Source organism: Rhinoderma darwinii, chromosome 1, assembly GCF_050947455.1.
Source record: "Rhinoderma darwinii isolate aRhiDar2 chromosome 1, aRhiDar2.hap1, whole genome shotgun sequence".
In the NCBI taxonomy this organism is placed as follows: Eukaryota; Metazoa; Chordata; class Amphibia; order Anura; family Rhinodermatidae; genus Rhinoderma; species Rhinoderma darwinii.
Genome location: NC_134687.1, coordinates 166123176 through 166699891, shown reverse-complemented (window position 1 = coordinate 166699891; position 576716 = coordinate 166123176). Strand labels below are relative to the sequence as shown.

At 42.3% G+C, this 576716-nt stretch overlaps 2 protein-coding genes and 2 long non-coding RNA genes across 51 annotated transcripts in view; 2 read left to right on the top strand and 2 right to left on the bottom strand.

Annotated features, from left to right (window-relative positions):
* The first annotated feature begins 143523 nt into the window (after positions 1 to 143523).
* Positions 143524 to 409313, top strand: CAMK2D (calcium/calmodulin dependent protein kinase II delta). 12 transcript variants are annotated; one of them, XM_075860572.1, is made up of 20 exons: positions 143524 to 144128; positions 163232 to 163326; positions 248813 to 248872; positions 293373 to 293427; positions 322854 to 322919; positions 336999 to 337071; positions 341965 to 342067; positions 344781 to 344864; positions 346997 to 347091; positions 347164 to 347286; positions 347787 to 347870; positions 352108 to 352150; positions 362998 to 363032; positions 370852 to 370905; positions 371744 to 371788; positions 392592 to 392640; positions 405198 to 405273; positions 406015 to 406109; positions 407033 to 407258; positions 407765 to 409313. In XM_075860572.1, exons 1-20 carry the CDS (start codon positions 144064 to 144066, stop codon positions 407766 to 407768), a joined length of 1530 nt encoding a protein of 509 aa, XP_075716687.1. In that variant the 5' UTR covers positions 143524 to 144063; the 3' UTR covers positions 407769 to 409313. The 12 variants fall into 12 exon arrangements, with proteins under 12 accessions (XP_075716687.1, XP_075716685.1, XP_075716686.1 ...); XM_075860570.1 differs by having other exon boundaries at positions 362995 to 363032; XM_075860571.1 differs by lacking the exon at positions 336999 to 337071 and adding an exon at positions 336338 to 336410.
* Positions 300096 to 300810, bottom strand: LOC142738138 (uncharacterized). Its single transcript, XR_012880589.1, has 2 exons — positions 300780 to 300810; positions 300096 to 300698 (listed from the first exon to the last, which is right to left on the bottom strand). It is a non-coding gene; the product is annotated as an uncharacterized LOC142738138 (long non-coding RNA).
* A 65024-nt stretch (positions 409314 to 474337) lies between the features above and the next one.
* On the top strand, positions 474338 to 479673 carry LOC142738127 (uncharacterized). The gene is made up of 3 exons (XR_012880588.1): positions 474338 to 474409; positions 475775 to 475875; positions 479364 to 479673. It is a non-coding gene; the product is annotated as an uncharacterized LOC142738127 (long non-coding RNA).
* Positions 479674 to 567398: 87725 nt separating this feature from the next.
* The window catches only part of ANK2 (ankyrin 2), a 626865-nt gene continuing 617547 nt past the window's right edge, over positions 567399 to 576716 (bottom strand). For 35 of the 37 annotated variants that reach the window (XM_075860538.1, XM_075860544.1, XM_075860543.1 and 32 more), the window contains 2 exons: positions 574912 to 575088; positions 567399 to 567515 (listed from right to left, as the gene is read on the bottom strand). In XM_075860538.1, coding sequence (XP_075716653.1) covers positions 567501 to 567515; positions 574912 to 575088 — 192 coding nt within the window. In that variant the 3' untranslated portion in view covers positions 567399 to 567500. The remainder of the gene's footprint in view (positions 567516 to 574911; positions 575089 to 576716) is intronic. The other 2 variants (XM_075860545.1, XM_075860548.1) reach the window with 2 other exon arrangements.

Sequence of the window (576716 nt, the reverse complement as noted above, 5' to 3'; positions counted from 1 at the left end):
AGACGAACTAACCGTGTAGTGTAGTGTATTGTAGTGTATTGTAGATAAACTACACTACACTACATTCACCCCGTTTTGGCAAACAACTTCTCCCTCCAACCCTGTCACTACATGTAATGTTTGTACCCGCCGCATCAGCACCCGGCGAACAACTAAAAATATATAAAAAAAATAAACTCACCTAAGACGTTCTAACGGCGCTCTGAACGGTCCCGTCACTTGCCATCTTCCTTCTTCTTGGCACCGCTCGCATTGATAGTAACAATGCGTTGTGGCGCTGATGACGTAATCATATCAGGCCCATGTGATTACGTCATCTGCGCCCACCGCTATGTTATTGTGAATGGGAGAAGAAAAGTGACAGGACCGTTCAGCTCTTCGTGGGAACGTCTTAGGTGAGTTTATTATTGTATGTATGTTGTCATGTATGTGTATGTGTATATGTGCATGTATGTATGTATGTTTTCTTGTATGTATGTTGTCATGTTTGTATGTGCATGTATGTGTATATGTGCATGTATGTTTGCATGTATGTATGTTTGCATGTATGTTTGTATGTATGTTTGCTTGTATGTATGTTGTCATGTTTGTATGTGTATATGTGCATGTTTGCATGTATGTATGTTTGCATGTATGTATGTTTGTTTGCTTGTATGTATGTTTTCATGTATGTATGTTGTCATGTTTGTATGTGTATATGTGCATGTATGTGTATATGTGCATGTATGTTTGCATGTATGTATGTTTGCATGTATGTATGTTTGCATGTATGTATGTTTTCATGTATGTATGTTTTCATGTATGTATGTTTTCATGTATGTATGTTGTCATGTTTGTATGTGTATATGTGCATGTATGTTTGCATGTATGTATGTTTGCTTGTATGTATGTTTGTATGTATGTTTTCTTGTATGTATGTTGTCATGTTTGTATGTGTATATGTGCATGTGTGTATATGTGCATGTATGTTTGCATGTATGTATGTTTGCTTGTATGTATGTATGTTTGCTTGTATATATGCATGTATGTATGTATGCATGTTTGCTTGTATGTATGTTTGCATGCTTGTATGTTTTCTTGTATGTATGTATGTTGTCATGTTTGTATGTGTATATGTGCATGAATGTTTGTATGTATGCATGTATGTTTGCTTGCATGTATGTTTGCTTGCATGTATGTTTGCTTGCATGTTTGCTTGCTTGCATGTTTGCTTGCTTGCATGTATGTTTGCTTGCATGTATGTTGTCATGTTTGTATGTGTATATGTGCATGTATGTTTGCATGTATGTATGTATGTATGTTTGTTTGTATAAATGTCTGTATGGAGATGTATGATACTGTCTGCTGGCGCCCTGTATCTAAGCCAACTTTGCCGCAGGCTTCTATACATGGTATAACAGTCAGTATCACACATGAAAGTGAAACTAAGCCTACGACATGTTTTATTTCATTTTTTTTTTTATATTTTTGATTTTTTACAGGTTTGGTGTTTGGACTACGTCGGTTTCGAGGACTACTTAGATGACGCTTTTTTTTCATCAATAAAATGGTTAATGAGGGTTGTGTTGGGGTTGCTTTATTTCAATAAAATATTTTATCTATATCTTTGTGTTTTATTTTCAAGTTTTATTACTATCACTTTAGTAATGGCCGCTGTCTGAGTGACAAGGTCCATTACTAAGGGGAGGCTTAGTGTTAGCCGGTACAGAGGCTAACACTAAACACCATTATTACCCCGGTACCCACCACCACCACCAGGGGTGCCGGGAAGAGCTGGGTACGATACTGTACCCGACCATCTGTTGTGATGGTCGGGCTCTGGGGCGGCCACAGGCTGGTATTATGAGGCTGGGAAGGGCCAAAAACAGTGGACCTTCCCACCCTTGTAATGCTAGGCTGCTGCTGCTGTGTTGTATCTGGCTGGTTATAAAAATGGGAGGGACCCCACGTCATTTTTTTAAATTATTTATTTATTATTTTTATTAAAAAGACATGGGGTTCCACCCAATTTATCATAACCAGCCACAAACAACACAGTGTTATTAGCCTGGGAATGTACTAAACCAGTGGCCCCTCCCACCCGTGTAATGCCAGACTGCTGCGGCCTTGTATATGGCTGGTTATTAAAAATGTGGGGGACCCAACGTCTATTGTTAAATTTAAAAAAAAAAACGACGTGGGGGTCCCCCACATTTTTATAACCAGCCCGATACAACAAAGCAGCAGCAGCCTAGCATTACAAGGGTGGGAAGGTCCACTGTTTTTGGCCCTTCCCAGCCTCATAATACCAGCCTACGGCCGCCCCAGTACCCGACCATCACAACAGATGGTCGGGTACTGGATCATACCAAGCTCTTCCCGGCACCCCTGGTGGTGGTGGGTACCGGGGTAATAATGGGTGGTTAGTGCTAGCCTCTGCACCGGCTAACACTAAGTACCGCCTTTATAATGGACGCTGTCAATCATCCAACTACCATTATCTAGGCACTAATAAAGTTTGAAAAAAAAACAAAGACAATTTTTTTTATTGAAATAAGAAATCCCCAACAAAACCCTCGTTAACCATTTTATTAAAATTTTCAAAAAACGTAGATCTACGCAGTAGTCCAACGAATCGAAGACGTAGTCCAATTGGTACATCAAAATCTGCAACAACATAAAAAAAAAAAGTTATCAATGTGAACAATACCGATACTTATACTCACCTACACACACACCCATATATTACACAAACACACAAACATATACAAACACACATACACAAAACACCCATATATACACAAACACACACATATACAAAAACACACAAACATATACACACAAACATATGCACATGCACAAACACACCCATATATACACAAACACACATGCATAAACTCCAAAATACACATATACACACACACACAAGTACACAAATATCCATATACAAAAATACACAAACATATACACATATGCACAAACACACCCATATATACACACACACATATACACAAACACGCCCATATATACACAAACACGCCCATATATACACAAACACACACACAAACACACCCATATATACACAAACACACACATACACACAAACCTATACACATATGCACAACACATATACACACAAACATATGTACACAAACACAAACCCACACATACAAAAACACACACATACACACAAACATACACACACACACATATATATACACAAACACACAACACACAAACCCATCTATACACACACGCCCATATATACACAAACACATATACACAAAACGTATACACATATGCACAAACACACCCATATATACACAAACACACACATATACACACAAACATATGTACACAAACACACCCATATATACACAAACAAACCCACACAAACATATACACAAACACACCCATATATACACAAAAATATACACAAACACACAAATACACCCATATATACACAGACACACACACACACACACACACTTACCTTTAGCGGAGCGCAGACTTCTCCTTGCGACGGGTGCCTTCCACTGCATCTTCTACGTATGTGCCGAGATGCGCCGAGATGCGCGTTCATGAGCAAATGACATCCTCTGCTCAGGGCGCAGAGGATGTCATTACGCATGCGTGGCCACCGCTAAAGGTAAATAGCGGTGGCCGGGAACCTAGGCAACGAGCAGGATACAAAGAGGGACCGACCGCAACTTCAATCAACGATATCATGAAAACGACATCGCTGGACGACGGACAGGTAATTAGAATTCTTCTTATTTTTACATGGGGGAGCTTTATAGCTCGATTTATCAACTTGGGACAACCCCTTTAACGATATCACTGCTGCAAAGCCAGGACCGGAGCTAGCCTCCGATCTGGCGGATTAACCCCTTACATGCAGCGCTCAAAAGCAATGAACCTGCGTCATCAGCCGAGGGTGACAGCTGTATGTTACAGCTGACACCCCGCTGTAGCGGCAGGGAATGGAGCTAGCTCCGCACCCTGCTATTAACCATTTAGATGCCGTGGCAACTTCGTGATTCTAGACAATCGGCATCGCCACGATGCAATCGCGGAGCTGCCAATGGTTGCTATGGTAATCGGAGGCCTAACAATGGCCTCCTGGTCTGCTACCTACAGAAATCCATTAGGCCTTGCCAGAGGCAGAGCCTAATGGGCTTTCTGTCAGTGAATGACTGACAGCTCTAATGCATTGCACTACGTGTGTAGTGCAATGCATTAGAATAAGATCAGAGGTGCAGGCCTTCAAGTCCCCTAGCTGGACAAAAAAAAGTTACTAAAAATGTTTCACAAAAGTATAAAATCAAAGTTATAAGGTGAAAAAACAAACACTGCCTTTTTCCCTATAATAAGCCTTTTATTATAGGAAAGAAATGAAAATGTTAAAAAAAAGTACACATATTTGGTATCACCATGCCCGTAACCACCCAAACTATAAAATTATTTTCCCCGCATGGTGAACAAGGCCGGCGTCAGCACCTTGTGAACCCGGGCAAGTGTTAATAGCGCTTTTCCCGGGACTCTGACTCTGGGGTTGCCTCAGACATCACTGTGCATATATGGACAGTGATGCCAGGAGGAGAGAAGGAGTCCCAGACAGAGCGCTAAAAGCGGCACTGCCCGGGACTCCATCTCTGGGAAAGCCCTTGACATCACTGTCCATATATGGACAGTGATGTCAGGAGCAGAGCAGGAGTCTCAGGCAGAGTGCTAGTAGCGCTCTGCCGAGACTATGACTCCTCCTGAAGCGGAATCCCTGGCCAGAGAGTCGGTAATGCTCTGGTTGGGGATTCCACTGCTAGAGGGAGCCCCAAAGGCACTACCTACAGGGGGGGCTGTGTGACACTACCAGGGAGGTGGGCTGTGTGGCACTTACAGGGAGGGAGGTTGTGTGGCACTACCCGGGAGGGTGGCTGTGTGGCACTACCGGGGAGGGTGGCTGTGTGGCAGTACTTGGGAGGGGAGCTATGTGGTACTGCCTGGGAGGGAGGTTGTGTGGCACTACCAGGGAGGGGTGCTGTGTGGCACTACCAGGGAGGGGGGCTGTGTGGCGCTACCAAGGGAGGGTGGCTGTGTGGCGCTACCAAGGGAGGGTGGCTGTGTGGCACTACCAGGGAGGGTGGCTGTGTGGCAGTACTTGGGAGAGGGGGCTGTGTGGCACTACCAGGGATGGCGCTGTGTGGCACTACATTGGAGGGGGCTGTGTGGAACTACCAGGGAGGGGGGCTGTGTGGCACTACCAGGGAGGGGGGCTGTGTGGCACTACCAGGGAGGGGGGTTGTGTGGCACTACTTGGGAGGAAGGACTGTGTGGCACTACCTGGGAGGAGGGGCTGTGTGGCACTCCCTGGGAGGAGGGGCTGTGTGACCCTACCTGGGAGGGGGCTGTGTGACAAACTGGGAGCTTAACTTCTTTATGGGGGCATAAACAGGGCCTAACTTCTATATGGGGCACAAAGTGAAATTTTCTACCATTTCACTGCTGCCGTAATTTCCCCCGCAAAGGGATCCAGTAAGTCTGTGTCACCCAAGGGCCCACATAAACCTGGAGCCAAGCCTGAGGCTGGTCTTGTTAGGCTTCCGTAAGTGGCAGTCCCAGAAGCCATTGTCTGGCCTCCGGTTGCCATGCCAACCATCGGCAGCCCCCACGATCATCACGGGGGTTGCCAATCTGCTACAAACCCCTTAAATGAAATTGATCGCCGCATTTAACCCCTTAAAGACGCAGCCTAGTTTGGGCCTTAAGGCTCAGAGCCCATTTTTCAAATCTGACATATTTCACTTTATGTGGTAATAACGTCGGAATGCTTAAACCTATCCAAGCGATTCTGAGATTGTTTTCTCGTGACACATTGGGCTTTATGTAAGTTGTGAAATTTGGACGATATATTCAGTGTTTATTGGTGAAAAATTGCAAAATTTATAAAAAATTGCATTTTTCAGAATTTAAATGCATCTGCTTGTAAAACAGATAGTTATACCACCCAAAATAGTTACTAGTTCACATTTCCCATATGTCTACTTTAGATTGGCATCATTTTTTGAACATTATATTATTTTTCTTGGACGTTACAAGGCTTAGAACATAAACAGCAATTTCTCATATTTTGAATAATATTTCAAAAGCCTTTTTTTTTAAAGGTACCTGTTCGGTTAAAGCAAAGTGGAGGTCAAATTTGCAAATTTCATTTTTCTTGCTGAATTTCAATTGTATTATTTTTTTTTCTGTAACACAGAAAGTTTTACCAGAGAAACACTACTAAATATGTATTGTCCAGATTCTGCCGTTTTTAGAAATGTCCCACATGTGTCTCTAGTGAGCTCGTGGACTAAAACACAAGCCCCAGAATCAAAGAAGGACCTAGTGCATTTTGAGGCCTCTTTTTTTATTAGAATATATTTTAGGCAGCATGCCAAGTTTGAAGAGGTGTTGGGGTGCCAAAACAGTAGGAATCCCCCAAAAGTGACCCCATTTCAGAAACTACACCCCTCAAGGAATTAATTTATGGTTGTTGTTACCATTTTGATTCCACAGTTTTTACACGGCACGTATTTGAATTGGCCTGTGAAATTTAAAAAATGAAATTTTTCCAATAAAATGTCATTTTTCATCAAAATTTCTTATTTTCACAGGGAACAAAATACCCCATTTTGTTGCCCAATTTCTCCTGAGTGCACCAATACCCCATTTGTGGTGATAAACTGCCGTTTGGGCCCATGGGAGGCCTCAGAAGGGAAGGAGCGCTGTGTGTTCTTTGGAGTGCAGATTTTGCTGGATTGGTTTTTGGGTGCCATGTCGCATTTGCATATCCCCAGAGGTGTCAAATCAATGGAAACCCACCCATTTTGGAAACTAGACCCCTCAAGGAATTCATTTATTGGTAATGTGACCGTTTAGACCCCATAGTTTCTTCACAGAACTTATTTGAATTGGGCCAGGGAATTAAAAAAATAATAATTTTTTCCAATAATATGTAGTTTTAGCTCAAAATTTCTTATTTTCACAGGGAACAAAATACCCCATTTTGTTGCCCAATTTGTCCTGAGTGCAGCAATACCCCATTTGTGGTGATAAACTGCCGTTTGGGCCCAGAAAAAAAGGAGCGCTATTTGTTCTTTGGAGTCCAGATTTTGCTGGATTGGTTTTCGGGTGCCATGTCGCATTTGCAGAGCCCCAGAGGTATCAAAGCAATGGAAACCCACTAGAAGCGACCCAATTCTGGAAACTACACCCCTCAAGGAATTGATATATCATTGTTGTTACAATTTTGACTGCACAGTTTTTTCACAGCACGTATTTGAATTGGGCTGTAAAATAAAAAATAAATGGAATTTTTTCCAATAAGATGTCATTTCTGATCAAAACGTCTTATTTTAACAGGGAAGAAAATACCCCATTTTGTTGCCCAATTTGTCCTGAGTGCAGCAATACCCCATTTATGGTGATAAACTGTCGTTTGGGCCCATGGGAGGGCTCAGAAGGAAAGGACCACCATTTGGCCTACTGGGGATTTTCTGGTGCGGTCATGTATGCAGAAGCCCCTGAGGTACCAGTACAGTTGAAACTCCCGAAAAATGACTCCGTTTTAAAACTGCACCCCTAAAGGCATTCATCTAGAGGTGTAGTGAGCATTTTGACAGGAGACATACAGCCCATAAACTGTAATGTGGGTTCTCACGGGTATGGCAATACCCTACATGTGGCTGTTATCAGCTGCCTGGGCACACAGCAGGGCTCAGAAGGGAAAGATGAGGGGGATAAGCTGTGCGGAGTGCATCAGGGTAAGTAAAACTGGGGTAGATTAACCCCTTAAGGACGCAGCCTAGTTTGGGCCTTAAGGCTCAGAGCCCATTTTTCAAATCTGACATATTTCACTTTATGTGGTAATAACGTCGGAATGCTTAAACCTATCCAAGCGATTCTGAGATTGTTTTCTCGTGACACTTTGGGCTTCATGTTCGTGGTAAAATTTGGTCGATATATTCAGTCTTTATTTGTGAAAAATTGCAAAATTTAGAGAAAATTTACAAAAAATAGCATTTTTTAGAATTTAAATGCATCTGCTTGAAAAACAGACGGTTATACCACCCAAAATAGTTCTAGTTCACATTTCCCATATGTCTACTTTAGATTGGCATCGTTTTTTGAACATTATTTTATTTTTCTTGGACGTTACAAGGTTTAGAACATAAACAGCAATTTCTCATATTCTTAAGAAAATTTCAAAAGCCTTTTTTTGAAGGTGCCAGTTCAGTTCTGAAGTGGATTTGAGGGGCCTATGTATTAGAAACCCCCATAAAACACCCCATTTTAAAAACTAGACCCCTCAAAGTATTCAAAACAGCATATAGAAAGTTTTTTAACCCTTCAGGCATTTCACAGAAATTAAAGCAAAGTGGAAATGAAATTTGCAAATTTCATTTTTTCTGCTGATTTTCAATTTTATTCAATTTTTTTTTAGTAACAGAGAAGGTTTTACCAGAGAAACACTACTAAATATGTATTGTCCAGATTCTGCAGTTTTTAGAAATGTCCCACATGTGGCCCTACTGCGCTCGTGGACTAAAACACAAGCCCTAGAAGCAAAGAAGCACCTAGTGCATTTTGAGGCCTCTTTTTTATTAGAATATATTTTAGGCAGCATGCCAGGTTTGAAGAGGCGTTGAGGTATCAAAACAATGGAAACCCACCAGAAGTGACCCCATTTTGGAAATTACACCCCTCAAGGAATTCATTTATGGTTTTTGTTATCATTTTGACCGCACAGGTTTTTCACAGCACCTATTTGAATTGGGCTGTGAAATGAAAAAAATGATATTTTTTCCAATAAAATGTCATTTTTGATCAAATTTTCTTATTTTCACAGGGAACAACATACCCCATTTTGTTGCCCAATTTGTCCTTAGTGCGGCAATACCCCATTTGTGGTGATAAACTGCCGTTTGGGCCCATGGGAGGGCTCAGAAGTAAAGGAGCGCTATATGTTTGTTGGAGTCCAGATTTTGCTGGATTGGTTTTCGGGTGCCATGTCGCATTTGCAGAGCCCCAGAGGTATCAAAGCAATGGAAACCCACCCGAAGTGACCCCATTTTGGAAACTACACCCCTCAAGGAATTCATTTATGGTTTTTGTTATCATTTTGACTGCACAGGTTTTTCACAGCACCTATTTGAATTGGGCTGTGAAATGAAAAAAATTATATTTTTTCCAATAAGATGTCATTTTTGATCAAAATTTCTTATTTTCACAGGGAACAACATACCCCATTTTGTTGCCCAATTTGTCCTTAGTGCGGCAATACCCCATTTGTGGTGATAAACTGCCCTTTGGGCCCATGGGAGGGCTCAGAAGGAAAGGACCACCATTTGGCCTACTGGAGCTTTTCTGGTGCTAAGTCATGTGTGCAGAAGCCCCTGAGGTACCAGTACAGTTGAAACCCCCGAGAAGTGACCCCATTTTAAAAACTACACCCCTTAAGACATTCATCTAGAGGTGTAGTGAGCATTTTGACCCCACAGGTACTGTGTAAAAGATAATGCGCAGCAGATGGTGCAGTGTGAGATTTGCAATTTTATATATGTATATGCCATTTCAGTGTCCAATATAGTGTGCCCAGCATGCGCCACCGGAGATATACACCCCTTAAATTGTAATGTGGGTTCTCCTGGGTACGACAATACCCTACATGTGGCTGTTATCAGCTGCCTGGGCATACGGCAGGGCTCAGAAGGGAAAGATGAGGGGGGTAAGCTGTGCGGAGTGCATCAGGGTAAATTAAAAATCAAGGGATGTATGATACATTTTAAAACAATCTTTTATACAGAGCCCTGGTTTTTCGGGACACGTGTCACATTGGTATATTGTGTTCTTCCTTATCCCCCTCTTATAGCAGACTCTGCACCTCTTTTGACTCTTTCCCTTTCCACCGGTTTGGGGACCTTCTCCTGGAAAGTGTTGCCCTGGTACGATGCGTGTGGCCTCGCTTCCAGAAGTACTGGGTGCCCCCCCTTCCTGGTCCCTAAAGATTAGATCTTGAAATTCCAGGAAAGTTCCCCTCTGGCCTGCACATCGACGTAGCACATACGCATTGTACAAAGCCATCTGTATGATGTGCCCGGCCAGCTTCTTATACCACACCGCATGGCGCTGTAGGGCTTCAGGACTTGATTTGACAAGTCCATCCCTCCCATGTACCTATTGTAGTCCAGGATGCAGTCTGGTTTGGGGGTGGCCTTTCCTTCATATATCCTAAACCTGTAGGTATACCCTGATGCACTCTCGCACAGCTTATACATCTTCATGCCATACCTTGCCCTCTTACCTGGCAGGTACTGGCGGAATTGAACCCTCCCTTTAAAATGTACCAGGGACTCATCAATAGAAAAACACTTCTCGGGGGTGTATGCTTGGGAAAACCGGGCACTGGAACGGTCTAATAGGGGTCTCCGTTTATACAAACGGTCAAAACTGGGGTCATCTCGGAGTGGGCACGGCTCATTATCAGTATAATGTAAGAAGCGAAGTATTGCCTCATTTATTTATTTTTTTAGGTTCCAGTTCATTTCTGAAGTTGCTTTGAGGGGCCCATATATTAGAAACCCCTATCAAACACCCCATTTTAGAAACTAGACCCCTCAAAGTATTCACAACAGCATTTAGAAAGTTTATGAACCCTTTAGGTGTTTCACAGAAATTTAGAGCAAAGTAGAGGTGAAATTTACTCTTTTTATACCATTTTTTTTATAACACAAAAGGATTTATCAGAGAAACGCAACTCAATACTTATTGCCCAGATTCTGCAGTTTAGAGAAATAGCCCACATGTGGCCCTCGGGCGGTAATGGACTGAAGCACCGGCCTCCGAAGCAAAGGAGCACCTAGTGGATTTTGAGCCCTCTTTTTTATTAGGCACCATGTCCGGTTTGAAGAGGTCTTGTGGTGCCAAAACATTGGAAACCCCCCAAAAGTGACCCCAATTTGGAAACTAGACCCCTTGAGGAATCCATTGTAGTTTTCTTGGGGTGCATGCGGCTTTTTGATCAGTTTTTATTCCATTTTTAGGTGGCGTGGTGACTAATAATCAGCAATTCTACTATTGTTTTTGTATACTTTTTTTTTTACAGCGTTCACCGTGCGCTATAAATGACATATTCACTTTATTCTGCGGGGCGATACGATCACGGCGATACCAGATGTTTATAGTTTTTTTTTATGTCTTATGGCGTTTGCACAATAAAATACGTTTGGTAAACAATCATTCACTTTTTGTGTTACCTTATTCTAAGAGCCAGAACGTTTTTATTTTTCAATCAATAAAGGCGTGCGAGGACTTATTTTTTGCGTAACGAACTGTATTTTCCATCAGTACCATTTTTAGGTACATGCGACTTTTTGATCTCTTTTTATTCCATTTTTTGGGAGGTGAAGTGACCAAACAATTGTGATTGTGGTACGGTTTATTAATATTTTTTTTTACGGCGTTCACCGTGCGGGATAAATAACAAAATAATTTTGTAGCTCAGGCCGTTACGGACGCGGCGATACCAATTATGTATAGTTTATTTGTTTGTTTATATATTTTTATTAATAATAAAGGACTGATAAGGGAAAAAGTGGGACTTTTACTTTTATTACTTTTAAAACTTTTATTTTCTTATTTTTACACATCTTTTTTACTTTATTACTTTGTCCCACTAGGGGACATGAGGGCAGGAGGCTCTGATCGCTATTCTAATACACTGCACTACATGCGTAGTGCAGTGTATTAGAACTGTCAGCTACTCACTGACAGCAAGCATAGTGGGTCCTGACGTTGTCAGGACCCACTAGGCTTCCGTCTATGGCATAGCCGGACGCCATTGTTTGGTGTCCGGTTGCCATAGTCACCATCGCCGGCCGCTATCGCGTAGCAGGCCGGCGATGGCAGCTTAACCCCTAAAAAGCCGCGATCTCTATAGAACGCGGCTTTTAAGGGGTTAATCAGCGGGGACACAGCGATCGGTCCCCGCTGTAGGAGCTGTGACAGCTGCTGAACAAGACAGCAGTGTCACAGCTCCTGTATGTGTCGGGAGGACGGCCGAAACGGCCGTTACTCCCGAGACGTACTATTACGGCATGGAGCGCGAACGATACAGCTGCCATGACGTAATAGTACGTCAAGGAGCGGGAAGGGGTTAAAAATAAAGGGATGTATGATACATTTTAAAAAACAATCTTTCATACAGAGCCTTAGTCTTTCAGGAAACGTTTCACATTGATATATTGTGTCCTCCCTTACCCCCCCCCCCCCCTCCTCTTATAGCAGACTTTGCACCTCTTTTGACTTTTTCCCTTCTTGCCAGCATGGGAACTTCTCCTGGAAAGTGTTGCCCTGGTACGATGCGTGGCCTTGCTTCCAGAAGAACTGGGAGCCCCCCCCCCTTCCTGGTCCCTAAAAATTAGTTTCTTGATAACCACCTCTTGAAATTCCAGGAAAATTCCCCTCTGGCCTGTACATTGACGTAGCACGTACGCATTGTATAATGCCATCTGTATGATGTGCATGGCTAGCTTCTTATACCACACCGCTTGGGCTTCAGGGCTTGATCTGACGAGTCCACCCCTCCCATGTACCTATTGTAGTCCAGGATGCAGTCTGGCTTGGGGGTATCTGTACTGGTACATGGGTACTGGTGTGGCCATGTATTGTTGTCAATACAAGGACATCTCTCTTGTCTTGTACTTGATACACAATATGTTGCTGCTAGAATGTGCCCTGCTCTCACCCCTTCTTGTTTGCCCAAGCAGTGTCTTAGGGAGGCCTCTCAGATGTCTTCTAGCAGTTCCGCATGCCGCAGTACTTCTGGAAGCGAGGCACTTGAAGAGTGGGAAGCTGGTATAAAAATTATCCAGGTAGAGGTGGTAACCCTGGTCCAGCAGTGGGTGCAACAAATCCCAAACAATTTTTGCATTAACTCCCAGTAATGGGAGGGGGTCATTCTGGGGGCTGAATAATGGTATCCTTTCCTTCATATATCCTAAATCTGTAGGTATACCCTGATGCACTTTCACACAGCTTATACATCTTCACACCATACCTTGCCATCTTACCCGACAGGTAATGGCGGAATTGAAGCCTCCCTTTAAAATGTACCAAGTACACATCAATAGAAATACAATTCTCGGGGGTGTATGTTTGGCAAAACCAGGCACTGAAACGGTGTAATAGGGGTCTCCATTTATACAAACAGTCAAAACTGGGGTCATCTCGGAGTGGGCGCTGCTCATTATCAGTATAATGTAAAAAGCAAAGTATTGCCTCACTTTTATTTTTTTTAGGTTCCAGTTCAGAAGTTGCTTTGAGGGGCCTACATATTAGAAACCCCTATCAAACACCCCATTTTAGAAACTAGACCCTTCAAAGTATTCACAACAGCATTTAGAAATTTTATGAACCCTTTAACCCCTTAGTGACCAACAGTACGCCTTTTTACGTTCCTCACTAATGGGCTTTAGGCTAATGCGACGCCTTTTAACGTGATCGCATTAGCCTAAAGTAGCGCCGAAATTAAAGATCGGGGCTCCGTTCTCTCAGCTACCGGAGGTAGCTGAGAGTTCGGGGCAACGACCAGAGACCATAACGAGTGGTCTCTGGTCACGTGATCGCCGTGAATCGCTATTTCACGGCGTTCACGCTAAACCGGCGGATAATCGCCATTTCTCTCTCCTCTCATGGAATAACTCCTTAGAGAGGAGAGAGAACGGGTAAATAGTGCGCCCCCCCCCCGTCCGATTCCCCTTCATGTCCGATCCCCCCCCCCGGTCCGATTCCCCCCCCCCCCCGGTCCGATCCCCCCCCCACGGTCCGATTCCCCCCCCCCAAAATGGCGCCCGAGTGCGCTTTGCATAACTTACCTGTGTCGTCATCTGGCACAGCAACAATCAGGGACCGTTGTGACTGGTCCCTGATCAGGTGATCTCTGTGATAAAACCTATCACAGAGATCACTGACAGTTATTTTCAAAACACAGCCAGGACATGGGCTGTGTTTCTCTCTCCTCCCATTGTAGTTGTTCTGAGAGGAGAGAGAAATCAGTCTAAGTCCTGTGCTGTGAAGAAAGAAAAAAAGTGATAAAAAATCATCGTTCTTATACATACATATATATATATATAATATATCAAATCTATATTAGCGTCAGCGCTAGTTTAGCGTCAGCGCTAGTTTAGCGTCAGCGCTAGTTTAGCGTCAGCGCTAGTTTAGCGTCAGCGCTAGTTTAGCGTCAGCGCTAGTTTAGCGTTAGTGCTAGTTTACCGTTAGTTTAGCGTTACTTTAGGGTTAGGGCTAGTTTAGCGTTCGTGTTTAGGGCCGTTTAGAATTAATTTTACGTCTGTTATATAAAAAAAAAAAAAATAATTTGTGTCGTTTTTAGGATTTTAGGTTTACTTTAGGGTTAGGACTTATAGGGCATATATATATATATATATATACATACACATCTCTAAATATGTCTCAGCGTATGTACAGCGCGGAGCAAGCCTACGCCTTGCTATGTTCCGACACTTCTGAAAGCGAAACAGACACCGCTTCAGAATTTGTTCCAGACAGTGACAGTGACGATTCTAATTCCACCGCTGAACCCCATAGTCCTATGGTGGTGGATACGTCAGTCGCTGTAGAGGTGTCAAGTGCAGGGCCGAGTGTTGCAGTCCCTCCCGTGATGTGGGATCCTGCACTATCATTTTCCCCCCAAGTACCCCAATTTGAAGCGACCCCAGGAATTAGTGTCGACGTCCAAAATTTTACCCCCTATAATTTTTTTAATTTATTTATATGTGATACGGTCCTAGACTTGATAGTCCAGCAGACTAATCTGTATGCTAGGCAGTTTGTTCTACAAAAGCCTGCATCTATGTACTCCAGAATGTGGAGCCCCACAAGTGTCCCAGAAATAAAAAAATTTTTAGGCATTACCCTCAATATGGGTTTGGTTAAAAAACCCTCTGTCCGGTCCTACTGGACTTGTAGTGCTGTCCATGCTACCCCTGTATTTGCAGCAGTGATGTCCAGAAACCGCTATGAGGCCCTAATGCGATTCATGCATTTTACTGATAATTCCCAAGTCCCCCCAAGAAGTGACCCAGCTTATGATCGGCTTAATAAATTAAGGCCATTAATCACCCTTCTAAATGATTTATTTTTAAAGTTGTACACCCCTGACAAAAATTTGTCAGTAGATGAATCGCTCATGAGCTTCAAAGGGCGTCTTTCCTTTCGTCAATTCATCCCTTCCAAACGAGCCAGATATGGGGTGAAATTGTACAAAGTGTGCGAGAGCACAACGGGTTACACCTGCGGTTTCAAAATCTATGAAGGCAGGGACTGCCAAATTTATACCCCAGGCTGCCCAGAAACTATTGGCACCTCTGGCAAAATTGTGTGGAACCTAATGGAGCCATTTCTGCACAAGGGGTACCACGTCTATACAGACAATTTTTATACCAGCGTTGCCCTTTATAAAGCCCTCCATGCTGCAAATACAGGGGCCTGTGGGACAGTACGGAAGAACAGAGTGGGACTCCCACAACAGTTGGTGTCCAGGCGTTTGGGAAAGGGAACATCCATGGCCCTTGCAAGTCAGGAATTGCTTGCAGTGAAGTGGGCCGACAAGAAGGATGTCTACATGCTGTCCACCGTACACACGGACACCACTGTGGCAATTACGGAGAGGGGGGCTACCACTGCAAAGCAGAAACCTGTCTGTGTAACAGACTACAACAAATTTATGGGGGGTGTAGACCTTTCCGACCAGGTGCTTCAGCCTTACCTGGTGAAGCGCAAAAATAAGGCCTGGTACAAAAAGGTAGCAATCTACCTCATCCAGGTTGCTACCTATAACAGTTTTGTTATTTCCAAAAAAGCCCAAGGAACGCTCACTTTCCTTCAATTTCAGGAGAAGGTCATTGAGCATCTCCTTTTTGAGTCCACTATACCGGCACAATCCTGCGAATCTGAGGATGTGCGCAGGCTTTCAGAGCGCCACTTTTTACACCCTATTCCCTCCACTGAGACCCAAAAATATCCCCAAAAAAGGTGTCGGGTATGTAGCAGGCATGGCAGGAGGAGGGATACCCGCTTTTATTGCCCCATGTGTCCATCAAAACCAGCCCTTTGTAACTATCCCTGTTTCGAAACCTTTCACACGGTTGCAAATTACTAGAATTTAACACAAAAAAAAATAATGGGTTGGGGGCCTTTTTAGGGAGTCAATTTCTTTATATTTTCTTTTTAGTTCGTGGGCTTTCCAAGTAGGGATTATTTCTTGTGGGAGAGGTTGTAGAGCACATTTTTTTCAGACCGTGAAACTAATTTTACCCCTTATGATTTTTTTTATTTATTTGTGGGTGATCAAGTGCTGGAATTAATTGTCCAGTACAAAATCCCACATCCACAATTTTTTTATTTTGACTGTTCTTATGACTATGTCCTGCCACATACAGCTGTTACATTCCTAATTCTGTACCGTGATACGGGCATGATCTTTTTTTTTTATTTGGAGGATCTCTAATAATTGAGCTGTTCCTTATCAATACACCATGGGCTTTGTTACGGTTCTTCTGGAAATACTGACATCATTTTGGGGATTAGTGATCCTTTACTGTTCCTATAGATGGTTTTGGACACTGTCCTTTTATATATTCTGTAGGTGATTGGTTGTTTTGTGCACATAGCGGTTCCTACCTTGCCGGGCAGGGGTCTGTTATGGTGTACCGCGTCACTTGGCACATTCGTCCCTCATAAGGATTGATGGAGCTAAAGAGACGTTGTACAACCAGTCACTGAAAAAAAAAATCCTTGTCATGACAGCCCTGCAGGTGTTCTTCTATCTAGTGAACAGACTCGAGTTTGCAACATAGTTGGATACATTTTCCTCCATTTGTTTGAAGATATTGCCCGTCACTCCAGTACAGTTTATTTTTTCCTCTCTGACTGATTTTATATTAGGACAGAATTCTGTCCACAATGACATCATAATGGCACCAACTGCTTCTTCAGCAAGACATAGTCATAAGTACAGGCAAATACGTCTATAGCGACATGTATCCATTATGAATACACGGCTTCACTTCTATTCTGTGCCGCACAAATTTATTAATGTGGCGTATTTCTAACAAAATAACCTTCTACCACGTCTCCTCTATTTCATGTGGAAACGTAATAAAAGCTTGAAGAAAACATTATATACCCATAGTGTCTGAAATGATACCCATTATTTCCTCATTTAAAACATTTTTGGTCCGCATGCCCACTACACCACTACATGAATACCTTTAGGGGTTTAGTTTTTAAAATGGGGTCATTTCTGCGTGGTTTTTTTTTCGTTCAGGCAGCTCAATGCCTCTAAATGCATGATATGGGGCCTAGAATTTATTCAATTGTGCCCTGAAAGCCAAAGGGTGCTCCCTCTCTTTTTGGCCCAGCCACAGGTCTAATAAGCAGATTATGGCAACAATGAGAGTATTTTTGAAAACAGGGTGATAGATTTTGGGGTGTGTTTCTTCATTTTCATGTTCGCTTTACAAAGAAATCGGTCTTCAAAGTGATACTTTTATGAAAAAAGTGAATTTTTATTTTTTTTCACCTGCTATGCATTAAATTTAGCAAAAAACTGTGGGGTCAAAATACTCACTACACCCCTAGATAAATACCCTAAGGGGTCTAGTTTTCTAAATGGGGTCGTTTATGGGGAGTTTCTATCGTTCTGGTAGTTCAAAACCTCTCCAAATATACAGTGGGGCCTAAAACATTTTCAAGCAAAATATGAGTCCTGAAAGCCTCTGGGTGCTCCCTTCCTTTCAAGCCCTGCTGTGTGTCCAGGCAATGCATTAGAGTCACAATGGGGGCATTTTTGAAAACAGGAGAAACAGGGTGATAGATTTTGGCGTGTGTTTCTTCATTCTTATAGTCGCTTTACACAGAAATCGGTCTTCAAAGTGATACTTTTATTAAAAAAGTGAATTTTTATTTTTTTTCACCTGCTATGCATTAAATTTAGCAAAACACTGTGGGGTCAAAATACTCACTACACCCCTAGATAAATACCTTAAGGGGTCTAGTTTTCTAAATGGGGTCGTTTATGGGGAGTTTCTATCGTTCTGGTAGTTCAAAACCTCTCCAAATATACAGTGGGGCCTAAAACATTTTCAAGCAAAATATGAGTTCTGAAAGCCTCTGGGTGCTCCCTTCCTTTCAAGCCCTGCTGTGTGTCCAGGCAATGCATTAGAGTCACAATGGGGGCATTTTTGAAAACAGGAGAAACAGGGTGATAGATTTTTGGGTGTGTTTCTTCATTCTCATGGTCGCTTTACAAAGAAATCGGTCTTCAAAGTGATACTTTTATGAAAAAAGTTAAATTATATTTTTTTATGCCTGCTTTGCATGAATTCTTACAAAAAAACTGTGGGGTCAAAATACTTACAACACCCCTTAATAAATACCTTAAGGGGTCTAGTTTTCAAAATGGGGTCACTTGTGGGGGTTTCCACCATTCTGACACCTATGAGCCTATGAAAACCTGGCTTGGTGCAGGAAAACAAAATGTACTACAAAATTTATAAAATTATTACTTAACTTGTAAGTCCTCTAAATTGCTCAAAAATTATTTTTTTTTTTCAAAAGTGCTGCCAAAATAGAGTAAAGAGATGGAAATATATATTTAATAAAAAAAATTGTACAGTATGTGTGTACATATGTGACATATTGCAGTTAAAAATAGGGAAAAATGATAATTTTTACAAAATTTCTTCAATTTTTCTATTTTTTAAGTTATTTCCGCAAATCGTATCAGTCTACTTTTACCACTAAAATAAAGTACAACATGTGACGAAAAAACAATGTCAGAATTACTTGGATATTCAAAACTTTCACAGAGTTATTCTCTGATAAAGTCACACATACCAGATTTGACAAATTTGGCTTGGTCATTAAGGTCCAAACAAGCTTGGTCACTAAGGGGTTAAGTGTTTCACGGGAATTTAGAGCAATGTAGAGGTGAAATTTACATTTAAATTTTTTTTTTCTCAGAAAATCCTTTTTATACCATTTTTTTTTTATAACACGAAAGGTTTTACCAGAGAAACGCAACTCAATACTTATTGCCCAGATTCTGCAGTTTTGAGAAATATCCCACATGTGACCCTAGTGCAGTAATGGACTGAAGCACCGGCCTCAGAAGCACAGGAGCACTTAGTGGATTTTGAGGCCTCCTTTTTATTAGGCACCATGTCCGGTTTGAAGAGGTCTTGTGGTGCCAAAACAGTGGAAACCCCCCAAAAGTGACCCCATTTTGGAAACTAGACCCCTTGAGGAATTCATTGTAGTTTTCATGGGGTGCATGCAACTTTTTGATCGGTTTTTATTCTATTTTTAAGTGGCGTGGTGACTAAAAAACAGCAATTCTACTATTGTTTTTTATTCTATTTTTTTTACAGCGTTCACCGTGCGCTATAAATGACATATTCACTTTATTCTGCATGGCGATACGATTACGGCGATACCATATGTTTATAGTTTTTTTATGTCTTATGGCGTTTGTACAATAAAATACTTTCTGTAAAAAAATCATTCACTTTTTGTGTTACCTTATTCTAATAGCCATCATTTTTTAATCTTTCCATCAATAAAGCCGTGCGAGGACTTATTTTTTGCGTAACGAACTGTAGTTTCGATCAGGACCATTTTTAGGTACATGCGACTTTTTGATCTCTTTTTATTCCATTTTTTGGGAGGTGAAGTGACCAAACAATTGTGATTCTGGTACGGCTTATTATTATTTTCTTTTACGGCGTTCACCGTGCGGGATAAATAACACAATTTTGTAGTTCAGGCCATTACGGACGCGGCGATACCAATTATGTATAGTTTATTTGTTTGTTTATATATTTTTATTAATAATAGAGGACTGATAAGGGAAAAAGTGGGATTTTTACTTTTAAAACTTTTATTTTCTTATTTTTACTTTATTACTTTGTCCCACTAGGGGACTTGACAGGAGGCCCTGATTGCTATTCTAATACACTGCACTACATGCGTAGTGCAGTGTATTAGAGCTGTCAGCTACTCACGGACAGCAAGCATAGTGGGTCCTGAATTTGTCAGGACCCACTAGGCTTCCGTCAATGGCATAGCCGGACGCCATTGTTTGGTGTCCGGTTGCCATAGTCACCATCGCCGGCCACTATCATGTAGCAGGCCGGCGATGGTAGCTTAACCCCTAAAAAGCCGCGTTCGGTATTGAACGCGGTTTTTAAGGGGTTAATCAGCGGGGACACAGCGATCGGTCCCCGCTATAGGAGCTGCGGCAACTGCTGTACGAGACAGCAGCTGTCACAGCTCCTGCATGTGTCGGGAAGATGGCCGAAATGGCCGTTACTCCCGCGACGTAGTATTCCGTCGCGGAGCGTGAACGGGAAGGTCAGCGCGACGGAATATTACGTCGCTGAGCGTTAAGGGGTTAAGTGGTTAATTGCCGAAATCAGTGGCGATGATCCACTAGTCAGCAACAGTGGAGTGTCTCAGACATTGTGCATCTGGTACGACTCAGTAACTGTATGTCCTCATATGGTAGAAGCTTCCCACGAGGACGTACAGTTGCGTCGTTGTGAAAGTAGTGGTTAAAAGTTTTTCATGACATGATAGAATAGGCCTAATAGAAGCATCTGTCACCCATAGAATATAATGTTATCAGTTTAACGGATACACCATGAACTCTTATGACCCCAGTTCATGACGTATCTGTTTAACGGAAACCATTACAGATGCAACTGTCAGAACATAGTCTACATCGTATTTTAAGGGAATGGGGCTCAGCTGTAAACCAGACATAGCCCATGAACCAGAGTGGCACGGTTTCTGGAAGGAGGCAGTCATGTTTTTCCAATCTCATAGAGCCTCTTTAACTCTACTAAGTTGTCATCTTGCACAAAAGAATCAGTTGCTTTATTTGTAATTATTTAAATTCAATGATTCCTCATACTCTCAATGCAATCTTCTGGAGAGGTTAAAACTTGCCATCAGCAGTGCCCGCACGATCGCCGCAGGGGCCCGACTATGACTGACAGCCGGGCTCCCGCTGCAACTGCCGAGATTGAAGAACCTTCAATCTCAGCCGTTTATCCCATTAAATGCCGCAGTCAATAGCGACCGCGGCATTTCAATCTATTGACAGAGGCAGCTCCCTCTGTCACCCATCGGCGGCCCGCGAATGCGTGCTCAGGCCCACAACGGGTTGCCATGGCAGCCGGGTGTCTAACAAAGACCCCCAGGCCTGCCCTGGCTGTATCAATACCTATAAAGTCCAGGCCAAACAGAAAACCTGTTTCAGCAATAACATCCATATACGTCAATACTGGATATAGAATACCTAAGACGACATATATAGACAACAATACTAGAAGTGTAAATAACTATAGTACAAGTAAAGCACTAACCAATATCAAAAAAATATCTTTATTTGGAAAATATTTAAAAACATACATAGACCATCACATACAATATAAAACACCACATAATAAAAATGTGGTAGTGGTATCTAGGAGCAACAAATGTATCATATTATATACATCCATGGAATCAAACAGTATATTGTCAAGGTATTGACAAAACTGTACAAGAATACCTCAACAGTTAACGATATACTAAATATGTACACACTGGAAAAAAATACAAATGACCGTGTCAGAGAGACTGATCCAAGATATAAAAAATATATAAAGTCAGGATCAGATCCATGTCAAATACCAACCCATTTCCTGCATGTCTGCCCCAAAATGAGTCGACCACACCAAGACACCCCAACATACGTTTCGCCATCAGCTTTTTCAAGGGGTAATGGTAAGTGAGGAGTCATGAGTATATATAGGAGGGAACACTATCACATACTCCAATCAAAGGACGACATTCCTGCACATACAGGTAAAGTGAATGAACACTCAAGCACATGAGCCCCAGAGTACCTTATTAATTCATCATGTGTGCACAGCAGAGAGGCACTGCATCATCAAGCAGCGCCGAGGGGAGGGGACCATAGCGGCGCTCACATGACACTGAAGCAATCATTGCCATGTTGGAAAAGGGCAAGATTGCCCAGACTATAATGTTAATGCCGTACTAGCATAATCGCATACCTAGAGAATCCTATTGGTGCATCTCATGTGCACGCGTATGGCCGCCATGTTCACATCAACCTGGAACAGCAGAGAGGCACTGCGTCATCAAGCGGTGCCAGGGGGAGGAGATCAGAGCGACACACGCGCAACACATGAACTACGTGGCCATATTAAGAAAAGGCAAACTTGCCAGGAGTATCATACTCACCAAGAATGTAAATAACACGCTGCCTGATCCTGTCGTCCCAAAGTGCCAGGGTGACGGACATAAACAGTACCTGAATGCCCGTATCACCATAATGCCATGGAAGGAGGAGATCAGAACAGCTGCATATTAATACGTAAGGTATATTTTATCTGAAACATATTTTATAGCTAATCACATGAATGCAATTTCAACCTTAAAGAGGCTCTGTCACCAGATTTTGCAACCCCTATCTGCTATTGCAGCAGATAGGCACTGCAATGTAGATTACAGTAACGTTTTTATTTTTTAAAAACGAGCATTTTTGGCCAAGTTATGACCATTTTTGTATTTATGCAAATGAGGCTTGCAAAAGTACAACTGGGCGTGTTGAAAAGTAAAAGTACAACTGGGCGTGTATTATGTGCGTACATCGGGGCGTTTTTACTACTTTTACTAGCTGGGCGTTCTGACGTGAAGTATCATCCACTTCTCTTCAGAACGCCCAGCTTCTGGCAGATCATGCTGTGACGTCACTTCCCCAGGTCCTGCATCGTGTCAGACGAGCGAGGACACATCGGCACCAGAGGCTACATTTGATTCTGCAGCAGCATCGGCGTTTGCAGGTAAGTCGATGTAGCTACATACCTGCAAAGGCTGATGCTGCTGCAGAATCAACTGTAGCCTCTGGTGCCGATGTGTCCTCGCTCGTCCGACACGATGCAGGACCTGGGGCAGGAAGTGAGTGACGTCGCAGTGTGATCTCTCGAGAACACGCTGTGTGTCTGTGCACTGCCAGAAGCTGGGTGGTAATGAAGAGAAGTGGATGATGCTGATTCGTCAGCATCATACACTTCTATTCACAACGCCCAGCTAGTAAAAGAAGTAAAAACGCCCAGATGTACATACACAATACACGCCCAGTTGTACTTTTACTTTTAAACACGCCCAGTTGTACTTTAGAAAGCCTCATTTGCATAAATAGAAAAATGGTCATAACTTGGCCAAAAATGCTCGTTTTTAAAAAAAACAAAACGTTACTCTTATCTACATTGCAGCGCCGATCTGCTGCAATAGGAGATAGGGGTTGCAAAATCTGGTGACAGAGCCTCTTTAACCCCTTCAGGACTGAGCCTGTTTTGGCCTTCAGGACGAAGCCGATTTTTCAAATCTGACATGTGTCACTTTATGTGGTAATAACTCCGGAATGCTTTTACCTATCCAAGCGATTCTGAGATTGTTTTCTCGTGACATATTGTACTTTATGTTAGTGAAAAAATTTGGTTGATAAATTCAATATTTATTTGTAAAAAACACCAAGATTTGGATAAAATTTGCAAAAATTAGCATTTTTCTCAATTTAAATGTATCTGCTTGTAAAACAGATAGTAATACCACACAAAATAGTTACTAGTTAACATCACCCATATGTCTACTTTATGTTGGCATCGTTTTTTGAACATTCTTTTATTTTTCTAGGACGTTACAAGACTTTAAACTTTAGTAGCAATTTCTCATATTTTCAAGAAAATTTCAAAAGGCGATTTTTACAAGGACCAATTCAGTTCTGAAGTGGCTTTGAGGGCCTTATATATTAGAAAGTCCCCATAAATCACCCCATTTTGAAAACTGCACCCCTCAAAGTATTCAAAACAGCATTCAGAAAGTGTATTAACCCTTTAGGCGTTTCACAGGAATTAAAGCAAAGTAGAGGTGAAAGTTACAAATTTCTTTTTTTTTTTACAAAATTCATTTGTAATACATTTTTTTCTATACCACAGGAGGTTTTACCCGAGAAATGTAACTTATTATTTATTGCCCAGATTCTGCAGTTTTTAGAAATACCCCACATGTGGCCCTAGTGCGGTCATGGACTGAAACACAGGCCTCAGAAGCAAAGGAGCACCTAGTGGATTTTGTATATTTTAGGTACCATGTCAGGTTTGAAGAGGTCTTGTGGGGCCAAAACAATAAAGACCCCCAAAAGTGACCTCATTTACGAAACTACACCCCTCAGGGAATTTATCTATGGGTATAATTAGCATTTTGAACCCACAGTTTTTTGCTAAATTTATTTGAATTAGTTTGTGGAGATGAAAATCTACTTTTTTTCTGAAAAAACGTAGAAATGTTTAATTTTTTCAAGGAATAAGTGAGAAAAAACACCCCAACATATGTAAAGCAATTTCTCCTGATTATAGCAATACGCCATATGTGGTAATAAACTGCTGTTTGGACCCACAGCAGGACTCAGAAGGGAAGGAGCACCATTTGGATTTTGAAATTCTGATTTTGCTGGTATAGTTTTCAGTGCCATTTCGCGTTTGAATTGCACTGGAGGGAACAAAGTAGTGGAAACCCCCGGAAAGTGACCCCATTTTGGAAACTACACTCATCAAGGAATTTTTCTAGGGGTAAGGTTAGCATTTTGACCCCACGGTTGTTTTGCTGAATTCATTGGAATTATTCTGTAAAGGTAAAAATCGACTTTTTTTCTGAAAAAAGGTAGCCATTTTTAATTTTTACAAAAAGCACCCCAACATTTGTAAAACAATTTCTCCCGATTACGGAAATATGCCATATGTGGTAATAAACTGCTGTTTGGACCAACAGCTAGGCTTAGAAGGGAAGGAGCGCTATTTGGCTTTTGGAGCTCAAATTTAGCTGAAATGGTTTTTGGGTGCCATGTCGCATTTGCAAAGCCCCTGAGAGGCCAAAACAGTGGAAACCCCCCAAAAGTGGAAATTACACCACAAAAAGAATCTATCTAGGGATATAGTGGGCATTTAGACCCCACAAGTCTTTTGCAGGATTTATTAGAATTAGGCCATGAAAATTAATATCAACATTTCTTCCACTAAAATGTTGCATTTTTTTCAATTTTACAAAGGATAAAGGGGTAAAAGCTGCCCAACATTTGTAAAGCAATTTCTCCCGAGTACGGCTATACCCCACGTGTGGTCATAAATGGTTTTTCATTAGAAAGTAATTAACCCTTTCTGGACTGATCCATTTTTTTTCTTTTCCTTTTTAGTTTTTTCCTCCCCGCGTTCCAAGAGCCACAACTTTTTTATTTTTCAGTCAATAGAGCGGTATGATGGCTTATTTATTGAGGGACGAGCGTTCGTTTTTATTGGTACCATTTTTTGGTACATACAACTTTTTGAGCACTTTTTATTACATTTTTAGGTAGAGCGAAGGTGACCAAAAAAACAGCGATTTTGCCGTTTTAAATTCTTTATTTTTCACGTGAGACGCTCCATACATCACCCCCCACACTACGACATGCTATGTTGTGGTGCGCAAAGGGGTTAATGCGCAGCGCATGGTGCGGAGTGAAAATTTAAATTTTCCACTCATATGCCATTTTAGTGCACTATATGTTATGCCCAGTTTGTGCCACTGAAGACAAATACCTCATAAAATATTAACCGGGTTCTCCCGGGTATGGCGATGCCATATCTGTGGACGTAAACTGGTGTTTGGGCACGCTGCAGGGCTCAGAAGGGAGGGACACCATTTGGCTTTTGGGGCGCAGATGTAGCTTGGTAGTTGTTCTGTTTGGGGTTTTACTGGTGTTTCAGTTTGTAATGTGTGGGCATATGTAATCTGTGCGGGGTACATCAGGGTACATGTAATCTGTGCGGGGTACATCCGGGTATAATAAGAGCGTATAATAATGCAGTAAATAAATAATAATCCGCAGATATGTGGCCGGTGTCGCACTGATAAATGGTGTCGGATCTTATCTGCTTTTGGAAGACTGCACATTTTGCATCGCGATATTCTGAAAGCCAGAACGGTTTTATTTTTTCACCACCGGAGCTGTGTGAGGGTTTATTCTTTGCGGGACAATCTGTAGGTTTTCATTGGTACCATTTTGGGGTACCAGAAATTTTTTTGATCACGTTTTATTCCATTTTTTGGCAAGCAAGGTGACCAAAAACCATCAATTCTGACAATGTTTTTTATTCGGTTTTTTTTATGGCCTTCACCCTGGGCTATAAATGACCATTTTACTTTATTCTGCGGGTCGGTACGATTACGGCGATACCAGATGTATATAATTTTTTTATGTTTTGCAGCGTTTGTGCAATAAAATCACTTATTTATAAAAGAAATACATTTTTGTGTCACCATATTCTGAGAGCCATAACGTTTTTATTTTTCAGTCAAAAAAGCGCTGTACGGGCTTGTTTTTTGCGGTACGGGATGTAGTTTGTATTGGTACCATTTTGGCGTACATGCGACTTTTTGATCACTTTTTATTGTGTATTTTGGGAGGGTTGGTAACTAAAAAATTGTGATTCGGGCACTGTTTTTCGTTTATTTTTTTCGCGGTGTTCACCGTGCGGGAAAAATAATATTACAGTTTTATAGTTGGGGTAGTTACGAACGCGGCGATACCAAATATGTGTACTTTTTTTAACATGTTAATTTTTTTCCTATAATAAAAGACTTATTATAGGAAAAAAAGCATTCTTTGTTTATGTCACTTCTAACTTTTATTTTTACACTTTTTAAAAACATTTTTATTATCTTTTTTTTACTTTTTTTACTTGTCCCACTAGCGGACACTTAGACTTGCAGCTTTGATCGCTGCTAGAACACATTATACTACACACGTAGTGTAATGTGTTCTAACTGTCATTGTGACGTGACAGTCACACTGACAGGAAGCATCGGAGGACCGGCCGGAGGCTGATCCTCCGAGGCTTCCGTACATGGCAACCCGGAGGTCATTGTCTGGCCTCTGGTTGCCATGATAAGGATCGTCAGCCCCCGCAAATACATGTGGGGGGCTGCCGATCCGCTGTAAACCTCTTCGATGTGGCGATCGCAATCGACCACCGCATCGAAGGGGTTAATTGCCGACTTTAGCGGCGACAGGCCGCTGATCGGCAACGGGGAGAGCAGGGCTGACACCCTGCACAGTTAACCGCCGCTGCGGTGTAGCGCCGCGCAGCGGTTAACTGTTAAAGCGCGGACGTAACTGCACGCCCAGGTGCGCGAAGTTACTGCTCACCTGGACGTACAGTTACGCCAAGGTGCGGGAAGGGGTTAAGATCACATTAATCACAAAAAATGTGAATATTGTAAACAGACATAGACTATATGAAATAAATAATATATTATTTACCCCTATGAGTATGTGTAGATAACAATATGTTGTAAGGGACAAAAATATATGTCCACATATAAAATAGTGTACATATATCTATGAGAGTATTCATACACATAATAATATGGATTATACCCCCAATATAAAAGGCCAATATAAGCCCAAAAAGCCTAATACGAGTGTCCACCCCACAGAAAAAGGGGAGGATAAAAATTATTAAATATATGCCCCCTAAAAAAGCTGACGACAAAAAGTTTACACGCAATTGGATATTCACATGAGGATATTCCATGCTACCATATAATAGGTTAAAAAAACAGAAAGTACAATAAATCACACCAACAGATTAGCAAATGTCCACTGGACTCATAGAATATATAGAGATCCATTTCAAATCCCAGACTTGTCGCCAACGAGATCCATCAAAGGAAACAAAATTATTAATATCCACATTAAGCCAACCTATAGCCAAAGATGAAAAATAGTCGTCTAAATGGAATACTGACATATAAGTCACCCAAGAGAATAGATAGCTACAAAAGTACCACACCTATGTCACAGACGTATTCCTCACTAACATAATAGTGACTATATACCAGGATACATATATACCAAAACAATTATATGTATATATTTTTATATTCATAGTGATACTGCAAAACCCCATCATTACAAGAATTATGCAAAGGACATTTTCTCAATTAACCCAGACAGAGAGCTGGTCTTTAATTTAGTAATCCACTTACATTCAATGCGTTCCAATTTCCGAAAGATGTCACCACCACGAGATCCAATGATGATTCTATCTATACCACAGACACGTAGATCTTGCCATCTGCTGTTGTATTGTTCCCAAAAGTGCCTAGGGATAGATTTTAATTTATCAATCTTTTCCCAATCACTACATTCAATTGTCCCTGCTTTCTTGATGTCTCTCACGTGTTCTTGAATACGTACTCGCATCTATCTTGTGGTCATCCCGACATATGAGAGGCCACAAGGGCAGGTTGCCATATACACCACCCCCGTGGTACTTCAATTGATGAAATGTACAATTTTAAAGGATTTTTGATTATCAGAATCAGAAAAAGTATTTGTTTTTGTAATCACTTGGCAAATGGAACAATGGTCACAAGGAAATGACCCCCAGACAGGACCTTTGAAGCCAAACAGATAGGTGTCTGATTTTGGAGCACTGTGATGACTATGAACCAAAAGATCTCTCAATGTCTTACTCCTTTTAGCTGTCAGTTGTGGTTTAGGAGGTAGACATTTTTTTAAATCAGGATCTGATAACATAATTGGCCAAAAACTAGCCACAATCACCCTCATTTCTTTCCACTGCGTGTTATATGTGGTGATCAATCTTACCACAGGATCTGGTTGTTTTAGTTTGTGTTGGATCAAAAGGTTATTCCGGTTCGTTGTACATGCTCTTTGATATCCTTTTTCAATATCTCGTCTGCGATAACCCTGGATGTTTGGCCTGGACTTTATAGGTATTGATATATATTTTGCTTGTGTTTCTATACAGGCCTTGTAACTAGTATGGATTTCCATACACGGGAATCAAATTGGCTATCACTTGTGACCCAGGTTTTTAATAGTGACACTGCAGGATCCACTAGCACCAATCAGATAGGGACTATTGAAATCCAAAAGAATCTAAAAGAATTGCTACAACGGTGAACGAAGTTATGGTGGAATAAGGTATCCCTGGAACAATATCTACTAAGGGACCTTATCCCAAGAGGCTTACACGTTCAGGTGTTTCCTTCTTTTCCATTTGAAGATATGAATTTACTGCCAAGATGGGAAGAGGCATGTAAATTATGTTCCCGCACTTTTATTGAAGTACTGATTACATGGGATAAAAAACAGTTGGAGGAGATTGAGAAATTGATTCTGCCATTACAGGAAAAACTTAAGTCGATTCTTACTCCAGAAACATTGGTTAAGTTTGAACAGGAACTTAATCAGGAGTATATGAAATGGGAAAAAGAAACACAAGAAATGAAAGCGAAGAAATTCTAACGTGATGTAATGGATTTTCAGGAGAAGAAAGTATATAGATGGCATGCTACCTCTTATATGGTAGCATGGAATATCCTCATGTGAATATCCAATTGCGTGTAAACTTCTTGTCGTCAGCTTTTTTAAGGGGCATATATTTAATAATTTTTCTGTGGGGTGGACTTTTTGGGCTTATATTGGCCTTTTATATTGGAGGTATAATCCATATTATTATGTGTATGAATACTCACATGGATATATGTACACTATTTTATGTGTGGACATATATTTTTGTCCCTTAGAACATATTGTTATCTACACATACTCATAGGGGTAAATAATATATTATTTATTTCACATAGTCGATGTCTGTTTACAATATTCACATTTTTTGTGATTAATGTGATCTTAATTATAATTCTTTTTCACAGAGGTGGAGGTTTGTATATTATGCTTATGCCCGTGTGGTCACGTTTTGGTGTTTTTTATTTTTCACTTTTTATTTTATTTTTATTTTATTTATTTATACACATATATATACTTTTTATTATAATTTTTATGACTATATTGGGGATTTTCTGATTGAAGAGCCGCGTTATATTCATATCAAGCTGCGATGTATATATTTATTTGATTATTATATTGCCTAAGATTTGGATTTCTATATTTTTGTATTGTGATGCTTTATTATTTATTGTTTATGAGAATATTCTATGTAACATGCATTTATCATTGTAATTGATATTCTTGTTTAAGGTTGAAATTGCATTCATGTGATTAGCTATAAAATATGTTTCAGATACAATATATACTACGTATTAATATGCAGCTGTTCTGATCTCCTCCTTCCATGGCATTATGGTGATACGGGCATTCACTTACTGTTTATGTCCGTCTCCCTGGCACTTTGGGACGACAGGATCAGGCAGCGTGTTATTTACATTCTTGGTGAGTATGATACTCCTGGCAAGTTTGCCCTTTCTTAATATGGCCACGTAGTTCATGTGTTGCATGTGTGTCGCTCTGATCTCCTCCCCCTGGCACCGCTTGATGACGCAGTGCCTCTCTGCTGTTCCAGGTTGATGTGAACATGGCGGCCATATCCATGCACATGAGATGCATCAATAGGATTCTCTAGGTATGCGATTATGCTAGTACGGCATTAACATTATAGTCTGGGCAATAGTGTGCCCTAACAGCAGGCATACTGAACAGACAGCTCTGGGGTCCTTTCTAGGTTTGTAAGCGACTTGACTTTAGGTGGCGGAACAATAGATACGACACAGCTTCTGGTTTAACCGTTTACTGCAACAAATCGAATGGGACCTTTTCCTTCTGCGGAGCAGACAGTTCTACTGAGGTTGGGGACATCGAACTGCTCGAGTACCCCCGGAGGTTGCGCCTAACCCGTATGTTACCAAGCTTTGGTATCGGCACGCCTCTGACAGTCACGGTGGAAGCTATCCACTATTGTCAGCATAACCTCAGGTAAGAATTACACTCTCGGCCACAGGTTGCGTCATGGGGTCAGAAGATCTATCGGCCTTCGGGCACCGCCACAGGTCCTTGCGGAGCTTTCCGCTACCTTTCATGGCAAACCCCTCTCGCCTTCAGTTGGCGGCCAAGCTACGCAGCACGTCTAGGACACAACCAAACAGCCACAGGTGACAGATACAGATTTTTCAAAGTCCTGGTGCTAGTCCGATACTGACTTCTATAATCCTGCTTGTTCTACTGTCCGCTCCTAACTCCAAACACTGGATATAGTTAACAGTCCAAAACAATCTTCTGAAAACGTCTCTCTTCAGATAACATACGTCTCATAAATAAGCGCAGGGACACTGGCATGTTTTCTGGGTATGGGTGAAGGCGCTGTCAATTCCGGCCTGCAATGTGGGATCCGTAATCCCCCGCCCCCCCTGTTCTTGCGGTGGCACAAGGTGACAATGGGGGAAAGTCAGTACCTGTACCCCTCTGGTCTGTCTCCTCGGCTGGTGCTGTCTGCTGGGCCTGGTGCTGCTTCCAGGTGCGGCTTATTGCGGTCTCAGGTCCCTCGGCTCTAGACCTCAACTCCCTCTGCTCTGCTGCCATCTCTTCCCTGGCCTGGCTTGCTTCCTCTAGCAGCCACACACTGCTCTCAGCTCCTTCATCCGCCTCACATTCCCGCCAGCGTTCTTTCGCTCGGGAGCCGAACTCCTGAGCTATGGGTGACTGCCCGTGTGCCTGCACTGTATTTTTACAGCGATTCACAACAGGGGTATTGACCACCCTTATAGGTTCCCAGGGCTGACTGCAGAGGGATTCCATGGTCTTCGATCATCACCGGGTTTAAAGTGGTGTGATCGAAGAAGGGAGTCCCCTTTTATCATGCTGCGATTGAAGGGTTAAAAAGCTAGGGTTTTGATTTTTTTTCCCATCCCAGCTGTGTTCAGCAGGCTGCTCTAAGATCTGGAGTTCTAAGATTTAAGTTACAGCTTGTGCTTCGAGGATGAGCTCACAGGAGCGCTCATCAGCCTTATCTACAGCGATGCCAAAAGACGTAGTTGTAGACGAAGGGCCTGCCACCGCCTGGCATCAAAAGACAGTGGGTGGTCGTTAAAGAGTTTATGCGGACACAGACAGTTTTATTGTGGACTGTACCTGCTGTGCCATAGACAGAATACAGGCAGGAGTAAACGGTTTCCTCAATTATGCTGGCAGACCTGCTAGGCGAAGGGCCTGATTACTTCACAATGCCCTGCTCAGTTATCAACGTCAACAAAATAGATTAAGAAACAAAATAAAAATTCAATATGCTTCCTCATATATGAATTCATCCACACCCCTTTTCAAGGAAACGCACAATTTTCCAAATTGAAGCAGATCCTGATGCTTTACAAAACATTAGTCTATCGCACTGTTGTCACAAATACAACTGTTATAAGGCCAGGATAGCACACGCAGTTTAGATGCATTGGCAGTTTTTTTTAAAGCCAAAGCCAGAAGTGGATCCAAAAGTAAGGAAAGGTATAAAGAAAAGACTGATGCATCTCTTTCTTTTGTGCCCACTCCTGTTTGGCTCAAATAGCTGAACCGAAAGCTGCCACAAAAAGTGTGTGCGCGTGCGTGTGTTCCTGCCCTAAAGAGAACTATATGGGTTTCTAGGACAATATCAAGGACTTGCATTGATAAAGGCCCCAGTATAGTAATTATTTACACAAGCATATCATATCTCATATAGTTTTTTTCCAAGCAAATCTAGTTTCTTTTACACCAGGCAAGTACAATAAAATTTGTGTATTTCAGCAGAATTTGTGAAGGAAAGCAGAGCAGGTTATTTTGCATGAGGCCCTATTGCTGGAACGAAGAGTACAGACAGAAATCTGATACACTTACTTTATCACCAATTTTGTTGTTTGCTTCTGAAAGTCCTTCTGTACTCAACACTATAGATTCCCGGTGTACCAGTTATGTATTTCAATATCTGAAGTTATCCTACCTGTGCATATTCTAGCCCTGTTTTACATTATTTAATTGTTTGTGGTGCCTACACAGAATTATCTATGGTCTGCAAATAAACGTGAATATATATCTTACTAGATATTATAAATATATCAAATAAACAGATGAATATACAGAACAGCCATTCATGAAAATTCCTGCACTTAAAGAGGCCCTGTCAGCTCTCCTAAAATGTCTGTTTTAGTAAATACTTGCATTTCCCATAATATAACAACTCTGGAGCTTCGTCTCTTGTACATCTTTGTTATTCCTCCCACAAGTTTATGAATAAATTGACAAGTGGGCATTACTAGTTTGGGTGGTATGCCTATACAGACTGAGACTGACCAATCAGTGCTGACACAGTGAGACTGTGTAGGGACACATCACTTTCACAAAAGAAATGGTATCACCCAGTTGTCAATGTATTCATAAATTTCTAGGAGGAATAACAGAGGAACGGTACAATGTAGAGTTATTGGAAAAGGTGCTTCAGACTCGTGATTAGTGAATACAATTATTCACTAAAAACAGACATGTCAGGAGAGGTGACAGCTCTACTTTAAGATCTACATTTCTGTAGATTCTCTATGAAATAAACAAATTGCTTATTTCTAAAAATGTAATCTTATCAGAATTCCAGACCGTCTGGAATTTTGAGGCAGATTTTTATCTGCCTGCACGCCATTTGCCGCGTTTTTTTGTGGCATTTTTCGCTGCGCTTTTCACCTGTGGCCATTGAGTGCTGTGGGCAAAAAAGCGGGGAAAAACACTTTCTCTGCCTCCCATTAATGTCAATGGGAGGTCAGATGTACATGCCCAAACATAGGGCATGTTGCTTCTTCTTCCCGCGAGCCGGTTTTACTGCTCGCGGGGAAAAAAAAAGCCTCCACCTCCCATTGAAGTCAATGGGAGGCGTTTTCGGCAGTTTTTTTACGCGGTTTCAGATGCGTCAAAAATAACGTGTCAAATAAACTCTGTGTGAACAGGGTCTTAAAGTGATTATCAGAATTATTTCACTGAGACATCATGCAAACGGTAAATAAATAAGTAAAATAATAAATAAAGTAGATGAAAAATACTATTACAAATCTCAAAGCCTATCCTCATTGGTCGATAAGTGGTATGGGTATTATGTATCATGCATCATGTAGAATGTATGATGCACTGACACAAACACAGTTTGCACACGATACTGTAGTTATCAAAGTAAAGGCCAAAACATGTTGAGATTGGTACCTTGTTCTTGAACATTATAAATGCACTAGGTCTCATGCACAAGACAGAGCCATGTTACATATATAGTTACATAGTTCGTATGGTTGAAAAAAACACATGTCCATCAAGTTCAACCAAGGGATGGGAAAAGGGAAACAGGGCCGGCCCTAGGATAGATGGCGTCCTGTGCGAAATTATCTTTCGGCGCCCCACCCCATCATTAAAAAAAAATGCCCCATAAAAAAATTATAATGCCCCTTTAGTGCCCCCATACAGTATAATAATAATATTTAATAATATAATATATTACAACCCTTTCAAGGACACTGTATTTTGTCCTCTAATTGTGCCCACAGTATTATGCACCCTGTAGTACCCCTACACAATATAATGTCCGCCTAGTGGCCCCCACACAGTATAATGCCCCCCTGTAGATTTCGCCATATAGCCTCCCTGTAGACAGTGCCATAATCCCCCACCTCCTTTTTGTAGATCGTGCCATACAGCCCCCCACACCTCCCCCTTGTAGACAGTGCCATACAGTCCCCCACCTCCCCCTTGTAGATCGTGCCATACAGTCCCCGCACCTCCCCCTTGTAGACAGTGCCATACAGTCCCCCACCTCCCCCTTGTAGACAGTGCCATACAGTCTCCCACCTCCCCCTTGTAGACAGTGCCCCCAAACAAAAACAAAAATTGTACTCACCTAGGCCCCGTTCCCATGACGAACTGAGCTGTTCCATGATGGGACCCTGTAGCCTAGTACAGAGTTTCCCAACCTTTTCGGACTCGAGGCAGCACTGGAAAAACAAAATTTCCTCAGGGCCCCCCTACCAAAAATTGTTTTAAGAAAGACAGAAAACGGCTAAGAACAAGCACTCCACTCGTAGGGCATGTTCACACACGTTTTTTGTAAGGCAAAAAAAATCTGCCTCAAAATTCCTTCAGCAACTGACAGCGTTGTGTGACCTTTTTTTTTGTGTTTTTTCTTAAGCTGTTAAAGCAAATGCAAAAGACGCAGGAAAAAAAAGCTCCAAACGAGCGCCGCACTTATCTTCTGCCTCCTATTAATTTCAATTGGAGGTCAGAGGTGGAAACCACTTGAAGACCATCAGCCCCCCACTCACAGAAAAATGACCATCAACCCCCCACTCACAGTAAAATGACCATCAGCCCCTCACACACAGTAAAATGACCATCAGCCCCACCACTCAGAGCAAAATGACCATCAACCCACCACTCAGTAAAATGACCATCAGCCCCTCACTCACAGTAAAATGACCATCAACCCCCCACTCACAGCAAAATGACCATCAGCCCACCACTCAGTAAAATGACCATCAGACCCCCACTCACAGATTCCCCCTGTAGGTAGCGCCACACAGCCCCTTGTAGGTAGCGCCACACAGCCCCTTGTAGGTAGCACCACACAGCCCCTTGTGGGTAGCGCCAGACAGCCCCCTTGTAGGTAGCGTCACACAGCCCCCTTGTGGGTAGCACCACATAGCCCCTTGTAGGTAGCACCACACAGCCCCCTTGTGGGTAGCACCACACAGCCCCCTTGTGCGTAGCGCCAGACAGCCCCCCTGTAGGTAACGCCACACAGCCCCCTTGTGGGTAGCACCACATAGCCCCTTGTAGGTAGCACCACACAGCCCCCTTGTGGGTAGCACCACACAGCCCCCTTGTGGGTAGCGCCAGACAGCCCCCCCTGTAGGTAGCGCCACACAGCCCCCTTGTAGGTAGCGCCACACAGCCCCCTTGTAGATAGCGCCACACAGCCCCCTTGTAGATAGCGCTACACAGCCCCCTTATAGATAGCGCCACACAGCCCCCTTGTAGATAGCGCCACACAGCCCCCTTGTAGATAGCGCCACACAGCCCCCTTGTAGATAGCGCAAAACAGCCCCCTTGTAGATAGCGTCGCACAGCCCCCTGTAGGGAGGGCCGCACAGCCCCCTGTAGGGAGGGCCGCACAGCCTCCTGTAGGGAGGGCCGCACAGCCCCCTGTAGGGAGTGCCGCACAGCCCCCTGTAGGGAGTGCCGCACAGCCCCCTGTAGGGAGTGCCGCACAGCCCCCTGGTAGGAAGTGTCGCAAAGACCCCTGGTAGGAGGTGTCGCAAAGACCCCTGGTAGGGTGTGCCGCACAGCCCACAGCCCCCTGGTAGGGAGTGCCACGCAACCCCCTGGTTGGTAGTGCCCACAGCCCCCTGGTTGGTAGTGCCCACAGCCCCCTGGTTGGTAGTGCCCCAAAGCCCCCTGGTAGGTATTGCCACACAGCCCCCTAGTAGGTAGTGCCACACAGCCCACTGGTTGGTAGTTCCACACAGCCCAAAGCCCCCTGGTAGGTAGTGCCACACTGCCCACAGCCCCCTTGTAGGTAGTGCAAGGACTACGAAATGACCGATAGCTGGCGGGCAATAGACATTCAAAAAAGGACAACTATGCAGAAGCACACAAAATACCCAGCTTTCCAAGCTATTAAATAAATGTGTGGAAATAAACTAAGTTACAACTTTTATTTACTCTGAGTAAAGGATTAATCCTTTTAGCTAGATTAAATAAAAGTTATATCTTAGTTTATTTCCACACTTTTTTTTTTATACCCGGGAAAGCTGGGTATTTTGTGTGTTCCTGCACAGTTGTCCTTTGTAGGTAGTGTCACACAGCCCACAGCCCCACTGTAGATAGCAACCCCCCCTCCTTCCAGTAAAGATAGTGCCACCGTAGCTCCCTGAAGGAGCGGAATCCCCGTGTGGCTGGGGATTCCGGTCCTGGAGCGCTGCTTGATGCCTCTGTCCATATATGGACAGAGGCATCAGGGAAAACTCCTGAGGCGGAATCCCCGTCCACAGCGTTGCAGATGCTATGACCGTCGATTCCACTCCAGGAGAAGCTCCTGTCATCTATGTCCATGATGTCATTGGCTTCTCCTGGAGTGGAATCCCTTGTCATAGAGTCTGCAATGCTGTGACCGGGGATTCCACTTCAGGAGTTTTCCCTGATGTCACTGTCCATATATGGACAGAGGCATCAAGCAGCGCTCCAGGACCGGAATCCCGGCCACACGGGGATTCCGCTCCTTCAGGGAGCTACGGTGGCGCTATCCTGGAAGGGGGGGGGTTTGATATCTACAGGGGGGCACTATAGCAGAGCAGGGAGGTATCTCCCTGCTCTGCTGTCTACTAGCGCCGCTGTAGCTGAAGGGAGCTACAGTGGCGCTAGTCGACAGCAGAGCAGGGAGATATCTCCCTGCTCTGCTATAGTGCAGTCGCTACCGCTATAGCAGCCACAGCAGCTGCTAGCGGCGCTACCGCCCTCATGCCCGGTGTCACCGCTAGCAGCCGCTATGGCTGCTACAGCGGTAGCCACTAAGTGAAGAAGCACCCGGGTGCGACTGCAGTTAGTGTGTGTATCCCCGCTGGTAGTTGCAACGGCGCGGGGATACACACACCCGCTGGCGCCCCTCTTGCCGTGTGGTGGCTGGCGCCCTGTGTGACCGCACTGGTCGAACATAGCTAAGGCCGGCCATGAAGGGAAAACTTCTGTACTACGGGAGCCATGGGCACTCCATGTGCCACCATATGGTGCCTCAATATGGCAGAGGCGTAGCTAGGTTCTCCTGCACCCATGGCAAATTTTTTCCTGACATCTCCTTCCCCCTCGCCATGTTTGCTTTCTCTACCAATCAACGAGGTGTAATACATTTTGCAAGCGATTATAGTTATATAAGGGAGTTAACATAAAAATAAATTAAAAGAAAATAAGTTAGAGGCCACACACAGCCCCCTGTTGATAGCTGCACACACAGCCCCCTGTAGATAGCGCCACACACAGCCCCCCTCTTGTATATAATACCACACAGCCCCCTGTAGATAGCTCCACACACAGCCCCCCTTGTAGTTAACACAACACAGCCCCCCTGTTGTAGATAGCGCCACACAGCCACCCCTTGTAGATATCGCCACACAGCCCCACTTGTCAATAGCGCTACACACAGCCCCTCTCCTGTAGATAGCGCTACATCCCCCCTTGTAGATAGTGCCACACACAGCCCCTCTCTTGTAGATAGCTCCACACACATCCCCCTGTTGTAGATAGAGCCACACACAGCTCCATGTTGTAGATAGCGCCACACACAGCCCCCCCCCCCCTTGTAGATAGTGTGACACTCGCCCCTTGTAGATAGGGCCGCATACAGCCCATTGCCCCCCTGTAAGTGGCGCCACACTCCCCCCCTTGTAAATAGCGCCACACTCCTCCCCCTTGTAAATAGCGGCTCCCTCCCTCCTTTGTAGATAATGCCATACACAGCCCGCTGCCCCGCTTGTAAATAGCGCCACACTCCCTCCCTTGTAAATAGCACCACACCCCCCTTGTAAATAGCACCACACTCCCCCCTCTTGTAAATAGCGCCACACCCCCCCCCCCTTGTGCTTAGCACCACACGGTAAACAGAGTGGAGAGCAGTAGCCTACCGCTACCACTCTCCACTCTGCCTGCCGAGGAGGTCATGCGGCGCAGGCAGCGCCGGAGTTCCTTCTGAATAGGGTCGGTGACAGCCCGGGAATGGACCAGTGCAGTCACCTGACCTGAAGCCTCTGACCCCATGTCACTGACGTGAGGTCACATGACAGGTCAGGTGACTGGACTGGTCCACTCCCGGGCCATCACAGACCTCAGCCGGAATGCCGCCGCATGAACTACTGACTCTTTCTAATGCTGATCACTGCTACAGGTGTCTGAAATACAGGGCGCCTAACAGCAGCGATCAGCTGCTCTGCGGCGGCCCCCTTTCCGTACCACCTAGTTGCGCCCGGGGCACATTCCCCGCCTGCCCCCTAGCTATGGCCCCGCATATGGCATTGAATTATGAAGGTGTGGAGGTATTCTTTCTTTGAAGCAATGGTTGTAGGAGAAAATCCCACCGCAATACAAGATACAATAGAGCATACCACAATCTTCCTTTTCTTTTCCATATGAATTTGGCAGAGGATTCCACTCCTAGGGGAAACCCCTGAGGTCACTGTCCATATGTGGACAGTGACATCAGTGGCTACTCCTTGAGCGGAATAACAGTTACCGACTCTGGCCGGGGATTCCGCTTCAGGAGGAACCACTGACGTCAATGTCCATATATGGACAGTGACCTCAGGGGTTTCCTCTAGGAGCGGAATCCCTGGCCAGATCATCGGCAACGGGAATTCCACGCAAGGAGTAGCCACTAATTCTGAAGCAGGGGACCATCCACTCCCTGCTTCAGAATTAGTTCAGAGCGGAGGAGCAGATGGAGCTCCTCTGCTATGAACTGATTCTGAAGCAGGGAGCTGATGCTTCTTTGCTTCAGAATCAGTTTGACAGCGTGACACCGCCCAGAATACGGAACTGTCCCGCTAAATCCGGAATGGCTAGGAGGTATGAGTTCTTTGTGGCATTATCTACAAGGTAGGGGGGGATTGCTGCGTGGCACTATATACAAGGAAGGGGGCTGTGTAGCACTATATACAAGGGGGGGGCGCTGTGTAGCACTATATACAAGGGGGGCGCTGTGTAGAACTATATACAAGGGAGAGCGCTGTGTAGCACTATATGCAAAGGGGGCTTTATAGCACTATATACAAGGAGTGCTGTGTAGCACTATATACAAGGGGGGCACAGTGTAGCACTATATACAAGGGGGGAGCACTATGTAGCACTATATACAAGGGGGGGCGCAGTGTAGCACTATATATAAGGGGGAGGGATGTGTAGCACTGTATACAAGGGGGCACTGTGTAGCACTATATACAAGGGAAGAGTGCTGTGTAGCACTATATACAAGGGGGGTGCTGTGTAGCACTATATACAAGGGAGCGCTGTCTGGCACTATATACAAAGGACTGGACTGTGTAGCACTACATACAATGGGGGTTCTGTGTGGCACTATCTACAAGGGAAGGGGCTGTGTGGCAATACACAGGGGGGATTGCTGTGTGGCACTATATATAAGGGGGCTGTGTGGCACTATATACAAGGGGGGCTGTGTGCCACTTAATACAAGGGGGGCTGTGTGGCACTATATATAAAAGGGAGTGGCACAATATAGAAGGGGGGCTGTGTAGCACTATATAAAAGGGGGGGCACTGTGTAGCACTCTATACAAGGGGGGCGCTGTGTAGCACTATATGCAAGGGGGCCGCTGTGTAGCACTATATACAAGGGGGCTGTGTAGCACTATATACTAAGGTGGAACGCTGTATAGCAGTATATATACACAGGTGGCTGTGTGGCACTATATACAAGGGGGGGCTGTGTGGCACTATATCTGTGGTTCCCAACCCTTCCTGTAGATAGCGCCACTGTAGCTCCCTGAAGGAGCAGAATCCCCCTGTGGCCGGGGATTCTGCAACTGGACGGAGCTCTTGATGTATCTGTCCATATATGGACAGTGACATCAGGGGCAACTCCTGAAGCCACAGCGTTGCCGGCGCGGTAGCCAGTGATTTGGCTCCGGGAATAGCCCCTGACGTCACTGTCCATATATGCAGAGCCGACCTTAGGATAGATGGTGCCCCGTGCAAAATTATCTTTCTGCGCCACACCCCACACAGATGATAATAATATTTAATAATATATTATAACCCCTTCAAGGACACAGTATTTTGTCCTATAATTGTGTCCACACAGTATTATGTCCCCAAAGTGTCACACACAGTATATTGCCCTCTATAGTGCCTCTACAAAGTATAATGTCCGCTTAGTGGCCTCCACACAGTATAATGCCCCCCTCCCCTGGCTTCTACACACAGCCCCCCCTTGTAGATAGTGCCCCCCTGTAGATTGTGCCATAGACCTCCCTGTAGACAGTGCCATAATCCCACACCTCCTCCTTGTAGACAGTGCCATAATCCCCAACCTCCTCCTTGTAGACAGTCACATACGTCCCCCCACCTCCCCCTTGTATATCGTGTCATATAGCCCCCCACCTCCCCCATGTAGACAGTACCATATAGCCCTCCCCCTTGTAGACTGTTCCTCAAAAAAAATAAAAAAATATTGTACTCACCTAGGCCTCGTTCCCACGACAAACTTAGCTGCTTCACGACGGGATCATTGTGTAGGCCGGCGTGATCCTGTAGCCTAGTACAGAGTTTCCCAACCTATTCGGTCTTGAGGCACGCCTGGAAAAAAAAAAAATCCTCAGGGCACCCCTACCAAAAATTGTTTCGAGAAAGACAGAAAACTACTAAAAACAAGCACTACACTCTTAGGGTATGTTCACACACTGTTTTTTGTAAGGCAGAAGAAATCTGCCCCAAAATTCCTTTAAGAATTTTGAGGCAGATTTTGAATTGACAGCGTTATTTAATGTTTTGTTTTTTAGTTTTTCTTAAGCCGTTGAAGCTAATGCAAAAGACGCAGGCAAAAAGCGCGAGCGCTGCAGGTATTTTCTGACTCCTATTAATTTCAATTGGAGGTCAGAGGTGAAAACCACTTGAATACCATCAGCCCTCCACTCACAGTAAAATGACCATCAGCCCGCCCACTCACAGTACAATGACCATCAGCCCACCACTCATAGTAAAATGACCATCACCCCCCATTCACATTAAAATGACCATCAGCCCAGTACTCACTCTAAAATAACCATAATGCCACACAGCCCCCTGTAGATAGTGCCACACAGACCCCTGTAGATAGTGCCACACAGCCGCTTGTAGGTAGTTCCACACAGCCCCCTTGTAGGTAGTGCCACACAGCCCCCTTGTAGGTAGTGCCACACATCCCCCTTGTAGGTAGTTCCACACAGCCCCTGTTATGGCAGGAAGGAGGTGAAGGGAACAAGTGAGCCCTAATCTACCCACCGCCCTGTCCCTGCCTACTTGCAACGACCCGCCCTAGGCGACGGGGTACAACTTGGCGGCGGTCCCTACGCTGACTAAGTGCAAGGGGATACAAACAGGGAACAAGCAAGGGAAAGGGCAGTAGCCCACGGAACACCGAAGGAACGGAGTGGTGAACGAGCCAGTCAGGATCAGGATGTAGTGGAGTATACAAACGCAGAGCACGGAGCAGGAAGCAAGCCAGGGGCAAAGCGAAGCAGGATAAGCGGGAACTGATGCAAGGCAGAAGCACGGCAGAAGCAGGCTGGAGCAAGGCAGCAGTGGGGCCAGGAATCCAAGAAGAATAACAAGCAATGAGGAAGAGAAAACGGCAGGTATAAATGGACAGGGGGCAGAGTTAACTCCGACTGACCAGGCCGCGATAGGCTCTCCCACTCCTGAGCCTGCCACCCTGATTGGTGGGAGCCGGTGTCAGTCTAAGAGGTCTGGCCTCAGGTGTCGACTGATTAATCCTGGGAGTATCCACAGACGTAGTGCCTGGCAGATCCTTTACAGTACTCCCCCTTTTATGAGGGGCCACCGGACCCTTACTAAGAGGACCCGGTTTAGTGGGGAAGAGAAGGTGGAACCTCCTGACCAATACCCCAGCGTGAACATCTCGAGCAGGTACCCAAGTCCTCTCCTCCGGCCCGTATCCTCTCCAATGGACCAGGTACTGGAAGGAGCCCTGGATCATCCTACTGTCCACAATCTTGGCCACCTCGAATTCCACCCCCTCAGGGGTGAGAACGGGAACAGGAGGTTTCCTCGAGGGGGACCAGGACGGGGAGCAGCGTTTAAGGAGGGAGGCATGAAAGACGTCGTGTATGCGAAAGGATGGGGCCAGCTCCAGACGGAAGGATACAGGGTTGAGGACTTCAATGACCTTATAAGGCCCAATAAATCGGGGAGCAAACTTCCTGGACGGGACCCTAAGGCGCAAGTTCCTAGACGACAACCACACCAGAGCCCCGACGACAAACCGGGGATTAGCAGAGCGTCTTCTATCAGCCTGAATCTTTTGTACGCTCTGGGACGCCTCTAGGTTCTTCTGAACCTAGGCCCAGACTGTGCACAGTTCCCGATGAACGTCCTCTACCTCGGGATTATTGGAACAACCAGGAGAAACGGAGGAGAACCTTGGATTAAACCCGAAATTACAGAAAAACGGGGAGACCCCCGACGAGTTACTGACCCGGTTATTCAGGGAAAATTCGGCGAGGGGAAGGAATGAGACCCAATCAAATTGACAGTCAGAGATGAAACACCTTAAATATTGTTCCAGGGATTGATTAGTCCTTTCCGTTTGGCCATTAGTTTCGGGATGGAAGGCGAAGGAGAAGGACAGATCAATCTCCAACTTTTTACAAAAAGCTCTCCAAAACAAGGAAACAAATTGTACCCCTCTGTCAGAAACGATATTGACTGGGGCCCCAGGGAGACGCAAAATGTGTTTAACAAACAAAGAAGCCAACGTCTTGGCGTTAGGTAGTTTCTTAAGGGGCACAAAGTGGCACATCTTGCTGAAGCGGTCTACTACCACCCACACCACCGACTTGCCCTGAGATGGAGGCAAATCGGGGATAAAATCCATGGAGATATGGGTCCAAGGTCTCTGGGGAATGGGCAAAGAACATAGTAAGCCCGCAGGTCGGGACCTAGGGCTCTTGGACCTAGCACAAACCTCACAAGTGGCGACGTAAGCCCTAACGTCTTTAGGCAACCCAGGCCACCAATAGTTTCTGGTAATGAGGTGTTTGGTACCCAAGATGCCAGGATGACCAGATAGTGCGGAGTCATGGTTTTCCCTGAGTACCCTTAGCCGGTATTGCAGGGGGACAAACAGCTTGTCCCCAGGGAGGTTCCCGGGAGCTGAACCTTGATCAGCCGCAATGTCAGAGGCTAAATCAGAATCAGTGGCAGAAACGATTATACCAGGGGGTAAAATACAAGCAGGATCCTCCTCAGAAGGAGGATTGGCCATGAAACTACGTGACAGTGCATCAGCCTTAATATTTTTGGACCCAGCCCTATACGTAACCAGGAAGTTAAATCTGGTAAAGAATAGCGCCCATCGAGCTTGTCTAGGATTAAGCCTCCGGGCAGATTCTAGGAAAACCAGATTCTTGTGGTCAGTAAGGACCGTTACCTGGTGTCTGGCCCCCTCCAGGAAGTGACGCCACTCTTCAAAAGCCCATTTAATGGCTAAAAGTTTGCGGTTGCCAATATCATAGTTACTCTCCGTGGGCGAAAACTTCCTAGAGAAGTAAGCACAGGGGCGGAGATGGGTGAGGGAGCTGGTACCCTGGGACAAGACGGCCCCCACTCCCACCTCGGATGCGTCAACCTCCACAATAAATGGCTCCCTTTGGTTGGGCTGAACCAGCACGGGGGCCGAGATAAAGCACTTCTTGAGGGTCTCAAAAGCCTGGACGGCCTCAGGAGGCCAGTGGAGGACATCAGCACCCTTGCGAGTGAGGTCCGTAAGAGGCTTAGCGACGACCGAGAAGTTGGCAATAAATCTCCTGTAATAGTTAGCAAACCCCAAAAAACACTGTAGCGCCTTCAGGGAGGCAGGTTGGACCCATTCCGCCACAGCCTGAACCTTGGCAGGGTCCATGCGGAATTCATGAGGAGTGAGGATTTGACCCAAAAATGGTATCTCCTGTACCCCAAACACACATTTTTCGGTTTTCGCAAACAGATTATTTTCCCGGAGGACCTGGAGGACCTTCCTGACATGCTCCACGTGGGAGGACCAGTCCTTGGAAAACACCAGTATGTCATCAAGGTACACTACAAGAAAATTTCCCAGGTAATCTCTCAGAATTTCATTAATAAAATTCTGGAAGACGGCAGGGGCATTACACAACCCAAAGGGCATGACCAGGTATTCGAAATGACCTTCGGGCGTGTTGAACGCAGTCTTCCACTCATCCCCCTCTTTGATGCACTAAATAAAAAAATAAAAAGAGACACGGCGCCACATAGTGCAATAAACGAGGGAGATTATGAGCAATGGTAATTTTACGAAAATTGCTCACCTGAGAGTATGGATACCAAGGTATCACACAAGCAAAGCTGCAGCCAGGTCCGTGCACAAGCAAAAAAAATTTGCTGTCAATGGTATAAGGATAGTGGGATGGAAAAACGGGACCACCGGCGCTGCTATGAATGAAGTACAAGCCAGAGATTATGAATTGATAATTGTTTATTACCAAGGAATGGGCTACGCGTTTCGACGCTGGACTAGCGTCTTCATCAGGCCAGTACACATTGTGCGATGCACGCACGTTTAAATACACAAATGAAGTGAAAGATAATTGGCATTCAACACGGAAGGGAGGGAAAGAAGAACCGCCAATACGGGCGGGTCAGGGGTCAGACGATACAGTTTACATAAGCGTCTTTTGCGTAACAAGAATCAACAGAAGTATATAAAACATTTTTAAAAATATATATAGAGAAATATACCTAAAAAACATAGATTTAACATGATACATGAAACAGTAAGTAGAATAAAAGAACAAACGATGGCATGTATAAGAAAATAAATCCTATAGAAAAAAGATACAATTACTAGTATTAATAGACACACATTACGTACACTACAAAATGGATGTTAGAAGAAAGGGAAGTAACTAATTGTATATCCAAATTGAGGAATTGAATGAGCACAAAGAAAATAACATAGCGTCACTAGGTAACCAGGCAACGCAAAAAAATTACGGCGGCCGAGTGGGGACAACGGACCAATGGACCGCACGGTGGACCGCAACGCCAAGCCGACAAGATCACACGGGCAAACAAGCCGCAGGCGACAACCAAAACAACAAGGACTTCACCGAAGGATACCCACAACAGTCAGATAAGGTCACTGCTACAATGTGAGTAGAAAAAAACTTAGTAACCAATGTAAGTACTTGCAAAATATGTAATCACAATAAGAATTCAATCTTTATATCAAAAGAAAGGACCGCATATCGAAAAAAGTCCCAGATAGCACATATATGGGTATTAAATAAACACCTGATTAGTAATAGATAAATGGTTCATAGTAAATAGTAATAAACAAGTAATTAGAATAAAATCTAAAAAATAGCAGCTAAAAAATAGCAATTAATACGTAAAAAAATTTTTATTTTTTTTTTTACTACAAATTTATTATTCAAGTGACGTTTCAGTAATGTCATTTAGACCACCAGGGTATAAAGTCTCAAGTTTAAAAATCCAAAAGTTTTCTCTTTGTTTCAGCCTATTAAACCTATTGGGCACATCACATGGAATTTGTTCAATTGGTGTAACAACTATATTTTCAAAATTACACTTATGTTTGAGTGCACAATGGCGGGACACACTGTGCTTAAGAAAACCCTGTCTGACGTTAAAACGATGTTTATTAACCCGATTTCTCAGTGTTTGGGTGGTCCGACCCACATATTGTAAATTACACGCACAGTGTAACACATAAACCACATAAGAACTTCCACAGTCAAGGTGGTTTTTAATAGGAAATTTGACACTGGTTTTAAATGAGGAGAATTCCATAACTTTATTAGAGATATTGTCACAACAAAGGCATCTTTTATGCCCACAGGAGAAGGATCCCCTTTTCTCTATTAGAGGATCTAAAATTTTCTTTTTAATATTAGACAATTTACTAGGTGCCAATAAGTTCCTCAATGTTTTAGATCTTCGAAACGTTATTAACGGTTTCAATGGAAGTAATGGTTTAAGAAAAGGATCACTAGTTAAAATATGCCAATGTTTCATAAAAATAGTCCTAATATGTTTACTACCTTTATTAAAAGACGTAATAAAATTTACTTTATGCTCACTGGATTTTGCTTTTTTATCGTTAATGTCACTAAGTGCTGATGCTTGAATGCATTCTAGTTGTGTCAAACCCCTAGCCTTAAGTTCTGCCCCCTTAATCAGGCTCCTAGGGAAACCTTTCTCTACAAACCTTTTATTAAGGATATCACACTCTCTATTAAAATTAAGATCATCTGAACAATTCTTCCTTATTCTGCGGTACTGGCCAAAAGGGACATTCTTTAGCCAAGGAGTGTAGTGCGCACTTTTAAAATCCAAATAACTATTTACGTCAACACTTTTAAAATTAGTTTTGGTAGAAAAATGACTCCCCTTATTCTCTATCGTTAAATCTAAAAAATCGATGCTATTCACCGAAAATGTGTGCGTAAAAATAAGACCAAACTTGTTGTGGTTTAAAAAATCTATAAAAGCATTGGCAGCAGATACGTCTCCTTTCCAAATAAAAAACAAATCGTCAATGTAACGTTTATAAAAGACGATATTGTTGGTAAAATTATGTACATTCATAATATGAGATTTTTATCTAATCTTAACCGAAAGCGAGATTCTAAGGAATATTTCTCACCCAGGCGGCCCAAACCAAGTTTTGATCACTCAGCTATAAATAATTGTGCTCTTCCTATAATACCCAGTCCTATATTGGCTGGTGTTTGCACAAATCCTGCTCCTATGTCTAACCCTAGTACATCGTTAGTTCATGCCAAACACATACCGTACTCATTACCTTTGGGCACTATTCCACAGCATGCATTTAGGTCTCATGATTTAGATGCTCATCTGAAATTACTTAATCTTATCCCAGATACACCACCGGGTTTCTCATCTGACACATCTATTCTTAATGATTCCATAGACATTACTATTTGCTCCAATTATTCAACTTGCTCAATTGAACCCACTCCTTACTCTGGTCCATCTGCCTTACATGGTCTTTCCCACACTCTATCCAATCCTGATGATCTTATCTTTTTCCCTGATGCTTCTAACCCCACGAGTTCTTTTTTAGGTCTGTCTGCTCACCTCACAATGCCCCCCATTACTCCCAGTCTCCAACTTCAGGACGCCAACCTGTTATTATCCAAATACCCAAAAACTCAGAACATCAGCACATATTTCCAAAAAATTCAGAAATCGTCATCCAAAAGAAAATTAGAAGTAGATTTAGAGGTTGCAGAGGGGGTAGAGGTCATCACAAGGACCCTACCTTTATCACCAAAAAGAAAGCACAGGCTGATGCAGTAAAAATCTTCAATTTATCTAAACATATTTTTAATGATAATGAATTAAGTTTGCTCTCTAAAGGATTGTCTTTTTGCCCCACTTCATCTCCTGATGAATTTGATTTGTTTATGGATCTCAATAAATTTGTGCGTAAACTTACCTTACTGCGCCATTTCTCATTAACTCCCTCTGTGCCTCTCCAGGCTGCTCCTCTATTGGATGTTACTATGCCGGTGAGAACCAATGTACAACCTAAATCTTGTTTTTATCCTCTCCACCATCGTGGTCCGGCAATTGAAATATTTTCTAATTTAATTAGCAACGAATTTAAGACTGTAGAACATTGTTCAAATACTCATGATAATTTGTCTAAGTCCCAGCGTATTGCACTAAAGAATATACAAAAAATGCCAGATATAGTCCTACGCTCTGCAGATAAAGGGGGTGGCATCGTGGTACAAGATAGAGGAGATTACGTTAATGAAGCTTTGAGACTACTTTCGGACACATTATTTTATGAAAAATTAACTTTTAATCCTATTCCTAAATATGTTCTTGAATATAAAACCCTTATTGAGTCGGCTTTTAATGATGATCTATTAAGCAAAAAAGAGAGGAGTTTTCTTACTGTTCCCTTCCCTGCCACTCCCTTCATGTACCATCTCCCAAAGATACACAAATCCCTGTCTAATCCTCCAGGTAGACCTATCATTTCTGGAATAGGATCCCTCACTAATAATTTGTCCCATTTTGTTGATATCCATCTCCAACCGTTTGTTTTGAAATTGCCTTCCTTTCTCAAGGATTCTACCCAACTGATCAGGGATCTCTTTTATCTACAATCCAATTTTGATATATCTGGTTTTAGTTTTTTAACTGCTGATGTGTCTTCCTTATATACTAACATCCCACACACACAGGGTATGGAAGCTATTTCTTCATTTCTCATATCAGACCCCCGTTTTTCTAATAAACAGCTAAATTTTATCATTGAATGCATTGACTTCATTTTAACACACAATGCTTTTACATTTGACAATCAATTTTACAGACAGATAAAGGGGTGTGCAATGGGGTCGAGGTTTGCACCTTCCTATGCAAACCTTTACATGGGTTGTTTTGAGGAATCTCATATTATGAATGTACATAATTTTACCAACAATATCGTCTTTTATAAACGTTACATTGACGATTTGTTTTTTATTTGGAAAGGAGACGTATCTGCTGCCAATGCTTTTATAGATTTTTTAAACCACAACAAGTTTGGTCTTATTTTTACGCACACATTTTCGGTGAATAGCATCGATTTTTTAGATTTAACGATAGAGAATAAGGGGAGTCATTTTTCTACCAAAACTCATTTTAAAAGTGTTGACGTAAATAGTTATTTGGATTTTAAAAGTGCGCACTACACTCCTTGGCTAAAGAATGTCCCTTTTGGCCAGTACCGCAGAATAAGGAAGAATTGTTTAGATGATCTTAATTTTAATAGAGAGTGTGATATCCTTAATAAAAGGTTTGTAGAGAAAGGTTTCCCTAGGAGCCTGATTAAGGGGGCAGAACTTAAGGCTAGGGGTTTGACACAACTAGAATGCATTCAAGCATCAGCACTTAGTGACATTAACGATAAAAAAGCAAAATCCAGTGAGCATAAAGTAAATTTTATTACGTCTTTTAATAAAGGTAGTAAACATATTAGGACTATTTTTATGAAACATTGGCATATTTTAACTAGTGATCCTTTTCTTAAACCATTACTTCCATTGAAACCGTTAATAACGTTTCGAAGATCTAAAACATTGAGGAACTTATTGGCACCTAGTAAATTGTCTAATATTAAAAAGAAAATTTTAGATCCTCTAATAGAGAAAAGGGGATCCTTCTCCTGTGGGCATAAAAGATGCCTTTGTTGTGACAATATCTCTAATAAAGTTATGGAATTCTCCTCATTTAAAACCAGTGTCAAATTTCCTATTAAAAACCACCTTGACTGTGGAAGTTCTTATGTGGTTTATGTGTTACACTGTGCGTGTAATTTACAATATGTGGGTCGGACCACCCAAACACTGAGAAATCGGGTTAATAAACATCGTTTTAACGTCAGACAGGGTTTTCTTAAGCACAGTGTGTCCCGCCATTGTGCACTCAAACATAAGTGTAATTTTGAAAATATAGTTGTTACACCAATTGAACAAATTCCATGTGATGTGCCCAATAGGTTTAATAGGCTGAAACAAAGAGAAAACTTTTTGATTTTTAAACTTGAGACTTTATACCCTGGTGGTCTAAATGACATTACTGAAACGTCACTTGAATAATAAATTTGTAGTAAAAAAAAAAAAAAAAAATTTTTTTACGTATTAATTGCTATTTTTTAGCTGCTATTTTTTAGATTTTATTCTAATTACTTGTTTATTACTATTTACTATGAACCATTTATCTATTACTAATCAGGTGTTTATTTAATACCCATATATGTGCTATCTGGGACTTTTTTCGATATGCGGTCCTTTCTTTTGATATAAAGATTGAATTCTTATTGTGATTACATATTTTGCAAGTACTTACATTGGTTACTAAGTTTTTTTCTACTCACATTGTAGCAGTGACCTTATCTGACTGTTGTGGGTATCCTTCGGTGAAGTCCTTGTTGTTTTGGTTGTCGCCTGCGGCTTGTTTGCCCGTGTGATCTTGTCGGCTTGGCGTTGCGGTCCACCGTGCGGTCCATTGGTCCGTTGTCCCCACTCGGCCGCCGTAATTTTTTTGCGTTGCCTGGTTACCTAGTGACGCTATGTTATTTTCTTTGTGCTCATTCAATTCCTCAATTTGGATATACAATTAGTTACTTCCCTTTCTTCTAACATCCATTTTGTAGTGTACGTAATGTGTGTCTATTAATACTAGTAATTGTATCTTTTTTCTATAGGATTTATTTTCTTATACATGCCATCGTTTGTTCTTTTATTCTACTTACTGTTTCATGTATCATGTTAAATCTATGTTTTTTAGGTATATTTCTCTATATATATATATATTTTTAAAAATGTTTTATATACTTCTGTTGATTCTTGTTACGCAAAAGACGCTTATGTAAACTGTATCGTCTGACCCCTGACCCGCCCGTATTGGCGGTTCTTTTTTCCCTCCCTTCCGTGTTGAATGCCAATTATCTTTCACTTCATTTGTGTATTTAAACGTGCGTGCATCGCACAATGTGTACTGGCCTGATGAAGACGCTAGTCCAGCGTCGAAACGCGTAGCCCATTCCTTGGTAATAAACAATTATCAATTCATAATCTCTGGCTTGTACTTCATTCATAGCAGCGCCGGTGGTCCCGTTTTTCCATCCCACTATCCCTCTTTGATGCGGATAAGGTTATATGCCCCCCGTAGATCGAACTTAGAGAACCATTGGGCCCCCTGAACCTGATTAAAAAGATCCGGAATCAAAGGAAGGGGATGCTGGTTCCTTACTGTGACCTTATTCAAGTTCCGATAGTCAATGCACGGCCTAAGACCACCATCCTTCTTCCCCACGAAGAAGAAGCCAGTACCTACAGGAGAAGTCGAGGGGCGAATGAAACCCTTGGCCAGGCATTCTTGGATATACTCCCTCATAGCTTCACGTTCAGGACATGAAAGATTAAATATCCTACCCTTAGGAAGCTTAGCACCAGGTACCAAATCGATGGCGCAATCGTAATCTCTATGAGGGGGCAACACCTCGGAGGCCTCCTTGGAAAATACATCAGCGAAGTCCTGAACAAACTCAGGTAGCGTGTTTATCTCCTCACGGGGAGAAATAGAGTTAACCGAAAGACATGACGTCAGGCATTCGCTACCCCATTTGGTGAGATCCCCAGTATTCCAATCAAACGTGGGATTATGCAGCTGCAACCAGGGAAGACCTAATACCAGATCGGACGATAATCCCTGCATCACCAGTACAGAGCACTGCTCCAAATGCATGGAGCCAACAAGGAGTTCAAAAACAGGAGTATGCTGAGTAAAATAACCATTAGCAAGAGGAGTGGAGTCGATACCCACTACCGGGACAGGATAAGGCAAATCAATAAAAGGCATTTTTAGAGACATAGCAAATTCCACAGACATGATATTAGCAGATGAGCCAGAATCCACGAAGGCACTGCCAGTGGCAGACCGGCCAGCAAACGAGACCTGAAAGGGAAGCAAAATTTTATTGCGTTTCATATTAACGGGAAATACCTGTGTGCCCAAGTGACCTCCCCGATGATTACTTAGGCGCGGACGTTTTCCGGCTGTTTATTCTTGCGCCTGGGACAGGTGTTCAGTAGATGCTTGTCGTCCCCACAATAGAAGCAGAGACCATTCTTCCTGCGAAACTCTCTACGTTGTCGAGGGGACATGGAGGCCCCGATTTGCATAGGTACCTCTGAGTCCTCCGTGGAAGAGCGAGGAGACGGGACCTCGGGAGGAATCGCAGGGAAGTCAGAGGGGAAAACATTGACACGTTCCAGCTGACGTTCCCTGAGACGTCGGTCAAGTCGTACTGCTAGGGCCATAACCTGGTCTAGGGAGTCAGAAGAGGGGTAGCTAACAAGCAGATCCTTCAGGGCGTCAGATAATCCTAACCTAAACTGGCACCTTAGGGCCGGGTCGTTCCACCGAGAAGCTACGCACCACTTTCTAAAATCAGAACAGTATTCCTCAACAGGTCTCCTACCCTGACGTAAGGTCACCAGCTGACTCTCGGCTAAGGCAGTCCTGTCAGTCTCGTCGTAAATGAGTCCGAGGGCAGAGAAAAAACGATCGACGGAGGAAAGTTCAGGGGCGTCAGGAGCCAAGGAGAAGGCCCACTCTTGGGGCCCTTCCTGGAGTCGGGATATAATGATACCCACCCGCTGGTTCTCGGAACCTGAGGAGTGAGGTTTTAGACGGAAGTAAAGTCTGCAACTCTCCAGGAAGGAGAGAAAAGTCTTATGGTCCCCTGAGAACCGGTCAGGTAACTTGAGGTCGGGTTCTAGAGGTGAGGTGAGGGGTACTACTATGGCAGCGTCAGACTGGTTGACCCTCTGAGCCAGGGCCTGGACCTGTAGGGAGAGGCCCTGCATCTGCTGGGTCAGGGTCTCAAGGGGGTCCATGATAGCGTCAGCGTAGGAGAAATGGTAGACTAGGTATGGGCTTGTTATTATGTTATGGCAGGAAGGAGGTGAAGGGAACAAGTGAGCCCTAATCTACCCACCGCCCTGTCCCTGCCTACTTGCAACGACCCGCCCTAGGCGACGGGGTACAACTTGGCGGCGGTCCCTACGCTGACTAAGTGCAAGGGGATACAAACAGGGAACAAGCAAGGGAAAGGGCAGTAGCCCACGGAACACCGAAGGAACGGAGTGGTGAACGAGCCAGTCAGGATCAGGATGTAGTGGAGTATACAAACGCAGAGCACGGAGCAGGAAGCAAGCCAGGGGCAAAGCGAAGCAGGATAAGCGGGAACTGAAGCAAGGCAGAAGCACGGCAGAAGCAGGCTGGAGCAAGGCAGCAGTGGGGCCAGGAATCCAAGAAGAATAACAAGCAATGAGGAAGAGAAAACGGCAGGTATAAATGGACAGGGGGCGGAGCTAACTCCGACTGACCAGGCCGCGATAGGCTCTCCCACTCCTGAGCCTGCCACCCTGATTGGTGGGAGCCGGTGTCAGTCTAAGAGATCTGGCCTCAGGTGTCGACTGATTAATCCTGGGAGTATCCACAGACGTAGTGCCTGGCAGATCCATTACAGCCCCCTTGTAGGTAGTGCCACACAGCCCCCTTGCAGGTAGTGCCACACAGCCCCCTTGTAGGTAGTGCCACACAACCCCCTTGTAGGTAGTTCCACACAGCCCCGTTGTAGCTAGTGCCACACAGCCCTCTTGTAGGTAGTGCCAAACAGTCCCCTGTAGGCGGGGCGTAACTAGGAAACACTGGGCACCATAGCAAAATTTTGACTGGGCCCCCCTCCCCTGGGTGCCATACACAGCCCGCCCTTGTAGATAATGCCCCCCTGTAAATAGTGCCATACTGCCCCCTCCTGTAGGCAGTGCTTTACAGCCCCCCCCCCCCTCCTGTAGACAGGGCAATCCAGCCTCCACATACAGTGCTATACAGCCCTCCCTGTAGACAGAGCTATACCTTCAAGTATCATAAAGAGAGACAATCGATGCTGCGTGCAGCGGCAATGTTTTTTCTTTTAAGCCCCCCATAGCTGCCACCATACAGTATAATGCCCCCATACAGTATACCTACCTAAAGATGCCCCCATACAGTATAATGTCCACACAGATGCCCCATACAGTATAATGCCCACACAGATTCTCCATGCAGTATAATGCCCACACAGATGCTCCATACAGTATAATGCCCACACAGATGCCCCCATGCATTAAAATGCCCAAGCAAATTCCCCCATACAGCATAATGCCCCATAGATGCCCCATGCAGCATAATACCCCCATAGCTGCCCCCACAGTATAATGCTCCCCATAGCTTCCCCACACAGTATATTGCCTCCCATAGCTGCCCCGACATAGCATAATGCTCTCCATAGCTGCCCCCACACAGTATAATGCCTCCCATAGCAGCCCCGACTGTATAATGCCCCATGCAGTATAATGCCCCCATAGCTGCCCCACATAGTATAATGCCCCCATAGCTGCCCCCACACAGTATAATGCCTCACACAGTATAATGCCCCCTCATAGCTGCCCCCACAGTATAATGTCACCCATAGCTGTCCCCACAGTATAATACCGCCCTTAGCTGGCCCACAGAATAATGCCCCTCATAGTTGCCCCCACAGAATAATGCCCCCATAGCTGCCCCCACATTATAATGTCCCCCATACAGTATAATGCCCCCTCATAGCTGCCTCACAATATAATGCCCCCCCCATAGCTGCCCCCACAGTATAATGCCCCCCATAGCTGCCCCCACAGTATAATGCCCCCACAGTATAATGCCCCCCATAGCAGCCCCCACAGTATAATGCCACCCATAGAGTATAATACCCCCCATACAGTATAATGCCCCCCCATAGCTTCCGCCACAGTATAATGCAATCCACAGCTGTCCCCACAGTATAATGCCCCCACAGTATAATGCCCCATATAGTAAAATGCTCCTATAGCAGCCATTATATGAGCCCCCTCCCATACCCAGTATAATGCCCCATAGTGCCTAATAGAATAATAATAACATAATTACTTACCTATCCCCATTCCCACAATGGGTGGAGGATCCTTCTGCTCCGGTCTGTTCTGTGAGGGACTCGGCGCAGACAGGAGTGATGATGTCACTACATCGCGCCTGCCTGCGCCGAGCCGCTCACGGCAGAGTGAATGCTGGAGTTCCTTGCTCCAGCATTCAGAAAGTGGGACCAACGTGGTTAGCGCTGTGTGGCTACGAGGGCCCTATGGGCCCTCCAGGCTTAGGGGCCCAGTCGCATTTGCGACCATTGTGACCCCTAGTGCTACGCCACTGTTAAAGTAGCCTATGGCAGAGCAGGGAGATACCTCCCTGCTCTGTCATAGTGTTCAATAGCATCTGCGTCTGAAGGATGCAGACACAATTGAATGTGGCGTCGCTACTGCCGGGGGCCCCGTAGCAGTCGCTATTGCTGTTATACCGGTAGTTACGCCACTGCCTGTAAGCAGTATCAAACAGCCCCATTGTAGGTAGTGCCACACAGTCCCCTTGTAGGTAGTGCCACACAGCCCCCTTGTAGGTAATGCCACACAGCGCCCTTGTAGGTAGTGACACACAGCCCCCTTGTGGGTAGTGACACACAGCCGCTTTATGGGTAGTGCCACACAGCACGCTTGTGGGTTGTGCCACACAGCCCCCTTGTAGGTAGTGCCACACAGCCCCCTTGTAGGTAGTGCCACACAGCCCCCTTGTAGGTAGTGCCACACAGCCCCCTTGTAGGTAGTGCCACACAGCCCCCTTGTAGGTAGTGCCACACAGTCCCCTTGTAGGTAGCGCCACACAGCCCCCTTGTAGGTAGCGCCACACAGCCGCCTTGTAGGTAGTACCACACACCCCCCTGTAGGTAGTGCCACATAGCCCCCTTGTAAATAGTGCCAGACACCCCCTTGTAGGTAGTGCCACACAGCCCCCTTGTAGATAGCAACCCCTCCTTCCTGTAGATAGTGCCACTGTAGCTGCCTGAAGGAGGGGAATCCCCCTGCGGCTGTGGATTTCGCTCCTGGACGGAGCTCTTAATGTCTCTGTCCATATATGGACAGTGACATCAGGGGCAACTCCTGAAGCGGAATCCCCATCCACAGCGTTGCCGACACAGTAGCCGGTTATTCGGCTCAGTGAGAAGCCCCTGACGTCACTGTTCATAAATGGAAAGAGACGTCAGGGGCTTCTCCTGGAGTGGAATCCCCAGTCACAACGTCGGCAATGCTGTGGACGGGAATTCCGCTTCAGGAGTTGCCCCAGATGTCACTGTCCATATGGACAGAGACATCAAGCGTTACGTACAGGAGCGGAATCCCCAGTAATGGGGATTCCGTTCCTTCAGGGAGCTACAGTGGCGCTATCTACAGGAAGGGGAGGGGGTGGTATCTACAAGGTGGCTGTGTGGCACTACCTACAAGGGGAAATCAAAGAAAGGAGCTGGAGCACTCGAGATAATCCATTTTTGGGTTGACGTCACTACATCGCGCCTGCCTATGCAGAGCCGCTGACGGCAGAGTGAATGCTGGAGTTCATTTTCCATGGAAATCAGAGCATTCTGTTCTGGATCCTCACTGCAGATGTTCAATGTAGAAGAGGTGAAATCTGCAGCAAGTTTTTGCTGTAAAAATGCTGTGGATACGCTGTGGAAAATCCAGAACAAATCCGTTATGTGTGGGGGTACCCCAATGATCCAGGAACATTGTCAGGTAAGATGCCACACATTTAAATACACTTCAACAAGTAACATATGTATTATTTATGGTTAATCATTATGCGTTCTGCAATAAAAGGGATTTACTGACTTTCATGACATGTAAATCCAACATGATATTAACCAATATCTACAATGGGAGGTGGCAATGTTTGCACGTTTCAATTCTCCTTTAAATGGCCGCAAACTTTTCTACAAACTGTAATGACGGGGTAGGGAGACAGACAGGTGAGCCCTAATCTACCCGCCACTCAGTCCCTGCCTACTTGCACGGCGTACAACTGGGCGACGTTCCCTACGCTCAATATGTGCACGACAGACAAACAGACAAGGGTACACAGAAGCTAAGGGAAATGGGGCAGTTGCCCACGGCAAGACCGTGAGCAACAAGAGTAGTGAACGAGCCGAGTCAAACCAGGAGTGTACGAGGTACCAAACGCAGAGCAGGAGCATAGTAAGTAAAGCCAGGGTCAAAATAAAGCACGGTCAATAATGATAGCAGGAGCAGCAGAGCCAGGAAACAGGAAAGAATCACAGGAAGAGACAAGCAGGAAATGAAGGTATAAATAGACCGAGGGCCGGAGCTAGAACCGTCTGGCCAGGCTGTGATAGGTTCTCCCACTCCTGAGCCTACCAGCCTGAGTGGTAGCAGATCGAGTCACTCTATCAGACTTAGGAGCAGGTGCAGACTGATTAACCACGGGCGTCGACACAGAAGCTGTGTCTGGCAGATCCTTTACAGTACCCCCCCTTTTATGAGGGGCCACTGGACCCTTTCTAGGTGGACCTGGCTTATTGGGGAACCGAAGATGGAACATCCTGAGCAATTCCCCAGCGTGAACATCTCGGGCGGGTACCCAAGTCCTCTCCTCAGGCCCGTATCCTCTCCAATGGACCAGGTACTGGAGGGAAACCTTGGACCATCCTGCTGTCCACAATCTTGGCCACCTCGAATTCTACCCCTTCAGGGGTGAGAACAGGGACCGGAGGTTTCCTCGAGGTAGCCAAGGATGGGGAGCAGCATTTCAAGAGGGAGGCATGAAACACGTCGTGTATTCGAAAAGACGGGGGTAACTCCAGTCGGAAGGAGACAGGGTTAAGGACCTCAATGACCTTGTACGGCCCTATATATCGGGGAGCAAATTTTTTGGACGGGACTTTAAGGCGCAAATTTTTTGAAGACAGCCACACCAGATCCCCGACCACAAACATGGGGTTAGCAGAACGTCTTCTATCTGCCTGAGTCTTTTGTATGCTCTGGGACGCCTCTAGGTTCTTCTGAACCTGGGCCCAGACTGTGCACAGTTCCCGATGAACGACATCTACCTCGGGATTGTTGGAACCACCAGGTGAAACGGAGGAGAATCGTGGATTAAACCCAAAATTACAGAAAAAGGGGGAGACCCCTGACAAGTTACTGACACGGTTATTAAGGGAAGATTCGGCGGGGGAAATGAAGGAGACCCAATCATATTGACAGTCAGAGATAAAACACCTTAAATATTGTTCTAGAGACTGATTAGTCCTCTCGGTTTGGCCATTAGTTTCAGGATGGAAGGCCGAGGAGAAGGACAGATCAATCTCCAACTTTTTACAGAAAGCTCTCCAAAACAATGAAACAAATTGTACCCCTCTGTCAGAAACTATATTGACAGGAACCCCATGGAGACGCAGGATGTGTTTGACAAACAAGGTAGCTAACGTCTTAGCATTGGGTAGTTTCTTGAGGGGCACAAAGTGGCACATCTTACTGAAGCGGTCTACTACAACCCACACCACCGACTTGCCTTGAGATGGAGGCAGATCGGTGATAAAATCCATGGAGATATGGGTCCAAGGTCTCTGGGGAATGGGCAAAGAACATAGTAAGCCCGCTGGTCGGGACCTGGGAGTCTTGGACCTAGCACAAATTTCACAAGCAGCAACGTAGGCCTTAACGTCTTTAGGCAACCCAGGCCACCAATAGTTTCTGGTAATGAGGTGCTTGGTACCCAGGATGCCTGGATGGCCAGATAGTTCAGAGTCATGATTTTCCCTGAGTACCCTTAGCCGGAATTGCAGGGGAACAAACAGCTTGTTCTTAGGAAGGTTCCCGGGAGCTGAACCTTGATCAGCCGCTATTTCGGAGACTAAGTCAGAATCAACAGAGGAAATGATTATACCTGGGGGAAAAACACAAGCAGGATCTTCCTCGGAAGGAGGGCTGGCCATGAAGCTATGCGACAGTGCATCAGCTTTAATATTTTTAGACCCAGCCCTATAGGTGACCAAAAAGTTGAATCTAGTAAAAAACAACGCCCATCGAGCTTGTCTCGGGTTTAGCCTCCGGGCAGATTCTAGGAAAACCAGATTCTTGTGGTCGGTAAGGACCGTTACCTGGTGCCTAGCCCCCTCCAGGAAGTGGTGCCACTCTTCAAATGCCCATTTAATGGCTAAGAGTTTGCGGTTGCCAATGTCATAGTTACTCTGAGTGGGCGAGAACTTCCTGGAGAAGTAGGCACAGGGACGGAGATGGGTGAGGGACCTGGTACCCTGGGACAAGACAGCACCCACTCCCACCTCGGAGGCGTCAACCTCCACGATGAATGGCTCCATTTGGTTAGGCTGAATCAGCACTGGGGCCGAGATAAAGCACTTCTTAAGGACCTCAAAAGCCTGGAGGTCAGTGGAGGAGATCAGCACCTTTGCGAGTAAGATCCGTAAGAGGCTTAGCGATGACCGAGAAGTTAGCAATAAATCTCCTGTAATAATTAGCAAACCACAGGAAGCACTGTAATGCCTTCAGGGAGGCAGGTTGGACCCATTCAGCCACAGCCTGAACCTTGGCAGGGTCCATGCGGAATTCATGAGGAGTGAGGATTTGACCCAAAAATTGTATCTCCTGCACCCCAAACACACATTTTTCGGTTTTAGCAAATAGTTTGTTTTCCCGAAGGGCCTGGAGCACCTTCCTGACATGCTCAATGTTGGAGGACCAGTCCTTGGAAAACACAAGTATGTTATCAAGGTACACTACAAGAAATACCCCCAGGTAATCTCTTAAAATCTCATTTATGAAATTGTGGAAGACCGCGGGAGCATTACACAATCCAAAGGGCATGACGAGGTATTCGAAATGACCTTCGGGCGTGTTAAACGCAGTCTTCCACTCATCCCCCTCTCTGATGCGGATAAGGTTATAAGCCCCCCGAAGATCAAACTTAGAGAACCATTGGGCCCCCTGAACCTGATTGAAGAGATCAGGAATCAAAGGAAGGGGATATTAGACCGAGGGCGGGAGCTAGAACCATCTGGCCAGGCTGTGATAGGTTCTCCCACTCCTGAGCCCACCAGCCTGAGTGGTAGCAGATCGAGTCACTCTATCAGACTTAGGAGCAGGTGCAGACTGATTAACCACGGGCGTCGACACAGAAGCTGTGTCTGGCAGATCCTTTACACAAACTCTGCATAAATTAATAGTAAAAGTGGATAGAAGAAACTTGGTAATATATCTTATTAGAGAAAAATGCCTCTTTTTTCACTTATCAGACCCCCCTAACTCACTCACTCTGAATTTACTGCTAAATCTGTCTCGTCAAGATGAGACGGACTATCGGCTTACTGAGGAATTAGGTCACATAGAAGTCTATGAAGCGGGGAGGGGGGAAGTTAGCAGGAGCAGAGTGAGAGAGAGGCAGAGAGACACATGTTGCTGCAGCTTCTAGTTAGTGTTATATCCAGGGCCGACCTTAGTGTAGATGGTGCCCAGCGTGAAATTATCTTTCGGCACCCCACGCCATCATAAAAAAATGTCCCATAAAAAAGTATAATGCCCCCCCACAGTACAGGGTGGGCCATTTATATGGATACACCTAAATAAAATGGGAATGGTTGGTGATATTAACTTCCTGTTTGTGGCACATTAGTATATGGGAGGGGGGAAACTTTTCAAGCTGGGTGTTGACCATGGCGGCCATTTTGAAGTTGGCCATTTAGTATCCAACTTTAGTTTTTTCAATGGGAAGAGGGTCATGTGACACATCAAACTTATCGAGAATTTCACAAGAAAAACAATGGTCTGCTTGGTTTTAACATTACTTTATTCTTTCATGAGTTATTTACAAGTTTCTGACCACTTATAAAATGTGTTCAAAGTGCTGCCCATTGTGTTGGATTGTCAATGCAACCCTCTTCTCCCACTCTTCACACACTGATAGCAACACCGCAGAAGAAATGCTAGCACAGGCTTCCAGTATCCGTAGTTTCAGTTGCTGCACATCTCGTATCTTCACAGCATAGACAATTGCCTTCAGATGTATTGTAAGATTTCCCTATTAAATTCAATGGGAGATAAAACCCACAACAAAGTCATGTGTTGCGACAGAAATGCTGCGATTCCGCCGCAAAAATCTCAAATGAGAAAAAAAAAGTAATACCCCCGGCCGTTGTCATAGCAATGCGTATTCTGTTCTGAGCGTAGCCCGGCCACCTGGGATGACGATTCATCCCATGTGACTGCTGCAGCCAAACAAAGGCGTCATCACAGGAGGCCGGGCTACGTTCAGAAGAAAGAGACGCGTCACCAGGACTACGGCTGGGAGTATTAGTTTTTTTTTTTTTCTGCAGTCTTTCCGCAGAGGACATGCCACCCGAAAAACTGCACCAAAATTTTAGGTGGAATTCTCTGCGGTTTCCAGGACGTATACTCTGTGCAGTTTTACGTATCCACCCTATGTGTTCCTACCCTTATAATCAAGTTTCTCTCCCCTATAAAAAATATCTCTAAAGAATCCTTTCTCCCCATACATAACATTTGCAGCCAAGTTCCCCTCCCCCATATGATTCATAATAAGCTCCTACACCACAAAATAAACTATACAAAAGTCCCACTCCCACGAAATAGATTTATAAATAATCCCCCCATCTCCTATAGAATTTAGAGCAATGTCCCCTCCCCCACAAAATCGATCTATACAAAAACCCCGATTCTGTTACACATCATTGATAGATCAAGATTAACCTAAAGCTGCTGCTCTTGCCAGAGTCCGGAGGTCCGTGGAGGAGTCTTCACTGTGGCAGCAGCGGAGCAGGGAGGAGCTGCAGAAGGCGCTGGGTCTGTGTGGCTGTGCAGTACAGGCTCTGCTGATTGGTGGAGCAGACAGAGGCCCCTGCTGCTCCACCAATCAGCGCTCACTTCACACGGCAGAGGAGAGGAAGGAACATTTCTCCTCTCTGATGTGCGGCCCGTACGTGAACCCCCTTCTCCGGCCCTCTTCTACTTGTTAGTCCAGTGGGGAGCAAGGGAGGGGGTTGTAAAAAAAAATAATTTTATATATAAAAATTGTATTACTCATTGCTGAGGAATTTTAGTACTCATTGCTGAGTAGCCGGGCCCGGGAGGCACAAGCAGGGGAAGGGAGCCAGTGCAGCACCCCCTTCCATCTGCTGGAGTGATGCGCCCTGCGCAATGGCACAGGTTGCACACCCCTAAGGCCGGCCCTGGTTATTTTGGTCATTATAATCTCCTCCATGTTGCTTCTATGTGTGTGCTACAAAGTCATTGGAAAGCAAAATGTTCTCTTCTCTATGTTTGCAATGTACGACAGACATGATAGCAGTAAGGCTTCCCACACTAGCTATGGGAAAACTGAGAAATTGATATAGCGACTGCAGAGGGGAAAACTGCTAAAAATTTCATACACCAAGTCATATAATAACCAGAAATAGTGTTATTCCCCATGTACACACATATGACAGCTTATTCTGAAAAGCCACATGAAAAGACAGGTACGCTATCACTGACATTTACGGAAATCTCCAAGTGTTTGTTTCTGTGAGAGTTAGTGGGAATCCAGTTGGTGGCATCTTACTAATTTGGGATGCGCCCAACTGATATAAGGCCTATAAGTCAGAGATCAAAATACCCTTTTAAAGATAGCTACATCCAGATTTTTACACGGATACTCTTTTTGTATGACTTCCGTTAGATTGTTTTCTAACATTTTATGTTATTGTATTTCTTATGAAGCACGTTTTTATTTCCTTAAACTATATATTGTGCAGAAGCCAAGGAACAAAGACAACATTTGAAAAGAAAAAGTTTTATTTCTCTGCCAACAAATATGACGTACAGCATACATAGTTTGTTATTGAACAAGCACATTGATTCCAAAAAAGTCAACAAAGAAAAGACAACAAGAAACGCCTCCGTGTAGAGTTGCAAGACGTTATTGTGTGCCCGATGCAAAAAAAAAACACCAACATTCTAATCTTAAAGAGGTATTCCAGCCCCACCATTTTTCACCTATCCACTGGATAGATGAAAAATTTTAATTCGATGCAGGCTCAACTGCTGGGACCCACATCGATCACCAGAATGGGGGATCCCGGTCAGTTAATTATATGCGACCCTTGGTAAATGCAGAATGTTATTGGGACAAAAAATATTGGGACAAAAAATATTGTGCTGTTTGGTTAATAGGGGTGATCAAATAATACAATGGGCTTACAGTTATGAGTCCGCAGTATTCCCGAGGAGTCCAGTGTAATCTTTGATCGCTCCTATTAGCCAAACGGCCCAATATTTTTTTGGGCCGTTTTGGCTGATAGAATAGACCTGTGCCTAAAACCCCAGAAACCTCAACATATGCAACTGTCGTGCATGACCTTATTGAGAAAGTAGGTGCCCCCCTTCACAGGGGGACTCCGTCGCCCACCCATCCCAGAGTTTTACTATTTTAATATAATTGGGAAGTATAGAATGAAGTACGGGATCAAGGGGTTTGGGAATCAAGGTCTCATTTGCCTCAGTATGAATCTAAGGAAGATATTGAAAAGAAGAGGATTAGAGATTTATGGCTTATTCAGATGACAGGAAAATGGGCCGAGTGAACGGCCTGAGAAAAAATAGTACATGTCCTAATTTTGCTCGTTTTCCCGGATCCGTTAATAGACTTAAGTCTATGAGGGATCCGTTAAAACGGGTACCTCACAGGTGTAAATAGTTTTTTTAAGGGCAATTTGACACCAGGTCCTGTGAATATAGCCTAAGGAAGCGCTATTTTTTCTAATAGAATATGTTCAGTGGCTCGAAAATAGAATGTCATTCGAGAAATGTTCTTATTGCTAAAGGAAAACTATTGTTAACAATAGCCAAAATATACAAAAAAATAGATCCTAGTAATCTTGACTCATCATATCTACCAAAACCAATGGTTATTAAAGAGTTAATCAAAATTTGACCTGAATCATAAGCCTTATCGTCTGCATTTTGTTGCATGTCACTTTTTGTTTATGTCACTTGTCAAATCACAGGCAAAATCATATTTGTATGTGTCACTAGCAGAGTGAAGAAAGAAGTTTGCACTGTACATACCATGGAATGACCTCTGAGAAATCTTTGAAGGTATGTCATTACTTTAGGTTTATGTATAAAAATATAATTTAAATGCCGGGTTTTCTTTGATTTATTATTAGACCTATTTTAATTTCTAAATACAATGCAGTTAATTCCATGTTTGTATAACTGCCAACCAACAGTTTAAAAAGGATCTGTCACTAGTTTATTAATTCCCTATCTCCTAACTAATCTAATAGGTGCTATGATGCTGATAACTACTGTAATTTATTTTAAAAATAAGTTTATTATTTGCAAAGTTATGAGCATTTTTCTAAATATGCTAATTTGGCTATACTTGCCAAATAGGAGGTTACTCTTTCTTTTCACTCTGGGCGGTGTAATGTTTTCTGTATCACGCTGTCCAATCAGCATCATACAGTTCTCCTCTTCCCAGCCCAGCAACACAGCCTGATCATATAGTATACAGCTTCCATACCCAATTGTGTTTTCAACTGGTAATACCTCTGGTTGTTTCACAGCTAGAACTGCCATTAGAATCTTATCTTTCATATGCCACCAGAACCGCTGTTCTAGGTGGTCCACAGCCGGAGATATGGCTATTTGAAATGATCCTCCTTCCTTCCAGCCTCAGTCTCTCACACTGTGTGAAGCAGCTTCATGCTGATAGGACAGCGTCAGATGCTGTGACGTAGCTCCACCTGAGGAGAATTGCTAGTGTTGACACCCAGGCTCATTTACATATTTAGAAAACAGCTCCCAACTTTTAAAACAATAAACGGTTTGGGACACAATTTTCACTAGCAATATCAGTGTGACAGCGCCTATTCAATTAGCTAGGAGATTGGGCATTACTAAACTAGTGACAAATCCTATTTAAATGAAATCTGTGATAAAAACTTGGCATCGCGCTGCTAGCATACATGTATTTATGGTTGGAATGTGTGCAGATAAGGTTGAATACTAGAAGTATTACATGGGTGTGTAAAATTTGAGAATAAACATTTATCTAAACAAAAATGGGAGTAGTTAAACCAGATCTTCATGGTCTTAAAATGATATGTCAGCATCTGTAGGCAATGCTTATCTGCTATATATTTTCTTCAGTGTTGACGGCCTTGATCAGCCAGTCCAGCTTAACTCCTTAATGACCAAGCTTGTTTGGACCTTAACCTCTTCCCGCGCTGACACTCCACTCTTGCTGGCCAGCGGTCCATCGCCACTGATTTTGTCAATTAACCCCTTAAATGCGGCGATCGATTGTGATTGCCGCATTTAGGTGGTTTGTAGCAGATCAGCAGCCCCCACTAAAGACCGATGGTTGCCATGGCAACCGGAGGCCAGACAATGGCCTCTGGGCTGCCATATATGGAAGCCTCCGTATAATGGCCAAACAATGGCCTCCGGCTGGTCCTCATAGGCTTCCTGACAGAGTGACTGTCAGCGTCACAATGACAGTTGGAATACATAGGTAGTGTAATGTATTCTAGCAGCGATCAGAGCTGCAAGTCTTCAAGTACCCTAGTGGGACAAAAAAAAAAAAAGAAGAAAAAAGTTAATAAAAGTGTAAAAATAAAAGTTATAAGTTAAAAAAACAAGAACTGCTTTTTTCCTATAATAAGTCTTTTATTATAGGGAAAAAATTAAAACTAAAAATGTACACATATTTAGTATCACCGCGTTCGTGATGTTGTTTTTCCCATAGGTGAACACCGCAAAAAAAATCTATAAAAAACAATGCCAGAATAACTATTTTTTTGGTCACCACCCCTCACAAAATATGGAATAAAAAGTGATCAATAAGTTGCATGTACCCCAAAATAGTACCAATACAACTACAACCCGTCCCGCAAAAAACAAGCCCTTACACAGCTTTTTTTTTACGAAAAATTAAAAAAGCACATATGGAACCCAATTTCAGGGGGGTGCTTGCAGCAGATAACCCCGGCCTAGTGGAAATAGTATATCCAAATAAGAAGGAAGGAACTGCAGCACTCCAGTAGAAAATTGTTGTCTTTATTCACCAAATCATCACCTGCTATGTTTCAACCCCCACAGGGTCTTTGTCAAGCATAAAAAAACACATCAGGTGCACACCTTTTATAATCTGTGTTCAGTGACATCACATCCTGTGTTCAATTAGTTTACAAAATAGTAATACAAAATAGTAAAAAATCAATGCATATTCATGATATATGTACATGACAACTATATAAAAAAAACACACCACAATGACTGTGAATCCCCAAAGGTATTCATAAAAAGCGCTACAAAAAATATCTAAAAATATCTAAAGATTTATCCCGGCGTCGGACCGTACCCACCACACATGCACACAGTGTGCAGGCAACTGGATCTAGCGTCCTTAGTTACCCAACACATCATATCATAATTTTAAATCCCTATCAGTGCTGTGACTCGACTCTATAAGCCAGGCCATATGTATGTTCAATCAAATCGTCGGAAACGTTGTATATATCAAATTAATAACAATGTCCCGGAATATAGGAGGGTTAAGTTGCGAATAATAGTAATAACTGCACATGTGTAATAGTACTTAAGGTCCGTCCACCGGAATAGCAGTGCCAACTGAGTTTTAACAAAGCAACCACACACTTCTAAGGCTGAATTCACACGAGCATGTTCGGTCCGTAATGGATTGAAAGTATTTCGGCCGCAAGTCCCGGACCGAACACACTGCAGGGAGCCGGGCTCCTAGCATCATAGTTATGTACGATGCTAGGAGTCCCTGCCTCGCTGCGGGACAACTGTCCTGTACTGTAATCATGTTTTCAGTACGGGACAGAAGTTCCACGGAGAGGCAGGGACTCCTAGCATCATACAAAACTATGATGCTAGGAGCCCGGCTCCCTGCAGTGTGTTCGGTCCGGGACTTGCGGCCGAAATACGTTCTGTCCATTACGGACCGAACATGCTCGCGTGAATCCAACCTTAGGAATCTCAAGGTCTTAGTTTCGTTATATTTTAAATCTTCCCTGATTGTTTCTCAACTCATGACACCAGATAAAGAGACATCTTAAAGAAGATGTCTATAAAACTTGCCATGAAGAAGGGATTAGCTATTTATTAATTAGATCAAGAGGTGAAATGTGTAAAGTCACATGATCAATAACTCACATTACCCACATCTACAAGGCAACTCAATACATTCTACAGCACTAAGGGGAAAAAAAATCATATTGTAAAGGATCTGCCAGGTACTACGTCTGTGTATACTCCCGGGATTAATCAGTCGACACCTGAGGCCAGACCTCTTAGACTGACACCGGCTCCCACCAACCAGGGTGGCAGGCTCAGGAGTGGGAGAGCCTATCGCGGCCTGGTCAGTCGGAGTTAGCTCCGCCCCCTGTCCATTTATACCTGCCGTGTTCTCTTCCTCAGTGCTTGTTATTCTTCTTGGATTCCTGGCCCCACTGCTGCCTTGCTCCAGCCTGCTTCTGCCGTGCTTCTGCCTTGCTTCAGTTCCGCTTATCCTGCTTCGCTTTGCCCCTGGCTTGCTTCCTTCTCCGTGCTCTCGTTGGTATACTCCACTTCATCCTGATCCTGACTACTCATTCACCGCTCCGTTTCCTCGCGGCGTTCCGTGGGCTACTGCCCCTTCCCTTGCGTGTTCCCTGTTTGTACTCCCTTGCACTTAGACAGCGTAGGGACCGCCGCCAAGTTGTACCCCGTCGCCTAGGGCGGGTCGTTGCAAGTAGGCAGGGACAGGGCGGTGGGTAGATTAGGGCTCACTTGTTCCCTTCACCTCCTTCCTGCCATTACATAATAACAAGCCCATACCTAGTCTACCATTTCTCCTACGCTGACGCTATCATGGACCCCCTTGAGACCCTGACCCAGCAGATGCAGGGCCTCTCCCTACAGGTCCAGGCCCTGGCTCAGAGGGTCAACCAGGGTGACGCTGCCTTAGTAGTACCCCTCACCTCACCTCTAGAACCCGACCTCAAGTTACCTGACCGGTTCTCAGGGGACCGTAAGACTTTTCTCTCCTTCCGGGAGAGTTACAGACTTTATTTCCGCCTAAAACCTCACTCCTCAGGTTCCGAGAACCAGCGGGTGGGTATCGTTATATCCCGACTCCAGGAAGGGCCCCAAGAGTGGGCCTTCTCCTTGGCTCCTGACGCCCCTGAACTTTCCTCCGTTGATCGTTTTTTCTCTGCCCTCGGACTCATTTACGACGAGACTGACAGGACTGCCTTAGCCGAGAGTCAGCTGGTGACCTTACGTCAGGGTAGGAGACCTGTTGAGGAATACTGTACTGATTTTAGAAAGTGGTGCGTAGCTTCTCGGTGGAACGACCCGGCCCTAAGGTGCCAGTTTAGGTTAGGATTATCTGACGCCCTGAAGGATCTGCTGGTTAGCTACCCCTCTTCTGACTCCCTAGACCAGGTTATGGCCCTAGCAGTACGACTTGACCGACGTCTCAGGGAACGTCAGCTTGAACGTTTCAATGTGTTCCCCTCTGACTTCCCTGCGATTCCCCCCGAGGTCCCGTCTCCTCGCTCTTCCACGGAGGACTCAGAGGTACCTATGCAAATCGGGGCCTCCATGTCCCCTCGACAACGTAGAGAGTTTCGCAGGAAGAATGGTCTCTGCTTCTATTGTGGGGACGACAAGCATCTACTGAACACCTGTCCCAGGCGCAAGAATAAACAGCCGGAAAACGTCCGCGCCTAAGTAATCATCGGGGAGGTCACTTGGGCACACAGGTATTTCCCGTTAATATGAAACGCAATAAAATTTTGCTTCCCTTTCAGGTCTCGTTTGCTGGCCGGTCTGCCACGGGCAGTGCCTTTGTGGATTCTGGCTCATCTGCTAATTTCATGTCTGTGGAATTTGCTATGTCTCTAAAAATGCCTTTTATTGATTTGCCTTATCCTATCCCGGTAGTGGGTATCGACTCCACTCCTCTTGCTAATGGTTATTTTACTCAGCATACTCCTGTTTTTGAACTCCTTGTTGGCTCCATGCATTTGGAGCAGTGCTCTGTACTGGTGATGCAGGGATTATCGTCCGATCTGGTATTAGGTCTTCCCTGGTTGCAGCTGCATAATCCCACGTTTGATTGGAATACTGGGGATCTCACCAAATGGGGTAGTGAATGCCTGATGTCATGTCTTTCGGTTAACTCTATTTCTCCCCGGGAGGAGGTAAACACGCTTCCTGAGTTTGTTCAGGACTTCGCTGATGTGTTTTCTAAGGAGGCCTCCGAGGTGTTGCCCCCTCATAGAGATTACGATTGCGCCATCGATTTGGTGCCTGGTGCCAAGCTTCCTAAGGGTAGAATATTTAATCTTTCATGTCCTGAACGTGAAGCTATGAGGGAGTATATCCAAGAATGCCTGGCCAAGGGTTTCATTCGCCCCTCGACTTCTCCTGTAGGTACTGGCTTCTTCTTCGTGGGGAAGAAGGATGGTGGTCTTAGGCCGTGCATTGATTATCGGAACCTGAATAAGGTCACCGTAAGGAACCAGTATCCCCTTCCTTTTATTCCGGATCTTTTTAATCAGGTTCAGGGGGCCCAATGGTTTTCTAAGTTCGATCTACGGGGGGCATATAACCTTATCCGCATCAAAGAGGGGGATGAGTGGAAAACTGCGTTCAACACACCCGAAGGTCATTTCGAATACCTGGTCATGCCCTTTGGGTTGTGTAATGCCCCTGCCGTCTTCCAGAATTTTATTAATGAAATCCTGAGAGATTACCTGGGTAATTTTCTTGTAGTGTACCTTGATGACATACTGGTGTTTTCCAAGGACTGGTCCTCCCACGTGGAGCATGTCAGGAAGGTCCTCCAGGTCCTCCGGGAAAATAATCTGTTTGCGAAGATCGAAAAATGTGTGTTTGGGGTACAGGAGATACCATTTTTAGGTCAAATCCTCACTCCTCATGAATTCCGCATGGACCCTGCCAAGGTTCAGGCTGTGGCGGAATGGGTCCAACCTGCCTCCCTGAAGGCGCTACAGTGTTTTTTGGGGTTCGCTAACTATTACAGGAGATTTATTGCCAACTTCTCGGTCGTCGCTAAGCCTCTTACGGACCTTACTCGCAAGGGTGCTGATGTCCTCCATTGGCCCCCTGAGGCCGTCCAGGCTTTTGAGACCCTCAAGAAGTGCTTTATCTCAGCCCCCGTGCTGGTTCAGCCCAACCAAAGGGAGCCATTTATTGTGGAGGTTGACGCATCCGAGGTGGGAGTGGGGGCCGTCTTGTCCCAGGGTACCAGCTCCCTCACCCATCTCCGCCCCTGTGCTTACTTCTCTAGGAAGTTTTCGCCCACGGAGAGTAACTATGATATTGGCAACCGCAAACTTTTAGCCATTAAATGGGCTTTTGAAGAGTGGCGTCACTTCCTGGAGGGGGCCAGACACCAGGTAACGGTCCTTACTGACCACAAGAATCTGGTTTTCCTAGAATCTGCCCGGAGGCTTAATCCTAGACAAGCTCGTTGGGCACTATTCTTTACCAGATTTAATTTCTTGGTTACCTATAGGGCTGGGTCCAAAAATATTAAGGCTGATGCACTGTCACGTAGTTTCATGGCCAATCCTCCTTCCGAGAAGGATCCTGCTTGTATTTTACCCCCTGGTATAATCGTTTCTGCCACTGATTCTGATTTAGCTTCTGACATCGCGGCAGATCAAGGTTCAGCTCCCGGGAACCTCCCTGGGGACAAACTGTTTGTCCCCCTGCAATACCGGCTAAGGGTACTCAGGGAAAACCATGACTCCGCACTATCTGGTCATCCTGGCATCTTGGGTACCAAACACCTCATTACCAGAAACTATTGGTGGCCTGGGTTGCCTAAAGACGTTAGGGCTTACGTCGCCGCTTGTGAGGTTTGTGCTAGGTCCAAGACCCCTAGGTCCCGACCTGCGGGCTTACTACGTTCCTTGCCCATTCCCCAGAGACCTTGGACCCATATCTCCATGGATTTTATCACCGATTTGCCTCCATCTCAGGGCAAGTCGGTGGTGTGGGTGGTAGTAGACCGCTTCAGCAAGATGTGCCACTTTGTGCCCCTTAAGAAACTACCTAACGCCAAGACGTTAGCTTCTTTGTTTGTTAAACACATCCTGCGTCTCCATGGGGCCCCAGTCAATATCGTTTCTGACAGAGGGGTACAATTTGTTTCCTTATTTTGGAGAGCTTTTTGTAAAAAGTTGGAGATTGATCTGTCCTTCTCCTCCGCCTTCCATCCCGAAACTAATGGCCAAACGGAAAGGACTAACCAATCCCTGGAGCAATATTTAAGGTGTTTCATCTCTGACTGTCAATTTGATTGGGTCTCATTCCTTCCCCTTGCCGAATTTTCCCTGAATAACCGGGTCAGTAACTCGTCAGGGGTCTCCCCATTTTTCTGTAATTTCGGGTTTAACCCAAGGTTCTCCTCCGTTTCTCCTGGTTGTTCCAATAATCCCGAGGTAGAGGAAGTTCATCGGGAACTGTGCACAGTCTGGGCCCAGGTTCAGAAGAACCTAGAGGCGTCCCAGAGCGTATAAAAGATTCAGGCTGATAGTAGACGTTCTGCTAACCCCCGGTTTGTCGTCGGGGATCTGGTCTGGTTGTCGTCCAGGAACTTGCGCCTTAAGGTCCCGTCCAGGAAGTTTGCTCCCCGATTTATTGGACCTTATAAGATCATTGAAGTCCTCAACCCTGTATCCTTCCGTCTGGAGCTGCCCCCATCCTTTTGCATACATGACGTCTTCCATGCCTCCCTCCTTAAATGCTGCTCCCCGTCCTGGTCCCCCTCGAGGAAACCTCCTGTTCCCGTTCTCACCCCTGAGGGGGTGGAATTCGAGGTGGCCAAGATTATGGACAGTAGGATGATCCAGGGCTCCCTCTAGTACCTGGTCCATTGGAGAGGATACGGGCCGGAGGAGAGGACTTGGGTACCTGCTCGTGATGTTCACGCTGGGGTATTGATCAGGAGGTTCCACCTTCTCTTCCCCACTAAACCGGGTCCTCTTAGTAAGGGTCCGGTGGCCCCTCATAAAAGGGGGAGTACTGTAAAGGATCTGCCAGGTACTACGTCTGTGTATACTCCCGGGATTAATCAGTCGACACCTGAGGCCAGACCTCTTAGACTGACACCGGCTCCCACCAACCAGGGTGGCAGGCTCAGGAGTGGGAGAGCCTATCGCGGCCTGGTCAGTCGGAGTTAGCTCCGCCCCCTGTCCATTTATACCTGCCGTGTTCTCTTCCTCAGTGCTTGTTATTCTTCTTGGATTCCTGGCCCCACTGCTGCCTTGCTCCAGCCTGCTTCTGCCGTGCTTCTGCCTTGCTTCAGTTCCGCTTATCCTGCTTCGCTTTGCCCCTGGCTTGCTTCCTGCTCCGTGCTCTCGTTGGTATACTCCGCTTCATCCTGATCCTGACTACTCATTCACCGCTCCGTTTCCTCGCGGCGTTCTGTGGGCTACTGCCCCTTCCCTTGCGTGTTCCCTGTTTGTACTCCCTTGCACTTAGACAGCGTAGGGACCGCCGCCAAGTTGTACCCCGTCGCCTAGGGCGGGTCATTGCAAGTAGGCAGGGACAGGGCGGTGGGTAGATTAGGGCTCACTTGTTCCCTTCACCTCCTTCCTGCCATTACACATATAACACTAGAAAAACAGTATCTTTTTCATAAGGGTATTTTATACATCATATATATTAAAATTTGGGATAATATTCAATGACATAATACCAGATCTTCTGGGGATATAGTTACATTTTATTCAAACATATATAAAGTCTATGCCCTTATTGGGAAATATAGTATCGCCATGTGCACACGGTCCAACATATCGCCATAAGACTAAAAGCCGAAATCCTGTATAATCTTGTATAATCATAACCCCCAAAAAGGTACCAATACCCAAATAAATAGTTAACCATATCTTAGTTAGTAACATATAATCCCATTCTTGGCGCCAAAAGCCCAAACTTCATATAAACAGTAAATGCTGCAAAGATGATAGCAATTGCCTATGTAGATGTTGGAAAGGCGAGATTTCAGTCAGCACTTCTAGTGATGGAGGTTCATTCATGTAGCAGATTCAAGGAATATCCATAGCGCCTTTTCAGTTCATAATTCTCTATAAGAGTAAAAAAGATATATTAGTTAAAAAACACAACCTGAGGTTGGGCACCTAATCTTAAGAACTATACTCGAATGATAACATCACCAGGACCATGTCCAGGGGCACATCATCAAGAAATGCCAGTCATCCTAAAGTCCCTATTCAGGCCTTTTGTCTCCAAGGTATCCAATTCAAAGATCCATTTAAGCGCTCATTCGAGTATAGTTCTTAAGAACCTAGTGTTATATGATTTTCTTTCTTCCTTAGTGATGTAGGATGTATTGAGTTGCCTTGTAGATGTGGGTTATGTGAGTTATTGATAATGTGACTTTACACATTTCACCTCTTGATCTAATTAATAAATAGCTAATCCCTTCTTCATGGCACCTTTTTATAGACATCTTCTTTAAGATGTCTCTTTATCTGGTGTCATGAGTTGAGAAACGATCAGGGGGGATTTAAAATATAACTAAACTAAGATCTTGAGATTGGCCCGGCTTATAGAGTCGAGCCACAGCGCTGATGGGGATTTAAAATTACGATATGATGTGTTGGGTAACTAAGAACGCTAGATCCAGTTGCCAGCACACTGTGTGCATGTGTGCTGGGTACGGTCCGACGCCGGGATAAATCTTTAGATATTTTTTGTAGCGCTTCTTATGAATACCTTTGGGGATTCACAGTCATTGTGGTGTTTGTTTGTTTTTTATATAGTTGTCATATACATAAATCCGGAATATGCATTGATTTTTTACTATTTTGTGTTACTATTTTGTAAATTAATTGAACACAGGATGTGATGTCACTGTACACAGTTTATAAAAGGTGTGCACCTGATGTATGTTTTTTATGCTTGACAAAGACCCTGTGAGGGTTGAAACGTTGCAGGTGATGTTTTGGTGAATAAAGACAACAATTTTCTACTGGATTTCTACAGTTCCTTCCTCCTTATTTCTCAGAATATGGTGACACAAAAAAATTATTATTTTATGAAAAAGTGATTTTATTGCACAAACGCTGCAAAACATAAAAAAAATAATAGTAATGTATATATATATATATATATATATATATATAGTATCCAAAAAAGAGGCAGCACTCCGCAGAAAATATGATAAAGGGTATATTTATTGCCCCCTGTGCGTGCAACGTTTCAGCTCTATCCTCTAGAGCCTTTCTCAAGCTTGAGAAAGGCTCTAGAGGATAGAGCTGAAACGTTGCACGCACAGGGGGCAATAAATATACCCTTTATCATATTTTCTGCGGAGTGCTGCCTCTTTTTTGTATACTATTGGAATTTGAACGTGGTCTGTTCCTGAGGAGTTGCACCCACCGTATACTGGTGCTGCTGGATATATTTGTTTAACTATATATATATATATATATATATATATATATATATATAATATCACCGTAATCGTATCGACCCGCAGAATAAAGTGAAATTACATTTATAGCGCACGGTGAACACTGTAAGAAAAACGCAAAAAAAACCTGTCAGATTTGATGGTTTTTGGTCACCTGGCTTGCCAAAAAATGGAATAAAAAGTGATAAAAAAATCGTATGTACCCCAAGATGGTACCAAGGAAAACTACAGATTGCCCCGCAACGAATAAGCCCTCACACAGTTCCGTTGGAGAAAAAATAAAATTCTGGCTCTCGGAATATGGCAACACAAAACGTGCAGAGCGTTCCAAAAGCGGATAAGATTGGGCTCCATTTATCAGAGCGACACCGGCCACACATCTGCGGATTATTTATTTACCGCATTATTATACCATCTTATTATGCCCTGATGTACTCCACACAGATTACATATTCACCGATGCAGCGCCGACTTTTCCTGGTCTGGTCGCTAGTCTCACGGGATCTGCGAAGGCAATGACGTCATCGCACCGCCTTTACAGAACCCGCGAGGCTAGCGAACAGACCAGGAGAAGTCAGCGCTGCATCGGTCAATCAGTGAGTATGTGTCGACGCACTGCCGATAGCCAGCAAGTGAACTAGTAGTTCCCTTTCAAATCCCCATGTCACAGATACATTTTTAACGGTTGTTACAGGTATTGACAGCCGTTAAAAACAGATCCATTAACTTCTATGATGGCCATCAGGCCGTTAAAACGGCCAAAAATAGGACATGTCCTATTTTTTGACGGCCATTATTCACAGGCCGTAAAAAAAAAATGGCCGTGTGAATACACCCATAGAACATCATTGTTCTGAAAATGGTCGTGTGAATAAGGCCTAAGCCCTGTGTCCAAACAGCAGTTTATTACCACATATGGGGTATTGCCGTAATCAGGAGAAATAGCTTTGCAAATTTTGGGGTTCTTTTTCTTCTTTATTCCTTGTAAAAATTATAAATTCCTAAGTTTTTTCAGAAAAAAAAGTAGATTTTCATTTTCACAGTCTAATTCCATTAAATTCTGCAAAAAAAACTTTGGGGTCAAAATGCTAACTATAACCCTAGAAAAATTCCTTGAGGGGTGCAGTTTCCAAAATGGGGTCACTTTTGGGAGGTTTCCACTGTTTTGGTCCTTCTAGGGCGTTGCAAACGCGACATGGCACCGAAAACCATTCAAGGAAAATCTGTGCTCCAAAATCCAAATGGCGCTCCTTCCCTTCTGAGGCCTGCTGTGGGTCCAAATAGCAGTTTATTACCATATATCAGGTATTGCCGTAATTGCTTTACAAATGTTGGAGTGCATTTTCTCCTTTATTCCTTGTAAAAATTTTAAATATTTACGTTTTTACAGACTAATTCCAATAAATTTAGCAAAAAACTCGTGTGTTCAAAATGCTAACTATACCCCTAGATAAATTCCTTGAGGGGTGTAGTTTCCAAAATGGGGTCACTTTTTGGGGGTTTCCACTGTTTTGGCACCACAAGACCTCTCCAAACCTGACATGGTGCATAAAATAAACTCTAGAAAACTAGAATTAGAAAAAGAAAAGGAGGCCCCAAAATCCTCTAGGTGCTCCTTTGCTTCTGAGGTCTGTGTTTCAGTCCATTAGCACACTAGGACCACATGTGGGATATTTCTAAAAACTGCAGAATCTGGGCAATAAATATTGAGTTTAATTTCTCGTGTAAAACCTTCTGTATTACAAAATAAAATTCAGTACAAATGAATTTTGGCAAAAAAAAATGAAATTTGTAAATGTCACCTTTTAATTTTTTGTTTAATTCCTGTGAAACTTCTAAAGGGTTAAGAAACTTTCTGAATGCTGTTTTGAATACTTTGAGTGGTGCATTTTTTTTAAATCGGGTGATTAATCTAATTGCCTGGGCCAAAGGTTCTATCATTAAATTAAAAACTAAGGGAGAAAAGGGGCACCCCTGACGGGTACCATTAGATATATTAAAGGGGTCAGACAGGGTTCCTGCACTACATACCCTTGCATTAGGTCCATTGTACAGGGACAACACAGCCTAAAGAAACGAGTCAGTTAGACCAAATTTAAGCAAGGTTGCCTTGAGGAAACCCCAGACAAGAAGTCCCGAGGCACCCGTTAGCTGGACCAAATCAATCACCCATCTTGTGGCATCTTGAGTTTGATTTCCAGGCATGAAACCTACTTGAGCTGAATCTATCAGACTATCCACTACTGTAGACAGTCTTTTTGCCAAAAGCGACGCAAAATTTTTAAGATCCCATTCAACAATGATATTGGGCGGTAATTTTCGGGAAAAAGAGGATCCTTTCCTTCTTTCTTAATTTTAACAATTCTAGCTTCCAGCATTTCTTTTGGAAGGGTAGCTCCCCGGCAGAAATAATTAAAGAAATTAGTGACATACGGTGACAGAGTTGAGGCAAATTCTTTATAATATTCACTTATATAGCCATCCGGCCCAGGAGATTTAATATTCTTAAGTGATTTGATTGTCCTTTCCACATCCTGTACCATTATCTCTTGATTTAAATCCTCTTGCTGTCTCTCATCCAAGACTCGAAGGTTTAGACTCTCTAAAAACTTGTCAATAAGAACGCCAGTTCCTCTGACCAAGCATGCTTGAGCAGAGCCTACATCACCAAAAAGTGCCAATTGGCAATGAAGGTAACCAATGGTTCCCTTTCCTCGCCAGCGCTGTCAATTGTATCCGTGTCCAATTGTATCCCCTTGTGACAGAGCAGTTTTGAATGGCCGTCACATGGATTGATTTATCAAAGACGGTCATTAAAAACTGATCCATAGACTTCTATGGGGCCATCGGGCCGTGAAAATGGACAAAAATAGAACATGTTCTATTTTTTGCCGGCCAGTATTCATGGGCCATTAAAAAAACTGTGTAAATACACCCTTAGAACTTACTTCAATGTATTGAAAATGGATGATTTTAACTTTTGTGCAACTATAGCCTAAGGGCCTGTTCACATCACCGTTTCCCTTCCATTGAGGGGTTCTGTTGAAGGTTCCGTCGGGTTAACCCCTCAACGGAAAGGAAAACAGAAATCTCAGCTTCCGTTTCCCTCACCATTGAACCCAATGGTGACGGAAACCTAGCTAATGCTTTCCGTCTGTCACCGTTGTGACATGGTTCTGTCATTTTAACGGAATCAATAGCGCAGTCGACTGCGCTATTGATTACATCCGAAACAACGGAACCCTGTCACAACGGTGACGGACGAAAAACATTAGCTAGGTTTCCGTCACCATTGAGTTCAATGGTGAGGGAAACGGAAGCTGAGGTTTCCGTTTGCCTTTCCGCTGAGGGGTTAACCCGACGGAAACCTCTGACGGAACCGCTCAGTGGAAACTAACGCTGATGTGAACACACCCTTAGAAACCTCAATAGAGTAATCTCTGTATGCGATCAGGATTACAAGATACTGCCAGTTTTATTTCCAGCATTCCCTCGAGGCATTGTGGCATACATTAAGTTTAACTCATTTATTGCATAGATTTTCAGAATGTTAGGCACTGGGGACATCATAGATTTTGGATTATCAACACTATTCTGTAAATAATAAGACTTAATGTGTGAAAATAATCACAGTACAAGTCAAGTTAAAGTTTCTTGCGACATTGTATTTAATGCGTTAAGAGTCAAGATAAAGAGTGCTGCATCTGTATCTATAAATATCAATACAGTCTGTTATAGCAGAATGGATACAGAGTATAAATATATATACCAGTAAATAATTGCAGAGGGAAATATTATATAATATAATCTATTGGTCATTCACATCAAGAGCCTCAGTAAAGTATTAATTGTATTCCCCTTACATACTGTATATGTCACGCTTAAAGGAACACTAAACCTAGAAATAAATGATAAAAGTAAGCAGGAGATAAACTTGCCCGCAATTTTTGTCAGTATCCAGGATTTTATGCATGTTCCTAAAACCGTCTTCGGAAATCCTGCAGAGAACACAGGGGTTAGTTTCTGCTGATCTCCTGCTTGTTCGGCTGATAAACGGCTCCGGGGGCAGGACATAGCCAAAGAGGAGGGCTTAACTATGTTTGTATCTTATTGCACACAGAGCAGTGGGTGAGGGTTCCTTCTGCAGCCAGTTGCCAACCTCCTCTTCAGTAATTTCTAGACAACTAAGCTAAAGATCACAGACAGACCAACATTTTTACAGACACATTTCAAAATCATTGCCTATACACTGTGCAGTGTTCTAGGATTGACTCACCAATCACAGCCTCGTGTGTAGCTTTCCCATGCTAATTTAGAGTGGGAAAGCCGCAAGCAGGGCTGTGATTGGTGAGTCCGACTGACTCACCACTCACTCCACCTCCACCACCACCGCCGCTACAGCCAGAAACTGTTTTAGACAAAATGTGGCCCTGGGCAAAGTTAAAAGTGGGTGCGCCAAATGCTGAATTATTGTATCAATAATGCAGTCAATTCAGAAGATGGTGTGCAGAGAACTGAATCGCTGATTTCTAGCGTGTCCAGGAGTGTTGCAAGCTCCAAAGCATATGTCCCCCCTCTCACACGAAAAAATTATCTATATAGATATGCAGTTATTAAATCATACTACTATATCAGATGAAAAATTACCTGAATACTGTTACTGAACACAACTCACTATTATAAGACCAATATTACCAATGATAACACAATGTAAGGTTGAAATAATACCTCCACACCATAACCAAATAGTGACTAAATAATAACCTCATACTGTTACTGATGCCCCCATACTGATACTGTATAATACTGCCACACCATAACCACAGTGACTGATTAATACCCTCATACTGTTACTGAATAAAAACCACTATACAAATACAAATATTACCACCATATAGTGACCATATAGTGGTAGATGCCAGTTATACACAAGAGCGCTGCAGACAATATAAGTGATTACAGCACGTTTATATCCAGTGACTCACAGGTGATGTTTTCTCTCATTAGAGTAGTTCACTTTCCTTTTTTTCCTCCAACCGGCCTAGACCACTGTGACTTATTCCACTGTGACTTATTCCAACCACGACTTGTCTCTGCAGAATTTGACACGCAGACATGTTGGTTTCTCACCTTTCCAGCACCCTCCCCACTTATACCCCATCCTCTAAACAAACTCTTAATCCACAGTGCCCCAGATGGTAATAATGATCCCTTAGTGCGCAACACAATAAAAGTGCCACATAAGTAACTGTGCCCCCTTTGTGCCACTGTAGATAGTGCCACACACACAGTTCCCTGTAGATAGTGCCACACACAGCCCTCTTGTAGTTAGTGCCACACAGCCCCCCCTTGTAGATAGCGCTACACACAGCTCCCTTCCAATGTAGATAGGGCTACACAGCCCTCACTTGTACATAGCGCCACACAAGCCCGCTTGTAGATAGCGCTACACACATCCCCCCTTGTATATAGTGCCACACAGCCCCCTTGTAGATAGTGGCACACAGCAGTGTTCCCTAGAAGGTGCGCGGCTGCACGCTCACTAAAGTTTAATGCCCGCACACTGTCACGGGCGGCGGGCGGATGCAGTGGCATCGCTAGCACCAGAGGGGGCTCCGATGCTAGCGACAGACACATTTACTTGTATGTGCGTCCTCACGCACATACAAATTATTACTATAGGCTGCAGGCCACGTTAAGCCTGCAGCCTATAAGGCGCTGGGAGTCGCGCAGGCCAGCATGATGACGTCGCATCACGCCGGTCTGGGCATGCTTCCCGCCGGAGAGGCAGTGTAGCTCTCTGTCTGTCGCGGGAATGGGGCAAGGTAAGTAAAAAAAAAAAAATTTTATGGAGATGTGGGGTTGTGTAGCACTATATACAAGGGGAGGAGTGGGGGTGTGTAGCGCTATATACAGTGGGGAAATTGCTGTGTAACATTATATACACAAGGGGAGGAGGGGGCTGTGTAGCACTATATGCAGGGGGAATTGCTGTGTAGCACTATATACAAGGGGAGGGGGCTGTGTAGCGCTATATACACAAGTGGAGGAGGGGGCTGTGTAGCACTATATACACAAGGAGAGGAGGGGGCTGTGTAACACTATATACAAGGGGAGAGGGGGACTGTGTATCACTATATACAAGTGGAGAGAAGGACTGTGTAGCACTATATACAAGGGGAGAGGAGGGCTGTGTAGCACTATATACAAGGGGAGAGTGGGGCTGTGTAGCACTATATACAGGGGGATTGCTGTGTGGCACTATATACAAGGGGGATGTGTGGAACTATCTACAGGGGGATGGGTGGAACTATCTACAGGGGGGTTTGTGTGGTGCTATCTACAGGGGGGTCTGTGTGGCGCAACCTACAGGGGGGTCTGTGTGGCACAATCTACAGGGGAGTCTGTGTGCCGCTATCAACTAGGGGGTCTGTGTGGTGCTATCTACAGGGGGGTATGTGTGGCAATATCTACAGGGGGTCTGTGAGGCGCTATCTACGGGAGGTCTGTGTGGCGCTATCTACAAGGGGTCTGTGTGGCGCTATCTACAAGGGGGGTCTATGTGGCACTATCTACAAGGGGATGTGTGATGCTATCTACAGGGGGTCTGTGTGGCACTATCTAAGGGGACAGTGGTGTAATGAGGGATTCTTTCATTGATGCCTATAATTGGTGTTTATAACTGTCTGTTTTACAGGTGTACTTGTAATATTATAGTATTTAATAAAGTAATTAAAACTAATTTAATATAAGTTTTCTTATTCTCTTAGTTAGTCGCTATATTGGCGTTTACTGGGGGTATACTTTTGTTCATCAGATCGCCCACCGTTGATGGAGACTTGCCCTGCTCCCTAACTGCCCCGCTCAGGAGCTGCCAAGACTTAGAGGGAACATTGCCACACAGCCCCCCTTGTAGATAGTGCCACACAAACCCCCCTTGTACATGGTGCCACACAGCTCCCTCCCCTTGTAGATAGTGACACACAGACCCCCTTGTACATAGCGCCACATAGCCCCCCTTGTAGATAGTGCCACACAGCCCACCTTGTAGATAGTGCCACTCAGGTACCCCCTCCTCTTAGATAGCGCTACACACAGCCCCCTTGTACATAGTGCCACACAGCCCTCAGAGCAGAGAGCGGTAATGGTAGCATACTGCTACGGCTCTCCACTCTGCCTGACTCACTTACATTTAGGAGCAGACAAGCGGATGGAGCCAAGTAAAAGACGTGGTCACGCGGAGGCATTCTGAGTGAGGTTGTTGCTGGCCCAGGAGTGGACCAGTCCAGTCGCCTTACCTAAGTCACCCGATCTAACGTCATCTCATGAGGTCAGGTGACTGGTCCACTCCCACCACCAACCTCACTCAGACTGTCATTCACATGGCTGCGGCCTTCTCTTCCCTTGTTTGCACTGCGCATGTACATTTTGGCGCATGCGCAGCGCCACTGTTTTTCGGGAGAATGAGAAGAAATCCCGGACAGAGTTTTTTTCTGCACCAGTTTTTTGCGGACTATCCGTAAATCTACGGACGGTTGGCAACCCTACCGACAGAGGATTGTGAGGAGTAGAAGGGCATTTTACCTTTTTTTAATGCAATATGAGACATATAGAATCAAAAGAATGGAGGAGATTAATCCCTCAAGCCAATTTTTGTTTTTTCGCTTTCGGTTTTTCCCACTCCGCCTTCCTAGAACCATAACTTTTTTATTTTTTGAGGTAGCTGAATGAGGGCTTGTTTTTTGCAGGGTTGGGTTGTATTTTCTAATTTCACCATTTAATGTACCATATAATGTACTGAGAAACTTTAAAAAAAAAAAATTGTGGGGTGGAATGGAAAAAACACCGCAATATCTACATGTTTTCTTGGATTTCGTTTTTACGGCATTGATAATGCGTTCAAATTTTTGGGGATAAATAACGCTACATTTTGACAGTTTGGACTTTTACAGATATAAAGACACCACTTTTGTTTACATTATATTACTTCCAAAACGGAAAGGCTTTTTTTAAAGTTTTTACCTTAAAAAAGTTATGTTGTTTAAAACTTTATTGATAATATTTTAAAAATTTTTGTGTGTTTTCTATGTTTAGTGAACTTTATTTGTCTAAGATTATAAGCAAACACAAAATACCGCTTAAACATCATTTAATTTATTGAAGAAAAAAGTTACCCAACACAAACTGGCCATAAATAATTTCCCCCTAAACATAATACCTTTTTGTGCCACCTTTAGCAGCAACAACTGCAACCAAATGCTTCTGATTTAGCAAACCAGAACCCTACTCTGTGCTAATAGGGAGCAACAACCCTAAGGCCTGATTCAGATGAACGTGTCCGTTTTGCGTCCGACTGTATTTCATGCATTTCAGTTCCGTGTGGTATCGGTGTGCTTTCTGTATGGCATCAGTGTTCTTGTTTTTGTTTTTTTCTCATCATTTCTTTAAAGAGGCTCTGTCACCAGATTTTGCAACCCCTATCTGCTATTGCAGCAGATCGGCGCTGCAATGTAGATTACAGTAACGTTTTTCTTTTTAAAAAACGAGCATTTTTGGCCAAGTTATGACCATTTTTGTATTTATGCAAATGAGGCTTGCAAAAGTACAACTGGGCGTGTTTACAGTAAAAGTACAACTGGGCGTGTATTATGTGCGTACATCGGGGCGTGTTTACTTCTTTTACTAGCTGGGCGTTGTGATGAGAAGTATCATCCACTTCTCTTCAGAACGCCCAGCTTCTGGCAGTGCAGACACAGCCGTGTTCTCGAGAGATCACGCTGTGACGTCACTCACAGGTCCTGCATCGTGTCAGACGAGCGAGGACACATCGGCACCAGAGGCTACAGTTGATTCTGCAGCAGCATCAGCGTTTGCAGGTAAGTCGATGTAGCTACTTACCTGCAAACGCTGATGTGCTGTCAGTTACTTCAACAGACAGCACATGGACGTAATTTACATTCGTCTGAATAAGGCCTAAAACAGTGCTATCTGCAGATGTGTGTCTCTGTTTTGGCTATTAAGCTGAGTCATGTTCAAAGCTCTATAAGGCAGTGCAGATTTGATGCAAATTTTGCATGTGTTTTTTTAAGGCAAAACCAGGAACTAAACTTAAACAGAAGAAATATATAAAGGAAGGCCACCGTGTGCTGCCTTCAATGGGTGCGTGATGCGCAAAACACGCTCAAGTATAGGACATGTCGTGAGTTTTACGCAGTGGACAAACACTGCGTGAAAATCACGGACTGTCTGAACGGCCCCATTGAGTTACATAGGTCCGTGCGACGCACGTGATTTTCACGCGCGTATCACGGACGTGAAACACGTTAGTGTAAATAAGGCCTAAGTCTAATTCTATTTTCTCACTTACCCGCCATGACAGCACTACAGGAGAGTTAACAAATTAAAGCTTTTAGGGGGGACTATGGCATGAAGAACTTTCCTGCCAAAGGAATGATACCCCAACAGAAGCCAAATTGAGTCTGTAATGAATTAATAAATGTATTGGCAGAAGACCAAGTAGATGCTTTGCAGATCTGCTCTAAGGTAGCATCTCCTCTTTCAGCCCAAGACACGGACATTGCTCTAGTGGAGTCAGCTTTTACATTTTCTGGGGGATTAAGGTGTTGGATTTGGTAAATTTCGATGACAGCTTTTTAATGCAATTTGCTATAGTAGTTTTGGAAGCTTTTTTGCCTCTATGTAATCCCCAGAACTGGACAAAGAGATTCTGATCTGTCCTCCAGGATTTTTGCAGAAAGACGAGATTACAATGTCCTGAGACATGTGGAATTCTTATACCACTTTTGGTAAGAATTGGGGTCTGGACAAAAAATAATTCTGTTTTCCAGAATCTTTAGGTATGGTTCTCTTGTGGAGAGAGTTTGGATTTCTCACACTCTGCGTGCCATAGTAACTGCTACTAGAAGGGGTGCTTTTCAGGCAGTCTTCTAATCTCTGCTGGAGGTTCAAATGGAGGCATAGTTAACCCTTTTAACATAAAATCCTCTTGTTTAGAGATTGCCTGTAGGCTCCTACAAAAATCTTTTAATACATCTGATTAGCAAAGTCTTGATCGAAGTATGAGCTTAAAGCTGATATTTGTACTTTTAGTGGTCTTGATTTTAAAGAGGCTCTGTCACCAGATTCTGCAACCCCTATCTGCTATTCCAGCAGATAGGCGCTGCAATGTAGATTACAGTAACGTGTTTATTTTTAAAAAACGAGCATTTTTGGCCAAGTTATGACCATTTTTGTAGTTATGCAAATGAGGTTTGCAAAAGTCCAAGTGGGTCCAAGCAGGTAAGTCGCTACATCGACTTACCTGCTAACGCCGATGCTGCTGCAGAATCAACTGAAGCCTCTGGTGCCGGGGTCCTCCCTCGTCTGACACGATGCAGGACCTGTGAGTGACGACACAGCGTGATCTCTCGAGAACACGGCTGTGTCTGCACTGCCAGAAGCTGGGCGTTCTGAAGAGAAGTGGATGATACTTCTCATCAGAGCGCCCAGCTAGTAAAAGTATTAAAAACGCCCCGATGTACGCACCTAATACACGCCCACTTGGACTTTTACTTTTAAACACACCCACTTGGACTTTTGCAAGCCTCATTTGCATAACTACAAAAATGGTCATAAGGCTGGGTTCACACGTGGCGGAATTTCACTTAAATTCCGCTGCGGACACTCCGCAGCGTTAATCCGCAGCGGAGCCGTTTGTCCATTGACTTACACTTTAATTTAGCAGTGTTCGTTTAGACGAGGCGTAAAATTCCGCTGCGGAGCATAGGCTGCGGAGCGGAATTTGGTGTCCGCAGCATGCTCTGTCTGTTGCGGAGCAGTGGCGGACTCATGGCGGAATTTCTCCATTGACTTCAATGGAGATTTTAAGTTCCGCAATGAAGTCCGCAGCTGTCATGCACATGTTATGTGTGCTGCGGATCCGTCTTGCTTTTTTAACTTGACATTTCTTCATTCTGGCTGGACCTATGTATTTCTAGGTCTACAGCCAGACTGAGGAAGTCAATGGGGCTCCCGTAATGACGGGAGCGTTGCTAGGAGACGTCTGTAAATAGTCACTGTCCAGGGTGCTGAAAGAGTTAAGCGATCGGCAGTAACTGTTTCTGCACCCGGGACAGTGACTACCGATCCCAATATACATGTATCTGTAAAAAAAAAATGAAGTTCATACTTACCGAGAACTCCCTGCTTCTGTCTCCAGTCCGGCCTCCCAGGATGACGTTTCAGTCTAAGTGACGGCTGCAGCCAATCACAGGCTAATAACAGGCTGCAGCGGTCACATGGACTGCCGCGTCATCCAGGGAGATCGGGCTGGATGCCGAAGGAGGGACGCGTCACCAAGACAACGGGCGGTAAGTATGAATTTCTTTGACTTTCACAAGGGAAAGTGCTGTCCCTTCTCTCTATCCTGCACTGATAGGGAGAAGGGAAGTACTTTTACCGCAGTCCGCAGCAGCTAGTCCGCATCAATTTACTGCACATTTTGTGCAGATCCGCAGCAGAATCTGCAACGCAGATTCTGTGCGGCATTGATGCGGACAGTTGCGGAGGAAATCCGCCACGTGTGGTCATGCCCTAACTTGGCCAAAAATGCTCGTTTTTTTAAAAATAAAAACGTTACTGTAATCTACATTGCAGCGCCTATCTGCTGCAATAGCAGATAGGGGCTGCAAAATCTGGTGACAGAGCCTCTTTAATCCTTTTTCAAGTCCTGATTGTAGGAAGTCCAAAATTGTTGCTATGTTGGGATAAAGAGTATTTGGTTTTTCATCTCCACACTAGGGTTTTATACACAATAACCTCTACCAGTTACATACTATACCAATACGGGAAAGATTGAATAATTTCACTTATTGTTCCTGCAACAGGGAGAGAAAGAAAAACTAATATTTTATTTAAACTCCAGTCCTACCCCAGTAATTCATTTGTTCATTTAAGTGGAGTATATTGCAATATACCTTTGGTGAAAGGTGTCCAAGTTCAACATTTATATTCATCCCACACTAGGAAAGGAAAGCATTGGTCACTTCTTTTCTACTTTTTTGTAGTGTGTGGATTACTGATCCAGATAGTCCTTTTGATTTTAGGATGGAGGCTTCAGAAGCCAGGCTGCTAGTTGGAGCCTTTGGGGGTCTGTATATTGATATAGGAGATCCTGAGCTACTGGTAGAATGCATGGTTCTGTTAGCTTTAGACTGTTTAAGAGTCCGAACCAGGCCCTTTTTGACCAAAGGGGCAATTATGATCACCTTTGTTTTTCCTAAACGGATTTTTTTGTAAGGTTTTTGGTCTCCGTGGAATTGGAGGAAAAGCATAGGCGAGTTGGAAGTTCCAAGTGTGAGCCAATGCGTCCACTCCTAGACTCTTTTCTCTTGGGTTTAGAGAAAAGAATACATTAGCTTTTGAGATTCCTGATTCACAAATAAGTCCTCTTCTGGTAGTCCCCACTTTTGTGTTATCTGAAGATAAACCTCCTTTTTTAGGCAACATTTGGTTGGATCTAAATCTGTAAAGGATCTGCCAGGCACAGCTTCGGGGTTAACGCCCATAGATAATCAGTCTGCACCTGCTTCTATGTCTGTGAGACTGACTCCATCTTCCACCACTCAGGGTGGCAGGCTTAGGAGTGGGAGAACCTATCACAGCCTGGCCAGACGGAGCTAGCTCCCACCCTCTGTCTATTTATACCTGCCTTTCCTGTTCCTCCTTTGCTTGTGATTCTTCTCATTTGGTTTCCTGGCCCTGCTGCAGCTTCTTGTACCATTGTCCTTGCTTCATATTGACCCCGGCTTGCTGACTACTCTCCTGCTCTGCGTTTGGTACCTCGTACACTCCTGGTTTGACTCGGCTTGTTTACTACTCTTCTGCTCTGCGTTTGGCACCTCGTACTCTCCTGGTTTGACTCGGCTTGTTCACTTCTCTTGTTGCTCACGGTTTTGCCGTGGGCAACTGCCCCTTTCTCCCCCTAGCTCTGTGTGCCCTTGTCTGTTTGTCTGTCGTGCACTTATTGAGCGTAGGGACCGTCGCCAAGTTGTACCCCGTCGCCTAGGGCGGGTCGTTGCAAGTAGGCAGGGACTGAGTGGTGGGTAGATTAGGGCTCATTTGTCTGTCTCCCCACCCCCGTCATTACAAAATCCTTCCAACTTAAGAAATCTGCCTGGATGTTGGAAGAACCCTTGAGAGGGACGGCTGAGAGGTATAATAGTCGAGGCTCTGCCCAAGTGAACATCTGGCCCGCTAGGATCTGTAGTTTTTTTTGTCTAGTAACTCCCTGATGTCTCAGGTATCCAATTGTAGTTATATTGTCTGAATAAATTGTCACCTGAGAGTTTAGGATAAGATGTTCTGTTACTTTTAGGGACTCCAGGACTGCTCTTAACTCTGAAATTTATCCTTATCCTTATTGGCAAAATCCCCTTAAAGGATCCTTGATCCAATGTTGTCCCCCAGCCTCTTTTGCTTGCATCCGTAGTTATGGATTTTACTGGATACGGGTGCCAATGGATTCCCTTTTTAGACAGTTTGTTTGTAGCCCCCACAGGTGAGAGGTTTTTACTGATTTCGTCTGTAAGATATTTTTGTCTAGGGAGAGGTGGGATCTGTTCCACTGCGATAATATCGGTCTCTGGAGTGAGCCTGAGACTAGGCCATTGCCTGGATACAAGAAGTCATGGACCCTAGGACTGACATTGCCGTCCTAATAGATACCTGCCTCTGTATCAGAAATTGTATTTTTTGTTTTAAAACAGAAGAGTTTTAAAGAAGGTCTTGCATCTTGAAGGAGATAGATCTGACTTTTTTATGTTTACAATCCAACCAAGACTTTGTAGAGTCTTTTGTGTCTGAATGATCTGCATTGTCAGACAAGAAGGATCTGGAGCTACTAAGAGAAGGTCGTCTAAATAAGGAATGATGTGAATCCACCTTGAAGTCTAAGAAAAGCCACTATCTTTACCATCACTTTTGAGAATATTTTTGGAGCTGTTTCCAAATCGGAGGGTATTGAATTGATAATGCACTACTTCTTGATCTTACAATATAGCAAATCTTAGGAATTTCCAATATCTGATGGATAGGAATGTGGTAGTATGCATCCTGGATGTCTATTGTAGCCATCATGAAATCCTGTCCTATCAGTGAAATTGTAGATTTTATTGATTCAATTTAGAATTGTGGTAGGATACAAATCTGTTTAGGGGTTTTAGGTTTATGATAATCCTGTATGATGAGTTGAGTTTTTTGAATAGAAATAGCTGGGAGTAGTGACCCAATCCTCTTTCCATCGGTGGAACTTGGGAAATAACTTCCTGTATCAATAATTTCTGAAGACCGTCACTTAGCGCCAGTTTTTGTGAAGGATTTTGAAGGGATGTAATAACCACATTTTTGGGGCAATAGGAGGTGAACTCTATTTTGAATCCTTCTTCTATGGAGGAAAGGGTCCATGGGTTTTTTGTTATTACCTTCCACTGCTCTAAATGTTTTGAGATTCTTCCCCCCACGATTTTGGCGCCATTGTTTGTCTTGATATGGTTTATTTTGGTTGAAAAATATATTTCTTCCTTTGCCGCCTTTTGGATAGCTCCATCTACCTGTTTATCCTTTCACTCTATAGTTTTGGGACTGGCCAAGAAAAGGACAAAGGGGTGGTTTCTTCCTGGGAATTTTAGGTTCAGAAAGAATATTTTTCTTATCTGTCGCCATATCCAAAATTTTATCTAGGTCTGTCCCAAACACATATTCCCCTTGGAAGGGAATAGCACATAGCTTGGTCTTAGATAGTGGATCACCAGTCCATATTTTCAGTCAGTGGGCTCTTCTGTTAGTATTAGATAGAACTCCTGCTCTTGAAGCAATCTTGATGGATTCTGCAGAGGCATTAGCTAGAAACCCTGTTGCTTTGGCTAATAAGGGAATGGAGGCCATTACAGTTAGATCCAGAATTATTTGGACAGTGACAAAATCTGCATGATTTGGGCTCTGCATGCCACCACATTGGATTTGATATGAAACAACTGAGATGCAATTGAAGTGTAGACTTTCAGGTTTAAATCAAGGGGTTGAACAAAAATATCCTGTGAAACGTTTAGGAATTGCAACCATTTTTCTACACAGCCTCCTCATTTTAGGGGCTCAAAAGTAATTGGACAAATTAACATTACCATAAATAAAATGTGTTTTTTTTAAAATACTTGGTAGAGAATCCTGTGTAGGCAATGACTGCCTGATGTCTTGAACCCATGGACATCACCAAACGCTGGGTTTCCTTCTTTGTGATGCTTTGCCAGGCCTTTACTGCAGCTGTCTTCAGTTGTTGCTTGTTTGTGGGTCTTTCTGCCTTAAGTTTTGTCTTGAAATGCATGCTCGATCGGGTTGAGATCTGGTGATTGACTTGGCCATTGAAGAATATTCCACTTCTTTGCCTTAAAAAACTCCTGGGATGCTTTCGCAGTATGATTTGGGCCATTGTCCATCTGTACTAAGAAGCGACGTCCAATCAACCTTGCTGCATTTGGTTGAATCTGAGCAGAAAATATATCCCTGAACACTTCAGAATTCATCCAGCTGCTTCTGTCTTCAGTCACATCATCAATAAACACTAGCGACCCATTGTCTTTGGCAGCCATGCATGCCCATGCCATCACACTGCCTTACAGAGGATGTGGTGTGCTTTGGATTATGAGCCGTTCCAAGCCGTCTCCATACTTTGTTCCTCCCATCATTCTGGAACAGGTAGAACTTCGTTTCATCCAAAGAATACCATTCCAGATCTGGGCTGGCTTTTTTAGATGTTGTTTGGCAAAGTCTAATCTGGCCTTTCTATTTTTGAGGCTGATTAATGGTTTTCACCTTGTGGTGAACCCTCTGTATATGCTCTCATGAAGGCTTCTCTTTATGGTAGACTTAGATACTGATGCACCTACTTCCAGGAGAGTGTTCTTAATTTCTGTAGATGTTGTGAAGGGGTTTTTCTTCACCATGGAAAGGATTCTGCGATCATCAACCCACTGTTGTCTTCCGTGGACGTCCAGGCCTTTTGAAGTTCACGAGATCACAAGTGCGCTCTTTTTTTTCAAGAATGTACCAAACTGTTGATTTGGCCACTCCTAACATTTGTGTTCTCTCTCTGATGAATTTCTTCATTTTCTTCAACCTAACGATGGTCTGTTTCACTTGCATTTACAGTTCCTTTGACCTCATGTTGTGGGTTCACAGCAACAGCTTTCAAATGCAAATGTCAGACCTGGAATCAACTCCAGACCTATTACTTGCTTAATTGATGATGGATTAACGAGGGAATAGCCCATGCAGCCCATTAAATAGCTTTTGAGATAATTGTCCAATTACCTTTGGTCCCTTGAAAAAGAGGCAACTACATATTAAAGAGCTTTAATTCCTAAACCCTTCCTCAAATTAGGATGTGAATACCCTCAAATTAAAGCTGAGAGTCTGCACTTTAAGCCCATATTTATTATATAACTGTATATTCAATATGTTTTGGTAAACAACTAAAATGAGAAAAAAAAGGGGTCACTGTCCAAATACTTCTGGACCTAACTGTATATCGTCTCTGGGAGTCCCTTCTCTTAGGTTAACTTCCAGTTGGTCTAACCAACTATAGATGGATCTTGCAACACAGGAAGCCCCTATGTTTACCTGAAGAAGGGCCGAAGAAGCTTACCATGATTTTGTTAATAGGCTATCAGCCTTCCTATCTAGTGGGTCTTTTAACTGAAAATAATTCTCAAAAGGTAGTATTGTCTTCTTACCCACTTTGGCAACTTAGATATACATTTTTGGGACTTCTATCCATTTTAGTGTGTCTTCATCTAGCGAAAATCTATCTCTTATCTCTGCTGGCCAAGATAGTTGTTTTTCGGGAAATTTCCTCTCATCTTCAATAAGACCCTGAAGCATAGCTTTTTTTTAACCCGCATTTCTTGATACCAGCACTCCACACATTTTGGCCCAGGTGATTTTCATTTAGGAATGTATTCATAAGTGTTTCTGCTCTTGTGCTCTCAGTTGGCAACTGGGGGCACATGAAAAGGTGAGCTCATTCCATCTGTTTGCGTGTTGTGGTGCTGTGTGCTGGTGTCTGTTTCTGTGGTGCTGCACTTGTTGGAGGACGTGGCCCAAAGACAAGGTGGCTTGGCAGCATGGGGGCTTCTGGGCCTCTGGGTTGTTCCCTCTGCGGATGCGGTGTTGCGGTAGCAGATGCCACCATGCAGAGCTGCAAACAATAGAGTAGGGACCCACTTTAAAGAAGTCGCCTTGAAGTGGCAACTGGGCTTATACAATTTGATAAAAATGTTAACAAAGAACCTCCTGTTCATGTTTATAGAAATATGTTTTGGCTTAGTAGCTGCAGATCAGTGTGTATGTTGTAGATGTGCGGTCCAGGTTTCCTTCTTCGTTTTTCAACATACTTATAGCTTCTTTTTTGTCTGTAATCTAGCAAACATCTCATCCAGGATCGTAGGTTTTTCTTGTATATCTTCAACTCCCATAGTGCTTCTTACTGCACTAAGAAGTTCCTGCATATTTTCACTTGAAAAAGAATATTTATCTTCCGAAAATTTATCTGCAGAATATAGAGGTGGCTCCCCTTCTTCAAGCATATCCTCTGATATGGAGGGAATGTAGCTACCCACTAGCCCCCCCCCCCCCACCCAGGGACGTTCATGTTATTCCTGTACGTACAATTATCACTGTAGATACCATCTATGCGGGGCGCGCAGGCACTGAGGGATAACATGAATGAAAATAAAATAGTAATCTAAGAAAGAACGGGCCAGGTATTGAAGAGGCTTAGGATGCCTTGAACACAGGCACAATTTACAGACCTTTAATGTGAATTGCTTTCATTGCGTATGCGCAAAATATTGTAAACACATCACTATATAAACAATACAGCGTAAAGCTGATTTAAATAAATAAAATTGTTTAAACTATAGTCCGGGGACAAAATTACAAGGCAGCAGCATTGCAAAGATTTAAAAAAAAAAAGTAGTGGAAAACCCCTTCCCGACATTTGACGTATCCATACGCCAAAGTCGGGTAGGGGAAGTATGGAGCGGGCTCACGGAGTGAACACGCTCCATATGATGCGCGTGTCGGCTGTTTGTTACAGCCGATACTTCAGAGTAACGAGCAGCATCGCGCTCGAGCGCGATCACACTCGTTTAACTCGTTAAATGCTGCGGTCAATAGCGACCGCATTTAAATCGTTAGAAAGAGGGGGCGACCCCCTCTAACAGCTCATCGCGCCCCCGCAACGCAATTGGGGGCGATGGTTGCTACCTTTGTGCACCTATTAAGCCCAAGGCTTAATAGATGCCTGTCAGAATCACGATATACTGCAGTACATTAGTATTGCAGTATATCGTGCAAGCGATCTAACGATCGCTGGTTGAAGTCCCCTAGGGAGACTAATAAAAAAAAGTAAAAATGAGTTAAATAAATATGTGTAAAAAAAAAAATATTAAAAGTAAAAAAAAAAACCTTTTCCCATTTTCCCATTTTTGCCCTAGAGCATAGTAAAAAAATAAATAAACATAATTGGTATTGCCACGTCCGTAAAAGTATGAACTATTACAATATATCATTATTTAACCCGCACGGTGAATGCCGTAAAAAAAATAATCTAAACGACAATATCTAGATTTTTTGGTCACCTAATCTCCCACAAAAAATGAAATAAAAGTGATCAAACCGTCGCATGTACACCAAAATGTTATTATTAAAAACTACAGTTTATCCTGCAAAAAAAAAGCCCTTATACCACTTAATCGAGGGAAAAATAAAAAAGGTATGACTCTCGGAATTTGGCAACACAAAAAAAATTTTTACACTTAGGTTTTTACTTGTAAAAGTAGTAAAATATAGAAAAAACTATATATATTTGGTATTGCCGTAATCGTATTGACCCACAGAATAAAGTTAACATGTTGTTTTAATTGCACAGTGAATTCCATAAAAATGTCGCGCAAAAAACCATGGAGGAATCGCTGTTTTTTTCATTTTCTACCCCACAAATATTTTTTTTCCCGTTTCCTAGTACATTATATGGCAAAATAAATAGTGCTACGAAAAACTACAACTCGTCCCACAAAAATCAAGCCCTCATAGTACTATATCGACGGAAAAATAAAGACGTTATGGCTTTTGGAAGGTGGGGAGGAAAAAACGAAAATGATAATCTGAAAAAGGGCTACGGCGGGAAGGGGTTAATCTCTTCAATAAATGACGGTTGTTCATCCCTGATAATCTTTTGTCTGCAGGAATGGCAATAGAAGATCACAATAGAAGATCATTTCTTATTACATATAGCACAATAAAAGATGGGGGTTCTCTTTTAGGCTTTCTAGATGTCTCAAACTGAAACAACAATGGTGGAAGGGGAGGGGGAGTAATTCATCAACCATACAACAATTCACATAACGAGAAACTACTTACTGGGTTGGGAAACACGCTAGGCTCCACCACGCCGGGTTTGGAGGCAGACTTCTTAGAATCAGACATGAAACAGTCAAAGATAAGGTAAACTTTAACCCTGATCACCAGGCAGGGGCGTAACTAGGAAAGACTGGGCCCCATAGCAAACTCTTAACCGGGGACCCCCCAGGTGCCACACGTAGCCCCCCACTTATAAATAGTGCCCCCTGTAGAATGTGCCATACAGCCCCCCTGTAGACAGTGCTATATAGCCCTGCCTATAGACAGTGTCACACCCCATTTGTAGATAACGCCCCCACCTCCCCCTTGTAGATAGTGTCATACAGTCCCCCTGTAGATATCGCCATAAAGCCCCCAATGTATATAGCGCTATACAGCTCCCACTGTATATAGTGCCACACAGCCCCCCTCCCTTGTATATAGTGCCACACAGCCCCCCTTAGCAGATAGTGCAGCACATACAGTTCCCCATGTGTATAGTGCCACACAGCTCCCCCTTGTGTATAGTGCCACACAGCTCCCCCTTGTGTATAGTTCCACACAGCTCCCCCTTGTGTATAGTTCCACACAGCCCCCCTTGTGTATAGTGCCACACAGGCCCCCTTTGTGTATAGTGCCACACAGCTCCCCCTTGTGTATTTTGCCACACAGCCCTCTAATGAATAATTAGCATATAGTGTGTGCCGTTTTAAAAGTGGATTTTAAAGATTTTGATGCATCTGAAAAAAACATACAATGGAATGTTTGGAAATATTGTCAGGTCATGTATTACCGAATGGTGGCGGTTCAAGGGGTTAAAACTACCTGACAGATTCCCATTAAATATACAATGAATTGAGAACAACTCCTTCTGTCCTGCAAGTTTGTTATTATAAATATATCCTATATAATTACAGATCCAGAACCAAGCTCAATACATATATATACAGCACCAGAACCAAGCTCAGTACATATATATACAGCACCAGAACCAACCTCAGTACATAAATACAGCCCCAGAACCAAGCCCATACATATATACAGCACCAGAACAAAGCTCATTACATATATACAGCACCAGAACCCAGCTCAGTACATAAATACAGCACAAGAACCAACCTCAGTACACAAATGCAGCACTAAAACCAAGCTCAGTACATATATACATCCCCAGAACCAAGCTCAGTACATATATACAGCACCAGAACAAAGCTCAGTACTTACATACAGCATCAGAGCCAAGATCAGTACATATATAAAACACCAGAATAAATACAGCTCAATTTAGTGCTAACCCTGCCGTATAGGTTTGTACGGCGTAAAACTACAGCTCCCAGCATGGCCCAAACAATAGTAAGGATATGCTGGGAGATGCTGTCTCCCAAAAAAAAATCATACCACCTATCATCTCTCTGCAGATCATACAGTGACTACAATGCTGATTAGAGGCAGAATAAACATTTACATTAAGTGACTCACCAGTGATGTCTCAGATTCTAGTTCTTTTCTTCTCCCTCCGGTCCAGACATCTATGATGGATTTCTGCCAGCCATGACCCATTTCTGCAGTTTTGCGCTCAGATGTCTTCAGCTTCTCACTTTTAAAACATTTCTGCACCTATAAACAAAGTTAAAATTCTCAACACCTGTAAATATAATAAAGTGCCATCCACTGTATCCCTGATTATAATAGTACCATACACTGACACACACACACACACACACACACACACCGTGCCCCCTGTAGATAGTGCGCCCATAGCCCCCTGTAGATAGTGACCCCCATAGAGCCTCTGTAGATAGTGCCCTGCATAGAAGCCCCTGTAGATAGTGTCCCACATACAGCCCTCTGTAGATAGTGCCCACATATGGACTCCAGAGCTGCAAGGCAATAGTGCTAACCACTGAGCCACAGTGCTGCCCTACATATAGCTTCCCCTATAGATAGTGCTCCATGTATAGCCCACCTCTGTAGATAGTCTCACATATAGCTCCTCCTGTATATAGTGTCCCATATAGCCCACCCCTATAGACAGTGCCTTACATATAGCCACTCAGTAGATAGTGTCCCACAGGTAACCCACCCCTGTATATAGTGTCCCACATATAGCCCACCCCTATAGAAAGTGCCCTAAAAAATAGCTCCCCTATAGATAGTACTCTACATATAGCCCACCCCTGTATAGTGTCTCACATATAGCTCCCCCTGTATATAGTGCCCCACATATAGACCCCCCTGTAGACAGCGCCCTACATATAGCCACCCTGTAGCTAGTGCCCCACAGGAAACTCACCCCTGTATATAGTGTCCCACATATAGCCCACCCCTATAGAAAGTGCCCTAACATATAGATCCCCTATAGATAGTCCTCTACATATAGCCCACCCCTGTATAGTGTCTCACATATAGCTCCCCCTGTATATAGTGCCCCACATATAGACCCCCCTGTAGATAGTGCCCCACAACCCCACATATAAACCCCCCTGTAGATAGTGGCCCACATATAGACCCCGCTGTATATAGTGGCCCACATATAGACCCCCCCTGTAGATAGTGGCCCACATCCCCACATATAGACCCCCCTGTATATAGTGGCCCACATATAGACCACCCCTGTATATAGTGGCTCACATATAGACACCCTATATATAGTGGCCCACATATAGACCCCCCTGAATATAGTGGCCCACATCCCCACATATAGACCCCCCTGTAGATAGTGCACCACATATAGATACCCCCTGTATATAGTGGCCCACATATAGACGACCCCCCCCCCCTGTAGATAGAAACCCCACTATAGATAATGGCAGTCACAGTTTGTTTAGAAAAAAAAATTACATACTCACATGATCCCGTTCCCGCGCAGTCCGATGGCAATGCAGATCTACTCTCTTTTGAGCAGGTCTGCTAGAGCTGAATGATGCGTCGTTCAATGACGCTGATTGGCGGGGCAGAATGACTTGCCCCGTCAATCAGCCCCTTTCAAGCATGGAAACGGCGCGATGATGTCATCGCGCCGCTAGCATCGTTGAAAGGCGCTGATTGGCAGGGCAAGTCATTTTGCCCCGCCAATCAGCGTCATTGTAAGGCGCTGAATGGTTGGGCATGTTAAAATGTTAGGTTGAGTTAGGCTCATTTTGCACTGGCCAATATGGGCTGTAAAAACGAGCGCCGATCAACGAGACAGCACGTTCACCGGCGCTCGTTTGCTCCTTTTCACAAGGAGCTCAGAGCAGTAATGTATGGGGATGAGCGATAGATACTCCAATCCCTCTTTTCCATGCATTTACATAATGTCAGCAGAACATCTACCTGTTTACACATAGAGATGTGCTGCCGACAACGATAATATTTAGTGCTGCATAAACGATATGATCAGCCAATGAACGAGCGTTTTCTCATTCATCGGCTGATCGTTGCCCTGGGCAATGATCGAGAAAGAGCGTTTATATGAACGCTCGTTTGCCTGATTATTGGCCTATCTAAACAGTTCACCGTCTGATTGCATCTTTTATGCGGCCAGAAAAATGTTGTTCGTCGGCAGCACATCTCCTCGTGTAAACAGAGGAAGTGCTGTCGACAAGATGCAAATGTATGGGGAAGAATAATCGTATTAACCATCTCTATACATTACGATCATTACTCTGGAAGGAGCAAATGTGCACTGATCGATATGCTGTTGATTGGCGCTCATTTACCGGACAGAAAAACTGCCTGGGTAACTGTAATGGGTGGCCTTTGATTAACCTTCTATACTACACTAACATCCTCAGTGACAATATATGTGTTTGCGAGATGAGATAACTACACACTAAGACCCTATGCACACGATCGTAAAAAAAACTACGTAATTGCGGACCGCAATATGGTGTGCAATTACGGACCTGCCCGGTTCTATTGGCTGCTGACACCTTTCCGTACCGCTACGGATAGGTGTCCATGCCGTAGAACCGTGCCGGGATTATGGAGCATGTCCTACTTTTCAATTTTTACGGGCCCTACTTTGTATGGGAGCACGGCCCGAAAATGTGGCCCGCGGCAGTCGGCGGCTGGCCATGCTCGCAATCGCGTGTGCGTGAGGCCTTATACATGGCACACTTCAATAAAAATTAACTGGACATTTTTTATATTTTTGACTCTTTAATTAAAGGCCTCAGGATTTATAATGTGCATTGAAAAAAAACATTTGTTAAATCTCATCCACTATGCTGCTACTGTATTCTGCTCCGTTTTTTCCGGCCGAAATTCCGGGCGAAAAAATGTGGCATTTCCTTTACGTGTGGACGAGGCTTGTCCACACGTAACTGATTTGCTGTGTAAAATTTTCGCATCTTTTGTGCCTCAACTAGAAGAAAATCCGCTGCGGAAAATGCACACCATTTCATGCAGTTTTTACTGCGGAAAATAGTGCGGATTTTTGCTGCAGTGTTTTGGTGCGTTTTTTCAAGCGCTGGGTGATGGTGATATTTCTTTTTCCTGTGATGTAATTTATACCTCCTGTAAGAAATTCTGCAGCATTTCAACAGCAAGTTATGCAGTACATTGTAGTTTGCTGCGGAATTGTTGTTTCCCGTTGATTTCTATGGGGGAAAAGGGCAGGAAATCAGTCCACTTTCCACAGCAATAATTGACATGCTGCCGAAATACAATTAACAACCGCAGGTGAATTTTTGCACAGAATTTTTCCGTAGCGTGTGGATGACATTTCTTAAATCACACCCACTTTGCTGCTACTGTATTGTAATGCATATTTTCCGTCCGCAATTCCGGGTGGAAAATACGCAGCAATTCCGTTACGTGTGGACAAGCCCTTACTATTACTCTAATCATATGGATTTGCATCCTTCGGATCGAAAAGAGTCTATTTGGCTCTAAATGCATATTGTACATCATTGCTTTCTTAGATGGACCTAAAATGACTTCCAATAAGTGCAGACAGAGAAATGAAAGGGCCATCAATTTTGTCATGTCTATTAAAGATTTTCACATTCACAAGCCATTACTTATATATAAAATATGATTTTGACCTTTTTTTGATTTATGGTTTCTAGTACATTTTTCCCTAGCGGATGACAGTATTTCAGGCATACGTAGATTTCTATGACAATTTCTCGACTATGATAACATTTGTCACCTTTATTTGTATCAGGTAGTACTGTCTGTTGCCATCTGTCTATCTGACTAATGCCATAAAGCTGCTTAAACTACTGCTTAATTTGTTCCTCATTCTTTTGCAAGGAATAGCCTGACTCATGGTGCAGCTGGATTGGAATTTGTTTAAGAAGAGATTATTATAGTGATTCAATACCCTATTCTAGTATTGTTCTAGTAAGATTTCTACCCAATATTTGTGACCTTGTAGCCAAGGTAAATTTCTTGTTTCAGAGTCATCTTTAAAGTAGTCTTAAATACCCTGGCACTAGATGATGTGAAATTACAAGTCTTACTACAGCCAAGACAGACAGGTTCTTTTTTTTAGTCCACTACATAAATGATTTATAGATGTATTTTGAATAGATATAAAAACAGTTAAAGGGGTTGTTCACTACCAGAGAACTGATGACCGATCCACCGGAAAGGTCATCAGTATATAATCGCTGCTCCGGCTGCCTCTGGGTACCGGACGAACATGCCGGAAGCGGATGGCTCCGGTCACAGAATAGCGGCCGAGCTACAGTACTGCTTCAGGCTCCGTACATTGCATACTGTGCAATTACATCCGGTGCCCTCATGCAGCTGGAGCAGCTGATCGGTGCGGGGTCCGGGTGTCGGACCCGCACCAATAATATACTGATGACCTATCCGGTGGATAGGTCATCAGTTGTCCAGTAGTGGACAACCCCTTTAACTGGTTGCAGACGCAGGACGAGAATGCTAGTCCTGAGCAGCGGGTCGTTGCCACATTAGGACGAGCATTCTCATCCTGCAGTTAAACTCTCACTACTTGTAAACACACAGTGACATCAGCTGTCATAGACAGCTGATTGTCACAGTCATCGGCGGCAGGACTAATCACAACCCCGCCCGGCAATCGCTGTGATTGGCCAGTCACTGCAGACTTACTAATCACAGCAGAAAACTGAATGTACTGCCTTCCGCAGTGACGACCTCCTCATTTCTGTCACAGTTGTGATAAGTTCTGAGGAGATCGGACCTGTGTGAATTTAGTGTGTCCCCTCACAAGTATAAAACAGCACATAAAGCCGTTTTTTAACCCCATAAATCTCTGTAACACCCCCCCCCCCTGTGCTTTTGGTGACCTGTCAAAAGTTATTTATGATATATGATCGGTGCGTGTCTGACGTCTGACACCCGGACCCCGCACCGATCAGCTGCTCCGGCTGCCTCCGGATACCGAACGTCCATGCCGGAAGCAGATGGCTCCGGTCACAGAATAGCGGCCGAGCTACAGTACTGCTTCAGGCTCCGTACATTGCATACTTTGCAATTACATCCGGTGCCTGCATGCAGCCGGAGCAGCTGATCGGTGCAGGGACCCGGTGTCGGACCCGCACCGATGATATACTGATGACCTATCCGGTGGATAGGTCATCAGTTGTCTAATAGTGGACAACCCCTTTAACTGGTTGCAGACACAGGACGAGAATGCTCGTCCTGAGTCGCAGGTCATTGCCGCATTAGGACGAGCATTCTCGTCCTGCAGTTAAACTGTCACCACGTGTAAACACATGGTGACATCAGCTGTCACAGACAGCTGATTGTCACAGCCATCGTTGGCAGGAGTATTCATAATGCTCCCTGATCGGCGATCACTGTGATTGGTTAGTCAGTCCAGACTCACCAATCACAGCAGAAAACCGAATGTACTGCCTTCCTCAGTGACGATCTCCTAATTTCTGTCACAGTTGTGACGAATTCTGTTCTAAAGACCATCTCTGACTATTGTTTGACCAGTTGCTACTCCGATACAGCGGAGTGACCTAGTGGGTCCACATACCCCATAGCCATGACACGGAATTCTTCATTATTGTAACGTCTGTGGTCGCTGACCACGAACTCCTTTCATCCAGTCGACGCCCTTCTCTCCAGAGATGTCTGCACATAAGGCCGTCCTGTTCCACAGTGACCACCAGGGTGCGCTCGTGGGCTCAGTCCAAACTTAAGAAGCCAAAGCGCACGCAGGTGGGAGATTGAGCTGATTGCTCCCAGAGCACCCTGGGCTATAAGAAGGGCTGTGCCCCTCCCTGCAATGCCTGATCGTTGTTTGTTGTATCCGAAGTTTGTCTATGCAAATGATCTCCTAGTGTTTTCCTGTTCCCAGTGTTCCCCGTACCTGTATCCTGTATCCTGTGCTATACTGGTCAAGTGACGTGCTGAGCTGTAGTCGTGCTGTGCTGTATGCTGTATTCCATGCCTGTCCTGCTACTCCACTCCTGACGTCTACCTGCTGCCTAGTCCCAGCTGAGCCTGCCTTGCTACTGTCCGAGCTGCCACAGGTACACTATATGAACTATAGACTGTGACCTGCGCCCTGTTGGCCAGCTGCCATACCGTCAAGGCGGTACGGCCCAGTGGGTCCATGAATTCAATGTGACACTTATCATGTCATCCTCTAGCAAAGTGAAGAACTCCCAGAACGGCGGAGTAGGCAGAGTGATCAACCAAGTGACTCCAATTGGGTCTCCCCAAGTAGTTTTTCATCCCAACTTTCTGAATTCAGTTCTGCCTCAGGAATAAAAAATTATACCACTGGGTACACTGAATTAATGTTTTTTTTTAATTTTCTTTACAGAGGAGTTGGTGAACCTAATAGTCACACAAACAAATCTATTGTTATCGTATTACACTAGAGGCCAGATGTGGCATCCAACAAGTGCTGAAAACATTCTCGGGACTCCTTCTTAATATGGGGCTTAGTAAGAAACCAACAATACAGTCCTACTGGTCGACCAATGTTTTATACACTACCCCCAATGTACAACACTGTATTGGTGAGAACTCGCTTTGGGGACCCCAACCAGGACAAGTTATTTAAAATTAGGCCGCTTATTACACTTTTGAATGAAACATTTTCAGATGCATACACCCAGGGCCGGCTCCAGGTTTATGTGGGCCTTTGGGTGACACAGACTTAGTGGCCCTTTGCAGGGTAACTCACGGCGGCAGTAAAATGGCAGAAAACGTCACTTTGTGCCACCATATAGTAGTTAGTCCCTGATTATGCCCCATAAAGAAGATAGGCCCCCAGTTTCTACCCCATAAATTTAGTGCCCACTGTAGATAGTGCCAAACAGCCCACCTCCCAGGTAGTTTCACACAGCCCCCTCCAAGGTAGTGCCACACAGCCCCCCTCCCAGGTAGTGCCACACAGCCCCCCTCCCAGGTAGTGCCACACTGCCCCCTCCCAGGTAGTGCCACACAGCCCCCTCCGAGGTAGTGTCACGCAGCCCCCCTTCCTGGTAGTGCCATACAGCACCCCTTTCAGGTAGTGCCACACAGCCACCTTCCCATGTAGTGCCACACAGCCCCCCTCCCTGGTAGTGCCACATAGCCCCCCTCCCTGTAGGTAGCGCCTTTGGGGCTCCCTCTAGGAGTGGAATCCCAAACCAGAGCATTGCCGACGATCTGGCCAGGGATTCTGCTTCAGCAGGAGCCCCTGACATCACTGTGTATATATGGACAGTGATGTCAGGGGCAACCCCAGAGCTGGAGTCCCGGGCAGAGCGCTATTCGCCTAGTAGATGGCAGAGTAGGGAGCTACCTCCCTGCTCTGCTATAGCGTTCAATAGTATCTGCATCCTGCAGATGCTATTGAATGTGACGTCGCTCCCGCTGTAGTAGCCATAGTGGATGCTAGCGGGGCCACTGGGCATGGGGGGGGCCATGACGGTGGGTGGTATAGGCCACCTCATGCCGCGGGCCCCGTAGCAGCCACTATGGCTTCTGCAGCGGTAGTTACACCGCCTCCTACACAGGGGCTCCCTCTAGAAGCGGAATCCCGTCGGCAACACTCTGGCCGGGTATTCCACACCTGGAGGAGCCATGATGGCAGCGACAGCACTGGCGGCCGAGTGGGCCCCCCGAAGTGTAGTGGGCATCGGCACTTGCCCGGGTTCGCCGGGTGCTAACGCTGGCCCTGCATACACAACAAATAAAAACATTGCCATAGATGTGTTGCCATAGATTGTGCTCTTCAAAGGAAGGCTACGATTTAGGCAATATTTGCCAAGTAAAAGGGCAAAATACGGAATTAAAATTTTTAAGCTCTGTGAGAGTGAAAGTGGGTACAATCACAGATTTAGAATTTATGAGGGAAAAGACTCAAAAAAAATCTGCCCAACAGAGTGCCCCCCTGTCCTCAATACAAGCAGCAAAATTGTGTTGGACCTTTTATATCCCCTGCTAGATAAAGTTTATCACCTTTATATAGACAATTACTGTAATAGCATTCCACTTTTCCACAGTCTATTTTAAAAAAAATACAGTCACCTGTGGCACATTTCGGAGGAATCAAAAAAGGGCTCCCCAAAAATCGAAAAATTGAGACCTTGTGATAGCAGGTCATTTTGTAACGAAACTGTTATGGTGACCAAATTTAGGGATAAAAATTTTTTATTATCACGTCCATTCATGGGGACAGTAGCACCCGTGTTCCAGTAAGAGGGTGTATGGCCCCAGCCCTCAAGCCTGTGTGTATACAGGAATATATCCAACACATGGGTGGCGCAGACCTGGCTGATCAAATGCTACAGAGGCGTTATTCTGTGCCACATTTCTTGACGTGCCTCCCTCTCTCCAAAATGTCTTTGGGTACGTTTTCTTATTTACACTTCTGGTAATTAATTTACATTTGATATTCAGCCCTCGCCGGCATTGCTGTATTTAAGTCTTGCTATATGTATTTATAACCAGTTGGGATTTACCCTGGGATTTACCTATAAGCCTTACATCTGTTTACCTGGTTACTGCTTTTTAGCAGCACATTTTTTTGTATTTAGTGGTGAGGCAGGGAATGGCACGTCTTCTCTGAGATGGGTTGTTCTGTTATCCTTTGGGTATAATTACATCCATACCCTATTGATGCTGCTCTCCGTATATGACCTGCTTTATTGAGTTTATTTATATGTATATCTGTGATACCATTTATTGTTGTTATTTATTATTAACCAGTTCAGGACCGGGCTATTTTGCGCCTTCAGGACCAGACACTGTTTAGCTCTTTTTAGCACGTGTTAGTTAAATGGCTATAACTTTTTTATTTGTTGGGCTAACTACATGATTTTTGCGAAGTTTTTTTCATAGACAATGCAGGTTTCTTTTTTTATCATTTTTATACACACCATTTTTGCTATTTTAGAATTTTTATCCATAAAGTTTGAAAATAATAGTAAAAAAATAAGCTTTTTTACGGTTCAGCTATTTTTTTTTTGTAATAACATAGTTAACTTTTTTATTTGTTGTGCTAACTACGTGATTTTTGCGACGTTTTTTCCATAGACAATGCAGGTTTCTTTTTTTATCGTTTTTATACACACCATTTTTGCTATTTTAGAATTTTTATTCATAAAGTTTGAAAATAATAGTAAAAAAATAAGCTTTTTTACGGTTCAGCTATTTTTTTTGGGTAATAACATAGTTTTACCCTAAAATAGACCTTTTATTTGTGATCGTCATTGTCTACCGTAAATTTTAATATATTACATGTCTATATTAGGTTAATTGGGTCAGTGCTAGCGTTACAAAAATGATTGGCGAGGGGCAATTTTTTTTTTTTGGGGGTGGGTATTTTATGTGTATTTATTATTGATTTTTTCAAAAAAGACCTTTGGGGGACTTTATATATATTTTTTCTTTCTTTTACACCACGTTTTTCCACTGTAACTGTTGACAGCAGCCCCAGTTACAGGGGAAATCAGCCCTCTCATAGTGACGATTGTCACTAATAGGACTGTGCTGGGTCTAGTAAGACCCAGCAGCAGCCTGCCACTAACGGCACCCGACGATCATGTGACCTGTCACATGAACATCAGGAGGAATAGAGACAGCGGCGCGGCCGCTGCCTCTATTCATATACACAGCGTTCATTGAGCGCTGTGTACAAGTCATCAGAGAAGACAGAAGCAGCGAAAGCTGCTTCTATCCTCTCCTCAGGGTCCCCGGCAGTCACTGACAGCCGGAGACCCGACATTCAACTGCCCGATCGCGTGGGCTGCAAGTTAAAACCCGAGCCGTAAAAAGTCTATGGCTCGGGTTTTAAGGACCCTGACCGCTGGCCGTAAAAACACAGCCAGCGGTCGGGAACCAGTTAATAAAGATCTCTATTTTTTACGATACGTGGTAGTTTTATATTCATACATTCTATTTGGGTGCTATGTTCCCTGTGCTTCGATGCTTATAGGTTGTTTGATCAAATGCTACAGCCATACAGCACAATGAGGAAGTCACGCGTATGGTAGAAGAAGGCTGCAGTGCACCTCATACAAACAGCGCTGTACAATTCCTTTATCATCTATCGGAAGTCAGGGTATCTTGAATACCAGGAGAAAGTAATTAACCAACTACTTTTTAAAGACCGAGCAAAAGAGTCTGCAAGCACATCCCATAACAGTGAGGCCAGCAGAATTGTATCAAGGTAGCACTTCCCAAGTGAAGTGCCCCCCCCCCCCACTGAGAAAAATAAACGACCCTACAAAAAATGCTGTGTCTGTTATAAAAACGGAATGCGAAAACACACAGGCTATAAGTGTGATACTTGTCCTGAAAAGCCAGGGTTGTGTATCAAGGACTGTCTTCGCTCTTACCATTTTTTCCTAAATTATTAATTTTATGACTTATTCTATAAGTTGTTTTTTTTACCCCTTTTTGGGCTTTCCAATAAGACATACAGACAATTTCACCCCTATTTCCATTACAGTATAGGCCATTTATGAATGGGCCTAATACCTAAAAAACAACTAAATAATTAATTGTACCCCTAGATCAGGGGTCTCAAACACTTGGCTCCGCCCTCTCATTCCTTGCCTGAGCATTGTTGTTGTCTAGCCATGTACATATTGCAAATGGTCCCTCAGTTGTATCCTGCTCCCAGTGTTCCCATACACTGTATCCTGTTGCTGTATTCTCTCCTGTTCCTAAGCCTTTAGTTGGAGTCGTGTGTATCATCTGCCAGGTCTGCTGTCATCTGTCATGTCTGGTGTCATCTGACATGTCTGCTGTCATCTGCCACGTCAAGTCCTACCCGTGCCAAGCCTCTGCTACTTTCTGGACTCTTACAGGTACTCTCGTGCTAAGTACTTTTGCATAGACTGTATAGACTGTTGTTTGGCCAGCTGCCACTCTGCTACGGCGGAGCGGCCTAGTGGGTGCACATAGCCCTAGATCGTGACACATTGGGGGTAGGTCAGCAATGGCCACACAGCCCCCTGTAGATAGTGCAACCCCCCCTGTAGATATTGCCCCACACCATACCCCCTGTAGATAGCACTACATTCCCCCCGGGCCATATCTCCTACCCGTCCCAGATACATACCCCCGACCGCCCGGGACAGTGGGACACAGCCCAGATTCTGGGACTGTCCCGCTGTCAACTGTAACTGCGTCCTCATGACGCAGATACAGTTGAACCAGTGGCATAGCTAGCGGGGGGGCAGAGGGGGGCGGTGGCTACGGGCCAATGAGATGGTGTGGCCCACTCACGGCGATGGTGGGGCCCTCCGCTCTGCTCCCGCCGCCCTGCTCTTCTCCCATCGCTCTCACCATGACTGTGCGTGGCCACACAGTCATTCAAGCTAGCAGACATGCGCGCACGCGAGGCACATCTGCTTGTCAACGCTTCTAATGCTGCCCGTCAGGAACAGAAGAAGCCTGCCTGCATGTGAGGAGAGGGTGAGCAAGCAGCCCTCCCCAATGTCTCCCGTTCTGAAATTATACAGGGATAATGGCTGCTTTAAACAGGGATGATGGGGGTTAATACAGGGATGATGGCTGGACTACCTATCATCCCTGTATATAACCCCCATCATTCCTGTAGATATCACCCATCATCCCTGTATATAACTGTATATAACCCCCATCATCACTGTATATAACCCACATCATACCTGTATATACCGGCCTGGCTGGTATATACAAGGATGATGGAGGTTATATACAGGAATGATGGCGTTATATACAGGGATGATGGTTGATATATACAGGGATGATGGGGGTTATATATGGGGATGATACCTGGAGCATCCATCATCCATGTATATAACCCTCATCACCTCTGCACACAACCCCCTAACATCCCTGTATATATCAGCCATCATCCCTGTATATAACCCCCATCATTACTGTATGTAACCCCCATCATCCCTGTATATACCAGTAATGGCTGGTATATACAGGGATGATGGAGGTTATATACAGGAATGATTGCTGGTATATACAAGGATGATGGTTGATATATACAGGAATGATGGGGGTTAAATACAGTTATATACAGGAATGATGGCTGGTATATCCAGAATCTGGGAAATAAATATTGAGTTTGTCTGGTAAAACGTTTTTAAATTTAACCTCTACTTTGCTTTAATTCCTGTGAAATGCGCTGTTTTGAATACTTTGAGGGAGTGCAGTTTTTAAAATGGGGTGATTTATGGGGACTTTCTGATAAGGCTCTCAAAGCCACTTCAGAACTGAACTGGTCCCTGATAAAATAGCATTTTGGAATTTTCTTGAAAATGTGAGAAATTGCTGCTAAAGTTCTAAGCTTTGTAATGTCCTAGAAAAATAAAAGGACTTTCAAGAAACAATACAAACATAAAGTAGACATACAGGAAATGTTAACTAGTAACTATTTTGTGTGGTATTACTATCTGTTTTACAAGCTAATACATTTAAATTTCTAAAAATGCACATTTTTACAAATTTTCTAAAATTTTGGTATTTTTCACAAATAAATATTGAATTTATCGACAACATTTTTTCACTAACACAAAGTACAATATGTCACGAGAAAACCCTCTCCGAATCGGTTAGGGTATGTTCACACAGAGTTTTTTTATGAGTTTTTTGACGCGGAAACCGAGCTGCAGAACTCGACAAAAACGGCCCGAAAATGCCTCTCATTGATTTCAATGGGAGGTGGAGGCGTCTTTTTCCCGGCAAGCGGTAAAACTGTCTCGTGGGAGAAAGAAGGGACATGCCCTATCTTCGGGCGTTTACGCCTCTGACCTCCCATTGACATCAATGGGAGGCAGAGAAAGCGTATTTCGCTTCGTTTTATGCCCCCGGCGCTCAATAGCCACAGGCCAAAAACGCAGCGAAAATTGGCGTGCAGGAAAAGGAAAATCTGCCTCAAACTTCCAAACGGAATTTTGAGGCAGAATTTCCGCCTGAAAAAAGCTCTGTGTGAACCCAGCCTTAGATAGGTAAAAGCATTCCAAAGTTATTACCACATAAAGTAACACATGTCAGATTTGAAAAAATCGGCTGTGTCCTGAAGGCCAAAACAGGCAGTGTCCTAAAGGGGTTAATTTCATCAGTAGATTTGTTTATTGTTATTTATATAGGTATCAGGTTTTTTTGTTTTGTTACAAATAAGTATCTTATATTCTCTAGATGTTGTTCTTGCATTGAGAATAAATAACACGCACCAAAAATATAAATGAAGCCTCATAAACAGTGACATTTAATCAGCTTTACAAAACTGTATGATTAAAGCATTGAGTAGGGTATGTTCACACGGCTTATTTTGAGGGTATGTTCATGCATACAAAAAAAGTGGCTGAAAATTACAGAGCTGTTTTCAAGGGAAAACAGCCTATGATTTCAAGGCGTTTTTGAAGCAGAAAATGAAGCTTCTTTTAAGGTATGTTCACATGGGCTATTTTTGGAAGTTTTTTGGGCCGTAAACGGCTCGAAAAATGGCTGAAAAATCTGAAGCAGAACTGACGGGGCACTTTTTTACGCCTCGTTTTCCTTTTTTATGCCTCGTTCTGCTTTCGATTTTACATCCATTTTTCGGGATGTTTATGGTCCGAAAAACGGCTGAAAATAGCCCGTGTGAACATACCCTTAGGCCTTATTCACACGAACGTGTTATACGTCCGTGCTACGCGCACGGACCTATGTTAGTCTATGGGGCCGTTCAGACTGTCAGTGATTGTGCGTATGTGCGCTGCGTAAAACTCACGACATGTCCTATACTTGCCCGTGTTTCGCGCATTACGCACCCATTGAAGTCAATAGGTGCGTGAAAATCCCGCACGGCACACGGAAGCACTTCCGGGTGCCGCGCGTGATTCGCGCAACAGTAGTAAAATTAATGAATGAATGAAAACAGAAAAGCACCTCCTGCTTTTCTGTTTGTAAACATACAAACAGAGTGTCATAGTGATGCCGGCTGCTCGAAAATCACGCAGCCACGCACCATATGCTGATGCCACACTGACTTTTTACAAACGGCGCGTAAAAAAACGCCCCATGAGAACTTAACGCAGTTTTTGCCATTGAAATAAATGTGCAGATGTTTGGAGGCGTTCAGCCCCCGTATTTCCAGCCATTTTTGAGGGCCGTTTACGGCCCGAAAAACGGCTGAAAATAGGCCGTGTGAACATGCCCTCATACTGTCAATGGAAAATCAGCTCCAAAAACGCTTCAAGAAGTGACATGCTACTTATTTTTAGGGAGCTTTTTGTTTACAAGGCGATTTTTTAATTCAGCAGCGTAAAAATACACCTCATGTGAACAGTACAGTGTATTTCTCATTGAATTCAATGGGAAACTGTAGGCGTTTTTCCAGTGTTTTTCCAGCATATTTCAAGGCGTTTACGCTCAGAAATACTCCTGAGGGGACCCCCTCTATGACGTCCACATGTCTTGTAAAGCCACATTAATTTTTCTGAGAACCTCTTTAGCTTTCATGAGTAAATCTTAGGAATCTTACCACCACAGTTCTAACCACATTTGGATATTCTGTGCCAGAAAATTCCCTTGGCAGGCATATCATAGATAATTCCCTACTGAAACTACTGAATTATTTAAAGATATTTGTTTTATCTTTTTACATTTTTAGAAAAAATATCACATATATCCCAGTTTGAGGTGAGGAATGGCATATATTGAACGCTGCAAAGCTTTTTTGCCATCTCTAATGTCAGCGTGGTGTCCGCCGTTCTGACAGGGCCTCCAGAGCAGATGTGAACAGAACCTGCCTAACCTAACAGAATTAGAGCAATATTGAAATAATCTATAGTGTGTAGTAAAGCTAATGTACAACTCTTTAAGCCATTTGTTATACATATTTTAATAATATTTCATCCCTCATGTTCCAAAATTTAGTAATAATGAAGGTGTTAAGATTTATGCTTGCCATACAGATTGAGAAAAAGTCAGATTGGCCTGTGCTCACCAATCTTGCCAATTAATGCAAGAGTGGTGGGCAGGGGGGCAGGTGAGTGTGTTGTAAGGGCATGTTCACACGTGGCGGAATTGCTGTGGAATTCCGCTGTGGACAGTCCGCACTGGAAATCCGCATCAGACAGTCTGTCCATTGGTTTCCACACCTTTTTAGTTATCTTCATGCAGACGTTGCGGACAACTCTGCTGCGGACCATAGGCTGCGGTGCGGAATTTGGTGTCCGCAGCATACACTGGCTGTTGCGTACTTGATGCGGACTTGTGGCATAATTTCTCCATTCACTTCAATGGAGTTGAAAAATTACGCAATTAAATCCGCAGATGTTTTGTGTGTTGCGTTGCGGATTGCTTTCGCGAACAGGATATTTCATCATTCTGTCTGGACCTATGTGTTTCGAGGTCTATAGCCAGACTGAGATGGAATGTTTTAAAAGAGAGCAGGATGTACTCTTCACCTGAATCCGCAACGACTAATCCGCAGCATTTTACTTCACATTTTAGGCAAAGACGAAACTGAATCTGCAACGCAGATTATGTGCGGCATTGATGCGGACAGTGTCTGCAGAATTCATGCCACGTCTGGCCATGCCCTAATAGCGCTGGGTTCACTACTTGTAAATAGATTGTTAAGGATGTTAATATAAGCGAATTTGCTGTTGGCGTCAGGTCCTTGTAGCGGCGCTGGAAGGATGAAGGGGTCGGATAGGGGAGAAGGGGAGTGCTGAGGTGAGTATGTGTGTGTTTTTATTTTTGGCTGAAGAAGGAGAATTTTTGGTGCATGGCTACGGTCATTGCGCCACAATTGTGGCACACGGTCTGGTCGAAAGGTGCAACGCATTTATTAAGAGGCTTATGCCTCTTAATAAATGTGTCAGAATTTACTTCAACTTTCAGTCTATTAAGACTGGCATATGAAACGCCAGTCTTAATTAATTCCCCCCCATTGAGTAAACTTCAGGGACATAGCCACTACTGCAATACATATCCCTGCAATGGTACATGCGTCAATTTTTTGCCCTTGCAGAGTTTGCCTTAACCCCTTAGGGTATGTTCACACGCACTGTTTTCAGACGTAATTCGGGCGTTTTACTCCTCGAATTACGCCTGAAAAAACGGCTCCATTACGCCTACAAACATTTGCCCATTGCTTTCAATGGGTTTTACGATGTTCTGTTCCCACGAGGTGTAATTTTACGCGTCGCCGTCAAAATACGGCGCGTAAAAATACGCCCGCGCCAAAGAAGTGCATGTCACATCTTGTGATGTTTTTGGAGCCGTTTTTCATTGACTCCATTTCAGACGTATTTTGCTACTGCGTGTGAACATATCCTAAATGACCGGGCCATTTTGCGCGTTAATGACCAAGGATTATTTTATGTTTTTTCACGGTCGCATTCCAAGAGTCGTAACTTTTTTTTTATTCCGTCGACATAGCCGTATAAGGGCTTGTTTTTTGCGGGACGAGTTGTATTTTGTAATTGCACCATTTTTAGATGCTTACAATATATCGATTAACTTTTATTAACTTTATTTTAGGAGAATTGAAAATAAGCAGCTATTCCAGCATTGATTTTCATGTTATAAATTTACGCCGTTTACTATGCAGCGTAAATAACGTGTTACCTTTATTCTATGGGTCGGCACGATTCAGGGGATACCAAATAATAAAGTAAAGGTTTTATATGTTTTCCTACGTTTGCACAATAAAAACCCTAAGATAAAAACAACTTGTTTTTGCATTGCCGCATTCCAAGAGCCGTAACTTTTTATTTTTCCGTCAATGTGGCCGTATGTGGGCTTGAATTTTGTGGGCCAATGTGTAGTTTTCATTAGTACTATTTGGGGGTACATAGGACTTATAGATTTACTTTTATTGAATTTTTTATGGGGGGAATGGGAGAAAAGAGAGAATTTTGCTGTAGTTTTTTGCGGTTTTTTTGGATGCCGTTCATCCGGCGGTTCAATTAATGGGTTGATTTTATTGTTCAAGTCGTTACGATCGCGGGGATACCATATATGTGTATGTGTTTTGAAACTTTTACTAAATAAAACCACTTTTTGGGCAAAAAAAGTAGTTTTATTTGATTTTGACTGTAATTTTTTCACAAAATTTATTTAACTGCTTTACATTATTTTTTTTAGTCCTACTTAGTATACCAAAGAATTATTGCCTGTCAGTGTAAAACTGACAGGCTATCTATTAGGCCATGGCCTAACAGGCATTTGCTGAAGGCAGACCTGGGGGTCTTTGTTAGGCCCCCGGCTGCCATGGAAACCCAACGGCGCCCCTCAATTTCTTTGCGGGGGTGCTGATGGGGTGACAGAGGGAGCTCCCTCCCTCTGTCGAACATATTAGATGTCGCTGTCGCTATTGACAGCGGCATTTAATGGGTTAAACTGCCGGAATCGGAGCGCGCTTCAATTCCGGCAGTTGCGGCAGGAGCCAGGTTGTGTATAACATCCGTGCTCCTGCCGCTGATCTCGTGAGTACACGCCAACAGCTACTACCCCTGACTCATCTATAACCACTTGGTTTGTCAAAAATGTGACAGTCTTGTCCATGGGATATGTCTGAAATTGCAGCTCAGTACCAGTCACTAAAATCGAGGTGCGTTTTTTTTTTGTTTTTTTTAAACTTTTGTGGTTTTGAAACTGTTATCAAATGAATAGATGTTTATTATTTTATATTTGAACGTAGTTGTACAAAAGCACATAGAAGGGTAGAAAATGCAATGCGGTCAACTTGCATTGGTACTGCAGTGTTCCTTCTCTTACTTTCATCTGATATGCCGCAAGTTGGAATTTCTGACGCGGAACCGCTTTGAAAAACTGTGAGTCAGCCGACTAGCAAAGTACATTAGAAAAGTCTTAGGGCATGGCCAGTAGTGGCAGAATTCTGCAGACACTGTCCGCATCAATGCCGCACATAATCTGCGTTGCAGATTCCGTTGCGCTTTTGCCTAAAATGTGCAGTAAATTGCTGCGGATTAGTCGTTGCGGATTCAGGTGAAGAGTATTTCCTGCTCTCTTTTAAAACATTCCATCTCAGTCTGGCTATAGACCTCGAAAACATAGGTCCAGCCAGAATAATGAAATATCCTGTTCGCAAAAGCAATCCGCAACGCAACACACATAACATCTGCGGATTTCATTGCGTAATTTTTCAACTCCACTGAAGTCAATGGAGAAATTACGCCACAAGTATGCATCAAGTACGCAACAGCCAGTGTATGCTGCGGACATCAAAGTCCGCACCGCAGCCTATGGTCCGCAGCGGAGTTGTCCGTAACGTCTGCACGAAGATAACTAAAAAGGTGTGGAAACCAATGGACAGACTGTCTGCTGCGGATTTCCAGTGCGGACTGTCCACAGCAGAATTCCACAGCAATTCCGCCACGTGTGAACATGCCCTTAAAAGTTCATGTAACCACATTGAAAACTACATGACATCCGCAAAACAACTGCACTAAATTACCACAATATAAAAAATGCATTGCAAAACCGCATGTATTTTCAACAAAATAAGATGCGGTTTGCCAATGCATTTTTGAGATCGTCTGAAACCCGTTTTCAGACCGCACCGTGTGAATATATTTTAAGGGTATGTTCACACGCCCTATTTACGGACGTAATTCAGGCATTTTTCGCCTGAAATTACGGCCGAAAAAATGGCTCCAAACATCTGCCCATTGAATTCAATGGGTCTTACGGTGTTCTGTGCAGACGGGCTTTTTTTTACGCGCCGCTGTCAAAAGACGGCGCGTAAAAGACGGCCGCCTCAAGTAAGTGCATGTCACTTCTTGGGATGTAATTGGAGCCGTTTTTCATTGACTCCATTGAAAAAAAGCTCCAATTATGTCCGTAATGGATGCCGCGAAAAACGCGTGCACTTGCAAAAACGGCTGAAATTCAGGAGCTGTTTTCGCCTAAAAACAGCTCCGTAATTTCAGACGTATTTTACGTTTGCGTGTGAACATACCCTAACAGGGGAGGATATAAGAGGCCAGTCTCACCTGTTGATGCTTATATAACTTGCTGCTCATAGAGTTGAACTGGTAAAAATGTTATGGACAGGAACATATAGTTAAGACTAGTACTTTAATATACCTCCACTTATGATCTACCGCTTGACTTGACATTGGGCGTGGAGAGAAGCTCCTGCCCGCAATGCAGTACAGTCACCGTGGCAACCATATGATGCCTGGAGAGTATTATGCACGGGTCAAATTCTAATTGCAAAAGCGTCTCTCCATACTCAATGTCAGGTTACCCGGTAGACTACACGTGGAGGTACACCTAATGGGGAAGATTAAAAGGCCACTAGTATCTATTGCGGCCCTTTTGAATTTAAGATCATCACCTCATTCACATGCCTCTTAGTGGTCCTATTTGGGAAGCTGTTACGGGTAAGTCCACACGTTCCGGAATTGCAATAGATTTTACCAATGGATTTGCATGCCGGGCAAGTGGATGAGATTTTACAAGTCTCATCCACATGTTATAGACTTTTTACGAGCGGAAATTGAAATGCAATGCTGATTTTTAGAATCTGCAGCCTGTCAATTTCCGTTGCAGAATTTCGCTGTGAATTTCACTTTTAAAGTAGCAGAGTAAAAAATCCACCGTGTGACGATACCCTAAGGCCCAGTTCACACAGAGTTTTTTTACACTGATTTTGATGTGGAAATCGCATCGGAATCAGCGACAAAAACGTCCGAAACTGCCTCCCATTGTTTTTAATGGGAGGCGGAGGCGTTTTTCTTCCACGGCTGTTTTTAGCCGCTCGCAGTAAAAAAAAGCTACATGCTCTTTCTTGGCGCTGTTCCGCCTCTGACCTCTCATGAAATCAATAGGAGGCAGAAAAAGCGTTTTTTGCCTATGGCGCTCAATTCCTGAAGGAATATTGAGGCAGATTTTTCTGCCTGCACAAAAACTCTGTTAGAACAGGGCCTAAGAATTTTTTCCTAATTCTATCTGTTTTTGAGAGAGCTAGGTGACAACTAATATAGCCTGGTACGCAGTGACACATTTCTCCACTCCCATACTATTGCATAATTTGCAGATTTGCTATTAAAGAATCTGGATAAAACGGCTGATAACCTTTCAGAGCATAGTCACACGCGGCAGATTTATTACAGAAGATTTAAAAGGTGGCCATATCGACTGTCAACCAACTGTCATAAAGACAGATAATAAGAAGTATTTTGTGAGAGTTTTAACCCCTTCCCGACATTTGACGTATCCCTACGTCATAGCCGGGTAGGGGAAGTATGGAACGGGCTCACAGAGTGAACGCGCTCCATACAATGCGGGTGTCGGCTGTATGTTACAGCCGACACTTCACATGACCTGCCTAAGTAGAGTCGTGTGTTAACCTTAGACCATACTATCCCACCACCCCCACTTTAGTAAAGACACATGACACCGAGGTTGGATGTGAAATGGCCACAGCAGCCGTTTATTAATTTCACAGTTTTATAAAAACAATTTAAATCCGAAACATTCGGATAACTAGTTAGGAATCCACCAGAGAATTCCTCCTAATAATTCACATGACCCAACATGGGTCAGAATCGTAAATAACAATTTAACGTTAACATTAACCCGAGCAGAGGAAGTCCTTGAAGCCCCTTCAGATATTCCTTTTTTAAGAACACACCGAATTAGCCATCTGCAAACCACCAATTACCTCCAGCCGTAAACCACCTCGGAAGCACCGTTCACCTCTGCAGATGGCTCCAACCACTAGAAGTCCACTTCAAGGGGATAACACCCGATGAAGCCCTCAAGTGATATACCGACCACTAGAAGTCCACTTCAAAGGGATAACACCCGATGAAGCCTTCAAGTGATATACCTTCTACCAGAAGACCACTTCAAAGGGATAACACCCGATGAAGTCTTCAACCATGTACCTTTTTTGGGGGACGCATACCCCCGATGCGACCCCCCCACCATTTTGTACTGACTGGCCTCAAGGACTCCCCCCGCCAGCTGCCATGACAACAGAACCTACTCCGGAAAAAAGAAAAACATGTTAAATAAGCACACAAATAAAAACACAACGCTCCTAGACGGACGTACATAAGACCTAAGGAGTAACAAACCAAGGGCGGGAGGGTGGGAGCTTACTTTTTTCGTGTTACTCCTCCCGCTGCTTCCGACTCAATGCCGAAAAACAGCGGGAAGCTCAGTAACGGCCCCCCGTCCCCCTTAACTCCTCCCCGTCCCCCCTCCAACTCCCTCCAACTCTCCCTCACCTAATTAACCCTTTCCCTACCAGGACGGTCATGTCGGCTTCCCTTAATCCCTGCAGGCTGCGTCCAGCCTCTTCTTGACCTGCCTAAGTAGAGTCGTGTGTTAACCTTAGACCATACTATCCCACCACCCCCACTTTAGTAAAGACACATGACACCGAGGTTGGATGTGAAATGGCCACAGCAGCCGTTTATTAATTTCACAGTTTTATAAAAACAATTTAAATCCGAAACATTCGGATAACTAGTTAGGAATCCACCAGAGAATTCCTCCTAATAATTCACATGACCCAACATGGGTCAGAATTGTAAATAACAATTTAACGTTAACATTAACCCGAGCAGAGGAAGTCCTTGAAGCCCCTTCAGATATTCCTTTTTTAAGAACACACCGAATTAGCCATCTGCAAACCACCAATTACCTCCAGCCGTAAACCAGCTCGGAAGCACCGTTCACCTCTGCAGATGGCTCCAACCACTAGAAGTCCACTTCAAGGGGATAACACCCGATGAAGCCCTCAAGTGATATACCGACCACTAGAAGTCCACTTCAAAGGGATAACACCCGATGAAGCCTTCAAGTGATATACCTTCTACCAGAAGACCACTTCAAAGGGATAACACCCGATGAAGTCTTCAACCATGTACCTTTTTTGGGGGACGCATACCCCCGATGCGACCCCCCCACCATTTTGTACTGACTGGCCTCAAGGACTCCCCCCGCCACAGCGAAACAGGCCTTGACCACCTTAAGCCTGTGAGTTCCTCCACACCACCACCGCCCTTTCTATGCCTTCTGCTATCGCCAAGCTCCAAAGATCAATGCCAACCTCGGTCAGATGAACCCCGTCACTCCTCCAGAAATTCCCCACTCCTGACTCCAAATCCCTATGCCTCACGCAAATGCCCCCGTTTTTTGCCACAAAACGGGACACCGCCCGATTAACTTTAATGCGAGCCTTATTGACTCTCTCCACAGATCTAGCTAACCGCCAATGCTTTCTTGGGACTATGTCCGACCACACTATCACCAACTTGGGATAAGATACCCACAAACACAACATATCATGTTTGATATCCCGCATCAACTCACGAAAGGGGCGGACTCCTAAGTCATTCCCACCCACGTGCAACACTAAGACCTCCGGAACCCTATCAAGCCGCGCATATGTCTGGAATTCCGCCAACACCCTGCTCCACGACATACCTCTAAAACCCAGCCAATGCACAACCGCATCCTGTCGCGGAATGCGCAACTGGCGACCATCCGGGCGGACGTCCGCCCTCAAAGCCCCCCAGTGCACGTAAGAATGACCCATCAACCACACCAAACACGGAGGCGAATCTGAAACGGAAAAAACAGTTAGGCACCACCATATAACATTTGTAAAGCGTAAACAACAAAAATCATAACATATGGGGGCGGACATAGGACTTAAACCTTTTAGACTCCCAACGACCAATACGCCTCACCCCCTCATCATCCAACCCCCAGCGCCCCGCTTCTGTTGCTGCGCCAATCCTGAAGGAATGAGATGAATATGAGCCTGCCGCAACACCAACCGCCGTCAAACATTTTTTAAATACAGCTCCAAACTGAAACCTGGACAAAAACGACCCGTCCACATGACGTAACAAAGGCAAATCTGGAGACGCCCTGTTTTGCGTAAAACCCCGCATGCACTCTACTGGGCACATAACCGACCCCGGGAGGGCGAACAAAACTATCAGTTTACCCTTCCATACTTGGTCAGTTTTAGACCGACGCAACCATACCTCCAGCCGGTCTGCGAATAGGCTCACCTCCCCAGATCTCAGCCCCCCTGCCTGTTTGGTACTTGGCGACACCAACTCACCTATTCTAAATGCTCCAAAGAACGCTAACGAAAAAGCCAACCGAAACAAATCCATTTCGTCCGAAGAACGACAGACCGATGCTAATGAACCGCCCAACGAGCTAAGCAAAGCAAACGACACCGGCCTTCTACTATCCGCCTCCACCCTACCTCGGTGCAACCCCTTCAAAGCCTGCGATACCAGAAATTCCTTCGATACATCCTGAAAGCCCCGCAACTTAAACCCAAACGCCACCGCAGATATGAACCGGTTCACCTTCGCCACTGAAAACCCCGCCTCCCAGGCATCCCCTAACCAGTACAAAAGTGCCACCAACCTGTCTCTATCCGTATTGACGTCACCCAACTCTCTTACCCACTCCTCCCACTGCCTCCAACAAGCAGCATAAGCACTCCACGTCGTGCGCGCCAAAGACCTTTGTAACAGCTGTTCTACGGGACCGATACCAGATCCCAAAGATGCTCCGGACAAGCCAAACCGAGACGTTCCGCTCCCGGTGCCAATTGCCGAAACCGGTCCCACTGCGAGCGAGAAAGACCATCAGCGATACAATTCCGTACACCTGGGACATGCACCGCCACCACCCACGCGTTCAACGACAAACACACCAACACTAAATGTCGCAACAATTGAACTACCGGAGGAGAGGACGCCGTGATGTTATTAATGGCAAGCACCACCCCCATGTTGTCGCAGTAAAAACGGACCTTCTTATCCCTGAGCCTGTCCCCCCAAATGGTAGCCGCCACCACGATGGGAAACAGCTCGAGCAGGGCCAGATTCCGCGTGAGTCCACTGGACACCCAGCTAGCCGGCCATTGACCTGCGCACCACGGACCTCCCCCGTAAGCTCCAAAACCGCCCGCCCCAGCCGCATCCGTAAAAATATTCAAATCACTCGTATCCTGCGCTGGGGCCATCCATAGCGAGCGACCATTGTACTGGCCCAAGAAGTCATCCCAAACCTGAAGATCAGCTCGGTGCTCCTCCTTGAGCCGCACAAAATGATGCGGCGCACGCACTCCCGCCGTTGCCGCCGCCAACCTCCTACCAAACACCCTCCCCATCGGCATAATCCGGCAGGCGAAATTCAACTTCCCCAGCAGCGACTGAAGCTCCCTCAGCGTCATTTTCTTCATTCTACAAGCCCGCCGAACCTCCAGCCTCAAAGCACCCAACTTATCCGCCGGGAGACGACACTCCATTGCCACCGAGTCTATTTCGATTCCCAAAAAACAAATCGTCGCTACCGGGCCCTCCGTTTTTCCCGGCGCCAAAGGAATCCCAAAATCCCTCGCCACCTTCTGTAGTGCATGAAGCAAATTACCGCAAACCGGCGAACCCCCCGGGCCAACGCACAAAAAATCATCTAAGTAATGGATCAACGAGTCGACCCCGGATACTCCCCTCGTTACCCACTCCACGAAGCTACTAAACGCCTCGAAGTATGCACAAGAAAGGGAACACCCCATCGGAAGGCACCGATCCACGTAAAAAGCCCCATTCCAAAAACAACCCAACAGCCGTTGGCTTTCTGGATGAACCGGCAACAACCTGAACGCCGCCTCGATGTCGGTTTTTGCTAGCAGCGCCCCTGGACCCGCAGCCCGCACTAACCCCACCGCCTTATCGAATGAGGTATAAACTACGGAGCACAACTCGTGATCAATCCCGTCATTTACCGACGAACCCTTGGGATACGATAAATGTTGAATCAATCGAAATTTTCCGGGCTCGCGTTTAGGGACAATACCCAACGGGGACACAACTAAATCTTTTACCGGCGACTCAACAAACGGCCCCGACATGCGGCCCAACGAAACTTCTTTTAACAACTTTTCCGACACGACTTTTGCATGCAAGTAAGCCGATTTTAAATTCCTCCGCGTAACCGGAACCTCATAAGGAGGCGGAGGAATAACAAAACCAACACGAAACCCTTCGTAAAGCAACTTAGCCGCCGCCCTATCCGGATACTCATTTAGATAAGGGGCCATCTTTTCCACCCTCACCGGCGACACCCCCTTGACCAGCCGCGGCGGGCTGGTTCCCTGACCTCTTTTTCCGCAGACATTTTGCCGCCCCGTGTGATGCACCATTACACTCGGAACACACGTGCTTGAACTTGCACGTGGCCCCGAACTTGCACTGACCTTCATTAAATTGCCAGCAAAACCCCGCCTTTCCCCCGCCGCTTTGTCCAACCTGACTAGACTGGCCTCCCTGGCCGGCGCTCCCGGGAAAGGACTGCCTAACCGGAGCCGTAACCCGTAACCAGAGAGCAATATCCTTCTGGTCCCACCGAATCGCCGGCCGAACCGCCTTCCGCTGACGGAATTGCTCATCGTATCGCAGCCACGCCTGACCCCCATACGCCCTATGAGCCTCCCCAATGGCATCAAAATAACAAAACAACGCCGAACAATTTTCCGGCGCCTTTTCCCCTATCACACTAGCCAATATGGCGAACGCCTGCGACCAATTAATGAACGTCTGCGGGATAAGCCTATACCGCCGCCGTTCCTCCTCGTCCTTTTTACTCTCGTCCCGCTTGCTCTTATCCAAATTAAATTTAGCGAGCGGCAAGAGAGAAAAAATCTCAACATATTCGTCCTTCCAGATCCGCTCGCGCACCTCCTGCTTTAAATGCGCCCCCAACGGACCTTCAAAACAAACGTACACCTCCCCCCGAGCACGATCATCAATACGCACTCGATCGCCATCCTTTTGTGCCTCGGTCTGTACCGACACCGCGACCGCCTCTCTAACCGCCATCACGGGCCGCGCCTGTAACGATCCCACGTCCCTGGGGCCTTCCCAAACTACCGCAGGGGACACTTCCGTGACTACCGGCGCCGCGGCCCTATCTAGGCGCCCCACCAGCTCCCGTAAGCAACCCACTAAGTCCGCCAAACCCGCTCCTTCGCGTCCGCCCGCGCCACTACCGGCCCCCGATGCAATGCTAGCAGCCCCCCCGCCGACACCCGACATAAAAATCGCTGGATAAGACAATGATGGAGTTATACACTCACCGGGCTGCACAGGCGCTGTGTTCCCGTCAGCCGGACCATCCTGACCTCGACGATACACGTCCAGTTCACCTTCCTCCAGCTCTTCTCTTGCCGACGACTGTCCATCCCAACGACATCTTCGGAACGGGGATGAAGACGCGCTGACCGATGGGCCGGCAACCTGCCGCCCGACCGCCGGGACCCAGACTTCCGACCGGACCTGTTGCCTCGACGTCGCTGCAGATCTAGGCGTCCGTCTAGACGATCCTGACGAAGCCTGCCCCCTGGCCGGAACATCACCAGGCGGGGCGGCCGTACCTTGTCCTCCAAATCTTCCATCTGGTGGGGGAGGGGTGACAGGGAGCCCAGCCTGCGACTCCCTGCTTACCGCCGGACCCCGTCGCGGCCTGGGATTCCTGCCAGGACGCAGGGCCTGGGAAGGGGCGGTCCTCCCAGCTGCCTGGCCTGCAGCGTCCGGGATCGGGCTCCCTCTGCGACGCCGTGTCCGCGGGACTGCCTCCGGACTGAGGCGCTCTGGAGGTCGGGACCGCCGAGAGGGACGGGTCGACCCGGCCTGAGTCGCCGTCACCCCCGGCAACGCTCTCTGCCTGCTCTGCGCAGGAGCGGTTGTTGCCGACTCCCCCCCCGCCGCCATAGCCATGCTTGTAAGGGGGCCGGGGGAGGGGAGCCTGTCCCCTGCTACAGACCCCGAACGCCGGGCCTGACGTGGCGAAACGGCGTCCGGGATCCTCGTTATTTCAGCCACGGTCTCCTCTAGCCATCCGGGACCGTGGTGCACAGCAGCGGCACGCAGCCGCTCTAACATTAATGTCTCTGCCATGCTGAGAAGCGCGGGCAACGGGGAGCTTACTTTTTTCGTGTTACTCCTCCCGCTGCTTCCGGCTCAATGCCGAAAAACAGCGGGAAGCTCAGTAACGGCCCCCCGTCCCCCTTAACTCCTCCCCGTCCCCCCTCCAACTCCCTCCAACTCTCCCTCACCTAATTAACCCTTTCCCTACCAGGACGGTCATGTCGGCTTCCCTTAATCCCTGCAGGCTGCGTCCAGCCTCTTCTGTAACGAGCGGGATCGCGCTCGAGCGCGATCCCTCTCGTTTAACCCCGTTAAATGCTGCAGTCAATAGTGACCGCGGCATTTAAATCGTTAGAAACAGGGGGCGACCCCCTCTAGCAGCTCATCGTGGCGATGGTTGCTATGGCTGCCTGTGATCCTACTAAGCCCTGCCTCTGGGCGATATACATTAGTATTGCAAAATATCGTGCAAGTGAACCAACGATCGCTGGTTGAAGTCCACTTGAGGGACTAATAAAAAAGTTAAAATGTGTAAAATAAAGGGTTTTTTATGTAAAAAAAAAAAAAAATGTATTAAAAAGTAAAAAAAAACCCTTTTCCCATTTTCCTCCTAGAGCATAGTAAAAAAATAAAACAAAATAAACATAATTGGTATCGCCGCATCCGTAAAAGTCTGAACTATTACAATATATCATTATTTAACCCGCACGGTGTAAGTCGTAAAAAAAAAAAAAATGTAAACGCCAGAATCTCTCTTTTTTGGTCACCTCATCTCCCACAAAAAAATGGAATAAAAAGTGATCAAAATGTCGCATGTAACCTAAAATGGTGTCATTAAAAACTACAGCTTATCCCGCAAAAAATAAGCCCTCATGCCACTTAATCGACGGAAAAATAATAAAGTTATGGCTCACAAAATAAATTACGTTTTTTACACTTCGTTTTTTACTTGTAAAGTAGTAAAATATAGAAAAAACTATATATATTTGGTATTGCCATAATCGTATTGAGCCACAGAATAAAGTTAACATGTTGTTTTTTTTTTGTTGCACAGTGAATTCCGTAAAAACTAAGCGCAAAAAACAATGGAGGAATCGTTGTTTTTTTCATTTTCTACCCCACAAATATTTTTTCCCTCGCCTCCTAGTACATTATATGGCACAATAAATGGTGCTATGAAAAACTACAACTCGTCCCGCAAAAGTCAAACCCTCATAGGACTATATCGACGGAAAAATAAAAAAGTTATGGCTTTTGGAAGATGGGGAGCAAAAATAGAAAATTAAAATCTGAAAGTTGTTTACGACGGGAAAGGGTTAAAAGCTTGACAGGAGACAAGTCAAGGACGCATTTGATACAACATACTCCCACAGACTAGAAAATTGTGACACATAAAATAATGTGCGTTATGGTGGAATTAAGCACCCGCTACTCCTTTGTTTTACAAGGTTGTCTCTGGAGTTACAGGCCATATCTGATTAATTTTCTAATAACAAGCACTCAGTAAAGATACCGTATTTTTCAGACCATAAGACGCACCCAGGTTTTAGACAACAGAGAAAAGGAAAAAAATTATTTGTTAAAAAATAATTTATTCTGTTTCACCACATCCTGAGAGCCAAATCTTTTTTTATATTTTTTTCATCGATTGAGCGGTGTGAGGGCTTATTTTTTGCGGGACGAGCTGTAGGTTTTATTGCCACCTTTTTTTGGTACATACGATTTTTTTGATCATTTTTTAAGTGCTATGGTGACCAAAAAACTATTTTGAGGTTTTCAATTTTTAATCTCACCGTGCGAGTTAAATAATGGTATATTGTAATAGATGGGACTTTTACGGACGCAGCGATACCAAATTATTTTATTTTTTACATTGTGCTTGGAGAAAAATGGGAAAATGTTGTTTTTTTTTAATTTTTAATATATTATTTTTTTACACCCCTGAAAATTTATCAAACTGCTTTATATTATATTAGTTCCCCTAGGGGACTTTAACCAGCGGCCACTTGGTTACATGTGGAGTTACTGAAACTGCGTAACTCGCAGAGCTACGCTGTTTCCCTAACTCCCATAGTAGTGAATGGCAGTTACGGAAGCAGCGTAGCATGCGAGCTACGCCATTTCCGTAATTACTGTTCAGTTCTATGGGAGTTACGGAAACATACACTGTTTCCCTAACTCCCATAGATCTGAACAGTAGTTACGGAAACGGCGTAGCTCGCATGTTACGCTGTTTCAGTAACTCCACATGTAACCAAGTGGCCGGGAGAGCACAGAAAGCTAGAACAGGGTTTAGGGGGCCCCGTTCTAGAGATAGGTGCGGGTCCCAGAGGTGGGACCTGCATCTATCTGACATTCATGACATATCTTGTGGATATGTCATAAATGTCCGTAAAGAGACTCTGTCACCACATTATAAGTGCCCTATCTCCTATATAAGGAGATCGGCGCTATAATGTAGGTAACAGCAGTGTTTTTTTTATTTAGAAAAACAATCTATTTTTACCACGGTAGGAGCGATTTTGGCTTTATGCTAATTAGTTTCTTAATGCCCAACTGGGCATGTTTTTACTTTAGACCAAGTGGGCGTTGTGGGGAGAAGTGTATGATGCTGACCAATCAGTGACCAATCAGCATCATGCACTTCTCCCCATTTATTTAGTCAGCGCATAGTGACACTGCGTTGTTCACTATGTGATGTCTTATACTGACATATTAACGTTACTGAAGTGTTTAGACAGTGAATAGACATTCCTTCCAGCCAGGACGGGATGTCTGTTCACAATCCCGGCAGTTCGTTAACGTTTCTGTGGTACTTACAGCAGAGCGAAGCGTAATCTTCCTGTAACCTGTCATTTACAGCGTGATCTCGCGAGATTACACTTGCTCTGCTGTAAGTACCATAGAAACGTTCCCGAAGTATCGGGATTGTGAATAGACATCCTGTCCTGGCTGGAAGGAATGTCTATTCACTGTCTAAACACTTCAGTAACGTTAATATGTCAGTATAAGGGCGGATTTATACGCGCGTGTATGTTTTGCGCGTGCAAAAAAACGCTGCGTTTTGCGCGCGCAAAAGGCACTTAACAGCTCCGTGTTTCATCAACATATGATGCATGGCAGCCGCCATCATTATGACACTCTGTTTGTATGTTTGTAAACAGAAAAGCACGTGGTGCTTTTCTGTTTTCAATCATACTTTTTACTGCTGTTGCGCGAATCACGCGCGTCCCACGGAAGTGCTTCCGTGTGGTGCGCGTGATTTTCACGCACCCATTGACTTCAATGGGTGCGTGATGCGCGAGAAACGCAGAAATATAGGACATGTCGTGAGTTTTACGCAGCGGACACGCTGCATGAAACTCACGGACAGTCTGCACGGCCCCATAGACTAATATAGGTCCGTGCGAGGCGCGTGAAAATCACGCGCGTTGCACGGAGGTATATCACATTCGTGTAAATCCGCCCTATTTTCAGACGTAATGGAGGCGTTTTACGCCTCGAATTACGTCTGAAAAAACGGCTCCAATACGTCGGCAAACATCTGCCCATTACTTTCAATGGGCTTTACGATGTGCTGTGCCGACGACCAGTCATTTTACGCGTCGCTGTCAAAAGACGGCGCATAAAAATACAGCCTCATCAAAAGAAGTGCAGGACACTTCTTGGGACATAATTGGAGCTGTTTTTCATTGACTCCAATGAAGAACAGCTCCAAATTACGTCCGTAAAAGACGCCCCGCAAAACGCGAGTACATGCAATTAGGTCTGAAATTCAGGAGCTGTTTTCTCCTGAAAACAGCTCCGTAATTTTAGACGTAATTGCATTTATCGTGTGCACATACCCTAAGACAGCACATAGTGAATAACGCACTATGTCACTATGCGTCATGTGTCACTATGCGCTGACTAAATGAATGGGGAGAAGTGCATGACGCTGATTGGTCAGCATTATACACTCCTCTGTACAACGCCCACTTGGTCTAAAGTAAAAACACGCCCAGTTGGGCATTAAGAAACTAATTAGCGTAAAGCTAAAGTCACTCCTAACGTGGTAAAAATAGATTGTTTTTCTAAATAAAAAGCACTGCTGTCACCGACATTATAGCGCCCATCTCATTATGTAGGAGATAGGGCACTTATAATGCGGTGAAAGAGTCTCTTTAATAGAAAAAACCCTATAAATGCCGCTGTCGCTATTCACAGCGGCATTTAACTAGTTAAAGGAGTTTGCCATAAAACACATGTATCCCCAATCCACAGGATAGGGGCTACATGTGAGATCATTGGGGCTCCGACCACCAGGACCCCCAGCGATAAGGAGAACAGGGGACCGAAAGTCACCCAGACCGCTACATGAGAAGCCTGGACTTCCGGGATCTGTGTCCGGCTTATCTGTTCCGCAGCTCCATAGAGATCAATGGAGAGCCGCTCGCGCATGCGCAGAAGAATCCCATTGATCTCTATGAAGCTGCCGGACACAGAACGCGGAAGTCACAGCTTCTCATGCAGCGCTCTTGGTAACTTTCAGTCCCCGTTCTCCTTATCGATCACACATGTATCCCCTATCCTGTGGATAGGGGATACATGTGTTTTATTGCACAACTCCTTTAAACTGCCAGGAACAGCGAAATTGCTGTTCCTGGCCGTTAGAGCAGCGTGTCACACCTGCAATCTATGGAGCGGGCTCAGAGCGTTACCCCCTCTCCATACATCATCTCCCCCCCCCCCCCCCGCACCATCATGTGCCGGCACGTCATGGGTCGGGAAGGGGTTAAGTAATGAAGAGGTCAGGGGGCCTGGCGATACCGGGTCCCTTGACTGCGGACTATAAGGCTCCTTAATGACCAGGCCATTTTGCACGTCAATGACCAAGGATTATTTTTTTGTTTTTTCACGGTCGCATTCTAACAGTTGTAACTTTTTTTTAATTCCGTCGACATAGCCATATAAGGCCTTTTTTTTGCGGGACGAGTTGTACTTTGCAATTGCACAATTTTTGGATGCATATAATGTATCAATTAACTTTTATTAACTTTATTTTAGGAGAGAATTGAAAATAAGCAGCTATTCCAGCATTGATTTTCACGTTATAAATTTACGCCGTTTACTATGCAGCGTAAATAACATGTTATCTTTATTCTATGGGTCGGCACGATCCCGGGGATACCAAATGTGTAAAGGTTTGATATGTTTTAGAAAAAATTTACTTGTTTTTGCATCGCCGCATTCCAAGAGCTGTAACGTTTTTATTTTTACGTTAATGTGGCCATATGTGGGCTTAATTTTTGCGGGGCAAGGTGTAGTTTTCATTAGTACTATTTTGGGGTACATGAGACTTATTGATTTACTTTTTATTTTTTATGTGGGGAAAGGGAGAAAAAAAAAAGTGGTTCTATTTTATTTTTACTGTAACCTTTTTTTTTTTTTTTTCATCAACTTTATATAGCTATTTTACTTCTTTTTTTTTTTTGTCCCACTAAGGACAGCGGCATCTAATGGGTTAAACTGCCGGAATCGGAGCGCGCTTCGATTCCGGCAGTTGGGGCAAGAGCCAGGCTGTGTATAACAGAAGTGCTCCTGCCGCTGATCGCGTGGGTACACTGGCAGTACCAACGCGATCAGAGGACGGATATATCCGTCCTTATGCGGGAACCAGCTCCTGCTTTGAACACTCGTTTGCCAGATAATTGGCCAGAGTTAAAGGGCCTTAACAGTCTTTGTCTAAAATAAACATATTTTATAAATATATTATCACTATATCCAAAAAATAATACAAAAGCAGCACTGTATAACGGAGATGGGTGCAAGCCCTTGAATACCTATCCAGTATCTAAAATGAGATATAGAATAAAACAAAAAGGCAGCACTCCGTTCAATTTTAGTTTCAGTCCAGCTCACTATAGCATTTTTGTTTGACTATTACCATTTTATTATAGTAAAAAAAAACACGTGGTATGCATTCTTTTACAATGTAAGTCTTTGGGCAATGTATGATTTTTCCCAACATACATGCTCAATATATAGTATACACGGCAAGACAGAGGCAGTAACAAACAACTGAGGGCCCCTGCCCAAAAAAGATGACCGTTGCCCAATAACGCCCATACTGGCTTAAAGAGGCTCTGTCACCAGATTTTGCAACCCCTATCTGTTATTGCAGCAGATCGGCGCTGCAATGTAGATTACAGTAACATTTTTATTTTTAAAAAACGAGCATTTTTGGCCAAGTTATGACCATTTTCGTATTTATGCAAATGAGGCTTGCAAAAGTACAACTGGGCGTGTTGAAAAGTAAAAGTACAACTGGGCGTGTATTATGTGCGTACATCGGGGCGTTGTTAGTACTTTTACTAGCTGGGCGTTCTGATGAGAAGTAACATCCACTTCTCTTCACAACGCCCAGCTTCTGCCAGTGCAGACACAGCCGTGTTCTCGAGAGATCACGCTGTGTCGTCACTCACAGGTCCTGCATCGTGTCGGCACCAGAGGCTACAGTTGATTCTGCAGCAGCATCAGCATTTGCAGGTAAGTAGCTACATCGACTTACCTGCAAACGCCGATGCTGCTGCAGAATAATCTGTAGCCTCTGGTGCCGATGTGTCCTCGCTCGTCTGACACGATGCAGGACCTGTGAGTGACGACACAGCGTGATCTCTGGAGAACACGGCTGTGTCTGCACTGCCAGAAGCTGGGCGTTCTGAAGAGAAGTGGATGATACTTCTATACACAACGCCCAGCTAGTAAAAGTAGTAAACACGCCCCGATGTACGCACATAATACACGCCCAGTTGTACTTTTACTTTTCAACACGCCCAGTTGTACTTTTGCAAGCCTCATTTGCATAAATACGAAAATGGTCATAACTTGGCCAAAAATGCTCGTTTTTTTAAAATAAAAACTTTACTGTAGTCTACATTGCAGCACCTAATAGCAGATAGGGGTTGCAAAATCTGGTGACAGAGCCTCTTTAAGTTCCCGATATCCTCTTTTGACTGCATGAAGGCTTTTGGCGCATAATCAGTGAAGCTGGGTAAACTTACCCTAGCTTCATCTGCGCACTGCACACGCGTCGAAAGTCACCAAGCCGTCAGAAGAGAACGTCAGGGACGTCAATCAAGCCAGGATGGACAGTATAAGGGAAGGCCACCGTGAGGGTATGTGCACACACACTAATTACGTCCGTAATTTACGGACGTATTTCGGCCGCAAGTCCCGGACCGAACACAGTGCAGGGAGCCGGGCTCCTAGCATCATAGTTATGTACGATGCTAGGAGTCCCTGCCTCGCTGCAGGACAACTGTCCCGTACTGAAAACATGATTACAGTAAGGGACAGTTGTCCGGCAGCGAGGCAGGGATTCCTAGCATCGTACATAAGTATGATGCTAGGAGCCCGGCTCCCTGCACTGTGCTCGGTCCGGGACTTGCAGCCGAAATACGTCCGTCCTTTACGGACGTAATTAGTGTGTGTGCACATACCCTGACTGTTCACCCAAGCGACTCCATCTCCATGACTCAAAGGACTTTATTTGCATACAGGGCATGTTTAGTTTCAAAGTACATATATAGCAATCCTAAACTTGACACTGATAGCATGCTGCAGCATGATAACTTATTACTTAACACAATATAAGTCATTGAAAAGCTATTGAAAAAGGCAAGTTAAACTTTTTTGCCACGGTGTATTTAATGCGTTAATTGCCGAGGTAAAGATTGCTATATCCGTACATCCTTTCAAGAATATATATATATATATATATATATATATATATATATATACAAAAGTAGAGATCTTGCAGCACTCCAAATGTGAAAAAATATTAGTTTTATTCAGCCAACAAACAGCGACGTTTATGTCCAACAATAGAACCTTTATCATGCTTGATAAAGGTTCTATTGTTGGACAGAAACGTAGCTGTTTGTTGGCTGAATAAAACCACTATTTTTTCACATTTGGAGTGCTGCAAGATCTCTACTTTTGTATATTGCTCTGTCCTTGGATCGGGACGACTTGCTTGGCACCTATACGTTTACATATAGTGAGTGCTGCTGTTTTATATATATATATATATATATATATATATATATATCACACTCACTTTGCTTCTACTGTATCCTGCTGTGTATTTTCCGTCCACAATTCCGGACGGAAAATACGCAGCAAATACGTTACGTGTGGACAATATCTTAATCCACCCTGTGTGCACATACTCTAAGGCTATGTTCACACAGGCGGATACGCAGCGTTAGGCCCTATTCACACGTTTATTTAACGGCTGCAGTAAAAACAATAGACCTCAAATGGGGCTATTCACACGGCAGATTTTTTTGACAACCCCGTAAACCGGGCCGTCAAAACATGGACGTCCTATAGAACTCTATGGGGCCGTGTAAAACACGGTCTTCACTTTAATGTGTTCTGAGTGACGACCTTGCATTCTCCTGCTCGCTCTCTCCTCCTCCTCCTCACAGTGCAGAGTGCATGTGAGGAGGCAGATTTTTTTGCTATTCTGACTTTGGACTTGTGAAGTTTGGTAGGGGGCTGTGTAGCGCTACAGGGGGGCTGTGTGGCTCTGTATAAATGGGGGCTGTGTAGCGCTGTATATAGGGGGGCTGTGTGGCGCTATATAAATTTGGGGCTGTGTAGCGCTGTATACAGCGGGGCTGTGTGGCACTATATAAATGGGGGCTGTGTAGTGCTGTATACAGGGGACTGTGTAGTGCTGTATACAGGGGGCTGTGTAGTGCTATATACTGGGGTGCTGTTTGACGCTATATACATGGGGGGCTGTGTGTTGCACTGTACAGGGGGCTGTGTGGCAGGAACAATGGGCTGTCGGCCATTATCTACAGGGGTGTGGTGTGCCACTATCTACAGGGTTGAGGTGTGGCAGGGGCTGCATGGCACTGTGGAGGCGGCTGTGTGGCACTGTTTACAGGGGTGTGGTGTGGGACTATCTACATGAGTGTGGTCTGCCACTAACTACAAAGTTCTGTGTGGCACTATCTATAGTGGGCTGTGTGGCATTATCTACAAAGGGCACTGTGGCACTATCTACAGGGGACAGTGTGTGGCATTATTTACAGAGGGCGGTGTGGCACTATCTGCAGGGGCATGGTGGGGCACTAACTACAAGGGGCACGGTGTCATTATCTACAGGGGGCACTGTTGCATTATCTACAGAGGGCACGGTGGCATTATCTATAGAGGGCACTGTGGCATTATCTACAGGAGGCAGGATGTGGCATTATCTACAGAGAGCTGTGTGGCGCTATCTACAGTGGCATGGTGTGGTACTAACTACAGGGGCACTGTGTCATTATCTACAGGGGCACTGTGTCATTATCTACAGGGGGCACTGTGGCATTACCTACAGAGGGCACTGTGGCATTACCTACAGAGGGCACTGTGGCATTATCTACAGAGTGCTGTGTGGTGCTGTCTAGAGTGGCATGGTGTGACACTAACTACAAGGGGCACTGTGTCATTATCTACAGGGGGCACTGTTGCATTAACTACAAAGTAAAACTACCAAGACAGTACATGTACATCCAAAATTGTATCAAAATAGTAATAAAAATTTTATTGACACCAAAAAGGAGAAAACAAACAAGTTAAAAACATTATCTACAAAAATTCAAACTGTGATCCATTATAAAATACACCGTATAGTGTGCACAAGCCCCAAACTAGATCAGACCTGCCAGACATATAAATTGCCCTAATAAGGATCCCACTAAAATACATGTGGTAATTCCTAAAATAGGATAAGACCACGAATAAATGTGACATACAAAGACACATACCTAAAACATCATAAGAATAAGACAATAGCTACAAGCCAGGCAGAGGGGCGCACACTTAAAAAACAAAGACCAGCCCCAGGCATATCGCCAGGAGAAACCTAGCTTCCTCAGGGGCATTATCTCCAAAGGGCACTAGCTACAGGGGGCAGTGTGTAGCATTATCTACAGAGGGTTGTGTGGTGCTATCTACAGAGGCATGGTGTGACACTAACTACAGGGGGCAGTATGCATTATCTACAGAGGGCACTATGACATTATCTACAGAGGACACTGTGGCATTGTCTACAGAGGGCTGTGTGTTGCTATCTACAGGGGAGTGGTGCTGAACTCACTACAGGGGGCATTATCTACAGGGGGCATTATCTACAGGGGGCATTGTGGCATTATCTACATGGGGCACTGTGATATTATCTACCGAGGGCTGTGTGGGGCTATCTACAGGGGCGTGGTGGGGCACACACTATAGGGGACACTGTGGCATTATCTACATAGGGCACTGTGGCATTATCTACAGAGGGCACTGTGGCATTATCTACAGAGGGCAGTGTGTGGCATTATCTACAGAGGGCAGTGTGTGGCATTATCTACTAGGGTACTATGGCATTATGTACATGGGGCACTGTGTAATTATCTACAGATGGTGTGGCATTTTCTACAGAGAGCATTGTGGCATTATCTACTACACATATCGACTAGCCCTAGTGATAAAGTGAGACAATACCTGCCTGTTGTATGGATAAAAGCAGTGTTTTGGTCACGGCGCCAGGCTGATAAGTATCATGAGCACGTAAAATATTGTAACGTTTTTTTATTGGTACAGACTACGAGTTTCGGGACAGAACTGGTCGCTTCATCAGGTCAATATCATATATAGTTATAGATAGGATTTTGATCGGAAAAGCGTAGTGTGTGCCAATAAAAAACTAAACAATATTTTACGTCCTCATGATACTTACCAACCTGGCGCCGTGACCAGAACACTGCAAGTTTTTTTGCAGTGTTTATCCCTGACCTGGGAACCATCTTTCAAGGGATCACAGTGGGTGGCAGCCGGTTACCAATTACCATATAGACTTACGGATGCAATGCAGTAGTGTTGTGCCTGTATCAGCACAACTGCACTGGGTGAGTCCATTTTCAAAGAAATTTAAGTTGTGCATATGCCATGAACGTAACGTTATTACCTTAGAGGAGCGCCACTTCCTCTTCCTTTTTTTTCCTCATTTATCAATACCTGCCTGTGTCCCCCCATCTGACTTACAAAGCCCCATTTTCTACAGAAATGCCCCCGCTACATCCATGTTGAGCGTCTCATTGCGCTGGTGCACGATCATGTTGCCATATGGGATGGCCGGAGTGATCTCTACTATGATCGGTACCATAAGGAAGCGGCGTGGGAGGAGATTGCCCGGCCCATGTACCCGGAGGAGTGCTCAAGAGGAATTAAGGCAAGGGATGCAGTCGGTAAGTACAGCTAGCTCTGTTAGTTGCCCATTTTCCCCCTATTGCGCCTACACATATTCGGAATGTGGCACATGTTGTCACCACTACTTTATTTAGCCTTTGACGCCTTGCGGCACTCAATTTTTGTTTACACAACTTACTATGTAAAAAAAATTTAGTTGTTCCTAAATTCGTTTTTATCCTTTTTTTATAGTGAAAGATTTGTAGGAACGATGGTCAAACACTCGTCACCATTTCAAGAAAGACTTGCGCAAGCAAGGAAAGAGTGGGGATGTTCCTTCCAGCATCCAGTGTCCCCACCTTTTTTCATGACAGCTCGAATTTATGCACTCGGTCATCGATCTACATCCGTGAGTATTTCTATTATTATATTTTTATGAATCTTGTTAATTTGCAAAGGCCACTTTGGTCATTAGCATAGTGTACGTAGTGGTTTAGGTTGCGTTATGGTAACTCCAAAGGCCATTTTTTTCGTTAGCGTAGTGCAGGTAGTGGCTTAGATTGCGTTATGGTAACACCAAATCACAATTTGGTTGTTAGCATAGTGTAACATTCACGGCCGCGGACCGTCGTGGTTACTCACCCCTCGACGGCCTTCAGCCATGGAAGTGTGAGTGCTGGCTCGTATCTCCTCCCCAGGAGACGCCAGCACTCACTTCCGCTCCGCTCTGCAGTGTCCGCGCTTGCCCTTTAAAGCCGGGCACGAGCGTGCGCACGCACACATGAAATTATGGTTCTAAATTAGCCCTAATCACCCTGGACTATAAAAGGGCCCCCGCCCTTTCACTCCTTGCCTGAGCATTGTTTGTATTCCTCTGTTAGTCTTGCAAATGTTCCCTTAGTCGTATCCTGTTCCCAGTATTCCCGTGCCCTGCTACCCGTATCCTGTATCCCGTGCTGTATTTGGTTCTGTGCCCTCTATAGTGTTGGAGTCGTGTTCTGCCGTCTACCACGTCTGCTGTGTTACACAACGTTTGGTGTCATCTCCACGTTTTGCATCACCTGCCATCAAGATCCCATCTGTGCCTAAGCCGCTGCTACTGTCTGGACTATTACAGGTACCCTTGTACTTGGACTTTATATTGACTTGGTACACTGTTGTTTGGCCAGCTGCTACCCTGCCTAGTGGGTCCACATACCCACAGATCGTGACACATAGTATAGATAGTGGTTGAGATTGTGTTATGCTAACACCAAATGCCAATTTGGTTGTTAGCATAGTGCAGGTAGTGGTTTAGACTGCATTATGGTAACACCAAATGACATCTAGTCGACTACGGTATTGAGTGCATCAAAATGACGGAACCCTTGCACAACGGAGACAAACGAAAACCATTTGCACTGGATCAGTCACAATTGAAATCAATGGTGATGCAAATGGAAACCTATGGTTTCCGTTTGTTTCAGTCAGGGTTCCGTTCCGTTCGTCAGAACGCCAGAATGGAGCCCTGACGCAAATGTGAACGAAGCCTTACTTGTTTGTTCTTTTCACAATATATTTATAAGATATCTACTGACATACAGATGTGTCCACCCTTAAATTGCCTTGAATTGCGTTAATTTATACAATTTGTCATGATACCAATTTAATAAAATCTCGCGCTATCCAGTAAAAAAACTTAGATGTTGAACGTATACTTTTTTTTACATTGGAATCTATGGGTCCTTTTACAGTGGGCCGTAAAAGACAAGGGCCGTAAAAACAAGCGCCGATTAACGAGAGAGCTCATTGATCGGCGCTCGTTTGCTCCCTTCACAAGGAGCAATGATTGGATATGTATGAGGACAAGCAATTGTTACTACGATCGTTCGTCCCCATATAATTCCATCATGTTTACAAAGGGAGATGTGCTCCCGACATCGATGATATTTAGTGCTGCATAAAAGATGTGATCACCTGATGAATGAGCGTTTGCTTGTTTATCGGCTGATCGTTGCCCTGTTACACAGGGCAATTATCGGGAACGAGCTCTCATTTGAACACTCATTTGCCTGATCATTGTCTTGTGTAAAAGGGCCTTATGGGCGACGGATGATCAATGAATGGTATCCTTCATAGGCATCCATAACAGCCATCCAGTAAAAGAATGTATATGTTAAATGTATACTTTTTTTTAACATGAGAGTTAATGGACAATGGATGTATGACGGATGGAATACGTCGGAGATATGATTTTCATACTTTTAAGGCTCTGTTTAGGCTCTGTTCATTTTTCATCATGGGAGTAGAACAGCGAAAAAAAAGAGCCTCCAACGTAGATGTGAACAGAACCTAACATCTCATGCCATACATCTCGGGATATGTCGGGTATAGAGATGAGTTAAGAAAGGACATATCTGTACAACAGCACAGCCCTCCCTTACTTTGTACTGCTCTCGTAGGCGCCTGCACTCAGTATGAGAGGCTCTGTCATAAAACTCCTGTTTGTTAAGGATCTGCCAGGCACAGCTTCTGTATCTACGCCCATAGGTAATCAGTCTGCACCTGTTTCTATGTCTGTGAGACTTACTCCATCTTCCACCACTCAGGATGGCAGGCTTAGGAGTGGGAGGGCCTATCACAGCCTGGCCAGACGGAGCTAGCTCCCGCCCTCTGTCTATTTATACCTGCCTTTCCTGTTCCTCCTTGCTTGTGATTCTTCTCTTTTGGTTTCCTGGCCCTGCTGCAGCTTCTTGACATATTTGACCCTGCTTCATATTGACCCTGGCTTACTGACTACTCTCCTGCTCTGAGTTTTGTACCTCGTACACTCCTGGTTTGACTCGGCTCGTTCACCACTCTTGTTGCTCACGGTGTTGCCGTGGGCAACTGCCCCTTTTCCCTTGCTTCTGTGTACCCTTGTTTGTTTGTCTGTCGTGCACTTATTGAGCGTAGGGACCGTCGCCCAGTTGTACCCCGTCGCCTAGGGCGGGTCGTTGCAAGTAGGCAGGGACTTAGTGGCGGGTAGATTAGGGTTCACTTGTCTGTTTCCTTACCCCCATCATTACATAATCACAAGCCCTATACCTAGTCTACCCTGGTCCCTCACACTACTATGGACCCCCTTGAGACCCTGGCTCAGCAAATGCAGTATCTCTCCGTCCAGGCCCTGGCTCAGAGGGTCAACCAGCCTGATGCTACCATGGTAGTGCCCCTCACCTCACTTCTTGAACGCCACCTCAAGTTGCCTGACCGGTTCTCAGGGGACCGGAAGACTTTTCTCTCCTTTCGGGAGAGTTGTAGGCTCTATTTCCGTCTAAGGCCCCACTCCTCAGGTTCTGAGAGCCAGCGAGTGGGTATAATTATGTCCCGGCTCCAGGACGGGCCCCAAGAATGGGCCTTCTCCTTGGCTCCTGACGCCCCTGAACTTTCCTCCGTTGATCTTTTCTTTTCTGCTGTCTGACTCATTTATGACGAGACTGACAGGACTGCCTTTGCCGAGAGTCAGCTGGTGACCTTACGTCAAGGTAAGAGACCTGTTGAGGAGTATTGCTCTGACTTTAGGAAGTGGTGCGTAGCTTCTCAGTGGAATGACCCTGCCTTAAGGTGCCAGTTTAGGTTGGGTCTGTCGAACGCCCTGAAAGACCTGCTAGTTAGCTATCCCTCTTCTGACTCCCTAGACCAGGTTATGGCTTTAGCGGTACGACTTGACCGACGTCTCAGGGAATGACAACGTGAAAGTTTTTGTGTTTTCTCCTCTGACTCCCCCATGATGCCTCCCGAGGTTCCGTTGCTTCGTTCTTCCACGGAAGACTCGGAGGTACCTATGCAACTCGGGGCCTCCGTGTCCCCCCAACAACGTAGAGAGTTCCGCAGGAAGAATGGTCTCTGCTTCTATTGTGGGGATGACAAGCATCAAGTGAACACCTGTCCTAGGCGTAAGAATAAGCAGCCGGAAAACTTCCGCGCCTAAGTGATCATCGCGGAGGTCACTTGGGCGCACAGGTATTTCCCGTAAATATGAAACGTAATAAAATCTTGCTTCCCTTTCAGGTCTCTTTTGGTGGTAGGTCTGCTACCGGCAGTGCCTTCGTGGATTCAGGGTCGTCTGCTAATATCATGTCTGTGGAATTTGCTATGTCTCTAGCTATGCCTTTGATTGATTTGCCTAAACCTGTCCCGGTAGTGGGTATCGACTCCACTCCTCTTGCTAATGGTTATTTTACACAGCATACCCATTTTTTAACTCCTTGTTGGCTCCATGCATTTGGAGCAGTGCTCTGTACTGTTGATGCAGGGATTATCGTCCGATTTGGTTTTAGGCCTTCCCTGGTTGCAGTTGCATAATCCCACGTTTGACTGGAATACTGGGGATCTTACCAAATGGGGTAATGAATGCTTGACGTCATTTTTTTCTGTTAATTCTATTTCTCCCCCTGAGGAGGTGAACACGCTACCTGAGTTTGTTCAGGACTTCGCTGATGTTTTCTCTAAGGAGGCCTCCGAAATGTTACCTCCTCATAGAGAATACGATTGCGCTATCGATTTGGTACCAGGAGCTAAGCTCCCTAAAGGGTAGGATATATAATCTCTCTTGTCCCGAACGTGAAGCCATGAGAGAGTATATCCAGGAATGCCTGGCCAAGGGTTACATTCGCCCCTCTACTTCTCCGGTAGGTGCTGGCTTCTTCTTCTTAGGGAAGAAGGATGGTGGTCTTAGGCCATGCATTGACTACCGTAACTTGAATAAGGTCACTGTAAGGAACCAGTATCCCCTTCCTTTGATTCCTGATCTCTTTAATCAGGTTCAGGGGGCCCAATGGTTCTCTAAGTTTGATCTACGGGGGGCGTATAACCTCATCCGCATAAAAGAGGGGGATGAGTGGAAGACTGCGTTTAACACGCCCGAAGGTCATTTCGAATACCTCGTCATGCCCTTTGGGTTGTGTAATGCTCCCGCGGTCTTCCAGAATTTCATAAATGAGATTTTAAGAGATTACCTGGGGGTATTTCTTGTAGTGTACCTTGATGACATACTTGTGTTTTCCAAGGACTGGTCCTCCCACATTGAGCATGTCAGGAAGGTGCTCCAGGTCCTTCGGGAACACAAACTGTTTGCGAAGACCGAAAAATGTGTGTTTGGGGTGCAGGAGATACCATTTTTGGGTCAAATCCTCACTCCTCATGAATTCCGCATGGACCCCGCCAAGGTCCAGGCTGTGGCGGAATGGGTCCAACCTGCCTCCCTGAAGGCGTTACAGTGCTTCTTGGGGTTCGCTAATTATTACAGGAGATTTATCGCTAACTTCTCGGTCATTGCTAAGCCCCTTACGGATCTCACTCGCAAGGGTGCTGATCTCCTCCGCTGGCCTCCTGAGGCTGTCCAGGCTTTTGAGGTACTTAAGAAGTGCTTTATCTCGGCCCCGGTGTTGGTTCAGCCCAACCAAATGGAGCCATATATCGTGGAGGTTGACGCGACCGAGGTGGGAGTGGGGGCTGTCTTGTCCCAGGGTACCAGGTCCCTCACCCATCTCCGTCCCTGTGCCTACTTCTCCAGGAAGTTTTCGCCCACTGAGAGTAACTATGATATTGGCAACCGCGAACTCTTAGCCATTAAATGGGCATTTGAAGAGTGGTGCCACTTCCTGGAGGGGGCTAGGCACCAGGTAACGGTCCTTACCGACCACAAGAATCTGGTTTTCCTAGAATCTGCCCGGAGTCTAAACCCGAAACAGGCTCGATGGGCGTTATTTTTTACCAGATTCAACTTTTTGGTTACCTATAGGGCTGGGTCTAAAAATATTAAGGCTGATGCACTGTCGCGTAGCTTCATGGCCAGCCCTCCTTCGGAGGAAGATCCTGCTTGTATTTTGCCTCCAGGTATAATCATTTCCTCTATTGATTCTGATTTAGTTTCTGAAATTACTGCTGATCAAGGTTCAGCTCCCGGGAACCTTCCTGAGAACAAGCTGTTTGTTCCCCTGCAATTCCGGCCAAGGGTACTTAGGGAAAATCATGACTCCGCACTATCTGGTCATCCAGGCATCCTGGGTACCAAGCACCTCATTGCCAGAAACTATTGGTGGCCTGGGTTGCCTAAAGACGTTAAGGCCTACGTCGCCGCTTGTGAGGTTTGTGCTAGGTCCAAGACTCCCAGGTCCCGACCAGCGGGCTTACTACGTTTTTTGCCCATTCCCCAGAGACCTTGGTCCCATATCTCCATGGATTTTATCACCGATTTGCCTCCATCTCAAGGCAAGTCGGTGGTGTGGGTTGTAGTAGACCGCTTCAGTAAGATGTGCCACTTTGTGCCCCTCAAAAAACTACCCAATGCTAAGACGTTAGCTACCTTGTTTGTCAAACACATCCTGCGTCTCCATGGGGTCCCTGTCAATATTGTTTCTGACAGAGGGGTACAATTTGTTTCTTTGTTTTGGAGAGCCTTCTGTAAAAAGTTGGAGATTGATCTGTCCTTTTCCTCTGCCTTCCATCCTGAAACTAATGGCCAAACTGAGAGGACTAATCAGTCTCTAGAACAATATTTAAGGTGTTTTATCTCTGACTGTCAATATGATTGGGTCTCATTCCTTCCCCTCGCCGAATTTTCCCTTAATAACCGGGTCAGTAACTCGTCAGGGGTCTTCCCCCTTTTTCTGTAATTTTGGGTTTAATCCACGGTTCTCCTCCGTTTCACCTGGTAGTTCCAACAATCCCGAGGTAGAGGTCGTTCATCGGGAACTGTGCACAGTCTGGGCCCAGGTTCAGAAGAACCTAGAGGCGTCCCAGAGCATACAAAAAACTCAGGCAGATAGAAGACATTCTGCTAACCCCTTGTTTATGGTCGGGGATCTGGTGTGGCTATCGTCAAAGAACTTGAGCCTTAAGGTCTCGTCCAAGAAGTTTGCTCCCCGGTTTATAGGGTCGTACAAGGTCATTGAAGTCCTCAATCCAGTCTCCTTCCGACTGTAGTTGCCCCCATCTTTTCGAGTACACGACGTGTTTCATGCCTCCCTCCTTAAACGCTGCTCCCCGTCCTTGGCTCCCTCGAGGAAACCTCCTGTCCCCGTTCTCACCCCTGAGGGGGTAGAATTCGAGGTGGCCAAGATTGTGGACAGCAAGATGGTCCAAGGCTCCCTCCAGTACCTGGTCCATTGGAGAGGATACGGGCCTGAGGAGAGGACTTGGGGATGTTCACGCTGGGGTATTGGTCAGGAGGTTCCACCTTCGTTTCCCCAATAAACCAGGTCCATCTAGAAAGGGTCCGGTGGCCCCTCATAAAAGGGGGGTTACTGTTAAGGATCTGCCAGGCACAGCTTCTGTATCTACGCCCATAGGTAATCAGTCTGCACCTGCTTCTATGTCTGTGAGACTGACTCCATCTTCCACCACTCAGGATGGCAGGCTTAGGAGTGGGAGAGCCCATCACCGCCTGGCCAGATGGAGCTAGCTCCCACCCTCTGTCTATTTATACCTGCCTTTCCTGTTCCTCCTTGCTTGTGATTCTTCTCTTTTGGTTTCCTGGCCCTACTGCAGCTTCTTGACATATTTGACCCTGCTTCATATTGACCCTGGCTTACTGACTACTCTCCTGCTCTGCGTTTGGTACCTCGTACACTCCTGGTTTGACTCGGCTTGTTCACTACTCTCCTGCTCTGCGTTTTGTACCTCGTACACTCCTGGTTTGACTCGTTCACCACTCTTGTTGCTCACGGTGTTGCCGTGGGCAACTGCCCCTTTTCCCTTGCTTTTGTGTACCCTTGTCTGTTGTGCACTTATTGAGCGTAGGGACCGTCGCCCAGTTGTACCCCGTCGCCTAGGGCGGGTCGTTGCAAGTAGGCAGGGACTGAGTGGCGGGTAGATTAGAGCTCACTTGTCTGTTTCCTTACCCCCATCATTACACTCTTACAATTAAAGTGTACCTCCACTTGTTAATTCCCGCTCGACCTGACATATGGTGTGGAGAGACGCTCCTGCACGCTGGGTAGTACAATTGCCGTGTCAACCGTATGATGCTCGGAGAGTATCGTGCAAGGGTCCAATTCTAATTAATAGGACTTGTGCACAATACCCTCCGGGCATTGTACGCAGGAGCGCCTCTCTATACACTATGTCAGGGTAGGCGGTGGATCACAAGTGGAGCTACACTTTAATATAAGGGGTAGAGCAAGGCTTCTGTAGTGAATATACAAAACAACGTGCAGGTTCTCACAGCTCCATTTTTTTTTTTTTACTGTAAAACAGAAGGTTTTACCAGAGAAATGCAACTTAATATTTATTGCCCAGATTTTGCACTTTTTAGAAATGTCCCACACATAGAAATTTTCAACTTTTACAAGGCATAAAGTAGAAAATGAGCGCCAACAAGTGGTAATAAACTCCTGTTTGGACCCACGGCCGGGCTTAGAAGGGAAGGAGAGCAATTTAGCTTTTGGAGCTCAAATTTTGCTGGAATGGTTTTCGGGTGCCATGTCACATTTGCAAAGCCCCTGCGGGACCAAATCAGTGGAAACCCCCAAAATGTGACCCCATTTGGGAAACTACCCTCCTGAAGGAATTTATCGAGGGGTATAGTAAGCATTTTGACCCCACAGGTTTTTTGCTGAATTTAGTGGAATTATCCAGTGAAATAGAAAATTAAATTTTTTCTGATAAAACATAGAAGGAATAAAGGAGAAAAAGCACCCCAACATTTGAAAAGCAAATTTAGCTGGAATGGCTTTCATGACGCATTTGCAAAGCCCCTGTGGGGCCAAAACAGTGGAAACACCCAAGTGACCCCATTTGAGAAACTACAACCCTTAAGGAATCTATCTAGGGGTATAGTGAGCATTTAGGCCCATAAGGCCTTTTGCAGAATTTATTTAAATTAGGCCGTGAAAATGAATATCACATTTTTTTTCACTAAATTGTTGCATTTTTTTATTTTCACAAGAGGTAAAGGAAAAAGAGCTGCATAACATTTGTAAAGCAATCTCTCCCGAGTACGGAAATACCCCACATGTGGTCGTAAACTGCTGTTTGGACACACTGCAGGGCTCAGAAATGCAGGAGCGCTATTTAGCATGCAGATTTTGCTGGATTGGTTTTTGGGCACCATGTCGCATTTGCAAAACCCCTAAGGTACCAGAGTACAGTGGAAGCCCCAAAAAAGTGACCCCATTTTGGAAACTACACCCCTCAAGGCATTTATCATTTGCCTGGACATATGACAGAGCTCAGAAGTGAAGAGCAACATGCGTATTTGATGCCTATTTTAGTGATTTTCACAGCATTACCCCACAATTGCAGGGCTCCGAGGTCAAATAGTAAAACAAACCCCCAAGTAGTGACCCCTATTTTGGAAACTACACCCCTTAAGGCATTTTGACTCCACGTGTTTTTTTCATTAGAAATGAATGCAAAGTGAAAATTGCAATTTTCCGCTGATATGCCATTTTAGTGCACAATATGTTGTGCCCAGTTCGTGCGACTGAAGACAAATACCTCATAAACTGTTAAGCGGGTTCTCCGGGGGTATGGCGATGCCATATATGTGGACATAAACTGCTGTTTGTCCATAATCCCTGTCAGTAACACTCAGATGAGTATGTGCATGACTATAGGATAAATACTCAGCACCGTGCGATCTGAAGAGTAGTGAAAGTAGTGAGAAGCTGTGTCGCCTCCTGTGATCAGTCACATACACGACACGGGTGTCACTGTGCAGAGGGATAAACAGGAGGGTGATTGGTATTCTCTATCCCCACTGTGCCGGCACGTGTTGCGCCGCTAGAGGGCGCTGCCGCCTACACACGGAGAGGGGTTGGGAGGCTGATAACACTCGCTGAGCACATCTAACCTACATAACATAACATAACCCTGAGCCGCTCTTCCTGGGCTCTCGTTAGTAGCAGCGAGGCGGGAGGAACAGGTAGTTGCCGTGGGATTATCCCGTCTCCTATGAGTCAGAAAGGTGGCTTGCTCTGGTAGAAGGTGGTCGCCCTGGCTTCTTGCCCCGGCAGCTGTGTGTGGTGACTGGAGGTCCCGCCGTTATTTATGTGTCTCCCACACACAAGTGACAGAGGAGAGACGACACTAGCTCCGGCTGCGTTGTACTAGTGGTGAGGAGCAGAGGTCGGTGACCGTGCTGCGTACCCTGAGGTGGAGAGGTGGAGGAGGTGAGGGGGAGAAGGAGGACGACCACCCCCGGATCAGCGGCAGGCTCAGGTTAGGAGCTCTCCTGCGCCCTCGTACCTTCCGCCGCTGTCGCTTCTCCTGTGTATTTGTGCGCTGCTGCGCGTCCCCCAGCACCCCGACCCTGCACCACCCGAGGAAGAAACCAGGGGGAGGCGGCGGCGGCATGGCTTCTACTACCACCTGCACCAGGTTTACGGACGAGTACCAGCTCTTCGAGGAGCTCGGGAAGTAAGTGCTGTACATACTGTAACTCTCGTCTCTCATGTGTTTATACCTGCTCATATACTGTATCTCATCTGTACATACCGGTGTGTCTATACATACAATTACTGTATCATCTGTACATACCTGTGTGTGTGTGTGTGTGTATACACTGTTGTATCTATATTGTCTATACATAACTGGGCATGTACTGTATCTCATCTGTACATACCTGTGTATAGACTGTTGTACCTATATTGTGTCTATATGCATACCTGTGCATGTACTGTATCTCATCTGTACATACCTGTGTATATAGACTGTTGTATCTATATTGTGTCTATATACATACCTGTACATGTACTGTATCTCATCCATGCATACCTGTATCTCTATACAAACTTGTACATATACTGTCTCATCTGTACATATGCTGTATCTTTACATATACGTGTACTGTATCTCTTCTGTACGTACACTGCCTCATGCATTTATACATGCCTTTATATGTACTATACATATCTGTACATATTCTCTATACATACCTGTACATATACTGTGTCTAATTTATACATACCTGTGCATATACTGTATCTTATCTATAGAAGCATTGTATATCTCCTACACATACATGCATACTGTACATTATATCTGTATATATAGAGTGTGCCGCCTCTGCATACATACAATCTCTCACACACATGTACTGTATACGTGCATTTCTCTCCCCTACACATGCCTGTGTATATAAAATATGGTATCTCATTTACATACATGCATGTGTCATGTATCCGGAGTGTTGTATGTATGAGGACACATTTGTCTCCTGAATCTGCCATGTATTTATGAAACTATTGTTCTCCACCTGATGATAAAAGTGGAGAATAGCCTAAAAATGGTGAAACGTATGTGCGATGTTGTAACTGCTTAGCCACGCCCCTTATTTGGGGCTGTGAGTATTTGGATCGGTGGTAAAAACAACCAGGCGTCCATAGCTGCATGACGTGTCTCCGTGTGCAGCCGCCATGTAGGCTCAATCATGCAGAGTTTTCACTCAATATACATTTAAGAAATCTTCACTAGTCGTCCTGCTCAGTCACAACCTGTATTATATCCAGGAGCTGCAGTCACCGTTATACTGGCCTCCGGCTCTATATAGTAATTCAAAGCTTCAGTTCTTACAGGATTCATGATGGATATGACCGGTCTATTATTATCCATTTGACGGATCTGGGATGATCTTGTAATTGGTCCTTCAGGCCTCCATTTTTTTTGTTAGATAGAAATAAGCAGCATGTTCTGCTATTCTGTCCGTCAAAAAGTAACCTCATGGAAAAAACCTAATGTAAGTGTAAACAGAGCCTTAGTCCTCATGCACACAGCAAAACTCTGTGCACGGAGCTTGTACGGCGGTCCGTCATTACTGTTCTGTATAGACTCTTGGTCGCCTCATATACTGACATGTTTTGCGCCTCTATGGCAGTGTATTCTCCTCTAGCAGCAATGCTGTTCGGAAAAGTACCTACGTAATAGAGCATGCAATGAAACATGCCCCATGTATGAAATCGGAGGTACGGTGTCGGCCTATAGATTTCTATGGGTGCTGTGTAACACTTGAACAGTTGTGTGCATGAGCCCTTACTGCCCCCTGGAATTACAAAAATATTTAGAATTGTGTGCTACTCTGGGCAATAATTTTTGTGTACCCCAAAATGATACCTAAAAAAATCTACAACTTGTCCTACAAAAACAAGGCCCATAGTGGATGTAAAGATAAAAAGGTTATATCTGACAATGTGTGCAGAAACAAAAATATTCTCCTGGACCTTAATAGGTTAATGCGTTTACACGTGGCATTTTGCTACGACTTGTGATGCATTTTTAAAAACATTCTTGAAAAAAATGACATAAAAAAAAACCACAACAGCGCCATGTTTGAATCCTGACTTATGCCGGCTACAATATATTCATTTTTTTTCCAATATAGGTAGATCCTTAGGTGCCCCCCAATAGTACATCTATTTCAGTCCTTAGCTCGTTCTCTGCCGACGTTTCCTTATCTGGGTGATCAGTCTGTAAGGGCTCATGTACACGACCGCTGCCGTTTTGTTGACCGCAAAACATGGAACTTAGTGGCTTCCATGTGCTGTCTTATGTATTTTTTGCGGACACATCCTCTAGAATGGCTGAGATGGACCGCAAATAAGGACAAAAATAGGACATGTTCTATCATTTTCAGAATGGACATACTGAGACGCAAAAAAACTGATGTGTACGTGGCCCTACTGACATGACTGGTTCAGTATTCTATGTGCAAAAAAAAATAATGGACAGGACAACAATCGTGTGCATGAGCCCTTATACAGAAGACTATGCATCTAGCGTGTCTTTATGACCAATTCTCTGCATATATGACTTAGACTCTCTTTTATAAGAGATTATCTAGCTTTTTCTTTGCATATACATGGCCAGTAACAGTGTATAGACAAAGTGGCAACCTCTGTCTGTTATCTGGCTTATATGAGAGCAGGACAGGGCTCCGGCTATGTGTAGTGTTATCAGTACTGACAGTGTGTGTGTGATATGACTAGCAGATGGAAGCACACAGCAATGTCTCCTGCACAGGGAATCCCTCGCCCCAAGATCTCTGCTATACAGGCAGTCAGGAGCACCAGGAGATGTCCTTGGCACAGAGCGGGTTCTTCCGCAGTCTATTCTGCCAGTAGATCATGTGAATAAGTAGCAGCGATGCAGCCTCTGCTTCACTCAGCCTTCACTACATCTCTGGAAGTAAAACAAATCCTGTGCTGATTCATTCACATGGAATGTAGGTCAGTGTGGAAAGATTTCTCACCAGCGGTGGATAATATTCCATCTACCTTGTGTGTAATTTAATGTGCAGTCATTTTAAGGAAGTTTCCCGCTATGATGGCCTGTGGGAGTGTATTATATTCATGCTTGATTTGTGTTCTCGGGAGAATCGTTACAACCTAATACTATTAAGGGCTCGTCCACGTGCTCTGAAATTGCTGCGTTTTTTTCCGGCCCGAATTTCGGTCGTAAAAAACACAGCTGAATACGGTAGCAGCATAGTGGATGAGATTTAACAAATCTCATCCACATGCTGCGTAAAATTTCCAAGCCAAAATTGACCTGCGGTGCGTGCTTTTTTTTTTTGGACCGCAGAATGTCAACTGCTGCTACGGAAAGTGCAGAATTGCTGCATTTTTCATAGATGTCTCCATCTCCTAATGTTGGGCAAAAACGCAGCAAGATACGCACTATTTTCTGCCACAAAAACCGCAGGGAATGGTGCATATTTGCCGCAGCGGAAAGCCTTTGACTTGCAACGGAATTGCTTCAGAAGATTTCTGCAGCAATTCCGTTGTGTGTGGACAAGCAACTTGTATTTATCTCTCGACCTGCAATGTGCCCAGAACCATCAATGCTGCTCTTAGTAGTTAGGACTCTGCGCTACTCTGAAATGCCTTGTTGGGCATGCTCAGTAACCTGCCATTGAAATGATTGATGCTTCAGATATACTATATGGCCAAAAGTATGTGGACAGCTGACCATTGTTGAACAGCCTATTCCAAAACCATGAGCATATGGAGTTGAGCCCCCTTATGCGACTAGCAATCTGCATTCCAATTCACCCGTAAGGTGTTCGAAGGGGTCGAGGTCAAGGCTCTGTGCAGACCACCTCCTCCACAAGAAACTATTAAACAACAGGAGAGATGTATTAAGGCGGGATTCACACGACAGGGTCCCGCCCGAGCCCGAGTGTCGGCCGGTAATATCGGCCATTTTGCCCGGCCGGTTTGCATAAAGTTTTGCATCCGTTCCGGGCCGGGCAGATCTGGACAGTGATATCAGCGGCAACTCCTGAAGGGGAATCCCCATGTGTTTGGGGATTCCGCTTCAGGAGTTTCCCCTGATGTCACTGCCCAGATATAGACAGAGACATAAAGCGCTCTGTCCAGGAGCGGAATCCCCGAAAACACGGGGATTCCGCTCCTTCGAGGAGCTAAAGTGGGGCTAGCACATAGCAGAGCAGGGAGATACCTCCCCGCTCTGCTATAGTGGCGTAGCTACAGTAGTAGCAGCAGCTGCTAGCGGCGCCATGGAAGGTGTCGCCGGGCCAGGGCGCTTTTAAAACCAGCAGGGGAAGGGAGCCAGCGCAGTGCTCCCTTCCACCTGCTGTACACCCCGGCCCTGCCACACAGTGTTCAGCGTACAGCCATTCGTCCGAATGGCATCAACTCCTTCCTCCTCACATGCACTCTGCGCTGTGAGGAGGAGGAGATAGAGCGCAAGCGACGGAAAACCCAGCCATCACTCGGGACACATTCCGGTGATGGCCGTGTATTACCCGGCCCCATAGACTTCTACGGGAGCCGGGCGGCCGGGTACCCGGCCGAAAATAGAGCATGTCCTATTTTTTGACGGCCGGTTTTCCCGGCCGTCAAAAGATCGGTCGTGTGAATAGCCCCATTAGGGGTCTATTATTCCTAATGAAGCCGGGTGCCGGCCAATTTATGAACGGCCGGCACCCGGCCGGGAAACCCTGTCGTGTGAATGAGGCCTAAGACTGCGCCAATGTTAATAAAAGACTAGCTAAAATAAGATGCAACATATTCTTTTAAGAAGCACGCCTCTTAATAAATTTGTTAAATTTTCAACTGTTTGTGCAAAACTGAATGAAATATGTCAGCCAGGAGCTGGCTTAGATTTCCGCTATAATTTACACCAGTTTCTGGTGTAAATCATAGTAAATGCGTTGGCCTAGGGGTGACGACTGCCACTTTAGCTAAGCTCCGCCCACTTAAAAAAAAAGTGGCGAGTGTGGGGGAAACTACCCAAAAGCCATCGTTTTGCAGACCTCTGGCACCGATGTTTTTAGATAATAGGCTACGTGCCTTTTAATAAAGGCTATTTTCATTATTCGGAATTATGTGAATAGAACAATTCAATACATTTTGTTAGTATTGTGGAAAATAGGGTTAGTTGCCTAATAGGCAAATTGGGTTTTGTCATAGAATTTATCTGCCACCTATGAGGGCAAATACTTTTAGTTTATCATGTGGTATAAATAACGTTAACTTTATTATATAGGTTGTTATGATTTTTACGGGAAAACATGGTCTTATTTATTCCCAACACTTTTTTTTTTTTTTTTTGCATTAAGCTTTATTTAATTGGGTTACAGAGTGAGAACCTTTGATGCCGTGGTCGCTATTGGGGCCGAAAGTTTTCTGTATATTACAGCCGGCACCCGTTGATAGCATGAGCACAACTCCTGTGCTCATGCTATCAACTGGACATAGTATAACGTATTTTATTGTGGCAAATACTCCAATTAAGACGTGATAATAGTACATGCTTTACACCACTTCAGTTGACACTTAGCATTGAGCATTGGGATTTTAGGCTTGTCTGCAGCTGCTTGACCATGGAAACCCATTTCATGGACATCCTGATTCACAGTTCTTGTGCTAATGTCGCCCATTGGTTTGAGGAAACTACAAACTTTAGGAAATGAAAATAAATCTAAATGTATAACTCTCACATGCTTCTAGTAATCCTGTCCTTCTTGGTGGCAGCTGGGTCTTTGGGGTCTCTAGTAATACGGGAGAGTTTGATCTACCCCAGGGCTTGGCAAAATCATGTCCTCGTGATGACTAGAAAATTGGCAGTGGCAGCCAGATATTGTTCTAGAAGCCTGTATGGTGGAATGTGAAGCTTTTATAGAAATTACTTTATGATGGGATACAAGTTACAGATTTCTGCTACATTCATGCGTACATAAAATTTTGAAGTTGACGCTTTTTATAGTTTCTATTTTTAAAGGGGATGTCCATTCTTAAGGCCCTTTTACAGAGGCTAATGATTGGGCAAAAGAGCATTTGTAAAAATGGCAATTCCCTATCATTGCCCTGTGTAAACAATGCAGCGATCAGCCCAATGAACGAGCAAACGCTCGTTCATCGGCTGAGCGCATCTTTTATGTGGCCAGAAAAATGGTCACTTGTTGAAAGCACATCTTCCCGTGTAAACGTGCTGTACTGTCAATCGGCGCTCGTTCAACTGGCGTTTTGGATCGTTGGGGTCTGGGTGCTGAGAACCTTACGTCGCTGAAACGAGGGTGCAGAACTGCTCAGCTGAGCACCCTGCATCTTTGGCTGTGATTGGTACTCCCTGATTGTCTGAAGATGGCTCACATAGAACATCTATGTAATCTGTCTTCAGGCTGACGAGCGCGGATCACAGCCAAGGATGCACGGCGCTCAGCTGAGCACTTCCGCACCCTCGTTTCAGCAACTTTGGGGGACTCTGCACCCAGACCCCCCAAAATTCAAACTTCTGATATGTATCTATGACACCTCAAAAGTTTGATTAAAGGGGTTGTCCAGTCCCTAAAAATTGATGGACTATGCTCCAGAATAGGCCATCAATAGCTGATGGGTCGGGGTCCGACTCCCGGGACCCCCGTTGATCAGCTCTTTTGAAAGGGCAGCAGCGCACGTACGAGCAGAGATTCACAGGTATTGCAGCCGTCTTGAAGTGAATGGGAGAACAGGCTGCACACTGAGTCGCCGCTACATCTGTCTCGACGATTCAGTGAGCAAGAAGAAATGAAGGGGATGCAGCGTTCGTATGAGCACTGCACCCCCTTCAAAACAACTGATTGGTGGGTGTCCTGGGATTCGGATCCTGGCCTATCCTGGGGATAGGCCACAGGTGTTAAGGTACTGGACAACCCCTTTAAGTTGTATGTTTTATTTTTTCTTAATACATGGCCGGCTGTTTAGCTTTTTGGAGTGTGCACTATATATTCTCACATTTGTGAATGAATGACAAATATTGCATGGCCTCTGTTTTTTAGCGTTAAGAGCACAAGCTCTTGTTGATGTAGATGTTTGTGGTATATACAGACTGCACACCTTGATCAATTATTTTATATTTTTGTGCCTTGGATTTAAATTTTAGGTGCAAATGTAAGATTTAATGTCTTGTTTATTGTTTTTCTGTTTGTCACAAAGTGATCCAACGATCATTCTTGCGAAGAAATTATAACTGCAAAAAAAATAAATGTAAAAAAGAGGCAATCGTCTATTGGCACAATTTATCTGCCAGTGTAAAAGGACCCTTACACTACGGTTTTTACAAAACCATACTGTCAAGGAAAAGCTTAAAGGGCTGTAGCCCCATCATTCTAAGCATAATGTAGGTGTCAGCAATCACCACCACCGATCAGACACTAATGGCACGTCCTATAAATATATGGCATGCATGTCTTGAGTGGGGAATACACTTGCGTACCCCTGCATACAGGTCGGATTTGCTGTGGAAAACTCTGCACGGAATTCCGTCCGAAAGTCCGCGCCAATTAATGTTTTTAATTTAGAAACCTAGTACATCACATAAAGTACTTGAACAATCCCTAGAAGCAAGGCAGCACAACATTGTGCTTAACCCCTTCCCGACATTTGACGTATCCATTCGCCAAAGTCGTGGAGGGGAAGTATGAAACGTGCTCACGGAGTGAACCCGCTCTATACGATGCCTGTGTCTGCTGTATGTTACAGCCGACACTTCAGAGTAACGAGCAGGATCGCGCTCGAGCACGATCCCGCTAGTTTAACTAATTAAATGCCGTGGTCAATACCAACTGCGGCATTTAAATCGTTAGAAAGATGCAATGGTGGGTGGGGGTGGGCGATGGCTGCTATGTCTGCCTGGGGTTCCTAATGAAGGCCACCAGGTCTGCCATCTTTGTGCTCCTATTAAGTGCTTAATAGAAGCCTGTCAGAATCACGATCTACTGCAATACATTAGTAGTTGTTTTTTTTTTTTTTTTTTTAACCCCCTTAATGACCAGCCCATTTTTTACGTTTTTCCATAGTCTCATTCAAAGAGCTATAACCTTTTTATTTTTGCGTTGACATAGCTGTATAAGGTCTTGTTTTTTGCGGGACAAGTTGTAATTTTGGGATACATAGAATTTATTGATTAACTTTTATTAACTTTTTTGGGGGGGGGGAAATAGAAAAAAAACAGCAATTTCGTCACACTTTTTGCGTCCTAAATTTACGCCATTTACCGTGTGGTATAAATAACACTAACTTTATTCAGTGGGTTGTTGCGATTGCAACGATACCAAATTTGTATAGTTTTTGTATGTTTTACACAGTGAAAACACTTTTGAAAAAAAAAAAAAATTATTTGTTTTTGTGTCTCCATATTTGAAGAGCCGTAAAGTTTTTATTTTTTCGCCGATGCAATTGTAGGAGGGCTTTTTTTTTTGCGGCATGACTTGTAGTTTTTATCGGTACCATTTTTGAGTAGATGCGACTTTCTGATCCGTTTTTACCACATTTTTTTTTAAGGCTGGATTCAAAGAAAACCGCAATTTTTACATGTTTTTTTATTTTATTTTATTTTTTACGACGTTCACCATAAGTTTATAGTTGGGGTTGTTATGGACGCGGCGATACCAAATATGTGTAACTTTTTTTTAACTTTATTTTGTTTGTTAATAATAAAGCCGTTTGTAAGGGGGAAAAGTGGGTTTTTCAGTTTTATTTACTAGTCCCACTAGGGGACTTCACTATGCGATTATCCGATCGCATTTATAGTACACTGCAATACTTCTGTATTGCAGTGTATTACTGCCTGTCCGTGTAAAACGGACAGGCATCTGCTAGATCATGCCAGAGGCATGATCTAGCAGGCATTTACTACAGGCAGACCTGTGGGCCTTTATTAGGCCCCCGGCTGCCATCAGACACACACAGACACAGATTTTATCGCCGGGTGTCAGTGGGATGAGAGGGAGCTCCCTCCCTCTCTCCAAAACCACTCAGATGCGCTGCACGCTATTGAGCACCGCATCTGAGGGGTTAAACGTGTGAGATCGATACTAATATCGATCTCGCCCATTAGAGCAGGGACGCTCCCAGCCCTCAGCTGCCTCTGGCAGCTGAGAACAGGGAGATTTAACGGCTCCCTGCTGTTTTCTTATTCCGATGCAGCGACGTAAAAAGGCATATGCATCGGAATAAAGCCCGTTAGTGACCGACGTAAAAACACTATGGGGCGGTCACTAATGGGTTAAATGTGAAAAAATATATTTAATATTTTATAGTTCATAAACCCCCCCCCCTAGAGCATAGTAAAAAAAATAAACCTAATCGGTATCGCGGCATCCAGAATAGTCTGAACTATTACAATATATAATTATTTAACCCGCACGGTGAATGCTGTAAAAAAATTAAAATAAATTATAAACGGCAGAATCTTTTTTTTTTTTTTTTTTTTTTTTTTTTGGTCACCTCATCTCCCACAAAAAATGAAGTAAAAAGTGATGAAAGTGTCGCATGTACCCCAAAATGGTATACTTAAAAACTGCAGCTTATCCCGCAAAAAAGAAGCCCCCATACCACTTAATCGACGGAAAAATAAAAAAGTTATGGCTCTCAGAATTTGGCCCCACAAAATTAATTTTATTTTTTACACTTAGGTTTTTAAAGGGAATGTGTTGCCAGAAAAACATGTTTTTTTTTAAAAAATTAAACATTTAGTGTGTGGGTGATTAAACATTGTTCAAATTTTTTTTATTTTTTTCACGAGTCAGGAAATATTATAAATTAATTCTAAATTTATAATACTACCCATTTTTGGTCACTAGATGGAGCTATTCCCAAAATTGCAGCAGTGCAACATAGGGTTAAAAGCCCTCGCTCTAGTGAGCTCTCAGCATCCCCCCCTCCTTTATCCTGGCTAGTGCCGGGATAAACGAGGGGTTTGAACGGTGTAACCTCCTACACTGTGTGTCGCCATTTTTTGAGCTAACACACAGTGTAGTAGGTTTACATACAGTAGTAAACACACACAAACACGAACATACATTGAAATCTCTTACCTGCTCCTGCCGCCGCGGCTCCCTCCGGCCCGTCCGCTCCGTTTGCTGCCGCTGGTCCAAGTGCACAAATCCGGAAGCCGCGACCGGAAGTAGTAATATTACTGTCCGGCCGCGACTTCCGGTCCACAGGAAAATGGCGCCGGACGGCGCCAATTTCGAATTGGACTGTGTGGGAGCGGCGCATGCGCAGTTCCCACACAGACGCCGTACACGGAAGTCAATGGGACGGGAGCCGTTCGCAGTCCCTATGGGACTGTGGCTGCCGTATTCCATGTCTGTATGTGTCGTTAATCGACACAGACAGAAATGGAAAAAAAATGGCAGCCCCCATAGGGAAGAAAAAGTGTAAAAATCAGAAAAAGTAAAACACAAACACACAAATGAATATAAACGTTTTTAATAAAGCACTAACATCTTTAACATATAAAAAAATAATTTGTGATGACACTGTTCCTTTAAGGAAACACGTGCAGTCATCATTGCTTTGCATCAAAAGGGCTCTACAGGCAAGGACATTGCTGCTTGTAAGTGCCCCTAAATCAAACCTTTATCGGATCATCAAGAACTTCAAGCAGGGAGGTTCAATTGCTGTGAAGAAGGCATCAGGGTGCCAAAAAAGATCAGCAAGTGCCAGGACCCTCTCCTAAAAAGTATTCAGCTATGCGATCGGACCAGTGCAGAGCTTGCTCAGGAATGGCAGCAGGCAGGTGTCTGTGCATCTGCACACACAATGAGGCGAAGGCTTTTGGAGGCTGGCCTGGTGTCAAGAAGGGCAGCAAAGAAGCCACTTCTCTCCAAGAAAAACATCAAGTACAGATTGATATTCTGTAGGAAGTACAGGGATAGGACTGCAGAGGACTGGGGTAAAGTTTATTTCCATATCGTCCCCCATGACTGCACACTAGTAGGATGACCTCTGTAGGGACAGGAAACAGAGGTTAAAAGGGCCCCACCCTCGGCCTACCACCAGTGTATTTCCTGTCCCTACAGGAGTCCAGACGAAGAGAGGATCCTCTTCTCCTTTTGAGGGTTTTTTTTTTTTTAAACAAAATCTACCTTGACCTGGGGGTCTGGATCGGGGGGTCTTCTCCTTCCGACCGAGATTCCACTGGGGGGGGGGGAGCGTACCCGGCGGTTTTCCCTAACCCCTTGTCGAAGATCCACCCGTCTGCCTGCGGTCCCGTGAGACTAACGCCGGACGGAGTGAAGCACTACTGCCGCTATCCCTACCCACGTGGGATTCAGCCTGCTGGCCAACATCTGGCGGAAGTGGCGTCAGATGACCGTGCGGTCGGAAGTACGTTATAAACGGGGACTGCATCGGGAATGAGGAGCAGGTAAAAGACGGACGTGTTCAGTTACAATTTGCCACTTGCATCCTGCTCTGAGGTCTGTTTCCCAGCATGTCCATTCCTGGCACCGATCTGGTTCCCGGTTTACTAATTCTGAGGTCTCCTGCCCGTCTACTATGAGTGTTTTTCCCCCCAGGGGGAGATAATAATTCATGTTAAATGTAAGATGTACTAGCTGGGGCTCCCTCTCTCTCTCTTTCTTATTTATTAGGTGGAGAAAAAAGGATTCCACAAACCTAAGCATAGAGAGCTTAGAAGATCCAAAAAAGGCGCTACATGCTCTAAGAAGCTGGCAGACCTATACAAAAAACAGCTATGTTCATCATGTATTAAGCAGCTAATCAAGGATGAACAACCTTCCATCATCGAGGACTTGCGTTCCATGATCAGAGAAGTACCATCCTCCCTATCTATACAGCCTCAATACGCAACCAACCCCTCCCCCGTGTAAGAAGGCAAAATTAGTGAGCTATCCCCTTTCTTATTCAGACACTGAAGGGGCCTCTTGTTCCTTTAAGGATCCTGAGGACATAGACAAATTAGGGTCACTAGATCCTGAAGGAGATAAGGAAGATGAGAATAAATATTATTTTTCCTATATGGATGATTTATTGAAAGCAGTCAGGGGTATAATGAACATCGAAGAGGTTGCAAAACAAAGGACCATCCAGGACAAGATATTTTTGTGGTCGAAGATCAAAAAAGGGGCGTGTTTGAGTTAATAAACGAGGAATGGAAAGACCCAGAAAGAAGGCTGGGAGTCTCCTGGGAATTTAAGAATCTCCTTTTTGATAGAGGATACAGACATCTGGGACGAGATCCCTAAAGTGGATATTCAGATGACAAAGGTGGTAAACAAACATCCTTGTCATTTGAAGTTTCGGCTCAACTAACAGACCCCATGGATCGGAAGTCTGACTGCCTCCTAAAGAAGGCCTGGGAGACATCAATGTTTAGTATGAAAACTAACATAGCAGCTACGTCCATAGCTAGGACCCTATTTGTTTTCGTAAATTCCTTTCCTAAAAGCAGCTACGGGTTTTCTAGCAGATAACTTGGCAGAATGCATCGGGTTTTCAGCTAAAGAGGGTGCCCTCACTAACGCAGCGAGAAGATCTCTGTGGTTGAGATACTGGCAGAAAAATAGGCTTTGTAACATCCCGTTTTTAAGGGGGGGGGGAATATGTTTTTGGTCCAGAGCTAGACAAAATACTAGAAATGGCGGCAGATTGGAAAAAGAGGTTTCCAGAGGATTAGCCATATAAAAGGAAGTTACGTTCCTAGAGGCCCCAGGGGGAAAACTATAGAGGAAAAGGGAAGACCGGTCTTGGAGTTACCCAAAAGGAGGGAGTAGAGGTTTCTTGCTCAACCCAAATAGACAGGAGAACAGATCATGACATCAGTCGGAGGAAGGTTGTTAAATTTCTACAATTTATGGAGCAACCTCACCCAGAACAAATGGATCCTAGACATAATAAAGAACGGCTACCGTGTAGAATTTTCAACCCTTCCTCCGAAGAGATTTGTTCTCACAACACAACTCTCACAATCAGATGTTAGACAAAATCTGGGAGCTACACCAGACAGGAGTAATATCCCAAGTACCCCAGGATCAGTGGGGAGAAGGTCACTGCTCCTCCCGGTTTCTTCTAAAAAAGCCAGACCGTTCATACAGGCTAATAATAAACCTGAAACCCCTCAACAAAAACATAGTTTGCAGGAAGTTCAAGATGGAATCCGTAGCATCCACCACTCTCCTCATAGATACAGGGGCTTATATGTGCACCCTGGATTTAAAGGACGCTTACTACCACATCCCCATTCATCCCTCCTCGCAAAGATTCCTAAGATTTGCAGTAAGGAACTCGACGGGCCAGCTGGTTCATTACCAATTTACATCTCTCCCCTTCAGTGTTTCATCCGCCCCAAGGGTGTTTACAAAGATTATGATAGGGGTGATGGCCTCTTTTCGCAGACAGTGAATTATTATAATTCCCTACCTGGACGACTGCCTGATTACAGCAGAGACCCAGGAGATTCTTTCCACCCAGGTAAAGCTAGTGACAAACCAACTAGCAGAATTAATAAACTACCAAAAATCAAACTTGATTCCGGCCACTCGGATGAAGTTTCTAGGCGTCCTACTGGACTCTACCCTACAGATGTCCCTATTACCGAGAGAGAAAAAAAGGGCCATAATCTCCAATGTCAGGGATTTTCAGAGAGCCTCCTCTTACAAGATAAGAGCATCAATGAGTATACTATGTCAGATGACAGCCTGGATTCGATCAGTGGCCTGTAGCCAAAACCATTCCAGACCACTCCAGAGGTGGATACTTTCTTCATGGCACAAGAAACAATTATCCCTAGATCGAAAGATAAAAATACCTCAAGGGATAAGATCTTCCCTACATTGGTGGACAGAGCACTCCAACCTCAGGAAGGGTGTAATGTGGCATCAGTCTCCAGCTATCCTTTGGGGAGCCAAACTTCCAGACAATTATATTCAGGGGACTTGGCCACTGACCATAGCAGCTCGTTCCTCAAATTACCGAGAATTGAGAGCAGTCTGGGAAACCCTGAAGTCAAGTTCATTCAACTTTCAGAACAACCATGTCAAAATACTGTCAGACAACATGATGACTGTATCCTTTCTGAAACCTCAAGGGGCTACCAGATCTCCCACCCTGCTCTCCCTGTTTCAGAGAATATTCTTGTGGGCAGAACAAAACCTGCTTTCTCTATCGGCCATTCACCTAAAAGGCTTTAAGAACACAGAGGCAGATTTCCTCAACAGGAAAAAGCCTAGATCCGGGCGAATGATCTTTAAAGAGGCTCTGTCACCACATTATAAGTGCTCGATCTCCTACATAATCTGATCAGCGCTGGAATGTAGATAACAGCAGTGGTTTTTATTTTGAAAAACGATCATTTTTGAGCAAGTTATGAGCAATTTTAGATTTAGTTTCTTAATGCCCAACTGGGCGTGTTTTTACTTTGGTCAGCCTCATACACTTCTTTACAACACCCACTTGGTCAAAAGTAAAAACACGCCCAGTTGGGCATTAAGAAACTAAATCTAAAATTGCTCATAACTTGCTCAAAAATGATCGTTTTTCAAAATAAAAACCATTGCTGTTATCTACATTCCAGCGCCAATCAGATTATGTAGGAGATCGAGCACTTATAATGTGGTGACAGAGCCTCTTTAAATCAAGAGGTCTTCCTCCAGATCACACGGCTATGGGGGTTTCCTCAAGTGGACCTGTTTGCGAACAGATCAAACGCCAAGACAGAGCTCTTCTTCTCTAAAAATCCCCAGCACCGTCCCCTAGGCATAGATGCTCTATCGCAACCTTGGGACTTGGATTTAGCATATGCCTTTCCACCACTCCCATTGATTATCGGGGGTGCTTCAAAAGCTTTACAAGGAAGATCTGAAGATCATTTTGATCCATTCTGGCCAAAAAAGGCCTGGTTTCCAATCCTGAGGGAATTGGCACTGGAAGACCCGATAGTACTTCCTTTATAGATCAGATCTACTAGTACAGGGGCCGCTACGACATCAGAGTCTCCAGAACCTTCACCTATCAGCCTGGATCCTGAAGGGGCACTGCTCAGCGAAAGGGGTTTATCTCCGAAAGTAATAACCCTAAAAGCGAGTTGTAAACCAGTAACCTCTATCTAAAGATTTGGAAGTAATTTACCTCCTGGTGTGGAAACCAACCCCTGGATCAGAATCATCCGGTCAGCCAGCAGATTTTGTATTTCCTACAGCAGGGGCTGTATCTAGGCCTTAGACCAAGCACTGAGTACAGTTCTCGGCACTTAGTTGGGTATCAAAAAACTTGCTATCAGAACACAGGTGGATGAAAAGATTCATGTGTGCAACCGCAAGACTAAGACCGACTATTAGACAGTCCTCCCCGCAATTGGAACTCGGTGTGGTTCTCAGGGCCCTAACTCGACCCCCCCTTTGAATCGAAAAAATAGACATCAAACACTTGTCCCTTAAGGTGGCTTTTCTAATAGCGATAACCGCAGCAAAGAGACCTGAGGGAAATACAGGCACTATCCACAGAAGAACCGTACATTAGGATAACGGATGATAGAATAGCTGTCACGATGCGGGGTGTGGACCCACTGGGCCGTACCGCGTAGTGGGATGGCAGCTGGCTACACAGGTATGGTACAGAGTCAATAGTCTAGAAAGGTTACCTGAGGCAATGTAGACAGTAGCAAAGCAGGCTCGGCTGGGACCAGGCGGCAGGTAGACGTCGGGCATGGAGTAGCAGAGCAGGCGTGGAAATGCAGCACAGCACGACAACCACTCATCACTGCAGTAGATCAGGATAGTACTGGATAGCACAGGATACCGGTACGGGGAACACTGGGAAGCTGGAAGACACTTAGGAGACCATTCACATGACAGACTTTGGGAAACAACAACCACACTCAGGCGAGGATCAGAAGAGCGGGGGCCTTCTTATAGTCCAGGAAATCATATGAGTTGATGATGATTTCATGCGCGCGCTAGCCCTTTAAGAGCGGGCACGAGCACCCTCCGGGAGACCGTCTTGATATCCGGAAGTGAATGCCGGCGCCTCACAGGGGGACGATGCAGTACAGCAGCAGGATGTCAATGGCTGCGGTCGTCGTGGGGTAAGTTAGAACGACGGACCGCGGCCATAGACGTTACAATAGTACTAAAGCTGGATCCTAATTTCCTTCCAAAGATCGGATCAGATTTTCATAGAAATCAGGAGATTGTCCTTCCTTCATTTTTGTCAGGACCCCAGGAATCAAAAAGAAGAGTAATTTCATTCTCTTGATGTGAGAAGAGCAGTCTTACAGTACTTACACGTTACAGCAGACTGGGGGAAAGATTCCAACCTCCTAGTCCAATTTTGAGTTAAAAATTAAGGCTATAAAACCTCAAAAGCTACAATTGCTAAATGGATAAGGACAACAGTTAAAATGTATTTATTCCCTGGAGGGAAAGTCGGTTCCTGTGAACATCAAGGCCCATTCCACCAGATCCGCAGCTGCATCATGGGCAGAAAGGGGAGGAGCTTCGCTAGACCAGATTTGTACTGCAGCTACTTGGGCCAGCTCCCTTACCTTTGCAAGATCCTATAGGCTAGACCTTTTCATCCAGTAGAGACTTCGCCTACGGCCGTAAAGTACTACATGCGGTAGTCCCACCCTAGATCATCTCATTTGGTATTCTCCTAGTGTGCGGTCATGGGGGACGATATGGAAAGTAAGAATTAGTCTTACCTGTGAACAAAGCATTGAAATTTTGGGTCCATGCCAAGGAAACTCCCCAGATCTCAATCCCATACAGAACCTGTGGTCAATCCTCAAAAATCGGGTGGACAGACAAAAACACAGAAATGCTGATAAACTCCAAGGACTGATTAGGAAAGAATAGGTTGCCATCAGTCAGGATTTAGCCCAGAAGCTGATATCCAGCATGCCAGGGTGAATTGCAGAAGTTTTGAAAAGGAAGGGTCAGCACTGTAAATATTGAGTCTTTACATGAACTTGATGTATTTGTCAAAAGTTTTTGAAAACCTCTTTAAGGCTATGTTCACACTGAGTTTTTTTTGCAGGCGGAATTTCTGGCTCAAAATTCCGCTTGGAAGTTTGAGGCAGATTTTCCTCTCCCTGCACGCCGATTTTCGCTGCATTTTTCGCCCGCGGACATTGAGCGCCACGGGCATAGAACGCAGCGAAATATTCTTTCTCTGCCTCCCATTGAAGTCAATGGGAGGTCAGAGGCGTAAACGGCCGAGGATAGGGCATGTCGCTACTTTTTCCCACAAGGCAGTTTTTCCGCCCGTGGGAAAAAGACGCCTCCGCCTCCCATTAATATCGATGGGAGGCATTTTCGAGCCGTTTTTGCCGAGTCTTTTGGCGCGGTCAAAAAACTCAGTGTGATCATAGCTTAAAAGAGTTTCCGTCTGTAATTTTGAGGCAGATTTTGATCTGCCTTCGGCCAGAGAGCGCCGCAGGCAAAAACGCCACGAAATACGCTTTCTCTGCCTCCCATTTATGTCAATGGGAGGTCAGAGACGTAAATGCCCGAAGATAGGGCATATCGCTCCTTTTTCCGACAAGATGGTTTTTCCGCTCGCGGTGATAAAAACGCCTCTGCCTCCCATTGAAATCAATGGAAGGCATTATTGACCGTTTTTTGGTGTGTTTTACGACGCAGTTTCCGCATTAAAAAAAATAAAATAAAAAAAATTGTCAAAAAAACTCTGTGAACAGGGCCTAATTGTACTTCAGTATACCATAGAAACATCTGACTTCAGCCTTATTTACACGAGCGTGTTAAACGTCCGTTGAAACAGCGGCCGTCCCACGGACCTATGTAATTCAATGTGGCCGTTCACACAGCTGTTTCAACGGACCGTGTGAAGGGTCCGTGGGAAAATAAGTCGTCCTATCTTTTCACGCATCACGCCTCCCTCCATAGACTCTTATCTATGGGGGATGCGAGACATCGCGTCCCCCAGCGCCGAGCACGGATGCACCTCGGCCGTGAAAAACTCTCGTTTTTCACGTCCGAGGTGCGCAACGGCTCGTGTAAATAAGGCCTAAAAGACATAAAAACACTGAAGCAGCAAATTGTGTGAAAACTAAAATTTGTGTCCATCTCAACATTTGGCCAGGACTGTATATATAGATATGCAGATCACATCTTCTCTGCATCCCTCCAAGTCCCCTTGCACAGGGAATCCATGTGACCTCGTTACTGACGTCAAGGGGTTCCCTAGCAACCGTCCGAATGCAGAAGCCACGGCTTGTACATTCGGGAGCACATCGCTCAATAGGAGCGCTGTTTAGGGATTTTGTGATGGGGAACTGATTATTTTAGTTCCCTGTCACAATACAGGATCAGGCTGTCCGTGTAACCGCACGATCCTGTCAATAGCACAGCGGGCAGGACCGCGAAGTGCCATCAAAGACCACGTGTAAATTAATGAGCTTCTGTCACAGAGACCAATCCATTAGCCCCTTAATTTACATTGTGTGGGCAGGAAGGGGTAAAACAAGGAATTATATTTTTATTCCACTAACACTTAAGGCTTTTTTTTTTTTTTTTTTTTTTTTTTTTTTTTTTAAGTCCATTGGCTGAATAGAAGGTTATTTAATGAGCGGAATCGTTTTTGGGGGGGGAACACGAATGAATTTTAATGTAGATTTGGAAATGTTGGATTATTACGGCCTAAATAGTTGTCTAAGGAGATCTTGTAATGTAAGTCAGACAATAAATATACAGTTTATCGGCCATTAAACAACGTATACGCATTATTGTCAGTCTATCCAATTTCAATGAAACCTGAGGCTGTGATGGTAACAAGTCTATATGACGGATTACCGTTACCTTTTAAGTGGCTGCATAATTGCTTAAATGTCTTCTACGAGTGTGAAAGACACTTAATTCTACAGTCCAGTCATCGGGTAATTGATCAGAGGACATTTAGTAGGTGAAAGTAGAATGGATGTAGAGTAACTGGAGATTGGTTTTCATTTCAGCGTATCTCAAGGCAAGAAAGACACCAAATGATTCTTAACCAAAGCGAATAAGTTTTACCCTACTGTGATCTGAATTATTTAACCGGGTAGAGCTACGTGTGAGTGTGTGTATAACATTATTCATTGCCTGGATAGCTGCACTACCTATGATGATCTGCTAGGAGAGGTCCGCTTACATCTGCTCATCCACCGCCTATTAGCGTCTCATTGGAAACTCTGTCGTAGCGTTCACTGTGGCGGAATGCTCTTCTTTTTTATCTGCCCAGAGATGTCATGTACTGAAGTATTGTGTTCATATTTTACAGGGGAGCTTTCTCTGTGGTGAAAAGATGCATGAAGATTACCACAGGACAAGAGTATGCAGCCAAAATTATCAACACCAAAAAGCTTTCTGCACGAGGTATTCATCATAATATGCAGAAGTCTTGATTTTTATGTACGGTTTATATGTGCTTGATAAACAGTGGCATTACACCAATTTATAGGGTGCGATGCATTACTCTGTACAGTAGAAAAAGCGTAGTCCATGGAAAACACTGACGTTTTTCTTCTTTTGGTGTCAGTACAGTTTTATATCACATGTTCTAGAGATGAAAAATGGCACACACAAATGACAGAACCTTTTAGTCACATTGCACACAATTGTTTTATGACGGCCAATGTATTCTGAATGTGCAGTGAAACGTTTTGAGGAATACTGTGAACAAACATGAAATGTAGCACCTTTGTTGAAAAGGGATGAGAGTTAGTTGAAATAAATACAGTATAATGCAATAATGAAGTTTTACGGTTATGCTAATGCAAATTGCATAGGTTTTCAAAGGCTAAATTCATCTAGATTATAGGGATTACATATTAAGCACATATTTTGCTGTCTATATACACATCATGGTCAGGTTTATGTACAAGACCGATTAACTACAATGCAGCTGCTCGGTTCAGGCTCAAATGAACCCTGTGAGTAGGGCATTATATATATATATATATATATATATATATATATATATATATATATATATATATATATATATATATATATGTGTGTATATATATATATAATCTCGAAATATTAAAAAGCATTGTAGTTTTGTTTTTCCCCAGTCAAGACATAAAGGGAAACTTGGGTGGAGCAGAACTACAAGAAGCCCAACCAAGACTTTTGACAATGCTATCCTGCCCAGAGAGCAGTGCACCACATGGCACAGTCCTCTATTAGCTCAGCACGTATTGCTTTCGCCTGACAGAATGGGGCTCCAAAGCATCTGCGTAATGCCCTGTATAGAAAGCAAATGAAAAAAAAGGGTCTCCTTTTAAGGGTGGCCATAATGTCTTCTGCCACTGGCTAGCCTTGTTCATCATGTCTCATTGCCTAAACTAAAATATCCCTGTCGACTGCATGTGCATTCATATAAAGATTATTTCATGGTAACTATTACTACAATTAATCCATTTGCAAAGGTGCTGTGACAGAAGAATTGTGTGGCTTAGGGCTTGTTAGTGGACGGGAGTCGGCATGAAAGGCATTCTGCAACATGGGAGTAAGATGATGTTTCTGCGGTATGTTGTGAAAAAATAGGTCAGCGCTTAATTCAATCACATTCCTCTTCATTATTTACAAATGAACTTGCTCCATTAAGGCATGCTGTATTTAACAGTGGAGCCTCGCAGAATTCTTCTGCGTTTGGAGATCTGCAACTGACTCGCTTTAAAGCAAAATAATTATGGAAGCTTGAAATTATTTATATGCGTTGTTCAGCCATACCATTGGAGTGGTTATCTGGGTTTAGATTTTTATTTTTTATTTTTTTCTCCTAATGGTTAAAAATTACATGAATTAACAAAAGAAGCAGGAGTTGCCTATCCTTTACCCAGGCAATCTGACGCTTCGGCGGCATTTCCGGTGATTGGTGGCATATGACCGCTGCAGCTAATCGGAGAGCTCAGCGGTCGTGTGTTGTAGTTCTGGCACTATGCGCTTGATGGCCAGGGGAAAGGATAGGTGAGTGCGCTTCTTTTGTTCATGTCCTTTTCAGCCATTAGGTAAACCTTTTCGGACCCCGGATAATCCCGTTTTAAACCTCGGAATGCTAAAGTGATTATCTCGTTACAATGGCACCTCACCTGTCAAGGGGTGGTATATATTAGGAATCAAGTGAACAGTCTTGAAGTTAATGTGCTGGAAGCAGGAAAAATGGGAAAGCATTAAGGATTTGAGCGACTTTGACAAGTGTTAAATTGTAATGGCTAGACTACTGGATTAGCGCGTCTCCAAAATGGCTGGTCGTTTGAAGTGTTCTCGATATGCTGGTATTCATACCTAACAAAAGGTGACCTGGGCGCCCAAGGCTCATTGATGTGCATAGGGAGTGAAGGCTAGATCGTCTGATCCCATAGAAGAGCTACTGTAGTGCAAATTAATGCTGAATATGATAGAATGGTGTCCGAATGCCCAATGCATTGCAGCTTGTTGTGACCGGTTTGAATGCCCATGCTGATACCTGTCCACCAGCAAAAGCACAAGAATTGCTTTTTGTGGATGTTACTTTGACACATACCACCTACCTATACATTGCTGGAGACCAAGTACACCCTTCATGGCAACCGTATTCCTTGATGGCAGTTTTTTTTTCAGCAGGATAATGCAATCTGCCATACTCCAAACATTTTTCAGGAATAGTTTGTGGAACATGACTAAAAGTACAAGATGTTGACCTCCAAATTTCCCAGATCTCAATCCAATCGAGCATCTGTGGGATATGTTGGAAAACAAGTCTGATCCAAAAAGGCCCCATTTCGGACCTTACATGACTTAAAGGGATTTTCTCATGAGGGACATTTATGACATATCCACAGGATGTCATAAATATCATACCCACACCTATCTCTAGAACGGGTGCCCTAAACCCCGTTCTAGCTTTTTGTGCTCATGCTGCCTCCCGGCCACTTACAGATTACGTAGTCGGGAGTTATGGAAACAGCGTAACTCGCTGAGCTACACGGTTTACGAAACTCCCATAGAACTGAATAGTAGTTACGGAAACGGCGTAGCTTGCATGGTACGTTGCTTCCATAACTGCCATTCACTACTAAGGGAGTTACGGAAACCGCATAGCTCAGCGAGTTACGCTGTTTTCTTATCTTCTGACCATGTGATCAGGAAGTGGCGTGGAGTCTGTGTGAGCAAAAAAAAGCTAGAACGTGGTTTAGGGTACCCCATTCTAGAGATAGGTGGGACCCGCATCTATCTGACATTAATGAGATATCCTGTGGATATGAAGCCAAAGTAGAAAATTTGAAGCAGCTCAAGTCTAGAGTCTGGTGCGGTGCACTCTGTCAAGCCAGGCAAACCCACTCCGGCATAATGCGAATTCCAAGAAAAGTAGTAGGACAACAGCACACGTCTCCAGGTCTTCGAAACGGTTTTATTGTCAAAACATCTTACGGCAAACGGGCAACGTTTCGACCCATAGTGAGTGAAGGGTCTTTTTTTCAAAGATGTTTTGGCAATAAAACCGTTTCGAAGACCTGAAGACTTGTGCTGTTGTCCTACTACTTTTCTCGGAATATCCTGTGGATATGTCATAAATGTCTCTGATGGGAAGCCCCCTTCCAAATTCGTACGTACTAATTACGGTGTTCTTACTGCATTAGGACGTAATAGTATTTCCAGTGTATGGTACGGGCACATAAGCTATGCTTGCGCCATCAGTAGTGGATGTCGGCTGTAATATACAGCTGACATCCCGCTGCAATGGCCAGGATGAGCTACAAAGGGAGGGGACTGCTTTTTTTCACCCCATAGGTGCGCTGCGTCACAATCGCGTGTAGCTGCTGGTTTTCCATGGCAGACTGGTGCCTTTGTTGGGCCTGCAATGGCTTCTTTGCCTATTGGCCTGTACCAAAGGCATGGCCTAATTGATTCCCTGTCTATTACTGACAAGCAATATTGTTTTTCTATACGGAGTATACCAAAGCATTATAATAAAGATCAAAAGATCGCTTTGTAAAGTCCCTTGGTGGGAATGAATCAAAGCTAAATAAAGTGTATTTTTTTTTTTTTTAAAAAGAGAAAAATAAATATGAAACTATTTTTTTTCATAGAACATGTTTGTTTTTTTTTGTTTTTTTTTTGGTCATATACATATATGGTATCGCTGCAAACGTAACGGCCTGTATAATAAAGTTAACACTTAATTTATACAACACGGTGGGCAAAATGTGCTTTTGTTTGTTTCCTTTCCCTCCACAAAACGGTAAATAAAGTTTATAAGGCCTATGCATTCCAAAATGTTGCCAATAGAAAATACGATGCAAAAACACGCCCCATATGGCTACATCGATGATCAAAATAAAAAATGATGGCTTTGGAATAAATCAACATAAAAAAATGTTTTCCCATAAAATGCATTTTGTGCAAAAGTAGTAAAACCTGAAAAAAGATAGAAATGTGGCATGACGTAATTGTAGCGACTGACTTCTGCCACGGATTCTAATGTATATCTGCATTTTTTTTTTTTAACAATACAGATCAGCTGTGGATTTTGGAGGTTGCGTTGAAAGTAAGGGTATGTTCACACACACTAATTACGGACATAAAGTGGGTGTATTAACCCCCGAATTACATCCGAAATTACGGCTTGAATGCGTTGACAAACATCTGCAAATTGAAAGCAATGGGCTGACGTTTGTCTGTTCACACGAGGCGTATATTTACACGCCGCTGTCAAAAGACGGCGCGTAAATAGACGCCCGCGTCAAAGAAGTGACCTGTCACTTCTTGGGGCGTAATTGGAGCCGTTATTCATTGACTCCAATGAAAAGCAGCGCCAATTACGTCCGTAATGGACGCGGCGTTCAAGCGCCTGCACATGCCATTACGGCTGAAATGACGGGGCTGTTTTCTCCTAAAAACAGCTCCGTAATTTCGGCCGTTACGGACGCTGCCGTGTGAACATACCCTTATAGACAAAATCTGCAGCCTACCTGCACGGAATTCTCATGAAGAATGAGCATGCCGCAGATTTGAAAAATCTGCAGGGATTTTGTTCCGGAGCATGTGAATCCGGTTTCAAAATCCTCGTTTACTTGCATTGGTAGTGGATTTAGGAAGGTATCCACATATAAATCCATTTGACATCCTCAACTTGTGAACATGGTATAAAAAAATTAAATAAAATCCCTGCAGATTTTTGTGCCTACTCCAGTAATCTAGAGAAGAGCGGATTTGGAGAAAGAAGGTGCACCATACATAAGCTTTTTTTTTTTTTTTTCTTCCTGTGTCGGAAATAGAACTGTGTGGGCATTCACAGCACCGTGGTATAATGAGAGCTGCTATTTTTACTAGCAGTCATTTTTAGCAATCCAACAAAAAAATCTGCAATCTTCTGCTTCATCAGAAACGCTCCTGAGAAGTCCCTCAGCAGTCTTTAGCTGATCCTTTTTCTCCACTAGATCTCGTTTGATATTGTCACTGATAGATCGATCCTTGTACACTTTGGCAGTATAAATATTGGTGGAATTTAAGTTTATTTTCATGCATATAAAAGGGTGTTTTTTTTGTTTGTTCTTGTTTAACCCTTTAGTTACCATCCGACTTTGGGCACTAATGATCAAGCATTATTTGTTTGTTTCGTTTTTTTTTTTTCAGTCTTCTTTCAAAAGCCATAACTTCATGTCGACAAAGCCATGTGAGGACTTTTTTTTTTTTTTTTTTTTTGCAGGATGAGTTGTATTTTTTATAATGCCACCATTTTTGTCATGTTACAAAATCAGTACAGTGAATCATTTCAGAACTTTTTCCACCATTAAAGTGACCCATAATCTGTACAATTCTATTGAAAAACAAACTCAAATCATTTATAGGGGAAAAATAAAAATAATGTGGTTGCATAACACCCTCTTATAATTGTGGTTGTGTTCAGAATTAGCCAATCACATTTAAACTGATAAATAGTGGTCAGTACACAGCTGCCATTATTTAAAGTGATTGTGAGTAACCCCATATAAAGTTCAGCTGTTCTATTAGGATTTTCCTGACATTTTCTTTGTTGCATGTGACCGCAAAAGCCATGATCCGTAAAGAGCGTACAACACATCAAAAGGATCTGATTGTTGAAAGCCATCAGTCAGGAGAAGGGTACCAAGGAATTTCCAAGGCATTAGATATACCATGGAACACAGTGAAGATGGTCATCAAGAAGTGGATTACATTTGGCACAACAGTGACATTACCAAGAACTGGATCTCAGAACTTGATGAAAAGACAAGATGAAAAGTGGTCCAAGAGGCCTACAGCAACATTAAAGGAGCTGCAGGACTTTCTGGCAGGTACTGGTTGTGCAATGCATGTGACAACAATCTCCTGTTTTCTTCATATGTCTGGGCTGTGGGATAGGGTAGCAAGATGGAAGCCTTTTCTAACCAAGAAAAACATCCAAGCCCGGCTATCTTTTGCAAAGATCTACATCAAGTCTGCCAAAAGCATGTGGGAAAACGTGTTCTGTTCTGATGAGACTAAGGTTGAATTTTTGGCCATAATTCCAAAAGGTATGTTTGACGCAAAGCTATCACTCCACAACACCAATAGAACGGCATACCCACAGTGAAGCATGGTGGAGGCAGCATTATGCTTTGGGGCTGTTTTCTACAGCTAGAACTGGGGCTTTAGTCAAGGTGGAGGGAATTATGAACAGTTACAAACATCAGTCAATATTGGCACAAAACCTGCAGGCCTCTGCTAAAAAGCTGAAGATGATGAGGAATTTCACCTTTTAGCACGACAACGGCCCAATGCATACCTTCAAATCAACAAAAGAATGGTTTCACCAGGAGAATATCAACGTTTTGGAATGGCCCAGCCAAAACCCAGACCTTAACTACATTGAAAATCTGTGTGGTGACCTGAAGAGGGCTGTACACAGTTGATGTCCTTGCAATCTCACCGATTTGGAGTGCTTTTGCAACGAAGAGTGGGCAACAATTGCCCAGTCAACATGTGCCATGCTGATAGACTTCTACCCAAAAAGACTGAATGCTTTTATAAAGTAAAAGGGTATTTCAACAAAGTATTAGTTTTAAGGGTGTGCATATTTATTCAACCACATTATTTTTGTTTTTTATTTTTTCACCCTGGATCGCTGTGAGATAAGAGGGCTATAAGGCTATATTCACATGACGTGAAAAAAAGGGCAGTTAACAACGGATCAACTTTCAGTTTTTCATGGCTGTTTTGAATCAATGTGTCTCAAAATTTGAATCCGTTTCCCGGCCGTGTGACCGTTTTTTCATGGATGTTAAAAAAATGGATGAATATTAATCGTTTACGTTTTTTTTCTTTTTTCTCGCATTCACCAGAAAACACCACAGTGCCCATGTAGATAGTGCTAGTGCCCACTGTAAATAGTGCCACAGTTCCCACTGTAGATAGTGCCACACTCAGTGCCCCTGTAGATAGCGCCACAGTGCCCATGTAATTAGTGCCATACCATGTATATAGCACCCCCTGTAGAGAGCACTATCCCCCACCCTGCAGATTGCACCTCCCCTTGTAGTTGGCACCACTGTAGCTCCCTGTAGGAGCGGAATCCATCTGGCCGGGGATTCCGCTCCTAGAGGGAGTCCCTGATGTTTCTGTCCATATATGGACAGTGACATTAGGGGCTAACTCTAAAAGCGGAATCCCCTGCCTCCGCGTCGGCAGCGTTTTGGCCGGGGATTCCGCTCCAGGAGTAGCCTCTGACGTCACTCTCAGTGTGTGGATAGTGACGCCAAGGCTTCTCCAGTAGCGGATTCTCCGGCATGGAGTGATCTGACATCGGGGATTCCGCTCCTAGAGAGAGCCGCTGACGTCACTGACCATATATGGATAGTGACGTCAGGGGCTTCTCCAGTAGCGGAATCTGCGATCAGATTGTCGGCCGGGAATTCCGCTCGTAGAGCGAGCCCCAGACGGTGGACAGTGACGTCAGGGGCTCTCTCTAGAAGTTTTATCCCCGGCACAGAGCGATCTGACACCGGGGATTCCGCTCCTAGTGGGAGTATAGGTAATGCTATCTAATGGGGGGGGGGTGTTGCTATCTACAGGGGGGCACTATTTACAGCGGGGATGGAGAGACTTCGGGGGCTCCCTATAAGAGGGAAATTCCCGGCCAGAGAGCGGGCCGGGGATTCCGATGCTGGAGGGAGCCTAGGTAGTGCTATCTATATGGGGTTGTGTGTGGTGATATCAACAGTGGGGGGTGTAGTCCGGGGCTCTTAAAGCCACAACAGACATAAGAGTGCAGCGCTGCTCACACTAAAGCAGCACAGCACTCCTTAAAGGGATCCTGTCCTCACCATCTTACCTTATAAAACGTCCTGACCCCTTAGTGGCCGCAGCTGTCCATAGTTAATTTGTTTTCTTCTCTCCTCACGTCGTCCTCTTGCCCGAAATATTGTCATTTAAACTTTTACCGCCTTTTATGGTGATTAATTTTAACTTTGTGACGCAGGATCTTAACTCCGCCCACGTACGCCGCCTGTCCCGCCCTAAATGCCGAAATCTCGTTTCAAATATCGCACATTCGTGCCTCACCACCCTTCCCTGCTTCATTCATACTGAAATATTTAACTGCTCATGCGCCGCGTGGGTACACACCCCCTTTCATCATAGTCGTCGTATGTTATACTGCATTAGTGCGGGATTTCATGTGCAGTGGAGTGAGAGAAGCTGTCAATCAAAAACAAGGAGGCGGAGTCAACTCTGAAACGCTGGCGGAATGAAAATCTGACTCTTCGAGTGAAGTTTGACTCTTTTGTGCTCCTTAGCATACGTCGCGGGACCACTGAAAACCGGAATACTAAAGGTACAGAGCCGACTTTGAACATATTTATAGGTTAGCTAACGATGATTTTTCACCCACTTTCACAAGGTATTGCTGGCTTGATACCTAAAATGCTGGTGACAGGTTCCCTTTAAACCCCGTTCAAGGTTGTCAACGTTTATACACGTGGCAACTGCAGTTGGAACGTATATAGCCGAATGGCAGTCGTGAAGGGGTTAACTTTCTTTTTTGGGAGTAATCTAAAAAAAAAACAATTCCACAGCTCTTTTTTGCGTCTTAATTTTGGGGTACTTAAGGCTTTTTGATTTTTATTGCATTTTTTGAAAGCGGATGAACAGAAAACAGCAATTTTTCACGGCCAATTCGACACAGGTTCGTGCGCATAAGACCTTTTATAGACCAGGCTTTAAGACAGCAGGCTTCTCTTTGTTTGTTTCATCTTTCGTAAAATATTTATGAGTGCCTGTGAGCATAATCCATGTAGATTATGTAGAACATTTCTATTTCCTATACACAATGCATGCGTCCTCCTGAAGGTTTGGTGGTAAACTGATCTCAGCCCGCTCAAAGATGCTTGGCATTGGGGTAAGCAAAGCATTCACCAAATCCTGGACAGAATATAGTACTGGAATTCTTTTGCCTTCTCTACCCTCTGAACTTCTTTTAAGACAGAGGTTCTCCAGGATGGGAAAAACCGTTCTAAAAAGTCCCTCTGTGTAAGAAGTTAAGAATTACTGAACTAGTAATGGCTTTATAATGAGTCCTGGTTGACGCAATGGGGGGAATTCAACAAAAGTTGCAACTGGCTGAAAAGTCGCAAACCTTTAGACTTTTGGCCCGTTTTCGCTTCTCTCGCCATGTTTCCAGAAAGTTCGAAGATTAGCAGAAACCAGAATAAATTTATAGAGGATATCTACTCTATCTCCTGACTGATATAGATTTCACTCAGTGGGGCACGGACTAACGAGGATGTTATCCAAATTTTATTAAATTTGTTGCATCTTACTCCAGCTTGTTTCCTACTCTGAATCGCAAGTCAATGAATCCCCCCCCCCCAATGTGGCTCAGGGACTAAACCTTTTACACCGGCAGGTGCAGCGAGTGCGGAGTAACGAGACATTAACGGGCGTTCGTTTTCTCCTGTCACGCGGAGCTATGGATGGGGACGAGCGGTCGTTACTCCGATCGCTCGTCTCCATACATCGTTATGTCGGCAGCGCGTCTCCCTGTTTACACAGGGAGATGTGCTGCCAACAACTATTATATTTTACTTTTTTAAAACGATACGACGAGCAGATGATCCAGCGTTTTCTCGTTCATCTGCTGATCGCTGCCGTGTTTACACTGGGCAATTATTGGTAACGAGTGTTATATGAACGCCCAGTGTAAAACCCCCTTTACGGACTCCATTCTGCTTGAGATGAGAAGTTTCTGTTAGTGCAGCAAAGAGCAGTGCAGAGCCATGTAGAGGATAAATGTGTCGTATTATAGAAAGCAAAAGAAATGAATGGAGCAGCACTGTAGTAGAAAAACCAGGTGCACAGCTTCAAAAGGAGCGACCTCTCCTTGGATCATAGATTTTCAAAAAGCGAGGAAGCAACACTCGAAAATGCAAGCAGTGGATGTTTGGTGAATAATTTACTGTATTTTTTTTACTGCGGCCTCCTCGCTTTTTGAAATTCTTAGTTGTATTATAGTTAGGCCTTGTTCACATGGCGTTAAAACTAAAATGACGACGTGTAAAAACTAAAATGACGCTTTTTAAAATACAGGCGTTTTTGACAAGTTTTTCGGCACTTAATTCGGACTCCCATTGACTATGGCAATTAGGTGTGTTTTTGGCACGTTTTTTGATTGACCTGACTGTTTTTAAAAGCGCGCGTAAAAAAAATGTCTTATGTGCTACAGTGCCCTTTCCCATTGATGTCAATGGGAAGCTTAAAGAATGCGTTTCGGCGCGTCACATTGAATACACGCCGTGTGAACAAGGTCTAACACTGTCTGATATATTTCAAAGGGCGCTTCTTTAACAAAATACTCAAAATAGTTTTAGGTAAAGTCTAAATATTATTATGTGGGCACTGCTTCTATACCTACTACTGTATGGGCACTGCAGTATAGAATAATCTACTATGTGGTCCGAGTGTGGGAAATCCTACTTTTTAAAGGCTATGTACACCTTTTTGAATTTATTTATTTTTTAAATCGAAAATGTGTATCAGTGTGATTGATGCAACTTTCAAAACACTTTTATTAAGAATAATTTTACTTTTTGAGATGCAGGTCAGTGGCACTGACGTGTTCAGTGAGAGCGGGTCCTGCGTGTCTCGGACATGCAGGATCTACAAGTAATCGATGACATCTAAGTTATGAACTTAGATGTGATAGGTGACCGCTCGATCCTGCATGTCAGAGACACGCAGGACCCGCTCTCACTGAACACGTCAGTACCCCTGACCTGATAGAAACAGGTTTCAGCGCTAGATACAGCTGCTCTGTATACAAAGCAGATGCATCTCAAAAAGTAAAATTATTCTTAATAAAAGTGTTTTGAAAGTTGCACCAATCACATTGAGACCTTTTTTATTTTAAAAAAAAAACACTATTTCAAAGGTGTACATAGCCTTAAAGAGGCTCTGTCACCAGATTATCAAATCCCTATCTGCTATTGCATGTGATCGGCGCTGCAATGTAGAGAACAGTAACGTTTTGTTTGTTTTTTTAACTATCATTTTTGGCCAAGTTTTGAGCAATTTTATAATTATGCAAATGAGCCTTTCTAATGGACAACTGGGAGTGTGTTTTCTCTTCTTTCCAACTGGGCGTGTATTGTGTTTGTAACGGTGTGTTTACTTGTTTTACCAGCTGGGCGTTGTGAATAGAAGTGTATGTCAGCATCATATGTCAGCATCAAACACTTCTATTCACAACGCCCAGCTAGTAAAACAAGTAGACACGCCCAGATGTTACAAACACAATACACGCCCAGTTGTCCATTAGAAATGCTCATTTGCATAAATAGAAAATTGCTCATAACTTGGCCAAAAATGATCGGTTTAAAACAAAACGTTACTGTTATCTACATTGCAGCGCCGATCACATGCAATAGGAGATAATCTGGTGACAGAGCCTCTTTAAAGGCTCTACATTAGGTAGCGCCTTTGGATCTTTAGGTCTGGGTTTTCAGAAAACACTGAAGATTATAATCGCGTCAGGCTAATAAGAGTTAGGCCTCATGCACGCATATGTAGCCATGTGCACGGCCGTGATTTTCGGGTCGGCAGACCGCTGAGCGTCACCCGTGAGCCGCCCGCAAATCGCGGGCTGTGCCCATTTTTTTTCTATGAGCCTGGACCGCAGAACACAGCCGTAATAAGACATGTTCGTTCTTTCTGCGGTCCAGGCTCCTGGGCAATGCACGGACCGTGGAAACCACGGTCGTGTGCATGAGCCCATAGAAATGAATGGGGCCGCAATTGTCCCGTGGATTTTCAGGGGAATTGCGGCCACAAAAGCACGTTCGCGTGCATGGGGCCTTAGGGCTTACGTATGAAATCTTTGCTGTCCCATGAGCTTCTATGCTTATTTGACTAAGGCTTTTGAACATCTGTGGCTCCTAAAAGGTATATGGTTTACCACCCCTGATATAGAGCCTCATGGGTGATGTATGTAGTTCTATTCAACTTTGATTTGCACGCTTTATCAATATCGGCACTGTTTTACCTAATCACAGGTCATACTAACGCATGGGCAGGCAATTTTATGCTTTAAAAACAGTGTCATGCATGACCTCTATTTCTATTAGGGTATGTTCACACGGCAACACCAATTACGTCTGAAAACAGCTCCTGAATTTCAGACGTTTTGACAAGCGCACGTGTTTTTTGCTGTGTCTTTTACGGACGTAATTGGAGCTGGTTTTCATTGGAGTCAATGAAAAACGGCTCCAATTATGTCCCAAGAAGTCACATGCACTTTTGACAGCAGCAGCACGTAAAAAAAAAAGGCGTTTGGAGCAGTTTTTCCGGGCGTAATTCGAGGCGTAAAATGCCTAAATTACGTCTGTAAATAGGGCGTGTGAACATACCCTAAAGGTCATGGTTGAACACCGCAGCACCATTATGCTTTACTGGTGACTGGTAAGCAGTAAATCTGATTAATCAATGTAATTCCCTTCTCTCATGTTAGAGGCTCTGTCCCCAGATTATAAGTGCCCTGTCTCCTGCATAATGTGATTGGCGCTGTAATGTAGATAAGTGGTTTTTATTTTGAAAAACGATCATTTTTGAGTAAGTTATAAACAATTTTAGATTTATATTGATTAGTTTCTTAATAGACAACTGGGCGTGTTTTTACTTTTTACCAACTGGGTGTTGTACAGAGGAGTGTATGACGCTGACCAATCAGTGACCAATCAGCGTCATACACGTCTCATTGTTCCAGCCCAGCTGCTTTCACTGCACAATCACACTGGAACAATGAGAAGTGTATGATACTGATTGGTGAGTGGCAGCAGTAGGCTACCTCTACCGCTCTCCGCTCTGGCGGCATTGTGGGACTAATTATAAGGGGGTTGTGTTCCACTACCTGCTGGGGGGCTGTGTGGCTCTATCTACAGGGGGGGCTGTGTGTGGAGCTATGTACAGGGTGTGCTGTGTCTGGCGCTATGTACAGGGGGCTGTGTGTGGAGCAATCTACAGGGGAGCTGTGTGTGGAGCAATCTACAGGGGCGCTGTATCTGGCGCTATGTACAGGGGGGGCTGTGTGTGGCGCTATGTACAGGGGGGCTGTGTGTGGCGCTATGTACAGGGGGGCTGTGTGTGGCGCTATGTACAAGGGGGCTGTGTGTGGCGCTATGTACAGGGGGGCTGTGTGTGGCGCTATGTACAGGGGGGCTGTGTGTGGCGCTATGTACAGGGGGGATGTGTGTGGCGCTATGTACAGGGGGGCTGTGTGTGGCGCTATGTACAGGGGGGCTGTGTGTGGCGCTATGTACAGGGGGGGCAGTATCTGGCGCTATGTACAGGGGGGGCAGTATATGGCGCTATGTACAGGGGGGGGCAGTATCTGGAGCTATCTACAGGGGGATGTATCTGGAGCGATCTACAGGGGGGTTTTGGTGAATGATTTTCCATTGACTGGTAGCAGAGTTACACAACTGGAAAAAATAAATCCCCATCATGTAACTCTGCTACCTGTCAATTGAAAAGTCATCAACCACAGGGTCTCCCTCTTGACTTTCATTGTTCTCAGTCTTTTGGTTTGTCCTGCCGCTGCTGCCGTGATGAGCGAATGTTATACCCAAGTTAGGAAAAGTAACATAAAGACGACATAACCGGATCCATAATATCTGTGATATCCAGACAGTCTAGAGATCCGCAGTGAGAATGTGCGCGTGTTATTTGCAGAAGGATCTGGCCATGATTTGATGTGTTTATGCGAGATATTGGGCGTGGTTAGGGGGCGTGGCTTAAGTGCTTAAATATCCCTGTTTTTTCCGAATTCAAAAGTTGGGAGGTATGCGTAAGAGTCCATTGATTAACATGTGTGCAGAGAGATCACGTTGCCAATGCTATCCTCTCCCTGTTGCCACCCCTCTCTCACTCAAACATGGCAATAGAATCTTCCTTACACTTATACTTCTACAATACATATGTATTAATGATTCTACTGTATTGTCGTACTTGAGTGGGGGAGGGGTGGCATCAGGGAGAGGGTGGCATTGGCAATGTGATCTATTACCCTCACTTAGCTGTCCTTTTTATTCCGCATTTGCATAAAGGAAATAATAACATGCAAATAAAGAGGTTCTATTTTATGAAGGACTTTATATTATTTTTAGCCAAGATCACTTTGCATATCTTGTTAGGCCGCTAAACTGCCACCATGCCATAATATCGTCTTCATAACCAGGCTCATGTCCTCTACAATTACACTGTAACTGTATAAGCTGCTGGTAATGACTGGAAAAACATGGTACATGTGTGGCTGGATTCACACGAGCATGTTCGGTCTGTAATGGACAGAACGTATTTCGGACGCAAGTCCCGGACCGAACACAGTGCAGGGAGCCGGGCTCCTAGCATCATAGTTATGTACGACGCTAGGAGTCCCTGCCTCGCTGTGGAACTACTGTCCCGTACTGAAAACATGATTACAGTACGGGACAGTTGTCCGGCAGCGAGGCAGGGACTCCTAGCGTCATACATAACTATGATGCTAGGAGCCCGGCTCACTGCAGTGTGTTCGGTCCGGGACTTGCGTCCGAAATACGTTCTGTCCATTACGGACCGAACATGCTCGTGTGAATGCAGCCTTAGAGATGCTGCTCCTGTTTGCACTGGTTGGTAAAGTGCCCTCTCCGCACTATGATGTTACCTGTGGTCAAATAGCTATAGAATTGCATAAATTCTTAATTTACGCATGTTATAAATTTATAGTAAAATTCCCCTGCATAAATAGCATTTTTCACACCACGTATATGCCTTAGTCTTATTAATTTGAATTACTGCAAATTACCTACTACTCCTTGGCTAAAAATACTCCTCAAAAATGCTAAGTATATTTACTCTGCTAGAAAATATGCAGTGCGACCTCGGTATATAATAAATGTGACACCACAGTTCATATAACCTTACTAGATTACCTTTCCATCTTTCTACATAGCTTCTTTATGCAGCTTTTGTCCTAATCTCTGTCAACAGTTTTAGAAATCATAAATGGTAATTTAAAAAACCTTTTGCATCCCGATCTTTAAGTATGAGATTTGCTTTTTGGTGAACTTAAAGGGATGCTAGGTAAATAAATGTACTCATTGTAGTTCATGTACTGGTAATTTGATTGTATCTAATCACAGTGGAGAGATATATCAAAACTGGTGCAAAAGGAAAGTGGAGTAGTTGTCCCTGTCAACCAATCAGATTCCATCTCTTATTTTTCAGAGGCCTTTTGGAAAATTAAAGCAGCAACCGTTTGGTTGCCATGGGCAATTACTCCACCTTTCCTTTGAGTTTTGATATATTTTCTCCAGAGTTGACACCTTACACAAGAATGTTAAAGGGGTTGTCCAGCAACGTCTTTTTTTTTTTTTTTTTTTTTTTTTTACAATGCTATAAAATAAATAATACTTACCAATACCCTGACACTCCAGTGCCAATGCTTCCCAGGTCATCCTGGTCTCTGACCTGCTCCAGTGATGCCATGTTGACACGACGTGTAGCCACTTCAGCCAAGCTCTGGCCGCAGTGGTGATCTCTGTGGTGTCAACACTTCAACGCTAAAGTCAGTGGTTGACTGCAGCGGTCACTTGTCGTGTCCATGCGTCATAGCTGAAGCAGAAAAAACAGAGACCGGCGGGTGGAGGAAGCTTGGGCATGGGAGCAGCAGGGGATTGGTAAAGTATTACTCCTTTTTATTGTTTTTTTATAGCATTGTAAGCGCTTTGTAAAAATTGTTGACTGGAAACCCCCCTAAATAAAACATTTTATTGGAATGGCATGAAGTCTGATCATTGTGGCACTCCAATAGGAACTTTAGCCCAATCTGGATATGATCTTTTTACAACAATATCCTATGTATCGCATAAGAAGGAATGTTTATTTCTCATGGGATTGGCTAAAAACCTGAATTCCTCTTCCTTGGACTCCTTCAAGCATAAATTGCATTATGAGCAGGAAAGAATTTGAGGCTCCCCTATGGAGAAATGTATGAAATGAAGGGGTTATTTAGAGAACCTGTACACCTCATAAAGGGAAATGCAGTCCTCTCTAAGTGTAGGTCCCAATGGCCTTCTAAATATGGCTCTGAACGTGCTCCTTTCTATCTTGGTTTAGGAAATCATTCTGCGCTGAACGTTGAAATGATATGCAGCGTTGTCAAACGTGATACAATCTGAAACGTGTTACTGAGGTGGAAACTAATGAGCCGGCCGCTGGATGTATTGTAATATTTTTGTCTCACTAGAGCCATGCAAGGTGCATATCATCATGGTTGGTATTCACCTCTGCGTGTCGTGAAGGATTATCTCTGATTGATAAGCTCCTTACTCTGACTGCCTATTTCTCCTGCTGCTGCTCTGTGGAGTATTTTTAGAATCTGTGCAGATTGAGCGCGCACCCGCCTGCTGAGCCAGTACCTTTGTTTTCCCCCGTCTATTCAGCTTTTTTCTTTCCTATGGAAAGTGCTGAATAGATGGCCTCATGTATGAAGTGAAGCATACGTTTTCTAATATTTCAGATGTGTATTTTAAATCCAATTGGTTATGCTCAAAATAAAGAAAATGTTAAAGTAAAGTGCATTGCCACATATATGTTGTGTAACTGTACATTGAGGGGCTTAGAATAGTGTGACCTAGTGATTGATGTGTAGCCTTAGGGCCGTTGATAGTGTTATTTACACAGTAATACAGTTCTGAATGTATGTGTGTGTATAATGTGTCTTGCGATGGGTGAGGGTAAGCTCTTATGGTTAAAATGTAGAAATATTATGCAGATGTTGCCTATCTTGGTACCCACATTTCCCCACTAAAAATCATTGTGTGGTGATTTGCTTCCAATGAAAAGTGTGTGTGTGTGTGTATTCGTGTGTATCCGTGTGTATCCGTGTGCTTGCCTAAAATAGGGAAGTTGAGATTGTGAGCTACCTGGGAACCGGGCCTGATACAGATGTTATATTAAAGGGAACCTGTCACCAGCATTTCGACTATTGAACTTTTACTTAACCCTCACTGGCCGCTGCTATAAAAAGTTCATTGCCCATTATCCCCTCTCCTAAACTCTTCCTCCGACTGTAAATAACGGTCTGCAAACATTTTGCGCCTTTTATTGTAATAATCCGGTGTCCCTTTATGCGTACACACCAGAATAGGACATTAATGCACAAGCGTGGGATTTTGGGTGCTGGGAGGAGGCGAGGACCTGTCAATCAAAAGTAAGGAGGCGGGGGAAACTCGGAAAGACTTGAGGAATGAAGATTTGACTCTTTTCAAATGAAGATTTGACTCTTTTCTGCTCATTAGCATACGGTGTTGGGAATACTAAAAAACTGAATACTAAAGCTACAGAGACGACTAAGAAGACAATTATAGGTTATATAGAAATGATTTGTCACCCACTACCACCAGGTATTGCTGGTTTAATAGGTGAAATGCTGGTGACAGGTTCCCTTTAATAACAAAGAAAAAAATTGTGTTGTATGCGGTGTAAGGTTCTATAAGCACGCTGGCGTCACGGTTCTGTTATGTTGGGTCTCTGTTTGTCCTATTGGTCAGAACACTAATAAAGTATATGGTGCTATGCTAGCCCATCCTCCCTCTCTAAAAAAAGAAGAAACCTGCCAGACACATTTTAAGTACCGGTAATTACAAGAACAGATGTGTAAAAATGGAGCAATGATACCAGTGTGAGTTCATATTATGATTAAAAACACATCAAGATATGGTATGTTCTCAAGTTTTCTGCCAAAAAGCATTTATATTGCCCCGTCCCCCCCATCATTGACATCAACTAGGAGAAATGTTGTAAAAACAGGAAACACATACATAATTAGGTTGTAACACTGCCAGGAACATTCTCCAGAACTGCTTCTATACGGAAAGAAAAATGTGATGCCATTTTTATCTTGTCTGTGTTTCATGCTTGGCAAGTTGTGTGTCAGGTGCAACCTAACTTCAGGGTTTAGTCTAGCGTTCAGCTCCGTATATCTTATGGGAATGGCTTCAGTATATCTTTTTTATGGGGATGGCTATGCGTGACCTGTATGTCAAGCTTGGAGACTATCTACCAGTCTATTCACGTAAATTGATAATTTCATATAATGTATGCATTTTAATATAACTATATATAAATAAAGCAAAAAAATAGGCAGCGCACCAGGACATCTTTAACAGGCATTTGCCGAAACGTCGCTGCTCTTTTATGGATTAAAGTCCTTCACTTTTGGTCTTTCACCATGATATCCTGGAGTGCGGCCTATGTTTTTTGCTTTGTGGATAGTAGGACATAGCCTGTGTGCTCAGGCATGCACCCACCCTGTGCTTGATTTTTTTTTTTTGTATGGTGCTGCTCTGGATTTTTTTTTTTTTTTTTTTTTTTACTTTTATGTATAATTAAAGCTATAAAAATAAAAAAACATTTTGTAATAAATTTCTTTCTGCCTCCTTAGTTCTGAACCACTCTTGGTATCCGTACTCGTATGGGATCCGTTGCAGATTTTCCCTAGCACTATTGCATCAAAATCTGCACTTGTTACGTGTGGATTTTGCAGCGGATTTCACGCTTTCTACATTGGAAAGGGTGACATTTTGCTGTAAACGTCCAAAACAGAATGAGCATTCTGTGGATTAGAAAATCCACAGCATCCTCTAGTTTCAATGCGGAAAATGTTCAGCAGCATGTCGTCCGCTGCAGATTTTCAGCTCTCAAATCGAAACGTAAAATCTGCATTCATTTTTGCTTTTTTTTTTTTTTTTTTAAGTGTAAATTTTATTAAAGGGGTTATCCGGTGCTTTTCATGCTCGGCAGCAGGGCAGGAGATGGTATATAAAAAAAAAATAGCAGATATTCACGCCCTGAAGTCTTCACGGCTCCGGTTCCGGAAGCACCTGCTGCGGTCGTGCCATTCATCGATCACGTGCCGCTGCAGCCAATCGCTGATCTCAGTGATCATATGCCGTTCATGGCCGCTGAGGCCAGCGATCACCTGCAGAAACACGTGACCGGTTGATTACTACTTTATACCATCCCCTGCCCTGCTGCCAATTTTGAAAGTCCTTGATAACCTCTTTAAGATCACATGATACAGAGGTACAAAGAATAGACAGAACAATTAGCGTGTACATTAGTTCCTAAACGTGTATCCAAATTAAAAAAGATGTGTTATAGAGCCAGAATAGTATAGTATAAGAATGAAAAACCTCAAAACAGCTTTTCATTATACAGTGCCCGCAAAAAGTTCCGGAACACCCTCATAACTTTTTGAACGGCTCGAGGTAGAGGGCTGAAATTTGGTGGGGTTTAATGGGGTCATAAAATGTACCAGTTAACGCCCAAAAAAACACCCCCACCCTCTTGGGGACGGTGGGGTGGGCGGGGGTAGCAACATCTTAAATGGCACAGGGGGGGGGGTCGAGTGGGGGCTCATTTGAAGTCTCCTTTCAATACGAGTACGCTGAGATATTTAACTTTAAAATTATCATCTTCATTATCAGGTACCGCCGGTGTTAGCATTACCCAAAATGTACCGCGCGGGTAAAATCCTAAATGTGTGTGTTTGGGAATGTCACATCAAGGTGACTTTAAATTACGTATTACTACAATCGGCCTCGGCGATACAATCGTAGACAAGGTCAATTTTGTAACAAAATTCAACGGACTGATGTGGCGCTGATATCCTTATGTTGTGCTCCACTCGAGACAGATGAAAAAGCTTTAGAGGTGCTGCTCACTGTACATGATGATCCTCATACATCATTACTAGCATGTTTTGGTCTTCCGGATCTTGGTGCGTCTTTAATTGAACCGGTTATTTCGACAGTTGACAATGAAATTGGATCACAGATAGGATAAGGGGCATTGAATAAAGCCGCTATTTCTCGATTGGATCTTATTTTTTCTTCGCCATAACCTCATCCTCAATAAAGTGAACCTTTTCCGTTTCGGTCAAATGCATTTTGATATACCGTAACGACCTTAACTATAAAAATATTATGTTATTTATTCCGCACAGTGAACGTCGTAAAAAAAAACCCTAAAAAATACTGACATAGTTGCTATTTTTTGGTCACTTTGTCTTCCAAAAATTGAAATAAAAAGTGATCAAAAGGTCACATGTACCCAAAAATGGTACCTATAAAAACGATAACTCGTCTCGCTAAAAACAAGCCCTTATACAGCTCCATCGACGAAAAAATTAAAACCGTTATGGCTCTCACAACTTGGCAACAGAAAAAATCCATTCTCTTTACAAAAGTTATTTTATTGTGCAAAAAGTTGTAAAACCTAAAAAGTGCTATAAATTAGGTATCACCGGAATTGGACTGACCCCCAGAATAAAGCCAACATGTAATTTATAATGCGTGGCGAACGCTGTATAAAAAACTAAAAAAATATGCCAGAATTGCTGTGTTTTGGCCACCTTGCCTCCCAAAAAAAAAAAGGATAACAAGTGATCAAAAAGTCGCATGTACCCCAAAATGGTACCAATAAAAACGACAGCTTGTCCCACAAAAAAAACAGCCCTCATACCACTACGTCTATGAAAAAATAAAATTAGTCAAGGCACAAATAAGCCACGAAATAAAAATATGCAGTTGTGCCGGCCTGAGGGGAACGTTTCTTCTGTTTCAAGTAGCAAATTATCAAGGCCCCTAAAAACCAGGAAGAGGAGGGCCCAAACATATCTGCTGGAAGTGAGGGCGCCCGTATTATACCAGGACAACACTTTCCCAGCAAAATTCCCCAAACTTCAAAGGTGCCGAGTGTGGACCAAAAGGGGAATAAGTAAAGACCATTTATTAGTGCGACACCGGCCTGTGCAGAAAGGATTCTTCACAGCGTAACACACATCTATGTATTATTTTATTGTTTTTTTTTACCCCACTATACCACCTGACTATGCCCCTTATATACTCCTCCCGCCTTACATGTACCCCCACATTATAAACGGAAACACCAGTAAGACTCAAAACAAAACTACTACAAGCAAATCCACGCTCCAAATGGCGCTACCTCCCTTTTGAACCCTACAGTGTGCCCAAACAGCAGTTTACTTCCACATATATGGCATCGCCATACCCGGGAGAACCCTTTTAACAATTTTTGGGGTGTGTGTCTCCAGTGGCACAAGCTGGGCGCCACATATTGGCATATCTATTGAAAAACCATTTTTACTCTGCAACATCAAGTGCACACCAATTTCTGCCAATCACCTGTGGGGTTAATATGCTCACTACACCTTGAGGGGTGTAGTTTCCAAAATGGGGTCACTTCTGGGGGGTTTCCACTGTTTTGGTCCCACAGGGACTTTGCAAATGCGACATAGCAACCAGAAATCAGTTTTCACCAAGTTCTGACCTATTTTAGATTTATGCTAATAAACTTTCTAAATAGACAACTGGGCGTGTTTTACTATATGACCAAGTGGGCGTTGTAAAGAGAAGTGTATGACGCTGACCAATCAGCGTCATACACTTCTCTCCATTCAATTACTCTGCACATAGTGATCCTGCGTTGTTCACTATGTGCTGTCACATACACACACATTAACGTTACTGAAGTGTCTTGACAGTAAATAGAACGGGATGTCTATTCACAATCCCTGAAGAAAGGAGGATGATCACAGCACTGGAGAGAATATTTGATGTAATATAATGGGTGCAAGCCTTTACAGGAACCGGACATTCACAATCCCGACACTTCGGTAACGTTTGTGTGTGACTTACTCACACAGCACATCGAGATCACGCTGTGCTGTCATTTACAGCGAGATCTCGCAAGATTACGCTTGCTGTGCTGTAAGTCACACACAAACATTACCGAAATGTTGGGATTGTGAATAGACATCCCGTCCTGGTTGGACGCGATGTTTTTTTACGGTCAAGACACTTCAGTAACGTTAATGTGTGTGTATGTGACAGCACATAGTGAACACCACAGGATCACTATTTGCTGAATACATGAATGGGGAGTAGTGTATGATGCGGACTGGTCAGCGTCATACACTTCTCTCCACAACGCCCACTTAGTCAAAAGTAAAAACACGCCCAGTTGTCTATTAAGAAAGTCATTAGCATAAATCTAAAATAAATCCTAACTTGGTGAAAATAGATCATTTTTTTAAAATAAAAAACTCTTATCTACATTACAGTGCCAATCACATTATGTACAAGATAGAGCACTTATAATGTGGTGACAGAGCCTCTATAACCCCTTTAACCCCTTAGTGACCAGCCCATTTTAGGCCTTAATGACCAAGCTATTTTATTCGTTTTTCTATAGTCGCATTCAAAGAGCTATAACGTTTTTATTTTTTCGTCTACATAGCTGTATGAGGACTTGTTTTTTGCGGGATTAGTTGTGCTTTTTAATAGCACCATTTTTGGGTACATATAATTTTTATATTAACTTTTATTAACCTTTTTGGGGGGGATTATAAAAAAAACCTGAAATTCCGCCATTGTTCTATGCGTTTTTAAATTGACGCCGTTCACTATGCGACGTAAATAACATGTTACCTTTATTCTATGGGTCGGTACGATTACGGCGATGCCACATATGTGGAGGTTTTTTTATGTTTTACGACTTTTGCACAATAAAAACACTTTTGAACTAAAATTATTTGTTTTTGCATCGTCGCTTTCCAAGAGCCGTAATTTTTTTATTTTTCCATCAATGTAGTGATTTTTTGGGCTTGTTTTCTGCGGGACAAGACGTAGTTTTGAATGGTACTGTTTTGGGGTACAAGGGACTTATTGATTCATTTTTATTATGACTTTTTGGGGGGCAAAAAATAGCAATTTCGCCATAGTTTTTTCTTTTTTTTTTTTACGGTGTTCACTTTGCGGTTTAAATTACATATCAACTTTATTAATGGAGTCATTACGGTCGCGGCGATACCACATATGTGTACTTTTTTTTTTTTTTTACACTTTTACTAAATAAAACCACTTTTTATGGAAAAAAAATGGATTTATTTTTTTACTGTACTTTTTATTAATAATCTTTATTTCACTTTGATGACTTATTTTATTAGTCCCACTAGGGGACTTTACTGTGCGATGTTCCGATCGCTGCTATAATGCTCTGGTATACTTCGTATACCAGAGCATTATTGCCTGTCAGTGTAAATCTGACAGGCAATCTGTTAGGACGTACCGCCGGCGCGTCCTAACAGGCATATGTCCAGGGCAGACCTGGGGGCTTTTATCAGTCCCCCGGCTGCCATGACACCCCATCGGAGACCCGCGATTGCATTCGCGGGCCGCCGATGGGTGACAGAGGGAGCGCACTCCCTCTGTAAACAAAGTTAAATGCCGCGGTCGCTATTGACGGCGGCATTTAACGGGTTAAACGGCCGCGATCGAAGTAAACTTCGATTGCGGGCGTTGGAGCAGGAGCTCAGCTGTCATCAGACAGCAGAGCCCCGGCTCCTGCCTGCACGGGAGACCCGTGCAGGACTTAGACTAGGCTGACGTGAAAAGGCGTCAGCCTAGCCTAAAGCCCATTAGTGAATCACGTAAAAAGGCGTATTAGTGGTCACTAAGGGGTTAAGACACAGCCTGTTTTGGCCTTCAGGACACCGCCAATTTTTTCAAATCTGACATGTTTCACTTTATGTGGAAATAACTTAGGAATGCTTAAACCTAGCCAAGCGATTCTGAGATTGTTTTCTCGTGACACATTGGACTTTGTTACTGGTAACATTTTCTCGATACATGAAGTATTTAATTGTGAAAAACACCAAAATGTAGTGAAAAATTTCAAAAATTAGCATTTCTCTAAATTTATATGTATCTGCTTGTAAGACAGATAGTAATACCACACAAAATTGTTGCTAATTAACATCACCCATATGTCTACTTTAGGTTGGCATCGTTTTTTGAACATCCTTTTATTTTTCTATGACATCACAAGGCTTAGAACTTTAGCAGCAATTTCTCACATTTTAAAGAAAATTTCAAAAGGCTATTTTTACAGGGGCCAGTTCAGTTGTGAAGTGGATTTTAGGGCGTTATATATTAGAAACCCTCGATAAGTCACCCTATTTTAAAAACGTCACCCCTCAAAGTATTCAAAACAGCATTTAGAAAGTTTAACCCTTTAGATGTTTCACAGGAATTAAGGCAAAGTAGATGTGACATTTTCAAATTTCTTTTTTTTTTTTTTGCAGAAATTCATTTTATCTATTTTTTTTGTAACACAAAGTTTTACCAGAGAAATGCAAGTAAATATCTATTGCCCAGATTCTGCACTTTTTAGAAATAACCCACATGTGGCCCTAGTGCACTTATTGACTGAAGCACCGGCCTCAGAAGCAAAGGAGCACCTAGAGGATTTTGGGGCCTCCCTTTTATTGGAAAATATTTTAGGCTCCATGTCGGGTCTGAAAGGCTCTTGCGGCACCAAAACCGTGGAAATCCCCCAAAAAAGTGACCCCATTTTGGAAACCATACCCCTTGAGGAAATTATCTAGGGGTATAGTGAGCATTTTGACCCCGCAGGTTTTTTGCAGAAATTATTGGAAGTAGGCCGTGAAAATGAAAATCTACATTCTTTCAAAGAAAATGTAGGTTTAGCTAATTTTTTCTAATTTCCACAAGGACTAAAAGGAGAAAATGCACCACTACTTTTGTAAAGCAATTTCTCCAGAGTAAAACAATACCCCGTATGTGGTCATAAACGGCTGTTTGGACACACGGCAGAGCTTAGAAGGGAAAGAGCGCCATTTGGCTTTTGGAGCTCAAATTTGGCAGGAATGGTTTGCGGCGACCACGTCACATTTGCAAAGCCCCTAAGGGACCAAAACTGTGAAAACGCCAAAAAAGTGACTCCATTTAGGAAACTACACACTTTGAAGAATCCATCTAGGGGTGTAGTGAGCATTTTGAACCCACAAGGGTTTCATAGATTTTATTAGAATTGGGCAGTGAAGATAAAAAAAAAAAAAAATAAGACGTAGCTTTAGCTCAAAATGTTTCATTTTCTCAACAAATAAATGAAAAAAAGCACCCCAACACTTGTAAAGCAACTTCTCCTATGTACGGCAATACCACATATGTGGTCATAAACTGCTGTTTGGGCACAGAGTAGGGCTCAGAAGGGAAGGAGCAACATTTGGCTTTTGGAGTACAGATTTTGCTGGATTGGTTTCTGGTTGCTATGTCGCATTTTCACAGTGTAGTCACGCACTTCTGCTGTAGCGGAATCCCCGGCCATAGAGTCGGGGATTCCGCTACAGAAGTGAGTGACTTCGCTGTGTCCATATATGGACAGTGTAGTCACTCACTTCTCCTGTAGCGGAATCCCCAGTTCCCGGCCGGGTATTGGGATTTCCGACTCCTACAGGGAGCAAAAAAAGACCCTCCTCCTCCTCACATTCACTCTGCGCTAGGAGGAGGAGGAGAGAATGCGCGAGCGATGGTACACCCGGCCATCATTCGGGACACATTCCGGTGATGGCCGTGTATTACCCGGCCCCATAGACTTCTATGGGAGCCGGGTGGCCGGGTACCCGGCTGAAAATAGGCCATGTCCCATTTTTTGACGGCCGGTTTTCCCTTCCCGTCAAAAAATCGGTCGTGTGAATAGCCCCATTAGGGGTCTATTGTTCCTAATGCAGCCGGGTGACGGACGATTTATGAACGGCCGGCACCCGGCCGGGAAATCCTGTCGTGTGAATTCCGCCTAATGCTAAAGTACCTGGAAGGTTAGGAGTGGGTGTATGCCAGACAGTCAGGGGGAAGCAAGCCTGTGCAGGATAATGAAGTGTGGCTAGGACTCCGGACTGGAGTAGTGCAGTCATCTTGGACACTGGACTCGGCTGGGACACCGGACTCAGATGGTAAAGTAGTCTCAGACACTCGACTTCGGCACTAGAACTAAACACTGATACGGGAAACGGGATACAGCTGAGGAACCGTTTGCAAGAAGACAAATGTAGGTACGACACCACATTGCTCAGGCGAGGTGGAAGTGGGCAGAGTATTTTTTTAAAGTCCCACTGTGTAGGGATTGAACATGGTTTAAGTTGCAGGTGTGCGCGCTGGCTCTTTAAGACCAGGGCATTACACATTTTTATATAGTGTTGATATTTTCAGACACTTGACATTTATGATATGATCAGGCGTTCTTACTACTTCCTGCTGCATCTGGCGATCTTTGACTGTATGTTTAGCTGAAACCATCATTTACAATCTTGTACAGTCTGACAACTGATTGTCCAGATAGCGAATGGTTGATCTCTGTCTGTGGCCAGCTTTACACTTCAAGTCAAACCTGGAGATCCTTAAATGGAAATGGGAGCGCAAGTGGCTAAAAAAACAACAACGTAGGAGCGTTTCATCGAATCTATGATTATTTAGTTTCTCTCATTAAGATATTGGCTTAAAGGCCCATTCATGTAGCTATTGTGTATTTTCCAAGCATTTTATTTTCTAGTTCCAGTATATTTTGTGTGAATATTGTGCCATCTGTCTGCTGTAAATCCTATGCATTGTATCTCTAGAATCCCCGTTTCTCATGCTATTATTCTGGCTATTTTAATACGATCTGCGTTCACCTCATTAGTTCCCATTGTTCAGTTATAGAACGGTTCTCATCACTTCTGTATGTGCTCTGGCATTCCACCTTTATCTAGAATACATCTGTGAGAATTGCTTGCAGTGTTCTCATGCTTTATGTTCCATTCCTGGGGTAACTACAGTTTCATGTAGCTTCGTTCTTGACCTAGTTTGTGAGGCATCCAATTGGAAATATTTAGTATGTGGAGATTCCCTCAGGAAACAGAAGTGTAAGAGCTACCTCATTTCAGCAAGCAGATTGCAAGCAGCAGTGCCGGATATATTTAGAAATTGTCACATATAGCAGTTTTCTGTTCCAGCTCAAATCCATTATTTGCCACGTCAGAGCTGCGCTCGCTAAAAAGGATGATCAATGTTTGTGTAGATGACAAAACACCTTAAGGAAGAGATATCCAGACAGTAGTTGTGTTCGTAACATCATCTGTCTAGTTCACGGGTAGATGGGCACCTTGATTTATGGAAATGTCAGCTTTTTCTATCTATAGTCGCACACATCCATATAATACGGGATTGTGTAATATGGAGGCACATTACAGTAAGATTCACGGACGAGAAGACCACGGCTTTCTAAGGCAATATAGGATTTGTTATGAGGCATGTGAAATCTCTGCTAATTCATGACACTCTAGTGGGCCACATGTATAGACCTGTAGATTCTCCGATATTCTGTTCTAACAGAAGTGACATTGATGACGTGTTAGATCATTGAAGTGTTGCTTCTCTCAAGAGTTCTTGATTTGTCACAATATATGGAGGTCATTGGTGGTTACTATCCTATAGTGGATTATAGCACATACAGCAAAAGATGAATTGATCTAACACTAGGCTATAATTTGTTCTATGGTCTATTTGTTTTATACTGAAGGCAATTCATTCCTAACCTGAAATGTTCCGTTCTGTTCACCAGTTCCACTTCTAGTACCTTGTATATCTGGTTCAGTCTTGTGACATATGTAAAAGTAGGGTTTAAGGTGGCAACTCTGTCCCCGATCATGCGTGGGTGTTCTCACTTTTTGAATGTAAGGATTTCATCAGATATGGAGTGTTTGGCGATGACTGTGCTTTTGATATAATGTGCATGTAAAGCTGAGTTTGTTTAATCCTCATTATTTATATCCTGCCAACACATTTGGCAGTGCTGTAAAGAGAACAAACGTGTTCACATCATTTCTTGTTTCCAATGGGGTTTTACGATCTAATTTCCCCATCTTGGACACGTAAATGTACTAATTTTTTTCAGAAAACCAGCTAAACTTCATACAGTCAGGTTCAAAGAAGTGCTGAAAGGCAGTCGTGTTAACCACTGAGCCACTGTTCTGAATTTCGCCGAGAAATACTCTTAGGCCAGGATCACTCGCAGTCTTGATCAAATTTTTGGTGCGGTTTTTTCAGCCAAACACAGGATTGGGCCCAAAAAGAAAAAAAAAAACAAAACCTTTTTGGATTGTTTTATAGCTTTGGCTAAAAAAAAATGCCATGTGTGATCCTGGCCATCAGGCCTAAAAGATGGCAGTCATTTTAAACAACGTTTTGGTTTGGCACACTCACCTGGATCCTGCAGTGACGAGGAGTAATTGGGGGCAATTGTTTATGATAAGAACTGTACTCTGATGTTGCTACTTTGAAACTAAAGTATCAGGGGACGAACACTACGCTTTACAGAATTCTAGTCCTGAATAAGGGTAGGTGCAAAACATAAAGGAGTTTTCCAATCACAGACTTTCACGGCATAGACTGGATATGCCATACAAAAATGTCTGACCCCTGGGACCCCCACCGATCATAAGAACAGAGGGGTCCAATCCCTGGCACAAAAGTTGTCGTGTATACGGGGTCACTATCCATTGAAGACAATGGGACATATGGAAACCGCTTAGTGAGCATTAATGCCGTAAAAGCTTGGAAAATGTTTAAATTGACAAACCCAAATCACCAAAGGGGTTTATGAGATTAGAAAAAAAGGATCAGCTACATTCTTGTCCATGGGCTCTGTCTGGTTTTGCCATTTAGCCTCATATTAAAGATCATATTTTTGAAAATCACATTGTTTAGTTTATTGCATTTGTGTATTTTATATTCATAAATTATCTGACATGGCTGTTTAGTTTATTGTGTGAAAGTGGCAGAAAATAAGAATGCTTGTTGTACTCCCCTTCTTTCTTGGTAAAATCAAATAGTCATTAAAATATTAATCTACTGCTCATTTGTTCCCAAGTAATCGGTTCCACTTAGATAAAATACGAAAGGTTTCACAGAAGGGAGTTCTAGTGTTTACGTTGCCTAACCACACTAAAGCAAACATGACCTGTGTGTATTTTGTTGTTTTTTGTGTGTTTTAACCCCTTTCCGCTTTGGCCACTTTTTGACCTTCCTGACAGAGCCTCATTTTTCAAATCTGACATGTTTCACTTTGTGGTAATAACTTCGGAATTCTTTTTCCTATCCAAGCGATTCTGAGATTGGTTTCTCGTGACACATTGGACTTCATGTTACTGGCAAAATTTACTCGATAATTCCATATTTAATTGTGAAAAACACCAACATTTTGCGAAAAATACAGGCAGTTATACCACACACAATTGTTGGTAATTAACATCTCCCACATGTCTACTTTAGATTGGCATTGTTTCTTGAACATCCTTTTATTTGTCTTGGACATTACAAGGCTTAGAACTTTAGCAGCAATTTCTCATATTCCAGAAAATTTCAAAAGGCTATTTTTTCAGGGACCAGTTCAGTTGTGAAGTGGCTTTGAGGGCCTTATATATTAGAAACCCCCAATAACTCACTCCATTTTAAAAACTGCAGCCCTCAAAGTATTCAAAACAGCATTTAGAAAGTTTCTTAACCCTTTTAGGCGTTAACAATTAATGCAAAATAGAGGTGAAATTTAGCAATTACATTTTTTTGTTGTTGCAGAAATTCATATTTAATCCATTTTTATATTTTTTTTGTAACGCAGAAGTTTTTACCAGATAAACGAAACGCTATATGTATTGCCCAGATTTTGCAGTTTTAGGAAATATCCCACATGTGGCCCTATCGTGCTACTGGACTGAAACATGCGCCCCAGAAGCAAAGGAGCACTTAGTGGATTTTGGGCCTCCTTTTTATTAGAATATATTTTAGGCACGATGTCCGGTTTTGAAGGGCTCTTGTGGTGCCAAAACACTGAAAACCCCCAAAAGTGACCCTATTTGGGAAACTACACCCCTCAAGGAATTTATGTAGGGGTATAGTGAGCATTTTGACCCCACAGGTTATTTGCAGAAATTATTGGAAGTAGGCCGTGAAAATGAAAATCCTAGAAAATGTAGGTTTAGCTAATTATTATTTTTTTTTATTTCCACAAGGACTAAAAGAAAAAAAGCCCCACAACATTTGTAAAGCAATTTCTCCCATATAAAACGATACTCGATATGTGGTCCTAAACAGCTATTTGGACAGCGGGCAGGGTTTAGAAGGGAAAGAGCGCCGTTTGGCTTTTGTAGCTCAAATTTAGCAGGAATGGTTTGCGGAGGCCATGTCACATTTGCAAAGCCCCTGAGGAGACAAAACTATGGAAACCCCCACAAGTGACCGCAATGAGGAAATTATCTTGGGGTATAGTGAGCATTTTGACCCTACAGGTGTTTTGCAGAAATTACTGGAAGCATGCCGTGAAAATGAAAATCTTTATTTTTTTTTCAAAGAAAATGTAAGTTTAGCTATTTTTTTTTTTTTTTCATTTCCACAAGGACTAAAGGAGAAAAAGCATCACAACATTTGTAAAGCAATTTCTCCCGAGTAAAACAATACCCCATGTGTGGTCATAAACTGCTGTTTGGACATACGGTAGGGTTCAGAAGGGAAGGAGCGCTATTTGGATTTTGAAATTGTTTCTGGGCGCCATGTCATATTTGCTGAGCCCCTGTAGTACTAGTTTAGTGGAAACACCCCAAAAGTGACTCCATTTGGGAAACTACACCCCTTGAGGAATCATCTAGCGGTATAGTGCGACTTTTGACCCCAATGGTTTTTTGCTGAATTAATTAGAATTAAGCAGTGAAAATGAAAAATATTTTTTTTTTCCCCCAATAAGATGTAGAGCAATATTTTTCGTTTTCACAAAGAATAAATTAGAAAAAGCCCCCCAACATTTGTAAAGTAATTTCTCCCAAGTATGGTACCACCCTGTATGTGGTTATACACTGCTGTTTACATATATGGGAGGGTTCAGTAGAAAAGGAGTGGTATTTGACTTTTGAAGGGTAGATTTTGCTGGAATGGTTTACGGATGCCATGTCTCGTTTGCAAAACCTCTGATGTACCAAAAAAAAGTGACCCCCATTATAGAAATTACACCCGTAAAGGCATTTATCAAGGGGTGTAGTGAGAATTTAGATCCAACGGGTGTTTTTCAGAAATTAATACGCAGTGGATGATGCAAAGTGAAAATTGAAATTTTTGCACTGATCTGCCTATTCACCGCACAAGATGGTGTGCCCAGCTTGTGCCACTGGAGAATCTTACCTATAAATCGTTAAGCGGGCTCTCCCGGGTATGGTAATACCTTACTTGTGAACGTAAACTTCTGTTTTGGCACACGGTAGGGCTAAGAAGGGAAGGAGCGCCATTTGGAGCATGGATTTAGCTTGGTAGTATGTTTGGCGTTTTATTGGTATTTGTAATGCTGGGGGTAGGGAAACAGACAAGTGATCCCTAAACTACCCGCCACTCAGTCCCTGCCTACTTGCAACGACCCGCCCTAGGCGACGGGGTACAACTGGGCGACGGTCCCTACGCTCAATAAGTGCACGACAGACAAACAGACAAGGGTACACAGAAGCAAGGGAAAAGGGGCAGTTGCCCACGGCAACACCGTGAGCAACAAGAGTGGTGAACGAGTCGAGTCAAACCAGGAGTGTACGAGGTACCAAACGCAGAGCAGGAGAGTAGTGAACAAGCCGAGTCAAACCAGGAGTGTACGAGGTACCAAACGCAGAGCAGGAGAGTAGTCAGTAAGCCAGGGTCAATATGAAGCAGGGTCAAATAGTTCAAGATGCTGCAGCAGGGCCAGGAAACCAAACGAGGAGAATCACAAGCAAGGAGGAACAGGAAAGGCAGGTATAAATAGACAGAGGGCGGGAGCTAGCTCCGTCTGGCCAGGCTGTGATAGGCTCTCCCACTCCTAAGCCTGCCATCCTGAGTGGTGGAAGATGGAGTCAGTCTCCCAGACATAGAAGCAGGTGCAGACTGATTACCTATGGGTGTTGACACAGAAGCTGTGCCTGGCAGATCCTTTACAGTATTTCAGTTTATAATGTGGGTTCATATGTAATCTGTGCAGAGTACATCAGGGGCGTAATAAGAGGGTATAATAATGGGTTAAATAATACAATTATACATAGACGTGTGGTACGATGTGAGGTAATCCGTTGTGTTCAGGCCAGTGTTGCACTGATAAACAGTTTTCTTTCTTATCTCCCCTTTTGTAACACTTTTGGGGTCTTTTTCTCCTTTGTAGTTTGGGAAATTTTGCTGGGAAAGTGTTGCTCTGGTATAATACGGGCGCCCTCGCTTCCAGCGGATGTGCTATGTCCCCTCCTAGTTCCTAAATACAATGGCCCTGAAACTGAAGGAATGTTGCCCTCCGGCCTGCACATCAGGATGTTTTTTCATCACCGCATAACTTTTTTTTTTATTTTGTATTTTTCGGTTGATGGGGCACGTTTTTTGCGAGACCAGCTGTAGATTTTATTGGTATCATTTTGGGACACATACGACTTATTTCATTTTTTGGAAATGGAAATGACCAAAAGAAAGCAATTCTGGAATAGTTTCTTATTGGGTTGTATTTTTCGGCATTCACCATGCACCATAAATTACATGTTAACTTTATTCTGCGGGTCTATACGTTTACGGCGATACCAAATTTATATTTTTTTCTTTTTTATGTATTGCAGCTTTTGCACAATAAAATCCTATTTTTTTATATTTTTTTTTTAATAAATTAGTTTTCTGTGTCGTCGTATTCTAAGACCCATAACTTTTTTTATTTTTGTGTGGACAAAGCTGTGCCAAGCATTATTTTTTGCGGGACGGGCTGTCGTTTTTATTGGTACTATTTTGGAGTGAATCTGACTATTTGATCACTTTTTATACAATTTTTTTTTGGGAGGAGACGTGACCTAAAAACAAAGATTCTGGTGTTTTTATATTTTTTTTACAGCGTTCACCGTGCGGGATAAATTACATAATAGTTTTATAGTTTGGGTCGATACCAATTATGTATATATTTTTTTTATTTTTTTTTTAAGTTTTTTCCAATAATCAAAAAAATGTATTATGGGAAAAAGGCAGTTTTTGTTTTTTTTTTACTTACTTGAAACTTGTGTTTTTATTTTTTTACAACATTTTTATTAACCTTTTTTTTTTTTTTTTTACTTGTCACCCTAGGGGACTTGAAGGCCTGAAGCTCCGATTGCTACTCTAATACACTGCACTACATACGTAGTGCAGTATATTAGAGCTGTCCGTTATTTACTGACAGCAAGTCTATGAGGACCCGGTCCTCATCGGCTTCCGTACAATGCAGACACGGTGGCCATTATTTGGCCTCCGGTTGGGATAGCAACCCAGCTGATATGACGCTTACCGTTCACCCTCTGCCCGCAGAAACTTCCGTAATGTTCATATATGGTAATGCTTGCCACCAGTAATGGGATTTCTAACTCTTTCTATGGCATATGCCCGGAAAGTATTTGTTGATCTATCATGGTATGTTCAGAAGTGTCGTGCCGCATTTGATATATTCAATATTTTTGTATTAGAAATGTACCCCAAATGATCAAGTTTTCAGGTCTTAAACTTGATAGTTGTACATCCCACATAGTTCTTGTTACAATCCGCACATTCTATGATGTATATCACGTGGTTGCTGTTACAATTAATGTCTTTTAACCAGATAAGTGTTTTTGTTTTATCAGAGTTCTGAAAAAGTCTGGTGGGTGTTGTATAAGAGCCGGTTCTACAGGGGTGCGTCCCACACCTATAGGACTCCCTGTTGTGCAACCACATTGTGGGTTTTGAATCATAAGTATATAGTGTTGGAGAAAGCCTTTTTTTTCTTCCAAAGATGGGGGACGTCTCAACACCACCCTACAACCTTGATCCAGTTTTTGTGAAATCTACAGCCTTTCCACAGCAGAGAAAAAGCATGCTTTAGCTTTAAAAATCTGCAGCAAATCCTAAAATCTGCCCATATGTCTTCCTCAATGTGTGAATAAGGTTTTGAATACACATTCACATTGCACTGTAGCTTGCTGTGGCTTTTTTTTTTCGTCATGGAATCTGCATGGAAATCCTTAGAAAATCTACAAGTGTGAATATTCCCTATTGCTTCACATCCATTCACTATACAATACTTCACCACGCTGCAGGCTTTGTCAAATGTAGAAAAGTATATTGGTGGTGGTCTGACATTTGCAAATGAGCGAGAGTTTGCGTACAGACAAATGTTCATGTAGTTCTGAGCAAGACTGTCTGATCAACTAAAGATTGGTGGTATTAAGTCATTCCTAAGGATCTAATGGACATTAACATCGGTCCAATCTTTGCAGGCGTTGGGCAACGTTGATGCTTATCATCCAGCTGAGAGCGAGGAAGCTAGGCCTTGTGTAAATATCGTGCCACCGATACCTTTTTGATTTTTACGGCATCACTATCTATGAAGATGAGAAGCGATTTTATTTGATACTCTCCTCCATTCACACTGGCCAAGTATTGTTATGATTGTTTGGGAACGAGTGAATCCTTACAATTATTTCCCAGTGTAAGCGGGCCATAAGGGTGTATTTACATGTGTTTGGTTCTGTAGTGTTTGACAAGATTTTCAAAAAAATGGTGACAAAAATAGTGATTTAGCACAGCTGCAATAAAAATGCTGTTTTCTGATACCGCTGATTTTTTGTTGCTGTGATTTAAAAAAAAAAAATACGCCTTAAGAAAATATAAGGCTCATTTATCTTACGCTCTTCGTACAAAGCGAATAGTAATCAGTCCCTAGCTCAATGTGTGTTGAAGGTGTAGAGGGTTCTTATCTTGCTCAAGGTCAGGAGACGCTGCCCTCCTTTTAGCCAGATCACATCTGTATGTTCTTTTTGGCATTCTTTCTATGGTCTAGCAACAGATTGTATAAAAGGCGTCCTGTATACTGTGATTACTTGTATGTAGAAGGCTTAGGATTGCCAGGGTAGTGTCTGGTCCTGTATCCACTTTGCTAAGCTAGGTTTACTGCAGGTGTGGAAACGGACAGGTTTGCTTTCAATAGATATCTGTATTTGCTGTGAATATTTATTTACTGAAGAGGTATCTATGTGAGGCTGGGGCCACACATCACTATCAAAATGCATTTTTCTTGCCACGAATTGCAGCAAAACCATGCCATTTTTCATGATTATGTTAATTTTGTCCTGCTTGGGGCCTTCTCTTCAGTTACGGTCTTTACATTCCTAACAAATCATGTCCTGGATCAAGGAACTAACTGGAATTTAGAAATCACACAAAAATGCATATAACAAGAAAATATCGCAGAGAGGGACAAGTTTGTTTTTTTTCCCCATGTTAAGCCACACTTCTAACACCGCCCATACACATCGGATTCAGCCCACACAGTATCCTGCTCCCATAGTGCCTCCCCACAGTATAATGCCCCTATAGCTGCCTCCCTACAGTATAATGCCCCTATAGCTGCCTCCCCACAGTATAATGCGCCTATAGCTGCCTCCCCACAGTATAATGCGCCTATAGCTGCCTCCCCACAGTATAATGCGCCTATAGCTGCCTCCCCACAGTATAATGCGCCTATAGCTGCCTCCCCACAGTATAATGCCCCTATAGCTGCCTCCCTACAGTATAATGCCCCTATAGCTGCCTCCCCACAGTATAATGCCCCTATAGCTGCCTCCCTACAGTATAATGCCCCTATAGCTGCCTCCCCACAGTATAATGCCCTATACCTGCCTCCCCACAGTATAATGCCCTATACCTGCCTCCCCACAGTATAATGCCCTATACCTGCCTCCCCACAGTATAATGCCCCTATAGCTGCCTCCCCACAGTATAATGCCCCTATAGCTGCCTCCCTACAGTATAATGCCCCTATAGCTGCCTCCCTACAGTATAATGCCCCTATAGCTGCCTCCCTACAGTATAATGCCCCTATAGCTGCCTCCCTACAGTATAATGCCCCTATAGCTGCCTCCCCACAGTATAATGCCCCTATAGCTGCCTCCCTACAGTATAATGGAGAACCCTCTACTCCTCCGCTCTGTACTATGAGTGGCTCGGCGCAGACACGCACAATGACGTCACTGCATCGCACCTTTTTGTGCCAAGCGGCTCACGGCCGATTCTCACAGTGGATGCTGAAACACAGAGCTGGCGGTTCATTGTTTCCACATTGGATTGCAGATTCCCAAGGATGCAGATACATCAGACATTGAACATACCACCTCCCGGCCGAGACAGCAGGACATCTGCTGGATTCACACACGAAGACACTAACTACGCAGCATGCTCTGTGTGTGGTGTTTTTTTCCATAAGCTTTTCTATAGAACACTACAGAAACACATCTTTAAAATATCTTTTTTTTTTTTTTTTTTTTTTTTTTTTTTTTTTACATGCTTTTTTTTTATGCCGTTTTAAATGCCAGACAAAAACCCCTGTGTGAAGGAGCCTTTAACGACCCAGACATTTTTCGTTTTTACGTTTTTAGTTTTTCCCTCCCCGCCTTCCAAGAGCCATAACGTTTTTATTTTTTTGTCAATAGAGTGGTGTGAGGGCTTACTTTTTTGTGGGAGGAGCTGTAGCTTCTATTGGCACCATTTAAAGTACCATATAATGTACTGGGAAACGGAGGAAAAATAATTTGTGGGGTGGAATTGTAAAAAAACAAAATTCCTCCATTTGTTTTTTGGGTTTTGTTTTTACGGCTTTCACCGTGTGGTAAAAACTACAACTTAACTTTATTCTGCGTCTCAATATGATTACGGTAATACCAAATTTATATCGTTTTTGTTTTTTTTATATTTTACTACTTTTACAAAGAAAAAACTATTTAACTAAAAAACTTGTTCTGTTTCACCACATTCTGAGAGCCATAACTTTTTTTTGTTTTTCAGTCGATTGAGAGGTGTGAGGGCTTATTTTTTGCAGGACGAGCTGTATTTTTTTATTGGTACCTTTTTTTTTTTTTTTATCACTTTTCAGTTAATTTTTTTTTTAGCGCTGAGGTGACCAAAAAACTGATTCGGGTGCTTTAACTTTTAAAAAAAAAAAAATTTACGCCATTCACCGTGCGAGTTAAATAATGGTATACAGACGCAGCAGTACCAATTTTTTTAAAAACGTTTTACTTTGTGCTTGAGGAAAAATGGGCAACGAGTTTTTTTTGTTAACTTTTGATATTGTTGTATTTTTTTTTATTTTTACACATTTTATTACTCCCCCCCCCCCCCCCAGGGGTCTTGAACCAGCAATTGTTAGATCGCAGGTACAATACACTGCAATACAAGTGTATTGCAGTATATTGTCATTTTTACAGGCTTGGCTTAGCAGAGGCACACCTGGGGGCCTTTATTAAACCCCCGGGCTGCCATGACGGCCATAGGCAACCCCCGATCACGCTGTGGGGGGGGGGGGCTGTTGGGCTGTCTGAGGGGGCCGCCCCTCCTCCTAATAATTTAAATGCCACGGCCGATATTGACCGCCGCGTTTAACTAAACAGCCAGGAACAGCAATGACCGTTAGAGCAGCGTATCAGCTGTAATACACAGCTGACAGCTGCGGTGTATGGAGCGGGCTCAGCGCGTGAGCCCGCATCAAACATCAACCCCCTGGTCCATGACGTGTAGTTAACAATACAACTTTGCTCATTCATTGTCTGATCTTAGCCCTGTTTACACAGGGCAATGATCGGGAACGATCATTGGCTCATGTAAAAGGGTCTTTACTGTTATTGCATCTAATATTGCTGCAGTTACAAGCTGAGATGCCACCTATTATGGGCTCTTAGGGTAAGGCCACATGGAACAGTTCGGATCCGGCCGCAACGTGGCCAACAACCGCGCTGCCACCATGTTCGGCGCGGCTGTTAAATAGCCTGTTAATGGCTGCGCATTTTGCGGGTAATATGGCCCTTTACCTGCAAAATCTTGCGCCCATTAATTAATACACCCTTTATGGCCGCACGATTTTGCAGGTAAAGGGCCGTTTTACCAGGAATAATGCGCAACCATAAACAAGGCTATTGACAGTATCGCGGCCAAGTCAGAGCAGCTCCATGTGGCCTTACCCTTATTTTACAGGTGCAAAAGAATGACTGAAGGCCACAATTGAAACTCCTTAGCAGGGTTTCTTCATTGTTTGTCTGGGAGTCTTTATTTAAAAAAGTTGTGCAATTGTACAAATTAAAGGACATGCTAATTGTGCTAAAGACTTGTAGACCGACCTTTAAAGAGGCTCTGTCACCAGATTTTGCAACCCCTATCTGCTATTGCAGCAGATAGGCGCTGCAATGTAGATTACACTAACGTTTTTATTTTTAAAAAACGAGCATTTTTGTCCAAGTTATGACCATTTTTGTAGTTATGTGTTTTGTAGTTTTCTGTGTTTTTACATCACTTCGTTTTTCTGTACACATTTCATGCATTCAGTAATGGTTTACTAGTATGTGATTAAATAAACATCTAACATGTGATTTTATGGTTATTTTTAAATGCAACCACATAGAAAATGCAGTAAAAACACATGCAATATTTCAGATGCATTTTTTATGTCGTTTTTAACTGCATCTCAACAGCTACGTGTGAATATACCTTAACCCCTTCCCGCTTTGGCCACTTTTGACCTTGATGGGGCCTCATTTTTCAAATCTGACATGTTTCACTTTTATGTTGTAATAACTTCGGAATGCTTTTACCTATCCAAGCGATTCTGAGATTGGTTTCTCGTGACACATTGGACTTTGCTACTGGCAAAATTTGCTCTCTACATTCAGTATTGAATTGTGAAATACACAAATATTTTGCCAAAAAATAGCATTTTTCCAAATTTAAATGTATCTGCTTGTAAGACAGGCAGTTATACCACACAAAATTGTTGCTAATTAACATCCCCCATATGTCTACTTTAGATTGGCAGTTTTTTTGAACATCCTGTTATTTTACTGGGACGTTACAAGGCTTAGAACTTTAAAAAACGTATTAAACAAAAAAACACTGAGTCATTGTGATACATCTAACTCGGTGTTTATAACAATATTATGTCTGGAAACAGCATGTATCCAGGGCACATCAGTAGTACAATCCCAAAATTAAAGCACAGGCGTCCGAATAGATCGGGTCTCCTAGTGCTGGGTGTAACACGATATGACTATCCCCAATGCAAACATTCCATAAACAGTACAACGACCCTACGCGTTTCAGGTACTCATCCTCAGGGGTCCGTATAATGGTAACTCTGGCCTTCACACCAGCGATAGAATCCTTTAACAGCAGATATTCTGCTGTGCGTCACGGCAAAGATGCACGTATTGATGTCAACGGCATACTTCATTGCAGGCGCTACGTTACTATAAACGCTAAACTCCACCCCTCGTATTCTAGCGGCAAACATGAACTGACCAATCCCCACACCCTCACGATTAGTGACACCTGCCCATGTGACCCCCCGCCGTCAGCTGACAACCAGGGGTCATCATCGGCCGCATCAAACCGCACGCGCAGGCGCAGTAGAAGTCAGGGACAATTCGCCCAGACTGCCAAAATAGGAGAAGGTAAGCGCTACACGATAATGGATTGTAAGTAAATCTCGCGGGACAGTTAAACACCGCAAGTAGGCTACCTCACAAAGCAACTAAAAATGTAATTAATCACATGTAGGGTGGAAGGAAATACGATCCCTCATGACATGGGGGACCGAGAGACGATCGCCGTTAAAAAACGGCAGACCAATAGGGCCATCTCAAACCTACATGTGTTAGGCAAAAATGAACTCACCCACCCCCTGGGCAACCCAAGGGAGATAGGTCGTCCATACGGAGTGTTAAATAAAACATGTATAATTAGTCTGCTCATTTAAACCTGCTGGATGTATGCATTCCAGTCTGTGGATCCATTGTGCTTCTTTGCGTAAAATCAGGTTATCCCAATCACCTCCTCTTTTGGGGGGTCTAACAAGTTCAATAGCTTGAAACTTTAAACATGCTGCCTGGCCTTGGTGTTTGGCATGCACATGCTTAGATATTGGGGTGTCCCTATCATGGACAATATCTCCAACATGCTCCCTAATACGGCGACGAAATTGTCGTGCTGTTTTTCCCACATAGTTAAGGGGGCATGGACATGTGATTAGGTAGACCACTCCCGCAGTCTTGCAATTGACATAATCCCGAATAGTGTATTGTTTCTGTGTGGTGACGCTAGTGAAGCTATTACCTTTAAAAATGAAATCACAGGCTTTACAACTACCACACCTAAAGGTGCCTGGTATTTGTCTGTCCAGCCACGTGCCCCTAGGTGAAATGGGGTCAAAACAGCTGTGCATGACTCTGTCCCTTATATTTTTCCCTCTCCGATAGGTGACAGACGGCCTCTGTGTGATTTGATCTACCAGATCTGTATCAGAACTGAGAATACGCCAATACCTATTCAGTATCTGCATAATATCATTTTGTTTGGAATCATAGGTACCTATGAGTCTTGTGACCTGTTCTTCTTTCCGTTTTTTAGGGACCAGAAGACATTGCCTATCAGCATCCCTTGCTCCCTCATAGGCCTTCCTGATAACCCTCTCGGGGAAACCTCTGTCCTTCAATCTTGTTTTGAGCTCCTTGGCCTGGAACTCAAAATCACCCATAGAACTACAATTCCTACGTACTCTCATAAATTGGCCTTTTGGTATGCCACTTTTGAGGGAATGGGGATGACAGCTATTCCATTGCAGGAAACTATTTGTTGCTGTTTCTTTCCTATGTACCTTAGTGTGGATTGTGCCATCTGATGTTTTTGTGATTTTCAAATCTAAAAACGACAATTCTTTCTCACTGATCTCACATGTGAATTTAAGTCCTACATCATTCTTGTTGAGGGCTGCTACAAAATTATGGAACTCATCCGCTGTAGAGTTCCAGAGGATCAACACGTCATCAATATATCTAATCCATAATCCAACAGATGAAGTCCAATTGACAAATTTGTCCCCAAAGACAATTGTCTCCTCCCACCAGCCAAGAAATAAATTTGCATAGGTGGGAGCAGCAGGACTCCCCATTGCAGTACCACATTTCTGATGGAAAATTTTGTCTTCAAAAATAAATATATTTCTTTCAAGAACAAACTGTAATAACTGCATGACAAACTGGTTATGAGCTACAAACTGGGTACCTCTAGATCCCAAATAGTACTCGACCGCTTTATAGCCACATTTGTGCGGTATGGATGAATACAACGCCTCGACATCCAGACTCGCCAAAATTGTATCTTTCTCCAGGGAAATGCCATCAATCTGTTTCAGGACATCCATTGTGTCACGCACATATGATGTGAGACTCAAAACAAAGGGACGCAACACTTGGTCAACATACGTGCTCACATTTTGAGTTAAATTATTTATGCCTGAAACAATAGGTCTGCCACGTAAAGGAGGATAACCTTTGTGGATTTTGGGCAGGCTATAGAAACACGCCATAACAGGAAATTGTGGGTATAAAAACCCAAATTCCCCTGCACTAATCAAAGATCTGCTCTTTGCATCACTCAAAATGCTCAGCAACTCTTTCTTGAATAATGCCGTGGGGTTATCCTTTAAAATGGTATAGCAGTCATGGTTAAATAAAATGTCCTCACACATCTTCTTATAGCCATCCCTGCTCATGACCACAATGTTCCCACCTTTATCGGATGATTTGAGAACAATATTCTCTTTTTTCTCTAAAGTGGTCAGAGCTAATCGTTCAGACCAAGACAAATTATTATCCATTCCCCTGCTATCCTGACTGAGACTTTTGATCTCATCTCCCACCATATCCACAAATAAATCCACATTGGTAAAGTCTCCTATAGGTGGCAATTTCCTACTCTTCATTTTAAGGTTGGTGAAGGGACCTATACCTGGAGTGCGTCCAGATTCCTCTAATAACCCCTCAAGGGCCGAAAGACCTTCCATATCAGACTCCTCTAGGCCTAATTCCATGCATTTTTTTCTATTATGGTGTTTAAAAATTTTTATCCATTTAAGTTTGCGAGCAAATAAATTGAGATCTTTTATCCACGAAAATGAGTCAAATTTAACTGTAGGGACAAAGGAAAGTCCCTTTTCTAATAGTGTAATCTCTGATGCACTCAAATTATATTCAGAAAGGTTAATGATTTGAAGCCTATCCATGTTATTCCCCTTCACTAATCCTTTTGACCCCTCAGCATATAGTGGGAAATGGGAGGATTGTTGGCTAAAAAAATTATTATTGCCACTATTAGAAGAGGCTCTCCCACGGCCTCTATTTCTACTTCTTGCTCCTCCCCTAAATTTATGTTTCCCACCACTACCGCCAAAGAATGGGCCCACTCTTTCAGAGTCTGTTGTTTCACTCTCTGATGTGGAAGGGTCAGATTCCCTCGGCCCCCTATTGGTCTGTTGATATTGCTGTTGTTGTGTAGTGACAAAATCATACGCTTTTTTCTCCCTAAATTCCTGTAGGTCTCTCTGGAATTGGAAGTGTTTTCGTTCCTTAAGATGATTAGTGAAGGGGAATAACATGGATAGGCTTCAAATCATTAACCTTTCTGAATATAATTTGAGTGCATCAGAGATTACACTATTAGAAAAGGGACTTTCCTTTGTCCCTACAGTTAAATTTGACTCATTTTCGTGGATAAAAGATCTCAATTTATTTGCTCGCAAACTTAAATGGATAAAATTTTTTAAACACCATAATAGAAAAAAATGCATGGAATTAGGCCTAGAGGAGTCTGATATGGAAGGTCTTTCGGCCCTTGAGGGGTTATTAGAGGAATCTGGACGCACTCCAGGTATAGGTCCCTTCACCAACCTTAAAATGAAGAGTAGGAAATTGCCACCTATAGGAGACTTTACCAATGTGGATTTATTTGTGGATATGGTGGGAGATGAGATCAAAAGTCTCAGTCAGGATAGCAGGGGAATGGATAATAATTTGTCTTGGTCTGAACGATTAGCTCTGACCACTTTAGAGAAAAAAGAGAATATTGTTCTCAAATCATCCGATAAAGGTGGGAACATTGTGGTCATGAGCAGGGATGGCTATAAGAAGATGTGTGAGGACATTTTATTTAACCATGACTGCTATACCATTTTAAAGGATAACCCCACGGCATTATTCAAGAAAGAGTTGCTGAGCATTTTGAGTGATGCAAAGAGCAGATCTTTGATTAGTGCAGGGGAATTTGGGTTTTTATACCCACAATTTCCTGTTATGGCGTGTTTCTATAGCCTGCCCAAAATCCACAAAGGTTATCCTCCTTTACGTGGCAGACCTATTGTTTCAGGCATAAATAATTTAACTCAAAATGTGAGCACGTATGTTGACCAAGTGTTGCGTCCCTTTGTTTTGAGTCTCACATCATATGTGCGTGACACAATGGATGTCCTGAAACAGATTGATGGCATTTCCCTGGAGAAAGATACAATTTTGGCGAGTCTGGATGTCGAGGCGTTGTATTCATCCATACCGCACAAATGTGGCTATAAAGCGGTCGAGTACTATTTGGGATCTAGAGGTACCCAGTTTGTAGCTCATAACCAGTTTGTCATGCAGTTATTACAGTTTGTTCTTGAAAGAAATATATTTATTTTTGAAGACAAAATTTTCCATCAGAAATGTGGTACTGCAATGGGGAGTCCTGCTGCTCCCACCTATGCAAATTTATTTCTTGGCTGGTGGGAGGAGACAATTGTCTTTGGGGACAAATTTGTCAATTGGACTTCATCTGTTGGATTATGGATTAGATATATTGATGACGTGTTGATCCTCTGGAACTCTACAGCGGATGAGTTCCATAATTTTGTAGCAGCCCTCAACAAGAATGATGTAGGACTTAAATTCACATGTGAGATCAGTGAGAAAGAATTGTCGTTTTTAGATTTGAAAATCACAAAAACATCAGATGGCACAATCCACACTAAGGTACATAGGAAAGAAACAGCAACAAATAGTTTCCTGCAATGGAATAGCTGTCATCCCCATTCCCTCAAAAGTGGCATACCAAAAGGCCAATTTATGAGAGTACGTAGGAATTGTAGTTCTATGGGTGATTTTGAGTTCCAGGCCAAGGAGCTCAAAACAAGATTGAAGGACAGAGGTTTCCCCGAGAGGGTTATCAGGAAGGCCTATGAGGGAGCAAGGGATGCTGATAGGCAATGTCTTCTGGTCCCTAAAAAACGGAAAGAAGAACAGGTCACAAGACTCATAGGTACCTATGATTCCAAACAAAATGATATTATGCAGATACTGAATAGGTATTGGCGTATTCTCAGTTCTGATACAGATCTGGTAGATCAAATCACACAGAGGCCGTCTGTCACCTATCGGAGAGGGAAAAATATAAGGGACAGAGTCATGCACAGCTGTTTTGACCCCATTTCACCTAGGGGCACGTGGCTGGACAGACAAATACCAGGCACCTTTAGGTGTGGTAGTTGTAAAGCCTGTGATTTCATTTTTAAAGGTAATAGCTTCACTAGCGTCACCACACAGAAACAATACACTATTCGGGATTATGTCAATTGCAAGACTGCGGGAGTGGTCTACCTAATCACATGTCCATGCCCCCTTAACTATGTGGGAAAAACAGCACGACAATTTCGTCGCCGTATTAGGGAGCATGTTGGAGATATTGTCCATGATAGGGACACCCCAATATCTAAGCATGTGCATGCCAAACACCAAGGCCAGGCAGCATGTTTAAAGTTTCAAGCTATTGAACTTGTTAGACCCCCCAAAAGAGGAGGTGATTGGGATAACCTGATTTTACGCAAAGAAGCACAATGGATCCACAGACTGGAATGCATACATCCAGCAGGTTTAAATGAGCAGACTAATTATACATGTTTTATTTAACACTCCGTATGGACGACCTATCTCCCTTGGGTTGCCCAGGGGGTGGGTGAGTTCATTTTTGCCTAACACATGTAGGTTTGAGATGGCCCTATTGGTCTGCCGTTTTTTAACGGCGATCGTCTCTCGGTCCCCCATGTCATGAGGGATCGTATTTCCTTCCACCCTACATGTGATTAATTACATTTTTAGTTGCTTTGTGAGGTAGCCTACTTGCGGTGTTTAACTGTCCCGCGAGATTTACTTACAATCCATTATCGTGTAGCGCTTACCTTCTCCTATTTTGGCAGTCTGGGCGAATTGTCCCTGACTTCTACTGCGCCTGCGCGTGCGGTTTGATGCGGCCGATGATGACCCCTGGTTGTCAGCTGACGGCGGGGGGTCACATGGGCAGGTGTCACTAATCGTGAGGGTGTGGGGATTGGTCAGTTCATGTTTGCCGCTAGAATACGAGGGGTGGAGTTTAGCGTTTATAGTAACGTAGCGCCTGCAATGAAGTATGCCGTTGACATCAATACGTGCATCTTTGCCGTGACGCACAGCAGAATATCTGCTGTTAAAGGATTCTATCGCTGGTGTGAAGGCCAGAGTTACCATTATACGGACCCCTGAGGATGAGTACCTGAAACGCGTAGGGTCGTTGTACTGTTTATGGAATGTTTGCATTGGGGATAGTCATATCGTGTTACACCCAGCACTAGGAGACCCGATCTATTCGGACGCCTGTGCTTTAATTTTGGGATTGTACTACTGATGTGCCCTGGATACATGCTGTTTCCAGACATAATATTGTTATAAACACCGAGTTAGATGTATCACAATGACTCAGTGTTTTTTTGTTTAATACGTTTTTTAACAATCACGGTGGGGCTTATGTCACAGTGGTGTGTTACCCCTGTTTTTAACTAGTTACTAATTAAAAGGTATTTTTTACTTTATTGTTACTTCAGTGAACTATATAATTTACTCATATTGTGGGAGCACAATTAGATTTCTATCAAACTAGACAGTGAAATTGCTTAGAACTTTAGCATCAATTTCTCAAATTTTCAAGAAAATTTCAAAAGGCTACTTTTACAGGGGCCAGTTCAGTTGTGAAGTGGCTTTTAGGGCCTTATATTTTAGAAACCCGCAATAAGTCACCCCATTTTAAAAAGTATTCAAAACAGCATTAAGAAGGTTTCTTAACTCTTTAGGCGTTTCACAAGAATTAAAGCAATGTAGAGGTGAAATGTACAAATTTCGTTGTTTTTTTATTTATTTTTTTGCAGGAATTCATTTTTAATCCATTTTTTTGTAACAGAGTTTCCTAGTGTGCGTATGGACTGAAGCACCGGCCTCAGAAGCAAAGGAGCACCTAGAGGATTTAAGGGGCCTCCTTTTTATTAGAAAATATTTTAGGCACCATGTCAGGTTTGAAGGGCTCTTGCGGTTCCAAAACAGTGGAAATCCCCCAAAAGTGACCCAATTTGGGAAACAAGACCCCTCAAGGAAATTAGGGGTATAGTGAGCGTTTTGACCCCACAGGTTTATTGCAGAAATTATTGGAAGTAGGCCGTGAAAATTAAAATCTACATTCTTTCAAAGAAAGTGTAGGTTTAGCTAATTTTTTCTCATTTCCACAACGACTAAAGGAGAAAAAGCACTGCAACTTTTGTAAAGCAATTTCTCCCGAGTAAAACAATACCCCACATTTGGTCATACACGGCTGTTTGGAAACACGGCAGGGCTTAGAAGGGAAAGAGCGCCATTTGGCTTTTGGAGATCACATTTAACAGGAATGGTTTGCGGTGGCCATGTTACATTTGCAAAGCCCCTGAGGGACCAAAACCGTGAAAATGCCCAAAAAGTGACTCCATTTAGGAAACTACACCCCTTGAGGAATTCTACGGTTGTAGTGAGAATTTTGACCCCACAGGGGTTTCATAGATTTTATTAGAATTGGGCAGTGAAGATAAAAAAAAATCCTTTTTTTTCCAATAAGACGTAGCTTTAGCTCAAAATTTTTCATTTTCTCAACAAATAAAGGAAAAAAAGAACCCCAACATTTGTAAAGCAACTACTCTGGAGTGCGGAAACACCCCATATGTGGTCATAACCTGCTGTTTGGGCACACAGTAGGGCTATTCAACTAGGGGTGTAGTGAGCATGTTAATCCTGTCGGTGTCTTGCAGAAATTAGTGTGCACTCTGTTGTAGGGTGAAAATTGAATTTTTTCCATAGATATGCCAATATGTGGTGCCCAGCTTGTGCCACCATAACAAGACAGCTCTCTAATTATGCCGTGTTTCCCGGTTTTAGAAACACCCTACATGTGGCCTTAATATTTTTTTTGCCTGGACATTCCACCAGGCTCAGGAGTGAAAGTGTACCTTGCGAAGTTTAGGCCTAATTTGGCAACTCTACACAGTATTGGTTCACAATTGCAGAGGCTCTGATGTGAAATAGTAAAAGAAACCCCTGAGAAGTGACCCCATTTTGAAAACTGTACCCATCAAGGCATTTTATTAAGGGTGTAGTGAGCGTTTTCACCTTTTCCATAAATTATTGCACTGCGGATGGTGCAAAGTAAAAATGTACATTTTTCCCTAGGTATTCCATTTCAGTGGCAAATATGTTGTGCCCAGCTTATGCCACTAGAGAGAGACACAACAAAAATTGTTAAAGGGGTTCTCCCGGGTATGATTATGCCATATATGTGGAAGTAAAATGCTTTATGGGCACACATTAGGATTTGGAATTTTTATTTACATTTTTGGATGACCGTGACCAAAAAAACAGCAATTCTGGCAGCATTTTTTAGTTGTGTTTTTTTACGGCGTTCACTGCGCTGGACAAATAACATAATATTTTTATAGTTCAGGTAGTTATGGACGCAGCGTTACCAGATATGTATTATTATTTTTTTGTATTTTTTTTCAATAAATAACTTTATCGGGGGAAAATGGCGATTTGTGTTTTTATTTTATTTTTTATTATTTTTGACCCGGCCGGGTGTGTGTTCTTCGCCTTACCACTATATTTCAGTTATTTCTGATACTTTATTTATATTCCATGAGTCGTGTGTGCTTGCAACCAGGCTTTTCTGCTTGTTTGTTTTTACGCAGTTTGTACACGTGATATAACATTGTGCCCAAGTTATTTCAGCAGCTCTGAATGGATGACTGTGCTTCCTATACCCAAAATTCTCTAATCATTTGCCTGTTTATTACTGGTCATTACTTTGATATATACTGGATTTTGAAAGTCAAATTCTTTGCGTTTATATGACTTTTTTTTTTATTTGCGTGTCAAACAACCCCCAATACATATGAAAAAAAAATAAAAAATGAAGGCATCTGTCCTAGTCCATTTCAACAAGTATTCTTCAAACTGATGACTATTTTGTTAGATACTCCATGGACAGTGTGTTGGTACTGACTCCAGCTTAAAGTCTGGTGACATGAGAATATGTATTCAGGCACGCTGCCATGTATAAAGGGAACCAGCAGCCAACTACCTTATTAAACCGGTGGATAGATAGTAAACCGATGTCGTTGTTGGTTCTATTATTGTACTGTGTTTCCAGAGTGACTAAGAAACATTTCCTTTGCTATGGCAAGTCAGGGGTAAAGACCTCCACTTACTTTAGCACATCTGCAGGTAAAAAAACAACCATGCATGTACAACCAGTTCAGGGAGATTTGTAGTATTAAAAATCTGTGGTCACACAGGAGGCCTGACATCTGCTCAGCTGTTCATCTGTAGTCCGCATCATTACTTCCTTTCACCTTCTAATTTGGCATGTTCTGTTACTTTTACACTAATCTCAAGTAGGCTGGGTTCGCATTGTGTGTTTCTGTTGCATTCTTAAACGCTGCCACAAAAAATACATATAAAAAAAAAACATGCTTTTTTTAAACTACCCGTGCATATTTACAAAGTGTATCATCTGTAAGCATATAAACATTAAATTCAAAACCAGCGTACAGCTCAAAACAACAAAAAAGCAGAATGGGAACCCAGTCTGAAGTCCTTGTCAACTTTCATAACTCTTGCTTTTATTGCTCCAATGCATCTAAAATGAAGCAACGTTTTCTATAGCTACTATAAAAAGATCTATACATTTCGGCCTTGTGTAGTCTAATCCTACAGTGATGTATTACTCTTTTCTATCTTCATCCTAGTTCTTGCTAGCCTACCAAATGTTTGTTCGCAAATACTAGGGGGCAGACGGTAGTGAGTAGAACTTCAGAATGAGACTACTCAGTTTGTTTATAGTCTATTAGCATAGAGGTGCATGGATCTGCATAGGAGCTGTAAACACAAAATTCGATTTTTTTTTTTTAAATTAATATTTATAAAGTTGCCTCATTAATCATTTTAGATGCATTGGAACGTTACAAAAAAAAAAAAGATGCACATAGCCTGGGTTGTCCGATAATTTTAAGAAATGAAAAAGGCTGCAGGAAATGTTGTTAAATTTAAATGTTGTTTAAATAATAATAATAAAAAAAAAAAAAACATTACTCCCCTTTTAACCCCTTCCCTCTTTAGCCACTTTTGACCTTCCTGACCAAGCCTCATTTTTCAAATCTGACATGTTTCACTTTATGTGGTAATAACGTCGGAATGCTTGTACCTATCCAAGCGATTCTGAGATTGTTTTCTCGTGACACATTGGACTTTATGTTACTGGCAAAATTTGCCCGATACATTCAGTATTTAATTGTGAAAAACACCAAAATATAGTGAAAAATTGCAAAAAATAGCATTTTTATCAATTTAAATGTATCTGCTTGTAAGACAGGCAGTTATAACACACAAAATTGTTGCTAATTAACATCCCCCATGTGTCTACTTTAGTTTGGCATCGTTTTTTGAACATCCTTTTATTTTTCTAGGACGTTACAAGGCTTAGAACTTTAGCAGCAATTTCTCACATTTTCAAGAAAATTTCAAAAGGCTATTTTTACAGGGGCCAGTTCAGTTCTGAAGTGGCTTTGAGGGCCTTATATATTAGAAACCCCCAAAAAGTCACCCCATTTTAAAAACTGCACCCCTCAAAGTATTCAAAACAGCATTCAGAAAGTGTTTTAACCCTTTAGACGTTTCACAGGAATGAAAGCAATATAGAGGGGAAATTTATAAATTTCGTTTTTTTTTGCAGAAATTCATTTTGAATCCATTTTTTGTGTAACACAGAAAGTTTCACCAGAAAAATGCAACTCAATATTTATTGCCCAGATTCTGCAGTTTTTAGAAATATCCCACATGTCGCCCTAGCGTGCTTATGGACTGAAACACAGGCCTCCGAAGCAAAGGAGCACCTTGAGGATTTTGGGGCCTTGTTTTTATTACAATATATTTTAGGCACCATATCCGGTTTGAAGGACTCTTGCGGTGCCAAAACAGTGGAAACCGCCCACAAGTGACCCCATTTTGGAAACTACACCCCTTGAGGAAATTATCTAGGGGTATAGTGAGCATTTTGACCCCACAGGTTTTTTGCAGAAATTATTGGAAGTAGGATGTGAAAATGAAAATCTACATTTTTCACAATAAAACGTAGGTTTAGCTCATTTTTTTTTCATTTCCACAAGGACTAAAAGAGAAAAAGCACCACAACATTTGTAGAGCAGTTTGTCCCGAGTAAAACAGTACCCCACATTTGATCATAGACTGCTGTTTGGACACATGGCAGGGCTTAGAAGGGAAGGAACCCCATTTGGCTTTTGGAGCTCAAATTTAGCAGGAATGGTTTGCGGAGGCCATGTCACATTTGCAAAGCCCCTGAGGGCACAAAACAGTGGAAACCCCCCACAAGTGACCCCATTTTGGAAACTACACCCCTTGAGGAAATTATCTAGGGGTATAGTGAGCATTTTGACCCCACAGATTTTTTGCAGAAATTATTGGAAGTAGGATGTGAAAAATGAAAATCTACATTTTTCCCAATAAAACGTAGGTTTAGCTAATTTTTTTTCATTTTCACAAGGTCTAAAAGAGAAAAAGCACCACAACATTTGTAGAGCAGTTTGTCCCGAGTAAAACAGTACCCCACATTTGATCATAGACTGCTGTTTGGACACACGGCAGGGCTTAGAAGTGAAGGAACCCCATTTGGCTTTTGGAGCTCAAATTTAGCAGGAATGGTTTGCGGATGCCATGTCGCATTTGCAAAGCCCCTGAGGGCACAAAACAGTGGAAACCCCCAACAAGTGACCCCATTTTGGAAACTACACCCCTTGAGGAAATTATCTAGGGGTATAGTGAGCATTTTGACCCCACAAATTTTTTGCAGAAATTATTGGAAGTAGGATGTGAAAATGAAAATCTACATTTTTCCCAATAAAACGTAGGTTTAGCTCATTTTTTTTCATTTCCACAAGGACTAAAAGAGAAAAAGCACCACAACATTTGTAGAGCAGTTTGTCCCGAGTAAAACAGTACCCCACATTTGATCATAGACTGCTGTTTGGACACACGGCAGGGCTTAGAAGGGAAGGAACCCCATTTGGCTTTTGGAGCTCAAATTTAGCAGGAATGGTTTGCGGATGCCATGTCGCATTTGCAAAGCCCCTGAGGGCACAAAACAGTGGAAACCCCCCACAAGTGACCCCATTTTGGAAACTACACCCCTTGAGGAAATTATCTAGGGGTATAGTGAGCATTTTGACCCCACAAATTTTTTGCAGAAATTATTGGAAGTAGGATGTGAAAATGAAAATCTACATTTTTCCCAATAAAACGTAGGTTTAGCTCATTTTTTTTCATTTCCACAAGGACTAAAAGAGAAAAAGCACCACAACATTTGTAGAGCAGTTTGTCCCGAGTAAAACAGTACCCCACATTTGATCATAGACTGCTGTTTGGACACACGGCAGGGCTTAGAAGGGAAGGAACCCCATTTGGCTTTTGGAGCTCAAATTTAGCAGGAATGGTTTGCGGATGCCATGTAGCATTTGCAAAGCCCCTGAGGGCACAAAACAGTGGAAACCCCCCACAAGTGACCCCATTTTGGAAACTACACCCCTTGAGGAAATTATCTAGGGGTATAGTGAGCATTTTGACCCCACAAATTTTTTGCAGAAATTATTGGAAGTAGGATGTGAAAATGAAAATCTACATTTTTCCCAATAAAACGTAGGTTTAGCTCATTTTTTTTCATTTCCACAAGGACTAAAAGAGAAAAAGCACCACAACATTTGTAGAGCAGTTTGTCCCGAGTAAAACAGTACCCCACATTTGATCATAGACTGCTGTTTGGACACACGGCAGGGCTTAGAAGGGAAGGAACCCCATTTGGCTTTTGGAGCTCAAATTTAGCAGGAATGGTTTGCGGAGGCCATGTCGCATTTGCAAAGCCCCTGAGGGCACAAAACAGTGGAAACCCCCCACAAGTGACCCCATTTTGGAAACTACACCCCTTGAGGAAATTATCTAGGGGTATAGTGAGCATTTTGACCCCACAGGCTTTTTGCAGAATTTATTGGAAGTAGGCCGTGAAAATGAAAATGTAAATTTTAACCAATAAAACGTAGGTTTAGCAAAATTTTTTTTCATTCCCACAAGGACTAAAGGAGAAAAAGCACCACAACATTTGTAGAGCAGTTTATCCTGAGTAAAACAGTACCCCACATGTGGTCATAAACGGCTGTTTGGACACACGGCAGGGCTCAGAAGGGAAAGAACACCATTTGGAGTTCAAATGTAACTGGAATGGTTTGCGGTGGCCATGTCGCATTTGCAAAGCCCCTGAGGGGTCAAAACAGTGGAACCCCCCCACAAGTGACCCCATTTTGGAAACTACACCCCTTGAGTAAATTATCTAGGGGTATAGTGAGCATTTTGACCCCACAGGCTTTTTGCAGAATTTATTGGAAGTAGGCCGTGAAAATGAAAATGTAAATTTTAACCAATAAAACGTAGGTTTAGCAAAATTTTTTTTCATTCCCACAAGGACTAAAGGAGAAAAAGCACCACAACATTTGTAGAGCAGTTTATCCTGAGTAAAACAGTACCCCACATGTGGTCATAAACGGCTGTTTGGACACACGGCAGGGCTCAGAAGGGAAAGAACACCATTTGGAGTTCAAATGTAACTGGAATGGTTTGCGGTGGCCATGTCGCATTTGCAAAGCCCCTGAGGGGTCAAAACAGTAGAACCCCCCCACAAGTGACCCCATTTTGGAAACTACACCCCTTGAGTAAATTATCTAGGGGTATAGTGAGCATTTTGACCCCACAGGCTTTTTGCAGAATTTATTGGAAGTAGGCCGTGAAAATGAAAATGTAAATTTTAACCAATAAAACGTAGGTTTAGCAAAATTTTTTTTCATTCCCACAAGGACTAAAGGAGAAAAAGCACCACAACATTTGTAGAGCAGTTTATCCTGAGTAAAACAGTACCCCACATGTGGTCATAAACGGCTGTTTGGACACACGGCAGGGCTCAGAAGGGAAAGAACACCATTTGGAGTTCAAATGTAACTGGAATGGTTTGCGGTTGCCATGTCGCATTTGCAAAGCCCCTGAGGGGTCAAAACAGTAGAACCCCCCCACAAGTGACCCCATTTTGGAAACTACACCCCTTGAGTAAATTATCTAGGGGTATAGTGAGCATTTTGACCCCACAGGCTTTTTGCAGAATTTATTGGAAGTAGGCCGTGAAAATGAAAATGTAAATTTTAACCAATAAAACGTAGGTTTAGCAAAATTTTTTTTCATTCCCACAAGGACTAAAGGAGAAAAAGCACCACAACATTTGTAGAGCAGTTTATCCTGAGTAAAACAGTACCCCACATGTGGTCATAAACGGCTGTTTGGACACACGGCAGGGCTCAGAAGGGAAAGAACACCATTTGGAGTTCAAATGTAACTGGAATGGTTTGCGGTTGCCATGTCGCATTTGCAAAGCCCCTGAGGGGTCAAAACAGTAGAACCCCCCCACAAGTGACCCCATTTTGGAAACTACACCCCTTGAGTAAATTATCTAGGGGTATAGTGAGCATTTTGACCCCACAGGCTTTTTGCAGAATTTATTGGAAGTAGGCCGTGAAAATGAAAATGTAAATTTTAACCAATAAAACGTAGGTTTAGCAAAATTTTTTTTCATTCCCACAAGGACTAAAGGAGAAAAAGCACCACAACATTTGTAGAGCAGTTTATCCTGAGTAAAACAGTACCCCACATGTGGTCATAAACGGCTGTTTGGACACACGGCAGGGCTCAGAAGGGAAAGAACACCATTTGGAGTTCAAATGTAACTGGAATGGTTTGCGGTGGCCATGTCGCATTTGCAAAGCCCCTGAGGGGTCAAAACAGTGGAACCCCCCCACAAGTGACCCCATTTTGGAAACTACACCCCTTGAGTAAATTATCTAGGGGTATAGTGAGCATTTTGACCCCACAGGCTTTTTGCAGAATTTATTGGAAGTAGGCCGTGAAAATGAAAATGTAAATTTTAACCAATAAAACGTAGGTTTAGCAAAATTTTTTTTCATTCCCACAAGGACTAAAGGAGAAAAAGCACCACAACATTTGTAGAGCAGTTTATCCTGAGTAAAACAGTACCCCACATGTGGTCATAAACGGCTGTTTGGACACACGGCAGGGCTCAGAAGGGAAAGAACACCATTTGGAGTTCAAATGTAACTGGAATGGTTTGCGGTGGCCATGTCGCATTTGCAAAGCCCCTGAGGGGTCAAAACAGTAGAACCCCCCCACAAGTGACCCCATTTTGGAAACTACACCCCTTGAGTAAATTATCTAGGGGTATAGTGAGCATTTTGACCCCACAGGCTTTTTGCAGAATTTATTGGAAGTAGGCCGTGAAAATGAAAATGTAAATTTTAACCAATAAAACGTAGGTTTAGCAAAATTTTTTTTCATTCCCACAAGGACTAAAGGAGAAAAAGCACCACAACATTTGTAGAGCAGTTTATCCTGAGTAAAACAGTACCCCACATGTGGTCATAAACGGCTGTTTGGACACACGGCAGGGCTCAGAAGGGAAAGAACACCATTTGGAGTTCAAATGTAACTGGAATGGTTTGCGGTTGCCATGTCGCATTTGCAAAGCCCCTGAGGGGTCAAAACAGTAGAACCCCCCCACAAGTGACCCCATTTTGGAAACTACACCCCTTGAGTAAATTATCTAGGGGTATAGTGAGCATTTTGACCCCACAGGCTTTTTGCAGAATTTATTGGAAGTAGGCCGTGAAAATGAAAATGTAAATTTTAACCAATAAAACGTAGGTTTAGCAAAATTTTTTTTCATTCCCACAAGGACTAAAGGAGAAAAAGCACCACAACATTTGTAGAGCAGTTTATCCTGAGTAAAACAGTACCCCACATGTGGTCATAAACGGCTGTTTGGACACACGGCAGGGCTCAGAAGGGAAAGAACACCATTTGGAGTTCAAATGTAACTGGAATGGTTTGCGGTGGCCATGTCGCATTTGCAAAGCCCCTGAGGGGTCAAAACAGTGGAAACCCCCCACAAGTGACCCCATTTTGGAAACTACACCCCTTGAGTAAATTATCTAGGGGTATAGTGAGCATTTAAAAAAATGTTTCAATTAAAATCCATGGATGTGTGATAAACTTTGAAGCACTCTTTTATGCACAGGCCAGGTTTGTCGGGACAGGTTTCACAATGATAAGTTGTGTCTCGTCTTCTCCCTCTGTTGTAACACACTTTACACCTTTTTTGGCTCCTTCCCTTTTTACCAGTGGGGGGGATTTCGCCAGGAAAGTGTTGCCCTGGTACAATACGTGGACCATCGCTTCTAGAAGTACTGGGGCTCTCCCCTTCCTGGTCCCCAAATACAAGGGCCTTGATAACCGCTTCTTGAAACTGAAGGAATGTCCCTGTCCGGCCTGCACATCGGTATAGCACGTAAGCGTTATACAATGCCATCTGTACCACGTGCACGGCCAGCTTTTTGTACCACGTCTTTGTTTTACGCATGGCACTGTACGGCTTCAGTACTTGATCAGAGAGATCAACACCTCCCATGTACTTATTGTAGCCGAGGATGCAGTCTGGCTTGGGGGTCATTGTGGTGCTACCTCGGACAGGGACAGGGGTGATGCCACTACCGTGTATTGTGGTCAACATAAGGACGTCCCTCTTGTCCTTATACTTGACCAGCAACAAGTTATCGCTGTGTAGTGCCCTGCTTTCTCCTTTTCTTAGGGGTTGCCCAATCAGATTTTTAGAGAGGCCTCTCTGATTTTTGCGCACGGTGCCGCATGCTACAGTACTTCTGGTGGAGAGGCATTTAAATAGTGGGATGCTGGTATAGAAGTTATCCACGTAAAGGTGATAACCCTGGTCCAGCAGTGGGTGCATCAAGTCCCACACTATTTTTCCACTAACTCCCAGGACAGGGGGGCATTCTGGAGGTTCTATCCTGGTGTCCTTCCCTTCATAAACCCGAAACCTGTAGGTGTACCCTGAGCTGCTCTCGCACAGCTTGTACATTTTAATTCCATACCTCGCCCTCTTGCTTGGCAGGTATTGGCGGAATTTTAGTCTCCCCTTAAAATGTACAAGGGACTCGTCTATTGCTATGTTCTTTTCGGGGGTGTACACTTCCTGAAATTTGGTGCAGAAATAATCAATCATTGGCCTGATTTTGAATAGGCGGTCGTATGTGGGGTCATCACGGGGCGGGCACTGTGCATTATCATTATAATGCAAAAATTTCAGAATAATTTCAAATCGTGCCCGGGTCATTGCCATGTGGTATAATGGGGTGCTGTATAAAATGTCCGCACTCCAGTATTGCCTAATCTCTGGTTTTTTTACTAGGCCCATATGTAGGACAAGGCCCCAAAATTTCATCATCTCCGCTGCCTCTATGGGGGTCCACCTAGCAAATGATGACGTGGGGTTTTGGGCTAAAAATTGTTGGGCATATAAATTTGTTTGGGCCGCCATTACATTAACAAAATCCTCAGTGAAAAACAGATTGAAATAGTGAATTTCTGCGAGGCCTACAGTCTCAAATAGAATTCCAGAGCTCCCTGTGAAATCTGGAATGTGAGGCTCATAATTATCAGGGGGTGGGTTCCACAGGGTATCGCTCATTTGGGGGGTTGCCTCAGCTGATGTCCTGGGGCGTCTTTGCGGGGGTTCCTCATCACTGGATGAGGATGATGAGGTCAAGATGAATGGGGCAATTTCCTCTTCTCCCTCGCTGGCCGATTCAGTGTCAGAGGCCAGGATGGCGTATGCCTCCTCAGCGGAGTAGAGCCTTTGAGATGATTGGGCCATTTTTATTAGGGGGGTATGTAGTGCTTCAACACGTGTAATACTCTTTATAGAGGTGGTTTTGTATGTTGTGCTTTTACACGTGTAATATGAAATTTATAGGAAAAAAAAAAGAAAAAGAAGAGAAGAATAAGAAAAATTTAGGAGAAAGAAATTTATTGAACGTTCAATATAGAACTGTAAAAAAACTGAGCTACAACTGTGTCGCTACGCTATCAGAAATTTAGTGAACAAATTTCAAAACCACAAAAAAGGCCATACTCACTAGGTAGGTGGGTGGGTGAAAATCCGTTCCCATCAGGACGCAGACGGGTCAAAGAATATTCATGGATATTTCTTACTACGTATACTACACTTTTTTTCAGGACGCAGCCGGGTCTTATATGCTGGGAGGGCATGATGTGCTGGCGTTTGGTTTGGAATGCAGAGCAGCCCGCTTTAGCTAACACTAGCGGCGTTACAAATAGGCCTTTATTCGGCAAGATACGCCATGCCTGACGACCAGCACATTATCCCTCCACGTATTACACATAGTACTGACACCCCATGTACTATTCACAGCACTGACCCCTATTCATCACATTTATTTTATTTATTTATTTTTATTACATTATTACACAGTTCTGACACTTTCATACATACATATTTATTTTTTACCATCCATTCACACCCTAGCACTACACTGACACACATTTATCACACACCTTTGAGCACTTAGTCTGCCACTCCCCTCAAGACTAGTGGGAGGGGCTATCACTATTTAATGCACACTCCTTCTGCAGCTTTCTTTGACCCGTCTGCGTCCTGATGGGAACGGATTTTCACCCACCCACCTACCTAGTGAGTATGGCCTTTTTTGTGGTTTTGATATTTATGTCCCATTTTTTCTGTTTGTGAACAAATTTCAGTTAAAAAAAACTGAATGTATGTCACTAAATGGACGCTGACTATAAGATGTAAATTTATACTAAAACTGTCGCTACGCTATCAAAAATTTAGTGAACAAACTTCAGTTAAAAAAACTGAATGTCCGTCACTAAACGGACGCTGACTATAACGCTATAAATTTATACTAACTGTCGCTACGCTATCAAAAATTTAGTGAACGAACTTCAGTTAAAAAAAACTGAATGTTCGTCACTAAACGGACACTGACTATAACGCTATAAATTTATACTAACTGTCGCTACGCTATCAAAAATTTAGTGAACGAACTTCAGTTAAAAAAAACTGAATGTCCGTCACTAAACGGACGCTGACTATAACGCTATAAATTTATACTAACTGTCGCTACGCTATCAAAAATTTAGTGAACGAACTAAATGTCCGTCACTAAATGGACGCTAACTATAAGAAGTCAATTTATTCAAACTGTATAAAAAAATATATAGCTAGAACTTCTGCTATATATCTTTTTTTACAAAACGGACGTCAGTAAACGTCCGCTACTCTAATGCTAGTCTTTTTTTTTTACAGTTTTATAAAATGAAGAAAAAAAGGCCAAAAAAAAACCTGCGTAAACAAATTACCACTGAGGCTGATTATTAGACTCAGCACTCAGTAGCCGCAGGGCGCACGCAAAAAAAAGGTGCAGTAATAAAAAAGGCCAAAAAATAAAAAAAATTACCACGGATGCTGATCAGTGATGGCGGTCACTGATCAGCACTCAGTGGCCGCAGGGCGCACACAGGGAGGTGCAAAATACAAAAAAAAAGGAAGTCCTGTGCCAAAAATTGGCGGTCAGTGATGGCGGTCACTGATCCGCACTCGGCGGCCGCAGGACGTAAAAAGGGAAAGATGGGGAGGGTGGGATGGGGGGGGAGGGTACAGGGATAAGAAGTTTAGGAAAAAAAACAAGTGCTGCTGCTAAAAAAAAAAAAAATCAGCAGCAGCACAGTTGATGATGATGACGGTTAACTCTTCTGCAGGAAGCAGTCGGATGAAGACGTCACAGCAGGATCGCAGCACAGAAGGCCTCAGATTCGGTAAGTTGGCTTCACAGACGGTCACACCAGCTCTGCTCACCGTTCCTAACCGGAATGAGGTGGGCAGGGCTGGTGTAGGGTGTTTCAAACACCCGCCATGGCTGCGATTGGTCGGTCGGTGCTGACCGACCAACCATAGCGATCTGGGGGCTGGCATCACCGCCATTTTTTACATGGAACATGGTAGTCATTGGTGCTGTCCTAGACAGCACCAATCACCACCATATCACTGTGCCCTGTGGCACAGTGATTGGCAAAAGCCGCAAACAGCCGCAATTGGCCGGTCTGAATTGAACGGCCAATGGCGGCGATCGCCGATGCGGGGGGGAGGCGACACCCCCCTGGGCATCGTGTACAGATGTCCTGCTGTTATGAACAGCAGCCATCTTTACTTTAAAACTTTTATTTTTGATACGGTAACCCCTTCTGCATTTGACGTACATGTACGGCAAGATGCGGGAAGTCAATGCTTTCCATGACGTACATGTACGGCAAATGTCGGGAAGGGGTTAAAAACCCCTGCCACTCCAGCGCCGATGCTCTGGTGACACCCCCCCCACAGTCTTTTTTTTAATTTATTTATTTACATTCCAGCCTCAGCAGTCACTTAACCCCTTCCCGACATCTTCCGTATATATACACGGCGCTGTCGGGAGTGGGTTTCCGCAAAGCGCAGTACAGTTATGTCGCAGTGATGGTGCTGGCTAAGTAGCTGAGCCCGCAACATCACCGTCTGGTTACAGACTGCTGTAATGGCCAGGACCAGAGCTAGTTTCCAATCTGGCCGATTTACCCCTCAGGTAGAGATTGCAGCATCTGAGGTGTTTTTAGTCACCGGCACCCCAGCGATACAATTGCTGGGGTGCCGATGGTTGGTAAGGCAACCGGAGGCCCAAAAATTGCCTCAGTGTCTGCTTTGTACGAAAGCCTATGAGGAGCCATCTCAGGTGGGTTTTCATAGGCTTGCTGTCAGTGCATGACTGACTGCTCTAATAAACTGCACTATGTACACTACCGTTCAAAAGTTTGGGGTCACACAGACAATTTTGTGTTCTCCATGAAAACTCACACTTTTATTTATCAAATGAGTTGCAAAATGACTAGAAAATATAGTCAAGACATTGACAAGGTTAGAAATAATGATTTTTATTTTAAATAATAATTTTCTCCTTCAAACTTTGCTTTCGTCAAAGAATGCTCCATTTGCAGCAATTACAGCATTGCAGACCTTTGGCATTCTAGCTGTTAATTTGCTGAGGTAATTGGGAGAAATTTCACCCCATGCTTCCACAAGCCCCTCCCACAAGTTGGATTGGCTTGATGGGCACTTCTTGCGTACCATACGGTCAAGCTGCTCCGACAACAGCTCTATGGGGTTGAGATCTGGTGACTGTGCTGGCCACTCCATAACAGATAGAATACCAGCTGCCTGCTTCTTCCCTAAATAGTTCTTGCATAATTTGGAGGTGTGCTTTGGGTCATTGTCCTGTTGTAGGATGAAATTGGCTCCAATCAAGCGGTGTCCGCAGGGTATGGCATGGCGTTGCAAAATGGAGTGATAGCCTTCCTTATTCAAAATCCCTTTTACCTTGTACAAATCTACCACTTTACCAGCACCAAAGCAACCCCAGACCATCACATTACCTCCACCATGCTTGACAGATGGCGTCAGGCACTCTTCCAGCATCTTTTCAGTTGTTCTGCGTCTCACAAATGTTCTTCTGTGTGATCCAAACACCTCAAACTTCGATTCGGCTGTCCATAACACTTTTTTCCAATCTTCCTCTGTCCAATGTCTGTGTGCTTTTGCCCATATTGATCTTTTCCTCTTATTAGCCTGTCTCAGATATGGCTTTTTCTTTGCCACTCTGCCCTGAAGGCCAGCATCCCGGAGTCGCCTCTTCACTGTAGACGTTGACACTGGCGTTTTGCGGGTACTTTTTAATGAAGCTGCCAGTTGAGGACCTGTGAGGCGTCTATTTCTCAAACTGGAGACTCTAATGTACTTGTCTTGTTGCTCAGTTGTGCAGTGGGGCCTCCCACTTCTCTTTCTACTCTGGTTAGAGCCTGTTTGTGCTGTCCTCTGAAGGGAGTAGTACACACCGTTGTAGGAAATCTCCGGTTTCTTGGCAATTTCTCGCATGGAATAGCCTTCATTTCTAAGAACAAGAATAGACTGTCGAGTTTCACATGAAAGCTCTCTTTTTCTAGACATTTTGAGAGTTTAATCGAACCCACAAATGTAATGCTCCAGATTCTCAACTAGCTCAAAGGAAGGTCAGTTTTGTAGCTCCTCTAAACAGCAAAGCTGTTTACAGTGGTGCTAACATAATTGCACAAGGGTTTTCAAGTGTTTTCTAATTATCCATTAGCCTTCTAACACAGTTAGCAAACACAATGTACCATTAGAACACTGGAGTGATGGTTGCTGGAAATGGGCCTCTATACACCTATGTAGATATTGCATTAAAAACCAGACGTTTGCAGCTAGAATAGTCATTTAGCACATTAACAATGTATAGAGTGTATTTCTGATTAATTTAATGTTATCTTCATTGAAAAAAACTGTGACCCTAAACTTTTGAACGGTAGTGTATGTAGTGCAGTGTATTAGAATAGCGATCAGGGCTTCAGGCCTTTAAGTCCTCTAGTGGGACAAACAAAGTTTAAAAAAGTTAATAAAAATGTTGTAAAGAAATCAAAGTTTCAAGTTCTAAAATCCAAAATAACTTTTTTTTTTTTTTTTTTACCCGTAATAAGTTTTTATTATTGGAAAAAAAAATGATATACATAATTGGTATTGCCGCGTTCGTAATGTCCCAAGCGTTAAAACTATTATATAATTTATCCTGCATGGTGAATGGCGTAAAAAAATAAAAATAAATGAAAAGCACCGCCAGAATCGCTGTTTATAGGTCCCATCTCCTCCCAAAAAACGGAATAAAGAGTGATCAAAAGTCACGTTAACAACAAAATAGTACCAATAAAAATGACAGCACGTCCAGCAAAAAAAATAAAAATCCCCGACACAGCTTTGTCCACACAAAAATAAAAAAGTTATGGGTCTTAAAATATGGAGACACCGATAACAATTTTTTTTTTTTAAGTGATTGATTTTATTGTGCGAACGCTGTAATACATGAAAAAATACTAAAAGTGAATGCCTCAAAAAAAACAAAAAAAAAAAAACGATTCTAGAATTGCTTGTTTTTGGTTATTTCCTCTTCCAAAAAATGTAATAAAAAGTGATCAAAAAGTCGTATGTGTCCTAAAATGGTACCAATAAAATCTACAGCCTGTCTTCCAAAAAAACAAGCTCTCACACAGCACCATTAACTGAAAAATAAAAAAGTTATGGCACTAGCAATGCGGTGATGAAAAAACATCCCGATGTGCAGGCTGGAGTGGAACATTGCTTCAGTTTCGGGACCCTAGTATTTAGGAAGGGACACCTGCTGGAAGCGTGGGCGTTTGTATTATACCAGGGCAACACTTTCCCAGGAAAATTTCCCAAAAGGTGCAGAGTGTTACAAAAGGGGGATATGAAACTACACCATTTATCAGTGCGACACTGCCCTGCGCTTAACTGATTGCTTCACAGCGTACCACACATCTATGAATAGTTTTATTTGCCCCATTATTATACCCTCTTATTATGCCCTGATGTACTCCGCACAGATTACATATGCCCTCACATTATAAACTGAAATGCCAGTAAAATTCCAAACAAAACTACTACCAAGCAAAATCCACGCTCCAAATGGCGGTCCTTCTAAGCCCTACAGTGTGGCCAAACAGCAGTTCGTCCACATGTATGGCATTGTCATACCCAGGGGAACCTGCTTAACAATTTATGGGGAAAGATTCTCCAGTGGTAAAAGTTGGCCACAACCTATTGAGTGGTGAAATGGCATATCGGTGGAAAAATTACAATTTTTACTTTGCATCATCCACTGCGTATTAAAGGGGTTATCTGGGGACCAAAAATTGCATTGCAATAATATATTTATGTGAAACTAAGTAACTTGCTAATATACTTTAATAAAAAAATTCTGTGCTAAATGGTGCCTCATGAATTATTCAGGATGTGCTGGAGCTTTTCTAATAGTGATGACGCTCCAACACGGCCCCACGTGACTGAGCTCTTGCAGAGCATAAGCTGATGCTCTGCTCGGGGATTCCAGTGATAGGAAACCCTTGAATTGACCAAATATGGACGTCGGGAGCAGTGCTGGAGTCCCGAGCAAAGCGCTAGTTGATGCTCTGCTCGGGACTCAAGCAACAGGCAATGTGACAGCCCCTTGCGGTCATGTTCACGAACAGCACATGAAGCAAGAGCTCAGTCATGTGGGGCCGTGTCGGAGCGTCATCACTTTTAGAAAAGCTCCAGCACTTCCTGAATAATTCAAGAGGTTTGAACTGCGCCATTTTTAGCACAGAATTTTTAATTAAAGTATATTAGTAAGTTACTTAGTTTCACATAAATATATTATTGCAATTCAATTTTTGGTCCCCCGGATAACCCCTTTATTTCTGAAAAACACCTGTGGGGTCTAAATGCTCACTTCGCCCCTTGATAAATGCCTTTAGGGTTTCTAAAATGGGGTCACTTCTTCGTCTTCTTCTTTTTTTTTTTTTTGGTACATATGGGGTTTTTCAAATGTGACATGGCGTCCACAAACCATTCCAGCAAAATCTACGCTCCAAAAATAAAATACCACTCCCATATGTCCAAACATCCGTATATAACCACATATGGGATATTACCATACTTGGGAGACATTGCTTTACAAATGTTGGGGGGGGGGGGGGCTATTCCTTGTGAATAGACAAACATATTATTGGAAAAAAATAACATTTTTCATTTTCACATCTTCGTTCTAATGAAGTCTCTATTCACACGACAGGGTCCGAGTGTTGGCCGATAAAAACTGCCGTTTTGCATCCGTTCCGATGCTATTCCGGGCCGTGTTGCAATTTTTTACGGCCGATTTTGACCCGTTCTGCATTCGTTTTTTTTCCCTGTCCGTTTTAAAATCGGATGAATTTCATTTGTACATTTTTTGCCACACACTTCCCTCTGTAGATACTGCCGCACAGCCCCCGTAGGCAGTGCCGCACAGCCCCCCGTAGGTAGTTCTACACAGCACCCCACCCATAGATGGCACCCCCCCCCCCTTACCTGTCTGTAGATAACGCCACCGTTCCAGGAGAAGTCCCTGACTTCACAGTCCATATATGGACAGTGAAGTCAGGGACTTCTCCTGGATTTGAGACACCGGCCACAGGGTTGGGGATTCCGCTTCAGAAGTGCCTGACGTCACTGTGTCCATATATGGTTTCCCGGGCCGTCAAAAAATCGGTCGTGTGAATATCCCCATTAGGGGTCTATTGTTCCCACTGCGGCCGTGTGACGGACGTTTTATGAACGGCCGGGAAACCCTGTCGCGTGAATAAGGTCTAATTCAGCAAAAAACCTTTTAGGGTCAAAATTCTCACTATACCCTTAGATGATTCCTCAGGAGTGTAGTTTCCCAAATGGAATCACCTTTGGGGTGTTTTCACTGTACTAGTATTACATGGGCTCAGCAAATGCGGCATGCCGCCCAGAAACCATTCCAAAAGCCAAATGGCCCTCCTACCCTTCTGGGCCCTATTGTCTGTCCAAACAGCAGTTTATGACTGCATAAGGGGCATTGCCATACTCGGGAGAAATTGCTTTACAAATGTTATGGGGCTTTTTCTTTTAGTTCTTGTGGTAATTTTAAAAAAATTTGTTAAGCCTACATTTTATTGGAAAAAAATTTAGATTTTCATTTTCACGGCCTATTTCCAATAATTTCTGCATTAATCTGTGGGGTCAAAATGCTCACTGAGGGGTGTAGTTCCCCAAATGGGGTCACTTGTGAGGGTTTCCAGTGTCTTGGCCCCTCAGGGGTTTTGCAAATGCGACATGGCCTCCACAAACCATTCCAGCAAAATTTGAGCTCCAAAATTCAAATGGTGCTCCTTCCCTTCTGAGCCCTGCTGTATGTCCAAACAACCATTTATGACCACATATGGTGTATTGCTGTACACGAGAGAAATTGTTTTACACATGTAGGGGTGCTTTTTCTCCTTTAGTCCTTGTGGAAATGGGAAAATAAGTTTTTTATTGGCAGAAAAAAAAAATTCCCGTTTTCACAGCCTAATTCTAATAAAATCTATGAAACACCTGTGGGGTCAAAATGCTCACTACACACCTAGATACATTCCTTGTGGGTGTAGTTTCCAAAATGGGGCATTTTTTAGGGTGTTTCCTTTGTTTTGGTACGACAACACCTCAACAAACCTGACATGGTGCCTAAAATATAATCTAATAAAAAGAAGGCCCCAAAATCTACTAGGTGCTCCGTTGTGTCTAAGGCCGGTGCTTCACTCAATTAGCACACTAGGGCCACATTTGAGATATTTCTAAAAAGTACATTATCTGGGTACTTAATTTTTAGCTATATTTCTCTGGTAAAATCTTGTTACTAAAAAAAAATTGGATTTAAAATGAATTTCTTAAAAAAATTTTTTTTTGTAAATCTCAATTTTAGGCTGGATTTACACGAGCGTGTGCGTTTTTCGCGCGCAAAAGGCACTTAACAGCTCCGTGTGTCATCACCATATGATGCGCGGCTGCGTGATTTTCACGCAGCCGCCATCATTGACACTCTGTATGTTTGTAACCAGAAAAGAACGTGGTGCTTTTCTGATTCCATTCATACTTTTTACTGCTGTTGCGCGAATCACGCGCGTCCCACAGAAGTGCTTCCGTGTGGTGCACATGATTTTCACTCACCCATTGACTTCAATGGGTGTGTGATGCGCGAGAAACGCAGAAATATAGGACATGTCGTGAGTTTTATGCAGCGGACACCCGCTGCGTAATAATCAGACTGTCTGGACGGCCCCATAGAGTAATATAGGTCCGTGCGAGGCGCGTGAAAATCAAGCGCATTGCACGGACGTACATCACGTTCGTGTAAATCCGCCCCTACTTTGCTTTAATTCCTGTGAAACACCTAATGGGTTAAGAAACTTTCTAAATGCTGTTTTGAATACTTTGAGGGGGTGCAGTTTTTAAAATGGGGTGATTTATGGGGGTTTCTAATATATAGGGCCCTCAAAGCCACTTAAAGAGACTGTCACCACATTATAAGTTCCCTGTCTCCTATATAAGGAGATGGGCACTGTAATGTAGGTGACAGTAATGCTTTTTATTTAAAAAAACGATCTTTTTTCACAACGTTAGGAGCGATTTTGGTTTATGCTAATGAGCTTTCTTAATGCCCAAGTGGGCGTACTTTTACTTTCGACCAAGTGGGCGTTGTACAGAGGAGTGTATGACTCTGACCAATCGGCATCATGCACTCCTCTCCATTCATTTACACTGCACTAGCGATATAGATATATCGCTATGTGCAGCCTCATACACAAGCCCTAACATTACTACAGTGTCCTGATAATGAATACACATGACCAGCCAGCCTGGACGTCATGTGTACTCAGAATCCTGACACTTCTGACTCTTTTTTTGTGAGATTCCGGCAAGTAAAATCAAATCTCGTTTAGATCCGTGATCTCGCGAGATTTCGTATCCGTTGCTGGAATCTCACAGAAAAGATTCAGAAGTGTCAGGATTCTGAGTACACATGACGTCCAGGCTGGATGGTCATGTGTATTCATTATCAGGACACTGTAGTAATGTTAGGGCTTGTGTATGAGGCTGCACATAGCGATATATCTATATCGCTAGTGCAGTGTAAATGAATGGAGAGGAGTGCATGATGCCGATTGGTCAGCGTCATGCACTCCTCTGTACAACGCCCACTTGGTCGAAAGTAAAAATACGCCCACTTGGGCATTAAGAAAGCTCATTAGCATAAACCAAAATCGCTCCTAACGTTGTGAAAAAAGATCGGTTTTTTAAGTAAAAAGCATTACTGTCGCCTACATTACAGCGCCCATCTCCTTATGTAGGAGATAGGGCACTTATAATGTGGTGACAGTCTCTTTAAGAACTGAACTGGTCCCTGATAAAATACCCTATTGAAAATGTGAGAAATTTATGCTACATTTATAAGCCGTGTAACGTCCTAGAAAAATAAAAGGTTGATCTAAAAACGATGCAAACATAAAGTAGACATATGGGGAATGTTAATTAGTAACTATTTTGTGTGGTATTACTATCTGGCTTACAAGCAGATGCAATTAAATGTATAAAAATGCACATTTTTGAAATTTTTCGCTATATTTTGGTGTTTTTCACAATTAAATACTAAATGTATCGACCAAATTTTACCACTACCATAATGTCCAATGTGTCACAAGAAAACAGTCTCCGAATCGCTTGGATAGGTAAAAATATTCCAAAGTTATTACCACATAAAGTGACATATGTAAAATAAGATTTGAAAGATGAGGCTGTCAGGAAGGTCAAAACTGGCTGCAGCGGGAAGAGGTTAAGGTACTTTTATTTTGGCCGGTGCAGCAAGCGCCGATCAATGAGACAGCTCGTTGATCGGCGCTCGTTTGCTCCTTTCACAGGGGGCTAGCATAGGGACAAGCACTCGTTACTCCGATCGCTCGACCCCATACATTTCTATCATGTCGGCAGCACGTCTCCCTGTTTACGACCACGATAATATTTGGAGCATTTAAAACGATACGATCAGCTGATCAACGAGTGTTTGCTCATTCATCTGCTGATCACTGCCCTGTTTACACAGGGCAATTATCGGGAACGAGCGTTCTGTGAACGCTCGTTTGCCCGATAATTGGCCAGTGTAAAAGGGCCTTTACTTAGTAATGCCATACTGCTGGAATGTAAACATTGACGCTGCAACGCCAATGCTACGGTGGTATCCAGCTGGTCTGATAATTTAACAGGTTGAGGAATCCTGTGGATAGGTAAGAAATTTATTGAATGGGAAAACTTTTTATATGCCATTTCCGACGCAAAATTTAGAATTGGCCATATAATTAGGCCAGTACTTAATTTGTTTTCTTTACTTGCATATATTGACATGTTTCTATTCAGTTGTGGAGGCCATTCATGCAAAAGCAACAACCGGAAGTGCAGTTAGGCAAGGATCACACACTGTTTTGATGCAGTTTTTGGCCCAGTTTTTTGAGCCAAAGCCAGAAGTGGAGACACAAGAAAGGAGATATATATGTCAGTCCTTTCTTTATACCTTTCTTTCCGTTTGGCTCAAACTGCATCAAAACTGTGTGTGTGATCCTGGCTTTATATTGGTTGTCACCTTTGAATTAGCGTCTTGGTAAATTGTCCCTTTTATATTGGTGGAACATGCTGAGAAAATGATTATTAGTGCTCAATAGTTGGGAAGCAAATTCAAAGCTGACTACCAATATGGTGGCGCTTTTTGTTGCCACGCTTTCATAAATGTGTTCTGCAAAATCTCGAAGAATTACATAATTGTCAAACTTTGGCTATTACTCTAAGGGTCCTTCTTACATGTAAGTTAAATTGGTAAATTAGCGTCATTTGACATGTCTTTCCTCCTGTCTCCTCTGCTAATGACTAGCAGATGCCTGTTTACACGAGGGGATATAATGCTGACAAACGACAACTTTTAGGCTATCATAAAAGATTAGATCAATGACAAGCGAGCAATTTCTCGCTGATGGTGTTTACACTGACCAATGATTGCAAACTTTTACTTGATTTTACTATATTTTACATAATAATCGCCCATGTAAAAGGCCTTTACTAGTATATTACCAATTTTCCCACATTCTCTTTAACCCCTTATCAACATGTATATGGTGCTGCCACCAAAGGGCTCGCGCATCCTGTTTTATATATGGTGCTGGCTTATTGGCAGAGTCCGCGCCATTGGCCATGGATGTCTGCTGTATATTACAACTGACACTGTGCTACATCGGCTGAGATTAGAGAGCAATCCGACCCTAGCCATTTCGCCTTTTAAATGCCACAGTCAATAGTGACCACAGGATCTAAATGGTTAGAGGGAGGGGGTGATCACTGCCCTAGGGGACTAGACTGTTGATCCCCCAACTACCGGGCTGCAGATCATTTGGTACCAGGCCGCGGTATCTGGTGGACGCAGGGAATTTCGGGCGAAAAACCGCACCAAACTGTACAGTTCTTCGCCCGTAATGTCCGCTGTGGAAACTGCTGAGCATTTAGCTGGAACAAGATGCAGTCTGCATAAGGAACACGCCTATGGAAGACACCGCCCCTGGAATGCAAGAGGAGTGTACAGATGAACTCACAGCTGAATAGAACCAATGGGGCTTAAGCACGTCCCACCTTCCTACAGAGAAGATTTTTTTTGTAAACTTTGTTCAATAAAAGTTAGTTGTACTTCCTACTTCACTGAGGGAGGATGTCTACCAACATTTCTGCCTGGTATATTTCTTCCACGCATGCCCTCAGTTTCCAATTTACAGAGGGGCTATTCAGGGTGAAATAACAGGGAAAAGGAAGGAACCCTGTCACTATTTGTTGTGGGTTTTACCTCCCCATTGAATTCAATGGGGAAACCTGCAACAAATAAGCAGTGTTTACACAAGTAAAATTGACATGCTGCGGAATAAATCTCTGCCACGCATTCCAATTTCTGAGCAGTTCTTCTACTCACTATTTACGCAGCGTGTGGATGAGATTTGTTCTATCTCATCCATTTTTCCGCTACTGTATTATGCTGCGGATTTTCAGCAACTAATTCCGCTGTGTTATTGATGCAACGTGTAAACTGACCCGAACGGCCTGAACTATATATGTTGGAAGTTTTTTTTTTTTTTTTTTTTTTTTTTTAACCCATACGGTGAACAGCATAGAAAACATACAGTATATATGATATGGCCTAAAAGGAAAATCTCACCAGAATCGCCTCACATTGCTGACATAGGGCTGGCAAAAAGGGCCGTATTAATACCTTCCCGACCGCCCACTGTCAGGCGGTGCAGGTGCTTAGTCTACAGAGACGTCTTTTGGCGTTGCTGCAGATCAGGCTGATGAGCGCTCGTGTGAGCACTCATTCTCTAAGCAGGAGCTGTTACTAACAGCTCCTGATCTTAGAGCAGCCTCCTGAACACAGCTGGGGTCGGCAAACATTCGGACCCCAGCTGTTTAACCCTTTGATTACCGCGGTCCGTGACCGCGGCATGATCAAAGGGAATTCCCCTCTTTGATCGCATCACCGGGATTTCAGTGATGCGATCAAACAATGGGGAATCCCTCTGCAGTCAGCCCTGGGGACCTACAAAGGACCCCAGGGCTGTCTGTTCCATGTGCCTGCTGTTCGGGCACACTACGTGCTGCCCGATCAGCAGCCTGTGTCATAGTGACACAGTGTAATGTATTAGCGTACAGAAGTATGCTAATACATTACAAGTAAAAAATAAAGTTACAAATAAAGTTATCCCTTGATGGGATTAAAAAAAAAAAAGTAACAAAACAAATAAATAAATAAAAAAAGTCCCAAAAAGAGTCTTTATTTTGCATTAAATAAATTTTATTGCCCCTACACTAAATAAAAACAAAACCTACGCATATTAGGTATCTACACGACCGTAATAACCTGAAGAATTAATCTAATGGGTTATTTAGCGTGAAACGTGAACGGGATAAAAAATAAACAAAAAAAACTATTCCGAGAATCGCTTTTTCCTATATTCACGCCGTAAAAAAAAATTTTTTTACCCCCAAACTGTGGGGAAAAAAAAAATACTATTTCTCTCGCATAAAACAAGGCCTCATACAGCCACGTCAATGAAAAAATAAAAAAGTTATGGCTGCTGAAACGCAGAGAGGCAAAAACAGAAAAATTTAGCTGGTCATGAACAGGTTCCAGACCGCTGGCCGTAAATATACGGCCAGCGGTCAGGGTCTCTAAAGTCCGGCGTATAGTATATATACGGCCGCACTTCAGAGACTGTGCACGCGGGATCGCGTGCACACAGCTCTATGCCCTGGCTGTTGCTAACAGCCATGGGCACTGGGCAGAATGTCAGGGGTCAATCTTTTGGCCCCTGAACATGTGATCGCTGTGACAACCAATCACAGCGATCACATGCATTTCTGCATAGAAAACAGTGTGCACGCGATCGCGTGCACACAGCCCTGTGCCCTCGCTGTTACCAACAGCTCTGGGCACTGGGCAGAGTATCAGGGACCAATCTGATGGTCCCTGAACATGTGGTCGCTGTGAAAACCTATCACAGCGACCACATTTGTTTTATTTTGACTTTTCTGGCAGTAAATCTCCTGCCTCTTTTCTTCTCCTCAAACATTGTTTCAGTTTGAGGAGAAGAAGAGACTTGGGAGAATTGCTGCCAGAAGATTACAGTGAAAAAAAATACAGTTACACTAAAACATTCTCTGTATAGATAGATTTCTATCTATCTATACAATCTATCTATCCATCTATCTTTTTTTCTATCTATCTACCTTTCTTTCTTTTATTCTATTAGAATAGGCAGGTAGGGAGTATATAATTATATATATATCCACATATATATAATATATATAGCAATAGCGGTTTATTTTTTTGTTAGCGGTAGTGTAGATATATATAGCAGTTAGTTTGTGTGTTTTATATAAAAAAAAAATAAAAAAAAAAAAATTTGTTTAGTTAGTGTTAGTGTTAGTTACGTTATGGCGAGGAAGTTGTTTAGCGCCGAGGAGGCATACGCCATGCTGTGGTCTGAGTCGGAGACCGCATCAGAGATGGCGTCCGAGATGGAACCTGTTTTAGGTAGTGACGATGACAGCGTCACTTCAGGTTCATCTTCAGGGGACGTTGTCCCTGATGCAGTCGAAACTGCAGAACATGAAAGCGCAGGGCCAAGTAGCGCTGTAGCACGGGACAGCCTGGTCCCTCCAGTCCAGGCTCTTGTATGGGCACCTGCCCCATCTTTTGGGCCTAGAATCCACGGATTTACGGCCACTCCTGGCATAACCGTGGACAATACAAATTTTGTCCAAATGGATTACTTCCATTTATTTATAACGGACGACATCCTAAATCAGATTGTCCACGAAACAAATTTATATGCCACGCAATATATAAGGCAGAAACCTTCATCCACCCATGCCAGAGATTGGACGCCCACCAATTTGCAGGAATTAAAAAAATTTTTTGGGGCTCACCCTAAATATGGGTATTGTCAAAAAGCCCTCCATTAGGTCTTACTGGTCAACAAGACCCGCCCAAGCCACCCCAGTATATTCTGCAGTAATGCCCAGGTCTCGTTATGAGACAATAATGAGGTTCCTCCACTTCAATGACAACGCACAGGCCCCCCCAAGTACCGATGCAAACCGGGATCGGTTGTTCAAAATAAGACCGCTAATAAATTCCCTGAATAATTTATTTCTGCAACTCTACACCCCTGAGCAGAATGTAAGTGTGGACGAATCCCTCCTCAACTTTCATGGCAGACTTAGCTTTCGCCAATATCTACCTTCCAAAAGGGCAAGATATGGCGTTAAGCTCTACAAATTGTGTGAAAGCGGGTCAGGATATACCACCGCCTTCAGGATTTATGAAGGGCGGGACCGCACAATAAATGTTCCTGGATGCCCCCCTGATCTTTCCACCAGCAGTAAGATCGTGTGGGAGATAATGCAGCCTCTGCTTCACAAGGGGTACCACCTGTACTGTGATAATTTTTATTCGAGTGTGCCCCTGTTTAGGCATTTGCATGCTGCAAGGACTGGGGCATGTGGTACCATGCGCAAAAACCGAATTGGTTTTCCACAGCAATTAGTGGGGAAGCGCATGGTAAAGGGGGACTCCTGTGCTTATGCATCTGAAGAATTGCTGGCGGTCAAGTTCAGGGATCGCAAAGACGTGTATGTGCTAAGCACGATTCATACCGCAGGAACAGTGGCATTGAGGGAAAGAGGGGCAACATCGGACAAGCACAAACCAGTGAGCGTGTCCGAATATAACAAGTACATGGGGGGGTGGATTTAAGCGACCAGGTTTTACAGCCCTATTTAGTAAAACGCAAAACTAAAACCTGGTACAAAAAAGTGGCCATTTATTTGTTACAGGTGGCAATCCACAACTCATTTGTGCTGTATAAAAAAAACAGAGGCAGAGACACATACCTGGATTTCCAGGAAAAAATTATTGAAGGCCTTATTTTTGATGTTCAGGACACCCGAGAATGCCCCCAGTCTGAGGATGTCACGCAACTGACTGAAAGACACTTCATCAGTCGGATTCCCCCAACAGCAACCAGAAGCAACCCCCAGAAAAAGTGCCGCGTCTGCAGAAAAGACGGGCACCGCAAAGATTCCCGATATTTCTGTCCCTCATGTCCCTCGCAACCAGGCCTGTGCATTGAGCCATGTTTTAAAAAATACCACACTGTTCTGAATTATTAGATTTTAGTTAATTTGTTGAAAATATATTTGCCCTACATTACGTTTTTATTTTTCCCATGATTTTACTCCAAGGGTGAGGGAGGGAATGGGTGGGGGGTGGATGTCATGTTTGATGTTTTCTAAAGTTCATCTGCTGGAGAGCTCCATTTGCATTAACCTGAAATGTCTTATTTTAGAAAACCCCAAAAAATAAATTCCCATTATACCCCTAGATGAATATTTTGGGATTTCTGCTTCAAGAGCAGATATTTTGGAAGTGTTATAGAAACTCTGTTGAGTTTTGTAAAACCAGCTTTGAAAAAAAGCGATATGTGAAATAATCTTCTTCTATCCTCCGCCCTCCTACATCTCTATGTGATAAATAAGGCCACATATTTGGTATCCCCGTGCACGGGAGAAGTGGCAGAATGTGAAAGGAGATTAATTTTGGCCCTGGTCTATGCCGTGTGTGAAAAATGCTGGTATAAACTGACGCATTTGCTAAAAAATTGCTAATTTTATTTTGATCCATCTTATTCAAGAAACTTTCAGAAGAAAACTGGACTGTCTAAAAATATGATAAACCCCTTGAAGGAAACCTTGTGGGGTCTACTTGTGTGAATGAAGTCATTTATGGGGTGTTTCTAATGTTTCAGCAGCATTAGGCCCCCCAGAAAACAGTATGCGGCTATAAAATCAAATGCAAAATTCCTGGACCGAAAAGGCCAAAAAGCCTCCTTTTATGCCAAGCCCTGGCACATGCCCGCACAGTGAATAAGGCACACATATTTGGTATCCCCATGCACGGGAGAAGTGGAAGAACGTGAAAGGAGATGAATTTTGGCCGTGGTCTATACCGTGTGTGAAAAATACTAGCATAAACTGACGCATTTGCTAAAGTGCTGATTTTATTTTGATCCATCTTATTCAAGAAACTTTCAGAAGAAAACTGGACTGTCTAAAAATATGATAAACCCCTTGAAGGAAACCTTGTGGGGTCTACTTGTGTGAATGAAGTCATTTATGGGGTGTTTCTAATGTTTCAGCAGCATTAGGCCCCCCAGAAAACAGTATGCGGCTATAAAATCAAATGCAAAATTCCTGGACTGAAAAGGCCAAAAAGCCTCCTTTTATGCCAAGCCCTGGCACATGCCCGCACAGTGAATAAGGCACACATATTTGGTATCCCCATGCACGGGAGAAGTGAAAGGAGATGAATTTTGTCCGTGGACTATACCGTGTGTGAAAAATGCTAGCCTAAACTGACGCATTTGCTAAATTCTTGCATTTTTTTCCAATTTTGCCCACTTTAGAGAAAAAAATAAAAATGATATATACTGACAAATGCCACTAAAACAAAGCCCTATCTGTCCTTTAAAAAGTGTAAAATTCAAAGATGAACTTTATTCACCTACAGAGTTATAGTCATCTAAAGAAGCGCATAGCAAAATTGTGAAATTTGCGCTGGTCATTTAGCTGTAAAACAGCCTAGTCCTTAACCGGTTAAGGTCTTTTCAGGCCCGGTCATTAAGGGGTTAAGGCTGGCTTCCCACGCAGCGTTTACATTAGCATTGATTTCAATGGTATGCTTCTGTTGCTAATGGTTTCCGTTTGTCTCCATTCCGTAAGGTTTTCACTTTTTCGGCGGAACCAATCGCTTAGTCAACTGCGCGATTGTTTCTGCTAAAAAAAACTTGAAAGCTAACAGAACAGAGACAAATGGAAAACATTAGCAACAGAAGCATACCATTGAAATCAATGCTAATGTAAACGTAAGTTATGGTTTCCGTTTGCCTTTCCATTGATGGGTTCCCCTGATGGAAAGGTCTAACGGAACCCATCAACGGAATCCGAATGCTAATGTGAACAGGCCCTAAGCCTGATTAGAAGCAAGGCATGAATATATCATTGTGTGTATATATAGCATAGACATTGTATATACCATTGTATAACCGTAAACTGTATAAAAGCAGGTCACCAGGGAACAGTGTATATTCCCAATGTGGATACCAGAGACTTAGCACTGTGTACAAAATTCTCCTCGCCATTAGGGAGTAAGTAGCAACAACAACATGAAATGTGTTATTTATGGGGCATCTTTATTCAGTAGACTGAAGTTTCGGGTTATAAAGTGAAAGAAAACATGTAATGAATACCAATTGTTGTATTGTGCCGTCTTGAGTACTGGGCTTTCAGGAAAATGCATCTTCCTTGTGGTTGTGATCTAACCTCACAAACCTCTACTGACTAGATGGCCGCGGACAAGTCAAAAAGACTCTCAAACGTAGGTTTTTGCTAAAATATTTAGCCATTAATAACACAATTCCCCTTTTGTTTGCTACAAAACCGATCATCTGTGTAGAGCTACGAATCACATGAAATATAATTTATTTAGCTTCATGTCTCAAAAATAAAAAAAGCTCAGTACCACTTAATAATAGTGCAGAGTGTCTGTAGTTCTAGTTTAATTGGAAATCGGGTTGTAGGCCTTCTCTATGCCCTGAAATCTTCCTGCTGCTTGCCACATACTGCCATCAGAAAACACCACTGTCCCCTGAGAAGGGAACAATGCTGCGGAGATCAATACGTCTGAAGTGCCGTCATCTGACTTCATTTTCTGTACCTCTCATGTTCTCTATTCTTAGCACGCCATTCTCACTTTCATTGCATTCACTCTAGGGCAAATGCTCGCTGAATCATTTCAAGAAAGATTTCCTTCTGCAGTGTTTACCGGTATTTCATGGCAGTCATGTGGATTGCATGTGGAAATCCTTCAGCCTGCCATACTATATAACTGAAATAGTGAGCATTATTTGGCTCTGAGTTATTGGATCCTCTTGAGAATTAGTGTCTCAGTTGTTATTGTAAAGTACATAAAAGCCTTACAACAAATGTCTAAAAATGAGCACGGTAACTACCTCTGATTAATAAGGGGGTGCATTGATGGATTAGATGTTTTTCTCCATCTTCTTAAAGAAAAGGAAAAAAAAAGAACATTTCTGCTGGTAGACAGAAATGAACATTAGGTTTATAATCCTCATTTTGATCAAACTGTTTAAGCCTTCTTGTAACATCACGGCGGCTTTTTTGTTTTTTCAATTGGTCCCTACGCTAATACTAGGTGCAGGACTGCAGAACGACCAATGTTACCTCAGCACAGACCCTGCAGGGGGAGCAGTTCTGCAGCACCCCTGCTGCCTTGGCTTTGGGCTAAATTTCCCCACAAGGAAGATCAAGTCATAATTTGGGAAATTTAATAAGACTGACATCTTATACTCCAGTCTTAAACGAAAGCGCGATGGAGTGAGATGTTCCAATTTTATTAGGCCCTGCACAAAGTGGTTATGCAGGGACCAAAAATTATTAGCAGTGTACTCACTGCAGTACATGAGTACACTGCTAATATACATTCTGTTCCCCCGTCGCGCTGATTCTGGGATCTTCATAGATTTTTATAGCGCTGCCGGGAACCAGAAGTCTAGTCTACGACTCTTCGTCACGTGACTGACCCTGCTGTTCTCTATGTAATCGCTATACTACTGCACCTGCCTGTACATAGAGTATAGCGGGGCCAGTCACATGACTGAGTCGTATCGTCATGTGCAACGAGACTTCCAGTCCCCCGGCAAATGAAAATCTTAGAATCAGTGTGACGGGGGACCTGAATGTATATTCGCGAGTGCATCACATACTGCAGTGAGTACACTGCTAATAATTTTTGGTCCCCACATAACCCCTTTAACGCAGTAGGATAGATTTACTAATCAGAATTCTGGCTCAAATTTCGCCAATCAAGAATATGGAGTGTGCCTGTGTTTTAGACCCTATTTGACCCTTCCTAGACTGTTTTGAAAAGTGTCTAGTAAAGGCAGGTGATTAATAATAGTCCTAAAATGCACCAGATTTGTTTACCGCGTCCATTTTTTCTTTGGCGCAAAATATTGATGTTCAGTATGCCAGCCATTAGGTGGCAAAAGGAAGAGAAAAGATGCTCCAAATTTATCATCCAGTGTGTGCCACTGGGGAAAATCTGGCGCAGTTTCTGCCTTCTGGTTTAGTTTTATACGGTCTAACTTTAATAAATTTCCCACAATGTTTAAGATTTACTTACAACTATTAAAAATACAGGTTTTGAGAAGACCTATTGTCTTGACCCCCCCCCCCCCTTGTGTATAACTTGGTATCAACATTTTTACAGAATAATTACACTCCAGTGATTTCTTTTTTTAAATTTTTTTTTATTGTGGCCCCCCGTTTGTAAAGTACACTCAGTGAAACGTCATCCTCTTACCGGGCACTTTTGTTGCCGAAATATCCCGGCCGCAATTCTGTTAAGTGACAGCACTGTAACCAGCACATTCCTACAGAGTCTGCTGTGTGGAACGGAAGTCTGTCACTGTGCATTCCTATGAGACTCACATTAAGGCCCTATGCACATGACCGTATCCTCATCCATCCGCAAATACGATCCGTAGTGCATCTGTATATACGGATCCGCAAAATGAAAACCACAAATGATGTGCAACATTTGCAAACCTGGTGTCGCCTAGCAACGCTTCCATAATTACGGACGGCTACGGGTGCACATCTGTAGCCGTCCGTAATTACGGAAGTGGCCATAGACTTCTATGGGGAGTGCGTGCCAATATTACGGGCATGAATAGTACATGTTCTATGTTTTACGGATCATTTCTACGGAACGGACATCCATCCATAAAGATACTGAAAGGTGTTCGTAGCCCGTAGAAATTAATGGGGCCATAATTATAGTCCGTAATTACGGATGAAAAACACGGTCGTGTGAATAAGTCCTAAGTCTTATTGGAATGCATAGTGAAAGAGACTTCCGGTCCACACAGCAGATGCTGCAGGGATCGGCCCCTCAGTGTGGTAAGAGGATGACCTGTCCTACTTTTTACCGGCTGTACATTACAAACAGGGGCCACTATAAAAAAATAACACTGGCGAAACTTCTCTAATAAATTGAAATTCACTTGGTCTAGGGAAATTATTGAACCTTTCCAATATGTCCATTTCCAGCTTAGCTGTTCAAGTACTTTTAATGATATCATAATTTTAGGTATCCTTAAGTATTACTGGCAAAATCATGCGGCCATTGGCGTGGGGTTTCTGCTGCATGCGGATGTGGGACCGTACGCTTTGTGCGATTCGGAGTAGAGATGCATCTAATGTTTCTGTTAATGAACCCACTTTAATATAAATGCCAATCTAAGATCAGTATCAAGGGTATAGATTAATGCCACGTAGATGCTCTAGTAATTGGAAGGCTAAATACAGCCCATAGCCCTTGAATGGATTTGCTGGATCTAGTTTGCTTACATGCAAGAAATGAATTGACAGATGGGTCTGCATCAAAGTATGGAGGGATTCTAAGGTGACTCATAATGTCCTTTGGTCAGAAGTTTAGTGCAGTTGTGTGGAAGAGTTTGATCTGTGCAGTCTGTCATCGTTTTATTTTTATCACGTCACAAAGCAGATGGCGATTAGAACAATTCATTCATAACATTTCATTCACAAAAGGGATTATTGCCTCTTCAAATGCAAGTCTTTAACCAAATCCTTTCTCTTTTTTTTTTTTTCATATAAAACCAGAGAATTTAGCATACTGACCTTAATAAACCTTTTTTTCCTGCATGTTATTTGCATAGACTAATTTGGTGGAAGATTTGCTTCTATACAGTAATGTATTTCTTAATGTACACAACAAAGGCATACAAAGCATTGTAAGGGCTCTGTGTATTCGTGCGGCAAAAAGCCTGCTTATTTGGGGTGCCCAACGTCCGCACCATTTTGTTGGCATTTGCAGCGCCATGCGGACGCCGCTTTAGGGACCGTACCCTAAAGTGAATCCTCTCCAAATTACCACATCTTTGAGAATACCACTTCCTAATTGAGACCAGATTTATATGTGACTGGTTTTCAACTTCTTTATATTCTATGTATATTGGTCCTTTTCTTGAGGACCACCTCTCCAGAAGACCATTTTTCACTGCAATTTTAGAGGTTTGTCTCAGAGGTTTCACTGTGTGTGTTGTACAATATACACCCTTTTTTCTTCATTTTTCATGTAACACAGTGGGATTGTAAGGATAAGTAGTTCCTGATTTTCCTATATAAGACTTTATAACTTAATAAGAACCTTGGCATAATGCGTAGATGTACTGTATGTCCTATGGCGCCATTATATTACTACTGGACGGTACAGAACAAGTAGTAATTTTAAGATTACAGCTAAGATGCGTGAAGTGCGGTGTGTGTATAACAAGTTAAGGAGAACTAAGAACTACTTCCACAATCATTTTAGTAATGCTTTGTTTCCGTGTGAAAGGGAATATTCTCATTTTATGCTTGTCCTGAGCTGAATAGATTGTCCCTTGTCCCTGCTTAGTAACAATTCCTCTTTTGCACATTTTGCAGCCATTATTTCTAACATAACATCAGCCTTTGCATATCTTAGTAGTTTTTGTTCTACCTCCTAGCAAGTTACACCACTGGTAGATCGTTCATAAAATGGGAAGCTATAGCTAGTATCGTCTCCCACAGATTGGATAACTATGTTCCAGAAATCTATGACATAGAAATTTGGAAAGCTGCTATGTAAATGAATGACGTTCAGTCATTGCGTATTATTCACATTAAAGGCAACACCCGTTTAGGCCCCATGCACACGATCATAATTTTGATCAGTAATTATGGATCCGTAATTGCAGATCAGAATACTGATCCATTAATTTCTATGGCCCATCGACGCCTTCCTGTATATGGGAAAAATAAGACATGTCCTATTCTCTGAATTTACGGACCGTGCTCCCATACTTTGTAATGGGAGCACGGCCCGCAAATGTGGCTGACAGTCCGCGGCCATCCGTGCCCATAATCACAGACCGTGATTATGGCCGTGTGAAGAGGGCCTTACTTCCAGTAAAGTAGCTTGAAAAGGGATTGTGGGTGTTCGTATCGTCTGACAGTTTGCTGCAGTTGACTAAAACTTGACTAATGTTATGTATAAGTAGGTTTATCATCTAAAGCTGTCTATGCTCCATAGACCAGTCTAACTTGGATGGACAGCCTTTCCCTGGACCTAGACCCTTACGTACTAGAGCTTTAAAGGATTTGCCTGGTTAAAGGTCTTATCCACATGTAAAGGAATTGCTGCAGAAAATTTCTGCAGCAATTCCTGTTGAAAGTAGCAGACCTTACGCTGTGGAAAAAACGCACCATTACCTGTGTTTTTTTACTGCGTTCTTCTCAATCCTGGGAGATGGTGTCTACTTTCCGCAGTAGTAATTGACATGCTGCGGTACGAAAAATATGCACCGCAGGTCAATTTCTGGTCTGAATTTTTATGCAGCATTTGGATGAGACTTGTTAAATCTCATCCAATTTGCTGCTATTGTATTCTGTTGCATATTTCCGGTCGGAAAATACGCAGAAATTCCGCTGTGTGGACAAGCCCAAAGAGTACTTGCTTTTGTTATATCCAGTAACACCTGTTCACATTGTGAGCCATTAAACAGGAGCATATGAGATGGAATAGGTAGAGTTTATAGTGGCATCTGTGCCAGTGGCAGTAAATATAAACCTGCTTACATGGGCTTTAGTATAGAACCCCTTTTAACCCCTAGCCACACCACTCAGTAACTATACGTCGTCGCGGGAAGTTACTTCCCACACGTGGATGTACTTCCCACTGAGTCGTTCCCAGTGTACACGGTCGGTGACTGTGTGCATCGGGAACCGGGAGGTCAGCTGTCTCCGACAGCTGACACTCAGCTCTTGCCGGCCAGAGGTCCTTTGCCGCTGATTTCGGTAATTAACCCCTTAAATGCGGCGATCGGTTGGTCCTGACAGGCTTCCTGTCAGAGTGACAGGAAGTCGCTGTCATTCCCAGTTGTGCATCGGAAACTGGGAGGTCAGTTGTCCACGACAGCTGACACTCCAGTGTTGCCGATTAGCGGCTCATCACCACTGATTTAGGCAATTAACCCCTTAAATGCGGCGATCGGTTGGTCCTGACAGGCTTCCTGTCAGAGTGACAGGAAGTCGCTGTCATTCCCAGTTGTGCATCGGAAACTGGGAGGTCAGTTGTCCACGACAGCTGACACTCCAGTGTTGCCGATTAGCGGCTCATCACCACTGATTTAGGCAATTAACCCCTTAAATGCGGCGATTGATTGTGATCACCGCATTTAGGGGGTTGGTAGCACATCGGCAGCCCCCATGCAATCGTGGGGTTTGCCATGGCGACGGGAGGCCAGACAACGGCCTCTGTGGCTGCCATGTATGGAAGCATATGAGGACGCATGACGTCACACTCCCTGACAGTTAGAATACATTACACTACTAGATCGTGTAATGTATTCTAGCAGCGATCAGTGCTGCAGGTCAAAAAAGAAAGTGTAAAAAGTTAATAAAAATGTTTTATAAAAGTGTAAAAATAAAAGGTTGGTTTTTTCCTGTAATAAGGAAATTTATTATTGGGGAAAAAAAATGAAAACCTTTTAAAAAAGAAAAAGTACACATTCAGTATCGCCGCGTTCGTAACGACCCAAACTATAAAATGGTAATGTTATTTTTCCCGCACGGCGAACACCACAAAAAAAATAAATGAAAAACGATGCCAGCATCGCTATTTTTTGGTCATCACCCCTCCCAAGATATAGAATAAAAAGTGATCAAAAAGTCGCATGTACCCCAAAATACCAATAAAAACGAACACCCGTCCCACAAAAAACAAGCCCTTTTTGACTGAAAAATAAAAAAACGTTATGGCTCTCAGACTATATGGCGACACAAAAAATAAATAATTCTATAAAAATATGATTTTATTGTGCAAACGCTAAAAAACAAACAAACATATATACCGTACATATGGTATCGCTGTAATTGTACCGACTTGCAGAATAAAGTAAAACTTAATTTTTTGTGCACGGTGAACGCCGTAAGAAATAGAATTTAAACCGCCAAAATCGCTGTTTTTTGGTCACCTTCGCTCTAAAAAAAAAAAAGTGATCAAGAAGTTGTATGTACCATAAAATGGTACCAATAAAAGCTACAGCTCGTCCCGCCAAAAATAAGCCCCCAGACCGCTCAATCTACCAAAAAATAAGTTATGCCTCAGAATGTGATCATAGGAGAAAAATGTTTTGTTAAACAAATAGTCTTTTCTTTGTAAAAGTAGTAAAATATAAAAAAAAAAACTATATAAATTTGGTATCGCCATAATCGTATTGAGTCGCAGAATAAAATTAAGTTGTCTGTCACTTTTAAAACCACAAAAACAATGGAGGAATCCGTTTTTTCCAAATTCAGCCCACAAATAATTTTTATTCAGTTTCCCAGTACATTATATGGTACTTTAAATGGTGTCAATAGAAACTACAACTCCTCCTGCAATAAATAAGCCCTCACATCACTCTATTGATAGAAAAAGAAAAATGTTATGGCTCTTGAAAAGCGGGGAGTGAAAAACTAAAATGAAAAAGCAAAAAAGGATCAGTCCTGAAAAAGTTAATTAATTTCTAATAAAAAAAAACATTTATGACCACATATGGGGTATTGCCGTGATTGGGAGAAATTGCTTTTCAAATGTTTGTTTTTCTCTTATCCTTTGTGAAAATTAAAAAATTCCACATTTTAGTGGACAAAAAATGTTGATATTAATTTTCACGGCCAAATTCTACAAAAAAACCTTAGGGTCAAAATGCTAACTATACCCCTAGAAAAATTCCTTGAGGGGTGTAGTTTCCAAAGTGGGGGTCACTTTTGGGGGGTTTCCACTGGTTTGGTCCCTCCAGGGCGTTGCAAATGCGACATGGCAACAAAAACCATTCCAGCAAAATCTGCGCTCCAAAATCCAAAAGACGCTGCTTCCCTTCTGAGCCCTGCTGTGGGTCCAAACATCAGTTTATGATCACATATGCTGTATTGCCATAATCGGGAGAATTTGGTTTACAAATGTTGGGGTGCTTTTTTTCCTTTTATTCCTTGTAAAAATGAAAAAAAAAAACCTGTGTGGCCAAAATGCTAACTATACTCCTAGAAAAATGCCTTCAGGGGTGTAGTTTCCAAAATGGGGTCACTTCTGGGGGTTTCGATTGTTGAGGCACCACAAGACCTCTTCAAACCTGACATGGTGCCTAAAATATATTCTAAAAAAGGAGGCCCCAAAATCCACTAGGTGCTCCTTTGATTCCGAGGCTGCAGCTTCAGTCCATTACCGCACTAGGGCCACATGTTGGATATTTCTAAAAACTGCAGATTCTGGGCAATAAATATTGAGGTGTGTTTCTCTGGTAAAACCTTCTGTGTTATAGAAAAAAATGTATTACAAATTAATTTCAGCAAAAAAAATTGAATTTGTAAATTTCACCTCTACATTGCTTTAATTCCTGTGAAACGCCTAAAGGGTGAAAGTACTTTATGAATGCTGTTGTGAATATTTTGAGGGGGTGCAGTTTTCAAAATGGGGTGACTTATTGGGGGTTTCTAATATGTAAGGCCCTCAAAGCCACCTCTCCGAACTGGTCCCTGAAAAAATAGCCTTTTGGAATGTTCTTGAAAATGGGAGAAATTGCTGCTAAAGAGGCTCTGTCACCAGATTACAAGTGATTATTATCTCCTACATAATCTGATCGGCGATGTAATGTAGATAACAGCAGTGGTTTTTATTTTGAAAAACGATCATTTTTGAGCAAGTTATGAGCAATTTTAGATTTATGCTAATTCGTTTCTTAATAGACAACTGGGCGTTTTTTACTTTTTACCAACTGGGTGTTGTACAGAGGAGTGTATGACGCTGACCAATCAGTGACCAATCAGCCTCATACACTTCTCATTGTTCCAGCCCAGCTTCTTTCACTGCACATTCACACTGTGCTGTGGATCATGCTGGGCTGGAACAATGAGAAGTGTATGAGGCTGATCTTCACATCACCCACTTACGTTCCGTCCTTTACGGACCGAACATGCTCATGTGAATCCAGCCTGATTGGTCAGCGTCATACACTTCTCTTCACAACGCCCAGTTGGTAAAAAAGTAAAAACACACCCAGTTGTCTATTAAGAAGCTAATTAGAATAAATCTAAAATTGTTCATAACTTTGTCAAAAATGATCGTTTTTCAAAATAAAAAACACTGTTATCTACATTACAGCGCCGATAAGATTATGTAAGAGATAGGGCACTTATAATCTGGGGACAGAGCCTCAAAGTTCTAAGCCTTGTAACGTCCTAGAAAAATAAAAGGACGTGAAAATAACGATGCAAACATAAAGTAGACATATGGGCAATGTTAACTAGTAACCATTTTGTGTGGTATTACTATCTGTTTTACAAGTAGATACGTTTAAACTTAGAAAAATTCAAATTTTTGCAAATTTTCTCTAAAATGTGAATTTTTTCACAATTAAATATTGAATTTATCGACAATTTTTTTCACTACCTTAAAGTACAATATGTCACAAGAAAACAATCTCTGAATTGCTTGGATAGGTAAAAGCATTCCGGAGTTACTACCACATTAAGCGACAAGTCAGATTTGAAAAAAATCATCTGTGTCCACAAGGCCAAAACAGGCTGCGTACTAAAGGGGTTAAATAACTCACCTGGTAGTACTGCTGTTCTCACAGTTGCTGTATTACTTGGTGTTATTGTTGCTCATTTTAGAAATAAAGTATCTATAAGTGAATAACCGGTCAAGGTGACTTATTTATAACTTTATTGTGTGTGGTCTGCAATTGCATGATTGTTATAGGTGCAACGTTTTTCTGTTTGAGTGAATCTGAAAACCGTTAAAAGGCATCCACTCACATATACATCCACTAAAACAGAAGTCCAAGTTTAATTTACTTTCTCATAAGAATGATCCCAATATGGAGAATTTGGATCTTGTTATATATGGCTAGATCATTGTCTGGAACACTTGGGGTGAGTTCATCTTAGATAATTCATTCTTTTTTTTTTTCCCATTTCAGATCACCAGAAATTGGAACGTGAAGCAAGGATCTGTCGCTTACTGAAGCATCCTAATATTGGTAAGTCGATGGAGTGTTAATTTCCATCTATTTTAGTGCTTGACATCGCAGTTGCATTGAGAATTATATTAGGGAGACAAATCAATGTAATGCAATCTTAGAAGGAATAAATAGTTTTAGGAAATCAATACACAGCTGAACGTGATATTTCTGATGCATTATCAAAAGGGTATCTTGTAAAATCTAGAGATTATAACCACATTCCCGTTCGTTGCCTAGTATTGCTGGCCCATTTTCATCCTGCTGTGTACAATACATTACTCCAGGGCTGGACAAAACCCTGGTCTAGAAAATCTCCTCTGGTCTCCGGTTTTTACTTTCTGCCCTTCAGCTGTTTCCACCCAGTGCCAAACGCATGGAGCTGAATGCTGTCACTGACCACAGACCGCTCCATCTCTCCCAGCAGAGGTGGTCACAGACCAATCCTGAGGGGTAGAGTAACCTGGACCTGAATCCTAGACACTAGTTTGCCTCTTGACTCAATTGAGAAGTCAAGAGGCATTCAAGGCCACAAATGGCTCCAGATGCACACTATGGCCAGCCTGACCTTCTAGTATTACAATGTATATTTCTGCACTTGGTTATATACTAAATGATTTGTGCACTTTAACACATTCTTTATCTAAATAACCCATACATCATAGAATTATTAGTTGGGAAGCCCAATCCATGTATTCTATCATATCCAATAAGCGGCAGTATGAACTCCAAAGTTCCTGTTTGATCAAATGGGAAAAGATGTCCATTAAATGCATGTGGCCTATGTTGAGATTGGATATCGATTTAGAGTTAGAATGTAGGAAAGTTTACCCAGTTCATTATGTGAAAGCATACTTGTTTAGTCTTGGATTAACCCTGTCTTTTCCATTTTTATAGTAAACCGACAAATGTATCTGGCTAGCAGACAAGGAGTGTATTTGGCTAGAGGTGTAACTCAACAACCATAGTGCCAATTTACATTCGCCCGCAGCATCGGGTGTAGCAGCCATCTGCTCCATCTTCGTTACTAGTTTGATTTTTGCAATAGTAAACTGTATTCTTCATGTGTTGAATGAAATCATCATTTTATTGGCAGCAACTTTGGGAAACCTCACAGTAAAAATAGCATCTTGTATTCTTGTATTTCCATTGTTATTGAGCCAGCTTTTTATTATGTTTTAAAGTCATGGAGCCCTGTTGTGTGAAATGGAATACAGAAGATTACAATAAATGCAGTTTGAAGAACGAACAGAAAATAGTTTTAATAAATGCATATTAGAGGCACAAAGTCACAAAACTAGAATTGATAGCAATGTAATCTTAAAGTGTGTATATACTGTAAACCCTGAAACACATCTACTTAGGTTCAGCCATTGCAGACAAACCCACTGCCTACAGGTACTTAAAATCAAGCTATACAATCTTCATGGATACACATTAGCAATATGAGTTGTTCAGTGAATATTACCATAGCAAAGGAGCTCTCCTTTCTGACAAGTCCATTTGTCCAAGATCTGCCCTAGTCTGCTGCAAATTCTTATATTGCGTTGTAAACAAATATCCAAAACGGCTTAGCCATGAAGCGGTTGCACAAGGGTGACCAGTGAGTGTTGATTCTGTCCTTTGCAGCATTCACAAATGAGTTCCTAAGTGTCTTTGGAAGTAGGGTTGCCAACTGTCCGTAAATTTACGAACAGTTCGCAAAAAATTGGTGGTTTTTTTTCTGCTGTCCGTAGCGTCCGGCAGGAAAAAGCACCATCCGAGATTTTTCTTTATTCCCCCGGAACTTTGCATTGCGCATGCGCCAAAATGTACACGCACAGTGCAAAGGCTGCGGCCTGGCATATTTTCAGATTCCGCTTGACAGCGGAACCTGAAAATATGCTGCCAAGTGAGGTCAGTGCCTGGAGTGGACCAATCAGCGACATGAGGTCAGGTGACTCAGGTCACGTGACTGGACTGGTCCACTCCCGGGACGTCACCGACCCCAGCCAGAAGAAGCCCTCCGTCACATGACCACCTCGGCGAGCCACGTTAGGCAGAGCGGATAGTGGTAGCGGTAGGCTACTACTACCTCTCTCCACTCTGTTTGCTGTGTGGAGTTATTTACAAGGGGGAGCTGTGCAGTGCTATTTACAGGGGGGGTCTCTGTGAAGCTATCTACAAGGGGGGGGGCAGTGTGGAGCTGTTTACAAGGGGGAAGTGTGGAGCTATCTACAAGGGTAGCAGTGTGGAGCTGTTTACAAGGGGAGCAGTGTGGAGCCATTTACAAGGGGGGGGGGCAGTGTGGAGCCATTTACAAGGGGGGGGCAGTGTGGAGCCATTTACAAGGGGGGGGGAGCAGTGTGGAGCCATTTACAAGGGGGGCAGTGTGGAGCGATTTACAAGGGGGGGGCAGTGTGGAGCTATTTACAAGGGGGGGCAGTGGAGCTATTTACAAGGGGGGGCAGTGTGGAGCTATTTACAAGGGGGGGCAGTGTGGAGCTATTTACAAGGGGGGGGCAGTGTGGAGCTATTTACAGGGGGGGGCAGTGTGGAGCTATTTACAAGGGGGGGCAGTGTGGAGCCATTTACAAGGGGGGGGGCAGTGTGGAGCTATTTACAAGGGGGGAGTTGTGTGGCGCTATCTACAGAGGGCACAGTTACTGATGGGGCACTTTTATTGGGTCGAGCACTAAGGGATCATTATTAAAGTCTGGGACGCTGTGGATTATGAGTTTGTTTAGAGGATGGGCTATAGATGTGGAGGGTGCTAGAAAAGCGAGAAGCCCTAATATGTCTGTGTGTCAAATTCTGCAGAGAAGAGTCGTGGTTGGAATAAGTGGTCACAGTGGTCTGGGCTGGATGGAGACAATAATGTGAACGAGTAATCAGAGAAAACATCACCTAAGTTAGCGTGGGAAAGCTACAAGCGAGGCTGCGATTGGTGAATCACTCCTAGTACACTGCACAAGCAATGATTTTGTAATGTGTCCGTAAAAATTTTGGTCTGTCCGTGATTTTTAGTTCAGTTGTCCAGAAATGTCTGAAGTGGAGGTTGGCAACCCTGTTTGGACCTACATGTGCAGAAAAACAGCTAATTGGGAATGGTCAGGGGCCTTTTTCTGGAGTTTGGCTAAGGCCATTTTTATACCAATGAAGGAAACTAATTTAATGCTTCATTATACAATGGCATTCTATAGAATTATGTGCTTTGTGCCAGTTTGGATGGTCCTTTCCTGTTTGAGCATGCAGAATGCAAGGTCCATAATAATGGTTCCCGGAGTTAATTTTGGAAGAATTTTACTAGCTCTCGGAGTCCTAACCTCAACCACATTGACCACCGTTGAAATGAATTACAACATCCGCATTAAGCCAGACCATTTTGCCTAACAGTAGTGCCTGATCTTACTGTGCGGGCCTTTGACATACAATGAACTCGTGCTGGTGTAAATGTAGTGTAAGCACCCTCCCTCCTCCCCACTGATTCTGAGCTCCAACCCCCATTATACTCATTGCAGTTTCTCCGTCAACTATACGTACATATCAGTTATATGCTGGGATGCATACATAAAGTGATGGATGAGCTTTCAGCTTTCCATTGTTTTCACAGCACATTTATTTATTTATTTTTGAACTGGCTAAATTATATACCATGGAATTAAAGCAACTGTCCAGTCATGACCTCAAAAATGATATGTCCGTACCTATAGTAAATCTTTTTAGAGATTTGACGGGTTCAGTGCCCGCTCACTCTGTTAAACACCTTAAATGCCACAGTCACTATGGACTGCGGCATGTAAGGGTTTAAACTGCCGATATCTTATCCCGCCAGTTGAAGTAGGACCGTGATTGTTGTTGCGCTGGTTGTCAAGGGATTTAACCAGCGCTGTAGTAATTGTACGACACAGGTATAAAATCTCTGTTCCTGCAGTCAAGCAAGCGGAGTCTTGAGCATGGTAATCATTTTATATAGAATAGTGGCAACGGCAATGACTTTTTTTTTTTCCAACGACCGATATGAGGAACAGTCGGGTTATCCTGCTCTTAGATGCTGCAATACTAGTAGGCACTACTCTAACCATAACAACTTTGCCGTTGAGAGAGAAAATCTACAACAAAGCAGGGACCTATAAAGTAGCTGTAACTTTCTAACTTGACTGATTTTTTTTATTTTTTACTTACAGGACATTAATCGCTGTCTTTCAGTGAGGTGTTTTCTATTACTTTAGTTGATTTATATGAGCTTTTGTAATTGTGCCTTACTTTGATCTAACTATAGAAAACTGTAGGGTTTTTGTTTTTTATCTGCCTGTCAGATCTGCATAGGGTCAAATGAGGGCAGGTTGAGTTGTAAAGCTCTCATAAATTATTAACCTTGAGTGCATGCAGTATTTACGTATGATATCATGAAATGCTTTCAGCAAGACTCGCCAAACAATTCAGACCACATGAGAGATAGACCTAGCCAGTCCTAGGAAACTGTGTGCAATGTACCATCTGGAAGACCGAAAATAACTTAGTAAAATAACTGTTTACTGTTCACACTTGTCTTATTTAACAAGCATGTGCAGGTAACATTATTATATGAAACATAAAAACTGCTCTAATTGTATCGAGGTAAATTCGATAGATAACACTTGTGTATTCATTGAAAAAACAATGTCTGTTTTCCTGCTATAAAACCACACACTATCAAGAAAACATGCTCTACCATTTATTACTGTGGACTGGTGGTAATGGTTCCCCTCTAATATGGGCCACCAATATTTTTTCACTGTTGCTCCCTGCACTGCTACCCACAGGTGCATTTGTGATCCTGCAGAGTGACCTGCTGGCTGCATGGGCCGAGCTTGTTTTGCCACCGTTTAGAACTCTGTGAATAATGTAGCGTAGGACTCCTTAATAAAAAAAAAAAATGGAAATGAGTAAACCGGTTTGTTTTTGTTTTTTAAAATTCCAGAGTGTTCTTTTAAGCCAGTTATTCATGTGCACTTCACTAAATATATTTACTTTAGATAGTAGAGAACACAAAGACCTAATTCACACAAACGTTTCTTTGTATAGTATCCTGGTTGAATCCAGCCAAGATACTGTCTGTACCCTGACCCTATCATAATGGTTCTATGAAAATGAAGGATTTCATGCACAGACACTTGCATACTTGTATGCTGTAAAAATAAATACGCAACATGCATTATCGGATACGGACTTGCGGATGAGAAATCACCATAGAAGTCGATGGTGATCCAAAATAATCACATCCATTATACGGATCATAAAAAACATCCATGTTAGATCTGTATAATGGTTGGGACAATGGATGATTATATTTTTGTTGATTTCTAAGAACATATACAGGCATATCAAAGTCAAATTCAAAGGAAGGGGAGTGAAAGCGATAACAAAAAAAAAAATCATTACAAAAGGGGAGGGAAGGGAAATAAGAAAACAATCACCATACTGTGTGTGTGTGTGTGTGTGTGTGTGTGTGTGTGTGTGTGTGTGTGTGTGTGTGTGTGTGTGTGTGTGTGTGTGTATATATGTGTATATATATATATATATATATATATATATACACACACACTACTGTTCAAAAGTTTAGGGTCACTTAGAAATTTCCTTATTTTTTAAAGAAAAGCACAGTTTTTTTCAATGACGATAACATTAAATTAATCAGAAATACACTCTATACATTGTTAATGTGGTAAATTACTATTCTAGCTGCAAACGTCTGGTTTTTAATGCAATATCTACATAGGTGTATAGAGCCCCATTTCCAGCAACAATCACTCCAGTGTTCTAATGGTACATTGTGTTTAGCCTTCTAACACAGTTAGCGATGGATGATTAGAAAACACTTGAAAACCCTTGTGCAATTATGTTAGCACCGCTGTAAACAGTTTAGCTGTTTAGAGGAGCTATAAAACTGACCTTCCATTGAGCTAGTTGAGAATCTGGAGCATTACATTTGTGGGTTCGATTAAACTCTCCAAATGGCTAGAAAGAGAGCTTTCATGTGAAACTCGACAGTCTATTCTTGTTAGAAATTAAGGCTATTCCATGCGAGAAATTGCCAAGAAACTGAGATTTCCTACAACGGTGTGTACTACTCCCTTCAGAGGTCAGCACAAACCGGCTCTAACCAGAGTAGAAAGAAGTGGGAGGCCCCGCTGCACAACTGAGCAACAAGACAAGTGCATTACAGTCCATATCTGAGACTGGCTAATAAAAGGAAAAGATTAATATGGGCAAAAGTACACAGACATTGGACAGAGGAAGATTGCAAAAAAGTGTTATGGACAGACGAATCGAAGTTTGAGGTGTTTGGATCACACAGAAGAACATTTGTGAGACGCAGAACAACTGAAAAGATGCTGGAAGAGTGCCTGACGCCATCTGTCAAGCATGGTGGAGGTAATGGGATGGTCTGGGGTTGCTTTGGTGCTGGTAAAGTGGGAGATTTGTACAAGGTAAAAGGGATTTTGAACAAGGAAGGCTATCACTCCATTTGCAACGCCATGCCATACCCTGTGGATAGCTCTTGATTGGAGCCAATTTAATCCTACAACAGGACAATGACCCAAAGCACACCTCCAAATTATGCAAGAACTATTTAGGGAAGAAGCAGGCAGCTGGTATTCTATCTGTAATGGAGTGGCCAGCGCAGTCACAAGATCTCAACCCCATAGAGCTGTTGTGGGAGCAGCTTGACCGTATGGTACGCAAGAAGTGCCCATCAAGCCAATCCAACTTGTGGGAGGGCCTTCTGGAAGCATGGGGTGAAATTTCTCCCGATTACCTCAGCAAATTAACAGCTAGAATGCCAAAGGTCTGCAATGCTTTAATTGCTGCAAATGGAGCATTCTTTGACGAAAGCAAAGTTTGAAGGAGAAAATTATTATTTCAAATAAAAATCATTATTTCTAACCTTGTCAATGTCTTGACTATATTTTCTAGTCATTTTGCAACTCATTTTGATAAATATAACTGAGTTTTCATGGAAAATACAAAATTGTCTTGGCGACCCCAAACTTTTGAACGGTAGGATATATATATACAGTGAAGGAAATAAGTATTTGATCCCTTGCTGATTTTGTAAGTTTGCCCACTGTCAAAGACATGAACAGTCTAGAATTTTTAGGCTAGGTTAATTTTACCAGTGAGAGAGAGATTATATATAAAAAAAAAAACCAGAAAATCACATTGTCACAATTCTATATATTTATTTGCATTGTGCACAGAGAAATAAGTATTTGATCCCTTTGGCAAACAAGACTTAATACTTGGTGGCAAAACCCTTGTTGGCAAGCACAGCAGTCAGACGTTTTTTGTAGTCGATGATGAGGTTTGCACACATGTTAGATGGAATTTTGGCCCACTCCTCGTTACAGATCATCTGTAAATCATTAAGATTTCGAGGCTGTCGCTTGGCAACTCGGATCTTCAGCTCCCTCCATAAGTTTTCGATGGGACTAAGGTCTGGAGACTGGCTAGGCCACTCCATGACCTTAATGTGCTTCTTTTTGAGCCACTCCTTTGTTGCCTTGGCTGTATGTTTCGGGTCATTGTCATGCAGCCACGAGCCATTTTTAATGTCCTGGTGGAGGGAAGGAGGTTGTCACTCAGGATTTGACGGTACATGGCTCCATCCATTCTCCCATTGATTCGGTGAAGTAGTCCTGTGCCCTTAGCAGAGAAACACCCCCAAAACATAATGTTTCCACCTCCATGCTTGACAGTGGGGACGGTGTTCTTTGGGTCATAGGCAGCATTTCTCTTCCTCCAAACACGGCGAGTTGAGTTAATGCCAAAGAGCTAAATTTTAGTCTCATCTGACGACAGCACCTTCTCCCAATCACTCTCAGAATCATCCAGATGTTCATTTGCAAACTTCAGACGGGCCTGTACATGTGCCTTCTTGAGCAGGGGGACCTTGCGGGCACTGCAGGATTTTAATCCATTACGGCGTAATGTGTTACCAATGGTTTTCTTGGTGACTGTGGTCCCAGCTGCCTTGAGATCATTAACAAGTTCCCCCCGTGTAGTTTTCGGCTGACCTCTCACCTTCCTCAGGATTAAGGATACCCCACGAGGTGAGATTTTGCATGGAGCCCCAGATCGATGTCGATTGACAGTCATTTTGTATGTCTTCCATTTTCTTACTATTGCACCAACAGTTGTCTCCTTCTCACCCAGCGTCTTACTTATGGTTTTGTAGCCCATTCCAGACTTGTGCAGGTCTATGATCTTGTCCCTGACATCCTTAGAAAGCTCTTTGGTCTTGCCAATGTTGTAGAGGTTAGAGTCAGACTGATTCATTGAGTCTGTGGACAGGAGTCTTTTATACAGGTGACCATTTAAGACAGCTGTCTTTTAATGCAAGCACCAAGTTGATTTGGAGCGTGTAACTGGTCTGGAGGAGGCTGAACTCTTAAAGAGGCTCTGTCACCAGATTCTCAAATCCCTATCTCCTATTACATGTGATCGGCGCTGCAATGTAGATAACAGTAACGTTTTTTGTTTTTTTTTTAAACGTTCATTTTTGGCCAAGTTATGAGCTATTTTATATATATATATATATATATATATATATATATATGCAAATGAGGTTTGAAATGGACAACTGGCCGTTTTTTTTTTCGTTATGTCCAACTGGGCGTGTATTGTGTTTTTAACTGGGCGTGTTTTACGTGTATGATGCTGAACAATCACTGACCAGTCAGCATCATACACTCCTCTATATTTATTTACACAGCAGCGATGTGCAGCCACATAGAAAGAGATTAACGTTAATCAAGTGTTCTGATAATGAATACACATGATCATCCAGCCTGGACGTCATGTGTATTCAGAATCCTGACACTTCTGACTCTTTTCTTTGAGATTTCTAGCAAGGGAAACGAAATCTCGCGAGATTACGGAGGTAAACGAGATTTCGTTTCCCTTGCTGTAATCTCACAGAAAAGATTCAGAAGTGTCAGGATTCTGAATACACATGACGTCCAGGCTGGATGATCATGTGTATTCATTATCAGGACACTTCTGAATCTTTTCTGTGAGATTTCCAGCAAGGGAAACAAAATCTCGTTTACCTCCGTAATCTCGCGAGATTTAGTTTCCTTTGCTAGAAAGCTCTAAAAAAAAACGCCCAGTTGTCCATTTCAAACCTCCTATGCATATATATATATATATATATATATATATATATATATATATATATATATATATATATAAAATAGCTCATAACTTGGCCAAAAATGAACGCTTTTAAAAAAACAAAACGTTACTGTTATCTACATTGCAGCACCGATCACATGCAATAGGAGATAGGGATTTGAGAATCTGGTGACAGAGCCTCTAATGGTTGGTAGGGGATCAAATACTTATTTCTGTGCACAATGCAAATAAATATATATAATTTTGACAATGTGATTTTCAGTTTTTTTTTTTTATAGATAATCTATCTCTCACTGGTAAAATTAACCTAGCCTAAAAATTCTAGACTGTTCATGACTTTTACAGTGGGCAAACTTACAAAATCAGCAAGGGATCAAATACTTATTTCCTCCAGTGTGTGTGTGTGTGTGTGTGTGTGTGTGTATATGTATATATATTTTATTATAAAATACAAATCAATGTAAAAATATATACTGCCCCCTCCAACCAAAACCGTTGCCATAGCTAACCCGATCCCATTATAATAGTAACCAATTCTAATTTTTTAGCGTGTTTGTTAAATGTGCAAATTTACACACGTCTGGTCATTTAACACAAAATTTCTGTGGTTTAGAGGTTGACTATTTACATATTTTAATTTCAGATGCATTAGGATAATAAATAATAATCTATAAACCCTATGGCCTGTGTTTACCCTATCTCCTGATAGAGGTTTCACTCTTTTAACCAGAGGCTCGTGTATTGAAATTTGAAAATGCAAATTCTTTAAAAAAAAAAAATGATGGTGCTAAAAAGAATGATGATGATAAAAAAAGGGTGAGCATTTCCCATAGCAGCCAATTAGATAATCGTTTCAACCTTGTGATCCCATTGGTTTTCATTGACAATGCTGGCACTTTTTGTTAGCACTGTTTTTTGTTTTTTTTTTCTTTATCAAGTTAGCACTGTTTTTTTAATTCACTAGGGCCGTTTTGTCTTACTGATGGTCACTGATTTTTCCATTAGGCTGGGTTCACACGACCTATTTTCAGACGTAAACGAGGCGTATTATGCCTTGTTTTACGTCTGAAATAGGGCTACAATACGTCGGCAAACCATCTGCCCATTCATTTGAATGGGTTTGACGACGTACTGTGCAGACGACCTGTAATTTACGCGTCGTCGTTTTACAGCTGTCAAACGACGGTGCGTAAATTGACTGCCTCGGCAAAGAAGTGCAGGACACTTCTTTGCAACGCAATTTGAGCCGTTCTTCATTCACCTCAATGAAGAGCAGCTCAAGATATACGAGCGTCAGACGCCTCGTATATTACGAGGAGGAGCATTTACGGCTGAAACGACGCAGCTGTTTTCTTCTGAAAACAGGCTGTCTTTTCAGCCGTAAAAGCCAGCTAGCGTGTGAACATACCCTTAGGCCTTCTGCACACATAACGGATTTGTTGCAGGTTTTCGGTCCAGATTTGCGGCCGGTAAAATACGCAGCTGAAGACCATTGCAGGTAAATAGATGAAATTTCAAAAAATCCCACCAACATCCTGCTGAACATTTTCCACAAGGAAATCAGAACATGCTGTGGATTTTTAAATCTGCAGCATGCTCATTCTGTTCTGGATGTTCACTGCGGATTTCACCCTTTTCCATGTGAAATGGATGCAATCTGCAGCAAAATCTGCAACAAATCCGCTACTTGGGTGGCTACTTATCTTTTCCTATTGAGTGGGTTTGTGTTGCAAATTAGCAGTTGGTGCCCTTACACAATGTGAGGGGGGTTAATAAGAGTTGTAGTTCTAACACCGCAATGATTCAATAAATAAGATTTTAGCACTTAAACAGATTGCATTACAAAATTACACGGTTTTGATTGATTTTTCAAAACCATAACAGGGAATGCCATCTGGAATGTTTTAACTTTTTCCAGGGCAAACTCTTGTGTAACTGGAAAAGGAGGAACACATGATAGTCACCATGACATCACTATGTTCAGGTTCCTATCCTACAATATATTGTCAGACCATAAAAATACTGTGCTGGAAAAATTATTGTGGAAGTACCATTTCCATTGAAATATATTACAAGAGTTAATAGAACAGAATTCGTATTAGACCTCAAGTTGAAGTGCATTTCCCTGGGTTGTGTTTTTGCCTCACATTGCAAGATTTAGTTTGATAATTAAAATATACCAAGCGTAATGCTATTTTTTCATAGAAAGTGACAATCTTGAGGTAACAATGCACATTAAATAACTGAATTTCTCCCAACTCCCCCATGAAAATGCATGCTCAACTATTTATTTAAATGTGGTGGGGGGGGGGGGATAAACTGCAGCCAGACTTTTTTGCAGTTGTTGCATTGGAACAAAGAATCGGGCATGTTGAATTCCAACTTTCCGATCCTTTTTTCACCCAACAGCTGTCAGTGGCCTCATACACATTGGAACATTGGCCGATCCCACCAAAATCAGCGGATTCAACCAGCTTTGTCTATTATGTACAGTTAGGTCCAGAATTATTTTCACAGTGACACAAGTTTTAGCTGTTTACCAAAACATATTGAATATACAGTTATATAATCAATATGGGTTTAAAGTGCAGACTCTCCGCTTTAATATGAGGGTATTCACATCCTAATTTGAGGAAGGGTTTAGGAATTACAGCTCTTTAATATGTAGGCCTGCCTCTTTTTCAAGGGACCAAAGGTAATTGGACAATTATCTCAAAAGTAATTTAATGAGCTGCATGGGCTATTCGCTCATTAATCCATCAATTAAGCAGGTAAAAGGTCTGGAGTTGATGCCAGGTGTGGCATTTGCATTTGGAAGCTCTTTCTGTGAACCCACAACATGAGGTCAAAGGAGCCCTCAATGCAAGTGAAACAGACCATCGTTAGGCTGAAGAAAATGAAGAAATTCATCAGAGAGATAACACAAATGTTAGGAGTGGCCAAATCAACAGTTTGGCACATTCTTGAAAAAAAAGAGCGCACTGGTGAGCTCGTGAACTTCAAAAGGCCCAAGAACACTCTCCTGAAAGTACAGGGTGGGCCATTTATATGGATACACCTAAATAAAATGGGAATGGTTGGTGATATTAACTTCCTGTTTGTGGCACATTAGTATATGGGAGGGGGGAAACTTTTCAAGCTGGGTGTTGACCATGGCGGCCATTTTGAAGTCAGCCATTTTGTATCCAACTTTAGTTTTTTCAATGGGAAGAGGGTCATGTGACACATCAAACTTATCGAGAATTTCACAAGAACAATGGTGTGCTTGGTTTTAACGTTACTTTATTCTTTCATGAGTTATTTACAAGTTTCTGACCACTTATAAAATGTGTTCAAAGTGCTGCCCATTGTGTTGGATTGTCAATGCAACCCTCTTCTCCCACTCTTCACACACTGATAGCAACACCGCAGAAGAAATGCTAGCACAGGCTTCCAGTATCCGTAGTTTCAGTTGCTGCACATCTCGTATCTTCACAGCATAGACAATTGCCTTCAGATGACCCCAAAGATAAGTCTAAGGGCAGATTCAGACGTACGTTGCGTTTTTGCGCGCGCAAACAACGCGGCGTTTTGCGCGCACAAAAACCACTTGACAGCTGCGTGTGTCATCCGTGTATGATGCGCGGCTGCGTGATTTTCGCGCAGCCGCCATCATAGAGATGAGGCTAGTCGACGCCCGTCACTGTCCAAGGTGCTGAAAGAGCTAACTGATCGGCAGTAACTCTTTCAGCACCCTCGACAGTGAATGCCGAACACAATATCGAGAAACCTGTTAAAAAAAAAAAGAAAAAGTTCGTACTTACCGAGAACTTCCCTCCCGGCCGTTGGCTTGGTGACGCGCCTCTCTTGACATCGGGCCCCACCTCCCTGGATGACGCGGCAGTCCATGTGACCGCTGCAGCCTGTGCTTGGCCTGTGATTGGCTGGAGCTGTCACTTGGACTGAATTGTCATCCCGGGAGGTCAGACTGGAGGAAGAAGCCGGGAGTTATCGGTAAGTCAGAACTTCGTTTTTCTTTTACAGGTTCATGTATATTGGGATCGGAAGTCACTGTCCATGGTGCTGAAACAGTTTAACTCTTTCAGCACCCTGGACAGTGACTATCTCCTGACGTCGCGTACCGGAAATTTTTTTGCCGGGTTCGGCCAAAACGAGTTCGGCCGAACCCGGTGAAGTTCGATTCGGTTGTCCTTGTTCGCTCATCTCAAAGACACTCCGTTTGGATGTTTGGAAACAGAAAAGCACGTTGTGCTTTTCTGTTTACATTCATCCTTTTGACAGCTGGTGCGCTGTTTCAGTCGGTTCGCACGGAAGTGCTTCCGTGCGACCTGCGTGGTTTTCACGCACCCATTGACTTCAATCGGAGATATTGAGCATATCGCGCTTTTTGCGCAGCTGACAAACGCTGCGCAAAAAGCACGGACTGTCTGTACTGCCCCATAGACTTGTATTGGTTTGTGCGTGGCGCGTGAAAACCACGCGGCCCGCACGGACAGAATACACGTTCGTGTGAATCCCCTCTAAGGGGGTCAGATCGGGAGACCTAGGGGGCCATTTAACTGTTTCGTGAAACTGGTTCAGTGTTGGATTTGCCCAAATGGGGTCATCTGAAGGCACTTGTCTATGCTGTGAAGATACGAGATGTGCAGCAACTGAATAATAGCAATAGGCGCTGAAAATAGGAGTTTGGTTATTCTCAAAAGAAAAACGTAAAAAAGAGATTAGGTACGTGAGATGTGGTTTATCAGTCTAAATCACCAGCAGCTACATGTGCTATAGCAAATGTAGAAGAAACTGGAATGATTTAATGTAAAGTCTTCGTTTGGAAACCTCTTATACTTTCATGTTTTGACACACTGTCTGGGGCTTCTCCAGAGCCGGAGTCCCAGGCAAAGCGCTAGTATCGGCTCTCCTCCGGGACTCTGGGGAAGCCTCTGACATCGCTGTCCATACATCGACAATGATGTCTGGGGCTTCCCCAGAGCGGAGTCCCTGGCAGAGCGCGAGTATATGCTCTGATTCGGGACTCTGTGGAATTCCCTGACATCGCTGCCCATATATGGACAGTGTGTCAGGGTCTTGCCCAGAGCGGAGTCCCGGGCAGAGCGCTAGTATCGGCTCTGCTCCGGTACTCTGTGGAATTGCCTGACATCGCTGTCCATTTATGGACACACGTTGTCTGGGGCTTCCCCAGAGCGGAGTCCCAGGCAGAGCGCTAGTATAGGTTCTGCTCCTGGACTCTGTGGAATTCTCTGACATCGCTGTTCATGTTTTGACACACTATGTCTGGGGCTTCTCCAGAGCCGGAGTCCCGGGCAAAGCGCTGGTATCGGCTCTGCTCCAGGACTCTGTGGAATTCCCTGACATCGCTGCCCATATATGGACAGTGTGTCAGGGTCTTCCCCAGAGCGGAGTCCCGGGCAGAGCGCTAGTATCGGCTCTCCTCCGGGACTCTGGGGAAGCCTCTGACATCGCTGTCCATACATCGACAATTATGTCAGGGGCTTCCCCAGAGCAGGAGTCCCAGTGATGTCAGGAGCACAGCTGGAGTCCCAGGAAGAGCCTACTAGCGCTCTGCCCGGGACTTCAGCTCTGGGGATGCCTCTGACATCTCTGTCCATTATAAGATACTTATCACATGTCCATGCCCACTGAATTATGTGGGTAAAACTGTTCGGCAATTTCGACGCCGGATTAGAGAACATGTTGGAGATGTGACAAATGAAAGAGATACTCCCATATCTAAGCATGTACATGCTAAACATCAGGGTAGAGCAGAATGCCTAAGATTTCAGGCGATTGAACTGGTGCGTCCTCCAAAACGAGGAGGGGACTGGGACAATCTAATTCTGAGATAGGAGGCCCAGTGGATCTACAGACTGGCTTGTACACAGCTAGAGGGTCTAAACGAACAAACAAATTATACCTGCTTTATTTAAACATATGTCCTAATGGAGTTGTCTATTGGTGGCAGATAAGGGGACTTGTGTATTGCTTTATTTATGTTTACACTCATATGTAGTCAATTATTAATTCTCAAATAAATATATATATATATTTGTCTTTGAATATGGTCAGAATGTATTATTGCAGGAAACACTACCATTGCCTACCTATCCATACCTAGTGTGTGCACAGAGGTGTAGCTAGACTTTTGGCTGCCAGATTGCGGTTTTGAGCTGGACCGCAATCTTCATTCTCATGTCAATATTGAAGCTCCGTCCCTTAGATGGGAGGGCTTTGGGCAGTAATGAGATGCACTCCGGGTCTCTCTCTGCGCCTGCGCGTTCGGTATGATGGTGGTGGTGGACTTCCGGGTACGTCAGATGACGCGCCGGGAGCCACATGACTATACGTCACGGATGATATGGACGACTGTGATTGGCCATTTCCGAGGCATTGCCTCAGCCCAAGGGGAGGAGCATTAGTTATATTAACTCTGAGTCCTGAGTGAAGCGTGCCGCTGACATCCATGCGAGCACGCTTCCTTGTGTGTAGCAGAATATCTGTTAGTTTGATATCACTGGCGCCTTTGCCAGAATGACAGACATAGACCCCTGATGAAATAATGTATAGAAACGCGTAGGGTCAGAGGAGATAGGGATTATAGCGTAGGTGACAGTGGTATAGTTGGGTAACCCCAGCACTGGGGTACTTAGGAACGGTAACTGCTGGCTCTGGTGTGTGTTAGGGTCCCATTCACTGATACACCAATATTTAAACACTAATCCCATATTTTTAAGCATACTCAATTAGAGGAGGGTTCACAAATGAACCAACAATTGTAGTATATATTTAATACACTTTTTAGTAAGCACGGTGGGCTCCTTTCACAGTGGTGATTGTATCCCTGTTTTTAGAGTTATCTAATAAAATAAGTTTTACTCATTTATCACTTCAGTGAATTGAGATTTAATCTGCCCAAAGTTATGTGAACTTTGATGACTTCTTCCTGAGAGTTACCAGAGAATTTGTTTGTGAAATTGTAACATAGACTCGAGCCAGCAAACATTATTAATGGGAACCTAAAAGCTTCAAAATGTGTCCATGTACTTGTTTGCTTCACAAAAAGTACAGTGTGTCTGGTTAATCAAACACCGCTTTTCTACTAGCGTTTATTCTAGTTTGATTACTTTTAGCATTAATTCTTCACATCGATATCGGCGTGCAGTCTAATTCCTTACCCTGGGAGCAAAAACGCACACTAAGGACAATTTCATAATGAAATATCCAAAATTATGTTGCTATTGTGTCATTACCTTCTCTTTTATTCATCCAATAGAACTTATTACATTTGTAACTTTTAGGCATGTCACTGTAAAAAACACATTTTGACTACGACGTCAGCTCAGCCTAACTGCATGGTTTCTTAATCAAGCCAGTAAACGTTCTTCCTTTAACTGGCATTTTTTTTTTCTCTCTAGCTGCTGTGACTTTTTGTATAATTTATACTAACTTTTATAACCCTATTGCAAAATAAACCAAACAGCATGAACTTTCATTGATGGACTTTTTGTTAAAGAAGACCCCTAGCACAAGCACAATATTTAATCATAGCACCTCCCACCTGATTGCCTATCCAGCTCTGGACTTCTTTTATGTCTATTGTACTTCCCTACAATCCAGCCTCTTGTCTACTTCAGAGCGGACATCATCTTGTACTAAGATTTCAAACCCCTGATGCCTAAAATATCATATGAGCAGTTGCAGATCGTACCATCTCTGCCTGCTGGGGGGGGGGGGGGGCAGTGTAATTATTCGTCCCTCAGTATTTTACTAAATAAGCGAAGAGATTATCTTTTTCACTATAACCGTAAACAATCCATACAATGTCATCCGTCAGGAAGTTCCAGTGCCTGTATGAGTGACAGGCCTATTTCCATTGTCTTAAGAAAAAGTGTGTCACTGAAGTCATATTCCGACTGTTGCTACGGAACGGCCCCAGTGTAATATTTAGTGATTTAAGTGGCTAGAGAAAAAACACGTAAGAGACTGACACATGGAATTCCTTAAAGGCTCTGTCACCAGATTATAAGTGCCCTATCTCCTACATAATCTGATCGGCGCTGTAATGTAGATAACCGCAGTGGTTTTTATTTTGAAAAACGATCATTTTTGACAAAGTTATGAACAATTGTAGATTTATGCTAATAGACTTTAGATTTTCTTAATAGACAACTGGGTGTGTTTTTACTTTTTACCAACTGGGCAATGTAAAGAGAAGTGTATGAGGCTGACCAATCGGCGACCAATCCGCATCATACACTTCTCATTGTTCCAGCCCAGCTTCTTTCACTGCACAATCACACTGCACAATCTCGCTGTAACAATGGGCTGGAACAATGAGAAGTGTATGACACTAAGGCTGGATTCACACTAGCCTGTTCGGTCTGTAAAGGACTGAACGTATTTCGGCCGCAAGTCCCGGACCGAACACACTGCAGGGAGCCGGGCTCCTAGCATCATAGTTATGTACAACGCTAGGAGTCCCTGCCTCGCTGCGGGACAGCTTTCCTGTACTGTAATCATGTTTTCAGTACGGGACAGTAGTTCCATGGAGAGGCAGGGACTCCTAGCGTTGTACATTACTATGATGCTAGGAGCCCGGCTCCCTGCAGTGTCTTCGGTCCGGGACTTGCGGCCGAAATACGTTCCGTCATTTACAGACCGAAGATGCTCTTGTGAATCCAGCCTGATTGGTCAGCGTCATACTCTTCTCTTTACAACGCCCAGTTGGTAAAAAGTGAAAACACGCCCAGTTGTCTTAAGAAACTAATTAGCATAAATCTAAAATTGTTCATAGCTTTGTCAAAAATTATCGTTTTTCAAAATAATAAACACTGTTGTAATCTACATTACAGCGCCGATCAGATTATGTAGGAGATGGGGCACTTATAATCTGGTGACAGTCTCTTTAAGGGGGTATTCCCAACTGATACATTTATGGTATATATCCTCGGGATATGCCATAAATGTCTGATTGATGTGGGTTCCAGCTCTGGGATGGAGAGGTGGACACGCAGCTCTCTTTATTCACTCCTATGGGAGCTATGGAATAAGCAGAGCCTGAATCCGGGTGACTCCTGTTATGAAGTTAAGTGCGGGTCATAATTTTGGGACCCGCATCTATCAGGCATTTATGGTATATCCCATGGATACAGTTCTTGATGCAGTTTTTTAGCCAAACGCAGGAGTGGATACAAAATAGAGGAGACATATCAGTGTTCCCGTTATACTTTTTTCCTATTCTATTTTAATCCACTTCTGTGTTTGGCTCAACAAACTGCATAAAAACAACGCATTTGTGTTTCCAGCCTTAATCCTATTACACAGCCGATACCGCGCTCTAATGGCCGGGTCGGAGAACTCCGATCCCGGGTGTTTGACCCCTTAGATGCCACATCAATTCTGACCATGGCATCTTACCGGTTTACAGAGGGAGTGGGCTCCCTCTGTCAGCCCATCGGGACCCCCATGATGTGAATACAGGGTGTCAATGGGTTGCACTGCATTTAGGGTTGGCTCACACCCGGCAGATTTTGTTGCAGAAATTTCTAGCACTGGAAATAAGTTCCATTCATCTAACTGGAACTTTCACAAATCCATGTGCTTGCTGCAGAAACAACCCCATTCAAATGAATGGAAATTCTTTTCAGTCACGGACATTTCTGAAACGAAATCTGCTGCGTGTGAATTCACCCTAAGGTCCTGAGAAGCAGGGCCTAATAGGATGCCTACCTGCGTTATGATGACAGGACTATAATACTGTGCAATACAGAAGTATTGTACTATGATATATCAGGCGATCAAACGATCACATAGTCTAGCCCCATTTTGGAACATAAAAAGTTACATAAAATGTTTACTAATATGAAAAAAAGACCACAATTGGTAACGATCCGTACTACAATACAATTACAAGACCCTTGCAAACTGAGAGGACAGCCGTTGTGAATTTTTGCAGCAGCAAAACTAGTTTCAGATTATTGTTACCATGTCTAGCGTGAGACAAGGACATCTTTAGGCTAAACATAAATTAATGAACTTTTGGGTGGGAAGATCTCCAACTATATCATTGGTGGTCAACCGACACATTACGGGAACTTTATATACGATCGTTAAATCCATTGTAAGGCTGCACATTCCGTTCAACTAGGGTCAGTACAAGAGGCACGTATATACACATATGACTGAATTTGTGGTCTGGTCTAGGTTCTCTTAGAATCCTTAAGACATTCTGAATAAATATTAAGTGCTGAATCTGATTTTTCTTAAATTCACAACTAGTGGCGCCACTGTTACATTTCCACCACAGGAAGTTTTAACACAACATTGTAACCAAAGCTACATTGAATTGTCTTATTAGAATATTTGCTGTTTTAAAGGGTTATTTACAACTTAAACATGTATGGCATACCCATGGGATATGTCATAAATGTCTGATAGATGTGGGTCCTAGCTCTGTGACACTCACCTACTTCCAGAACTCATGAGGGTCACTTGACTTGCTTGCTCAACTGTTTCCGTAACTCCCATAGGAATAAATAGACTGAGCCGCACACAGGCACGGCCACCTCTCCATTTATTCCCTGGCGGCCAGAGCTGGGACCCCCATGTATCACACATTTATGGCATATCGTGTGGATATACCATAAATGTTTAAGTTGGAAATACCCATGTAAGCAATTCCCTGTACACCAGCAAAACTTAAAGGGAACCTGCCACCAGCATTTCACCTATTCAACTCTGCTCACCCCTCGCTGGCTGCTGCTGTCAAAAGTTTATTGCCGATATCTCCTCTCCTAAACGCCTCCTCCGACCATAAATAACGATCTGCAAACATTTTGCACCTTTTATGGTAAAACATCCAACAGTCTCGTTCGTTCGTTCGTTCGTTCGTTCGTTCGTTCGTTCGTTCGTTCGTTCGTTCGTTCGTTCGTTCCTCTTCTTCTACCGGCGCAATGCCCAAAACATGCCAGCCCTGAATACTAAAATCTCACCTGAGCGCGCATGCGCCCATCATGTATGATCCCATGCCCTTCCCTGCTTCGTCCAGGCCTCAAATCTAGTTACTGCGCATGCTATGGTGTCCTGTTGTGTGCACGCATCAAAACAGAAAATCGTTGTGCAAGCGCAGGATTTCATGTGTGCTGGGGGGAGGCTGTCAATCAAAAGTAAGGAGGTGGGATTAACTTGGAAAGGCTAGAAAAATGAAGATATGACTTTTTAATGCTAATTAGCATACAGTGCAGGAACACTGAAAAACTGAATACTAAAGCTACAGAGCCGACTTAGAAGATAATTATAGGCTACACAGAAATGATTTTTTTTTTCACCCACTACCACCAGGTATTGCTGGTTTAATAGGTGAAATGCTGGTGACAGGTTCCCTTTTAATTTCAAAGTAGAGCTACACTATAAAGGGTGTATGTACACATTCACATACGACTGGAGCCTCCAACACCGATGTGAATATAGCTTAAGTCGTTGGACTGACAAGCTTAATAAAACATAGATGCAGGCCTATGAAATATTGTTATGTCAGAAAAGTGTACCGCAATAGAAGATATCTGAAGACATGCCAACCCAGTGGAATTGCCCAGCATTATTTTATTGCATTACAGCTACCTGCAGCTCCTGGGATATATTTTTGATTGATTTTAGAAGCTTTTATTATCTATGTTTAGCAGGTGGTTTTTTTTCCGCTCATGCTTCAAGTTCATTATGTGGAGACACTAGATTTTAACCTATCCTCTGTTGTTTGACCTGCAAGAGCCTGTAAAATATTTTACTGAGGAATGTCTAATTTTTAGCATTCCAAGGGAATCTGAGATGTTTCACTGATAACTAGACCTGCTGAGATTTGCTCGCCACTATTTTAGTATTGCATTGTAACAGTTATAAAATATTGACTACTATCCATTACACAAGAAAACGATGTACTATATGCCTCAAGCAGGCTTCAAACCACTAAGATTTACTGACCTCCGCCTACATAAAGGGACATAGGACATGGAAAATTATTAGGATGGCACATCTAAAATGATTGTATATGAAAGTTGGGCTTCCAATATTGTTAAAGCACTATTCCTGAAGGCCACCATAGCGTGAAGTCATGAAGGCTACATAATATATATTGTATTTTTTGTCTTTCAACAATCCCATTAACTGCAGCACAATATTCGACAAAAGAGACTTCAATAAAATATTTCAGTAGAATTCAAAGCTAAAGTGCAGACTGACAAGTAACAGGGAGTAGGATGAATGAAGTTTTCCCGGACACAACATTGATAGACCTTAGAACAGGCAATCGATGTGCAATTGGTATGGGTTTGATTCCCACACCCCCACGATCGGCAGAAAGGAGGAGCTATGGCACTCGGTAGAATGTAATGTAGCTGTATTTGCTACTGCAGCTCGGCTCTAGCAAGCGTTACAATGCCTTTGTTCTGTTGGTTATTATGGATCCCCAGGGGTAGAGCCATGGCCTATCCTAATGAAAAACCATCAATGTTATATCTTTTGAAAATTAAAACATTAAATTTCATTCAGACTCGGTGGGAAACAAGTTCACTGTAACAGGTGACCTTAGTAGTTGTCACTCAGCAGACCAACATAACTCAGAAATAATGCATGAAAATAATGGAGACATTTCATGATAGTTTTTTTTTTTTTTTTCTGAATACATTTTAAGTAAAATCCATAGCTTGCACAGAAATTATCTGTTTCTCTACTAATAGGAAAAGGTCTTGGGGCTGTATATTCAAATGAATTCTCCACTGATACCATTTATTACCATGTAAATATATTATCGATTCATCTGTTTACACTCCTGAATGATCAGTCCTGTGCTTGGGAATGGCCAATCATTGACACTGAAGTGACGTGTTGACCATAATGACGTCACTACAGTGGACTGACTGGCTGGCCTGCTCGTGATGAGTCATCTTTGGTCGTCACATCATCTTGCATAAATGTAAACAGAGATACGGTAAGGTATCTGAAAAGTGGCAAGGAGTGGGCAGTAAGGATTTCAAAAGGTAAGTATATTAAGAAGGTTTATTTTTTATAATTTTGAGCTGAATAAGAAAAAAAATTTTTATCCTCTGCAAAAGGAGTGGCCCTGATTTATATTTCTCTTGGTCCCAGTACTGGTATTTATGCATTTAAATCTTTACTGTCAATATGCTACTAGGTGTATAACCAAGTTTGGTATAAACTCTTGCAGATCCCACATGTGGTTATGCTTTGGCCATTTTTTCAAACAACCAGCATCTATTTTCCAAATTCTAGGCTTTGAAGTCTGGAACATCAAAGAACTGAAGCAGCCATCATTGACAGGCCTCTTCCAAGGCAGTATATAATAGAACCCATACGGGTTAAAAGTTATGAATATCTCCATTGAAATATTTGGATTGTAAACTATTTTAGCATTATACATGCTGTTTATTTTTATCCTATGCACTTTGTGAAAGTAAAGATCAACTATATATCTATGTAGATAGGAAAAAAAAAAAACAACGTTCGGCTAGGAACCATTGGGCCAAGGCACAACGATTCAGGCTTCCTTCAGTCTATAGCAGCTTTCTTATGGACACGTGTACACATCAAGAACAAGTAACAAGAAAGTAAAAAACATTTTTGTATTACATTTGCAGAATACAGCAGCTATCACCATTCTCGAATCCTGAATGTGTTTAAGAATTCTGCTAACAGGCAGGAACATGTTCAAACATAGCCTGTGATGTGTTATTAGAATTTTCCAACCTGCTGATTCTGAAAGTCGTTCTGTAAGTAATACCGGTGGAATTGTTGAACCTAATATTTACATGCATGACAGTGACAGAGTTAATCCCCAATAAGGGTTTTCTTACGGTCCGAAAGCTTTTCCTCATTGAAAAATATTAATGTTTGTAATAAACTTACCTTTACAAATTTATTTCATTCCACTTTGCTAGCCTGCACACATTCCCATGGGTTCAATGGAGGTCTTAATCTGCTGCATACAAATCGAAAGAAATATACCATGGACAGGTCTGCTTTATTTCGTCTTGTTTTTTTTTGTTTTTTTTATATTTTATTTTAAGCCGATGACAAATGGACAGTACATTAAAGTAAAACAGCAATCTATTACATGTATTAGATGAACACGTTTTCTTCAAACTGCAAGCTTTAACCCCTTCCCGCACCTTGACGTAACTGCACGTCAATGTGTGCAGTAAGTTCGCGCACCTTGACGTGCAGTTACGTCTGTGTTTTTAACAGTTAACCGCCGCGCGGCGCTACACCGCAGCGGCGGTTAACTGTGCAGGGTGTCAGCCCTGCATTCCCCGTTGCCGATCAGCGGCCTATCGCCGCTGATCTCGGCAGTTAACCCCTTAATTGCAGCGTTCGATTTGAACGCCACAATTAAGGTGTGTAGCGCCGATCGGCAGCCCCCATGTGAAATCACGGGGGCTGGCGATCGTACCCATGGCAACCGGACGCCAGACAATGGCTTCCGGGTTGCCATGTACAGAAGCCTATGAGGACCACCCCGAGGGTGGTCGTCGTAGGCTTCCTGTCAGTGTGACGGTTACGTCACAATGACAGTTGGAATGCAATACACTACGTGTGTAGTGTAATGTATTCCAGCAGCGATCAAAGCTGCAAGTCTAAGTGTCCCCTAGTGGGACAAGTGAAAAAAGTAAAAAAAAGAATAAAAATTTTTTAAAAAAAAGTGTAAAAATAAAAGTTAGAAGTGACATAAACATGAACTGCTTTTTTTCCTATAATAAGTCTTTTATTATAGGAAAAAAAATGAACACTTAAAAAAAAAGTAAACATATTTGGTATCACCGCATTCGTAACGACCCCAACTATAAAACTATAATATTATTTTTCCCGCACGGTGAACACCGCAAAAAAAATAAATGAAAAACAAAGCGAGAATCACTATTTTTTGGTCACCACCCCTCACAAAATATACAATAAAAAGTGATCAAAAAGTCACATGTACGCCAAAATAGTACCGATACAAACTACAACCCGTCCCGCAAAAAAACAAGCCCTTACACAGCTTTTTTGACTGAAAAATAAAAAAGTTATGTCTCTCAAAATATGGTGACACAAAAAATACATTATTTTCTAAATAAGTTATTTTATTGCGCAAACGCTGCAAAACATAAAAAAACCTATATACATATGGTATCGCCGTAATCGTACCGACCCGCAGAATAAAATATAATGCTCATTTATAGCCCAGGGTGAACGCTGTAAAAAATAAATAAAAATCATTGTCAAAATTGATGGTTTTTGTCACCATTCTTGCTGAAAAATTGAATAAAAAGTGATCCAACAAAATCACATGTACCCCAAAATGGTACCAATGAAAATTACAGATTGTCCCGCAACAAATAAGCCCTCTTGCAGCTCCGGTGGTGAAAAAATATAAAAAGTTCCGGCTCCCAGATTATGGCGATGCAAAATGTGCAGAGCGTTCCAAAAGCGGATAAGATTGGGCGCCATTTATAATATAAGTGCAACACTGGCCACATATCTGCGGATTATTATTTATTTACCCCATTATTATACCCTCTTATTATGCCCCTGATGTACTCTGCCCAGTCTACATTTGCCCCCACATTATAAACTGAAATACCAGCAAAACGCCAGAGCTACTACCGAGCAAAATCTGCGCTCCAAAAGCCAAATGGCGTCCCTCCCTTCTGAGCCCTACAGCGTGCCCAAACAGCCATTTACGTCCACCGATATGGCATCGCCATACCCGTGAGAACCCGGTTAATATTTTATTTGTGGCACAAACTGGGCACAACATATAGTGCACTAAAATGGCACATCAGTGGAAAATTGTAATTTTCACTTTCCACCATCGGCTGCGCATTAAACCCTTCGCGCACCATGACTTAATAACATGTCGTGGTGTGGGGGGGTGATATATGGAGCGTCTCACGCGCTGAGCCCGCGCCATATGCTGCGGGTGTCAGCTGTGTATTACAGCTGATACCCGGGACTAACGGACAGAAACAGAGATCACGCTGTTACAGGTGCCTGTAAAAATGACAATATACTGCAATACATAAGTATTGCAGTGCATTCTACCAGTGATCTAACGATTGCTGGTTCAAGTCTCCTATGGGGACTAATAAAATGTGTAAAAACAAAAGTAAATAGTTATTATTAGTGGAAAAAATTAAATAAATATTTAAAGTCCAAAAATAAACCCTTTTCATATTTTTTCTCTAAAGTAATGTAAAAAATATATACAAAATTGGTATCGCTGCGTCTGTAAAAGTCCAAGCTATTACAATATGCCATTATTGAACTCGCACGGTGAACGCCGTGAAAAATAACGAATTTTAAATGGAAAAAGCGCAGTTTTTTGGTCACCTTCACTCTACCAAAAAATGTAATAAAAAGTGCTCAAAAAGTCTTATGTACCAAAAAATGGAACCAATAAAAACTACAGCTCGTTGACGGAAAAATAAAGAAGTTGTGGCTCTCGGAAAGCGGGGAGGAAAAACGAAAAAGAAAAAGCAAAACATGGATCAGTCCGGAAAGGGTTAATTATTTTCCAATGAAAAAACATTTATGACCACATATGGGGTATTGCTGTACTCGGGAGAAATTGCTTTACAAATATTGGGGTGCATTTTCTCCTTTATCCTTTGTGAAATTGAAAAAATTCAACATTTTAGTGGAAATAATGTTGATATTAATTTTTCACGGCCTAATTCTAATAAATTCTGCAAAAGACGTGTGGGGCCTAAATGCTCACTATACCCCTAGATAGATTCCTTAAGTGGTGTAGTTTCCCAAATGGGGTTAAGTTTTTTTACAAAAAAAGTAGATTTTCATTTTCATATACTAATTCAAATACATTTAGCAAAAAAACTGTGGGTTCAAAATGCTATCTATACCCATAGATAAATTCCTTGAGGGGTATAGTTTCCAAAATGGGGTAACTTTTGGCGGGTCTTTACTGTTTTGGTACCACAAGATCTATTCAAACCTGACATGGTGCCTAAAATATATTCTAAAAAAAGGAGGCCCCAAAATCCACTAGCTGCTCCTTTGCTTCTGAGGCCTGTGTTTCAGTCCATTACCGCACTAGGACCACATGTGGGATATTTCTAAAAACTGCAGAATCTGGGCAATAAATATTGAGTTGCATTTCTTGGGTAAAACTTTCTGTGGTAGAGAAAAAATGTATTACAAATAAATTTTCGAAAAAAATTATGAAATTTGTCAATTTCACCTCTACTTTGCTTTCATTCCTGTGAAATGCCTAAAGGGTTAAAACACTTTCTGAATGCTGTTTTGAATACTTTGAGGGGTGCAGTTTTCAAAATGGGGTGATTTATGGGGACTTTCTAATATATAAGGCCCTCAAAGCCACTTCAGACCTGAACTAGTCACTGAAAAAATAGGCTTTTGAAATTTTCTTGAAAATATGAGAAATTGCTGCTAAAGCTCTAAGCCTTGTAACGTCCTAGAAAAATAAAAGAATGTTCAAAAAACGATGCAAATATAAAGTAGACATATGGGAAATGTAAACTAGTAAGTATTTTGTGTGGTATTACTATCGGTTTTACAAGTAGATGCATTTAAATTTAGAAAAATGCAAATTTTTGCAAATTTTCTCTAAATCTTGGTGTTTTTTACAAATAAATATTGAATTTATCGACCAATTTTTTTGCCTAACATAAAGTACAATATGTCACGAGAAAACAATCTCAAAATCACTTGGATACGCAAAAGCATTCCAGAGTTATTACCACATAAAGTGACACATGTGCGATTTGAAAAATCTGCTTCGTCCTGAAGGCCAAAACCGGCTCAGTCCTGAAGGGGTTAAATAACGTGGGTCCAAAAGAAAAACCCAAAAACGAATTGACGGTTATAAAATGAATTCAGTTTAGCAACATTTCAGATGTGCCTGATCAAATAACAATTTAAACAGTTTAATATTGCCAGGCAGCAGTACTTCTGATTGATACTGCAGTTGAGCACAGTGTGCCTGGACTCTGTAGATGTACTTACTATGCAGTAAGGCCATGTAAACAAGGCTTATTTTCAGGTATATTTCAGAGCGTAAACTGCAGGCGTATTTCAAAGCGTAATACGAGCGAACAGCTTTTGATTGGATTCAATGGGAAATGCACTGTGTTGTTCATGCGAGGATGAATTAAAAATGTTTCGTTAAAATATGCTTCGTAAAAGAAGTGACGTTTTTTTAAAAGTTGATATTTTTTTTTTTACCCATTGACACTTAAAAGAAAATCTTTAGAAATGCTTGCAAAAATAAGAAACGCTTTGAAAATCATCTCCAAGTATGCCTGTATTCAGAGACTGTATTCTCTTGAAATCAGCTTTGTATTTTTGTGCCTGTGTAAACATGGCCTAAGTGTGCAATTGCACATGGTAGATTTTGTTAGATTGCTCAGAATGAAATTGGTTCCGTTCATCTGAATGTGGTTGTTTTTGTAGCAAGCACATGGATTTCTGCAAGTTCCATTCAGATAAAGCGAAATGATTTTCAGTCTCAGAAATTTCTGCAACAAAATCTGCTGCGTGTGACTGCACCCTTATTCTAATTTACAAACCTCAAAAGATTGAATGAGCAGTTTTATTTTTGCAAGTGTGCCTGCCTGTCTGTCTAGCTTATTTATGGCTTAAATTAATCATGAAAGTGAGGAGACTCTTTATTACATTAAGCACTTTTGTGTATGTACTTCTGAAACCCTTTTAAACCATCCAGCTTCTCCTGTAGGCCTCGTTCACACACAGTTTAGCTGGGGTATTTATGGTACAGTTCAGACCCTACTCCCTAACACTTGGCTAAGGTATTTATGGTACATTTCAGAACTGACCCGCTAACACACTTAACCCCTTCGCGCTCACCGACGTACTATTCCGTCGTGCTAAGTGCATTGTTCGCGCTCAGCGCCGGAATAGTACGTCCAGGGGAAAATGCATCGCCATTTTCCCCCGGCGCTTCGAGCTGTGATAGCCTGCTGTCGGAAACAGCAGGTATCACAGCTCAATACTCCGGGACCAATTGCAGTGGTCCCGCCCCAGCGATCGCTGCTATTGGTTAGTCAGTGACTACTAACCAATATGCAGCAATCGCTTACATAATTTCCTGCCCCAGACCTCACATCCTGCTGCACCCGCTCTGAACTTCTCTGTTTGCGTTGGAGAGTTGTTTAGAGCGGTTTTGTCAGAGAATTGTTAGGAAAACGTAAAAAAAACTTGAAAAAGTTACTTTTTTGTACTTCCCACTTGCTCCATCCACTTCCCACACCTGTCCTCCTCCTCCTAGTGTCACCCCCATTTTTGGTCAGTGATCTCCTATCACTGACCACTTCTTAGTCTTCAGGGCCACATTTTCTTGGTCCCTGTGGATTTTCTTTATAAAATACAAAAAACAAAAAAAATATATAAAAATGTATTAAAATTAAAAAAAAGTTACTTTAGAAAGTTATCATCTAGCTAGTTTAGTATTCGGGTTAGTTAGTTAGTGTCAGGGAACCGTCAAAAAGTGTAGTGCGGTTTAGTGTCAGGGAATTAAGCGTTAGGAATCAGTCAACGTATAAGGTTTAGCTTCAGGAATCCGTCACTGTAGTTAGGTTTAGAGTAAAATCAGTTGTTAGCGCCAGGAAAGCTCGGAATAATCTAGATAGTCAGGCACCCGTCACCGTAGTTAGGTTTAGCGTCACGAAAGCTATAAAGAATAATCTAGTTACGTTTAGTGTCAGGGAATAGTCGCTGTAGATAGGTTTAGTGTCAGGGAAGTTCACATAAAATCTAGTTAGGTTTAGTTTCAGGGAAGTTCACTCATTCTATAAAACAAAAAAACTACAAAAAATAAAAATATATATATATATATATACAATAAAGTTGAGATATTTAGTTATCTGCAGCATCTCAGCTGGTATTAGGGTTTGTGAGTGTCAGGGAATCGTTCCATAAAAACAAAATTTTTTTTTTTTTAGGTAGCAGTCTATTGCTTCTACTAGTACTAATAAAAGTACTGTGCAAGAGAACACATTTTGCTGTATACATAATACACGTGTCTAAGCACACAATTTACACGTGTGACACACAAATAATAAAATATGTCCCAAAGGTCATTTTCTCTGGAAGGGCCTATGCGTTTCTTGCCTCTGACACGGACTCGTCACATGGCGAGACTCTTATTTATCAACCTCCTCATCCATTGATGAAGAGGGACACCCTAGGAGATGCCCCAGGACCTCCACAACAGTTGAAACCCCTGGGAGAAGTGACCCCGCAACAGTTGTAACCTCCGAGTGAAGTGACCCCATTTGGACCACCACACCAGACCATTACGAGCCCCAAATCCCTGAGTACACGGGCAGCCCAGAGATAAAATGTAATACGGCATGGCTCAGTGAGATGGACTTTTTCACGGATGAATTTATAGAGCTTATGGTGTCCCAGATAAATTTAGATGTCCAACAGTATATAACAAAGAACCCCACATCATTTTATGCCCAATCCCACAGGTGGACTCCTGTAGACGCAGCAGAGTTGGGCAAGTTCTGGGGACTGCTCTTGAACATGGGGCCTCTGAAAAAGCCATCCATTAGGACCTACTGTAGTACAGACCTGTTATACCACACCCCGATGTACCGCATGGCCATGTCCAGGATGCGTTATGAGGCAATACTTTGCTTCTTACATTATGCTGATAACCCCGAGATGACCACCGTTTGTATAAACTGAGACCCCTATTAGACCATTTCAGTGCCCGGTTTGCCCAAGCACACTCCCCCGAGAAGTGTATTTCTGAGTAAGAGGGCAAGGTATGGTGTGAAAATGTATAAGCTGTGTGAGAGTGCATCAGGGTATACGTACAAATTTAGAATATATGAAGGGAAGGACAGCAGTATTCAGCCCCCAGAGCGCCCCCCCCCCCTTACTGGGAATTAACGGAATTAAAATTGTGTGGGTTTTGGTGCAGACACTGCTGGACCAGGGTTACCATCTCTACCTGGATAATTTTTATACCAGCGTCCCACTCTTCAAGGGCCTCGCTTCCAGAAGTCCTGCGGCACTGCTAGAAGAAATCTGAGAGGCCTCCCTAAGACTCTGCTTGGGCAAACAAGAAGGGGTAAGAGCAGGGCACATTCTAGCAGCAGCATATTGTGTGTCAAGTACAAGGACAAGAGAGATGTCCTTGTATTGACAATACATGGCAATACCAGTACCCATGTACCAGTACGAGGTACCATTACAGAGACCCCCAAACCAGACTGCATCCTGGACTACAATAGGTACATGGGAGGGGTGGACTTGTCAGATCAAGTCCTGAAGCCCTACGGCGCCATGCGGAAATCGAGGTTGTGGTATAAGAAGCTGGCCGTGCACATCATACAGATGGCATTGTACAATGCGTACGTGCTACGTCGATGTACGAGGGCAGGGGAACTTTCCTGTAATTTCAAGAGGTGGTTATCAAGAACCTAATTTTTAGGGACCAGGAAGGGGGGGGGCACCCAGTACTTCTGGAAGCGAGGCCACACGCGTCGTACCAGGGCAACACTTTCCAGGAGAAGTTCCCCAAACTGGCAAGAAGGGAAAAAGTCAAGAGGTGCAGAGTCTGCTATAAGAGGGGGATAAGGAAGGACACATTATACCAATGTGACACGTGTCCCAAAAAAACAGGGCTCTGTATGAAAGATTGTTTTAGAATTTATCATACATCCCTTGATTATTAATTTACCCTGATGAACTCCGCACAGCTTATCCCCTCATCTTTCCCTTCTGAGACCTGCCGTGTGCCCAGGCAGCAGATAACAGCCACATGTAGGGTAATTGCCAATTGCGCATTATCTTTTACACAGTACCTGTGGGGTCAAAATGCTCACTACACCTCTAGATGAATGTCTTGAGGGGTGTAGTTTTTAAAATGGGGTCACTTCTGGTGGGTTTCCATTGCTTTGATACCTCTGGGGCTCTGCAAATGCGACATGGCACCCGAAAACCAATCCAGCAAAATCTGGACTCCAAAGAACACATAGTGCTCCTTTCCTTCTGAGCCCTCCCATGGGCCCAAACGGCAGTTTATCACCACAAATTGGGTATTGTCTCACTCAGGACAAATCGGGCAACAAAATGGGGTATTTTGTTCCCTGTGAAAATAAGAAATTTTGATCAAAAATTACATCTTATTGGAAAAAAATGTAAATTTTTTTAATTTCATAGCCTCAATTCAAATACATGCTTTGAAAAAACTGCATAAATGAATTCCTTGAGGGGTGTAGTTTCCAAAATGGGGTCACTTTTGGGGGATTACTACTGTTTTGGCACCTCAACACCTCTTCAAACCTGGCATGCTGCCTAAAATATATTCTAATAAAAAAAGAGGCCCCAAAATGCGCTAGGTGCTTCTTTGCTTCTGGGGTTTGTGTTTTAGTCCACGAGCACACTAGAGCCATACGTGCGACGTTTCTAAAAACGACAGAATTTAGTAGTGTTTCTCTGGTAAAACCTTCTGTGTTATAGAAAAAAATGAAATAAAATTCAAATTCAGCAAGAAAAATCAAATTTGCAAATGTCACCTCCACTTTGCTTTAATTCCTGTGAAATGCCTAAAGGGTTAAAAAAAATAATTCTAAATGCGGTTTTGAATACTTTGAGGGGTCTAGTTTTTAAAATGGGGTGTTTTATGGGGGTTTCTAATAAATCGGCTCCTCAAAGCCACTTCAGAACTGAACAGATACCTTAAAAAAAGACTTGAAATTTTCTTAAAAATACGAGCAATTGCTGTTTATGTTCTAAGCAAGCCGTGTAACATCCGAGAAAAATAAAAGAATGTTCAAAAAAGGATGCCAGTCTAAAGTAGACATATGGGAAATGTTAATTAGTAACTATTTTGTGTGGTATAACCATCTGCCTTACAAGCAGATGCATTTAAATTCAAAAAAATGCTATTTTTTCAAAATTTTCTCTAAATTTAGCAATTTTTCACAAATAAACACTGAATATATCGACCAAATTTTACCACTAACATAAAGCCCAATGTCTCACAAGAAAACAATCTCAATCAGTGAGATAGGTGTAAGCATTCCGAAAGTTATTACCACATAAAGTGAAATATGTCAGATTTGAAAAATGGGCTCTGAGCCTTAAGGCCCAAACTAGGATGCGTCCTTAAGGGGTTAAAGTAGCAGCCAAAAGGCATGTTACACATGCGATTTTTGATCCGAATAACACCATTTTTTTTTTTTTTTATTTTAATTAAAGGGGTTGTTTGGGTTATAAAATAACTTTCAAACACCATATTAGAAAATTGTACGTTTTAGAGGGGGGGGGGGGGTGTCACACTTTCAGGGCTCATCTATTAACCAGAGGGGCAGTATATAATTCTACAAAGATTTTAGGGATTGACTGGAGGACCCTCCATGTCTCTGCATTACATGGACAGCCCATTGATTTTCCTTGAGTAAGATGTATTGCTTCACTTCCCCTGTGGAGCTACAGAGGAATTGAACACTTGATGCAAGGTTTCCACAGAGATCACAGTGGATTACTGGTGGTGCCAGCAGCAGCACATATAAAGTGTATATACATATTTTTCTATTCAGCTTTTTTAATAAATTAATAGGAAAAAACCTCTACATATATGAACAAAATAACCAAAGAGTGTACTTAAAATGTTCATAAAATGCACCAATATCCAACATCTGGAAAAACAGACTGCCTATGAAATCGTGAAAAGAAGGAAAAGCTATGTTTCAACTTGACTTGCATAAATTCCACAAAACAACGTTTATGGTAGGGAGTTGTGTATCTGGGGGGGTTGTGCGTGTGCATTCTGTTGGGGGTGTAATTTATGCCTAATTTGCCACCTGTGTGGAAGATGAGCACAAGATTCAGTGGAAAGTGATTAACCACATACAGTCGCACCTACGTAACGTGCTATGAAGGTATGCACTTGAGAATTATGGAATCCAGAGCTGTCGACCGTTCTATCATCCGAACAAAAGATCGAAATCGGCGGAGCTGTGGTCTAGCAACCCCGCTCCTTCGTTCAGCTGATCAATTGTCCATCGATTATAGAACCTGAGAAAGCTACATCAACCTCAAAGGACGCGGCCTATTTTGGACGCAGCTTTTGTGTTTTTGTTTTCTTTTTCTATTTGCGCATTCCAAGAGTCATAAATTTTGTATTTTTCTGTCTACGTCGCTGTATGAAATGCTTTTTTTTTTTTTCTTTTTAAATTTGTTGCTTTTTTCATTTGCACCATTTTGGTGTAGAGCTAACTTATTAATTAACTTTTATGAACTTTTTGGGAGGATTTACATCATTCACTGTGTGGTTTAAATAACGTGTTAAATTTATTGTACAGGTTTTATTTTTCTCAAACTATTTATTCAACTTTAACTTTTTTAGTCCGACCTAGGGGACTTTACAATAGGATCATTTAATAGTTTATGTAATAATTTGGTATAGCTCGTACACCAAAGCATTCTTTCCTGTCAGTAATAAACTGACAGGCAATCTATTAGGCAAAGATTTTGGCATGAACTCATAGACACAAGCCCATGGCAGATCTAGGGGCCTTTGTTAGGCCCCAGGCTGCCATGGCAAAACATCGACTTCACGCAATCGTTTTGCGGGACACCGATGGGGTGAAAGGGGAAGCCCCATCCCTCTGTAAAACATTTTAGATGCCGCAGGCACTATTGGCCACAGCATCTAAGGGGTAAATGAAAGGTCTATGTAAGATTAACCAGATTTGAAATCTGAGAAATAGAGATCCCTTTTATGCTATATAACAATGCACATGTTGCATTCAATCTGCTGTTAGAAAACGATATTTCTGATTATAAACTAGAATATTCTAAATGTAAAGGTCATGGGGCGAGTGTGATGTATTTTTTTGGATGTGTTCCAAGGTTCTGTTAATATATCGGTTGATATACTGAATTGGATGAATGTAGAGATGGTCCAAGCTAAATTAAACAAAATAACTGTACACAAGGCCCCGGGACCAGATGGGTTACACCCTAGAGTTCTTAAAGAGCTTAGTTCAGTTATTTCTGTCCCCCTCTTCATAATATTTAGAGATTCTCTAGTGACTGGCATAGTGGCAAGGGACTGGCGCAGAGCAAATGTGGTGCCTATTTCCAAAAAGGGCTCTAAGTCTTCCCCGGGTAATTATAGACCAGTAAGCTTAACATCCATCATGGGGAAAATGTTTGAAGGACTATATACAGGATTATAAAACGAAAAGATTCCACAGCACTGGACTGCAAGTGGGTGCGCGCCTCAAATAGACCTGGTCCGCAGTCCTGGATATCAAGCAGACAAAAAATGGACAGAGGCAGCACTTCCAAAAAGAGCAAGAGATATTTATTCACCCATGCGACGTTTCAGTCCAACTGGACTTTTTTCAAGCATGAAAAAAGTCCAGTTGGACTGAAACGTCGCATGGGTGAATAAATAGCTCTTGCTCTTTTTGGAAGTGCTGCCTCTGTCCATTTTTTGTCTGCTATATACAGGATTATGTGACAAAAAATAGTATCATAAGTGACAGCCAGCACGGTTTTAGTAAGGACAGAAGCAGTCAAACGAACTTGATTTGTTTTTATGAGGAGGTGAGCAGAAGCCTAGACAGAGGGGCCGCTGTGGATATAGTGTTCTTGGACTTTGCAAAGGCATTTGACACTGTCCCTCATATACGTCTAATGGGTAATTTAAGGACTATAGGTTTAGAAAGTATAGTTTGTAATTGGATTGAGAATTGGCTCAAGGACCGTATCCAGAGAGTTGTGGTCAATGATTCCTACTCTGAATGGTCCCCGGTTATAAGTGGTGTACCCCAGGGTTCAGTGCTGGGACTATTATTATTCAACTTATTTATTAATGATATAGAGGATGGGATTAATAGCACTATTTCTATTTTTGCAGGTGACACCAAGCTATGTAATAATGTTCAGTCTATGGAAGATGTTTGTGAATTGCAAGCGGATTTAAACAAACTGAGTGTTTGGGTGTCCACTTGGCAAATGAAGTTTAATGTAGATAAATGTAAAGTTATGCATCTGGGTACCAACAACCTGCATGCATCATATGTCCTAGGGGGAGCTACACTCGGGGAGTCACTTGTTGAGAAGGATCTGGGTTTACTTGTAAATCATAAACTAAATAACACCATGCAATGTCAATCAGCTGCTTCAAGGGCCAACAAGATATTGTCGTGTATTAAAAGAGGCTTGGACTCACGGGACAGGGATGTAATATTACCACTTTACAAAGCTTTAGTGAGACCTCATCTAGAATATGCAGTTCAGTTCTGGGCTTCAGTTCATAGAAAGGATGCCCTGGAGTTGGAAAAAATACAAAGAAGAGCAACGAAGTTAATAAGGGGCATGGAGAATCTAAGTTATGAGGAAAGATTAAAAGAACTAAACCTATTTAGCCTTGAAAAAAGACGACTAAGGGGGGGACATGATTAACTTATATAAATATATGAATGGCACATACAAAAAATATGGTGAAATCCTGTTCCATGTAAAACCCCCTCAAAAAACAAGGGGGCACTCACTCCGTCTGGAAAAAAAAAATTCAATCTGCAGAGGTGACAAGCCTTCTTTACTGTGAGAACTGTGAATCTATGGAATAGTCTACCGCAGGAGCTGGTCACAGCAGGGACAGTAGATGGCTTTAAAAAAGGCTTAGATAATTTACTAGAACAAAAAAATATAAGCTCTTATGTGTAGAAATGTTTTACTTCACTTTTCCCATCCCTTGGTTGAACTTGATGGACATGTGTCTTTTGACAACCGTACTAACTATGTAACCCTTGGAAGAAAATAGAAGATTTAGTAAACTACTTGGGGACGCCCAAATGTTGGCAGCAAAAAAATTATTTTTGCAGACATTGGTTATTATAACCAACACCATCAGTCAAGGAAGTAATTGAAGATCTAAAGAGATCAGTGGAAAAAGCAAGAGAGATATTTAAAGCCCACCTAACGTTTCAGGTGACTTTTTAGAATAAGCCGTTGTGTGTGTACTTGAGTAATAACACTATTGTATGGCCATTATATGACATATATGCATTTTTTACCAGCTTTCCCCTTTGCAAGTTCTCTCTAAGCTAGTGGATGGAGCCCAACTGCTATCATGTCTTCTATGCATTTCACACATTGGGAAGAGGAGAATTCTTCTCTCCTATCTCTATCTGTCACATATGTATATATGTATGTATATATATATATATATATATATGTGTGTGTATATATATATATATATATATATATATATATATATATATATATATATATATATATGCATACACATTTTACTTTACTTGAAGGACATCTTTTTTTTCAACCGTACTAACTATGTAACGTTATAGAAGTAGCAGCAGCACGGAGGCGATTATATAGCAGTAAGGGTATATTCACACACAGTGTTTTCAGACGTAATTCTGGAGTTTTACGCCTCGAATTACGCCTGCAAAAACGCCCCTAATAAGCATACAAACATCTGCCCATTGCTTGCAATGGGTTTTACGCAGTTCTGTTCCCACGTGGTGTAATTTTATGCGTCGCTGTCCAAATGCAGTGCGTAAAAAGATGCTCGCTAAAAAGAAGTGCATGTCACTTCTTGGGACGTTTTTAGAGCTGTTTTTCATTGATTAAATTGAAAAACAGCTCCAATAACAGCTGAAAAATACGCCGCGAAAAACGCGAGTTACAAAAACGTCTGAAAATCATGAGCGGTTTTCGCCTGAAAACAGCTCCGTATTTTCAGACGTTTTTGGATCGCTGCGTGTGAATATACCCTAATAAGCAGTGTTGCTGAGAATCCAGCACTGGGGTGATATATAAATCTTACCAGCAGTCTGCGTGTCCTCTCTCTCTCTTTCGTCCTGCAGTTTGCCTTCCCTGCTCTATAACTAGAGATGGATTTTGCTTGACAACAGATTACTGGAAGGGAGATACATAGTAACAGTAACTTCACACAAAATGTTGTTATTTAAACATGCAATTCAATTCTAACAGTACTTTCTTGATCCCGCAGCACTGCATGTTTCAAGGGTGCGTGAGTAAGCTCCCACGCCAACATATAAAAAAAAATGGGAACTCAGCGCTCCAAGGTATTATGCAATAAGTGATATTTTATTTCACATATAGCAAAAAGTAGAAATAAAATATCACTTATTGCATAATACCTTGGAGTGCTGAGTTCCCATTCTGTATTCAAGTCTAACCGCAAGTAAATTACAATGTTTATCCACATCAGGTATACTATTAGATCAGCATAAGTTGTTTGAAAGTTAGTGTCCATTTACATGGGCTAATGATCGGGTGAACGAGCGCTCCTACGAATGTTCTTGATCATCCGTTTGTGTAAATATGGCAATGATCAGCCAACGAGCGAGCAAACGCTTGTTTGCCTGGCTGATTGGATTTTTTTTATGCCGCTATAAAAATAAACATTTGTCGGCAGGGATGTGCTGCCGACAATATGCAAACTGTTAGAGTACGGATGATTAAAGAGAACCTTTCACCTCCTCATACATGTGCAGCATGTAATGGGGAGGACTGCACAAACCCTGGGGCACTTTACATTTTTTCTTCTACCGCCCTCCGTTATTTAGATATCGGTGCCATTATATTTGGCGCCTGATATTTAAATAACCCCCTGAACTGTCAACGGGGCTTGTACTGGCAAGGGGGCTTGTTACTGGTAAAGCCTACTGCCATTGAGATCTAATGGTCAATGAATATCCTGAGGTTAATCTTTGGTATGGTTCTCATTGGGGGTTGGTTGTTGTTTTTTTTATGTAAGAATAAACTTTGTATGATTTTTGGAAGATCAAAATTTTAAATAAATAAAAAATTATACCTGTTTGCACAATATAAATATAAGTGCTTATGGCAATAAAGCTTAAAAATTCATGATGACACAGCTGAAAAAAAATTACATACACGCCATTGAACCATTTCAGACCAATACCTGCATACCACGAAATAAATGGCTTCTCAATTTTATGGGTGTTATAAACAATTTTACATAAGATCGAATAATTAGATCTATGGAAATAAATGGTTGCACTTCCTAAAACTTCCTAGTTTAAAAGAGAAGCAAGCCTTGACCATTACAAAACATTTTACTTGGAACTTGAAGGTAAATGTAAAAGGACCCTTAGATGCCTGGAATGGCTGAGATTACTTCCAGATAGAGTAGATCTGGAGATAGAAATCTATATTATATCTGTCCCTTTAATATCCTTGTTTTGTATAGACGCATCTAATTTGAAACCTTCTAGCCCCTTCTCCCTCTCCACTGCTACAAGTTAGAGATTGTCTCATTTTGACTACAGGACCCCCTGTCAGAGCGAAACGAATATTACGTTACCGGCCACCGCCGACTCATGGTCTAATGGCAAAATCCCACCCCTATCGAAGATCAGAAAAGACCGACATCTTATGGATTTATCAATTTCTGCAAATACATTATCCTAGGGAATAAATCAAAAAGAATACTAATATATTATTCATTCTTAGAAACCGTACAGAATTTGAAAGCTTGCTCTTTTCCACAGAGATCCCCCTAAAAAAATATATATACTCTAGACAATCCTCTTACTTTTAACTCCTAGATATCGGAACAAAAACATATTAAGGCTTGGAAAAAGGACCTACCTCCTAAAAACTTAATGTGTTTCAAAATACAGGAGAATTATTACAAAATTTTCAAAATGTGGTATTAAGCCTCTTTCACATTTGGGTTCGCCATTCGGTTCTTCTGGTCCCTTTAGAGGAGCAGAACAAGGAAATAACCGAAAGCGCCGGTTCCGTTGCACCACGGACATCGCCGATGGAACCCATTGACTTAAATTAGTAACGTCAGGGTGTCCGTGGTTTTACCAAAAACAGTAGTAGCTGAGCTATTGTTTCTGCTATTCTCAGCCTGATCTGCAATGGAGGATGAATTTCTAAAATTCTGTTTCCACTGCGTCATTATGGGGTATTGAGTGCAGAATGATGGGGAAATACTTGGGATTTTTTTATTTTTATTTTAGCTCAAGGCCTTAACATAACAAAAAGTGAAAGGGTCTGAAGACTTTCCGAATGCACTGTACTATAGCTTTGTCGACCGCTATCTCGCCTAACTCCTAAACATGCACCCCATGATAATAAACGAAAGCATGAGGCAGGATGACTTGGTCCACTTATGCAGTTGCTGTGGAAACCATGCCACCCTATATGAAACTGCAGCTACCGAATGTGACTACCAGTTAGTAACCCTGGTCTCCTAAAGGAAAATTTTTTTATTTTTTTTTTAAATAAAATAGTTTAGAAATCTGTATGTGACTTTAATTTTATTTTGTAGTCCTTGTCCTGTGGAATGTTATTCTAAAAACTGTGCTAGACTCCAAGCATAAAACAGAACGTTTATTAGTATGATGGATTCAGGAACTAGGGTTTTACACTTACAGGAACAGATATTTGCTGTGAAGTGAATGATCTTGTTTGAGATTTCGTACTTTGTATTCTCTTTCACCTTTCCAAGTTACTTTATCTGCTGTACCTGAGATAAGCTGCTGATGCAATGTTAATGTTCTCAGAAGAAAGCAAAAACAATCCAGTGGATGCCACCTAGCGCACGTCTCATCAACAAGTGCATACAATCAGGGGCAGATTAAGGGTACCCTGAGCCCCAGGCACTTTTTTAAGTCTGCATCCCCCCCCCCCCCCCCAGAATGCTGAACTGAAGACGCTGTACCATATATATTTGCAGTCAGTTTTCAGTTTAGGCGGCCACAGATCTGACACTGTTTTGAATTTGCTGTAAAAGCAGAATGAGCCATACAGAAGAGAGAAAGCAGAATACTTTGAGAACATAAAGAGTCAGAAACTTTAAATTGCTTATGGTTTCCAGAAAAAAATCTGCTGTGCGTAAACATAAAGAACCAGTCTCCGTTGTTTAACCCATTAAAGTCCAAAGCATTTTTTCATTTTTCACTCGCCGCCTTCCTAGAGCCATAACTTTTCTTTATTTTTACGTCAATGGAGTTGTGTGTGAAGGATTATTTTTTGCGGGAGGAGATGTCTTTTTTATTGGCATCATTTAAAGTACCACATAATGGTTGAATTCGAAAAAACTGAGATTCCTCCATGTTTTTTTTTTTTGGTTAGTTTGTATGTATGTGTATATTATATATATTTTTTATTTTTTTATTTTTATTTTTTATATATATAGATATATTTATTCAAAAAGCGGGATAAAAAAGCAGCACCGTTTTCCAAACACGTACGGTCAGGGTGCAATATTCCCGTTTGGACACGTGACCAGTGTCCCCAGATACCAAGTCAAATCCTTCAAAATACGAGACAGCACACCTTGATAGTGAAAAAGTGGATTTATTCACCACATGCAACGTTTCAGCCCTACTCCATGGGGCCTTTCTCAAGCATCCAGAACACATATATAGATCTATACATCACCAGAACACAGCTCAGTACGTATATACAGCCCCAGAACCAAGCTCGGTACATATATGCAACCCCAGAACCAAGCTCGGTACATATATGCAGCCCCAGAACCAAGCTCGGTACATATATACAGCCCCAGAACCAAGCTTGGTACATATATACAGCCCCAGAACCAAGCTTGGTACATATATACAGCCCCAGAACCAAGCTCGGTACATATATACAGCCCCAGAACCAAGCTCGGTACATATATACAGCCCCAGAACCAAGCTCGGTACATATATACAGCCCCAGAACCAAGCTCGGTACATAATTTGCAATTTCAGTTTAACCCCTGTTATATAAGTTTGTACGGCATAAAACTACAGCACCCAGTATAGCCAGAACAATCGTTAGGATATGCTTGGAGTTGTTTTTTCACAAAAAAGAACGATACACCCATCTCGCTGAAGATCATACAGTTACTACAGTACTGATCAGTCACAGGGAGAATAAACATTTACATTGAGTGACTCACCGGTGACGCCTCAGATTATTTTTCGTTCTTTTTATCTTTTCTTCTCCATCCGGTCCAGACCTCTATGATGACTTCTCTCGGCCACAGCACATTTCTGCAGTTTACCGCTCAGATGTCTTCGGCTCCTCACTTTTCCAACATTTCCGCGCCTATAAACGAAGATAAAATTCTCATGGTGCCACACTCTATGCCCCTAAATATAATCGGATCACACACTGTGCCCCAGAATATAATAGTGCTACACACTGTGCCTCTGAATGTAATCGCGCCATATGCTGTACCCATGAATGAAATTGTAAAACACCACACACACTAGCAATGCCCACTGTAGATAGCGCCAGTGACATTGCTGCCTCTAGATAGTGCCAGTCACGATGCCCCCTGTAGATAGCGCCAGTCACAATGCCCCCTGTAGATGGCGCTAGTCACAATGCCCCCTGTAGATGGCGCTAGTCACAATGCCCCCTGTTGACAGCACCAGTCACAATGCCCCCTGTAGACAGCACCAGTCACAATGCCACCTGTAGACAGCGCCAGTCACAATGCCAGTCACCATGCCCTCTGTAGATAATGCCAGTCACACTGCCCCTGTAGATAATGCCAGGCACACTGCCCTCTGAAGATAATACCAGTCACAATGCCCCCTGTAAATATTGCCCCCAACGCTGCCCACATAGGAAAAATAAAAAACATTCTCGCCTGTCCCCGCAACAATACACTGACTGGTCAGTAACCAGGCAGCGTCATCTGGGGGTAACGGCGGAGTCGGCGTGATGACGTCATCACGCCGACCGTGTCATTGTTGAAGCGCCGAATGGCGAGGTGGGAACTTATAGTTCCTGTCTCACCAGCGCAATAGTAATAAATTGTATTCGCGTCCTAAGGGCGCAGATACAATTGGGTGAGAGGTCCCACTTCAACCCGGTTCTCTGGGAGAACCAGGGCGAACTGGGCCCCCTTTCAGGCTCCAGGCACTTGCCCAGATTGCCCTCATGGTAATCCGCTCCTGCATACAGTACATAATCTTGATTTGAAGGGGTTGTCCAGTCCCTAAAAATGTATGACCTATCCTCAGGACAGGGCATCGATATCTGATCGGTCAGGGTCCGATACCCAGGAGCCTCGCCGATCAGCTGTTTTGAAGGGGCCACAGCGCATGTACGTGCGCTGCTTCCCCTTTCATTCCGATCACTGCTCACACTGTCAATCGCCGACACAGAAGTAGTGGAGGTTCACAGTATTACAACCTTCTCCCATTGAAGTGAAAAGGCTGTAATACTGTGAACCGCCACTACAAGTATGTCAGCGATTCATAGTGTGGGAAAGTAATGAAAATGAAGGGGAAGCAGCGCTCACACGATCGCGAAGGCCCCTTCAAAACAGCTGATCAGCGGAGCTCCCGGCAGTCTGACACCGACCGATCAAATATTGATTGCCTATCCTGAGGATAGGCCATCAATTTTTAGGGACTGGTTCACCCCTTTAAATAACTAAAGAAAAATGGAAATCTATTCGCAGCGCACAACTGATTTGAACTGTGCAAAACGTTTGTATTTTTCTTTCTACACTTTTGAAAAAGTTTGGGCCTACCTCTTTGATTTACCAGTGCTCAGGACAATGGCCGTTATTTGGTTTGAAGTTAATCATTGATACTAAAATAATTAGTAGTTTGATTACAAAAGAGTCTAGTATGCATTCTCGTACAGCATTAAAGGCCCTTTTACACAGGCCAGAGATAGGGCAAACGAGCGCTCATACGAATGCTCGTTCACAAACATTGGCCCATGTAAACAGGGCAGTGGTGAGCCAAAGAAAATGCAAATGCTTGTACATCAGCTGATTGCCCATTTTTATGGCCACATAAAAGATGCGCTTATTGAATATGAAAAAAAAAAAAAAGATGCGCTTATTTGTATCGCATCTCCTGTGTAAACAAGGGATGTGCTGCCGGCAACATGCAAATGTATGGAGATGAACGATCATAGTAGCATTCGTTCTTCCCCATTCTCCCAATCATTGCTTCATATGGAGCAAACGAGCGCCGATCGACATGCTAAGTTGTAGATCATCACGCATTTTTAAGGGCCCTGAGGCCCCATGTAATCCACTTGTGGCTTTAAAGGGTTTGTATAACATTAAAAAAACATGGCTGCTAACTTTCAGAAGCAATACCCCATGCAACCCATGTACAAGAGTGGTGCTGTTTTGGGAAGAAAGCTGCCTTTTTTTGTTTTTAACCTTATTCCACCCTGATCATGTATTTCATTTATTGAGTATTGGGTTGCAGTACTGGTAAGGCTCCGTTCACATTGCATTTTTGCCCTATGTTCGGTGTAGTCGCCAGGACCGCGTATACCTAAGAAATGTTGGCATACCATTTTTTTTTTTTTTGCACACAGTCTTATGCGCTTTCCTATACAGAAACACACAGTAAAAAACTTTTAGCGCACAATATTCTTTTTTTACAATGGAAGTCAGAGGACAACGTATGCCATGTTTGTACAGCGATGGTAGGGGGCTAGGATTGCCGTGTGAGCATGTGCCCTCCTGTTGAAGCAAAGTTCTATGCACAACCGTTTTCTGGCTAGGCATCGCACCTCAAGTTCACGTGTGGCACTAGCCTTCTACATTCTCATTGCTACTTTCCAAACCTCTGTTTACTGCTGCTTTACTACAATGATCTCTCAATGAATTCACAATGAAATTGCTGAACTGGTAGTTTTTTTGATATATTATGGACAACGCTCTGTTCACATCTGTGTCGGAGGTTCCGTCAGGAGCCTTCGTCGCAGATCTGGTCCAAGATGCCATAAAAAAATAGCGCAACATGCTGTTTTTTGGTTTTTTTTCCGATAAAACAACAGCACCCGACACTAACATTTTTGTTGTTGTTGTTGTTGTTCTGCTCCTGTCACACCGCAAAACAGCAGAAACACCGAATGCAGGCGTGTACCCAGCCTAAGGCCCCATGCACACGACCGTAAAAAACCTAAATTTTTGGCGGTCCGCAAAAATGGACCCATTCACTTTCATTGAACGCGGACACCTTTCCGTAGCGCTACGGATGGGTGTCCGTGCCGTAGAAATGTTCTGAAAATTATGCAACATGTCCGTTCTTTTGCATTTTGCGGGCCGTGCTCCCATACTTTGTATGGGAGCACGGCCCGAAAATGCGGGTGGCAGTCGGCCGTGATTGCAGGCGCGGTCGTGTGCATGGGGCCTAACTCTGTACTGTGCTCCCAGCTTGTTAGCAGTAGTGCGTTCTGACACTGACTATATTGGCAGCAATGAAGAATAATAAATTATTTTAAAAAGTACAAGGTTTATCTAAATGTGAATTTCTTTTCTCTTTTGCAGTACGACTTCATGACAGCATATCGGAAGAAGGGTACCATTACTTAGTCTTTGACTTGTAAGTAGACATTTTAGGTTTATGTATTTCTGTTTAATAGTGCTTTGATAATTTAATTAACGTTTTACACTTTGCCAAGTCTCATGTATGAGCATGGTATTTATTAGCGGTACAGGCAATACAATTAATTTTTTTTAGCCAAGAAAACAAAATGCTGTGTGCTTGGTTTTGTGCACTTGTTTGCAATGAGTGTGGCTGAAACACCTGAACTCAAGAATTAGAAGGGGTGTCTACGTATGTTTTGCCATATGTTGTATTTGTTCTTGCAGTCTACCATCTACAAAGAAAGTACCCCCTCTAATAGTGTTGTTGGAAGGTTGGGAAATTGTGTAGTATTTTTGCTCCATAACGGAATTCCATAGGTACTGTTATGAATAACCGTTGAGCAGAGGTCTCTGGGGGTTCTTTCGAATAAAGCCTTTAACCCCTTAATACCGAAGGTATCTCAAACCTTAATGACCGAGCAATTTTTTAAGTTTTTCCATGATCTCATTCAATGATCTATAACTTTTTTTTATTTTTGCGTCGACATAGCTGTATAAGGACTTTTTTTTTGCGGGACAAGTTGTATTTTATAATAGCACCATTTTGGAGTACATATAATTTATTGATTAACTTTTTTAGTGGGGTACTTGAAAAAAAAAACAGATTTTGCCATTTTTTTTGCGTCTTAATTTTACGCCGTTTACTGTGTGGTATAAATAACATAATAACTTTATTCAGCGGGTCGTTACGATTGTGGCGATACCAAATTTATATGGATTTTTTTTATGTTTTCCTACTTTTACACAGTAAAAACACATTTTTTTTTTCAAAATTAATTTGCTTTTCTGTCACCATATTTTAAGAGCCATAACTTTTTTCTTTTTTGACCGATGCAGCTGTATGAGGGCTTTTTTTTGCGGGACGACTTGTAGTTTTTATTGGTACCATTTTGGAGTAGATGCGACGGTTTGATCACTTTTTATCAAATTCTTTTGAAGGCAGGATGAACAGAAAACAGCAATTCTGGCGGTTTTTTTTTGTTATATTTTTTACGCCATTCACCGTGCAGGTTAAATAATGTAATCATTTTATAGTTTGATTCGTTACGGACGCGGCGATACCAAGTATGAGTAACTTTTTTTCATAAAGTATTTTGCAAGGGGAAAAAGTGGGTTTTTTCTTTTCTACTTGGGACATTTATTTATTTCAAACTTTAACTTCTTTTTTTCTTTTTTTTTTTTTTTTAGTCCCACTGGGGGACTTTACTGTGCAAACTTTCGGTCACTATTATAATACACTGCAATACTTCTGTATTGCAGTGTATTATTGCCGGTCAGTGTAAAACTGACAGGCACCTGTTAGGTCATGCCTCTGGCATGGTCTAATAGGCAATTACTAAAGGCAGACCTGGGGGCCTTTGTTAGGCCCCCAGGCTGCCATAGAGCCCATCGGCAACCCGCGATGCACGCGGGGATGCCAGTGGGGTGTGAGAGGGAGCCCCCTCTTTCTAAAATCACTCAGATGCGGCGCTCGCTATTGAGCGCCGCATCTGAGGGGTTAAATATGATCGGAGAACACTGCTAGTGATCTCCAATCGGTCGCATGACGTCTGAGGCTGTTACTAAAATCTACATTGAGAGTTCACAGAGGAGATCCTTTATACAGATAAGGAGAGCTTTTTCCTGATCCATCGGACAGCAAGCTGTAAAGGTTGTCCGAGAAAACGGATGACATCCATACGGGTAGGGGGGCACTGAGCCTCATACTCTTGTACCTGTTGGTCACTAATCATTACCTGTTGGTCACTAAAGGATCTCTAGACACGAAAATTGATGAACACTCTTTATTCATTATATACACGCATGAACTGCTGTTAATGTCGTATCACCTCACGATACTGGATACAGGCTTTGAATGAGCATCAAAACTTCAGTACATTTTTTATATATTGTCTGTAAAATTGTGTTTTTTCTAAAGTTAATTTTTTAAGAGAAACAAGTAAAAGCTATATTTTATATACAAAAAACTCCGGATCTACTTTCCTTTTCTATTTTTATATTACGGAGAATTCATTAAAAAGAAGTCTGGATGGTGGACTTTATCTTTCATCATCATTCATTACTTACATTTCACCTCTAGTTTGCTTTAATTCCTGTGAAACGCCTAAAGGATTAATAAACTTTCTGAATGCGGTTTTAAATACTTTGAGGGGTGCAGTTTTTAAAATGGGGTGATTTATGCGGTCTATCTAGTACATAAGGCCCTCAAAGCCACTTCAGAACTGAACTGGTCCTAGACAAAATAACCTTTTGACATTTTCTTGAAAATGTAAGAAATTGCTGCTAAAGTTCTAAGCCTTGTAACGTCCTAGAAAAAGAAAATAATGTTCAAAAAACAATGCAAATATAATGTAGACATATGGAGGATGTTAATTAGCAACAATTTCGTGTGGTATTACTATCTGTTTTACAATGTAGATTACATTTAAAATTAGAAAAATTATCATTTTTGCACATTTTCTTCACATTTTGGCGTTTTTCACAAATAAGCTATGAATTTATTGACCAAATTTTTCCACTAACATAAAGTACAATATGTCACGAGAAAACACTCTCTGAATCGCTTGGATAGGCAAAAGCATTCCAGAGTTATTACCACATAAAATGACACGTCAGATTTGAAAAAACGGGGCTGGTCATTGAGGCATCGAGGACACTTACAAACCATTGCAGAAACTTTTTATTTTTATGGTTTCAAACAATATTCTGAGCAAACATGCTATTTGACCTGGAACATTACTTTGTAACCTTTCAGTGGAATTAACAGGACGACGTGTTTACTTCTTTTAGGTGCTCGAGTGCAGCCCTCACCATGGTTCGCAACTGGCTTACTGACTTGTAACAATGGTTACAAAATGTATTTGCGAATACCAGCTAATGTGATCCCCATCATACTTTTAAGTATTGTTCATCTCATTAATTCATTGCTTCTGAACAAGCCGCCCGCAGTGCTTATTTTAATGATAATACATGACAGTGGCATATTGCTGCCATTCCACCCCCACACAACTGTTAATGGTTGCTTTTAGTAGCTGTAGGAATTAACCATGTCATACTGAGCTATCTTCATATAACATCATATATGGAGATAAGGGGACCTTTTAATTCTGAATAAATAAGCTGTACCAGTAGCCACTGACTGCTATGGAATTAGTGTCACTGGTAATTGCTTTGTGTTACAGATGAAGACATTCGCATCATTTGTGTGCTACCTAACGGCTGTAGCTTCGCATACATTTGTACCCACGAATATTTAACTATTTGAATGCTGTGTATCCAGTTTAAGAAATCTAGCGATGGGTTTCCTTTGCATACCTATTTCATGGGTAACAAAGACTAATATAGTAGCATAGGACAATATTAATAACGGTTAGTGAGATACTTATAGGATACTAGTTGTTACAACCAGTTTGTCAATCGTTTCAGAAAAGTCTGCCAGAATTGGTATAGGTAGCCATGTAGAGAGACTTAGGGATTTATCATCTTTCAATACCTGGTTAAATATAGAGGGCAAGAAGCTACAGTCGCAACTGGAGCCTGTTGGGGCCAAAGGCCACGTAATGAGACCTGACACTATATTGCCGACTCTGGGGCTATGGAGCCCTGTACCATACGAGTAGTCTGTAGAGGCATTTAGAATATCTATAGCCCAAGGCCACAGCATAAATTATTCAGAACACCACCAGTTAACGGTACTTTAATTTTTGTGATTTTCATCACCCTGTTATCTTCTGGTGACTGGCGATAAAATCATTATTTGGGAGATTCGCATTCTCTTCTCGTGCCGTGTAATTTTGGAATATTTAGTTTTGAAAGATTGGGCTTCCTCAGAAAAAGGAACAGCTTGAAATCCCACTAAGTACTTGTGCAATTGTTCTGTGAAACTTCCTACTCCTCTATATATCTAATCATGGTACACGCGGTCTCTCACAATGGAAAACATAATTTGGCAGAAACAAGTTGGCTCCATTGTCTGACAGCACTTGCAGCACTAGCATGCCATTCTTCTGAGTCAGGTTGGCACAATATCCTTTAAGCAAGAGAATGAAATTATAAATGGGCAAACTTGAATTGTAACAATTTAGTAAAGCGCTTCTATGACTTCCGGGAATCTTATAGAACTGGACAGATCAAAGATGACATAATACAAAATGACACCATGTAAACAAATGTCAAAGAAAAACTTGTCATATTGCCATATTGTAGTTTTTTTCTTACAGTGCTGCTGGGTTATGTTTTGTATATGTATATGCTTAATTTCCTCAGTGTTTATCACATGACAAATAAATAATCGCATAAATGAAACTTCTAAATGTATTCATGGTATATTTATCCATATGCAATTGTCAACCATATTCTGTCGGATCTTAATGTCAATTGGACAGGTTCCCAAATTACTTACCTGCCATGTGGTATAGGATGAAAGAACTCCTATGAGTGTGACTATTTCTAGAGAAAAATCAATGGCTAAATCGGAGATAAAAGCTTTGTTCATGGACCCTTTTAACCTTCAATAGGCAGATAAAAGGCATTACTTTGGAGCAACAAATGGCATGATTGCAATGTACAAAAATTCATGCAGCCAGATTATACTTTCTTATTCATATTAGCCTTTGTTCACATGCACAGCACCTTTCTGTGCAGCCCTTGACAGGATAGGGAGTCCTAGTGCTGCCTACAAAGTCTAGGGGTTGTCCAGTCCTAAAAAAAATTGATTGCCTATCCTCAGGATAGACCATCAACACATGATTGGTGGGTGTTCGACTACCGATCACGTTTTGAAGGGGCCACGGCACTCGTACAAGCACTACTTCCCCTTCATTCCTTTCACTGCTCGATCTGGGAATAGTCAACACACCTGTAGCGGCGGTTCCAGTATTACATCCGTCTCCTGTTCTGTTGAATGAGAAAAGGCTGTAATACTGAGAACCGCCACTAGAAATGTGTTGGCCATTCACAGTACAGAGCAGGTAAGGCATGAAGGGGGAGCAGTGCTTGTAGAAGTGCTGTGGCCCCTGTAAAACAACTGATCGGCGGGGGTGAAGATAGGCCATCAATTTTTTTATGACTGGAAAACCCATTTAACGTTTATTGAAATTCTGGCACTGGCAGGTATGTTACTTTGAAACTTTGACAATACAATACTTAACAGGAACACATCAATATTTCAATAAAGATTACAAGACTAGACTGGATATGGTATTCAGTGTAGGTTATATTTCAAGCACTTCAACTGGTGGGACACTCGGAAGAGACGGGTCTTGATAAAGTAGCAATAGTAACATTTAGGTAAGCTCTTCATCGTAACATACGTCACACTGGCGGCATCTTTGCTGCACTCAATGCAACGTTGGGACAGTCTGCTGTTTTTGTTTTTCCACTAGTTCCACTTCTGATACCATGGGACATGGAAACATTCTGGGACAGCCACATTGGATGTCACCTGTTTGCAGACAAATGAGAAGCAATGCTTTGTCTATCTGTTCTGATATAGCGATGTTATTGTATTCATCTTTTAATGTAGCTACAGATCCCTAAATACAGATGTCAAAGTATTATTGGTGATCTTTCAAGGGGTGTAATATGACAAGGCGGCCCTAATTCTGCTTCAGTAAATGTATATCACGTGTGATTCACAATGCACAAATAGAGTTTCCCATGCTACTGGCGTAACAGACATTGGGGATTATCTTTAATGGATAGTTATAATAACAATGTATGCGCGCCCTATTAGGTTTGTTTTATTTTTTTCATCATTTGCTAGCCATGTTTAATTTAAATTCGTTTAGATCTATTAAAAGTATTAAACTCCAGTCAGTGAATTTATAGCAAACATTTTTGTGTTCGGAGGCATTTGCAGCCTATGTCAGCAGTTTCATCATATATGATGGGAAGAATAGTCCAATTTCCTTAAAAACTATGGACACCAACATTGTAATTCAAAGGAGTCTGTTAGTTAGTCATACGACGGATCCAGTAATGCGTTCTGGTTTCCATTATTAACAGAAACCACAATGCTTGTGTGAATAAAGCCTTAGTCGCAAACATCAGGAACTGCCTTTTATTTGTAGATTAAAATAAATGTATTTATAATTTATAGATAATGTATTAAAATAATAAAATCTAGGATTGTCCGAATAGGCGTGTTCAGTCATTTAGATCTCCGCTTCATTCACAAGTGAGGTGTGATGCTCCAAGGCCCCAAAATCCTGTGCATTCCGACCTACAGTTCAGCAATCCCTACGAACAGTATAGGGTAATGAAAGGGAAGTATTTATTTGTATCTTAGGATTTCTCTGTTTACTACATTATTGTGCAATTACCATGATATGACTATTTATACTATAGTCGTGCTATGTCATCCTAAGCACCAGGCCTGAGTGCATCTACCTATTCCCTATAGCTATACCACTGGCTGCAGTACATTAGATTTGGGGGTGGTTTTGACTTTGTGTCTGGAAAGTATTCGATTATACAAGAGGTGATGCACTCTCTATATAGTATAGACCCCATTATACATGGACCTAGCGGCTGATCTTCTCATAGACAGGCTTTTGGACAAAGAAGGCTCATTTATTTTCAAAGACTTTTCATATTCAATAAAGATGACGAATGCATATAACATAGTTTTGTATTTTCTAATTGATATATTTGATGTTTCAGTTCGCATGATGTGTAGCTAAATGTCACGTGCTTGGACTAGTGTGAGTTTGTCAGAAACCTTCTGTCATCAAATTGACATGAAGATCGCTGCTGGTGCACTGCTATCTATTTCTGAACCGAGCGATCACTTGTAAATGTCTCGTAGGTCTGCAGGTCTAGGCAAGTGTCCGACTTTGTCTTGTCAAAGGGGATAATGGATTAATAGAAGATAAAATGTAACACTGCTAGCTGCTTGTTCCAGCATTAGCCATAATCACAAAATGACATGCTTGGTAATAGACAGGTAAAGAAGATCGCATTTGTTACGGGCACAGCTGTGCGGGTGCTGTGACGGTGCGTTCTTTAAAAATGTGTTCTCAACAATATCGGCATAATAATCTTCCTTGTTCTTTTAAATCCTGCCAGACGCACCACTGTGCAAGAATTCTGGAAAAAAAATATGAGATGATGGCAGCTTTCAGGGAGACAACAGCGTATAATAATAATAACACCTCCGAGATGCCCTAATTGATGTTCTGTCATCGTTACTTCAATATTTTGTTTGGTCTTCTGCCAGGCAATTCACTAAAGAAGTATAAGATGATCAGTATTCAGGCTTGGTAGGGCTCACATGGCAGCATACCACCGTAATTCAGATCTGTTTACCTAACAATGAATGTTCCAATAACTGACTTAAAGGGGTTGTCCAGTTTGTTTGTTTTGTTTTTTTATTTATTTGTAGGAAATCCTACATTCTGTAGGAAATATACAAGTATTAGAAATTCTGCTCACATACTTTTCCTATAGTGCATGAGGCCCCTGTCATTATGGAATGGTACAACCCACAGATTAGCCCTGTATAATGCGTCCACAGGCAAAATAAATAGGACTACACATGGCGTCAGACATGTGACCCCTCCCCCACACACATCATTTGACCCCTAGCATTCAGTTAGAAACCGGGTTACATGACGTACATGTGTTGGGCCCACATAGGGGACACATCCATGGGCTGAGTGAATAGGACTAGTAGTGAAATAATGATAAACCTCTACTTCATTGTGCCTGTATTCACGGTCTCTAGATGATTTCTAAAATGGCCGCCTGTCTCTAGGGGATGTTAATAAAGTTAACATGACAAACAGAAGGAGACACATGGAAGCATGGAGGAGCTGCTCCTCAGACACTGACAGACATGATGAGGAGATGTTGCTGTAGGTAGAAATACTTTATAATTTCTGCTCCTCAATAACCTATTATTAACCTGTTCTATACCTTGACAGTGTAACCTGAATACCAGGGGTCACATGACTGTTGCCATCTTTAGTCCATTCAGTTATCCTATGGATGCATTTCTATGGACTAATCTGTGGGCTACATTTGTTTTGTTTTTTGTGTGTGTTTTTTTTAGACAAAGGCAACTACACTGGTATAAAAGAACGTATTCGAGCAGAATTTTAACCCCTTCCCATCGTAAACAACTTTCAGATTTTAATTTTCGTTTTTTCCTCCACACCTTCCAAAAGCCATAACTTTTTTTATTTTTCCGTCGATACAGTCCTATGTGGGCTTGATTTTTGCGGGACGAGTTGTCATTTTTCGTTGTAGTTTTGTAGTTTGTTGTGCCATTAAATGTACTAGGAAACGGGAAAAAAATATTTGCGGGGTAGAAATTGAAAAACACTGCTTCCTTGTGCTTTGCGCTTAATTTTTACGGAATTCACTGTGCAATTAAAACAACATGTTAACTTTTTCTCCAGGTCAATACGATTACGGCGATACCAAATATATATAGTTTTTTGTATATTTTACTACTTTTACAAGTAAAAAAATGAAGTGTAAAAATTTGTATTTATTTTGTGTGGCCAAATTCCGAGAGCCATAACTTTTTTATTTTTCCATCGATGAAGTGGTATGAGGGCTTATTTTTTGCGGGATAAGCTGTAATTCTTAATGATACCATTTGGGGTACATGCAACGTTTTGATCACTCTTCATTCCATTTTTTTGTGGGAGAGGAGGTGACCAAAAAATAGCGATTCCGGCGTTTACAATTTTTTTTTATTTTTATGGTGTACACAGTGTGGGTTAAATAATGATTATGCATCACCAGTACAGAGCACTGCTCCAAATGCATGGAGCCAACAAGGAGTTCAAAAACAGGGGTATGCTGCGTAAAATAACCATTAGCAACAGGAGTGGAGTCGATACCCACTACCGGGACAGGTTTAGGCAAGTCAACCAATGGCAAAGCTAGAGACATAGCAAATTCCACAGACATAATATTAGCAGAAGACCCTGAATCCACGAAGGCACTGCCGGTAGCAGACCTACCACCAAAAGAGACCTGAAAGGGAAGCAAGATTTTATTAGGTTTCATATTTACAGGAAATACCTGTGCGCCCAAGTGACCTCCCCGATGATCACTTAGGCGCGGAAGTTTTCCCGCTGCTTATTCTTACGCCTAGGACAGTTGTTCACTTGATGCTTGTTATCCCCACAGTAGAAGCAGAGACCATTCTTCCTGCGGAACTCTCTACGTTGTTGGGGAGACACGGAGGCCCCGAGTTGCATAGGTTCATCCGAGTCTTCCGTGGAAGAACGAAGCAACGGAACCTTTGGAGCCATCATGGGGGAGTCAGAGGAGAAGGCAAAAAAGCGTTCAAGTCGTCATTCCCTGAGACATCGGTCAAGACGTACCGCTAAAGCCATAACCTGATCTAGGGAGTCAGAGGAGGGATAGCTAACTAACAGGTCTTTCAGGGCGTTCAACAGACCCAATCTAAACTGGCACCTTAAGGCAGGGTCATTCCACCAAGAAGCTACACACCACTTCCTAAAGTCAGAACAGTACTCCTCAACAGGTCTCTTACCCTGACGTAAGGTCACCAGCTGACTCTCGGCAAAGGCAGTCTTATCAGTCTCGTCATATATGAGCCCGAGAGCAGAAAAGAAAAGATCAACAGAGGAAAGTTCAGGGGCGTCAGGAGCCAAGGAGAAGGCCCATCCTTGGGGCCCGTCCTGGAGCCGGGACATAATTATACCCACTCGCTGGCTCTCAGAACCTGAGGAGTGGGGCTTTAAGCGGAAATAGAGCCTACAACTCTCCTGAAAGGAGAAAAGTCTTCTGGTTCCCTGAGAACCGGTCAGGCAACTTGAGGTGGGGTTCAAGAGGTGAGGTGGGGGGCACTACGAGGGTAGCATCATGCTGGTTGCCCCTCTGAGCCAGGGCTTGGACCTGTAGGGAGAGGCCCTGAATTTGCTGAGCCAGGGTCTCAAGGGGGTCCATAGTAGTGTGAGGGACCAGGGTAGACTAGGTATATGGGCCTGTGATTATGTAATGCCGGGGTAGGGAGACAGGCAGGTGAGCCCTAATCTACTCGCCACTCAGTCCCTGCCTACTTGCAACGGCCCGTCCTAGGCGACGGCGTACAACTTGGCGACGGTGCCTACGCTCAATAAGTGCACAACAGACAAGGGTACACAGAAGCTAGGGAAATGGGGCAGTTGCCCACAGCCGCACCGTGAGCAACGAGAGTAGTGAACAAGCCGAGTCAAACCAGGAGTGTACGAGGTACCAAACGCAGAGCAGGAGAGTAGTGAACGAGCCGAGTCAAACCAGGAGTGTACGAGGTACCAAACGCAGAGCAGGAGAGTAGTCTGTAAGCCAGGGTCAAAATGAAACAGAGGACAAATGGTTCAAGCAGCAGCAGCAGAGCCAGGAAACAGGCAGAATCACAGGCACTGGAGGAGCAGGAAGTGAAGGTATAAATAGACCGAGGGCGGGAGCTAGCTCCGTCTGGCCAGACTGTGATAGGCTCTCCCACTCCTAAGCCTCCCAGCCTGACTGGTAGAAGATGGAGTCACTCTCTCAGACTTAGGAGCAGGTGCAGACTGATTACCCACGGGCGTCGACACAGAAGCTGTGTCTGGCAGATCCTTTACACCTATGTGTCCATTTACGTGTCTGTATGTGTATATTATTCTGTGTGTTTGTGTGCCTGTGTGGGTATAGTTAACGGAGTGGGATATCTGTGGTGTTACATAGGACAGCAGGTAACATCAACTACATTATTTGTACAGTGACACAGTCTTCATGATTTGGGCTCTGCATGCCACCACATTGGATTTGAAATGAAACAACTGAGATACAATTGAAGTGTAGACTTTCAGGTTTAATTCAAGGGGTTGAACAAAAATATCCTGTGAAACGTTTAGGAATTGCATCCATTTTTCTACACAGCCTCCTCATTTCAGTAATTGAACAAATTAACATTACCATAAATAAAATGTTTTTGTTTTCTTTAATACTTTGTAGAGAATCCTTTGCAGGGTTTCCTCCTTTGTGATGCTTTGCCCGAACTGTACTGCAGCTGTCTTCAGTTGTTACTTGTTTGTGGGTCTTACTGCCTTAAGTTTTGTCTTAAGCAAGTGAAATGCAGCTCGATCAGGTTGAGATCTGGTGATTGACTTGGCCATTGCAGAATATTCCACTTCTTTGCCTTAATAAACTCCTGGGTTGCTTTCGCAGTATGTTTTGGGTCATTGTCCATCTGTATTGTGAAGCGACGTCCAATCAAACTTGCTGCATTTGGTTGATCCAGCTGCTTCTGTCTTTAGTCACATCATCAATAATTACTAGTGACCCAGTGCCTTTGGCAGCCATCCATGCCATCACACTGCCTCCACCATGTTTTACAGAGGATATGGTGTGCTTTGGATCATGAGCCGGTCCAAGCCTTCTCCATACTTTCTTCCTCCCATCATTCTGGTACGGGTTGATCTTAGTCTCATCTGTCCAAAGAATGTTGTTCCAGAACTGGACTGGCTTATTTACATGTTGTTTGGCAAGGCCTAATCTGGCCTTTCTAGTTTTGAGGCTGATTAATGGTTTCCACCTTGTGGTGAACTCTCTGTATTTGCTCTCATGAAGTCTTCTAAGTCTTCTAAGTCTTCTAGACTTAGATACTGATACACATACTTCCAGGAGAGTGTTTTTCACTTGGGTAGATCTACTGAAGGGAGTTTTCTTCATCTGCCATCATCCACCACTGTTGTCTTCCGTGGACGTCCAGGCCTTTTGGAGTTCACGAGATCTTTTTTTTTTTTTTTTTCTTTTCCAAGAATGTACCAAACTGTTGATTTGGCCAATCTTAACATTTGTGCTATCTCTCTGATGGATTTCTTCATTCTTTACAGCCTAATGATGGTCTGGTTCACTTGCATTGCGAGCTCCTTTGACCTCATGTTGTGTGTTCACAGCAACAGCTTCCAAATGCAAATGCCACACCTGGAATCAACTCCAGACCTTTTACCTGCTTAATTAATGATGGATTAACGAGCGAATAGCCCATGCAGCCCATTAAATAGCTCTTGAGATAATTGTCCAATTACCTTTGGCCCCTTGAAAAAGAGGCAGCTACGTATTAAAGAGCTGTAACTCTGAACTGTGAATACCCTCAAATTAAAGCTGAGAGTCTGCACTTTAAGCCCATATTGATTATATAACTGAAGTTTCAATATGTTTTGGTAAACAGCTAAAATGCTAAAACTTGTGTCACTGTCCAAATAATTCTGGACCTAACTATATGTGTGCCTGTGTGGGCCTGTGTGGGCATATATATATATATGTGTGTGTGTGTGTGTGTGTGTGTGTGTGTGTGTGTGTGTGTGTATATATATATATATATATATATATATATATATATATATATATATATACAGTGGAGGAAATAAGTATTTGATCCCTTTTCTGATTTTGTAAGTTTGGCCACTGTCAAAGTCGTGAACCGTGTAGAATTTTTAGGCTAGGTTAATTTTACCAGTGAGAGATAGATAAAAGACAGCTGTCTTAAATGGTCACCTGTATAAAAGTCTCCTGTCCACAGACTCAATTAATCAGTCTGACTCTAACCTCTACAGCATGGGCAAGACCAAAGCGCTTTCTAAGGATGTCAGGGACAAGATCATAGACCTGCACAAGGCTGGAATGGGCTACAAAACCATAAGTAAGACGCTGGGTGAGAAGGAGACAACTGTTGGTGCAATAGTAAGAAAATGGAAGACATACAAAATGACTGTCAATCGACATCGATCTGGGGCTCCATGCAAAATCTCACCTCGTGGGGTATCCTTGATCCTGACGAAGGTGAGATCTCAGCCGAAAACTACACGGGGGGAACTTGTTAATGATCTCAAGGCAGCTGGGACCACAGTCACCAAGAAAACCATTGGTAACACATTACACCATAATGGATTAAAATCCTGCAGTGCCCGCAAGGTCCCCCTGCTCAAGAAGGCACATGTACAGGCCCGTCTGAAGTTTGCAAATGAACATCTGGATGATTCTGAGAGTGATTGGGAGAAGGTGCTGTGCTCAGATGAGACTAAAATTGAGCTCTTTGGCATTAACTCAACTCGCCGTGTTTGGAGGAAGAGAAATGCTGCATATGACCCAAAGAACACCGTCCCCACTGTCAAGCATGGAGGTGGAAACATTATGTTTTGGGGGTGTTTATCTGCTAAGGGCACAGGACTATTTCACCGCATCAATGGGAGAATGGATGGAGCCATGTACCTTTCAAATCCTGACGGAAATAAGTATTAGATCCCTTGCTGATTTTGTAAGTTTGCCCACTGTCAAAGACATGAACAGTCTAGAATTTTTAGGCTAGGTTAATCTTACCAGTGAGAGATAGATTATATTTAAAAAAAAAAAACTGAAAATCACATAGTCAAAATTATATATGTTTATTTGCATTGTGCACAGAGAAATAAGTATTTGATCCCTTTGGCAAACAAGACTTAATACTTGGTGGCAAAACCCTTGTTGGCAAGCACAGCAGTCAGACGTTTTTAGTAGTTGATGATGAGGTTTGCACACGTTAGATGGAATTTTGGCCCACTCCTCTTTGCAGATCATCTGTAAATCATTAAGATTTCGAGGCTGTCGCTTGGCAACTCGGATCTTCAGCTCCCTCCATAAGTTTTCGATGGGATTAAAGTCTGGATACTGGCTAGGCCACTCCATGACCTTAATGTGCTTCTTTTTGAGCCACTCCTTTGTTGCCTTGGCTGTATGTTTCGGGACATTGTCGTGCTGGAAGACCCAGGCACGAGCCATTTTTAATGTCCTGGTGGAGGGAAGGAGGTTGTCACTCAGGATTTGACGGTTCATGGCTCCATCCATTCTCCCATTGATGCGGTGAAGTAGTCCTGTGCCCTTAGCAGAGAAAAACCCCCAAAACATAATGTTTCCACCTCCATGCTTGACAGTGGGGACGGTGTTCTTTGGGTCATAGGCAGCATTTCTCTTCCTCCAAACACGGCGAGTTGAGTTAATGCCAAAGAGCTGAATTTTAGTCTCATCTGACCACAGCACCTTCTCCCAATCACTCTCAGAATCATCCAGATGTTCATTTGCAAACTTCAGAGGGGCCTGTACATGTGCCTTCTTGAGCAGGGGGACCTTGCGGGCACTGCAGGATTTTAATCCTTAGAAAGCTCTTTGGTCTTGCCCATGTTGTAGAGGTTAGAGTCAGACTGATTAATTGAGTCTGTGGACAGGAGTCTTTTATACAGGTGACCTTTTAAGACAGCTGTCTTTAATGCAGGCACCAAGTTGATTTGGAGCGTGTAACTGGTCTGGAGGAGGCTGAACTCTTAATGGTTGGTAGGGGATCGAATACTTATTTCTCTGTGCACAATGCAAATAAATATATATAATTTTGACTTGTGATTTTCTTTTTTTTTTTTTTATATATAATCTATCTCTCACTGGTAAAATTAACCTAGCCTAAAAATTCTAGACTGTTCATGTCTTTGACAGTGGGTAAACTTACAAAATCAGCAAGGGATTAAATACTTATTTCCTTCACTGTATGTGCATATGTGTCTGTATATTTACCTATGTGTTTATATATTTGCCTGTATGTTTAAATATCAGATTTTATATATGTGCAGTATATATGCACCAGTATGTGCGTGTCTATATATGTGGTTAATTTTTGGTTTGTGGAGGGCAGCAATAGTGAGTCCCGCACAGGGCGCCATCCAACCTAAGGCCGGCCCTGGATAGCCTCCCCCTTTTTGTTTTCATTTGGATTGGGAAACAGTTGTATGTTGTAGACAATTGTCAGGCATGCAGGCAGAAAGACTCTGGATAAGCGGGAAATACTGTACTTGTGTCCACACTGCAAACCCCAGTGAATCCACACTGATATAAAGACGGCTGTCAATCATTGACTGGTGAGGGGAGAAAGATCTATGTCTCATGAATGAGCTGGGTTCAGGCTCACAGCATGATGAGCATTCCATAGCTTATTTATACCCAGGGGCGTAACTAGGAAACACTGGGCCGCATAACAAACTTTTGACTGGCCTCCCCCTGGGTGCCACACACAGCCCACTCTTGTTGATAGTGCTCCCTGTAGATAGTGCCATAGAGCCCCCCCCCCCCTGTAGATAGTGCTATACAGCCCCCCCTGTAGATGGTGCCATACAGCCCCCTCCTGTAGATTGTGCCATACAGCCCCCCTCTAGAAAGTCCTATAGAGCCCCCCCCTGTAGATAGTGCCATACAGCCCCCCCCCTGTAGATGGTGCCATACAGCCCCCCCCTTGTAGATAGTGCCATACAGCCCCCCCCTGTAGATAGTGCCATACAGCCCCCCCCTGTAGATAGTGCCATACAGCCCCCCCTGTCGATAGTGCCATACAGCCCCCCCTGTCGATAGTGCCGTACAGCCCCCCCTGTCGATAGTGCCGTACAGCCCCCCCTGTCGATAGTGCCGTACAGCCCCCTCCTGTAGATAGTGCCGTACAGCCCCCCCCTGTCGATAGTGCCGTACAGCCCCCTCCTGTCGATAGTGCCGTACAGCCCCCTCCTGTAGATAGTGCCGTACAGCCCCCTCCTGTAGATAGTGCCGTACAGCCCCCTCCTGTAGATAGTGCCGTACAGCCCCCTCCTGTAGATAGTGCCGTACAGCCCCCTCCTGTAGATAGTGCCGTACAGCCCCCTCCTGTAGATAGTGCCGTACAGCCCCCTCCTGTAGATAGTGCCGTACAGCCCCCTCCTGTAGATAGTGCCGTACAGCCCCCTCCTGTAGATAGTGCCGTACAGCCCCCTCCTGTAGATAGTGCCGTACAGCCCCCTCCTGTAGATAGTGCCGTACAGCCCCCTCCTGTAGATTGTGCCATACAGCCCCCCTCTCTAGACAGTCCTATACAGAGCCCCCCCCCCCCCCCCACATGGACGGACACAAAATTCTGTTACAAAATTAACTCGTGAGAAGATTAATGGGACAGCAAACCATCCATAAGACATTTATTTGAAAATTGGGGAAGATTGGTTGCAGTTCTCCACTTCAACAGATTGGAGTTCATTTTTCCAATAAACCCACGTAGAGTCAGATTACATATAGATTTTTAAAACTGTATTGATTGTAATACTTATGTGATTTCCTACCATTATTCTTGAAAGACTGTAAAAATGAACAGCCTGGTCAGCAGAGCTGATGATTATTATTGTTGTTTGTACTTATTGTTTACTTGTTTTGTCATTTCTTTCCATTACCTGCCCAATTGTTTACCCAGGTCTTCCTTCCTTCCCTTCCTGTACCTTCACCCAAAATTCTAAATTAAAAAAATTACAATATAAGTAAAATCAAATGTGGTATAATAAGGATAAGTGTCAAACCGGTCAAGCAAGATGCACCAAATTTAGCATATACGTGCGCCACTGTGATAAATTGGAAATGAAGGAGAGGAAAAAACTGATTGATTTCACCCAGCGCTGTCACTTAGTGGTTGCAAGAGTGGTGGTGGATTTCTTTGAAACCAAACACCAGTCCGATGTTTCAAAAGTAAACAAATTGTGAAAACTAATTATACAATGTAAATATGTTTATTGTATGTATGTTTCAGAGGATATTTAACCCCTTCCCTCTTTGGCCACTTTTGACCTTCCGGACAGAGCCTCATTTTTCAAATCTGACATGTTTCACTTTATGTGATAATAACTTCGGAATGCTTTTACCTATCCAAGCGATTCTGAGATTTGTTTTCTCGTGACACATTGGACTTTACTGGCAAAGTTTGCTCGATACGTTCAGTATTTAATTGTGAAAAATTACGAAAATTTGCATTTTTCTAAATTTAAATGTATCTGCTTGTAAGACAGGCAGTTATACCACACAATTTTTGCTAATTAACTTCCCCCATATGTCTACTTTAGATTGACACAGTTTTTTGAACTTCCTTTTATTTTTCTAGGACGTTACAAGGCTTTAGCAGCAATTTCACACATTTTCAAGAAAATTTCAAAAGGCTATTTTTTCACAGACCAGTTCAGTTGTGAAGTGGCTTTGAGGGCCTTATATATTAGAAACCACCAATAAGTCACCCCATTTTAAAAACTTCACCCCTCAAAGTATTCAAGACAGCATTTAGAAAATGTCTTAACCCTTTAGACATTTCACAGGAGTTAACCCCTTCCCGCTCCTGGACGTACTATTACGTCATGGCAGCTGTATCGTTCGCGCTCCATGACGGAATAGTAAGTCTCGGGAGTAACGGCCGTTTCGGCCGTCCTCCCGACACATACAGGAGCTGTGACAGCTGCTGTCTTGTTCAGCAGCTGTCACAGCTCCTACAGCGGGGACCGATCGCTGTGTCCCCGCTGATTAACCCCTTAAAAGCCGCGTTCTATAGAGATCGCGGCTTTTTAGGGGTTAAGCTGCCATCGCCGGCCTGCTACGCGATAGCGGCCAGCGATGGTGACTATGGCAACCGGACACCAAACAATGGCGTCCGGCTATGCCATAGACGGAAGCCTAGTGGGTCCTGACAACGTCAGGACCCACTATGCTTGCTGTCAGTGAGTAGCTGACAGTTCCAATACACTGCACTACGCATGTAGTGCAGTGTATTAGAATTGCGATCAGGGCCTCCTGCCCTCAAGTCCCCTAGTGGGACAAAGTAATACAGTAAAAAAAAAGTTAAAAGAAGTGTGAAAATAAGAAAATAAAAGTTTTAAAAGTATTAAAAGTAAAATTCCCCCTTTTTCCCTTATCAGTCATTTATAATTAATAAAAATATATAAACAAACAAATAAACTATACATAATTGGTATCGCCGCGTCCGTAACGGCCTGAACTACAAAATTATTTCGTTATTTATCCCGCACGGTGAACGACGTAAAGGAAAATAATAATAAACCGAACCACAATCACAATTGTTTGGTCACTTCACCTCCCAAAAAATTGAATAAAAAGAGATCAAAAAGTCGCATGTACCGAAAAATGGTACTGCTCGAAACTACAGTTCGTTACGCAAAAAATAAGTCCTCGCACGGCTTTATTGATTGAAAAATAAAAACGTTCTGGCACTTAGAATAAGGCAACACAAAAAGTGAATGATTGTTTACAAAACGTATTTTATTGTGCAAATGCCATAAGACATAAAAAAAAACTATAAACATCTGGTATCGCCGTAATCGTATCGCCCCGCAGAATAAAGTGAATATGTCATTTATAGCGCACGGTGCACGCAGTAAAAAAAAGAATAAAAAAACAATAGTAGAATTGCTGTTTATTAGTCACCACGCCACCTAAAAATATATTATAAAAACTGATCAAAAAGCCGCATGCACCTCAAGAAAACTACAATGCATTCCTCAAGGGGTCTAGTTTCCAAATTGGGGTCCCTTTTGGGGGGTTCCCAATGTTTTGGCACCACAAGACCTCTTCAAACCGGACATGGTGCCTAATAAAAAAGAGGCCTCAAAATCCACTAGGTGCTCCTTTGCTTCGGAGGCCGGTGCTTCAGTCCATTACCGCACTAAGGCCACATGTGGGATATTTCTCAAAACTGCAGAATCTGGGCAATACGTATTAAGTTGCGTTTCTCTGATAAATCCTTTTGTGTTATAAAAAAAATGGTATAAAGAGGATTTTCTGACAAAAAAAAATATGTAAATTTCACCTCTACTTTGCTCTAAATTTCTGTGAAACACCTAAAGGGTTCATAAACTTTCTAAATGCTGTTGTGAATACTTTGAGGGGTCTAGTTTCTAAAATGGCGTATTTGATAGGGGTTTCTAATATATGGGCCCCTCAAAGCAACTTCAGAACTGAACTGGAACCTAAAAAAATAAATGAGGCAATACTTTGCTTCTTACATTATACTGATAATGAGCCGTGCCCACCCCGAGATGACCCCAGTTTTGACCGTTTGTATAAACGGAGACCCCTATTAGACCGTTCCAGTGCCCGGTTTTCCCAAGCATTCACCCCCGAGAAGTGTATTTCTATTGAGGAGTCCCTGGTACATTTTAAGGGGAGGGTTCAATTCCGCGAGTACCTGCCGGGTAAGAGGGCAAGGTATGGCGTGAAGATGTATAAGCTGCGAGAGTGCATCCGGGTATACCTACAGGTTTAGGCTATATGAAGGAAAGGCCACCCCCAAACCAGACTGCATCCTGGACTACAATAGGTACATGGGAGGTGTGGACTTGTCAGATCAAATCCTGAAGCCCTACAGCGCCATGCGGTGTGGTATAAGAAGCTGGCCGGGCACATCATACAGATGGCATTGTACAATGCGTACGTGCTACGTCGATGTGTAGGCCAGACGGGAACTTTCCTGGAATTTCAAGAGATGATTATCAAGAACCTAATCTTTAGGGACCAAGAAGGGGGGGCACCCAGTTCTTCTGGAAGCGGGGCCACACGCATCGTACCAAGGCGGCAACACTTTCCAGGAGAAGTTCCCCAAACTGGCAAGAAGGGAAAAAGTCAAAAGAGGTGCAAAGTCTGCTATAAGAGGGGGATAAGGGAGGACACAATATATCAATGTGACACGTGTCCCGAATAACCAGAGCTCTGTATGAAAGTCAGTTTTAAAATTTATCATACATCCCTTGGTTTATAATTTACCCCAATTTTACTTACCCTGATGCACTCCGCACAGCTTATCCCCCCTCGTCTTTCCCCTCTGAGCCCTGCTGTGTGTCCAGGCAGCTGATAACAGCCACATGTAGGGTATTTCCATACCCGGGAGAACCCACATTACAGTTTATGGGGTGTAGGTCTCTGGTCAAAATGCTCACTACACCTCTAGATGAATGCCTTAAGGGTGTAGTTATTAAAACGGGGTCACTTCTTGCGGGTTTCAACTGTACTGGTACCTCAGGTGCTTCTGCATACATGACTTCGCACTAGAAAATCCCCAGTAGGCCAAATGGTGGTCCTTTCGTTCTGAGCCCTCCCATGGGCCCAAACGGCAGTTTATCACAACAAATGGGGTATTGCGGTACTCAGAACAAATTGCGTAACAGAATGGGGTATTTTGTTTCTTGTGAAAATAAGAAATTTTCAGCCAAAACTACATATTTGAAAAAAATAATTTTGTTTTCATTCCCAGCCCAATTCAAATAAGTTCTGTGAAGAAACTATGGGGTCTAAAAGGTCACATTACCCATAAATGAATTCCTTGAGGGGTATAGTTTCCAAAATGGGGTCACTTCTGATGGGTTTCCATTGCTTTGATACCTCTGGGGCTCTGCAAATGCGACATGGCACCAGAAAACCAAACCAGCAAAATCTGTACTCCAAAGAACACACAGCGCTCCTTCCGTTCTGAGGCCTCCCATGGGCCCAAACGGCAGTTTATTGCCACAAATGGGGTATTGCCACACTAAGGACAAATTGGGCAACAAAATGGGGTATTTTTTTCCCTGTGAAAATAAGAAATTTTGATCACAAATGACATTTTATTGGAAGAAATTTCATTTTTTTCATTTCACAACCCAATTCAAATACGTGCTGTGAAAAAACTGTGCGGTCAAAATGGTAACAACAACCATAAATGAATTCCTTGAGGGGTGTAGTTTCCAAAATGGGGTCACTATTGGGGGATTCCTACTGTTTTGGCACCTCAACACCTCTTCAAACCTGGCATGCTGCCTAAAATATATTCTAATAAAAAAGAGGACTTAAAATGCACTAGGTGCTTCTTTGCTTCTAGGGCTTGTGTTTTAGTCCACGAGCGCAGTAGGGCCACATGTGGGACATTTCTAAAAACTGCAGAATCTGGACAATACATAATTAGTAGTGTTTCTCTGGTAAAACCTTCTGTGTTACAGAAAAAAAATGAATAAAATTGAAATTCAGCAAGAAAAATGAAATTTGCAAATTTCACCTCCACTTTGCTTTAATTCCTGTGAAATGCCTGAAGGGTTAAAAAACTTTCTAAATGCTGTTTTGAATACTTTGAGGGGTCTAGTTTTTAAAATGGGGTGTTTTATCAGGGTTTCTAATAAATAGGCCCCACAATGCCACTTCAGAACTCAAGAGGTACCTTAAAAAAAAGGCTTTTGAAATTTTCTTAAAAATATGAGAAATTGCTGTTTTATGTTCTAAGCCTTGTAACGTCCAAGAAAAATAAAAGAATGTTCAAAAAACGATGCCAATCTAAAGTAGACATATGGGAAATGTGAACTAGTAACTATTTTGGGTGGTATAACCGTCTGTTTTACAAGCAGATGCATTTACATTCTGAAAAATACAATTTTTTCAAAATTTTCTCTAAATTTTGCAATTTTTCTGAATATATCGACCAAATTTTACCACGAACATGAAGCCCAATGTGTCACGAGAAAACAATCTCAGAATCTCTTGGGAAGGTGTAAGCATTCCGACGTTATTACCACATAAAGTGAAATATGTCAGATTTGAAAAATGGGCTCTGAGCCTTAAGGCCAAAACTAGGCTGCGTCCTTAAGGGGGTTAAAGCAAAGTAGAGGTGAAATTTACAAATTTTTTATTGCAGAAATTCATTTTTAATCCATTTTTCTTGGGTGGCAAGGTGACCAAAAAACAATTCTCGCATAAACGACATGTTAACTTCATTCTGCGGGTCAGTACGATTCCTGCGCTACCTAATTTATAGCACTTTTTTTTATGTTTTACAAGTTTTTGCACAATAAAATTACTTTTATAAAAAGAATGTATTTTTTCTGTCGCCAAGTTTTGAGAACCATAACGTTTTAATTTTTTCGTTGATGGAGCTGTACGAGGGCTTGTTTTTTGCGAGACGAGCTATCGTTTATATAGGTACCATTTTTGGGTACATGCGACTTTTTGATCACTTTTTATTCCAATATTTGTAGTGCAAAGTGACCAAATTCTTTTTTTGGGCCATTCACCGCGTTGAATAAATAATATAATATTTTTATAGTTCAGTCCGTTACGGATGTGGCGATACCAAATATGTATGGTTTATTTCTTTTTATCAATATTAAAGGACTTAGGCCCCATGCACACGACCGTAAAAAAACCTCAAACGGAGCCATTCACTTTCATTGAACACTGACACCTTTCCGTAGCACTACGGAAGGGTGTCCGTGCCGTGGAAATGTTCCGGAAATTATGGAACATGTCCGTTCTTTTGCATTTTGCGGGCCGTGCTCCCATACTTTGTATGGGAGCACGGCCCGAAAATGCGGCTGTCAGTCAGCGGCCGGCCGTGATTGCGGGCACGGTCGAGTGCATGGGGCCTTAATGTGGGAAAAGGGAGATTGTGTTTTATTTTATTACTTGAAACTTTTATTATGTTTTCAAACGTTTTTTTTTTTACACTAGGGGACTTGAAGGTACACCCATGTAGTGCAATGTATTAGATCTGTCAGTAATTCACTGACAGCAAGCCGATTAGGCTTTGCCTCGCGGTTGTGCCTAATCTGCTTCTGTAATGGCAGAGCAGGAGGCCATTTTTAGGTCTCCTGTTGCCATAGCAGCAGTCGCCAGCCCTGATTACATGGCAGGGTTGGCGATCTGCAAGCAACCTCTAAGATGCAGCGATCGCTTCCGATCGATGTATCTAAGGGGTTAATGGCAGGGATCAGATCTAGCTCCGGTTCCTGCGATTACAGGTGGATGTCAGCTGTAACATACAGCTGACATCCACCGCTGATGATGCCGGCTCGGCTCCTAAGCCGGTGCAGTCTTGCCTTCGGCTACGGAGGCCTTTCAGGCTCTGCCGCCGGGCGGGTCCTGGAAGGCTTTCGTGCTAGGTATATCTAGAGGCCAGTATTAGGCCTCCGGTTGCCATTGTAGCCACCGGAACCCCTGCAATTTCATCGCAGCTTATCGGAACCTCTGCAAGCAACTTAAATGCAGCGATCGCTTTTGACAGCTGTATTTAAGGGGTTAATGGCGGGGATCGGAGCAAACTTCGGTCCTCGCCATTACCCCAAGGTGTTGGCTATAAGATGCAGCCAACACCCGGGGATGGTGGCACCAACTCAGCTTCTGAGCCGGTGTCCACCATTTGTCATATGGATACGGAAAAATGCGGGAAGCACTAGCTTTCCATGACGTATCCATACGACAAATGTTGGGAAGGGGTTAATACTTTTACAATAATCATACAACTTGTTATTGTAAAAGTATTCAATATTCTCTTAACTGTTTAACATGTTGGCATGGGCGTATGTATATGTGTATATAAATACATGTAACCTGTTTTTTTTTCTTAAATTCTGTTTTTATTTTAAAAAAAAATAACAATAAAACAAGCATAAAAGATCACAAGTATTGCACACGATATCTTGACCTGAAAGTTAAGAAGTAGACTGAACAACTTACAACAAGGAACTATATACAAAGTTCCAGAAATCAATGAATCACATATTACCAAGTATAGGTGAAAGGATAAGGGGGGGGGGGGATAAGGGCAAGAAGAGAAAAAAAGGGGGGATTGGAATCACTTGGAAGTCCGTAATGAAAATAAAATGGGTAGTAACGATAATTATCATTATTAACGCTAACCCAGAGAGCCTCTATGTTCTCTCCATGCTGACCAGGTGGCAACAAATGTATCATGTCATCTATCTGCCCAGCCAGTCAATTCCTCTAATCTGCATATGTTATCTACTATGTCTACTCATTCTTTATAGGTTGGATGAGAAATAGATTTCCATTTGAAAGGGATCAAGAGTTTGGCTGCTGTCAGTAAATGGGTTTAAAGACTTTTGCTTGAAGGTCTAAAAGAGTCAGATGGTGCCCAAAGTAATATCACTGCTGGGGAGCGGGGTGCATTCCATCCAGTTATCTGGTGTATACTGTTTAGTATATTCAGCAAATAAGGTTTGATCATTGGCAATCCCACCATATGAACCCTCATGACTCGGGCATCTCCAGCAGCGATCATCTAGGAGCGGGTATATTTTGTGTAGAAAAACTGGCGTACGATACCACCAGCAGTTTGAAAGGGTTTTCCTGCACTCTCACACATCGTGAAAAGCCATGAGAATTTCTAAGGATAACAGAGGTCTCCTGTTTAGACCAGGTTAATGATAACTCTTTTTCCCATGCAAGGATGAAGGAGGGTTTGGAAGATGCATCCCTTTCCACCAGGTCATTGTAGATTTTGGAAATAAATTTTTTCTGAGGGAAGGGGAACAAAAATAGTGTCTAACCAAGATAGAGGTGACAAAGACGTGTATTTAGTCAGAAATTGTTTATTCATGGTTTTTATGTTCTCCGAATTAAGAAAATTAGTTCTCTCAGCAAGCAGAGGATCTAGAAGGGCAGCTAAGCTAGGAGGTGTCGAGTCTTGGAAGGCCTTATATGGGGGTACATGAGTCCTATTGCTCCAGATACTTCCTTCAGTGGGTGAATAACCTAATGCAAGTGGGAGCAAATTCACTGGCATTAATGAGAGTAAAAAATGTAAACCCTGTTTAACCCTTGACCCCAATGATGCTGCTTCTTTGTATACTTCATTTTTACAATTTCATTTTACTTCTGAAACATTGGACTTGTGTTCGGTTTCAAAGAAAACCACCACCACTCTTCCGACCACCAAGTGACAGTGCTGGGGAATTTAATAAATTCCTCTCATTTTATTCCTCTCCTTCCTTTCTGTTACTGTTGGGGCCCCAGCGGCCCCCGAACGGTTCCCTAGCTGCAGTCACCTTTTCATTGGCAGGCTTCGTGGGATGTTGTGCTCCTAGCTCAACACCACAAGGTGAACATAACTGTTTACCTGCAACCCCCTATGTACGACACCGCATGAGATGATGCACTCTGTGCGCCAGTCTTTTTCTCCATTTAAACTGTGAGAAATTGGCGCATCTTCTCACTACCTTGTCTAAGTTTACGCTAATTGTTAAACAGCATTAATACATCTGCCCCATCCTTTTTTTTCATGAACTTCTCTGTTGTGTAGGTGTCTCCTTCAACTTGGCCCATATTTTTATAGACTCTTCCTTCTTCTTCCAAGTGCTAGTCTGTATTTTTCTTCCATGTTTTCACCATCAAGTGGACGGTCTCATAACCTTGTGCCACCTCAATTCATGTAATATCAAAGGTAAGATAGAGATGAGTAGTTGCCAGGCAACTATAGCGACACTTCTCTGTGTCACGTAGGGTTCATGGACCCACTGGGCCGTACTGCCTTGGCGGTATGGCAGCTGGCCAACAGGGTGCAGGTCAAAGTCAATAGTTCGTATATGGTACCTGTGGCAGCTCGGCAGTAGCAAGGCAGGCTGGGCTGGGACTAGGCAGCAGGCAGACGTCAGGCGTGGAGTACAGCACAGCATGACTACAGCACAGCTCGGCACTTGACCAGGATAGCACGGGATACAGGAACAGGGAACACTGGGAACTGGAAAACCCTAGGAGACCATTTTCTTAGACAAACTAGGATACGACAAACAAAGCTCAGGCATCGAAGCAAGGTGCTGGGCCCCTCTTATAGTCCAGGGCACCCATGGGCTGATTACACATTAAAGTCCGGTCCATAGGGTGCATGTGCATGCTCGGGACACGGCCGAGGTGAGTGGAAATGAGCGCTGGCATCTTCTGAGGAGGAGACGGGCCAGCGCTCGCAGACCCATCGCTGCGTCCCTTCAGGAGGAAAGTGAACCTGATAGCCCGCAGCCACGCACGTGACACTGTCCATCCTTGATGGTTGATGATAGATTGGCATTTAGTGGATTTACCAGCAAATGAGACACATTTTGTTTCACATCAATAATATGACATAAAATCTTAACAAATAAAAAAAAAAAGTCAAACAATTGCATTCAGTTTCGTCTAAATGTTCTTGGTTTCAGACAAGCAAGTCGCACCACCAGCATAGATAGGATTTTATCCGAAAATTGAAGGCTAGTGTATTTTGCAATATAGCACGATCTCTACAATACAATCTACTGATTATTGGACGATAATAATCCAGAAAAGACCCGCATTTATTTATTTATAGCAATTCAACATAGGGAACAACAGTGAGGATTGTTCAAGTACGGCCTTGTTTACACAAACGCATTTCACGTCCGTGTGTTGTCCATTGAAATAACTGACAGCACACTGACCAATGCAATTCTATGGGGCTTTTTACACATCTGTGTTTTTTCATGGAGTGTATGTCCGTTGCGTGAAACTAACCGCATGTCCTATTCTGATCCATTTTTGCGGATCAGACTCGCCTATTGAAGTCTATGGGTGCGTGAAAAACATTTGACAGCCTACGGATCACATCCGTGTGCTGTCCGTTTTTTCAGGTCTCGGTTGCTAAAGAAATGAGAAAAAGAAGTGTAAAGTGTTTACAAAGGTAGCTAACTTTTTAATTCAGATTCTATGTGTATGTATACTATAAAAGAATGTTAAAATGCAGACTTGCTTATTTCAGGCTCTACCACTGCATCTCATTATTGGGGCCAGTCCAACATTTTAAAAGGGTTGTCCGGTTTCAGAACATTAATGTTCTATTTTGTATAATTAAGTTATACAATTTTGTATTATACTTTCTGTATTAATTCCTCTTGGTTTTCAAGATCTCTGCTTGTTGTTATTCAGTAGGAACTTCCATTGTTTGCTACCAGTGGATACTATTCTGTCCTGGTCATGTGGTGATCACACAGGTGCACGGCTAGTTACAGTATGAGTATCAGAGCTGTGTCTTCTAACGATCCCATCACCTGTGTGTACATCACATGACCATGGACAGAATTTTATTTACTGGAAGTAAACAATGAATGTTTCTACTGAAAAACAACAAGCAGAGATCTTGAAAACCATGAGGAATACAGAAAGTATATAGGAAAATTGTAGAACTTTTAATTATACAAAAATAATTTGTTGAAAGTGGACAACCCCTTTAATTTTAGTTTTTTTTTACATTCAGATTTTCACTTGCTTTTGGATTTTGTATGATTGTCTTGATACATGACCCCAAGTAATGGACAGATTATTGAACGTTCTCCTTTGTGGGATAGTACCTTCAAGAATGGCGACTTAGCCATCACCCTAGGCAACAATGTATCTAGCCACCATGACACTAAAAACCCCATATTTAACTGATCATATGATGTTTTTACGGTTGAATGCTGTATTTGCTTTATACATAATCCCAAATGGCTTGTCAATCTTCCAGTTAGCAAATGTGGGTTTATCATCCATAGTAATGTTAGCAACAGTGACTTTGTTTTTGAGAAATAATTATTTACAGCAGAGAATGTTTGTACCGCGCCAAAAATCCACAACAGAGTACAGTGCAGTACATGTGAATGGAGTCTATAAAATCCCATTCACATGCATCAGATTTTCTAAATCTGCAGCATATCTTTCTGTGAATTTTCACCACTGATTTTACTCAAGGTGAAATCGGTGACAAAGCTACACCAAAATCTGCATATAACACGTGCTGACGTTGCTGCGGATTTACGTTGAAATCCGTAGCAGAGTTTTTCTGCTGCGTCTGAACTCAGCCTAACAGTTGTGAAATCCAGTTTAAAGTCAGGAGACACAAATGTATTTTTTCTGTTTTGCTTGCTTTCGATACTTATCGATGAGTTACTATCATATTCTTAAAACTTTTTTTTTTTCCAGTCAATACTGAGAATATTCTAGTTGATTGCTTCCTTTACACAGGGCCATATCTGTAACTGAAAACGTGTGCCCTAGACTCACTTGTAGACTCCTGGGTTTTAGATATATGAAAGGGGTTTTCCAGTCTTCTAAAAATTGATGGCCTATCTTCAGGATGGGCCATCCATAGCTGATCGCTCGGGGTCCGATTGGCAGGTCCCCCTTCATGCTTCCCCCTTCATTCCAGTCACTGCTCGTATTGTGAATCGCCGACAAAGCAGTGCGGCTATTCACAGTATAACAACCTTCTCCCATTGAAGTGAATGGGAGAAGGCTGTAATGCTGTGAACCGCTGCTACTGCTGTGTCAGCTTTTCACAGTACGAGCAGTAACCGGAATGAAGGAGAAGCAGTGCTCGTACGAACGCTGCGGCCCATTCAAAACAGCTGATCAGCGGTGCTCCCGGCAATCAGACCCCGAGCACTCAGCTATGGATGGCCTATCCAGAGGATAAGCCATCAATTTTTGGGGACTGGAAAACCCCTTTAAAATATGCATGTATACTTGGTTTGTATTAGGGATGCACGATGCATCAAAACTTCGATACTGTTTCGATACTTTGCATCCCCAAAGGGTTCGATACCGTTATTTCATGTATTTCGATACTAAGCTGTGCGGCCGCACAGCTAAGTATAGTAACACATGAATGTATAAGAGCGGGGCTGCGGCTGTGTAATAGTCATTTCCCCGCTCCGGAGTCCTGACAAGTGCGCGCCGTCAGGATGATGTGATGCGGCCAGCGTTGCACTAATGAGTGGCGGCACTGAAGACCAAACATGGCGGGCGCACTACAAAACACCCCCATGTTCTGTCTTCAGTGACTGAACCGCTGCTCATTAGTGCAGCGCCGACCGCATCACCTCATGCTGACCGCGCACACACTTATTGTCAGGAGCGGGACAATGGCCGGAACCCCGCTCTATTACAGCAGAGATGAGAGAAACCTCTCATCTCCGCCGTTATTCCCCTGAATGCTACGATCAAAGCTGACTGCAGCATTCAGGGGAAAATGAGAAGGGGGGATGCCCCTTGGATCGCATCACAGGAATCCCTGTTACGCAAATGAGGGAGATACCATATATGAGCAGACAGCCCAGGGTCCATTGAAGGACCCCAGGGCTGTCTTACCATATTTCCTGTTAGGGCATACTGAGGTATGTCCTAACAACTGCCTGTGTACTATCAGTAAACAGGCTAATGTACTGTAATATAGATATATGCCAGGACATTATAGTTTAAAAAAAAAGTAAAAGCATAAGGTAATATTAAATTTCAAAAAAATACACATACACCTTTTTTACAATAAACATTAAAATAAGTCTCAATACATAAAATATACACATGTTCGGAATTGGCGCGGCCGTAACAACCTGCACAACCATTTTTTTTTTGCGGCATTTATGATGTGTACGCTGTAAAAGAATAAAATACAAACTTCTTTCTTTCACTTATTGTGATGCACGAAGTGTGATGAATTTAAACTCCATGTGTCTCACATTAATAGTAATTAACCCCATCATGTACCTCACACATTAAGCCATTATGACTGGGAAACATGATGGGGTTCATTAAGATTAATGTGAGGCACATTCAAAATTGATCACATCTCGTGCCTCACATCAGAAAATGGAAGAACTTTTTTTTTATTTTTTATTACTGTTGGCAAAGTATTGTTTTGTTATCGAAATCGCAATGCTACACGAAGTATCGGTATCGAAGTCCAAATTCTGGTATCGTGACATCCCTAGTTTGTATATACTGTAGTTATTTAGAGTTCATTTTAAGAGTTCATTTTTTGTGTCTTTGCAGAGTTACTGGTGGAGAGTTATTCGAAGATATAGTTGCAAGAGAATACTATAGTGAAGCAGATGCAAGGTAAGTGATGACTGTTCCATTTTAGTTGTATATGATGCACAAAGAGGCTACTCTACAACAAAAAGTACTATTAAATAATATTGGTAATGTGTTTGCAGTTCCATAACCTTTGCAAATGCCATAAATCTGATTGGTGCGAGTCTGACTGCTGGGACCCATAAATATATTAGGATTAGATGATGTCCCACTGTTGGGACCCCTAGTAATCAGCTGTAAACTCTTGAGTAACCCGACAGCAAGTGCTTAATTTCTCTGAGGCACCTCCACAGGAGAAATGTATAAGACAATGCCCATTGAAATAAATTGGCTGTCCTTGTAATGCACGGATGTGCTGGGCTCTCCAGAGAGACACACGCTTTGTAGCTGGGAGACCCCGCACCCCTCCTATTAACTAATAGGGTATTTGAAAATTGATTTGCTAAACCAGACAACTCCTTAAGTGGCCAATGACCGTGTAGGTTGACTTCTCATGAGCCATTATTAATCGCCTTCTTCTGCCATTGGACTTGTTCACTTTAGGAGAGGGAGTGATCTGATAGAATAGGCGTTAAACGGTAATAAAAATGTTTACCTTCGCTATAAGCTGCATTTCAGCAGCCGATATTCCTCATTTTAGGGAATTGCATATTGTATAGGTAATACCGTTTGGTGAGCGTCCACCGTTATGTCTTCTCTACTGGCCATCCATCCTGCAGAAGTACCTCTTTAATAGTGAATTAGTGACACCAACCCTTGTCTATATGTCCTATTTGGTCCATATATGTAAGGATTTCATTTATATGGTTGTTATCCTTTTCTAATTTAAATTCAGACTGCTAAATAATATTTTTATGAGGATTTTCCCTAAATGGAACCATGAATGCTAAGCATTGCTTTTCTATAAGTGCCAAGCAGCCTTTTCATTTCTGCAGACAACAGGGAATTACAAGACTAGGTAACATAAGTATCTACTTGAAAATAAATTTATTTTCTAGGAGTGAATGTTTTTTTTAAAGCTTTACTTGGCTGTTCTTCAGTCTTGGATACAGAGCCTGTCATTATTCAGTACTATATGCCTCGTAGTGCCGCTTTTAATTAAATACCGTACATAGTCAAGAAGCTTCTAGTAAAGCTTACTTAAAATGTATGGCCATCTTTGAACACTGTTTTGTCATTTACATATAGATTTAATCTAAAAGAAAGTTGTGCAGCTCTGTAAATAAATTGCATTACTTATATTGTACTGATCCTGAGGACAGCCTGTATGATAGTCCAGAGCTGCATTCTCAATTCTGCAGGCTTTAAAACTGTAATGTCCCAGCATGCCGGCTAGTGTATGTTTTACACCAGGCTGTCTACAGCTATTTGATGTGGGAGTTCAGCTCATTTTTTAAAGGGTTATATCCCAAATACAACCCCCTTTCCATTAGTCCTATTAAGGCAAATAGACCTCACAGAAAGTAGAGGGTCAGAATAACTCTGAATGATGCCCTGAACTGGGTTGGCCACTTTCTAATTAAATTTTTAAAACACACCAAGTTGCTGTGTTCTGACACAGGCAACTTTAAATACCCGCATCACTTACCCTTGCGCTTGATTTAAGGGCACCCTGCTCCCCCAGGAAGACATTAGTAAATAGGGGACAGCGTGATTATCCTATCCATATCTTTCAAGATAGTGGCTGTCAGGTGATTTGGCCACATGACCACCTCCCCGGCAGCCTGCTCTTCTGTGGCGGCGCTGAATGCTTTTAGCACATGCGCAGATACAGAAGATTATGCTGCCTGGATCTCTGAATGCGCTGAACGTGTTCAACCATGGTTCGGTGTTGGCGCAAAAGAGCATGCAGTTGGGGAGGCAGTCACGTGGCCAAGTCACCTGACCACCGCCATCTTGAAAGCTATGTATGGGATAATCACACGTTCCACTATTTACTAAACCATTCTAGGGGGAGCAGGGAGCCCTAAAATCAAGGGCATGGGTATACGTTGTGGGTATTTACAGTAACGCGTCAGAAGATGGCAAATTAGGGCGTTAATCGAAATTTTATTCGAAAGCGGACAACCCCTTTAAGGTTTCAAAATCCACTCTCCGATATATATGTACACAGTCACGATCTACTTACATTGTATAAACTATAAAATGGGGTTCAAAGGTGAACATAACCTTTAACCCCTTCCCGCTCCTTGACGTACTATTACGTCATGGCAGCTGTATCGTTCGCGCTCCATGCCGTAATAGTACGTCTCGGGAGTAACGGCCGTTTCGGCCGTCCTCCCGACACATACAGGAGCTGTGACGCTGCTGTCTTGTTCAGCAGCTGTCACAGCTCCTACAGCGGGGACCGATCGCTGTGTCCCCGCTGATTAACCCCTTAAAAGCCGCGTTCTATAGAGATCGCGGCTTTTTAGGGGTTAAGCTGCCATCGCCGGCCTGCTACGCGATAGCGGCCGGCGATGGTGACTATGGCAACCGGACACCAAACAATGGCGTCCGGCTATGCCATAGACGGAAGCCTAGTGGGTCCTGACAACGTCAGGACCCACTATGCTTGCTGTCAGTGAGTAGCTGACAGTTCTAATACACTGCACTACGCATGTAGTGCAGTGTATTAGAATAGCGATCAGAGCCTCCTGCCCTCATGTCCCCTAGTGGGACAAAGTAATAAAGTGAAAAAAAAGTTAAAAAAAGATGTGTAAAAATTAGAAAATAAAAGATTTAAAAGTAATAAAAGTAAAAATCCCACCTTTTCCCTTATCAGTCCTTTATTATTAATAAAAATATATAAACAAACAAATAAACTATACATAATTGGTATCGCCGCGTCCGTAACGGCCTGAACTACAAAATTATTTCATTATTTATCCCGCACTGTGAACGCCGTAAAATAAAATAATAATAAACCGAACCACAATCACAATTCTTTGGTCACTTCACCTCCCAAAAAATGGAATAAAAAGAGATCAAAAAGTCGCATGTACCTAAAAATGGTACTGATCAAAACTACAGTTCGTTACGCAAAAAATAAGTCCTCGCACGGCTTTATTGATTGAAAAATAAAAACGTTATGGCTCTTAGAATAAGGTAACACAAAAAGTGAATGATTGTTTACAAAACTTATTTTATTGTGCAAACGCCATAAGACATTAAAAAAAACTATAAACATCTGGTATCGCCGTAATCGTATCGCCCCGCAGAATAAAGTGAATATGTCATTTATAGCGCACGGTGAACGCTGTAAAAAAAAACGAAAAAAAAACAATAGTAGAATTGCTGTTTTTTAGTCACCACGCCACCTAAAAATAGAATAAAAACTGATCAAAAAGCCGCATGCACCCCAAGAAAACTACAATGGATTCCTCAAGGGGTCTAGTTTCCAAATTGGGGTCACTTTTGGGGGGTTCCCAATGTTTTGGCACCACAAGACCTCTTCAAACCGGACATGGTGCCTAATAAAAAAGAGGCCTCAAAATCCACTGGGTGCTCCTTTGCTTCGGAGGCCGGTGCTTCAGTCCATTACCGCACTACGGCCACATGTGGGATATTTCTCAAAACTGCAGAATCTGGGCAATACGTATTAAGTTGCGTTTCTCTGATAAATCCTTTTGTGTTATAAAAAAAATGGTATAAAGAGGATTTTCTGACAAAAAAAAAAATGTAAATTTCACCTCTACTTTGCTCTAAATTTTTGTGAAACACCTAAAGGGTTCATAAACTTTCTACATGCTGTTGTGAATACTTTGAGGGGTCTAGTTTCTAAAATGGGGTATTTGATAGGGGTTTCTAATATATGGGCCCCTCAAAGCAACTTCAGAACTGAACTGGAACCTAAAAAAATAAATAAATGAGGCAATACTTCGCTTCTTACATTATACTGATAATGAGCTGTGCCCACCCCGAGATTACCCCACTTTTGACCGTTTGTCTAAACGGAGACCCCTATTAGACCGTTCCAGTGCCCGGTTTTCCCAAGCATACACCCACGAGAAGTGTATTTCTATTGATGAGTCCCTGGTACATTTTAAAGGGAGGGTTCAATTCCGCGAGTACCTGCCGGGTAAGAGGGCAAGGTATGGCGTGAAGATGTATAAGCTGTGAGAGTGCATCAGGGTATACCTACAGGTTTAGGATATATGAAGGAAAGGCCACCCCCAAACCAGACTGCATCCTGGACTACAATAGGTACATGGGAGTGATGGACTTGTAAGATCAAGCCCTGAAGCCCTACAGCGCCATGCGGTGTGGTATAAGAAGCTGGCCGGGAACATCATATAGATGGCTTTGTACAATGCGTACGTGCTACGTCGATGTGCAGGCCAGACGGGAACTTTCCTGGAATTTCAAGAGGTGATTATCAAGAACCTAATCTTTAGGGACCAAGAAGGGGGGGCACCCAGTACTTCTGGAAGCGAGCCCACACGCATCGTACCAGGGCAACACTTTCCAGGGGAAGTTCCCCAAACTGGCAAAAAGGGAAAAAGTCAAAAGAGGTGCAAAGTCTGCTATAAGAGGGGGATAAGGGAGGACACAATATATCAATGTGACACGTGTCCCGAATAACCAGAGCTCTGTATGAAAGTGTTTTAAAATTTATCATACATCCCTTGGTTTATAATTTACCCCAATTTTACTTACCCTGATGCACTCCGCACAGCTTATCCCCCCTCGTCTTTCCCCTCTGGGCCCTGCTGTGTGTCCAGGCAGCTGATAACAGCCACATGTAGGGTATTGCCATACCCGGGAGAACCCACATTACAGTTTATGGGGTGTAGGTCTCCGGTCAAAATGCTCACTACACCTCTAGATGAATGCCTTAAGGGTGTAGTTTTTAAAACGGGGTCACTTCTTGCGGGTTTCAACTGTACTGGTACCTCAGGGGCTTCTGCATACATGACTTCGCACTAGAAAATCCCGAGTAGGCCAAATGGTGGTCCTTTCCTTCTGAGCCCTCCCATGGGCCCAAACGGCAGTTTATCACAACAAATGGGGTATTGCGGCACTCAGAACAAATTGCGCAACAGAATGGGGTATTTTGTTTCTTGTGAAAATAAGAAATTTTCAGCCAAAACTACATATTATTTGACAAAAATAATTTTGTTTTCATTCCCAGCCCAATTCAAATAAGTTCTGTGAAGAAACTATGGGGTCTAAATGGTCACATTACCCATAAATGAATTCCTTGAGGGGTGTAGTTTCCAAAATGGGGTCACTTCTGGTGGGTTTCCATTGCTTTGATACCTCTGGGGCTCTGCAAATGCGACATGGCACACGAAAACCAAACCAGCAAAATCTGTACTCCAAAGAACACACAGCGCTCCTTCCCTTCTGAGGCCTCCCATGGGCCCAAACGGCAGTTTATTGCCACAAATGGGGTATTGATGCACTCAGGACAAATTGGGCAACAAAATGGGGTATTTTGTTCCCTGTGAAAATAAGAAATTTTGATCACAAATGACATTTTATTGGAAAAAATTACATTTTTTTCATTTCAGAGCCCAATTCAAATACGTGCTGTGAAAAAAATGTGCGGTCAAAATGGTAACAACAACCCTAAATGAATTCCTTGAGGGGTGTAGTTTACAAAATGGGGTCACTATTGGGGGATTCCTACTGTTTTGACACCTCAACACCTCTTCAAACCTGGCATGCTGCCTAAAATATATTCTAATAAAAAAGAGGACTCAAAATGCACTAGGTGCTTCTTTGCTTCTAGGGCTTGTCTTTTAGTCCACGAGCGCAGTAGGGCCACATGTGGGACATTTCTAAAAACTGCAGAATCTGGAAAATACATATTTAGTAGTGTTTCTCTGGTAAAACCTTCTGTGTTACAGAAAAAAAAATGAATAAAATTGAAATTCAGCAAGAAAAATGAAATTTGCAAATTTCACCTCCACTTTGCTTTAATTCCTGTGAAATGCCTGAAGGGTTAAAAAACTTTATAACTGCTGTTTTGAATACTTTGAGGGGTCTAGTTTTTAAAATGGGGTGTTTTATCAGAGTTTCTAATACATAGGCCCCACAAAGCCACTTCAGAACTCAAGAGGTACCTTAAAAAAAAGGCTTTTGAAATTTTCTTAAAAATATGAGAAATTGCTGTTTATGTTCTAAGCCTTGTAACGTCCAAGAAAAATAAAAGAGTGTTCAAAAAACGATGCCAATCTAAAGTAGACATATGGGAAATGTGAACTAGTAACTATTTTGGGTGGTATAACCGTCTGTTTTACAAGCAGATGCATTTAAATTCTGAAAAATGCAATTTTTTCAAAATTTTCTCTAAATTTTGCAATTTTTCACCAATAAACACTGAATATATCGACCAAATTTTACCACGAACATGAAGCCCAATGTATCACGAGAAAACAATCTCAGAATCGCTTGGGTAGGTTTAAGCATTCCGACGTTATTACCACATAAAGTGAAATATGTCAGATTTGAAAAATGGGCTCTGAGCCTTAAGGCCAAAACTAGGCTGCGTCCTTAAGGGGTTAAGTAACATTTATTGTCTGTTTAGTATGCGTTTGAAGTGGATTGTATTGTAGCTTATCATTATTTTTAATACTTAATAATCTATTAGCACAAAGTAATGTTGCATAGTTTTAATGGTTAATAGCTACTCATGGTATCACTGAAGTTTTTTTTATGGTTGATATTCTCTGCGAGGTAGGTATCTTCTAATAAAAATACGCTTTCTTAAGAATGCTATTAACATGTACAGTGAAGGAAATAAGTATTTGATCCCTTGCTGATTTTATAAGTTTGCCCACTGTCAAAGACATGAACAGTCTAGAATTTTTAGGCTGGATTAATTTTACCAGTGAGAGATAGATTATATAAAAAAAAAAAAAGAAAATCACATTGTCAAAATTATATATACTTATTTGCATTTTGCACAGAGAAATAAGTATTTGATCCCCTACCAACCATTAAGAGTTCAGCCTCCTCCAGACCAGTTACACGCTCCAAATCAACTTGGTGCCTGCATTAAAGACAGCTGTCTTAAATGGTCACCTGTATAAAAGACTCCTGTCCACAGACTCAATGAATCAGTCTGACTCTAACCTTTACAACATGGGCAAGACCAAAGAGCTTTCTAAGGATGTCAGGGACAAGATCATAGACCTGCACAAGGCTGGAATGGGCTACAAAACCATAAGTAAGACGCTGGGTGAGAAGGAGACAACTGTTGGTGCAATAGTAAGAAAATGGAAGACATACAAAATGACTGTCAATTGACATCGATCTGGGGCTCCATGCAAAATCTCACCTCGTGGGGTATCCTTGATCCTGACGAAGGTGAGAACTCAGCCGAAAACTACACGGGGGGAACTTGTTAATGATCTCAAGGCAGCTGGGACCACAGTCACCAAGAAAACCATTGGTAACACATTACGCCGTAATGGATTAAAATCCTGCAGTGCCCGCAAGGTCCCCCTGCTCAAGAAGGCACATGTATAGGCCCGTCTGAAGTTTGCAAATGAACATCTGGATGATTCTGAGAATGATTGGGAGAAGGTACTGTGGTCAGATGAGACTAAAATTGAGCTCTTTGGCATTAACTCTACTCGCCGTGTTTGGAGGAAGAGAAATGCTGCCTATGACCCAAAGAACACCGTCCCCACTGTCAAGCATGGAGGTGGAAACATTATGTTTTGGGTGTGTTTCTCTGCTAAGGGCACAGGACTACTTCACCGCATCAATGGGAGAATGGATGGAGCCATGTACCGTCAAATCCTGAGTGACAACCTCCTTGCCTCCACCAGGACAGTAAAAATGGCTCGTGGCTGGGTCTTCCAGCACGACAATGACCCGAAACATACAGCCAAGTCAACAAAGGAGTGGCTCAAAAAGAAGCACAATAAGGTCATGGAGTGGCCTACCCAGTCTCCAGACCTTAATCCCATCGAAAACTTATGGAGGGAGCTGAAGATCCGAGTTGCCAAGCGACAGCCTCGAAATCTTAATGATTTACAGATGATCTGCAAAGAGGAGTGGGCCAAAATTCCATCTAACATGTGTGCAAACCTCATCAACTACAAAAAACGTCTGACTGCTGTGCTTGCCAACAAGGGTTTTGCCACCAAGTATTAAAGGGAATGTGTCGCTAGAAATTTTTTTTATTTTTTTTTAAGTTAAACAGTTAGTGTATAAGTGATTAAACATTGTCCTAAAAATTTTTCTCTGTGCACAATGCAAATACATATATATAATTTTGACAATGTGATTTTCTGTTTTTTTTTATTTTTATATAATCTATCTCTCACTGGTAAAATTAACCTAGCCTAAAAATTCTAGACTGTTCATGTCTTTGACAGTGGGCAAACGTACAAAATCAGCAAGGGATCAAATACTTATTTCCTTCACTGTATATTTATGCTACACCAGCCCTTCTTGTAAAAGAAAGTGTCAATAAAGGAAATGCACTAGAATGTACAGACATAACATGGTCATCCACTAGCCACATTCTCTTTTGGTGAGCAGTAGTCAAATATATTCAGGCCATGAATAGCATGCCACGAACCATTTGTTCCGGTGATGTGGCAGACTGATGTGCAGCTATAAGAATGTGACTACCACTATTACAGAAGTGACTACTTGTGCTGCTTCACATGTCACAACTGTGTCCTTGAATAATTTTGCCAGTAACCTACTGACCAAGTGGTCTTTCCCATTTTAGATTACAGTGATTGACCATCTTCATTTTTAACATTTGCTATTACCCATTACTGTAGTATTTTCCTGGTCCTGTTTTCTGGATACACGAGCCATTAGGCCTGTATAACTAAATAATAGTTTGTGATTAGAGCAGATCAACAGCCCCCCAAACCTCATGTGGTTTATTGTCTTTAAAAAGTTGTAGTTCTATATTTTCTATTATGAAACACCGTTTTATGAGACCATGTTTAGGGCTGGTTCACACCTGCACTCGTCATACCATTGTTAAAGGGAATGTGTTGCCAGAAAAACATGTTCTGTTTTTTTTAATTAAACATTTAGTGTGTAGGTGATTAAACATTGTTCACATTTTTTTTATTTTTTTCACGAGTCAGGAAATATTATAAATTAGATTCTAATTTATAATATTTCCCATTGCTGGTCACTAGATGGAGCTATTCCCAAAATTGCAGCATTGCAAAATTGGGTAAAAAGCCCTCGCTCTAGTGAGCTCTCAGCATCCCCCCCCCTCCTTTATCCTGGCTAGTGCCGGGATAAACGAGGGGTTTGAACGGTCTAACCTCCTACACTGTGTGTCGCCATTTTTTGAGCTAACACACAGTGTAGTAGGTTTACATACAGTAGTAAACGTACACAAACACGAACATACATAGAAATCTCTTACCTGCTCCTGCCGCCGCGGCTCCCTCCGGCCCGTCCGCTCCGTCTGCTGCCGCTGGTCCAAGTGCACAAGTCCGGAAGCCGCGACCGGAAGTAGTAATCTTACTGTCCGGCCGCGACTTCCAGTCCACAGGAAAATGACGCCGGACGGCGCGCATTTCAAATTGGACTGTGTGGGAGCGGCGCATGCGCAGTTCCCACACAGACGGCGTACACAGAAGTGGATGGGACGGGACCCGTTCGCAGTCCCTATGGGACTGTGGCTGCCGTATTCCATGTCTGTATGTGTCGTTAATCGACACATACAGAAATGGAACAAAAAATGGCAGCCCCCATAGGGAAGAAAAAGTGTAAAAATAAGAAAAAGTAAAACACAAACACACAAATAAATATAAACGTTTTTAATAAAGCACTAACATCTTTAACATATTAAAAAAAAATTTGTGATGACACTGTTCCTTTAAGCTCAGTCAGAGGAGCATGACAAGGGAATAACTGAAAGCACATGTTCCGTTGCACTACGTACACCACCGGCGGCCGACGGAACACGTTGACTTTAATAGGTTCTGTCGGGGTGTCTGTGGTTCTACTGTAAACAATAGTGCATCTTGCTGTGCTATTGTCTCCCGTATGTTCGGCCAGATCTGCGACGGAGACTCCAACGCAGACGTGAACCGGCCCTTACCTGCTCTTATATCAGTGACCGTCCTTCTCATACCCATCACAGACATTACTATCTTGTAGCTGCTTCAGTGCTATGATGATCATAGTTCTATGTGATCATATCTATATTTCTCGCAGCCATTGAGTTCACTGATTTATCAATTTATGATGTAGGAAAGAGGTGCAAGTCATTGAAGTGACAATGATTCATTACCATGTGTGTTCCAGTCTTGGTACTTCTAATTTCTTTAATCTGGCATCGTACAGTAGTCTGGCAGCAAAAATAATTTAATGACCTTTCTGATTTTATGGATTTGCATATTGTGGGGGAAATTTATCACATTTTTATGCCAATGCATAAATGTATTGAAAGATGTGGTATTCAGAATGAACTCCAAATATCTGAAGCCCCTACAATACTTTTTCCAACAGGTGCGCCTGCATTCGAAAAACTGAATGGGTTCAGAGTCGCACTCCTTCAAGTCAGACCTGGCGTGGTTAGAACTAGTGTAAATGCCTGGCTTAATTCACGGCTTAGTCTAATCGCCAGTGTCTCTAAATCTCCCTATAGTATATTCATATTATTTCATTTTGGAATACATGTATCTTTTTATTGCCTGCGTGCCTTAAAACAGCTTAAAAAGAAATAAAAGAAAGACGTTTATTTAGCATTCTGGTTATCCAACACCATAGATGCTTAATTAAAGGAATTGCAGTTTTTGTGTTTATTTTAGGCTGTGTTCACACTTGTGCTACAGGGCTATAGAAGGCTTCCCGCACTATTCTTGCTGTAAAAAAAATGCCAGAACCATGACAGACCCAATTATACATCAATGGGGTCAGTCAGGAGCCATTAGTTTTTTTGCTGATTCAATGTATCCATCACGTTGGTCATGACGCCGTGATGCTAGTATGAACAAAGCCTAGAATAAAAATGTGTGTGTCAGAAAGAAATGTTATATATTGTATTTTCGCATTGCCAGTGCATGTTTTCGTTTCCATTTCCCGTAGTTCTTTTACTTACCACTGGTTTTTCTATTTAAATGGGTATCCTTTGCTTCTATATTACAAGACCCAACCTTTAGGCAATATAAGTGCTGGAATCCTAGTCGTTTTCCCCCTGAATTGCTCTAAAATGTAGTGCTCACGTATGACTGTCCCTACACTAGAATCACCCAGCATTTACATGCTGGTGCCACATACAAAAGTATATGCCAAAAAGTAGTGCCAGTAACCATTGTGCCCACCACACAAAATTACCCACAAAAATGTGTCCGCTAAAAAGAAACCGAGTTACTGCTACAGCCGTGACCAAACAAATGTTCCAGGTATAGTACCCCTATAATAGGTCGCATTACACTGCTCTCTACTATGCCAACAGCAACATACATTTGGGCAGCCATTTACCAGCTGCATAAATGTACCAGTCTCTACAGTAAGAGAACAAGACTGGAGAATTCCATTACGCACAAGTGATCTGTATTTAATTCCATCTGTCAAGATCCCAAACTGTATGGTGTTAGAGGCCTGTGCCAGGAATTCAGACCCATCTCACCGATCCCTGGGCACCTATTTGTCATGGCGTTGAGGACAGACAGAGCGGCTGAGGAGATGTGAATATACACCATTCAGTCCAATCTACCATTAATATCGGGTTATTTGCTATTTTCATCCCCCTCATAACATTTGAATCATTCACCCTCGAGAAACCTCTAATTATTACATGTAGGAGAAAGCGCCGGAACAAAAGGTTTTCATTACGTTTATTGACTGTGGATGCTTTTTCTGGAATACAGATTTGTATAGAAGATCACATGCTGACCCAATGTTCTGGGGCAACCCTTGAAGGAAATAGTTATTACAAATATTGACACTACAGATTTATTATCCCATTTCCAGAAATCGAGCGGAGCTATTTATTCATAAGCCTCTTCAATATCCGTCAAGTCCCCTTCTGCTATCGCACGAATAATGTGGAACGTGTTCAAGTTAAATCATTCTGCAGGCTCGAGTACCTTTCAGATGAACACTGGTTCATTTCTTATATTGCATTACTATGGGGGATATTTATCTAATATGTCATATTCATTTATTTCTATATTGAGAAAATGAATGGCTTACACTAATAATGATAAAATGAATATTGGAACTTCTATTAGGGTGTGCTTTGTTATAGGAAAGACACACGTTTTAGCCGCACACGGTCTTCCTGTACCTTGGCCTGCACACTGTTAATGTGACATTATATTAATAGGTACACGACTTACCACTAGCGCCAAATCCTATAGAACACGGACTTACCACTTATTGCAGAAATGTCCAACTTGTTGACTTTTCTGCGATCATCGCAAGTATTGCGAGTCACAATGTCACTAGAATGTTTCTGCTCTCTGGACTGTAAAATATAGATTTCTTTTCAAGTGTAGTTAACACATTGGCCAGTTGTGAACTACTTAAATGAAGTATAATCCTGTAATATTCTGTATGCCCATTGTCTGTAAGGTTACAAGAGGAGGGGGCAGAGGGAGTGTGATAAAACGTGATCCCAGGATAGGAACAAACTGTTTGGTTTTTTTGTAGTCTGTAACCATGGAGACCCATAGGTTTACATAGGAGATAGGAGCTGTATACAATATGCGTGTGTGTGTGTGTGTGTGTGTGTGTGTGTGTGTGTGTGTGTGTGTGTGTGTGTATATATATAATATATATATATACTGAAAATTATTTACAAAGGTCCTCATTTTATATATGCACTCGAGCAATATGCACATGTATTTTAATCATTATATGGTACTCACTTGGGCATTCATTTCACTGGGCCATGGAAGTCCTTTAGGAACAAAGCCTTTCTTCATTGGTCTCTGCATTGATAGAGGTGAAGTCAGTCCCAATCAGGAGATTTCCCCCCACCCAGTCTTCATTTAGGAGGGGCTAGCATATATGATTTATGGCTAAATATAGATTTGTGGGCCTTAGTTTGTGATGCTGTATACATTTTCTTTTGTATTTTATTTTTATTTTTTTAAACAAAAAAGTTTTTGTTTTTGACATTTTTTTTTTTTTCTTGCCGGTTTAATTACAATTAAAATGTCCATAACCCTAATGTTCAGTGCTTGTGTTAACTGCGATAGAGAATATTCCTAAATAGAAGAATCTGTTTTGAAAATGTACCTATTATTTTGGACTCTCCTGTTCTGTAACATGGAATGTGAATGTTCTTGTTTCTTCTTCCCCTGTTTAATTCCATGTGTGAATAATAAGTACATCTTCATGTCCCCTGTGTTTACACATCAGTGTTGTTATCCCTTATGTAATGTGCACATGTTCTGTCTACATGTTGAATTCATATAAACAGATGTCTTTGTGTATTTTCTGTTTGTTTATTGTGTAACTATTTGCCTTTAAATTGTTCTCCCTCTCGTTGTACCCTTGTATTTTCACAGTCATTGTATACAGCAGATTCTAGAAAGTGTAAATCATTGTCATCTTAATGGCATAGTTCACAGAGACCTAAAGGTCAGTATCTGATGCTTACAAGTTGCTTAATACTTTTGCAAAGGTAGAATTGTCTGAAGTGTATCTTTCTTGATGACTTTCTTCCACTCTCTCCTGAAATGTTGCATAAAATGATATGCATGGTGCCTGCACGCTTCATATGCATCATGGCTTACAAAAGGCGCAAGTTTTAAATGTCCTTTCAGAAGTTGACGTGTCTTAGACGTCCAGATTTCAGGGATACAGGGTAATAAAGAGGTTTGGTCTTGCCATGATGATTTATGCAGTCTGCAGATTTCACCCCCACTTCTGTCCTCAGACATCGGGTTACACTCACAAAGTCAACTGGTCATAATTTCAAACAAATTCTGAAACGGCCGTTCTTTCATTCTATATTCTGTTTGTGCATCTCAATAAATGACAGAAACTATTTCACAATAGTTTGCTGCACCTACTATATATGAATGGTATTTTTACCTCCATTGATAACATTCAGTTATTACATCCACCAGTTGTCTAGTTGTAAGTTGTGACTCCGTTTTCCTGACGGCATACAGATAGTGGGTGTAAGCTTGGAACTAACACACGCCTCCTGGTGTTTGCATGCAGTCATTGCATTCAGCAGATCCTGGAGGCTGTACTTCACTGCCATCAGATGGGTGTTGTCCATCGAGACCTAAAGGTAAGTGGCTCCTTGTGTCCAATGTTGTGTATGCTGGTTTGCTAACGCTTGGCTATCTGTCCTGCATGTATGGCTTAATAATGCTAGCAGAAATAGTTTTAGATATCTGCTTTTTATTGTTTGCTAAATTGAATAAAGCATTTGCTGTGTGTTTCTCTAAAATTATTGTGTATGTGGCATCATTTGTTATACATTATTAATTAGGGTAGCCGTGTGTGAAGAACTAGCCTTGTGCTAATCCGTTGGGATTTTAATGGCTTTACAATATTAAATAATTACCAAGAATTCACCATTCTAACAGACCACAGATGGGTACAGCTACTATCAATGTAAGCATCATTATATAGGTATTTCAGAATATAATGAATGCTACATCCCACTTAGTGATGCACAAATAATCCTCAATAATTCTTTACAGGTCCCAGAGTAGATTTGACTTTGTAGCCCGTGGGTTATTGAAAGAATTTGTCATGCTAATTTATACAACAGCACCTAGAGGAAAAATGTTAATGTCGTACTATGATATTATAGCATAGATCAATTACACATCAAATTCTGTGCATTTCCACTCTCAATAAAAGTCAAAACCCACAGCGAGCAGCATATAGAAAATGTTTACATCAAACCAAAAGTAATGTCATTAAGCCCATAATATAAGCAGCAGTGCTGTGCCACAGGAGACCTCTGGGAACAAAAGAAATGGCCAAAATTAAACTGATTTCTTCTTAGCCTGAGAATTGTAATGCAGTGCTAAGATTTCACATGTCCTAGAAAATGAGTGTTCCATGAAAGATTATCATTAGCAAAAAAGATACAAATGGTAGTAAAACTTTAGCACACCAAGTGTCAATAATGAGCAGAAAATGCTCCAGGTTTGACCGCAGTCCAGTGGCTGACGTTGATACAGATAGAAACAATAGAAGTGAGTGATAAAACGGATAGGGAACGAATTATAGGTACTTGACATTTAAGTCAGTCTAGGAGTCATAAATCATGTGTACACATAATAAATGTAGTCTCAGATGATGCTAGAAATTTATACCTCTGACATGTTGTAAAAAGTTAAATCAGTCAACCGTTTAGGTCTTCTCAAGAAGTCTTACTCCAATGAGTATCGTAGAAAGCAACCTCGGAGTTGGCCTTGGTTTTCCCTGGATCAGTTTATTAAAGGGGTTATACAGGATTAGAAAAACATGGCTGCTTTCTTCCAGAAACAGCGCCACACCTGTCCATGAGTTGTGTGTGGTATTGCAGCTAAGCTCATTGAAGTGAATAGGGCTCAACTGCAATACTACACACAGCGTATGAACCGGTGTGGCGCTGCTTTTGGAAGAAAGCAACTTTATATGGCAATCTTTCAGGAAATCTTTTGTGTTCTGCTCGCCACTTATAACATATTTTTAAAAAGGTCATCATATTGTTTTTTGGAGGTCATTTAGTAAATGTAAAATGTTGAAATACCTAAAATATTCTAATGACATGCCACGTGCAGACTTTAGGTCAGCTGACATACATCATTTATTCACAAGATAACTTTTTCTCCAAAAGCCCTTATTAGTCTACCACAGTAACACTCCAGGTGTAAGACCAAGGGTAAAGTCTTCGTTTTCAAAGAGTAGCATAAAAACCTATGGGATAAAAATAATACCGCTTGTCAAAGCTATCCTAGAGAAAAAGTTGGTGCAAGTGGGCACTGACTGCTATGGCAAGGGGTGAGCTTAGCTCGTACGGGCGCTGCTTCCCCTTCATTTCTACTTGCTCACTGTGAATCATCGACACACATTTAGCGGCGATTCGCAGGTATTGCAGCCTTTTTTCTTACACACTTCAATGGGAGAAGGCTGCAATACCTGTGAATCGCCACTAAATGCTTGCCGATTCACAGTTAGCAAGAAGAAATGAAGGGGAAGCAGCGCTACTACTTTAAAACCGGTGATCAGAGGGGGTCCCTGAGGATAGGCCATCAATTTTTAGTGGCTGGAAAACCAGAATTAAAGTAGTCAGGTCGGACCTTTTACAACACTTTTCTAAGTAGTACATTTGAGGGATTGTTTCTTTTAAAAAGTTGTGCTTGTCAGGACTTTAAGGCTTTGCCAACTTTACCTGACTTGTATGTCGGAAAAATGAAAAAAAGTGCTGCATAATTGTGTCGCTAAGTCTGAGCACCATATTTTTTTAATGTATTTACACCAGACAACTGAAATAAATACATTTTATAAATCTCCCTCTTCCAACACTAAATCCCCTTCTTCCCGTCACACAAGACATGATAAAACTGGCTGCCGACAGCCACCACTAGAGAGGAGCTTGGAGCATATGAATTTATACAGCTAACTGAATGCAATGAAAGCAAATCTCTATGCTCTGAGCTCCCCCTATTGGTGGCTGCAGGCAAATTCTATGGCTATGTAGGGAAGCAGGAGGAGTTCAGAGCCAGGCGCCCTTCTCACCTTGGGCACCATAGCAGTGGCGTGGTCTGCTTTTATTGTGAGTACCACTGTCTGTGGGATATATTTGTTTTTCTCCCCATAAGGTTAATTTAAAAGTAATCTTGTTTTTTTTAAGAGTTGGTAGGGTAAAGGACCACAGGAAGCGGAATACTTTACCTATCTACAACAATGATTAAATCTTTGCCTCCAGACCCAGTATGCCCGGAGTTCTGTGTAAAGTACGACCTGGCAAAAAGCATTAGAGCTTCCCTTTAGAATATACACATAAAAAGTATTTTTTTTCTCTCTGAAATGCATAGTGTATTTTGATGGCGTGAAGGATTTCTAAATATAGGCTACATTATGCAATACGCTCATTTGAAGATATTGTGGCTTTGCAGCGCATTCCCTGGTTTCCTGATAAATGACCTAATGCATTTTTGTTTCTCCTCTTGAAAATGTTTCTAATGCCACACATTCATCAGTGTAAAAATAGAACACCAGTTCATACATAGCTTAGGAGAGAGAAAATAAATCTCTCTCCATTTATTTTAGATGTTCCTTGCATTTATGTGCCTTTCAAGCATTAGTTACATTCATTAACTTGCTGTGCTGTTTGCAAAAAAAGTCACATACTGCCCTTGTTCTGAAAATTGGCATTTAAATTATTCTGCACGGCCATTTGTATTAGAGTCGTGCACGAGCCGGGAGAAATAAATGTTAGCACGAAATTGTGCTTAACCGGCATCAACTTTAACAATCCCTGATGATGTGTCACACCTACCAGTGACATTGAAACGCGTAGGGTTGTCCTAATTAATGCAGCGGTGGTTCGGAGAATTGTCCAAGATTAGTCCGTCAACAGGACTAACTCTTTTCTCTGACCACTTGTTGTGAGCCCGGTGGGCTGGAATTATTTTCTCTCAGCAAGTTGCTGTCAGGGCTGTATACTATAAGAGGAGAGTCTCACCACCTCCTATCCCTGACTACCTTGTCTGAGCCTGAATATATGTCATTGTGGGCTATATGAGCCATATTTTATAATATATTAATAAAATTCAATTTTAATCGTTCTAATCAGGCAGTCAATCTATTCTGCACGTCCGCCCAATCTAAGGCCCCGGGTCCATGAGTAAGACAGCAAATTGCTCATTTCCATTAAATCAGAATAAAAAGCTGTAGACACAACACAGCGCTAAATAAATGATTTATAGGAACGCAAGTATTGATCACATAATTGGTCATTGTTTTACACGTTTAAACATTCAAAAATTATCTAAAACCTGTGGACCAGCATTTTATGTGTCTATTAGTTCTAGAGCAGAGCCGCTGTTTAGAATATCTGGAGCCGTCATAGTCAATAGGGCAGCGCCCCTTGGGTTTCTTTACACTTCCCCCATCCTCCACCTTGTACCCGATTGTGTACATTTGATGGGCACCTGGTGTAGGGGAGAGTATTTTTGTAATATGTGAGCCCCAAATCCCTGGGCAAAGGAAATTTTCCTATTTAAACTTTTCTCCATCTTCTATATACACAGTTAGGGTAAAAATATGCAGTGCACTATTCATATTAATGCAGCGATTTAATACCTTAGAACCTAATCACCTCTTTATGAACATGGACTCTTAAAGTCCAACTCCACTTGCAAAACCACGACTAGGTTCACACTGAGTTTTTTGCAGGCAGAAAATCTGCCTCAATATTCAGTTTGGAATTTTGAGGCAGATATTGCTCTGCCTGCATGCCGTTTTTCGCCCGCGGTCATTGATGGGCAAAAAACGCCATGAAATACGCTTTCTCTGCCTCCCATTGATGTCAATGGGAGGTCAGAGCCATAAATGGCCGAAGATAGGACATGTCGCTTCTTTTTCCCACAAGATGGCTTTTCCGATCGCAGAAAAAAACGCCTCCGCCTCCCATTGAAATCAATGGGAGGCATTTTTGCCTGTTTTTTGGCGTGGTTTCCGCGTCAAAAAATGTCTCAAAAAAACTCTGTGTGAACTGACCCTAAAGGAGCAGCATGCTGTGCATTTTTTATTCAAATCTTCCCTTGTGTGTGTTATGATGGCATCCTTCCAACAACTGAGGTCACCAGTAGATCTCTTCAGCACAGCGGATCCACATATTATGCACACCCGGAAGTGGCTGGGTTCTTATATAGCAGTCCGTTTTTGTTTTTTTCCACAAACTGATAAAGCAGCGCCATTTTGCTGCAATCACCTTTTGACCACAATGTGAGAACCCAGCCTAAGGCGAGATGTAATTTGTTTCATGGAAAATAATAAACAAAATTCCCATAATATTGCTCCTACTTTCTATGCAATAAAATATTTATTTGAGTTCTTCATTTAATCTTAGAATTATGTAAATGACCTTTTTCAAAAAGAAAATCACGTTAATAAAATGTATGGGTTTTGGCATCTAACCAGAATGTATTTCTTTCCCTCTTTCTATAAATAAAAGCCTGAAAATTTGCTATTAGCAAGCAAATCAAAAGGGGCAGCAGTGAAACTTGCAGATTTTGGCCTAGCTATTGAAGTTCAAGGAGATCAACAAGCATGGTTTGGTAAGAGGATAAATCTTTCTTTTCATTCACTTGCATTCAGTCAGTATGTTTTTTATTTTTCCACCGCATTTCACAGTGTTAAGGAAAAGACACCACAGACATTTTGGCAGGAGAAGTGTGCTGAGAAACGTTCTTCTTCAGGATCTCCTTACTCATGCAGGAAAGCCCTATAGTGTGTGGCGTATACAGGTATAATAGTGGTGCTGTCCACTTAAAGAGGTTTTGCCACAAATGTGCAATTACCTCTCGTATGCAAGGAGGGGGGGTCAGAGGCCACAATTTTGGAATTGGTGTGAGGACCCAGCAGTTTGCTGTGAGTCAATGATTCTTGATTATAGGCAGACACAGAAGACTTTTAAACACATAAGAGTAAGGCCGTACGGCGCGGCATTGATGCAATTGCGTTTCAAAATTGGGCTGCCAAAGGGTCTAGTCTCCCAACAGCATGCTGGCGTGGTTTTCTGCCCCTTCGCAGCCGCCCTATGAGGCCTTGCCCTAGGACTTCTTACAGTTAAGTATTTGCAACCATTGAATTCAGTCTAGGCAATTCTAAATGAGCTCAATACATCAGCAGAAGCCGCACAAATCTGTATTTGGAGGCCTTGACAAAGCGTGGGTAAACGCGAAACGGATGTAGGCTTGCGCTCCACATCCATACTGCCTTTGTTTGCCTGCTGCAACATTAGATGAAAATTCTACTGAATGGGGAGTGCCGTGGATTTTTTCTACTTTTTACTGTCATACTTGTGCTTGTCTCATCACTCCACTGGGCACTACCTGTTGTGGATTCATTTGAACCCGTTTAGACCTATGTGGTCGACTGATTATTGAGACTTGTAGTGCTCCAAGAGCCAAAGCCGTGCCGATCTTTTTCTCACTTTGAATATTTGCAAATCTCTATTTTGTCGGCTTCAATGCATCCGTGTAGGTAAAGTGTATCAGCCTGGAATTCAGATGATTGCTTAGACTGGATACAATTGTAACAAGCTTCCATTAACTGCAAACTGAGATACTGGGAATGGTAACGGCTTAGAACTCAAAGTAATACTTTCCAATAAATGATCAAGGAAATAGATAAATGAATGACATTGAACTGATCCACTATATGATTATTGAACGCTTTGAAATCGTTCTAAACTCTAGCTGTTAGTAATATTCACTGAGGGCTGCAAAACGCAGACATTTCATGCAAATTCATAAACTTATATGGTTGTTACCCATGCACATCATATCTTGCATTATATGGACTTCACAAAAATGGAACTTTAGGGTCTACTTCTGGACTGACATACATATATGAGCATGTATTACATTGTATTACAATACTGTAATATTGACACCCATTTTATTCAACTGGCAGACTTTCTAATTACGGCCCCTTCACATCTCATAGTTGCACTGTGTTTAGCAGGGAAATTTCCCGACGTACACTATAAACATGTACATAGGGCTCCATTAGCTCAAGAGGCCAAAAAGTGTCCTTTTGGCCGCTGTCAAGCTGTTAAACGTTCGTTTAAATTTTTTTTTGAGGTATGGAATAGCTTAGTAGACTATGCTATTCCATACAATGGAATCCTGTAAAAAAAAAAAAATGTAGACCACGCGGCATACTTTTTTTTAACATAAGAGCATATAAGTGATGTACGCCACTGTATAGCATACCTCATAGGCATACGTTTAAGGTATACGCTGTGGGCTTTTTAAGAGCTTTTCATGACGTATAATTAAATGTATACTATTACCGTTTATGGGTGATGGATACATTAAATGGATACCTAACAGCGGCTCCCGTCACACACAATCTATAATGGTATCCATGGAATGAATACTTTATAAACTCTCATGATTCAAGACATTTAACAGGAGTATTGGTCACCAATAATGGTACCTAATAGGGAATCCGTCAAAGCTCACATTTAACGATACATCGGGAGCTTTTCCCAGCATATACGTTAAACGTAGGCCATTTATCGTGATGTGAACTAGGCCTAAGAGGTTTTATGAAGTTAGCCTTGGCAAAACCACATTTGATATACTATACCTTCTATAATTTGTATTCCTCTTTTTATGTTACCTTTTTTCCCCTTATGTGTCACTGTTGTACTAGAGTAGCACTTGGTTCATTGATCTGAATGCTATTGAATAAAGGAATGTTTTTTGTTCTGACAGTCTTTCCAGTAAGGTCTTTTCTCACTTGATGGATCCTACAGGAACCTGTTTTGTTTTTGTTTTTTTTAAAAACCACAGTATGCTTCACTTATACATATTTCTGTATCAGTAGTGAACATTGGCCTCATACTGACAGGTCTATGCCTGTAGACTTCCTATTCTCTATTCTGTGCACACTGGTAATAGTTTCTGGAACATGAGTCATGTTGTGAGCATATTTATCATCCAGCAGGCTCATTTGGCAAGCCGAGCGACATGGTTTTCCCTTCACACTGTCTAGACGTGCATAGAATGAACCCAATACCATTGCTTCTACAAGCTTCCGACTCCTTTACATCTGTGCCGGAGCATTCCTTGTCCAGTTGTAGCTGTTAGACTAATAAGATATTAGACAAGATAAATCACTTTATTTCTGTCCTTTTTGCCGCTTTAGACAGAAACAACAAAGGCAATCTGTTGTGCCGAAAAAAATCAGTATATGGGGATGTAACATAATTACATGTCTTCTTTACATTTTTCTTCATTATTTAAATTCCCTTTCTAGGTTTTGCAGGAACACCAGGGTATCTCTCTCCAGAAGTCTTACGAAAGGACCCTTATGGAAAACCAGTGGATATGTGGGCATGTGGTAAGTGACTGTATAACTGTATGATCTTAATACTGGATCACCTTTGCTTAGAACTTGCTTTTTTAGTCCTCCAACTGGGCGTTACCATTCCCCTTGTCAATGAGATGTGTCCGTACACATATGACGATGTCCAATCCGTGCAGACTGTGTAGGGATACTCAATATTGACCAGGGGAAAGTTGAGACCTGGTTGTCCATTTATTCATACGTTTTCAGGAAAAATAGGAATGCCATGTTCTTTTCTCTATTCATATCAAAAACTGCTTTCAAAATTTTAAGGACGGTCAACTATTTATACATATGGGAAAAAGACCTGGTGTAACTGAAAATTAATGCAAGATAAGTAAAGTTTGAAAAGTAACTTAGATTTTAACATTTTATAACAAGTAGTTATACTTTAATTTGGACCCCTGTCCATGATCTTACCTGTCTTACCAGTGGCTTACCACCACTTTTCTGAGTGGAAAGGGTCATTATCATATTTTTTATGACACTTGGCATATTTTGTAAAAAAAAAAACAGGTCAGAGTAAATATGGCGTGTAGTTAATATTTTTTTTAATTCTCTAGGAGCGTTTAAAGATTACACCAAACTCCTGTCAGAGTCCAGTGTATTCATGAGGGGACCACTCCCACCGCTCCCCCCCCCCCTGATCCCATCACATGATTGATTGGCTGGCTCCGGTGTGTCTACTTTAACAGCAGATCATCAATTACCACAATTTTGGGTTATTTTGGCTAGTAGAAGAGACCTGTCCTGTAAAATGCTTCCCTTACCTTGGGCAGCATAATGAGGTGACAGATACGCTTTAATGCGTAATCAATATTAACCCCTTCCCGACATCCGCCGGGTGGGGGAGTATGGAGCGGTCTCACGGGCTGAGCCCGCTCCATAGAGCAAATGTGTGTTACAGCCGACAATTCCAGGTAACGAGCGGGATCCTGCTCCAGCGCGATCCCGCTTGTTTAACCCGTTAAATGCCGCGGTAAATAGCGACCGTGGCATTTAAATTACTAAAAACAGGGGGGGCGACACACTGTAACATTCCAACGGTCGTCCCGCGGCTAGATCAAGGGGTGCCGTTGGTTGGCGTGGGTGCCTGATGAGGGCCCCCAGGTTCGCCATCTTGGTACTATGGCAGGGCTTCATAGGAGACTGTCAGAATCCCGATATACTGCAATACATTAGTATTGCAGTATATTGTGCAAGCGATCTAACGATCGCTGGTTAAAGTCCCCTAGGGGGACAAGTGAAAAACTGTAAAATAAAGTTTTTTTTAATGAATAACTAACAAAATTAAAAGTTCAAAACAAAACCCATTTTCCCATTTTCCCAGAAGCACAATCTAAAAAAAAATAAAAAGCTAACATAACTGGTATCGACGTGTCCCTAAAACTCTGAACTATTACAGTATATCATTATTTAGTCCGCATGATGAACGCCGCAAAAAATTAGAAACCTCAGAATCGCTGTTTTTTGTTCACTTCATCTACCACAAAAAATAAAATAAAAAGTGATCAAAAAGTCTCATGTACACCGAAATGGTACCAATATAAACTACAGCTCGTCCTGCAAAAAATAAGCCCTCATACCGCTAAATCTACAGAAAAATAAAGTTATGGCTCCGAATATGGCGACAAAGCACATTTTATTTTTAACAATTAGTTTTTTCCTTGTAAAAGTAGTAAAATATAAATTTGGTATCGGTGTAATCGTATTGACCCGCAGAATGAAGGTAACATGCCGTTTTTATTGCACGGGGAACGCCGTAAAAACAAAACCACCCAAAATATTGAGGAATCGCTGTTTTCTTCCTATTCCAACCCACATATATATTTTGTCTCGTTTCCCACTACATTATATGGTACAAAAAAATAGTGGTGTGAAAAACTCGTGCCACAAAAAACAAGCCCTCATATGGCAATATTGATGGAAAAATAAAAAAGTTATGGCTTTTGGAAGGTGGGGAGGAAAAAACAAAAGTGAAAATCCGAAAAATGGCTGCGGAGAGAAGGGGTTAATAATGTGTTTTTTGTTTTTTTTTGTAACTTCACCACAAACAAAAGCAAAAAAGATGTTTATGAGTAAGAACATTGTTATTGAGTAATTCCTGTGGTTTTCTTGTCACTTAGGTGTCATTCTATACATCCTTCTGGTGGGTTATCCTCCATTCTGGGATGAAGACCAGCACAGACTCTATCAGCAGATAAAGGCTGGCGCTTATGATGTAAGTCTTTGTAATGCGGATGTTCATTGATTAACAGAATAATTCTAAGGATTCTTACTTTTTTCATCTCAGTTTCCATCACCAGAGTGGGATACAGTGACTCCTGAAGCCAAAGATCTAATCAATAAAATGCTTACAATCAATCCAGCCAAACGAATCATCGGATCTGAAGCACTCAAACATCCATGGATTTGTGTAAGTCTAACATGCCCAGAATCAAACAGACCTATTGAAAATACAAACCTCCCAATAGTCAATATTCAGCAGTCAAAATATCACAGTTTACAGTACCTAGTAAATTACATGGTCTTCTAGTGTAGGCTCCGTTAAGAATGTTGGTTTTGGTTGGATAGTTAGACTGGGAAGTTGTTTCATGTATCCCTACGTGTTATTTCAATTTTAGATAGTTGACAAATATAAAAAATGTAAAGTTTGTATGTACAGTGAATAACCTATATGACTAACAACAATTCTATGAAGAAATTATAATGTTATACGTTGACATGCGTTTTGTTCAGTTGAGAACCACATGTTAGTCTTCTATATAGTTTTTTGATGTGTGGTCTAGGATGTCAGATCTCCCCTTTGTGTGACACCTTTTATAGAAAGGAGTTCCTTATCAGTGTATTGTATCTTTATGAACACTGTGCTACATTAGTATAATGTCTCTGATTCCATTGTTTGTCTCTATATAGCAACGTTCCACTGTTGCTTCCATGATGCACAGACAAGAAACTGTAGACTGTTTGAAGAAGTTTAATGCAAGGAGAAAGCTAAAGGTAAGCCGAAGTGTCTACCAGGTATAGTAATTATGGATATATGGAGGTAATATCTAACTGTTGCTGGATAATATATAATTACAAATCGGCACTCGCTTGAAAAATATGATGATGTATACAATTTTACATAACCAATACTGCCAAGTTACAAAATTGGGGGGGGGGGGGGGATTCTAGTATAGCAAAAAAAAATTTTTTTTATTGATGTCCTTAGTGGACACAGTACCATGGGTATAGGCCCCTGCCACTAGGAGGTGACACTAGGTAGTCTTAGCTCCGCCCAGGCAGGCCATATCCTTCCCGCACACACTGGCTAATTCAATTTTTATTCACAGAAAAAAGGGACACACATATACTTAAAAAACAAAACAAAAAAAAACAGACCATACTTACTAAATGGGCAGTTCCGAACAGGACGCAGACAAGCTACAAATGTTACATTAGGGGGAGAGTGCGCAGGTGCAATAACTAGTGATATCCACTCCCTTTATTCTGAGGGGAGTGGCTGCTCAGTGTTATCAATGCACACAACCAAAGCTCCAAATAATTTGCCGGTCGCACGGCGTAGCGTAATCTTGCTGGATCACAGCCTATTACTCATGCCCATACTATTCGGTTAGGCGGGCTGACCTGCACGCCACACCAAACACTGGCACTTTATTCTCCCCCAACATTACGAGGCCTGGCTGCATCCTGAAAAAAGTATCAATGATAAAAATTAGGTATTCGTTGATATTTTAACCAATATACTCAAGCTCGCAACCCACGTCAAGGGCCCTAACCGTCTTGTGAGTCCCTACAGTAGAACTTTACGTTCCCTACATTAAAGTAATTCACAGGGACATACATATAGTAAAAAAAAACACAAAAACAGGCCATGCTTACTAAATGGGCAGGTAAACACCAGTTCCCAACAGGACGCAGACAAGCCACAAATGCTACATAGAGGAAGAGTGCTCAGGTGCAATAACTAGTGATATCCATTCCCACTATTCTTGAGGGGAGTGGCTGCTCAGAGTTGTGCACACAACCAAAGCTTCAGAAAATGTTTTTTTAGCCTGGTGTACGTAGGAGGCAGACCTGACCTAATACTTCGGTCTGCTGTTATTTTTTTAAAATTTGTTTTATTTTTATTTTTTATTTTCTTAAATGCAGGTGGGTTGTCAGCCTGTTCATTGCCTATTCAGCCTCCTGAGGGTGTCGGGAAACCAGGCAGTCCTCTGCACTTAATTTCCTTCACCACCGGTCACCTAACCTGTTTTTTCTGCTTTCGCAGATGGAGTGCCAGTAACCCCACTAATACGTGTGAGGTTACTGATAAAGGTGGCCCTGCCTACACTGAAAGACTCCGGAGGTTGAGTAGGTTATTTCCCATTACACCCCCACCTACCCACACAGTTCAGAGCATAGAATTTAGAGACCCTATATATCTAGGGGCTAGATTTTTTTTTTATTGGGAGGGAGATTTCCTTCTCTGGACATCCCTAGGGATTGGCAGATTTTTTTCCCTTGCCTGTACTCCTGGGACACATTTTCATGTTTCTTTTGACATTGGCGGGAGGTGCCGCTCATCCCGCAATCTTATGCAATTGCCATGTCTTCACCAAGTTCCTGGCGACTCTTCTAGCGCTTCTTAGTGCGGGGGAGTCCTAGTCCTCCCTTACTTGGATCCAGACTGACAACTCCACGACGGTTGCCTATATGCATTACCAGGTTGACTGTTGGAGTGGTCTTGAACCCTACTGTGGACGTAGCAGCATATTCCAGCGCAGTCAGCGGCCCACATACCAGAAGTGGACAATTGGGTTGCAGATTTTCTCAACCGAGAAGACAAGATCCAGTGGAGTGCGCTCTTCACCCAGAAGTATTCCATCCACTGTGCCAGGAGTGGGGATACCCAGACATGGATAACTTTGGTTCCTATCTCAACTACAAGGTTCTGACCTACTTGGCCAGGCTGTACTCTCCTGTATCTCTTACCTCGACTCCACTCTTGTCCAAAGGACTCAAGAGAATCAAGAGGGGAGGTGTTCCAGTGAATCTGGTAGCACTACTCTTGCTTCACCGGGCTTGGTGTGTGGACCTAATCAACCTTGAAGATGCACCTTGATGTCATCCGCTTCTACCCAACCTCCTTTGCAAAGGTCCGCTATTCCACCCCACTTTGCCTCAGATGCATTTAACGGCGTGCCTGTTCAACCCAAGGTTTTGAGGGCCCGGGCCCTCTCTGAGCTAGTCATCCATACGATGTTGAAGGTAAAAAAAAACGCAGTCAGCCAAGTTGTACCATCGTACGTAGAAAGCTTATTTCCACTGGTGTGAGCAGAGTCATTTCCATCCTATGAAATGTTCCACACCTAGGGTTCTGTCCTTCCTGCAGTCAGGCCTTGAACAGGGACTTGGCTTATCTTTCCTGAGGTTTCAGGTCTCTGCTCTGTCCATTCTTTTTCAGACAACTTTAACATTTCGTTCTCCGTTGAACACTTTTTTTGAAAGGGGTGGCTTATGCAATCCCTCCTTTCAGACATTACATTGAATCTTGGAATCTTACATTGGTCCTTGTGGCTCTTCAGATGGCTCCTTTCTAATATTTGAGAGACGTTTTGTTGTTCCTTTCCGAAAAGGTAGCTTCTCTGGTGGCTGTCACATTCTTCAGATGGGTTTCGGAACTTGTTGCCATGTCTTGCAAGTTTTTTGTGCATCCATATGGCTAAGGTGGTGTTCTGACCTGTTCCATCCTTCATGCCTAAGGTAGTCTCTGCCTCTTATATCAATTAAGAGATTGTTCTTCCTTTCTTCTGCCCCTCCCTATCTTATCTGAGGGATAGGGCTTTACATAGTCTCTTGTAAGAGGAACCCAAGTCTATCTGGCTGCGACTGAGTAATTCTAGTGCTCCATTGCTTGTTCAGTCTGTGATTTCGGAAACCTATTTGTCAAAGAGTAAAGTTTCACCCCTTTGGGTTACTGCCCATTCTGCAAAGGCTGTTGGTTTCCTCTTGGGCCATCAGGCATCAAGCTTCAGTTACTCAGGTCTGCCAAGCTGCTACCTGGACTTCAGAGCACACCTTCACTAAGTTTTACCAAATTCAGTCTTTTTTTTTTTTCTCTGCTTATTCCAGTCTGGGTTGCGGAGTGTTGCAGGCAGCTGTGTGTTAGGCGGGTCGTATGGCTGTACTTTCACTTTAGTCCCACCCGTTGCTTATTGAAGGACACAGCACTGTAACACGTCCTAGTAGTCCTTAGTAGTGCTGTGTGCCCCAATAATATTACATAGAAAACAAGATTTTTGTACTCCTCGTAAAATGTATTTCTCAGTTATTTTATTGTGGGACACAGATCCTGCCCTCTTATGTATGTTTGTTTGTTCCAGGCCTGGGACCTGTTGTTCTGACTTTTTGGTTACGTTTTTTCCCGGGAGCATGGATAGTTTTTTTTTTCTCCTACTGCTTCTGTACAAACTAAATAAGCCTGTATTTGTGGGAAGGGTATTGCCTGGCTGGGCGGAGCCAAGACTTTTTCCTAATTTGTAAGCTTAATAATATTATTATTATTATTGGTATTATTTTTGAACACTAGACAATCTCACTAACCGTTTACAGATGAATAATTAAAGGCTATGTAAACCTTTTGAAAGGCATATTTATTTATTTTTTAATAAAAAGGTCAGTCAGTGTGATTGGTGCAACTTTAGAATAATTTTTTTATAAAAAAATATATATATTTATACTTTTCGAGATTCAGCTGCTCTGTATTCTGTATACAGAGCAGTTGTATCGTTTGCTATGACCTGAATCTGTCAGTCCCGCGGACCTCACCGGTTCAGTGTCAGCGGGCCCTGCGTGTCAGACACACGCAGGACCCGCTTTCACTGATTCTGTCAGTCCTGTGGATCTGATGGGAACATGGTTTAGCGAACGATACAGCTGCTCTGTATAGAAAATACAGAGCAGCTGTATCTCAAAAAGTAAAATTAATTTTTAAGAAAAACTAATTATAAAGTTGCACCAATCACACTGACCTTTTTATTTAAAAGAAAATTCCTTTCAAAGGTTTACATAGCCTTTAATGATAATTGTTACATCTATAGCCACTTTTACAAATATACTAATTCACAGCCTAGTTTCTAACCAGTGAGCTTATTGAGCTTTATCTTCTTTATTTACATGCAATTCTAGAAAGCCTTCTGTTTAGTGAGTTTAGGCCTGTGTCTGAGCTTATTTTATTTCTCTTTTGAAGGGGGCTATACTGACCACAATGCTTGCTACTAGGAACTTTTCAGGTATGTTGGTTAGAGGTTCACATCCTCTTTACAAATATTTTTTTATTTTATTTTTTTACAGCCAAAGCCTTATATTGTATATTAGTATAAAAAATTATTTTTTAAAAACTTGGAAAAGATGAACTGGAAATTGTGTACGTATTTAACATATATAATATATCCTAATATATGTGTAATGAAACATTATGTAAGATATTTGAAACTGCTTGAATTTTAAACAAATTTACATGTGACATTTGGGTTTGTTCTAAAGGGTTTGAACATTTAATTTCCATATGACTTATTAGGGCAACTAGACGTCAAGAGGGGGTTACATCTGCACGGTACCCCTCTAGTAGCCAGTGGAAAGCTGCAAGAAAGAGTAGCTTCTGCTCTGGTGGACTATCTGTGACCATTTCTTGGGTGCCCCTTTATTTCAATGGGTTCAATGTAATACTACATTTACCCTACAGTGGCTGCTGTAGGGGAAATGTGTGTTTGGCCAATTATGACCAGGGCTTTTAGCAGCCAGGCCAGAGGCAATTAACTGATGGCCAGGGTAGCATTATTTTGAGTGTTGTCATCCACTTTCAAGAAATGTTCTAGTTTTAAAAAAGTTTTGTACTTTTGGTCAGTGTGTGCCTTTTACCATTTATCATGTTAGAGGAACGAATCGTTTGAATTTGGGGTTGTACAAGCAATCCTTTGCATTTATGATAAAATTGGAACTAAATACTAATAACTGCACATACAGTTGCAAGGAAAAGTCCATTACAGCTTCATTCACATCTACATCGGGGTTCCCTTCGTGGATTCCCCTGACGGAAAGGTCTGACAAAACCTACGAACGGAACCCGTTGCGTATGTGAACGAAACATACTAATAAAATGTGGTCTGATTTTTATCGAAGTCACAATTCTAAACAAACGCAATCTAACTAAACCAATAACACATATTAAAAAAATATCCACAGTGCAGGGAGAAAAATTAAGTACCTTTAGTAACTGGAAGCAGTTACCTCCAGCCAGGACGTGATGTTTATTCAGAATCCTGACCACTTCTCTGCACTTCTCTGTGATTTACAGCATAGCAGGCATAGTCTCGCGAGATTACGCTGTAAACTGTCATTTACAGCGAGATCGTGCTGTGCTGTTGTCTCTCACAGATGCTACAGAAATGGTCAGGATTCTGAATACACATCACGTCCTGGCTGGAGGTAATGTATATTCATTGTCATGACACTGCAGTAAGGTTATAGTGTGTTTATGTGGCTGCACATAGCGATATAGCTATGTGCTATATAAATGAATGGGGAGAAGTGTATGACGCTGATTGGTCAGCGTCATACACTCCTCTGTACAATGCCCACTTGGTCCATTGAGAAACTCATTAGCATAAAGCTAATATAGGTCATAACTCCATCAAAAATGATTGTTTTTCTAATAGAAAAAACACTGCTGTGATCTACATTACAGCGCCGATCACATCATGTACAATATAGGGCAATTATAATGTGGTGACAGAGACTCTTTAAAGTTATAGATGGGCAGATGTCTCGATGACTATCAGTAAGATATCTGCCTCTTTATGTTAATGCTGATAGTGTCCTTGGGATTAGTAAATAACACAAGATCACCAAGTCATCTTGGTTCTTTTGAATATCTCATCCTTAGAGTCCATGGAGTCAAAGACCCTTGGAAAAAAAAAGTTTCCATTATTAACAACCTGAACTGCTTCTGTTCTGTAGCACTTTTCAAATTATCCAGCATTATCTAGAATTTTTATACCATGCATGGGTCAATACGATAAAGGAAATCGGTCATAATTATAATCAGGTTATTCAATTTAGTTATATTTTATCTGGAAAAGCAAGTTTCGGGCTAAACATCGGTATCTGCTGTCTGTTCCTACGATCACAATCCTATAAATGTGTTGTAATTAATGCCTTTGCATATTTATTTATGATGAGGGATAGTGGGCAAAAGAGCTATTGACATCAGCCTGCAGAACATGACTCCTTTCTTTGTTATTCAAAGCTCAAACGTGTCAAACACAAGACTATAATGAATAGGTTAAATGTACATGAATGGTACAAACTGAACAGGTAAAACAAAAAATTACTATGTGTGAATGCTTAAAAATGGGGCAAGTTATGCTGCATTCACTATGATTAAACCGTAGAGTAAACATGTTTGTGTTTCTCTACAATATGACAGTACATATTACACAAAACTACATGTACATCTACATAAATAACAATATACTTTTATTCCCATCAGTATGTTTTGGGACTAGATTTACTTAAGGATGAATACGTTTCTTGTTTAAATGTCTATTAAATTAGTCCATAAAATTGATTGTCCATTTATTATTAAATTAGAAGCTAGAGTAGGTGCCAAAGATTTTTATTTCTTTTTTTAATTACAGAGATATTGGTGTTTTTGTATTCATGTAGCAGCAGCTATTCTTACAAATTGACCATAGGAAATTCAGTCATATTGCTTGTCACTTTTAAATTGGCTTCTCAGCCACTGATGGTAAACTGTAATTGAAAAATGACAAAACAAAACATAATTACTAAAAATTTAACTTTTGGTTCTATAGCCATTTTTATAATTTTCCAAAGGGTGCTAAGTATCTTTACCTACTAATCAGTGCTCTGATTATCTCATGGAAGGACCAAAAGATTCCACACACTGCAGGTTAATTACAGATCCTAAATCATCTCCGAAGTACTACAAGGGCTTAGGCTATGTTCACACATGCGTCATTCCGCTCTGCTCCGTCAGAGGAGTAGAACAGGGGAATAACAAAAGCAATGATTGCGTTATAGAGCGGATACCACTTGCGGCCGACGGAACACATTGACTTTATTGTGTTCTGTTGGCTTTCCGTGGTTTTACAGGAGACAATAGCGCAGCATGCTGCGCTATTGTCTCTGGTAATCTCGACTGGATCTGCGACGGATGCCTTAAACGGAGTCTCCAAAGCAGAGGTGAATAAGGCCTTATATGTTGCTGTGTGGAGTGTTCTGCACAGCCTGAAGAACTAGCTAAAAGAGTTCCGGTAAAGTAATTACATACACAAGCATAATCTTTCGGCCTTCGTATTAAGGGATGGGGGGGACGTTTAGTGGGTACAGATGCACTAAAATAAAAGTTTCTCTCTGGAGATTAACACAGAATTTCTTAGAGGTTGCTTATACCTTTTAAGGTACTTTTCACAATATATTAAAGCGAATCTGTCACCAGAATAGACTTACCTATTAAAGAGCTACATATTATAGGGACAAGTCCACTGTACTATTAGCCCAAACACACACAATATTTAGCTGTTTAGAGCCTAACACAGAATACAGCGGACTCCTATGTATTGAGTCTGCTGTAATCATGAGGGGAGCGTGCTCTCCCTGCCTCACCACTGACTGATGGCTACCATGTTATATCAGGGGTCTTAAACTCAACCGGATAAATGGGCCGCACGTAGAAAAAAAATGTGAAGTTGATGGGCCGCATTACTTTCCAATTTGATACAATTAAAAATTATTGTTAATCAATTAATTATTTGAACTACTATAACAATACTACAGTACTGTAATAATAGAACCTATCCACAGGGTATATACATGTACCATTCTACATAGTAAACTCCCCACGTGACACGACTGAACTCCTTACATACAATATAGTACCAAGAAAAGAGACCGCAGAGTCTATAAGTCAAAAAATGAAACATAGATTTTTATTTCAAAAATTCTAAAAGATCATGTACATAGAACATTTAAAAATGAATCTCCACAGATGACAAAAAAAGAACGCCAAACAAAAGAAAGTTTTACACGAAAGTTCAAAAATCAATTATGTATCCAGATATGCATTAGTATGGAACACAATAAGAAAGTGCAGAGTGAATATCGGACATTTATATGTCTGGATACAGAGATATTGGAACTACACTATTAACAGTCCCTACAGGGAATCCAGTATCCGGGGGCTGGTCGCCATTCTTGAGACACAGCAACATGGGTCAGTAGTCCACCATTCATTTCAGGCTTTCTCCTCAATTTCTGCACTTAGCACTTTACATTCAGTACATGGAGTTTGATGGAGTAGTGATATAGGTTCTAAACTGGATTCCCTGTGGGGACTGTTAATAGTGTAGTTCCAATATCTCTGTAACCTGACATATAAATGTCCGATATTCACTCTGCACTATGCACTTTCTTATTGTGTTCCATACTAATGCATATCTGGATACATAATTGATATTTGAACTTTCGTGTAAAACTTTCTTTTGTTTGGCGTTCCTTTTTTGTCATCTGTGGAGATTCATTTTTAAATGTTCTATGTATGTGATCTTTTAGAATTTATGAAATAAAAATCTGTTTTATTTTTTGAATTATAGACTCTGCGGTCTCTTTTCTTGGTACTCTAGTACTATAATAATACCGCTAGCTTTAAACTTACTGTAAATTTTTCACGTTTACTCCACGTGCTTATTTTAACAACTCAGTTTTCCAGTTTAAGTGTCGCTAAATGCAGTGTGGCTGCTCAGTTTGGCAGACACAAGAATGTCAAGATTTGGCAGCCTCTTTTTTGATAGTGCCACAGTGTCCTCTGTAGATAGTGCCACACACAACCCACCCTGTCGACTGCGCTACACCCCCTTCCTCCCTCCCTGTAGATAGCTCCATTGGGGCTCCCTCTAGGAGTGGTATCCCCAGCCAGAGCGTTGCTGACGCTCTGTTTGGGGATTCCACTCTTAGTGGTAGCCACAATGGAGCTATCTACAGGGAGAGGGGGTGTAGCGCTGTCGACAGGGTGGGGTTTGTGGGCGATATCTACAGGGCGCTGTGTGGGGTGCTATCTACGGAGGGTTTCAATTTCTACAAGGGGTTGTGTGCGTCACTTTCTACAGGGGGTATGTGGCGCTCCACCATCGGTCTTCCCTCTGCTGGGACAGCAGGATGTCTCGGGAGCTTCGGTGCCCCGTGGGCCGCAGATGACCGTCTCAGGGGCCGCATTTTTGAGACTCCTGTTGTATACAATACATGCAGATACACAGCAGACGTCAGCCGCTAGTGAGCGGGGCAGGACGAGGTGGGGGAAAGCGCTCCCCTAATGTTTACAGCGGGCTCATATCGGAGTCTATCTTCGGTATTGGGCTCTTTTATCCAAACGCCACGGTGGCACTGAAGTGGAATTCTATAATCTGCTGACAGGTAGAAGGCTAGTTAAGTACCTGAAACGTAAAAAGTGAGTGACTAACTACAACATTACTAACTGTCTAAAGCCAAATAGTTTTGTAAATGACTAGATTTTCTACTGGTTCAATAAATGTTCGAGAATGTTGTGTCTGTGAGAACAATTTTGTAACTAGATTAGTCCCCTTTAGAAAATCTACCTCGTTATAAGTTTCATCAGATTCCATTCAACTGTTACAGCTTTTACTAATTCTTAAGAGTGTGAAGCCACATTTCATTCAAGCAGTCTAATATATTTAGACGTTTACATAGATGTGATGCATTTTAAGTTATAGCATGTGTTCAAGTTGTAAATATTCAATGGAGAATTTTGGCGTCTCAGAAATGTAAAGTTTCTAATTTGAAAATCTTCAGTAGACTGCATGGAGAAACATATTAGAGGGTGAGAGTGGAACTTGGTAAAAAAAACAATATTAATTGAGATTTGAATGAAAATTATATAACGTGGGTGTACCTCCTCAATCTACTTAATGTCTTTATTTACAGTTTCCCTTTTACTTCGAGTTCCATTTTTTGACCTAAGTGGCCCTTTAAATAGTTGAGATGAACAGATGTCCTCAAAGAGTTTATTTCCTATATAGTCTAAGACCAAACTACAGACCGTTTTCTCTCTAGCATTCTCCAATATGCTCGGTATAAATATATGGAGCACATATTATATTTTATATTAATATTATGTTTCCTTGATACTTCTGAGACAATACGACTTTGGTTTAGTGAGACCTATCTCTCCATTAAATATAATCCATGTGTTTGCAATGCATGACATTTACATTAGCTGCTCATACAACTGTGGTTATAATTATGTTTTTTTTTGTTTTTTCGTTTTCCTTTTTCTAATTTCCTTTTTTATGGGGATTGTGTTTCATGTGAGGTAAGATTCAAAGAAGATGAAAATTTCTGTCAGATCTCTCTATTTTAATCTGGGCTTACTATAATAAATTTTTTACAAGTCTGTCCCTAATAATTGCTTAGCTATTTATTCCCTTCTGTAATACTAATATCAATTTGTAATAATTTCTTTAATTAACGTTCCAAACTCCTCTCAATTTGTCTATTTAGTGTCCGCAACCTGATTTTATAATGTGCTGGAAAGAATGGAAAAAATGTTTCACAGGAACATAGTGATATTACAGCAAATCTATTATTATGGTTCAACGAGACCTCAGAGAACAACAGAAACAGCTATTCTAAAATTTAGCATGTCCGAATTTAGAAAGCTGTTTTCTTCTTTTACGTGAGTCTTAAGTCTGAATCTCACTTATGGGCTGTAAACATCCGAGAAGAAATCAGGGCAACCACAGAGTATTTAAATTGTAACTAAACTTTCGAAAAACTTCACATGTCATAGTGACATGTCAGAAGTTTTAATCGGTGGGGGTCTGAGCACAAAGAGCCCCGCCGATCGCTAAAACGAAGCGACAGAAGTGCTCGGGTGAGCGCTGAGCCGCTTAGTTTCTGATCGGCTTTTCTCGGAAAGCCGAACAGTTGGTGTATGGGCTCTTAGGCTTTTATTGAGCTCTTAGCCTTTCTATTGAGCCTGTACACCAATTGCTTGGCTTTCTGAGAAAAGCTGATCAGAAATCAAGCAACTTAGCACTCACCCGAGCACTTCTGCCGCTTTGTTTTAGTGATCGGTGGGGATCTCCATTCTCTGAACCCCACCGATCAAAACTTCTAAAATGTCACTATGACGTGAGAAGTTTTTTAAAAGTTTAGTTACCCTTTAACCGTTCAGAGAGTGTAATTTTTGGGACATTCTTGCTAGATATGACCATATATTTGGGATTCCTGTTCACAGCATCAAATCTACTGGTTAAGAAATAACAGATTCCGCCTGCATACTAGATAATATATGGTGATATTTCTGGCAATGAAATTCAGCAGTAAACCGCTATAGGGTGTGTATGATGATTTGAGTGGTGTTTGGACCAATATAAGATTACCATCTTCCATATAAATCCATAGAATACAAGTATTTCCCTGGATTATAAATTAACAGTGATTTTCTCAGGCTTATTGGCACAGTATCTAAGCAAATTTTTCATATACTCTAACATGTAATACAGTATGCAAAAGCTGTCACAAGAAAGGCTTAAGTTGGGAGCACTGGGCGCCAGTTTTCACCCACTCTACTGTACTTTATTGAAGTGCTTTTATTTGTTATTAGACTTTCTAGTTGATTTATTTTCTTTTGAATTTGTTAGGACAAGGAAGAGCTCTCAAACCGATTATAGCGACTAGCATGTTGACAGATAGCTAGCAGACATTAAAGTAGAGTACCAGATAGGTGTGTGTATATATAGAGCAATGTATTAAGAGGCTAGTTTTTTTATAGTGATCTTCAAATACACACGCATTACTATAAATGCCCCATTTGTCACCAGGGCTATGTTAACATACTGCTACCTGCAGGATCCAAATCCAGGGATTCACGTCCCTCCTCTACCTATCTCCTGCCAGCTCCAGACACTGCTACTGCTGAAACAGCTGGCCAAGCAGTACATCCCTATTACTTTGGTGAAAATGGATGGAGTAAATGATGTTTAGATAACTTCTCAGCTTTCCAGTCCTAAGAAATCATTAATAGGGTACAGATTCATCCTTAAAAGCATGATTTTTTTTCCTCTTATAAACCGGGGTTCTCCATATTCTATGAATGCTGTATCTTCTTCACACTGCTAAACCTGCTAGTAGCTCTGCTAAATGTATCCACTTTTGTTCTTTCCATAGTTTTTACTATGATAAAATACTTTTTATGAAATAATTATTTATATACCTTTGAAAAGCATTGCTGAATTATTCATCACTTTTCTTCAAAGTGAAAAAATATATTACATAAATGGCCTTATTTATCAAATGCTCTGTGTTCATGTGACTTCACTTTGACATTTAGCATACAATAGTACAGCGGCATTTTTATAAATGCTGAAATCAATTAAGTGGAACTCCAACTGGCGTGATTTTCGCGCAGCCGCCATCATAGAGATGAGGCTAGTCGACGTCAGTCACTGTCCAGGGTGCTGAAAGAGTTAACTGATCGGCAGTAACTCTTTCAGCACCCTCGACTGAATTCCGATCACCATATCGAGTAACCTGTTTAAAAAAAAAAGAGGTTCGTACTTACCGAGAACTTCCTGGCCGTTGCCTTGGTGACGCGTCCTTGGTGACGCGCCTCTCTTGACATCTGGCCCCACCTCCCTGGATGATGCGGCAGTCCATGTGACCGATGCAGCCTGTGCTTGGCTTGTGATTGGCTGCAGCTGTCACTTGGACTGAATTGTCATCCCGGGAGGTCAGACTGGAGGAAGAAGCCGGGAGTTATGGGTAAGTCAGAACTTTTTTTTTTTTACACGTTCACGTATATTGGGATCGGAAGTCACTGTCCAGGGTGCTGAACCAGTTTAACTCTTTCAGCACCCTGGACAGTGACTGTCTCCTGCCGGGTTCGGTCAAAACGAGTTCGGCCGAACCCGGTGAAGTTCGGTTCGCTCATCTCTAAGACACTCCGTTCGGATGTTTGTAAACAGAAAAGCACGTGGTGCTTTTCTGTTTACATTCAGTTTGACAGCTCTTGCGCGAATCACGCAGTTCGCACGGAAGTGCTTCCGTGCGGCATGCGTGGTTTTCACGCACCCATTGACTTCAATGGGTGCGTGATGCGCGAAAAACGCACGATTATAGAACATGTGAGTTTTACGCAACGCACTCGCGCTGCGCAAAATTCACGCATTGTCTGCACTGCCCCATAGAGTAATATAGGTGCGTACGACACTCGTGAAAAGCACGAGCGTCGCACGCACGTATATTACGCTCGTGTAAATGAGGCCTTAGGGGATTGAAAATGTAAAGTTTTAAAAATGTAGTATTTTTAAGCAAAAGTGAAATTCACTCCGCAAAATAAATACAAATATTTGTTATCTTTATAACTGTGACCACCTGAACGATCATTTTAACTGTCTATTGCATATGTTTTTTTTCTTCATTAAAACTTTATGCATGAGTTCTATACACCTACAGTCTGAAAAATCTTTAAAGCAAGTGGGATTTTTTTTATTTTTATGTAGACTGTACACAATATTTCCATGAACTTGAACTTACCATTGATAAATTGGGAATTTATGAAATATATGTAAAGTTAAGTATTATCATGTGAATGTAAGTAGTTTTAAAATACGTAATATAATGACAATGTATAGTTTTGTTTTTTTAAATTGGTCATGAGTTTTGATTTTGGTTCATCTACTCTTCCGAGAAACTAACATGTTTGTCCAGCACCACTATACGTCATCGTATTTTCTCTTATAATCCTATTTAAAGGGGTTATCCGAGTACCCAAAATTGCTCTGTATTTATATTTTTATGTGAAAAGTCACTTGCTAATGTACTTTAATTTTTAATTCTGTACAAAATCGTGCACTTCAAACCCGTTGAATTGGTGCCGGATGTCCTGTAGCTTTCCTAGTATTAATGACGCGCCGACGCGGCCCCACATGACTGAGGGCTTGCTTCCTGTGCTGTTTGTGTCAGCGTGATATCAAGTGCCTGACCACAAGGAGCTGTCACATTACCTATCGCTGGAGTCCCTGAGCAGAGCATCAGCTAGCCCTCTGCCCGGGGACTCCTTCACTGCCGCTGATGTCACTGTCACTGTTCGTATAAGGACAGAGTCCATATGCTCTGCTTGAGGACTCCAGCAAGAGAGAACTCCTGATGCCACTGTCCATATATGGACAGTGACGTCTGGAGCAGTACTGGAGTCCCTGGCCAGAGCATCAGCTGATGCTCTGCTTGGGGACTCCAGCGATAGGAAACTCCTGACGTCACTGTCCCTATATGGATGGTGATGTCGGGAGCAGTCCTGGAGACCCCGGGCAGAGTGTCAACTGATTCTCTGCTCGTAGGACTCCAGCACTGCTGCCTAAGTCACTGTCCATATATGGACAGTGACGTCGGGAGCAGGGCTGCAGTCCACGGGCAGAGCATCAGCTGATGCTCTGCTTGGGGACTCCAGCGATCGGAAACTCCTGACGTGTCAGTCCACATAATAATAATAATCTTTATATAGCGCCAACATATTATGCAGCACTTTACAATTTAGAGGGAACATGAAACAAACAATATCAGACATTACATAGTGACAAAGTTAATTTACAATCCATATATGGATGGTGATGTCGGGAGCAGTGCTGTAGTCCCGGGAGGAGCGCTAGCTGATGCTCTGCTCTGAGACTCCAGCCCCTTGCGGTCATGCGCTTGATAACACAAACTGCACAGGAAGTAAGCCCTCAGTCACGTGGAGGAGCATCATCAATATTAGGAAAACTACAGGACTTCCGGCACCGATTCAACAGGTTTGAACTGTGTGATTTAGTACAGAATTACAAATTAAAGTAAATTAGTAATGACTTCTTTTCACATAAAAATATAAATCCTAAGCAATCTTTAGTACCCGGATAACCCCTTTAACATGGTCTGGTAACAAATCATGCTTTACATGTGTAGTATATCAGATTTAAAGATACACACATTAGTCAGAAACTGGGAAAAATGTATCCAATATAAGAATTTTTCTTAACGTGAAACTACTATTCAATTGCAGCAGCAAGAAGTTTATTGAAGAAACCTGATGGAGTCAAGGTAAGTTATTGAAATGAAAAGCCGATTGTTAATATTTACAGGATTCCTTTCAGCAATACTCGTGGGAACTCTACAAGTTCGGGTAACATGATGATGGAGTCTTATTAGGATTCTAGTGATGTAATGGTGTTTAGTGGTGACAAGGATGCTTCACTGTATATTTGTCTCCAATATTCAGTTTTGGTCATACTGTATATAACTGTATGTTGTATGCAGACTGTCAGACTGCACCAGCTAATATAAACCAGAGACCAAATTGTATTAAGTTTATTTAAAAACCCAGATGTCAGTATATATAATTGTTTGGTGTTAGATTTCACTGATCCCTTGTTTTAAGTTTTATTTATACCAAGGTATACATCATATATCCAAGCACCTGCAACTTAACTACAAGACTCAGTCATGCCAGAATGGACACTCCTGATAAAAAGACTAAGTGCTAGAACTGTAAAATAAGATTTTTGTATTGAATAATTTGATCAAATAAAAATATAATTTGGAAATTGAGCCACGTAAAGAACAATAAATGCACTGCTTTATAAAACTTCACAAGATTTCTCTGCAAATATCTCCAGGATTCAGCTGTTATCGATCACATCTAAGTTATGAACGTAGATGTGATCGATAACCGTTGGATCCTGCAGGACTCGTCACTGAAGCAGTGAGTCCCGCTAACCTGACGGATACAGGTTTCAGTGATACATAGAATTTGTATCTGAAAAAGGTAAAATAAAATATTTTTGTAAAAGTAAATACAAAGTTGCACAACACACGAAAAAACACTGTTTTAGAAAAAAATTGTTGTGTACATATTCTTTATATATTATCCGCAATAACTGTTCATAGAGGCCTATGTATATGAGTAATAAGCTCCAGACATGTACAAATGACAGGAACATCGACACTTACTGAGCTTGTGCTTTTATTAAAAATTTCCAGAATGCATTGATACAGAGACTAGAAACTATATACACAGCCCAACTGGGCCACTTAAATTGTGGGGTAATTATTACAGTGACGGACCATTTTTAGAATGAGCGACTGTGACTTTTTTTTACTTTAAATTAGGTAAATTAATGTTTTACCTTTTTAAAATGAGTAAAGAAATACAAAACTAAAACATATTTTTATTATACATTCTTGACCATCAATTAAGGAACAGAATAATTGCTATTATATGAAAGACTATATAATCTGTGACTTATGTCATAACATTTAGTGACCTAAAAAACACTGTGCTAAGTTAACTCCATGTCATATGTTGGACAATAATTAAAGTGGGACAGTCCCTTCTACAATACAATATACATGGATGTTATCAGCCCTTTTCTGTCCAATGATACGAACAAGTACTGAATGCAAGTCTCTTCTCCTAACTTGTTGAAGATTCTCCAAGGGTAGATCTCTGTTCCTCTTTACTTGTTTTTGTCAAAACTGGTTTTCTACTTCTCCTGCCTATTTCTCGGGGCAAAGATGTGTTTTAAGAAACATTGGGGCTGATTGAGTAATACTGTCTAAGATTTAGACTGTGTAAATTTATACCATTTATCAAAGTAGTGCATGCTGTATGAACGAGCTGGCGCATCTGGCTGTTAGACATGTTAGACACTTTTCTCTTGGCTTAGTTTCCGAGTTTTTTTGCACTGCAATTTTGGCAAACCGCAGCACATTTTAAGCCACGCCCCTTTCGGACGAAGTCCTGCCACTTGTCGAACGTGTCAAAGTGTCTAAAACCGTAAACAAATGTCAAGCAGCATGTGCATCAAAATTCTGGCTCAATTTGAATAGTAAATCTGCCCCATTGGCTGTGTGCCATGGTACAGATCATGTGGTTTAAAAAGGATCTGTCACCTCTCCTGACATGTCTGTTTTAGTAAATAATTGTATTCCCCATGAAATAACAATTTGGGAGCATCTTTTCTTAGAACTCTTCATTTTGCCGTTCCTTATTCCTCCTAGTAGAGTATGAATTCATTGCCAATTGGGGGTCTGTCCTTAAACAGACTGACAGTCCAATCAGTGCTGTTACAAGAGTCAGACTGTGGAGGGACATGGCCCATGGTAACACCCATTTGTCAATTTATTTATACATTTCTAGGAGAAATAGCAGAGCAATGGCACAAAGCAGAGCTATAAGAAAATAGGTTTCCTAATTATTTCATGAGAATACAAGTATATACTAAAATAGACATCCTCTTTCAATTACAAAAAAAAAACCAGTTTTCGCAAATGACCGTTACAGAATAGATACTGACTTATACACAGTCCTACAAGTGATAAATAATCCCCATCACAGCCAATTATTTATTTTTTATATCCTTACTCATTTTTTTTTTTTTTTATCCCTCTTTTTTCTGAGTGTTCAATTCAGAAAAGAAAGTCCAGTTCCTGTGCTCAGGTGATGGTGAGGACGTTTGCTAAATGCTTGCTCCTAATGCTCTACAGTAGAGTGTTTGTGCTTGAGGCTGTATCTATGAAAAAAAGCCCATTCTTACATCAGTTGCATAGCTTCTATTTGCCTATTCGCAGGGATTTAAAAGTGTCTCCTTCCTATTGCTTATCCAGCTTTTGTACATGTGATTCCTTCATTTGGATAGATGCTTACACAAGACATTTTGATTTAAAGCTTTGTAATATTTGCAGAACAAATAATGAGAATCTAAACGCACTACAGATATTCCTGTGTCTGGGAGATATCTCTATTTCATATGTGATTCGCCATAATGAAACCTGCATAATCCAGTGCTTTTCACACGGGCATCATGGCTTGCTTTCCTACAGGAACCAGAGATTACTGATCTTTTATAAACCATTTTCTAATGGATCTCATTGTCTTATAATGGGTTTATCAGGTTTACATGTTTTTGTTTTTTTTTTTTGTTTTTTTTACTGAATAGAGCACTTTTCTGGCCTTTAAAGATGCCATAGAAACCTTATGGAAAAGCACTACTGAATAGAGCCTAAAGGCCTATTTACACTGGCCAATTATCTGCAGAATTTTCTAATTTCTGAGGGAACATAGCTATAATTGGCCAGTGTGAATGAAGCTCCATGATAAAAGATAAAACTGTCTGCAGTAAAAATAATCGCTATCGGCAGCAGAAGATGTAACGACATGTAGATTTACACAGACATTGCTTTACATCCCGGCTGTGTGCTATCTGTACTTATAAACTTTTTTAATCTTCTATACCAAATCAAAATGGAATCATCACTCATATTCTTAAAATAAACAATGGAGGGATTATTTTTTTTTCGTATCCTTATTAAATTAGGAAATATACTGATCGAATATATAAAATCAGCCAGGCCATCCATTCTATTCCATTTGATCATTGCCTGATCTACACGGGTGCTTAAAAGTTTGTGAACCCTTCAGAGTATTCTTTATTTCTGTATAAATTTGACCTAAAACGACATCAGGGGCGTGGCCTCGATCGGCATGTGAGTGGATGCTGGTGAACCTAGCTCCCGCTGATACGGTCTGCACAGCGTGACTTTGGGCCCTCCTAGTTCCTCCAAACTCCTCTGATTTATATCCCACGGTAGTGTGTAATATCTGGGACCAATGTGGAGTGACGACATGACTGGAGGTGCCGCTAAAAAGAACAGGAAGGCAGCTGCATCCCACTGCGGTAAAATCTAAAATGGCGCCTGTAGCAGGGTCTCGCTCTGCAAAGCTAGCTGCGGGGAAGTCTACCAGGCCGGCAGGCTTTGCCAGACCAGCAGACAAGGGAAGGGATCTACAGGACCCCCCCCCCCCCCGTTTCCCAGCAGACAACAGGATGGCGTAAGAAGAGCAAAGTCTTCCTGATGACATAATGGCAGACAGGGACCCTGATTCACTGGCTGGGCATGCTGGAGTACATGTACCATTCCCTTTAAGGCAGAGACACATTTAGAAAAAGAGAGGATATCACACTTGGGAGATTCAGGTAGATACTGCCAGCATTCTTCCTGTTTTCCATGATTTTTATAAGAATTTGTATATATCCAAGCTGGACTGTACTGTTAGGCCCCATTCACACGATCGTGCCCGTAATCACAGTCCGTGAATACGGGCGCGGACAGGCACCTGCATTTGCGGACCGTGCTCCCATATAAAGTAGGCCCCACGTACACGACCGTAGAATTAGTCCGCAATTACGGACCCATTCGCTTCTATTGCCCACGAACACTTTCCCGTATATTTACGGGAAGGTGTCCGTGCTGCAGAAAGGCTCTGCAAAAGATAGGACGTCCTATTTTTTGCTTTTTACGGACTGTCCTCCCATACTTTATATGCTGCGGACGGCTGTCAGTTCTTATCCAACTCTGATAGAGAGCAGCTTAATGGGCCCCTACAGTTGGAGTAACTGTAGGGTAGCAGTTGCATCCATGGCCAATAATAAATCTCCAGGCTCTGACTGACTACCCGTGGAGCTTACTAAGTGTTATGGGGATCTTCTGCTTCCACAGCTTTTACAAGTTTTACAGGATGCTGTGACTAGTCATTCTTTTGTCCAGATCCATGCGTGAGGCCATTATTATAGTTTTGCTGAAGCCAGGGAAGGATCCCCTTTTGGCTTATTTGTACAGACCTATATCTCTTTTACCAACTAACATAAACATTCTAGCTAAGGTGCTGGCCATGAGGTTGTCAAAAGTTATCCTATCTATTGTACATAAAGATCAATCTGGCTTTATGCCGGAGAGGTCCACGACTATTACTGTCCGACTGCATACTGACCCGACTGTGAGGTTGAGAGTCAATGGCTGTATTACAGAGTCTTTTGCTTTGGGTAGGGGCACACGGCAGGGTTTTCCCGTCTCTCCTTCTCTTTGCATTGGCCATAGAGCCCATGGCGGCGTTTATTAGACCGCATCCTGATATTTTAGGGTTTCGAAGACGGGACTTAGAGAAGAAGGTGGCTCTATGTGCAGATGATACTCTGTTGTTCCTAGTGGAGGCCTCACTCTCCTGCTCCCTACCTGTAGCAATGCAAACTATAGAGACATTTTGGCTTACATTCAGGTCTGGTGATTAATTAGAAGGAATCTGTGTTTTTACCGGTGGATAACGTGGCGAGTATTCCGCCTCCAGATTGTCAGTGAATTCAAATATCTAGGGATTTTTATATCGGCATCTCTAAGGGACTTTGAAAAATGTAATTTGGCCCCTCTTCTTGGAAGATTTCATGCCAAATTGGAGCTATGATCCAAGCTATCTTTGTCATTGGTGGGCAGAGTGAATTTGATGAACATGATGAGGATGCCTCAGTTGCTATACCTGATACATAATTCCCCTTCTGCGATGGAAGCAGAAGGGCATGCGGAGGATCCCTCGAGTTCTGCAGGAAGATGGTTTTTATGTCCTTTGACCAGCTAAAGGAGGAATTTGTTTTGGCTCCAACAGGATTGTATAAATACCTTCAACTCTGACACGCCAGGCAGGCGGAATTAGGGAACACAGGGGCCTGGTTTACCGCTAACCAAATCATTTGTTTGAGGGGCCCGCTGGGATTATGTCCCAATTATAGATCTCCCTTCTGGATGGTGTTATGACCAAATATCCTGTGAGAAGTAATGAAAAGTGTGAGGGAGTTATTGAACCTATAGAGTGAAGCTCACAGGTAGTCACATATTTATTTGATCCATAGCGTATATAAAACGCCTATATTCTGCTTTCATATTAGGGTATGCCCGGATTATTTTTACTCGAGGTGCCAGATACAACCAGCTGATCTGCTACATATGATGTGGGCATGCCCGGAACTATAACAGTTCTGGAGTTATGTGATCGAGACAGTGAACAGGGTGTTTGGGGTCAATATTGTTCTGTTCCCATTTCTATGCTTATTGGGCTATGTTTAGTATCTGCCCACTAGTGAGGCAGGTAAAATAGCAGTTGCCAGGATCTTATACATGGCTTGTAAACTCATTGCTCAACATTGGCTGGATAGCCCGAGTCCCACCGCTAGAGAATATGTGGATAAAATTAATTGGTTATTAGATCTACAGAAAGGGGTGTACAGAAAGAGGGGAGCTATCCAAATATTTTAAAAACTCTGGGTGCCATGGATAGATTCTTCTGGACTGGCGTCTCGGGAGTTAGGCTTTGTCAGGGTCCCGGTCTGATGTTCCGTCTGAGCTTCCCGTCAGAATGGGACCCTGACTGAATAACGGAAACCATAGGTTTCCGTTTGCATCACCATTGATTTCAATGGTGACTAATCCGGTGCCAATGGATTCAGGTTGTGCAAGGGTTCTGTCGTTTTGACTAAATACCATAGTCGACTACGCTATTCATTCCGTCAAAATGACTGAACCCTTGAACAACTGAGAGAAACGGAAACAATTGGCACCGGATCCGTCACTTTTTAAATCAATGGTGATGCAAACGGAAACCTCTGGTTTGTTTCAGTCAGGGTCCCGTTCTGATGGGAAGCTCCGATTGAACGTCAGAACGGGACCCCGACGCAGATGTGAATGAAGCCTTAACCAGATATAGATTAGGCCTGATCTGAGCATTATGATGATATGATCTATTTTTTCTGTTATTCCTGTGTGTGGGGGGATGAGTAGGGTGCCTGCTATTTCTGCCTATTTTGTAGACCGAGTTTTGGAAGTCTTTCTTTGTATGCATATACCTCTTTGATGCTTATTGCTCTGCAATGTATGGCCATAATTGTACTCGAATTTTAGGGGACATTTCCTACTTCTAATGTTTTGTTTCTTTTCATTGCCTATTATGTACAAACTTTGTATTATGGTGCACACTATTTTGTTTGTGGGAAAATGCGGAATGTTACTTTTTGTTTTTGGAAAATTCAATAGAAATAGTTAATTGAAAAAAATAAAGAAACTACATTAGATCTTCACACAAGTCCTAAAACTAGATAAAAAGAACCAAATCAAACTGAGTAAAAAATATTAGACTTGGTCATTTATTTATTGAGGAAAATGATCCAATATCACATTTGTGAGTGGCAAAAGTATGTGAACCTTTAGGATTAACAGATAATTTGAAGTTGAAGTTAGTCAGGTGTTTATGGGACTTATCAAAACAGCCAAAGAAATTACGTTTATAACCTATCCAGTTTATAAATATTTGTGGAATACCTCTTTATATGTTTGGCTGTATACGCCAGTGGTCCCCAAACTTTTGCAAGCCGTGAACCACTTTCAAATATGCAGATGGTGTTGAGCGACATTGAAAAATGAAAGTAAAGACTCCTGTTTAATATGTAGCTCACTTTACCTAGTGTTAACTGCCAATTATATGGTTTTACCCTAATGCCAAGTTCTCGTAATTCTATGACGTCCCTCGTGCCTCTAGTTTCTAGATCTGCCAAGAGCTGGAGAGCCACAACGTGTATACAGACACGTTTTTCTCAACGTATCTTGAGAAAAACGTGTATACAGACTAGTGCATCTCACAACTCCTCAACCTACATCTTGTATGTAACGGATATATCCTGTCAATGAGACTAGTCATAAAAGTAAGCTTAGTGGTGGCCTGACCTCCATTACTCCCACTGAGAGCAGGACCGAGATTTCCATCTTTCCCGTCTTTCTCATCTATTGTAAATGTGGATTTGGGAACCTCACTTTGTAATTTTTTTCTATGTTTTTCATATATGTAAATATTTTTCCTGATCTAATCTAAATACTTCATGGAGGCCAAGTGTACGGTTTATAAACTTTGCTATGAACCTTTCTCTGTGTAACTGCTCTTTTCATTCACAATATTCTGATCTGTTGACTATATTCTGTGAAACCACTTTAAGCATCTTAACAGTCTGGCTCTTCTTTGTTTCTACTTTCTGCATATCCACAGATAAACAACAAAACCAACGTAATAACAAGCCCTAAAGATCCTACCCCACCTCTGGTATATTTTCCCCACCCCCTTCACCTATTTTAGTATATATATTCTTCTGCTTTTCTTCAGTCTTTGCTATTGTTTTTTCATTTTGCTTTTCGAGGACCGGAAACTGTTGCATTTTGTTGTTGTGGTTTTGTGGGGAAAGTTCCTTGTGTAGTAGTGTGTTTCTCTTGTAACCAACCTTTTAGTGGTTAATCTACTACTGGCAAAAGCAGAGACACGTGCATGTTTTGTCCCAGTGTGAGTAGAGTTTGCTTTGTGTTGCCTTTAGCTCTCCTTTTGATGCATGTATCTTGATGTCCTAAAGTAATTAACCATTTTCTTCACTATTACCGGTGTATGGACATCAAGGGGAGCTAACAAAAGTATCGCTAGGCAACCACAAAATGACCTTATTCAGATTTAATTATTTTGTTATAAAAGGCACTGTCAAACACTATAACTTTGGCCTATTTTGTGAAAGGATAAAAAAAGTATTGTACATACTGATGGGGATTTATGACTGAAGGCTATTAAGCAGTATATGCACATTTCAATAAATACTGTAAGAAAATATAAGGGACTTGTACAGTACTTAGCATGGTCTCTGCCCGGAGTAGGCTTCCTCTCACCACTGCAGAGTGGTACTGAATAAGGTCTTTGCATGCTGCTCTCATAGGTTACTATAGAGATTCTGGGTATTTTTTTGTGTTTTTTTATTTATTTTTTGTCTAGGGAAAGTCTCCAAATTCATTCCATGACGGCTCTTCATTTGTACCTATTGCTGTCAGCATTCCTCCATAGGTGTTTCTTCCTGTCAACTGTACTTACCAATAGGTACTATTTTCTTTCTGTTCTTACTCAGGAGCCCCAATCTACTGTAATCCACAACCCTGCTGATGGAAATAAGGTATTGGGACAGAATCGACTCCATCTTGGTTAACAATATTCATATTCATCAACAAAGGCTTTTTCACAAGTGTATCCATTGTCAAAGGGAGATATTTACGAAACGTTCATGTTTACATTTTGTAATGGATAGTATTAGTTTAATGAATGCCTCCCAAGCATATTCAAATACTGTTTGGTCCCCAAAGACATACCTCCCAAGCCACTCGGCGTGCTTTCTGTGTCATAAACAAGCTTAATATTAAACATTTCAGATTTTTTTAAATGTATTTAATAATCATTATAGACAACATACCCACCGTCGCATTTGTATTTTTCTCTCAAATTATGTTCTATGTCTCCTACATGCAACAACACATTAAAAGCACTTTTTGTATTCTTGGAAATAATTATTTAAAAAAGAGCTCACATTGTGAAATAAGTAACTACAGGTATAAGAAATGAGTTTGGCTGTCTTGTAAGAGTTGAGATTCTGTGACACCTACAGTAAGTTAATTCATCCAGTTAATAATTGTTTTTATACAGTAATTACTTTCAAATAAGAAACTGAGCATAAATGCTTTGCTCCAATTTACAGGCGTAATGACCACTTTGACTGAATGCCCAAATTTCTTGCGGATTAATAGCGAGTCAGTGAACTATAGACTGAAATGTGCCCAGCAGAACAAGTGTCAATCTAAGCCCAATCCTGTATAAAGTATGAAATAGACTTACAGAACCTATTTTTTCATTACATTGCCGGGTACATATTTTTTCTTGAATTCTCTTTTCAACAGTAGACAATGGGTAAAGTGCATTTGAGATCGAAGATTTGCAGGGAAGTAATTAGAAAGACTATTCAGTCCGAAGCTAAGGGGTGACAACTGCTTTCTATCCATGTGTGCTAAAATAATAGTGTGGCTTTTAGTGGAAATTTTAAAACCTAACTCCTACTATGTTAATGAAGGGCAAATTTGGCTGCCCCTCTATGTGAAGAACTGATATGGAAGGTGGTCAACTAACCAAACTGTGGATCTGTGGGGTTAACAATGTTTCACTATTTGATCCTATAGAGACAATATTTATTTTGTCAGGGAAAGAAATGCACTCATAAATATCTTGTTTCCTCGAATGTATGTTACACAGGAACGACAATGAAGCAGCTAAGATACCCAGATGATTATTGATCACTCCATTGGAGGGGCCTTAAATCCTGTCAAGTAAACATGGCAAAAATAGCATTACAGTGTGGTAGAAAATTGTACCCGGGTAGTTTAAGAAATATACAAACACTATCTATATTCTACTATAAGTATTTTGTATACAGTGCTTCAGTACATTCAGATTTTTGCATAAATTTAACCTAAAATGTGACTTGATCTTTAGCTAAATAAAAAAAAAAATAGACAATAGAAAAAAGCTACATTTTGAATTATTTTAGTGATTAAATGATCAGTCCTTAAAGGAATTCTAAATAAATGGGGGTTCTCAGAGACTTTTATATTATATTATTATATTATCAGATCGGTGTTGGTCCGACTTCTGGCTACCCCACTGATCAGCTGTTTGTAGGGGCCACGGCGACAAATGCCACTGTCTCTTCACAGTTTACCAGGCACAGTGCCATACACTAACGTAGCGGCTTTGCTTGGGGTTGCATTTCTCTGCAGTCCTGTCACGTTCATTTAAATGGAACTGGAACTGCAATACGAGGTGCAGCCACAATGGAAGTGTACGGCACTGTGTATGGTTAACTGGGAAGAGGCTGTGTCCTCTTCAGACAGCTGATCGGTAGGGCTACCGGGAGTGGAGAGGCCATCGATATAAAAGGACTGTAGGATCCTTTTAAAATAAAGTGAAAAGGGTTAAAAATTTACCTAAAACATAAAATAAGCCATACATTATTAGTATATCTGAGACTTGAGCAATATTCAAAGTTTGATTATCTTTATTTTACTTGGAGGTGACATTTTTCTATTCAATTATGGTAGCCATTTTTGCAAAAGTGACAACAGGAAGTGCAGCCCTATTGGTTGTAACTTTTCAACTAGCTTCTCAGAGGCTGATGGTAAAACTCTCACTTTGTTATTGATAGAACATACTGCGAAAATATCAGTTTAATATCCGTTCTTTACCAGAATTGATAGTTGTATCCGTGCTTGCTATCCATCGAACTACCGTGGCAGCAAAACAGCCCCACGCTGTGATTCTGCCACCACTGTTTCACCTTTGGGATGAGACCGTTTTATTTTAAAGGTTTGTTTTTTTGCCAAGCATATAATTTTTATGAAAAGATTTATACTACACCCCCCGTTGTGGTTTATACAGATGGTCCTGAGCAAATTTTAAGTAGGCACGCTATCCTTGTTGAATGCTTTACCTGTTGGTGAGCTAGTTACAATTAACATAACGGATCTGAACCTTTAATCCTGGGGTTTTATATGATCTCACATAATATTATATTACTTGTTCTTGGGTGGGTTTTTTTGTTTTATGGACACTTCTGGCGACTCTATGGGTTTATGCACAGAGTAATGCTCCTAGAGGGAGCTACACTGGGGGAGTCACTTGTTGAGAAGGATCTGGGTGTACTTGTAGATCATAAATTAAATAACAGCATGCAATGTCATCATCTGCTTCTAGGGCCAGCAAGATATTGTCGTGTGTTAAGAGGCATGGACTCGCAGGACAGGGATGTACGGATGTAGCCATTTTTTATCTTAACTGTGATAATTTGCTGCAGCGTGATATCACGCAACAATGAAAAGATTGAAAAGTTCAAGATAAAGGATCTTGCCACTGTTTATTTAATGCGTTAAAAGTCAAGATAAAGACTGCTACATATGTAATATTACCACTTGACAAAGCATTAGTCATGACTCATCTACAATATGCAGTTCAGTTCTGGGCTCCAGTTCATAGAAAGGATGCCCTGGAGTTGGAAAAGGTACAAAGAAGAGCAACGAAGCTAATAAGGGGCATGGAGAATCTTGGTTATGGAAGGATTAAAAGACTTTAAACATATTTAGCCTTGAAAAGAGACAACTAAGCGGGGGACATGATTAACGAATATACATATATGAATAGCCCATATAGGAAATCTAGTGAAAAACTGTTCTATGTAAAAAAACAAAAACCCTCATAAGACAAGGGGGCACTCCAGAAGCGACAAGCCTTCTTTACTGTAAGAACTGTGAATCTATGGAATAGTCTATCGCACGAGCTGGTCACAGCAGGGACAGTAGATGGCTTTAAAAAAGGCTTAGATAATTTCCTAGTACGAAAAAATATTAGCTCCTATGTCAATGTGTAGAATTCTTTTTTTGAATGTTGATCCAGTCGGATTAAACCTTCCTCGGGATCAATAGGGGTAAAAAAAAAAAAAGTTGTATCATTTATCCCTTCCAATCCTCCCATCCCTTGGTTGAACTTGATGGACATATGTCTTTTTTCGACCATACTATGTTACTATGTAATGTTCTTACAGACCAATAAATATTCCATGTTCTACTGTGTGATGCTTCTGAGGCTTCGTTCACATCTGCGTTGGGATCCAGTTCTGATGTTCCGTCAGAACGGTACGCTGAGCAGACACAAACGGACACCGACGGAAACCAGAGGTTTCCGCTTCCATCACCCTTGATTTCAAGGGTGACGGATCCAGTGCCCATGGTTCCCGTTTGTGTCTGTTGTGCACCGGACCCTTCGTTTTGCCAGAAGCAATAGCGTAGTCGACTACGCTATTGCTTCTGGCAAAACGACGGGTCCGGTGCACAACAGACACAAAAGGAGACCATGGGCAAGTGTGCTATACACCGAGAACTGGATTTGTGAGGTCCTTAAAAAGTTCTAGAAGCTCTAAATGTTTACATAAGTATTGGTATTTGTTTTAACCCGTTAGTGACCGCCAATACGCCTTTTCACGGCAGCCACTAACGGGCTTTATTCTGATGAATATGCCTTTTTACGGCACTGCATCAGGATAAAGTAAACAGATCAGGGAGCTGTCAAATTTCCCTGCTCTCAGCTGCCAGAGGCAGCTGGGGGCGTCCCTGCTCTGCCATGTGAGATCGATATTAGTATCGATCTCACCCGTTTAACCCCTTAGATGCGGTGCACAATAGCGTGCACCGCATCTGAGTGGTTTTGGAGAGAGGGAGGGAGCTCCCTCTCTCTCCCACCGACACCCGGCGATACGATCGCCGAGTGTCTGTGTCTCCAATGGCAGCCGGGGGCCTAACAAAGGCCCCCAGGTCTGCCTGGAGCGAATGCCTGCTAGATCATGCCGGAGGCATGACCTAGCAGATGCCTGTCCTTTTTAAACGGACAGGCAGTAATACACTGCAATACAAAAGTATTGCAGTGTATTATAATAGCGATCGGCGAATCGCATATTAAAGTCCCCTAGTGAGACTAGTAAAAATGTTTAATAAAGTTAATTTTAAAAAAAATGTGAAAAAAGAAATGAAAAACCCACCTTTTCCCCTTACAAAATGCTTTACTATTAAAAAACCAAAATAAAGTAAAAAAGTTACACGTATTTGGTATCGCCGCGTCCGTAACGACCCCCACTATAAATCTATTACATTATTTAACCCGCACGGTGAACGCCGTAAAAAATGTAATAAACTATGGAAAAATTGCTGTTTTCTGTGAATCCTAACTTTAAAAAGAAGTGATCAAAAAGTCGCATCTACTCCAAAATGGTACCAATAAAAACTACAAGTCTTCCCGCAAAAAAAAAGCCCTCATACAACCGCATCGGTGAAAAAATAAAAACGTTACGGCTCTTCAAATATGGAGACACAAAAACAAATAATTTTGAAATAAAAGCGTTTTTACTGTGTAAAAGTAGTAAAACATACAAAAACTATACAAATTTGGTATCGTTGCAATCGTAACAACCCGCTGAATAAAGTTATTGTGTTATTTATATCACACGGTAAACAGCGTAGATTTAAAAAGCGAAAAAGAGTGGTGAAATTTCAGGTTTTTTCTATTCTCCCCCCCCCCCCCCCCAAAAAAAAGTTTATAAAAGTTAATCAATAAATATGTCCTCCAAAATGGTGCTATTAAAAAATACAACTTGTCCCGCAAAAAACAAGACCTTATACAGCTATGTCGACGCAAAAATAAAAAGGTTATAGCTCTTGGAACACTACGATGGAAAAACTTAAAAAATGGCTTGGTCATTAAGGTTTAAAATAGGCTGGTCATTAAGGGGTTAAACAGTTAATGACTTAGATGACAATCAGGAACATACACGTTTTTTCAGGTCAAATACATATAGAAATACGAAAAAATTAGGCATTCGGAAAGTGTTCATTTTTTTTAACCACAATATTCTCTCCTTGAGTTTATATACAAAACATCATCTTAAAACAACTGCCATCTTTAACCCCTTCCCGCCGCAGCCATTTTTCTGATTTTTACTTTCGTGTCCGTCCCCACACACACACACACACACACACACACACACACACACACACACACACACACACACACGCACACGCGCACACACACACACACGGCTTCCAAAAGCCATAGCTTTTTTTTTTTTTTTTACATCTAAATTGCTATATGACGGCTTTTTTTTTTTTGGGTGAGGCCTCATGCACACGAACGTATTTTTTCCCTCCCGTAAATACGGGTCCTTGGTCACACGTATTCGACCCGTATTTACAGGCAAGTTTTTGCTGCAAAATTGCACTGCACTAATCGGCAGCCCCTTCTCTCTATCAGTGCAGGATAGAGAGAAGGGGCAGCCCTTTCCGAGGTAAAAGTAAAAGAAATTCATACTTACCCGGCCGTTGTCCTGGTGACGCGTCCCTCTCGACATCCAGCCTGACCTCCCTGGATGACGCAGCAGTCCATGTGACCGCTACAGCCTGTGATTGGCCTGTGATTGGCTGCAGCGGTCACATGGGCTGAAACGTCATCCCGGGAGGCCGGACTGGAGGAAGAAGCAGGGAGTTCTGGGTAAGTATGAACTTCTATTTTTTTTTTTTTTTACACGTTGATTCATATTGTGATCGGAAGTCACTGTCCCTGGTGCTGAAAGAGTTACTGCCGATCAGTTAACTCTTTCAGCACCCTGGACAGTGACTATCCACTGACATCGCCTAGCAACGCTCCAGTAATTACGGGTGCACACACGTAGTCACCCGTAATTACGGGAGCCCCATAGACTTCTATGGGCCTGCCCATGCCGTAATTACGGCCTAAAATAGGACAAGTTCTATATTTTTCCAAGCATACGGGGAGGTACCCATGGCCAATAGAAGTCTATGGGGCCGTAATTACGGGCGTTTTTACGTTCGTGTGCATGGGGCCTCAGTTGTAGATTTTCACTGCATCATTCATTGTACCATGTAATGTAGTGAGAAACTGGAAAAAATAATATATTTGTGGGGTGGAATAGGAAAAAACAGCAATTTTGTTTTTACAGTGTTTACCGTCTGGTAAAAACGGCATGTTAACTTTATTCTGCAGGTCAATACTATGTATATAGTTTTTTTTATATATATTTTACTACTTTTAAAAGGAAAAAACTGATTGTTAAAAATACAATTTGAGTTTCGCCATATTCTGACAGCCATAACGTTTTTATTTTTCCATAGATTGAGCAACATGAGGGCTGTATTTTTTTGGCGGTGCAAGCTTTCGTTTCTATCGGTACCATTTTGGGGTACATGAGACTTTTTTTGATAATTTTTTATTCCATTTTTTGTGGGAGATGAAGTGACCAAATAACAGCGATTCTGGCGGTTTTAATGTTTTTTATTTTTTACAGTGTTCACCGTGCGGACTAAATAATGATATATTGTAGTAGTTCAGACTTTTACGGTTGCGTCAATGACAGTTATGTTAATTTTTTAATTTTTTTACTTTGTGCTTATGGGTAGAGTTTTTTTAAATTTATTTATTAAGAAAACTTAATTTTACGGTCTTTCACTTTTTTTTTTTTTTTTACTTGTGCCCCTAGGGGGACTTGAACCCGCGTTGGATCGCTTGCACAATATACTGCAATACCAAAGTATTGCAGTATATCGTGCTACTGACAGTCTCCTGTGAAGCCCTTCAGGCTTCATAGGAGTACAAAGATGGCAGACCTGGAGACCTTCATCAGGCCCCCAGGCTGCCATGCCAACCAACAGCGCCCCCTGATCGTGTCACGGGGGAGGCTTTGTAACGTTACAGGGGGCCGCCTCCTGTTTATAATCATTTAAATGCTAGGTCGCTTTTGATGCGGGATCGCTACCCTGAAGTATCGGCTGTAACACACAGTCAACACACTCGCTATATGGAGCGGGCTCAGCCCATGCGCCGGCTCAATACTCCCCCACCCGACATCCGCCGCACATATATGGCGGTAAGGGGTTAAGGGAAGAATGTCTTCAACAGCATTTGCTGTACCCAGATCAAACAACATCATGTTTGTGACCTGACTGGATAGTTGGTCATGGACCAAGAACCACTGGAGCTTGATCCCAGAAGATGGCAGCGGTTTCCAGGAGGTAGGTTCTTTGTGCGCTATCATCGTTTTTGTTTTTTTTCTGTTTTGCACATTTGTCCCACAAAAAACTGAAAATAGACACGGGCATAGAGCTGGTTTTGTTGTACGGCGCTCAACGAAACCCATTGACTTTAATAGGTCCCGCAGATGAGAACAGGCCTGTTTACAGGACTGTTATAATAATCTATATACAGTTTAGAATGGTAATCTAAACATTTTCATATTCATAGTGACAATTGTTTAACCCCTTCCCGACATGCGCCGTACATGTACGGCGCTGTCGGGAGGTGCTTCCCGCAAAGCGCCGTACATGTACGGCGCAGTGATTGTGTGGGCTCAGAAGCAGAGCCGGCACCATCACCGCGGGGTGACAGCTGTATTATACAGCTGGCACCCTCCTGTAACTGCCAGGACCGGAGCTATTCTCCGATCCGGCAGATTAACCCCTCAGATGCTGCGCTCAATAGAGCCGATCGGCAACCCAGTGATGCAATCGCTGGGTTGCTGTGGCAATCGGACGCCAGAAAATGGCGTCCGAGTCTGCCTTGTACGGGAGCCCATGAGGACCCGCCTTCGGCGTGTCCTCATAGGCTTGCTGTCAGTGAATAACTGACAGCGCTAATACACTGCACTACGTATGTAGTGCAGTGTATTAGAGTAGCGATCGGGGCATCAGGCCCTCATGTCCCCTAGTGGGACAAGTAAGAAAAGTAAAAAAAAGATAATAAAAATGTGGTAAAACAATAAAAACACACACATTTCAAATAAAAATAAAGCTAAACTGACTTTTTTCCCATAGTTAGTCTTTTATTATGGGAAAAACCGTAAAAATTAAAAAAACGATACATAATTGGTATCGCCGCGTCCGTAACGACCCAAACTACAAAACTGTTATGTAATTTATCCCGCACGGTGAACGCCGTAAAAAAAAAACGTGAAAAACAACGCCAGAATCTTTGTTTTTAGGTCCCATCTCCTTCCAAAAAATGCTATAAAAAGTGATCAAAAAGTCACATTTACTCCAAAATAGTACTAATAAAAAACGACAATCCGTCCCGCAAAAAATAATCCCTGACACCGCTTTGTGCACGCAAAAATAAAAAAGTTATGGGTCTTAGAACATGGCGACACAGAAAACAAATGATTTTATAAAAAGTGATTTTATTGTGCAAAAGCCGCAATACATAAAAAAAACTATATAAATTTGGTATCGCCGTAATCGTATCGACCCGCAGAATAAAGCTAACATGTAATTTAGGGCGCACTGTGGATGCCGAAAAAAAAAAACAATAAAAAACTATTCCAGAATTGATTGTTTTTGGTAATTTCCTTTACCAAAAAATGAAATAAAAAGTGATCAAAAAGTCGTATGTGTTCTAAAATGATACCAATAAAATCTACAGCCCGTCTCGCAAAAAACAAGCCCGCACACCGCTCAATCAACTGAAAAAGAAAAAAGTTACGGCACTAGTAATGCGGTGATGAAAAAACATCTCAATGCGCAGGCCGGAGGGGAACATTCCTTCAGTTTCAGGGCCCGAGTATTGAGGAACTAGGAAAGGGAAGGGACACAGCACATCCGCTGGAAGCGAGGGCGCCCGTATTATACCAGCGCAAAACTTTCCCAGTAATATTTCCCAAACTATGAAGGAGAAAAAGTCCCCAAAAGGTGCAGAGCGTTACAGAAGGGGGATAAGAAAGAAAACCGTTTATCAGTGAGACACCGGCCTGCGCATAACAGATCGCTTCACATTGTAACACACATCTATGGATATTTGTATTATTTACCCCATTATTATACCCTCTTATTATGCCCTGATGTACTCCGCACAGATTACATATACCCTGATGTACTCCGCACAGATTACATATACCCTGATGTACTCCGCACAGATTACATATACCCTGATGTACTCCGCACAGATTACATATACCCTGATGTACTCCGCACAGATTACATATACCCTGATGTACTCCGCACAGATTACATACGCCACCACATTATAAACTGAAATACCAGCAAAACCCCAAACAGAACTATTACCAAGCAAAATCCATGCTCAAAATGGCGGTCTATTCCTTCTTAGCCCTACAGTGTGCCCAAACGGCAATTTATGTTCACAAGTAAGGCATTACCATACCCGGGAGAACCCGCTTAACAATTTATGGGGTAAGATTCTCTAGGGGCACAACATCTTGTGCGGTGAATGGGCAGATCAGTGGAAAAATTGCAATTTTCACTTTGCACCATCCACTGCGTATTCATTTCTGAAAAACACCTGTGATGTCTAAATTCTCACTACACCCCTTGATAAATGCCTTTTAGGGGTGTAGTTTCTAAAACGGGGTCACTTTTGTTTGGTACATCAGGGGTTTTGCAAATGCAACATGGCGTCCGCAAACCATTCCAGCAAAATCTACGCTCCAAAAGATAAATACCGCTCCTTTTCTTCTGAATGCTCCCATATACGTAAATAGCCTATTATAACCACATATGGGGTGTTACCGTACTCGGGAGAAATTACTTTACAAATGTTGGGGTGCTTTTTCTTCTCTATTCCTTGTAAAAATGAAAAATGTTGATCTAAAACTACATCTTGTTGGAAAAAAAAAAATATTTTTCATTTTCATAGCTTAATTCTAATTAATTCAGCAAAAAACCTTTGGGATCAAAATTTTCACTATACCCCTAGATGATTCCTCAGGGGGTAGAGTTTCCCAAATGGAGTCACTTTTGGGGTGTTTCCACTGTACTAGTACTACAGGGGCTCAGCAAATGTGACATGGCGCCCAGACACTATCCAAAATCCAAATGGTGCTAGTTCCATTCTGAGCCCTACCGTGTGTCCAAACAGCCGTTTATGACCACATGTGGGGTATTGTTTTACTCGGGAGAAGTTGCTTTACTAATTTTACGGTGATTTTTCTCCTTCAGTCCTTGTGGAAATGAAAAAAAAATACCTAAACCTACATTTTATTTGAAAAAATGTAGATTTTCATTTTTACGGCCTAAGTTCTGTAAAACACCTGTGCGGTCAAACTGCTCACTATACTCCTAGATAATTTCCTCATGGGGTGTAGTTTCCAAAATGGGGTCACTTGTTGGGGGTTTCCACTGTTTTATCCCCTCAGGAGCTTTGCAAATGTGACCTGGCCTCCGCAAACCATTTCTGATAAATTTGAGTTCCAAAAGCCAAATGGCGCTCTTTCCCTTCTCAGCCTCGCCGTGTCTCCAAACAGCCGTTTATTACTACATGTGGGGTATTGTTTTACTCGGGAGAAATTTCTTTACAAATTTTATGGTGCTTTTTCTCCTTCAGTCCTTGTGGAAATGAAAAAAAATTAGCTAAACCTATATTTTATTTGAAAAAATGTAGATTTTCATTTTCACAGCCTAATTCCAAAAATTTTTGCAAAAAAACTGGCCGGTCAAAATGCTTGCTACACCCCTAGATAAATTCCTCGAGGGGTATAGTTTCCAAAATGGGGTCACTTGTTGGGGGTTTCCACTGTTTTGTCCCCTAGGGGGCTTTGCAAATGCGACATGGCCTCCGCAAACCATTCCTGCTAAATTTGAGCTCCAAGAGCCAAATGGCGCTCTTTCCATTCTAAGCCCTGCCGTGTGTCTAAATAACCGATTATTACCACATGTGGGGTATGGTTTTACTCGGGAGAAATTGCTCTACAAATGTTGTGGTGCTTTTTCTACTTTAGTTCTTTTGGAAATGAAAAAAAATTAGCTAAACCTACATTTTATTTGAAAAAATTTAGATTTTCATTTTCATGGCCTAGTTCCAAAAATTTTTGCAAAAAAACTGGCCTGTCAAAATGCTTGCTACACCCCTAGATAAATTCCTCGAGGGGTGTAGTTTCCCAAATGGGGTCACTTTTGGGGGGTTTCCACTGTTTTAGTTCCACAAGACCTGTTCAAAGCTGACATGGTGCCTAAAATATATTCTAATAAAAAGGAGACCCAAAATCCACTAGGTGCTCCTTTGCTTCTGAGGCCGGTGCTTCAGTCCAGTAGCACACTAGGGCCATATGTGGGATATTTCCTAAAACTGCAGAACCTGGGCAATAAATATTGAGTTGCATTTCTTGGGTAAAACCTTCTGTGGTACAAAAAAAATGGATTCAAAATGAATTTCTGGAAAAAAATAATGAACTTTGTAAATTTCACCTCTACATTGCCTTAATTCCTGTGCAATGTCTAAAGGGTTAAGAAACTTTCTAAATGCTGTTTTGAATACTTTGAGGGGTGCAGTTTTTAAAATGGGGTGACTTATTGGGGGTTTCTAATATCTAAGGACCTCAAAGCCACTTCACAACTGAACTGGCCCCTGTAAAAATAGCATTTTGAAATTTTCTTGAAAATGTGAGAAATTGCTGCTAAAGTTCTAAGCCTTGTAACGTCCTAGAAAAATAAAATGATGTTCAAAAAACGATGCCAATCTAAAGTAGACATATGGGGGATGTTAGTTAGCAACATTTTTGTGTGGTATAACTGCCTGTCTTACAAGCAGATACATTTAAATTGAGAAAAATGCAAATTTTTGCAATTTTTCGCTAAATTTTGGTGTTTTTCACAATTAAATACTGAATGTATCGGGCAAATTTTGCCAGTAACATAAAGTCCAATGTGTCACGAGAAAACAATCTCAGAATCACTTGGATAGGTAAAAGCATTCCGGAGTTATTACCATATAAAGTGAAACATGTCAGATTTGAAAAATGAGACTCTGTCAGGAAGGTCAAAAGCGGCCAAAGAGGGAAGGGGTTAAGCCTTTTGACAGCTCAGTCAGCTAAACTGCAGAATCTTTCTGAAAATAATATTAATTCCCAGATTTTAGTATATCGGAACAGCAAGCACTACATTAGGGGACATGTTACTCATTTGTGGATGAATGAGATAAGGAATATGTCAGAAATTAGTATGCAACTTGAGTTACGGAAAACCTAGAGGCACTAGAAAAACTGCTAGAAATGTGTTTTTGTACAATGTGCACGACATTCACTACAATCAAAGCTTAACCATGTAGAATTTCCATCTCTAGCTAGTATTTCTTTTAATATGCAATGTCCTATAGAGCAAGCACTAAAATAATTTACACTTCAAAATTTGAGCACATCTGCTGCTTGTTATATAGTCCTAATCCAAGGAAGGAGGCAGCAGTCCGAATAAGTGAAAAAATTGAAAAACATTTATTCAGCCAATGTTCAAGCAACGTTTCACCTTCTTTTTGAAGGCATTATCAAGCTGAATATTGATAGGTAATCCCCGCAAAAGATGATAATCCTATATATTTACTTACAATAGGCCAGTAATGCTCATCTGAACTAAGTAAATGCTGCACAAGAAAAACATGTTAGTAAATGAGTCTATTTGATTCCTGTCTTGTTATTCTAAATGCTGAAAGTTTTACTTTGGCATAGAAAAACAAAAGAGCGCGGATTCATACACAATCATGCTTGATGATGCAAGTATACATTCAGATTTATTTTTGATGTCATTTTTCTACTTTTTTTATTTATTTTTAATAATGGAAAAGCCACATTTATAAAATATAACAGAGTAAAATGTAAATATCTCACCGTAAAGGATAAGCCTGTTTCTGAAATGTAGCTATTGATCTCTATAGAGTGTAGATTCTCAACCCGTGGTACGTGTACTCCAAGTTGGTTAAATGCCATGTCACTAGGGGTACTTGCACAGTCATGATGCGCTTTTAAAAGGTGCAGCACAGTGTATGAACACAGCCTTGGGGTGGGATTATTTGTCTTAGAAACACTTTTCTAGGTGAGGCACCATCCAGTTGTTGGTCAGGCGCAGCAGGGGGGGGGGCAGTTTTGACAAGGGATTATATTCTGCATGGCTGCCGCAATCTTTGGTTAGCAACATAACGGACTCTGGTCTTATTCTACTGGGTTCAAGAGACACAGTTTATGATAAGTTAATGTAATTTTTCAGTATTTTGGCATAGACTGTGACCAATAGGGAGTCCTAGGCATGACCGTGTTCTAGCTGCTGAGTCCCCAGTAGAAAAAGATTGAGATGCCCTGCTCTAGAGAAACCTTCTCAGCAACATCTATTTTGGTCACTTGTAAGGGTATGTTCACACGATGAGAGGCATTTACGTGTGAAAAGACAGACTGTTAACAGCTGCCTCGTTTCACACGTAAATGCTCCTCGTAATTTACGAGGCGTCTGAGACGCTCGTAAATCTTGAGCTGTGCTTCATTGAGTTCAATGAAGAACAGCTCAAATTACGTGGCAAAGAAGTGCCCTGCACTTCTTTGCCGAGGCAGTCAATTTACGCGTCGTCGTTTGACAGCTGTCAAACGACGACGCGTAAATTACAGATCGTCTGCACAGTACGTCGGCAAACCCATTCAAATGAATGGGCAGATGTTTGCCGACGTATTGTAGCCCTATTTTCAGACGTAAAACGAGGCATAATACGCCTCGTTTACGTCTGAAAATAGGTCGTGTGAACCCAGCCTTAGTCTGCACATGTTGTTGACTTTGTTTAGTTTGCGTTCTATTTTAACCCTCTTAGTTTTCTTTTTTTTTTTTTTATAATCAGCAACTACTTGCTAATAAGCAAGTGCTGTTTATCCCACATCCATAAAATTTTGCCTAAGTCCTAGTACCGCATTAAGTTTAAAGAGGATATGTCAGCTCTCCTGACATGTCTTTCTTAGTAAATACTTGCATCCCCATAATATAACAATTCTGGAACATCTTTTCTTGGAACTTTGCATTATACCTCTGTTATTCCTACTGGAAATGTATGAATCTGTTGACAACCGGGCCTTATCTTTCCCTGGTTATTGGGATGGGTCCAGATTGAGAAGGGGAGTGGCAATACACAATCGTCAATTTATTCATTCATTTCCAGGAGGAATAAAAGAGGAACAGCTCAATACTCCAAAGATGCTCCGGATTTATTATTTCATGGGAAATTCAAGTATTTACTAAAACACACGTCATAAACTGTGTGTTCATGAAAAGTGTGATCAATGCAGAAAATGAGCACCCAGTGCTTTCAGGTTCATGCCCGTGCCTGGAGCTTGTAGAAGCCTGTATCTCCTTTACATCTTGGCGAAGTGGAAATATAGCATAGTACATCCTTGAGAAATCACAACTTCAAAAAAAAAAAAAATGCAAAACCTATCCCTGTGAAGTAAAGCTGCAAAATGAATTATCAAAGTTAGGCTCTGTTCACATCTGTGTTGATCATTTCTGTTGCTCTGCAATGTCATAGGAGCAGAACAACAGAAATTACTGCATAGACTGATCCGTTGCATTATGGACAGCAATGATGCCCAACGGACCACATTGACTATAATGGGTCCATGGGATTTCCGTCCTGTCATGGTGTCCGTCATTTTACCTGCATGTTGCGTTTGTCCATCATTTGTAACCAAATCTGCAAAGGAGGCTCCTAACAGAGCCTGCAATGCAGATGTGAACACAGCCCTGGTGCTAGTCATTTAAAATGGTGTGTTAGGGCTCGTTTACACGAGCGTGTTGTTCGTCCGTGCGACGCGCGTGATTTTCACGCGTGTCGTACGGACCTATAATAGTCTATGGGGCAGTGCAGACAGTCCGTGAATTTTGTGCAACGTGAGTCCGTTTAAAAAAACTCACGACATGTTCTATATTTGTGCGCTGTTCGCGCATCACCCACCCATTGAAGTCAATGGGTGCGTGAAAACCACGCATGTCACACGGAAGCACTTCCGTGCGAACAACGTGATTCGCGCAACAGCAGTGAAAAGGATGAATGAAAACAGAAAAGCACCACGTGCTTTTCTGTTTACAAACATCCAAACGGAGTGTCGTAATGATGGCGGTTGCGCGAAAAGCACGCAGCCGCGCATCATATGCTGAGGCCAAATGGAGCTGTTAAGTGCCTTTTGCGCACGCAAAACGCCGCGTTTTTTGCGTGCGCAAAACGCACATGCTCGTGTAAATAAGGCCTTAGGGAAATGTGATGTGTCAACGCTTCCTGTCTAATACAATATATTTTTGTACATGACCACAGATTTATAGGCATGCACAAGTTAGTATGTGATAATATGAAGAATATGAAGAATCCGAATAATAAACTATAGGGATTCTCTAGGATTACAAATGAGTTAAATCTGTCCTTTAACTTGTGAAATTGTGACGTACCGACAACACTAAATACAAAGTCCAAAAATGGGGAGCCTCTAAATGTGAAAAAGCACGAACAACGTTGTATAATGAAGAAACGCATTATGGAAAAGCACACACCTAAGACCTCATGCGCACGGCCCGCGATTGCGGGAACTGGCGGCCGCAGGTGGCCCCTAAAATACAAAAAGTAGGACATGCTCCATAATTCCCAGCATGGTTCTACGTCACGCACACCTATCCGTAGCGATACCGAAAGGTGTCTGGGCCCAATAGAACCGAACGGGTCCATAATTGCGGAACGTATTACGGTCCGCAATTAGAGATTTATTTTTTTTACAGCGTGTGCATGGGGTCTAACATAAGAGAAATTCAGGTTTTTTTTGGATACAAATAGATTAAAAACATCTTAAAAAGAGACAAGAAAAACGAGTCCATACGATATATAATTGGACCTTCTGCAGTATCCACTTTATAATACAGTGTCAAAAATAAATATATATGCACATCTGCGTCAGGGCTTCGTTCTGTCGGAGCTTTTGAAACAAATTTTTTTTTATTTTTAATAAATGAATGTAAAGTGTTTTAAAACCACTTTTAAATTGACTTTTATTAAAAACTGTTTCCCCTTTTGAAGACATGTCTTCTATGTATTCTGCATACATAGAAGCTGTATTATTCCGTCAAAGCCGATTCAGTCAGTTCAGCTGAACTGACGGCTCGGCTAAAAGCTGGTCCTGTGTGTCTCTGAACTTAGATGTGATCCTTATTAGCAGAGTCCTGTGTGTTACAGGGACCTATATAATTCAATGTGGCCGTTCACACGGCCGTTGTTTCAGCGGACCGTGTGAAGGGTCCGTGAGAAGATAGGACATGTCCTATTTTTTCACGCTTCACACATCCCTCCATAGACTCTAATCTGCAGTTTTTCACGTCCGAGATGCGCAACGCTCGTGTGAATCCGGCCTAAGGCTGTATCATATGTACATCAAGGCAAATTGACAGCAAATGGCTGGTATAGTGCAGTAGGTTTACCTGCAGTCCTATGTAAAAAGGCAGATAACCGTGTAATTTCAACGTAATTTGAGCCCTGATGCAGAAAATAAATATCATTGAGTGCCAAACCTAATTTCATCCATGCTACATTTGTATATTAGAAGGGCTAAACGTGTCAAGCACATGTAGTGCTTCAATTACATATATACTGTTAAAATGTACCTGATCCTTGGACTGTGGTGACTAATATAAGGAACTGTAGCTGCATTGTCTATTTACATATTTACGTCTTTGTTTGCCTGGGCTGCAGGATTGGCTAACCAGTCGCCTCCTTTGAGAAAAGATATGTAAGGGCATGTTAGTATGCGAAGTAGACCGGCCCATTGATCCTGCGAAGTGTACAAGTAAAAATGCCTTCCTACAGCCACACTACTTTAGGTCAATGTTTGGAGCCTAACTCTTAGAAGAACATTTACTAGTAATCTGGTATACTAGTAGTCTCTATTCACACCTGCCTCAGAGTCTCCAACGCAGATTTGACAGAATAGCGCTTCTGCATATTTTTCCCTTCAAAAGGATGGACACTACAAAGGAACTGTTATCGGGCACCATTGGTATCCATCATACTACATCGTTTCCATTATTTAATGCGGAAAATCTGCATCAAAACCACAGATAAATGCAGGTAAAATCTGCACTCAATATTGTGTTTTTTTAATGCATTTTTAGGTGCAGATTTTACATTTGTATACAGAAATCGGTGCAAATTTCATTCTGCGCATTTTGTTGTTTTTTTTATGAATTTATCAGACACTTTTTGAGATAAATGCAAAATAAATTGACATGCTGCAGAGTTTAAATGCTGCACCGCAGGTCAAATTATGTGCGGAGAAATTCTGTGGATGAGGTTACGTGTGATCTCATTTAGTTTGCTGGTACTGCATTACGTTGCGGAATTGCCACAGGAAAATCTGTGGGTCAAATGCGCATCGTGTGCATGTGGCCTTATACTACACAATCCCTGAGAAGACCATTAGAATAAAATCTTGTACATTAGATTAGAACACACAACTAACTTAAAAGCCTTTTGCATAGAAATGTAACATCTGCTCAATTAGTAAGTGATCTGTAATGGTATTAGCGAGTCACTTTATCTTAAATGTTTGTCGTCTCCATTTTTTTCACGTGGTTTATTTAGTAAGAAACTTGGTAAACTATTGAAAGAGCGGTATGATAGATATGGGGATTATTCTACTCCACTATTGTTCCAAGTTATTCTATGAAAAATGTACACAATACCCTTGCAGGGCATCTATATATGTGTTAAACAGGACAATCTAAAGCAATTTGGTAAACAAGCAATTGATAACCAGAAAATAAACTCTCTAAAAATCTACTGTTTTAGTGAAAAACATCTATCAATTTGTTGTATTTACTTATGTTTTACTAGAACCAGCAGAATTTCCATGTTTTGTTTTTGCAATTATATTAGTGTAATGGTATTGCCAGGTCCTTAAGCTGACCCTCACACAGTGTCTATGAAAGGAAGTTGCAGGGTTTTTTTTTACTTTTTATCCCAGAATTTCTCAAAATTTATTTTTTTTCCCCACAATCGCTTAAAAGGATTCCTCACTACAATTAACTTAACGGAATTGTCCGCTTTGGACAACCCCTGCTTGTTAGAAGGGCTCCCTTGACAATAGGCTGATAACCTAGTGTGCCCCTGCTGGAATCCCAAGCAATCAGCTGTAATCTGCAGGTAAACCAGGCAGAAAGATGTCAATTTCCCTCCAGCGCCACCACATGATGATTTAAGCATTACACCGTTCTGGTTCATACCAATAGATTGTCTGTGTAATGCAGGACAAGACCGATCCTTCAGAGCGAGAGATGCTCTTTGTAACTGCTCTCTACTCTGGCTAAGAGATCAGGATCCTGAACAGAGGAACACACTCAATTAACTCCCTAATAGGGTATATGAAAATGGGTTTTCTAAACTAGACAACCCCTTTAAAGGTGTTCATATACATTCAGACTAGACAGGCACATCAGAAAATCCTTTGGTAGGCCCAGGTTGTGACACAATAACGATGCCTAGCCACAACAGGGTACATGGAGCCAAGCAAGTCCAGGTTTACAGTTCTTCTGTTATGTCCTTATTTGTAATATGGTTGTCGTGTACACTAAAAACAATAGGGTAGTATTTACTAATACTGTTTAGGCAAGGCAGTCAGAAAATGCGCCAACTTTATCAGTAGTGTACGTTGTATCATAAATTTGGCGCATCTTGCTAAACATTTTTCTCTTCCTTATACCACTTATTAGTTGGCTTCGTTTAGGCTTGTTTTTTTGGCTCACTGTGTTAGTCATGGCCTTTTCTGCTAGACTGTGCGCCTTTCCCGATAAATGATGCCTCCTTGTCAAGCGGTTGGATAAAAGTATCTAAAACCGTTAAAGGGGTTGTCCAAGCTGTGTGCTGTTTTTTTTATACTGATGACCTATCCACAGGTCATCAGTATATAATTGGTGGGGGTCCGACACCAGGACCCTGCACCAATCGACTGTTCCGACTGCCTCCTGAAGCCAGAAGCTATGCAGGGGTTGGTGCCGGAAACAGATGGCTGCGTAACCTGTATAGCGACCGTGCTGCAGTACTGCAGCTTTGCTCCTGTTCAAGGGACTCTCTTTTATGGGCGCAGGAACAATGCAATTATAGAACAACTAAGCCACTAGGAATTCATTTCCATGTCTACCTGCAGGCTCTTTAAAAGACTGCCTATGATTCTAATAACAGAATATTTAGTAATTACAATTTATTTAATTTCTTAAAATCTTAGTTTATGTCCACCAAAGACAAACCTACTTGCATGTCTTTTGTATTGCTCTAAATATTCTAGTGTCATCACATGGCTGCGTTGCAAATACCTGCAATACAAAATAGGAAAGATCCCATCTTGGCACCCTAGGCAGTGTAATGTTCAATTTTGCATTAAAGTTACTGAACTTGCGTAAACCAAAACATTGTATTTTTTAGAATATACTATTGGACATGCCGGACCATAAGACAAACATTTTTTTCTTTTAATGTATATATCCTATTGGAGATTTTCAGGTGGTATGGTAAAATAGTCAATCTGTCCACAGTAATGTATGAAAACCTGAATGCCTCCATCACATTGCCAGCCACAGTACCCCATTACTGTTATTCACATTTGTGCTTTGTGTGAACTAGCTACAGAAGAAGACCAGATTTAGGCTGGGTTCACACGACCACATTAACGTCCATAATGGACGGACGTATTTCGGGCGGAAGTCCCGGACCGAACTCAGTGCAGGGAGCCGGGCTCCTAGCATCATAGTTATGTACGATGCTAGGAGTCCCTGCCTCTCCGTGGAACTACTGTCCCGTACTGAAAACATGATTACAGTACGGGACAGTTGTCCTGCAGAGAGGCAGGGACTCCTAGCATCGTACATAACTATGATGCTAGGAGCCCGGCTCCCTGCACTGAGTTCGGTCCGGGACTTCCGCCCGAAATACGTCCGTCCATTACGGACGTTAATGTGCTCGTGTGAACCCAGCCTTACTTTACCATACGTTATCGGCTGTTTCAGATCACCTGCCCAGAATGTTACAGGCGTCATCCGAAAAAAAAAATTTGTGTGGTGACTTGTACTGTACTTACCATATAAACAAAGTAGTTTCCAAAGTCAAACTTAATGTTAAGAAATCTATTCATGTATTCGTGACATGGTTTTGTACACTGTGAGTTGATATTATATCCAGTAACTGTATTTATTCTTAACATTGTGTTTTGTGTTATGTTGCTGAGTTTTCTTCATTGCTTTTGCAATGTTGCGGGTAAATGTTGTCATTATAAAACATCATAGTCTGGGTTCTGTGTTTCAGCAGATGAGTCATTGTTGCTGGCGTCAATCTGTGATTGCTGGGCAGAGCTTCTTTAAGAATCTGTACTCTGGAAGTGAAATGGTTAAAATAAGAAATCTTCTGTATTTGAGTTTGCTGTAAAGAGCCTTGTAGCGATACATAAAGCCTTTTTTTTTCATTTCTAGAGCACATAACCTAGAGGCACAGCTGTCTTCTTCTTCATATAGGAGTTCTGTTCTTACGGTTTGTTTGCTTCTTTACAGGAATCAACAGAGAGCTCTAACACCACCATTGAAGATGAGGATGTAAAAGGTAATCTACGAATGGATTGTATGTACTCGACAAGATGAATGGGAAAAAGAATGTAAGATACCATCTAGAGCAGGGGTCTCAAACTCGGCCGGGTAAGTGGGCCGCATATAGAAAAAATGGGAAGTTGACGGGCCGCATTACTTTCAAATTTGATACAATACAAAATTATTGTTAATCAATTAGTTATTTGGACTACTATAACACTATATTACTAGAATAATAATACTACATTACTATAATAATAGCGCTAGGTTTAAAATTTGAGATATTTCTCCACGTGCTTATTTCAACAATCCAGCTTTCCAGTTTAAGTGTCGCTAAATGCAGTCCGGCGGCTCAGTTAGCACACATGGATGCTGCCGCAGTGCCCTCTGTGGATGCTGCCGCAGTGCCCTCTGTGGATGCTGTCGCAGTGCCCTCTGTGGATGCTGCCGCAGTGCCCTCTGTGGATGCTGCCGCAGTGCCCTCTGTGGATGCTGCCGCAGTGCCCTCTGTGGATGCTGCCGCAGTGCCCTCTGTGGATGCTGCCGCAGTTCCCTCTGTGGATGCTGCCGCAGTTCCCTCTGTGGATGCTGTCGCAGTGCCCTCTGTGGATGCTGTCGCAGTGCCCTCTGTGGATGCTGCCGCAGTGCCCTCTGTGGATGCTGCCGCAGTGCCCTCTGTGGATAATGCAACACACCCCTAGATAAGGCCACAGTGCCCTCTGTAGATAAGGCCACAGTGCCCTCTGTAGATAAGGCCACAGTGCCCTCTGTAGATAAGGCCACAGTGCCCTCTGTAGATAAGGCCACAGTGCCCTCTGTAGATAATGCAACACAGTGCCCTCTGTAGATAATGCAACACACCCCTAGATAATGCCAGTGTCCTCTTCAGATACTGTCACACACCCACTTGTAGATAACGCCCCAGTGCCCTCTGTGGAGGCTGCCCCAGTGCCCTCTGTGGAGGCTGCCCCAGTGCCCCCCTCTGTAGAGGCTGCCCCAGTGCCCCCCTCTGTAGAGGCTGCCCCAGTGCCCTCTATAGAGGCTGCCCCAGTGCCCTCTGTAGAGGCTGCGCCAGTGATGTCAGGGGCTTGCCCAGAGCTGGAGTCCCAGGCAGAGCGCTAGTAGGCTATTCCTGGGACTCCAGCTGTGCTCCTGACATCACTGGGACTCCTGCTCTGGGGAAGCCCCTGACATCATTGTCGATGTATGAACAGCGATGTCAGAGCCTTCCCCAGAGTTCCGGAGCAGAGCCGATAATAGCGCTCTGCCCGGGACTCCGCTCTGGGGAAGACCCTGACACACTGTCCATATATGGGCAGCGATGTCAGGGAATTCCACAGAGTCCAGGAGCAGAGCCGACACCAGCGCTCTGCTCCGCTCTGGGCAAGACCCTGACACACTGTGGAATTCCCTGACATCGTTGCCCATATATGGACAAAGTCCCGGAGCAGAGCCTGTACTAGCGCTCTGCCCGGGACTCCGGCTCTGGGGAAGCCCCAGACATCGCTGTTCATATGTGGACAGCGATGTCAGGGAATTCCACAGAGTCCCGGAGCAGAGCCGACACCAGCGCTCTGCTCGGGACTCCGGCTGTGCTCCTGACATCACTGGGACTCCTGCTCTGGGGAAGCCCCTGACATCATTGTCGATGTATGAACAGCGATGTCAGAGGCTTCCCCAGAGTCCCGGAGCAGAGCCGATAATAGCGCTCTGCCCGGGACTCCGCTCTGGGGAAGACCCAGACATCGCTGTCCATATATGGGCAGCGATGTCAGGGAATTCCACAGAGTCCCGGAGCAGAGCCGACACCAGCGCTCTGCTCGGGACTCCGGCTCTGGGGAAGCCCCAGACATCGCTGTTCATATGTGGACAGCGATGTCAGGGAATTCCAGAGTCTCGGAGCAGAGCCTATACTAGCGGCTTTGTGTCCCGCGGGCCGCAGATGACAGCCCCAGGGGCCGCGTGCTTGAGACCCCTGATCTAGAGTCTGTTTTATGAAGGAAAAGGCCATTATATATGGTTAATACGAAAGTGAAACGGTCACCAGGCACGGCACTTCCTAGTTTCTGCTAATATTTTTGGAGCAGTGAAATGGAGAAGCTCCTTCTTTGAGAACCAGCTGCCCCATAACGATAGTTTGATGAAAGGAAAGATTTCCCTTTTATTGCCCCACCTATTTGACTTAACTAGAACTTCAGCTCAAGTAAGAACTGTGACGTTTATGTTAATACTCCAATACAAAAGTTTTATTTTACCGATCAGATGTGCCCAGATCTGAATGTTTTGTAAGTTTCTTAGTGTGTTGGGACTGGGGACCTCACCCATAGATATATTCAGTTTTTTCACAAATGAACCCTATTATTATGCGTGGCCTCATGTCTATAGAGGTGCTATTCCTCTATTGTACTGTGCCTGCACAGGAATCCTCATGACTTGCCTTTCTTACTGTATATATTTACATTATTTCATAGTTTTTTCTAATATTTTATTTCATTTTTGTACATTAAACACCACTCAAAAATGAACTGTGAATAATGGATAAATCCGTGTATCCTACGTATAAATAGTTTTCCCTGTGAGATCATCTGCCATTTCCATGATTCCTTTAAATGTTTTCGGTGCTGATATAGCTCTCGATATTTCTACAAATTCGTCTTTATGCCTAATTAATGTATTTACATTAAAAGTAGAGACAAATTATAAATTGATGCTTCATGTACACTGCCAACTAATATATATATGTTCGTATGTTTTGCTGCTCATGAACGGTATTTTCAAGGCTATAGGAAAGCAAATGACGTGGTCACATTTTCTATAATGTTTTAAGACCAACATAAAGAGTTGTCTCAGACCGAATAAATATCATAATTTTTTTTATCTTCTAGAAAGCCAGCTCAATTACCTTTTTAAAGTGTTCTCTTCAGGGGATTCCACTTTTTGAGGGTTGCCAATAGATAAAGAAAAGGATCATGAATGCATAAATTGACTGGGAAATTAATGGAAAACTAGGCTTTTTACCGAACGATTTTCTGAATTTTACGCATTAATGATGTTTAAATTTTAATGATGTGTTTTATTTGTGATGACAGTTCCAATTGCAAAAGGGAATTGGTGACTGTCATTAGCAAGAAAACAAAGTGATTACGTTGCACTGAGTTGCTACAGGTTTTGTGGCAAATACAAAAAGAACAACAAAAGAAATCTTGCTATGCTATTGTGTATATATTAATTGTTTTTGTTCGTATGAAAATGGACCAAAAATCTATTCAATGCTAGAAAGACTTTCATTATCTTTAGCATGGTGTTATATTTTGAAGTTAGTGGTTGTCTGCTTAAACAACCCTCATCTATATGCCTACTACAGTACATGGATCTAATATGGGGCCCCATGCTCAAGAAGCTGGGGACCTGTAATGTGTTAACAGGATGTCAATAATAGACTTAAAGTTCATAATAACACCTTAAAGGGAACCTTTGACAACCCTAACCACTATAACCGCTATTCGAGAGACATTTTAGAACATATATATGTATAGCAGCAGTAACAAAGCATACCTTTCGAAAAAGAAGCTTTAATACTTGCGTCGTATGCAAATCACTCTCCGCTGGGCGTTTTCTTTAGCGGGCAAATGTCTTGTGATCTCAGCGTGAACCCCTCCATCTAGGATTGATTGATATCTCTAATGGCTCTGGCGTCATCCACTGTTCCCTGCAAAGGGAAGTCAAACAAGCCTAGATGGGAGGGGTTGCTGCTAAGATCACAGGACAATTGTCTGTTGAAGAAACGCCCAGTGGTTACTTCTAGAGTAATTTGATTGAAAATGTATTTTTTAAGGTATGCTTTATTAGTGCGGCTGTACATGGATATGTTCTGAAATGTCTCTCTAGCTCATATATAGTGGTTAAGGGTCGTCAAACGGATGACCGGTTCCCTTTAATGCCTTTTTTAAATGAAGATCAGCGGATTGCTGTGTGTCCGACTTCTGTCATTGATGGCACCAGGGGAATTTGTGGCTGAAATAAAGTATAAGGCCATGTTGACTACATATTTTTAGACTTATTTTGGAGCGTTAAACATTGGAATTGTGTGACAGAATACACTGGAAATATTCCTGCAAACCGCTTCCTATTGATTTCAATAGGAAATGTACTTTGTAGATCATATGAGCGTATTTATACACTGCTGAATTTAAAAAAGCCTCGTAAAAAGATGCTTTGTAAAATAGAAGGGACATATTACATCTTGAAGCGTTTTACAAGCTGATTTTTCCCATTGACACTTAAAAAACACTTTAAAAATACGCCTGAATATATGCCAAAAAACGTCTAAAATTATCGCCAAAAACGCCCGAATTCGAGGCGGTTTTCTTTTTAAATCAGCCTTTTATTTTTCAGCCTGAACATATGCCATGTGAACATAGGCTTACATGTTCCCCATTTGTTTTGTATGAGCAACCGTGCAGTTGCGGATTAAGTAGACCATAGGCCCTGGGCTGTTACCCAAACTTGGGCTCCCCTTCTCTACCGCCGCCCTGCCGCTCCGTAACTTTTCTTAACGCTACCTTTTTTTTTGCAAGCATTAACAAATGGGTATTATGATTCCCCTTGTCAAAGGGCTGTGTCCCCACATACTGACAGTCTCCAACCATCGCTGACCGTATTACACTGTACAGGGACCTATCCTTCTGACAAGCGGAATGGTAACACTCATTTGTCTATCAGTCCTGGGCTACACAAATACTTTTTCTAATATACAAGGATTTCCTATAATAAACGTGTCAGGGGAGGTGACAGATTCACTATAAATCCAGTGACTCACAGGTGACTTCTTATCAGATTCTAGTACTTTTTCTTCCTCCGTTTCTTCTCCATCCGGTCCAGACCTCATGATGACTTCTCCCGGCCATGACCCATTTCTGCAGAATTTACCACTCCGATGTTTTCAGCTCCTCACTTTTCCAACATCTCCACACCTATAAATGAAGATAACATTCTCATGGTGCCACACATTCTGTCCCTAAATGTAATAGCACCATACGCTGCGCCCCTGAATAAAATAGTACCAAACACTGTGCCCCTGCAGATAATGGTGTCAAACACTGTAAAGTAAAGCACAACATACACAGTGCCCCTGTAGATAGCGCCACATACAGCCCCTGTAGATAGCATCACACCCCCCCTTTAGATAGCACCACACACACACCCCTCTTTAGATAGCACCACACACACCCCCATTTAGATAGCACCACACACACACTCCTTTAGATAGGACCACATACACTCCCAGTAGATAGCATTACACACACACCCTGTAGATAGCACTACACACACATACCCCTGTGGATAGCACTACACACACATACCCCTGTGGATAGCACTACACACAAACACACCCCTCTGTAGATAGCACCACACACACACACACACACACACACACACACCCTGTAGATAGCACCACACACAGCCCCCCCCCCTTGTAGATAGCGACACACAGCCCCACTGTATATAGCAACACACAGCCCCCCAATAGGTAGCGCCACACACAGCCCCCCAATAGGTAGCGCCACAGAGCGCCCCCCCTATCGAGAGTGCCGCCCTGTAGATAGCGCCACAGAGAACCCCCCTGTAGATAGCGCCACAGAGCACCCCCCTGTAGATAGCGCCACACAGCCCCACTGTATATAGCAACACACACACACCCTGTAGATCGCATCACACACAGCCCCCTATAGATAGCATCACACACAGCCCAGCTATAGATAGCGCCACACACAGCCCCCAATAGGTAGCGCCCCGAGCACCCCCTATCAATAGCGCCACAGAGCGCCCATCGATAGCGCCACAGAGCGCCCCCCCTATCGAGAGTGCTGCCCTGTAGATAGCACCACAGAGCAACCCCCCTGTAGATAGCGCCACAGAGCACCCCTCCTGTAGATAGCGCCACAGAGCGCCCCCTGTAGATAGCGACACAGAGCGCCCCCTGTAGATAGCGACACAGAGCCCCCCGTAGATAGTCTTACACCGAGCCCCCCCGTAGATAGTCTTACACAGAGCCCCCCCGTAGATAGCATCACACACAGCCCCCCTTGTAGTTAGCACCACACAGCCAGCCACCATTCATTTATAGCGCCAAAAGGAACTACACAACAGTCCCCAGCACGGCCCAGTGCCTGATGAAGGTCAATTTGACTCAAACGTTACACTTAGCTACTGGCATAAAATAAAAACAAAGAATATTTAATCTCCAATCTGTGTGCCGAATACTTCTTTACTCAAACCCCATTGTAAGTCAATGGGGTCATTCGGACGCAGTCAGTAGCAGTCATGTGACAGAACCACCTATATGTCGTGGTTTCCGTTACAAATAAATAGTGAACAGCGCCTAAATAGAACATGCGTTATTATTTATTTTTATTTAATTTGTTTAACTGTTGACTGGATTGTGGGGAAACATTCATTGGAGAAAGCTGAGGGATTTGGGGAAACATTCATTGGAGAAAGCTGAGGGATTTGTACAGATTTTGTGTGTATATCCTATTTTCTGCTTATGTTGTTTCATACCTTTTTTGTGTTGCACTTTATATTATTTCTTTTTTGTTTTCTTTATTCTTGCATGCTCAAAGTACAGTCTTCACAGTGGAGGGTAGCACGAGGAGCTTCTTTACAGCTCATCAGTCTTCCTGCTGCTGCTCCTCCTACCCTGTCTTCTGTTCCCTCTTCCTCATCATCTTGCTGGCCGCCATCCATAGAATGTCCCAGTGGTCGCACCTGTTGCCAGTACCTGCTGAAGATTCTGGTGTCACTATACATCTTCACTTTCATTTGTTCATATGTTGTGTTTCTTTCCATGAATTCCACAGCCAAGTGCACAGAAAACACAAACTCAAAGAGTCATTCGAGTGGATCCGATCCTTCTCACTCCAATCCTTCATTTGCTCAGTGTAAGTGTAGGAAACATTATGGGGAGCATTAATAGATAGGAACTACGTAGAAACATGTACAGTCACAGGAAAACAACCAGGAAGTGTCAAATACTACATATGTTAGCTTATTTTCTTACTAGACACTCTAGATTTGTCGAACAGAAGCATTACATTAGCCTATAGTTGTTTGGTAGAATATTTCTTTATTCTTGTTATATTACTGTACTGTTTAGTTGTTTTTTCATTAATGTCCACGTTTGTGTGTAAAAAGTATCCTAGATATTATAGCTTTTAAACCATAAACACAGTTTTTGTTTTTTTTTGTTTCATTTTAATTCTGCTATACATCATTAGATGTTGTCAGTTAAGATGGAATATACAATAGGACACAGCTTAAGACCCAAAGGTCATTGTAGTTTGTCATTTTCCATTAATCTAGTTAGTTCCAGAATTATTTTGACAGTGACTCAAATTTTGGCATTTTAGCGGTTTACCAAAACATATTGAATATACAGTTATATAATCCATATGGGTTTAAAGTGCAAACTCTCAGCTTTAAATTTAGGATATTCACATCCTAATTTGAGGAAGGGTTTAGGAATTACAGCTCTTTAATATGTAGCTGCCTCTTTTTCAAGGGACCAAATGTAATTAGACAATTATCTCAAAAGCTATTTAATGGGCTGCATGGGCTATTCCCTCGTTAATCCATCATCAATTAAGCAGGTAAAAGGTCTGGAGTTGATTCCAGGTGTGGCATTTGCATTTGGAGGCTGTTGCTGTGAACCCACAATATGAGGTCAAAGGAGCTCGCAATGCAAGTGAAACAGACCATCATTAGGCTGAAAAAAATGAAGAAATCCATCAGAGAGATAGCACAAGTGTTAGGAGTGGCTAAATCAACAGTTTAGTACATTCTTGAAAAAAAAAGACCTGGACGTCCACGGAAGACAACAGTGGTGGATGATCGCAGAATCCTTTCCATGGTGAAGAAAAATCCCTTCACAACATCTACCCAAGTGGAGAACGCTCTCCTGGAAGTAGGTCCATCAGTATCTAAGTCTACCATAAAGAGAAGACTTCATGAGAGCAAATACATAGGGTTCACCACAAGGTGCAAACCATTAATCAGCCTCAAAAATAGAAAGGCCAGATTAGACTTTGCCAAACAACATTTAAATAAGCCAGCCCAGTTCTGGACCAGCATTCTTTGGACAGATGAGACTAAGATCAACCTGTACCAGAATGATGGGAGAAGAAAGTATGGAGAAGCCTTGGAACGGCTCATGATCCAAAGCACACCACATCCTCTGTAAAACATGGTGGAGGCAGTGTGATGGCATGGGCATGCATGGCTGCCAAAGGCACTGGGTCACTAGTGTTTATTGATGATGTGACTGAAGACCGAAGCAGCCGGATGAATTCTGAAGTGTTCAGTGATATACTTTCTGCTCAGATTCAACCACATGTAGCAAGGTTGATTGGACGTCGCTTCACAGTACAGATGGACAATTACCCAAAACATACTGCGAAAGCAACCCAGGAGTTTTTTACAGCAAAAAAGTGGAATATTCTGCAATGGCCAAGTCAATCACCAGATCTCAACCCGATCGAGCATGCATTTCACTTGCTTAAGACAAAACTTAAGGCAGAAAGACCCACAAACAAGCAACAACTGAAGACCGCTGCAGTAAAGGCCTAGCAAAGCATCACAAAGGAGGAAACCCAGCGTTTGGTGATGGCCATGGGTTCCAGACTTCAGACAGTCATTGCCTGCAAAGGATTCTCTACAAATTATTTTAAAAAAAAACAACATTTTATTTATGGTAATGTTAATTTGTCCAATTACTATAGAGCCCCTGAAATGAGGCGGCTGTGTAGAAAAATGGTTGCAATTCCTAAACATTTCACAGGATATATTTGTTCAACCCCTTGAATTAAAACTGAAAGTCTACACTTCAATTGTATCTCAGTTGTTTCATTTCAAATCCAATGTGGTGGCATGCAGATCCCAAATTATGAAGATTGTGTCACTGTCCAAATAATTCTGGACCTAACTGTATTTCGTAGTATTATTATTTTTGTGGTTTTATTGAATTTTTAATCGGCTCAGTCATCAGTTTTGTCAGTTATGACAGGTTAGTTTTGTATCAATCCCAAGCAAGCATAAAATCACTTACTGTTCATTTTTCACTACATCAACTAGGAAGTTTAGTCCAAGGATCTACTATTTTTTTCTGTTAAATTATACATGTTAATATTACACTTTTTCCAGCCTTCCTTTAAAAAGTTTCTGGTAGGTATGTTGTTTTTGTTGTGGTTTTTTAGTTGTATTTTTTGGGGTAAGGCAAAAATCTATGAACCGGAAACGAATACAGGTCTTATATACATTTGCTAAAACTGTGTATTTACACACTTTTGGTTTTAGAAGTAAATATGCAGTTTGTGTATAGTATCTTTGCTTCCACTTTTGACATTCACACATTTTTAGCTACTTCATTGACATTGCTGGAGAATTTTGGCATGTTTCCAACATGGAAGTGTTGAATTTGATCAATATTAACCATTGATAAGTGACAACAGCTTTCTGAATAAAGGTGTTTCATTTTATCTAAACTATATGCTACATAGAACTAATAACCCTGAGGCAGATAGCAGACTTCAATGGCTAGTTTTGTATCTATGGCTATCCATGATGTTGGTCAGGTGTCATTTATGGAAGACAGACATTTTAGCAAGGTGGTGACCATGTATTAATCATCTGATCTTATTGTTTGCACCTGTTAGTAATAGTATTATTTTTTATTTTTGGAAGATGTATTTATTTATTTTGTGTCCTCTCCGCTGTCATTTACCTTTGTCATTCCCATTGAACTTTGTTCTTATATGGGGCTTTAAGCCCTTTTGCAGAAGCGTTTTAGGCCTACTAAAATAGGTTAGATTCATTAGAAAGACCATAATGTAATCAAACTTTAAAGCAACACCAGCATTTCACCTATTGAACTCTACTCACCCCTCACTGGCTGCTGCTGTCAGAAGTTCATTGCTCTTATCCCCTCTCCTAAACTCCTCCGACTGTAAATAACGGTCTGCAAACATTTTGCACCTTTTATGGTAATAATCCAGCAGTATCGTTCGTTCCTCTTCTTATGCCTGACCCCTGCCGAAACCTGGCCCACCCTGAATGCCCAAATCTCATCTGAGATAGTCATGTATGGTCTGATACCCTTCCCTGCTTTTTCCGGGTCTCAAATCTAGTTACTGCAAATGCGTCGCTATGGTGTCCCATTGTGCGCAAGCGCCGGGTTTCCTGTGTGCTGTGGGGAGACCAGGAGCTGTCAATCAAAAGTAAGGAGGCGGGGTTAACTTGAAAAGGCTTGAGGAATGAGGATATGACTCTTCAAAAGAAGATATGACTATTACGCTCATTTGCATACGATGCAGGAACACAAAAATATGGAATATTGAAGGTACAGAGCTACTTAGAAGACAATTCTAGGTTACATAAAAAAGATTTTTCACCCACTTCCACCAGGTATTGCTGGTTTAATAGGTGAAATGCTGGTAACGGGTTCACTTTAATGTAGATTGCAGATTTGTCAGATAATCCTAGAATTAGGATATGTCTTTGGTATAGGTAAATATAGTATTATCTAGGAAAAGTTATATGCTTAGTCCTTTTATGTATTTCAGGGATACAGATAACGGCTCAAGACGATCAAATAGATATTTCCATAATTTAAATAAGATTGCGTTATAAATTAAGAAGCCACCAATAATAATTAAATTAAAAACTTGGTTAATGGTTATCTGATGGAGAGGAATTGCTGCACGCTATAATATATATATCAAAATATATATGAGGACACCAATCTATGGCCATACATCAAATGCATATTATCAAAAATGTATTAACCTTTATTTCCAGTTTTTCCTTTTCTGTAACCCTCAATGTACTTAGGTTCCCTATCACTACATTATATTTAAAGACACTAAACCTATAACTGTTTTGAGATTGCTATAGTATTTATTTTACAGAACAGATTTATCGAACACCCATATCACCCAGGTGAAAAGTAACTACCCCTTTAATCTTAAAGAAGTTTTCCCACAACAGACATTGCTGGCATATTAAAAAGCCTAGAACATAGAAGCAACAGCTGTAGGTAACGTTAAAGTTCAGCTGCCCCAGTTGAACTACAACAACCCCAATTCTCTTGCCCCTTTATTTGAGGCATTGGTGCGATCCCAGTGGTTGGACCCTCTTTATCAGACATTAATGGCGTATCCTGTATATATCAATATATATTATTTTTTTGGCAGAACATTTTTAATTTAGCATTATTGTTAGATTTTTGTGTATTCTGCCACAGCATCACTATTGGCTTCAAGTCCTAACTTTGACTACTCCAGGTCAAAGCATCCATTTTGTTTCTCCTATGTCATTGAGATATACACAATGACTGGATGTTCAGTGCAGAACTAATGGACCGTTCAATAAAATCCATGGGAAGTTATACAACCATATTTGACAGCTGTGGTTTCTGTCCCTCATACTTTCTCATGAATCCTATATTTTCCCAGTCTTTCATATTGTGTAGTCTTGAACAACTAGGATCTAGATTTATGAATTTCTGGATAAGTTGTCCATATGCCCTTGCAGTAATTTTGGTAGGCCATTAATGGGAAGTGTTACCTCTATTCTAAGTAGTTTTATGTGAAATGAGTGGTTCATCCATGAATCCTATTAATGTGTCTGCATTAAAGAAGAATAACGGGCTGAAATTCTAAAACAGTGATGTTATTGATGGTAAGATGGTCCAACCAGTTATTACATTTAAAGGGGTTTTCCAGGATATTATTTTTTATTTTTTTTTAATCATGAAGAATAGGAGGGCATTTGTGTTTAAAAGAAAATCGCCAAAACTTCTCCGTGTGACACGTATTTAAGAGAGCCTACAGGGTGTCCCATATGTTGCACAGATGGTGAGGGGGGAGGGGACGTGTATAGACTTCAGCACTACAGCAAAGTTTACATGCAGCGGCACTCAGTTCAGTTGGTTCTAAAAGGAGGAGGATTTTTTGCATAAAAAAATATAAAGTTGAAAAACCTTATTATTAATGACTAAATATATCTTGGAAAACCCATTTAAGGGAGTCACATTTTACTTTAATGCAATAATCATTCAAACACTTTAATATGCGTTTACACAAGTCACTTTTGGCTAACAATACAAATATCATAAAGCATTCAGTCTTACAAATAAGCAACATTAGGAGGCACCTGCAGGGAACAAATACTTTTTTAAAGAACGGCATTGTGCGTATGCGCATGATAATTATACATTTCCAGTGCTGTATATAGAGTGTACACACATCCCAATCTCCTAGGAAGCCAGTGTAAGAGTAGTCGGAGGAAAACCATGCAAAAATGGGAGATCATAATGTACAAACTCAATGCCCCTGGTCAGATGTGAATTGTGTAGACTTGAAGTGCACAAGTTCCAGCTACTGAGCCACCCTGCTGTTTTCGCTGATAAACCAGGGCATGTGATGTAAGTACTGTGACGCAGCGCGGTTGTAGCATAATGGACGTGTGATGCAATATCAGATTTTTGTGTCTTTCAATTGAAACCTGTTTTTTGTTTAGCTCGCAAGCAGGAAATCATCAAAGTGACAGAACAGCTTATTGAAGCGATTAATAATGGAGACTTTGAAGCCTATACGTGAGTGTTGCTAGAATAATGTTTTATTTCCTAGTCTGCTTGTATGTATTTGACCATTGTGGAAGATGCATGCAAGAGTTTTTGAATATCTGTTTTCCTCTGCTGGTTTTGATGTGGGGTCAGTGGAATTGTGACATTTTCATATTCGAGCATCAATGATTGGAGAGCGACTTGCAGTGCTCAAATACAGGACAACTTCACAGATGAATAATTCTAAACGGACTGATATTGTTGGATCTGTGGGATGATAAATGAATACACACCTTGAAATAATGATCTCAAAATCGCCAGGAACATTTTTGGACAGAGTATATAGTGCTGCCAGAAAAAAAAAAGACTGCTGTCAGCCTGAAGTCTGAAGTGCTCATTATTCCTTCAGCGGCAGGATTTTGAACAACCGGATTCGGTCTTCTAAAGTGGATCTGTCACCAGTCTAGTCCGCCCTGTTTAAGGGCAGCATATTATGGGGACAGGTTTATCTTTGTTGGTCCAACATACAACACAGGTCAGGGGGGTATTTCATATGGCTATAGAAAAGATAGACCACTATAGCAAAAAAATTCACAGCAAAACTTGCATTTCTTAAAAGCTGAAGGGCAGAATATAGCGTAACTTTCACAAATAAATACCATTAGATGATGGATGATACAATAATGTGGTATTGGTTATAAAGATGTGTAAAATAGTAGTGTCTGGAGCATTTATGAAATATTTCAACTAAAATTATTATTTTATTTACAGAAAGATTTGTGATCCTGGCCTTACCTCATTTGAGCCTGAAGCTCTGGGAAACCTTGTGGAAGGCATGGATTTTCATCGATTTTACTTTGAAAATGGTGTGTGCTATTTCTCTTATAGTGGTTTCTACATTTAGATGTATTTTTATATTGCACTCATTGCATCCACTTGTAGACACAATACTTAATATATGTAATATCTATCTGCTCTGCAGACCGATGTGTCTCCATGGTTTCAGACAACCAATAAACTCTGTCTAGTCTGATACTTCAGCCATACTTCTTCCATCTGTTCCCTGCATTTTGCTAACCTGCAGACAGCAACGTTTCTTCATTTTTCATTTTAAATGATTTAAGGTCGTAGAGTTTGGTTCCCCTTTATCTTCACTCTTTATATAACTATTTTAAGATTGTTATATGTTTGTACGTTGCTGTTCCTTTACACAAAATGCACATATAGCTGAAGGCCTCATGCACATGACTGTGCTTTTGCAGCCCAATTTATCTGCATTATTGCGGACTCATTTTTTTTCTATGGCCCGATGCACACGACCGTGCTTTACATGGATCGGTGCGGGGACCACAAATACGGACCGCAAAAACTCAGGACATGTCGTTTTAGGGTCCGGGTATGCGGATTTACTGTACCAATACTTGTGAATTGTTGTGTATCTGTGAGTCCTCATGACACACGGATGCACAACAAGGGTTCTTTGTGATCCGGTGGACCACAACAAACCCGTGTTTTTTCCGATCACAAAACCAATGCGGTCATGTGCATAAGGCTGAAGATATTCTGACTGGTCAAACTCTTGTCCTGCCTTGCCATTGAAATACTTGTCCCTAATAACACCCTGCTAGACACTCGTATGATATTCATTGCATAGGAATTCTTTCTGCCTAGATCTTATTCATCCAAGGTTGATGAACAATAAGAGTTTAAATATCATAGAGTATTTGTACTACGCATTTAGGAAGCTGAACCTTTGTTTGTTGTAATGCCTTTATTTTTTTATTCTTAGCTTTATCCAAGAGCAACAAGCCAATTCACACTATTATCTTGAACCCTCATGTTCATTTGATTGGGGAAGATGCTGCCTGCATTGCCTACATTCGACTCACCCAGTATATGGATAACACAGGGCTGCCAAAGACCATGCAGTCTGAAGAAACTCGTGTGTGGCACCGACGTGATGGAAAATGGCAGAATGTACATTTCCACCGCTCTGGGTCACCAACAATACCCAAGTAAGGACCAGCTGATTGCATTCGATGTCCTTGAGACAGCAAGACATATTATTCTGACGAAATTGAGCATGGTATAGGTCAGTGGTGCATAACCTGTAGTAGATTACAGTTAGATACAATGACAGGTGATAGTGCTATTAGTTATTTTTATTTTTTTACCTGTAGCATGTTCCTTCTAAAAATGACCTAATTCTACATTTACCCCGTCCATTTCAAAGTCTGTCTCCTGCAATGGTGCTAGTGCTTTATGGTTTATTTTCCAATATACAAGACAAACTAGGGGCACTTTCATAAACGTGGTTCATATTTTATAGTGTGATATCTTGCGTTTTTATGACATGGTGCCTTGATGAAGGTTTAACCTTATCCATGTACTATTATTGAGAAATAATTGTTAAATGCAGTCGAGGTTTATGAACCAAAATGTAACCTATATATATATTTTACATCTGGTCAGGCTTCTCTTCTCCGATACTTACTCCAGTGTCTATCTCTTTTCCTTGTAGCTAATTCTAAGCCTTGCAAGCCTTTTATTGTAAACACTCAAGACAACTGGATGGTATCTTAGACCAACTGCATCCTTCCTTTGTGTCCTAATCACAAGTGTTTATTTGAGCACAGAATGTCTCCATGTGTAATGCTTTTGTGTGTTGTATTTTTGATATTTTCATCTCTGCCACACCTTACTAAGATCCCAACAATGGATGATTCTTGCTTACACTGAAAACATGACTATCCCTTTGTTTTGATATATTTGACTTTGCCAACTATTCAGCTGTTCTGATTAAAGTCGATACATTTTTACTCTTTTGTTTAATTAGATCACGTTAGATTATTAGTAGATGACTACGCAGTAAGTCCCACCACATTTATCCTATTACAGGTAATTCACTTGGAACACTTAAAGTGCTTTGTAATTGGCAAATGCAGAAATATGCCGTAAATGCTGAAAATTGTAACTACTGCATTATGTTCAGCAAGTTCGAATTTCTAGTATCGGTATCTATTGCGCATTTTTATATATACATAAATATATATATACCAAGGATTTGTCTAATTATTATACAGTATATAGATAACTATGAACGGGTGATGGATGGTTTTTGATAACAGACCAAGCAAAATTTTGCAATCAGGGTAATTTAGTCCTTAGACAAAATATGTATTTTTGTGTTATAGTCCCGAATTACAGTTTGGTTTCGATATTGTATGTTGTAAGGAATGTGCATTCTAATAGTTAGGTTATACAAAATAGCACGCAATCTACTGTACGTAAGAAGATAAAGAATTATCATAGTAATTACCTAGATCTTTATACTTATCCAATGTTTTGTCGCAATGCATATTATGTTAGCTTTATGAATGATATTGTAGGATGACGATGACATTTTTCTATAGCAGTTTAATTAAATATGCCCTATGTATGGTTTATGTTTCGTAGTCGTGTAGTTATTTACATCCTGCTACATACATCTGAATGTTAGAGTCCATTGCTCGGTTTCTCTCCCACGTGTGCATGATGGGACATTTTTTTATTTTATTTTCCTTTATTTGCCACACAGATGAATCTTTTGAATTTGTATTATTCCACTTTTGTGAAAATCATAATAAAAACCTATTTAAATTGTTAATGTTGTTGAATATATTGGATGTAATGCTAATATGCCTATGAGCATTTCATTTTCTACCATATGTAATCAAAATTGTTGAGCCATTTAAACCTGCCAATTCAATTCTGTGAAAAGAAATGACTTTTTTTTTCTGTACATCTTTAGTCTAAAAGTGGTTCCACTGTCAGCATCTAGATATAGTGTATGATGTAACGTTGTAATTTTTACTCTTCATTTATATATAGCATGGAATGCAGATATAGTACTGTAGATTAACCCTGTCTTCCACAAAACCATGTGAGAATAGGTTGCACTATGGTGGTTTTATTTTATCATCTTTTGTAATGTTGCAATATACTGTACCATTAAACACCATGTATATATTTCTTGCCATAAAATAACTGATGTAATTGAAATTACAATAAAATTGTGTTTTCTGTTGCAATTGTCGTGTTTGTAGTTTATCAACTTTTACATGTCATATAGGTTTTATTATCACTGACGATTGAACTATATTTTTCACATATAAACAGTAGGCACATAAGAAAAATGTGATATTAACCGCTTCCCGACCGCCCACAGTAAATTCACGTCTGTGCAGCGCCAACGTGAATTCACGGTGGGTGTTAAAAGCGCGATCCGGGTGTCTCAGACTAGCGCTGACACCCGGATCGCGCTGTTATCCCCTGCCTCTGGTCCCGGAGACATGATCGGGGCCTAATTGGTTCAGGTCCCGGTCATGTGATCGCAGGGAAAGTTTGTTGTAGCAATGAACTGGAAAGTTTGTGACTATAACAAACTGGAAAGTTTGTTGCTACAACAAACTTTCCAGAGGACCGATTGCGGGTGCTGCAATCGGTTATAAGGTAAAACCGGAGGCCATACAACAGCCCCCGGGTCTGCCATGCACGGCAGCCTATGAGAACCATCCGGAGGTCGGTCCTCATAAGCTTCCTGCCAGTGTGACTCTCAGCGTCACACTGACCATTTATAATACATTACACTACCTAGGTAGTGTAATGTATTATAGCAGCGATCAGTGCTGCAGGTCTTCAAGTAAAAAGTTTAAAAAAAAAAAAAGTAATAAAAATGTTTTATAAAAGAGTAAAACCAAGTTCTAAGTTACAAAAACAAAAATGCTATTTTTCCTATAATAAGTCTTTTATTATAGGAAAAAAAAGAAAATGTTAAAAAAAATAAGTACACATATTTGGTATCACCGGGTTCGTAACGACTCAAACTATAATATTATTTTTCCCGCACGGAGAACACTGCAAAAAAAATAATTAAAAAACCATGTTCGAATCACTATTTTTTGGTCATCAACCCTCCCAAAATATAGAATAAAAAGTTATCAAAAAGTCGCATGTACCAATAAAAACTACAACCCGTTCCGCAAAAAACAAGCCCTTACACAGCTTTTTTGACTGAAAAATAAAAAAGTTCTGGCTCTCAGAATATGGTGACACAAAAAATAAATAATTTTATCAAAGGGATTTTATTGTGCAAACACCACAAAACATAAAAAAACTATATACATATTTTATCGCCGTAATCATACCTACCCGCAGAATAAAGTAAAATGTAATTTATAGCGCACGGTGAACACTGTAAAAAAAAAAAAAAGACAAAAAACATTGTCAGAATTTGTTTTTTTGGCACTTTGTTGGCCAAAAAAAATCGAATAATAAGGGATAAAAAAAAAAAACATGTACCCTAAAATGGTACCAATGAAAACTACAGACTGTTCCGCAACGATTAAGCCCTCGCATGGCTCCGGTGGAGAAAAAATAAAAAAAAGTTCTGCCTCTCAGAATATAGCGACAGAAATTGTGCAGTGTCCAAAAGCTGATAAGATCGGGCGCCATTTATCAGTGCGACATCGGCCACATATCTGCGGATAATTTATTTGCCGAATTATTATACCCTCTTATTATGTCCTGATGCTCTCCGCACAGATTACATATGCTCCCACATTATAAACTGAAATACCAGCCAAACCCCAAACAGAACAACAACCAAGCAAACTTTGCGCTCCAAAAGCCAAATGGTGTTCCCTCCCTTCTGAGCCCCACAGCGTGCCCAAACACCAGCTTACGTCCACATATATGATATTTTATATCCGGTAGAACCCGCTCAACATTGTATGAGGTATTTGTCTTCAGTGGCACAAACTGGGCACAACATATTGTGCATTAAAATGGCATATCAGTGGAAAATTTAAATTTTCACTTTGCACCATCCGCTGAGCATTAACGCCTTCGCGCACCACGATTTAATAGCATGTTGTGGTGCGGGGGGTTATATATGGAGCGGGCTCATGCGCTGTGCCCGATCCATATTCTGCACGTGTCCGCTGTGTATTACAGCTGACACCCGGGACTAATGGACAGGAACAGCGATCGCGTTGTTACAGGAACCTGTAAAAATGATATTATACTGCAATACATTAGTATTGCAGTGTATTGTACCAGCGACCTAATGATCGCTCGTTCCAGTCCCCTAAAGGGACTTTTTGGAGGTTTCCACTGTTTTGGTACCTCAGGGGCTTTGCAAATGCGACATGACACCTGAAAACCATTCCAGCTAAATTTGAGTTCCAAAAGCCAAATATTGTTCCTTCCCTTCTGAGTCCTGCCCTGGGTCCAAACAGCAGTCTATTACCACATATGGCATATTGCTGTAATAAGGACAAATTGCTTTACAAATTTTGGGGTGATTGTTCTCCTTTATTCATTTGTAAAAATTAAACATTTCTATGTTTTTTCAGAAAAAAGTAGATTTTCATTTTCACTGCCTAATTCCACTAAATTCACCCAAAAAACTGTGGGGTCAAAATTCTAACTATACCCCTAGAAAAATTCCTTGAGGGGTGTAGTCTTCAAAAAGGGGTCACTTTTGGGGGTTTTCCATTGTTTTGCTCCCTCCAGGGCGTTGCAAATGCGACATGGCACTGAAAACCAATCCAGCAAACTGCACTTCAAAATCCAAATGGTGCTCCTTCCCTTCTGAGCTCTGCCGTGGGTCCAAACAGCAGTTTAGTACCACATATGGGGTATTGCTGTAATCGGGAGAAGTATCTTTACAAGTTTTGTGGTGCTTTTTATTCTTTATTCCTTGCAAATATTATTTATTTTTTTATATTTTTTCAGAAAAAAAGTAGATTTTAACTTTCACAGACAAACTCCAATAAATATAGCAAAAGACCTGTGGGGTCAAGATGCTAACTGTACCCCTAGATAAATTCCTTGATGTGTGTAGTTTCCAAAACCTCCTTATATTCTAAAAAAAGGAGGCCCCAAAATCCACTAGGTGCTCCTTTGCTTCTGAGGCCGGTGTTTCAGTCCATTATAACACTAGAGTCACATGTGGGATATTTCTAAAAATTGCAGAATATGGACAATAAATATTGAGTTGCATTTCTCTGGTAAAACCTTCTGTGCAACAGAAAAAATTGTATTACAAATGAATTTCAGCAAAACAAATAACATTTGTCAATTTCCCCTCTACTTTGCTTTAATTCCTGTGAAGCGCCTAAAGGGTTAAGAAACTTTCTGAATGCTGTTTTAAATACTTTGAGCAGTGCAGTTTTTACTATGGGCGTGATTTATGTGGTCTATCTAGTACATAAGGCCCTCAAAGCCGCTTCAGAACTGAACTGGTCCCTGTAAAAATAGCTTTTTGAAATTTTCTTGAAAATGTGAGAAATTGCTGCTAAAGTTCTAAGCCTTGTAACGTCCTAGAAGAATAAAATAATGTTCAAAAGACGATGCAAATATAAAGTAGACATATGGAATATGTGAAATAGTAACTATTTTTGTGGTATTACTATCTGTTTTACAAGCAGATAGATTTAAAATTAGAAAAATCATAATTTTTGCACATTTTCTCAAAATTTTGGTGGTTTTCACAAATAAGCAATTTATTGACCAAATACTTCCACTAACATAATGTACAATATGTCACGAGAAAACAATCTCAGATTCTCTTGGATAGGCAAAAGCATTCCAGAGTTATTACCACATAAATTGACATGTCAGATTTGAAAAAATGGGGCTGGTCCTGAAGGCCAAAATGAGCTCGTTCCTGAAAGGGTTAAACAAAAAAGATTGCATAATACAGTTTTTTTTTAAAATATTACTGCATATATTTAAAGTGAATGTCCACCCTTTTAGGTAAAAGTCTGTTCTAATGTCATAATATATCTATATAATGTTTGCGTGTGCCTCCTGCGCTCCGCCCACCCGCTTCACAGCGATACAATCTTTGTCCTTCGTCTGGTATGCCTGCACTTCATTTTCCCTGCATGTAGAAGGGAACCATATTACATCTGCATTACTAAGATCAATCCACCTGTATACAATATGAGGATCCGGCTGGTGAGAGAAATAAACTGAGCATGCATGTCCACTAGCATGCCAAATGGACGTGCTCATTCAGTAAGGATGTTGACACCAGGGTGAGCCAATCAATATAAGTATAAATTTATATCTCTGAGCAGAAAAAAAATATTTTTTTTAAATAGTGTCAATTGATGAGACATTAATTTTTAGAAATTAATTGGTGGGATAATTCTTTAACTAATAACTGTTTGTACAAAGTTGTATCCTAACACAAATTTTACATCTGTGTTATAAACATTGCTGTTTTGTCCACTTTTCCCCTTAACTAGAGAGACTGGACCTTTTCACACTACTTTATGTCCTTAGGTTGTACAGTATGTTTCAATTATTTGAACTCAATGCAAGACTAAGGCTTCATGCACACAACTGTGCCCGTAATTACGACCCGTTTTCATGAGCCGTGCTCCCATTATAAAGTATAGGAGCACGGTCCGTAAAATGAAAAAATAGGACGGCACGGACACCCTCTCGTAGACAAACGGGAAGGTGTCCGTCGGCCATAGAAATGAATGGGCCCGTAATTACGTGTGATTTTACCGTTGTGTGCATGGGGCCTAAGGGCCCCTGTTCACATCAAGGTTCGGGTTCCGTTCATCTGTTCCATTCAACCTTTTCGTCAGGAACAGATGAATGGAAAGCCGAATGGAAACTATCGCTTCCGTTTGCGTTGCCATTGATTTCAATGGTAATGCTTCCGTTTGTTTCCGTTCTGTAACGTTTCCATTTTCTTCACAGAAACAATCGAGTAATCGACTACACTATTGATTCTGTGAAATAAACGGAAACTTTATGAAAAGGAAAAAACAAAAAATAAAGCTGAAGCATTGAAATCAATGGTAATGCAAACCGAAGCAATAGTTTTCATTCGGCTTTCCGTTCCTCTGACGGAAAGGATAAACGGAACAGATGAACGGAACTCTAATGCTGATGTGAACAGGCCATAATGTCTGTTTTCATGCTGAATAACAAAGACTGTTTATGTATCGCCTCCTAAAGGGAGTCCAATTATTATATATATATATTGTGACATGTAGACTGAAGCCGCAGCAGTTATAATCCTGTGACCTCAATGGTGGCCATCACGTATTTGGTGCATTTTCTGGCATCTTATCACTCCTCAGTTTTCACCAATGTTATATTCTCACATGTCTTAAAAAGTGGAGCAAACCTTTGTAGAGCAATCTTTCACTGAAGTAAAATTAGGCTTTGCAGAAAGCAATTCCTTTTTTGTCAGAATTGACACAGATCAGGGTCAAAATAATGTGGACTTTCTGATGGATTATAAACTATTTTTGGCTGAAATGGATGGATTGTAGACTGTAATTTAATTCTAATTGAACAAAAGATATTAGAGACTTAATAAATCTCTGGGAGGGTCATTTCTGAAATAACCTTGCATCGATCCACTGGTGACGACATTATGGTGCTTGAAATAACATGAGGCTGTATTTATATTGTTTTTATATTTTACTGATGAAAAAATAAGCTGAACAAGAGTCTGTCATAAATATAAAATATGCAGTCTTATTTTAATCTTTATATATCCCACAATTGACCCTTTCATGACCAAGGGTCATTGATGCCCCTGTGTCCAGTTCAAATTTTCCATTTCTGATATGCACTTCTTTAAAGAGGCTCTGTCACCAGATTTTGCAACCCCTATCTGCTATTGCAGCAGATCGGCGCTGCAATGTAGATTACAGTAACGTTTTTATTTTTAAAAAACGAGCATTTTTGGCCAAGTTATGACCATTTTTGTATTTATGCAAATGAGGCTTGCAAAAGTCCAAGTGGGCGTGTTTAAAGTAAAAGTCCAACTGGGCGTGTATTATGTGCGTACATCGGGGTGTTTTTACTACTTTTACTAGCTGGGCGTTCTGACGAGAAGTATCATCCACTTCTCTTCAGAACGCCCAGCTTCTGGCAGTGCAGACACAGAGCGTGTTCTCGAGAGATCACGCTGTGACGTCACTTCCCCAGGTCCTGCATCGTGTCGGACGAGCGAGGACACATCGGCACCAGAGGCTACAGTTGATTCTGCAGCAGCATCGGCGTTTGCAGGTAAGTCGATGTAGCTTCTTACCTGCAAACGCTGATGCTGCTGCAGAATCAACTGTAGCCTCTGGTGCCGATGTGGCCGACACGATGCAGGACCTGGGGCAGGAAGTGAGTGACGTCACAGCATGATCTCTCGAGAACACGCTGTGTGTCTGCACTGCCAGAAGCTGGGCGTTCTGAAGAGAAGTGGATGATACTTCTCGTCAGAATGCCCAGCTAGTAAAAGTAGTAAAAACGCCCCGATGTACGCACATAATACACGCCCAGTTGGACTTTTGCAAGCCTCATTTGCATAAATACAAAAATGGTCATAACTTGCCCAAAAATGCTCGTTTTTAAAAAAATAAAAACGTTACTGTAATCTACATTGCAGCGCCGATCTGCTGCAATAGCAAATAGGGGTTGCAAAATCTGGTGACAGAGCCTCTTTAAAGAGGCTCTGTCACCACATTATAAGTGCCCTATCTCCTACATAATGTGATCGGCGCTGTAATGTAGGTAACAGCAGTGCTTTTTATTTAGAAGAACGATCTATAAGGTGGTGACAGAGCCTCTTTAAATGACAATAACAATGACAAACTGCTTTGAATATCACAACTATTTTTACTTTGTTTTTTGTTTTTACAAGACTTATGAGGCTTTCATTTTCTAGATTAGCTTAATAAATTCCATGCTGTTATTTTTATTATGAGCAGACAAATCACAATTTTTAAAAAAAAAACACACTTTTTTGTAATTTTTTTATATATATTCCCCTATATTGTTTGTGTGTGCATGTATGTATGTGTGTGTGTGTGTGTGTGTGTGTATGTGTATGTATATATATATATATATATATATGTACACAAGAAATGTCAACCGCACAGTCCAGGTCTCACAAAAATGAGGGTGCAAGCCCGCCAGGGATACAGCCACAGTCTCCCAAGGTATATATTTTTCCAAAAAACGGGGATTCCGCTCCAGGAGTAGCCCCTGATATCACTGTCCATATATGGATAGTGATGCCAGGGGTTTCTTCAGTAGCAGAATCCCCGGCACAGAGCGATCTGACACCAGGGATTCCGCTCCTAGAGAGAGCCGCAGAAGTCACTGTCCATATATGGATAGTCACGCCAGGGGCTTCTCCAGTAGCGGAATCCCCGGTCGGAGTGTCTGCCGGGGATTCCGCTCCTAGAGAGCGCCTTTGACGGTGGGCAGTGACATCAGGGGCTCTCTCTAGAGGCGGAATCCCTGGCACAGAGAGATCTGACACTGGGGATTACGCTCCTAGTGGGAGTTGGGGGGGCACTATCTACAGGGGGGGGCACTATGTACAGCGGGGATGGAGAGACGTTGAGGGCTCCCTATAGGAGGGAAATCCCCGCCCAGAGAGCTGGCCGTGCATTCCGCTCCTAGAGAGAGCTTGGGTAGTGCTATCTGCAGGGGGGGTTGCGCTATCTACGGGTAGTTGTGTGTGGCGCTATCTACAGTGGGGGGGGGTGTAGTCTGGGGCTCTTAAAGCCCCGGAAGACATAAGAGTGCAGCGCTGCTCACACTGAAGCGGCACTGCGCTCATTAAACCCCTTCAAGGCTGTCAATGTTTATACACGTGGCAACTGCACGGGGCATCTGCAGTTGGAACGTATATAGCCATATGGCAGAGGAGAAGGGGTTAATATTAATGTAGGTAAAACCTTATGAAGGTGATCAATGAGCGAAGAGGTAGAAATGAGGAAATCAATCCCATTAATCGCTTTGTGATGTGTCTGCCTTAAGGATTCTCTGTACACATTTATTAGCTGTGCTTGTGTTTCTGTTTTTACAAACCGTATGAAAACTTTCCAAAGTGCTCATTGTTAGTTCGATTTGCTGATCTACGTGTATTACAATCCACCTTATACATTTTTATACGTTAACTGCCAAAAAATTAGAAACACGCGCTTGTCTACTGATTAGATCTTTTATGTGACCCAAAAGTGGATGTGCTGCTGACCAGATGCAAAATGTATTAGGGTAATCGTTCATCCTCACGCATTCCGATTATTGTTCCGTTTAAATGGAGCAAACAAGTGCCGATCAACATGCTGTATTGCTGATCGTTTACCAGGCAGAAAAACTGCTTCTTTAACCCCTTAATGACCGCGAATACGCCCTTTTCATGGTGGCTGTTAAGGGTACTTATGCCAGAGTGCCACCTTTTCACTGCGCTCTGACACAAGCCCGGCACGGTTTCCCTGTGCCAGCTAAAGCGGATGTCGGGCGGTCTAATGACAGCCGGGCACCTGCTCTAATGGGCGGGATCGATTTCAACATCTATCTCACCCGTTTAACCCCTTAGATGCGACGCTCAATAGCGAGCGCCGCATCCAAGTAGTTTTGGAGGGAGGGAGCTCCCTCTCTCACCCCACCAGCACCCTGCAATGGCTATCGCAGGGTGCCAATGGCTTCTATGGCAGCCGGGGGCCTAACAAAGGCCCCCAGGTCTGCCCGTAGGGGATGCCTGCTAGGCCATGCCTGAGGCATGACCTAGCAGGTGCCTGTCAGTTTTACACTGACAGGCAATAATACGCTGCAATACAGAAGTATTTCAGTTTATTATAAAAGTGATCAGAAGATCGCATAGTGAAGTCCCCTAGTGGGACTAAAAAAAAAGTTCAATAAAGTAAATAAATAAATTGCTGTTTTTTGTTCATCCTGCCTTCAAAAAAATTTGAAAAGTGATCAAAAAGTCGGAAGTACTCCAAAATGGTACCAATAAAAATTAGAAGTCGTCCCGCAAAAAACAAGCCCTCATACAGCTGCATCGGCGGAAAAATAAAAAAATTAAGGCTCTTAAAACATGGTGACACAAAAACAAATAATTTTGAAAAATAAAGTGTTTTTACTGTGTAAAAGTAGTAAAACATACAAAATATATATATTATATTTGGTATCTCCACAATCGTAATGACCCACTGAATAAAGTTATTATGTTATTTATACCACACAGTAAACGGCATAAATCGTAGACTCAAAAAAGAGTGGCGAAATTTATGGGGTTTTTTTCATTACCCCCTCAAAAAAAAGTTAATAAAAGTTAATCAGTAAATTATATTTACCCGAAAATGGTTCTATTAAAAAAATGCCACTTGTCCTGCAAAAACACTTATACAGCTATGTTGATGCAAATATAAAAACGATGGAAAAACGTAAAAGATAGCTTGGGTATTTAAGGTCTAAAATAGGCTGGTCATTAAGGGGTTAAAAGGATCTTTACACCGTTTTATTTTTCTTAAACTTAAAGAGGCTCTGTCACCAGATTTTGCAGCCCCTATCTGCTATTGCAGCAGATCGGCGCTGCAATGTAGATTACAGTAACGTTTTTATTTTAAAAAAACGAGCATTTTTGGCCAAGTTATGACCATTTTTGTAGTTATGCAAATGAGGCTTGCAAAAGTCCAAGTGGGTGTGTTGAAAAGTAAAAGTCCAAGTGGGCGTGTATTATGTGCGTACATCGGGGCGTTTTTAATACTTTTACTAGCTGGGCGCTCTGAAGAGAAGTATCATCCACTTCTCTTCAGAAAGCCCAGCTTCTGACAGTGCAGATCTGTGACGTCACTCACAGGTCCTGCATCGTGTCGGCCACATCGGCACCAGAGGCTACAGTTGATTCTGCAGCAGCATCAGCGTTTGCAGGTAAGATCGACTTACCTGCAAACGCTGATGCTGCTGCAGAATCAACTGTAGCCTCTGGTGCCGATGTGGCCGACACGATGCAGGACCTGTGAGTGACGTCTCAGATCTGCACTGTCAGAAGCTGGGCTTTCTGAAGAGAAGTGGATGATACTTCTCTTCAGAGCGCCCAGCTAGTAAAAGTATTAAAAACGCCCCGATGTACGCACATAATACACACCCACTTGGACTTTTGCAAGCCTCATTTGCATAACTACAAAAATGGTCGTAACTTGGCCAAAAATGCTCGTTTTTTAAAAATAAAATCGTTACTGTAATCTACATTGCAGCGCCTATCTGCTGCAATAGCAGATAGGGGTTGCAAAATCTGGTGACAGAGCCTCTTTAAATAGCACCAACATATTCTGAAGTGCTGTACAGTGATTGTCCCAGTCACAAACGTGGGGAGAACATACAAACTCCATGCTGGTGTTGTCGGATTCAAACCCTGGATCCCAGTTCTGCAAGGCAACATTAATGGTACAGTAGGTCAGTGGTTAATAAAGTTCCTTCGTTCTTTCTAATATGCTTATACTTTATAGTACTGTATACAGGGGAGTCATGTTCTCAATCCCAGATGGCATTTACCATACTTTTAAAAGGATATAAAAAAATTATATTCTGCTACAGAATTATTGGATGTGGAAAAAAAATTGTCAATTATTTAAGGCAGTTTGAGCTGCCAAAGCTTACGGAGGAAGATTTGTTAAAGGAACGCTAAACATCCAGAGTCCATGAGTAAAACAAAAACCTCTGTGTAAAATCAGAGGCTTATAGAGGTATAGGATGGGTCCATAGTGGAGCTGTAGACTCTGTATTAAGTATCTGGATGACACAAATCCATACGGCCAAGACGCTTCATGGCACCTTAGACTAAAGAAACTGCTTTGAAGAGCTTGCTATCAAACCTGTTCTTTGACATAGAATGAGCTTTGATTTTTTGGATACTTCATACCTTTCAAGTATTCTTCTTTTGGAGGGACAATTACTGCTTAAGACCCAAATCTTTGCCCCTCTTTGCTCCTTAAATGTCCCTCTTTTTGACTTGATAGTAATATAATACATTTATTAAAGAGGGTCTGTCACCAGATTTTCAAACCCCTATCTCGTATTGCAGCAGATCGGCGCTGCAATGTAGATTACAGTAACGTTTTGTTTTTTCAAAAACAAGCATTTTTGGCCAAGTTATGAGCCCCAGGTCCTGCATCATGTCGGACGAGCGAGGACACATCGGCACCAGGCGACAGAGGCTACATCGACTTACCTGCAAACGCTGATGCTGCTTCAGAATCAACTGTAGCCTCTGTCGCCTGGTGCCGATGTGTCCTCGCTCGTCCGACACGATGCAGGAAGTGACGTCACAGCGTGATCTCTCGAGAACACGCTGTGTGTCTGTGCACTGCCAGAAGCTGGGTGTTAACGAAGAGAAGTGGATGATGCTGATTCGTCAGCATCATACACTTCTATTCACAACGCCCAGCTAGTAAAACAAGTAAAAACGCCCAGATGTTACACACACAATACACGCCCACTTGTACATAACTTTAAAACGCCCAGTTGTACTTAAGAAAGGCTCATTTGCATAAATATAAAAATGGTCATAACTTGGCCAAAAATGCTCGTTTCTGAAAAAACTAAACGTTACTGTAATCTACATTGCAGCGCCGATCTGCTGCAATACGAGATAGGGGTTTGAAAATCTGGTGACAGAGCCTCTTTAATACAGATCTGTCTGCTTCCTAACTGCATATTAGACTCCATGATTTCATTATTTAAAAATTGTTATATTTAGATTTTTGTTTTAATACATAAATGAAAAACTTCCATTCACTATTCCTAAGAACAGGGATACCCAGTCCCTTCTTCCCAGAAAGATAGGTGTCTATGTATGCGTCCTCACTCTCCATTAGGGTATGTTCACACGAGGGCGTCCGTAACGGCTGAAATTACGGGGATGTTTCAGCCTGAAAACATCCCCGTAATTTCAGCCGTAACGGCATGTGCAGGCGCTTGAACGCTGCGTCAATTACGGACGTAATTGGCGCACCTATTCATTGGAGTCAATGAATAACGGCTCCAATTACGGCCAAAGAAGTGACAGGTCACTTCTTTGACGCGGGCGTCTATTTACGCGCCGTCATTTGACAGCGGCGCGTAAATTACGCCTCGTGTGAACAGACAAACGTCTGCCCATTGCTTGCAATGGGCAGATGTTTGTCAACGCTATTGAGGCGCTATTTTCAGACGTAATTCGGGGCAAAAACGCGCGAATTACGTCCGTAAATAGGCCGTGTGAACATACCCTAACAGTGAATGACAGATACAGAAACCGCTGAACCTGCTCACTTGGCTTTTTCCTCATCTTCCACTCATTATAATGGTGGGGGAACAAGCAGTGGCGGATTAAGAAGACCATGGGCCCTGGGCTGTTGCCCAAACTTGGGCCCCCCTTCTCCACCACCACCCTGCCACGCCGTAACTATTGCTAACACTACCTTTTTGCACAAGCATTAACAAATGGGAGTTACGATTCCCCATTCACAGGGCTGTGTCCCTACATACTGACAGTATCACACTGTGCAGGGACACAGCGCCAACCCCCCCATGTAGACAGCGCCACACACACACACACACACACACACACACACACACACACACACCCCTGTAGGTAGAGCCACACACACACACACACACACACACCCCCCTGTAGATAGAGCCACACACACCCCCCTGTAGATAGCACCACACACACAACCCCCTGTAGAGAGTGTCACGCATCCCCCTATAGATTGCATCACACAGCCCCCTATAGATAGCATCACACAGCACTCCCCCTTATATATAGTGCCACATAGCGCTCCCCCCACCCCTTGTATATAGTGCTACACAGTGTTGCTACACTGCAGCCCTGGGATGACATTTTATCCCATATGACTGCTGCAGTCTGAGTTTGGCTGCAGCGGTCACATGGGGTGAAAAGTCATCCCAGGAGGCCGGCCCGGACGAAGAAACAGAATTCTGGGCAAGTATAAGATTTTTATTTTTTCTAAATTGCGTTTTTACATAACATCTGCTATCTGTTGCAGGTTTTACCTCCCCATTGAATTAAATGGGGAAAACCCGAAACAAATGAGCAGCGTTTACGCAAATACAATTGACATGCTGCGGAATAAAAAAACGCACCGCAGGTCAATTTCTGAGATTTTTTTCCACTTATCCTTTACGCAGCGTGTGATGAGAATTGTTCACATCTAATCTACTCTGCTGCTACTGTATTAGGGCTTGTCCACACTTAACGGAATTGCTGCGTATTTTCCGCCCAGAAAATACGCAGAATACGGTAGCAGCAAAGTGAGTGAGATTTACCAAATCTCATCCAGACGCTGCGTAAAATTTCCGACCAGACATTTTGTCCTGCGGTTCGTATTTCTCGTACTGCAGCATGTCCATTCCTGCTGCGGAAAGTGGACAGAATTGATGCGTTTTTTCAGAGGAGACGTCACCATCTCCCAACATTGGAAAAACGCAGCAAAATACGCACCATTTTCTGCAGCAAAAATGCAGGAAATGGTGCTTTTTTTCTGCAGCAAAATTTCTGCTAGTTTATATATACACACACACACACGTATGCACATACACACACACACACACACACACACACACACACACACACACACACACACACACACGTATGCACATTATACACATATAAAGTACACATTGTAAACACACAGGAGAATGCACATTATACACATATAAAGTACACATGAGAATGCACATTATACACATATAAAGTACATATGGTAAACACACATGCACTTACCTTTTATGTAGGATATTTGTGAGTCTTCACTTCAGCTCTCAGAGGAGAGATGTTTAGAGCAGGGAAGGGTGGCTGGAGGGGGAGCTTCTAAAGCAGCAGAGACCACGGCTGCTAAGTAGGAGCGAAGCTCCCCTCGTCTCATGACGGGTGCGGTCCTGGCACCGGGGCTCCCTCCGGTGCTAGCGACGCTACTGGGCATGAGGGGGTTCGGGTGGCTATGGTCCCCCTGGGAGCCTTGGGCCCCGGGTGGCCACCCGAACCGCCCTAATGATAATCCGCCACTGGGAACAAGCCTGTGTTGTCACCTTTCTGCTGAGAATAAGGGACCGGGCACCTCATTCTTGGTATTTGTAGCGGTACTGGCTAATGGAATATGCTATGAATTTATATAATGGGGAAATCCCTTTTAAAGTGAAATATTTGGTGGACTGAGTATTCCTGCAGAATAATAAAAGATGAATAAATCACAACCTGAGCTATAGGGAATAGACTGAGCATGTACCCGTTCTCCATATCACCATGACAGCACGAAAGAACAACCCAACTCGCCCAAGACAGGAGCTGCTATTTTTAGTTCAATAAAAGTAATTAAGGATTCCTATTTATTGCCTGGCTTCAATCATGAGCAAGCTGCAGCTGCTTCCTTTGTGTACAGAGAGGAACAATCTGCATTCCTTCTTCCACTGCTAGTCAGCTGTGGTCACTGTGACAGAGCATGGAGCATCTCATCGCTGCTTTATTTGTGCTGACAGTTATTCATGTAGCATTAGGGTTGACACCTGGCTTATATTTTGCTGTTCTGCCAAGTAAATGTGGGATTGTATGTCAAAATGCATTGATTTTGCAGAAGCATGAATGAGATATGAAGACCTGGAGCCCTCCATATTTCCTGACCTCTACCTAAATAATGTAGTAATCCTACAATGAAAAAAATCTTACCAATATTATAAGTCTAGTCCATAATAAAAAAAGCAATGAGATCTAGACTGGTCCCAGGTGTAAACCCTGCAGTTCTTCTAGAGAGGCTACTGTATGAATATGTAGCTATAGGCAGCAAAATGTCAGCTTGGGGACCAGATTTTAGCATTAGGTATATTACAGAGCAGTAGCACTTTAATTGAAAACACTTATTTAGGGCTGATTTCAGGACATTAATAAATGAAAATGCAAATGATACATTAAATAATAATGAAAAACATCTAGATATATGAATTAGTCTTCTGTGTTAGGCTAAACAGATTTAAAATTAATTCCCATTGGCTGAATTTATTAGTGAATTGAAAAACTAGAGATTTATTAAGAACTATTTTGAATTTAATGACTCTTTGGCCTTCTTACTAATGGTCTGGGACTCCTTGAAGGCTTTTATTATACTCAAAGTCACACTATAGTTTAGAAGAGCCCAACTTTATCAGTAAGTTGTAAATTCCAAGCCCACATGGGCTACCTTTTTAGGGTTACAATGAATTTCAGAGGGGACTGCTGCCAGAACTCAAAAGAACATTGGATGCAGCATGTGAGAGTGGCTTCTTGCCTCCATCAATGTCAGAGGCAGTGATCACTCTCCTGCTTAAGAAGGGAAAAGCTTGAGTTGTTGACTGATTCCTTTCGCCCCTTCTGAACTGTGTTGCCAAGCTGCTAACCAAGGTTTTGGCTGGGAGACTGGTTACATATTTAATTCATCATGATCTTATAAGTATTCATATTAGAATATTATTTAAAAACGTACAAAAGTGTAAGAGACTGAAGGGCCACTCCATACTGTCGCTGGATGCCGTTAAGGCTTTAGACTGTATAACCCTTCTTATGGGATATTTTGGAGAAATATGATTTTAGTAGTAATTTTGTGTGTTGGATAAAATTGCAGATTCAGATTCAGGGTCTTTGTCCAGGGGGCTTTTTGCGTTTGGGCAGGGAAGATAGAATTTCTCTGTATGCAAATGATGCTCTACTGTATTTTTTAGAAACTTCTGGTGATCTACTTTTTGTGCTTCAGATGGTTTAGAACAGGGGTCTCAAGCACGCGGGCCGCATGTGGCCCCTGAGGCTGTCATCTGCGGCCCGTGGGACACAGAGCCGCTAGTATTGGCCATGCTCTGGTACTCTGTGAAATCCCTGACATCGCTGTCCATGAATGAACGTGCGATGTCTGGGGCTTCCCCAGAGCCTAAGTCCCGGGCAGACCGCTAGTATAGGTTCTGCTCCGGGACTCTGTGGAATTCCCTGACATCGCTGTCCATATATGGACAGTTTTGTCAGGGTCTTCCCCAGAGCGGAGTCTCGGGCAGAGCGCTACCATAGGGCTTCCCCAGAACTGGACAGTGATGTCAGGAGAACAGCTGGAGTCCCAGTAGTAGCGCTCTGCCCGGGACTCCAGCTCCGGGGTTGCCCGTGACATCTCTATCCATATATGAACAGTGATGTCAGGAGCAGAGCTGGAATCCCAGGCAGGGTGCTGGAAGCGGCTCTGCTCTGGGACTCCAGCTCTGGGCAAGCCCCTGACATCACTCTCCATATATGGACACTGATGTCAGTTGCTTCCCCAGAGTTCCGGAGTAGAGCCTATACTAGTGCTCCGCTCTGGGACACCGGCTCTGGGGTTGCCCCTGACATCACATTCTGGTCCAGGGGGATCCCCTCACGTCACAGTGTATGAACAGTGACATCAGGTTCTCCTCTAGCAGAGGAATCCCTGGCATTATCTACAGAGGGCACTGTGGCATTATCTACAGAAGGCACTGTGACAGCATCTACAGAGGGCACTGTGGCAGCATCTACAGAGGGCACTGTGGCAGCATCTACAGAGGGCACTGTGGCAGCATCTACAGAGGGCACTGTGGCAGCATCTACAGAGGGCACTGTGGCAGCATCTACAGAGGGCAATGTGGCAGCATCTACAGAGGGCACTGTGGCAGTATCTACAGAAAGCACTGTGGCAGTATCTACAGAGATACTGTGGCAGTATCTATAGAGGGCTATGTGGCACGATCCAAAAAGGGGCTGCCTAATTTAGACATTTGTGTGTCTGCCAAACGCTGCCAACTGAGCTGCCGGACTGCATTTAGTGACACTTAGGCTGGGTTCACACGAGCACATTACATCCGAAATGGACGGAACGTATTTCGGCCGCAAGTCCCGGACTGAACACACGGCAGGGAGCTGGGCTCCAAGCATCATAGTTATGTACGATGCTAGGAGTCCCTGCCTCGCTGCAGGACAACTGTCCCGTACTGAAAACATGATTACAGTACGGGACAGTTGTCCTGCAGCGAGGTACGGACTCCTAGCATCGTACATAACTATGATGCTAGGAGCCCGGCTCCCTGCAGTGTGTTCGGTCCAGGATTAGCGGCCGAATTACGTTCCGTCCATTACGGACGTAATGTGCTCGTGTGAAACCAGCCTTAAACTGTAAAAGTGGATTGTTGAAATAAGCACGTGGAGAAATCTCGCAAATTTCCGGTAAGTTTAAACCTAGCGCTATTATTATAGTAATGTAGTATTATAGTAACGTGGTATTGTTATAGTAATGTAGTATTATAGTAACATAGTGTTATAGTAGTTCAAATAAAAAATTAATTAAAAATAATTTTGTAATGTATCAAATTTGAAAGTAATGCGGCCCGTCAACTTCAAATTTTTTCTATATGTGGCCCGCTTACCCGGCCGAATTTGAGACCCCTGGTTTAGAAGTTCAGTTTTTTTCTCTGATCTTTTGATTAATTGGGGGACATCTGTCGTCCTCCCCCTAGATCCAGATCCATTGTAACAGCAATGTCTATAGTTCTACCGGGCTCCCACTTTAAATATCTGGGGTTACTTATCTCTAATATGGGGAATTTTGTCGAATTTAATGTAAGACCTTTAATTTAAATTTTTCAAAACATGGATTAAGTTGGCCCTCTTGAGGACTGACATCTTCCACATATTTTGTTTGTATTGAACAATTCCCTTTATGTGGCTTGATGATAAGATTTTTAAGATCTTCATTGCTCTTCTAACCAAACCTAATATGGAGAGGCAGAAAGGCTAGGATGAAAGTAGTAATCTTGAGTTGTATTTTCTCGCCTCCCAGCTTCAACATTTTATTGCCTCTGTTTCCTATCCCTATTTGTGTGATATATTCAATTTTTTTGGGTTGGGATAATATGTTGCACATTTTGAAATCAGGTCAGCTTAAGCAGAGCAAATATAAGACATACCCTTGATACATTCTATTTTATAGGATTCGGGAAAAGTTTAAAAATACTTTATTAATGACAACAGTTGGAAATTAATTCCTGCTCTACCTTTTGAAAGAGAACGGTTTATTCTATGTTTATCAACTCTTCCAATGGGAGAATTCTCTACTTTGAAGACCCATCAACCCGATTCTCTTTGGGGAAAAATAAATTTATGTAGATTCTTACTATTATGCAAAGAATTTTAAATGGGTTTTCCCACAAATAACATATCCCCTATCCATAAGATAAGAGGATACATGTGTGACCAAAAGACCCCCGAAGTGCTCCATAAGAATGGATCGCCGGAGCGCATGCTCAACCAGTGCTCCATTCATTTCTATGGAACTTTTAGGACCCCTGTCTCCGGCAGTTCCATAGAAATGAATGTAGTGCTGTCCGAGCATGCGCACCAGTGCTCCATTCTCATGGAGCACTTTGGGGGACTTTCGGTCCCCCATTCTCATCTTCTCTGGGGGTCCCAGTGGTCAGACCCCCCATCGATCACACATGTATATCCTATCCATGTTTGTGGGAAAACCCCTTTAAGTAGATTAATCAATTAAAGATTATTTAATGGTTAGTAATGTACGTAATGAAGGTATTCAGGTAAAATATAAATATCAATTATCATTTTTCTTCATTACTACTATTTAAATCTAGAAGGCACTGGGAGCAAGATGTAATTCTCTCCAGTGAAAGGTGGTTTATTATATTAAAATCTCTAAATAATTCTCATAACTTGTGTCACAAAATTACACATTGCATTTTTCACCTTCTTTTCTCTTAAAAATTGGGTATTGAGGCTCATCCAAGTGTCCAAAATGTAAATTTTCTGATTCAGATTTCTTTCACATGTTCTAGACATATACTAAAATGACACATATTTGGAGAGAATTGGTATCCTTGATAGATTTAAAAATTGGAAGTCTTATACCAATAAATCCATTTGTTTGTAAAATTATTGACATATGGATATCCCCTCAATGATTAATCTCCATTAACTGCCTAAACAAATGTATAATTTTAAATGTGCATTCAAGTATTCAAAAATGGTGTGTGGGCAGAAACTTTTGTCACTATGGACCAAATTATTTATTTCCTTTTCTTTTTTTCGCTCCTCCCAGGGGTGGGTTGTAGAAGTGTCAATTTTGTAACTTTTTTTTACTTATTGATGTGTGCTGATATTGGATTATATTAAGAACTTTGTTTTTTATTTGTATGAATAATAAAGAAATATATATATATAACGTCATGGTCGGCTGCTAGTTCCCGCACCATGACGTTAATTTTCGTCAGTATTTCAAACTGTCACTCTGTGTAAACAAAGAGTGACAGGCGCGCTGACAGCTGTCCTAGACAGCTGAGACATCAGTCTCGCCGGACAGCGGACCCTCGCCGCTGCTTTCGGCAGTTAACCCCTTAAGTGCAGCGACGGATTGCCGTCGCCGCATTTAAGTGGTTTGAAGCACATCGGCAGCCCCCACGAAGTGATCGTGGGGGCTACCGATGCTTGTCGTGGCAATCGGAGGTCAGACAATGACCTCAGGGTTGCCATGTACGGAAGCCTTGTAGGAGCAGCCTCCGCCGGTCCTCCGATGCTTCCTGTCAGTGTGACTGTCACGTCACAATGACAGTTAGAGTACATTACACTACGTGTGTAGTGTAGTGTAATGTACTCTAGCAGCGATCAAAGCTGCAAGTCTCAATGTCCCCTAGTGGGACAAGTAAAAAAAGTAAAAATAAGTAATAAAGGTTTTTTAAAAAAAAAGTGTAAAAATGAGTTTATAAGTTCTATAAACACAAAATGCTTTTTTTTTCCTATAATAAGACTTTTATTATAGAAAAAAAATGAACACGTTAAAAAATTACACATATTTGGTATTACCGCGTTCGTAACGACCCCAACTATAAAACTGTAATGTTATTTTTCCCGCACGATGAACACCCCAAAAAAAATCAATAAAAAACTAAGACAGAATCGCAATTTTTTTGGTCACCACCGCTCCCTAAATAAAGAATAAAAAGTGATCAAAAAGTCGCATGTACCCAAAAATAGTACCAATAAAAACTTCAATCCGTCCCGCAAAAAACAAGCCCTTACACAGCTTTTTTTGACTAAAAAATAAAAAAATTATGGCTCTCAGAATATGGTGAAACAGAAAATATATTTTTTTATAAATAAGTGATTTTATTGTGCAAACGCTAAAAAAAAAGGACCAAACCTATATACATATGGTATCGCCATAACCGTACCAACTCGCAGAATAAAGTAAAAATTTCATTTATAGCGTACGGTGAACGCCGCAAAAAGAAAACCTAAAAAACAGTGTCAGAATTCCTGTTTTTTGGTCAGGATTGCAAAAAAATCTAATAAAAAGTAATAAAAAAAAAATCGCATGTACCCCAAAATGGTACCAATGAAAACTACAGATTGTCCCGCAACAAATAAGCCCTCACACGGCTCCGGTGGTGAAAAATAAATAAATCCTGGCTCTCAGTATATGGTGATGCAAAATGTGCAGAGTGTTCCAAAAGCGGATAAGATCAGGCGCCATTTATCAGTGCGACACCGGCCACACATCTATGAATTATTATTTATTTACCGCATTATTATACCCTCTTATTATACACTGATGTACTCCGCACAGATTACATATGCCCCCACATTATAAACTGAAATACGAGCAAAACCCCAAACAAAACTACTACCAAGCAAAATCTGCGCTCCAAAAGCCAAATAGCGTCCCTCCCTTCTGAGTCCTGCAGCGTGCCCAAGCAGCAGTTTGCGCCAACATATATGGCATCACCATACCCGAGAGAACACGCTTAAAATTTTATGAGGTATTTGTCTTCTGTGGCACAAACTGGGCGCAACATATTATGAACTAAAATGGCATATCGGTGGAAAATTGCAATTTTCACTTTGAACCATCCGCTGTGCACTAACCCCTTTGCGCACTATGGCTTAATTGCCCGTCATGGTGCAGGGGTTGATGTATGGAGCCGTCTCACGTGCGGAGGCCACTCCATACGCTGCGGGTGTCGGCTGTGTATTACAGCTGACACCCGGGACTAACAAACAGGAACAGCGATCGCTCTGTTACAGAAGCCTGTAAGAATAACAATATACTGCAATACATTAGTATTGCAGTGTATTGTACCAGTGATCCAATGATCGCTGGATTAAGTCGCCTAAGGGGATTAATAAAATGTGTAGAAAAATTATAGTTATTAGTAGTGAGAATTTTTTTTTTTTTAAAGTAAAAAAAAAACACCTTTTCCCATTTTTCTTCTAAGGTAATGTAAAAAAAATGAACAAAATTGGTATCGCTACGTCCGTAAAAGTCCGAACTATTACAATATACCATTATTTAATTTGCACAGTGAACACCTTAAAAAAAAATTATAATTGAAACCGCCAAAATCGCTGTTTTTTTTTCTTTGTCAACTTAGCTCTAAAAAAAAAAATGTAATACAACTTTTGAATCACTTTTTATGTACCAGAAAATGGTACCAATAAAAACTGCAGCTCCTCCCGCAAGAAATAAGCCCACACACCACTTTATTGATGGAAAAATAAAAAAGTTATGGCTCTTGGAAAGCGGGGAGTGAAAATCTAAAATAAGAAAGCAAAAAAATGGATCAGTCCTGAAAGGGTTAATTAATTTCTAATGAAAAAACGTATTGCCACATGTGGGGTATTTCCGTACTCGGGAGAAATTGGTTTATAAAAAATGCTTGTTTTTTTTTTCCTCCTTTATGCCTTGTGAAAATGAGAAAATGCAACATTTTAGTGGGAAAAATTTGGATATTCATTTTCGCGCCCTAATTCTAATAAACTCTGCAAAAGACCCGTGGGGTCTAAATGCTCACTATACCCCTAGAAAAATTCCTTGAAGGTTTTTCCAAAATGGGGTCACTTTTGGGGGTTTCCACTGTTTTGGTCTTTCCAGTGCATTGCAAATGCGACATGGCACCGAAAACCATTCCAGCAAAATCAGAAATCCAAATGGCGCTTCTTCCCTTCTGAGCCCTGCTGTGGGTCCAAACAGCAGTTTATTACCACATATTGGGTATTGTCGTAATCGGGAGACATTGCTTTACAAATTTTGGGGTGCATTTTCTTCGTTATTCCTTGTAAATAATAAAAATTTCTATGTTGTTTCAGAAAAAAAGCGCATTTTAATTTTTACAGACTACTTCCAATATATTTAGCGAAAACCCTGTGTGGTCAAAATGCTAACTATACCCCTAGATAAATACCTTAAGGGGTGTAGTTTTCGAAATGGGGTCGTTTATGGGGAGTTTCTATCATTCTGGCAGCTCAAAGCCTCTCCAAATGTACAGTGGGGCCTAAAACATTTTCAAGCAAAATATGAGTCCTGAAAGCCTCCGTGTGCTCCCTTCGTTTGGGGCTCTGCCGTGTGTCCAAACAACGCATTAGGGCCACAATGTGGGTATTTTTGAAAACAGGAGAAAGAGGGTGATAGATTTTGGGGTGTGTTTCTTCATTTTCATGTTCGCTTTACAAAGAAATCGGTTTTCGAACTAATACTTTTATGAAAAAAGTGAAATTATTATTTTTTTCACCTGTTATGCATTAAATTTAGCAAAAAACTGTGGGGTCAAAATACTTACTATACACCTAAATAATTACGTTATGGGGTCTAGTTTTCTAAATGGGGTCGTTTATGGCGAGTTTCTATCGTTCTGGCAGCTCAAAGCCTCTCCAAATGTACAGTGGGGCCTAAAACATTTTCAATCAAAATATGAGTCCTGAAAGTCTCCGGGTGCTCCCTTCCTTTTGGGCCCTGCCGTGTGTCCAGGCAGCGCATTTGGGCCACAATGTGGGAATTTTTGAAAACAGGAGGAACAGGGTGATAGATTTTGTGGTGTGTTTCTTCATTCTGATGTTCGCTTTACAAAGAAATTGGTCTTCAAACTGATACTTTTATGAAAAAAAGTGAAATTATTTTTTTTTCACCTGCTATGTATTAAATTTAGCAAAAAACTGTGGGGTCAAAATACTTACTATACCCCTAGATAAATACCTTAAGGGGTCTAGTTTTCTAAATGGGGTCATTTGTGGGGGTTTCCATCACTCTGAGACCTATGAGCCTCTGAAAACCTGGCTTGGTGCAGGAAAACAAAATGTACTTCAAAATTTCTAAAATTATTATTCAATTTGTAAGTCCTCTAAATTGCTGAAAATGTATTTAATTTTTTCAAAAGTGCTGCCAAAATACATTTCTCTGCCATGATTAAGAGCACAGGAGCTGCTCGAAACGCATAGGCTAGGGCACTACTGCCTACTCACTATTCTTTGGGATTGCGTCTCTACATTATTTTATACATTCACCCCAATAAAGATGGGAACATCGATTCCTTTTTAAATTACTGACTGGACTCAGCGCTGGATCATTCTACTTTTTCTCCACTGCCAAAATACAGTAAAGAGATGGAAATATATATTTAATTAAAAAAATTGTACAGTATGTATGTACATATGTGACATATTGCAGTTAAAAATAGGGAAAAATTTTAATTTTTACAACATTTCTTCCATTTTTTTATTTTTTAATTAATTTCCGCAAATTGTATCAGTCTACTTTTACCACTAAAATAAAGTACAACATGTGACGAAAAAACAATGTCAGAATTACTTGGATATTCAAAACTTTCACAGAGTTATTCTCTGATAAAGTCAGACATACCAGATTTGACAAATCTGGCTTGGTCATTAAGGTACAAACAGGCCCGGTCATTAAAGGGTTAATGGTCAAATTCTGGTTAGATGTTCTTTGTTTGGGCTTGTCCAGCTTTGACAACACCTGTTCACATAAATGGTCAAACCTAATGGTCAAGCCTAATTTTTCACATCAATTAGATGAAAGTGGTTGTCCAAGAATCTAAAAAAAAAAGGTCTGTTTTTTTATTTTTCTTATTTATTTTTTTCCCAAAAAGACCTCAACACGTCTGGCTGTAGGATGTGCATGGTATTGCTGCTCTGCTATATTTATTTGAATGGAGATTAGCTGCAATACCAGACACAGCCCATGGACAGAAGTAGTGCTGTTTCTGCAAGAAAAAAAAAAGCAGACCCTTTTTTTCTAATCCTTGACAACCCTTTTAAATTTTATTTGCAGCAACACTGCAGGTGAAATTAAGAATTACACAGCGGCGATTACAACCAGAGGAGGCACTCTGATCTGGTTAGTGGAGGAATATCCATTGCAGGGGACCCTCTTCTATTAAATCTGCATTTTTCAGCAGTTTTTTCCTCTGCAGGCTCCATATCTAACTTGCAGTTTTCCCTGAACTCCTCTCGCTCCAGAAGGGGCGGCGACTAGCTACTATGTCGTCTTCAAAACACTGCTCACACAAAGAAAAGGAGATACTGCTTTCCTATCTCTCTAAGGGTATGTTCACACTCTGTTTTCAGACATTTTTCGGGGCATAAACGCCTCAAGGAATGCCTGAAAAAAACACGCTGAATGCCTCCAAACATTTGAAAAAACAGCGCGTAAAAAACTTCCCCCGTACAAACAAGTGCATGTCACTTCTTGAGCCGTTTTTCATTGTGTCAATAGAAAAACAGCTCCAAAAAACACATCAAAAAACCTTTGATGCTTTAAAAACCGGCTGAAAATCAGGGGCTGTTTTCCCTTGAAAACAGCTCCGTATTTTACAGCCGGTTTTACTTTAGCGTGTGAACAGACCCTAACAGACTAATAAGCAGCAGTAGCATGGAGGACATTATACAACAGTACAGTGCAATGTTATTGTGAATCCGTCCATGGGGTGAGATGTAACACTTAATAGAAGCAGCAGTAGCATCTATATGCAACTGCTCCCTCCTATCCATAGACTACTATTGGCTCCAACTGTAACCTGATCCATATGTAAAGCTAAAAATCTGTATCCTCTCTGTGTCCTACAAATTTTATCACTAAATTGAGTGAATGATGAGTGCAGAAGTCGGAAGGGTGGAAGAAGAGTCTCATAAATGGGGAAAGGCATTTTTCTATAAAATGAGATATTACAAAGTTTCCCATCTCTCATTGTACTATTGATTTATGGGGGGGGGAAATGTAAACGTTAGTTACTCTTTAGCACTCCATGTTTGCCCCTTAGCGTTCTTATATGTCTTTGGGCCAACTCCAGTTCAACATTTCCTATAGGAAATATAGAGGTCACAGCAATCACTTCACTATACTTGCGTACTTCTTACACTATACTTCTTTAAAGGGTTTTCCCATGATAGTTCCATAGGATATGTCATAAATGTCAGATAGATGTGGGTCCCACCTCTGGGACCCGCAACTATCTCTAGAACGGGGCCCCCTAAGCCTCGTTTTAGCCGTGTCTGATCTTGCTGCCTCTCGGCCACTTCCTGGTTATATGGTCAGGAGTTATGAGAACAGCGTAGCTCGCTGAGCTACGCTGTTTTCGTAACTCAAGTCCATATAACCTTTTTCATGGTCGGAATTCACCTGATTCAGCTGCAACACAGAGTGGCAGAACGGGATTTAGGGGGCCTAATTCTGGAGACAGGTGTGGGTCCCAGAGATGGGACCCGCATCTATCTGACATTTATGACATACCCTGTGGATATCCAAAAAATGCATTATTTGAAGCAGCACAAATCCCGTTATCAGGAGCGGTGTCACTCTGTAAAATCAGACAAACCCAGTCTGACGTAATGTAATCTTCAGAAAAAACGTGGTGAACAGCAGCACACGTCTCCCAAGTTTCAATCAATAAGTTCTTTTATTGGTCAAACATCCAGTAAAAAATTGCACCGTTTCGACCCGTGACAAGTGGAGGGTCTTTCTCAAGCCTTGAGAAAGACCCTCCACTTGTCACGGGTCGAAACGGTGCCATTTTTTACTGGATGTTTGACCAATAAAAGAACTTATTGATTGAAACTTGGGAGACGTGTGCCCTGTCAATACCCTGTGGATATGTCATACATGTCTCTCATGGGGAAAACCCCTTTAACCCTATTCACATCACGTTTTTTGTTTACATTTAGTGTGTACATTCGGGAACGCTCCAAAGGGTCCCTTAGGGACATAGGGCTCCATGGTCAGACAGAGACAAAAGAGCTTTATTTCTTTACGTCAGTATAACACGAAAAAGGGTATAGCGTAGCACAGCAGACTGTGCTACTCCATCCCGCAGAATCCAGAAAAAAATAAAACTTATTTTTTTTCAATATGGTAAGTTATGGGTGACAGATGCCTTTGTATAACATAGCCATTAAATGGATCCCATTATAGTCTGTGGGTGATAGATGCATTAAACAGATGCCTAACGGTGGCATCCAGCATCCATGGGCTATAATGATATCCATTTAACATCTATGTCATGAAAAAGGTAAAGAGAGTTCATGACTTATCTGATAAACGCATACCATTATAACTTAGGGGTGACGGATGCCACTGTTAGGCATATATACATCAAACATAGGCCAAAAAACATAATATGAACATAGCCTTACATATAAATTGCATACAATGCCCAAATAATACTGCGAAACAGTGGTGAAATAATATTGCCAATGCCCCAAAAAAACTGATATAAGTAACTATAGGCAAGCACATACGTATTTACATGCTCACTACATACAGATACTGACGCATATTTACTACATGCATATCATACACATATGCTTACTCATATATACATTCTCGCTACGCTCAAACATACATTTGTACACTCACTACTTATACAAACACGTACACTATTTTACTATACACACACTACATGTATCCACACAGGCACGCACGCTCACTACCTACAGGTACACAGAAATACATATACACACAAGTCAAAGATTAAAAAATATGCACACTCACTATGCACTATCCGTATTTTCAATACATTTCCACACACATATTTACACTCCCATACAGAGGAGGTGAGGAGTAGTGTGAGCAGCTAGAGGAAGGGAGCACAAGGATATGCAGAGACTAGAGCAGTAGCAAATTTATTTATTTTTTACTACAGCTGTTGCAACCTCTCCCACCAGCCAATGGCTTTCATATCCTGTGGTGGCCGAGGAGTTCATGTCGCTACATCCCGCTTGCCTGCGTCGAGCCGCTCAGGGCACGGTGAATGCTGGATCAAGGAGATGTCAGCTCCTTGCTCCAGGATTGAATGGAACCGGGACCTCGGTGAGTGACTCGCGACCCCCCGGAGGTCTTCACACGAACCCCCAGGGGGACGCGACCCACAGTGTAGGGATGTCACGATACCAAAATTTGCACTACGATACCGATACTTCGTTTACTTTGCCAACAGTAATAAAAAAAAAAAAAAGTTCTTACGTTTTCTGATGTGAGGCGCGAGGTGTGAATTTTGAATGTGCCTCACATTAATAGTAATTAACCCCATCATGTTTCTCAGTCATAATGGGTTAATGTGTGAGGTAGATGATGGGGTTAATTACTATTAATGTGAGGCACATGGAGGTTAAATTCATCATCGCACCTTGTGCCTCACAATAAGTGATAGAGAGCAGTTTTTATTTTATTTTTTTACAGCATACACATCATAAATGATTAAAAAAAATTTTTGCGCAGGTTATTACGGCCGCGCCAATACCGATTTTGTGTATATTTTATGTATTGAGACTTATTTTAATGTTTATTATAAAAAAAGGTGTGTGTGTATTTTTTTTATTTAACATTACTTTGTTTTTACTTTATTTTTAAACTTTAATGTACTGGCATATATCTATATGATATACCATATGATAGAACACAGGCAGTTGTTAGGACATACTTAAGTATGCCCTAACAATAGGAAATATGGTAGGACAGCCCTGGGGTCCTTCAATGGACCCTGGGCTGTCTGCCCATATATGGTATGTCCCTCAATCGCGTCACAGGAATTCCCTGTGACGCGATCCAAGGGGCATCCCCCCTTCTCATTTTTCCCTGAATGCTGCAGTCAGCTGTGATCGCAGCATTCACGGGAATAGCGGCGGAGATGAGAGGTTTCTCTGATCTCCGCCGTTATAGAGCGGGGCTGCGGCTGTGTAATACAGCCATTGCCCCGCTCCTGACATAAGTGCGCGCGCGGTCAGCATGAGGTGATGCGGCCGGCGCTGCACTAATGGGCGGCGGCGCAGGCACTGAAGACAGAACATGGGGGTGTTTTGTAGTGAGCCCACCATGTTCTGTCTTCAGTGCCGCAGATCATTAGTGCAGTGCCGGCCGCATCGCATCATCCTGATGGCACGCACATGTCAGGACTCAGGTGTGGGGCAGTGACTGTATTACACAGCCGCAGCCCCGCTCTCATAGTCCTGTGTTACTATACTGTATTGTGTTGTATTGTGCAGTTTGTGGTGGAGAGAGATGGGGGGGCTGTGATTTAATGGGCCCCCTCCTCTCCACCGCAAACAGCACAATACATTACAAGGCATCACAATACAATACATTACATTACAACACAATACATTTCATTACAGAATGCAGCTTACCTGGAGTCCTCCGCACCGACTCTTCCACTGCTCTGTCTGGAAGACGTGTCACGTGACAACACGGTCACATGGTACACTAAGTGTACCATGTGACCGTAACCAGGAAGTGCCGGCTTCACGGCACAGAAGATTTATTTAGGAAGCATGCTGTATGGCAACGGGGGCCCGTGGGCCCCCCAGGCTTAGGGGCCTGGTCGCAACTGCGACCGCTGCGACCCCTATAGCTACACCACTGCATTGTATTACTTATCTTGTACTGGTCTGATCTCCATTCACAATTCTGGTTATCACTGGAAACCATCAAGCTTGGCTCCTGGACTGCAGTGAGACAGGTACTCTGTCCTACATTTCTGTACAGTGCCTGGTGTAAAAACTACACTTTTCATAAGGCAGATCAGTAGAGCAAACTTCTGTATTCTCATTGAGACAGCAGGGAATGCTGGAAAAATTCTGATCTAATGCCTGGAGAATTAAGAATGTGGCTCTAGACTGTAATTTAGGCTGTAACTCAGGACCAGTTCAAGGCAGGTAACACAATCTATTTACACAGCTACTCTTTAATATTTATATGTAGATTTATTTTTTTAAATTGGACATATGCACATATTTTAGATGGCACAGGACTATGGTAATATGTATATATATATATATATATATATATTATATATATATATATACACACACCATTTGTCTATTATAGAGTCTACCACAGTTAATAGTAACAGTTTGCTTTGTTCCGTTTTATTAATATTTTATTCCCTTATTTTCAATCTGTTTCACCAGGTTTGCCCTATTTTCTTTTAATAATCAGATTCCTATATTTTACATAATTTCTGCCTTTTATTTTCCTAGTTTCTTTAGTACATCTATATTTATTGTGTTTTATTATTATACGCTGGAAGATGCGTCCATATTTGTAGACAGCGCAGTGGGGCAGCTGATTGTGTTGGCTGCACAGCATGTCAGACGAATCCAGCGAGAATTCTATCTCTTGGAAAAGTATATCCACATTAAATATTTGTCTGGCCAAAATTGTTCCCAGTGGGCTATTTGGATGTTTATAGACAGATTGAAATAGAAGCGGTTTATCCAAGAAAAGTTTACATTCATTGTTTTTTTAGAAGGTCATGCCAAGCCCCTGAATAAAAAAATTAAAATAAATAAAAGAAGAATTCACTGACTGGCATAGGTTGTTATCAATTTATTTTAATAAATGATGCAGCTACCAAATAAATCATCATTTAAGACAAAGACAACTAAGATTAATCTTCTACCCTTTATTTGTGGAATAATCTGTTGGCTCCAGTTAGTCTCTTGTCTTCAAAGTTGAAGCCTACATTTGGAGCTACTGGTGAAAAGATTGGTAAATTGCTAAGCCTAATTTTATTATAAGAATTAGCTATGGAGCGATCTAAATTCCCAACTTATGCCGTCTTACTTGGGGTCCCACTCTGTGAAATTTCCTCATGCCCTTTTCTAGCCGGTTTAATTTTGACCATGACACATGGACACCATTACCGGGATCTGCCTGGCCATGTTGTATGTTCAAAGACATACTCTAGATCTCAGATAAAAACTGTCAATCAATCTACTGTCTAGGCTTAAACTTTAATGTTTCGTAAATAAACTCACTCAGTTATAGATAATTTCAATAGCACATAGAATTATGCAAAAAGTGTCAAGCTTAATTTTCAAAATTGTGGTGAAATTCTTTTTCCAATGAAATTTTTTTTATTGGTTTTAATACAAGCAATTACAAAAACATTCGGAGAAAATGTGTCACCATAATAAAGAGAACATGACAAATAGGGCACAGCCCAAACAGAAAGGTAAACATCACAACCCATGAAGAGCACACAGTACGACAGCCATCTGAGCAATCATAACGGGAAGGAGCATTGTTTAAAAGTAAAGGGGAGAGAAAAAAACAAAACATACAATAAGTCAACTTCCTATACATCCTAAAATGCAATGGCCATAACATGTGAGCACAATCACAAGGAGCAAATGACGAAAGAAAGAAAGAAAGAAAGAAAGAAAGAAAGAAAGAAAGAGAATGAGAGACAAACAAAGGCAAGGGAGAGACAAGGAAAGTCCGTGGTGAACCTGGACTCCAGCTCCGGAAAAGCATGGGTACATAAAAATAAGAAAAAGCAGCTATGCACCTGATAAATACACTACCGTTCAAAAGTTTGGGGTCACCCAGACAATTTTGTGTTTTCTATGAAAACGCACACTTATTTTTATCAAATGAGTTGCAAAATGACTAGAAAATATAGTCAAGACATTGACAAGGTTAGAAATAATGATTTTTATTTCAAATAATAATTTTCTCCTTCAAACTTTGCTTTCGTCAAAGAATGCTCCATTTGCAGCAATTACAGCATTGCAGTCCTTTGGCATTCTAGCTGTTAATTTGCTGAGGTAATCGGGAGAAATTTCACCCCATGCTTCCAGAAGGCCCTCCCACAAGTTGGATTGGCTTGATGGGCACTTCTTGCGTACCATACGGTCAGGGGCGTAGCTAAAGGCTCATGGGCCCCGATGCAAAAATTCTTACTGGGCCCCCCCCTCCGCAAACTTCTCATGGCCGACGGTCCGCAGCTTTCAGCTGCATCGCTGGGTCTCCTAAGTGACCCAACAATGCAGTACTAGCAGCCGGGGGCGTCACTAAGGCTGGGTTCACACACCCTATTTACGGACGTAATTCGGGCGTTTTAGCATTGAATTACGTCCGAAAATGGGGCTCAAAAGCGTTGGCAAACATCTGCCCATTCATTTGAATGGGTCTTACGATGTTCTGTGTCGACAGTCATTTTTTTTTACGCGCCGCTGTCAAAAGGCGGTGCGTAAAAAAGACGCCCGCGTCAAAGAAGTGCCTGTCACTTCTTCAGACGTAAATGGAGCCGTTTTCCATGAACTCCATAGAAAAACAGCTCCAATTACGTCCGTAATGGACGCATCGAAAGACGCCTGCACATGCCATTACGGCTGAAATTACGGTGCTGTTTTCTCCTGAAAACAGCACCGTAATTTCAGCCATAATGGAGGGTGCCGTGTGAACATACCCTCAGGGCTTAAAATGTCAGGGAAATAGCCCCAATACATATGTGTCCGCCCAAAAAAAAATGTGTGTATAGGAGACAGCATAGCATATCTATAGCACTACGACCCTATAAACTATGGCTAGGATTAGATACAGTGGCTCAGCAGACAGTATCACACATAATAGGATTAGATACAGTGGCTCAGAAGGCAGTATCACACATGATAGGATTAGATACAGCAGCTCAGCAGGCAGTATCACACATGATAGGATTAGATACAGTGGCTGAGCAGACTGTATCACACATGATAGGATTAGATACGGTGGCTCAGAAGGCAGTATCACACATGATAGGATTAGATACAGTGGCCCAGCAGACAGTATCACACATGATAGGATTAGATACAGTTGCTCAGCAGACAGTACCACACATGATAGGATTAGATACAGTGGCTCAGCAGACAGTACCACACATGATAGGATTAGATACAGTGGCTCAGAAGGCAGTATCACACATGATCGGATTAGATATAGGGCCCAGCAGACAGTATCACACAAGATACGATTAGATACAGGGCCCAGCAGACAGTATCACACATGATTAGATTAGATACACAGCTCAGCAGACAGTATCACACGATTGGATTAGATACAGGGCCCAGCTCGCTGACATTGCGTCTCCACCGCTGGACCCAGGATAGGTAAGAATAATAATTTTGCTTCTTTATGTGTTACGGATTATTTTTGTGTGTTTGTGTTTTTTTTACAGGTTCGGTTGTTGGACTTCGGATTCGAGGACTTCAATGACGGCGTTTTTTTTATTCTCAATAAAATGGTTAATGAGGGTTGTGTTTTTTTATTTCAATAAAATATTTTTTCTATGTGCTTGTATCTTTTTAAACTTTATTATCACCGCTTTAGTAATGGCCGCTGGCTGATTGACAACCTCCATTACTAAGGCGAGGCTTAATGTTAGCCGGTGCAAAGGCTAACACTAACCCCCATTATTACCCCGGTACCCACTGCCACCAGGGATACTGGGAAGAGCCGGGTACGAACCAGTACCTGACCATCTGTAGTGACAGGCAGGCACCGGGGTGGCCGCAGGCTGGTAGTATTAGGCTGGGGAAGGCCAAAAACAGTGGCCCTTCCCACCCTTGTAATGCTGCCTGCTGCTGCTGTGTTGTATCTGGCTGGTTATGAAAATTGGGGGGGACCCGACATCGTTCTTTACAATTATTTTTTATTCATTTTTTTTTAAAATGACGTGGGGTCCCCCCCATTTTTCATAACCAGCCAGATACAATAAAGCAGCAGCAGCCTAGCATCACCAGGGTGGGAAGGGCCACTGTATCTGGCCTTTCCCCTCCTGATAATACCAGCCTGCGGCCCCCCCCAGTGGCCGACCATCACTACAGATGGTCAGGTACTGGATCGTACCCGGCTCTTCCCAGCACCCCTGGTGGCGGTGGGTACCGGGGTAATAAAGGGGGTTAGTGTTAGCCTCTGCATCGGCTAACACTAAGCCCCGCCTTAGCAATGGATGCTGTCAATCAGCCGGCGGCCATTACTAAGGCGGTAGTAATATAGTTTAAATAAAAAACACAAAGACATAGAAAAAATATTTTATTGAAATAAAAAAAAACCCACACAGCCCTCATTAACCATTTTATTGATAATAAAAAAAAAAGCTGTCATCAAAGTAGTCCTGGAATCCGCCGTAGTCCAACGACCGAACCTGTAAGAAAACACACAAAAAATGATTAGTAACACGTGTGTTAGGCTTAGATACAGGGCCCATGTGTGATACTGTCTGTGGAACCCTGTATCTAAGCCTACCACAACGTAGGCTTAGATACAGGGTCCAGCAGACAGTAATCTTATACAGTATAAGACTACTGTGTGCTGGGGCCCTGTATCTAAACCTACAGTGTGGTAGGCTTATATAAGGGCCCATCAGACAGGATCACACATGGGCCATGTATCTAAGCCTACCATGTGATTGGCTTAGATACAGGGCCCAGCAGACAGGATCACGCATGGGCCATGTATCTAAGCCTACCATGTGATTGGCTTAGATACAGGGCCCAGCAGACAGGATCACGCATGGGCCATGTATCTAAGCCTACAATCTGTGATCCTGTCTCATGGGCCCCCTAAGCCTGCTACATCGTAGGCTTAGGGGTTGTGCAGTCCCTAAACATTGATGGCCTATCCTCAGAATAGGCCATCAATAGCTGATGTGTCTCTCGGGACCCGCAAATCAGCTGTTTTGAAGGGGCCGCAGCACTCGTACAAGAGCTGCTTCCTCTTCATTTCACTACTCGCCCACACTGTGAATCGCCGACACGGATTCACAGTGTGACCGGAATGAAGTGACAGGAATGAAGGGGAGCAGCTCTCGTACTAGTGCTGCGGCCCCTTCAAAACAGCTGATTGGCGGGTCCCTGGAGTCGGACCCCGCCAGTCAGGGCTAACCTTACCTTCCTCTTCGGCCGCGGCGGGAGTTCTGTCGACTCGATGCTGTGCGCGGCGCATAGCGCTGTGACGTCATGCGCTGCGCACAGCGCTTGACGTCAAGACCTCCGCTACGATCCGGAACCAGGAAGGTAAAGTATGTTACTATAGTAACAGGGGCCCGCGGCCCGAGTTACTATAGTAACTTATAATTGATGTGGTGCGGGGGGCCGTGGGCCCCCCTGGCTTTGGGGCCCGGTCGCAATTGCGACCGCTGCGACCCCTATAGCTACGCCAGTGCATACGGTCAAGCTGCTCTCACAACAGCTCTATGGGGTTGAGATCTGGTGACTGCACTGGCCACTCCATTACAGATAGAATACCAGCTGCCTGCTTCTTCCCTAAATAGTTCTTGCATAATTTGGAGGTGTGCTTTGGGTCATTGTCCTGTTGTAGGATGAAATTGGCTCCAATCAAGCGCTGTCCACAGGGTATGGCATGGCGTTGCAAAATGGAATTATAGCCTTCCTTCTTCAAAATCCCTTTTACCTTGTACAAATCTCCCACTTTACGAGCACCAAAGCAACCCCAGACCATCACATTACCTCCACCATGCTTGACAGATGGCGTCAGGCACTCTTCCAGCATCTTTTCAGTTGTTCTGCGTCTCACAAATGTTCTTCTGTGTGATCCAAACACCTCAAACTTTGATTCGTCTGTCCATAACACTTTTTTCCAATCTTCCTCTGTCCAATGTCTGTGTGCTTTTGCCCATATTAATCTTTTCCTTTTATTAGCCAGTCTCGGATATGACTTTTTCTTTGCCACTCTGCCCTGAAGGCCAGCATCCCGGAGTCGCCTCTTCACTATAGACGTTGACACTGGCGTTTTGCGGGTACTATTTAATGAAGCTGCCAGTTGAGGACCTGTGAGGCGTCTATTTCTCAAACTAGAGACTCTAATGTACTTGTCTTGTTGCTCAGTTGTGCAGCGGGGCCTCCCACTTCTCTTTCTACTCTGGTTAGAGCCTGTTTGTGCTGTCCTCTGAAGGGAGTAGTACACACCGTTGTAGGAAATCTTCAGTTTCTTGGCAATTTCTCGCATGGAATAGTCTTCATTTCTAAGAACAAGAATAGACTGTCGAGTTTCACATGAAAGCTCTCTTTTTCTAGCCATTTTGAGAGTTTAATCGAACCCACAAATGTAATGCTCTAGATTCTCAACTAGCTCAAAGGAAGGTCAGTTTTATAGCTCCTCTAAACAGCAAAACTGTTTACAGCGGTGCTAACATAATTGCACAAGGGTTTTCAAGTGTTTTCTAATCATCCATTAGCCTTCTAACACAGTTAGCAAACACATTGTACCATTAGAACACTGGAGTGATGGTTGCTGGAAATGGGCCTCTATACATCTATGTAGATATTGCATTAAAAACCAGACGTTTGCAGGTAGAATAGTCATTTAGCACAATGTATACAGTGTATTTCTGATTAATTTAATGTTATCTTCATTGAAAAAAACTGTGCTTTTCTTGCAAAAATAAGGAAATTTCTAAGTGACTCTAAACTTTTGAACGGTAGTGTACCTGAGTGGGGCGAGCAAATCCCTCCGCACTCGCATACAGTCCCCTCCCAGATGAAGGGGAGGATGGGCACTGGGCCTCAAGCCACCACAGTACGGTAGGTGGGGGAAGAGAGAAACAGAAGCCATTGAGACCAAGTATCCGTATATTGTGCAGAGGCAGCCGGGGATTGAGCCAGGAGGTGTTCCATACACTGTATCAAGGCAACCTCCTGAAACCATTCATCCAACAGTGGAGGAACTGCTGTTTTTCACTTGCGGGGGATAACCGATTTGGCAGCCTTAAGGAGGTGCCTAAATAAAGACGACAGTCCGGCAGACCAACCCCACCCGTGTCCCTGGAGCGAGTAAGAATTGACCTACTCAGGCGGGGACGACCCGTTGGCCAGATGAAGGATCGAAAACACTGTTGGATACGTAGCCAATAAGAGGAGGGGATGGAGATGGGGATCATCTGCAGGAGGTACAACAACCTGGGGAGGAGCGACATTTTAATAATATTAATACGGCCAAACCAGGAGAATTCCTTTTTATGTCATGAGGCGAGATCTGTGCGGAATTTGCCTAGTAAAGGGGCAAAGTTATTTGTAAACAGTTTGGAGAGGTCAGAGCTTAGGCGCACCCCTAATTAAGTTATAGCCCTAGAAGGCCAGGAAAAAGGGAAATTAATTTTGAGGAGTGATAATATTGAGGGCGGAAGGGATACATTCAAAGCCTCAGACTTGGAGAAGTTGATCTTAAAGTTGGACCATGATCCAAAACGAGACAGCTCGGACATCAACGATGGAAGAGATACAGTGAAGGAAATAAGTATTTGATCCCTTGCTGATTTTGTAAGTTTGCCCACTGTCAAAGACATGAACAGTCTAGAATTTTTAGGCTAGGTTAATTTTACCAGTGAGAGATAGATTATAGAAAAAAAAACAGAAATCACATTGTCAAAATTATATATATTTATTTGCATTTTGCACAGAGAAATAAGTATTTGATCCCTTTGGCAAACAAGACTTAATACTTGGTGGCAAAACCCTTGTTGGCAAGCACAGCAGTCACACGTTTTTTGTACTTGATGATGAGGTTTGCACACATGTTAGATGGAATTTTGGCCCACTCCTCTTTGCAGATCATCTGTAAATCATTACGATTTAGAGGCTGTCGCTTGGCAACTCGGATCTTCAGCTCCCTCCATAAGTTTTCAATGGGATTAAGGTCTGGAGACTGACTAGGCCACTCCATGACCTTAATGTGCTTCTTTTTGAGCCACTCCTTTGTTGCCTTGGCTGTATGTTTCGGGTCATTGTCGTGCTGGAAGACCCGGCCACGAGCCATTTTTATTGTCCTGGTGGAGGGAAGGAGGTTGTCACTCAGGATTTGATGGTACATGGCTCCATCCATTCTCCCATTGATGCGGTGAAGTAGTCCTGTGCCCTTAGCAGAGAAACACCCCCAAAACATAATGTTTCCACCTCCATGCTTGACAGTGGGGACGGTGTTCTTTGGGTCATAGGCAGAATTTCTCTTCCTCCAAACACGGCGAGTTGAGTTAATGCCAAAGAGCTCAATTTTAGTCTCATCTGACCACAGCACCTTCTCCCAATCACTCTCAGAATCATCCAGATGTTAATTTGCAAACTTCAGACGGGCCTGTACATGTGCCTTCTTGAGCAGGGGGACCTTGCAGGCACTGCAGGATTTTAATCCATTACGGCGTAATGTGTTACCAATGGTTTTCTTGGTGACTGTGGTCCCAGCTGCCTTGAGATCATTAACAAGTTCCCCCCGTGTAGTTTTCGGCTGAGCTCTCACCTTCCTCAAGATCAAGGATACCCCACGAGGTGAGATTTTGCATGGAGCCGCAGATCGATGTCAATTGACAGTCATTTTGTATGTCTTCCATTTTCTTACTATTGCACCAACAGTTGTCTCCTTCTCACCCAGCGTCTTACTTATTGTTTTGTAGCCCATTCCAGCCTTGTGCAGGTCTATGATCTTGTCCCTGACATCCTTAGAAAGCTCTTTGGTCTTGCCCATGTTGTAGAGGTTAGAGTCAGACTGATTAATTGAGTCTGTGGACAGGAGTCTTTTATACAGGTGACCATTTAAGACAGCTGTCTTTAATGCAGGCACCAAGTTGATTTGGAGCGTGTAACTGGCCTGGAGGAGGCTGAACTCTTAGGGTATGTGCACACACACTAATTACGTCCATAATTGACGGACGTATTTCGGCCGCAAGTCCCGGACCGAACACAGTGCAAGGAGCCGGGCTCCTAGCATCATACTTATGTACGACGCTAGGAGTCCCTGCCTTGCTGCAGGACAACTGTCCCGTAGTATAATCATGTTTACAGTACGGGACAGTTGTCCTGCAGCGAGGCAGGGACTCCTAGCATCGTATATAACTATGATGCTAGGAGCCCGGCTCCCTGCACTGTGTTCGGTCCGGGACTTGCGGCCGAAATACGTCCGTCAATTACGGACGTAATTATTGTGTGTGCACATACCCTTAATGGTTGGTAGGGGATCAAATACTTATTTCTCTGTGCACAATGCAAATATATATATATAATTTTGACAATGTGATTTTCTTTTTTTTTTTTTTCTAGAATCTATCTCTCACTGGTAAAATTAACCTAGCCTAAAAATTCTAGACTGTTCATGTCTTTGACAGTGGGCAAACTTACAAAATCAGCAAGGGATCAAATACTTATTTCCTTCACTGTACATGCGGGTTGTGGTGAAATTCTTTTAAGCAACGTATGGGCAGATACTTTCAAAATGGTTTTGGTCCTGGATCTTTGTCAGAAGTATCTCCTGGAGGCATGATGTGACCGTGCAGTGTAAATGAATGGAGAGGAGTGTATGACGCTGACTGGTCACTGATTGGTCAGCGTTATACAGTCTGTACACTCTGTACAACGCCCACTTGGTCTAAAGTAAAACACGCCCACTTGGGCATTAAGAAACTCATTAGCATAAAGCAAAAAATCGCTCATAAAGTGGTTTCAAATAGATCGTTTTTCGAAATAAAAAGCATTACTTTCACCTACATTATAGCGTCGATCTTCTTATATAGGAGATAGGGCACTTATAATGTGGTGACAGAGTCTCTTTAAAGTCATTACATTTTGTACAGCCGGAGGGTGGACCCATGTCTGACACTGATTGTTACTGAGGATATATATTTTTTTCCTCTTTAAACTATCAATTTAAGTATCATAATCACTACATTTTTGTCTAATTTCTTTATGAATTGAATCTGACATGTTTAATTTTAGTCTTCAAAAATAGAAAATATCGAGGCACTCACCGACTGTAGCAATAATCTTCTTTTATTCAGTGATCATAGTCTGTTAGATGTATAATTTTAGCCTGACCAGGATCTGGAGTCAATGCTGTGTAGATTCTTTCTCACCTGTAATCTCACTATAGTGGAATTTTCAATACAGTGGGACAGATTTACTGCTGTGTCTGTGTCTAGAATGTGCCGAAAATGTGCCAAATTTTGGCGCCAATTGGTTACATTTTTATGATTGCACCTCACTAGACACTTAAATGTGACCCAAAATGTGTGGGGCCCACTGTGAAAGGGTTGTGGTTTACCGGAAAGGGCTTAAAATGTGCCAAAAATGCGCCCAAATAAAACGATATTGTGGTTTTGTTAAAAGATACACAAGTCTCCATGTTTTTTTTGTCTCGACAATATGTTTGATGGCCACATGGACAATAACATCTGCTTTGTATAGTAAATTTTACTAGCAACTATATGGCAGCAGTTTATTCCAGTGTTCCTATTGAATATTGCTCCCACCTCTTCAGGGTAGCCAACCACCAATAAATTCAATAACAATAAAGGAAATGTATTGAAGTCCGTAATAAAAAAATAGATGCGGTTTGTGCAGCTTATTGTTATTGTTCTATAAGCATTTATCACTTATCATCTTTATCATTCAATGCGTTTTTCCAATTTGTCAGTAAAAAGTTTGCCTGTCCTGCCATGCTTAGCCTGGCTGCACCATGTTCACTTACAATTTTGCCTAGAAGTTACTGATTTCTAGGGATGTTCTGCCCACAACCATATTGAAAAGATTTTCAATACGCTATTTATGGCCATTTATCTCTAGCCACAAGCCTTTCTCAGCCTTTTTGTGCTGAAGGAGTGGTTAGAAAAGGCAGCTATGGATATAAGGGGGGAGATAAACTCATGTACAGGACCTTAAATATGCATGAGAAAAACACCAGTGATGGTCATGTGACTGGCTTACAGAAGCATTTCAGCTACAGACAGTACATAAGTTAGTGACTAATCGTACTGCAGTTAAGCCATTTGCACACAATTTTTAAAGAACACATTATTTCTAAAAATACATTTAGGTGGAGAAATGTTCTTGGAATACATATTGGTTATTATAAATGTTCTATACAAAATAAATAAAGTCTTAATAATGAATACAGTCTTAGTTACATATTACATATATTGAAATGAAGGTTCACAATCCTTGCATTAAGGAAATGTTTAAATGGAATTATGTAATAAGAAAGAAAGCTGCTTTTGATTAGAATGTGTAATCTGCTAACATTTTGAGGCTCCTCTGCCTCCAACGATCCAAGGTTTATATTTAATGCACATTATCATTTACTTTGTTTATGTGTCTCAGAGCACACACCCACTGGGGAATGTAGAATGAATTATCAAGCAATGCCAAAAAGTTTGTAACCAATCCATCCTTTCCACCTAAGGCCCATTATCAAAATGCAATTTACACAGAAGCAAAGTCATTTGGATTCTGTCCCAGCTTGACATTAGATGAATAATGAGAGATTCTGTCTTGCTTAAAATGCATTTCGTCAACTGTCATATTAACATCAGATACAACTTTACTAGAACTCTTTTCACGTTGCCATTCTGATGCAAAATATCTCACTCAATTGTATGTTTATTGCACTTTGTAAAGGGCAGTCAAATGTCACTCACTGTAGCTGTGCTCATAGCAAGTAGGCATTGAAACAGAACAATTACTGGTATTAAATAACTTATGAAATGTGTTTAAGGTCATGTTTAGAGAAAATGCGTCCCAATTTAATATGGACCTAATATATGAAATGCCCCCAAGGTCACATGTAGATGCTCAAGCGTCACATACAGTACATAGAGTTTGTAGATACACCACATCAATGTAGAACATATGGATGACATAACGCAAATGTTTTGCCTCTCAAGTGCGTCCACCCACGCCAGCAAAAACTGTGTGATTCTGTAAAACGACATGAAATTTACATTGTGGATCTGCAAATCAATTGTTTCTAGAAGACCCTCTGTTTATTGCGTAGGTTCCCATTTCCAAGTGCCAAAAAAAATAAAAAACAAATGGAATTGTTGATCACATTAATGCATTCTTTAAATATCACATAATAACATCAACAAGGAATTAACCCCTTAAGGACCCAGCCTACTTTGGGACTTGAGGCTCAGAGCCCATTTTTGAAATCTGACTTATTTCACTTTATGCGGTAATAACTTTGAAATGCTTAAACCTATCCAAGCGATTCTAAGACTGCTTTCTCGTGATCATTGGGCTTTATGTTAGTGGTAAAATTTGGTCGATATATTCAGTGTTTATTTGTGAAAAATTGCAACATTTAGAGAAAATGTAGAAAAAATTTAATTTTTCAGAATTTAAATGCATCTGCTTGTGAGGTAGATGGTTATACCACACAAAATAGTTACTAGTTCACATTTCCCATATGTCTACTTTAGATTGGCATCGTTTTTTGAACATTCTTTTATTTTTCTTGGACGTTACAAGGCTTAGAACATAAACAGCAATTTCTCATATTTTTAAGAAAATTTCAAAAGCCTTTTTTTAAAGGTACCTGTTCAGTTCTGAAGTGGCTCAAAGTATTCAAAACAGCATTTAGAAAGGTTTTTAACTCTTTAGGCATTTCACAGGAATTAAAGCAATGTGGAGGTGAAATTAGCAAATTTCATTTTTCTTGCTGAATTTCAATTTTATTCCATTTTTTTCTGTAACGCAGAAGGTTTTACCAGAGAAACACTACTAAATATGTATTGTCCAGATTCTGCAGTTTTTAGAAACGTGTGGCTCTAGTGTGCTTGTGGACTAAAACACAAGCCCCAGAAGCAAAGAAGCACCTAGTGCATTTTGGGGCTTCCTTTTTATTGGAATATATTTTTGGCAGCATGCCAGGTTTGAAGAGGTGTTGAGGTGCTAAAACAGTAGGAATCAACCAAAAGTGAACCCATTTTGAAAACTACATTCCTCAAGGAATTCATTTATGGTTGTTGTTGTCATTTTTTATCAAAATTTCTTATTGTCACAGGGAACAAAATACCCCATTGAGTGTTCTTTGGAGTCTGGATTTTGCTGGATTGGTTTTCGGGTGCCATGTTGCATTTGCATATCAAAGCAATGGAAACCCACCAGAAGTGACCCCATTTTGGAAACGACACCCCTCAAGGAATTAATTTATGGGTGTTGTGACCATTTATACCCCATAGTTTTTACACAGAATTTATTTGAATTGGTCTGTGAATTAAAAAAAAAATGTTTTTACCAACAAGATGTCGTTTTGGCTCAAAATGTCCTATTTTCACAAGGAATAAAATACCCCATTTTGTTGCCCAATTTGTCCTGAGTGCGGCAATGCCCCATTTGTGGTGATAAACTGCCGTTTGGGCCCATGGGAGGTCTCAGAAGGAAAGGACCACCATTTGGCCTACTGGGGATTTTCTGGTACTAAGTCATGTATGCAGAAGCCCCTAAGGTACCAATACAGTTGAAACCCCCAAGAAGCTACACCCCTTAAGGCATTCAACTAGAGGTGTAGTGAGCATTTTGACTACACAGGTATTGTGTAAAAGATAATGCGCAGCAGATGGTGCAGAGTGAGATTTGCAATTTTCTATACATATACAGTGAAGGAAATAAGTATTTGATCCCTTGCTGATTTTGTAAGTTTGCCCACTGTCAAAGACATGAACAGTCTAGAATTTTTAGGCTAGGTTAATTTTACCAGTGAGAGATAGATTATATATATAAAAAAAAAAAAAAGAAAATCACATAGTCAAAATTATATTTATTTATTTGCATTGTGCACAGAGAAATAAGTATTTGATCCCTTTGGCAAACAAGACTTAATACTTGGTGGCAAAACCCTTGTTGGCAAGCACAGCAGTCAGACGTTTTTTGTAGTTGATGATGAGGTTTGCACACATGTTAGATGGAATTTTGGCCCACTTCTCTTTGCAGATCATCTGTAAATCATTAAGATTTCGAGGCTGTCGCTTGGCAACTTGGATCTTCAGCTCCCTCCATAAGTTTTCGATGGGATTAAGGTCTTGAGACTGGCTAGGCCACTCCATGACCTTAATGTGCTTCTTTTTGAGCCACTCCTTTGTTGCCTTGGCTGTATGTTTCGGGTCATTGTCGTGCTGGAAGACCCAGCCACGAGCCATTTTTAATGTCCTAGTGGAGGGAAGGAGGTTGTCACTCAGGATTTGACGGTACATCGCTCCATCCATTCTCCCATTGATGCGGTGAAGTAGTCCTGTGCCCTTAGCAGAGAAACACCCCCAAAACATAATGTTTCCACCTCCATGCTTGACAGTGAGGATGGTGTTCTTTGGGTCATAGGCAGCATTTCTCTTCCTCCAAACACGGCGAGTTGAGTTAATGCCAAAGAGCTCAATTTTAGTCTCATCTGACCACAGCACCTTCTCCCAATCACTCAGAATCATCCAGATGTTAATTTGCAAACTTCAGATGGGCCTGTACATGTGCCTTCTTGAGCAGGGGGACCTTGCGGGCACTGCAGGATTTTAATCCATTACAGCGTAATGTGTTACCAATGGTTTTCTTGGTGACTGTGGTCCCAGCTGCCTTGAGATCATTAACAAGTTCCCCCCGTGTAGTTTTCGGCTGAGCTCTCACCTTCCTCAGGATCAAGGATACCCCACGAGGTGAGATTTTCTATGGAGCCCCAGATCGATGTCGATTTACAGTCATTTTGTATGTCTTCCATTTTCTTACTATTGCACCAACAGTTGTCTCCTTCTCATCCAGCATCTTACTTATGCTTTTGTAGCCCATTCCAGCCTTGTGCAGGTCTATGATCTTGTCCCTGACATCTTTAGAAAGCTCTTTGGTCTTGCCCATGTTGTAGAGGTTAGAGTCAGACTGATTAATTGAGTCTGTGGCCAGGAGTCTTTTATACAGGTGACCATTTAAGACAGCTGTCTTTAATGCAGGCACCAAGTTGATTTGGAGCGTGTAACTGGTCTGGAGGAGGCTGAACTCTTAATGTTTGGTAGGGGATCAAATACTTATTTCTCTGTGCACAATGCAAATAAATATATATAATTTTGACAATGTGATTTTCTTTTTTTTTTTTATATATATATATAATCTATCTCCCACTGGTAAAATTAACCTAGCCTAAAAATTCTAGACTGTTCATGTCTTTGACAGTGGGCAAACTTACAAAATCAGCAAGGGATCAAATACTTATTGCCTTCACTGTATATGCATCAATATAAAAACGAACTTGGAGCTCATAAACGTCAGAACTCCGATACCATGTAGAAAATAATAAATAATTGGTTCTATGTACCTCTTACAACTGCCAGTGGTTGAAAAGTTGTACAATCCTCCTGTCTTTCACCTGCTTTTGGCGTTCTCAAAGGAAACCGCTCTTTTTCTCTGACGCTGCTTGTACGAATACTTTCAAGGGTTAAAACTCCTCTGCTGTTTTTAGCTTTCTTTGTCACAGCTAGTAAAGCACTACAGCTCCATCACACAATCCATTGGGGCACTGGATGCGACAAAGAAAGCTGAAAAAAGGAGCTCTGACCATTGAAAGCATTTGTACAAGCAGCAAAGGAGAATAGGACCGTTTTTCTTTGAAATCCCCAAAAGCGGGTTGAAGACAAGAGGATTTTATAACTTTGTGACCAACTGGAGTGGTGAGACATTCATAGAACCAATTATATATTCTTTGCTGTGTGGTATCGGAGTTGAGATGTTTACGAGCTCCGAGTTCGTTTTTATATTGAAGTTTACTGGATGTCATCCAACAAGCGGCACTGGATACAGAAGTTGTTCAAGCTTTTAGATTTTATCTACTTTCTGTCAATGTATATGCATCAATTTTTATAGGTTTTTGTAAATTCAGTTTTTTTTTACTCGGGGTCAATTTGTGATGTTTGAAAAAAAAAAAAAAAAGTAACTGAGGCGGACTTATGTCAATTGGGATAACATTGACTTAGCTAAAGCATGGCCAAACTTTTTAAGTATGGAACCCGAGCTAGGTGAGCTACTGGAGAACAAGTACAGGCACAGACATGTGTTGCATTGCGGCTGCTCCAGTTTTTTTTTTTTATGCCGCTTTTTGGATGCACTAGCAGCCACATAAAGTTACTTACTGCAATCGCGCCACAGTGGTGCCTGCTATACCCGCTAGAATGTATAATAGCCACCAGAGAGTGTTTGAGACGCACACCATCTAACAGCACTGGTTGAGACTCACAGAAAAGAATGGTGATGGACAATTAAACATGAACCTATGATAATCCAGTTTTCCAACTTCTGTGTTGAAGCCAGCAAGAGAACAACCAGGTGGCCTAATATAGAGGTCAACTCGTCCTTTCTCTAATGTCTACTAGTACGTCATGATAGACTGTTGGCCTCTGTGTTTACTTAATGGCATGTGTCTTCAAGACTCTAGAGGCTTTAGACATGAAAAATTTGTTGCCGAATTCTCCCAACTTTGATGGGAATGCCAGACCCATGCCAGTGGTCTAAAGAAAATATAAATCAGACATGTTGAACTATTAGTTTTGTTCTATTGTTAAGAAGTGAATGAAAATTGCTTACCTGCGTATGTGTCAATAGGAAAGATCAGCCATTTCTTATATTTTATTGCTATGACCAGAGGCGTAGCTAGGTTCTTCTGCACCCAGGGCAAAGATTCAGACTGGTGCCCCCCCCCAACTTCTTTCCCGACATCTCCTTCTCCCTCGCTGTGTTTGCTTGCACTACCAATCAATGAGGTGTAATTTTTTTTCCACCATTTTTATTATGTAACTCTAGCATAAAACTATTTGTACATTTTACAAGCGATATAGTTATATAAGGGAGTTGCCATAACAATAAATTAGAAGAAAATAAATTAAAGAGGCCACACACAGCCCCCTGTAGATAGCGCCCCACACAGATGCCTGTAGATAGTCCAATACACAGACCCCTTGTAGATAGCGCCACACACAGTCCCCTGTAGATAGCACCACACACAGCCCTCTCTTGTATATAACGCCACACAGCCCCCTGTATATAGCGCCACGAACAGCTACCTGTAGATAGTGCCACACACAGCCCCCTTCTTGTATATAACGCCACACAGCCCCCTGTAGATAGCTCCACACACAGCCCCCCCTTGTAGTCAACGCCACACAGCCCCCGGTAGATAGCTCCACACACAGCCCCCCTTGTAGTTAACGCCACACAGCCCCCCAGTTGTAGATAATGCCACACAGCCCCCCCTGTTGTTGATTGCACCACACAGCCCCCTGTAGTAGATAACATCACACAGCCCCCCCTTGTAAATAGCGCCACACAGCCCCCTTGTAAACAGAACTAACACAGCTCTCCTTGTAGATAGTGCCACACACAGTTGCCCCCCTTGTAGATAGCGGCACACTCCCCCCCACTTGTAAATAGCGTCACACTCCCCCCTTGTAGATACAGACCACCACCCCCCTTGTAAATAGCGCCACACAGTAAACAGAGCGCAGAGCGGTAGCCTACCTCTACCACCCTCCGCTCTGCCTGACGTGACTCACCTGAGGAGCCGAGGAGGTAATTCGGCGCAGGCAGCGGCAGAGTTCCTTCTGACTAGGGTCGGTGACAGCCCGGGAGTGGACCAGTGAGGTCAGGTGACTGGACTGGTCCACTCTCGGGCCGTCACAGACCCCAGTCAGAATGCCGCCGCATGAGTTCCTGGCTCTTCCTAACGCTGATCGCTGCTGTTGGTGTCCGACATACAGGGCGCCTATCAGCAGCGATCAGCTGCTTGCCACGCCCCCCCTTCCCTACCACCTAGTTGCGCCTGGGGCACATGCCCCGCCTGCCCCCCTAGCTACGCCCCTGCTATGACCACCCTAAGTCTTTCCACAGAAATCAATAAAGCCAGCAGAGCTATAGATTTGTTTGCTAGGTTTGATTTAAATTCATTTGCTGTCTTTTACAATTATTGTTCGATAATTATATAGTGTCAATTTACTAACTGGCAGTATATGTTGTACACAGTGTTTAGCCATTATATTTTTTTTATAGAACTTAAATTTTCTACAGTATGTTGAAGTTTCATAGAAAAAAGGACAAATAAAATAAATGTGCCACCAAGGGACTAGGTCAACGAGATCACCAGAATAGTTACAGCAATCTAATAGCCTTCATAAATTGTTTAAATAAGAGACAACAAGTGCAGATAATGTCACATCCACTTTCTACAGTGTTCTCTGCATCACTTTCTGCAGTAATCATAGAATAAAGTGGATAATTGCATCTTTCCCAAAAGAAGCCAAAAATCCTCAGTAGTTTTCAGTGTCAGGTCAACCACAATGAAGTAATAATGACAGTTAGAACTGTGGTGGTTCTTCTGATACAACGTAATCGGAAAGTTTTCAGACCCTTTCAATTTTTTCACATTCTGTTATGTTGAGGCCTTGTGCTAAAATAAAAATAAATATTTTTCCCCATCATTCTGCACTCAATACCCCATAATGACAAAGTGAAAACAGAATGTCAGTAATCTTTGCTAATTTATTGAAAAGGAAAAACTAAAATATTGCATTGACATAAGTATTCAGACGCTTTACTCAGTACTTAGTTGAAGCACCTTTGGCAGCGATAACAACCTCCAGTCTTCTTGGGTATGATGCCACAAGGTTTACACACCTGGATTTGGGGATTTTCTTCCATTCTTATCTACAGATCCTCTCAAGCCGTCAGGCTGGATGGGAACCATCAGTGGACAGCCATTTTAAGGCCTCTCCAGAGATGTTCGATTGGGTTCAAGTCAGGGCTTTGGCTGGGCCACTCAAGGACATTCACAGAGTTGTCCCTAAGCCACTCCTGTGTTGTCTTGGTTATGTGCTTAGGGTCATTGTCTTGTTGGAGTGTGGACCTTCGGCCCATTCTGAGGTCTAGAGCACTCTGGATCAGGTTTTCATTTAGAATATCTCTGTACATTGCTCCATTCATCTTTCCTTCATCTCCGACCAGTCTACCTGTCCCATCCACTGAAAAACACCCCCACAGCATGATGCTGCCTCCACCATGCTGCACTGTAGGGATGGTATTAGGCAGGTGTCTTCCAGACATGACACTTAGAATTAAGGCTTCAATCTTGGTTTTATCAGACCACAGAATCTTGTTTCTGACAGTCTGAGAGTCCTTTAGGTGCTTTTTTGCAAACTCCAGACGGGCTTTCATGTGTCTTTTACGGAGGAGAAGCTTCTTTCTGGCCACTCCGCCATAAAGCCCAGATTGGTGGAGTGCTGCAGTGATTGTTGGCCTTCTGGAAGTTTCTCCCATCTGCACAAAGACCAATCAATGAATTTACCACAGGTGGACTCCAATCAAGTTGTAGAAACATTTCAAAGATGATCTAGAGAATTGGGTGGACCCCAGAGCTAAATTTCAAGTGTCATAGCAAAGGGTCTGAATACTTACAGTATGTACATGCGAAATTTGTGTTTTTCATTATAAAAAAATTTGCAGAAATGTCTAAAATTCTGTTTTCACTTTGTCATTATGGGGTATTGTGTGCAGAATGATGAGGTAAACTTTGATTTAGACTTTACATAACAAAATGTAAAAAAAGTGAAAGTGTCTGAAGACTTTCCAAATGCACTGTATGTTTCATAGAGAAATGGGAAGACAGACTTGTTCATATGAAATATTAACTATAGGCCTGGATTACAGTTTAACCCCTTTAGGACTGAGTCTATTTTGGCCTTGTGGACACAGCCGATTTTTTCAAATCTGACATGTCACTTTATGTGGTAATAACTTTTGAATGCTTTTACCTATCCAAGCGATTCTGAGATTGTTTTTTTCATGACATATTGTGCTTTATGTTAGTGGAAAAGTTTGATCAATAAATTTTGTATTTGTTAGTGAAAAACACCAAACTTTAGAGAAAATTTGCAAAAATTAGCATTTTTTGAAATTTAAATGTATCTGCTTGTAAAACAGATAGCAATACCACACAAAATAGTTACTAATTAACATTTTCCATATGTCCACTTTATGTTGGCATAGTTTTTTTTAATATCCTTTTTTTTTTCTAGGACGTTACAAGGCTTACAACTTTAGCAGCAATTTCTCACATTTTCAAGAAAATTTCCAAAACCTATTTTTATAGGTGCCAATTCAATTCTGAGGGCCTTATATATTAGAAACCCCCATAAGTCACCCAATTTTAAAAACTGCACCCCTGAAAGTTTTCAAAACAGCATTTAGAAAGTTTCTTAACCCTTTAGGTGTTTCACAGGAATTAAAGCAATGTAGAGGGGAGATTTACAAATTTCTTTTTTTTGTCAGAAAATCTATTTTTTTTCTGTAACACAACCGGTTTTACCAGAGAAACGCATCTCAATATTTGTTGCCCAAATTCTGCCGTTTTTAGAAATATCCCACATGTGGTCCTAGTGTAATAATGGACTGAAGCACCGGCCTCAGAAGCAAAGGAGCACCTAGAGGATTTTGGGGCCTCCTTTTTATTAGAATATATTTTAGCCACTATCTCAAGTTTGAAGAGGTCTTGTGGTGCCAAAACAGTGGAAACACACCCAAAACTTCACCATTTGGCAAACTACACCCCTTAAGGAATTCATCAAGGGGTATAGTGAGCATTTTTGGCTGAATTTAGTAGAATTAGTCCGTAAAAATGAAAATCTAAATTTTTCCCAATAAAACTTAGAAATTATACATTTTTACAAGGAATAAAGAAGAAAATGCACCCCAAGATTTGTAAAGCAATTTCTCCTGATTATGGCAATATGCCATATGTGGTAATAAACGGCTGTTTGGACACACGGCAGGGCTCAGAAGCGAAGGAGCACTATTTGGCTTTTAAAACTCAAGTTTGCTGGATTGTTTTTCGAGTGTCATGTCGCATTTGCAAAGCCCCTGAGGGACCAAAACAGTGGACACCCCCCAGAAGTGACCCCATTTGGGAAACTACAGCCCTAAAAATAATTTATCTATGGGTATAGTGCGCATTTTGATCCCATAGGTTTTTTTGATGAATTTAGTGCAATTAGGCCGTGAAAACTTCTATTGTTTATTATTCTTTTTTTTTTTACGGCGTTCACCGTGCATTATATGTCACCGTGAGATATTTAATTTATTCTGTGGGTCGATGCGATTACGGCGATACCAAATGTATATAGGTTTTTTATGTTTTGCAGCGTTTGCACGATAAAATCACAGTTTTTAAAAAATTATTTCATTTTTGTGTCGCCATGTTCTAAGAGCCGCAACTTTTTTATTTTTCCATCAAGTAAGTTGTGTGATGGTTTGTTTTTTGTGGAACAAACTGTCGTTTTTATTGGTACCATTTTTGAGTACATGCGACTTTTTGATCCTTATTTATTAAATTTTTTGGGAGCTGAAGTGACTAAAAATAGCGATTTTGGTATAGTTTTTTTATTATTTTTTCCCGTGCGGGATAAATTACATTATATTTTTATAGTTCAGGCTGTTACGAATGCAGCAATACCAATTATGCATAGTTTATTTCTTTTTTTCTAATAATAAAGGACTTTTTAAGGGAAAAAGGGTGATTTTTTATTTTATTATTTTGACATTTTACTTTACATTTACAAAAACTAGAATAGAACCCTACAGGCTAAGCATATACCAAGATATTCAGTGTGGATATAATGGGTTGAGAAAGGACTAAACCTTATGAGACACAGTTATATATACTACTTAACCAAGGTTTCCACATCTTTTCAAATTTGGAAGTGGAATGATCCTTAAACGCCATTATCCTCTCATGAGAGCACGTACCATTAACATGTGCAATAATTTCCTGCATGGAGGGGATTGTGAGGCTTTTCCAGTGTCTAGTAATGACTAACTTAGTCGCAAGAAATAAATGAGCCGATATGACTTTATACTCAGACGGTATGGAGTTAATACCAAGAAATAGTATTGCTAAAGCCGGAGAAGGGGTAATAGGTTTCCCCACAATTTTTGATAATAATTTGAAGGAAGAAGTCCAGAGATCCGTGAGCAATGGACATTTCCATAAAATGTGAAGAAGTGTTCCTCTGCATCCACAATTCCTCCAACAAAGGTAGGACGTATTAGGAAACATGTGTTGAAGTCTATCTGGTGTATAGTACCATGAGTACTGTTTTTATGGTCGACTCATAGTGGGGTGTGCATCTCAAGTTTTTCGCTATAAAGGTAAGAGGGGTAGCTTTATCGGTAGTGTACGAAATAAATATAATAATTTAGGGAGTACAAGCATTTTAAATGCTGCTATTCTGCCTATCCATTAGACCTCATGAGACGCTAACTGGACATATCCTGTTCCATTATCGACAGCATAGGGAAATAATTTGCCTGATTCAGACGGGAGGTATTGGAAGTAATATTAATCCCTAAATATTTAATTTGGCTTTGTTGCCAATCAAGAGAGAAGCGGTTCTGCAAAGACCTCAAATCTACTGCAGAGCAATGTAAAGGCAAGGCCTGCAACTTACCCCAATTATCTTTGTATTGTGACAGAGCGCTAAATTTCTCTATGAGAGTAAAAGTCGCCCCCAAGGATTGTTCCGGATTCCCCACGGTCGGTATTATGTCATCTGCATATAAAGAGATGCAGTGGGAGCGTTCTCCTATCCGAATACCATTTATGCCAACGGTTTTATAGAAAGGACAAAAAATAAAGGGGATAGTGGGCAACCCTGTCTGGTCCCATTCGTTATTGAGAACTCATCTGAGATGGTCCCATTTACAAACACCCATGCTTAGGGAGAAGCTTATAGGGCTTTAATGGCATTTACAATAGAACCTCCAAATCCCATCTCCTCTAGGACCGAGAAGACAAACAACCAATTCACGCGGTCAAATGCCTTCTCAGCATCCAGTGTTACCACAACAGCCGGTGTCATTCCAGCTATCAAATGATCTACAATATTAAGGATTCTCCTCGTGTTGTCCAGTGCTTGTCGGCCTTTCACAAATCCCGCCTGATCGTGGTGTATGAGGAAAGGTATTATGGGGGCTAGGCACCTGGCCAAAAATGTAGCAAAAATGTTTAAATCAGAATTAAGGAGGGATATTGGTCGGAAGTTTTGAGGTGAATCAGGTGTTTTGCCTGGTTTAAACCCTTCGCGCTCAGCGACATACTATTCCGTCGCGCTAACCAATACGTTTGCGCTCAGCGACGGAAAAGTACGTTGCGGGAGTAACGGCCATTTTGGCCGTCCTCCTGACACATACAGGAGCTGTGACAGCTGCTGTCTCGTACAGCAGCTCCCGCAGCTCCTACAGCGGGGACCGATCGCTGTGTCCCGCTGATTAACCCCTTAAAAACTGCGTTCAATACCGAACGCTGCTTTTTAGGGGTTAAGCTACAATCGCCGGCCTACTACACGATAGCGGCCGGCGATGGTGACTATGGCAACCGGACACCAAACAATGGCGTCCGGCTATGCCATCGACGGAAGCCTAGTGGGTCCTGACGAAGTCAGGACCCACTGTGCTTGCTGTCAGTGAGTAGCTGACAGTTCTAATACACTGCACTACGCATGTAGTGCAGTGTATTAGAATAGCGATCAGGGCCTCCTGCCCTCAAGTCCCCTAGTGGGACAAAGTAATAAAGTAAAAAAAGATGTGTAAAAATAAGAAAATAAACGTTTTAAAAGTAATAAAAGTAAAAATCCCCCCTTTTCCCTTATAAGTCCTTTATTATTAATAAAAATATATAAACAAACAAATAAACTATAGATAATTGGTATCGCCGCGTCCGTAACGGCCTGAACTACAAAATTATTTTGTTATTTATCCCGCGCGGTGAACGCCGTAAAAGAAAATAATAATAAACCGTATCAGAATCGCAATTGTTTGGTCACTTCACCTCCCAAAAAATGGAATAAAAAGAGATCAAAAAGTCGCATGTACCTAAAAATGGTCCTGATCGAAACTACAGTTCGTTACGCAAAAAATATGTAATCTCACGGATTTATTGATGGAAAAATAAAAAAGTTATGGCTCTTAGAATAAGGTAACACAAAAAGTGAATGATTTTTAACAAAAAGTATTTTATCCTGCAAACGCCATAAGACATAAAAAAAAACTATAAACATCTGGTATCGCCGTAATCGTAACACCCCGCAGAATAAAGTAAATATGTAATTTATAGTTACAAGGTTCGGATAGCACTAGGTAATGGTGTGGGTGCATGAGTAGGGGCCCAACCCGATCCAGTAGAGAAAAGAAAAGAAGTACTATGCACACCAATATGGAATTATTTATCCAAGTAAATAATTTATTTATTTGTAGCCACTGTCACTGTCACTGGCTACAAATAAATAAATTATTTACTTGGATAAATAATTCCATATTGGTGTGCATAGTACTTCTTTTCTCTATGTCATTTATAGCGCACGGTGAACGCTGTAAAAAAAATAGAATGAAAAAACAATAGTACAATTGCGGTTTTTTAGTTACCACACCACTTAAAAATAGAATAAAAACGGATCAAAAAGTCGCATGCACCCCATAAATACTACAATGAATTCCTCAAGGTGTCTAGTTTCCAAAATGGGGTCACTTTTGGGGGGTTTCCACTGATTTGGCACCACAAAATCAGGCCACAGGCCTCAAAATCCACTAGCTGCTCCTTTGCTTCGGAGGCCGGTGCTTCAGTCCATTAGCGCACTAGCGCCACATGTGGGATATTTCTCAAAACTGCAGAATCTGGGCAATAAGTATTGAGTTGCGTTTCTCTGGTAAAACCTTTTGTGTTATAAAAAAAAAATGGTATAAAAAGGATTTTCTGAAAAAAAAAAAATGTAAATTTCACCTCTACTTTTCTCTAAATTCCCGTGAAACACCTAAAGGGTAAATAAACGTTCTAAATGCTGTTGTGAATACTTTGAGGGGTCTAGTTTCTAAAATGGGGTGTTTCATAGGGGTTTCTAATATATGGGCCCCTCAAAGAACTGAACTGGAACCTAAAAATAAATAAAAATGAGGCAATACTTTGCTTCTTACATTATGCTGGTAATGAGCCGTGCCCACCCCGAGATGACCCCAGTTTTGACCGTTTGTATAAACGGAGACCCCTATTAGACCGTTTCAGTGCCCGGTTTTCCCAAGCATTTACCCCCGAGACGTGTATTTCTATTGATGAGTCCTTGGTACATTTTAAAGGGAGGCTTCAATTCCGCCGGTACCTGCTGAGTAAGAGGGCAAGGTATGGCGTGAAGATGTGTAAGCTGTGCGAGAGTGCATCAGGGTAAACCTACAAATTTAGGATGTATGATGGGAAGGACACCAGTGCTCAGCCCCCAGAGTGCCCCCCCCCCTTACTGGGAGTTAATGCAAAAATTGTGTGGGATTTGGTGCACCCACTGCTGGACCAGGGCTACCTGGATAATTTTTATACCAGCGTCCCGCTCTTCAACTGCCTCTCTTCCAGAAATACTGCGGCATGCGGCACTGCTAGAAGGAATCTGAGAGGCCTCCCTAAGACTCTGCTTGGGCAAACACTCAGAAGGGGTGAGAGCAGGGCACAATCCATCAGCAACATATTGTGTGTCAGGTACAAGACAAGAGAGATGCCACACCAGTACCCATGTACCAGTACGAGGTACCAGTACAGAGACCCCCAAACCAGACTGCATCCTGGACTACAATAGGTACATGGGAGGGGTGGACTTGTCAGATCAAGTCCTACAGCGCCATGCGGTGTGGTATAAGAAGCTGGCCGTGCACATCATACAGATGGCATTGTACAATGCGTACGTGCTACGTCGATGTACAGGCCAGAGGGGAACTTTCCTGAAATTTCAAGAGGTTATCAAGAAACAAATTTTTAGAGACCAGGAAGGGGGGCACCCAGTACTTCTGGAGGCCACACGCATCGCACCAGGACAACACTTTCCAGGAGAAGTTCCCCAAATGGGCAAGAAGGGAAAAAGTCAAAAGAGGTGCAAAGTCTGTTATAAGAGGGGGATAATGGAGGACACAATATATCAATGTGACACGTTTCCTGAAAAACTAAGGCTCTGTATGAAAAGTGTTTTTAAAATTTATCATACATCCCTTGATTTTTTAATCTACGCCAGTTTTACTTACCCTGATGCACTCCGCACAGCTTATCCCCCCTCGTCTTTCCCCTCTGGGCCCTGCTGTGTGCCCAGGCAGCTGTTAACAGCCACATGGAGGGTATTGCCGTACCCGTGAGAACCCACATTACAGTTTATGGGGTGTATGTCTCCGGTGAAAATGCTCACTACACCTCTAGATGAATGCCTTAAGGGGTGTAGTTTTAAAACGGGGTCACTTCTCGGGGGTTTCAACTGTACTGGTACCTCAGGGGCTTCTGCATACATGACTTCGCACCAGAAAATCCCAAGTAGGCCAAATGGTGGTCCTTTCCTTCTGAGCCATCCCGCCACAAATGGGGTATTGCCGCACTCAGGACAAATTGGGCAACAAAATGGGGTATTTTGTTCCCTGTGAAAATAAGACATTTTGATCAGAAATTACATCTTATTGGAAAAAATGACATTTTTTTCATTTCACAGCCCAATTCAAATAGGTGCTGTAAAAAAAACTGTGCGGTCAAAATGGTAACAACAACCATAAATCAATTCCCTGAGGGGTGAAGTTTCCAAAATGGGGTCACTTCTAGTGGGTTTCCATTGCTTTGATACCTCTGGGGCTCTGCAAATGCGACATGGCACCCGAAAACCAATCCAGCAAAATCTGGACTCCAAAGAACAAATAGCGCTCCTTTCCTTCTGAGCCCTCCCATGGGCCCAGACTGCAGTTTATCACCACAAATGGGGTATTGCTGCACTCAGGACAAATTGGGCAACAAAATGGGGTATTTTGTTCCCTGTGAAAATAAGACATTTTGATCAGAAATTACATCTTATTGGAATAAAATGACATTTGTTTCATTTCACAGCCCAATTGAAATAGGTTCTGTGAAAAAACTGTGCGGTCAAAATGGTAACAACAACCATAAATCAATTCCCTGAGGGGTGTAGTTTCCAAAATGGGGTCACTTCTAGTGGGTTTCGATTGCTTTGATACCTCTGGGGCTCTGCAAATGCGACATGGCACCCGAAAACCAATCCAGCAAAATCTGGACTCCAAAGAACAAATAGCGCTCCTTTCCTTCTGAGCCCTCCCAAGGGCCCAAACGGCAGTTTATCACCACAAATGGGGTATTGCTGCACTCAGGACAAATTGGGCAACAAAATGGGGTACTTTATTTCTTGTGAAAATAAGAAATTTTGAGCTAAAACTACATATTATTGGAAAACATTTTTTTTTTTAATTCCCAGCCCAATTCAAATAAGTTCTGTGAAGAAACTATGGGGTCTAAACGGTCACATTACCCATAAATGAATTCCTTGAGGGGTGTAGTTTCCAAAATGGGGTCACTTCTGGTGGGTTTCCATTGCTTTGATACCTCTGGGGCTCTGCAAATGCGACATGGCACCCAAAAACCAATCCAGCAAAATCTGCACTCCAAAGAACACACAGCGCTCCTTCCCTTCTGAGGCCTCCCATGGGACCAAATTGCAGTTTATCGCCACAAATGGGGTATTGCTGCATTCAGGATAAATTGGGCAACAAAATGGGGTATTTTGTTCCCTGTGAAAATAAGAAATTTTGATGAAAAATGACATTTTATTGGAAAAAATTACATTTTTTAAATTTCACAGCCCAATTCAAATATGTGCCGTGTAAAAACTGTGCCGTCAAAATGATAACAACAACCATAAATGAACTCCTTGAGGGGTGCAGTTTCCGAAATGGGGTGATTTTTGGGGGATTCCTCCTGTTTTGGCACCTCAACACCCCTTCAAACCTGGCATGCTGCCTAAAATATATTCTAATAAAAAAGAGGCCTCAAAATCCACTAGGTGCTTCTTTGCTTCTGGGGCTTGTGTTTTAGTCCACGGGTGCACTAGAAACACATGTGGGACATTTCTAAAAACGGCAGAATCTGGACAATACATATTTAGTAGTGTTTCTCTGGTAACATCTTCTGTGTTACAGAAAAAAAAATAATAAAATTGAAATTCAGCAAGAAAAATGAAATTTGCAAATTTCACCTCCACTTTGCTTTAATTCCTGTGAAATGCCTAAAGGGTTAAATAAACTTTCTAAATGCTGTTTTGAATACTTTGAGGGGTCTAGTTTTCAAAATGGGGTGTTTTATGGGGATTTCTAATAAATAGGCCCCTCAAAGCCACTTCAGAAGTAAACAGGTACCTTAAAAAAAAGGCTTTTGAAATTTTCTTAAAAATATGAGAAATTGCTGTTTATGTTCTAAGTCTTGTAACGTCCAAGAAAAATAAAAGAATGTTCAAAAAATGATGCCAATCTAAAGTAGACATATGGGAAATGTGAACTAGTGACTATTGTGGGTGGTATAACCGTCTGTTTTACAAGCAGATGCGTTTAAATTCAGAAAAATGCTATTTTTTATAAATTTTCTCTACATTTTGCCATTTTTCACCAATAAACACTGAATATATCGTCCAAATTTCACCACTAACATAAAGCCCAATGTCTCAGGAGAAAACAGTCTCAGAATCGCTTGGATAGGTTTAAGCATTCCGATGTTATTACTACATAAAGTCAAATATGTCAGATTTGAAAAATGGGCTCTGAACCTTAAGGCCCAAACTAGGCTGCGTCCTTAAGGGGTTAAGGAGCGTTATTATGACTGCATTCAACATTTCTTTAGGGAAGGAACCCTTTACTATGGCATGTTGTAAGGTATTATATAAATGGGGCAAGAGAGACTCTTCGAAAGTCTTGTAGTATATTCCCGTGGAATTTTTATATAGAATACTGTGAAATGAAAGTGTGCAATACAGTAACAAACATTTCCAATATCATAATCCCGATGAGCATCCTTAGAGAGGGGACTGATATATATAATATAAGCTAACAAGGTCAATCTCCCACACTTTGTATATGAAGTCATAGTGAACCTCAAAGCAAAATGTGGTAACATATGCCTAGCCGACAAAAACATCAAAACATCTGTAGTTAAAAATACAGATATGACCCATAGGTACGGGTCGAACCAACAAACTGAACATGGAACACACATAGGAAGCTCTATAAGCTGTAGAAAAAATGGAGGGACAGTCACTTAGGGCTTGTTACCCAAAGACATGACCGAGCTTCCATAGGCACTCACTGCTCGGTATATCAGCTCTTCAGCGGTTGTTCCTTCTACGAGGCGTCACCACCTGCCACTCAAATTCCAAGCGATGCGAAACGGTAGGTCCATCATCTGTGAGGTCTGGAAGCGAGAGATTCAACAACTTAAGAAACTTCTTCCCCTCCGTCAGTGAAGAAAATAATGTGAAATGATCCATTATGGCGAATTAAAATTTTCACAGGACATGCCTATCTGTATGCGATGTTATGATCTCGCAAAAAAGTAGTAATTGGAGATAGCTGCTTGCGTAGACGTAGTGTGGCCATAGACAGATCTGCGAACGATTTAACATGTTGATATGGAGAACTGTATATGTCCCTGTGTTTTTATCGGTTCTGTTTGTGCATCAGGAACGTTCTGTTCCAGTTTAGGATTTAGGGACTCGCAAGTCTGGGGATCCTTGTTGTGGATTGCGAGCTTGCGTCCTTTTGGCCAAAATGATTACCAATACCCCAGGTATTTTTCATTATTATGTATATTCGCTTCTCTTGGACACAGCCGGGTCTTTGATGCTGGGAGAGCTTGGTGTGTTGTTGTTTGGCATAGCAAGCAGGGTAGCCCGCTCTATGAATTATCAAGGCGTCACAAATAGGCTTCTACCTGGCTATACACGTTGTGCCTCATGACGTACACACTATCCCTCCATGTTTCACTCACTTGCACCCCATTATCCATTTATTTCTATTGAGGCACTTCATTTATTACTGCCCCCTATATTTCACTTATAGTATTACACTTGCACACACACTATTCATTTATTATTTCTTACTACACTTCCCATGCACCACACACCACTCCCCTCAAGACTAGTGGGAGTGGCTATTATTATTTAAAGCACCTGCTCGCCCTTTCATCAGCATTTCTGGCCTGGCTGTGTCCATTTGCAAGTATGGCCTTTTTCGGTGTAGCTGTATATGTCCCTGTGTTTTTATCGGTTCTGTTTGTGCATCAGGAACGTTCTGTTCCAGTTTAGGATTTAGGGACTCGCAAGTCTGGGGATCCTTGTCGTGGATTGCGAGCTTGCGTCCTTTTGGCCAAAATGATTACCAATACCCCAGGTATTTTTCATTATTATGTATATTCGCTTCTCTTGGACACAGCCGGGTCTTTGATGCTGGGAGAGCTTGGTGTGTTGTTGTTTGGCATAGCAAGCAGGGTAGCCCGCTCTATGAATTATCAAGGCGTCACAAATAGGCTTCTACCTGGCTATACACGTTGTGCCTCATGACGTACACACTATCCCTCCATGTTTCACACACTTGCACCCCATTATCCATTTATTTCTATTGAGGCACTTCATTTATTACTGCCCCCTATATTTCACTTATAGTATTACACTTGCACACACACTATTCATTTATTATTTCTTACTACACATCCCATGCACCACACACCACTCCCCTCAAGACTAGTGGGAGTGGCTATTATTATTTAAAGCACCTGCTCGCCCTTTCATCAGCATTTCTGGCCTGGCTGTGTCCATTTGCAAGTATGGCCTTTTTCGGTGTTTCTGTATATGTCCCTGTGTTTTTATCGGTTCTGTTTGTGCATCAGGAACGTTCTGTTCCAGTTTAGGATTTAGGGACTCGCAAGTCTGGGGATCCTTGTCGTGGATTGCGAGCTTGCGTCCTTTTGGCCAAAATGATTACCAATACCCCAGGTATTTTTCATTATTATGTATATTCGCTTCTCTTGGACACAGCCGGGTCTTTGATGCTGGGAGAGCTTGGTGTGTTGTTGTTTGGCATAGCAAGCAGGGTAGCCCGCTCTATGAATTATCAAGGCGTCACAAATAGGCTTCTACCTGGCTATACACGTTGTGCCTCATGACGTACACACTATCCCTCCATGTTTCACTCACTTGCACCCCATTATCCATTTATTTCTATTGAGGCACTTCATTTATTACTGCCCCCTATATTTCACTTATAGTATTACACTTGCACACACACTATTCATTTATTATTTCTTACTACACATCCCATGCACCACACACCACTCCCCTCAAGACTAGTGGGAGTGGCTATTATTATTTAAAGCACCTGCTCGCCCTTTCATCAGCATTTCTGGCCTGGCTGTGTCCATTTGCAAGTATGGCCTTTTTCGGTGTTTCTGTATATGTCCCTGTGTTTTTATCGGTTCTGTTTGTGCATCAGGAACGTTCTGTTCCAGTTTAGGATTTAGGGACTCGCAAGTCTGGGGATCCTTGTCGTGGATTGCGAGCTTGCGTCCTTTTGGCCAAAATGATTACCAATACCCCAGGTATTTTTCATTATTATGTATATTCGCTTCTCTTGGACACAGCCGGGTCTTTGATGCTGGGAGAGCTTGGTGTGTTGTTGTTTGGCATAGCAAGCAGGGTAGCCCGCTCTATGAATTATCAAGGCGTCACAAATAGGCTTCTACCTGGCTATACACGTTGTGCCTCATGACGTACACACTATCCCTCCATGTTTCACTCACTTGCACCCCATTATCCATTTATTTCTATTGAGGCACTTCATTTATTACTGCCCCCTATATTTCACTTATAGTATTACACTTGCACACACACTATTCATTTATTATTTCTTACTACACATCCCATGCACCACACACCACTCCCCTCAAGACTAGTGGGAGTGGCTATTATTATTTAAAGCACCTGCTCGCCCTTTCATCAGCATTTCTGGCCTGGCTGTGTCCATTTGCAAGTATGGCCTTTTTCGGTGTTTCTGTATATGTCCCTGTGTTTTTATCGGTTCTGTTTGTGCATCAGGAACGTTCTGTTCCAGTTTAGGATTTAGGGACTCGCAAGTCTGGGGATCCTTGTCGTGGATTGCGAGCTTGCGTCCTTTTGGCCAAAATGATTACCAATACCCCAGGTATTTTTCATTATTATGTATATTCGCTTCTCTTGGACACAGCCGGGTCTTTGATGCTGGGAGAGCTTGGTGTGTTGTTGTTTGGCATAGCAAGCAGGGTAGCCCGCTCTATGAATTATCAAGGCGTCACAAATAGGCTTCTACCTGGCTATACACGTTGTGCCTCATGACGTACACACTATCCCTCCATGTTTCACTCACTTGCACCCCATTATCCATTTATTTCTATTGAGGCACTTCATTTATTACTGCCCCCTATATTTCACTTATAGTATTACACTTGCACACACACTATTCATTTATTATTTCTTACTACACATCCCATGCACCACACACCACTCCCCTCAAGACTAGTGGGAGTGGCTATTATTATTTAAAGCACCTGCTCGCCCTTTCATCAGCATTTCTGGCCTGGCTGTGTCCATTTGCAAGTATGGCCTTTTTCGGTGTTTATGTTGATATGGAGACGGCAGATCGCCTACTGACATAGCAGAGGCCATCAGGGCATCCTTAATATGGTAACAATGAATGCGTGTCAGTACATCTCCTGGTAAGGTATCAGGAAGGTGGTTAGGACGAGGCACCCTATGTGCCCTGTCAATGATGACATCTGTCGTGGAACAAGTAGGCAGAACAGCCCTGATGAGGTCTTGAATATAGGCTGTGAGTTCTTTCGGTGGAACGTCTTCTGATATGCCACAGATTTTTACATTATACCGCCTTGAGCGGTCTTCAAGATCAATAACTTTGGGCTTCAGGCTATCTCTCTCTGCAGACATAGCACTCTGCGTATCTGCAAGGTGGTTATGTGCTGTGTCGTAGGGTTCGTGGACCCACTGGGCCGTACCGCCTTGGCGGTATGGCAGCTGGCCAACAGGGCACAGGTTAAAGTCTATAGTTCGTATAGGGTACCTGTGGCAGCTCGGACAGTAGCAAGGCAGGCTCGGCTGGGACTAGGCAGCAGGCAGACGTCAGGCGTGGTATACAGCACAGCACGACGCAGCGCAGCACATGACCGGGATAGCACAGGAACAGGAACACACTAGGAGACCATCGCATAGACAAACTTAGGGTACTTATAGTCCAGGGCACTCATGGGCTAATACTTAATTAAAGTCCGGTGCGCGCGCACACTCATGCCCGCTCTTAAAGGGGCAGCGCTACGGGATCTGGCCGAGGTGAGTGGAAGTGAGTGCTGGTGTCTCCTGAGGAGACTGGGGCCAGCACTCGCCGACCCATGGCTGCGGCCGTCAGGGGGAGAGTGAACCTGACGGCCCGCATCCACGAATATGACATGTGCATCAGCAAAATCTCCCATCTTGTGTTCCACATGATGTATCCTGTGACCCAGGCCATGCAATGTAGAGTTGATAGGAGCTAATAAAGCCGTAAATTCTTTATGCATGGAGATGGTGAACGCCATCATCATTTCCTTCATCAAGGAACTCGATGCAGGACTATCGGTAGTCGGTATGTCCATAAATGCTGTCGTGACCAACGACGGTATATTGGGGGGAGCAGCATGAGTGCTTACCTCTGAATCCTGAAGGATCTGATGGTGAAATTTAGGCCTCTGCTTCGCAGGACTCACTGAAGGGGAAGATGGCGACGGCCATGTGGTGAGTTTGGCGCCCAAAGATTCCGAGGCTTCCGCTGCAAGAGGGCTGTTTCTGGAGCCCGGAACCACCACAGATTTATCAGACCGAGGGTGGTCTAAGGCTGTCGGATGGCTGTCAACCCCTCGTGAAGAGCAGGACGAGAGCGGAGAGGCTGGTTTCCCCGGCTTCGAGGTATGTGAGCAGGAAGCGGTGCTGGAGGTGCCATCATCCCGTCACGGTCCTTATCAAAAAATAAATCTCCAATTTGCCCTGCTGTTTAAGGCTTCTCTTTCCTCTGGTCATCATTAGCAGGCGAATCAGCATCTTCCAATGTCGAATTATGGGGATTTGGAGAGCCGTACTGTCAAAATAGCTGCTTTAGTGTCGGAGCTCGAGAATCAAGCGGCCATGTCTCCCGGCTGCCAAGCCACGCCCCTTTTTGTAACTTTTTTAACGTTTTTTTTTTTTTTAATCCCACTAGGGACTTGAAGATCCAATTGTTGTATCATTGTTATAATACCCTGCAATACTTATGTATTGCAGGGTATTATACCTGTCAGTTTCACAATGACAGGGGGCATATTAGTTAGGCTTTCGGTTGCCATAGCAACAATCGGCCCACGCAATCGCGTAGCGGGGTGCCGATGTTGTTCTTAAACAACTTAAATGCGGCGGTCGTTATTGACCACCGCATTTAAGGGGTTAATCAGCGGATATCACCGATGTGATCCGACCCGATGGATGTTTTCCCCTAGTACTAAGGCTGCTAGTAGCAGCCCGTACTGGGAAATGCCGGGCATAGGGAAATACCTGTGTGCTCTGTTAGGAGCACACATAGATTAACGGGCTGTCGGCACAAGGACCAGTGCTGCAGCCCATTAATCTACGTGGGGTGGTCGGGAAGGGGTTAAGCATTACTATGAATTTCCAAATGCAAAGCAGTACTATGAATTCCTATATTGTTCCGTATTTCATGTGTGAACAGGAGGCTTATTAAAATACATGAAAATAGGAGAATATTTACATAACATAAATTGGAAATAATAACAAATTGGGAACCATAGCTATAGAGTCACATACAAATAGAATTATATTGCAGCTAGGGAGGAGGATGGTGGAAGTTTTTGTGTAATAATAAGTAATGAATGTAGGCTAGTTCAAACAACTTGGTAGATGCACTCTGGAAGCAATCATCGGAACTCAGACAATTGTAATTTGGGTTGAGATGAAAGTGTACTGAAGATAAAAGACAAATGAGATTAAAGACCACCATTGCGACCTCATGCAACAAACAGTGGGTGCTCCGAATTCAGCATCAATCACCAGAACAGAAAATGTATTTCATGTACGTCTTGTCATATTCAACATTGATGAAAATAGGAGAGCATTTATCAAAAGCACACAAAAGTTATACTGCAAGCAGGAATATGGAGTTTTGCCTGTGGAGCCAATCCATGATCTCCATGAAATTAATAAATAATGTTTGCAGTATCGGTTTCAGACTGACAGATCTGAAACATTTCATTTTCTGGTCTATCCCACTGTCCTTTTTGACTTTTCACAGTTTTTTGTTTTTTTTTACAGGGCTGGGACAAGGTGTGGGAGAAATAGGCGGGTGCCATTGAGGTTGTGGCGCTATCTATAGATTTTTCAAATTTCTTGATAGACGCTATTGTCCAAGCTGCTGAAGAGAGGTGAAGGATGAAGCTGGGAGGACATTCTGAAACTCCTTTTTTGGACATCTAGAGAGCTAACCCTTCTTTTATATTTCTTTTGGTAATAGAAAAGACTTATACAGTATGTCATACAACTTTGGTTAATGTGCTCTATCTTCAACATGGAGATTGATCTGTATGGCCCATCTTGGAATTATCAATGCAACCAGCAGTGTGAAAAGGGACTTTCATACATGGAAATCACATTATGCTGATATTACTTTCCATTTGGAGAGATTTTTTGACTACTTTGGGGGAGATTTAGGCCCTGTTCACACCGCGGATATTGTGTGTCAGTCCCGCGGCAAAATCCATCACAGAATTATTCCTGCCGTCAGCAGGAAGAGTCCTCCTCCCATTCACTTCAATGGGAGGTTCGGGTGCAAACCGGCCGAAGATCGAGCAGGATGCCTCTTTTTCCTGCTAGCTGAAAAAAATGAGCTAGAGGGAAAAAGAAGCGTCCGCCTGAAATGAATGGGAGGCAGAATTTTGCAATAGATTCGGAGGCAAAAATTCTGCCGTGTTAATAGGGCCTTATTGTTATTGGCACACCGTGCGACGGGTGCACCAGTGTCTTTCCCTTACACAGCATGTACAATGTAGGCAGTAAAAAATTGACAAATGAAATTCATCCGTTCTTAAAACGGACAGGGTAAAAGAACAGGTCAAAATCTGCAGTTAAAAAAACCGGAAACGCCCGGAATGGAAACAAAAAGGATACAAAACGGCCGAGTAGAACAGACCAAAATGGTCATCATAGGTTATTTTAAATCAATCTATTGGAAACAGATTTAATTCAGCTTTAATTCACTATAATGTGAAATAACAATGTTGTGTCTAAACAGTCTAAAAGATTCAAGAAGGAGATGGAATAACTTTTAGAAGCTTTTGATTGGCCAACTGCCATAAGTAGGAGTTAATGAGTGCATCTATAACTATATTTAAGCGTAAAGGGGAGGAAGCCTCCAGCTCACCGTTCCAGCACCCGACACCTTCGCCTCGCCCGGATCTCCGCGACGGTCCGCGGCAAACAATAGTGGATTAGGAAAGAATTTGATCCAGCGCTGCAGGTATGTGATTTAAAAAGGATCTCGGTCCCACTTTTATTTGTATCAAAAATTTAAAATTCGATATCAGGTGCATTCAGGCATCAAGGCAGTATTTTGTAGGTATTCAGCGCCTACGCGTTTCAAGCACGACTAGTGCTCTTAATCATGGCATCCATTCACACACTGGGGCCCATGGATATGAACTTATATACTGTGTTATACTAGGTGGAGCTAGGAGGCCAGCTGAATTAAATGATTGCGAACAGCTTGTGTGTTTCTAAAACACAGGAAAATTTGTCTTATCTTTTAAATCATTATATGTGTCAGTTTGTATACAAAGTACAAAAATCTGACTTATTATTCTATTGTTATTGCAAAAAAGAATTGTTATGCGAGCAACATTGGCTCAGTTGCTATATTTTCCCTTTGCTGTATTATCTTGCTATTTAAAAGAGCCCCGATGTAAGAAAGGGGAAAATATACTGGCTTACTTCAGAACCGCATGAGAAACCGTGGTTCAAGCTTTCCACAATAAATAGAAATAGGGCTTAGTATCTGTGTGTGAATGGGTGCTGAATTAATACCGATGTTACATCTTGTTTCGAAATTAGACAATTGTATGTAAAAACAAACCGATCTAAATAGAAAAGTCAAAACATAAGACAGAAAGAAAACATATAAAATTAGACTTTACGAATACCAACAAATAGTGTGCTGGGATCTGAAGATAATTCACATAGTAAAATAAATGAGTATATCATGAATATTACATCTAAGAATATAAAATATTTTGATATTTTTTATTTCTATAGTACCTCGCCGTGGTATTCATTGTAAGATAGTGGGGAAAAAAAAACCTCTATATATGCATGTAAATTAATTTCTGTACAGAACATTACTGTGTCATATTTACACAGCTATATAAGATAGAATTCATTGCTAAACGCAATTATATAAGGCTATGTTACAATGCATATCTTTACTATAATCGATGTTACTGCCTAAATATTTTCTGTGCATATATATTAATTTTTTTATATAGTTTATCATTTAATGTTAACATAATTCGATCAATATGAAATAATTATTGATGAGTAGCTGTTATTTTTAATTGAACATATTATATATGTGTAGATTTTCAAGTTTATAGTATGTTTAACATGCGGTATAAAGTTATATAAACTGGATCTATGTTAGATAAAGAGATATGGGATTTGACAATCCTGCTATTGAAAACATGAATTTGAGAATTAACTTGTATCTCATATGCTACAACATATATTGACTACATTGCCAACTTATTTTAACTGTAACCTCTAGATTTTGTATGACAGATTACATTCATTTTTATTCTTTTTTTCCAATGGAACATCTACAATCGAGCAGGATGGAAAGACTTCCTATTGTGTACACCCTCTCCCGCAAAACACTCCCACTCCGATTGAAAACCAATGACACTCAAATTTCGTCTGGCTATGGATTATGAGGTATGTATTGTTTCAATTTAGTTTTTCCAATATATTTTTCCCATAGGCAATTTATTTATCCATTTTTAATTTTTGGTTAATATAGGAACATTAGCTCTCTTTTTAAATTAAGTCCGTGCGGAAACCTGGTTTGTAAATTAAATATCCAAAAGGCTTCTCGTGTTAGGAGTAATTTTTTAAGATTTCCCCCACGAGCCGTGTGTTTAATTTTTTCGATGGCATATGTTTTTAGATATGTGGTATTTCTGTCATGACACGTAATAAAATGTCGTGCGGCATTCGATATGTTGACAATTGCCGGGTTCCTAATGTAACCAAGATGTTCTAAGATTCTTGTTTTGTATTTCCTGGTGGTACTTCCTACATATTTCAGGTTACAGCTGGTACATTCTATTATATATATTACAAAATCGCTGTTGCAATTAATGTATGATTTAATGGGATGACTCTGTTGTCCACTAGAGTTTTCAAATTTTTGGACTATTCTCGTATAATTGCATATTTTACAAGGGTGGGATCCACACTTGTAGAAACCCAATTGCTCCAACCATGTGGCTTTAGTAGTGTTTGATGGTAGTAGTGAGGGGGACAATGTGTTCCCTATTGTTAGACCTCTTCGTGCTACAATTCTGCATCCTTGTTTTAATATATCTACTAGTTTGTCATCATCATATAATAGTGGAATGTACTTTTGTACCATACTTCTGATAGTGGAGAATTGATTGCTGTATTGCAAACTTAATGTAGGAATTGCTTTGGTTGGTTTATTGGTATTGGTCGCTACATACTCTTTGTCCATTAATAGAGTGTGTCTATCCTTGGTCCTAACAATTTCCTTGGCCCTGTTCAACATCCAATTCTTATACCCCCTTTTGGCTAGTTTTTTACTCATGTTTGATTGTTCTTTCTCAAAACTCTGTGTTGTACTACAATTCCTTTTGGCTCTTGTGAGTTCGCCTACCGGTATAGATGTAATCGTATGTTTTGGATGGTTCGAACTGGCGTGTAATATGGTGTTTCCTGAAATAGGTTTTTTATATATTTCAGAATGTATCACTTCATTAATTGTAGCAACTATGTTTAAATCTAGGAAATTGATGTTGTTCCTGCCTATTTTATGTGTGAATCTCAAATTGAATTCATTGTTGTTAAGGTAGGTAAGAAAGTCTTGTATGGCAGATACATCTCCCTCCCATATGAGTAGGAGGTCATCGATGTATCTGCCATACCAATGTATGTATTTGTTGAAGGGATTGGACATAGAAAAGATGGTAATTTCTTCCCACCAGGCCATAACGAGGTTGGCTACTGATGGTGAAAATTTGGCTCCCATGGAGACTCCACGTTTTTGGAGATAGTACTGGCCATTGAATTTGAAGTAGTTATGGGACATAAGGAAGACAAGGGAATTTCTCGCGAAATCCTGTAAATGCTTGTCATATGTGCCATATTTGAGTAAGTGAAAATTGAGAGCTTTGACCGCAATTGTGTGTGGTATACTTGTATATAATGCGATCACATCGCAACTTAACCAAGAATAATCCTGTTCCCATACTTTGTTGGAAAATATCTGGAGGACGTCTTTCGTGTCCCTAAGATGACCAGGGACCCTCTGCACAAGAGGCTGTAATAACAGATCGAGCCATTCTGAGAGCCTCTCTGTGAGAGACCCTATGCCCGACACTATAGGTCGCATAGGGGGTGGGACTATACCCTTGTGAGTTTTGGGTAGGGCGTGAAATATGGGTATAATGGGATGCTCGGTAAGTATATAATCCAATTCTTTTTTGGAGATAACCCCATTATCTAAACCAATGTTTAGTAGATCTTTTAGTTCTAACTGATAGATTTGGGTTGGGTTATGATCTAATTTTAGATACGTCTCTGTATCCATAAGAAGCTCCATAATTTGTTGGACATATATATCCGTATCCAATACTGTCACGCTACCCCCTTTGTCGGACATACGTACTACTAAATTCCTGTTGTCTTGTAGTGACTTGATGGCTTTTTTGTGTGCAATGGATAAGTTGTGTCTATGTTGGCCCCCTCTAGTAGATTCTTGTAAGTGTAATAATTCTTTTTCTATAATGGCTTGAAATTTGTCCATAGACTCAGTCCTTGAATTGATAGGATAATATGCTGAGTTGGATGTTGTGAAATTGTTCAATTTTGAAATTGGTTCTTTTACAGTGTTATCTGCAAGTTCTTCCAGATTTATAAGCGTCAACTGTTCTTGAAACATGAATTGTCGGTATTCATTCGAGTTTTTCTTTGTAAGGGGGACATCTGATAGTGCCGAAAGTGTGTCCGTTTCCACTTGAGATGAAAAATGTCTCCTTATTGTAAGGTTCCTAATGAACTTGTTAATGTCCAATAGTGTAGTAAAGATGTCAAAATCTCTGGTCGGCACGAAATTAAGACCCAGCGTCAGTACCTCTATTTGGGCCTTTGTGAGTACAGTAGAGGACAAGTTGATAACGTCCATATTTAGTACTTCTGATTCCTCAATTTCCGAGGTGGGTAATTTACCGCTGGATTTGTGTTTCCTGCCCCCCCTTTTTCCCCGTTTTTTGACATGTTTGATATTTCTCTGTAATTGGATCTTTGTGCATAATGGCTTGCTGGAAAATCCACGTCCAATCCTCCTATGGCTTCATCCGAAGTTTCCATTTCTGTTGAACTGAAGCTTACTCTATGGGGACTCACATTGCGTCTTTTAAATTTTCTCGGTTTTTTCAGGATGGATCTTGTTCCTTGTCTGCTATAATCCCGATGATTCCAGTTGTATACTTCATTTTTGGCATAGTCATTCATATCTCTCGTGAATTTGCTTTTTTTAGTCTCGGCAATCGATTTATCCAGTTGTTCCAAATATTGTGATGTTCTCATTTCCAACTTTCTGTAGTCTGGTAGGGTGGAGGATTTTTGGATTTCCTCTTTGAGAGTTTTGATATCCACTTGTAATTCTACCAATTTTAGCTCTTCCTGTTCCACAATAAGATTCATCAAACTTAAGGAACACTGCGATAATATGTTATTCCACTCCGCTGTAAAGTTGGGAGAATAAGCAAACGTTGGCGTTTTTCTTAAACGCAGTCCTCGGGGAATCATTTTCTTGGTAAGATAATTGCGTAATGTGGTGAGATCCCACCATATTTTGGTCTCTTGCGTCGACACTTTTTCCAACTCTCTGAATTGGTTTTGTAGTGAGAGATCCATGTTGTGGTGATCACTATTATCAAGAAAAACCGAGGCTGCCAGTTCAGCTCTTGAACTCTGCTGGTTGTGTGACATATTGATCGATATAATTAATTCCACTTTAATATCTTGAATTGTAGCCAGATAACTTTCATTTGTTTTCCTTATTTGATGGTTATATGTATAAAACAAAGAATGAACATATGCTGCCTTGTGTGGTAACTGTAATCATTTGTTGTTCGCTGAACAATATATATTGCATATAGTTACTCTTGATATATGTGTAGGTGAGCACGAGAGATATGACCGTAATGACTAGAGTAAAGGGGAGGAAGCCTCCAGCTCACCGTTCCAGCACCCGACACCTTCGCCTCGCCCGGATCTCCGCGACGGTCCGCGGCAAACAATAGTGGATTAGGAAAGAATTTGATCCAGCGCTGCAGGTATGTGATTTAAAAAGGATCTCGGTCCCACTTTTATTTGTATCAAAAATTTAAAATTCGATATCAGGTGCATTCAGGCATCAAGGCAGTATTTTGTAGGTATTCAGCGCCTACGCGTTTCAAGCACGACTAGTGCTCTTAATCATGGCATCCATTCACACACTGGGGCCCATGGATATGAACTTATATACTGTGTTATACTAGGTGGAGCTAGGAGGCCAGCTGAATTAAATGATTGCGAACAGCTTGTGTGTTTCTAAAACACAGGAAAATTTGTCTTATCTTTTAAATCATTATATGTGTCAGTTTGTATACAAAGTACAAAAATCTGACTTATTATTCTATTGTTATTGCAAAAAAGAATTGTTATGCGAGCAACATTGGCTCAGTTGCTATATTTTCCCTTTGCTGTATTATCTTGCTATTTAAAAGAGCCCCGATGTAAGAAAGGGGAAAATATACTGGCTTACTTCAGAACCGCATGAGAAACCGTGGTTCAAGCTTTCCACAATAAATAGAAATAGGGCTTAGTATCTGTGTGTGAATGGGTGCTGAATTAATACCGATGTTACATCTTGTTTCGAAATTAGACAATTGTATGTAAAAACAAACCGATCTAAATAGAAAAGTCAAAACATAAGACAGAAAGAAAACATATAAAATTAGACTTTACGAATACCAACAAATAGTGTGCTGGGATCTGAAGATAATTCACATAGTAAAATAAATGAGTATATCATGAATATTACATCTAAGAATATAAAATATTTTGATATTTTTTATTTCTATAGTACCTCGCCGTGGTATTCATTGTAAGATAGTGGGGAAAAAAAAACCTCTATATATGCATATAAATTAATTTCTGTACAGAACATTACTGTGTCATATTTACACAGCTATATAAGATAGAATTCATTGCTAAACGCAATTATATAAGGCTATGTTACAATGCATATCTTTACTATAATCGATGTTACTGCCTAAATATTTTCTGTGCATATATATTAATTTTTTTATATAGTTTATCATTTAATGTTAACATAATTCGATCAATATGAAATAATTATTGATGAGTAGCTGTTATTTTTAATTGAACATATTATATATGTGTAGATTTTCAAGTTTATAGTATGTTTAACATGCGGTATAAAGTTCTATAAACTGGATCTATGTTAGATAAAGAGATATGGGATTTGACAACCCTGCTATTGAAAACATGAATTTGAGAATTAACTTGTATCTCATATGCTACAACATATATTGACTACATTGCCAACTTATTTTAACTGTAACCTCTAGATTTTGTATGACAGATTACATTCATTTTTATTCTTTTTTTCCAATGGAACATCTACAATCGAGCAGGATGGAAAGACTTCCTATTGTGTACACCCTCTCCCGCAAAACACTCCCACTCCGATTGAAAACCAATGACACTCAAATTTCGTCTGGCTATGGATTATGAGGTATGTATTGTTTCAATTTAGTTTTTCCAATATATTTTTCCCATAGGCAATTTATTTATCCATTTTTAATTTTTGGTTAATATAGGAACATTAGCTCTCTTTTTAAATTAAGTCCGTGCGGAAACCTGGTTTGTAAATTAAATATCCAAAAGGCTTCTCGTGTTAGGAGTAATTTTTTAAGATTTCCCCCACGAGCCGTGTGTTTAATTTTTTCGATGGCATATGTTTTTAGATATGTGGTATTTCTGTCATGACACGTAATAAAATGTCGTGCGGCATTCGATATGTTGACAATTGCCGGGTTCCTAATGTAACCAAGATGTTCTAAGATTCTTGTTTTGTATTTCCTGGTGGTACTTCCTACATATTTCAGGTTACAGCTGGTACATTCTATTATATATATTACAAAATCGCTGTTGCAATTAATGTATGATTTAATGGGATGACTCTGTTGTCCACTAGAGTTTTCAAATTTTTGGACTATTCTCGTATAATTGCATATTTTACAAGGGTGGGATCCACACTTGTAGAAACCCAATTGCTCCAACCATGTGGCTTTAGTAGTGTTTGATGGTAGTAGTGAGGGGGACAATGTGTTCCCTATTGTTAGACCTCTTCGTGCTACAATTCTGCATCCTTGTTTTAATATATCTACTAGTTTGTCATCATCATATAATAGTGGAATGTACTTTTGTACCATACTTCTGATAGTGGAGAATTGATTGCTGTATTGCAAACTTAATGTAGGCATTGCTTTGGTTGGTTTATTGGTATTGGTCGCTACATACTCTTTGTCCATTAATAGAGTGTGTCTATCCTTGGTCCTAACAATTTCCTTGGCCCTGTTCAACATCCAATTCTTATACCCCCTTTTGGCTAGTTTTTTACTCATGTTTGATTGTTCTTTCTCAAAACTCTGTGTTGTACTACAATTCCTTTTGGCTCTTGTGAGTTCGCCTACCGGTATAGATGTAATCGTATGTTTTGGATGGTTCGAACTGGCGTGTAATATGGTGTTTCCTGAAATAGGTTTTTTATATATTTCAGAATGTATCACTTCATTAATTGTAGCAACTATGTTTAAATCTAGGAAATTGATGTTGTTCCTGCCTATTTTATGTGTGAATCTCAAATTGAATTCATTGTTGTTAAGGTAGGTAAGAAAGTCTTGTATGGCAGATACATCTCCCTCCCATATGAATAGGAGGTCATCGATGTATCTGCCATACCAATGTATGTATTTGTTGAAGGGATTGGACATAGAAAAGATGGTAATTTCTTCCCACCAGGCCATAACGAGGTTGGCTACTGATGGTGAAAATTTGGCTCCCATGGAGACTCCACGTTTTTGGAGATAGTACTGGCCATTGAATTTGAAGTAGTTATGGGACATAAGGAAGACAAGGGAATTTCTCGCGAAATCCTGTAAATGCTTGTCATATGTGCCATATTTGAGTAAGTGAAAATTGAGAGCTTTGACCGCAATTGTGTGTGGTATACTTGTATATAATGCGATCACATCGCAACTTAACCAAGAATAATCCTGTTCCCATACTTTGTTGGAAAATATCTGGAGGACGTCTTTCGTGTCCCTAAGATGACCAGGGACCCTCTGCACAAGAGGCTGTAATAACAGATCGAGCCATTCTGAGAGCCTCTCTGTGAGAGACCCTATGCCCGACACTATAGGTCGCATAGGGGGTGGGACTATACCCTTGTGAGTTTTGGGTAGGGCGTGAAATATGGGTATAATGGGATGCTCGGTAAGTATATAATCCAATTCTTTTTTGGAGATAACCCCATTATCTAAACCAATGTTTAGTAGATCTTTTAGTTCTAACTGATAGATTTGGGTTGGGTTATGATCTAATTTTAGATACGTCTCTGTATCCATAAGAAGCTCCATAATTTGTTGGACATATATATCCGTATCCAATACTGTCACGCTACCCCCTTTGTCGGACATACGTACTACTAAATTCCTGTTGTCTTGTAGTGACTTGATGGCTTTTTTGTGTGCAATGGATAAGTTGTGTCTATGTTGGCCCCCTCTAGTAGATTCTTGTAAGTGTAATAATTCTTTTTCTATAATGGCTTGAAATTTGTCCATAGACTCAGTCCTTGAATTGATAGGATAATATGCTGAGTTGGATGTTGTGAAATTGTTCAATTTTGAAATTGGTTCTTTTACAGTGTTATCTGCAAGTTCTTCCAGATTTATAAGCGTCAACTGTTCTTGAAACATGAATTGTCGGTATTCATTCGAGTTTTTCTTTGTAAGGGGGACATCTGATAGTGCCGAAAGTGTGTCCGTTTCCACTTGAGATGAAAAATGTCTCCTTATTGTAAGGTTCCTAATGAACTTGTTAATGTCCAATAGTGTAGTAAAGATGTCAAAATCTCTGGTCGGCACGAAATTAAGACCCAGCGTCAGTACCTCTATTTGGGCCTTTGTGAGTACAGTAGAGGACAAGTTGATAACGTCCATATTTAGTACTTCTGATTCCTCAATTTCCGAGGTGGGTAATTTACCGCTGGATTTGTGTTTCCTGCCCCCCCTTTTTCCCCGTTTTTTGACATGTTTGATATTTCTCTGTAATTGGATCTTTGTGCATAATGGCTTGCTGGAAAATCCACGTCCAATCCTCCTATGGCTTCATCCGAAGTTTCCATTTCTGTTGAACTGAAGCTTACTCTATGGGGACTCACATTGCGTCTTTTAAATTTTCTCGGTTTTTTCAGGATGGATCTTGTTCCTTGTCTGCTATAATCCCGATGATTCCAGTTGTATACTTCATATTTGGCATAGTCATTCATATCTCTCTCATGGGCCCCAGTGTGTGAATGGATGCCATGATTAAGAGCACTAGTCGTGCTTGAAACGCGTAGGCGCTGAATACCTACAAAATACTGCCTTGATGCCTGAATGCACCTGATATCGAATTTTAAATTTTTGATACAAATAAAAGTGGGACCGAGATCCTTTTTAAATCACATACCTGCAGCGCTGGATCAAATTCTTTCCTAATCCTGTATTTAAGCGTCTATACCGTTTACATCCAGTGTCTTTTTGCCTTTGATATATTGGGAAAATCCAAATAACGCCGGGACATTGTATGCGGGGTGCAAATAATGTGGTGAGGCTGAAAGGCGTCAGGATCTAGTGTTGCACCCAGAGATGAAGATCCGATTCAGGAGTGGAGAGGGTAGGTTACAGCTGGGGTCCTGTATTTAAGTCTATTATGTGTGATACTGTCTGCTGGGCCATGTATCTAAGCCTATAAGTTGTGATACTGTCTGCTGGGTCCCTGTATCTAAGCCTATCATATGTGATAAGGTCTGCTGGGGCCATGTATCTAAGCCTATCATGAGTGATACTGTCTGCTGGGGCCCTGTATCTAAGCCTATCACGTGTGATACTGTATGCTGGGCCCTGTATCTAAGTCTTTCATGTGTGATACTGTCTGCTGGGGTCCTGTACCTAAATCTATCATGTGTAACACTGTCTGCTGAGCCAATATATCTAAGCCTATCATGTGTGATACTGTCTGCTGAGCAGATGTATGTAAGCCTATTATGTGTGATACTGTCTGCTGGGGTCCTGTACCTAAACCTATCATGTGTGATACTGTCTGCTGAGCCGATATATCTAAGCCTATCGTGTGTGATACTGTCTGCTGAGCAGATGTGTCTAAGCCAGTGGTTCCCAACCGGGGTGCCGCTTGAGCTACAAGCTCCGCCCCCGTAGCAGACGTGACGCGCAGACGTCTGTTACGAGAACCGCCCACCGCTTCCCACTAGAATCCTGACGGAGGGAGAGGAGCCATTAACGCTGTCCTCTAAAATCCCATAATAACAGCCTGGACATGCTGGTAGTTGTAGTCCTCTCCTCTTATACCTCCTCCCTGTAATGTCCTCTGATATCACATAATAACAGCCTGGACATGCTGGGAGTTGTAGTCATCTCCTCTTATACCTCCTCTTGTAATGCCCTATGATATCCCATAATAACATCCTGGACATGCTGGTATTGTAGTCCTCTCCTCTTATACCTCCTCCCTGTAATGTCCTCTGATATCTAATAACAGCCTGGACATGTTGGAAGTTGTAGTTCTCTCCTCTTCTACCTCCTCCTCCTGTAATCTTTCTCTGATATCACATAACATCCTGGACATGCTGGGAGTTGTAGTTCTTTCCTCTTATATCTCCTCCCTGTAATGTCCATTTATATCACATAATAGCCTGGACATGCTGGGAGTTGTTGTTCTTATACCTCCTTATTTATTCCTTCCCCAGGAGTAAACACACTTTCTCTCTGTGATGGTCACTTTACTAGAGGGGCAGATGGTCATTTTATTGGGGGGGGGGGGGATGGGACTGAGGCTGATGGTGGCTTTACTGGAGGGGGCTGATGGTCATTTTACTGGGGGGACAGACGGAGGCTGATGGTGAGTTTACTGGGGGGGCTGAGGCTGATGGTCACTTTACTGGAGGGGGCTTATGGTCTCTTTACTGAGGGGTCATTTTACTGTGAGTGGGGGGCTGATGGTCATTACTGTGAATGGGGGCTGATGGTCATTACTGTGAGTGGGCGGCTGATGGTCATTTTACTGTGAGTGGGGGGCTGATGATCATTACTGTGAGTGGGGGGCTGATGGTCTTCGAGTAGTTTCCGCCTCTGACCTCCCATTGAAAACAATAGGAGGCAGAAAAAACCTGCGGCGCTCGTTTGGTGCTTTTTTGTCTGCGTTTTTTGCATTTGCTTCAACGGCTTAAAAAAAATGTGGGAAAAAAACACAGCAAAAAAAAAAGTTAAACAACGCTGTCAATTCAAAATCTGCCTCAAAATTCCTAAATTAATTTGGAGGCAGATTTTTAGTTTCTGCCTAACAAAAAAAACGTTGTGTGAACAGATTAGGCTGGGTTCACACGACCTATTTTCAGGCGTAAACGAGGCGTATTATGCCTCGATTTACGCCTGAAAATACGGCTCCAATACGACGGCAAACATCTGCCCATTCATTTGAATGGATTTGCCGACGTACTGTGCTGACGACCTGTCATTTACTCGTCGTCGTTTGACAGCTGTAAAATGACTGCCTCGTCAAAGAAGTGCAGGACACTTCTTTGGACGTTTTTGGAGCCGTTTTCTCATAGACTCCAATGAAAACAGCTCCAAAAATGGACGTAAAAAACGCAGCGAAAACGCCGTGAAAAACGCAGAGAAAACCCCGAGTTGCTCAAAAATCAGGGGCTGTTTTCCCTTGAAAACAGCTCCGTATTTTCATACGTAATTGCAGTTATCGTGTGCACATACCCTAAGAGTGTAGTGCTTGTTTTTAGCCATTTTTTGTCGTTTTGTAAACAATTTTTGGTAGGGGTGCCCTGAGAATTGTTTTTTTTGCCAGGGGTGCCTCGAGCCTGAAAAGGTTGGGAAACTCTGGTCTAAGCCTATCATGTGTAATACTGTCTGCTTAGCCAATGTATCTAGACCTATCATGTGTTAGGGTATGTGCACACACAAAATCAAAACGTCTGAAAATATGGAGCTGTTTTCAGGGGAAAACAGCTCCTGATTTACAGCCGTTTTTTAAGCAAACTCGCGTTTTTCGCGGCATTTTTTGTGGCCATTTTTTAATCCGTTTTTCCATAGAGCCAATGAAAAACGGCTCCAAAAACGGCTCAAGAAGTGACATGCACTAAAAAAACGCCTCGTCAGAACAGAACGCCATTGTTCCCTTTGAAATCAATGGGCAGATGTTTGGAGGCGTTCTGCTTCCGATTTTTCAGTCGTTTTTCGGCCGTTTTCGGCCCGAAAAACGGCCGAAAATCAGCTGTGTGAACGTACCCTAATACTGTCTGCTGAGCCTATGTATCTAAACCTATCATGTGTGATACTGTCTGCTGAACCTCTGTATCTCAGCCTATCATGTGTAATACTGTATGCTCAGCCGCTGTATCTAATCATATCATGTAATACTTTCTGCTAAGCTGCGGTATCTAAGCCTATTGTGTGATACTGTCTGCTAAACTGCAGTATCTAACCCTATTATGTTATACTGTCTGCTGAGACAATGTCTCTAATACAGGAAACTTGAAACTCGGTCCTAACTGGGCCCTTCCAGCAGGACAATAATCCTAAGCATTCCTTCAAAGTTTTGCGAAAGTGGTTAAAAAAAACGAAGTGAAATCGTTCAAGTGGCCATCAACTAGCCTTGACCTGACTGACTTACGTCAGTTGTCAGAAGGAATGGGCAAACATTCTGGTAAAGTATTATGTGAAGCTTGTGGAAGTTGACCCCAAGCATTGATCCAAGTTAAGCAAATAAAAGGCAATGCTATTAAATACTAACAAAGTGTATGGCAACTTTAGAACCATTGAAAAACTTGTATAGTAAATAAAACAGCACATAAATTTGTCTCTTAGGATCAATTAACATCTGTGTTGTGATTTTTGCCTTATAATGGGGGCCGTCGTGGTGTCTGTTGTTTTGATGGGAAGAATAGCGCTGCATACAGTTTATCATATGTAAATAAAGCATGCTAGCATGAACGTGTGGAATTTTATGTAGAAATTAAGCTTCAACTGTGTGGCTTTATGTTACAGCAATGGCTGGAGCTGGTTGCTGAAAATCTTTGTTTCACCCAGTAGCTATATCTGTTTATACAATTCTTAAAGCAACTGTCCAGTAAAGAGCATAATAATTATATGTAAGTCAATACGTATGGGTGATGCTGACCTGCTATGTATTTCCTCACTGCTTGCTGCTTGGCTGAGTTTTTAGTTGAGCTCCATTAGGTCAGAGCTGTTATCTGTGACTACTGCTTAGCTACGGTGCCTACAGGGAGTGTGAGGGAGTCTTAAACACACCTCCTGTCTTATCATTGGTCCAGGCTGCTGCTCTCCTTCTTACTGCAGCTCTGCCTCTTTGGATTGGCTGCTATGTATAAACACAAGTCTATCACATGCTCACCAGGCTCAAGTCAGTGCATGGAGAGCTCAGAATAGCCGTTAGTAAATATAAGTTAATCTAGCAAAACTATCACTGAAAAAAACCTCTTAATAATAAACCTTTTTGTTATTTCATAAAAAAACATATTTCTCATGATCAAAAATAAGAAAGAATACCATGCATTACCAAGAATAAAAACATTAAGATGCTATTGTCATTGGCAATATAGCTGTTGTCAATACTATATGGTGTAGTGGACTCAGGTGGGTATGGGAGGGCAACAAATTAATGCAGAATGGCAACAAGGGTAAAAACATATACACACATAACCTACTCTTAACCCTAAGGGTATGTTCACACGCAGTGTTTCCACGCGTATTTTGAGGTGTTTACGCCTCGAAAAACGCCTGACAAAATGGAAGCTGAATGCCTACAAACATCTGCCCATTGAAATCAATTGGAAAAATAGCATCTAGTTAATACAGGGTGTCTTTTTACACCTCTGTTTTAAAAAACGGAGCGTAAAAAGACGCTCCGTAAAAAGAAGTAGCATGTCACTCCTTGAGGCATTTTTTGGAGCTGATTTTCCATTGAACACTATGAAAAACGCCTCAAAAAACGCCTCAAAAGAGCCTGAAAAAAAGAAGCTTCATTTTCAGCTTCAAAAACGCCTGAAAATCAGAGGCTTTGAAAACAGCTCCGAAATTTTTGAGTTTGCGTGTGAACATACCCTAATTGTCACGCTGTTACTTAGCTCTAGTGAAAAAGCAGAGTGACCTCCCTAAAATGTACCTCAAATTATTAATATACATATTCTATGCCCTCAGTGTTTTGGTAGCAAGTCTACATTTCTGCAGCAAAATCCGCAAGTGTTATGTGAAGATTTTGCTGAGGATTTCACATTGAAAAGCGCAAAATCTGTAGTGAACATACAAAACAGAATGAACATGCTGCGGATTTAAAGATCTGAAGCATACTCTGATTTCCGTGCGGAAAATGTTTTTCAGCATGTGGATGAGATTTTTTAACTCTCATCCACTTGCCTGCAACCGTCTTCTGCTGCAGATTTATGCCCACAAATCCTAAAGGAAATCTGCAACAAATCCGCCATGTCTGCAAAGGCCTTAGGATTATCAGTAGGGTATGTGTGTATATGTATTTACCCTTGTTGCCATACCGAATTTATTGTAGCCCATACCAAATGAATTCCCCTTTTGAGTATTGACAACGGTGAAAGCCCCCTGGCTGCCAATGATAATAGAGTCTCAATATTCTTGTTACTGATGATGGATAGTATTTTTTCATTATTTTGGACCATAAAAAATAATTATCCAATTTTAATGAAATAAAAGGTATATTTTTTTCAGTGATAGTTCTGATTTGTATTACAGCAACAGCAGAATAATTATAAACTACAGACTACTAAACCACCAGTCAGAAAAAGATCAACATGAAGTAATGCCCACGCATATACTGAGGTAAATGAGCCCTAATACTGTGTCCAAACACTAGTGTTATACAACATACATGTTAAATCACCATAATGAATGCAAATAATACTACACCGCCTGACAATATAGTGGAATTCCGTATACAGAGTAGATGTATCTTACACTGAATTCTGTACACGTCAGGTCCGCGGGACTGACGGGTTCAGTGTCAGTGGGTCCTTTGTGTCTCTAACACGCAGGATCCACCTGTTATTTATAACATCTAAGATTATACCTTAGATGTGATAGATTAGGCTGGGTTCACACGACCTATTTTCAGACGTAATGGAGGTGTTTTACGCCTCGAATTACGTCTGAAAAACGGCTCCAATACGTCGGCAAACATCTGCCCATTACTTTCAATGGGCTTTACGATGTACTGTGCCGGCGACCTGTCATTGTACGCGTCGCTGTCAAAAGATGGCGCGTAAAATTACAGCCTCGTCAAAAGAAGTGCAGGACACTTCTTGGGACGTAATTGGAGCCGTTTTTCATTGACTCCAATGTAGAACAGCTCCAAATTACGTCCGTAAAAGACGCCCCGCAAAACGCGAGTACATGCAATTACGTCTGAAATTCAGGAGCTGTTTTCTTCTGAAAACAGCTCCGTAATTTCAGACGTAATTGCAGTTATCGTGTGCACATACTCTTACAGGTGGATCCTGCATGTCAGAGACACAAAGGACCCACTGAAACAACGCGTCAGGTCCGCGGGACTGAAGGATTCAGGTCTTAGCGAACGATACAGCTGCTCTGTATACAAATACAAAGCAGCTGTATCTCAAGTAAAAATGATTTTTAATAAAAACTAATTATAATGTTGCACCAAACACGGTGATTGACCTTTTTATTTAAAAAAAAATCCCTTTCAAAGGTTTTGACCTTTAAAAATGCCACTGCCCGGATATGAGAGACATGTTAAAAGCAGTAAACAGTAATATTAATTAACCCGTACATGCACGTGATGAGTGTCATAGGGAAGTATGGAGCGCCCTCCATACCCTGCGTTTTAAAGCTGACAGCCCAGACTCGCGATCTCGCTGTTCCTGGCCATTTAACCCCTAAAATGCTGCGGTCAATTGTGACCGCAGCATCTGAGGCGTCATAGAGAGGCAGGCGCCCCCCTCCGACAGCTATCGGCACCCCCACACCGCGATGGGTGCCGGTGGTTGCCATGGCAGCCCCGGGGGCCTAATGAAGGCCCCCAGGTCTGCCTTTTGTCTGCATCTGTTAAACCGTGTCTCTGGCATGGCTTAACAGAAGCCTGTGAAAATGACGATATACTGCAATACATTAGTATTGCAGTATATTGTACCAGAGATCTAACGATCGCTGGTTCAAGTCCCCTAAGGGAACTAGTAAATGGTGTAAAAAAAAAAGTTTAATAAAGTTATTAGTAGTGAAAAAATATTAAAAGTTAAAAAAAAAACCTTTTCCCATCTTTCCTCTGAAGTAATGTAAAATATTTTAAAAAAGAAACAAAATTGGTATCGCTGAGTCCATAAAAGTCTGAATTATTAAAATATACCATTTTTTAACTTGCACAGTGAACGCAGTAAAAACCCAAAAATTTAAACCGGCAAAATCGCCGTTTTTTGGTCATTTTGTCAGGTCCAAATTTCAGGGTAGCTTCCTTCTCCCTGTTAAACCACACCTAATAACCACCTCTGTAAATTGAAACCTGAATGCATGCATGCATGAAAGAAGCAGACCAGTCAGACAAGTTGGTAGACATCTTTCCTTCAGTGAAACAGGAAGTGAACTGAACTTTATTTTAGAACAAAGAACACAAAGAGACACATGTCTCCTCCCTAGAGATGTGGGATGTCCTTATGCCTCCTTGATCCTCAGCTGTAAGTTCTTCTGTGCATTCCTCTTGCATTCCAGGGGCGGTGTATCCATAGGCGTGTCCGTCATGAACAAAGAACTTATATATCAGTATATTACACAAAGAACTGAAATGTATATACATATGTGTGAGGATAATATTTTTGCAAACAATATACATGGTAATGATCCCTGACAGTCCCCCCTAAAAATATTATTGTTCTATCCCTGAGTCTTGCCTAGCAACCTACTACTGACCACTTGAACCAGGCGGGTAGGCGTTTGGATTTCTTCACCAGCTTGAGACGAGCTACTCCTGATGAGTAACCCCCCTTTGTACCTGGACTTCCAAGGTTTTGGAGTGGTCCTAACTTTCCCTATTCTCCTCTGGATACAGGATGGTTGTCTTTATATAATCTACAAACCGCTGCTGGTTGTAATATATATAATTAATCCAGTCTACATTTTTATTAATGGTAACAATTGTTGCACTGTCACTTACTGTCCTAATGGGACTTTTACCCCTGCAGCTATAACAGGTCATGGGCAGCACAGTGACCTTTACCTCACACTTTCAGATAAAACTCCTCAGATTGTAATTTGCAGCACCGTGGCATATTTACACACATTATAATTATAAACCTCAGACATTATAAACAATAGGGCCTCAACTAATAACATAATGCTATCACCAATCTCATGCTATCACCCTCAGGTTTCGGGTCCCATCAGTTCATTGCCAGTCCTGTACATCATCGTCCCCTTCTTCTCCTGTCTTCTGCTCTTCACTGACTGTCACCCTCAGGGTAACCCACACAATTGTGGAGTCAGACTACGTTGGTGTCCAGTGGGGGAGTTATTATTACCCCCTCCTAGCCACTTACTTATCAAAACACTTGATACTGCTGACGGATTCACTCAGGTCTTTGGTCTTTACTTTGATCTTTGCTGATGTCATCAGGACTTGGTTTGGTCCTTCTTATCTGTCAGACACCGTCAGCTTTAGTTTACGTCACCGTGCTGTACATAACACCTCATGCTGTGAGCCTGGTGTGAGATCCCACGTAGGATTAGTGGAGTTTATTGTGACTACCACAAACCCTCCGCATCTGTCCTCTTCCTCTGGCAAGTTACTTGTCTGGGCAGCTGCTTAGAATTGTGACACTGCCGTCAGTTCATGATAAACGCGTTATACTGTCTCAGGCTGTGCCTGCCGTATCTCAGTGATGGAGTTCATCGTGTTAAAAGTATTTTAGTTCATATTTACTGGCACTTGCTGGGGACCCCCAACTGTTGTCAATTGTTAAAATAAATACTAATCTGGTGATAACATCATCCGCATACATTATAAACGTTGTTCTAAGTACATACAATAATGTCAGGCCCTTAAACGACATCAAACACCTTTATATAAGGAAAAAACTTCTCTGTTACAATGGACAGGGCACCTAGAAGATGTGTGATTACTGGGTACATTTAATTTGCACTTGGTGATACTTTTTCAGCATGATTTGTACCTTGATCTCAGCTGATTGCCTAGAACATCTCCACCTCACAGAAATATACACAGATTCCACATGTTTATTTGACAAGTGTCTCAAACCAATTTTTTCTTACTCTAATCTGGTTCGTTCTACCTGGGAAAGCCTCTCAAGGTCGGTTCTCTTTGTGGGAGGCGGGTATGATAAGGTTGGCACCGGTCTGCCAGGACTGTTCTGTAGGCAAATCAAACAGCTCTAACAGAATTTAGCAGCAACAGCTGTAAAACCTGGGACATACCAATTAGATCTTACCACATCGATCCTTGCAGTCTTGGGGCATATGTGAGGTCATACACCATCAATACAAGTGCTATCAAGAATGCATTGAGCGCTACCGGTTTACCTTCCTTTATCCGTCCACATTCTGTTAGAATCTGGTTCTCACGCCTACCGCTCCCAGTTGGACTCTTCCTGTGAAGAACAAGCTTTTCATAGCCTAATCAGTAATTGATCTTAATCAGATAATTAACTTGAAGAAAAACATTAACAATGACAGATTTATGTTAAACGTTCACACCGGTCAGTAACTAAAACTGATACCTACAAACCGATTCCTCTTCTCTTTATATATATCTATACATACACATATACACTGCACAGAATTCTCTGCTCTAAAATTTCCCTTTCACAACAACAACAAAAAGAAACAAATAAAAATGTTTTCGAATGGGAATATTCCGCTTCTGTACCTTTTATCTGACACATCCAATAGTCCAATGCTGAGGCTGGTCTAGAACTTTACATAAAACTTAACCTCAGTATTTAATATTCCCACAACACTTCTTAAATACAGTTATTAAACAAACTAACTTTGGGATAACACTGTTCCCCTGTCACTACACACAACGTCTGCACTGGGGAAGATTCTGGCCGGGCTTCAGAACCCCCTTGAGAACAGGTCTACACACACGAGCACATTGTCATACACTTCTCCCTCGGGTAGTTGTATGTTCTGCAGTCGCTGGGACGGGTAATCTGGCCGGGCTGCACTTTTCACAGGTACCTTTGCTGTTTTACCTATGTCATGCCGTGCGCACATCATGCCGGCTGCTACAAACCTAGTGGTGGCATTATTGTATCCAGGGACAAGCCAAATTACTGACACCTGGCTGCACATACTCTTGTTGTCAGTTCTGTCTTCTCTTGCTCTCTCAATTGGCTTACCCGATGATCCAATAAAATTCCTACTACCAATGGGCCCATAATTGTGGGCGATGCCAAAAGCGTACCTAGAGTCAGTGTAAATGTCGGCCGTCTTACCTTCTGCCAGGTTACAGCCTCAGCGAGCACCTCCAGCTCCGCTCCTTGAGATGAACAAGAAGGTGAGAGTGGTTTCTGGATGATTTACCTGGTGCCTCGTATCCTGTCTTGTACATACTGTATATGATCAAGTATTTCTACATTACAAATTTACATTAAAAACCCATGTCACATATAGATAGAACATCTCAAAGGGGTGGCGTCTTAATTCTCTAAAATAAAACCAAATGTTATACACTTCTCCACACTCATCTGATAATCCAGCACACTTTGAGAATTTCACTTTTATCAGGGTCTGTAAATACTTGATTAATACAAAAACAAATAAAAATATATTACTGAAATCTGGCATAAAATAAACAATGTTCAGACAAATTTTTTGGGGGTTTTGCCTTCTCCCCCATCTAAATCTATAAAGACTCATCTGTGAGTGACGTCACCTCGCCTCCTGTGTAAATTTGCTGGAGGGGGATGGTCTTTTACATAATACCTCATATTGGGTGGAGACTACAGCACAGCTTACCCAGTGCCATATTCACCGTTCTGGAAAGATCTGGAACCATCTACACAGAAATACCTCAAAATGTAGGTTACTGTCATACACATTTAATCTGGATTACTCATTGGGGTCTCATACACATTTTGTATATCTCCTGAAACCAAATTCATTAATTCAAAACAAACCAAAATTGTACCTGATCAGTTCCTTCACCATTCCCCCCTTTGTGGACTCTGCGAAAGTAATGTAGCAGAGTTCAAAACTACATCTCAACATAACAAAGTTGGGCACTCTATCTGGGGGGCACTAGTTTAACCCCCTGTAATACACAAAAACCTGGAACAAAAATTACTTTCTCCTGACAAAAATACATTTTATCTTTAAAATGACTTGCAACCATTTACCTGTAAAACATCTCACATTTTCCAAAATAACATTTAGGCCGCACCATAGCACGTGCCTCATGTGTGAAAACAAAAATAAAACAATTGTAATTAGTTATTCAATAAAACGTAAAATATTATATCTGATAACATTAATTACTGCAAACCAATAAACTGTATATAAAAATAGGGAACGATGGGGGGCACATACATTTTCAAAACCCCGTGTCTCACAGTATCTATAGTTTAATACATCTGAATTAACATCAAAACACATGAAATCTGATCACATCATAACACATAAATATCGTAACTTTTATAAACAACAGCGCATGCGCAAAGATAAGAAATTTATTTAGGTTTGTAGACATTACTGATATATATCTATCTATCAGTGCAATATTGTAATCGTTTGTCTGCAGACTGCACCCAGTCAGCCCCTCCTCCTCCTACCAAACACAGCATACCACAGGGGGAGGGGGCGTCACATACTCACTCCTCACAGCTTCTAGTCTCACAATCTTAACCATTTCAATGCCGGCAAAACAACATACGTATCTGCAATCATTCATCACACCATTTTATAGGAATTATCTACGTTCAAAACATCAAACACATAATCTGTAACAGTCCTATCTGTCGGCCACCATCTCTATATTATGATGACATGTTGTTTCATCAGTGAACAGCGTCCTGCACACTGGAATGGAATCTAAAATAGAAAAAAACACTGGAGCATGTGTTACCAATGACAAAATTAACAAGGCGATTATTTCATACTAATTTTGTTGGGCCGGGCGTGGCCACATCAGGGGCGGGGGGGGCAGCCTCTCCCATTGGAAACACATTGCGCAGCTGGGAGGGGGGGGGGTTTCCGCCCACAATGAGAACACACTCGACATGAGGTACAGACGCCATTACCGGGCATCGGCTGGTCCTGTGTTTTCTAATACATATAACATACAATACCTTTCTTATTCCTAACTTCCATTCGCTTCACCAAATCATATGAATAGGATCGTCCGGGTACGGGTGATCCTGATGATTTGAATATGGACCGTAAACCATCCATTCTTAGGGTATGTTCACACGACAGCGTCCGTAACGTCTGAAATTACGGGGATGTTTTCAGGAGAAAACAGCCCTGTCATTTCAGCCGTAACAGCATGTGCAGGCGCTTGAACGCCGCGTCCATTACGGACGTAATTGGCGCTGCTTTTTATTGGAGTCAATGAATAACGGCTCCAATTACGCCCCAAGAAGTGACAGGTCACTTCTTTGACGCGGGCGTCTATTTACGCGCCGTCTTTTGACAGCGGCGCGTAAATATACGCCTCGTGTGAACAGACAAACGTCAGCCCATTGCTTTCAATGGGCAGATGTTTGTCAACGCATTCAAGCCGTAATTTCGGACGTAATTCGGGGGTTAATACGTCCGAATTACTTCCGTAATTAGTGTGTGTGAACATAACAGTCTATATTATACAAGTAATTTATATAACAATCTTCGGTCTATAACTCTCTGACCTGGCTAATATATTACCCACGACTTATCACACAACTTAACAGGTGTTTTTTTTATCAGTTTATACACCCCGCATGTACCTTATCGCATGACTTATCAGTGTTTTTTTTATCAGTTTATACACCCCGCATGTACCTTACCGCATGACTTATCAGTGTTTTTTTTAATCAGTTTATACACCCTGCATGTACCTTATCGCATGACTTATCAGTGTTTTTTTTAATCAGATTATACACCCCGCATGTACCTTATCACACGACTTATCAGTGTTCTTGTACAAGACAGGTTATATTTGCTATCTAGTCCCTAATTACCCAGAGGATGTTTAGGCGGGCGCGACTATTGTCTCACAGGTTTTTGACCTCACAGCGGAAAATATCACCTCTGTCGCCTGAGATAATCCAGGAAATCAACAAAAGGGTTCTACAGATCGCCACAAGACTGTCCACAAACACAGATAAGACGAAGATTTATAAAATCAACTCGCTTACCGTGCTTTTAGTGGAGGTGATCAAGCTCCTATCAGTGGGCAATCCTGGGTCCTCTGTTTCACCCTGTGATTGTCGGTTGTCTGGATTCCGATATTTCCTCAAGTGAGGTCCCTGTTCGGGCGCCAAAAATGTCAGGTCCGAATTTCAGGGTAGCTTCCTTCTCCCTGTTAAACCACACCGAATAACCACCTCTGTAAATTGAAACCTGAATGCATGCATGCATGAAAGAAGCAGACCAGTCAGACAAGTTGGTAGATTTTTTTCCGTTTCCCAGTACATTATATGATACTTTAAATGGTGCCGTTAGAAACTACAACTCCTCCCGCAAATAATAAGCCCAAACACCGCTCCATTGACGGAGAAATAAAAAAAGTTATGGCTCTTGGATTGCGGGGAGTGAAAAACGAAAAAATCAAACATGGCTCGGTCATTAAGGGGTTAAAGAGATTATCCAGTTTTTAAAAATGATGTGCAGATGGTTTACATACATGTGCTGTCTGTAGGTGAGATGTCACTGTAAGCCAGTTTAATATACTAACCAACCTTCCCGGATTCCACCGTGACAGTCCTGCATTCCAGGCAATGTTTCACATGTTGGGCAGCAGATCGAGCACTGTCAGTAGTAGACAGAGTTGGCACCTAAAGGCTTGAGCATTTTAATTTGTACCGGCAATAGCAATGACCGGTAATTTTTCTTAAGTAAATTTGCGCATGCACATTATTTCATTTTATGGGTGGAGGACCGGCCATGGGATGGGAGGAGCTGGAGCAGAATCTGGACTCTATACTCCGCCATCACCACCTTTTCCGGTATCGAGATGTTCGCTATCTCCTCTTTCCATACTGGTGGGAGCAAGTTAGGCGTATGCGGCCCGGCTAGGAAGGAAGGGTGATCGTATGTACATAGGTCTGTATAAAGGAGTTGTCTGGTCTGAAGTCTGTATAAAGGGGTAGCTAGTTCGGGGTCTGTATAAAGGGCTAGTTTAGTCTGGGGTCTGTATAAAGGCATAGCTGGTCTGGGGTTTGTATAAAAAGTTAGTCTGGTCTGAGGTCTATATAAAGGGGTAGTCTTGTCTGGGGTCTGTATAAAAAGGTAGTCTGGTCTGAGTTCTGTATAAAGAGGTAGTTGGTCTGGGTGTCTGTATAAAGGGGGTAGCTGGTATGGGGTCTGTATAAAGGGGTAGTCTGGGATCTGTATAAAGGCGTAACTGGTCTGGGGTATGTATAAAGGGGCAGTCTGGCTGGTCTGGGGTTTGTATAAAGGAGTAGCTGGTCTGGGGTCTGTATAAATGGGTAGTCTGGTCTGGGGTCTATATAAAGGGGTAGCTTGTCTGGGGTCTGTATAAAGGAGTAGATGTTCTGGGATCTGTATAAATGGGGGAAGCTGGTCAGAGGTCTGTGTAAAAGAGTAACTGATCTAGGGCCTGTATTAAATGTACAACACCTTTAATTGTATACCACAATCCTATATAATAATCAAAAACATAATATGTACAATATATCTTTATTAGATAAAGTAACAAAATGTATAACAGCTGTCTCATTAGAAACTAGTAAAATCACATAAAACAAACTGAGGTGTCAATAGTTATAAAACGCAATTAACAGGTTTATAACTATTGATTTTACATTGTATTTGTGACCACCACCTAAGTCTGTTTTATGTGATTTTAATTGTTTTTAATGAAACAGATGTTGTTACATATTTTGTAACTTGATTTCATAAAGATATATTGTACATATTGTGTGTTGGGTTATTATAAAGGATTGTGGTATACAATTATAGATGTTGATTCAGTGTGGTATATTACGTTATATACTACGAGGGACATCAGTTCTTTGGATAGGTTTAACTGTATTAAAAGGTGGTCTGGTCTGTGGTCTGCATTAAGGTATCTGTGGACTTTATAAAGGGGGTCTGTGTTAACAAGGTTTTTGTCTAGAAACTGTGTTTAGGGGGATCTGGTCTGGGATCTTTTTTTTTGACCTTGGCAGACTTGGCGGTTTTTTTGCTTCTGTTAATTTGAACTCACTCTGATATATAAGTGTCAGAAGTGCAATGTGTACATGGCCTGAGGAAGACGCTTGTTGAGCGTCGAAACGCGTAGCCACGTCTTGTCCTAAATAAATGATATTATTAAATTTGGACTCTACCATCCTGTCATTTTACAATTTTACAACGCAGCAGCGCCTCCAGATGATCCATTTTTTTCCTCCTTTCTTCGCTAACTAAGCGGTCCCCTCCGGGAACTGATTCGGATCTGGCAGCAGCATATGTGGACCTACCCTTGCGTTATATGCATTCAGCCTAGGTGAGCATGGTAATGCCCCCTTTCCTCACCTACCTAACATATTGACCTGCACAAGGTGGCGCCGTGTTTTTTGCTCTCTCTCTTCTATATTTTTTTGTTTAGCAGTTATGGTTTTTGGTCTTTTTCTTTAGAGGGCTGTATGGGGTCTTTTTAGGGGGTTTGGAGTATTTATTAGTTGAATGCGCCCACACAGATAATGGACAAGTGGGGCCTTCAAGTGTGTAGCAGTGTTTAATGAGTTATTTAATCCAGCGTGCTAAGAATGCTTTACTGGCTATTTTCCCTTTATTATAAGCCTGTAATTCTAAGAAGAAAGCCTCAGACTGTCTAAAATACTGTGTTCCTTCCAGGTAGGTGTTGAGAGACCTCTTTATGTCTATTAACCCTTTCAAGACCGAGCTTATTTTGGCCTTCAGGACCAGCCCCATTTTTTTAAATCTGACATGTGTCACTTTATGTGGTAATAACTCTGGAATGCTTTTGCCTATCCAAGCCATTCTGAGACTGTTTTCTCGTGACATATTGTACTTTACATTAGTGGAAAAATTTGGTCAATAAATTCATTGCTTATTTGTGAAAAACACCAAAATTATGATTTTTCACATTTTAAATGTATCTGCTTGTAAAACAGATAGTAATACCACACAAAATAGTTACTATTTCACATATTCCATATGTCTACTTTATATTTGCATCGTTTTTTGAACATTATTTTATTTTTCTAGGACGTTACAAGGCTTAGTACTTTACCAGCAATTTCTCACATTTTCAAGAAAATTTCAAAAGTCGATTTTTACAGGGACCAGTTCAGTTCTAAAGCGGCTTTCGAGGGCCTTATGTACTAGATAGACCCCATAAATCATCCCATATTAAAAACTGCACCCCCTCAAAGTATTCAAAACAGCATTCAGAAAGTTTCTTAACCCTTTAGGCGTTTCACAGGAATTAAAGCAATTTAGAGGGGAAATTGACAAATGTAATTTTTTTTGCTGCAATTCATTTGTAATACATTTTTTTCTGTAACACAGAAGGTTTTACCAGAGAAACGCAACATAATATTTATTGCCCTCATTCTGCAGTTTTTAGAAATATCCCACATGTGGCCCTAGTGTGATAATGGACTGAAATACCGGCCTCAGAAGCAAAGGAGCACCAAGAGGATTTTGTGGCCTCCTTTTTTTAGAATATATTTTAGGCACCATGTCGGGTTTGAAGAGGTCTGGTATGCCAAAACAGTGGAAATCCCCCAAAAGTGACACGGTTTTGGAAACTGCACCCCTCAAGGAATTTATCTAGGGGTACAGTTAGCATCTTGACCCCACAGGTCTTCTGCTATATTTATTGGAGTTTGCCTGTGAAAGTGAAAATCTACTTATTTTCAGAAAAAATATAAAAAAAAGGAATAAAGAATAAAAAGCACCACAAAACTTGTAAAGCTACTTCTTCCGATTACAGCAATACCCCATATGTGGTACTAAACTGCTGTTTGGACCCACGGCAGAGCTCAGAAGGGAAGGAGCGCCTTTTGGATTTTGAAGCGCAGAATTTGCTGGATTGGTTTTCTGTGCCATGTTGTGTTTGCAACGCCCTGGAGGGAGAAAAACGGTGGAAACCCCCCAAAAGTGACCCCATTTTGTAGACTACACCCCTCAAGGAGTTTTTCTAGGGGTATAGTTAGCATTTTGACCCCAGTTTTTTTTGCTGAATTTAGTGGAATTAAGCAATGAAAATGAAAATCAATTTTTACAATGAATAAAGGAGAAAAATCACCCCAAAATTTGTAAAGCAATTTGTCCTGATTACAGCAATATGCCATATGTGGTAATAAACTGCTGTTTGGACCCACGGCAGGACTCAGAAGGGAAGGAACAATATTTGGCTTTTGGAGCTCAAATTTAGCTGGAATGGTTTTCGGGTGTCATGTCGCATTTGCAAAGCCCCTGAGGTACCAAAACAGTGGAAACCTCCCAAAAGTCCCTTTAGGGGACTGGAACGAGTGATCATTAGGTCGCTGGTACAATACACTGCAGTACTAATGTATTGCAGTATAATATCATTTTTACAGGCTCCTGTAACAGCACAATCGCTGTTCCTGTCCATTAGTCCCGGGTGTCAGCTGTAATACACAGCGGACACCTGCAGAATATGGAGCGGGTGCAGCGCATGAGCCCGCTCCATATATAACCCCCCGCACCACAACATGCTATTAAGTCGTGGTGCGCGAAGGCGTTAATGCGCAGCGGATGGTGCAAAGTGAAAATTACAATTTTCCACTGATATGCCATTTTAATGCACAATATGTTGTGCCCAGTTTGTGCCACTGAAGACAAATACCTCATACAATGTTGAGCGGGTTCTCCCGGATATAAAATATCATATATGTGGACGTAAGCTGGTGTTTGGGCACGCTGTGGGGCTCAGTAGGGAGGGAGCGCCATTAGGCTTTTGGAGCGCAGAGTTTGCTTGGTAACTGTTCTGTTTGGGGTTTTGCTGGTATTTCAGTTTATGATGTGGGGGTATGTGTAAATTGGGCAGAGTACATCAGGACATAATAAGAGGGTATAATAATTCGGTAAATAAATAATAATCCGGCGCTCGATCTTATCAGCTTTTGGACACTGCACAATTTCTGTCGCTATATTCTGAGAGCCAGAACTTTTTTTATTTTTTCTTCACCGGAGCCGTGCGAGGACTTATTTGTTGCGGGACAATCTGTAGTTTTCATTGGTACCATTTTAGGTTACATGTGATTTTTTTATCACTTTTTATTAGATTTTTTTGTCAAGCAAAGTGACCAAAAACCAGGAATTCTGACAATGTTTTTTGTCTTTTTTTTTTTTACACTTTTCACCGTGCGCTATAAATGACATTTTACTTTATTCTGCGGGTCGATACGATTACGGCGATACCAGATGTATATAGTTTTAGTTTTTATTGGTACTATTTTAGGGTACATGCGACTTTTTGATCACTTTTTATTCTATATTTTTGGAGGGTTGATGACAAAAAAAATAGTGATTCTGACATTGTTTTTTAATAATTTTTTTTGCGCTGTTCACTGTGCGGGAAAAATAATATTATAGTTTTATAGTTTGGGTCATTGTGAACGCGGTCATACCAAATATGTGTACTTTTTTTAACATTTTCATTTTTTCCCTATAATAAAACACTTATTATAGGAAAAAAAGTATTTTTTGTTTTTGTAACTTTTATAACTTGTTTTTACACTTTTATAAAACATTTTTATTACTTTATTTTTTACTTTTTACTTGTTTTACTTGAAGACTGGCAGCACTGATCGCTGCTATAATACATTACACTAAGCTTATGAGGACCGGCCTCCGGCTGGTTCTCATAGGCTGCTGTGCATGGCAGACCCGGGGGCCATTGTATGGCCTCCGGTTCTGCCTTATAACCGACTGCAGCACCTGCAATCGGTCCTCGGGAAAGTTTGTTGTAGGAACAAACTTTCCAGTTCGTTGCTACAACAAACTTTCTCTGCGATCACATGACCGGGACCTGAACCAATTAGGTGCCGGTCATGTCTCCGGGACCAGAGGCAGGGGTTAACAGCGCGATCCGGGAGTCAGCGCTACTCTGAGACACCCGGATCGCGCTTTTAACACCCACCGTGAATTCACGTCGGCGCTGCAGAGAGCCCAGCAAGCGCCGACGTGAATTTACTGTGGCCGGTCGGGAAGCGGTTAAATAGAGATTGGTAGATGGAATACGATTTCCTTATTTATATTAGAGGTGGAAAATACCTTCGGTAGAAATCCAGGCATAGCTCTTAGAACTACAGAATACGGTACAATATCTTAGATATGGTTCATTGCAAGATGAAGTCTGTAATAATTAGAAACAAAACCTTGTAAGAAAGGCGTTTTAGGCTAGACTCTTGCAGAGGCTCAAATGGAGAGGTGCAGAGATGTTTTAGGAAAATGGACAAATCCCAAGAAGGGCCAGGAGAAAGAAGGTCCAGGAGAATGAAAAGCGGGTCTCAGCTTCTTTAAAAAGCCCTATGGAATCTGGTTACCAAGGGTGGTTGGAGAATTCTCCCTCAAGATGAGCGTTGATGGCCGTTAAGTAAATTTTCAGTGTAGGTTTCTCCAGGCATTTTATTGATGGTCTATCAAGGGAGACTTTTTAAAGCTGAAAGATGCCATGATAACAACGTATGCGCAGACTTCAGCATTGTCACTTCCGCCATGACAGGGAAGACACATCCTTCGGCACATGCATAATACCTTTTTGCACATGCGACGGGATACAGGCGTGGGGACGTCCACCATGCTCTATGTGCCACAGCTCCAACCATAGTTAAGGAACCAGCAGAAGGTAGAAGTCCAGAGCATACTATAACAAGTATTTCCATTCGGAATGAAACTGCATATGCCACAGAATCCCATATTGGTCTATGCACGTGCATGAAGGCATCTCCTGGATCTTAACCTTGTGGAGCAGGGAACTTAACGTCAACCAGTACACGAGTCCTGAGCAATGGGAGCGAGCAGTAGTAAAGTGTTGGAGCCAAGTGGCCGAGAAAGCCCCCAGTATACAGTAGCATAAACACAAGTATAACGCCCTAGGGACAGAGAATCTCTTTCTGTATAGGGGGCAACACATCCAGAAAGGGAGTTATCTTCTATCTGTACATAAGAGAACAAAATAAAAGTTGTGCTTTTTTTCCCAGGTATTTATAGCCATGATCTGGATAATTGGTTAATTTATTAATTGTTATTCCGGTTTATTGCTGTTAACATGTCTCTCTTCTCTGGGCAGTGGAAGTGTATTTAACCCAATCGCGTGCTGCCGTAGGATGATCAGGAAATATAAATTTGCAGAAATAAATCTATACACAGTGAAACACATTACATATTAGAAAGACGCAGAAGTTTGCATACATTGTACAGTGTTTAAGCTCTATTTATCTAAGAATGGAAACCACTTTGATATTGATTCTTGGTTCAAATATAACTACCCCATGTAAAGGTACAAACTCCAAATGTTATCTCTATTATGTTTCTCCATCTGCTGCGAATAGATTTCTGGAGATAGTACCAGCTTTATTGTAGCAGCTACTGTAGGTGCATAATACCTGACCTTTACAGTTGTATGTTGTCATTGGATCTGTTAATATGCTGTTATGAAACTTTTGCGCTGATTGAGAAGTTTCTACACTTATCACTGTCAAGCTGTCCTAAAAGAAAGCAATCTCTGTATTTGTAAAATAGGGTTTTTAACGAAAATGTCACTCATTTCCTTCCAGACTACAGTTACAGTGAAACCTTCAATTATTGTTGTGCGCTATGATGTGGATGGGGTATGACATGATCTTATTCAAGAACGCTTTCTAGTAAGCTATTGCTAGCTCTTATGTGTATACTTACAATGTGTATCCACTTATCATTATATCAATTAATAAATAGTGAGGACATCACAGCGCAATCCCCTCATATACTCTTTCTAAATGTTTTTACTCCACTGGTGAGGGAACCAGTCTTCATTGCTTCCCTAGAAGACTGGTGAGGGATGGAGCCAGGTCAGGAGCTCCGAGAGCCATTGGACCCTACTACAGATATGTGTATCTTTCCTTGGCCTGTAACAGTATTTGTAGAATAAAAGTAATAATCCTAAATTTTGAGACCATATAAAAGGTAAAATACCAAAAAGAGAGACCACAGAGTTGATAAGTCAAATATAAAATATAAACCTTTGTTTCATCAATTCTAAAAAAATTACATGCACAAAGGATTATAAATGAATCACCACAGATGAAAAATGATCGCCAAGCAAGAGAGAGTATTGCATAAATATTCAATGTCAATATATAACAGAATACATGTTATAGGAAGCACAATAAGAAAATGCGTAATACAGAGTAAATATCAGACTTTTATGCTTCCTATTAACAAGATATTTAACAAGAGCTGTTAACAGTCCCCACAGGGGATCCAGTATGAAGCGTGTGCCACTACTCCAATAAGTTCCGTATTACTTAACCCCTTGCCCCTGCTTGCATTCTGGGCCCTAATGACCAAGCCATTTTTTAAGTTTTTCCATCGTCACATTCGGAGAGCTATAACTTTTTTATTTTTGAGTCGACATAGCTGTATAAGGTCTTGTTTTTTGCAGGACAAGTTGTATTTTTTAATAGCACCATTTGAGGTACATATTATTGATTGATTAAGTGTTATTTACTTTTTTTTTGGGGTGGGGGCTAGAAAAAAACCTGACATTTCGCCACACTTTTTTAAAACCTAAATCTACGCCGTTTACTGTGTGGTATAAATAACACAATAACTTTATTTAACGGGTTGTTACGATTCCAACTATACCAAATTTGTATAGATTTTGTATGTTTTACTACTTACACAGTAAAAACACTTTTTTTTCAAAATTATTTGTTTTTGTGTCTCCATATTTGAAGAGCCATAACTTTTTTATTTTTTCGCCGATGCGGTTGTATGAGGGCTTTTTTCTTTGCGGAATGACTTGTAGTTTTCATTGGTACCATTTTGGAGTAGATGCGACTTTTTGATCACTTTTTATCAAATTTTTTTAAAGTCAGGATTCACAGAAAATAGCAATTTTTCCATTGTTTTTTGTTTTATTTTTTATGGCGTTCACTGTGCAGGCTAAATAATGTAATAGCTTTATCGTCGGGGTCGTTACGGAGGTGTCGATGCCAAATATGTGTAACTTTTTTGCTTTATTTAGTTTTTTTAAAAGTAAAGCATTTTGTAAGGGGAAAAAGTGGGTTTTTAATTTTTTCACATTTTTTTAATTAACTTTATTAAACTTTTTTTTACTTTTTTACTAGTCCCACTAGGGGACTTTATTATAAAAGCGATCGGACGATGGCATATTACAATGCAATACTTCTGTATTGCAGTGTATTACTGCCTGTCTGTTTAAGACAGACAGGCATCTGCTAGGACATGCCTCTGGCATGACCTAGCAGGTATTCACTACAGGCAGACCTGGGGGCCTTTATTAGGCCCCCGGCTGCCATCGGAGACACAGACACTTGGCGATCTTATAGCTGGGTGTCAGTGGGATGAGAGGGAGCTCCCTCCCTCTCTCCAAAACCACTCAGATACGGCGCTCACTATTGAGCACCGTATCTGAGGGGTTAAACGGGTGAAATCGATACTTACATCGATCTCACCCGTTCGAGCAGGGATGCACCCAGCACTCCGCTACCTTTGGTAGCTGAGAGCAGGGAGATTTAATGGCTCCCTGCTCTGATTATTTATTCTGATGCAGCGACGTGAAAAGGCTATCGCATCAGAATAAAGCCCACTAATGACCGCCGTGAGAAGGCGTATCGGCGGTCATTAAGGGGTTAATATAAAGTGCTAAGTGCAAATAATTCAAGAGAAATCTAGAATAGAGAGTGAAATACTAACCCATGTTGCTAGAGCTCAAGATTGGCGTCCTGCCCCGACGCGCGTTTTGGCTTCCGCCTTCGTCTGGGGGTGGCACTTACCAATTCGTACTACCTATTTATCCTATTTGATGACCAATTACAAAACGATCTACCCATGTGGGGAAATATATTAAGCAAAATACCTCGATCGTTCATCGGCGTCATGACCGCATTTGTCCACAGCAGCACATCACATGGCATGCGTGATTACATCATCGCAGCGCATCTTATCACGTGTACATCCAGATACCGGCTCATAGTGAGTTGCTATCGACGCCTGCACATGCACACGTGATCAGGGTTCGCTGTGTATATTCCAAGTTCGTATGCACTTGTTCTTTATATATATATATTTATTTACAGGTGTATGTTAGGGTTTTATAGTAAACACTGCCAACATTTTCACTCCTAGTCTAGACTTTGTGGTCTCTCTTTTTGGTGTTATATTATATATAAGGAGTACAGTCATGTTACTTGGGGGATTTACTATGTAGAATGGTGCATGTGTATGCCTTGTGTATAGGTTCTATCGTATAAAAAGTATATAGAGGCAACATTTATTAATTACCCATAATGCCATGCTTAGACCTTATTATTGTTATACTTCTCATATTGTTATTCTTCTTATATTGTTATAAGTCCGTGCTCCGCGCGTGAATTTCACGCGCGTCGCACGGACCTACTGTATGTTAGTGAATGGGGCCGTTCAGACTGTCAGTGAATTTCACGCAGCGTATGTGCGCTGCGTAAAACTCACGACATGTCCTATACTTGGCCGTGTTTCACGCAGCACACACCCATTGAAGTCAATGGGTGCGTGCAAATCGCGCACGGCACACGGAAGCACTTCCGGGTGCCGCGCGTGATGCACGCTACAGTAGTAAAATAAATGACTGAAAACATAAAAGCACCACGTGCTTTTCTGTTTGTAAACATAAAACCAGAGTGTCCTAATGATGCCAGCTGTGCGAAAATCACGCAGCCACGAACCATATGCTGATGCCACACGGACCTTTTGCGCGCGCAAAACGCAGCGTTTTTTGCGCGCGCAAAACGGACACGTCCATGTGAATAAGGCCTTATACAGTGTATGAATGCTGATTGCACCAAGTCTATGTTTTGCCTCAGAGCCATTAACTGCACCAGGATGAAGCGGATTTGGTCTGGTCTCTCTGTTATTAGCTCTATGCATTTAGTATTGTACAATTAAATTAATATATTTATTTTGAGGATTAAAACTGTAAATACATTTGTTCTAACCATAAAATATTCTACAAAATACTATGTTCACTAGAAGAATAACAAGTATTACAATTTGAGTAGTTTGCTCTTTGGTTTCTGGTCTTATTTAATGGCTTGCAAATAAACTTAAAGGGAATGTGTTGCCAGAAAAACATGTTTTTTTTTTAAAAATTAAACATTTAGTGTGTGGGTGATTAAACATTGTTCAAATTTTTTTTATTTTTTTTGCACGAGTCTGGAAATATTATAAATTATTTCTAATTTATAATACTACCCATTTTTGGCCACTAGATGGAGCTGTTCCCAAAGTTGCAGCATTGCAACATTGGGTTAAAAGCCCTCGCTCTAGTGAGCTCTCAGCATTCCCCCCTCCTTTATCCTGGCTAGTGCCGGGATAAACGAGGGCTTTGAACGGTGTAACCTCCTACACTGTGTGTCGCCATTTTTTGAGCTAACCCACAGTGTAGTAGGTTAACATACAGTAGTAAACACACACAAACACGAACATACATTGAGATCTCTTACCTGCTCCTGCCGCCACGGCTCCCTCCGGCCCGTCCGCTCTGTTTGCTGCCGCTGGTGCAAGTGCACAAATCCGGAAGCCGCGACCGGAAGTAGTAATATTACTGTCCGGCCGTGACTTCCGGTCCACAGGAAAATGGCGCCGGACGGCGCCAATTTCGAATAGGACTGTGTGGGAGCGGCGCATGCGCAGTTCCCACACAGACGCCGTACACTGCAGTCAATGGGACGGGAGCCGTTCGCAGTCCCTATGGGACTGTGGCTGCCGTATTCCATGTCTGTATGTGTCGTTAATCGACACACACAGAAATGGAACAAAAAATGGCAGCCCCCATAGGGAAGAAAAAGTGTAAAAATAAGAAAAAGTAAAACACAAACACACAAATGAATATAAACGTTTTTAATAAAGCACTAACATCTTTAACATATAAAAAAATAATTTGTGATGACACTGTTCCTTTAAGGCCCTTTTACACGGCCAATGATCGTGCAAACCAGCATTCATACGTGTAAACGAGGCAGCGATCAGCCGATGAATGGCTACACTAGACCACCAGTGATATTACAATTAACTGCAAGCTACATTAGAGCACCAGGGATATTATGTATTAACCCCTAGGCCACCACTCTAGTAGATCAGGTGTATTAATATAAATCCTTAAACCACTGTAGACCACATGGATTAAAGGTGTATTCCCAGCTGATAATGTTATATCATATTGCTAGGATATGCCAGAACATAAGATTATGATTAGTACGGGTCCAACCCCTGGAAAACTAAGGCACTTAGGTCCCTACAGCTTTTCTCCTTAAGGCTTCATGCCCACTTCAGTCTTTTTCTTCAGGGTGCTAGCCGTTTTTCAGACCGCTAGCACCCAGACCCATTCATTTCAATGGGGCCATGCACACTTCAGTTTTTTTTACGGTCCCGTTGCTCCGTTCTGACAAAAATAGAGCATGTCCTACTTTGGTCCGAGATTCCGTGACCGTGAGGCTCATGCAAGTCAAGGGGCCGTCAAAAAAACTGAAGGCACACGGATGCCTTCCGTGTGCCGTCCGTGTGTGACGGAGCCGTTGCCTAGCAACGGCCGGGCGGGCAGAGGTACATATACAGACAGATACTGCACTGCACTAATCGGCAGCCCCTTCTCTCTGTCAACACTGATAGAAAGAAGAGGCTGCCGATCAGTGCTGCAACGCAGCGATATTAAGAAAAATAAGTTCATACGTACCCCGGCCGTTGTCTTGGTGACGCATCCCTCTTCTGACATCCAGTCCGACCGGCAGTCCATTTGCTCATGGTCTGAAATGTCATCTCAGGAGGCCGGACTTGAGGAAGAAGCAGGCAAGCAGGGAGTTCTGGGTAAGTAGTAACTTTTTTTTTGTTGCAGGTTTTTTTTAATGAACCATTAATCTATATTGTGAGCGCCGCACATGGTATTCCCTGTTGAGCGGTAGTCTCTTTCCAGGGTGCTGAAAGAGTTAAGGGGCTGCACTGATCGGCAGTAACTCTTTCAGCACCCTGGACAGTGAGTACCGCTGGACAGGGAATAGCATGTGCGGTGCTAACAATATCGTGTACATAGTGTGAACGGGTTTCAGTTTCCTCTCGGAAACTGAAACACGGAAGTGTACACGGAGTACACACGGGAAGCACATGGTTCCAATCACGGACACACGGATCCGTGAAAAACGGCCGTGAAAACGGTTATGGAAGTGTGCATGAGGCCTTACAGTAGTGCTCACAGTCACCTTCTCCCTGCACAGTGAGTGGCCGAGAACGTCACTATGCAGGGAAATACAGTGAGTCATAATGCTTTACTATTGCTGTACACCTTTCATTCTAAGCATTGGTATTGGTCCCAGCAGTCAGACCCCTACTTATCATTAATTGATGGCATATCGTAGCCATATGCCATCTCTTCTATAGTGGGACTTTAATCGTACTCTGATCGCGTGAGTACTGTTTCTGTGCTCGCACGATCAGCAGCAATACCATGGCTGTAATACACTGTCATGGTCCTGCTGCAACTGCTGGGATCAGAGATTGGAGTCCTGACCCCTGTTCAACGCTGAAAGCACCTACAATCAACACATGAGCATCAGAACTGGACCATGGAGTAATGAATCATATTTTCTTTTGCATCATGTATGTCGCTTACCTGGGGACGAGATGGCACCGAGATGCACTATGGGAAGAAGACAGCGGAGGCAGTGTGATGCTTTGGGCAATATTCTGCTGGGAAACATTGAGTCTTGGCAATCATGTGGATGTTACTGAAACATACAGAACCGATAAAAACACAGGGACATATACAGAAACACCGAAAAAGGCCATACTTGCAAATGGACACAGCCAGGCCAGAAATGCTGATGAAAGGGCGAGCAGGTGCTTTAAATAATAATAGCCACTCCCACTAGTCTTGAGGGGAGTGGTGTGTGGTGCATGGGATGTGTAGTAAGAAATAATAAATGAATAGTGTGTGTGCAAGTGTAATACTATAAGTGAAATATAGGGGGCAGTAATAAATGAAGTGCCTCAATAGAAATAAATGGATAATGGGGTGCAAGTGAGTGAAACATGGAGGGATAGTGTGTACGTCATGAGGCACAACGTGTATAGCCAGGTAGAAGCCTATTTGTGACGCCTTGATAATTCATAGAGCGGGCTACCCTGCTTGCTATGCCAAACAACAACACACCAAGCTCTCCCAGCATCAAAGACCCGGCTGTGTCCAAGAGAAGCGAATATACATAATAATGAAAAATACCTGGGGTATTGGTAATCATTTTGGCCAAAAGGACGCAAGCTCGCAATCCACGACAAGGATCCCCAGACTTGCGAGTCCCTAAATCCTAAACTGGAACAGAACGTTCCTGATGCACAAACAGAACCGATAAAAACCGATATGAATTATCAAGGCGTCACAAATAGGCTTCTACCTGGCTATACACGTTGTGCCTCATGACGTACACACTATCCCTCCATGTTTCACTCACTTGCACCCCATTATCCATTTATTTCTATTGAGGCACTTCATTTATTACTGCCCCATATATTTCACTTATAGTATTACACTTGCACACACACTATTCATTTATTATTTCTTACTACACATCCCATGCACCACACACCACTCCCCTCAAGACTAGTGGGAGTGGCTATTATTATTTAAAGCACCTGCTCGCCCTTTCATCAGCATTTCTGGCCTGGCTGTGTCCATTTGCAAGTATGGCCTTTTTCGGTGTTTCTGTTACTGAAACATATACCAGCTAGCGAAACGTTGTTGCAGACCAAGTAAATCCCATCATGGTAACAGTATTCCCTAATGGCAGTGGCCTCTTTCAGCAGGCTAATGCATCCGGCCACACTGCAAAAATAGTTCAGGAATGGTTTGAGGAACATGACAAAGAGCTCAAGGTGTTGACTTGGCCTCCAAATTCTTCAAATGTTAATCTGATTGAGCATCTGTGGGATATGCTACAAAAACAAGTTCAATCCATGGAGGTTCCACCTTGGAATTTACAGGACTTAAAAGATCTGCTGCGAACGTCTTGGTATCAGATACTGCAGGCCATCGTCATAGGAGTCCATGCCTCGACGGGTCAGAGCTGGAGTCCTACACAACATTAGGCAGGTGATTTTAATGTTATAGCTGAATGGTGTGTAATGGCCGACGCTCATTATCCTGGTGAAAGGCACATACTTTTCCAGATGTTCTAATTGAACATTCCTCTTCAGACACTACTCAAGCCTATCTCTCTAGTGTTCACAACAACAAATCAGCTCAAACACAGGTGGTTGGTCTTTGGGGGTTAATGCATTTGAATTAATCCCTATTTTTTAATCTGTATCAGGAGATGCCATAAATGTCTGATGGGTTGGGGTTCCACTGGGCGAGGTGGCCAGATCCTGCTGCAAACATAATGGAGAGGTGGCCATAGACTTGAATGAAGAGATCTATACATATGCCGAGCCACCTCTCCATTCAGTCTGCAGTTGGAATCAGAAAAACATCCAGTTTACTGGAACAGGGTACAGAGGACCACCCTTCTCCCAACAGGGGGGAGGGTTCCAGAGGTAGATATATGCCACAAATGTCCGAGATTAGAATACCCCTAGAATATAATCTTATTGCTAGAATAGTTTTCCTTAACCCAAGAGTGGATTTGTACTACGCTATTGCTTTGCAACACCACCTACTTATTCATATTCGGAAATAGTCAAGCAATTGTAAAGAGTGCAGCAGCACAGCCTACTGGTTATAAATCAGTATAACAGCTGAAGTTTATTCCATTAACCGGTTAAGGACTAGGCTGTTTTACAGCTAAATGACCAGAGCAAATTTCACAATTTTGCTATGCGCTTTAGATGACTATAACTCTGCAGGTGAATAAAGTTCATCTTTGAATTTTACACTCTTTTTAAAGGACAGATAGGGCTTTGTTTTAGTGGCATTTGTCAGTATATATCATTTTTATTTTTTTCTCTAAAGTGGGCAAAATTGGAAAAAAGTGCAAGAATTTAGCAATTGCGTCAGTTTAGGCTAGCATTTTTCACACACGGTATGGACCACGGACAAAATTAATCTCCTTTCACATTCTTCCACTTCTCCCTTGCATGGGGATACCAAATATGTGTGCCTTATTCACTGTGCGGGCATGTGCCAGGGCTTGGCATAAAAGGAGGCTTTTTGGTCCAGGAATTCTGCACTTGATTTTATAGCAGCGTACTGTGTTCTTGGGGGCGTAATGCTGCTGAAACATTAGAATCACCTCATAAATGACTTCATTCACACAAGTAGACCCCACAAGGTTTTCTTCAAGGTGTTTATCATATTTTTAGACAGTCCAGTTTTCTTCTGAAAGATTCTTGAATAAGATGGATCAAAATAAAAATTTTTAGCAAATGTGTCAGTTTATACCAGCATTTTTCACACACGGCATAGACCACGGACAAAATTAATCTCCTTTCACATTTTGCCACTTCTCCTGTGCATGGGGATACCAAATATGTGGGCCTTATTATCACATAGAGATGTAGGAGGGCGGACGATAGAAGAAGCTTATTTCACAAATCGCTTTTTTTCAAAGCTGGTTTTACAAAACTCAACAGAGTTTCTATAACACTTCCAAAATATCTGCTCTTGAAGCAGAAATCCCAAAATATTCATCTAGGGGTATAATGGGAATTTATTTTTTGGGGTTTTCTAAAATAAGAAATTGCAGGTTTATGCAAATGAAGCTCTCCAGCAGATGAACTTTAGAAAATAAGCAAACATGACATCCACCCCCGACCCATTCCCTCCCTCACCCTTGGAGTAAAATCAGGGGAAAAATAAAAAAGTAATGTAGGGCAAATATATTTTCAACAAATTAACTAAAATCTAATAATGCAGAACAGTGTGGTATTTTTTAAAACATGGCTCAATGCACAGGCCTGGTTGCGAGGGACATGAGGGACAGAAATATCGGGAATCTTTGCGGTGCCCGTCTTTTCTGCAGACGCGGCACTTTTTCTGAGGGTTGCTTCTGGTTGGTGTTCGGGGAATCCGACTGATGAAGTGTCTTTCAGTCAGTCGCGTGACATCCTCAGACTGGGGGCATTCTCGGGTGTCCTGAACATCAAAAATGAGGCCTTCAATAATTTTTTCCTGGAAATCCAGGTATGTGTCTCTGCCTCTGTTTTTTTTGTAGAGCACGAATGAGTTGTGGATTGCCACCTGTAACAAATAAATGGCCACTTTTTTGTACCAGGTTTTAGTTTTGCGTTTTACTAAATAGGGCTGTAAAACCTGGTCGCTTAAATCCACCCCCCCCCCTCATGTACTTGTTATATTCGGACACGCTCACTGGTTTGTGCTTGTCCGATGATGCCCCCCTTTCCCTCACTGCCACTGTTCCTGCGGTATGAATCGTGCTTAGCACATACACATCTTTGCGATCCCTGAACTTGACCGCCAGCAATTCCTCAGATGCATAAGCACAGGAGTCCCCCTTTACCATGCGCTTCCCCACTAATTGCTGTGGAAAACCAATTCGGTTTTTGCGCATGGTACCACATGCCCCAGTCCTTGCAGCATGCAAATGCCTAAACAGGGGCACACCAGAATAAAAATTGTCGCAGTACAGGTGGTACCCCTTGTGAAGCAGAGGCTGCATTATCTCCCACACGATCTTACTGCTGGTGGAAAGATCAGGGGGGCATCCAGGAACATTTATTGAGCGGTCCCGCCCTTCATAAATCCTGAAGGCGGTGGTATATCCTGACCCGCTTTCACACAATTTGTAGAGCTTAACGATGGATTATGTGCTTAGTGCCTTTAAAATTGATCACCCCCTTTTTCATATACATTCACACGAGCGTGTCTGGTTTGCGCGTGTAAAAAATGCAGCGTATTTCCAGCAGTTCATGTCCGTGTGTCATCAGTGTGCGTTGCGTAAGGCATTAGTGTGCTGTATATATGTAGGCTTAGTCACAGTTCTGAGTGTATGTGCAGAGTAGGTGCCCACCTTACACCTTTCTCAAGCATGAGAAAGTTACTGTTTTAGTTACTGAAATTTTCATTTCCTGGAGTCCAAGGCAGCACTTACACAGGGGGCTTAAAGTCTATTGACTGCCGGATAGAAGAGATAGGGTTAATAAGCAGTATATGCAATAAAACAATTAAAGAGGCTCTGTCACCAGATTTTGCAACCCCTATCTGCTATTGCAGCAGATCGGCGCTGCAATGTAGATTACAATAACGTTTTTATTTTTAAAAAACGAGCATTTTTGGCCAAGTTATGACCATTTTCGTATTTATGCAAATGAGGCATGCAAAAGTACAACTGGGCGTGTTGAAAAGTAAAAGTACAACTGGGCGTGTATTATGTGTGTTACATCGGGGCGTGTTTACTACTTTTACTAGCTGGGCGTTCTGATGAGAAGTATCATCCACTTCTCTTCAGAACGCCCAGCTTCTGGCAGTGCAGATCTGTGACGTCACTCACAGGTCCTGCATCGTGTCGGCACCAGAGGCTACAGTTGATTCTGCAGCAGCATCAGCATTTGTAGGTAAGTAGCTACATCGACTTACCTGCAAACGCCGATGCTGCTGCAGAATCATCTGTAGCCTCTGGTGCCGGTGTCCTCGCTCGTCTGACACGATGCAGGACCTGTGAGTGACGTCACAGCGTGATCTCTCGAGAACACGGCTGTGTCTGCACTGCCAGAAGCTGGGCGTTGTGAAGAGAAGTGGATGATACTTCTATACACAACGCCCAGCTAGTAAAAGTAGTAAACACGCCCCGATGTACGCACATAATACACGCCCAGTTGTACTTTTACTTTTCAACACGACCAGTTGTACTTTTGCGAGCCTCATTTGCATAAATACGAAAATGGTCATAACTTGGCCAAAAATGCTGGTTTTTAAAAAATAAAAACGTTACTGTAATCTACATTGCAGGGCCTATCTGCTGCAATAGCAGATAGGGGTTGCAAAATCTGGTGACAGAGCCTCTTTAAGCACTTATTCTTGCCCTATAAAGCTGGCAGAGACCAGAATGAAAATGCATTAGTTGCAAGCAGTCGAAAAATTATTGGGTGGGATATTGTGCTGGCTTGGACTCCAGGAAACGAAAATTTCAGTAAGTAAATTTTCCAATTCCTGATCATCCTACGGAAGCACTTACACACGGGACTTATAAAGCAGTGTATCAAGGGAGGGAGCAGCTTTAAGCATTCATTCGCCAAATGACGAACCTTGTGCAGAATGGACGTCCAGCCGGTAGTGCTTCACGAAGTTGGATGGTGATGCCCATGTTGCTGCCTTACAGATTTGATCCAGAGAGCGATTTGGACTTTACCGCCCATGAGGTGATGGTGGATCTGATTGAATGCGCCCTGATATTAAGGGTGGAATATTGACCTCCTATATTTTTTATTTTTTTTAAACTCGGTTTATTGTAAATAAAATGATACACATATGTAATAATCATAACAGACTGGGTTACATACAAGAAACCCATTTTCAATGTAACATAAACAAAAGAACAACATTGATCTCTTTGTACATATAAGTAGAAGATTTGGATCATAAATACATGTCGCTACATCAAATGCAAATACCACATCGATTAGTAAGAACGAGAAAAGAAAGTTGCGATAATATAAGGTATATTAAGGTACAATACATTTCAGGTCTGATCACCCTTTACCATGAACCATCAAACATCCCACGAGAAGGTAAGGAATCCCTAAGGTCGCCCACGTTGAACGAGGTATGGGGTGATATGCACCATCAAGCCCAGACGCTCATAAATTTATTTTGGCACCCTCGATGTTTGTACACCAAGTTAACATATGATAATACAGAATTAACCAGCTTCTTCCATTGCGGGCCCGTAGGAATAAGATCCCCCATCCAATGGATGGCGATAGCTTTCCTGGCCAGGAACAGGGCCTCACGCAGGAATATACCCTCATAATGGGATCAAGAATCCAATGGAAGCAGACCCAATAAGCATTAACCAGGCTCACAAGGAACTCGTTTATCCAGTAATGGAAGAGAGGAAGTCTGTAACCTCTCTCCAAAAACCAGCAATAACCGGGCAGAGCCACATCATGTGATCAAAGTCAGCTTGGTTATGTTGGCATCTGTGACAGGACGCCGAAGAAACCCTGCCCATCTGCAATAATCTAGTAGGAGTGATATAGCATCTATGTGTGATATATAATTGATATATATTATTCGCTGCCGGCGATACCAAAAGGTGCGACGACATTGCGTCCAGCCAAGCCCTTTCAGACATATCGGGAATCAGCTCTTTCCATCTGAGTTTTACTGTACATTCAGCGCGGGCTAACCTCTGGGACATAAGGAATTTATACACAATGGATATCAGCCCCCGTGGGCCTTGTGTTCTGAGAATTCCTATAAGTGGGAAGGAGGATATGGGGACTCTAGAGTGCCTAAATTAAGACAGCAATACATGACTCAGTTGTACACATCAGAAAGTATCTCTTTCAGGTACCTGGAATGTGTAATGTATCTCCCTGGCTGACAAAGTACGGCCTTCCCCATCAATCAAATGTTGCAGTTGAGTGACTCCCAAACCCTCCCAGAAGGCATGATTATGGAAGCCCAGGAAGTGATATAATCCGTGATTAGACCAGATAGGCATTTCTGCCACATTATCGGTGTAATCCAACAGTTTCTTTGCATGAGACCACACCTGTTTTGCCAATTTAATTAGTGGAAGAGAGTGTCTAGGGCTAAAATCATGAGGTTCTAAAATGGGCCACAGATTAGGGACTCGAAGAAAATGAGCTACATGATGTTCAGCGTTGGTTAATGACTCCCCTGACAACCATAGCCGGATATAACGCAACTGGCCTGCCAAACAGTATAAAAACACATTGGGAAGGGCAGCTCCCGCTGACTGTTTAGGTCTCTGTAGAGTGTTTAGCTTGAGTTTATGCCTACCCTGTCCCCAAATAAAGGGGAAAATAAAGAGTTAACTAAATTAAAGAATCGTTTAGGGACCAGTGTGTTAGCATGTTCCAAGATATATACCTTTTAGGTAGCACAATCATTTTAAGGAGGTTAATTCTACCTGCTGCCGAGAGTGAAAGTGTTTTCCAAACCGCAAATTTATCCTTTAAATAGGAGAGTAAGGGATATACATTTGCATCATATGAATGTGAACTATCGCGAGAAATCCATATGCCCAAATACTTAAAGCTATGCACCACCTATAATCCCTGAAAATGCGTATCCCTTCCACAATTATTGGAATGAAGAGGCATGAGGTAAGATTTACTCCAGTTAATATGTAGGCCAGAGAACCTACTAAACACCTCCATCAATCCCATAGCTCTAGGCAGCAAGGCACTCGGGTTGGCCAAAAATAGTAACATATAATCCTATGCGGTCTTCTCGTGGCCCGATCCGAATACCCTGGAAAGCCGCGTCACAGCGGATGCGGATAGCCAAGGGTTCTATGGCCAGCGCAAATAACAGAGGTGACAATGGGCACCCCTGCCTTGTGCCTCTATGGAGGCAGAAGGAAGGGGACATTGACCACGACAGAAGCCCTGGCATCTTTGTATATTACCTCAATCCATTTAATGAAGTTGGCACCAAATCCAAACCTCCAGAGAACCGCAACCAGATAGATCCACTCAACGGAATCAAACACTTTGGCCGCATCTAAGGAGGCCAAAGCCCAATCCTGCTGCTTCCACCACCCTATCTGTGCTACCAGCTGAGCTCTGCGTATGCTATCGGATGTACACTACCGTTCAAAAGTTTAGGGTCACTTAGAAATTTCCTTATTTTTGAAAGAAAAGCACAGTTTTTTTCAATGAAGATAACATTAAATTAATCAGAAATACACTCTATACATTGTTAATGTGCTAAATGACTATTCTCGCTGCAAACGTCTGGTTTTTAATGCAATATCTACATAGGTGTATAGAGGCCCATTTCCAGCAACCATCACTCCAGTGTTCTAATGGTACATTGTGTTTGCTAACTGTGTTAGAAGGCTAATGGATGATTAGAAAACACTTGAAAGCTTTGGTGCTGGTAAAGTGGGAGATTTGTACAAGGTAAAAGGGATTTTGAATAAGGAAGGCTATCACTCCATTTTGCAACGCCATGCCATACCCTGTGGACAGCGCTTGATTGGAGTTATACGCAGTTTACACAGTTATCCTTTGAGGGTAGTGCACTGCTTGATGCTCCCTTCACAGTGGAGGAGATCTCTGAATGTATTATGGACATGACTAAAGGTAAAGCCTCGGGTCCTAATGGGCTTCCGTTGGAAGCTTATATACAATACTCAGATATACTGTCAAATCAACTCTTATCTTTGTTCGAGGCGAGCCTTCCCGTGGGGGACCTGCCTGATTCCATGAAGGATGCTACTATTGTGGTTATTCTAAAACCGGGAAAGAATCCGGAGGAATGTGGATCTTATCGGCCTATATCGCTGCTTAATGTAGACTATAAGATCCTCACTAAGCTTCTGGCTAATAGATTGGCATGTATCATAAAAGAAGTTATACATCCGGATCAATCGGGATTTATACCTGGCAAATCTACACTACCGTTCAAAAGTTTGGGGTCACCCAGACAATTTAGTGTTTTCCATGAAAACTCACACTTATATTTATCAAATGAGTTGCAAAATGACTAGAAAATATAGTCAAGACATTGTCAAGGTTAGAAATAATGATTTTTATTTGAAGAAATAATTTTCTCCTTCAAACTTTGCTTTCGTCAAAGAATGCTCCATTTGCAGAAATTACAGCATTGCAGACCTTTGGCATTCTAGCTGTTAATTTGCTGAGGTAATCGGGAGAAATTTCACCCCATGCTTCCAGAAGCCCCTCCCACAAGTTGGATTGGCTTGATGGGCACTTCTTGCGTACCATACGGTCAAGCTGCTCCCACAACAGCCCTATGGGGTTGAGATCTGGTGACTGCGCTGTTATGCACAACAGAGATCAAAACATTTTAAAGGTTGTAAAGAGAACTAAAATGGTGATTTGTTGAATTTGCAGCATCAGGAGGTCATATTTACAGAAATCAAAAGGACTTTCAATAAAAAAAAACTTAGCAGGCCAAGTTACATGTTAACATAGGACCCCTTCTTTGATATCACCTTCACAATTCTTGCATCCATTGAATTTGGGAGTATTTGGACAGTTTCTGCTTGAATATCTTTGCAGGATGTCAGAATAGCCTCCCAGAGCTTCTGTTTTGATGTGAACTGCCTCCCACCCTCATATATTTTGCTTGAGGATGCTCCAAAGGTTCTCAATAGGGTTGAGGTCAGGGAAACATGGGGGCCACACCATGAGTTTCTCTCCTTTTATGCCCATAGCAGTCAATGAAAGAGAGGTATTCTTTGCAGCATGAGATGGTGCATTGTCATGCATGAGGATAATTTTGCTACAGAAGGCACGGTTCTTCTTTTTGTACCACGGAAGAAAGTGGTCAGTCATAAACTCGACGTACTTTGCAGAGATCATTTTCACACTGTCAGGGGCCTACCAGCTCTTTCCCCATGATTCCAGCCCAAAACATGACTCCGCCACCTCCTTGCTGATGTCGCAGCCTTGTTGGGACATGGTGGCCATTCACCAACCATCCACTACTCCATCCATCTGGACCATCCAGGGTTGCACGGCACTCATCAGTAAACAACACGGTTTGAAAATTAGTCTTCATGTATTTCTGAGCCCACTGCAACCGTTTCTGCTTGTGAGCATTGTTTAGGGGTGGCCGAATAATAGCTTTATGCACACTTGCAAACCTCTGGAGGATCCTACACCTTGAGGTTCGCGGGACTCCAGAGGCACCAGCGGCTTCAAATACCTGTTTGCTGCTTTGCAATGGCATTTTAGCAGCTGCTTTCCTAATCCTATTAATTTGTCTGGCAGAAACCTTCCTCATTATGCCTTTATCTGAACTAACCCGTCTGTGCTTTGAATCAGCCACAAATCTTTTCACAGTACGATGATCACGCTTAAGTTTTCTTGAAATATCCAATGTTTTCATACCTTGTCCAAGGTATTGCACCATTTCACGCTTTTCGGCAGCAGAGAGATCCTTTTTCTTTCCCATATTGCTTGAAACCTGTGGCCTGCTTAAAGAGGCTCTGTCACCACATTATAAGTGGCCTATCTCCTATATAAGGAGATCAGCGCTATAATGTAGATGACAGCAGTGCTTTTTATTTAAAAAAAAACGATCTATTTTTACCACTTTATTAGCGTTTTTAGATTTATGCTAATGAGTTGCTTAATGCCCAAGTGGGCGTATTTTCACTTTAGACCAAGTGGGCGTTGTACAGAGGAGTGTATGACGCTGACCAATCAGCCTCATGCACTCCTCTCCATTCATTTACACAGCGCATAGGGATCCTGTTAGATCCTTATGTGCTGTCTTATACTTACACATTAACAATACTGAAGTGTTTAGACAGTGAATAGACATTCACAATCTCTGCACTTCGTTACTGTTTCTATGGTAGTTACAGCCGAGGAAGCGTGATCTCGTTGTAAACTGTCATTTACCACGTAATCTCGCAACATTACGCGTCCTCTGCTGTAACTACCACAAACAGAGTAACGAAGTGCAGAGATTGTGAATAGACAAATAAATCCAATGTGCATAATAATTTGGAACACGGTGTGTATATATATATATATATATATATATATATATATATATATATAGTATATTCTGGTTTACTCTAAAGTTCTTGGTTCTTGTGACAGTGCTGGTTGCCTGTCAAATGCTGATCACTAGTAGCCTACAATTGCCATACACATACCTGTTGGATGAAACTTAGAGTGTTCTACTGAGCCTATGCATGTTTAGGGGCCGGACAAGCTATTTTGATGCCCAAGGCAAACATGTTAAAATGACTACCCCTTTGCTTCCAACAGTGTCATGATATTGTCAATTACAGTACTCCCATTACAGTTACTATCACAGTGTCCCCTACAGAGACAGCTACAGTGCCTCCCACTATCTCCAGCCAAAATGCACCAGCACAATGAGTGCCAGCGATAACTTCGCCCATTTGTACTTGCCACATTGCCCCTCATGAATGGCAGCCATATTGCCCCCAATAATTTCAGCCAGTGTCTACCTCAAGAGTACAGGCACCAGTGTCCTCCAACCCACCATGCCACAATATGCATACTCCTCTTCTGAAATATTAAACCACTGAAACGCAGGAAGTTACATATAAGCAGCCACCAGATGGCGCTATAATCTAAGGTACTGTTCCTGCACAACTCTCTATGATAAGTGCAGTAAAGAGAACATGGCTGCCATCTGTTGCTGACAATCTGTTTTCTGCATAAGAAGTATGTCTTTTGACAGTCTCATTTTACTGTATGATTAGCATGTGAGTGATACTGCTGCTCATATTGAAGGCATTGTGATGCGCCACTGTATGCAGTTTCCTCTCCTGCCTACCCCGTGTTCCAGTCCTATGTGCATATTACTGCGAACACCACATGCATAACATAGCAGAACATGCAAGAACATTGCTATAAAAAAAATATATTTGTATAATTGAAAAGACAAGGTTGTCTGGAGAGGGAAAAAAGTCCTAATTTAACCTTGTTGATCCAGAGGAAGGCGGAAAACCCAAATTAGGGGAAAATCCATCTCATCACTGAGAATTGGTTAAAAAATGCGACATGGCCTCTGATAGCAGACCGAATCTACCAACATCAGTCTAATGTGTATGAATGGCTGTTCTCTTCCAGCTCTGATTTCTAATATCAGGATTCAGTGCAGCAGAGAGAAAACAAAGTGGGTGTCATCTGACAGCAGCTCCGCTCTCTTTGATCAGAATGATTCATTGCAGACAATTTCAGACTCTTCCTGTTCTCCCTAGTACCCGTTCTCAGCATGGCAAAGATGGTGCTGTATAGTCTAGCTGTGTTGCGCTAGTTAAGTACCAGGTTAAGCACAGTTTTCAGTGTGCTGTATATCACTTCTGTTTATTTGGGTTATTATTGGTTTATAGTATACTGCATGGCCGGAGGCTCCGCTGGCAGCCGCTATGGCTGCTACAGCGCGGCGCCACTGAACACTACGGCAGAGCAGGGAGGTATCTCCCCGCTCTGCCATTAAACAAAAGACATGTATCCCCTATCCACAGGATAGGGGATACATGTGTGATCGCTGGCATTGATAGGGAGAACGGGGGACTAAAAGTCCCCCGAAGTTCTCCATCACAAACCTCGGACTTCCAGGGTCTGTGTCGGCAGCTCCGTAGAAATGAATGGAGCGCCGGTCGCGCTTGTGCGCATGCGTGACCAGCGCACCTTTCATTTCTATTGAGCTGCGCAGACGCCGGAAGTCAGAGGTTAGTCATGGAGAACTTGGGGGGACTTTCGGTCCCCCGTTCTCCCTATCAGTTCCAGCGATCACACATGTATCCCCTATCCTGTGGATAGGGGATACGTCTTTTCACACTGTAGGTCGCATTTTTTTGGGGGGTTGGGGATGCTGTATGGCGTTCCCTACAGGGGGGCTGTATGGCGTTCCCTACAGGGGGCTGTATGACGTTCCCTACAGGGGGGGCTGTATGGCGTTCCCTACAGGGGGGGCTGTATGGCGTTCCCTACAGGGGGGGCTGTATGGCGTTCCCTACAGGGGGGCTGTATGGCGTTCCCTACAGGGGGGCTGTATGGCATTCCCTACAGGGAGGGCTGTATGGCGTTTCCTACAGGGGGGGCTGTAAGGCGTTCCCTACAGGGGGGGCTGTATGGCGTTCCCTACAGGGGGGGGCTGTATGGCGTTCCCTACAGGTGGGGCTGTATGGCGTTCCCTACAGACCCCCCCTGTAGGGAACGCCATACAGACTCCCTGTAGATAACGCCATACAGCCCCCCTGTAGATAGCACCATACAGCCCCCCCTGTAGATAGCGCCATACAGTCCCCCCTGTAGATAACGCCATACAGACCCCCTGTAGGGAACGCCATACAGACCCCCTGTAGGGAACGCCATACAGACCCCCTGTAGATAACGCCATACAGCCCCCCCCCCTGTAGATAACGCCATACAACCCTCTCTGTAGATATCTACAAAGGGGGCTGTATGGCGTTATCTACAGGGGGGTCTGTATGGCGTTATCTACAGGGGGGGCTGTATGGCGCTATCTACAGGGGGGCTGTGTGTGGCGCTATCTACAGGGGGGCTGTATGTCGTTATACACATACACGACATACAGCCCCCCTTGTAGATAAGTTTATAAGCTGTAAAAAAAGGCACTATCTACAAGGGGGGGGGGGGGGTTGTGGGACACCCAGGGGAGGGGGGGCCCAGTCAAAAGTTTGCTATGGGGCCCAGACTTTCCTAGTTACGCCCCTGGTATACTGACTCCAGAAATGGTCAGTGGGCCTGATATTTATGTTTTCATTAAATAAAGCAGTCAGTGAAGCAGAAGACTAAATAATTTACAGGGATGATTAGTCTCTGCCTTTTAGTATTTGTGCTGCTGTCATGACTGACCTCCTCCGTACGTGGATGACTGTAGCCGTATTTTAGATTGTTTTATTAATGACATTCTTAAACTTTGGAATTGCTCAGAAGTAAGGCGAAACCTGAATTTTAATGACAAGTAGGATTTCTCCCTTGTTAGCGTGGAACAAGAACAAATTCATATGAATACCAGCAGCAAAAATATATCAGAAATTTACCAGATTCATTTTATATTGGCAGCAAAATAAAATGATTGAACTGCTGTAAATTCAACTTTGATTCAACAAGATAATAATCTACAATAAAGGCCCACAACAGGAGACGAATGTTTGAGCGTTTACATTAAATAATCATCCTGGAGATATTAGCATGCACACCATTTAGATATTCCAATTACATTTTTACTACATTTGTCCTAAAATTCCTGGGACGGAGAGTATTGAATAGATAAAGGAGCTCAAAGAGTGTTATACTTTTACAGATAAACAGTGCACTATACATAGTAGTAATTTAGTGCCCAAATGGTGCCAATAGTCTCCCACAGAGCAGCCACCACTTACCTCAGTCTCCACATGCCTGTGTTCTCTCAGAATTCTCCTAACAACTATGCAAGAGAGTTATGCTGCCCCTACTGGCAGCAGTCAGTAAACCTAGATTCACAATGAAGCACTCCCAAGCTTTTTTTGTTGTTGTTGTTGCTAAGGCCGCCTGTCATCTTACCCTAAGTACTGTAATGTTACAGCCTTTTTGTTTTGCATTGCTAGCAATAGAAATTTTGTCTTACCATTCTTACTGCTCCACCGCCATCTTTATCTGTTATTTTCTTCTTCCCTCTGATCCGTATATGGCTACTGCAGCGTGAAACTTGCGTCCCATGCAAGTCTCTCCTTCCTACAACTCCCATAATGCCTCCTACAGAGGAGAGACAGCTAGAGGTGTGTCTAGCCGAGTTCCTCCTCCCGTTCTTCAAGGACTGTGACTGCAAGGCCTACATGACAGGGAAGCCCATCAACCCCCGCAAACAAGCAGTAAGTGTCCCCTGTAGATAGTGCCCATATAGTGCCCATGTAGTTAGTGCCATACCTAGTGCCACACATCCCCACTGTAGATAGCGTCACCCTCCCCTTGTAGATAGCGTCACCCTCCCCCTGTAGATAGCACCACACATACCGCCTGTAGATAGCGCCACACACCGCCTGTAGATAGCGCCACACACACCCTGTAGATAGCGCCACACACCGCCTGTAGATAGCGCCACACACCGCCTGTAGATAGCGCCACACACCGCCTGTAGATAGCGCCACACACCGCCTGTAGATAGCTCCACACACCGCCTGTAGATAGCGCCACAGACCGCCTGTAGATAGTGCCACACACCGCCTGTAGATAGCGCCACACGCCGCCTGTAGATAGCGCCACACACACCCTGCAGATAGCGCCACACACACCCTGCAGATAGCGCCACACACACCCTGCAGATAGCGCCACACACACCCTGTAGATAGCGCCACACACACCCTGTAGATAGCTCCACACACACCCTGTAGATAGCGCCACACACACCCTGTAGATAGCGCCACACACACCCTGTAGATAGCGCCACACACACCCTGTAGATAGCGCCACACACACCCTGTAGATAGCGCCATCCTCCCCCTGTATTCAAAAGTAGAAGGTATGGGCAGCACAGCAGAACAAAACAAGCCTCCAGGGCCCAAATGGGTGCCGACTTCCAGGGATCTGACTTGTAGATCCCACAATGTCCAAACAAGAAGTAGAAAAGAGAGGCAGAACGCCAAGCAGATGTTGTCAAAAAAGGTAGATTTATTTTGCCATAAGTGCAATAAACAGTGCAAAGTTTATGCCGCCTTTGTCAAGCATCGATATACAGGTAAAGCATAGACTTTTATACACATCATTGTGGGTGGAGTTACAGCAAAAATTAACACAGTGACTAAAATACGAGTAAAAATACATACCATCAAATGTTTAGAGACATTAGAGTGTTGCAATAGCGTATCGACAACGGATCAAAAATACGTAAAATATGTAACTGTAACCTCCATTGCTGACCATGCTTATGGAAACTCTGAGTTTTGGTGAGTGCCAAGTTAATTTAAATACTCAACACTTATTTTAAATACCTGTGGGGAGAGGACTAGACAACTGGATAAGGAGATCCTTTTGTTACAAAACAGCAGTGAAAATATAAAAATGCCCAAATAATGTCAAATAATCACATTTCTGATAGTAAAAGTGAAAAAGTGAAAGGTAAGTTAAAGTGTATGTTCACAAATGCCAGAAGTCTAGCACGCAAAATGGGGGAGCTGGAGGCCTTGATACTGGAAGAAGATATAGATATAGTTGGTGTTGCTGAAACATGGCTGGACTTCAACTGAAAAGGGGAGACATTTCCTCAACATGTTGCAGGAAAATTTTATGGGACAGTTTGTGGAAGACCCGACTAGAGGTGAAGCTCTGTTGGATCTGGTCATTTCTAATAATGCAGAGCTTGTTGGGAATGTCAATGTTCATGAAAATCTCGGTAACAGTGATCACAATATAGTTACATTTTACCTATACTGTAAAAAACAAACACAGGCTGGGAGGGCAAAAACATTTAAATTTAAGAAAGCCAATTTCCCCAGGATGAGGGCTGCAATTCAGGATATAGAATGGGAAGAACTAATGTCAAATAATGGGACAAATTATAAATGGGAGATTTTCAAATCTACTCTGGGTAATTATAGTGCAAAATTTAGTCCTATAGGTAACAAGTATAAAAGACTAAAATTAAACCCCACATGGCTTACACCTTCTGTAAAAAGGTCAATACAGGACAAAAAAGGGCATTTAAAAAATACAAATTAGATGGTACAGCTGTAGACTTTGTAAAATGTAAAAAGGTAATAAAATTAGCAAAAATACAAAATGAAAGGCAGGTGGCCAAGGATAGTAAAACAAATCCCAATAAATTCTTCAAGTATATAAATGCAAAAAAGCCAAGGTCTGAACATGTAGGACCCTTAGATAGTGGTAATGGGGAGTTGGTCCCAGGGGATCAAGAGAATGCAGAGTTTCTAAATGGGTTCTTCAGCTCTGCATATACAACAGTAGAAAGAGCCGCTGATGAAGCCGGTGCCAGTGCTGTTAATATATCAGCTGGTATACTGAATTGGATGACTGTAGATATGGTCCAAGCTAAATTAAATAAAATAAACGTACACAAGGCCCCGGGACCAGATGGGTTACACCCTAGAATTCTTCTGTCCCCCTTTTCATAATATTTAGAGATTCTCTAGTGCCAAGGGACTGGCACAGGGCAAATGTGGTGCCTATTTTCAAAAAGGGCTCTAGGTCTTCCCCGGGATATTATAGTCCAGTAAGCTTAACATCCATCATGGGGAAAATGTTTGAGGGGCTATTGAGGGACTATATACAGAATCATGTGACAATAAATAGCATTATAAGTGACAGCCAGCACGGTTTTACAAAGGACAGAAGTTGTCAAACTAACCTAATCTGTTTTTATGAAGAGGTGAGCATAGACGTCTAATGGGTAAATTAAGGACTATAGGTTTAGAAAGTATAGTTTGTAATTGGATTGAGAATTGGCTCAAGGACTGTGCCCAGGGTGTTGTGGTCAATGATTACTACTCTGAATGGTCCGCGGTTATAAGTGGTGTACCCCATGGTTCAGTGCAGGGACCACTATTAATTAACTTATTTATTAATGATATAGAGGGTGGGATTAATAGCACTGTTTCTATTCTTGCAGATGACACCAAGTAATGTAATATAGTTCAGTCGATGGAAGATGTTCATGAATTGCAAGCGGATTTAAACAAACTGAGTGTTTAGGCGTCCACTTGGCAAATGAAGTTTAATGTAGATAAATGTAAAGTTGTGCACCTGGGTACCAACAACCTGCATGCATCATATGTCCTAGGGGGAGCTATACTGGGATAGTCACTTGTTGAGAAGGATCTGGGTGTACTTGTAAATTATAGACTAAATAATAGCATGCAATGTCAATCAGCTGCTTCAAAGGCCAGCAAGATATTGTCGTGTATTAAAAGAGGCATGGACTCGCGGGACAGGGATGTAATATTGCCACTTTACAAAGCATTAGTGAGGCATCATCTAGAATATGCAGTTCAGTTCTGGGCTCCAGTACATAGAAAGGATGCCCTGGAGTTAGAAAAAATACAAAGAAGAGCAGCGAAGCTAAAAAAGGGCATGGAGAATCTAAGTTATGAGGAAAGATTAAAAGAATTAAACCTATTTAGCCTTGAAAAAAGATGACTAAGGGGGGACATGATTAATTCACATAAATATATTAATGGCACATACAAAAAATATGGTGAAATCCTGTTCCATGTAAAACCCCCTCAAAAAACAAGGGGGCACTCCCTCCGTCTGGAGAAAAAAAGGTTCAAACTGCAGAGGCGACAAGCCTTCTTTACTGTGAGAACTGTGAATCTATGGAATAGTCTACCGCAGGAGCTGGTCACAGCAGGAACAGTAGATGGCTTTAAAAAAGGCTTAGTTTCCTAGAACTTGATGGACGTGTCTTTTTTCAGCCGTACTAACTACGTAACTATGTAACTATGTAATGAGTGCAGGTGATATCCACATTTTAGGGATATAATGTTTTCTACACTTTATCCACTTGTATTTTTGATCCGTTGTCCATATGTTATTGGAACACTTTCAAATATTGTTATGACAATTTTGTTTGTCTTTATACATTTGATGGTATGTATTTTTACTTTTATTTCAGTCACTATGTTAGCTTTTGTTGTGATCCCACCCACAAGGGTGTGTATAAAAGTCTATGCTTCACCTGTATATCGATGCTTGACAAAGGCTGCATTGAGCAGCTGAAACGTTGCACTGTTTATTGCACTTATGGCAGAATAAATCTACCTTTTTTGACAACATCTGCTTGGAGTGCTGCCTCTGCCTTTTCTTCTTCTCACCCTCCCCCTGTAGATATCGAAACACACCCCCTGTAAATAGCCCCACACACCCCCCCCCTGAAGATAGCGCTTCCCCCTCCTGTAATTACGGCCATTAGGGCTCCCTACGGGAGCAGAATCCCCAGCCAGAGTGTAGCCGACACTCTTGCTCCTGGAGGAGCCCCTGACGTCACTATCCTTATATAGCCAGGGACATCAGGGGCTCCCTCTAAGAACGGAATCCCCGGCCAGAGTGCCGTCAACGCTCTGGCTGGGGATTCCGCTCGCATAGGGAGTCCTAATGGCGGTAACTACAAGAGGGGGGGGGAACGCTATCTGCAGGGGGATGTGTGTGGCTATCTACAGGGTTGGGTGTGTGTGGCGCTATCTACAGGGGATGTGTGGCACTATCTACAGGGGGTGTGTGGCGCTATCTACAGGGGGGGGCGCTATCTACAGGCCACGGGAGGGGAGCGGGCTCTGAGCCCCCTCACAATGTAGATCTGCCCAACATTCGCTCAAACTGGCTCCCAGTCTGGCCACTACTTCAAGAACAGTTTAGTGATTCTGAATGCGGTCACGTCGTGCTGGACACGGAACGATACTGGGGCAGTTACATGATGAAAGAGGACAATGGTAAAAATTATAAAAGAAAGGGTAAACGATTCATGCACTGTACTATCTAATAATAGAGGAAATAAAGCTTGGGAGTGCTCCTTTAAGTTCCTCCTAACTTTGAGATGTGGCAGGATGGATAGGGGAAGACTCATGACAGCACCTGAAATCCAGAACTGTCCCACTGGTTTTATAATACTTGGGAGGGATACATTTACATCAGGGGTGTAACTAGGAAAGACTGGGCCCCATAGCAAACTTTTAACTGGGCCCCCTCTCCCCTAGGTGCCACACACAGCCCCCCCTTGTAGATAGTGCCCCCCTGTAGATTGTGCCATACAGCCCCCTGTAGATTGTGCCATACAGACCCCCTATAGACTGTGCCATACATCCCCCTGTAGACATTCTATACAGCCCCCCCATGTAGATAGTGTCACAACCGCCCTTTAGATAGTGCCACTCTTCCCCCCTGTAGATAATGCCCCCTCCAGACTTGTAGACAGTGCCATATAGCCCCCCATGTAGATAGTGCCCCCACCTCCCCTTTATAGATAGTCATACAGACCCCCTGTAGATAGTGCCCCCCAACTCCCCTTGTAAATAGTGCCATACAGCCCCCCTTGTAGATAGTGCCCCCCACTACCCCTTGTAGAAAGTGCCATAAAGCTGTCTGTAGATAGTGCCACCATCCTCTCTTGTAGATAAAGCCTTACAGTCCCCCCTTGTAGATAGCAGCCCCCACCTCCACCTTGTAGATAGTGCCATACAGCCCCCCTGTAGATAGTGCCCCCCACCTCCCCGAATGTTCCCTCTAAGTCTTGGCAGGTCCTGAGCGGGGCAGTTAAGGAGCAGGGCAATTCTCCATCAATGGTGAGCGATCTGATGACCAAAAGTAATACCCCCAATAAATGCTAATATAGCTACTAAATAAGAGAATAAGAAAACGTATTTTAAATTCGTTTTAAATTACTTTTTTAAATACTATAATATTACAAGTACAGCAGTAAAATAGACAGTTCTAAACACCAATTATAGACATCAACGAAAGAATCCTTCATTACACCACTGCCCCTATATATAGCGCCACACAGACCGCCTGTAGATAGCGACACACACCCACACCCTGTAGATAGTGCCACAGACCCCCTGTAGAGAGTGCCACACAGCCCCTGTAGATAGTGCCACACACATTCCCCTGTAGATAGTGCCACACACATTCCCCTGTACACAGCTTCACCCCCCCTGTAGATAGCCTCACACACAGTTCCCTGTAGATAGCATCACACGCAGCCCCCCGCAGATAGCTCCACACGCAGCCCCCTGCAGATAGCGCCACACACAGACCCCCTGTAGATACTGCCACACAGCCCCCCTATAGATAGTGCCACACAGACCCTCCCCTGTAGATAGTGCCACACAGACCCCCCTGTAGGTAGTGCCACACAGACCCCCCTGTAGGTAGTGCCACACAGACCCCCCTGTAGGTAGTGCCACACAGCCCCTGTAGATACTGCCACACAGCCCCCCTGTATATAGTGCTACACAGCAATTCCCCCCTGTATATGGTGCTACACAGCCCTCCTCTCCCCTTGTATATAGCACTACACAGCTACCCTCTTCCCCTTGTGTATATAGTGCTACACAGCCCCCCTCCCCTTGTATATAGTGCTACACAGCCCCCTCTTCCCCTTGTGTATATAGTGCTACACAGGCCCCCTCCCCTTGTATATAGTGCTACACAGCAACTCCCCCCTGTATATAGTGCTACACAGCCCCCCTCCTCCCCTTGTATATAGCGCTGCACAGCAATTCCCCCTTGTATATAGCGCTACACAGCCCCCTCCTCTCCTTATATATAGCGCTACACAGCCCCCCTGTGTATAGCGCTACACAGACCCCCCCACCGCCTCACTTTGTATATAGCGCTACACAGCCCCCCTCCTCCCCTTGTATATAGCGCTACACAGTAACCCCTCCCCCTGTATATACTGCCAAACAGTTACTTAAAAAAATAATAATATTGTGCTTACCTTGGCCCGTTCCAGCGACAAACGGAGCGCTACACTGCCTCTCTGGCAGGACGCATGCGCAGACCAGCATGATAATGTGATGTCATCGCCCCGGCCTGCGTGACTCCTAGTGCTTTATAGGCTGCAGGCCTAAAGTGACCTGCAGCCGGGGCCGGCCTTAGGTTGGATGGCGCCCTGTGCAGGACTCCCTATTGCCGCCCCCTACACAAACCAAAAAGTAACCACATATATAGATACACACATACTGGAACATATATATATACTGTACATACAAAGCCAGATATTTAGACATACAGGCAAATATACATACACACATTCAGGTAAATATATAGACGTACAGACACATATACACACACACTGGCAGATAAATACACAGACAGGCACATATACAAGTACACAAAAGGCACATTCACAAACATATATACCCAGTACAGATAATGTAGTAGATTTCACATGCAGTCCTATGTCACACCACAGATAGCACACAGTGATAACTCTCTGAGAACAGATAATGTCGTAGATTTCATGTGCAGCACTATGTAACACCACAGATAACACACAGTAATAACGGAGTACAGATAATGTAGTAGACGTTACCTGCAGTCCTATGTAACACCACAGATAACACAGTGATAACTCATTGAGTACAGATAATGTAGTAGACGTTACCTGCAGTCCTATGTAACACCACAGATAACACAGTGATAACTCATTGAGTACAGATAATGTAGTAGTGTTACCTGCAGTCCTATGTAACACCACAGATAACACAGTGATATCTCTGATGACAAATAATATAGTAGTGTTACCTGCAGTCCTATGTAACACCACAGATAACACACAGTGATAACTTTCTGAGTTATATAGAAAAAGATGTGGTTATAACTAAACCATAACCAATATGAAAACCCAAAAATTCAATGATAATATAGCACGGTGCCATTTCTGATAGGAAATTTATGAAAAACAAAAAGAAAAAAGAAAAGAAAATATTCCAGAAATATGACTAGGCACTCTTGGGTTAATAGAAAATTATCAAAAGTATTTTATTTTGAACTCCAGATATAATCGGAAGTATAAATATACATATACACAAATTTTAAAAGAAAATCTCCTGGCCAGGAAAACCATACAATTGGAACTTCTGTACATAAATAAAGTTCCCTAGGATAAATAACATTCACAATGTATATATATTATTTAGAAAGAATTTCAGTAAAACCGCTGGGTTATATTTACACTTGCGGTTTTTTACAATATATATTTTTTATCCTTGGAATGGCCAGAGTTCCCATTCCATGTGGTTGGTAATAATTTTTTGGAGAGTGCCTAGTCATATTTCTGGAATATTTTATTTTCTTTTTTCTTTTTGTTTTTCATAAATAACTCTCTGAGTACAGATAATGTAGTAGATGCTACCTGCGGTCCTATGTAACACCACAGATAACACATAGTGATAACTCTCCGAGTACAGATAATGTAGTAGATGTTACTTGCAGTCCTATGTAACACCACAGATAACATACAGTGATAACTCTCTGAGTACAGATAATGTCGTAGATGATAACTATACCCACTGACACATAAACACACACAGAGGAATATATATAAGGGCAGCAGAGTATATAATGGGCAGCAGGGTATATAGGTGGCAGCAAGGTATATAAGGGGCAGCAAGGTATATAAGGGGAAGCAGGGTATATAAGAGGCAGCAGGTTATATAAGGGGCAGCAGTATATATGGGGGGCAGCAGGATATATAGGGGCAGCAGGGTATATAGCGGCAGCAGGGTATATAGGAGGCAGCAGGGTATATAGGGGCAGCAGGGTATATAGGGGCAGCAGGGTATATAGAGGGCATCAGGATATATAGGGGCAGCCGGGTATATAGGGGCAGCAGGGTATAGAGAGGCAGCAGGGTATATAGGAGGCAGCAGGGTATATAGGAGGCAGAAGGGTATATAGGGGGCAGAAGGGTATATAGGGGGCAGCAGGGTATATAGGGGCAGCCGGTCATATGGGGGCAGCAGGGTATATAGGGGCAGCAGGATATATAGGGGCAGCAGGGTATATAGGGGCAGCAGGGTATATAGGGGCAGCACAGATATCTTCATTTTATCTGTTCTACTTTAATATTGAACACACTTTTACAAAGAGACAAACACAAGCAGAGACACACACACTGTAATATATACACATACAAACACAGATACACATACTGTATACACACAGAGACACACACTGTATACACACAGACACACACTATATACACACAGAGACACACACTGTACACACACACACACACACACACACACACACTGTATACACACAGAGACACATACTGTATACACACAGAAACACACTGTATACACACAGAGACACACACTGTATACACACAGAGACACATACTGTATACACACATATACACACAGACTACTCACCATCTCTCCTTGCTGACAGGATCATAGGCTTCTTGCAGGACGGGCTGTGGGCGGAGCTTCCTCCTCTGCTTCTCGGCTCCGTGTGTGTAACTAACTAAGAGCAGAGCACAGAGTGGAGGCAGAGCCCAGTGGCGCCCCCTACATGCTGGAAGGGTGCAGCGCCCTGTGCGCAGGCTTTAAAGTTTAGTGAGCAGCTGCGCACCTTATAGGGAACACTGCTTGTAGATAGTGCCAAACAGCCCCCTGTAGATAGTTCCATACAGCCCCCCCTTATAGATAGCGCCCCACCTCCCCCTTGTAGATAGTGCCATATAGCCGCCCCTGTAGATAGCGCCCCCTTGTAGATAGTGCCATACAACCCCCTTGTAGATAGTGCCCCCAAACAAATAAATAAAAACTCACCTAGGCCCTGTTCACGCGGCGAACGGAGCTGCTCCAAAGCATCCTCAACGCCGACAGGATTCTTGCGTAGGCCGGCGTGATCCAGTGACGTCATCATGCCGGCCTGTGCAGGGATACTATTTCTGCGCCTGATAGGAACGTGGCCTGTAGCCTAGGAAGTGGCAGAGCAGGGAGGTGCCTCCCTGCTCTGCAATAGTGTTCAATAGTACCTGCGTCCTAAGGACGCAGATACTATTGAATGTCCCATCGCTACCGCTGTATCAGTCTTAGCGGCTGCTAGTGGCGCCACAGGGCATGGGGGGGGGGGCATTCAGCCACTATGTCCCAGCATTATATGAAAACTGAAGATTGTCATGGTATACTGGCACTTGTGGTTACACATACACATAAGTAAATACAAAGGACATAAATAAGCATGCAAACATTGACAGGACACACAGTAATATACAGACAGGCATGGAAATATCCGCAGTGAACTACCTGGTAGCTGGGCATGCTGGGCAATGTAGTGCACTAATGATATTAGAGAGGAGGTGTCAAATAACAAACTCAGGACTGCTATATTGATGGACTACATATACATCTGTATAACTGCATGATTAGGGAATCCCATGCAATTTTGTTGCATATTTTAATGCAGTTTTACGAGCCAAACACAGGAATGGATACATAAAGATGAGATGTAGAAGTCTTTCCTTTATACCTTTCCTCCTTTTTGGGTTTACTTCTGCCTTTGGCACCAAAAAAATGCATGTTTGATTCAAGCCTAAAAGCTATTTTCATGTTCAGAAGCCATTTAGTTTGCCAATGTTACAAATTAAACTTCTCCTTGCTGCGGAGTTCTTCCTCTGAGCTAATAGCCCAGTTTTCCTGTCACAGGAGTGAATGACAAATATCAAGCCCTAAAGGTACAGAAAGATGTGAGCGATTAATCGGTGACTCATGAAAAATTATTTATTCTCTAGGGCTATATAAACAGAAACCCATTAAAAGAAATCATTACTTATATCAAATTATGATCCACAAATAATCCAGCTTAGATGTCTCCTATTTGATAGGTAAAAATAGTAAGAGCAGAGTATTCTTGCTAAGTAGCTTACAAATTATTGTACGGTTGATATGAGGGCAACAGCTGCAGGGCCTTCATATTTAATGAAAGCCACAACTCCATATATACAGTGATAAACACAGCCTCCCCCGTATACAGGCTCCTCGTGTGTAGTGTCAACCACAGCCCACTCTCTACCCCATAATGAATGACAGACACAGGGCTTTGAATACATAGTGACAACCAAAACCACCAAAAACAATGACAGCCACAGTTCCACTGTATTTTTGACGGACAGAACTGAAGACCAATGCAAACAAAGGAAACAATCCATGGGTTAATTTAGCGGAAGGTACTAGTAGTATACAGTTGTGAATGACCTGTATGTTCACATAAATATATGTAGATTTTAACGTCTTGTTTTTATCCCATAACTTATATTTATTGCTTACAAGGATAAATACACATTCTGTGAACTATACATATTATACTCTCCCAGTGCAATAGGTCTTGAAATGCTTGTTCCACTGATTAGGTTAACCTTTACATCTCTTTCCCACTAGAAACTCGCCAATGATAAAGTTTTTTAATGTAATTTACATCCTCCTCTTCTTTTGCACATCGGCTTGTTAGAAGCGATTGACCCTAATGGGCCTCCGAAGCCACCCTGGCTTCCTTCCGTCTCCTTGACGACCAGGGCATTTTCCTTGCTCTCACGTACATCGGCACATTGCGGTCCGCCTGATGTTTATCCCCATGCATAGCTGTCTGTGGTCGATCCCTTTGTGTCTCTAGGCCTTTAGGCCTCATGCACACTTCCGACACGGTTTTCACGGCAGTTTTTGATGGATCCGTGTGTCCGTTTTGTCGGCCGTGTGAACTCCCGTGTGCACTCCGTGTTTCCGTTTCCGTGCGCCGAGCATGGTACTGTCCAGGGTGCTGAAAGAGTTAATGGGCTGCACTGATGGGCGGTAACTCTTTCAGCCCCCTTGACAGTACCATGCTCGGCGCTCGGAAAATACAATTTTAATGTAATAAAATAAAAAATAAAATAAAATAAAAATAAAATTCATACTTACTTTCCTCCTGTCTGGCCTCCAGAGATGACGTTTCATCCATGTCGTCGCTGCAGCCAATCACAGGCTGTAGTGGCGGTCACGCACGTCAGGATGATGTCAGAAGGCCGGCCTCCAGGGATGACGCTTCATCCCACGTGACCGCCTCTGCAGCCAATCACAGGCTGCAGCGGCCTCTGCAGCCAATCACAGGCTGCAGCGGCCTCTGCAGCCAATCACAGGCTGCAGCGGCCTCTGCAGCCAATCACAGGCTGCCGCGTCATTCTGGAAGGTCGGGCTGGAGGAAGAAGAGAGACTCGTCACCAAGACAACGACCGGGTAAGTATGAACTGATTTTTATTTTATTTTTAATCAGCAGCCTCTTTTCTCTATCAGTGATTGATAGAGACAAGTGGCTGCCGATTAGTGTAATATTTCTGTTATGTTTTACTGCCCGCCCGGCGGTTGCTAGGCAACGGCTCTGTCACACACGTACGGCACACGGATGCCTTCCGTGTGCCTTCAGTTTTTTTGACGGCCCCATTGACTTGGATGGGCCTCACGATCACGGAATCTCGGACCAAAGTAGGACATGCTCTACTTTGGATCGGAACGGAGCAACGGACCGTCAAAAAAACTGAAGTGTGTATGGCCCCATTGAAATGAATGGGTTCAGGGTGCTATCAGTGACAAAAACGGATAGCACCCTGAAGGAAAGAACTGAAGTGGGCATGGGGCCTTACTGTATCGGCGCTTGCTAGCTGTAATCTAGCGTCTCCTTGTTTCCATTTTATTTATTTTTTTAATAAATTAACCTTTAGTAATTTTTTATATATTTTATACGTCTGTGCATTGACTATTATATGTATGTATATCTTTTTGTTTGTATATCATATCTATGTGAACATACAAGTCATTCACAATTGTATACTACTATTTCTTTCAGCTACATGAACACATGGATTGATTCCTTTGTTTGCATTGGTCTTCAGTCCTGTCCATCAACCACCACCTTTTGACTAAATGTGATGTAATGAGGGTATTTTTGGAGGTTTTTTTACTGTTATATGTCATGTTTTTTCATTGTAGGCTTGAAGAAGGTGCTGGGTCAGTCGAAACACGTAGCCCTAAATAAACTTGTTTTAGAACACCATATTACAATTGCCTACTTTATAGTCAGCCGCGGTTTGATAGAGGTTCCATTTTTCCAATTCTTGATCCTATTTTAGCATGGGGCAGTTTATTTACACATGTTCTAATGGTACTGGGCTTTGTTTAAAAAAAAATGATGGATTGTGGTATTAACCCTTTAATAAGATGCAGGCACCAGATGTTCAGTAAGTCAATTTTATAAACGGAGGATAATTTGCAATAAGTCATTATAACAATCTTCTGGTGTTTCGTGTTATATTAAATCATCATTCAACAATGTAAACAGCTATTGTTTGCGCTTTAAATATTTTACTTTAGTTGGGTCTGCTGTTCAAATCTCTTTTCTGTGACCTTCCTGCAGCGCAGGCGACCTGTGATTCTATTATGTGTGGAAGTAAATAGAGATGGTATACCCTATTATTCTCCTGCCTCTCGTGACATTACTCTAGAAGAAAAATCCTCAGTGGAATGTAAAATGTGTGACTGAAGCTGGGACTGTGCAGAGGAATCCTCGAGGAATAAAGACAATCCCACAGATAAACAAGCAGATAGAAAAGAATCAAAGTCAATAAGATCCAGAGTTTACAAAGTGCTTTGACTTGTACACAGAAATGGATTTGTTGTTGGCACTGCCCTTGGTGTTGTATAAAAATAGGCTGTACATTTTTAATTCTTTTGCAAATCTCTTTTTATTTATGTGCATAAGTAAACATCAAACATGTAAACATTAGACATTTCAAACCCAGCAATCTTGGCATGACAAGTAAAGTCAATAATTATCAACAATTATCAAAACCATTCAAGGCAAGTGCCTCCAAGACACGATATTACATTGAACTATATACAAATAAGTGAACAGAAGAGTCCCACGAAATCTACAATATGAAGACAATATAATTAATAACAAAGGTTATATCAGAAATCCTAAACCCAGAATGGAGCCAAGAGGAAAACACTAGCCGGTCATGAGGGACAGGCTTCTAATTGGAAACACCAGAAACTGGGAGAGGGTGGGGAGTGTCACCATCTATCTTACGGAAAGCTAGCCATGGTTCCCATAGTGCCACGAAACGCTCATGTCTCCTCTGCTCCCAACTCAACAGCTCCTCCATCCTACAAATGGAGTCCACTCTAGAGAACCATTCTCTGATAGTGGGTGGATCCCTGGACCGCCAGTGCAAGGGGATGAGCAACTTTGCTGCCGTGATAAGGAGAGTAGTGAGATCATGCTTTTTGGGAGAGAATTTACCCGATAGGACCCACAATAGAATCAAAGGAGCGGACTGTAAAACCGCAGATTTGGTAATAGTCTTAATAGTATGAGAGACCTCTCTCCAAAAGGGCTGGATGTGTGTACACTCCCACCAAATGTGGGTCATGGTCCCACTCAGATCCTCACATCGCCAGCAGATATCAGATGGGGTAAGACCCGCTCTGCAAAGAAAATCAGGAGTCCTGTACCATCTGGTGAACGTTTTAAAAGAATTCTCCTGAACTCTGACACACCTGGAGAATCCGTGAGAGTGTCTCAGAAGTAAATTTTTAATTCTGTTCACAAACGTACTGCATTTTAAAAACAGCTCCTGTATTCTGATGGTGGTCTTAGCAGTGTAGTGACAGGGAGTTTCTAACTCCCTGCAGGTTTATTATCAGATTACTTCCACTTGTAAAGTGAGTTATTCCATGATTACATTATATCAGGATTTGTGATAATATATAATATAATCTTTGAAGTGCTTCCAAGTTAAAACATAACTTGTACCAACATAAAAAATATTTCAAGTGTTCAAGGTAAAAATTGTTTAGCACCATAGGGGCTGATTATTCTGCAAATAGAATACTGAGATTTAAATTCCAGACAAATTATGCTATATTTTAATAACAAAAAGAAAATTAATTTCTTGTTTGTAGAAATTACAAACCTTGAATGTAGATGGGAGTTATATATTTTAAAATAACAAAATTAACTACTACTAGTTAGCTAGTTAAAAACAGTTAAAGAGAAGACCTGTAAATATCCAATCCATGTAGAAAAGACTCGTCCATTTATCCTGAATGGTGCTTCACTATAACCATGGTCCCTAGGATCTGTATTCAGGAATTGAGTCAGGGATAAATCTAGCCTTTTTGCAGTCAAAGGCAGAATGAGAAACTTTGCCTCCTGCCTCTTGTAAAGTGATATTAGCCACAATGCCTATAGTAAATACCAGCTTTTATGGGGCTCTGCTATAGTATAGTATCATTGTGTAGTCTCTTTCTCTTTGTAGTAATACTTTCATACAGTGCCCACAACAAAACAAAAGCCATATATTGCCTAGATTATACTATCATTCAATGCCCGTCGAAACGCGCGTCGGGTCTGGCGTCTCCCTCATGTGGTGACATGAATCTGGGTACGTACTATCATCCTTGTTATCTGACTCTTGTGGCTGCTTGTTTACTACATTTAGGCTGTACTCTGTACATATGAACCCTGTATACTTTCTTGCTATGCAACTTACCTTTACTTGTCATATTCTGACAATAATATATGGTGTCTTCCATACAGGAAGCAGTGGCGGATTAAGTGTACCATGGGCCCTGGGCTGTTGATACAACTTGGGCCCCCCTCACACAGAGTTCACAGCAGCACAGAATCTGCACGCTCCTCTCCTGAAATACTCTGTGCTGCTGTGAACTCTGCTCTTACCATTACGTGGTGACTTGCCAATCATTTGAAGGTGTTATTGAGGACAGGAGTGGAGGAGTGGTAACAGACTGAGCTACGTAATGGTAAGAGCAGAGTTTACAGCAGCACTGAATCTGCACGCTCATCTCCTGAAATACTCTGTGCTGCCTTAAACTCTGTGGACAGGTCAGGATCCTGTTTTTTTTTAAATGCTGCACTGTAGCGCAGCCTTATATAATGGATCGAGCGGGTTCCCCAGCAGCATTTAAAAGAAACAGGATCCTGACCTGTCCACAGAGTTTAAGGCAGCACAGAGTATTTCAGGAGAGGAGCCTGTGATTGGCTGCAGAGGCCGCTGCAGCCTGTGATTGGTTGCAGAGGCCGCTGCAGCCTGTGATTGGCTGCAGAGGCCGTCACGTGGGATGAAGCGTCATCCCTGGAGGCCGGCCTTCTGACGTCATCCTGACGTGCGTGACCGCCACTACAGCCTGTGATTGGCTGCAGCGGCGACATGGATGACACGTCACCGCTGGAGGCCGGACAGGAGGAATGTAAGTATGAACGTATTTTTAATTTTTTTTTATTACATTAAAATTGTATTTTCCGTGCGCCGAGCATGTACTGTCAAGGTTGTTGAAAGAGTTAGTGCAGCCCATTAACTCTATCAGCACCCTGGACAGTACCATGCTCGGCGCACGGAAATTACAGGTTCGGTCCGAAACAAACTTTTTCGTGAAATTCGGCGAACTAGCCGAACCGAACTTTTCAGAAGTTCGCTCATCTCTAGTCATAATGATGGCGGCTGCGCGAAAATCTCGCAGCCGCGCATCATACACTGATGACACATGGAGCCGTTAAGTGCCTTTTGCGCACGGAAAACACCGCCGTTTTTGCGTGAGCAAAACGCACACGCTCGTGTAAATGAGGCCTAAAGGGTAAGTCAATTTTTAACAAACTTCTAACATGTCATAGTGACATGTCAGAACTTTTGATGGGTGGGGGTCCGGGTGCGGAGACTAAGCGGCAGAAGCGCTCATGTGAGCAAAGAGCCACTTCATTTCTGTTTGGCTTTTTCCGGAAAGCCAAAGTAGCGGTGTACGGGCTCATTGACTTTCTATGAGCCCGTACATAAGCTGCTCAGTTTTCCGGAAACAGAAACCAAGTGGCTCAGCGCTCACACGAGTGCTTCCGCCGCTTAGTTTTAGTGATCAGAGGGAGTCGGCGAGAGACACTGCTTCCGTAACCATCATTCAGTTTTATGGGACTTACGGATGGTGGATATGTCATACATTTTTCTTATGGGAAAACTGAGGGCTGTATGGGGGGATTATATTGCAAGGGGAGGTGAGTTTGTCTGACTTCTGGGGGCTCTATAGGGAGGTCTGAGTGTCTGATTCTGACATCTCTGTGGGGGGGGGTAGCCCCCCCCATAGAGCCCGTCGCTCAGACCCCCCTATACAGCCCCCAGAAGTCAGACAATTTGACTTACCCTTCTAATATATTAGTAACTAGTGAGGGCTCTATGGGAAGGGGGGATTATACTGAATGGGGGAGGGGGGTTCTAACCATCTAAGTGACTCCAGAGGACTCCATGAAGGAGGAATAACCCCCCATCCCCCATAGAGCCCTCAGTATTTCAGTATTTATTATACAGCAGGGAGATTTGAGCGTGTAACTCACTGCTGAGTGTCTATGGAGGGAAATTATTGTCCCCCCATAGAGTCCTCTCCAGTGAGTTCTTGTGAACGGCCATTAGTGAGTCCGACCTTAAGCGATTTAAAATGATGTGCGTTTCGGGTTGCGATGGGCCCCCTAAAAGCTTGGGCCCCGGGCGGCCGCCCGAAACGCCTATATTATAATCCGCTACTGACAGGAAGTACACTACTCTTGCACACTAGCACTTTATAAATATACTGTTCTCTACATGTCATATGTATTCAGCCTATTACTAATATCAGCATCCATTCTTGGGTCCTCTGTTACATATGTTTATGTCCCAATACTATTTCATGTATCCTGTATGGGCTGACGCCTCTTTTACACTGTATGACTCATTTTTAATTGTTTGTGTCTCTGTTTATCAATAAAGAAAGTTTTTTCTATTAGACATTATGTGAGTGGTACTTGACCTTTTCCTGATAATGAGCCGTGCCCACCCCGAGATGACCCCAGTTTTGACCGTTTGTATAAATGGAGACCCCTATTAGACCGTTTCAGTGCCCGGTTTTCCCAAGCATACACCCCCGAGAAGTGTATTTCTATTGATGAGTCCTTGGTACATTTTAAAGGGAGGGTTCAATTCCGCCAGTATCTGCCGGGTAAGAGGGCAAGGTATGGGGTAAAGATGTATAAGCTGTGCGAGAGTGCATCAGGGTATACCTACAAATTTAGGATATATGAAGGGAAGGACACCAGTGCTCAGCCCCCAGAATGCCCACCCCCTTTACTGGGAGTTAATGCAAAAATTGTGTGGGATTTGGTGCACCCACTGCTGGACCACGGTTACCACCTCTACCTGGATCATTTTTATACCAGCGTCCCACTCTTCAACTGTCTCACTCCCAGAAGTCCTGCGGCATGCGGCACTGCTAGAAGAAATCTGAGAGGCCTCCCTAAGACTCTGCAGGGCAAACGCTCAGAAGGGGTGAGAGCAGGGCACAATCCAGCAGCAACATATTGTGTGTCAAGTACAAGGACAAGAGAGATGTCACACCAGTACCCATGTACAGAGACCCCCAAACCAGACTGCATCCTGGGCTACAATAGGTACATGGGAGGGGTGGACTTGTCAGATCAAGTCCTGAAGCCCTACAGCGCCATGCGGTGTGGTATAAGAAGCTGGCCGGGCACATCATACGGATGGCATTGTACAATGCCTACGTGCTACATCGATGTACAGGCCAGACGGGAACTTTCCTGGAATTTCAAGAGGTGGTTATCAAGAACCTAATTTTTATGGACCAAGAAGGGGGGGGGCACCCAGTACTTCTGGAGGCGAGGCCACACGCATTGTACCAGGGCAACATTTTCCAGGAGAAGTTCCCCAAACTGGCAAGAAAGGAAAAAGTCAAAAGAGGTACAAAGTCTGCTATAAGAGGGGGATAAGGAAGGACACAATATATCAATGTGACACGTGTCCCGAAAAACGAAGGCTCCGTATGAAAGAGCGCTTCAAAATGTATCATACATCCCATGATTTTTAATCTACCCCAGTTTTACTTACCCTGATGCACTCCGCACAGCTTATACCCCCTCGTCTTTCCCATCTGAGCCCCTGCTGCGTGCCTAGGCAGCTGATTACAACCACATGTAGGGTATTGACGTACAGTTTATGGGGTGTATGTCTCCGGTCAAAATGCTCACTACACCTCTAGATGAATGCCTCAAGGGTGTCGTTTTTAAAACGGGGTCACTTCTTGGGGGTTTCAACTGTACCGGTACCTCAGGGGCTTCTGCATACATGACTTTGCACCAAAAAATCCCCAGTAGGCCAAATGGTGGTCCTTTCCTTCTGAGCCCTCCCATGGGCCCAAACAGCAGTTTATCATCACAAATGGGGTACTGCCGCACTCAGGACAAATTGGGCAACAGAATGGGGTATTTTATTTCTTGTGAAAATTAGAAATTTTCAGCCAAAACTACATATTATTGGAAAAAATAATTTTGTTTTAATTCCCAGCCCAATTCAAATAAGTTCTGTTAAAAACCTGTGGGGTCAAAATGGTCACAACACCCATAAATGAATTCCTTGAGGGGTGTAGTTTCCAAAATAGGGTCACTTCTGGTGGGTTTCCATTGCTTTGATACCTCTGGGGCTCTGCAAATGCGACATGGCACCCGAAAACCAATCCAGCAAAATCTGGACTCCAACAAACACATAGCACTCCTTTGCTTCTGAGCCCTCCCATGGGCCCAAATGGCAGTTTATCACCACAAATGGGGTATTGCCGCACTAAGGACAAATTGGGCAAAAAAATTGGGTATTTTGTTCCCTGTGAAAATAAGACATTTTCATAAAAAATTGCATCTTATTGGAAAAAATGTCATTTTTTTTATTTCACAGACCAATTCAAATAGGTGCTGTGAAAAAACTGTGTGGTCAAAATGATAACCACAACCATAAATGAATTCCTTGAGGGGTGTAGTTTCCAAAATGGGGTCACTTCTGGTGGGTTTCCATTGCTTTGATACCTCTGGGGCTATGCAAATTCGACATGGCACCCGAAAGCCAATTCAGCAAAATCTGGACTCCAAAGAACAAATAGCGCTCCTTTCTTTCTGAGCCCTCCCATGGGCCCAAACGGCAGTTTATCACCACAAATGTGGTATTGTTGCACTCAGGACAAATTGGGCAACAAAATGGAGTATTTTATTTCTTGTGAAAACAAGAAATTTTTAGCTAAAACTACATATTATTGGAAAAAAATTTTTTTTTTTACATTCCCAGCCCAATTCAAATAAGTTCTGTGAAGAAACTATGGGGGTCTAAATAGTCACATTACCCATAAATGAATTGTTTGAAGGGTGTAGTTTCCAAAATGGGGTCACTTCTGGTGGGTTTCCATTGCTTTGATACCTCTGGGACTCTGCAAATGCGACATGGCACCCGAAAACCAATCCAGCAAAATCTGGACTCCAACAAACACATAGCGCTCCTTTCCTTCTGAGCCCTCCCATGGGCCCAAACGGCAGTTTATCGCCACAAATAGGGTATTGCCGCACTCAGAACAAATTGGGCAACAAAATGGGGTATTTTGCTCCCTGTGAAAATAGGAAATTTTGATCATAAATTACATCTTATTGGAAAAAATGTCATTTTTTTAATTTCACAGCCCAATTCAAATAGGTGCTGTGAAAAAACTGTGTGGTCAAAATGATAACAACAGCCATAAATTAATTCCCTGAGGGGTGTAGTTTCCAAAATGGGGTCTCTATTGGGGGATTCCTACTGTTTTGGCACCTCAACACCTCTTCAAACCTGGCATGCTGCCTAAAATATATTTTAAAATATATTATAAAAGAGGCCCCAAAATGCACTAGGTGCTTCTTTGCTTCTAGGGCTTGTGTTTTATTCCAGGAGCGCACTAGAGCCACATGTGGGACATTTCTAAAAACTGCAGAATCTGGACAATACATATTTAGTAGTGTTTCTCTGGTAAAACCTTCCGTGTTATACAAAAAAAATGGAATAAAATTGAAATTCAGCAAGAAAAATGAAATTTGCAAATTTCACCTCCACTTTGCTTTAATTCCTGTGAAATGCCTGAATGGTTAAAAAACTTTCTAAATGCTGTTTTGAATACTTTGAGGGGTCTAGTTTTTAAAATGGGATGTTTTATCAGGGTTTCTAATACATAGGCCCCTCAAAGCCACTTCAGAACTGAAGAGGTACCTTAAAAAAAAGGCTTTTGAAATTTTCTTAAAAAAAAGAGAAATTACTGTTTATGTTCTAAGCCTTGTAACGTCCAAGAAAAATAAAATAATGTTCAAAAAACGATGCCAATCTAAAGTAGACATATGGGAAATGTGAACTAGTAACTATTTTGGGTGGTATAACCGTCTGTTTTACAAGCAGATGCATTTAAATTCTGAAAAATTCTATTTTTTATAAATTTTCCCTAAATTTTGCACATTTTCACCAATAAACACTGAATATATCGTCCAAATTTTACCACTAACATAAAGCCCAATGTGTCTCGAGAAAACAATCTCAGAATCGCTTGCATAGGTTTAAGCATTCCGACGTTATTACCACATAAAGTGAAATATGTCAGATTTGAAAAATGGGCCAAAACAAGGCTGCGTCCTACATAATCTGATCGGCGCTGTAATGTTTATAACAACAGTGGTTTTTATTTTGAAAAACGATCATTTTTGAGCAAGTTATGAGCAATTTTAGATTTATGCCAATTAGTTCCTTAATAGACAACTGGGCGTGTTTTTACTTGGGCAATGTGAAGAGAAGTGTATGACGCTGACCAATCAGTGACCAATCAGCGTCATACACTTCTCATTGTTCCAGCCCAGCTTCTTTCACTGCACAATCACACTGTAACAATGGGTTGGAACAATGAGAAGTGTATGACGCTGATTGGTCACTGATTCGTCAGCGTCATACACTCCTCTTTACAACGCCCAGTAAAAAAAGTAAAAACACACCCAGTTGTCTATTAAGAAACGAATTAGCATAAATCTAAAATTGCTCATAACTTGCTCAAAAATGATCGTTATTCAAAATAAAAACCACTGTTTTTATCTACATTACAGCACCAATCACATTATGTAGGAGATAGGGCACTTATAATCTGGTGACAGAGCCTCTTTAACAGAAACATTTCTGCTGATCGAAGGTAGTGAAGGGGTTAATTGTGATATCCCTGGTAGTCTAGGGTAGTGATGGGGTTCATAGAGACATCTCTGGTAGTCTATGTAACATATCTGTTGGTCTAAGGTAAAAAAAAAGGATTCATTGACTCATCCCGGATAGTCCAGGGTGGTGAAGTGGTTAATTGTATTATTCATGGTGGTCTTTGAGAGTGAAGGGGTTTATAAAGATATCCTGTCAGGAACTGAACTTACCTGGATTTGAAGATCAGCCGTGGGCTGAAATAAAACAGAGTTTGGTACACAAGTAGATAGATCAGCCATGGTCAGCTGTAGTGCTGTAGTGCAGAAAAGCTGGATCACTGACAAGCCAGAATAATCAGGCACAGGAATTACTAGGCTGTGGGTTAATATATGCCAACAATTACTGTGATTGGCTACAAGGCAGGTGCAATCAATTAACAAATCTCTAGGTGCAGAAAACACATGGCTGGGCAAAGCTAGAACAAGCAAGGATTCTTCCTTGCATGCTACGCTGCTTCCGTAACTGCCATTCACTTCTATGGGAGTTACAAAAACAGCGCAGCTCATCGAGCTACACTGTTTTCTACTTACATGGTCGGAAATTACAAGTCGCAGCAGGAACACAGAAAGGTAGAATGGGGTTTAGGGGGCCCCATTCTAGAGATAGGTGAGGGTCTTAGGGTATGTTCACACAAGGGCGTCCGTAACGGCTGAAATTACGGGGATGTTTCAGCCTGAAAACATCCCCGTAATTTCAGCCGTAACGGCATGTGCAGGCGCTTGAACGCCGCGTCCATTACGGACATAATTGGCGCTGCTATTCATTGGAGTCAATGAATAACGGCTCCAATTACGGCCAAAGAAGTGACAGGTCACTTCTTTGACGCGGGCGTCTATTTACGCGCCGTCATTTGACAGCGGCGTGTAAATTACGCCTCGTGTGAACAGACAAACGTCTGCCCATTGCTTTCAATGGGCAGATGTTTGTCAGCGCTATTTTCGGACCTGATTCGGGGCAAAAACGCCAGCATTTCGTCCGTAATTAGTGCGTGTGAACGTACCCTTAGAGTTGGGACCTATATCTATCTGACATTTATGGCATATCCTGTGGATATGCCATAAATGTCCCTGATAGGAAAACCCCTTTAAGGCTGCAAAAATATATTGAAGTCAGAATAGCTACATTGTAAGCAAGTTTGCATAGTTTTGAGACGTCTGAGAGAGAACCAACTGCACATAAGTGTTAATTTAAGATACAGATTAAGTTTCTGGGGTACATAATTTCTCCTGTTGGGTAGCGTATGGATCCCAGTAAGATTCAAGCTATATTAGACTGGCCTACTCCAAAGAATTTGAAGGACGTTTAAAGATTTGTAGGTTTTTCAAACTTTTACCGCAAATTTATTAGGAATCTCTCAAGAATTATTTGTCTCATAATACAACTTACCCAGAAAGGAATTCCTTTAAAGTAATATTTTAGTACATCCTAAATCAGACTTTACATTTGCTGTTAAAATAGATGCTACAGACTCAGCAGAGGAAGCAATGTTGTCCCAAAGAGTTGGTGATAAGCAGTTGCTTTACCCATGTGCCTTTTTCTCAAGCCAGTTGTCATCATCGGAAAGAAAGTATGATATTGAAAATAAAGAATTATTAGCAATAAAGAAGGTATTCACAGAATGGAGACATCATCTTGAAGGAGCTTCGAACTGACAGACAGACACTATGATTTTTATTTTTAGCAGTAGATACTTTAAGTTGTGAGGTGAGGCCTCCATGGGTAGGACCTGTTTTTCCAGCACATTCATTGCTAAACAATTTTTTCAGTATGTCAAAGCACATTATCCTTCTGCAAGAGGACACTGCCATTAGGGAATACCGCTGCCATAAAGGGGTGTACTGAGTCTGCAACAATGTTTTGGTAGGTGGTATGTATCAAAGTAACATCCACATGAAGCCATGACCCAAGGTTTCCTAGCAGAATATTGCTCAGAGCACAATGCATCCGCCGGCTTGTCTTCTTCCCATAGTGCTTCCTGGTGCCATCTCTTACCCAAGTAAGCGACGAATATGCACCTGGCCGTCCACATGATCTAAGAGAAAACGTAATTCTTACATGGCTCCATGGTTCTGATGCTCACGTGCCCATCCTAGGTGCTATTGGGTTCACCATGGGCACTCTGACCGGTCCTGGGCTACGCAGCCCCAAACTCAGCAACCCGAGATGCACTGTGTGCTCTGACACCTTTCTATCATACCTAGCATTAACTTTTTTTTAGTAGTTTGTGCTACTGTAGCTTGGGCACTAATGACCCTGTTGCCGATTCACCGGTTTTCCTTTCTTGGACCACTTTTGGTTTAAGGTGTTAGTGGTATATTTGAAGCCTTCCACCGCAGGACTTGATATTTTGTATACTCTACAAGAATTTATAATTAAATCACTGGAATAGGACTAGAGTTTCGTTTAAAATGTAACTTTTACTTGTAACATATTTAAAAAGTGTGTAAAACAAATAACACACCAGGACAAGACTGTTTACAAAAAAATCTTCCTTATTGTACAGGAGATATAGTGCTCCATGCAAAAAAAGTCAATTCAATATTGGTAATATCATTTCTTTGCAGAGTTAAAGAAAATGCTCCAAATTGTTGCAAAACATGTGAGTGATCTATTTCCCAGGAGGATATATATAAATCTCTGTGGGGTAATGACCCCTCCTACCCGTTCCGTAGTGTGTTAAAGTCCTGTTCCGTTCTTATGGCTGGGGACTGGGAAGCCTCACTTGTTTCTTTTATATGATTTTAGGCAATCAATCATTGCTTTCTCTCTCTCCTGTACAATAAGGAAGATTTTTTTGTAAACAGTCTTGGACCACTTTTGGTAAGTACAGTACTAACCACTGAATACCGGGAACATCCCACAAGACCTGTCGTTTTAGAGATGCTCTGATCCAGTTGTCTAGCCAATACAATTTGGTTCTTGTCAAGGCCGATGAGATCCTTACACTTGCCCATTCAAGAACTGACTGTTCATTTGCTGCCTAATGTATCCCACTCCTTGACAGGTGCCATTGTAATAAGATAATCTATGTTATTCATTTGACCTGTCATTGGTTTTAATGTTATGGCTGACCAGTGTAGATTTCCAAGATTGTATAAACAATCATTGTGACTATTCCATTATTCCACTACTTCTTTATTTGCTTAAGTCTCTGTCCTCATTTCTCTACTCACAAGCTAGACCAGTTGCTCTATGTGGTCTCCACAGATTGTCATCCAGTTTAGCAGTCTTGGTGAATCTCAGTTGACCATTTTGCAGGAGACCTGATTCTCGCAGTACACAATTAGGATGCCCCATGGACGTAAACTCAGCACAAGAGGCAGGGTGCACTTTCTAACATACCATACATACAAACACAAGCAGTTACCTACCTTAGCAGGATTTGCTTCAAGAAGTTTGCAGCATTAAAATATGAAAATACACAGAAGTCAGCCTCCTCTTTCACATTGGCAACAGGATGACAGCTATTGAAAACCAGTAGACCACTATTAAGCCCTGTTCAAAGTGAGTTTTTTGACACGTATTTTGATGCGGAAACTGCGCCAAAAAAACGAAAATGCCGCCCATTGATTTCAATAGGAGGCGGAGGCGTTTTTTTACCACACGTGGAAAAAACGTTTCGCGGTAAAAAGAAGCGTCAGGCCCTATCTTCGAGCATTTACACCTCTGACCTCCCATTGACATCAATGGGAGGCAGAGAAAGCGTATTTCGCGGCGTTTTTTCCTCGTAGCACTCAATGGACGTGAGTGAAAAACGCATCGAAAATCGCGGCAAAAGGCGTGCAGGCAGGTCAAAATTTTGAGGCAGAATTTTCCTCCTGCAAAAAACTCAGTGTGAAACCGGCCTTAAGGCCAAGGGTCATACTTAAGTCAATGCAAAAACTAACCTGGATGTCAAACACACTGCTGTATTATTTTTTTTGTTGTTTTGCAACTAGCTCCTCAGTAGCTTATAATCAATCATTGACCTTTGTTTAAAAAAAATACATTAAAATACTAATAATAAGTAATGCTACATTATATAACTATTATGTACATACTTTAATATAGAGTATATACATATAAAGTTATTCTATACCAAATGCTGGACATATGTAAGAAATATACATGACTTAAGGATAGTAGATTCCTGCTGTGAACCTCGCACCATATTCCTACATACCAATAAAAACACAGACTTTGATTATTTTTGGTGGAAAGGCTACAGCAGCCATTTTTAATTAACCCCTTCCCGCACCTTGGCGTAACTGTACGTCCAGATAAGCAGTAACTTCGCGCACCTGGGCGTACAGTTACGTCCGCGCTTTAAAAGTTAACCGCCGCGCGGCGCTACACCGCAGAGGCGGTTAACTGTGCAGGGTGTCAGCCCTGCTCTCCCCGTTGCTGATCAGCGGCCTGTCGCCGCTGAAATCAGCAATTAACCCCTTCGATGCGGTGGTCGATTGCGATCACCACATCGAAGAGGTTTACAGCGGATCGGCAGCCCCCCACATGTATTTGACATAAACAAAGAATGCTTTTTTTCCTATAATAAGACTTTTATTATAGGAAAAAAATTAACACGTTAAAAAAAGTACACATATTTGGTATCGCCGCGTTCGTAATGACCCCAACTATAAAACTGTAATATTATTTTTCCCGCACGGTGAACACAGCGAAAAAAATAAACGAAAAACAGTGCCCGAATCACAATTTTTTGGTTACCAACCCTCCCAAAATATACAATAAAAAGTGATCAAAAAGTCGCATGTACGCCAAAATGGTACCAATACAAACTACATCCCGTCCCGCAAAAAACAAGCCCTTACACCGCTTTTTTGACTGAAAAATAAAAACGTTATGGCTCTAAGAATATGGTGACACAAAAATTAATTTATTTTATAAATAAGTGATTTTATTGCACAAACGCTGCAAAACATAAAAAAATTATATACATCTGGTATCGCCGTAATCGTATCGACCCGCAGTATAAAATATAATGGTAATTTATAGCCCAGGGTGAAGGCCATAAAAAAAACAAATAAAAAACTTTGTCAGAATTGATGGTTTTTGGTCACCTTGCTTGCCAAAAAATGGAATAAAACGTGATCAAAAAAATTTCTGGTACCCCAAAATGGTACCAATGAAAACTACAGATTGTCCCGCAAAGAATAAACCCTCACACGGCTCCGGTGGAGAAAAAATAAAACAGTTCTGGCTCTCAGAATATGGCGATGCAAAATGTGCAGAGTGTTCCAAAAGCGGATAAGATCGGGCGCCATTTATAAGTGCGACACCGGCCACATATCTGCGGATTATTATTTATTTACTGCATTATTATACCCTCTTATTATACCCTGATGTACCCCGCACAGATAACATGTACCCTGATGTACTCCGCACAGATAACATGTACCCTGATGTACTCCGCACAGATAACATATGCCCCCACATTATAAACTGAAACACCAGTAAAACCCCAAACAGAACAACTACCAAGCAAACTCTGTGCCCCAAAAGCCAAATGGCGTCCCTCCCTTCTGAGCCCTGCAGCGTGCCTAAACACCAATTTACGTCCACAGATATGGCATCGCCATACCCGGGAGAAACCGGTTAATATTTTGAGTTATTTGTCTTCAGTGGCACAAACTGGGCATAACATGTAGTGCACTAAAATGGCATATGAGTGGAAAATTGTAATTTTCACTCCGCACCATGCGCTGCGCATTAACCCCTGCGCGCACCATGACATAGCATGTCTTAGTGTGGGGGGTGATGTATGGAGCGTCTCACGTAAAAAATAAAGAATTTAGAACGGCAAAATCGCTGTTTTTTTGGTCACCTTGGCTCTACCTAAAAATGTAATAAAATGTGCTCAAAAAGTTGTATGTACCAAAAAGTTGCACCAATAAAAACGACCGCTCGTCCCTCAATAAATAAGCCCTCATACCGCTCTATTGACTGAAAAATAAAAAAGTTGTGGCTCTTGGAACGTGGGGAGGAAAAAACTAAGAAGGAAAAGAAAAAAATGGATCACTCCAGAAAGGGTTAATTACTTTCTAATTAAAAACCATTTATGACCACACGTGGGGTATTGCCGTACTCGGGAGAAATTGCTTTACAAATGTTGGGCGGCTTTTTCTCCTTTATCCTTTGTGAAATTGAAAAAAATGCAACATTTTAGTGGAAGAAATGTCGATATTCATTTTCACGGCCTAATTCTAATAAATCCTGCAAAAGACTTGTGGGGTCTAAATGCCCACTATATCCCTAGATAGATTCTTTAAGTGGTGTAATTTCCACTTTTGGGGGGTTTCCCCTGTTTTGGCCTCTCAGGGGCTTTGCAAATGCGACATGGCACCCAAAAACCATTTCAGCTAAATTTGAGCTCCAAAAGCCAAATAGCGCTCCTTCCCTTCTAAGCCTTGCTGTGGGTCCAAACAGCAGTTTATTACTACATATGGCATATTTCCGTAATCGGGAGAAATTGTTTTACAAATGTTGGGGTGCTTTTTCTCCTTTATTCCTTGTAAAAATTAAAAATGGCTACCTTTTTTCAGAAAAAAAGTCGATTTTTACCTTTACAGAATAATTCCAATGAATTCAGCAAAACAACCGTGGGGTCAAAATGCTAACTTTACCCATAGAAAAATTCCTTGAGGGGTGTAGTTTCCAAAATGGGGTCACTTTCCGGGGGTTTCCACTATTTTGTTCCCTCCAGTGCATTTCAAACGCGACATGGCACTGAAAACCATTCCAGCAAAATCAGAATTTCAAAATCCAAATGGTGCTCCTTTCCTTCTGAGTCCTGCTGTGGGTCCAAACAGCAGTTTATTACCACATATGGGGTATTGCTATAATCAGGAGAAATTGCTTTACATATGTTGGGGTGTTTTTTCTCTTTTATACCTTGAAAAAATTAAAAATTTCTACGTTTTTTCAGAAAAAAGTAGATTTTCATCTTCACAAACTAATTCAAATAAATTTAGCAAAGAAACTGTGGGTTCAAAATGCTAACTATACCCCTAGATAAATTCCCTGAGGGGTGTAGTTTCCAAAATGAGGTCACTTTTGGGGGTCTTTATTGTTTTGGCCCCACAAGACCTCTTCAAACCTGACATGGTACCTAAAATATATGCTAAAAAAAGAAGGCCCCAAAATCCACTAGGTGCTCCTTTGCTTCTGAGGCCTGTGTTTCAGTCCATGACCGAACTAGGGCCACATGTGGGATATTTCTAAAAACGAATGCTAATTTTTGCAATTTTTCGCTACATTTTGGTGTTTTTCACAATTAAATACTGAATCTATCGGGCAAATTTTGCCAGTAACATAAAGTCCAATGTGTCACGAGAAAACAATCTCAGAATCGCTTGGATAGGTAAAAGCATTCCGGAGTTATTACCACATAAAGTGACACATGTCAGATTTTAAAAATCGGCTTCGTCCTGAAGGCCAAAACAGGCTCAGTCCTGAAGGGGTTAAACACAATTTTATTTACAACAATTCACAAATATCAAATATCATAAATATTGCTATAAATAACATTATAAATAATACTCTTATAACTTTATAATTAACATTATAACCTCTTGTCTTAAATGATAAGGAGTCCTTGAAGGCATTCACACTTCCTGAAATCCATTAACAGGCCTATGGTCTCTGCCCTCAGCCGTACTGCACCTAGCCTGAAGACCCATTATCTTCCAGACCTGCCCCCTTCCTGGGGACCTGCCCACAGGAATTTAACCAAAGGGCTGGGTAAATAACTTCCCCAAGCCCAAACTGCCACCATCATTATTCCAATTTCTTTACCTCTACCTTCAAGAACTCCTCATACTCCTGCCATGATGATCCTGCATGACTCCCTAATGCCTGAGCATCCCTCCATACACGTAGGGCCCATTCAATACCCTCCTGCAAACCCAAAGACCAAAAATCGAACCCAATGCCATTGAGATGTAAGCCTTGCACCCACAATCATCTGACCTTAGCCTCCGATTTATCAAATCGAAGCTGCCGTCCAGCTGGCCACACATCAGCTCTCAAGCCGCCCCAGTAAACATACGAGTGCCCCATGATCCACACCAGTCACGGTCTTACACCTGAAAGAACAACAGAAATATAATAGAAATATAAACACATCCAAACAAATTCATTTCAAAGCAACCAAGGTACTTGTAACCACCTCCCTCAAGCTAAATGAGGCCTCACATATTATTTGTAATGCGCCGATTCCCAGCGCCCAATTTTCTTAACAACATCAGGAGCCAAACCCCATCTAGCTGCCTCCATTGCCACCCCTATGCGAAATTAATGTGCACTGTAGCTAGCCCCATCCAAACCCAAATCACCCAAGCACCTCATAAAAACAACCCATCCCTATGCACCAATAAAGGAAACGCCCCTGTAGGCCGAACCACAACAAACCGCTGGAAACACCAGACAGGGCACATATCTGAACCCTCAAGTTGCCGTAAGTGAATCATCACCCCCCGCCTTAGCTGATTCGTCTTAGATCGTCTTAAAAAACAGCGAAGAACTAGCCCATCCAAAGAAATATCCACAAACAGCAAGCCACCAACCCTTGACCTGTTAGGTGCAACCAACTCAGAAATCCTGAATGCCCCAAAGAAAGCCAACGAAAATGGCAAACAAAATAAACACATCTCAAAACCATCCAAAAACACACCACGCAATTTACACCCCAAGTTCTCCAGCAAGGAAAAAGACCGTGGGCGCCTGGAATCCCTGACCACACAACCTCTTCTGAAACCTTTCATGGCTTGACGAACAAAAAGGGACTTAGTTACGTCTACTTCATGTCTACTTTTGAACCAAAAAGCCAATGCCGGCGATTTGCGTATAGTTCTGGGTTGGGGGACAACACAGAACTATACGCCCTACCCGCAAAATACAACACGCATGCCTGCCGATCACCAGATTCACACCCCACGCTGTCCGACATATCCTCCCACTCCAGCCAAACCTTACTATAAGCCATCCATGTGGTCTCTCTGACAGACCTCCGAATTAACTCCATTGCTGCGTCTATGCCAACTGCCAAAGACGTTCTAGACACGGGATCCCATCTATGTCTGCGTCCGGCACCAACTCCCAAAACCTGTCCCACTGAAACCGAGAAAGAGACTCAGCTACCGAATTACAAACCCCTGGAACATGCACTGCCACAAACTGAGCATTTAAAGTCAGACACAACAACACCAAGTGCCGTAACAAGTGAACTACAGGTTGAGAATTTGCTGACTGGCTGTTCACTGCTTGGACCACCCCCTCATTGTCACATATGAAACACACTCTCCTATCTCTCAGCGTGTCACCCCATATCTCCACTGCCACCACGATGGGAAATAGTTCCAACAATGCCAAATTCGAACACCACCCTTTCTCTCTCCAAACTGTCGGCCAAGGGTACCACCACTGCCCCTGAAAATACGCCCCAAAACCTCGGAAGCATCCGTATATAGCTCTAGGTCCACATTTGACACAGGGCCACTCATTATAACCAACCGACCGACCGTTATACTGCTCCAAAAATTGTTCCCACACCGAAAGGTCATCCTTCAAAGATACCGACAAGCGGATAAAATGCAAAGCCGACCGCACTCCAGCAGTCGCCATAGCCAAGCACCTGCAGAATATACATCCCATGGGCATAATTCTGCATGCAAAATGAAATCTACCTAGTAAAGACTGCAGATCCCTGAGCCTAACCTGCTTCACCCTGCGTGCACGTGCCATTCCCAACTTCAGGTCCTACAGCTTGTCCTCTGGGAGGTGACATTCCATGCGATCCGTGTCTATGACTATCCCTAAAAATTTCACAACAGTTGCCGGGCCCTCGGTTTTATCCAGAGCCAAAGTCACCCCAAAATCATCAGCAATCTGCTGCATAATATGCAACAACATCGAACACACTCTCGCACCAGCAGGGCCAACAAATAAGAAATTGTCGAGGTAATGGAGCACTGAACGAATCTACGCCTCCTATCGCATCACCCACTCGAGGAACATACTGAACGTCTCAAAATAGGCCCATTGGGAGACAGCAATCTACAAAGTATCGACCCTCCCAACAACACCCCAACAAATGGAAACTATCAGAGCGTACTGGGAGTAAACAAAATGCCACTTCAATATCTGTCTTTGCTAACAACGAACCCCTCCCTAATTTTCGCACCCACTTTAATGCCGCATCAAAGGAAGTATAGGACACGCTACAAATATCCGGGTCAATGCCGTCATTCACCGAGGTGCCCTCCGGATAGGACAACTGGTGAATCATACAAAATTTATTGGGTTCTTTTTTGGGCACTAAACCTAACGGGGAAATAAGTAAATCCGGGATCAGAACCTCAGAGGAAGGCCCAGCCATTTTCCCCAACAAAACTTCCTTCTGAAGCTTTTCAGAAACCACTGTCGGTTGAGCCAATGCAGAGGACAAATTACGTATAGGTCCCCCAGGAGCCGGTGACAAACTAGGAATCCGCAAAACCCACGTCAAAACCGTCAGCCAACAGCGCCGCTGCACACCTATTTGGATACTGCCTTAGGAAAGGCAGCATCTTTTGCACCTTCACTGGGGTCGCCCCTCTTCTGGTCAAATTCTCCTCCCTTACCCCTGCCCTTTTAAAGCAATGCGACAAACCATGTGTTCCTCCACAGCCGGAGCACTCGTGCTTGTACCTGCAATCTGAACCGAATTTACAGTGCCCTTCATTATATTGCGAACAGCAACCTTTCCCGGATACAGCCGACTGACTTTTTGCTGATCCTGAACCGCCGGCTGTACCATGAAAGGGCTGATTCACCCCCCTGGGCTCCGCCATAAGTCTCATCCAAAGACAGTCTTTGTGATCACAACATAGCGAAGGCCGAACAGCCTTCCGCTGTCTAAAATGTTCATCATACACTGTACGCCTCCCCCACATAGTCTAAGTAACAAAAAATTGCAGAACAATTGTCCGGAGCTTATTCCCCTATCACGCTTGCCAGGATGGCAAAGGCTTGCAGCCAGTTAGAAAATGTACAAGGTATCAGCCGATACCGCCGTCGCTCCTCCTCTTCCTATTTACATTCGTCCTTCCAAATTTTTCCTGCACTTCCGCTTTTAATGTGCCCCCAACGGCCCTTCAAAACACACATATACCTCTCCCCACGCCGCATCCGCCAAGCGCACCTCATCGGCCGTTTTTGCTTTAGCAGCCGACCCCGCAGTAGACGGCGTCCGGCCATCCCCACACCCAAACACTGAGAATCTCAGGGGACGCCCCCCAGACCACGAACGGGGGATCTCTCTCCCCTAAACCTTGTGGAGCAAACAATTCCTGCATCCCCTTAAAAAAACACTGTAAATTATCCACTGAAAGACTACCCTCCCCCACTGACAAACCCATAGCAAAGGTGGTAGACTCACCCGGCCGTCCCTGGGGCCTGCCCCCAGCAGCCGTAGACATGGATCCTCCCAGGGATTCAGGAACCACCAAGCTTGTTCCTCCAGTCTCCAGCGATGAAAGAAGGCCTCCGCCCGCAAGGGACGTGTCACAGGCTCCATGCCCAGACGTCGCTGTTGCCACTGACACCTGGCCTCTCCAGCTGCCAGAACACTGCGCCTCTCTCCTGCAGGACACGGAGGGGGGCTGCAGGCCGCCCTGCCATCCTCCATGCCCTCCTCTTCACTAACGCCGCTAGGGGCGAAGCCATTCTCTCCGCCCCGTACACTTCCAGCCGCTGGCGAAATTGCGAATGGCCGCTGGCCTCCCACTGACCGGGCACTTCCGGCACGCGCCGACCGCCCTTCCGCACACATACCGCTTCCGGAGCTGCATCACGTCGAGCCCCTCTCCCACGAGGTTCTTCCATGGGAGTGGAGGCCGTAAATCCTGCTGCCCTTCATTGACGTGGCGGGGTGCAGTCTCCGCCTGGAGACTCCCGACACACGCTGAACCAGGCCGCAATCAGGGATTCCTCCCATCCCGACCGCTAACAGGGCAGAGCTGTCACCTAGCAGCAGGGGCTGAAGGGTCCCGGCTGGGGCACTGCTGCTGCCGTCCGGTCTGTGGTGATGATTCTGGGCTCAGTCGCTCTGGCGGCCGAATCCTCCTGGAAGCTCGCCTACTTGCCCCCTTCTCTCCTTCTGGTACCTGTGACGCATTAGCTTGCCTCACCTGCTCCTCAAGCCAGCCAGGCCCATGAAGCAAGGCATCCGCCCTCATCTGCTCCAACAAAATCATCCCTGTATTAGCCATTGCCAGGTAAGTCCAAAACGTCTTCCTCAGGGTCTATTTATGCCGGAAAGAGACCGTCCCTAACTATTCCTTCTCTTTTATACTTTTATACTTTCGCAACTCCTCCTCCCCTTCTTTACTAACCTCTTACTGCACACATTAACCCTTTCTTAACTTTCCTTAACCTTCACTCACTACTCCCTTTGTCATGTGTCCCCTACCCTACGCTTTCAGCTTCATTCCGGGGTCTTGCTGGCTCTGTGCGGGTGGCTTTGCTTTTAAAGTATTAACAATGAAAAGAATTATAATATTAGTATGATGCTGTCTGAATGTTGACATATGGCATAATTTATACTGTAAATTCCAAGAATGGCATTGCCCCATAGTCTCTATATTATGGTATTAATCCTAACATTTACAGTTAGGGAGCACATTATGCCATATTAGACACACTTCAAGCTGCTATAGACCCACTTTAGACCACCTGCACACGTCCCATGTGAATGAGGCCTTAAGAAGAAATGAGAGGACTGTGATTGATAGAAAATGTCCTCCTCCTTTCCAAAAAGAGCTTCTACAGCAGCCAAGAGATATAAAAAAAAACATTGCTCTAGCTGCTGGTGCGCCTTATATAATACAGTGAGGATGGCTTAATGTCAGGCACTGTTTATTGACATAAAGCTCCTCCTAAGTGATGGGCCTGGGAAGAAGTGACCTGCTCTAATGCCCAGACAGCGGTACTGAATCGGTTCTGTAGAACTGGAACATTAACATTACTCTGCAGCAGTTAGACTTTATTTACAAACCTTGACGATATAATGTGTTCATAAGTGGGGACTTTCATATTCCACCTTTCCATAGTTCTTATCCATGGCTTGGACCTTAATATTTGATGTGCTTTCTTATTATTCCCTGACAATTCTGATCTTACCTGTATTCTGACTTCTCCTCTCTCTGCATGTTCATCTCCTGGTATGAGCAGTTGTTCTCTGAACCCCAGTATATAGAGGGCACAGTCATTGTGACATCATATATTGACATTCCAATGACCATCTGTTCTTGAACAGATTATGTTTCATATAAGACCTCACTGACATCTTCTGCTCAGGAAAAGGAGGCCATTGTGATGAAAAATAATTCCAGTAGTACAGTGCAGTCGTACCATGCAGAACAGAGCCCTTAACTGGTTGCCGACACAGGACGAGAATGCTCGTCCTGAGCAGCGAGTACTTCGCGCATTAGGATGAGCATTCTCATCCTGTGTGACAGCCGTCTCTGAGGGTCATCGAGAGCGGGGCAACGGCTGTAATACACAGCCACGGCCCCGCTCTGACAGCGGAGAGGAGAGAAACATCTTCTCTCCGCCGTTAACCCTTTGAACGCCGCGATGAAAGCTGATCGCGGCGTTCAAGGAGGGGGGACTGCACATTGTGACGCGATCAAAGCCCACAACTCATATGGCCAGACAGCCCAGGGTCCATTGAAGGACCCCAGGGCTGTCTGAACATATTTCCTGTTGTTAGGGCATACTGAGGTATGCCCTAACAACTGCCTGTGTACGATCAGTAACAGGCTAATGTACTGGCATATAGATCTATGCCAGTACATTATAGTTACAAAATAAAAATCAAAATGATAAATCCCTTTATGGGATTAAAAAAAAAAGTTAAATGAATGTAAAAAAAAATTAATGATAAATAAATAAATAAATAAAAAGTAAAAAAATACACAGAAACACATTTTTTTTATAATAAATAAACTTTTTAAAATATAAGTCCCAAAACATGTAATAATATAGACATATTTGGTATCGCCACGACCGTAACAACCTGTACAACAAATATATAACATTATTTATGATGATCGGTGTATGGTGTAAAAAAAATAAAATATTAAAACTGCTGCGGAACTGCTTTTTTCTGCAATTTCGCCAAAATAAAAATGTATAGAAATTAAATGATAATATATTTGTACCAAAAAATGGTACCTACATAAAGTACAACTCGTCCCGCAAAAAACAAAGTCTCATACAACTACGTCGTACAAAAAATAAAAGAGTTATGAGCGTCGGGATGCAAAGAGGGAAATGTAAAACAAATTGCTCTGTCCTCAAGGCCAAAATTGGCCGTGTCCTTAAGGGGTTAAAGGAGAACACTCAAAAGTTACTTGTTAAAATCCCTTTAGTGTATCTGAAATATGTGAAAGACTTTAAGGGTGTATTACCATGCAGCAGATTTGTTGCAGACATTTTATGCGACTGTCCCATATATCTGAATGGAGCTTGCAGGAATGCATGTGCACAACCCGAATCAGATGTATACAATAGATTTCAAGTCGAGAAATTTCTGCAACAAATCTGCCGTGTGTGAATATACCATAATTACTGACTATCGTAACAAGTTCTCAGCAATTAAAGCTTCCCGCCCCATGACAGCAGCACCTCTGTGCGGGTGCCCTGTTGATAATATTTCTACCCCTGTGCTCTAGTAGTTAATCATATATAAAACGTAGTGCAAGCAAAAGGCAACCAATCAGTTTTCAGCTTTCATTTATCAAGTCCAGGTTAGACAATGAAAAAAGTCTGATTGATTACTATTGGTATCTGCAGCAGTATATATATATATATATATATATATATATATATATATATATACTAGTATAGAAAACCTGTTACGCGGGTTTGCTAGCAAAAGGAATGATAAGTATTTATAATTGTGCTCTTTGAGAACGACGACGTTCATTACCGGCTCGTCTTTCTTCAGGGTTTTGCCTTCTTTACGCCTTGTTTTGGGAATTGGTTTCTGGTTGTTCCTGGCGTTCCTCTGCACTCATAGTTGCTCTTTTTATTCTCTGAGCCAAATATATATAATGATTATCAGCGTGAGCGTGATCACACGTAGCAGCTAAGGGACAATCCTGATAATCAATATATAGTATTGCATAACTATGCCTGCATTTCTCTTATGTAATAGAATTGTGTTTTGGTATTTTTTGGAGATCAGGGAATTGCATGCACAGTAATTCCTTAATTACTCCTAAAAATAAGAAACTCGTGAATCAAATCAAAAATCGTCCATAGGCTTGAGAAAAATCGAGATTTTATTTTTTTGCAAAATCGCCCAGCCCTACACACAGTGATAACTCTGAGTACAGATAATGTAGTATATGTCACCTGCAGTCCTATGTAACACCACAGATAACACAGTGATAACAGATAATGTAGATGTTACCTGCAGTCCTCTGTAATACCACAGATAACACAGTGATAAATCTCTGAGTACAGATAATGTAGTAGATGTTACCTGCAGTCCTATGTAACACCACAGATAACACAGTGATAACTCTCTGAGTACAGATAATGTAGTTATGTTACCTGCAGTCCTATGTAACACTAGATAGCACAGTGATAACTCTGAGTACAGATAATATAGTAGATGTTACCTGCAGTCCTATGTAACACCACAGATAACACAGTGATATCTCTGAGTACAGATAATGTTGTAGATGCACATACAGAAATATATACACATACAGATACAGGGGCGTAGCTAAAGGCTCATGGGCCCTGGCGCAAGAATTCAGCTTGGGCCCTCCTACCCCTTCCCAACAGCCCCCCCTATGCCTATGCCCAGCCGCCTTGCCCGACAGACCTCATGAATGCCTCCACAGTATATTGCTCCCCATAGCTGACCCCACAGTATTATGCCCCATAGCTGCCCCCACACAGTATAATGCCCCCATAGCTGCCCACACACAGTATAATGCTCCCCATAGCTGCCCACACACTATAATGCCCCCACACAGTATAATGCCCCTCTATAGCTGCCCCCATAGTATAATGCCCCCCATAGCTGCCCCCACAGTATATTGCCCCCCATAGCTGCCACATACAGTATAATGCCCCCATAGTATAATGCCCACTATAGCAGTCCCATACAGTATAATGCCCCCATAGCTGCCACATACAGTATAATGCCCTACAGTATAAAGCCCCCATAGCTGTCCCATACAGTATAATGCCCCACATACAGTATAATGCCCCCATAGCTGTCCAATACAGTATAATGCCCCACATAGTATAATGCCCACCATAGCTCTCCCATACAGTATAATGCCCCACACTCTATAATGCCCACTGTAGCTGTCCCATACAGTATAATGCCCCCCATAGCTGCCACATACAGTATAATGCCCCCATACAGTATAAAGCCCCCATAGTTGTCCCATACAGTATAATGCCCCGCATACATTATAATGCCCCCATAGCTGTCCCATACAGTATAATGCCCCCATACAGTAAAATGCCCTCCATAGCTGCCACATACAGTGTAATGCAACCTTTAGCTGCTCCATACAGTATAATGCCCCCCATAGCTGTCCCATACAGTATAATGCCCCCATACAGTGTAATGCCCCCCTCAGCTGTCCTATACAGTATAATGCCTCCTATTTAGTATAATTCCCCCTCAGCAGCTACCATATGAGCCCCCCTCCCATACCCAGTATAATGCCCCCATATGTACGTACCTAATAGAAATATAATAACATAATTACTTATCTATCCCCGTTCCCACGACGAGTGGAAAGTCCTTCTCCTCCGGTCTGTGCTATGAGTGACTCGGAGCAGACAGGCGCGATGACGTCACTACATTGCGCCTGCCTGTGCCAAGCCGCTCGCTGCACAGTGAATACTGGAGCAAGGCTCCAGCATTGCACTGAACTGTATTTGCGTCCTGAGGATGCAAATACAGTTGGAAGTGCGGTCAGCGCTGTGTGGCAACGGGAGAGGGGGGGGGGCCTGGTCGCAACTGCGACCGTTGCGACCCCTATATCTACGTCACTGTACAGATACATATATAGGCACTCAGACACACAAATACACACACACACAAAGACACACATACACACATACTGGAACTTCTACACACACAAACACAGAGACACACAGACAAATAGAGGCACAGACGACAGACAGACTGAGCACTCACATCTCCTTCCCCACAGGCTTCTTACAGGTCGGGCTGTGGGCGGAGCTAACTGTGCCTTGGACACCACGTCCTTGCCAAATATATATATAATATATATGTATATGTATATATACACACATATATACATATATGTATACAAATCTTGATTCAGGCATTCTAACTGCTACTAGGTAATTTCTAAATTGTGGACATCGATGTAGATGGAGATTAACAAAATATTATTTATATGATGACTCAAACTCCCGATGCCCATTGGCTTTCACTCTCAATCCACTACATGCCACCTATTACTTACAGGGTTGCCAACCGTCTGTAGTTTCCGACAGAAAAAAACCCACTGTGATTTAGTCTCCATCCCCCAAAACGTTGCACTGTGCATGCGCCAAAACGTACATGCGCAGTGCAAACAAGGGAAGAGTAGGCCGCGGCCTGTGGCAAATGCATTTAGGAGCAGGAGGAGGACTGACGAAGCCAAGTGAATGACGGTCTGGGTGAGGTCGGTGCCGGGAGTGGACAAGTCCAGCCAACTGTCCTGAGTCACCTGACCACATCAGTGACGTGAGGTCAGGTGACTGGACCAATCCACACCCGGGCCGGCACCGACCTAACCCAGACCGCAGCCACATGATTCACTAGGCTCCGTCCGCCCTCTTTCTGCTCCTAAATGTGAGTGGCTTCTGGCAGAGCGGTGGCGGGGTAATGGAGTGAGTGTTGAGTGAGTGAGTCTCACCAATCACAGCCCCACTTGTAGCTTTCCCGCGCTAAGTTAGTGTGGGAAAGCTACAAGCAGGGCTGTGATTGGTGAGTCACCCCTAGTACACTGCACAGGCAATGATTTTATAATGTGTCTGTAAAAATTTAGTTCAGTTGTCCAGAAACTACTGAAGTGGAGGTTGGCAACCCTGATTACTTGTGCTATAAGTAATATCACTCATACTTCATTGTTAAAGTGCACTTCAGATTACCAGAGAATAAAGAAACAGTTCTTTGTACATTGAACACTTTATTTAATTAAATCAGCCATTGTACACGTTGCAGCTATGTATTGTTAGTGTGATTTAGATTTGCCATTTTTAACTAAGACATGCCCTCATAGATATATTAAATTAGTGTTATCACTATGGGAACAAGATGCTGAATCATCAACTTAAATGCCACTTCTCACAGTAGTAAACTTTGTTTTATAACAGAGAAGAAAGAAAAAGGAATCAGAACCCATAAAAGTGAGGAACAATTTATGCTGTTACACAGACATCATCTGCACTGCAAATAGCACAACCGACTTTTATTTCTTCAGACCTTGTCACACAATGGACATGATAGAACTAAATGAAGATAGCTGCAAGACTCCCATCCAGACTTCATGGTAAGTGACCTGACTTTTCTGCTGAGAAAGTCATTTAGCAATGTTTCTGCCAGAAATAAATGAAGCTACACAGCAGGTCGTTTTTCTTAAATAAACCAAAGGATACTATAGAATTGTTAAGGGATTTAATGAAACCCTATTAATTTACAGCTGACATTCATCTCTCTCGGTGGGCCCCCCCCCCCCTTAATCGTTTAGAGCAAAGGCCTAATTAATTTTTTCATATTTTTTTATTTTTTTTCCTTGTATTATTTATAAATTAGCGCGTTCTAGATTAATGCAATGTTTTGTTCTTTTCCATTCCCAATCTATACTTACATTAAATAAATGGGTTTAAAATGTATAGTGCTTATATGTATTTATATATATATATATTTGTACGTTAAAAGGCTACATAGTTTAAACCACGAGAAGAATAAGGTACAGAAGACAAAAAATATTTCCATTTTCTTTATAATCCCTTCTTTTTAAAAAAAAAAAAAAAGTGCATAAATGCTAGAATCATTTCCAAGGACTAGTTTCCGACATAAAAAATAGAATAACTGAAACCTGCATTGTGTCTTTAACATCTGACATAAAAATAAAATACAGAAATAGAAGAGCACACATTTGTGAAAACTGCTTGCTCAGTGCTAAGAGGGTTAACAAGTTCCACACATGATTACAGGAGTTTAATCTTTGTTTAATGCCACATGCATGTGCCATAGGAAATCCTGATAAACACAGTGACTTATATTATTAGTATTCCTTAGCTGGGGAATTACCTCTCCCATAACATTATTTACAGTGCCACCATCAGCAGCCATTTCTACTAGTTATAGGACTATATGATCTGCTCTAGCATTGACGTCAACACGTCTGTAGTAGGGTAGCTGTGGACTTGACTCTACCGCGTGTCCACCGAATATTTTTCATGCCTGCCTTTTTATAAGCAGCAACTTGGTTACTTATTTGGTTATTTTCTTTTCCATTAACTGTAGTGAAGATATCTTAGAACCAGTGATAGACACTAGACTATCCCGGAAATGTAATGAGTGTGCAGAGAAGCTTGGAATCCTGTTCTAAATCCAGAACGTATTATCAAATCTCTTTCATTTACTACTTTGCTTTCCTCTAAGCGAAGCCTACTCAAGGCCTATAGTAGCATCTGATATCTAAAAATCCACCGATTGGTATGGTCCATCCTTTTTAGATTGCCTTTGTAGACACTATGAAGAGGCCTGTGGACGGAGCTGACATGTAGGAGAAAGTAAACTGAATAAATTTCAAACTAAAAAGAGAATATATGTATATACCATCCGAAAGGAAAGGATGCTATCTTTGGTCACAAATTATCTTTGCATTTGCAAACAATCAAAACTGATCATTTTGTTTATGACATTTGCAGAACAGGAGTGTCGGTGTTACCCAGTGCGCATGGTACCCATGACCCCTGTGCATGGACTAGAATGTATCTTTTGCATACTGAATACAGATATGTGTTGTAAGTATGAAGCAGCAGCCTCTCATTTGGCCTTTTTCTCCCAGTCCTCTCCACAGAAGCGATTGAGAAGTTGCTGAAGATCAGTCTGGAGGTCATCCTTCTGAAGTACTTCAGGAACATCCTCCAGCTGCTCAACAAAAACATGTTTCCCATGCTGGTCCTTCACCACAGTCCTCTTCTGTGTGCTGGCTTTATTCATCATTGTTCTGCAGTGCATAAAACACAATGTTAAATTCACTATACAATGCGACATTCCTGTGCAGACGTCAGCAAGGATTCTCTATGAATACCTTACTAGAAGTGCTATATCAGTTGTAAAGTTAGTCACAACACCTTTTATTGCAGTGGTTCTTGACGCAGGACTCATGCACACAACCTATTATGGTAATACCACACCTATAGAAATCTATGGGCCCATAGTGTACATGGGAAAAAAATAAAACATGGCATGCTCCTTCGCATGCTATATTATGGAGGTATTCTACATTGGAAGCATTGCATCTAGAGGATAATATAGCTCCTCACTGAGGAACTATATGGCAGCACACAAAGTGCTTAGGGCTCCATAATACGGAATATTACTTTAATAAGGCCATGTACTTACCCTATATGCACTGAGCATATACACATATACATACCTTATATAGAGGAGTCTTTATTTGAAAAGAAAAGCATAATAGGGGATATTGCTCCTGTGTTTAGAGCTCAGAATAGATCCATACACACAACTAAGAAATGTCTATTTGGCTTGTTAATTAATAAACCAATAAGTTCTTATTTCCAGTGTTTACTATGTCGGCTTGAGTGGTGTTCCAGATGGCTGCTATTAAGCAGGCTTAGAGATGAATTTTAAGTAGGATTTTTATTTAGCTGTTTGTTTTCACATATATCTTCCAATACTGGGATGCATTATGCTGTTTCATTGACAGTTATGCCATTTACAAAGAATTTAACTGAACGACATTAACTTGGCAACGGGCAGTTCTGTGTTCTGACCAGTAATATTGATCAATATATTTTCTCTGAAATTACGTGTTTTAGTCTTCAGAGGTAAAGTACGATTGTGTTCCAGCATGACTGTGCCCCAGTGCACAAAGCACAGTCCATAAAGACATGGTCTGATGAGTTTGGTGTGGAGGAACTCAAGTGGCCCGCACAGAGCCCTGCCCGCAACCAGATCAAACACCTTTGGGGTAAATTGGATAGCCAACTGCGAGCCAGGCCCTCTCGTCCTATATCAATACCTGACCTTAGAAATACTCTTGACTGAATGGACACAAATTCCCACAGAAAAATGTGAAAATTTTGTGGGAAACCTTCCCAGAAGAGCAGAGCTATAAAGCTGCAAAAAGTGGGCCCAACTCCAAATTCACGATCATGGTCCTGGAATGGGACGTCCAACAAGCTCATATGGTTCAGGTGCATTCTTGTAAATTCCTCCATGCCAAACATTAGAGCTCAATAGAAGCCCAGACAAGGCCACAGATCAAGGCAGAGATCTCTAAGCGATTTGTCATTTTAACTTATGGCGTTGTCATCCAAACCGACAACCTTCACAGATTGACCATAAATTGGAAATTGTTCAGAACACGCCGTCTGAAATCCCTAATGTATGGCCAGTTTTAGGAATAAGAAGCCATACAGACATCCAGAAACTTCTGAACTTGTGCAAAAAAATGCATCTTCCTAAGACTAAGACCAGAATCATTATAATAATGTCATGCACTGACATCACTGTAGGCACCTCCATGGAGTTATACTAATCTATTCAGGTCCATAAATGTAACCATGGTTACCATACAGATCAGATCAAACATGGATTCAGAGATCTGGAAATGGTGCATAATAGAAATAGAATTTACATTAAAAAGTTATCTCCAATTTCATAGCTGAACAAATGTATTAATACAAAAAAGTTACAATCCGGATTAAATATATTCCAAAAAAGAGACATGGTCCACAAGTCAATTTTTACAGTGATCTATTGCTGATAAGCAAAATAAACGTGAGATTCTTAGTACACCTTTTGAACAACCTTTTTCAAGTGGGTCCATACTGTAATATGACATGCAGGACCACATGACAACCAATGCCACAGCAACACCCCACATGCACGGAAAGCAGCCTGCAGCACCGCTAATTTCATAATAAGCCCTATTGGCTCTGGGCTACATCCCCCCACAGCACCACAGACTGCCCCACACCGCAACCATGTGAACAGCTCGAAAAGCTCATGTCTCCATTTGGCCTCAGTCTTTAATACATATTTAAAATTCTAAATATTAATATTACATTTTTAAGAGAATCAAAACAAAACGTTAGGGAAATTTGATGGCATTAATTTATCTGTTACATGAAAGGTTACCACTCAAGCCAATCTGCCACGTACACACAGCAGAGGCATTTGTAGAGATATCCCCGATAACAAACCTCACTGAGTTATATATAACTATAATGCAGCTTATTATTATATTGGAAACCAGCGTGTAGTTTGTTTTCTTTTTTTTTTTTTTTTTTTTTTTTACAGATGATTGCAATGATTTCTGAAAACCTGTGGTATAAAGGATTGTGGTTAAACCCAAAACTGCCTTCCACCGTGCATATATGGGTAACAGATACACATTACGTGAATGTGACCACTTCTGTTAGTTTCACTGCATTCAGTTAATGTCATGCTAGCCCAAACCTTTTTATAACAGATCCATCCTCTTTGGTAATCTCCGATTCCACTAAATTTGGCGGGTGAACTCTTACATCTCCACCCACATAGCTTAAAGCCTAAAAAATTAGAGAAATCTCACTGCTCACTGTTTTGTTTTTCAAGGCATGAATAATACATCTAAACACAGGCAGAAATATGCAGGCAGGCAGACCGGCAAAAATATTCACTTGAGATTATTTAGCTGTGCACATGCATAACACTTAGAAATAGAAATAACTATCCAATGTTCTTCTGATCTGCCAACAGCAGCCACCCACTCCGCTATTATCTACAAGTATACAGCAGATGTACTCATCAGAATGTATCCGTCAACCTTATTTACTCTAGTATTAAGGGTCTTTTTAAGATGTGCTACATATGTATCAGTTTATGTTAAGGAAAAATGCCCTCCAAGGAGAAACGCCAACCAAAAACAAACAACTCACATATAGCTTCTCCAAAACTTCTTCCCAACAACAGGAAGGGAAGAGCAACTCTCTTACTGTTGTGTTAAAATATAATAATGTGAAGTCATTGTGCAATGGGCAGTATGGTGGCTCAGTGGTTGGCATTGTTGCTTTGCGGGCCTAGGGTCCTGAATTCCAATCTGACTAAGAACAACATCTGCATGGAGTTTGTATGTTGTCCCCTTGTTTGATGGGTTCTATCCCACAATTCAAAAATACACTGATAGGTTGAACTCCTATGAAACTGGCCAAGTGTGTATATGTCTGATATAGGGAAATTAGACTGTGAGCCCCATTGGGGAAAGGGACTGGTGATGATGATAGCTGTACAGCACTAGAAAATATGTTGGCGCTATATAAGCAACAGGAAATAATAAATTGTATAAGCGGGGTCCATTACTATGGGATGTGGCATTTTGCAATTACATACAAGATGACATTTCATGACATTAGCGGCCATATGATCAAAATGTGATGCCGCATAACCCATGTAAAAGGCTGTAGCATTAGGCGGTGTATGCCTGTCTCAAACAAATCATTAAGGGTTGGCACTGTACTGAAGAACCTACAATATTTATCGCTGCTTGGTCTCCACCTACATAAATAATTATTGCTGCCTCCCTGGAATCGTTTCTGCATGTAAGAACAGAAATTGCAAACAAAAAGTTTATTTAAAGTCAATAGTGTTAATGCTGTTACTGTACATAAAAAGTAAATGAAGAGCTCCTTCAGACAAACGATTTTCACATCCGAGTGCTGTTCGACTGTGGAACAGTTTTTCATGCAAGATGGCCCAGAGAAGCCAATGAGTCTGCGTCTAAATTATATCTATCTCTTCTCTATCTACTCTATATATATCTATCTAACACATGCGGCCCCTGGGGCAGTCATCTGCGGCCCGCGGGACACAGAGCCGCTAGTATAGGCTCTGCTCCGGCACTGTGTGGAATTCCCTGACATCGCTGTCCATAAATGGACAGTGTTGTCAGGGTCTTCCCCAGAGCAGAGTCCCGAGCAGAGCGCTAGTACAGGCTCTGCTATGGGACTCTGTGGAATTCCCTGACATCGCTGTCCACTTATGGACAGCGATGTCTTGGGTTTCCCCAGAGCTGGAGTCCCGGGCAGAGCTCTAGTATAGGCTCTGCTCTCGGATTCTGTGGAATCCCCTGACATCGCTGTCCGCATATTGACAGCGATGTCTGGGGCTTCCCCAGAGCAGGAGTAGCGTGCAGAGCGCTAGCATCAGCTCTGCTCCGGTACTCTGTGGAATTCTCTGACATCGCTGTCCATATATGGACAGTGTTGTCAGGGTCTTCTCCAGAGCGGAGTCCCGAGCAGAGCGCTAGTAAAGGCTCTGCTCTGGGATTGTGGGGAGTCCCCTGACATCGCTGTCCTCATATTGACAGCGACGACTGGGGCTTCGCCAGAGCTTGAGTCGCGTGCAGAGCGCTAGTATCGGCTCTGCTCCGGGACTCTGCGGAAGTCTCTGGCATCGCTGTCCATACATCGACAGTGATGTCAGGGGCTTTCCCAGAGCAGGAGTCCCAATGATGTCAGGAGCATAGCTGGAGTCCCAGGAAGAGCCTACTAGCGCTGTGCCCGGGACTCCAGCTCTGGGGTTTCCCCTGACATCCATATCAGGAGCAGAGCTGGAATCCCAGGCAGAGTGCTACAAGTGTCTCTGCTCCATATATGGACACTGATGTCAGTGGCTTCCCCAGAGTTCCGGCTCCAACAGCAGAAGAATCCCCAGCCAAAGCGTCAGCAATGCTCTGGCTGGGGATTCCACTCCTAGAAGGAGCCCCAGTGGAGCTATCTACTTGCGGTGTGTGTGGCATTATCTGCAGAGGGCACTGTGGCAGCATCTGCAAAGGGCACTGTGGCAGCATCTGCAGAGGGCACTGTGGCAGCATCTACGGAGGGCACTGAGGCAGCATCTACGGAGGGCACTGTGGCAGCATCTACGGAGGGCACTGTGGCAGCGTCTACGGAGGGCACTGTGGCAGCGTCTACGGAGGACACTGTGGCAGCATCTACGGAGGGCACTGTGGCAGCATCTACGGAGGGCAATGTGGCAGCACCTACTGAGGGCGCTGTGGTAGCACCTACAGAGGGCTCTGTGGTAGCACCTACAGAGGGCACTGTGGTAGCACCTACAGAGGGCACTGTGGTAGCACCTACAGAGGGCACTGTGGTAGCACCTACAGAGGGCACTGTGGTAGCACCTACAGAGGGCACTGTGGTAGCACCTACAGAGGGCACTGTGGCAGCATCTACAGAGGGCACTGTCGCAGAATCTACAGAGGGCACTGTGGCAGAATCTACAGAGGGCACTGGCAGCATCTACAGAGGGCATTGTGGCAGCCTCTACAGAGGGCACTGTGGCAGCATCTTCAGAAGGCACTGTGGCAGCATCTACAGAGGGCACTGTGGCATTGTCTACAAGTGGGTGTGTGGCAGTATCTACAGAGGACACTGTGGCATAATCTGGGGGTGTGTTGCATTATCTACAGAGGGCACTGTGGTATTATCTACAGAGGGCACTGTGGCATTATCTACAGAGAGCACTGTGGCATTATCTACAGAGTGCACTGTGGCATTATCTACAGAGGGCACTGTGGCACTATCTAAATAGGGGCTGCCCAATCTTGACATGTGTGTCTGCCAAATGCTGCCAACTGAGCCGCCGGACTGCATTTAGTGACACTTAAACTGGATTGTTGAAATAAGCAGGTGGAGAATTCTCTCAAATTTTAAACCTAGCGGTATTATTATAGTAATATAGTGTTATAGTAGTTCAAATAACTAATTGATTAACAATAATTTTGTATTGTATCAAATTTTAAATTAATGCGGCCCGTCAACTTCCCATTTTTTCTATATGTGGCCCACTTACCCGGCCGAGTTTGAGGCCCCTGATCTAATCTATCTATCTATCTATCTATCTATCTATCTATCTATCTATCTATCTATCTATCTAATATCTATCTATCTCATATCTATCTATCTCATATCTATCTATCTATCGATCGATCTATCGATCTATCTATTCCAACCAAAAGACGGTGCTCCCATTTAGGTAAAGCAAAAAAAATGGACTTTATTCCATGTGCGACGCTTCGGTCATAGACCTTTCTCAAGCTTGTGAAAGGTCTATGACCGAAACGTTGCGTATGAAATAAAAGTCAATTTTTTTTTTGCTTCACCTAAATGGGAGTGCTGCCGTTTTGTTGGATTTGACTACCAGAGGAACTTAGCCTAATTCCTGTTGCTTGCACACTACAATTTACCTTATTAAACGGTGCTGCTCGGGATTCTCTTGTGTCCATCTAGCTTTCTATCTTGGTCTGCCTGTCTATCTTTTAATCTAATCTTTCGTCCAGTATCTGCATGTCTGTCTATGTATTTGTTTGCTGTAGAAACAACCCTCACATCTCAGCTCTACCAGACTATTCTGTCGTGAGGTTTCTGCTTGGATTCCCCAGCTCCCCAGTGTTATTCACCACATCCCATGTGTGCGATAATTCTGTAATACTTTGTTCTAGATTAGTTCCTCAGCTGAGGGATATTTGCATATAGCAATATGTTTACAAACAGCGTATCCCCCTGAATGTTGTGAGATTAATTAACAGATTGTAGAGGAGGATTTACTATGTTTTCTTTAATTTTATTAAGGAAACTCAATTATTTTGTAAGCGACAATGCTCATTGGGAATTGGGAAAATAGATTGTATCCACTACTGGGCACTTGTAAACTGCGCAGTGAGCTTGTATATTATTTGTTAGTTATAGATGTGGCAGAGCTGAATTTGTTATGTTACAGTTTCTTCTGAGCGTTTTGCAGTCTAAGGCTGGGTTCACACGAGCACATTAACGTCCGTAATGGACGGACGTATTTCGTCCGGAAGTCCCGGACCGAACTCAGTGCAGGGAGCCGGGCTCCTAGCATCGTAGTTATGTACGATGCTAGGAGTCCCTGCCTCTCCGTGGAACTACTGTCCTGTACTGAAAACATGATTACAGTACGGGACAGTTGTCCTGCAGAGAGGCAGGGACTCCTAGCGTCGTACATAACTATGATGCTAGGAGCCCGGCTCCCTGCACTGAGTTCGGTCTGGGACTTCCGGCCGAAATACGTCCGTCCATTACGGACGTTAATGTGCTCGTGTGAACCCAGCCTTATAAAAACCACAGATAACGCATTGTGAAAACACAAAGGGGGATTCATCATATGATTGTCCGCTATAGGTCACTGCTCCACTTTTCTTTACCGGGACTTTTGATAAATCTCTCAAAGAGTAATGACTCAGCTCTGTTACACCGGTAGTTGGTTGGGTTTAGTTTACAGACTACAATATTCTAGCCTAAATAAAAATAGACTATTCTACAGTATATAGTGGCCTCCAGGCAAATCCTCTGCTGCCACCTTGTTACCTTCTCAAAGTCATCCTTGGCTGATGGCAAATCAGATGCTAAACTAGAGTCTCCAAAATATTTTTCTGTCCTTTCACCATGGACCATGGTGGTCTTCACCACTTTGCTGACCTTACGTCCTTCCACAGGTTCATCTTCAAATTCTGATGATAAAACTCGGGGCTCAGAGAATGAGATCTGGTGACACAATTTAATTTTTTTAAACTTTTAGTTAATTTATTCTTTCTAGACTGGAAAGTTTTAAAGATATGAAAACTATCTCCTAAGAACATAACAAGAAAGAACAATGCGGTAATGAAAACCAACTCCCAAGAACACAAGAAGAAGAAACAATGCAGTAAGGAACAGTGTGTAGACAAGATTATTACACAGAAATTTGGAGTAGTGTGCCACGTAATGATTCCTGTCATGCCCTCCCAGCATTAAGGCCCAAATAAAGGTGTTCGCAAACCTAATATCAAACAAGGCAACATTACCGCCTAGCAAGATTCTCCAATATCTCTGCCTGTAATAGGGGAGAAATCTTCATCAAATTAAATATCCAGCTCCATCAACAGAATACAGGTGCCACTTTTCAATAGGAAGAGAAGAAGAGCTGTTTAGATGGCGACAGCCCCCCTATTCAGAGAAGCTACAGTAAAAAGAATTTCATTTACCTACATCTGCTTTCCTGTTTGTAAAGGGGGTTTGTAAAGGGGAAGATTTGGGTAATAGATATATCACAGGAAATTTCTGCAAATGCAATTTCCTAATATATAAGTAAATGTTTACCAACGGTGCCAGCTGCTTTTGCTTGCCTTACTGCCTTCTGTGCTATTGTACTAATAGTTAGGATGTGCTTCTGACACTGTCCATTCATGTACCGTATATGGAACCCTTTTGCCAATAATTTGTATCCTATTTATTACAAGTAACACGCAAAGAAATACCCACATCTTATTTCAGAATATTCATTCGCTTTCATAATTTGCATTTTTTTACCCGCAATAAATATAGAAATGTCATAATAGTCAGTCCAGGATGATGAATACTTTCCTAGGATTTCTATTCTTTAATCTGACATCATCTATATATTTTATTGTTAACGGTTCACTAATTAGGACCTCTAACTAATGGTATTATATTCCCACTGCATAGTCTATTAATAATTTATTAGGTAATTACCAAATTATGTGTAGGACTTTTTACAGATTGCCCAAGGACTGACTATAACTTAACCGGTTTAATAAGCATCAATAATGTATTATTTATGGGGGTTTCTAGATTATATGCATTTCTCTATTGATATGTGAGCTCCTTTCTTTTCATTATTATGCTTATTTAATAATAAATGATTTTCACATTTACTCTATATGTTTGGATATTTTATGGCTTTACAAAAATGTAGAAATTCAAACTATTATTAGAAAATTGTGAGCTATTCCTTAGTATAATTTTATAATAGGAATCATTCTTTACTAAGTGTTAAAGGGTCCCCAATTCTTTAAAGGTAACCTGTCACATTGAAACTGTTTGCAGCATTTCATAAAGCAGGAGGAGCTGAGCTGATTGATAAATAGTTCTGTAGGAAAATTCAGTATAACTTGGAATTCATTGATTTAATTCCCTGCTTATCCTGGCTTATGAGTCTAGTGGGCGGTCTCATTCAATGACTGACAGTCTTCTCTGTGTGATCGTGCATTCGGACATAGCTGTCAATCACTGCATAGGACCGCCCACTGGACCCATAAGATCAAGTTTAAAGCTATATTTCAATGTGCTCAGCCCATACTGCTCTATAATATGTGCCCGCAGACAAGACTGCT

Bases quoted from the DNA above. Each gene is read 5' to 3' on its own strand.
- CAMK2D (XM_075860570.1), top strand. From the start codon at position 144,064: ATGGCTTCTACTACCACCTGCACCAGGTTTACGGACGAGTACCAGCTC. The intron at 163,327-248,812 runs GTATTCATCATA...TTCCCATTTCAG, and splicing joins CAAAAAGCTTTCTGCACGAG to ATCACCAGAAATTGGAACGT. The intron at 347,287-347,786 runs GTAAGTCTAACA...GTCTCTATATAG, and splicing joins TCAAACATCCATGGATTTGT to CAACGTTCCACTGTTGCTTC.